The sequence below is a fragment of the Anolis sagrei genome, chromosome 5 (genome assembly GCF_037176765.1).
Source record: "Anolis sagrei isolate rAnoSag1 chromosome 5, rAnoSag1.mat, whole genome shotgun sequence".
Taxonomy (NCBI): Eukaryota; Metazoa; Chordata; class Lepidosauria; order Squamata; family Dactyloidae; genus Anolis; species Anolis sagrei.
Window position 1 is genome coordinate 13,766,881 of NC_090025.1, and position 408,454 is coordinate 14,175,334.

The 408,454-nt window shown below is 42.1% G+C and overlaps 3 protein-coding genes across 4 annotated transcripts; 1 reads left to right on the forward strand and 2 right to left on the reverse strand.

Moving 5' to 3' along the window:
* Window positions 1-28,566: 28,566 nt before the first annotated feature.
* On the forward strand, window positions 28,567-296,422 carry SHROOM3 (shroom family member 3). Of its 2 annotated transcripts, XM_060779370.2 has the most exons (11): window positions 28,567-29,303; window positions 74,364-74,518; window positions 242,806-242,928; window positions 261,445-261,576; window positions 267,067-270,382; window positions 277,962-278,038; window positions 283,889-284,779; window positions 285,968-286,465; window positions 289,887-290,046; window positions 291,920-292,192; window positions 294,787-296,422. In XM_060779370.2, the coding sequence occupies exons 1-11, from the start codon at window positions 29,136-29,138 to the stop codon at window positions 295,123-295,125; spliced, it is 6,132 nt and encodes a 2,043-aa protein (XP_060635353.2). In that variant the 5' UTR covers window positions 28,567-29,135; the 3' UTR covers window positions 295,126-296,422. The 2 variants fall into 2 exon arrangements, with proteins under 2 accessions (XP_060635353.2, XP_060635354.2); XM_060779371.2 differs by lacking the exons at window positions 28,567-29,303; window positions 74,364-74,518 and adding an exon at window positions 95,138-95,248.
* Window positions 296,423-309,075: 12,653 nt separating this feature from the next.
* Window positions 309,076-318,496, reverse strand: LOC132777064 (16 kDa beta-galactoside-binding lectin-like). Its single transcript, XM_060779368.2, has 4 exons — window positions 318,257-318,496; window positions 313,111-313,190; window positions 310,622-310,793; window positions 309,076-309,455 (listed from the first exon to the last, which is right to left on the reverse strand). The coding sequence occupies exons 1-4, from the start codon at window positions 318,263-318,265 to the stop codon at window positions 309,309-309,311; spliced, it is 408 nt and encodes a 135-aa protein (XP_060635351.1). The 5' UTR covers window positions 318,266-318,496; the 3' UTR covers window positions 309,076-309,308.
* Window positions 318,497-368,911: 50,415 nt separating this feature from the next.
* Window positions 368,912-372,447, reverse strand: SOWAHB (sosondowah ankyrin repeat domain family member B). Its single transcript, XM_060779366.2, has one exon. The coding sequence runs from the start codon at window positions 372,220-372,222 to the stop codon at window positions 369,781-369,783; it is 2,442 nt and encodes an 813-aa protein (XP_060635349.2). The 5' UTR covers window positions 372,223-372,447; the 3' UTR covers window positions 368,912-369,780.
* Between the last annotated feature and the right edge of the window lie 36,007 nt (window positions 372,448-408,454).

Sequence of the window (408,454 nt, forward strand, 5' to 3'; positions counted from 1 at the left end):
TCTTGCTTCTAGGACTTCTTTGCTGGGTGAGATGAGTCTTTGTCTTTTGCTCTGTTTTCTCTTGAGTTCAGTCCCTATCTCTTCTTCGTCATCTTCTTCTTCCTGGTCGTCTTTCTTTATTCCTTTGTAGAATTGTCTAGCTCTTTCGACTGTCTTAATCCAGTATTTCTGGCCTTTGTATGTTGTCATAAGTCCTTCGTCTCTTTCCCAACGGAATCTTATGTTCTGTTTTTTCAGTTCTTCCGTCAGGAAGTTGTATTTCCTTCTGTTGTTGATTACGGTAGTCGGGAACTCTTTTAGGATTACTATTCTTTTTCCTTTGTAGTATATTGATTTTCCAGTATTTGCTTTTATGATCGCATCTCTTGTTGTTCTTCTTGTCAGTTGCACTATGACGTCTCTGTCCGATTTATTCTTCCTCGCATAATTTGTATTAACTCTGTATATTCTGTCCAGTTGCTCTTCCATATATTGTTTGGTAGTTTGGAGTAGTTCAGTCAAGACATCTGAAATAATCTCCCTTAGATTTTCTTCTTTTTCTTCATGCACATTCCTTAGTCTCACTTGGAATTCCAACTCCCTCCGTTCCAAAAATTCTCGTCTTGTCTGGGTTTTTTGGTGTAATCATTCTAGTGATTGTATCTTCTCTTCAGTCGTTTCTTGCTCTCTTTTCTGTTTCTTCAATTCTTTTATCTCTTCTTTCATTGTTTCACTATCTTTCTTCAACACACTCAGTTCTGTCTTTATTTCATTTCTTAATTCGGCCATCTGCTCCTGCGCCACCTTCTGGTATGCGTCTTGCTTTTCATTCATTGCCTTCAACTCCTTTCCTATTGTTCTAATCTCCTTCAGTAGTTCTTTCAATCATCCTTCCTCCCCGATGGATAGTCTTCTGGGTGTGTATATTGCGTTTGTTAAGTCTTTTGAGGCTTCTTTATTTATTTCATTGGTTGCTTCCTTATTTGTTTCTTTGTTTGTCTCTTTATTCATCTCCTTGTTCACATCCTTAAGCTCTTTATCTTTCTTCCCTTTGGTTGCCATTGTTTCTTCCCTTCGTTTGGGTAGTCCTGTTTGGAACAAATTTAAACTTTTAATATCTGCCCACATTAGAATTCTTTCGTTCCAATATTGGGTGTATCTTTGAAGCGCTTGGAGTTTGTCTTGTAACTTGTATTCAGTTAGCCCAGTGTACTATTTCTAATTTTTAATCTGTTTGTTCTGCTTTACTTTGTTTTATTTCATTTTTATTGTTATTTATTTATTTATTTTATTTCATTTTTTCTTTGTTTATTTTTTATTATTATTATTTTTTATTTTTTGTTATTTATTTTAGTTTATTTTAGTTTATTTTTGTTTTTATTTTGATTTTGTTTTTTATTTTTTATTATTTTTTGCTATTTATTTTATTTATTTTATTTTTTATTTGTATTGTTGTTTATTATTTTGTAATTGAGGTCCACTTACTGTCCTTTAACTGTTGTCTTTATTCCTATTGTTGTCTGTAAGTTCTTCTTTCGTTTTCCTCTGTCTCTCTCTGTTACTCCCAGTCTTGCCAAATCCTTCCTTGATTTCTTCTTGTTCTCCCTGTTGCTTGTCACGCCTTTCTCCTTCGTTACAGTGTTTTTATTTGATACTTCCTGTTTGGCTTCCGGGTCGAAATCCCATTCCAAATCCCGTCCCAAGTCTCGTGGTCTTGCAAATCTCGTTCTCAAATCTCGCCCGTCACCTTCTCGCGTTGTCTTATCCTCAGTCTCGTCCTTCTCCTTCTCGCGATGTTTCACTGTTTCCTTGGTCAGTCCTCGTGTGTCTCGCGGCTGCGCAGTTGTCTCTGCAGCCGTAGACACAACACGGTCTCCCCCGCAAGCTCTCCTCAAGGTTAGCTTCTTTCCATGGAAGTTACTTATTTAATTATTTGTTTTCAGAACTTGTTTGTTTCCTTGCCTTTCCCGACGGGGAGAGTGGGGGGGGGGATAAGGGAGGAAGGTTGCGGAGTTGCGGAGGTTTTCCCAATTTCACAACTTCTTTCCTCTATCCCTTCCTGGATTATATATTAATAAATGTGAATTCTATTTCTCTTCTGGGAACATTCTTCCTCCTTCTGACTTTTTTGTTGTACTCCAAAGTCCCCTCGGCTTTCTTTTTTCCTCCTCCCGTTTTGGGGGTTTTCCTCCCTCCTCGCCCGACACCTCTCTTACTTACTTTAATTCTTGTATTTCGTTCTCTTATTTAAAAAGCGCGTGGCTGGAGATAGGTCGGGATGTCTCCCTGGACGCCTCGCCGCGACCCGCCGTACCTTGGGGGTCCTTGCCGGGTCTATTTGGAGCCCGCCCCCTCTTGAGGAGAGGGTCCCCTTGTAGACCGTCGGCGGATCCCCCCCGGTTTCGCCGTTCCTCCTCTTCAATCCGAGGTTGGAAGGGAGCTTTCGCTCTACCCAGTCGCTTTGGTCGAGGCTGGCACACTAGCGGAGCTCTAAGGTGCCCAGCTCTCCGCCATGCTCGCGCACCGGAAGTCCGCTCTGATATCTTGTTTGTGTGAGGGCGATCTGGCTGCGACATCTGTCACCCCATTGATCGCCAGGGTTGATTCGGCTGATCTGGCTGGCTAGGCGAGTGTCCCCTTCCTCCCTCACCGCTCCATGTGCGTCCCTCCCGAAGCTGCGCGCTCGGTGGAAGAGGACGACGTCCCAGGTATAGAAGGAGTGTACCGAGGTCTCCAGTCTTCGGTCCCGGGTTTACGATAGCTGCGCTCCCCTGCTAGAACCTCCAAACAAGCTCAAGGTCCATGTGTTTTTATATTTTGTATACATTAAACTCAACTTTTGTGGTGTTGTGTACCACCTATGGAATGTCTTCAGCCAGTTCTCCTTTAAAGCTGTTGAGTATGTATATTTAAGTTTTACTTTCCATATTCGTTGCCATTCATGGATTTTTATGGATCTTCCTATATTTTTTGCCCAGAGCACCATACAATTCTTAATTTCCTCTGTTTCTGTTTCCCACAATAGCAGTTGGTCATATAGCTTTGTAATGTTTTTCTTTTCTACTTTCAACAATTTGTCCCAAATTGTGTCTCTCTCTTCGAATCCAGTCTTTTCGTCACTTTTAAAAGTTTCGGAAAGTTGGAAAAATTGTAGCCAAGTTAGATTTTTATATTTCTGAGCCAGCTCTTCCTGTGGTTTTAGTTTCCATGAATTATTGGTATGGTTCTTTTCCAGCACTTCCCCGTATGTGGGCCATTGTTGCCACCCTAGCAGTCTTCGTTGCTTCGCTTCCATCGGCGACAGCCACATGGGTGTTTTGGTATAGAAGAATTTTCTATATTTGTTCCAAACTTTGATCAAAGCGGACCTGATAAAGTGGTTGCCGAATCCTCCTTCCATTTTCGTCTTGCCGTACCACAAGTACGAATGCCACCCTACTCTTAGGGTTGAACCCCTCTAGTGTCAGCAGATTTTCGTTTCTAAGGGTGGCCCATTCTTTAACCCAGACTAACACGCACGCCTCAAAATATGTTTTAAGACTTGGGAGACCGAAACCTCCTCTTTCTTTTTTATCGATCATTATACGCAGTTTTATTCTGGGTCTCTTTCCGTCCCAGATAAATTTAGTGAGGTCTCTGTTCCAAAGTACAAATATTTTGGTGTTCCTAATAATGGGTAAATTCTGGAATAGGTACAACATCCTAGGCAGGATGTTCATCTTTATCAGCGCTACCTTACCTAGAAGGGAAAGCTTCAGAAATTTCCACTTTGTCAAGTCCGCCTTTACCCTCTTCCAGGTTTCTTCGTAATTATTTTTAAGAAGCTGTGCATTTTGTGCTGTCAACCATATGCCTAAGTATTTAATTTTTTTGCTGATTTTAAAACCGGTCTTGTTTTTTAGTTCCTCTTGTTTTATTGCTGTCATATTTTTAGTTAGTACCACTGTCTTGTTTTTGTTAATTTTAAACCCCGCTACTTTACCATAATCGTCCATTTTATCCAACCATGTTTTTATATTTTTCGTGGGGTCTTCGATGATACATATAACGTCGTCGGCATATGCCTGGGTTTTGTATTCCTGTCTTGCTATCTTCATTCCTATTATCTCTTTGTCCTCTCTAATAGATCTTAATAGGGTCTCCAATGCCATGATGAACAGCAGGGGGGAGAGGGGGCACCCCTGACTGGTACCCTTTGTAATCGCTATTTTTTTCGGTTAGCTGGTTATTAATCGATAATCTAGCCGTCTGTTTGGAATAGATGGAGAATATAGCGTTCTTATATGCAAAACCTATGTCTACTTCCTCTAAAAGTAATTTCATGAACTTCCAGCTAAGATTGTCGAATGCTTTCTCTGCATCCAGAGAAAGCAAAGCTAGTTCTTTTTGTATATTTATATCATAATATTCTATGGTGTTTATTATAGTTCTTAAGTTGTCTTTAGCGCTTCTGCCTGTTAAGAAGCCCGCTTGCTCCTCCCCTATCCAGGTCATAAGGAAACGTTTTAATCTTTTAGCCAATATGGTGGCATATATCTTATAATCTGAGTTCAACAGTGATATAGGTCTATAATTTTGTTTTTCTGTCAAGTCTGAGTTTTCCTTCTTAATCAGCACTATCTCCGCCTCTTTCCAGGTGTCTGGGATAGTGCCTGTGTCCATGGCTATATTCATTATCTTTTTTAAATACAGGATTAGTTCTTCCTTCATTGTTTTATAGAAGGTCATGGAGAATCCGTCTGGCCCCAGGGCTTTATTTGATGCCAGACTCGAGATGGCCTCCGCTATTTCACGCTCGGAGATTTCTCTATTTAGGTCTTCTCTCTGTTCCTCCGTAATTTTCTATAGTTTCAGCTGGGCTAGATATTTTGTTATTTCATTCTCTTGTATATCGTCTCCAGTGTATAATGATGAATAATATTCTTGAAATTCTTCCTTGATCTCCTTGTCCTTTTCTCCTTTTTTAATTTTGGTTATGTGCTGTGCTTGTTTTTTCTTCTTCTCACCTTTCTAGCCATCCACTTACCCGGTTTGTTGGCATTTTCGAACTCATTCTGTTTTATATATTTATATTTTTTTCCAACAGCTCTATTTCTAAGTAATGTTTACTTTCTTTCTATTTTTAGCTTATCTGGGTTTCTCTTCAAAGCCTGTTCATTGTCTATTATTTGTTTATCAATCTCCTTGATTTTTCTATTTCTCAGCTTATTCTTTATCCCATTCTGCTGGATTAAATATCCTCGCATAACTGCTTTGAGAGTATCCCAGACTATTTGTGGAGTTACTTCGGCTGTGTCGTTCAACTTAAAGAATTCTTTTATTAGTTCCCTATTCTTTTTAATGTCTTCTTCCGTTTTTAATAGATTCTCGTTAAGCCTCCATATCTCCTTTCGTCAGTTTTCTTGTTTATTGTTAAGACTTGGGGGCAGTGATCGGATATGTCTCTGGCCTGGATTTGGATATCATTTACCTTTGTTAATAGAGAGTTAGTTGCCCAGATCATATCGATCCTAGACCATGTCTTATGGCGGGGGAGTAATATGTATAATCTTTTGTGTTCCTGTGACAGTGCCTCCAGACATCTTGCAGGTCAAACTCTTCTTTAAGTGATACAAAGCTCTTTGGGAGGAGGGCGCTGCATTTTTTATTTTTTGTTATGGCGTAGTTACTTTTGTCTAGTACCCCAATGAAGTCACCCAGCACTGTTAAATTGTCAAATTCCACTTTTTGTATGTTATCTTTCAAAAATTTAAGAAATTTAGTTTTTGGCCCGTTTGGGGCATAGATATTACATAACAGGGTTACCTCCCTTCCCATTTTTATTTTGACTGCCACTACCCTTCCCTCCAGATCTTTAAACACAAGCTCTGCTAGGATGTTGTCCTTGACGTAAATAACCACCCCCTTTTTTTTAACATCACATGATGAGTAGAATTCCCTCCCAATTTTTTCTGAGATAGGTATGCAACATGTTTGTGGACAATATGAGTCTCTTGGAGGGCGACTATTTGGTATTTACCTTTATTTATTTGATTAAAAATCCTTCTCCTTTTATATGGGGAGTTTAAACCATTAACATTTAATGTGTAGATTTTAAGTTGTTGTTCACTCATTGTCATGTATGTTTCCCTCCTCTTCTCCAATTTCATCTTCGTCCGTTTCCTCTGTCCACGCCATGGCTTGATCCGCTTTGTTTTCTTCTGTCTCTGGGGAGGTTATTCGAGGTCGCTTCCTCCTTTTCCCTTTTTTAGGAGTAGGTCCTTGATTTCCATTGTTTTCTCTTTTGATCGATTTATAGAATTCTTTGGCTTCATCTTCACTTTTTATCCAGTGCTTCTTTGATTTTTGATTCTTTGTACTTTGACTGACCGTTCCTTTGTATCAAGGCAAAGACCGCTAGTGGGGATTACGAAAGTATTGTGTGGTCCCCCATCCCAGAGGAAGGATCATAATCCTGCCTCGTTTCTCAAGGAACCGATTTGGTCTTGAGGAGCAATACAGCAGAAGAAATCTCGTGCCACACAGGGCTGATAACAAGGCAGTGGAGATCTTTCTAAGTAAAACATTTCTGGTTCTCAAAAACACAAAGCAAAAGTGATCTACTGGATGGTGTTGTCAAAATCAATCTCTGGATAGCCCAAAACTGGCAGGTTGGCCTTCAGAAAGACCAGCTTTTCCACCGCAAGGGGGTTGAACAAGCACAGTTGAAGGGTCACAAGATCTCCTGCCAGGCTGAAGACCTTCTCGCTCTGCACGCTAGTTGGCGGACAGCTGAGTAACTTGCGTGCGACATTTGAAAGGTCGGGCCATGCCAACTTCGGGAGGACCAGTAAGACAAGGGATTGCTGGAGAAACACTCCTGAGGCTTCTCGAAGTAACGGTTTACGGAATACTCGACCAAGTCTAACTTGACCGCCTGGGCTGACAAAGATGTTCCTTCCGCTGAAAGCAAAGCTATGTTCTCATCTAAGAAAGCATCCTTGCTCCTCCTTTTCTGCCGTGGTGCCTTTCCATCATCCCTTGTTGATGGCAAGGTGGGGCTGTTGGAAGCATTGTTGGCGTAACCGCAGAGGTTCTGGGGAAGAACGGCAATGGCGAGTTGCTCCGAGTGTTCCCCCACCCTCAGAGAGTATGCTCCTCTCACGAGCATGGCAAGCTCTGCCTTCCACCTCAGTAAATCTTTGGGGCAGACGGTGTCCTTGATGTGAGGGTCGCAGAGTAAGACATGAGTCTTACTCTCCATCAGCGGGATGAGACGTTTGCGGACAGCAAAATTCAACTTCCTGACCACCTCCTGGGCCTGTGGAATCAGGGGGCCAGCCATAGAGTGCAATGAACTGTGGACCCCCAGCATATCCAAATGCCTCTTCAACCATAAGATGACAGGGAGCACCTGGCTGAGTAGAGCTCTCTGGCCAGAAAGGGTGTCGGTGGTGTTTTTAAATAGATGGAGGATGTTGATTAAAGATGTCTTGATCTTTGCCCATGCATTTGCTTGAGTGCAAAACTCCCTTTTGCCCTTCTCCAAAATGGCCGCCACGGCTTCCTCTCGCGATAACAGGTGAGACTTGGGAGTCCGGGGGATTCTCCAGCACGTGGAGACTATGCTTGGCTTTGCTTCGCGCCCGGGGATTTTTTTCCCCAGCTGCTTCATTTGGAAGCCATGCAGAGCCAGGGAGGGATGGAGGGCCACTCACTCCCTGAATCCAGTAAGGGGATAGAGTCCTTCTGATTTTTGTGGTGGAGGGGTTTAAAATACATACAAGCTGACCATCTGCTTTCCTTTCGCCTTCTGGGCTGAAGATGAGTCATTTCAGCGCTTCCGTTTTTCAAAGTCCCAATGATTTTTTTTAAAAAGGTGAAGAAAAAAGAGTCATCAGAAGAGGGAGGGGGGGAGAGAGAATGTTGGTGTCCCCAATTTCATTGTTGGAGTTCAGAGTGCTCTTGGTTGGAGGAGAAACTATACATCCCAGCACCTCCCAGATGCCAAGGCCTATTTTCCTCAAGCCTCTTCAGTATTTATTGTTGGTCATGGGAATTCTGAATGCCAAGTTTGGTCTAATTTCATTGTTGGGAGTTCAGAATGCTCTTGGTTGGAGGAGAAACTATACATCCCACCACCTCCCAAATGCCAAGGCCTATTTTCCTCAAGCCTCTCCAGTATTTATTGTTGGTCATGGGAGCTCTGTATGCCAAGTTTGGTTTAATATCATTGTTGGAGTTCAGAAGGCTCTTGGTTGGAGTAAAAACTATACATCCCAGCACCTCCCAAATGCCAAGGTCTATTTTCCTCAAAACTCTCCAGTATTTTCTGTTGGTGATGGGAGTTCAGCCGATAGGTTGATCAGTAAACATATTCATGGGTTCCTTGCTGTTATATTACGACTGTTACCCATGCTGTGACATGCTTGAAGACAAAATTTCATGTATTTGTAATTAGAAATATATATTTCACAATTGTTTTTGTGACTAATCACTATGCCTTACGTTCAGATTGTAATAATGAAAATACATCCTGCATATCAGATATTTACATTATGATTCATAACAGTAGCAAAATAAGGTATGTGCAGTGTGCATAGGAATTTAATAGTTTTTAAAACAAATAAACAAACAAACTATAGTCCGGCCCTTCAACTGCCTGAGGAACAGTAAACTGGCCCCCTGCTTAAAACATTTGAGGACCCCTGATGTAGTGCCTTGAAATATATCTCTGGCTACTTCAAAGATAACTATCTGAAGCCTCCCCCTGCCAAGACACAACTGTGCGTGAAGCCAACAGGAAATTGAAAGTCACCTGGGAAGGTCAAGAGCTTAAACATTGTTTCCATCCTAAACATCTTGGAGTCACCTTAGATTGAACACTAGCATATAGGAAACTGTTCACACATCAAGCACAAAGTTGCTGCACACAATAACGTCCTGCAAAAACTTACTGGCAGCACATGGGGTGCAGATTCAAAATTAATAAGAACATCAGCCATGGTCTTGTCTTACTTAACAGTCGAGTATGTCTGCCCTGTTTAGCATAACTCTGCCCATGCAAAGCAGGTGAACACAGAATTGAACGAAATAAGTTTGAACACTGTGAAAGCCATCCACTACATGGGTACCAGACTCCTCCCAGTAGACTCAAATCAAGGAAAAGCTTTATGAGAACTACCACTCCTCTTGCCGTCCCCCCAGCAACAGCCAGGATATCCCTCTGGGCAGCTAAACCAGGAAATCCCAATTGGATGGGCCCTTGCGAGAGAGGATCTTCCTCCAGGGGCAAACCAAAAATAGGCAACCTGGAAGTCCCTGAACAGACTCAGAAGTGGAGTGGGCAGAACAAAAGACAAACTGGCAAAATGGCACTACCTAGAAGAATCCCACACCTTGTTTATTTATTTATTAATTAGATGCACTTATTGACCGCCATTCTCAGCCCTTACGGGCGACTCATGGCGGTGTACAGTACACATAAAAAGACAGTTACAGAGGCCAGTATCAACAACATATGACTATACAACAAATACAAACTACATAAAAATCCGCTTCATCTCTTAGTAGAATCATAGCCAGTCTCATTTTCCTTATACCATTCCAGTTCTCATTACCGTAATGTTGTTGCTTAGCACTTAATTAAATGCCCTCTCGAACAGCCAGGTCTTAAGGCTTTTTCGAAAGGACATGAGGGAGGGCGCCTGTCTGATGTGTGCTGGGAGAGTGTTCCACAGCTGGGGGGCCACCACCGAGAAGGCCCCCTCCCTCGTCCCCGCCAGCCATGCCTGTGATGCAGGCGGGATCGAAAGAAGGGCCTCCCCAGACGATCTCAAGGTCCTCGTGGGCTCGTAGGCCAAGATGCGGTCAGAAAGGTATTTTGGGCCGGAACCGTTTAGGGCTTTGTAGGCCAAGACCAGCACCTTGAATTGGGTCCGGTAGCAAATCGGCAGCCAGTGGAGCTGGGACAACAAGGGCGTTGTGTGCTCCCTGCTACCCGCTCCAGTTAGTAACATGGCTGCCGCACGCTGGACCAGCTGAAGCTTCCGGGCCGTCTTCAAGGGCAGCCCCACGTAGAGAGCGTTGCAGTAATCCAGGCGGGATGTGACAAGAGCGTGTACTACCGTGGCCAAGTCAGACTTCCCGAGATACGGGCGCAGCTGGCGCACGAGCCTAAGCTGTGCAAATGCTCCCCTGGTCACCGCTGAAACCTGGGGATCCAGGCTCAACGATGAGTCCAGGGTCACACCCAAGCTGCGAACCTGCTTTTTTGACGTTTAGCTGCAACCCGGCTTTTGCGCTTTCTTCTTTCACCTTGATTAGAAGGCTCCTCAGCTCCTCCTCGCTTTCGGCCATCAGAGTGGTGTCATCTGAATATCTGAGGTTGTTAATATTTCTTCCAGCAATTTTCACCCCAGCTTTGCATTCATCCAGGCCCGCACATCGCATTATGTGTTCTGCATACAAGTTAAAAAGGTTGGGTGAGAGTATGCAGCCTTGCCGTACGCCTTTCCCAATCTTGAACCAGTCTGTTGTTCCGTGGTCAGTTCTGACTGTTGCTACTTGGTCCTTGTACAGATTCCTCAGGAGAGAGACAAGGTGGCTTGGTATGCCCATCCCACCAAGGACTTGCCACAATTTATTATGATCCACGCAGTCAAAGGCTTTACAATAGTCAATGAAGCAGAAGTAGATGTTTTTCTGAAACTCCCTGTCTTTCTCCATTATCCAGCGGATATTGGCAATCTGGTCTCTCGTTCCTCTGCCTTTTCTAAACCCAGCTTGAACATCTGGCAACTCTCGTTCCATGTATTGCTGGAGTCTTCCTTGCAGGATCTTGAGCATTACCTTACTGGCATGAGAAATAAGGGCCACTGTACGGAAGTTGGAGCAGTCTTTCGCATTTCCCTTTTTTGGTATGGGGATATAAGTTGATTTTTTCCAGTCTGATGGCCATTCTTGTGTTTTTCATATTTGCTGGCAAATGGCATGCATCACCTTGACAGCATCATCTTTTAAGATCCACTAGACAGTATCAAACTTTGGATTATCAATCAATGATTTATTACGGTCTTTGACCAGCACAGTATAGAATGGGGCACCGGTGCCCAAGGAAGGGAATCGCAGTTCCCAAGTAGGTCAGGTATAAAAGCAGATGAAAAACATGTTATAGGGGCGGAGATTGGACATGGCTGGCTAAGGAGGTCACCCTCTGAGCTCCTCGTGGGAAAAGAGAACTATTTGCAGTAAAATGAATTGCTAAGAACTGTTTGCTCCATACTCCACAACTGTAAAGCAGAAATAAGAACCCTGTCTCCTGGAAGAAAAATTGTATTTCCTATGCTACTTGGCGATGAGACAGACTGGCCTAAGGCTGAAGGCTACCAGTATAGCTTGGCTCCTCGGCCAGAGCAGCCCCCTAAAGTTGCCTTCGAGTTCCCTGAAGAGCAGAGCGTCATAGTGGGGAGTTCGTCCTTGCTCGTGTTGCCTGTGCCTCCCACTAAGATCCCAGGACAGCCAACCAGAGCACCAAGGCCGAACACCAATTGGGCCCTACAGACAACTTAAATTATCTTCAAATACGGTCTGAATTAAGTACAAATGCTTCGGGGGCTGTATTATCTCAAGAGGATACACTGGGAAAATTTAAGGTGTTTGTGATTCTAGCATAAAGTATCTCTGTAATCTAAATTTACCAAAACTAACATATAACCAAAGGGAAATACTAAACGGCTCAATAACAATGTCCGAAATAGACAGTGCAATTAGAAAACTAAAGAATAAAGCCCCAGGCCCAGATGGATACACCACTATATTCTATAAAACATTTAAAAATGAACTAAGCCCTCTTCTGAAAGACATACTTAACATATGAGAAAACAAAGAATTTCACAAATCGAGGGGAAAAGCTAATATAACATTAATTCATAAAGAAAACACTGATCCGATTGAGATCAAAAACTACTGGCCCATATCACTATTAAATAATGATTAAAATATTTTCATGATAACCATGGCAGAAAGACTCAAAAAGCTTCTTGAAAAATTGGATCTCAGAAGAACAGACTGGCTTTCTCCCAAATAGGCAAACCAAGGATAACACGAGAACTCTGACACGATTGAATATTATGAAAAAAAACAACTAGCATTGCTTGTTATAGACGCTGAAAAAGCTTTCGATAAGGTCAATTGGAATTATTTAAAACTACTACTAAAAATTAGATGTAGGAAGCAATTTCAAAAATGTGGAAGAGGCAATATATGCAACGCAACAGGCAACACTTATAATAAAGGGCCAGGAAATTAGAAAACCGATATTGAATTCTCCAAAGACACCGAGAAGTTCTTTGTATTTCAGTTTTTTTTCCTTTTTCTATCTTTCCTTTCTTCCTTTTTTTGGCAAATATGTTTTCTCCCACATTCTCTGTATAAACTTCCTAAAAGCACAATAAAAACTAAATTTAAAAAATTTAACAGGTGATAAAAGCAGATGAGAGGATTGGGTCTCCCTGACCTAAAATTATACTATGAAGTGTGTGCATTGGATCGGATTAAGGACTGGAAAACTCTTAAAAAATGAAAACATTGACGTTGGAAGGATTTGATCTAAGGGCTGGCATCCATATGTATGGTACAAAATGAAGGGAAAGGAGAACTTTACAAACCACTTTATAAGATCATCCCTCATAAACGTTTGGGAGAAATATAAAAAGAATTTCTAATAAAAACCCCTCTTTGGTCTCGCCAATGGAGGCATGTCAAAGGAGAAACAGGAGGAATGAACTGGATAATATATAAGGAAATCTTTAAAAAAACAAGATGGAAATTATATAATGAAAACGCAAGATTAAATGAACTCGTCATCTCATGGTTCCAGTATATACAGATAAGGGAATATTATAAGGATAAAAAAAGACACTTTACAGATAAAAGAGAATTCTAGGACACAATAATGCAGACTGATTAACCAAAGAATTACAAATTTATATTTAAAACTCCTTGAATGGGCAACGGAAAAAGAACTAATTAAAGAGCCTGCTTTGCTGAGCGGCAGAAACAGGGTGAGAACTCGACCTTAAGAACTCCTGCCTGGGCCAGCCTCTCCAAACATACTGGGCGTGGTCCCTACAGTTGTGCCATCTCACCTGAAGCCAGCAGTAGATAAAACACCAGAGGGTGAGAAGTGAAGCTTACAATTGTGATTTTACTTGGTAATCTTCGATTCTCTTGGTGGCTGGTAAATGCTAACCTGACACTCAGTGTTTTCAAGGACACACCTGCGATTTCAACCATCTAGCCAACTGCTGACCTCAGATTTACCAGATATTGGGTTTAGGGTTAACAGCTAATTGACGGGGGGGGGGGGGACAGCTGTGGCCCAGTTGATGCCGGCTAGTATCCACGGGTCCATTGGGGAGCGGCTATTCTGGTCTTTAACTAGTGAGTCGGCCCCTTTTCCACTACTCCCATCATTTCTGCTAATTCCGAATTTAATCTTTGTTTAGCCCAACTTTAACATCATACTAGTAATCCAGTCAGTCCTGGGGACATCATCAACGTTACCTTTATACCATCACTTTATAGATCTTACTAATGTTATCAATTTTATTAGTGTTGTTATTAATTATGCTGCTGTGATTAATTCTAAGTTCTAGTTCCCATTATTAATTATTCTTGACCGGGTCCTGCCTAGCACTTTATTTACTTACTCAGGAATACTACTGTGACAACTTCACAGGCCTGCCTTGCACTTTACAGAACAACAATTCCATTTATCTCCATGCTGCTCATGAGCCCATTGCACTTTATCTTTGCACTAGCACTTTGTACACTCTGTGGGGGCCAGGGCAAACTGGAGTGAAGATTGCAGGGTGAGGGGAGGTGCCAGAGGGAAATGTTTATTAAATCAGAGAATATCACCTAGACCACGGGTTGAAGATAAGGAGGGAAGCCAGGGTTATCGGCCATTGCTATGGCTGATGGCTGGGTACATTGTTTTGATGATACTTTCATTTCTAATTTAATTAAGAATAGATTGATTCTAGACAATTCTTCCCTGGCACAGTCTGCACAAACCCCAAATACTCTAATAGAAGATGAGAAGATTAACAAAAAAAAATGACTAGATTAGATCTACATGCATAGACCCTAGTTGACTATATAAAAAACAATATATCTAGGGGCCTCAGGATATACAAAAACCTCCAGGAATGTTCAATGGATGACACTGAGTTCGTTAATAACTGGAATCTAGTGTTAAACCAAAGTTCAAGGGACTTGTTGGCACTGATCCAAAACCTCAAAGCGGTTTATCTATTGTCTGTATGTTGCTTTATTTCTTATAGTGCATTCAAGCATCATAGATAAGAATAACACCCAAAGAAGATATTACAAAACAAGTGAAACAACATGGGAGACCTTGTGTTGTGTTACAGTTCCTAACATTATGTATTGATGAAGAATCTCCTGCAACATAGAAACTGTCATTTTGAAAGCTAAAATTTCATTGTTTTCTAAAAAATATTGACAAGCAACTAACCCATCCTGGCTGATAAAAGAAGCCAGAGGGGGTTTGGCAGAGTGGATGAAGGTGGAGGTTAATGCCTCCTTACAGGAAGGCAAAATTCCAGCCAGCCTAAAACAGGCTGTTATAAAACCGCTGTTGGAAAAACAGTCACTGGATCCCACTCAATTAAGTCAACTATCAGCCAGTTTCCAATCTCCCCTATTTGGGCAAAGCCATGGAACGTGTGGTGGCTTCGCAACTCCAGGGGTTCTTGGTAGACACCGATTATCTAGACCCGGCACAGTCTGGCTTTAGGCCAGGACATGGCACTGAAACAGCCTTAGTCGCCTTAGTAGAACTAGACAGGGAGTGTGTCCCTGTTGGTTCTGCTGGACCTCTCAGAAGCCTTGACCATGGTACCCCCTTCTGGGATGGGACTTGGAGGTACTGCGCTCTGCATTGGCTCCTTCCTGGAGGGTCAGTCTCAGAAGGTGTTACTGGGTGACACCTGTTTGACTCCACAACCATTGACTTTTGGAGTTCCTCAGGGTTCAGTACTTTCCCCAATGGTTTTTTTTTAAATCGGCCACTGCTCTACATTTACAGTGAGAACCCCATTTCTGCAGGGATACGTTCCTGGTTGAATTACAGTTACATGAAATGGTGGATACAACCAAATGTCACTAGAATGACTTTTGTAGAACTTTTATTACTGTCTGTACATAACATTACTCTCCAGTATAGATTCTCTGATGGACAGTTAAATGTGAACTCTATCAGAAGCATTTCCCACACTGAGAACATTCATAGGGTTTCTCTCCAGTATGAATTCTTTGATGGCCCTTCAAGCTATATCTCTGAGTGAAACACTTGCCACACTGAGAGCATTCATAGGGTTTCTCTCCAGTATGGATTACCGGGTGCCTCACCAGATTATTTTTCCATCTGAAGCTTTTCTCGCACTGAGAACATTGGTATGCCTTTTGTCGAGTGTGACTTTGCTGGTGGCTTGCCAGGTGTGCTATAGATTTGAAGCCATTTTCACTAGTAGCACATTTCTGCATTTTCCTTCCTGTAGGAACATTTTGGGATCTCTGTAATGACTTTCGTGGCTCTTGTTTCTTTCTCCATCTTCAGGACATTCAGCGTTTTTCTTTCTTGGGTTCAGACCAGCAAACTCACCTGACACATTGTGGTATTTTCTCTCATATTTGGAGAACAATGGCTTCCCTGGGTCTGTGGAGGACTTGTTGGTGTTATTACTTATTTGTCTCTCTGGCAAAAAGCCAGTTTGATCTTCATGTATCCTTGAGATAAGAACTCTTTTCAGTCTCGATGCTAGTAGTCCTGAGAATATTTTATAATCTACATTGAGCAAGGAGATAGGTTGAAAGTTTTTGATTTTTGTGTTGTCGTGGTCTTCTTTAGGTATTAGCATTATATACGGAATCCTCCATGTATCGGGCATCTTCCTCTCCTCCAAAGCTCTGTTTATCACTTTCGTCAGGGGGGATGTTAGTACCTCACTAAATGTTTTGTAATACTTTTCCGTCAGTCCATCCGGGCCGGGGGATTTATTTGATGGTAGATCTGAGTAGCCTACGGGCTGAGAGAGTGCGGTATACAAGTAAAGTAAATAAAGTAAATAAATAGATCTGCTATTATCTTCCGTATTTCCTCTTCTGTTGCCTTCTTATTTAGTATCTCTCTTTCCTCCTCTGTCAATTTCTTTATTTTCTGTTTTCCCAGGTAGGATAAGATCTTTTCTTTACTGGTATTATCGTCCATGTATAATTTCTTATAGAATTTGCAAAATTGTTCCTCAATATCTATTTGGTTGAAAGGGGAAAGAAAGTGAAGATCTAGGGAAGAGTAAGGGAGAGGATAGATCGGGCGGGGAGGAGGACCAGGAGAGTGGTCAGGAGAGACAAAGAAAGAGACCAAGAGAAGTATCCCCAAAGGACTATAGGATTTATGCGGACTCGGCTTTGGTGAATATGGAGAATGACAGTGAAAAAAATGAATTGATGGCGCAAAGAATTAAAATGTATTCAAACAATGTTAATGGCTTAAATAACCCAATAAAAGAAATAAAATTTGGCACCAACTAAAGAAAAGGCAGTTTGATATAGTCTCTTTGCAGGAAACCCATATTTGCCACAAACATGTGGCCCACCTAACGCAAAAGAATTTGGGGAAAATGTACTATGCGTCTGGAGGAGAGAAGAAAAGGGGGGGGTAGTAAGATACGTTAAAGAAACGATTCCCTCTAAACAAGTATTCAAAGACGAAGAGGGAAGATTGTTAGGCGTTAGCTTACAATTTGGTGGGAGAAATGTGTTATTGTGTAACATCTACGCCCCCAATGGAACGAAAACAAAATTTGTAGACACATTATATAAGAAGATAATAGAACAGGACTACGAGGATTTAATTATAATGGGTGATTTCAACGGAGTTATGGATAGAATAGATAGTAAAAAAACAAACAAACAACTACTATGCGGGGGAACTCCCAAGAGACTTCAAACTGCTAAAAGAAAATTTAGGACTACAGGATATTTGGAGACACTTCCACAGGGACGAACTGGATTATACTTTTTTCTCAAATCGACATAATACATGGTCGCGAATAGATATGATCTGGGGAACAAAAACAATCGTATCGAAAACAACAAAAGTCAAAATAGCGACAAGAATAAACTCGGACCATGCCCCGCTAGAAGTAATCTTTGAGAACACAGATGTCAGGGGGAAAAAAACATTTAAATGGACACTAGACGACCAGATAATAAGAGAACACAAGGACCAGGAAAACAATAAAAAGATAATTGAAGAGTTTTTCAAGATTAATACAGAACAAGATACAACAACTGATATTATTTGGGATGCCTCTAAAGCATATATAAGGGGCCACTTCATACAACAGAAAGCAAAAAGAATCAGAATTAAGAATGACAAACTCAGAAAGATAGAGGAGGAAATTAAAAAAACAGAGGCAGAACTTAAAAAAAACCCCAGACAATAAGAAAATGTGCCTACAATTGGATATACTTAGAAAAAGGATAGAATCCTTTCAGTTAGAAGAAATAAGTAAAAAACTTAAATACATGAAACAAAACCACTTCGAGAACGCTAATAAAATCGGGAGATACCTAGCATGGAAGATCAGAAGGAGAAAAAACAAACAGCAGATAAATAAAATAGAAGAGGAGGGGAAATGCTATGTCAAAGCATTGAATTTTTTAAGCCTTCTGAGGAAGGGATAGCAGAAAGAAGAGTTGCTCCAGCAAATGAAACTGTGTATGATTAAAGATTCAAATTGTTTGTCACAATTGTGGCCTGAGGCTTTGCACACGGCCAACTTCATTGCTAATAGATTGTGGTGTGAGGCAATCAAGGGAACACCATACAAAATGATGTACAACAGGCCCCCAAATCCAATGTATTAAACGATTTTTGGTCCGTTTGCAAATGTGTTCATTCCTGCTGAACAGAGAGCAAAAAATGACCGAAGTGGAGATGTTTACGTTTCGTCAGGTACATAAAAGATGAACAAATTTTGCCAAGAAAGCCTCTTTAGGGTTATCATCAGGCAGAAAAACTACTTGAATGCACACAAAAGTGAATTTAAGAGAAGAGACACACGGGGAGGTATATACGTTTAGTCACATTGTGGAGAAAGAAAGCATTGGCTGGCAGCTCATAACTTGGCTGGCTTTAAAAGAGTATCGGACAGTCATGGAAGTGAATGAGAAATTGGGACTGAAGACGGCTTTGGCATGACCCAGAATGGCAATGCTTTGCTCGTTATGGCCAGTCCTAATGACCAATGGCTTATCTCCCTCCCATGAATAATAAAATGACTTGTTTCAAGAACTATTGTTCTGACAGCACTTGGGATTGGATGGTTTGGTCCCCATGGCTTCTCCTGTTGTTGACAATTAACAGTTGTCCCAGGCAAGATTTTCTAGTCCATAACAGAAAGGTTGGGAAAGAATACGCCGGCAATTCCTCCAGGAAGTCTGAGGACTGGGTATGGGGTTTTTCTTCTGTTCTGGATTGACTTAGAATATTTATAATCCTGCTCTTCAGCTACAATTGCTCCCAGAGACTTAAAAACATCAAATTACCCTCAGATTTACAATCTTAATAAGATGTAATAAAGACACGATGGAGCTACATCTGGCTACCTCTCAGAATTACAGCATGATGAAATGATGTACATTTAATATATGTGACATCAACATGAAATGTTTGGACATCTCTGCACTACACTTTCAGTTAACCAGAACTCAAGCAACTGGCAAAATAAATTGAAGAGATAGTAAATAATGTTGGAAATATAGCAACCTTCTACAAGCTTTCTATACTAATTATTTGTTATGTATATAACTGAGATTGCTTACTAAATTTTGTGTATAAAGGTAAAGATTTTCCCTTTATACACAAATGTACACAAACTTTGTTTAAAGCCCAAAAATATGTTGTCTAGTCATGTCCAACTCTTGGGGGTGGTGTTCATCTCCACTTCTAAGCCAAAGAGCCGCTATTTTCTGTAGACATATCCAATGGATGACTGCATGGAGAGCTGTTAACTTTCCACCAAAGCAGTACCTATTGAGCTAGTCAAATTTGCATGTTTTCAAACTGCTAGATTGGTAGAAGCTGGGGCTAACACCGGGGATCGCCCCGCTCCCCGAATTGTAACCAGCAACCGCCAGATTTTCAGTCAGCAAGTTCAGCAGCTCAGCACTTTAACCCACTGTGCCACCAAGGAATCCATTTGTATGTATATTGGTGTGCATTTTCGCTTACTCTATGTTGTTGGAGGGACTACACACCATGGGACTCTGATCTTAAGACTGATCAGCAAGACTCCCAGAATGCGTTTGAAACAGAAGTCAGTTCTCACTCTTTCGTTGTATTATATAAATACCTTAATAAAAATCATTTAAAAAAAAAAAAAGAAACAGAAGTCAGTTGGAGCCAGTTAGAAGTCAGTTGAGGTTTGAGTCAGAATTGAGTTAGAAGTCAGTTAATGTCAATTAGAGGCATATAGTCAGTATGCTGAAGTGAGATATTTGCTTAATTTAGGAGTCTGTTTGAAGCGGATGTATAGTACAGTTGATATATCAGTTAACATGAAACCGATAAACAATGTACCTGTATGTTAAATACATGAAGTTTGAAAGTAAATCAAATGTTAACTTTTAATGAAGACTACTCATTTCTGGTTTCTTGAGAGCCTGTTTTGAAAGCAGTATATTTTGAGTAAGAGTATATGTTCTTTTGGGCAACACTTCTGAAGATACACCTATGCATGAAATCTATAGCAGGTCTTTGTTCCTAACAGTTCAAAGAGATAACCAGAGACATCTGTCTACCAGCTGACGGTGACGCAATGGGTTAAACCCTTGAGTCAGCTGGACTGCTGACCGACAGGCCAGCGGTTTGAATCCAGGGAGAGCAGGTTGAGTTCCCTCTGTCAACTCCAGCTCCCCATGAGGGGACATCCCACAAGGATGGTAAAACAACAATCTAGGCATCCCCTGGGCAACGCCCTTGCCGGCGGCCAATTCTCACACCAGAAGCGACTTGCAGTTTTCTCAAGTCGCTCCTAAGACAAAAAAAAGTCTTAACAGCTGAGAAACCTACATTGCCTTGTATGTATACTACTTGATATTTGTTAAAGTCATAGCAGGATCAAGTGTGTGTTAAAGAAAAACCTCATGATGTTAATTATTGTGTGCAGCTGGTAATGTACGTCAGCTAACATGTTTGGGCCACACCCCCCTGTTGCGCCAGCTCCACTGGCTGCCGATCCAGTTCCGAGCACAATTCAAAGTGCTGGTTTTGACCTACAAAACCCTATACGGTTCCGCCCCAGTGTAGTTGTCCAAACGGATCTCCCTCTACATCCCACCTCGAAGCTTAAGATCTTCTGGGGAGGCCCTGCTCTTGACCCCGCCACTCTCACAAGTGAGGTTGGTGGGGACGAGAAACAGGGCCTTCTCAGTGGTGGCCCCCCACCTGTGGAACTCACTCCCTGGGGAGATTAGATCGGCGACCTCCCTCCTGGCATTCAGGAAAAAACTGAAGACCTGGGTTTGGGACCAAGCCTTCGGACACACTGGCAGCTAAATTAAGGATCTGATGACAGACAAGGACAAATGGAATGGAATGGATCTATGGACTCTGAACCCGAGCATGAGATTGTCTTTAATATTTTATTATGCACTGATGTTTTAATTCTAACTGTTGTATTGTTTTTTTGTATTTTGTATTACTGTCAATTGATTTAGGCATTTAATTGTGCCTCCTCTATAAGCCGCCCTGAGTCCCCCCCCCCCCCCCCCCCCCGGGGTGAGAAGGGCGGGGTATAAGTAACTGAAATAAATAAATAAATATAACTGTATGGATTTTAGAATACAGTTTGGAGAAGTAATATATTGTTTTATACTGTTTTATATTATTATATTGCCATTAAATTGTGTATCTGTGTTTTTGATGTGGGCGCCACGGGGTTCCAATTTGTTAGCCATCCTGAGTCCCTTCTGCGGAGGTTGAGATAGAATGGGATTTAAAAGCCCAAAATAAATAAATAATATGCTGTAATGCTGCTATGCCCTGACAGCAATGCTCTATGCTATGGTGGAATAGCTATTTACTCAAGGTTTATGTTTTGCTCTCTCATTTGAATGATTATTCTCTGTTACTTACAAGGACTATGTAAGTTTATTTCACTGTTTGATTTTGTATGCAACACTGCAAGTTTATGCCTATGCTGTTAAGTTTTTTGTCCCCCTTTCCTCTTGCCTGTGTGTCTTTTGCATGGGACTTGGCTAAAACATGCTCTGCACAACAATATTTACCCCTAAGAAGGTTGACTCATGCAAGTTTTTAAAAGTCTTCACAGGAAGATCGTACTTTACACAAAAGGTTATAATCTGTAACAAGGTCCTGCCTTTCCAAAGGTTATGATTATTCCAAATAGAGCAAATACCAATCTCTGAAAGGGTCACACTTTCATAAAGCCTGCAGAGATTCCTGGTTTCCCCAATAAATAAAAATTAAAATGACACAATATTGTTTTTATAATAAAGCTGAGCTACATTAAGCCAGTCTTTATTTTTCTTTTTTCTTTTACTACAGCTGTATTTCAGCTTATATTAGCTACTCCATAAAGAGTTTATAGCATGGTATAGAGTATTTAAAGCATTGGTTAAACCAATTGTGAACAGTAATTCTCAAGCAACCAGAAACATTAATCCAACATCTACCCATTTAATGTAAGAGTGAGCGTTAATTCCTTTTTCAACTTTTGCAAATTAATGTTTTTTTGCTTTGTATTTTTAAATCATTGCAAGCCATCTTGAACTCCAGTGAGATATAAATGCAGTAAATGGGTAATATGTAGTGCCTTTCAAATTTTTGATGTTAATCAAGACAAGAAATTAGGATTTAATGGGAAGGAAGAATTCTGGGACAAAATTCTAAAAGCGGGAAATATAACAAAAATCTATGATAAATTATTAGAGTGGTCCACAGAAGGGGAGGCAATGAAAAACTGTATGGTGAAGTGGTTGGAGAATTTAAGATCAATATCTCTAACCGACTGGGAACTTATGTGGAACATAAAATTAACTTATACATATGCAGATCTAAAAGAAAATTGGTTGAAAATGTTCCACCAGTGGTACATTACACCAAAAAAGTGAAGTTTAATGTATAAAAATACAACGAAGATCTGTTGGAAGTGTAACAGGTTTCTATCATATGTGGTGGACTTCTAGAGAAGCCCTAAATATTGGAAATTAATACATGAAGTGTCAATGGATCTTTAAGAAAAAAATCCCCCAATTTATTTATTAGGAATAACTGATATAGATTTAAAATTAGATTCAAATTAAGACATCCTTTTTGTGTACATGACAGCCACTAGGATTATCTTTGTAAAACTTTGAAAACTGATAAATAAAATAAAAGAGGTAAGACATGGACAATTAGCCTTATTAAAAAACTCAGGAAATCCAAACAAATAAACTTGTCACAGGTGGAGGAATATGAAGAAATTACAAAAAGAAAGAACTATTAGAAAGAAATATCAGTAGAATTTACATAATGGTTGTCTTATGTTGCATTTTTCTTTGATACAGAAGATTACTGACTAAACAAATTTAAAAACTCAAAACGATTAGATGGAAGTCACCAATTTTTATCTTAATTTTTATATATTTTTTCTTTTTAAATTATTATTTTCTTTGTAAACTTATTTTTTTGTTTCTTTCCTATTTTCACTTTACAGTATTGCTCTCCCACTTTACTTGGAATAACAAAACACTTCCCTTCCCCTCATTAATTTAAATTAAAAAATATAATTAAAATATTTTATGTTAAAGCAAACACTAACAAACTAAACCATAGGCTTTAAAAATAACCCCTTATATAGCTTGCCTAAATTGAATTTTAGTAATATTGCCAAATGAAAATTGACTGGCTTCTTCACATTTGGCAAAGTAGAAATGTTTTAAAAATGAAAACAGAGAACTGGAAATAAAACTTCTTCTTATTAACCAGGCTAAAGAGTTCATTCCTTAATGTAATTAGCTAATATTCTCAAATTGCTGCTATTTCACTCAAGGCCTACATGTTTCATTTTGCAGCTCATTTTTTCATTTTAAATTATTTTTTTCATTTTTTTCTTTCTAATCTTTTTCTTTCCTATTTTCACTTTACAGTATTGCTCTCCCACTTTACTTGGAATAACAGAACACTTCCCTTTCCCTCATTACTTTAAACAAAATAAAAATATATAATTAAAAAAACTTATGTTAAAGCAAACACCAACCAACTTAAGCCACAGGCTTTTAAAATAACCCCTCTTTATGTCCCTATATAGCTTGCTTAAATTGAACTTTAGTAATATTATGATGCCAAATGAAAATTGACTGGCTTCTTTCACATTTGGCAAAGAAAGAATTCTTTAAAAATAATAAAATAAAAAAACTGGAAATAAAACTTTTTTTCCTATTAGCCAGGCTAAAGATTTCATTCCTCAATCTAAGAAGTCCAAAAGTAATTCGCTAATATTCTCAAATTGCTGCCATTTCACTCAAGGCCTACATGTTTCTTTCTGCAGCTCCCACCCACGTCTACACTCCCCTGCTGCTTTCTTAAAATGAATCCAAGATGGCGCGTCTCTTCTGCTTTTATAGCTTGGCATTGCCCTTAATGGAGTCCTGCAATGGGACTTCGTCCCGCTTGACTGAGCATGCTCAGAACTTCACTGCCAGGCTTATGAGAATGCATAATCTGCTTCAGCGCCTCCATTTCTTAAAGTGACATTGCCCAATAAAAAAGGGTTTACAAAATATTCTCAAGCAACCAGAAACTACATTTATCACATGGGTGCCAGTTAACTGAGAATACTGTAATAGTGATCATTGGTGTCAAAACAGCTCACCATATATATATATATATATAATATTCTGAATCAAAAACATTGCATAAATTAGTATAAAACTGATAAAATAAAAGGTGTGTTTTTTATTTTTAAAAGTACACATTACTATTTAAAACCTACAACAGATAAACATTAAAATAGAATTAAAGGCAGAGTTGTTAAAACAACTTGTGACAATCACATAAAAAAATAGGAGGAACTAGGCTCCTGTTTTGGACCACAAATTGCTTTGAGTACTAACTTTGCCACCAGAAAAATAATAATAAACAGGATTAAATATATACAAATGCAGTGCAATACCTCTAAAAGTTAATGGGAATGAATTTAAAGTTTGCAAAGCATTTGCAATCATTAACCACTACAGGTTGATGCTGAATCTACACACTGCTATATCATCCAGTTTCTGAATCCAGATTATCCACTTTGAACTGGATTTTATGAGTCTACACTGCCATATAATCCAATTCAAAGTAGATAATCTAGATTCAGAAAGCGGGGGCCCTTCTACACTGCCATATAAAATTCAGATAATCTGCTTTGAACTGGATTATATGGCAGTGTAGACCAATAGAGTCCAGTTCAAAGCAAATAATCTGGATTATCTGATTTGAAAATCAGATTATATGACCGTATAGAAGGAGCCTTCCATAGACAGTTCCTATATCCCAGGATCTGGTCCCAGGTTTTCTGTTTATCCCAGATTATCTGGCAGTGTGGACTCATATAATCCAGTTCAAAGCAGAAAATCTGGGATTAGATCCTGGGATGTAGGGACTATGTGGAAGGGTCCTGGGTTATACTGCAGTGTAGATGAGGACCTACTATTTCTTATCTGAAGCTCCTTCTACACTGCCATATAATCCAGATTATCAAAAAGAAATTTCACATTATCTGTTTTGAACTGGATTAGTTGGAGGTCGTTTCAGATAGGGACTATATCCCAGATTATCTGCTTTGAACTGAATTACATGGCAATGTAGACTCATATTATCAAGTTCAAAGCAGATAATGTGAATCATCTGCTTTGATAAAATGGATTATATGGCAGTGTGGAAGGGGACATAGTTTTACAAGGCCTTTAATCTTCTCTGTCTAAAGTCTCTTCCACACAGCCACATAACCCAGAATATCAAGGCGGATAATCCACATTATCTGCTTTGAACTGAAATATCTGAGTCCACATTGCCATATATTCCAATTCAAAGCAGATAATGTGGGATTTTATTCAGCTGTGTGGGAGGCCCTAACAGTACTACTGCCTTACTATGGGCCTTTCCACACAGCCACGTAACCCACAATATCAAGGCAGAAAATCCCACAATATTTGCTTTGAACAGGGTTATCTGAGCCCACACTGTCATATATTCCAATTCAAAGCAGATACTTTGGGATTTTATTTAGCTGTGTGGAAGGGACCTCAAATTATAATTCCCATGTCCCTTCTGCTATATAATCCAGATTATCAAAACAGATAATCCGCATTTTTTGCATTGTACTGTATTATATGAGTCTGCCATATAATCCAGTTCAAAACTGATAATCTGGATTTTATATGGTAGTGTAGAACGAGCTCCAAGATTTCACTACATTGAGCCATGGCCTGAATTTAAAGTGGTGTCAAACCGCATCCATTCTGCAATGTAAATGCACCCCTTGGTTTCATGCACAAAATTACTTCAAATATTTAAAATATGGTGTATAAATTTAACGTTACGGTGTTATGCAAAGTGTTTATAGAGCGCAAATGATTTTCTTTTTGGACTTGGATCGCTTTCATATCTAAGATATTACATGAAGGTATTACAAAGTCTTGGGGAGGGGGGGATCCAAAATACAGAGCACTTCTGATCCTGAGTGTTTTGGATAAGATATTCTCAAACTGTCATTCATTGATGATGGTTTTCTGCACAAAATTATGAAAACTATCTTGGACAAATTAAACACCAGGTTATTATGCAATATGTCTAAATGAACTTCATTTTTGAACCGAGGATTGTCCCAGCAGAGGTTAGAAGGAAGATACCTCGATAGTTTCCACAGTTTGTTCTTTCCCCTTATTTGAAAAGGGTGATATTGGTGGCTGAGATTTTCCCGGTCATACACAGTTTTTCAATGAGCTGGTGTAGTTGTTGTGTAAGCTAGGTCCACCCTCTTTAAAGATTTCAGCAGGGATCCCATCAGGTCCGCTGACTTTGTTATTTTTGTTGGTTGATGGCATTGTTGACTTCTTTCCAAACTAGGCAGTACTGCAAGCTCATCCCTGGTTTGTTGTTGCGAGATTTGTGAGCGAACATTTTCGGCCACGTTGAAGCTGCGATTCAGGAGGTTTTGGTACAAATCCAACACTTTGCAGATCCCCATGATGCTCAGGGATATTTTTTAAGCTACAAAGGTAATCTACAGACGAAAAAGTTATGGTGTACACCCTCCACACTCACCAGATGGAACCAAACTTCTAAATTGTATACCAGTGGTTTTATGTCAAGTCGCTTTGAATCACCTTTGGGGAGATAAAGCAGGGTAATAATAATAATAATAATAATAATAATAAGCTGGCTGAGTGTCAGCTGCGATAAGATCACTCTGACCAAAAGGTCATGAGTTTGAAGCCAGCCCGGGTCAGAGTGAGTGTCCGACCAATTGTGTAGCTTGCTGTCGACCTTTGCAACCCGAAAGACAGTTGCATCTGGCAAGTAGGAAAATTAGGTACCACCTATGTGTGGGGAGGCTACTTTAACTAATTTATAAGGTCATAAAAAAAGACTCCAGCAAAAAGCACTCCAGCAAAAGCATGCGGGGAATGCGGAAGTACTTCATTAGCGTCACAGATGGACGATGAAAGCGAAAGTTCCCCTGGCGGCCAGAAAAAGTTAAACAGCCTCTGTGTATGTCTTTATACGTTGTATGTCTAATTGGCATTGAATGTTGCCATATTTGTGTACATTGTAATCCGTTCTGAGTCCCCTATCGGGTGAGAAGGGCGGAATATAAATTATGAAAATTAATATATAAATAAATAAATAATGTACCATCAGGGTATAATGAGGAGCCCCCGGTGGCGCAGTGTGTTAAACCCCTGTGCTGGCAGGACTGAAGACCGATAGGTCGCAGGTTCGAATCCGGGGAGAGCGTGGATGAGCTCCCTCTATCAGCTCCAGCTGCTCATGCGGGGACATGAAAGAAGCCTCCCACAAGGATGGTAACACATCAAAAACATCCAGGCATCCCCCGGGCAACGTCCTTGCAGATGGCCAATTCTCTCACTCCAGAAGCGACTTGCAGTTTCTCAAGTCACTCCTGACACAACCAAGGAAAAAGGGTATAATGTACAATATATGGATGTCATGTTTGGACTGATGTCTCATAATACTGATGCTTCATAATATTTGATAGCTCATAAAAGTTATTTTCTTTTTTATATAGTCTTTATTGAGATTTACATTACAGAGAAAGTAGGAGAACATAATAATTATAAAAAAGTAGGAAAGGGAAGAGTATTTATTTATTTATCGTATCATCAGCAACCATTGTATTACAATTCTAACAGAGCAAAACAAACACACAGATTAAAAAGAAAAAGAAAAAAACACACAGATTTTGCAAATTTGGTAGTTGGTTAAATGTCCTTTGACCAGTATCTGGCCACTTGGAGTGCCTCTGGTGTTGCCGCAAGAAGGTCCTCCATTGTGCATGTGGCAGGGCTCAGGTTGCTCTTCTCCACACTCGCATGTCGTGGATTCAACTTTGTAGCCCCATTTCTGAAGGCTGGCTCTGCATCTCGTGGTGCCAGAGCGCAGTCTGTTCAGCGCCTTCCAAGTCGCCCAGTCTTCTGTGTGTCCAGGGGGGAGTCTCTCATTTGGTATCACCCATGAATTGAGGTGCTGGGTTTGGGCCTGCTACTTTTGGACTCTCGCTTGCTGGGGTGTTCCAGCGAGTGTCTCTGTAGATCTAAGAAAACTAAAGGAAGAGTAAAAACTAGGTATTTACTGAGTTAAAAAAAACCTGTAAAAAGGAGCTTTGAAAAGTATTTAAAAGTCTGTGTTATAAAAGAAGAAAAAAACAATAATTTTTTTTCAAATGTTGCAATACTTAACATATGCATAATATGCAATACTTGCATATTATGCATATGAAAGCATTGAAAAATCTGGGAGGAAAAAATCCAAAACTGGGAACACTTCCTGAGCATTTTGGATAAGTGATGCTCAACCTGTGATTAATAGGTGATGCTTTTTTCATCCCTCTGCGGCTGAACCTCTGGAGCCCTTGTAAATATGGCAACCTCCTTGGCATCACATAGTTGTTGGCCTGCTGTGACAAACAAGCCGTCCCATTCCCCCTGTTCTTGCTCTCTCGGCTGAACCGCTCTCATTTAGCCACAACAGGCATGACAACACAGTGGGAAAGTGCTGAAAAGAGCTAAGCTATCTCCTTAACATTTTTTCAAGGGATTAATTTCACCTGCTTTTCCTGTTTCCCTGGCACAGCTCTCTCTCTGGTTTTCCCTTTATAAATGCAACCGGAGAAACTATTTCAATGCTTTGAGTCCAATAGAAGAAAAAAAAGGTTTTTCAAGCCTTGGCTTCATTCCCTTCCCCCTGTCCCCGCTACTTTTGACAAGTCACAAAATTGTGAAGTTAGCAGAAAAGCCAGTGGAGAGAGGGAGAAGATGCCTTCATTCTTTGGAAGCAATGAACTGAAGCAAAAACGGCCATTGTAATGGTAAATTGCTGACAGAAGGGAAGAAAGGGGTGATAATCAATCAAAAATGAAGCCCTAGCTTGCATTGGAGGAGCTTAGTCCCCAAATGGGTCCAAATATGTTATTTTCGCCTTTTGCTTTTTAATATTTGGACGGTTTATGCGAAACAGGAGCCAGTTAGCAGTCCATGGGAAAGAGGCATGAATTGAAGCATCTTACATAAGAAAAGTTTTGCAGAAAGGGAAATGCATCCCAGCAAAACAGCATCAGAAAGTTGGAGGCTCTGATACAGAAATGATATGCCGAAGTGTGGTTTTGGGGAGTTTTCTGCGCAGCGTTCAGGATTTTGGGTCAAAAAGAAAAGGAACTCCTCTGGCAAGCTTCCTAGCAGACTATGAGGCGATTCATCATGGATGTGGGGCATTTTAATCTTCCGCTGCCCTGTCCCCAAATCCTTTCAGTTTCTGCTTTTGGCTTCATTGGAGGTTCTGGAAGACAAAGATGAGGATGTTGGACAATATAAACAGGGGCATTATTTCGTCTTCAAAAGGGAGCCTAGCCCATAAAGGAAGATACATTTATTTGGAGGCTTTGCTACACGGAGGAGCTCCATGGGGATTTACTTTGAAAGGCGGACTGGAGCACGGGGAGCCATTAATCATCTCCAAGGTAACTTTGTTTATTGGGTTTCGAGATGCCTCGAGCTGCAGATTTTTGCCAAAAGTGCTTCGAAAAATAAGCAGGTGGACCAAAGTTTTAATTTCAGGAAAGTGCTAACTCATAATCAGCAAAGTAGAGAGAGAATCTTAAAACGAATGAGATGCGTTCATTTCAAATCTATTAGCTGCAAAAAATTGCTATCTTAGTGGCTCATCTTCCTGCAAGAAATTACTTTTCCGTACGAAAGACAAAAATGTACACCTCTAAGCCAATTGACTACTGAAATAAATTGACATGCTTGGACTTAAGCTGATCTAATTGAATTCAAGAGAGATTAAGCCTGCTTAAATCCATACATTTCGGAGTACAGATTCAAGCTGTATGTAGCAAGGTTGATTCTTTTTTTAAAAGCCTTTTGAGTATTCAATAAATGTTTCTGTTATTTCAAAATATGAGGAATGTATGGAGTATTTGCCATAACAGAGGACACTGTTGTGCTGGTAGGCAAAACAGAAATCTTTCCATATCTACAAATAATGTGCAAGGTACATGGTTCCACTGAGCTCTTTTTCAAGCAGAGTCCACAAGTTAGTCATGTAAGTAACATTGGTCTAAATCAGTGTTTCCCAATCTTTTTTTGACCAGAGACCACTTAACCAGGGACCACTTTGACTAGGAACCACTTGAACAGGGACTACTCTCCAACATTAGTACCAAAAGGGTTATGATGGCCCACAAGGACTCTTCCACCTCTATGATTCTATAATTCATTACTTCCCTCAATCATTCTAGATCAGTGGTTCCCAACCTTTTTTTGACCAGGGACCACTTGACCAGGGACCACTTTGACTAGGGGCAACTCTCCAACATTAATACCAAAAGGGTTACAAATCAGTTTTTGGTCAACCTTAGATTTGGTTTGGTTATTTGAGGTGCTGATTCAGAAAAATGCATTGGATAGACCACATCAGCTCTAGTTTCTGATACAGAATATATGCCATCCAGTTAGTCACCATCTGGTCATCCACAGAAAACCATATTTAATAATCTAAAGTTGATGTGGTAGTAGTAATCTTTCGTAGTCAGCATCTCCCCATCCGACGTCCCATTTTGTGAGACCAATCGCTCTTGTTCATAGACTCATAGAATCCTTGAGTTGGAAGAGATCTTGTGCGCCATCCAGTTCAACCCGTTGCCAAGAAGCAGGAAAATCGCATTTAAAGTACCCCCGACAGATGGCCATGTGGTTTTGAGGCAAAGGTGTAGTAATGGTGAGGCCGCGGATCATATTTTCATTCCTGTGAACCACTGGTAGTTCACAGACCACAGGTTGAGAACCATTGGTCTAAATTCTATACTGTGTCCTAACTTTACTAGAATTGGGTTGTTGTAGGTTTTTTCGGGCTATATGGCCATGTTCTGAAGGCATTCTCTCCTGACGTTTCACTTGCATCTATGGCAAGCATCCTCACTACCTCTGAGGATGCTTGCCATAGATGCAGGCGAAACGTCAGGAGAAAATGCCTTTAGAACATGGCCATATAGCTCGAAAAAACCTTTACTAAAATTGTTGAATGAATCTGATTTACTGATACTGATTCACACTCAACAATTGGTTCAATGGATCTACTCCACTTGGGACTAACCAACAGGATTCCAGTCCTTCCGTAGCAGACATTTATTACACAATGAGAAAATGTATTTGACCCACTCCACTTCCAGCACTCTGAGAAAGCCTACCTTCAGTTTTTAAATGATTCTGGGAAAGAACAATCTGATCTTTTGAAATCTCTGCTTAATTGAGTTTCTACTGAGTGGTTTCTTTTATTTGAAAAACTTTCAAGTGGAAGGGAGTGGTTAAAAGAGGATTCCATTACTCTTTCAAGCAAAAAGTGACTTTTATGGTGGTCTGGAGATTCTGTTGAAACAACTTTTTGTAGCCAATAGTTTTGATTATGGTTTATCAAATAAAACTATAGTTAAGAGGTTGACCATGTTGATTGCTACTTCTTATCCACAGATGATTAACTATTCACCAAGTCATTAAAAGTGTTCAGGAATTTATCAAAATAATATTAATGTTTTACCTGGATATCTGGAAATCACTGTTATGTCTTTATCTAGTAGCTTTATGAAACTGAATAGAGACTGAAGGGGGATGGCTAAAGAGTGTATAGTTGGTCCAAGTTAAAGTCGAACCATTTTTGGGGTGCAATTTCTCTCTTCTGGAACTCCTAGACTTGGTAAATAGTTGTTCAGTTTGTTTAGGTAAGGTTAAGGTTTCCCCTGACATAAGTCTAGTTGTGTCCAACTCTGGGACTTGGTGCTCATCTCCATTTCTAAGTTGAAGAGCTGGTGTTGTCAGTAGACATCTCCTAGATCATGTCGTCGGCATGACTGCATGGAGTGCCGTTACCTTCCCGCCAAAGTGGCACCTATTGATCTACCCACATTTGCATGTTTTTGAACTGCTACATTGGCAGAAGCTGGGGCTAACAGCAGGAGCTCACCCCGTTCCCTGGATTTGAATGGTCAACCTTTTAGTCGACAAGTTCGGCAGCTCAGCAGTTTAAGCCATTTTGTTTTAGACCTCTGCTATCCAACGGAATTCTGTATACGTTAAATGGACTTCTTGTGTTCGTTTGTCCTGTAGAACTACATTTTTGTACTATATACAGAAAGGGAGATAATTTGAAAACTATTAAATACAACAGTTGAAGGTAGTTATTGGACTGTTTATAATAAAAAATACTAGCAATCGGTGGTATCAGAAATTATCATGTATTGGTCCATTCTCGCATATTTGTTTTGGATGCCAAATCCCAGAAATGCCAGCCAAAATGACCAATATTCTCATGATCCTGAGAACTTCAGCTCAAAACCTATGGAGAGGCCAGAGACTGTGAACTCTAGTCATAGAATCATAGAATCAAAGAGTTGGAAGAGACCTCATGGGCCATCCTGTCCAACCCCCTGCCAAGAAGCAGGAATATTGCATTCAAATCACACTTGACAGATGGCCATCCAGCCTCTGTTTAAAAGCTTCCAAAGAAGGAGCCTCCACCACACTCTGGGGCAGAGAGTTCCACTACAAACAACAAGAAAGGAGATTCCATCTGAACATGAGGAAGAACTTTCTGACTGTGAGAGCTGTTCAGCAGTGGAACTCTCTGCCCCGGAGTGTGGTAGAGGCTCCTTCTTTGGAAGCTTTTAAACAGAGGCTGGATGGCCATCTGTCAGGGGTGATTTGAATGCAATATTCCTGCTTCTTGGCAGGGGGTTGGACTGGATGGCCCATGAGGTCTCTTCCAACTCTAGGATTCTATGATTCTATGATTCTATGATTGGAAGAGCACTCTCATTGCGGTCTGCAACCAGGAGCATCTAGCTCTGGTGTGAGATTTTTGGCATGGCGCAAGGATGTCAAATGTGTCATTGTGAAGATTTTAATAAGCAGAACCCTCGTAAGATTCTTAGGGTGCTTCCAGACAATGGTTTTGTTGTACAATTGTGACACTTGATCTGGAGGTGCAGGTGGGGATGGGAATTCAGACAACATCCTTTTCTTCGGGTTGTAACTCTTCTATATTTTCCCACTGCTTAGTCTGGCTTTTTTCTTTTCTCACACACACAAAAACCCATTGAGGAGAAACAGTTGGAACAGCTGCATAATGTCTTTTGAGTGTTAGCATTAGGAGCAATTCATCTGGAAACACCTTAATTAAAGTAAAGGGAAGAGTAGAATATTCTCCGTCAAGTTTATGCTGAGTTTATGCTTTGAATTCACAAAAACATGTGAGAATTGTTCCCCCCCCCCCCCCCCCTGGGTCTATGTAAAGTTACTGGTAGGCAATGATAACAAGAGGCGCAGGGATAGGAATACTCCATTGTATTTGTTGACTTGTATGACCAGCTGTAGAAATGCTGAATGACATAACTGGCTGATTTAGTACAGAGCTTGATGCCCTGAATACATTATCCATTGTATCTACCAACTCCAGTCCATTGACAATGATTTGAACATAGACAATGGTTTCCTAATGTACTAAACATATTATAACATTAGTTGACATCCGAGCCACCTAAGGCTTCTCATGCCTACTTTATGACATCGCTTTTCTAGTCCTGAACTCCTATCAACACACCAGTCCAAGAAACTCCTCCACTATTCATATACTATTTACTACTCATCTGGAATTATAGATTGTCTCCCACCATTGTCGCCTGTCTTCTCTATGAAGTAATTATTGTTATTATTATTTACAGCATTTAGATTCCACCCTTCTTACCCCGAAGGGGACTCAGGGCGGATCACAGGACACATACATGGCAAACATTCAATGCCATTAAAAAGACAGGACAGAAAACAGATAGAGGTATTATGTTGGCTTCGGAGTCCTTGAGGTTGTGCTCGATTCTGGCCACAGGGGGTGCTGTTGCTCCATCCTCTAGTCTATGATGAAGAGCCTTGATCCCAGACTTCCACCTTCCTTTGATTGCTCGCATTTTCCTTGTATTACTTTTATGGTGCCATAAAATACTTCCCCGCTTAAGCAGTATCCAATTTCTCTGCTCACAGCTGTTTTCAAACTGCTTAGGTAGACAGTAAGCTGGGCTGAAGGCCAGGTACTCACCCCGATCTGGGCTTCGAACTGCTAATCTTTTGATTGGTAAGATGTATTGTTGCTGGTGATTAGCCAACTGTGCTAAAGCCAGACCCAATGAGGTTGACATAAGATAACAGGCAACTTGAAGGCCCAAACAGACCATATGATTATATATACATGAGAAATAGATAACAGTATTTTGAGCCCCTTAGTCTCTTCTCTCTCTATATAAATAAAAATGTAATGTTCGTTTGTGGGATTAACAGAACTCAAAAACCACTGGACGAATTGACACCAAAGTTGGACACAAGACACCTAACAACCCAATGTATGTCCTTCACTCAAAAAATTGATTTTGCCATTTGGGAGTTGTAGTTGCTGGGATTTATAGTTCACCTACAATCTGAACCCTACCAACGATGGAATTGAACCAAACAGCACACAGAACCAACTGGAAGGGTTTGGTGGGCAGTGTCCTTTGGTTTTGGAGTTGTAGTTCACCTACATCCAGAGATCACTGTGGACTCAAACAATGATGGATCTGGACCAAACTCTACACAAATACTCCATATGCCCAAATGTGAACACTGGTGGAGTTTGGGAAAAATAGAATCTTGACATTTGGGAGTTGTAGTTGCTGGGATTTATAGTTCACCTACAATCACAAAGCATTCTGAACCACACCAACGATAGAATTGGGCCAAATCTCCCACACAGAACCCCCATGTGGGCCACAGCAACGTGTGGTAGGGGATGGCTAGTTTGATCATATTTCCTCCTTGCACTTTGACCGCTGGCATTTTTATGGTGCCACAAAATACCTCCCCGCTTTAAGCGGTTCCTAATTTCTGTAGTCACAGCTCACAGCTCAGCTGTTTTCGAACTGCTGAGGTGGACAGTAGGCTAGGCTTAACAGTCAGGTTCTCAATGCGACTCAAGCTTCGAAACTGTCACCTTCTGGTTGGCAGTGACCTATTGCAGCTGGTGATTAACCAGCTGTGCTACAGCCCGGCCCTTGGTGATCAGTTGGAACACAACAAATATAACGGTTCTCAGGAGGCACAGGCATTGCAAAAAAAAAAAAAAGAAGAAGAAGAAAAGGAACTGTTATTAAGATTGATGATTTTGTTTGTTTTGGATTTGACTCATTATTTTTTAATCCTACATATGTTTACTCAGTGGCAAAGTCCGTGGTTTCTAATGCTGCCAATTGTTCAGATTGAATGTCATCATAACTTATGACTGCAAAGATATCCTATGCCATCTATAGTCCTTTCTCGCACTTTGAATTGCTCAATGTAGAAGTTGTTTCTCAGGTTTAAGACTATGCTTAATTGGTAAGCATTGAAGGAGACAATTGCACAAAGGAACTGAATTTGGCAAGAGAGGTGATATAATATTTATTGGCAGTGCAATCTAAGGGACACCATTGCATCATAGCTCACTTCTGATCTCTCGGTTCCGGTTTTCAATGTAAGCAAAATAGTTTTCAGAATTTGGCTTGTCTCCCACAGAATAATAAATAAGCATGAACCATTTGGCACTGCCGGGTGAAACAAGATATTAAAATCACCTTTGAGTGACTGGAGTGGTGTTTAGCTTCTAATAGGCTTTAAGCACATAATACATTTTCAGTGGTGGGAAATAGGATGGATTGTTCCAAAAGTCTTAATGTGGCATGCAGATATTTTTATTCCAATGATCTGATTGCAGCATGCAGGCTGTTTTTTTTAAAGGAGATGGTGCATATCATTGAAAATTAATGAGTTTGTGGGACTCGGTTTCTACAACAACCAACTCCCTTAATGCCAAATATGCCTGGGGTGTGCATGATACCACCAATAGGTCACTCTCTTGTGTTCCTTTTCCTTAAAACTTCACTGCAGAATTGATGGTCTCAACAAGAAGGGGGAAATCTACCTTATTTCAGGCACTTCTTAGTTGAAGTATTTATTTACTCATTAGTAGGACCACAAATTTCTGAATCAAGTATAAATATATAGTAGAAAATGTCTGTAAACAGAGAGTGTGAGTTGCTTCTTTAAAAGATAATTGCTTCACAAAAAGAGTGAACACAGCATAGATTAGCAAAAGGAACCCGAGAATAATTTACCAGAAGTTGCAGGTAAGTGAAACCAGTTGAGACTTCATGGTAGAAGTACTAAATCTGTCAAAATTTCAGAAACAAAGCTCACTGCATGGGGGGGGGGGGGGAGGTTTATTAATGAGGTATCCGAATCCAAGTGAATAGCTACAGGTAATCTAGGTTCTTGTGGGTTTTTTCGGGCTATAGGGCCATGTTCTAGAGGCATTTTCTCCTGACATTTCGCCTGCATCTATGGCAAGCATCCTCAGAGGTAGTGAGGTCCTCACTACCTCTGAGGATGCTTGCCATAGATGCAGGCGAAACGTCAGGAGAAAATGCCTCTAGAACATGGCTCTATAGCCTGAAAAACCCCACAAGAACCTAGTGATTCCAGCCATGAAAGCCTTCAACAATACAGGTAATCTTATTGAACATCCTTTAGGTCAGTGGTTCTCAACCTTTCTGACACCGGGACCCCTAAATATGGTTCCTCATGTCGTGGTGACCCCCAACCACAAAATTATTTTCGTTGCTCCTTTATAACTGTAATTTTGCTACTGTTACAAATTGTAATCTGATATGAAGGATGTGTTTTCATTGTTGCAAATTCAACATAATTAAAGCATCATGATTAATCAGAAAAAAAATATGTTTGGGTGAGTATGGAAAACAGATGATGGGATTTGCAGTAACTTCAACCAATTCAGCACTGACTTCCACAGACCATGAAAACCTCCACACAGAACTCCCATGTCAAACAAAAAATACTGGAGGAGTTTGGGAGGAATTGACACAGAGAGAGTGAGGCAGGCTTTGTGCGAGGCCAAACCTCGCACGGAGGACCCCTCGTCTGCCCCGCGCCCTCGCCGGATGGCAAAGAGCGAGGAAGGCAAGGCGGGCTTTGCGCGAGGCCAGGCCTTGCACAAAGGAGCCTTTGCTTGGCCCACGCCCTTGGGGCGGGGCCAACGGAGGCAGCCTCGCGACCCCTCCGAAATGGCCAGACAACCCCCCTGCGGGTCGTGACCTCCAGGTTGAGAACTGCTGCTTTAGGTGATTCCTGCACAGACCTTACTTAACAAAAGGATGGATAATGTTTTTTTGGGGGGGGGGTGCATATGAGGACATGTGTCCTATGTCCAGAGATATGTTCTGTTCGCTGTGTATGCTTTCCTTTAGAATATTTTTGGTTGTCCATTTTGATAAAATCCATCCGGTGTTGACTTGTCTGCCATCTGGGCATTATCCATGAATCCAGGGCAGAACGAACATGTGTGTAGGATCACCCAGGGCAATTGATCAATAATAATGAAACTTCATTTATAGACTGCCCTCTCTCCCTCTCAGGGCAATTTAACAACACAAAAAGGCAAACATTCAATGCCCAGACAAATGCAAAAAATGTGCAGGCCAAGTTTTTTAGGCACTGTGCCGATCACCACTGGGACCACCTTGACTGGCTTGTGCCATAGTCTTTGCAGTTTGATCTTTAAATCCTCATATCGTGTCAGCTTTTCCTGTTGTTTCTCTTCAGTTCTGCTGTCACCTGGGATTGGAACATTAACAATTCATACTTGTTATGCCTCTGCTTATAGTCTGTCTGTTTGATCTTCTTGCAGCAACTGAGGAGGTGATCTATTGTTTCATCTGCTTCTTTGCAGAGTCTATATTTGGGATCGACTTTTCAATTCAGGCTTTGATGGCATTGGTTTGAATGGCTTGTTCTTGGGCTGCCAGAATCAGGCCCTCTGTCTCCTTTTTCCGAGTTCCATTTGTGAGACACATCCATGTTTTTTCTTTGTCAACTTGGCTCTCAATTTTTGCCAGAAATGTCTCTCCTGTGTAAAAGCAGCACAGATTAAAGTCCACTGTCGTGTGTTTATTTCTGTGATTTTGCTATTTGTATTTTTTCAGTGCAGATATTTAATAACTGCCTCTTCCAGTGATTTAATATATTAGAGAAAATATGAATTTAAAGCAACAAGTATAACAAAATTCAAACTTTAAGGAGGCTGGGGCTCACTACAATCCATTTATCTGCCCTTTCAGCAGTTACAACTCAGACCTTTTGGGAAAGCTTAGCATACCACAGGGCTTCTGAAATGCCCTTTCTAATCTTACATTCAGTAACTGTGTAATTAACAAGGGAACAGATTCTTGTCCTAGGAACAGAGGCCTCAATTGCATTCTTGCCCGGGGAGTCGCAACGAGGAACACTGTTACCTGCTGAGCTTTTCCTCATTCATCTCCTTAAACTCTCACAACCATCCAGCTACTGGACTGGCACAGCTAGCAACAAGTGGAGAGGAGGACCTTAATATCCTCCCTGCTCCTGCCAATAGGATGGCCGTAAGAAATAAAAATCTATTATTGGGAATACTAGCATGATGCTGCCTGGTGTATAATTCCAACTATTACCTCGTGTTTTTTGGAATTCTTCCTCTCCATAAAACACACAGAGAGAAACAAAACTCCATGGGGAGCCCTCGGTGGTGCTGAACTTGCTGATTGAAAGGTCGCCGGTTCAAATCCGGGAAGTGGGTGAGCTCCCGCTGTTAGTCCCAGTTTGTGCCAACCTAGCAATTCGAAAATATGCAAATGTGAGTAGATCACTAGGTAACACTCCAGTGGGAAGGCGACAGTGCTCCATGCAGTCATGCCAGTCACATGACCTTGGAGGTGTCTATGGACAATGTTGGCTCTTTGGCTTAGAAATGGAGACGAGCACCAGCCTCCAGAGTTGGATACAATTGGACTTAATGTCAGGGGAAAACCTTTACCTACCTCCTCTCCAAAGAGTAGGATTTTGAGGCTTAACACTCAAACAAAGCAAATCAAATTCAATATGAAGAAAGGATATGGATACTGGATTTTGTTGTTGTTCATTCATTCAGTCATTTCCAACTCTTCGTGACTTCATGGACCAGCCCATGCCAGAGCTCCCTGTCGGTCATCACCACCCCCAGCTCCTTCAAGGTCAATCCAGTCACTTCAAGGATGCAATCCATCCATCTTGCCCTTGGTTGGCCCTTCTTCCTTTTCCTTCGATTTTCCCCATTGTCTTCTCTAAGCTTTCCTTTCTTCTCATGATGTGGCCAAAGTACTTCAGCTTGGCCTCTATACTGGATACTCACACAGTATAAATGTGTCCATTATTTTATTCAGGCAATTTATAATCATTTTGAAAGGGCAAGGTTGTGCATGAATTTCATAGGAATGTACTGTAGGAAACCAAGGCATCCAAGGATTCATGCAAGATTTTTTCCAAAGTGTTTCCTTATGGCCTCCCTTCCAAGTCCTAACCAGACTCAGTCCAGCTTAGTTCCCAAAATCAGACAAGCTTGCATGTGTTCGTGATACAACGATGGCATGTTTCAGGGTGATATTAAAAGTTCCTAAAGGATTGCTCCCTTAAAGGGCGGGGGGGGGGGGAGTGGGAAATGGTATACAATAGTCCTGATGACGGTGTTATTCGGAAGCCAGAGTGAACATAATGCTTCCTGGCCTCATTGTTGGGACTGATCTCTGTTTGTTTTGTAAGTGGATACTAGACTGTAAGAACAGCCATTGGAAGCAGATGTGTTTGTGTGCATGCATTCAAGTCACCTGTCAATTTAGATGACCTTATGAATTTCACAGAGGTTTCTTAGTCAAGGAATACACAGAGGTGGCATTGGGAGTTACTTTCTCTGAAATATAGCCTACAGCAACTGGTATTTGCTGGCAATCTCCTATCCAATTGCTAATCAGAGCTGACCCTACTTAGCTTTTAAGATCAGACAGGATCTTGTGACTTACATCGCCCCTAAAATGGCTGATATCCTACCTGTTTCTTGCCTACAACAGGCATATCCCAATACTTGTAATTCACCTAGGGTTGGTCTTAAATGCTCTAGTATTTGAGATCAACCCTAGTTGAATTGCTTCATCCTGTGTTGGAAGCTGATGTCACACTCTTACCTTACCAAAAAACAATAAACATTTTTGCAGCTAGAAAATTAAACCAGAGCAGAAACAGGCCAGGATCTTCCTCTATGATGGCTCGTTTGTTTAAGGTGGTGGGAGAAGGGTGATATTCAGTTGCATTTTGAAGTAATTCAACCCACAAACAGGTTTATGCTATTTTTGATGAGAACTAAGCCTATGTTTGAAAAAAAAAAAAACACCTTTTTTTATTTTACTGTATTTTCTGCAGCAGTGCTTTGTTAGTAGTATCTACATGAGCAGAGGCTTGGACCAGATGGCCTTTGATATTCCTTCCAACTTTATTCTTCTGTGACCAGAGGGCACATCCACACTGCGTGGAAAGTGTGCAAAATCCTGGGATTTCATGGAGGGCATCCAAACAATGCCAAAATCCCAAATGCTTCTGCCACAAAGCAGGAAAACTCTGTTTTATGGCGAGATTATTTGTTAACAGGGAAGAAGCAGGTCTTCTTGAAAGACCCATGTCTTTCCTGCTATGGGTGGAGTGTGGACTGCCTTTTCACAAGTCCTGGGACTTCTGAAAGGGCCATCCGCACAGCTGTCTCGTTCTCCAGGCTGAATCAGACCCGGGAAACATGTGAAAAAAAAAACCCAAACTCCTTTTTAAAAATAAAAGAACTCATGTGACTTCTAGGAGCTTTCCTGGCGGAATGATGCACCAGGAGAAACGGAGGTGGGGGGAGGCAAATCACTCCTAGAAGCTTCCAGGAGCGCACCTGGACACCCAGCTGCGAAAGCACAGTCCACCCCAACCCGGGATTCTTAAACCTGGGTCAAAGAAGACTTTACCACAGTGTGGAACCGCCCAGAGTTGGCTTCTGCTGGGTCAAACTTAACACTACCAAAGTGGTAGATGTGAAACTGGACAAAAGGAAATTCTAGTTCCTTTGCCATATCTCATTAAGAAAGCTTATAGATTTAAAGCAGGAGAAGATTCTTACTTTTCATGAACAGATTCCCCTATGAGATAAACAGTTTTGTCCATGTATTTTTGTTGTGACTTTTTTAGCAATAGGTTTTTGTAAAACAAAATTGATTTGTTTGGTTTCCTGTGCCAAATAGGTTGTCAATCTGTCTTCAATGTAAAAAGGCTTCTGTTTGCTTCTGCCAAACTAAATAAAGTGTTGTTGTTGTTATAAACACTGCTGGTTCATGGATCATTGGGACACCCATAGATTTTCTGGGTAGGGGATATGACTCCCTGATTGCATAGATCATGTCAGCTGTGGTTTCAGATGAGAAATTTTCAAAGTCAGCTTTCCATATTCACTGAGGTTTGGGATATGGGATCTACACAAAAATGGGGGAAAACATGAATATAAAACCTGGAAGAACCGTTTTCTTGGAATTTGTAGATCTTCTGCAGTTGTGTTAAACATGTGGCCCACCAGGTGTTTTAGACTTCACCTCCCATGTTCCTTACCATAGGACAAGCGGATCAAGGCTTCTGGGAGTTGGCAGCACAAACATCTGAAGGGCCACAAGTTTGAGACCTCTGCAAGTCGAATACAACTGTGGACATCTTCCAGTTAAAGCTGGGCATAGTTGCACTGGAGGACATAGGGATTCCTAGAGATAGCATATTCATCCAATCAAATAATCAAACCCATAATCAGATTGTTCCACAGAACCATATATTCTTAAAGTGTGATCGCTGAGACTGATCAAGTTTGTTATTACTATGCACAGGCTCTGGGAACAGTGAAACACTGAAAGCCATATAGCCTGATGCAACAACCATACTTTCTTACACATAGGCATTTCTGATTTCAGTAGACTATTGCCATGGAGTTGTTGTTATACCTCTTCATGTCATTGCAGACGAATGGAAATCCTAAGACAAATCTGTCATGTTTTTTTCTTGGCAAAATTTGTTCAGAGGAGGCCAAGAGAATGTCTTACCCAAAGTCCTCCAGTGAGTTTCCAAGGCTGAGCAGGAATTCAATTCTTTGTCTCCCAGAATTGTAGTTCTGCAATGAAGCAAAAACAGCCAGGGATGTTGTGCTGGTGTGAGAACCCAGGATACTCTAAGCAACTATGACTGGATCTACACTGTCATATAATCCAATTTCTGAATCCAGATTATCTGCTTTGAACTTGATTGTATGAGTTTACACCGCCATATAATCCAGTACAAATCAGATAATCTGGATTCAGAAACTCGATTATATGGAAGTGTAGACAGGGCCTGTGTGACGTATTCCAGGGCGAGAAGCACCTCTGTACTTAACCACCACACTCCAGTCCAATGTATATCAGCAAAGCAGTTTATTGAAGAATATTTAAAAAGCAATTCAGCCAAAATAGTAAAAACACCTAAATCTAAATGTAAGAAATATTCCACAAAATCCAAAGTACAAGAGTTGTATCAGAAACCAGGAATGCGATAGCGTCAGGATACACACGACAGCATAAAATCCAATACACAGAATTCAGGAACAATCCTTTAAACTTGGAAGCATGGAACATGAACCACGGGAGATATGAAACTAGAATTCCCTTAGCTGACTAGACTAGGACTTGAGACGAGAGGTTGCTTCAAACTCCAACATTGACCAGACTGCTGAAAAAATCCCTTTGGTCTCTTTCAGCTTCCACAATGACAGTTTCTATGCTGTAGGAGATTCTTCATCAATACATAATGTCAGGAACAGTAACACAATACAACAAGGTCTCCTGGGTTGTTTCCTTCTTTCATAATATCTTCTTCGGGTGTTATTCTTATCTATGATGCTTGAATACACTAAATAAGGAATAAAGCAATATACAGATAATAGATATATTAAGATCCCCAAATTGACATGGTTTTGAAAAGGTTATAGATGCACACGCAAGACTACTTACATTCTTGTTAGTAGTTAAGGGCTCTGTTGTGAATGCCTGTATTTATCTGTAACATTTGGGTCCACTAGGTAGAAAATAAAACAATATACAAACGGTAGATAATATACTAAAACTCCCAAATACCCCAATGTTTGAAGGGGTTTTCAAAACCCCTGTGCATGTTGCACTTTTCTCTAACAAGCCCTGTGACCTTCACTAAATCTGTGAAGCAGCTCCGAGTTTGTGAAAACTAAGTCTCCTATCTAATAGCTCATTACCCTCTCCACCTGGCAGTTCATTGTCTGAATTCGCTTCCCTAGAGAAAGACTTCTCTGGGCCCCTCTCTGAGATGTGACCTAACTGCAGGAGACACAAAATGCTCAATTTCAAGACTTAAAATCTCATGCTGGCTCACAGGCTCAGCAGGCCCAGAAATCCCATGACCCCCTTTCTCAATGACATTAGGCACAATTATTGGCTGAATTACAACACTTGTACTATAATGAAACCAGTATTAGCAGAGAGAGATGTATGATTGAGAGACTGGAGGAGTATCAACAATGAACGTTGTCTTATCCAGATCAATAAGATGACAATGTTGAGATTTCTCTCTTGCTCTATCTCTTCCCCAGAATATAAACATATGAAACAGAGTCCTTCAGGCCTATAGACAGTTATCCCATGTGTAGCAAAACCCTCTATCAGGCTTCATTATGGCATTTGGAAAGCGAAGTACCCAAGCTAACAAAGGTATTTGGGGCATGTTCCCAGGATTCCTAACTGTTTGCTTATTGAATACTAGCTGTACCCGCCACACGTTGCTGTGGCCAACCTTCCCTCCCTCTTTCTCTCCTTCTTTCTTTCTCTCCTTCCTTCCCTCTTTTTCTTTCCCTTCTTTCTTCCTTCTCTACCTGTTTCTTTTCTCGCTTTCCTTTGGTTCCATCCTGTCTTGTCTTTTTCCTTGCTTCCTTCCCTCCCTCCCTCTTTCTCTCTTTTGTTCCTTCTCTCCTTCCTTCCCTCTTTCACTTTTTTATTTCATTCTCTCCCTCCTTCTCTCCTTCCTTTCTTCTCTATCCTTCTGTCTTTCCTTCTTTATCTCCTTCCCTCCTTCTTTCCCTTCTTCTCTCCTTCCTTCCTTCTCTACCCTTCTTTCCTTCCTTCTCTCCTTCCCTCTTTCTCTCCCTCCTTCTCTCCTCCCTTCCTTCTCTACCCTTCTTTTTTCCTTCCTTCTCTCCTTCCCTCTTTCTCTCCCTCCTTCTCTCCTCCCTTCCTTCTCTACCCTTCTTTTTTCCTTCCTTCTCTCCTTCCCTCCTTCTTTCCTTTCTTCTCTCACTCCTTCCTTCTCTACCCTTCTTTCTTTCCTTCCTGCTCTCCTTCCATCCCTTCTTCTCTCCCTTCCTTTGTCCTTTCTGTGTATGTGTTTATATGCATATATGTGTATATATGTGTGTTTGTGTATATATATGTGGTTTTGCACGTGCGTTGTAGTGTTGTTTTTTGTTTCTTGTTTGTTTTAAGTCCCTTTTGCTGTGTTTTTCAGTGTTTTTATGAGTGCTGGTCACTCATTGGCCTGAGAAGTGTCTTGTGTCCAAATTTGGTGTAAATTCGCCTAGTGGTTTTTGAGTTCCGTGAATACCACAAATGAACATTACATTTTTATTTATATAGATTGAAATATGAAATTAAACAACTAGGAAACAAACTCAAGCTCTGAGGTCTGAACTGCTCTTCATATTCCTTCGTGTTAAAACTGACAATGCTGTGGCACAATTTTGCAGGCATTGGTTTGGACCCTTTTAGTTGCACCTAATGGCCAGTGAAACCAACAAGCCATGATCATGTTCTGCTTACTTCACACAGATCAGTGGGAACTAAACCTGGATCCAGTTCATAACATGGATGGAAATAAGAAACATTTCATAAAGTGCTAGATGGTAAGAATTACTAGTGAGAACATCACCAGTATATTGCAGAGTACATTTCAAAGTGTTGGCTGAGACATAAGCTCCAAAATCCCATTAAGACATAACAGGATTTATGTGCATTCCTTCCACCTCTTTAGCTTTTTGCCCTGGAAACATGTAATATTGGGCCAGTGCCATGGCCTGGCCAATGCAGCATCATTTCACTCCTTCCTTGGTAATCATTTGGCCTGCAATCTACTTCTGACTTCTAGCAGACAAAGAGATATTTCCCCCCATAGCACCTGCTGCATAGGCCTCATGCATGAATCCTTTGGGGGTGGGGGGTGGGGGGGGGGAGAGAATGTCAGATTTTGTAGACATCCAAAACTTGTCAAGCCTATAGTGAAGCCAAATTATTATTCTGCAGTTTATGCTGCTGTTTGGGGGAAGATCCGTTTCTTTCAAACTTTTGGGACCAGTTTGCTGACTGGTTGGTGGCTGGATGGCATAGGCTGTAGGGATCTGTACCATTTAAAAATATTTTTCTTTACACTCTGCGTGAATGTGAAAGTGAACATTTCATCTTTGAATATTTCCTTTCCTTTGGATGTCCTTGTAAATAACATAATGGGGGTAAATTCAGTAGGACCTATGTCAGGGTAGACCTTTTATCTCTGGATAGGGTTGCACCATACGCCATCAATCCTGCACCCACTTTCCTGGGAGTTACATTTTTTAAAATGAGGTAGCAAATTAGGAAGACTTTAGGCAACACAATTTTTAGTTATTGTGTCAGAAGTGAATTGAGAATACGGTTATAATGTATAAAAAATCCACAAACAAAGTTTAAAACTCGGAATTATGCTAAACTTCCTTTGACCAGAAGTTGGCCACTTGGAGTGCCTCTGGTGTTGCTATAAGAAGATCCTCCATTATGCATGTGGCAGGGCTCAGGTTGCTTTGTAGTAAGTTGTCTGTGGTTTGCTTTTCTCCACACTCACAGGTCATGAACTCCACTTCGTAGCCCCATTTCTTAAGATTGGGTCTGCATCTCGTTGTGCCAGAGTGCAGTATGTTCAGCGCCTTCCAAGTCACCCAATCTTCTGTGTGCACAGGAGGGAATTTCTCATCTGGTCTCAGCCACTAATTGAGGTTCTGGGTTTTAGCCTGCCACTTTTGGGCTCTCGCTTGCTGAGGGGTGATTCCACCATAAATATTGTTGTTGTTGTTCATTCGTTCAGTCGTCTCCGACTCTTCGTGACCTCATGGACCAGCCCACGCCAGAGCTCCCTGTCGGCCGTTACCACCCCCAGCTCCCTCAAGGTCAGTCCAGTCACTTCAAGGATGCCATCCATCCATCTTGCCCTTGGTCGGCCCCTCTTCCTTTTGCCTTCCACTTTCCCCAGCATAATTGTCTTCTCTAGGCTTTCCTGTCTCCTCATGATGTGGCCAAAGTACTTCAACTTTGTCTCTAGTATCTTTCCCTCCAGTGAGCAGTCGGGCTTTATTTCCTGGAGGATGGACTGGTTGGATCTTCTCGCAGTCCAAGGCACTCTCAGCACTTTCCTCCAGCACCATAGCTCAAAAGCATCGATCTTCTTTCGCTCAGCCTTCCCTAAGGTCCAGCTCTCACATCCGTAGGTTACTACAGGGAATACCATGGCTTTGACTAGGCGGATCTTTGTTGCCAGTCTGATGTCTCTACTCTTCACTATTTTATCGAGATTGGACATTGCTCTCCTCCCAAGAAGTAAGCGTCTTCTGATTTCCTGGCCACAGTCTGCATCTGCAGTAATCTTTGCACCTAGAAATACAAAGTCTGTCACGGCCTCCACGGTTTCTCCCTCTATTTTCCAGTTGTCAATCATTCTTGTTGCCATAATCTTGGTTTTCTTGACGTTTAGCTGCAACCCGGCTTTTGCGCTTTCTTCTTTCACCTTGATTAGAAGGCTCCTCAGCTCCTCCTCGCTTTCAGCCATCAGAGTGGTGTCATCTGCATATCTGAGGTTGTTAATGTTTCTTCCAGCAATTTTCACCCCAGCTTTGCATTCATCCAGCCCCGCACATCGCATGATGTGTTCTGCATACAAGTTAAAAAGGTTGGGTGAGAGGATGCAGCCTTGCCGTACGCCTTTCCCAATCTTGAACCAGTCTGTTGTTCCGTGGTCAGTTCTTACTGTTGCTACTTGGTCCTTGTACAGATTCCTCAGGAGAGAGACAAGGTGGCTTGGGATGCCCATCCCACTAAGAACTTGCCACAATTTATTATGATCCACACAGTCAAAGGCTTTAGAATAGTCAATGAAGCAGAAGTAGATGTTTTTCTGAAACTCCCTGCCTTTCTCCATTATCCAGCGGATAAATATAAATATAAATATAAATATAGCAAAGTGCTAACAGCAGAAACTTAATAACCAGCAGAAACTTACGTGTGGTGAGCCAGGATAAGCTTATATTCAACTGGATGGCACAAGATTGCAGAGTCACAACTTTCGGTTCAAAAAACGTTTATTGAAGTTAAAAAGAAATCCATTCTAGATAGAAAAGGTCTTGGAGCTCACTGGCTTACTAAGCTCATCTTCTAAGAAAGGTAAAAAGGGTAAAAATATCAAAAATATCCATGCAGCTACATTTTGCCTGGAGAAAGGCAAAATGCGCCCTCACTGGAAGGAAGAGAAAGGCAGAGAGAGAGAGAGAGGGAAAGCAATGGAGAATCATATAGAATCATATAGAGATAGAGATAGTGTTTGTACATTACAAGTGAGTTAGCTGCTATTTCAAGGATTCTCTTGCTCCAGAAATATCAATCATGGAAGAATGGGATGAGATTTCTTCAAAAGATATTACCCCCCCCCCCTCGCCACATTATCAAATGCAGAGGGGGATGGTTTCTTGATGGAAAAAAAGCTCCAAGCTATTCTTTTTCATTTTGTCCAATTATGCTGTGATAATACCCTTGCCAACCCTGTCCATCACTTGCAAGCTCAGTCAGAGAAAAACCCTGACCCGGCCAGATGGGTGAAAGACACCAAACAATGATGAGTTCACTTTCCAGTTGATCTTGCAGGAAAGGTCTCAGAGTGGCCCATCAAGCAGCTCTAAGAATATAAGATAATCCCCACCCCACCCACAATGATGGTGATATGGAGGATAGATGGGAGGAATTATTTTTTGCACATTAGATTTAATAGTAGTTTTTGAAATGTCAGGGAAAATGAGTAAGCACTGTCCATTAGTTTGTCTTCCATGCTTCCAAGCAACAATCTTTTTCCAATAGTGTCATAGATAACACTATGTAACATGGTTTTTCTTCCTGAATTATAAATGTTGTTTCCTAATTGGTTCTGTCATACAAACATGGGAAAGTTTTATTAAACTGCAGAAAAAAATTGCAGGACATCTTGCAGCACGTTTTTCTATAGTTTTTCAATGAATATCTTGTAGAGTCTCAACCAATTCCACATAGTTGTGGCAGCCACAAAATGAAATTTCTGGAGTATAACAACAAGTTTTGAAGTAAGTAGTGCACAATTAAACAGGAAATAACAATTTCAAACCAGGAACAAAAAAAGTTAAAATGTTGTTATGTAGTGTAATAATTGACACACACCTCCATCTGGAAAAAAGGGTTTACTGGATCATTTCTAAACCATTGAGAGAAGGTCTTTAAAGTAATTGCTGCCTGATAAAAACCACAATGCAGAAATCCAATATTTGGCTGTGACTGAACTGTAGCTGAAATAATAATAATAATAATAATTATAATTATTATTATTATTATTATTATTATTTGAAACACAACAAGATGAGTCCACAGCAGACACTCTGCTGGCTCTTGGATTAGATCACACGTCAGACACGAATAATGCGTGCAGATCCCAGTAAGGTGGCCTTCTGCAGCTGGCAGATAGTAATCTTGTCAGCGCCGATTGTGTTTAAGTGCAGGCCAAGGTCTTTAGGCACTGCACCCAGTGTGCCGATCACCGCTGAGACCACCTTTACTGGTTTGTGCCAGAGTCTTTGCAGTTCGATTTTTAAATCCTCATATCTTGCCAGCTTTTCCAGTTGTTTCTCTGCGATCCTGCTGTCACCTGGGATTGCGACATCGACGATCCATACTTTGATTATTATTATTATTATTATTATTATTATTATTGGAGTCCCCGGTGGCTCATTGGTTAAAAGCACTGAGCTGCTGAACTTACTAACCGAAAAGTCACAGGTTCGAATTCGGGGAGCGCCGTGAGCTCCCGCTGTTAGCAAATATGCAAATGTGAGTAGATCAATAGCAGGAAGGTAACGGTGGTCCATGCAGTCATGCCGGCAAAATGACCTTGGAGGTGTCTATGGACAATGCCAGTTCTTCGGCTTCGAAATGGAGATGAGCAACACCCCCCAGAGTCAGGCATGACTTAACTTAATGTCAAGGGGAAACCTTTACCTCTATCATATATGAGTCCACACTGCCAGATAATACAGTTCAAAGTAGATAATCTGGATTTTATATGGCAGTGAGAAAGGAGACTCAGTTAGGGATGGCAGGAAGGTAATGCTGCTCCATGCAGTCATGCCAGTCACATGACCTTGGAGGTGTCTACGGACAACGTCGGCTCTTCAACTTAGAAATGGAGATGAGCACCAACCCTCAATAGTCGGACAGGGGAAACCTTTACCTTTACGAGCAATACTTTGCTTTAAGGTCTGTAGTCTCTCATGATCAGTAAATAGCAAAATAAGGTCTGTTTTGCGCAGAATAAACCAAACAGAGTTTTCCCCCTTGAATTTTTCATAAAATCATTTTGTTCTCTGCATTTGAACAGGGCATGATTGCTAGTTTCTGGGTTGGTGAAACCTTTTCTATAATGTGAATACAGCCTGAAAGCCCAAGAATGGCTTCCAGACCTCTTAGTGCCGCTAACCTCAGAGACAGAGGCAACTCTGTGGGCACATGTCACATAACCAGCCCTGACAGCGTCGAGGTTAATTCAGGACAACTGCATCATGATGGATGCCGCTTTCCTTGTTCCAAGGGGGCTGGGAGCTTCCGTTCCCCATTCCATCCTCTGCTCATGAGAAAAAACATAACAATCGGTAGTTGAAGGAAGAAATAGGGAACAATGGGGAGTGGGACACCGGGATTTTTGTGTGTGAGTGTGTTAATGAGGCTCACGTGTGGGACCAGCCAACCATAGCAAACCGTTGAATTTGCACATGAGTGCATCAAAAATGCACATGCTATTCAGCCAGCTCTTAATATCCACATGTCTCCCGATTCCGAAGGAATGCAGCACCAATTCAGCTATTTAAGCTGCATGGCATTTGATACTGGGAAACAAACACCAGTCCCATTGTTTTGAGAAGGGGAAGTAAGGAAGAAAGTACACAAAGTAAGCAGTACAACTTGGGCCCCATGTTCACTGCCATATAACACAGTTTGAAACTGCATTATGTAGTTAGCGTAAACTGTAGACTTAAATAATGCAGTTCAGTGTAGTTAAACTGAATGGCACGAGTCTACAATGCCATATAATGCAGTTTGAGATTGCATTATATGATTAGTGTAGACTCATAATGCAATTCAGAGCAGTCGAACTGCATTGCATGAATCTGCACTGCCATATAATGCAGTTTGAGACTGCATTATATGGTTAGTGTAGACTCGTAATGCAATTCAGTGCAGTCAAACTACATTGCATGAGTTTACACTGTCATATAATGCTGTTTGAGACTGCATTATATGGTTAGTGTAGACTCATAATGCAATTCAGAGCAGTCACACTACATTGTATAAGTCTACACTGCCATATAATGCAGTTTGAGACTGCATTATATGGTCAGTGTAGACTCATAATGCAATTCAGAGCAGTCAAACTACATTGCATGAATCTGCACTGCCATATAATGCTGTTTGAGACTGCATTATATGGTTAGTGTAGACTCATAATGCAATTCAGTGCAGTCAAACTACATTACATGAATCTGCACTGCCATAGAATGCACTTTGAGACTGCATTATATGGTTAGTGTAGACTCATAATGCAATTCAGAGCAGTCAAACTGCATTGCATGAGTCTACACTGCCATATAATGCAGTTTGAGATGGCATTATATGGTTAGTGTAGACTTATAATGCAATTCAGAGCAGTCAAACTACATTGCATGAGTCTACACTGCCACATAAATGCAGTTTGAAACTGCGTTAAATGGCAGTGCATATGGGGCCTTAGAGGCTCCCCAGTCGAGACAAAGATCTCCAAAAGTCAAGGATTTTTCTTTCCTTCTTTTCAGATCAGTTTCAATTAACCTATTGTTCCCAAAATGCAATGTAGCTCTCACTGCTATTTTATACAGGCCGAGCATTGCTTATCTGGACTTCTGAAATCCTCCAAAATCTGAAATTGTCAATCTTGGCTTTCTGATGGTTTCATTTAAAAGGCTGTGTATAAAATTACCTTCAAGCCATGTGCACAAGATTGTATGTGAAACATACATTAATTTTGTGTTTCTCCGAAATATTTCATGGTGGATGTATACGCAAATGCTAGCATTCCAAAATCCGAAATCCACAAAATTTTTGCTCCCAAGCATTTCAGAGAAGGGATACTCAACTAGCTAAGGTTGCCATTCCCAGTGAACAACATTTTCCCCCAGAAGCCAGATTCAAAGAGATCAAGGAAGAGAAAGATGAATGCCAGCAATAAAAGAGAAGTGTTTAATGCTTAACTGGAGCCGCCGGTGGCGCAGTGGGTTGAACCACTGAGCTGCTGAGCTTGTTGACCGAAAGGTCACAGGTTCGAATCTAGGGAGCGACGAGAGCTTCCAATGTCAGCCCCAGCTTCTGCCAACCTAGCAGTTCGAAAATATGTAAATCTGAGTAGATCAATAGGTACCGCTCTGGCAGGAAGGTAACGGTGGTCCATGCAGTCATGCTGGCCACATGACCTTGGAGGTGTCTATAGACAACGCTGGCTCTTCAGCTTAGAAATGAAGATGTGCACCAGCCCCCCGAGTTGGACACGACTGCACTTAATGTCAGGGGAAAAACCTTACCTTTACCCTTAATGCTTAACTAGTGTAATACAGCTAAAGCCCTTTAACACTTTGATTATACCTCCGGAGTTATAATTAATAAATAAGGGTTCACTAGAAATTAGTTTATAAAACATTGATTGAGTCTCAATGTGAGACATGATCAGTGGAAGGAGAACACAAGAGAGGATAGTTCAAGCAATACTTTGGATGCGAAACCGTCCATACGTAGGTGAAATCAAACCAAACCAAACTGGAGAGTCTAAATACTTTCAGGGACTTATTTTCTTTCTGCTTAAGCTCTTAATTTTATCCTGGATTTAATCCTCCTGAGAAGGTTGTGTACGTTTATGTAGGGTTTTTTAAATTTTTCTTTGACTTTTTGTTTTAGTTATGTCATTTGTTGGTCCTGGAAACAGGATTTTCTTATAAGGATTAACCTATTGGGAGTCTTGATGGTTTCATTTGAACTATAAGATCAATCACTTATGTAAAGATATAAAAGCAAGATTGTTCTGCTCTTGAGAGTTCCCATATTCACTCAGCATCCTCTTGGGAGTAGCATTGAGCCATAGCGGTTAAAGTGGTGTCAAACTGCATTCATTCTACAGTGTAGATACATCTTGGATTTCTTTCTTTGTTTTCTCTAGAATAGCACTAATGTGAACTACATGGACATAATGAAAATCATGCTATAGTGCAGTGTTTCTCAACCTTCCTAATGCCGCAACCCCTGAATAGTTCCTCATGTTGTGGTGACCCCCCAACCATAAAATTATTTTTGTTGCTACTTCATAACTGTAATTTTGCTACTGTTACAAACCCTAATATAAACATTGGATATGCAGGATGTATTTTCATTCACCAGACCAAATTTGGCACAAATACCCAATATGCCCAAATTTGAATACTTGATTTTGTCATTTGGGGGTTGTAGTTGCTGGGATTTATAGTTCACCTACAATCAAAGAGAATTCTGAACTCCATAAACGATGGAATTAACCAAACGTGGCACACAGAACTCCCATAACCAACAGAAAATACTGGAAGGGTTTGGTGGGCATTGACCTTGAGTTTTGGAGTTGTAATTCACCTACATCCAGAGAGCATTGTGGACTCAAACAATGATGGATCTGGACCAAACTTGGCATAGATACTCAATATGCCCAAATGTGAACACTGGCGGAGTTTGGGGAAAACACATCCTGACATTTGGAAGTTGTAGTTGCTGGGATTTTTTAGTTCACCTATACTCAAAGAGCATTCTGAACTCCATCAATGATAGAATTGGGCCAAACTTCCCACACAGAACCCCCATAACCAACAGAAAATACTGTGTTTTCTTATGGTCTTTGGCGACTCCTCTGACACCCCCTCGTGACCCACCCAGAGGTCCTGACCCCCAGGTTGAGAAACACTGCCATAGTGGGATAGACAATTCCTTTTGGTATGAATTAACTATTAAATCAATCGGTCTAATCGTTGGTGTGACAATAGAGCTCTCAGCTTATAGCATTCCCTAAATTACAAATCCTAGAACTACATCATGACAACTACACCACTGAAGAAATTATTTTAGCTGTTGGGAACTAGCAGCCAATAATGAAAGGACCAAAGCATTGATATCTCCGGCCCATCCTCTGTTCGGATATCAGCCAGCATGCCAATGACATAAATCAAAAAATATCTTCTTAAGATCTACAGAAATACTCGCAGGAATACCTCAACAAGCTCAAGTTCAAAAGTGGCAGGCTAAAACCCGGAACCTCAATCAGTGGCTGCTACTAGATGAGAAACTTCCCCCAGACACACAGAAGACTGGGCGATTCTGGCACCACGAGATGCAGAACCAACCCTAAGAAATGGGGCTACAAAGTGGAGTCCACGACATGCGAATGTGGAAGCTTTTAAACAGAGGCTGGATGGCCATCTGTCAGGGGTGCTTTGAATGCAGTATTCCTGCTTCTTGGCAGGGGGTTGGACTGGATGGCCCATGAGGTCTCTTCCAACTCTTTGATTCTATGATTCTAAGAGCAAACCACAAACCACTTACTACAATGCAGTCTGAGCTTTGCCACATGCACAATGGAGGACCTTCTCACAGTGACACCAGAGGCACTCCAAGTGACCAGCTTCTGGTCAAAGGAAATTTAGTACAATGCCAAGCTTATAACTTTGCTTGTGGTTTTTGTTATAACTGTATTCTCAATTCACTTCTGACACAATAAATAAATAAATCACGATAACCCTATGTAACATGATTTTTGTTCCTGAGTTATAAATGTCTTTTACTAATTGGTTCTATCATCAAAACGTGGAACAAAGTTTATTAAACTGCAAAAACATTGTCTTTAAGGGAGGGACATCCTGCAGCACATTTTGCTATGTTTTTTTCAATCAATTCAACATAGTTTGCGGCAGTCACAAAAATGAAGTTTTTGGAGTATAGCAACTATTTTTGAAGTAAGCAGCGCACAATTAAACAGGAAATAATACTTTCAAACTAGGATGATGATAATGATGATGATGATAATATGTTTATTTGTACCTGCCACTATCTCCCCGAAGGGATTTGGGGAGGCTTACAAAGCACACCGAAGTGCTGCACATAAAATAAACAATACATAGAACTAAAAACAACAAGAACATGAAATTATAATCATCTAGACATGTAATCAGAACATTTTCTAAATTTTGTTGCATGGTGTAATTTGGGGAAACAATATGGAAGAACAAGGGTGACCTCTAGTTCAGAAACTATGTTGATACACCTTTCCTGTTGAGAATTCATGTTCTCATCGGATTTGAGCTGCTGCAGCTAGAGAAATATAATGACTACAGTTGTTGAGGGAGAGGTCTGCTATAACTGATAGACTTTTGTGCTGGTACAGTTGTACCAGGAGCTCCATTTCTGTTTGCTTTTGCACTGGGTGTTTGTTCGTCGTCCTGGGTTACGGGGACTTTGCAGATAGGTGGCTTCCTTTGGCTGCATTCATAGGGCAAGCCACCTGTCAATAATAGTTAGGTTCCCTGGTCCCGGCCTTTTTGAGTTTTAGTGGGAACAGGGGCCATTTTGAGTTAGTTCTCACAGAGAAGCCTTTCGCACAGGACATAGAACGAAGTGGCTCCTGTAGAAAAGCTTCGTCTTCTACGGCTTGGCCGGGGAGATATTCAGCCTACAGCCTACAGCTTGGCCGGGGAGAAAAGGCCCACAGCTTGGCTGAGGGACTTCAGCCGGCCATCACAGCAACCTGAACTCCTTCTTTTCCCCTGGATGTCTACAAAGCTCTGTCTGATAAGGGTCTCTTGAGGAAGCCAGACGCAGTTGGTACCAGGTGCAGGGGCTCCACGTCAACAGAGGCAAGTACAGACTGCCCAGATTAGAAGTTAGGATTTCCCCATTAGTTAATTACAGTTATGAAGATAGTGCCTGTTCCCAGTGAACAAGATTGAAAGAGCCAATAGACTGTTAAGAAAGCTTTAGAGTACCTGTTTGTTTTCATCAATAAAGAACTTTGTTGGACTTACTTTAAGCCTCTACAGAACTTTGTTTGGTGGAATCTAAGGGCCTTTATTCTGAGGCAGCCCCGGCATCCCATTGGGCACACGGAATTTATGTCCTGTCTACAGTCTTATGCACAGGCCCAGCGTGCGACAGCACAACTTTAATGGAACTAACTGAATTGATTCAAGAAAGGTTATGGTTTGCCAGACTCTAAAGTATGTTGTTTCTGGGTTGCATTACATAAAAAGTGGGTCTGGACTCCAGTCTTACCTACTTACTTACTTAGGCGATCCCTCATAGCCCGAGAATGAAGGTCCTCCAAGTCTAGTGTCTTGGCGGTGGTCCGTAGGTGGCTAGACTCCAGTCTAGCCCGCCAAACATCTGCCTGTGTTCCAAGATTATTATCCCATGCTCTCCTGGAAGAACAGAACTTGGACCATTTTTGTCCAAGTTGTCCCAATTGTCTTATTCTGCATGAGCACACAAACTACAAAGCTGTTTTGGCAACCACAGGCTTCAATTAGGCGTCCAATGGTAGCCAAATAAAAGACTGGCATAATGCTAATTAGCTCAAGAGGGGATGCTGTTTTCCTGCTCTTTTCATAACACTGAATCAGGGCCAGACTGCATAATATCTGGAGTGGCGGAGGCTGTATTTTTAAAAACTACATCCTTTATAGTCCCGGGCTCTTCCAGCATAAATGGTCAGTGTAGATGTGCCCCCAGACAACAGATGGAAGATACGAATTATAAAATATCCAAGTCTAGCTGTTTCTTATTGCTTCCTTTAAAGAGCCAGGTGTGTGTCCCATTGGTGCATCTTAAATTTCCTGACTTTACATACTGTCAAAACTTACCATGTCCAATGACTGGATCCAAGACTTCCTATTGCTCCTTCTTATTATACCTTGGAGATCTACAATGACATGAAAGTCCTTACCCTCTAAGCTGGATTTCCAAAGACTGGGAAAGAAAGAAATATCTGAGTTGTCAAACCAAGTGCTAAATTTGAACATAGGGTGGCAGCACAGGACAGTGTCACAGTTGAAGGGCCAAAGCTTTAAGATGGGTTCAGGCTCTTCCCTTTCACTATCCCTGGGCACCTTTGCACGTGTCCTTTGAATCTAATTTACCAAATTTGTAGGCAATTTCCCTCCCTATTCCTATCAGTTCAGAAACCTTTCCAAAAAATCAGAATCACTGGATTGTTGTAGGTTTTTTGGGCTGTATGGCCACATTTTAGAAACATTATCTCCTGACATTTTGTCTGTATCTATGGCAGGCATCCTCAGAGGTTGTGATTCTCTAAACCTCTGAGGATGCCTGCCATAGATGCAGGCGAAATGTCAGGAGAGAATGCTTCTAGAACATGGCCATACAGGCAGAAAAACCAACAACAATCCAGTTTCAAGAAAGTGTTTGGATTTATTTATCATGTCAGGAGCAGACCAAACAGTTGTATTGCATTTTTAACAAACAAACAAAACACAGAGTTTGCAAGCTTGGTAGTTGATTAAATGTCCTTTGACCAGTATCTGGCAACTTGGAGTGCCTCTGGTGTTGCTGCAAGAAGGTCCTCCATTGTGCATGTAGCAGGACTCAGGTTGCATTGCAGCAGGTGGTCAGTGGTTTGCTCTTCTCCACACTTGCATATCATGGATTCCACTTTGTGGCCCCATTTCTTAAGGTTGGCGCTGCATCTCGTGGTGCCAGAGCGCAGTCTGTTCAGCGCCTTCCAAGTTGCCCAGTTTTCTATGTGCCCAGGGGGGAGTCTCTCATCTGGTATCAGCCATTGATTGAGGTTCTGGGTTTGAGCCTGCCACTTTTGGACTCTCACTTGCTGAGGTGTTCCAGAGAGTGTCTCTGTAGATCTTAGAAAACTATTTCTTGATTTAAATCGTTGACGTGCTGGCTGATACCCAAACAGGGGATGAGCTGGAGATGTCACTGCCTTGGTCCTTTCCCTATTGGCTGCTACTTCCCGGCGGATGTCAGGTGGTGCAATACCGGCTAAGCAGTGTAATTTCTCCAATGGTGTAGGGCGCAGACACCTCGTGATAATGTGGCATGTCTCATTAAGAGCCACATCTACTGTTTTAGCATTGTGAGATGTGTTCCACACTGGGCATGCATACTCAACAGCAGAGTAGCACAGCACAAGGGCTGATGTCTTCACTGTGTCTGGTTGTGATCCCCAGGTTGTGCCAGTCAGCTTTTCGTATTATATTGTTTCTAGTGCCCAGAAACAATATCATAGGAAAGAGGACTGGCACAATCTGTTTGTTTGGATGCAAACCTGGGAATATGCTGGTAATGTCCTTTTTGCAAACCCTGTCAATCCTCAGTTTGTTTCCCCTTCCACATGAGCCCATAATTGAATGCAATGATACAACTGATTTCAGTGTGAGTCTATTCTGAATATACTCAGTCCAATATTATCCTAAAATTGAATCTTCTAATTGAGGACAGCAAAAACCATATGAGACAAAACTGATAGTAAGCCAAAGCAGTTGTATTTTTCTTGTGTTTCATGTTGGACTGCCATTTATTTTATTTGACATGATCATACGGCTTGTGTCCTACCCACACTTATATAACGTCTGCTAGAAGTTCGGTAATAAAAATAAACACCGCTCTTTGTGCTTATGCTGTGTTGGCATTGACGAGTTAACTGTGACATTCCAGTGGCTTCACCCAACACTTCTTATCAAGGAGAACGTCACTTCTAGCACTTACTTGCACAGATTAATCCACACCTGCCTTAACAACAGGCCAGCTCCTTGGATGTAGCGATGCAGTGAAAATACCAACCAAGACTTAATTTATAATTACAAAACAAAATGTATGTTGGCTTTTTCTTTTTCCCATGCTTGGCACCAATATATACTATCCTTGGGCACCTTCCACTGCCCAGATGGTCACTGCATTGGCAGCAGATACATGTTTGATTTCTAGTCTATTCCAGGAAAGTTAAATGGGGGCTTTAAGCTACCTGATGCTAAGAGTACCACTACTACTTTTTTCTCCTTTGAGAGGCTTTTGGGATAAGAATGGGATAATCTATGGACACAAGGCAGAAGACTTCCTCAAATTTACTCTGTTTTCTAAAATCAGTGATTCTCTAAATGTCAAGAAAAGAACTGCAGAACTTTTAAAATTCACAGTGTTAGCTCCAGCTTCTGCCAACCTAGCAGTTCGAAAACAGGAAGGTAACAGCGCTCCATGCAGTCATGCTGGCCACATGATCTTGGTGGCGTCTATGGACAACGCCGGCTCTTCGGCTTAGAAATGGAGATGAGCACCACCCCCCAGAATCGAACATGACTAGACTTAATGTACGGTGAAAACTTTATCATATATATATATATATATATATATATATATATATAATCTGGATTGAACGATTTGTATTCACCTGATCTTCTAGGATTGCAGAGATTCATATTCCTGCCAATGTTCCCAAAATGCCAGTATCAGAGAAGAGTTTTTGGCCAGCCAATTACAGGTTTGCGACATCAGTATTTGCCATAACTGAATCCCTTATGGATCCGAGCAGATATGAAGGCAAGCTATGGATGTGTAGACTATAAGGGGCCACCATTACACCGATATGCCCTTAATTCTCTTTGTCAAACCCTTTTATTTTTGGCAGTCATTAGACTGCAGAACAAATGTTAACACCATGATAAGCGTTGGTGGCAGCTCTGTATATTTAAGCGAAGGAGGTTGCTGGGGAGAAGGTAAGAGACAATATCTTCTCTAAAGCCCTTGACTACACGTCACCATGAAAACCACCAGAATCCAAACAGGATCATATTTGCATCACCAAATGAAGCATCAGAATGGAATGAACAGGTGAGGCTAAGAACTATAGAAGCAAAGAAGGCCACACTGTTTCCTGCATGGAAATTACCTGGGCATACAATCAGTGTCATCACCTGTATAAAGATTAGAGCCCTTACTAAGATTCCTCTTGCACTTGAAAGTACATGCTGCCTTAAGGGAACGCTGCTTAATAAAGAAACTGACATGTCAGAAGGGCAAACTAGAAGAAACCGCCTGCATTGATTCAACTGACCCTTAAACAGCAACCACTATATTGCAATAAATTTGCATAAAGCATAATGGGACTATCGATGCAGCTACATTGTAGAATTAATGCAGCTTGACATCACTTTAACTTCAATGGCAGAGTGGTATGGATACATGGGAGTTGCAATTTGGTGAGGCAGCAACTGTTTGGCGGAGAAAGCCAAAGGTCTTGTAAAACTACAGTGGGAAGTTTTGCTCAATTCTATCACTGGTGGGGTTCAGAATGCTCTTGGATTGTAGGTGAACTATAAATCCCAGCAACTACAACTCCCAAATGTCAAGGTCTATTTCCCTCAATCACCACTAGTGTTCACATTTGGCCATATTGTGTCAAATTTGGTCTGGATCCGTCATTGTTTGAGTCCACAGTGCTCTCTGGGTGTAGGTGAACTACAAATCCAAAACTCAAGGTCAATGTCCACCAAACCCTTCCAGTATTTTCTATTGGTCATGGGAGTTCTATGTGCCAAATTTGGTTCAATTCCATCATTAGTGGAGTTCAAAATGCTGTTTGATTGTAGGTTAACTATAAGCCCCAGCAACTACAACTCCCAAATGACAAAATCAACCCCCTCCCTATCCCACCAGTATTTACATTTGTGTCAGTGAATGGGTATTTGTACCAAATTTGGTCGTGTGTGTGAAAATACATCCTGCATATCAGATATTGACGTTACAGTTCATAAGAGTAGCAAAATTGCAGTTGTGAAGTAGCAACTAACATAATGTTACGGTTGGGGGTCACCACCACACGAGGAACTGTATTAAGGGATCACAGAAACATAGCTCTTAAGAAACAGTAAAAGTTTCTTGCACTGAGCTCTTCTTCTTCTTCTTCTTCTTCTTTTTGCAACAACCAGCAAGTCTAGAATAAAATGTATGAAAATAAATTGATAAATATGGCCTATGCGGAAAACCATATATGACTGTTGTGGGACCTTCTGCTTTGCATGCAGAAGTTCCCAACTTGTAATCCCTGTCACCTTCTTTTAGATAGCAGATTATAGTGAAAACTTATATCTGAGATCCAGGAAATTCTAAGGAGAACATCTGGTTTTCAAAAGCCAAATAATTTGACCTAATACAAGGTAAGATCTTATGCCTGAAGATACAAGGAAGACAGAATTTCCTTAAACTAAGAGATCTCCCAGTTATGACTTTGTTCAGGGCCATTTTATGTGATGTTAACATATCCAGAAGTTATTTGCGGCAGGTTCACATCTAGCCTTCTTTAAAAAATGGAATAACTGGAAGGAGCAAGGAGAAATTGATATATGATGGTTTGGCCCTAACAGCAACTTTCTCCTGGTTTTCCTGTTGACCAATGTACGAGGGTTGAATGAAAAGTAATGCCTCCACCTTCGTAACTCCTCAACAGATGGCAGTACTGATATGCAGCAGGCACTGGCTTGTTTAGTAGACTCTCCTCTACAGTTCCATTTTGGCAGAAAGCCTTAGCATTGAACGGTTGTGTTGTTAGAGTGCAAAGTATGGAAACCTGTGCGGACGGTCAGTCAATGCAACTTAAGCATTGTGCAGCCATTGAATTCTTGACAGCAGAAGGTGTCACTCCAAAGGAGATTCATCAGAGAATGCAAGCTGTTTATGGTGATCTTTTTGATGTGAGTACTGTGCGTCATTGGGCAAATAAGTTTAAAGATGTGGAGGTGGGAACATCTGACTTGCATGACAAACAAAGAGTTGGACGTCCCGTGACAGCAACCAAGTGGATTATATGAGTCTATACTGACATATAATCCAGTTCAAAGCAGATAATCTGGATTTTATATGGCAGTGCAGATCCAGCCATTGTGACCCAGGACTGGGAGTCATTGTGATGAGGTTAAGAAGAATCACGAGAAATAGCTCAAAATCTACATTGCTACATTATTGTACTAATTTATTTACTTTAATTTTAATTTTCTTTTGGTAACAAGTTTATTGTTGTCTATTTGTTGATGTTCTGTGATAGTAATTATCGCACTGAATGGTTGCATTTTTATATGCATGTAAACAGCCCTGAGTCCCCTTGGGACTCCGGCCCTGTTTACCTCTCCGAAGATATTCTCCCCTACGAACCATCAAGACCACTAAGATCGTCTGGAGGGGCCCTGCTCTCGATCCCACCACCTGCACAAGCACGGCTGGTGGGGACGAGGGACAGGGCCTTCTCGATGGTGGCCCCTCGACTTTGGAACTCCCTGCCATTAGAGATCAGAACTGCCCCCTCCCTCATGACGTTCAGGAAACTAACAAAGACCTGGTTATGGAACGCAGCATTTGACAACTGATTTAATTCTTTGCCCACATGAAAGGAGGATGATGAATGGGATTGTGATGGTGTTGGACGATTTGGCTCTTTTAACTGGGATGATAATGTTTTAATGTGTATAGTGTTGATATTTTAATCGTCTTATGAAGTGGCATTGTGTTGTTATTGTATATTCTTTGTATGTTAACACATGTTGTGAACCGGTCCGAATCCCTCTTTGAAGGTGAGAGGGTCGGCATATAAAATCTCGAAATAAATAAATAAATAAATTGGGGAGAGAGGGTGGTCTAGAAATAAGTTATTATTATTATTATTATTATTATTATTGACACAAAAGCACAGTATGTCACAGCAAACGAGATCTATATGCTGGATTTTGTATCACAAAATCACAAGTCGAACACTTCCCAAGCGTCTAGGACTGTGTGATGTATTATTATTATTATTATTATTATTATTATTATTATGCAAATACACATGTAAACCAAGCAGATATGTTTTTGCCATTTTATGAGCATTGCCAGCCTTTCTGCTTTGTGCCTTCGTACGGCTGCTGCTTTAAATGTGCACGAAAGGGTGCAATTTTCTGGGTTTTATTTGACCAATTTTATGAAGTCAACGCTCCTCCTTTACAGTCCACGCCTGCCTCATGCCATGTCCTTTGAATGTCTATTGGTGGTAAAAAGCCTTGCACGTGCCTCATAAAAAGCAAGCAGAGCCTGTCCGGGCCACAATGAGACCATCTCCATTAAAGCCCCATATTAGAACTGAAAGGACGGTAGGAATAACCTTTGCCACCAGGCAGCTTTTATTGGTCTCACTGGGGCTATTAATTCTTAGTCCCACTTTAAATAGGGTCATTTGTACTTTATTTCCTCGTTCTTTGTTAATATTCCTCTTATAGTGCCTTGCTTTGCAGTGTCCGGGTAAACTGCGATCCTGTGCATGTTTGCTCAAAAATAAATTCCATGGATTTCAAAGGGGTTTCCTCTAAAGTAAGGGCAAAGGCTCATAGTTTTAGTCCTTTGCAATGCATCTGCTTGTTTGTTTGTTCCTTGCTTTAATTGCACAATGTAACAAAATTTGAAAAAGGTTCTGCTCCTGTTTGAAAGTGTTATTCCTGTTTAATTGTGCAGTACTTATTTTGAAAATAGTTACGATACTCCAGAAACTTTGTTTTTGTAGCTGCCACAAACTATGTGGAATTGTTTGAGACGCAATGAGATATGCATTGAAAAACTATAGCAAAATTTGCTGTAGGATGTCTCAGAAAAATAAAGATTTTGCAGTTTAATCCACTTTTCCCGTTTTTTTAAATGGTAGAACCAATTAGGAAGTGACATTTATAACCCAGGAACAAAAATCGTGTTATGTAGTGTTGTGCTGGTACAACTGCACCAGGAGCTCCAATTTTGTTTGCTTTGCATTTAATGTTTGTTGCAGTCCTAAGTTTCAGGGACTCTGCAGACAGGTGGCTTCTTTTGGCTGCAATCATAGGGCAAGCCACCTGTCAATTATCGTTAGTTTGTTTTCATCAATAAAGAACTTTGTTGGATTTACTTTAAGCCTCTACAGAACTTTGTTTTGGGGGAATCCAAGGGCCTTTAATCTGAGGCATCCCTGGCATCCCGTTGGGCACACAGAATTTATGTCCTGTCTACAGTCATATGCACAGGCCCAGCATGCGACAGCACAAGTGTTATTCTTTGCCATGGGCAAAAGGTCCTGGGAATTGTGCTCTAACTGCATCTGGTGAAACCATATATTGGAAACGACTATATTACACAGGAAAATAGATGCTTTTGAGCTGTGGTGTTGGAGGAAAGTGCTGAGAGTGCCTTGGACTGCGAGAAGATCCAACCAGTCCATCCTCCAGGAAATAAAGCCTGGCTGCTCATTGGAGGGAAGGATACTGGAGACAAAGTTGAAGTACTTTGGCCACATCATGAGGAGACAGCAAAGCCTAGAGAAGACAATGATGCTGGGGAAAGTGGAAGGCAAAAGGAAGAGGGGCCGACCAAGGGCAAGATGGATGGATGGCATCCTTGAAGTGACTGGACTGACCTTGAAGGAGCTGGGGGTGGTGACGGCTGACAGGGAGCTCTGGCGTGGGCTGGTCCATGAGGTCACGAAGAGTCGGAAACGACTGAACGAATGAACAACAAGCCCATTACACTCTTAGGTTTGATCCATGTGCTACAGCTGTGCCTACTATATCCCAAGGACTATAGTTTGTCTGATTTCTATCTGTTTTGCTTTTTGTGGCGATTTGGAAAGATTACTTTTCAATATTAGGGCTGCTGTTTACAAATGGCTTGCCCAAATAGTAAATGTTGCTACACTTGATTTGAGCTGCAGTTGTTCTATAAAAAGTACAACGAGATCCATTCTAAGATTAAAGATTCTATTAAGCATTATTTACAGAGTGTAACGGTTAAGGCCATTGCCCAGCCACTGTCGAATGAATAAGCAAGTAGGATGCAATGTAGAAACAGCTTGTAGCGGTGTGACTTTAAAGAAGGATAATTCATTAACAGAATTCAGTGTCACATCATGTTGTAGTCGCTCTCTAACAAGAAGCACTGTGTGTTGTTTCCATGTACTGCTTGTCAACATCTTACAGTTACATTTGACCTGATCCTGCAAAGCTTGTCCTATGTTTTTCGAAAGTGAATCTCATTGCAATACTTGTTAGACAGCTGAAAGAAATAGTGCCTAAACCTCATTTGTGATGTTGATGCTATGTTCAACAAATGGAGGAAGGAGAGCTACAGGGCTTGCTATATACATTTTAATGTGGGGGTAGGAAATTATGGAGAACCAGTGTAGTATAGTGTTGTGAGTATTGTACTACAATTTATTTATTTATTTAGAAATTTAATATCCCGTTCTTCTCTCCCTCTGTGGAGGGACTCAGAATGGCTAACAACAACAAAAATTCAATGCTACACAATAAATAACATTTTTAAAACAATATACATAATAAATAAATTATAAAATACATATAAAAGACTGTTTGTTGAGTTAAAAAAAACATCATCCAACTCAATGGAGCCCCCAGTGGCGCAGTGGGTTAAAGCCCTGTGCCGGCGGAATTGAAGACCGACAGGTCGCAGGTTCGAATCCAGGGAGAGGCGGATGAGCTCCCTCTATCAGCTCCAGCTCCTCATGCGGGGACATGAGAGAAGCCTCCCACAAGGATGATAAAAACATCAAATCATCCGGGCAACGTCCTTGCAGATCGCCAATTCTCTCACAACAGGAGCAACTCCTGACACGACAAAAAAAAAAATCCAACTCAATCCAAATATTGTGGTCCAATAACTCTTAGTCTTTACCAGTTCAATCCATCAATCTGCCAATGCCTGATTCCAAAGCCAGGATTTCCATTTCTTCTTGAAGGACAGGAGAGAGGGGGCAGACCTAACCTCATTGGGGAGAGAGTTCCATAGCTGGGGGGGGGGGGGGGACAACAGAGAAGGCCCTGTCTCTCTTCCCCACCAAATGTGACTGCGAAGTTTATTTATTTATTTATTTATTTGCTACATTTGTATACCGCCCCTCTCAGCCCACAGGTGACTCGAGGCAGTTCACAAGGCAACAATTAAAGGCCAACAACACCATTGAAACATTAAAAAGCATTAACAAATCAATTAAAACCATGGCAGTAATAAAAACAATCATTTCATCTCCAAGAGAAAAACATAATCCAACAATCTCATAATCCAATTGTTCCATGATCCTATGTCAAATTATACTGCCTTTTCAAAATGCCTGCTCGAATAGCCAGGTTTTGACTTTTTTTCAGAAAGTCAAAAGGGAGGGGGCTGATCTTATGCCCCTAGCAAGGGTGTTCCATAGCCGAGGGGCCACCACTGAGAAGGCCCTGTCTCTCGTCCCCGCCAAACATATTTGTGATGCAGACGGGGTCGAGAGTAGGGCCTCCCCAGACGATCTTAACATCTTAGATGGTTCATAAAGGGAGATGCATTTGGACAGGTAAGTTGGGCCAGAACTGTTTAGGGCTTTATAGGCTAAAGGCAGCACTTTGAATTGTGCCCAGTAGCAAACTAGCAGTCAGTGGTTCTGGCACAGCAGAGGAGTTGTATGCTCCCTGAGCGCTGCTCCTCTTAGTAATCTGGCTTCCGTCCGTTGGACTAGTTGAAACTTCTGGGCAGTCTTCAGCAGCAACCCCACGTAGAGTGCATTGCAGTAATCTATTTGGGATGTAATCAGAGCATGGACCACTGTGGCCACGTCAGACTTCCCAAGGTACGGGTGCGGCTGGCACACAAGTTTTAACTGTGCAAAAGCTCTCCTGGCCACCACCGAAACCTAGGGTTCCAGGCTCAGCTATGAGTTTCAAGGATCACTCCCAAGCTGCGAACCTGTGCCTTCAAGGGGAATGTAACCCCATCAAGCACAGGCTGTAACTCTATGCCCTGTTTGGCCTTGTGAGTCATGGACATGCTGTAAGCAATTTTGGACTCACACTGTCAATCCCAGAAAACCTCAGAGTTAACATAAACTGGGACTGATTTCAAGGCACACTACCACAAAGCAATTTTCCAAATGTCCTTGGATACAACTCATAATCCATCTCCACTTGCTCTGGTAAGAAGAGGCTAAAGAAGTTTCAAATCAACAAACTTGGAAGGACACATTTCCCCACTGAGTAACACACATAAGTCAAGGAGGAAGAGACGGCAACCAGTGTCCCTCAGCACTCATCCCTCTATCTCTCTTTCACTCACATTCAATTAATGGAGTATTAATTTCTAAAAAGGGGTTTAAATGAAAAGCTCGTGGGTTTGAATCTCTTCCCACCTCCCCGGTCTACAGCGTGGATTTTTACCTGTCTTCAAAGTAGTTGCAAAATAATCAAACAACACAAATTAAAGTCTAAAAACTTGGAATTGTGACACATACCTATTTTTATACCTCTTTTGACAGTGATCCTTAAGCCAGTTTTCAACAGATTGTAATAATATGAAATGAACTAGCATCCTGCAGGTACATTCAAGCTCTTAGTCTTCTTCCCAAAATATGCAGTATTACTTTTTTATTAAACATTAGTGATCCAGGAAGGATGGATAATTGAGTATAAAGATCTAAATATAGGATAAGACAAATGGGTGGGTGAGTTGCAGCAGAGACCAGACTGTCTTGTTCTTTTCTGCCTTCTTTGTGAGATGTAGGAAATGCCGAAGGGGACTCAGAATGGCTTACAGAACACACATACGGCAAACATTCAATATATACAATTAACAAGGACAGACAACACAAACAAAGGTAAAGACAGTTTGTCCCATCTTATTTCCGGCATCTTGGAGGCTGTGCTCGACTCCGGCCACGGAGGTTAGGGGATGGGGTGCTGTTGCTCCATCTTAAGGACATCAATCCTCCAATCGATCGATGTCCTTAAGGGTGCCTTTATTGCCTCCTCCCTAAAAGCCGTACCTATTTATCTACTCACATTTCTGCTTTCAACCTACTAGGTGGGCAGGTGAGCTGGGGCTAACAGCAGGGGCTCACCCCAATGCGGACTTAAACTATCAACCTTTCAATCGGCAGGATTTTTCTGCAGCACAGTGTTTTAGCCTGTTGTGCTAAGCCCGGCCCACGTCTTGGTGTTGGGTCCATAAGTGACTGCAGAGAATAATAATAATAATAATAATAATAATAAACTTTATTTATACCCCGCCATCATCTCCCCAAGGGGACTCAAGGTGGCTTACATGAGGTCAAGCCCAACAATACAACAATGCAAATAAACAACATACAACGGCAGTAAAATATAAAAATTAAAAATAAAATACAAGAAATAATATAAATAAACATAAACAATGTAAAATCACAATAATGTGAACACCCTGGATCTGCATGGTCTTTTGCAGTGAGGACATACGTTTCCAGATGGAAGGCAATTCCAGCAGGGGTTGGTGTGACGTGGTTTGACGTGGTTTCCTCTTGACACGTTTTCCCTTTCGCCTTCTATTTGTGCCTCTTCAAAATCCACAGCATTATTGGTTATGGAGCACAAATTCACCATCTTTCTCTAAAGCAATGGTTCCCAAACTGTTTCTGCAGAATAATAATAATCATCATCATCATCATCATCTTTATTTACACCCCGCCACCATCTCTCCGATGGGGACTCGGAGCGGCTTACATGAGGCCAAGCCCAAACAACAATTACAATAAAGAAAAAACCAACACACAAACCGAAAACACGAACAATAAACAATAGCATCATATTAACATAAAACATATGCATACATAACAATGTAAAAATTACAATAAATGTAGACACAATAATAATGGACGGGCTACATGAAATGATTAAAAGACAAACTGATTAAAACTAATTAAAAACTTGGGCAAGATAAAGAAGCATTGCGTGGGTTCTGCAAATAATCTTTTACACCTTTTTAAAAATCAGTTTTAAACAATCTATTCCAGAGTATAAAGATTTTATGAAAATTCAATATACTTCTGTTTTAAAAATGAAATTAAAATTCTTACCATTGAATGACTTGGGTAGGACCAATAGACGTCAGTAGCTGGAATGGCTATCTTAGTAGCAGTGCTCCATTTGTGTCCACTTATCAGTGTGAATCAGGCTTTTCAGCTTACACTTCTACCCCCTAAAAAGGACCAAGTTGGATGGCACCCCAGATTTACATATTCCGCTATCTGACAGAAAGCTCAATTTCAAAACTATTTTCAGTGGGGAAAAAACCTCACAACCTCTGAGGATGCTTGCTATAGATGCAGGCGAAACATCAGGAGAGAATGCTTCTAGAACATGGCCATACAGCCCGAAAAACCTACACCAACCCAGTCATTTCGGCCATGAAAGCCTTTGACAATACATTGGAAAAAATTCACCACTTTAGGAGTGAAACCAATATTTTCCTGCACCAAAGGAAATACATGTCATTATATCCAATATTTCCTTGTGCCAAAATAAAGGTTTCGGTTATACTGTATTCAAAATGTTTTCTATTTATTTTCAAACCTACTACACTATACAAAACACTCAGGCAATAGGAGTATGTGAAGGAAGGAAGACCTTTGTGAGTTCACAAATATATGAGGGAAAGTTATAGGGAGGAGGGAGCAAGTTTGTTTTCTGCTGCCCTGGAGACTAGGATTCAGATCAATGGCTACAAACTACAAGAAACGAGATTCCACCTGAACATCAGGAAGAACATCCTAACTGTGAGAGCCGTTCGGCAGTGGAACTCTCTGCTCTGGAGTGTGGTGGAGACTCCTCCTTTTAAAAAGAGGCTGGATGGCCATTTGTCGGGGATGCTTTGAATGTGATTTTCCTGCTTCTTGGCAGAATGGGGTTGGACTAGATGGCCCACAAGGTCTCTTCCAACTCTATGATTCTATGATTCACGATGCTTAGGGACTCTGGAACACCCTCCCCAAAGATCTTAGACAGGCCCCTACATTGGCACTCTTCAGAAAGAACTTGAAGACTTGGCTGTTCCGATGTGTCTTCCCCGATTAGGAAATCTCCAATACCAAGTCCCAGAAGCACTTTGTTAGAATTAAGATTGTCGCACACTGCACACTGCACTTGCCCTATAATCCTTACATATCACCTGTCACATCAGCACTTTTAGTCCTGTACCCTTTTACTCTGGCCCGGCCCAGTTTTATTGTGTTTTGATGTATTGTTTATTGCTTGTTGTTGTTGTTTTAATATTGCTTTAATTGTTTTAATTTGCTTTAGGTGTATTGTTATGTTGTGTATTGAGGCCTTGGCCTTTGTAAGCCGCATCGAGTCCTTCGGGAGATGCTAGCGGGGTACAAATAAAGTTTAATAATAATAATAATAATAATAATAATTTAAGGTTCTGTGGGACAACCAGGAACAGGGTTAGGGTTCTACAAGAGCGGGAGGGAAGCCTTCTGAAAGGGTTTGATGATCAAAGAAGTTTTGGAACCACTGCTTTAAAGAACCTCCTTTATATTTCGATAATCTCTTTTAACACTTAATATTTCAGTTTCTCTGCCTGTATTTTATTTAAATAGTGCACAGAAACTAATGTGGGGAACTGAATGAATGGATTAGGTAGACTTTACAAAAGAGAAGGCAAAGTCCTATGTATTTTTTTGCTGCTTCATGTGACCAGTGTAAACAAAATATAAGCATGTGTACTTAGTTTACATACTGTCTGTAAACTTTGGGATTCAGCTTTACTAGCTTCAGAATCTGAGTTATGGCAATGCCGCCTTTTCCCTGCGTAACAAGAAATACTGCTTCGGTAGTTGATGCTTCCATGGTATTTCTATTTATTGTTCCAGCTTGGTCAAGTAAGGAGAGGAAGAGAAGGAGGTTCTCTTTGCTTCCTAAATAGAAATCGCTGGTGGAGCCAGAAATGACTCTGCTCATGCAGGTGGAAAATCAACTTAAAGGCTAAGCCTTCTTTCTGCTATTGGATTAAGAATTCAGAGTCTCCACAAGGAGTCAGATAAGTAAGACCAATCCCTTTTACATCCTTGGTGCCTGCAGAAAATTGGGTTTTGTTTCTGTTTCTGTGCCACCCTTCGTGGCCTGGGTGCTGGCCAAGGTCAACAGCACAAGTTGGGAAATCTAAAGATCAAAGAGGAGTTTGGGGCTTTGTATATAGAAATTCCAGACTTTAGACAAGACATTCCATCGCTTTGTACAAAAAAAATACTATGTCTAAGTGCCTCCAAGTTACAGTAGAGTCTCGCATATCCAACCTTTGCTCATCCAACATTCTGTATTATCCAAGGCAGTCTGCCTCCTGCCCGGATCCACAGCTGTTTCAATACATTGCAATGTTTTTGGTGATAAATTCGTAAATACATTAATTACTACATAATGTTGCTGTGTATTGAAACTGCTTTTTCTGTTTATTAGTTTTAAAGCATGATGTTTTGGTGCTTAATTTGTAAAATCATAATGCATTAGACATTTAATAGGCTTTTCCTTAAGCCATCCTTATTAGCCAACTTTTTCGCTTATCCAACGTTTTGCCGGCCCATGTATGTTGGATAAGCAACACGCAACACATTCTTAGGGTTTCTTAGCCAAGGAATAGTCAGAGGTGGTTACAGCCCAGGAATGGGCAAAAGCTTTCGCCCTGGGGCTACATTGCAGGGCCAGCTAGGAGGACTGAACCAGGATGGAGAGCTGGGCAGGACCAGGAGGAGGCGTAGTGGGGAGGGGGCAGACCTTGGAGGGAGGGGTGGGGGCTGGTCATCCTCAGATTGCTCTGCCTGCTGTCCTCCCGGCATAAGAACAGGACCACTTGGCCCATCCTTGTGCCCAGAGGAGGGCAAGACAGGCAGCAGCGGAGAGTGCTCCTCGGCAGGTGATGGCCAAGGTGTGCCTAAAACACCCTCCGGATGCCAGGAGAAGGGTGAGGCAGGTGGCAGCCAAGAGAGCTTTGGAGCCTTCTCTCGGCTCTCCTTCCAGCCTGGGGAGAGAGCCGCCCCACAAATTCCCAGGCTGAAAGGAGACAGGCCGTTGCCGGAGATCTCTCCGGCAGTGGCCTGTCTTCTCCTCCACACTCTTCTCCTCCTGGGGAAGAATTTCCTAGGCAGAGAAGAGGAGGAGAGGACAGGCTGGTGCCGGAGATCTCTCTGGCAGCAGCCTGTTTTCCCCATGGTTTTCTTCTTTGCCTGGGGAGACAGCAGCCCGACACTTTCCCAGGAAGAGAAGAGGAGGAGGAGAGGACATACTGTTGCTAGAGATCTCTCCAGCAGTGACCTGTCTTCCTCTCCGCACTCTTCTCTGCCTGGGGGGACGGCAACCTCCTGCATTTCCAGGAGGGGATGAGGAGAAAACACATAGCTGGCAAGAACTCATGCCAGCCACATGTTTCTGCCTTGGCCCTCCTCTCAGGGGATGCAAACCTCTGCTTCCGCATGCTGAGAGGAGAGCCGTAAGAGACGTGGACTGGAACTGAGACCCCAAAAAGGCCGTGTCTGACCCGCAGGTCTGTGTTTGCCCATGCCTGTTATATCCTATAGTACCTGTTCATGTGCAGTCTACCATCCAAGTTCTAACAAGGTCTGACCTTGCTTAGCTTTTAAGATCAGACAGAACTCCCGTTGCCCTTTAAGGTATTTTGTTGAATGAATAGTTAGTTCACATATGTTGAGCTGCTCCTCTTCTTCTTTTGAGGTGTAGGAATCTAACACTATGGTTTCCTATTCTTTTCTGTCTCTAATACCAAACATGTTAAAGAAGGGATGTGCAGGAACTACATCAGTGATTCTCTTGGATAATACCATCTGAGATGAAAAGACTAACTCTGATTCTTTCCCTTTCTTCTCTTGAAATCTCATGTTTCCATTTCCTGGTTTCAGTGTCTTCTAAGCTAGCTTTGCTTATGCATGCCGCTGGGTTTCTGTTTGCCTTTGCAATCATTGTTTGAAGGTAGAGTTGTGCATCATATCTGCTCCGGGCTGCATATGCACACTATTGTGTTTCCCTGGGTTGCCGCCCCACCCGAAATGCAAATATTTCATCCAGATACATTTTCACAACAGAGTCTCGCTTGGCATGCAACAATACACAGTAGCTTGAAGATATCAGAAATCCATGGGTTGGTCTAACAAATGAATTTTCGAATCCAACTCAGATTAAGCCCTGAAGTGAGTGTTAAATTAACACAAAAATATATGACTTGGTCAATTTCCTGCCCTAATTTTCTGTCCAAGGAAGAGCAAAATGGCACCACTCCAGTTCACCTAAAGTCAAGGTAAATAGTACCAAATGTTAGCCAAGTTATTGGGCGTATGAAGTAGGAAACCCACAAGCACCCTTGGCACAGAAAATACAATAATATCAAAGTGACTAACAATCTGCTGTTCTTCCTTGAAACACAAAATGTGTTGCCTGAGGCAGCCTAATGGATAAGGTAGGGCTGGCCCTGACGGGTTTTGACAGGAGAGCTGTAAACTTTTTATCCAGGTAGATAAAGATAGCATACATATGTACACACAGAGGCTGCCAAAGTGATGTAATGTGTCTGTGCGGCTTTTTTGTTCAACACAGAAATTTTAAAACTCACTGTTACCTTATTCAGATAAATAGTAGAGAACCAGATTGATGGGAGTTTGAATGGTCTTCAGCCAGAGCCTTTGAATACCTTATTATTATTATTATTATTATTATTATTAGATACATAACAAGATTAGTACACAGCAAATAAGACCACGATGCTTGCTTTTGTATTGGATCACACTTCAGACACTTCCCAAGTGTCTAGGACTGTGTGATGTATCAGCGAATAATGCGTGCAGATCCGAGTACGGTGGCCTTTAGCAGCTGACAGATGATAATTTTGTCAGCACCGATTGTTTTTACAGGCTAAGGCCTTTAGGCACTTCACCCAGTGTGCCGATCACCACTGGGACCACTTTGACTAGCTTGTGCCAGAGTTTTTGCAGTTTGATCTTTGAATTCTCATATCGTGTCAGCGTTTCCAGTTGTTTCTCTGCAATCCTGCTGTCACCTGGGATTGCGACATCGACAATCCATACTTTGTTTTTTAACATGATTGTGTGGTCAGGATTGTTCTCCAGAACTCTGTCTGTCTGAATTCGGAAGTCCCAGAGGAGTTTGGCGTTTTCATTCTCTGTAACTTTTTCTGGCTTGTGATCCCACCAGTGCTTTGTTGCAGGCAGATGGTATTTGTGGCACAAGTTCCAATGAATCATCTGAGCAACGGTGTTATGCATCTGCTTGTAGTCTGTCTGCTCGATCTTCTTGACAGACTACAAGCTGTTCAATCTTTAAATCCTCATATCGTGTCAGCTTTTCCAGTTGTTTCTCTTCAGTTCTGCAGCTGCTGTTGTTATTATTATGTTTATGTTTATTCTCACTCAGAGAGAAGTTGCATAGCTAAGTTATATAAGCCACAGAGTAGGGAAGAAATGCAAGGTATTCCACTTTGACAGAAGAAATGAAATGTCCAGATAAAAGATGGGTGACACCTGATTTGTCAGCAATGAATAGGATCTAGCGTGTAAAGACTTTAAATGTCTTAGTGGACCACAAGCTAAACATGAGTCAACAATGTGATGTGGCAGCTTTAAGAGCCATGGATTCTAGGTTGCATCAATATAAGTATAGCATCTAGATCAGTGGTTTCCACTGGTCCTCTAGGTGTTTTGGACTTCAACTCTCAGAAATCCCAGCCAGCTTATTCTCTGTTAGGAACAGCTGTTAGGAACTGTGGGAACTTTTGGAAGACCAAAAGTCTAGATTAAGAGAAGTAATAGTTCCACTCAATTCTGTCTTGGTCAGATCTCACCTGGAGCACTGTGTCCACAGTTCAAGAAGGATATTGACAAACTGGAACATGTCCACCAATGGGAGACCAAGATGTTAATTGGTCTGGAAGTCAAGCCTTTAGGAAGCTGGATATGTTTAGTTTAGAGAACAGAAGGTTGGAAGGGGACACCTCTCTTTCCCCATTGACTTCCAGACTTCAGGAATTTGTACCAGCCTCCTGGACCATCAGTCCTGACTTTAGTTCCACATGAGAACTGAATGCACAGGGTGTACTTTCTAACCATTGTGGCCAACTGGGTTATTGTTAACTCCTAGCTTCCTAAAGGCTGCTAGGAGACCCATAAAGCCGTAACTTAGTGTACCATTATTTTGTTTGAATGGGAAGGAAGAACAGAGTAAAGACAATCATGTCAAAACCATGGCTCTGATTTATTTTGTCTCTTTCTCTCCCCTTATCCCATGCTCTCCATCTCAGATTGAAGAAGGAGGGAAAGCAGATTCACTGAACTCAAAGCTACAGCCTGGAGATGAGGTGGTGAACATCAACGAGGTGGATCTAAGCAGTTCCAGGCAGAAGGCCATCTCTTTGGTGAAAGGCTCCTGCAAAACACTGAAACTGGTTGTTCGCAGGTACGTGAGCATGCCCTATACAGCAAAGTACTTGATATACCCCATGAAAATGGATGTGTGATAAGTGTTACAGTTCACTAATATTGGATTACTTGGACTATATGGGCTGTGAATTTTTGAAACAAGCTACATTCAATTTAGAAGACTGTTCAAGTGGCAAATTGAATGTTTTTACTTCTTTTTTTATTGTGTATCTTCAGATAATGTGCCGTTGTTTAGATTTTTTTTCAATGCAGTTTGAACTATTAATTAAAAATAAGTTGAGGCGGAAACCTGGGCATGTGTAGATTGAGCTATGTTGGTCCTACTTTATGATTGCTTTTGTGAGTCAAATGAAAAATCTCTTTTCATAAGTTTTCAGATTGGACTAGATTCATCACTGAGCTTGGAATCCCAGGTCTTGGCGGTGACTAGGGGAACTTTTGCACAATTAAAACTTATGTGCCAGCTGCACATGTACTCTGTAACCTTTTCTGGCTTGTGATCCCACCAGTTCTTTGTCGCAGGCAGATGGTATTTGTGGCACAAGTTCCAATGAATCATCTGCGCAATGGTGTTATGCCTCTGCTTGTAGTCTGTCTGCTTGATCTTCTTGACAGACTACAAACTGCTCAATCTTTAAATCCTCATATCGTGTCAGTTTTTCCAGTTGCTTCTCTCCAACTTGGCCACGGTAGTCCACGCTCTTGTTACATCCCTAATAGATTACTGCAACACACTCTACATGGGTTTGCCTCTGAAGACTGCTCGAAAGCTTCAGTTAGTCCAATGGATGGCACCCAGATTGCTCACCGGATTGGGGTACAGGGAGCATACAACCCAGGCCCATAGCCAGGATTTTGATTCGTGTGTGGGGGGGGGGCTGTGTGTGATGGGGGGGCAAGATCTACCCTAGCAAACCTTTTGTATCATTATCCCAATACCCCCACACATATGGGATATATTGAACATGGTGATCAGATCATGATATGATTAAACATAACAGTTTAAGTAATGTACCAGTAAGGCCTCCTTGCGGACCACCCTGAGAATTTTGGGGAGGCTGAAGCCCCTCAAGCCCCCACCCCCAGCTACGGGCCTGATACAACCTCCCTGTTACACCAGCTCCACTGGCTGCCAGTATGCTACCGAGCACAATTCAAAGTGCTCGCTTTAGCCTATAAAGCCCTAAATGGTTCCAGGCCAGTTTACCTGTCCATACATATCTCCCTTTACAAATCATCAAGGATGTTAAGATAATCTGGGGAGGCCCTGCTCTCAATCCCACCACCTTCGCAAGTGCGACAGGTGGGGATGAGAAAGAGGACCTTCTCAGTGGTGGCTACGCGACTGTGGAACTCCCTCCCCAACGAAATCAGGTGTGCCGTCTCCCTCCTGGTCTTTCATAAAAATCTTAAAACCTGGCTGTGGGATCAAGCATTCGAGCAGTAGATGTAGTAATTGGGAAGAAAATGATTTAATGTGACCGGCAATGGACTGACTTTGCGCTGTTATTCTGAACTAGCGGAACTCTTTTAAATTGAATGTTATAACTGTTTTTATTTGCTGTTTTAATTGTAGTAGTCTATTTTAATGTATTTGTTTGGCATCTAAGGGTTGCCTGTTGTAAAGCTGCCCTGATTCCCCCCTCCAGAAGTGAGACTGACAGATTACCAACGCATGAAATCAATCAATAAATCAATTTTATTAAATCCTGAGGAACTAGAAGTTTGTGACATGACCAAGTCAAAGCTGTGTGCCCACTGTACTGTTCTCAGAGCAGAGAGTATCTCTGAGGATGCTTGCCATAGATGCAGGCGAAATGTCAGGAGAGAATGCCTCTAGAACATGGCCATATAGCCCGAAAAAACCTACAACAACCCAGAGAGTATAAAACTTACCCTTTTGGACTACATTTCTTAATACATATTACCCAAGGAGTCCGGCAATGGTCTACTGTCTACACAGGTTCTAAGAGCCGTCGTCCCAAAAAGGCAACTTCCCTTCCTATCTTAAGTGAATTGTAGCATGGGACTCCCATTGTAGGCTCTCAATGCCAGTAAGCAACAGACCTTGATAAACCTGTCCTCTATCTGTCTTATTGTCTATCCCGGCATGTTCTGGCAATGCCTTTCATGAGTTAATTATGCGTCCTAAACTTGCTCTGCTAATGGACTTTAATGGAGGACTCCAAGTTCTAGTGTTCTGGGAGAAAATGGCCTTTCTTTATTCATTCCCTCTACTCTGTTCATTTCTCTTTTCCCCCCAGTCTCTGGAAAACAGATTTTATTTCCCTCGATTCTAGCGATCTGATCAGTTGAGGTTAACCGTCCATGCAAAAGAACCCAATGTGTGGATAGGTGAGCCTTTTCCCTCCCACATTCCCTTCTAATGTGGTTTATTTTTAGATCCAATTCATAGTTCTGCTGGTGGAGGTAGAGCTGTTCTCCTTACCGAGTCATGCTTCCTGGATGTCTTATCTCAATTAAAATCAGGTCAGATATTAAAACACAATCCATGCCGTTCCAGCATCAGTAGAAGCCAGGGCAGAGTGCTTTGCCGATTCTTTTCAGTGGAGAACAATCAGCTGGCATTCCAGCCGCATTCCCCGAGCAGCACATCCAACCAGAGGAATGGGACACCTTCCAGTTCCTCTCTCAACTTTTTCAAAGCCCTGTTAACTTAGATTGATTTTGGGCTTTTTCTCTCTAATAGAAGAGGGCTTTTTCTATCCACATGGCTTCCTGGGTCAGCTTTATCGCAGCTATATTCATTTTAGATGGGAACTGCAATCTAGGTCAGCGGTTCCCAAACTGTGTTTCACATAACCCTAGAATTCTGCAGAAAGCATCATAGGGTCTCTGAGGAAAATCTTTAAAATCACATTTAAAATGGATTTTAAAATAAAACCACCCAAGGTCAACTTTTTGATTTAAACAGTCTCCATAATAGCTATTTCAAGCTACAACTATTGGTACCGGGTATGCAGTTACTAGATTCACATGTAGTCAATTTTTCATGATGATTCCACATTTTGGTTTTGTTTTGCTTTTTTTTTTTCTTATACAGTTTTTGAGATGGAAGACATTTGGGATACTTACTTACTTACTTACTTACTTAGGCAATAGTCTTCCAGGATCAGTATTCTTGTGGGTCCGAAGGTGACTGTGGAGCCCTATTCTTGACCTGCATCTTCTCCCGCAGTGAGGGCATTAGTTTCCAGGTGGAAGGCGGTCTCGGTCAGGGTTGGCTTGACGCGCCTTCCTCTTGGCACGTTCCTCTCTTTCACCCTCCATTCATGCCTCTTCAAATTATGCAGCACTGCTGGTCACAGCTGACATCCAGCTGGAGATCTCACGGGTCAGGGCTTCCCAGTTTTCAGTATCTATGCCAGAGTTGGGATATTAGGATATTGTTCATAAAATACCAAGAGTAAAATTTACTCAAAAAACGAGACGTTATATAGGAAATGGGGAAATGTACTTTAATTAGTGGAGCCCCCAGTGGCGCAATGAATTAAACCATTGTGCTAGCAGGACTGATCGAGCGACAGGTTGGCAGTTCAAATCCGGGGAGTGGGGTAAGCTCCTGTCTGTCGAGCTCTAGTTTCTCATGCTAGAAGCTTGACAGACATGCGAGAAGCCTCCCACAGTATGGCAAAACATCAATCATTCGGACGTCCCCTGGGTAACATCCTTGCAGATGGCCAATTCTCTCACACCAGAAGCGACTTGCAGGTTCTCAAGTTGCTTCTGAAATGAAAAAAATGCTCCAGAATATACAATTTGATTAAACAAGTTAGGGATAGAGTTAGTGTTCTATAAAAAATAAATGTCTTTTGGAGGGTTCTATGACTGAAAAGGTTTGGGAACTACTGATTAGTAGGCATGTGCAATCCATGGTTCATTATAAATGGCAGGTCCTAATAGATTCTGTCATAAAAATCACCAATAATGAAATAATAATGAAATTTTGAAAGTTTTGTTAGAGTTCTGAAATTTTCACCACCAGAACTTTAGCAACACTGTAGAAGCAAAGCACCAGCACCCCCTAGTTTTCACAACCAGAACTTTAGTTTTGTAAGTACTTTAGAACCACTTAGAACCATGGTCCACGGCTTCACCGTTACGACATAGTTGCAACAAGAGTAACTGGTCTCGTGAAACCCTCTTATAGTGCCAAGGCAATGGGGATGCCGGGAGGGGAGAGCCTGACTACCCACGAAACGCGAGACAACAAGCCTCCTGATTGCTGCTTCTCCTCCTCCCACCCACTTCCTGAGTGGAGCCGTGTCATATGGTGCCTGGAAGTGTGGGCGCCTTGGTGTCTTCGTTTTTAGGCCTGTTCCTGGGGTTATTTGGGGTGTTGATTGAGAAAATTGCATTGGATAGACCACATCAGCTCTAGATTATTAAATATGTTTTTCTGTGGGCGAGTAGATGGTGACTACTGGATGGCATATGTTCTGCATCAGAAACTAGAGCTGATGTGGTCTATCCAATGTGATTTTCTGAATCAGCACCCCAAATAACCAAACCGAATCTAAAGTTGACCAAAAATTGATTCATAACACTTTTGGTACTAATGTTGGAGAGTGACCCCTGGTGAAGTGGTCTCTGGTCAAAAAAAAAATGGGAATCACTGCTTTAGCGTAAGCATGGAATTTAGTTCTAGATTGAATGTGGAGGTCTGACTACAGTCACAATTTTATGTATTTGTTTACAGTATTTTTATTCCGCCCTTCTCACCCCATAGGGGACTCAGGGTGGATTACAATGTACATATACATGGCAAACATTCAATGCCATAGACACACAACATATATTGACAGACACTCAGAGGCTATTTAACATTCCAGCTTCTGGCCACCAGGGGAGCTGTTACTTCCTCATTCCTTGCATACTTTTCCTGGAGATTTTTATGGTCTCGTGAATCAGTTAAATTAGCCTCCCCACAAAGTGGTACCTAATTTTCCTACTTGACAGACGCAACTGTCTTTCGGGCTGCAAAGGTCAACAACAAGCTACACTCCGACCAGGGCTGGCTTCGAACTCATGACTTTTTTGGTCAATAGTGATCTTAATGCAGCTGACTCCCAGACACAGTCCTGAGTATTTTTCCCGAGATTCACAGGTTTTGTTTTGCAAGTTTCTTTCCTTAGGACTGCGAAACTAATCTTGAAGGCAGGCTGGCAATTTCCTGAAATTGTAGGAGCCCAAAAGAGGCTGCAAAAGACTTTCAGTGCTTGGATGCAGGGATTCGGTTTCCTGCCCTGCTTCTTGCTTTTCTACTTGACTTCCAAAGTTAGAATAAATTATGAAAATGGGGGAAAAGCTTTCACAGACTTGTTTGAATTTGCATAATTTGTATGTAACACAGAATCTGTTTTCCATTGCGGTTTTAAATTTACTTGCTGCATGTGTTTGAGTGCAGAAAACAGACAGAAGTAATAATATTTAAAACACTGCAATTCTTAACAAATCATGTGAATATTTATTCAGAAATGAAACCCTTTGAGACTTACTTGAAAATAATGGTTTATATGTGTGTGTGTGCATGTGTGTGTGTGTGTGTGTATACACACACACACCTTTTCATTGTTTTCACTGTTATTCTCAGTAAGACAGTAAGAGATGTTTGACAAGTATACTTGAATTGCACGATATGGAGTAATTGCCATATATACTCAAGTATAAGCTTGAAGTGACTGGACTGACCCTGAAGGAGCTGGGGGTGGTGACGGCCGACAGGGAGCTCTGGCGTGGGCTGGTCCATGAGGTCACGAAGAGTCGGAGACGACTGAACGAATGAACAACACATAAGCTTGAGTCTTCCAGCATGGCAGAATGGGGTTGGATTGGATGGCCCTTGTGATCCTTTCCAACTCTATCATACTGTGATATACATTAGACTCACCCATGTTTAACTACTTACACAATTTGTTTAAAAAGCTAACTCATACGTATTTTTAAAGGCAGCTTAGTCAGCTTCTGTTTTATCTGGTTTTCCAGAAATGTCACTCCTATTTGTTTCCAGTAATGTGCCGTATCTATGAGACCTTTTTTAATCTGAGGAACCACCTAAGATAAAAGGCGCGCGGGGGGGGGGGGGGGGGTGGCATTTACAGTTCATTTGATGCAAATCTAGCTTGTAGACTAGATGTGGAACATAATGCAATATTTCAATGTTTCTCAACCTTCCTAATGCCGTGACCCCTGTTGTGGTGACCTCCAAGAATAAAATTATTGTACTCGCTGCTTCATAACTGTAATTTTGCTACCGTTATGAATCATAATGTAAATATCTGATATGCAGGACAGAGGTACTATTTTCATTTCCTGGACCAAATTTGGCACAAATACCCGATACGTCCAAATCTGAATACTGGTGAAGTTGGGGGAGATTGATTTTGTCATTTGGGAGTTGTACTTCCTGAGATTTATAATTTACCTACAATTAAAGAGCATGCTGAACTCCACCAATGATGTAACTGAACCAAACTTGGCACACAGAACTCCCACGACTAATAGAAAATACTGGAAGGATTTGGTGGGCATTGACCTTGAGTTTTGGAGTTGTAGTTCACCTACATCCAGAGAATACTGTGAACTCAAACAATGATGGGTCTGGACCAAACTTGGCACAAATACTCAATATGCCCCAATTTGAGCACTGGTAGATTTTGGGACAAATAGACCTTGACATTTGGGAGTTGTAGTTGCTGGGATTTACAGTTCACTTACAATCCATGAGCATTCTGAACCCAACCAATGATAGAATTGGCTCAAACTCCTCACACAGAACCCCCATGCCATGAAAGTACTTGCTGGTGTGAGTCTCCCTCCAGCCTCACTTGAGTCTACTGGGAGGAGGGTATAATATCCTGCAGAAACTTACTGGCAACACATGGGGTGCAGACCCAACATTAGTAAGAACATCAGCTCTAGCCTTCTCTTACTCAACTGACGAGTATGCCTGCCCTGTTTGGCATAGGTCTGCCCATGCAAAGGAGGTGAACATAGCATTGAATGAAACATGCAGAATAATCACAGGATGTCTTAAACCTACACCTGTTGATAGACTCTATAAGCTAGCTGGCACTGGCCTCCTGATGTGCGATGGGAAGTTGCTGCTAAATGTGAGAGAAATAAGATTGAAAACTGTGAAAGCCACCCACTGCCTCCTCCCGATAGACTCAAATCAAGGCAAAGCTTCATGAGAACCACTACTCCTCTTAAGGTTTCCCCAGCCACAGCAAGAGCATCCCTGTGGGTGCACGCAATAACATCCTGTGGAAACTTACTGGTAGTGCATGGGGTGCAGACCCAAAATTAATAACATCAGCCCTGGCCTTGTCTTACTCAACTGCCCTGTTTAGCATAAGCCTGCCCTGTTTAGCATAAGTCTGCCCACGCAAAGCAGGTGAACATAGCATTGAATGAAACATGCAGAATAATCATAGGATGTCTTAAACCTACACCTGTTGACAAACTCGACAAGCTAGCTGGCATTGCCCCCTCCCCTCCCGATGTGCGAAGGGAAGTTGCTGCTAAATGTGAGAGAAATAAGGTTGAACACTGTGAAAGAAAGGAACTCTCCCCTTACTACTCTTCATTATATTTTAATGATGATCAGTTGCTGACGAGATGATGAAAATTAGACAACACAGCATTAGGTATCATAGCTTTGGAAATGTTACAGTACGTCTGTATAGGGACCTTCATGTCACTGTTTGTACTCTAAGCTTATGTTCCACCCACTTCCCCAAAAGGGAAATCAAGACACTGAGCAAAGTCAAATATATTTAAAACAACATTCAAGAGTTATGAAAACATTTTGACAAAAGGCCTCCTGAAAGAGGAAAATGTTTGCATGTTTCCTAAAATAGTATACTGCTTGGATCTGATCAGTCTCTGTTGGCAGAACATGACCAAAGGTGGGAGAAACCACAAAAATCTCTTTATCTTGTGACTTCCTGAAAGTGGGAGATGTATGAAAATACCCTCCAACAATCCTGATTCATTCTCTGTTGTCTCACTTTTTCAACTGCTTTTTAAATGTCCTGGTTTCTCTCTTCCTCCAATTCCCTCAACTCTTATCTTACTTCCATCCTTGGGTTATTTCTGTTGGTGCAAACTGAGTTCAGGGTGCAAAAGCGGTTTGCCTTCAACTACAGGAATAATAAAAGAAAAGGGGGTTAATGATGGATGGGAGCTTCTTAAAAGTGAAATACTGAAAGCACAATTGCCAGAGAGATTAAAAGCAACACTAAGGAGTTCTTTGGTTATGTCAATAGAAAAAAGTCTGGAGACCATACCCTATGAGAAGTGGCTTAAAGAACTCAGTATGTTTAGCCTGTAGGAGAAAAGGTTGAAAGGAGACATGAGAGCGATGTATAAATATGGGAATGGATGTCATATGGAAGAGGGAGCAGGCTTGTTTTCTGCTGCCCTGGAAACTAGGACTTGGAGCTCATTGGAGGGAAGGATACTAGAGACAAAGTTGAAGTACTTTGGCCACATCATGAGGAGACAGCAAAGCCTGGAGAAGACAATTATGCTGGGGAAAGTGGAAGGCAAAAGGAAGAGGGGCCGACCAAGGGCAAGATGGATGGATGGCATCCTTGATGTGACTGGACTGACCTTGAAGGAGCTGGGGGTGGTGAAGGCCTACAGGGAGCTCTGGCGTGGGCTGGTCCATGAGGTCACAAAGAGTCGGAGACGACTGAACGAATGAACAACAACCCATCAGGACAAGAAGGATGGGACCTTGTCCTTCCCTATAGACTTAGGCAAAGGCAAACTTCTGTAGCCTCTTCTAGCTGGTCTGCACTTGTTAATTATTGCTATCATTTATCCTTGTCCAACAAAATATGATCTCTCCAGGCATTTCTGTTTGGTCTTTCCTCCCAGAACTAGAAAGAAATGGTGCCTAGCAGCGCCGTGAGCAGCTCACTACTTTTCCAGGCTGCAGTGCCAACATACTTGTGTTTCCGCTATTGATGCTCCATAGTATTGGAAAGAGTAGAGAGACAAAGGAGGCGAGAAGATGGATGGGGGCTCAAATATTTAATAGAAGGGAGGAATTTGAATGATATTTGTCATTTTGACAGTATCTCTCCCCCCCCCCCCCCCCAGCATAATAAATAGCTCTTTCCTATATTGGGAGTGAGATAATTGTTTGCCATAATTGCATATAGTTCCATCTGCTGCAAGTTGAATATTCCTTATCCAAAATGCTTGGGTCCAGAAGTCTTGTTCAGATTTTTGAATACTTGCATGTATATAATCTTGGAAATGGGGTCCCAGATTAAACACAAAATTCATTTATGTTTCATGTGCATCTTGGGGCCATGGTAGTGCAATGGGTTGAACCGTTGAACTGTTGAATCTGCTGACCTAAAAGTTGGTAGTTCAATGCCGCAGGTCAGGTTGAGTCCTCACTGTTAGCCCTAGCTCCTGCCAACCTAGCAGTTCAAAACCATGTAAATGTGAGTAGTTCAATAGGTGCCGTTCTGGTGGGAAGGTCATAAAAGGTGCCCATGTAGCCATACCAGCAACATGACCAGGAAGTGTCTGCAGACAACAGGCTCCTGGCTTGGAAATGGAGAAAGAGCACCTCCCCATGGCTGGAGTTGAGCACCACCTCCAGAAGCCGGAGATGAAAAGGGAAGCCTTTACCTTGGTTCTGTGTATTTGAGTATCATTGTTATTTCACTGTATTAAAGGCATTGAATGTTTGCCTATCTGCATATGTTGTAATCCGCTTTGAGTCCCCTTGGGGAGACAGAGCTGAATATAAATACAGATTATTATTATTATTATTATTATTATTATTATTATTATTAGGTAAAGGTAAAGGTAAAGATTTTCCCCTGACATTAAATCCAATCATGTCTGATTCTGTGGGTTGGTGCTCATCTCAATTTCTAAGCCGAAGAGCCAGTGTTGTCAGTAGACACCTCCAAGGTCATGTGGCCAGCATGACTGCATGGAGCAACATTACCTTCCTACGAGAGCGGTACCTATTGATCTACTCACATATGCATGCTTTCGAACTGCTAGATTGGCAGAAGCTGGGGCTAACAGTGGAAGCTCACCCCGCTCCCTGGATTCAAACATGCGACCTTTCGGTCAGCAAGTTCAGCAGCTCAATCTTTTAAATACTTGTGTGTACAGTGAACCATCAAAGATGTCACTATCTCAGCCACTTCTGTAGACATTTTCAGATTTTAGCATATTTCGGATTTTGGGCTTCCAGGTCAAGGAGGCGCAACCCGTCTAATGTTCCCTGCACTTGAAATTTAGATTACAAGCCCTTTTGAATCAAGGATCACTTCCTTTTTGCGTGTGTTATCCTGAGCTGTAAATCAGTCTTGTGCCCTGATAAGGAATATCAGAATGCCTTGCAAGTCATCAGCATCAAGGTCCGTCTTTGCAAAACTATGTCCAAAAACATTCTGGAGAGGGCCCTGGAAGTAAGCTTTCTTTTAATTAGTTCCTTAACTTGAACTTTTGCTTTCATAGATCTCTTGCCAAGTTGCAAAGAAATTCATTCCTCCCTTCACTGGATTTAGCTGCTTCAAGTAGAGAAATAAAGCAGGTGCCCATTGCATGCTTGGGAGTTGGCCCTTGTTAGCCAGATAAACCTCCCTGTGTAAACAGAAAGGCCAGCAAAACAATCCCTAGATGGGGGATAAATGGCTGAGGAGGCTGGATGCGTCGTCTGCAAGATCGAGTCTAACCTTTGCCATCTTATGAATTTCTGGTAATCAGCAAAGCATTTACTCCTGGCCCTTATGTAGATGTAACATTCACAGCTTTTTTTGCACCACAATTCCTGGAAGCTTCCAAAACATCCTACATTATGGGAGTTACAGTCCAAAAAATTGAACTTTTCCAAACTTTGAGGAAATATGGCCTCATGCACACTCTTTCCCCATTGCTTAACGGGCATTGATTTCTCCTTGCCTTTTTTTCAAAATTGGAGCCAAACATAGTTAACAGTGGAAACAGTAGTGTTGTGTGGTTTCTGGGCTGTATGGCTGTGTCCTAGCAGCATTTTCTCCTGACGTTTCACCTACATCTGTGCCTGGCATCTTCAGAGGAATGTTAGGATTCTTGTGTGTTACGCCATTTATATGTTGAAAGAAATACAGGGAAGGGAGTCTAGTTTGCTTTGGTTTGGAGAAATCCTATTCAGCATTAGGTCATCCCTTTTGCTGGAGGTGGGAGGAAGCGAGATCATATCTTGTTAAAAATAGCTAGATTCATTGGTCAGCAGAAGATGCTGCATTGTTGACCAGACCTTGAGCCTGTGGCTTAAACAAATAGCTTTTGAGTGCATCCAGATTTGCAGGACTTCCCCTCATCTTCTGAAGAAATAAAATAAAATAAAGGAGGTAGCTGCATAATCTAAAATGAAAATTTGCTTTTATGTTTCTGGTTGTTTTTTTTTTTGACATGTAATACTGGTTGACTTAAAGCACACACCATACCACTGTGGGTATAACACAGAGAGTGTTTGAGGATCAGGATATCTGTAGGGATACCAAAGTGCTTGTTTATAAAGCTATTGTCCTCCCAACCCTGTTATACACCTTCAAAACGTGGACTGTCTACAGACATCACACTCAACTCCTGGAATGATTCCAGAAGCATCGCTTCCGAAAAATCCTGCAAATCTCTCGGGAAGACAGGCAGACAAATGTCAGCATGCTGGAAGAAACAAATACCACCAGCATTGAAGCAATGCTCCGCCATCAACTCAGCTGGTCTGGCCACGTCCGAATGCCCAATCATTGTCTCCCAACTCAAGAATGAAAAATGGATTGTTGGTGGACAGGAAAAGAGGGGCTTTAAGAGAGGTTTAAAGCTAACCTTAAAAACTGTGGGATAGACACTGAGAACTTGGAAGCTCTGGCTTTTGAGCGCTCTGTCTGGAGGTCAGCTGTGACCAGCAGTGCTGAGAAATTCAAAGAGGCATGAATGGAGGGGGGAAAAAGAGAGACGTGTCAAGAGGAAAATGCATCAAGCCAACCCTAACCTGTGGAAGAACATGTGGATCAAGAATAGAGCTCCACGGTCACCTATGTATCCATCCCAAGATGCTACACTCGGAAGGCCATCATACTCGGACAACGAGGGATCGCCTAAGTAACCACTGTCTGTATGATATCACAGCCCAACCACACACAAAAAATCATGTTTTTAGGCTTGTTCCTGGGATTAACTAGGGCACCAATTCAAAACCACATCAGCTCCAGTTTCTTAGATAAGACTATCATGATTTTCTATGGACGAGCAGATGAAGCATGGTATAATATGGCATATCTTCTGTATCTCAAAAACTAGAGTTGATAGAAGAAAACTGAGGCCATTTTTGGTATCAGCAGGTCAAATATACCCAGAAACTGACTAATATTTGGGGCCACCATGCTGTTTTCACATATAATGCAAATTAAACTTTCCCAAATCCTTGGTATCATACACTGTAATTCCCATCACACCTTTCTCTTTATGATCCCAGGATTCCTTTGTATTCAACCATGGCAGTTAAAGGAGCGGTTAAACTGCATTAATTCTACAGTGTAGATGCATCCTAAGCTATGCTTTAGCTCGAGATAGGAATTGCATGGCCCTCCAGATGTGGTCAAGTTGTCATTCCTATCAGCTCAATTTTCATCTCATCATCAAAAAAGCATTTCCACCAAGGTGTTCCTTTAATTTAGTGAACACATTATTGTCACTGGGTGCGAGATCAGAGCTGTGAGAGGGGTGGCTTAAAACATCCCAACCAAATGAAGTCAACAATTCTTGTGTTGAATGAACAGTGTGCAGATGCACATTCTCATGAAGGAGACAGACTCTCGCCATCAGCATCCCATGACATTTATTTGGATGGTTCTGTGAAGTTTCTTCATGGTCTCACAATATATTCCATACCCATTTTGTCACATGCTGTCTTGACATTATGTCTTCTCCATAAACTGAAATGATTTTGTGATGAATCACAGCAGCATTCGTGCCCTTAGCATTTAGGTAGCATATTACAGTGCGAACTTCGCACTTGGAGGGAAATGGAATGGGGACGCTCATCTCTAACCTTCACCACAATGCCAATCGATGAGCTACTGATGACTGGCACTGCTCATTCACTTCTGCTGGCTTCCCACCAGAGGCGGCCCTAGGTAATTTTCAACATTAAGCAAACAGTATTTTGCCCTCACCTAACCAATCACTGATATATATTTTCTGTTGGTCGTGGAAGTTCTGTGTGCCATATTTGGTTCAATTCCATCATTGGTGGAGTTCAGAATGCTCTTTGATTGTAGGTGAACTATACATCCCAGTAACTACAACTCGCATATGTCAAGGTCTATTTTCCCCCAAGAGTTCCTCAAGAGCGCCCCTGGGCAAAATCAAGTATACTGCAAATGCTTATTTTGCGTAATGGGTTGAGCCGCCCCTGCTTCCCACTACTTGGCAGTGATAACAACTTCCCCTGCGAAAATTCCCCACGAGAGCTAGGTGCCTTGTAACCTTACTTTTGGGATAACCCTCGTAGTTGATATGACAATTCATTTGCTACAACCTTAATAGTCTGACAGACCAAATCACAACCTTCCTGCAACTGAACTTTATGGGAATTTCCTGCCATCCTATTGACCTGACTAATGCACTTCCTTTTTAAATTATCATAGCCAGCTTTTTTGTTTAGTTTTATGAGAAATTTGCAGTGCTTCCTCTAGTTGAGAAATGTTGGAACCAGGAGAGTTTAGGATTTTGGATTTTGTTCATATTTTGTAATATCTGTATTTGTCTAAATGTACATAATATCTTGGAGATGGTACCCAAATGTAAACATGAAAGTCATTTATGTTTGATATGCACCATATGCACATGGCCTTGAGCTAATTTATTGTATTATTTTTAACAATTTTGTATATGAAATAGAGTTTGTGTACAGTAAGCCTGTGCTGGTACAGCTGTACCAGGAGCTCCAACTTTATTTGCTTTGTATTAAATGTTTGTTTGCAGTCCAAGGTTTCAGGGATTCTGCAGTAAGGTAGCTTCCTTTGGTTGCAGTCGTAGGGCAAGTCACCTGTCCATCATCATTAAGTTTTGGTTCCGCCCCTTGTTCAGGGCAATTGGGAAGGGAAGGGAGCCATATTTAGTTAGTCTAAGTAAGGAAAGCTAATTTAGAAGATGTGTACAAGCTTCTCCTGTACAAAAGCTTCAACCCTTAAGACTTTACTGGGCAGAACAGCCCTAAAGCTTTGAGGAATTTTGGAGGGTAAACAGTTTGGAAGACCAAAGAACTCCAGCTGGAGAATCTACTGGCCTTACTGGTAGGTCCACTCAGTGCTCGAGACGCAGTTCGACCCCGGTAGCGGAGCCCACATCAGTAAGGCTTAGATTACAGTCAGCCTGGGAGAAGTTAAAAAGGGATTTTCCTTTAAAGCAAAGAAACAGTTATTGAAGACAATTGCCTGTCCCTCGTGGGCAAGATTAGGAAGCCCCCCGTTGCATAAAAGCCTGGAAGCATTTGTTTAACTTTATTGATGACAAGAGACGTTTCTGTTTGATTGTTCATTAATAAAGGACTTTGTTATACTTCACAAGCCATCTAAAGACCATTTGTGGTGGAAAATCCTTGAGAACTTCTCTTTGGGGGCCCCTGGCTTCCTGCTGGGCAAAGGTTGCACGTCCTATTCTTTACAGGCTCAGCGCGTGACAGAACAAAACCATTAGAAAGCAAAGGCAAACTATCTCAGCCACCTCTGTGGCCAATGTTGGATTTTGGAGCATTTCAAAATTCAGAATAAAGAATGTTCAACCTGTCTATATTTTCTTTGCTTTGGCCTTCACAGTGGCTAATCTCATTCACCAAAGTGAGGGTGTTGCTGACCTTTTACCATTTTAGTTTTGAGAGAGGCGGAGGGAGGGAGAAAATGATTCTTTCCACATAATGGCAAAGGCAAAGAGTGTTCTATATATCAAGTTATGGTGTGTGTAAAGAATCAATGTTGTGTAAAGAATCGGTATTGTGATTCTGCTGAGAGATAAAATTGAAATGCAATGCAGTCTTTTAAGTTTTCAAAGATAAATGCAATCTGAATAAAAGCAGCTCTTTTTTGTTACTCTTTTAGTCAGATACCAATCATATCAACTCTTCTGAATGGACAGGGACAGTCCTGATAGTTTTCTGTTGTCTCAGGTTTTCAGCTGCTTTTAAAATGCCCTTGTTTGTTTCTCCTCCTTCCTTTTTCCTCACTGCTTACCTCACTTGGTATAATTTTAGTTCAAAGTGCAAAAGTACTACTTTGTCTTCAATTAACTCAGGAATGGGAAAGGACAGGATGGACCAGAACCGTGCCAGAAAGCAGGCTCTCCTGGTTAAAGTTCTTCCTCATTAGTAACTCTGCCTTGTATGTCCTGATTGACAACAGTCTCTTCTAGTTTGAGTTCTTCTCCATTAATAACTTTTGCCATATATATACTGATTTTCATCTCAACAATTTTGGGAGGTGTGCAATATCAATTTCTGTTGTTGAAACTATTTCGTATTCAGTTGCCTCGTGAGATGATAGAAAACATTTATTGAAAGTCTTATGTACTCCAGAATTTAGAAGGGCTGTTGATCCTTGATGGTTTACTCCTGATCTGGAAAATTTATTTATTTACCGTATTTATATACCGCCTTTCTCAGCCCGAAGGTAACTCAAGGAAGATGATATCATTAGTACCACCGTGATCATTTGTTATTAGCTAGGAATTCTTAAAATAGCCGTTCAGTATGCTTTAGTGTAGTCCATGCCTACATCTTTGGGAGTTCAGCCTAAAGCCTCATTTCCGTAATTCCTGTAGATTGTCTTTGCTTTTAAATATGTCCCTCTTTCTTTTTGTTCCTTTTGGTATATTTATGGTATTTTCCTCCTGCCAGTTCAGTTTATTGCCTTACAAGTCACCTGCTTTTCATCATCCACTTTATGATCTGATAGAGGAACATGGCAGTGCAGTCTAAAGTTGACAGGTCAGTTTCAGTTCTGTTTGTATGCAAGGAACTAATTGCTGATTACTCAAGTTCCTCTTCAGGGTCATAAATGCATAATGTTTACCGGAATAAATGCAAAGAAAAAGAAAACTGGGAAAAGTGGTGAGGATGAACAGTCAGGTTTGTTTGACAGAAGGAATAAATACATATATTTAGATCAAAGTACCAGCCAAATTGGGTGGGAGAATTCTGGAAGTAGTACTCTAAGTAATGTTTCTATTACTCTTAACTCAGTGTTTCTCAACCTGGGGGTCGGGACTCCTGGGGAGGTCACAAGGGGGTTTCAGAAGTGTAGCCAAAGAACATATATTTCTGATGGTCTTAGGAACCTCTTTGGGAGAGAAAGCTGAAGATCTCACCACCTGTCCTTCTCTTCCTTTTTGGAAACAGATGGTGTATACTCCCACCAAAAGCACTCCTCTATTGTAATTGGCTGGCCTCTCAGCCAAGGAAAGGGTTGTTTCTGAGACTCCAAGCAGGGAGGGGAGAGCAGGCATGCTCAGTGCATGGCAATGTGGTGCGCATGTGAAGGAGAGGGAGAGTGTGTGAGGCTGGAGGGAGGACCACAGCAACGAGTCCCTCAAGGCAGGGGGGTTCTATGTGGGAAGTTTGGCCCAATTCTTTTGTTGGTGGGATTCAGAATGCTCTTTGATTGTAGGTAAACTATAAATCCCAGCAACTACAACTCCCAAATGTCAAAGTCTATTTTCCCCAAACTCAACTAGTGTTCACATTTGGGCATGTTGTGTTTTCATGCCAAGTTTGGTCCGGATCCATCATTATTTGAGTCCACAGTGCTCTCTGATGTAGGTGAACTACAACTCCCAAACTCAAGGTCAATGCCCACCATACCCTTCCAGTATTTTTTCTTGGTCATGGGAGTTCTGTGTGCCAAGTCTGGTTCAATTCCATCATTGGTGGAGTTCAGAATGTTCTTTGATTGTAGGTGAACTATTGTTGTAGCTCAGCTGGAGCCTCAGGCAGAAGATGATGGGATTCAGATTCATGAAGATGTTCCTGTTGTTTTTGAAGAAGGATCTGAGGAGATTCAGTTTCCCATGGCAAAGAATGTTTCAGATGATGTTTCTGATGTTAGTGAAACTAGCCAGGTGCAGATTGAGGAGGATGGCTCCCAGCCTGCCGATTCTCAGGCGCCTAGCGAGCTATCTGACCCTGAGAGCTATGAAGATTTAGATAGGGAGGATCGCTTACAATTCAAAGTTCGCCTCAGTGCGAGGCTTGCTAACAAGAGGGAGGTTAGGGGTCAATGGCATACGTTCATGCTGGGAAAGTATATTAAATGGGGTGCTTGAAGCAGAGGCGGCCCTAGGTAATTTTCAACAGTAAGCAAACAGTATCCCCCCCCCCAACAAATCATTGATATGGAGCAGGAACGAGAGGGGCTAGGCCCCTTCGGGAAGAGGATCGCCCGGCAGTGAGGCAAGGAAGCCAAGGCTCCTCCCGGACTGCTAGGGCTGTTGTGAGCCGAGGGGGTGCTCCTCAAGTGGCAGTCGAGAGGCATTTACAGAGGCGCCTCTGCGCCCCTGGCAAAAAAAAGTGTACTGCAACCGCTTACTTTGCGTAATGGATGAGCCGCCCCTGGTTTGAAGGCAAATCTTTGTCAGTGCAACTTCTTTGAACAACCTGGTAACTTCTTTGGATTGCCTTGGCTTTGGGGCAATGTTCCTGGCTTCTTGGGACTCTGTCTTGCTCTTCATGGAATCTTGTTTGATCGATGTCCTTTGGATTATGCTTCATGCTGTTTGCTATTGAACTTTTGAAACTTACTTTTGCATTTAAGACTTTTCCTTTCTTCAATAAACTACAAAATCTTCAGCCTTTGTGTGGTTTGGTGTTTGGAGTATTGTCCCACAAAAACTTAGTCAAATACATGCATATGCAGTAATATAGGTGAACTATAAATCTCGGCAACTACAACTCCCAAATGACAAAATCAATCCCCCTTTCAACCCCACCAGTATTCGGGCGTATCGTGTATTTGTGCCCAATTTGGTCCAGTGAATGAAAATACATCCTGCATATCAGATATTTACATTACGATTCATAACAGTAGGAAAATTACAGTTCTGAAGTAGCAACAAAACAATTTTTTGGTTGGGGGGTCACCACAACATGAAGAACTTTATTAAGCATTAAAAAGGTTAAGAAACATTGCTCTAAGTAATGGTTCTAAAACTCTAGAAAGATATCTAGTGTTCCTCCAAATCAAAGGGAGGGTTCCTGCTGCTTTCTTACATGCTTTAGTCAGGTGTAAGCTTTCACCTTGCATATCCAGGAGTTAATGGATTATGCCGCCAAAGTCACAAATCCCCTGGGATTTCTACAAAAAAGGAATAATTCACAGCCAGGTTATCCTAATCTCTACTTCTCCCTCCCCATTTCCTGCAGCATTAATGTCATTTCATGCAAGCTTTGGCGCCGAGTGCCAAGAAATTAAATCAAGTAAATCCCACTTTTTTTGTGAATGGAATCAATTAGTAGATGGATTTGGTTCCAGCGATTGTGAATCAAATTGTAGCTGCAGATGTCTTGCTCAAGCAGCTGATGCTAATGTTCTATTCATCTTTGGTCTGAGCAATATTAATAATATTTGGTTGCTAAAAGCGGGAGGCAGTGTTGCAGGTAGAATGTGCATTATTTTTTTTTCAAAACTGCAACTTGACACTAGATTTTCACATTAGTAACCAAGCTAGATGAGTATTCTGAGAATTGCAATCCAAATAGTACTGTAAGTTGATAATATCTCAGTTTGTGTGGTGGAGGTTGCTCTTAATATGTGCGTATCGCATTGATTATTTTTCCTATATTTTGCCTTCTCCATCTGGAGAGTAAGAGAATGAAGTAGCACTTATGTCAAGACATTTCTATTTATCCAAATCATTGCATAAATAAATATCAAACTGATACAAATAGAGGGAGCATAAGTGACTAAATAATTTTACACCAAAAACGGGCAACAGTAACTGCATTGTCTGTAATGACACCAAGTCTAGTCAAGTCGAACTTTGGGGGGTAGTGCTCATCATCATTTCTAAGGCAAAGAACCAGCATTGTCTGTAGACGCTTTCAAGGTCATGTGGCCGACATGACTGCATGGAGCATCTTTACCTTCCCACCTATTGATCTACTCACATTTGTATGTTTTCGAACTGCTAGGGTGGAAGAAGCTGAGGCTAACAGCAGGAGCTCACCCATCACCCCAAATTCGAACAGCTAACCTTTTGGTCAGCAAGTTCAGCAGCTCAGCGGTTTAACTGCATCATCGCAGCCCCTTAGCACTATACAAAGCTTATGTATTTCTATGTGTAAACACTCCTAATCTATTTAAAAGGTAAAGGTTCTCCCCTGACATTAAGTCCAGTCATATCCGACTTGGGGGTTGGTGCTCATCTCTGTTTCTAAGCTGAAGAGCCAGCGTTGTCCGTAGACACCTCCAAGGTCATGTGGCCGGCATGACTGCATGGAGCGATAAGGGGTGTTAAATTATCGATTTCCAAGATCTCTTAAGAATTGATGCCTTTTTGATGTTAACATTAAATGATTACTTCGGGCCCTTCCACACTGTCCTATATCCCAGATTATCTGCTTTGAACTGGAATCTTTGATTCTCCACTGCCAGATAATCTGGGATAAATAGATAATCTGGGTTCAGATCCTGGGATATAGGGGCAGTGCAGAAGGGCCCTTCTTTTGCTTGCTTGCTTTCTCAAGTCCCTTCTACACTACCGCATAACCCAGATTATCAAAACAGAACATCCACATTATCGGTTTTGAACTGGATTATATAACCGGAAGGTAAATGGTTTGAATCCGCAGAACGGGGTGAGCTCCCATTGCTAGCCCCAGCCAATCTAGAAGTTCGAAAACATGCAACTGTGAGTTGATCAAGAGGTACTAATCTGGCGAGAAGGTAACGACGCTCCATGCAGTCATGCTGGCAAAATGACCTTGGAGGTGTCTATGGACAACACCAGCTCTTTGGCTTAGAAATGGAGATGAGCACCTCCTCCCAAAGTTGGACACAACTATTTATTTATTTATTTATTTACTTACTTACTTACTTTATTTATATACCACTTTTCTCAGCCCTCAGGCGACTCAGACTTAATGTCAAGGGGAAACCTTTACCTCTATCATATATGAGTCTACGCTGCCAGATAATTCAGTCCAAAGTAGAAAATCTGGATTTTATATGGCAGTGAGAAAGGAGACTCAGTTAGGGATGGCTTCCTTGTTTCTTTCAAGCCATGATGCATTTGCAGTCCCTCAACCAACTCTTTCTTTCTTTCCCTCCTTCCTTCTTTCTCTCTCTTTGGCCTGACATCACCAGCACTCCCACTCTTGTCAGCCAGGCTCAGCCGGCAATTGGCAGGTGGAAGGACCGTAATCTGAGCTGTGCTCTGTTCCTGTTGGCTGAACCTGCTGCCCGGCTCTCTCTTTAGTTCTGCCGTTCCTGGACTGATCCACCTGCCTGGCCGGCTGTGTGACTGATTTGCTGGCTTTTGGTCCCTTTATGAAGTGGCAACACGCTTGATCTTTCTTCCTTTTTTCCTTCCCCCATCGACATGCTTGCGATGATATCCAGCAGCTCTTCCCTGCCTTCCTCTCCTATTTCAACAGCTCTTCTCCAAACAAGAAGGGATGTAAGCAAGGCTTTGCGGGGGATTTTGTAAGGTAAGCAGTCTCTCTTTTGAACTCAAGTTGGCTAGACAGAGCAAAAAGAGAAAGAGAGAGAGAGAGAGAGAGAGAGAGAAATCTGGATTTGAAAGTGCTTACAGTCCAGTCCTGGGCAAAGTTTGCGCGAAGGGAAGACGAAATTGTAGGAATCCAGGTGGCTGTTTACTCTGTCGGACTCCTAAAGCGGACAAACAAATGCTCAGGTGATGAGACAAGGGTTTATTTTTCTGTACAAAGCTGGCGTTCTGTTGAGGTAAAACTTTGTATTTCGAAACTCTGTCCGAGGTAAGAAAGTTCTGTCTGAGGAGCAGGCACTTTAAGGGTTTTCCACTTGAGATGAAAAATTGCACAAACAGCCTGGAGCATTAAACAAATTCTTTTGGTTTCAGGTTCTATACACGATAAGGTGAAAGATTTATATCTCATGGTGGATGTTTTCTACCTCCAGTGATCCACCTGTGCATCCCAGCTGTTCCAGGCTCTTTTTATACAACTGAAAATGTATAGTTTGGGGGGGGGGGGAGGTTTTTGCCTCCACATGAGGATGTGGTGAATGTAAAAGGATCGTAGTTTTAGTCTTCCCTTTGGATCAAAATCGTAACAGGACTTAGATGCATACTATATCTTTCATAGAGCAGGTAGTTTGGCACATATTTTTGCAACCAAGCTCGTGTATCTAACAAATGAGAAGCAGGGAGAAATTTTGCAAGGAGGTTTTTCCTGGCAAGAGGAAACAATGATGGAAATATTCTTCTTCAGAACAGTTTGAGTACGGTAATGAGCACTTTTGTGTTGTCGAAGGTTTTCATGGCTGGAACCATTGGGCTGCTGTGAGTTTTCCAGGCTATATGGCCATGTTCCAGAAGCATTCTCTCCTGACGTTTTACCCACATCTATGGCAGGCATCCTTAGAAGTTGTGAGGTCTGTTGGAAACTAGGCAAGTGAGGTTTATGTATCTGTAAAATGTCCAAGTTGGGAGAAATAACTCTTTTGGACTGTTACTACAAATGCACAGATATAGAATTGGAGATGCATAGCTCAGAAGTACCATATGTGAAAAGGACCTTGGATGATCATTGTTCATAAATTTAACATGAGCCTGTAGTGTAATGCTGCAGCAAAAAAGACAAATGCTATTTTATCCTCCGTTGATAGAAGCATTGTTTCCAACTCAAGGAAAGTTATGGTATTGTTGAAGGTTTTCATGGCCAGAATCACTGGGTTGCTGTGAGTTTTCTGGGCTTTATTTATTTCATATCAAAAGCATTGCATAAATAAGTATAAAACTGATAAAAATAGAAGGAACACAAGTGGCTAAATATCTATTGATGAAAAACGAGCAACAGTAACTTCACTGCCTGTAGCTTTAAACAATTCTTCCTCTGTACATGAGGCAGGACATTGTGGACAAGCATACAGATGTGAAGTTGTTTGTTTTGCCCCACAGTCGCACAAAGTGGAGGATACTTTTAGGTAGTGCCATTTTGCCAGGTTGTCTTTTGATTTGCCCACTGAACTTCTGAGTCTGTTCAGATACTTCCAAGTTACCCATTCTCGGTTTGCCCTTGGGGGAGGACCCTCGTGGGGGGGCATCCAGCTGGGATTTCCTGGTTTAGCTGCCTGGAGGGATGCTCTTGCTGTTGCTGGGGGAACGTTAACCTTTTGCTTGATTTGAGTCTACTGGGAGGAGGCTGATAGCCAAGAGGTGGGTGGCTTTCACAGTGTTCAACCTTTCTGGACTATATGGCCATGTTCCAGAAGCATTCTCTTCTGACGTTTTGCCCACATCTATGGCAAGCATCCTCTGAAAATGCTTGCCATAGATGTGGGTGAAACATTAGGAGAGAATGCTCCTGGAACAAGACGATACAGCCAGGAAAAGTCACAGCAACCCAAAGTTATAGTACTCTATATATAGATATAGTCAAGTTGAAGCAGGTTCAGAGAAGGGCAATGGGGATGGTTAAAAGGTATGGAACCCAAATGTATGTTGAAGGAGCTGGGCAGCTTGGAGAAAGAGGTCTATTGATTTGAAGTTATAAAATTTCAATTGGACATTGGAAGGAACTTATTGGTGGTGAGAATGTTTCTGCAAAAGAACCAATTGCTTAGATAGGTGCTGAGATCCCCCTCTTTCAATGTCTTCACATCTGTACATCTACCTGCTGGGGGTACTTTAGCTGGAGACATTGCATTAAGCAGAATTATTATTATTATTATTATTATTATTATTATTATTATTAGCCACCCCCTGCCATGTGTTGCTGTGGCCCAGTCTGTGTTTTGTGTGTGTATATATGTGTATATGTGTATTTGTGCATATTTGTGTGGTTTTGTGCATGCGTTATAATGTAATTTTTTTTTGGCCTTTAAAGTCTCTTCTGCTGTGTTTTTCAGTGTTTTTATGAGTGATGGTCACTCGTTGGTCTGATAGGTGTATTGTGTCCACATTTGGTGTCAATTCGTCCAGTGGTTTTTGAGTTTTGTTAATCCCACAAACGGACATTACATTTTTATATATATATATATATATATATATTATTATTATTATTATTATTATTATTAAGTTCATTTATGCCCTGCTTTTTCTCTCCACAAGGAGAACTCAAAGCAGCTAAACTAGATGACCCATGAATTTCCTTTCAGCTCAATGATTATGTGATTCTATGGTTTTTATTTACTAAATGGAATGCTGGCAAATACATTTAATTATTGTTGAAGGCTTTCGTGGCTGGATTCACTGGGTCATTGTGAGTTTTCCAGGCTACCTGCCATAGATGCAGGCAAAACGTCAGGAGAGAATGCTTCTGGAACATGGCCATACAGCCCAGAAAACTCACAATGACATATTTAATTATGTCCACCCAATTAATATATACCATGGGACACAAAGGTCTGATTTTTAATGTCAAAATATGGTTGGTTACCCTGGGTCCTTCTGTTCCTTTACTGGATTTGAACTGGAGCCCTTTCACACAGCACAGTTACAGCATTATGATTCCTTTTAATGGTAACTGGCTTGACCCTGAAGGAGCTGGGGGTGGTGACGGACAACAGGGAGTTCTGGCATGGGCTGATCCATAAGGTCACGAAGAGTCGGTAACGACTGAACGAATAAACAATAACAACAAATAAATAAAGTGTTGTTGTTGCTGCTGCTGTTGTTATCCTATCCCTTTCTGCTTTTTTGTTGCTGCTACCCTGTCATATGCCTTAGATGGCACATTAAGGGCAAGATGGATGGATGGCATCCTTGAAGTGACTGGCTTGACCCTGAAGGAGCTGGGGGTGGTGACGGCTGACAGGGAGCTCTGGCGTGGGCTGGTCCATAAATTGCCATGGTAGCACCATCAGAAGGAGTGATACAAAAATGGGTCTCTCTATACAAAATTGTGCAGTGTTTCAGCAGAAAAGTGTTAATTTTGAAATAAAAATATCCTTGTCCTTAGATATAGACACACAAACATTTGTCATAAGGCCATCTTACGTGTACTGTATTGATATACCTAAAAGTAATATCAATAAAGGACTCTTAAGTTAGTTTTTGAGCTTTCTAATGCTGATTCTCTCTGGTCAGAGCTGTCACCCAGTTACAATGGTATTTTGAATCACATGTTTTTGTCTGCATGTGCTACAAACACACTGTTTTTATTGCTACTGGGGTTTTATAATTGTTGATTCTGTCATATATTTTTTCTGGTGTTTTAGGCACAATATTATGATCTGGTTTGAAATGGGAAGAGGTCCACAAGGGTCACACCCTGAATTACTGCATTGAGTAAACCATAGTGCTATGATTGTGCATAAAAGTGACCGTGCCTACTGGGTGGTAAGGATAAGGAGCATTCAGATCTCCTTATCTTTATGTTCCTCCTATTCGGACTCTCCACCCAATTGATATGCAAACTGGCACAGGATGAAACTGATGTGCTTGCTGCTTTCAAGGCATGCAGTTTGGCACCACTTGAATTGGCATGGTCCAATGACATGGAATCCTTGGAGTTTTAGTTTTGTCCTTCTCTGCAAAAGAGTGCTATTGCCTCACTAAACTACAACTCCCAAGATCCCATAACATTGAGCCGTGGCAGTTAAGGTGCCATCAAACTGCATTATTTATACAGTGTAGATGCACCCAAGTCTAGCTTACCTCTCGGATTAAAAGCCATAATTGAGGAAGTATCGGGGTTTTGAACTCTTTTAAGTCTCAAACTTGCCATACTGCTTGGAGGATTTTGGAAACTGTTGTCCAAGAACATCATTTCCCCAAGCTCTGATTTCCATTCATGCTTATACAAAGATGTGCATTGTGTTTATGAAATGAATAAAAATGTAATGTTCGTTTGTGGGATTAACAGAACTCAAAAACCACTGGTCGTATTGACACCAAATTTGGACACAAGACACCTAACAACCCAATATATGTTCTTCACCCAAAAAATTGATTTTGTCATTTGGGAGTTGTAGTTGCTGGGATTTATAGTTCACCTACAATCAATAAGCATTCTGAACCCCAACAATGATGGAATTGAACCAAACTTGGCACACAATTCTCCCATGACTAACAGAAAATACTGGAAGGGTTTAGTGGGCAGTGTCCTTTGGTTTTGGAGTTGTAGTTCACCTACATCCAGAGATCACTGTGGACTCAAACAATCATGGATTTGGACCAAACTTTACACAAATACTCAATAAGCCCAAATGTGAACACTGGTGGAATTTGGGGAAAACAGAATCTTGACATTTGGGAGTTGTAGTTGCTGGGATTTATAGTTCACCTACAATCACAGAGCATTCTGAACCCCACCAACGATAGAATTGGGCCAAACCTCCCACGCAGAACCCCCATGTGGGCCACAGCAACGTGTGGCAGGGGATGGCTAGTATAATAATATCAGGTGAACTGAGACTGTGAATCTATAGCTACTTAAGGTTTTGTTGTTTTGTTTTGCTTTGCTTGAAGAAGATGGCTGTGAGTTCAAAGAGAGACCCTGTGATTTAAAGTTTACTTGATAGGTATGCTGTATTTTCACACCTGGAAACACCATCTTCTTTTCCCGGGAGATTGAACTAATGGTAATATTTGAGCATGAGAGGGACTCACTTTGCACATGCTTATTCTTTTCTTTCCTTGTTTCTCAGGTTGCAGAGTTGACTCTGAAAACTTAAGATAGACTTTGTCTCAAACAAAGGCCTTAGGTGTGTATAACAATAACTTTGTTGAAATAGGGTGATGGAACGAAATTGGATTATCTGTGACAGAACTGCTGGTGGCTACCGGTCTGGCAAGTGTTTATATTATAGGCAAGACTATTAATTTGTCATGGGTTAGAAAACCCAGTATCATCAAGGAGGGGGATTTTAAGGGAGTATTTTTTCTGATTTTCAGCCATTTTCTGTCAATAATAATAATAATAATAAAATTGAGAGCCAAATTGACGAAGAAAAAACATGGCTGTGGCTCACAAATGGAACTTTGAAAAAGGAGACAGAGGGCCTGATTCTGGCAGTCCAAGAGCAAGCCATTAGAACCAATGCCATCAAAGTCAGAATTGAAAAGTCAACAACAGATCCCAAATATAGACTCTGCAAGGAAGAAGATGAAACAATAGATCACATCCTCAGCTGCTGCAAGAAGATCGCGCAGACAGACTACAAGCAGAGGCATAACACCGTTGCTCAGATGTTTCATTGGAACTTGTGCCACAAATACCATTTGCCTGTGACAAAGAACTGGTGGGATCACAAGCCTGAAAATGTTACAGAAAATGAACATGTCAAACTACTCTGGAACTTCCGAATTGAGACTGACAGAGTTTTGGAGCACAATACTCCTGACCTCTCGATCGTGTTAAAAAACAAAGTATGGATCATCGAAAGAGTGATCTTGTCTGCTGTGGACTCATCTTGTTTTGTTTCAAAATAATAATACAATGCAGAGCAAAAGAAAAAATTGGCGTAAGAAGGCTCTCCATGGACTGTTCCTGGCGAAAAATGATAACAAATCTGACAAGGAAAAGACATGGATGTGCTCAAAATGGAACTTTGAAAAAGGAGACGGAGGGTCCGATTTAGCCCAAGAACAAGCCATTAGAACAAATTCCATCAAAGCCAGAATTGAAAAGTTGACAACAGATTCCAAGTGTAGACTCTGCAAGGAAGCAGATGAAAGGATGGATCACATCCTCAGCTGCTGCAAGAAGATCGCGTAGACAGACTACAAGCAGAGGCATAAGATCGTTGCGCAGATGATCCATTGGAATTTGTGCCACAAATACCATCTGCCTGCAACAAAGAACTGGTGGGATCACAAGCCGGAAAAAGTTATGTCAAACTACTCTGGGACTTCTGAATTCAGACTGACAAGGTTTTGGAACACAATACTCCTGACCTCAAGATTGTGGAAAAAACCAAGTATGAATTGTCGATGTTGCAATCCCAGGCGACAGCAGGATTGAAGAAAAACAACTGGAAAAGACTCTGGCACAAGCCAGTAAAAGTGGTCCCAGTGGTGATTGGCACACTGGGTGTAGTGCCTAAAGATGTTGGCCTGCACTTCAAAACAACTGGAGCTGACAAAATTACCATCTGTCAGCTGCAAAAGGCCACCCTACTCAGCTCTGCACCCATTATTTGCTGATACATCACATAGTCCTAGTCACTTGGGAAGTGTTTGATGTGTGATCCAATACAACAGCCAGCATAGTGACCTTGTTTGCTGTGTACTAATCTTGTTGTGTTTCTAATTATTATTATTATTATTATTATTATTATTATTATTATCTGACAAGGAAAAGATATGGATGTGGCTCAAAATGGAACTTTGAAAAAGAAGACGGAGGGTCTGAATAATAATAATAATTGTTGTTGTTGTGCGGTTCTGGCATTGTATATTTCTGCCGCTTCTGTGATTGTTCATTTGTATTTTGATTCTGTAGCCCACTTGTTGATCTACTCACATTTGCATGTTTTTGAACTGCTAGCCTTCCTTTAATACACCTTTCAGCATTCACAATTAAATGTTTAATAGGGATGCTTCATGCAAATGGATAGGGATTGCAAGCCATATTTGTGACTAATCTCTTTTCCACGCTGTCCTTCATCCACAAAACTTAAGGTAGAACACATGGATTTCCCTGTGCTCCTATGTTATCCTTGTAGTAAGCTGTGAGTAGGCTAGGTTGATCTTTGCAAGACCATCCAGTCCTCCAAAGCATCCTGAGTCGCTCCACTAGCACATAAGAGCATTTGCTGTTGGGAAAACAGACCCAGCTGTAGTATCATTTCCAGGTGAATTAATTTGGATGGAAAGATTGTTGAGTTACAGCATGTGATAGAAGAGTGAAGGCTGCTTAATAAGAAAGGTTACTATTACGTGGTGCAACATACTTCTTAATGTGTTTCTGATGGGCCTCGATACTCTTCAACCTGCGCCCAGTGCACAGTTCCACAACTGTGATACCACCCCAAATTATACTGCATGAGATTGCATCCCGTAATGCACCTTTTATCAAGCTTCTTATCAAACTATACAGCCATGGACTTTGAGTCACGACTTAATTTAGACTACCAGTTACCATAGTGAAAGGATTAACCTGGATCCGGGTGCAATGCACTTCTATCAATCTTGGCTGCTGATTTTTCCATGAATTTTGGGTATTGTCTGAGATGGCAGAGATTCTAAGAGAGGCCTCTTCCACTTGGTCTCTTCCACCTTTCCAAATTCAACAAGTTCATAGCTTGGCTGACACATGCTTTTGTTGAAAGAAATATTGTAATCATTCACATCATATGGTTCAGATCCAACCTGTCTGCGAGACCACATCTCTTTCTACAAACTCGTGCGGGCTCTGAGATCTGTTGGGGAGGCCCTGCTCTCAGTCCAACCTCTGTCTCAAATGTGGTTGGTGGGGACAAGAGAGAGAGCCTTCTTGGTGGTGGTCCCCCGGCTTTGGAATGCCCTCTCGAGGGAGAGTAGGCTAGCCCCCACTCTCCAAGCCTTCCATACACAATTAAAGACATGGCTTTTTAGACAAGTCTTTGAACATGTTTAGAAATCCTTCATGAACATATTCGAGGACCTAGAGATTATTACACTTTGTACTTTATGAGACTGATATTGATTGCAGTGTTTTATACCTGCAGCTATTGTTGCATTTTATAGATCTTAATAAGGTTTTTTAATTATGTTATGTTGGTTATTATTGCTTTTGTGTTATTGTCTGTGCACTTGTTGCATTTTATGTGTTTGCACCTTGAGTGCTTTGTGAGCTGCCCCGAGTCCCTCTGGGAGATGGTGGCAGGGTATACATATATTATATTATTATTATTATTATTATTATTATTATTATTATTACATCTGGAAAACTATGAAAATTTGATGGGAATGTACGAGAATTCATAGAATTTTCATGGCCCCTGGAGTCCTAAGAACATATAAATAGAATTGTTCCAAAATATTTGGGAGAATCACACTTATGGGCACAATTCTTCAGTCATATAATACATGTTCCAGTTTCACACTGCCCAACTGTCTTAATTTGCCAGAGAGAGTCCCAGTTAAACAACTCACTTTTCAAATGCTATTCAAATGTTCAATTTTTCCTATTTTCCCCTTGCTTACTTATTGTTGGAAACCGAGTTCAAAGTGCAGAAGTAGTTTGCACTTCAATCAACGAGGAGAAAGAGGAGGAACGATAGGGCTGGATCTTAGTTTTTGCTGTAGCCACAGGCAAAAGGAAACTGCTGCAGCCTCTCCTATATTATCTGCTCCTCCTCATTAATAAGTATTTTGCATAAGGGACGCCCAACCTGCATATCTAAGTTTCTTATTAAATGGCCTTTAAAACGCAAGTGGTTTTCATGGCTCTTCAACTAATGGGTTTCTATTAGGATTGTACATTTGGGGTAAACCTTGACCCATTTTGTGTCCTGGCTATCAGTGGGGGCCCCAATCCGTTTTTTGGGAGCCTCCCAAAATCGGGAGGCAGATATCTGTTTTTTCCCTCTAGAAAGATCCATTTTCTATTGGATTATTATAAGGGGGGGGGGGGGCTTCTCAGGCTCCCCTTCCTGTCATTTTAGGCATTTAAGCTCTGCTCTAGAGGAGGGACACTCAGCTGCAGGCAGGCATGTGCTTTAAGGAGGCTTCTCATCTGTTTCTTACTCTAGAGGAGGTGCCTGGCTGCAGGCAGGCATGTGAGCTTTCTGGACCTGCACACTGCACTCACTTTCTAAGGCAAGGAGGCAAGTTTACTCCAGAGGATGAACTTGTCTGCAGACAGGTGCGTGTGCTTTCTGGGCCTACACACTACACACACACTCTTTCCAAGACAAAAAGACTGCTCACGAAAAGCAGGCAAGGAGCCAGGATTGGCTCCCGCTTGCTTGCATGTCGAGCTGATTTTCATACCGGGAGGGGCCTTCCTGCTATGTGCTCCTGAAGGTAACAAAAGTATTGAAAGAATGGATGAATGGAAGGAAAATGGTTCTGTGCAGAAACCTAGTTTCTATTTCTGTCAATCAGATGAGGAGACTGCACTCACACAAATTGCAAGGCTGTGAAATGGTTTTAGAGGCTCTCATTGTGGTACCTTCTCTCATTCAATCATAGCATAGAATGATAGAATCCTAGAGTTGGGAGAGACCTCATGGGCCATCCAGTCCAACCCCTTTCTGCCAAGAAGCAGGAATATTGCATTCAAAGCACCCCTGACAGATGGCCATCCAGCCTCTGTTTAAAAGCTTCCAAAGAAGGAGCCTCCATCACACTCCGGGGCAGAGTGTGGTGGAGGTTCCTTCTTTGGAAGCTTTTAGTATGTAAATAAATAAATACCTGGGTGGATTTACTTAAATTGCAAAAACTGGTCATTTGTTCACTTCCTACATGGAGTACTTGCAGCCCAAAGAGGCCGTAGTGTATAATTACTTAAGGCAACAGGCCTTTATTAGAGGAATCTATCAGCAGAGACTTTTTGGACTGAAACAGCATGCCTTTGCTCAATAGAATTTAGCAGTGAGGATTTGATTCATGTATAAAAAAGGGAGTGCAACAAAGAGAAAAAAGATGAAAGAACTGGGGGAAAAAACACCTGGTACCCATCTTCTTTCATGTCAACGTTAAGCTCATAAATAGCAAATCACAATTGTTGGCCATGAACATCTCCTACGTGCCTCCACAAAACTGGTCCTGGCATTTCCCCACCAGCTATCATCTAATATTACCCTGTAATATTTCAATCTCAAAAGGAAATAGCCTTTAATGAGTCATGCTTAAAACTGGAAAAGGATTTCCTTGCTATTTGGAATAGTACAGGTTTCTTCACCTTCTTTCTGTGTGTTTTTGTGGCATGATAATCCTGCTTATTATTTGTGATGTTATCTCACTGTGGTTTTTGGAAGACAAACTGTCAGTTCTTTAAAGTTACGTCTTCCTCAGAGTACAGGTTTACATCATATGATATAAGAATAGATGAAAGCAGCTCTGTACAGAAATTGGGTAAATTTATCTCAACGATCTTGGGCAACATCCCTTTTGGACAGCAAATTTCCTAATCCAGTGTAGCCACTGGGAGTTGTAGTCCAGATGGTAACTTTTTCCAGACTCTGGCAATGAATAATTCCTATATTACACACCAACATTAGGGAGTAAATTGATTCAAAAGCAAAGGAGGACATTTTCAGGCAAATATAGGTTACCAGAGTATGGAAAAGAGAATATTACAGATGACCCTTTTATGGCATATAGTCCCACCTCATCTTTTTTCCATGGAGCTCTGGATCCCATATGTAGTACACTTCTGTGTTGTTCTTCCAATACAGTGGTGCCCAACCTTTGGTCCTCCAGGTGTTTTGGACTTTAACTCCCAGAAATCCCCACTATCTTACAGTTTTTAGGAATTATGGGAGCTGAAGGACCAAAAATTGGCAATACTGTATATACTCGAGTATAAGCCTAGTTTTTCAGCCCTTTTTTTAGGCTGAAAAGGTTGCCCTCAGCTTATACTTGAGCCAAGGTTATTTATTATTTTACTCTGCTCTTAGTATTATTTTTATTACATTTATTACTTTACTCTATTATTACTGCATTACATTATTTTCCTGTATTATTACTTTTATTACATTTATTATTTTACTCTATTATTGTTATTACATTTATTACTTTATTATTATTACTATTATTTACTCTATTATTATTTTTATTACGTTATTACATTTATTATTTTACTCTATTACATTTACATTATTTTACTGTATTATTATATTTATTACATTTATTATTTTACTCTATTATTGTTATTATTACATTTATTACTTTATTATTATTACAATTATTAAATTTCCATTATGTACATGTTATTATTTTATTCTATCATTAGAGGTAATAGGTAAGCACATTTACATTGAAGGAGGTTAGAATAATGGTTGAATCAGAGTTGGGCATCTTATCTTAAATTACAGTTCTTTAAATATTCAAAAATATTTAACCTACTGACGATTACCAGTAGCAGCTACATTTCTCATCCTCGGCTTATACTCGAGTCAATACATTTTTCCAGTTTTTTGTGGTAAAATTAGGTGCCGTGGCTTATATTCGGGTCGACTTATACTCGAGTATATACGGTAACTATTTCAATAACAAGGTTAGTTTTAGGCTCCTTCTGCACTGCCATATAAAGTCCAGATTATCTTGAACTGGATTATATGGCAATATAAAGTCATACAATTCCGTTCAAAGCAGATAATGTGGATTATCTGCTTTGATAATCCGGACTATACAGCAATGTAGAAGGGGCCTTAGAGACAGTGACCCAGTCACCCGGTGCAGTTTGTGCATATGCCTGTGCCTTCATGTTGGAAATAGCAACTTCCCGATCCTTTCACTATCGATTTGTTAATGTATATATTTGCTAACCTACGAAAACTTGCAAATGTGAGTAGATAAATAGCAAGAAGGTAACAGCGCTCCATGCAGTCATGCTGGCCAAATGACCTTGGAGGTATCTACGGACAACGCCGGCTCTTCAGCTTAGAAATGGAGATGAGCACCACCCCCAGAGTCGGACACGATTGGACTTAATGTCAGGGGAAAATCTCAACCTTTACTATTCAATATGTGTGTTTATTTGCCAGTTTAACTTACCTCTTTGATGTGGAGTTCTAGACGTGTGGTGGTACTGAGCATCTGCAGACTTAGGAGTCCATTTTGCGTTCAGTTTGCATCAGACCTCAATGGAGATGGATGCAGTTTCTTTTTTCAGACTCCAGTGAGTACAGTTATACAGTTTGCACTATATCTACGTATATACTTAAAGACATTGGACTATGGACTAGTGTGCTGAAACTATACAAGAAGTTTGTTGGTAAATACGAGCTGTTATTTTTAAAGAAGACTGTCTCTTGAGTGCATATTTTATCTAAGAGGTTTCAAGGGAATGTATATCTTTTTGGACAACTGCATCTTCAAAGAAACAACTGTCCTCTGCTAACCCAATATATTTCTGTAGTGGCATGTCTTTATCCTTGGCAGTTTAAAGACATGGTTCTGCAGTTTATCAGCTGAGTTACCTGTGTGCCATTACATTAATGCTTGTGGATATCATTTGTTCAAAGGGTTGACTTCTAACAAGGCTATGCTTGTTGGTTTGACTAGTGGTTTTCAAAAGGTGGTCTCCATAAGTCCATGGAAATTCACAATTGCCAAATAGATGTGCTATCATTTTTACCTTTTCAATAAGGTTATGGTGCAGTTTTTTCCAATTTGTTATGGAATTTCCAATGCTTCAAGTTACTGAAACTCCATGAGTTTCTCAGGGTTTTGTTCGCCAAGGAATACTCAATAGTTTGTGAGTGAATGCATATTTGGTTGCCTGAGTTTTTGACATTCTAAATTCCACTTGACATTTAAAATCATGGTGGCTATCTTGCTTATTTAAATACTAGCACGTTGTTTCACACTTCATTTGGTATCTCAGGAAGGCAACTCCGTTAAGGCTTTTCAGTAATATCCAAGTTCATGTTATTGGACAAATGCCAGGTTTTTTAGACCAACTCAAATGTCCTTAATTGGTTGACAGTCCTAATAATCATCATCAATCATGAGGTGGGACCTCTGGTTCATGGGACTCTTCGACTGTGCTCTTTGCGGCTGAATATTTCTGCCTACCCCCTGCCTAAAACTCTTTATTTCTTCAATCCCACCTGATGGGTAGATCAGGAGGGGACAATGGCCTTTCCTCCGGCAACATCTACAGACTAATGGGAGGGAAGAAGTCCTTGTCTGGAGACAGCCCAGCATCTGCCTGTCTGGGGTTTGTCTAGAGGGCAGGAGCTGCCCTGAACTGAAGCTGCCAAGGTTGGAGGAATTTGAAGAATGTTAATGGTATGCTTGAGTGGACAAGCCTTGGAGCCCCGCATTGAGAAGAGCGGCCCTCAATGCCATCTGCCTTGGCGTTCCATAGCAACAGCCTCTCAAGAATGATTCCTTTTTTGCTTATTAAGAACTCTTCCACCTCAACACACACACACACAGTGTCTGCAACAAACAGGGGAGACGTTTCAGGCCATGCTCCATCTGCAACAGGGTGGAGAAGAAAGCTTTCGCTAACCAGAAGGAGATGCTGAAAATATTGTCTCCCTACCGGCATCGCATCCTGTCACAATGCCAGGGCTCTGCCTTGTTCAGGTAGAGATGAACCAAACAAACTCCCAGTTTATGTTAAACAATTTAATTAAAGCAGCACTTACTTTCTGGCTGTTTTAATAGTCCATAACATAAAACATAAAAATAGCACTCAGATCCAGAATATAAAACAAAACTGACAGCAAACGCTGTTGCAGGTTCAAGATAACACCGTAGTCAAATAGTCCAGTCCAGTGGTCAAACACCAAGAGTTCAATGAGCAAAGTCCAGGGTTCAAGAGTCTATACCAGGGGTCCTCAAACTAAGGCCCAGGGGCAGGATACGGCCCTCCAAGGTCATTTACCTGGCCCTCGCTCAGGGTCAACCTAAGTCTGAAACGACTTGAAAGCACACAACAACAACAACAACAACAACAACAATCCTATCTCATCAGTCAAAAGCAGGCCCACACTTCCCATTGAAATACTAATAAGTTTATATTTGTTAAAATTGTTCTTCATTTTAATTATTGTATTGTTTTTTGCACTACAAATAAGATAAGTGCAGTGTGCACAGGAATTCATTCATTTTTTTTCAAATTATAATCTGGCCCTCCAACAGTTTGAGGGGACTGTGACCTGGCCCTCTGTTTAAAAAGTTTGAGGAACCCTGGCCTATACCATAGTCAAAAGCCAGTCCAAAGATTAAAGGTTCCAGGGTTCCAAGGGTTCAAGAGACAGATCACGATACCAAAACCCCACAAACTTGGGGGGGAAACCAGCAACATCTACCACCAAAATAAGACAAAAAGACAAATACTTTTCTCCCGAAGATCAGTTCTAAGGCTAGCTCATTATATCCAGAAACACCCAGCTGCAGCCTATCTCCTGCATACCTCCACCCTTAATTGCTTTCACCCATGAACTCTTACTTACAGATTACTCAACCCTTTAGAACTAAGACTTACATTAACCTTTCCATCACCAACTGCTAGGCCTACCACCACCAACCACCAACAACTGCAGAACATGATACATGACACATCCCTATCATGTCCACCAATTCATTGGTGAGAGCACAGCGGCCAAACTTTCTTGAAATGTTGCTTTTCTATGCACAGGAGGATGCTGTGTATGTGAAAGGGCATTCCGTGCTTCACCTACTATCCAATTGCTCGCAAAACTTGGAAAGAAGTAACATGCTGACATGCCGAAATCATCCATCAAATGATTAAGTAACAGAATAATGCTCTGGATCCATGAAATCATACTTCTCTGCATGTCTGTCATTATATTCATTCTTCTTCAGAGTTATTTCTGGCTGTATGTCTGAACAGCCTTTTTGAGGGGAGGCTGCTTAATTCTTATTAAAGGATTGAAGAAACATCTCCATTGAGTGATTTAATCTAGGGTATTTTTGGAGAATTCCAGTGTTGTGTGCCTTCAAGTACTTTCTGATTTATGGTTACTCTAATCACACGGTTTTGCAATTGTCTTTCTATGAGGATGAGAAATTATGACATGTCCAAAGCTATCCAATGAATTTCCATAGCCTAGCAGGGATTTGAACCCTGGTCTTCCGAATCATAGTCCAACACTCAGAGCTGTTGTAGTCCAGCCTTTGATTGTGCCTACACCTGATCTCTCTGGGGATTCTAGGCCTATTAGTCAGCCTGATGACACTAGGGATCCTGGGTCTGCAAGTCAGCAGGAGAGCCAGCAAGAGATTTTAAGCCCTGAAAATGAGCTGTCTCTGTCTGAAGGCCACATTCCAGAAAGGCAGTTTGCTAGGGAAGCAAGGTCTGAAACAGAACTGACCTCAAACGATGAAAATAAAAGTCCAGGTGGACAGACTAATGAGCAGTTAGATAGGAGATTTACGTTCTGCCAACACAGAGCTTCTCAGGAGAGTTTACAAAGGTCAAGACGCCTATTAGTCAAAAAGTCCTTATCAGTTTCCAGGGGAGAAGATATTATTTCCTGTCTATATTAGCTAGTCCAGAAGGCTTTTTCACCACTCAAGACAATATTGATGTTTATGTCAAGTCAAAGGATTTTTAGTTCCATGTTCCCAATTTCCTGCTTCTAAGTTTTTGAGGACTGTTCCTGAATCTCATGCTTGGATTCCTGGTTTTTGATGCTGCTCATGTACTTTGATTCCTGTGGATTTATCTTAATATTTGGACTTTGCTTTTTTATACTATTTTGCTGAATTGCTTTTCATATCTTCTTCAATAAGCTGCTTTACTATTTTACCTTGGTCTGAAGTGTGTGTCAAGTACAGAGGTGATTCCCAGCCTTGGAGTGCAACAAGAGCAATGCAGCACATTGCCTGCCTTCAAATAGTGCATTAGAACAACAATACAGAGGAATTCTCAAAAAATACCAAATGTACAACATTTTAAACACAGAATCCTCTCTGTTATTGATTCCTATGGGCTCAGTAATCTGCTTGAGCTCTAGAGTCTGATTAGAGGGAGTTTTTTCCTTTATCCAAGATGCCTACAAGAATAAACTATTGATATACTAGGTTAAATCTGGAAGTTGCACAAACACACGCACACCTACCTTATGCCTAGTAAGACTTCCCAAGGACTAATGCATATTTGATAAAAGAGTGGTGGAAAACTCTTAAGATAATGTTTTGCTACAGGAGATCGATGTTAAGGATCCACTTGAAACATGAGTGTCAAACTCAAATCCAAACCTGTTTAATGCCTAGCAGTCATGGCACTCTGTTAGCTCTTTCCTCTTTAGACGTTCCCTCTTAACGTCCAAATACGTTATGTAAATAGTAACACTAAAATGTGCAAGACTCCAGCTGTGCAAGACATTCCCCCTTTACCCATTTTTGCTGCCCTCAAGGCAGTTAGTGGTCCTGGTCCCAGTGGGAAGGAACAGATAGTCTGGCTTGAAATGATGCAGATGCCAGGTTCTAGTTTTTGGAGAAAGACACAACCTATTTGACTGCTTGCTTCTTTATTCTGTTAATGCCTGCTCAAATTGTACTTTATCAGCAGTGTGATGCAGCAGTTAAAAAAACACAGTGCAATTCTAGGTTGCGTCAAGAGTGCCTAAGTCAAAGTTTTTGCAGTTTCATACACTTTCCATGTTTTTATATGATAGAACCAATTAAGAAATGACATTTATAACCCAGGAACACGAATCATGTTACATAGTGTAATCAGCCATGTGGACTGGAGATAATGGGAACTGCAACCCAACAGCCCTTTTATTATTACTTTATTGACACAAAGCCACAGTATGTCACAAATCTATATGCTGGATTTCATATCAAAAAATCACAAGTCGAACACTTCCCAAGCGTCTAGGACTGTGTGATGTATTTTCGAATGATGCACACAGATCCAAGTAAGGTGGCCTTTTGCAGTTGACGGATCATGATTTTGTCAATGTTTATTGTTTCCAAATGTCGGCTGAGATCTTTTAGCATGGCACCCAGTGCGCCAATGACCACTGGGATCATCTGTACTGGTTTATGCAACCCAACAGCCCTATTATTATTATTATTATTATTATTATTACTATTATTACTTGAAACACAACAAGATTAGTACACAGCAAACAAGATCACTCTGCTGGCTTTTGTATTGGATCCCAAGTGTCTAGGAATGTGTGATGTATCGGCAAATAATGCATGCAGATCCGAATAGGGTGGCCTTTTGCAGCTAACAGATGATAATTTTGTCAGCACTGATTGTGCTTAAGTGCAGGCCAAGATCTTTAGGCACTGCACCCAGTATGCCGATCACCACTGGAAATAGTTGCCTTTTGTGTTATTAGCTGCTCTAAGTTCCATATTGGGAGATGGGGCAGGATATAAATAGAAATAATGATGATGATGATGATGATGATGATAATGATGATGATGATGATAAGAGGAGGAGGAGGAAGAAGAAGAAGAAGAAGGGGAAGAAGAAGAAGAAGATGACACAACAAGATGAGTCCACATCAAACAAGATCACTCTGCTGGCTGTGACGTATTTGCAAATAATGCATGCAGACCCAAGTAGGGTGGCCTTTTGCAGCTGACAGATAGTAATTTTGTCAGCGCAGATTGTTTCTAAGTTATTGTTCCCTTGTGGGTCTGAGATTAGGGAAAAGCAAAAGAGCATTTTAAAGTTTGATATCATATCCATAAGCTTCTAATTAAATTCAAACCACTATCCTGACTAAAGAGAAACACTGCAGCCTCCCAGATGTTACAGTATCACAACTCCCATCAGTTTCAGTCGTGATGTCTAATCAGGATATAGGGGTTGTAAGTCCTGCATCATAGTTACTGGAGTCCGATGTGCAAGATCCCCACAAAGGTGGGAAAACTGTGAATTTAAAAAACCCTACTATTTTGTTTCCTGTCAGAACACTTTTATGAATCTGTATATTTTTCTTTGTGATCAGTTTCTGCCAAAATCTGATGATAGAATCCCTCTGGAGGACCTAAAATACCTGGAGAATGCCTCGGTTCTCCACCACAATTTGACATCTTGACCATATAGAAGACTTAGAGAATCCTAAAGATATCATATTCATGAAATCCATGAATAATCAAATATGTAAAGGTGAAACACAAAAATGTGGATGGCTGACTGTATGTGCAGAATTATTATTTTATGTATTTATACCCCGCTTCTTCTCTGTGAAAGGAGACTCATGGAGAAACATGAATATGAAACAGGATGCATTGTCAACATGTTCTGATTTAACATGCACTCAGCAAATGTAGCCCCCTTTCCCCCCAAATGACATTCAAATTACCCTGAAAGGGAAAAGAGAGTCACATTATTCCCCTTCTACATAAATGCTGAGCAACAGTTTATTCAAAACATGGGAAGAAAAAATAGGAACAAAAAAGGATCAGAAAACACAATTGGAAATATTTTTTCCTTTCATTTCTTGACTTCTGAAAGATCTCTTCCTTTTAAAGGTTGGGAAATCCCTTAGATCATCCTTCGGGCATCAAGGGAATGTTTTGAATTAGGCATCTGGACCACAAAAAAGGGACCTTGATCATCAGAAGGCACAACAGATAATTTTAGTGCAAGATGATAGTGTGTTATAAGAAAGATATCGGAGATACTCCTCTCTGTAGTCAACAGGTACTCATTATCACCCTATGGTTGTCAGTTTCCAGAAGGCAAATTGCTGTGGTCTCGGGTTTCTGAGAATTATTTGCCCTGCAGCCAGCTTTGGAGGTACAGAAAACCCGCTGGTGCTTTCCAGCGGCGGGTATCATTTAACTGTCATGAGCAGAAAGCCAAAGAATGTCATCGTTGCAGCGAAACGGACATGGAATCCTGCTTCTCTGCCTGGACAGACAAAGAGTCACAATTTGGTCGCTTCCTTTACTGAAAGAAAAGATCCTTTAAAGAAAAGGAGGATCGGTACGTTGGCTTCCACAGAATAAAGGGGACGTTTCTTCCAGGAGCAAAAATCAAATTTCACATCAAAAACCTGCCCTTGCTCCCCCGTTTTGTGGTCAAAGAGGACAGTTTGATCCAGGCAACGGGCTTCTCTTTTATTCCATCCTTCACCTCTAATTTTCCCACCCAAACTATCTGATGACATTAATGGGAGACTTCACCTACATTACAACATAGTTATGGCATATACCTTGAAGAGAGTCCAAGTAATTGTGTGTTCCTAGGTATTGCTTTCTAAATGGTGACTGATGTGTTCAAAAGTATGAATTCATTTTTGTTTCCTAAGAACCAAACAAGGTTCTGTGCTTACGTTGTGAGTTTTCTGGGCTGTATGGCCATGTTCCAGAAGCATTCTCTCCTGACATTTCGCCTGCATCTATGGCAGGCATCCTCAGAGGTTGTGAGGTTTGTTGGAAACTAGAAAAATGTGATTTATATATCTGTGGAATGTCCAGGGTGGGAGAAATAACTCTTATTTGAGGCAGGTGTGAATGTTTCCATTGGCCACCTTGATTAGCATTTATTGGCCTAGCAGTTTCAAGGTCTGGCTTCTTACTACCTGGAGGAATCCTTTGTTGGGAGGTGATTAGCTGGCTCTGATTGTTTCTTGTCTGGAATTCCCCTGTTTTTGACTGTTGTTCTTTATTTACTGTTATGATTTTAGAGGGTTTTTTAATACTGATAGCCAGATTTTGTTCATTTTCTTGGTTTCCTCCTTTCTGTTGAAATAGTCTGCCTGCTTCTGGATTTCAGTGGCTTCTCTGTGTAGCCTGACATGGTGGTTGCGAGAGTAGTCCAGCATTTCTGTGTTCTCAAGTAATATGCTGTGTCCAGGTTGGTTCATCAAGTGTTCTGCTATGGCTGACTTCTCAGGTTGAATTAGTCTTTCAAGTTCCAGAGGAAAAGTGTTATTACCATACATCAAGGGAACCACTGACCACATAGGGAAGCTGACCATATACTTCTAGCTACAAGTATTGACTATTTCACCAGCATGGTGCTACTATTGAAAAAATGTTTTCTTAGTTGCCATCTGTTGTAACTATGGTACTACAGATCTCTCAAGGCAAGCATGCAAGGTTGCTCGATTGTCAATTGGTAGTTATTGCCAAAAATGTCTTTGCACAGCTTTGCCTGGTTCACCAGATGCACTTTCTTGGCAAAAACATTAAAATTGTTACACACTCTATCCAAAGCAAAATGCAGCTGCCAAAATCTTGTGTGGCATAATATGAGTGCTGCGGACTAATGCTGAGCTGTTTTTGTTGTTGTTCTTGTTGTTTTTATCCTATCTGCCGTAATTGTATTTTCATGTTGGGTCTTAAAGTAAAGGTAAAGGTTTCCCCTTGACTAAGACTAGTTGTGACCGACTCTGGGGGGTGGTGCTCATCTTCATTTCTAAGCTGAAGAGCTGTCCGTAGACACCTCCATGAGATCATGTGGCCAGCATGATCTCATGGAGCACCATTACCTTCCCGCCGGAGCGGTACCTATTTGCATGTTTTCAAACTGCTAGATTCTGCAAAGGCGGCACCTATTGATCTACTAATATTTGCAGGAGCTGGGGCTAACAGTGGGAGCTCACCCCACTCTCCAGATTCAAACCACAAACCTTTCGGTCAACAAGTTCAGCAGCTCAGTGGTTTAACCCACTGTGCCAGTGGAGGCTTCATCTTGGTTCTATTGTTGTATAAAATTGATATTTTCATATACATTTTGTATTTCATCATTTTACAGATGGCAAGTCACCTCAGGGTTTGAGCAGAATATATATGTATGTGTGTTTGTGTGTGTATATAGATACACACACACATATATACACACACATATGTATATACAGATTGACTAATTCAACCTGAGAAGTCAGCCATAGCAGAGCACAGACACACACACATCAAATCAGGATGTTAAAGGATGTCTCAAAATCCAGTTTTATGTTAGAGTTTTTGCTCTTGCATGCCCAAAAAAGGACCCTTTGGCCCCATCTTTCCTCTATCACCAAACAAACCAGTTTGAGATCAAAAAGCCTCACCCTCAGGATCTATTTTGCCATCACTTTAAAATATTACAATACTCTACCAAACTACACAGGCTATGGCAAGGACAGTTCAGCAAGTGCATTCTCAACTGTACCTTCTATAGCAGGCATGGGCAAACTTTAACCCTCCAGGTGTTTTGGACTTCCACAATTCCAAATTGTGGGAGTTGAAGTCCAAAACACCTGGAGGGTCGAAGTTTGCCCATGCCCGTTTTATAGCTTTGCCTCTGTGTTAGTGCAATAGCCATTACTATGTGGACAGAAAGTATTTTCGCCTTCCTGAAATCAAGACACTTTCCAGGGTGCGGTTAAGCATTTAATTTTCTCCAATTTCCATAGGAGGCAAGTATGCCTGGCTGGCTTTCTCAGGACTGATTTGCATTGGGGGAATTTGCATTACATGCGTTCGATGGCGTGGCTTTTGTTTTCTCTCGCCAGGTCCAAAAGTAAAGACAAAGGGCAAGGGGCTCTCTTTGGCCGGGGCCTTCTTCGGAGCGCCGGCTCTCATTCTAGCTGCACACATCGTCTTGCAGAGGAATTTATGGCCGTTATGATGTTCCTTAATGAGCTGCAAACGAGATTGCTATGCCTTCCCTTAATTAGTTTGTCAGATTTTTTTTCCATTAAAGAGAAAACCTTGCCTCACTGGGGGATGGGGAGAGAAGGGGGAATTGTAGGAGTGGAAAGGAAAGGTGGCAGAAGGGGAGTAGTTCAATAAACCTGAGCAACTTGTCTGAACATTTTGCCTCATTAGACTTTCTTACCCATCCACCCAGCCCATTAATAATTTCCATAGGTCTCATTCAATAGCCTAGAGTTGTCCCTATAGCCCAAAACTGAAAGGGTTCAGAGGTTGCAGTTTTCATGGATCACTTTCAGGTGGGAAAATAAAGAGTAAGTCTTCCACTTTTGATGGGATTTGTTCCAGGAAAGAGGCAACAGCTGTACAAATCCTTAGTTCAGTTATTGGAGCAGCAACATGCATCCATTTGCAACGTTTAATTGATTAGTTCATGTAACTTTGCAAGGCTCTCATTGACTCAATGCTAAGGAGTTGTGGAAGTTGTAGTTTTACAGTCTTTGGCCTTCCTTGCCCAAGAGTGTGGGTGCCTCAACAAACTACAACTCCCAGCATTCCATAGCATTAAGCTATGGCAGTAAAAGTGGTGTCAAAATGCATTAATTCTACAGTGTAGATGCATCCTCACTGTTAAATTCCAGCATTTACCCTGGGAATTACCCTGGATCGTGCTCTGACTTACAAGAAGCACTGCTTGAGTATCAAGCCAAAGCAGGTGCTAGAAATAATATCATACGAAAGCTGACTAGCACAACCTGGGCATCATAACCAGACACAGTGAAGACATCTGCCTTTGCGCTTTGCTACTCTGGCACAACCTGGGCATCACAACCAGACACAGTGAAGACATCTGCCTTTGCGCTTTGCTACTCTGGCACAACCTGGGCATCACAACCAGACACAGTGAAGACATCTGCCCTTGCGCTTTGCTACTCTGGCACAACCTGGGCATCACAACCAGACACAGTGAAGACATCTGCCCTTGCGCTTTGCTACTTTGGCACAACCTGGGCATCACAACCAGACACAGTGAAGACATCTGCCCTTGCGCTTTGCTACTCTGGCACAACCTGGGCATCACAACCAGACACAGTGAAGACATCTGCCCTTGCGCTTTGCTACTCTGGCACAACCTGGGCATCACAACCAGACACAGTGAAGACATCTGCCCTTGCGCTTTGCTACTCTGGCACAACCTGGGCATCACAACCAGACACAGTGACGACATCTGCCCTTGCGCTTTGCTACTCTGGCACATGAATGAATGAACAAATGAACAAACAACATGTCCATTTCACTACATTTCAAGATTTGTCATGCAAAACTCTTTTAACTCCTCCCCAGGTGCAGCACTTTAACTGCCATGCCTCAGTGCTCTGGAGTCATGGGAGATGGAATACTATAAGGTCTTTAATCTAATATTTCAAAGATTGCTGTTGCTTCAACAATCTCCCAGTATTCTATAGGATTTAGCCATTAAATTAAAATGATGTAAAACTGCATTCATTCTACAGTGTAGCTGCACCTTCCTCCCACTAGAGCAGCTTTTCTCAACATGGAAGCTTGGACCCTTGGGGGGGGGGGGGTCACAAGGGGGTGTCAGAGGGGTCACCAAAGACCATCAGAAAACTGTATTTTCTGTTGGTCATGAGAATACTCTGACTGTAGGTGAACTATAAATCCCAGCAACAACAACTCCCAAATGTCAAGGTCTATTTTCCCCAAACTCCACCGGTGTTCACATTTGGGCATATTGAGTATTCATGCCAAGTTTGGTCCAGATCCATCATTGTTTGAGTCCACAGTGTTCTCTGGATGGAGGTGAACTACAACTCCCAATCTCAAGTTCAATGCCCATCAAACCTTTCCAGTATTTTCTGTGTCAAGTTTGGTTCAATTCCATTGCTGGTAGAGTTCAGAATGGTCTTTGATTGTAGGTGAACTATAAATTCCAGTAACTACAATTCCCAAATGAGAAAATCAAACCCTCCCAACCCCTCTAGTTTTCAAATTTGGGCATCTGGGGTATTTGTGCCAAATTTCTTCCAGTGAATGAAAATATATTCTGCATATCGGATATTTACAATACGATTCATAACAGTAGCAACATCCCAGTTATGAAGTAGCAAGGTTGGGGGTCACCACAACATGAGGAACTATATTAAGGGGAGGTTGAGAAACATTGCATTAGAGGAATACTGTATTTCTTTGATTCTAAGATGCCATTGATTGTAAAATGCCACCAACATAAAAAAATACACATGGTGCACCCTTAATTTTAAAGTGTACCTTATTTTTAAAAATATGTTTGTATGTGGGGGAAAGTATGCCTTAAAGAAATGCAGGAACAAAGCCTACTTTGCAGGATTGAGATAAATTGTGCTCTTTCAGCTTGAGCCCTACCCACTGCTATATGGGTATGAGGACAATGGATGTTATCTGCACGGAACAATGTAAGAAAATCCCTGCAAGATCGAATCAAAAGCCTATTAAGTCCAGCATTCTGCTCCCACACTGCCAGCCAGATGCTTTTGGGAATCCCCCAAGTAGGACATATAGGTCTGCATATCAGGGTGATCTCCAGTGTCTTATTTGCACAAATGCCACCTCTGCTGTTTCCCAGGTGGTCCCCAGTCTTGAATTTGGGGCTACTTAAGCCTCTTCCCCCCCTCCCCTCCTCATTGCCCTTCGCTAGATGAATGCCCTGTCTTTGAAAAGGCTTTACTGTGTTATGAATTAGCTGGGTTGGAATCCAAACCATTTTGTTTTCTTAAAGGCATTCTTATCTGATCGGCTGCATTCCTGGCTGCCTCTTTCTCCCTTGTTAAGCCTGATGAAGTTGGGGTTTGGGGGGGGGGGGGAGATTCAGCAGCAGCAAAACTGCAAGAAATCATTTCCTTGCTACAGTTTTATGTTTTGCAGCTGGGGGAGACCCCCTTCCTGCTGTAAAGTGACCCAGACTCCCATTGCAACCCTTTGGACTTGCCTTATCGGACATATTTTTACATCCCTCTGCCTGATAAGAGCTTCTCTTAAGGTCAGGGTCCTGGTGCCCTTACTAGATCTCAAAACTGCTGGAAAAGATGACCTTCAATCCTTTGCATACCAGTGACCTCATTGTTTTGTTTTCCTTTGACTCCTTTTCCTTAAAAAGAAATATAATTGGCCATAAACACGAAACAGAGAGAATAATGGGTGCTGTAGATCAACTTCACAAAAGCACAAGGTTGGCGAGCCCCAAATATGTTTGCAAACACACCAGCAAAGGAAACTCAGAAAAAGGTCCCTGCGCTGTGGATCACATATGCATCAGGTGTAGAAAAACAATAGCCAAGTGATTGATCACTGTGGACATTGTTTGCATTTTAGAAAGCATATTATTTTCATTTAGATATAAACGTTGATGGTTGTAATGCAAGTACAGAAAACTGTGGGAGCTGTTCAGCAGTGGAACTCTCTGCCTTGGAGTGTGTTGGAGGCTCCTTCTTTGGAGGCTTTGGAGGCTGGATGACCATCTGTTGGGGGTGCTTTGAATGTGATGTTCCTACTTTTTGGCTGGATGGCCCACGAGGTGTCTTCCAACTCTATATTTCTATGGGCTGTTGTAGGTTTTTTCGGGCTATATGGCCATGGTCTAGAGCAGGGGTCCACAAACTTTTTAAACAGAGGGCCAGGTCACAGTCCCTCAAACTGTTGGAGGGCCGGATTATAATTTGAAAAAAAATGAATGAATTCCTATGCATACCACATATCTTATTTGTAGTGCAAAAATCACTTAAAACAATACAATAATTAAAATGAAGAACAATTTAGCAAATATAAACTTATTAGTATCTCAATGGGAAGTGTGGGCCTGCTTTTGGCTCATGATATAGGATTGTTGTTGTCATTGTTGTGTGCTTTCAAGTCGTTTCAGACTTAGGTTGACCCTGAGCGAGGGCCGGGTAAATTACCTTGGAGGGCCGCATCCAGCCCCCGGACCTTAGTTTGAGGACCCCTGGTCTAGAGGCATTCTCCCCTGACATATATTTCTATATTTCTATGTTCTATCTGTCTGTACTGAATGGGTAACTTATACAGGACCAATATTGTGTGACAAAATGAAAATCATGCATAGTTCATATTTGATCAGCCCACACACTGCCTTGCCAGAGAAAGAAAATATGCCATGCAGATGAACAATAAAGAACAAGTAGTTTACTCTTCGTAGTTCAGAACAGCATATTTACAACCATGTGATCAGTTTCATCGACTCACATAATGTCCTTTTATGAGAGATTCAAAATGGTCTTTCTTTGTCCATGTGGAGAAACACCCTTTCAGCAGCTCCTGGAGCAAGAGCACACTCCAAACTGTCTCTCTGTCAGCTTCTTTCTGCATCTCTGCAAACACCTGCATAAGCCTGATAAATGTAACAGTATCCAAAAGTCCCAGGCTCAGCCATCTCTCTTGGGCATCAGCTGTGTGCATCTTATTTTACAGGTGACACACATACTAACTGGCTTCCTTACAACATGACTTGAAGCTCATTAACAATAGGTTGTTAAACTCTCTTTTGAATGAAACAAAATATGTGGTGCATCCCTTCCATCATTTCACAATTGAAAACATCATTTCACAAGTGAAACCATCTAGGACCTTAATATCATCTGGGGAGGCCCTGCTCTCAATCCCACCTTCATCACAAGTACGGTTTGGCAGGGTACGAGGGACAGGACCTTCTCGGTGGTGGCCCCTCAGCTATGGAACGCCCTCCCTAGGGATATCAGATCGGCTCCCTCCCTTTTAACATTTCAGAGGAAAGTTAAGACATTGTTGTTTGAGCAAGCATTTACAAATGCAGAGTAACTGACATAGGAAATGGAATGACTAGTCGATGGAATTGGACAATGTTTTAACAAGGAGATGCTAATGACAGGCCTGTAGCCAGGATTTCGATTCGGGGGAGGGGGGGGGCTGAGATTTTTTCAGGGGGGGTTTCGGGGGGGCTGAGTTTCGGGGGGGGGGATGAGTATGAGTGAAAGAGGGTCTAGCCTAGCAAACCTTTTGTATCATTACCCCAATACCCCCATGCATATGGGATATATTGAGTATGGTGATCAGATCATGATATGAATAAACATAACGGTTTAAATAATGCACCAGTAAGGCCTTTTCATGGACCACAATGAGAATTTCAGCCCCCCCCCCCCCCCGGCTACATGGCTGGTTAATGATGTTTGGCTTTTATTGTTTCTGTTGTGGTTTTATATTGTATCTTAATGTTTCTATTTGCATTTTGATATTATGTGTAATGACTTGCTGGCTGTAAACCGCCTTGAGTTGCCGAAAGGCTGAGAAAGACGGTATGCAAATTACAGTAAATAAATAAATAATAAAACTGGGACACATGAATGCTATGAGATCATGGGAGTTGCAGTTTTACAAGCTCTGTAGCCTTTTCTGCCAAAGTGGGCTGTTGCTTTATCAAATTACAAATCCCAGGATTCCATTGTATTGGACTATGGAAACAAGTTATCTGCCATGGTTCAATGCTATGGAATCATGGGAGTTTGAGTTTTACAAGGTTTCTCTTCTTCTCTGCCAAAGAGCACCAAACTCCAACTCCAACTTCTAATCCGCCATGGCTGATTAAAGTGGTGTCAAAGTGCATTCGTTCCACAGATGCGCCCAAAGAGCAGTGGAATCCCGTCTCTATTGCTCCCTATGGGCACATACCTGTTTGCGCAACCACAGCTACAGATATTTCTCCACTTCTAACAATGGAAACATCTGACGTTACAGCTTAGAAATCTTGATTAATGTCAGCTGCCACTGTGGTAACATAATACAGTCATTTAAGAAGAGCTGCTGTTGAAGGTTAACTTTGTGGTCCCATTCTTCCAGCCAGCCCTGTGTTTACAAATCCTGTTTGAAGTTACAAATAAATCATAATCCGCTGGGTCAGAGACTAGTTTTTCAGCCCAGATCTCTGTCTGTGTTCTTCTAAAGCAGCCCAAGGGGTGGAGTGTGGGAGAAATCGTGTTTATTCTTTTTGCTGACTGATGGAGAGGTTTGTCTCTTGTCCCCGGGCACAGCACCAGAGAGACCTAAAAAGGGACTTTATTTTCAAGGGAATGCTTTATCCATCTTGGCTATATTTTATTTAGAAAGCACAATGCAAATGTCTGGAACTAAGTGCAAACTAGAAATAATCTAAACCAGTGGTTCTCAACCTTTCTAATGCCAAGACCCCTTAATACAGTTTCTCATGTTGTTGTGACCACCAACCATAACATTATTTTTGTTGCTGCTTCATATCCGTAATTTTGCTAATGTTATGAATTATAATGTAAATATCTGATAAGCAGGATGTATTTTCATGCACTGGACTAAATTTGGCACGAATACCCCATGTGCTGTTGCATGCTGGGCCTGTGCATCAGACTGTAGACAGGACATAAATTCTGTGTGCCCAACGGTACGCCGGGGCTGCCTCAGATTAAAGGCCTTTGGATTTCCTTAAAACACAGTCTCTAGAATACTTAAAGGTTCAACAAAGCTCTTTATTAATAAAAACAAACAGATACTTGAAGGCTTTCTTAATAGTCTATTGGCTCTCTCAATCTTGTTCACTGGGAACAGGCACTATCTTCTTAACTGTAATTTAACTAATGGGGAAATCCTTAACTTCTAATCTGAGCAGTCTGTACTTTCCTCTGTTGGCGTGGAGCCCCTGCACCCGGTACCAACTACGTCTGGCTTCCGCTAGTGACCCTTACCAAGCAGAGCTTTGTAGACTTCCAAGAGAAAAGGAGTTCAGGTTTCGGTGATGGCTGGCTGAAGTCCCTCCGCAAAGGAGCTGTAAGGCTGTATGATCCTCGGCCAAGCCGTGGGCTGTATAACCCCGGCCAAGCCGTAGAAGATGAAGCTTTCTACAGGAGCTCTTGGTATTATGTCCTGCATGGAAAGCTGCTCTGTATGGACTGAACTCAAAATGGCTCCTATTCCCTCTAAAACTCAAAAAGGTGGCAGGACCAGGGAACCTAACTATAATTGACAGGTGGCTTGCCCTATGATTGCAGCCAAAAGAAGCCACCTATCTGCAGAGTCCCTGAAACTTAGGACTATAACAAACATTAAATGCAAAGCAAACAAAATTGGAGCTCCTGGTACAGCTGTACCTGCACACCCCATAAGCCCAAATTTGAATACTGGTGGGGTTGAGGGGGATTGATTTTGTCATTTGGTAAGTGTAGTTTGTTACAGTAAGTCGTATCAGGATCAAGTGTGTGTTAAAGAAAAACCTTATGATGTTAATTATTATGTGCAGCTGGTAATGTAGGTCAGCTAGCATCAGGACCGTAGCCAGGATTTTGATTCGGGGGAGCTGAGTTTGATTCGGGGGAGGGGGGCTGAGTCTGAGTGAAAGAGGGTCTACCCTAGCAAACCTTTTGTATCGTTACCCCAATACCCCCATGCATATGGGATATATTGAGTATGGTGATCAGAGCATGATATGAATAAATATAACAGTTTAAATAATGTACCAGTAAGGCCTTCTCGCAGACCACCATGAGAATTTCAGGGGGGGGGGGGCTGAAGCCCCTCAAGCCTCCCCCCCCCCCAGCTACATGCCTGGCTAGCATGTTTGGGCCACACCAGGTGGGGTATAACTGTACAGATTTTAGAATACAGTTTGGAGAAGCGATATGCTACTCTGAGGAAGAGAAGCAATATGCTGTAATGATGCTATGCTCTAACAGCGATGCTTGACAGACCACTGCTTGTCTTCCTTCCATTCCACTGCTGCAGCCTTTCTTTCCTGACCCAACCATCAGCCCTGCCAGATCCATAAGGAATCTCACGGAAGTAGTAGCATCACAACCCCACCATTGGCCAAGGCAGATTGACAGCCCAGGCACCATGGTCAGCAGAAGGGGGGAGGCATGGAGTTTTGTGATAGATGGCGAGTAGCCATCCCATTGGATATCATTGTGTCACCCAGTGTGGTCCACACTCATCTAATGCCCCCACTGTTCTGAACACTGTCCCCCAAGTAAGTTCAGAGCCTACATTAGATCCTTTAAAACAAGCATGGGCAAACTGAACAACATCTGGATGCTACTGAACAACATCTGGATGGTAACACTTTAGCACTAGTCTATACTCATTCACTGGGTTGCAGTTAAACATTTTAAAAAATCAAGATTCTGGCAACTGGACTGATTGATAACTAGCAAATAGAGGGAGAAAACATGGAGACAGTGACAGACATTGTATTTCTAGGCTCAAAGATTACTGCAGACGCAGACTGCAGCCAGGAAATCAGAAGACGGATCCGTCTTGGGAGGAGAGCAATGACCAATCTCGATAAAATAGTAAAGAGTAGTGACATCACACTGGAAACAAAGATTCGCATAGTAAAAGCAATGTTATTCCCCGTAGTAACCTATTGATGTGAAAGCTGGATCATAAGGAAGGCTGGGTGAAGGAAGATAGACACTTTTGAACTGTGGTGCTGGAGGAAAGTTCTGAGAGTGCCTTGGACCATAAGAAGATCCAACCAGTCCATACTTCAGGAAATCAACCTCGACTGCTCACTGGAGGAAAGGATATTAGAGGCAAAGATGAAGTACTTTGGCCACATCATGAGAAGACAGGAAAGCTTAGAGAAGACAGTGATGATGGGGAAAATGGAAGGAAAAAGGAAGAGGGGCCAACCAAGGGCAAGATGGATGAATGGCATCCTTGAAGTGACTGGATTGACTCTGAATGAGCTGGGGGTGGCCACATTCAACAGGGAGTTCTGGTTGGGCTGGTCCATGAGTTCACGAAGAGTTGGAAGCGACTAAATGAATAAACAACAAATACTCATTTGTGATACTAAGTCATTGCACAGCAGGCATGGACAAACTTTGGCCCTCCAGGTGTTCTGGACTTCAATTCCCACAATTCCTAACAGCTGCCTGTCAGGAATTGTGGGAGTTGAAGTCCAAAATAACTGGAGGGCTAAAGTTTGTCCATGCCTGCTGTCAAATGTGGAGCTAAAACCCAAAATGGATTTGATGCTGCGTTTAAGTGTGTCACCGGGTGTCACTAAAGGACTACTTGCATAGCAAGTCTCTCAAATACAAGACAAACTAACCAACTATTGAAATAAGCCAGCTATTCATTCTGAACCGTGAGGAAGAGAAATTCATTCTCATTTTATTGCAGTTGTCTATATTATATTTATGTAGGAAACCGAAGAGGAAAGATGATCTAGAAAGTGCATGAATGAAAAACAGAATATGTAGAAGAGCAAAGATATCTAGATTTGTGATACGTATGAAAATCTCCCGAATGAGGCTTTTGTAATCAAAATGTCTCTTTTCCATCCCTGTTTCATAGGTTTGATCTTGATTTTTTTCCCCCCAGGGAGTTCTGATTAAATACCTAAACTTAGAGTAGGGTTGGTCTGGGGTAGCTAAGCCTTTCTGTTGTTAATGGGCATTTAACCTTTGTGACCAGACACAACCTTAGGGTGAAAGGTGTTCTATTCTTCATTTCTCTTTTGTCTTAGGGAAAGCCTTTAGCATGGCTGCTATCCTATAGAAAAGCGAGGTCCAGCGGTCCTATAGCTTGTACTGTTTGGTAGCTTTTGGGGAAGCAAATAGAAAACAAACAAACAAACAAACCAATTTTCAATTGGGTTGTGAAAGGTGGGCTACGGGTGAGTAGCAGCACCGAAAAGAAATTCTGTGGGACAGGAGGTGACATGAGAGCTGCTTTAAAACATTTGAAGAGATGTTGTGTAGAAGATGATATGAACTTGTTTTCAGATGTTTCAGGAACTAGAACATGAACCAATTAATTCAAATTACAAAAAAAAAATGTATTGTAGAAATTATTAGACAGTGGAATGGACTGGTGGTATTTTCTTCTTTAGACATCTAGAGAGAGGTTGATAGGCATTTTTCAAGATCAGGTAAAGGTAGGTAAAGGTTTCCCCTGACATTAAGTCCAGTCGGGGGGAGATGGTAGTGGTGATGGTGCTCATCTCCATTTCTAAGCTGAAGAACCAGCATTGTCCGTATACACCTCCAAGGTCATGTGGCCGGCGTGACTGCAAGGAGCACCGTTACCTTCCCATCGAGCTGTACCTATTGATCTACTCACATTTGCATGTTTTCGAACTGCTAGGTTGGCAGAAGCTGGGGCTAACAACAGGAACTCACAGTGCTCCCCGGATTTGAACCTGTGACCTTTTGGTTACCAAGTTCAGCATCTCAGCTCTTTAACCCACTGCACCATCAAGGGCTCCTTTTTCAAGAGTATTGTACTGGAATTGTGTATTCTTACATGCATGGCAATGGTTGGAGAAAATAGCTCTTGTGACCCTTTCCAGCTCAAAGATTAATTGATTCTAGGAATCTTGCTATCTCTCTCTTTTTTTACTGCATTACATCACTAGAGAGTTATTTATACTGGAAGCAAAGAAGTATCAAGTACGAGAGGGCCGGCAATGTGTACTAGATAATCTATGGTGTTTTCCCAACCATTTTTCCTTAGCCTTCCTGGTCATAGACTCTTTCGCTTCCTTCCCACCTGTTGATCTCATTTCTCCTTCTCTAGGGCAGGTAACACAGCCCAACAAAAATATTTCTCTTTCTTAGTGTGTTGGTTTTTAGACCTGCTTCTGGGGTTATTTGGGGTGATGGTTCAGAAAATTAAATTGGGGAGACTGCATTAGCTTTAGCTTCTTAGACACTGTTATCCTGGTTTTCTATGGGGAAATTGATTTAGAGTGGTATATGGCAGCTGTATCTCAAAAACTAGAGCTTTTTGGAATCAACAGGTCAAATCTACCCAGAAACAGGACTAACATTTGAAACATCAAAATATGTGTTGGCCAGTATAATCATCTATGCTTTAAAAAATCAATGCAGTTTGACACCACTTTAATAGCCATGCATCAGTGCTTTCTAATCCTGAGATTTGTAGTTTAGTGAGGTATCAACAATCTTTGGCAAAGAAGGCTAAAGACTGTAAAGCTATAACTCCCATGATTCCATAGCATTAAACCAGAGTAGTTAAAGTGATGCCCAACTGTATTAGGGCCTCCTGGTGGAACAGCAGGTTAAACCGCTGAGCTGCTGAACTTGCTGACCAAAAGGTTGGCAGTTTGAATCCAGGGAGTGGAGTGAGCTCCCAGTGTTAGGCCCAGCTTCTGCCAACCTAGCAGTTCGAAAACATGCAAATGTGAGTAGATTAATAGGTACCGCTCCAGATGCCACTTTTGCAGAAAGGTAGCGGTGCTCCATGCAGTCATGCCAGCTACATGACCTTGGAGGTGTCTATGGGCAATGCCGGCTCTTTTGCTTAGAAATGAAGATGAGCACCACCTCCCAGAGTTGTACACCACAAGACTTAATGTCTGGGGGAAACCTTTAACTTTAACTACCAACTGTATTAACTCCACAGTGTAGATACACCCTTTGTTACCTTTGCTTCAGAGTTGGACAGCCTTAAGGGACTCCAAATCCATTTATGGTTGCTACTTTATTTCCACAGCTATAAGGGGTTCTTGTAATGAAATATAACTTCTTCCCCTTTATCTCTTTTCCTGTCCTTGGGTGGATTTCCAAAGATAATATACATACCTTACTTTCTTACCGTAGTAGAGCAATAACTTCTGTTTCTACTACAAACTCATATTGCACTTGCATGTTGTACTCTGCTTAGTGTAAATATCAAATATCCCTGCAGTTTATTCGTCTTTTAATACCAAGCAGCCTGGTATCATCACAGATAGAAGAAACAAAGGCATCTCACAGGAGCAATAAAAATGCAAGCAATTATTCATGTTCACACAAGGAATAAGGAATGAGTAGAACTACAGCATTACTAGAGAACTACTCTAGGAGTACTGTAGACAAATGAAATGGGGCAACAAAGTGGAGTCCACGACATGTGAGTGTGGAGAAGAGCAAACCACAGACCCCCTATTACATGCAGCCTGAGCCCTGCCAAAAGCACAATGGAAGACCTTCTTGCAGCAACACCAGAGGCACTCCAAGTGACTAGCTACTAGTCAAAGAACATTTAGTATAATGCCAAGTTTTTAACTTTGTGCTTTTAAATACTTTACAGTTATACCCTGTATTCACTTCTGACACTATAAATATAAATTTAAATACTGTACACAATAGAGCTACTGTAACAACTTGCTATCAGCTTCTTTCTGTTTCTTAAATCTGAGCTTCTGTGAAACTTGGACCAAGTCAGAACTGAGTGGCTCTTTATTTAGTCACCAGAAATGAGTAGGAATTGTGAGTCCCCCAGATGTTTTGAATCTCAGCTTCCAGTAGTCCTAACTAACATAGCCAATGTTAGGGTAGCCAATGTTAGCCAATGTTAGTGCAGAGGAGCTCCCTCTGTCAGCTCCAGCTCCCCATGCAGGGACATGAGAAAAGCCTCCCACAAGGAGTAAAACATCAAAATATCTGGGCGTCCCATGGGCAACGTCCTTACAGACAGCCAATTTTCTCACACCAGAAGCGACTTGCAGTTTCTCAAGTCACTCCTGACACACACACACAAATTCTGCTATCTCTCAGGCTTCACATTTTCATGCTTTTGCCATCATATTTTCTCTTTTAAATCACTTCTTATTAAACTGTGGTTGTAACCCCAAATGGGGTCCCTTAGCTCAATGCTGTGGTTGTGAAACATTTTGCAATGGTAAAAGGTTTTTGAACACTACCTAGACATTTATGCAAATCCATTAGCAACAACATGCAGTGTTTACAGTGGACTCTGCAGAAAATGCTTAGCTGTACTTCACAAAAAGGAAAATCAGGCTGTTTAGCAAGACTTGCTGGTTTATTATCACTCAATATATAATTGTTATATCTGTTTTACATACCTATATACTTGGGCTCGCATAAACATTTCTCAGATGGAAACATAGTGCAAAAACCTTTCTCAGGTAGAAAGGGGTTGCAAGTGGGAGAGGTTTAAGAAGACCTATGTTAAACCATGAAATGGGGTTTTTTTTATAAATTTGGTGCATCATGGGGTGCATTGTTGTATATCTTCAAGTTACTTCTGACTTATGGTAACCCTTTCAGAGAGTTTCCTGAAGGCTGATAGTATGTGACATGTCCAAGGTGGCCAAGTCGTTTCCACGGCACATCAAGGATTTGAACCTTGGTCTCCAGAGTCCAACACTCAAAACACTATATTGCACTGGCTCTCATTACTACCCTTGAAACTACATTAGGTTTATTTGGTAAAGAAAACCAAGATTTATGTAACATAAATAATATCTAGAGAATCTAAGGGGAAGATTATCTCCTTTGCAGATGCGTGCCACAATGTATGCCCTGCATATCGGACCCCGTCAATTGCAGCTGCCTGGATGGAAGTATCAGGCTCTTGTTCCCTGAATGCATACCTTGTAATGAGTGTAAAAGTACCCAAAGATCATGCCGATAAGCATTTCAGATTTCCTTTACTGGACATCCATCAGTCACCTTCTGGAAAACTTATCGGCTGGGTGTTCTTAAAGAGACAACCAGGGATCCCATTTCCCTTCCACCAGTCATTAACATTTTTTCCACTTGTAATGAAACTGTAAAGTATGCAGGTTTCCATTTGGGTTGCCTTGTCTGTGTGTCTGTTGAGGAGGGGAGGGGGTTATTAAAGAAAACAATAAATGGTTTGATAGGCTGAGGGGTATTAGCCGCTATAAGCTACCTAAGTATCCTGGGCGATCTTATCTTTTTAATTAAATTATTCTGCTGCAGCCCCTTCCCAGACCATACAAGCAATCTGTCTACATTTTTACTTCCCTGTTCTGGTATTTGCTCTTTCTTGGTGATTAACTTTGGGGAAGGATTTCCACTCTTTCTCCTCCCAAAGAAGTCCCAATACTATTAGGATCTGTCTCCCCACCTTTGGGTCGAGCATCCCTTGTCCAGAAATCCAAAAGACTCCAAAATGTGAAACTGACCACATGGATGGCTGGGATAGTGACATCTTTGCTTTCTGATGGTTCAGTGTACCCAAGCCTTGTTTCGTGCACAAAATTATTTAAAATACTAGTATTAAAATGACCTTCAAGCTATGTATCTAAGGTGTATATGAAACATAAAATAATGTTATGTCTAGATTTGGGTCCCATCTCCAAGATACCTCATTATATACATCAGTGGTTCTTAACCTGTGGGCTATGGACCACCAGTGGGCCGCGAGGATGAAAATCTGGTCTACAACCCTCCTTCCTCTTATTTTATTTTTTTCCCACTTCTTTTGCATCGCCTGCAACTCCTTTCCTGTCGCTGACCATGGCATATGTTCTGCATCAGAAACTACAGCTGATGGGGTCTATCCAATGCAAATTTCAGAATCAGCACTCCAAACCAAATCTAAAGTAGGCCAAAACTGATTCGTAACCCTTTTGGTACTAATGTTGGAGAGTGGTCCCAGGTCAAAGTGGTCCCTGATCAAGTAGTACCTGGTCAAGTGGTCCCTCATCAAAGTGGTTCCTGGTCAAGTGGCCCCTGGTCAAAGTGGTCCCTGGTCAAAGTGGTCCCTGGTCAAGTGGTCCCTGGTCAAAGCGGTCCCTGGTCAAGTGGCCCCTGGTCAAAGTGGTCCCTGGTCAAAGTGGTCTCTGGTCAAAGTGGTCCCTGGTCAAGTGGTCTCTGGTCAAAGTGGTCCCTGGTCAAGTGGTCCCTGGTCAAAGTGCTCCCTGGTCAAGTGGTCCCTGGTCAAGTGGTCCCTGGTCAAAGTGGTCCCTGGTCAAAGTGGTCCCTGGTCAAGTGGTCTCTGGTCAAGTGGTCCCTGGTCAAAGTGGTCCCTAGTCAAGTGGTCCCTAGTCAAAGTGGTCCCTAGTCAAGTGGTCCCAGGTCAAAGTGGTCCCGGGTCAAAGTGGTCTCAGGTCAAGCGGTCTCTGGTCAAAAAAGGGTTGAGAACCACTGATATACATGTATGTTAATACAGATATTCCAAAATTTGAAAAAAAAAGTTCCTACATCCAAACACTTGCGTATTTCTTTTGGGGGGCTTGGGACTAGACAGGAGAAGATTAGGACCTTGGTCACCAAATGTGAATCATTTTATATGCTTTGAAAGAAAATTGGCAAGTGAGTCTGTCACAGCATAAAAAGGGCAAGGCAGAGAGGGAGGAATCTAGAAATACCTTTGAACCAAATCAATCTATTTTAGCACAGGCCTTTGTGCTAAAGCACCTGCACAGACTGCCAATTCCTTTCCAGGTCCAATTTAAGGTGCTGGTTTTGACCTTCAAAGCACTAAACTGTTCAGGTCCTACTTACCTATCAGCCCACATCTCCTCATACCAACCTGTCTGAATGTTAAGATCTTCTAGCAAGGCTTTCCTCTTGTTCCTGCCACCATTGCAAATGTGGATGGCAACGACAAGAGAGAGGGCCTTCTTGGTGGCTGCTCCAACTCTTTGGAACTCCCTCCCCAAGGAGGTTAAAACAGCCCCATCCCTGACATATTTCAAAAAGCAGCTAAAGACTTTCCTGTTTGTGCAAGCTTTTGATGAAGACACCTACCTGTAATGACAGAAAGGCTAACTTATATTGAGTTGTGCTAACTTTACCATCTGTCTTGTAGAGTAGCTTGCAATAGCTGTATTAGATCATGTTTCCATGTTTATATGCTCATGAAGTCACTTCATAAACCTCATAAGAGGGAAGAATCATGCTTTGCTTTCATGGGAATCTTCCCTTGGGGTGCTATCACGTGAAGACATTAAAGTGCAATTATGGCACTGTAATAGCTTGTTTGGTTGGTGACTACTGCATCATGTGCTACACATGGTTGCATTTTATCAAACTCATTCTTGGATTGTGTCTTTTCATTAAGAGGGGAGGCCATTAATGGTTCCAATATCACTGTAGTTACAGCGCTATTCTTACTGTGATAATTTTCTGCAGCACTCCCGGAATTGCGGCAGCCACAAGTAGAGAATGGATGTTATTCTCCTCCTATCCCTTTCCTATCCCCAACGAACAATTATCCACGCATTATCTGGGCACAATGAACATAAGAAGGAAGGAGTAGATACAGGACAATGCAGGAGATTTATTACATGATCTAGAACAGTGGTTCCCAACCTGTGGGTCCCCAGATATTTTGGCCTTCAACTCCCAGAAATCCTAGCAGCTGGTAAACTGGCTGGGATTTCTGGGAGTTGTAGGACAAAACACCTGGGGACCCACAGGTTGAGAACCACTGATCTAGAATCAGCTAAGCATTGCGCAATGGCGATAAGCATGTAAAAGCCATAGTTTCGAGTCCAGTGCTTTTCCAATTGCTTAATCAAGACAATTGATACAAGACCTCAGGCTGGTATGATCTGGGAAAAATTGGCACAGTAGCAGGACTATCACCTTTGGTGATGTTCCCTATTGCATGATGTTGTATGATACTTGTTGCTGTTCCGCCACCTCCACGCAATGAAGAAGTTAGAGGTAAAGCCCATCAATGGCTCCTGATCACACCACACTTGTGTGGTGAGTCCGGGAACTTCTCTGGTAGCATTCTCTGCACTCCTCTCACTGGAATATATATAGTTATGCAGCTTTTTTTCCTTTATTATGCCAGAAGCAACATGAGAAACTCAAAGTTGCTTCTGGTTTGAGAGAATTGGCCATCTGCAGAGACGTTGCCCAGGGGACGCCCGGATGTGTTACCATCCTTTGGGAGGCTTCTCTTATATCCCTGCATGGGAAGCTGGAGCTGACAGATAGAAGCTTACCCCATCTCGCGGATTTGAACCGCCGACCTTCAGATCAGCAGTTCAGCCTGCATAAGGGTTTAACCCATTGCATCACCGTGGCTAAGTTATCCAGCTTACAAAATGATTATAATTTTAAAAATAAAACCCCTTAACAGGCCTGTAGCCAGGATTTTGAGGGAGCTGAGTTTGATTTGGGGGGGGGTGAGTGTGAGTGAAAGAGGGTCTACCCTAGCAAATCTTTTGTATCGTTACCCCAATACCCCCATGCAAATGGGATATATTGAGCATGGTAATCAGATCATGATATGAATAACCATAACAGTTTAAATAATGCACCAGTAAGGCTTTCTTGCGGACCACCATGAGAATTTCGGGAGGGGGTGTGTGTGAAGCCCCTCCAGCCCCCCCTCCCTGGCTATATGCCTGCCCTTTAACATTGCCAACATTGTGCAAAGCCAACAATTATGCCATCAATCGTCAGGATAGCAAGTAGCTGGTATTCCGCATCACAGGAACATTTAGACATTATCACACGCTGCTATCCCATTGCTTTCCTGTGACGTGGGACTGTGGGTTGTGTGTGATAATGTCCGAAGTCCCTAGAAATGTTTCCCTGTCTGTTGGGCTCCAATTCCTTACATTCCCCCAGGCAGCATCGAAAGAAAGCTGCTCGATGTCTGCCTGCGCCTGGTTGCTTGTTCTCTCTGTGTGTCTCTTTCTCCCGAACACAGCCACCTGCTTGTAAGCAATGTTTAGAGAGCCTTTCTTTTGGGCCATCTGCATCTGTGTGTGTGTGTTTGTGTGTGCGCGCCCTTGGTCCTGTGGCTTTGACACTAGGGCCTTGTTGTCTGTGAGAGAGACAGTAGGTTACCGCTCGCTGGCTATTTCCCGACTCCTTGCTTTGCGTCCTTAACTTCATTCTTGGAAGGTTTCTGAGTTTCCCGGGAGATAAAACACGAGCAACATTTGCTCTGGCCTGAATAACTTCTGAAGCCATTCAGACTGGGTTTTGTTATGAAGGTTACCAAGGCTGAGAGGAGAGCATGAGAATTGCCGAGGATGGCCTGTGCCGCCTTCCTGCAATTCCTACAAAATAGGAATGTAAAACTTTGCTTATGGCACTCTTGCATGTGAGAATGAATATGTTATCATTCTTCTCTGCAATGTACAAGATTATTAAGTCCTTTTGTGTGTGCTGAATTTTTTTTTCATTTTTTGGAACTTAAAAAAAAATGTTTCTGCAGAAAAATGTGCAGGAAACTGTATTTTGTGCAAAAAATGTTTTGTGTGCCAAAATGTGTTTTTATGTGTTTCTCTGGGGCAAAACGTTTGTGTGTGTGTGTGTATGTGTGTGTGTGTGTGTGTAAATGAACTATTTGTAAAAAAAAAAAGTCCAGTGGAGTTGGCCATTTCCTTGGTGCATTGTCTTTAGGTATTGAAACATTCGTTCTCAATGGAGATGAGAAAATGTATGCGGAATCGTCTACTGAAAGCACTAAAAAGCAGAAAGTGTATCAGTACTACAAGTTTAATGTTTTTATATGTTTTTATGATTTTACTTCCCTCTTTGTATGTGTGTTTTAGCTGTAATCTTTGTAAGCTGTCTTCAGCTCCAGTCATGAACTTGCCAGAAAACTTCAGGCTATTACATCTTTAGTAAAGTAAAGGTTTCACCTGACATGAAGTCTAGTTGTGTCCGATTCTGCGGGGTGGTGCTCATCAGCATTTCTAAGCCAAAGGGCTGGCATTGTCCATAGACACCTCCAAGGTCATGTGGCCAGCATGACTGCATGGAGCGCTGTTACATTCCCGCAGAAGCGGTACCTATTGATGTACTCACATTTGCATATTTTCAAACTGCTAGGTTGGCGGAAGCTGGGCTGAACAGCAGGAGCTCATCCCACTCCCCGGATTCAAACCGCCAACCTTTCGGTCAGCAAATTCAGCAGCTCTGTGGTTTAACCAGGGGATTTCAGCAAGTGTTTGTCACACATTGATAGAACAAGCAATGCCTATTTCAATCCCCTATTTATACAACTATTAAAGGAGAGGAGTTATTTTCCTTTCATAAGGAATAATAATAATAATAATAATACCACCGCTGACCAAGAAGGAAGGAAGGAGACACCACCCGTGAGTATGTTCAAGTCTGTCACCAGATTTTAATAAAAACTTTCCAATAAAGAGAAGATAATAGTGATGCGAGGGAGGGTCATCTTACAACACTGAATCATGATTACAAAAGTAGATTTCACTTTAATTTTATTTCATTGCCACATTTAGAAAGCTGTGCCCATTGACTGACAGCCTCATCGGCTTTCTAACTTAAGAGTAACAGCTACCATGAATAAACAACATTAAGCAATGCTTCTAGAACATGGCCATATAGCCTGAAAAACTGACAACAGCCCAGTGATTCCAGCCATGAAAACCTTCAACAATACAATTTTATAAATCTTGATTAGCTAGTTTGATGCCCATTGCAATCTTCAGAGGGGGTCCTCCTCTCAGTCCCACTGCCCTCTGATCCAACCTCTACAATAGCTTCCTCCTCAGGTAACTTATGCCTATGTGCATCAGAATGCATATATCTTGCCCTACAGGATTATACACAAAACAAAAAAATACATATTTGTGTGAAACATACGAATCCTTCTCTTGATGAAAAAAGAAAGAAGCCAACCAACATGCAACTTTGAAGAATGATTATTTCCTTTTTGCAGCTGGACTCCTTAATGAAACATTTGAATACTGTACCTGCTCTCCTTTTTACTAATAGTATTGATGATGGTGATGATGGTGATGATGATGATGATGATTCCATTGTGGCTGATTCTTCCCATAGGCATCTGCTTGGGCACTGTGGGAAAACAGAATGCTGGACTAGATAGACCCTTGGAGGGATCCAGCCGGGCTTTTCTTAACATACTTAAATGTTGCTTTACACTCGGAGCCAATTATTTACTGTTTCTTTTCATTTTACTGCTGGCTTTTTGCGGAGGGTCTGAAAAGGAAGGAGAGCTTTTGCCAGATTCACAGCTTGAGGCATGGAAGGAGGAGGAGAGTAAATTCTGAAGATGGACAGATGTGTCTGGATGAGGATGAAAAGAAAACCAGGCAACAAAAACTTAAGTTCCCCAGATTTTTTTTTAAAAAGCAAAGGACAATTTCTGTCCAAGACAGCTGTACATTTGTCTCCAAATCTTAAATTTTTGATGCCCTGAATTTATTTATTTATTTTCCCATTTTATTCAGCTTAGAGCATGACTTCTTTTTGGCTGCTGCTTTGGGGTGGCCGCTCTAGCTAGAGATTTCTGTTTCAGGATTTGTTAAAAAGTTAAGATAAAACAAAATGTTAGGCAATAAACACAGTCTAGGTTGATGGCCCTTATCCATTTGGTGCACCCATTCTTCACTTCACTTCACTTCACTTCATTTCACTTCACTTTATTTCTTAATTAGTCGCTCTCTACCAAGGTGCTCCGAGCGACTTACAATCTAAAATAGCATTTACACAATATAAAAACATCCAACATAAAAACATTCAACAGTGACTATTTGGCAAATTAGATCTGATCACTTTACTTAAATGCACAACCAAACAGCCAAGTCTTGAGTGACTTTACAAAAGGTCGCAACTCCGACATTGCTCTAATATATGGAGGCAATGAGTTCCACAGAATTGGAGCATAGGTCGGAAAAGCTCTACTATGCCTTGTAGCTTCCAGGTGTACCTCCTATATATAGGAGATTTTCCTGGGTGGATCGAGGTGACCACTGATGGGGAAAAGGAATGAGGCGGTCCCTAAGATATAAAGGTCCTTGGCCATTTTGAGCTCTAAATGTCAGGATCAGTATCTTGTAAGAGATCCGATGTTCTATTGGTAGCCAATGCAGTTGTTGCAGAATCGGTGTAATATGGGATCTTATAGATGATCCCGCAGCCTGGCCGCTGCATTTTGGACCATCCGAATCTTCTGGGTTGTTGACTTTGGAAGGCCGGCATATAAGGTGTTGCAATAGTCCAACCTCGTGGTGACTGTTGCGTGGATTGCTGTTGCCAATGCTTCTACCGAAAGGTAGGATGCCAATTTCCTTGCCTGGCGAAGATGAAAAAAGACCTGCTTACTTATGGCAGTGATCTGGGCCTCCATTGTCAGCGATGAGTCCAACACAACCCCAAGGCTTTTAACAGTGGCAGATGGAACCAGAGCTTCCCCATCGAAATCAGGCAGAGACTGGATTAATTCTGGCGGCTGGGCGGGCCAGAGTATCTCAGTTTTTGCAGGGTTCATTTTTAGTCTGCTCGCTCACAGCCAACTCATCACTGCTTCCAAACACAGCCTAAAGTTCTCAGGAATCGCGGTTGTCCCAGGTTCGAAATGCAAGAGTAGCTGTGTATCATCTGCATACTGGTAGCACTCTATGACAAAGCTCTGCACCAGTCCAACAAGTGGCCAGACGTACATGTTAAATAACAGGGGCGAGAGGATAGCACACTGGGGAACTCCACAGCAAAGGCAGGAGCTCTCAGAGCTTTGGAATTCTGGAATTTAGACTTCATTTCCAAAGAGTTATTCAAAGGGAGGATCTTACTAAGTTGAAATTTAATCCAGACAAGACAGAGGCACTCCTGGTCAGTCAGAAGGTGGATGAGAGTGTGGGATTACAGCCTGTGTTGGAAGGGGTCATACTTCCCTTGAAGACATAGGTCTGCAGTCTGGGGGAGGGTTGTTGTAGATCAGCTCGTGATTGTGTCTGATGTTCATGATAGGAATGGAGATGGTTTTCTGGGTCTGGGTCTGTTGGCAATGGGGATGAGGGTTTGCCTGGGCCTGAGTTAAGCACAAACGAGAGGCCCAAGGTGTCTCATGAAGATTCACAAGGTCACATTCCTGGGAGAGACCCTCAACAGTCTTTCTCTGAGAAACTGTCTTCTGAAGATGAATTGTCAGGTGCAGAATTTAATGAGTCAAGATAGAAGGCAAGACTTTTGTAAACAAAGGCATAGTTCTCAGACACATCGAAGGTCAATTCATTTGCAGAAGAGAGATAAGAAACCCTTATCTCAGTGGTTCTCAACCTGTGGGTACCCAGGTGTTTTGGCCTACTATTCCCAGAAATCCCAGCTAGTTTACCAACTGTTAGGATTTCTGGGAGTTGAAGGCCAAAACATCTGGAGACCCACAGGTTGAGAACCACTGCCTTATCTGGTTGTAAGGGCAAGAGAAATGCTTTCCTTTCAGTTCTGGGGTCAGGAAACGCTTTATATTGATACATGAGATAGAATTGCCTCAGTCTCATCAACGTTGGAATTTCATTAGTTAGTTAGTAGAGACCTCACTTCCCAAATCAAGGTTCTCTTCCTAAACATGTAGTTCATTTCTCCGCATTTCTTTATCCATGGTATTGAGAACTTTGGAGTCTTGAAAGTGGAGTCTTGAAAGTGGTTCTATAATTTGGAGTGGGTCAAGATGAGATCCCCATTTCCACTTAATTGCTGCTTTTGAAATGTCCTCTGGTGACTTCAATTGTTTGCCCTTCCCAATAGACTCAGGCAAAAGCTAACTTCTACAACCTCTCTGACTATATGTGTTCTTCCTCATTTATAACGTTTGCCGTTTAGACCACATTCTGTTTCTTGGCCACATGTCTCCCTTGGCATGGAGAGGCAGGTAATCATATTATAATGATCATTATTACTATACATTTTTATTTCTGAAATGTTGGAGGATATATTATGTGCAAATTGGGTTGGATATGTCCTGCAGTCAGGACTTTAAAAAACAAAGTTGTCAATTCCAATGAGTATTATCATCCACAGTGCTGAAAGTGACTTCAGTCTTGTTAGCCCGAACAGGTGCAGGAAGACAGGGATTGTTCGACTTGAGAGACCTTGTGGAAGGTTTTTCCATTTGGAGAAGAGAGTGAGACTTTTGGGATTACATTTAGGCAACTTCTTGTCTCCAATTGGGAAGAGTGTGTGGGCAGGGTGCAGATGTACCTGCAGAACCGCATGCCACAGAAACAAAATCAAACAGGTTTCTGCATCCAGTGGGAAGGGTTTGCCAGCTGACTCCTAAGAAGCTGAATCAGCAACCAAGAATTCAAAGGAGGTTTTAAATGGATGCTGTGTGAAGAGTTCAAAGAAAGATTCAGGCTTTTCTCCAAGTGGGTTCAAAACTGGTCCTTCTCCAAGACTGAGAGATGTACTTGATGTAGTTCTAGATTGTGATCAACTTGAATGAAATAGCAGGAACTATCCAAGAACCAAGAGGTTTGTTTCCTATGTCTGAATCACATCAGCCACCAGTTTCTTTTGAGAGAGAAACCACAAGGTGTCAGTCACCCAAATTTAAATATATATATATAAGCATTAGTCTCTCTAAACCTCTCCGGTGCCTCCAGTGGCACAGCCAGTTAAACTGCTGAGTTGATAAACTTGCTATCCAAAAGGTTGGCGGTTTGAATCCGGGGAGCTGGGTGAGCTCCTGCTGTTAGCCCCAGCTTCTGCCAAACTAGCAGTTCGAAAACATGCATATGTGAGTATTTATTTATCATGTCAGGAGCGAACCAAACAGTTGAATTGTATTTAAACACACACACACACACACACACACACACACACACAAAGTTTGCAAACTTGGCATTGTATTAAATGTCCTTTGACCACTAGCTGATCACTTGCAGGGTCTCTGGTGTGGCTGTAAGAAGGTCCTTCATTGCGCATGTGGCAGGGCTCAGGTTGCATCGCAGCAGATGATCTGTAGTTTGCTCTTCTCCACACTCGCATGTCGTGGATTCCACTTTGTATCCCCATTTCTTAAGATTGGCTCTGCATGTCGTGGTGCCAGAGCGCAGTCTGTTCAGCGCCTTCCAAGTCGCCCAGTTTTCTGTGTGCCCGGGGGGGGGGGGGGGGGGAGTCTCTCATTTGGTATCAGCCATTGATTGAGGTTCTGGGTTTGAGCCTGCCACTTTTAGACTTTCACTTGCTGAGGTGTTCCAGCGAGTGTCTCTGAAGATCTTAGAAAACCATTTCTTGATTTAAGTCATTGGTGTGATGGCTGATATTCGAACAGGGGATGGGCCGGAGATGTCACTGCCGTGGTCCTTTCACTATTGACTGCTACTTCCCAGCAGATGTCAGGTGGTGCAATATCGGCTAAACAGTGTAATTTCTCCAGTGGTGTAGGGTGCAGATACCCTGTGATAATGCGGCATGCCTCATTAAGAGCCACATTCTCACTGGGCAGCAGCAAAGTAGCAAAGCGCAGGGGCAGATGTCTTCATTGTGCCTGGTTGTGACCCCCAGGTTTTGAAAATCAGCTTTCATACAATATTGTTTCAAACACCCACTTTTTGCTTGATATTCAGGCAGTGCTTCTTCAAATGTGAATAGATCAATAGGTACCACTCTGGTGGGAAAGTAACAGCGCTCCATGCAGTCATGTTAGCCACATGAGCTTGGTGGTGTGAGTCCCTCTACAGCAGTGGTTCTCAACCTGGGGTTCGGGACACCGGGGGGGGGGGGGGGGCGAGGGGGCAGCAGAAGGGTCTCCAAAGATCATCAGAAAACACAGTATTTTCTGTTGCTCATGGGGGTTCTGAGTGGGGAGTTTGGCCCAATTCTATCATTGGTGGAGTTCAGAATGCTTTTTGATTGTAGGTGAACTATAAATCCCAGTAACTACAATTGTCAAGGTCTATTTTCCCCAATTGTCAAGGTCTATTTTCCCCAAATGCCACCAGTGTTCACATTGGGGCATATTGAGTATTTGTGCCAAGTTAGGTCCAGATCCATCATTGTTTGAGTCCACAGTGCTCTCTGGATATAGATGAACTACAACTCCAGAACTCAAAGTCAATGCCCACCAAACCCTTCCAGTATTTTCTGTTGGTCATGGGAGTCCTGTGTGCCAGGTTTGGTTCAATTCCATCGTTGGTGGAGTTCAGAATGCTCTTTGATTGTAGGTGAACTATAAATGAAAGCAACTACAACTCCCAAATGACAAAATCGCCCGCGCACACCCTGCCCAACCCCACTAGTATTCAAATTTGGGTGTATGGGGCATTTGTGCAAAATTTGGTCCAGTGAATGAAAATACACCCTGCACATTGGATATTTGCATTAGAATTCATAACAGTAGCAAAATTACTCCATAGAGTAGATCGGGATATAAAAGTTTTAAATAAATACAGACAACGTCGGCTCTTCAGCTTAGAAATTGAGATGAGCACCAACCCCCAGAATCGGACACGGCTAGACTTAATGTCAGGGGAAAACCTTTTACTTTTAGCTAAACCTCTCACATAACATTCTGCATCAAGGGAAAGGTTTTGAGTGGCATACATTTTCTAAACCACAAATGTTCCTTTTTTTTTGAATTATTTAATATTGGGGAAGCAACATATGTAAGACATTAAGCCACTCTCTCACTGGCTTTGCTTTTAAATCCCATATAAATCCCAAAACTGTATATTGCAAAAAGTGCATTATCAAAGTCTTATAATATCAAGAAGACCTGTTCATATCTGTAGGGTTATAAGAGTGTTAGGTGAGTATTTGGGAGACTAAGGGTGCATCTACACGGTAGAATTAGTGCAGTTTGACACCACTTTAAGTGCATTGCTATGGAACCCTGGAATATATAATTTGGTGATGCGCCAATATACTTTGGTAGAGAGAATTAGAGATTCCATGATTCCTTAGCACTGAGCTGCATTAATTTTCAGATTCCTCTTAAGACACAAAAATGGAGGCTACATAGTATCTTTTGGTTCATCCCAATTTGCAAGGCTGATGTACGAACAAAAATAGAGAATTGTGTAAAATACTAATTATTTGCATTCTTTTGAGGAAGGTATGTGCCTGCATGTCTGTGCATATGTGTGTATCCTCTTTATATATGTGTATACATGTGTGTGTGTGCACACATATGTACACAGAGAAACACACAAAGAAACACAAAACATATACAGATAGAGAAAGAGGATGTTTCGAAAGCTATTAAACATATAAATGAAATTAAAATCTGCCACACACAGCACAGACTGGTAATTTGTAAATGATTATTGTCTTTAAATTAGTGATTCAATTTATATATTAAAACTATATATTATATATAAATGTATACATGATATATTGCATAATAAATATTGTATGTTAATGTGTATATTGCATCAATTTATTTATTCAATCAGTTGAATTGTATTTAAAGTAAAATAAGTCTGGGTGTTGGACTATAGAAGAATAGAGTTCAAATCCTTGCTTGGCCATGGAAACCTACTGGGTGCCCTTGGGCACGTCACACTCTCTCGGCCTCAGAGGAAGGCAAAGGCATTCTGCCAAGAATTCTGCCCCTTGAGTAAAAAATGACTTTGAGGCACACAACAGCGATATTAATGTATATTGTTGAAGGCTTTCATGGCCAGAATCACTGGGTTGTCGTAGGTTTTTTTTTTAGCTATATGGCCATAGTCTAGAGGCATTCTCTCCTGACGTTTCGCCTGCATCTATGGCAAGCATCCTCAGAAGTAGTGAGGTCTCACTATCTCTGAGGATTCTTGCCATAGATGCAGGCGAAACGTCAGGAGAGAATGCCTCTAGACCATGGCCATATAGCCCGAAAAAACTTACAACAACAGATATTAATGTATATCTTGTCTTTTCCAAACATATGTGGAAATACATGTCTCTTCTTGTTTTGATTATGGAGCTGCCTTAAATCACTGTCCAGAGAACAAGCCCTATAAGGGTCTGAAGAACAAGCCCTATGAGAAGTGGCTTGAAGAGCTAGGTATGGTAAGCCTGCAGAAGTAAAGGCTGAGAGGAGACATGATGAGAGCCATGTATCAAGAGGAGAGGGGAAGGCATAGGGAGGAGGGAGCAAGCATGTTTTCTGCTACCCTGGAGATTAGGATTCGAACCTGAGTCGCCTTCGGGCTGATATGGGCGGGATAGAAATAATGTAATATAAATAAATAAATTAGGATGTGGAACAATGGTTTTAAACTACAGGAAAGGAGATTTAATTGGGAAGGACTTCCTGACTGTGAGAGCTGTTCAGTAGTGGAGGCTCCTTCTTTGGAGGCTTTTAAACAGAAGCTGGATGGCCATCTGTCGGGTGTGTGTGTGTGCTTTGAATGCAATTTTCCTGCTTCTTGGCAGAATGGGGTTGGATTGGATGGCCCACAATGTCTCTTCCAACTCTATAATTCTATTTTTCTATGATTGCACGCCAATATGAATTCTGGATTTAATGAATTCCTCCAGAACGATGCTTGAGTGTTAAGGTGTCTTCCTGGCTCTATTTTCCCCATTGTGTTTGCCTTCTGGATGCACAGACCCAACAAAAACAAAACCCCAAACCTGTCCCTTAGAAGTATGGAATTGCTTTCCTTTGTTGATTGTTGGCCTTGAGAAACCCTCTTCCTTCAAAGGCCCCTGTTCTTTTATGTCTCCCAAACTTTCATCTTCCAGAGAGCCACTGAACCTTGCAAGGTTGACTTTGTGCCTTTCTGAAACCAGGTGGTATTTTGGGCGTGACAGTCGTCAGTCTCCAAGATCAAGGTGGAAAGTGTTTGCGGGTGGATTAACCGAGTCCTGAGCGAGAGGAGACGATGGGCAAAGATACCTTAAACCCCACTGCTCCGCTAATCCCTTGGGAATGCTTGACCATGTGGCGAAACCTTATTGCTTTAATAAGTGGAAGGAGGATGAAGAAAGGGTTCGGTGACAAGATATTTCCAAAGCATTAATGTCCCGTCCAGCAGCTGGGGATGCCTTTGATCTCGTCCACACATTCCAATCAACATTGAAGGTATAATGCCCATCTAAGCTCTTACCTTGTGCACATGGCAAGGCTAAAGAGGAATGTAAAGTATGTGTAATAGAAGAAAACCTCTCAGTGGGCTCCCCAGGTTACCCTCGGCCTCCAAGGCCCACATTCAAGTGCAACTCCATGGCCACATGTGGGAAGCCCTTGGACAAGAGTCTTCTGATAGGAAGACTTTTTATAGAGTTGTAGGAAGACAGAAATATGTCTAATACAGGGTTAATATAAAAGAGACACTGAGGGGGCATCTACATTGCATAATTAATGCTGTTTCACCCCCACATTAACTGCTTTTTTTGTCATGTCAGGAGTGAAACTGCAAGTCGCTTCTGCTGTGGTCCTGGTCAAAGTGGTCCTGGTCAAAATGGTCACTGGTCAAGTGGTCCCTGGTCAAAGTAGTCCTGATCAAAGTGGTCCCTGGTCAAAGTGGTCCCAGGCCAAGTGGTCCTGGTCAAAGTAGTCCTGATCAAAGTGGTCCCTGGTCAATTGGTCCCTGGTTAAGTGTTCCCTGGTCAAAAAAAGCTTGGGAACTACTGATGTAGAACAATTATAGTTTTCCCTCTGTATCCATGAATTCTCCATCCATGGATTCAGTGGAGGCAACCCTAAGGCTGCCGTGGCCCTCGATGAAAATAAATTTGACATCTCTGCGATAGATGTACCCTGAATCTGTGGTTGTACAGAATTCCTCGAAATGATCCAGTGCATTTTGACTAAGAAAATTTTATATGTTCTGGTTTGCCAAAATGCAGCAGTGCAGTCCATGGGAGCGGCACAGGGGGAAAATGTCTACCACCATTTCCCCAGTTGTGCAGGCCTGTTTTACAAAAGGAAGTGCCTACTTTTCTGTTTTTACTCTTACTAAGATGATCTCCAATATGACTTTTTAGTGCCCTAAGGATGTTTGGCTCCTTTGGCTGCAAGCAGGAGCAATTAGCCAGCACACAGCAGCAGGTTGGATGGCCCTTGAAAAGGCAAAATTCCCTTGAATTCTGGTGTATTATTATGGCACATGAAAGCAGTCTGGGTCAGGAACACTGAAAGGAACTTGAATAGGTGCCTTGCTGCTCAGAGGGTTTGCCCAGAAAATGAGAATTAAAAGAGGATTTGGTGGCAAGCCTCACTGGGAACGCTCTGCCAGGTCATGTTGCCAGCACTCTTACCTATGAACTTCTTTTGCAAAATATAAAATGAAAGAGTGAATGAACCAGAACAAAACCTTTCCATTGATCTTGATGAAACGGTCTGTAGCCAGGTCTTGGTATCATTAATATAGAAATTAGAGTCTTATTCAAGTTTAATGTCAGGCCACAATAAAAGCTGTCAAAGGAAAATTAATCAATTTTTTTTACTGCATAAAGGAACAAATGAGGATGTGAAGAGGTCACAAAATGTAGGGCAGCGCTACAGATTTATTGTCGTGTGAAGAAGCAGTGTTAACTGTCTGATGTTCTCTAGTTACAAAGCCATTGTTTGGTCAACACAGGTGTCCTGTCATTTTACAAGATTTTGTACGATTATAAACTAAGTCTGCATCTTACTTCTTGGAAATCGTGCCGTATATTTGCTTCTTGGGATATGTGTGCACACATGATGTCAAATAATGCTTGGACACCTGTCAGTGGAGTAAAAACTTCAATTTCAGACAGGTTAGAGATGGAAAAGGACAGGAAACACAAACTTTGAGAAATTCTTTTTCTCTTTCCTTGTGAACACCCCCTGAGGACACAAGTCCCCAGTCTGGGGATCCTTCTGGACTCAGCACTGACACTTGAGGCTCAGGTGTCGGCGGTGGCCGGGAGGGCCTTCACACAATTAAAACTTGTGTATCAGCTGCGACTATACCTCACAAAGCCTGACTTTACCATGCTAGTCCATGCACTAGTCACATCTAAAATTGACTACTGCAATGCAGGCTACGTATCTTTTGAATTAATATGGGTTTTAATGCTGTTTTAAGTCTAATTGGGTCAATTTTATTGTTATCAATTTTATCTTTCAGTATTTTGTTGCATATGTATTTTGTTGAACTTGTGCTGTTGCACGCTGGGCCTATAGCAATTGGCTTTTGAACAGGACATGCTCTTTGTGCCCAGCAGGAAGCCGGGGTGCCTCAGCTGAGAGGCTGTAAGGATTTTCCTATACAAAAGTCTTTAGAAGCTTGAAAAGTTTAACAAGGTTCTTTATTATTTCTTAGGTCTTCAACAAAACAACCAAATACTTCTCAGATCTTCAACAAATCAAACCAATGCTTCTTAACTTGTCTATAAAGGACAGGCACCTTGCTTGGAGAACTATTTCTTTCTTTAACAAGGAAAACCCTTTTTAACCCCTCCTTGGGCAATCTACTTTCTAAACTTTGCTGGTGTGGGCTCTACTCCCGGCTCCAAACTGCTTCTTGGGTCCCTAGTGGACCTACCAGTCAAGGCTTTATAGATTCTCCAGCTGGAGTCTGTTTTCCCCCGGAATTTCGTAAGAACCGAAGCTTCTCTACAGGTGAAGGTGATTCACGTCCTGTAGCTAAGCTTTCAACTGTAAGACAGAGCTAAAATGGCTCCCTTTCCTTCCTGAACCCTGGGGAAAGGGGCGGAACTAAAGAACACAATGATGATAGTTTTGAAAGTTTTGCCTCTGTTCACTAAAACTTCCATTTAGTGTCCAAGGTTTCACTATGAACTCCTGTACCTGGCAAATAAATCTCAGCATCATTTTCAGATGGTTGCTCTGAGAAAAGCGGTAAAAGGTCTCTCTCAGGAATGTGGCCTTGTGAATCTTCCTGAGACAGTGCAGGCCTCTCTTCTAAACTTAACTCAGGACTTAACTCAGGCCCAAGCAAACCCTCATCCACAGGCCCATCATCAGAAACATCATCCCCATTCTCATCATGAACATCAACATGAACATCATGCCACCATGTACATCAACATGAACATCAGACAGAATCACAGGCTGAACAGGCTGACATACAACACAAACATTGCCCAAGATCAGCCAGTTTATATTTGAAAGGAATAGAATTCTTCAAATGTTCCTTGAGTCATTCTCACAAATTTATGGATCTACCCATTCATAGTAGGGGCAAGGGGGCAATATTCTATAAAGAAGTGAATCTATCTTAATTTGAAGTTAAATTGGTTCATATAAGATTAAACTGTAATGCAGATTTTGGCTTCACGTTGCAATGTCAGCCTGCAGGTTGGCTTTCAGGAGTAGCTGCCGCAGAGATAACCAATTGTGTAAAGCTGGTTTGGCAGATTTTGTACCATTGTAATTAAAATCCTTTCCTTATTCTTTGACTTGTACTTTCTGAGCCTTTAATTATGGTAGCTCTGCAGTGTGTGTGCCTGCCTTCAAGTCACCTGTCAACATACGACAATCACACAAACTTCATAGAGTTTTCTTAGGCAAGGAATACTCAGAGGTGGTTTTGCTACCTAAAGTCACTTTGGTGAACTGAACATAAAAGGCTTGGATTACAGAAAATTTGCCCATTGCACTTAGTTTATGCTAGTGCTTCAACCTTATAAGATCAAGACCTAAATTTGATGATACCTAACATTTGAATCAGATTAGTCAGAGTGCTATACATGGAGTTATTTTTGAAGAGTCTTCTGGTACTTCAGGTGGTTCAGAGGGCAGACTTGAGAATAGTAGAAGTGGTCATTTAATCATGGGTTCATTTCAGTCTGGTATATTGATGACTAATTTGTTTCTTGGCACCATTCTTTTCAAAACATTGGTGATGATCTTGAAAGCCCTAAATAACTTGGACTCATGATACCATAGGGACTATTTCTTCCCCTATCTACTTGTTTATGCCCTCTAAACTAACAAAGAGAACTTTTTTGGATATCTTCATGGAGACTTAGGGCTCGTCCAGACAGTATCTTTATCCCAGTTGCTCCTGCTTCAAAATGGAGGGTGGCCAAATGACGTTCCCTGAAAACGTGGGAGTAATGGCTACAAAGCCCAAAAAATGAAATATTTTCATGTGTGGGAATATTCTGGTTCTGGCTGGAAAATGAGGATATTCTAATCTCCACATGTCCCTACACTAAGAAAATATGGGAATTTTAAAGGTTGATTGGTTCCTGGGTTATACATGGAGCCCCTGGTGGTGCAGTGGGTTAAACTGCTGAGCTGCTAAACTTGTTGACCGAATCTGGGGAGCGGTGTGAGCTTCCACTGTCAGCCCCAGCTTCTGTCAACCTAGCAGTTCAAAAACATGCAAATGTGAATAGATCCACCGGAAAGGTAACGGCACTCCATGCAGTTATGCTGGCCACATGACCTTGGAGATGTCTATGGACAATGACGGCTCTTCGGCTTAGAAATGGAGATGAGCACAAACCCCCCGAGTCAGACACGACTGGACTTAATGTCAGCGGAAAAACTTTACCTACCTTATACATGTCAGTTCCTGATTGGTTGTATCCTAAAAACATGGCAACAGTTGAATAGAGAGCAAAAACTTTATCCTGGCAAGAGAAATTTAGTCCTCCAGTTTTTGTAACCCACCCTAGACATTATATAAATCTGTCAGAAGGACAGGATAGAAATTGCTAAACCAATCAATAAATACAAGTTTGAGAGAAAGGGAGGAAGCTGACGTGCTATTAATTTGTATTTGATTCTGCGTGTTCACCACTCTTCAATATTGCCATGTCAGCCTATGCAGATTTTCTTCCAGAAGTAATTAATTCTGAATTCATTTCAGGATTCCTCCCTCATGAATTTGCTTAAGGTTGCACCTTAAAAGTTACAGCCTAACAAACTCTGACGACAGACATGTGGAAACGGAGTGCAGCCTCCTGAAATCATTATTAAACCAGAGGTTTCCAACTTTTGTGTCTTCCAGGTGTTTTGAATGTCAGCTCCCAGAATTTCTGATTGTTGGATAAGATGGCCGTGGCTTCTGGGAACTGAAGTCCAAAACACCTGGAGGATCAGACTTTGGGGACCACTGCTGTAATCCATTCTTGTACTTAGAGCCCAAGCAAGACAGACTTTGAGGCGAGAGATCTCATCTTTCACCATCAATATTCTCCTCCCAGTCTATGAACTGGACCACACACACATTTTGTGTATGATTAGAGCACCTTCGTGTCTTAATACAAGAATCACACTTGACATTGTGTTTAGCAAGCTTTTTTTAAACACACATGCCTATTGTGGTGAAAGACTTCTATTGGATTTTCATCATCCACGTATCTTGTATTTCATATGCTTTGTTTTGCAATTCGTCATTGTAAAGTGAAAATCTCATTGCAGAGGCATATATTCCCGGGGAAATCCTATTCTCAGAGGAAAAAAATGGTTATTTGTAAGAAATATGCTTTCTTCTTAATGTTTAGCTTTCTTCTTAATGTTCAGAGGCCTAAATCTGATCATAATTGGCATCCCCTAAATGAGGGTCTCCAATGTGAATGAAGATCAAGATGTGCAAATGCATATGTCTAAAATTATTGAGCTATATAAAAGTTTTGATTTTGGATAGTGAAGATGTGTCTGTCTTGTAGAATTTATGTTGTTGTAATGCCAGACTTGGCCATGGTGGTCCACACTCTGGTTACATCCCAAATAGATTACTGCAATGCGCTCTACCTGGGGTTGCCTCTGAAGACTGTTTGGAAGCTACAACGAGTGGCAGCCAGAATTGCTAACTGGAGCGGCGTACAGGGAGCACACAACCCCCTGTTGTGTCAGCTCCACTGGCTGCCAGTCTGCTACCAAGCACAATTCAGAGTGCTGGCTTTAGCCTATAAAGCCCTAAATGGTTCTGGCCCAGTTTACATGTCCGAATGGATTTCCCCCTATGAACCATCTCAGATATTAAGATCACCCAGGGAGACCCTGCTCTCAGTCCCACCTCCTTCGCAGGCGCGACTGGTGGGAACGAGAGACAGGGCCTTCTCAGTGGTTGCCTCTCGGCTGTGGAACTCCCTCCCCAGCAATGTTAGATCAGCCCCCTCCTTCCTGACCTTCAGAAAAAGAGTGAAAATGTGGCTCTGGGATCAAGCCTTCAGAGAAGAACCATAGTGCAATAGATAAACTGGAATTATGTGCAATAACTACTATTTCACAATGGTTCTTCTCTGAAAGCTTGATCCCAGAGCCACATTTTCACCTGGATTATGATTGCAGCTTGCGTGGTTTTATACTGATAGTAATGTTTTATAATCTTTGAATGTACTTAATTTTGATTTTAATTTTAATTTAAATGTAGTTTAACTGCATATTGTTGGTAAGGCATTGCATTATTGTCTATTTATAAGCTGCCTTGAGTCCCCTTCATGGTACAGAAAGGTGGGACATAAATATAGTAAATAAATAATATATTGTTTGACACCAGTTTTAATTGCCATGGCTAATGCTATGTTGTCATGGGAGTTGTATTTTTACAAGGTCTTTTGTCTTCTATGCCAATGAGTGCAGGTGACTCACCAAACTACAACTCTCATGGTTTCATAGCACAGAGCCATGGCAGTTGATATTGTGCCAATCTGCATCAATTCTACAGTTTGGATACACCCTAAGAATCTTTCAGTGAGATTAAATCAGCGCCAGGCATTATAGACTTCCTTGAAATTTCCCTTTCCTGCCCTGTCACTGTTGTCTTCTACTCTGTGGCCTCAGAACCCCATCATTGTCGAGATCCCCGAGGCAATGCTGATAATTGCAGAGTGCGCATGCTGCAATATGCTGTCGGTAAGAACAGCATCAGCATTTGTTAAGGCAAGATCAACAGAAGGCACAACTTGGGTGCCTTCTCCTCTGTGTGCGGGAATATCTTCCCAAGCGGAGTTTCCAAGTCTCAGTGACTAATCTACAGCGCAGATGTGAAAACGGCACAGGATTTGCAGTTTGGACACCTGGGGAAACTCGCCATGCCTTCCAATCTGCGTTGTGTTTTTAAGTTCCTGGCCTGTTGGACATCAAAGCCAAGGTCTGTACATTCACTTGTATTTGCTTGTTGGCATCTCAAGTAAGCTTATATGTTAATACCTTGTGATGGGTGGGCAAATTCTGGAGACCACATTATGCCAGTTATCTTGCATTGTTTGAATCCCTGTGGTTGGATTTAAAAAGATTGGACACAATCACTATATGGCATGATTCTTTATGGATGTGCCTTCAAATTGCCAAGTTGCTTTCAATTTTTCATAAGGTTTTCTTAAGTAAGGAATATTCAGGAGTGATTTTGCCAGTTCTTTCCTCTGAAATGTAGCCTTCAGTACCTGGTTTTCATTGGCAATCCTCCATCCAAGAACTAACCAGAGCTGACCTTGCTTAGCTTCCAAGATCAGATGGGATCTGATGCAACATGCTTATTTTATAATAGTTCTATTGCAGAGATGCCAACAAGCACCTCAGATCTATTGTGGTGTTGGCAGGTGGCCATACCACAATAGATCTGACATGCTTGTTGGCATCTCAAGTAGGTTTATCTGTTCGGAAATGGACTTGTGTTAGCTTGTTTCAGCATACATAGATATAGAAGAGTCAGTCTATGGACTAGAGTCTTCAAAAGCTTATATGGTAGTGAATACTACTTTTTCTTGGACTCAAATCTTTATATGGATTTATCTATGGATTTATTTATTTATTGTGTCATCAACAACCAGACATTTGTATTACATTTTTAACAAAAACAAACAAACAAACAGACAAAATACAAAAAAAAATGTGAGTTTGGTAGTTGATTAAATATCCTTTGACCAGTAGCTGGCCACTTGGAGTGCCTCTGGTGTTGCTGCAAGGAGGTCCTCCAATGTGCATGTTGCAGCGCTCAGGTTCCATTGTAGCAGGTGGTCTGTAGTTTGCTCTTCTCCACACTCGCATGTCGTGGATTCCACTTTGTGGCCCCATTTCTTAAGGTTGGCTCTGCACCTCGTGGTGCCAGAGCGCAGTCTGTTCAGCACCTTCCAAGTCGCCCAGCCTTCTGTGTGCCCAGGGGGTGTCTCTCATTTGGTATCAGCCATTGATTGAGGTTCTGGGTTTGAGCCTGCCACTTTTGGACTCTCGCTTGCTGGGGTGTTCCAGTGAGTGTCTCTGTAGATCTTAGAAAAATATTTCTTGATTTAAGTTGTTGGCGTGCTGGCTGATACCCAAACAAGGGATGGGATGGAGATGTCACTGCCTTGGTCCTTTCACTACTTCTTGGCGGATGTCAGGTGGTGTGATACTGGCTAGACAGTGTAATTTCTCCAGTGGTGTAGGGCGCAGACACCCTGTGATAATGTGGCATGTCTCATTAAGAGCCACATCCACTGTTTTAGTGTGGTGAACTGTGTTCCACACTGGGCATACATACTCAGCTGCAGAGTAGCATAGTGCAAGGGCAGATGTCTTCACTGTGTCTGGTTGTGATCCCCAGGTTGTGCCAGTCAGCTTTTGTATGATATTGTTTCTAGCGCCCACTCACTTTTTGCTTGATGTTCAGGCAGTGCTTCTTGTAGGTCAGAGCAGGTCCAGAGTGACTCCCAGGTATTTGGGTGCACTGCAATGCTCCAGTGGGATTCCCTCCCAGATGATCCTCAGAGCTCGGGATGCTTGTCTGTTCTTAAGGTGAAAGGCACATGTCTGATTAGGGATCAGCTGGTTTTCCCTGTAATAGGCAGTAAGAGCACCTAGAGCTTCGGAGAGCTTCTGTGGATCTATCTATGGATGCAACAACTTCAAATCCTTGCTCATTCTAAACTTCGCTGAACATCCTTAGGCAGTTTTCCCAGCTCAGCCTATTTCATCCTGTCCTTATTTTGAATGCATTCTGAAGATTTTGCAGTTATTTTTTTAATTAATCGCCATCTCTATATTTTCTACTCAAGTGGTGCTTAAAGGGCCCTTTGCTCAAACTAAAACAGTGAAAACATAAAGAAATATTCCCACTAAAATTCAAACGCCACATGATAATTCAGCAATAAATTGAGGAATTACAACCCTTTTAAAATGCTTTATAAGATGAGGAGACCACAGATGTATAAGCAAACCAAGAAGAAAGTCAGTGTACTGGAAATCAGGAGATAATGTAGTGCATAAATTAACATGTGGAGGTTATTATAGGATGTATGAATCCTGATTCTGGTAAGGAGACGCCTGGTGATTTGTGTGTCTCTGTGTGCAAGTAAATGCTTATTCTGTATCTCAAACTCTGCATTATAATTCTATTTCCATGCCATTGTGTCCTTTTCTCTTGGAAGAGGTGAGTTGGAGCCAGCTTTGGATACTCAATTTCCTCCGAAATGGCTCATATTGATCCATTTTGACTACATTAACCAGGAGCCGCTCTGCCCCTCCTTGACTCCACTTAGACTGAATGATACTTATGTTGAAAGAATCTAATGGCACCTTTCCAGTTCATGATATGCCATAATAGATGAGCCATCATAGTCCTTGAGATTGCATTCGACTGCTTTCTTTTTTTTGCTGTGATAAACTGATCAAAGCCTCCTCCCAGGAAACAGAGCTTTTAAAGAAAACTCATAAAGAAAACCATGGAAAAGACAGGTATGTGTGTGTGCCTACCCCAGCCCCAAAATGCCAATTTCATTATATATGGAGGTGGGAGACTGGTATTGTTTTCATGTCCTCTTTGTGATATTTTGGTAAGCATCTGGCTTCTCAATGTCGAGGAAGGTTTCTGGAGTAGATTGGCTTTTGGACTGATACAGCAGCTCCTTTCTGATGTGCTTAATGTACTTGTATGCATGTCTACGCAAGTGGGTTAAACAATGTAATGTAGGGTGCATCAACATTGTATAATTAATGCATTTTGGAACCCCTTTAACTGCCATGGCTCAATGCTATGGAAACCTAGGAGTTGTAGCTTTACGCCAGTGTTTCTTAACCTGGGGGTTGTGAGGGGGATGTCAGAGGGGTCGCCAAAGACCATCAGAAAACAGTATTTTATGTTGGTCATGGGGGTTCTGTTGCAGAAACACCAGAGGCACTACAAGTGACCAGCTACTGGTCAAAGGACGTTTAATAGAATACCAAGTCTGCAAACTTTGTGTTTTGTTTGTTTGTTTGCTTGTTTTAATGCAATACAGCTGGGGGTTCTTTGTGAGAGGTTTGGCCCAATTCTATCATTGGTGGGGTTCAGAATGTTCTTTGATTATAGGTGAACTATAAATCCTAGCAACTACAACTCCCAAATGTCATGGTGTATTTTCCCCAGACTTCCCCAGTGTTCACATTTGGGCATATTGAGTATTCATGACAAATTTGGTCCAGATCCATCATTGTTTGATATCTGGATATCAGTGAACTACAACTCCAAAACTCAAGGTCAAGGCCCACCAAACCCTTCCAGTATTTTCTTTCATGGGAGTTCTGTGTGCCAAGTTTGGTTCAATTCCATCGTTGGTGAAGTTCAGAGTGCTCTTTGATTGTAGGTGAACAAAATCAACTTCCCAATCTCACCAGTATTCAAATTTGGGCATATAAGATATTTTTTCCAAATTTGGTGCAGTGAATAAAAACATATCCTGCATATCAGATATTTACATTACAATTCATAACAGTAGAAAAATTACAATTGTGAAGTAGCAACAAAAATAATTTTATGGTTGGGGGTCACCGCAACATGAGGAACTGTATTAAGGGTTTGTAGCCTTTATTGACCAACGACAACATGTTTGATCTAATTTATTTGGATTTAAGTTATATCCTAATCCAAAATGCCATTTACATCCCATTCATTTAAGAAATCAAATGAGACATATCCACCTTAAAACCATTTGGGAAAAGGGTAACCACAAAGTTCCAGTTGTGCAAAGATTGTGTGCATAGTGCTGCGTGACCTGTCAGCTTTGTTTTGTTGTTGTTTTTATGCACTCTTCTGCTTGCTCTGACCTTGTGTGAAATGAATCAGTGAATCCTGGAATGCCATGCTAGGATAACCAGGACATAATGAATGGGAATGTTTCTGCTTGAGAGTCTACCAAAACATGGATTCACTGGGCAGAAATGTCTTATTGAGGAGGAAGGAGGAAGCCGAGGCATCCAAGGAGGACAAAACAAACTTCCTTTAATAAACCGGTGCATCAATTAATATGATTCAGTTCAGTTGGTAGCCAAGTTCAGCCTTATTTTCCTTCACAAAGAGGACAAATTCTTCTAGAAATGGTCTGCCAGGTAACAGAGTAAATCCAGGCACATGATGCAACAATTTTTAAGTTTTTGAAAGTTCTGAAAAACTTTTAATTTCTTGCAAAATGCTCTGGTTTCTCAAATTGAGCCATTCACATTGAATAAGAATTGCTCCCAGACACTCTGTGCCCATTAACTTCTGCCTATAAGCCATTCTGCTTTTTCCAGCTCAGCGACTTGTTGGGTTGGTATCTGTTTGCCTCCGGACGCCAGTCAAAATATGGACGCCTCAAGAAAAGTACAATGTTCAGGTTGCTTGCTAGTGATGAACCAATGAGAAGAGGACAAGGAGGGGAGAAAGGACTGCAGTAAACAGAAAGAGGAGGGAATGAGAAAGAAGGTGAACTCCATTTCCTACAAGGATGAGGACACTGGTTATGAATAAGAACTGCATAAATGTGCAATTATAACCAGACCCAACTTGGAGAATGATAGCATTCAGCTTGCAGTTGTGGTCACTCCCTTCCCTAACTGCCATGGGAAAGTCTATCCAGGAAACTTTCACTCCTTAAAGAGATGCACAGTTAGAAAACTATGTTTCCATGATTCCACTTTCTACTTTCTATCCTATGGAATCCTGGGATTTGCAGTTTATGGAAGGGCACGGTGTGGCCCACCTTTCCAAGAATTCCATTTCCACAATTTTGTGTATCCAGGCTTCATGAAAAGAAAGGAAAGCTTGGAGAAAACAATTATGCTGGGGAAAATGGAAGGAAAAAGGAAGAGGGGCCTCTTCTTCTCCCTATCTTCTTTTTCATCCTCTTTATCTCTGTTTCCTCCTCTCCATCTTCTCTCCTACTTTCCCCTGCCTTCTTTTTGGGACTCTTCCTCCTCCCCTTCTCTTTCTCCATCTCCTTCTTCTCCTGTCCTCCATCTTCTTTTCTTTCTTTCTCTCCTTTTCCTTCCTTTTTTTCTTCCTCCTCTTCTTTCCCATATCTTCTTTTTCATCCTCTTCCTCTATCTCAATTTCCTCCTCTCCTTCTTCTCTCCTACTTCTCCCGCTCTTCTTTTTCATCTTCTTCCTCCTCCTCTCCTTCTCTTTCTCCATCTTCTTATCTTCTCCCCTTCTTCTTCTCCTTTTCTTTCTTTGTCTCCTTTTCCTTCCTCTTCTTTCTCCTCCTCCTCCTCTTCTTCCTTTCTTCTTTTTTGTCATCTTCCTCTGTCTCCTCTTTTTCTTCTCATTCTCCTCTCCGTCTCCTTCTCCATCTTTTTCTTCTCCTCCTTCTCTCTCTCCTCCTTCTCCATCTCTTCCCTCTCCATCTCTTTCTCCTTGTCTTTGTCCTTCTCTCCTCTTCTCCTTCTCCTTGTTTTGTGTATTTTAGATTGAGGTGAAGCAATGTAAGGATGGGTTTCTCTCAGCTACACAGAACCTTTTTTGGTTGACGAATACAATAAACATATCATTGATAAATGAATGAACAAGTCATGTTTTTCATGCCCCACACAATGTGGTAGGACCTCTGCCAAGGGATCTCCCAGTGCACAGAACTGCTGATCCTCTGGGCACTGGTTGTGGGCTTTAAGCCACCTAAGTGCAGCCAAAGAAATAGTGGAATAGTACGGAGTGCTTGGTCAACAGAACTGAGCGTCAACCTCCGGGAGGGTGGAGCGCCACGCCGTCTTAACTCTCTGGCGTCAGAGGCCGGGGACAACTGGGTCAGCAGTATGCATGGCGAATTTCGCACACGGCTCCCCCACCCCACCCCTGCTTAACCATGAAAGGCTTTCCCTTCCAGCCGAGCAGTCAGGTGAGACAGCCTGAATAACTGACATATCAAAAAAGATGAGTGATGTTTTAATTGGCTCATTGAAAGATGCTTGGCAACCTCCTTCATAAAACCTTAAAAACTCTCTAAAAGATTAATCCTTTGTGATTGTGGATGCCTTCCCCAGCAATTACTTCCAGCAGATGCCCCATGGTGAATCCACATCATGGGGATATTTACCTAAATCCACAAAAATGGAGCGATGGGGATATTAAAAGAGAAGATGCTGTGCAGGATAGGAACTTTGGGGAACTTATTAGAAAGTTTCGATTACTTTAAAATATGCCTTAAGAAGGTATAGATTTCATACCTGAGCAACTTTTGAACCTTCAGAGATTAAAAACAAATCTAGAGATTTCATTTTGGGAAATTAAGGAGCAGATTTGCTTCTTGTTCCGAGTAGCACTGAGATTATACTGTCGTTGTCGAAAGCTTTCATGGCCAGAATCACTGGATTGCTGTGAGTTTTCTAGGCTGTATGGCCATGTTCCAGAAGCATTCTCTCCTAAGGTTTTGCCCACATCTATGGCAAGCATCCTCAGAGTTTGTGAGGTCTGGGTTGTTGTAGGTTTTTTCGGGCTATATGGCTATGGTCTAGAGGCATTCTCTCCTAACGTTTCGCCTGCATCTATGGCAAGCATCCTCAGAAGTAGTGAGGTCTGTTGGAACTAGGGAAAAGGGTTTATATCTCTGTGGAATGACCAGGGTGAGACAAAGGACTCTTGTCTGCTGGAGCTAGGTGTGAATGTTTCAACTGCTATTTTAGACTGTAAGTCGCTCGGAGCACCTTGGTGGAGAGCGACTAATTAAGAAATAAAGTGAAGTGAAGTGAAGTGAACTGACCACCTTGATTAGCATATAATGGCCTAACAGTGCCTAGAGCAAACTTTTGTTGAGAGGTGATTAGATGTCCTTGTTTTTTTTCTTCTCTGTTGTTGTGTTCCAACCTAGTTCCAACAGACTTCACTACCTCTGAGGATGCTTGCCATAGATGCAGGCAAAACGTCAGGAGAGAATGCCTCTAGACCATGGCCATATAGCCCGAAAAAACCTACAACAACCCAGTGATTCCAGCCATTATTATTATTATTATTATTATTATTATTATTATTATTAACTTTATTTGTACCCCGCTAGCATCTCCCAGAGGACTCGATGCGGCTTACACAGGCCGAAGCCTCAAACACAATACAATAGAGAATATAACATCACAACAACAAGGCAGATCAAACAATAAGCAAAATAACATAACACCGCAGTACTAAGCAAATCAAACAATAAGCAAAATAACAACAATGGCAGTACATCAGGACATTATTAAAAACTGGTTCGGCCGGCGCACTGGGGTACAAGGGTTAAAAGTGCTGAATGGCAGGAGGCACGTAAGGTTAAAAGTGCGATGTGCAGCGACAATTTGTTATGCTAAGGTGCTACTAGGACTTGGGGTGGGGATTCCTAGTCTGGGAAGCCTTTGACAATACATTTGTGAGTGTTGGAAACTAGGCAAAAGAGGTTTATATATCTGTGGAATGCCCAGGGTGGACAAGTACGAATGTTGCAATTGGCCAGCTTGATTTGCATTGAATGGCCTTGCAGCTTCAAAGACTGGCTGATTGCTGCCTGGGGGAATCCTTTGTTGGGAGGTGCTAGCTGGTCTTTTTTTTTTTTTTTTACTAATACTTTTTATTCGGGAAAGTTCTATTGATACAATAAAAGAGGGAGAACATTATAAGTATATAGGAAAGTAGGAAGGTTGAAGGATAAATAAACCTGGAGTGCAAAAAAAAGGGGGGGGCAAGGAAGAGAAAAACAAACACAAAAACCAAATCCAAGGGGAGGGGGAAAGAGAATTGAAAAGAAGAATTATTATCAAAAGTAAAAGAATTAATTTATACCTTGCTAGTCCTTTTTGTGTATAAATTCAATTGTTCGTGTATTTCATATATTAGTTTCTTTTACTTTTATTTCCAGATTTTCATTTTTCAAAAAACATTTTAGTAATGTCCAATCTGTTTTCTTTTTGGGATTTGGAGAATGGCATGAAATTTGATAAATTTGGGAGGCGCTAGCTGGTCTTGATTGTTTCCTATCTGGAATTTCCCTGTTTTCTTAGTTTTATTCTTTATTTACTATCCTGATTTTTTAGTTTTTAAATACTGGTAGCCAGATTTAATACTGGTAGCCATGAAAATGAACAAATCCTTAGCCATGGCAGCTAAAGTGGGGTCAAACTGCATTACATATACAGTGTGGATGTGCCTTACCCAATTTCCCCTTCTGATTTCCTCCCATAAGGGAAAGATCTTTGTGAGCGCAACTTTTTCTTCTTAATGGTGGGGTTGAAACATACTTGATGTGTTGTAAACAAAATATAGTCACTGCAGCAAAGCGAGGCTGGTTTTGCCCACAAGAGCACGAGCTCAGCCCTGTAACAGTCAAAAGCTACTCTAAATGCAAATGGCTAACTGATAAGAATCTGCTTTCCCTCTGCTGATGAAGTATTTGTGAAAGAAGAGGTTACCGTGCTCCAGAGGGAAAAACCGAGAAGCATTCTGTTCAATTAACATAACATAGAGCTACCAAAAACCAACCCAATAATCCATCATACACCTTAACTCAGTTTTATTAGGTATCCAAGTGCAAAAGTGCCCAAAAGGTAAACAATGACAGCAATAATAAAAGGCAGGCACGCTGTACAATACAATACAATACAATACAATACAATACAATACAATACAATACAATAATAATAATAATAATAATAATAATAATAATAATAATAAATTAACCCAACCTCGCCAGTATTCAAATTTGGGCATATCTGGTATTTGTGCCAAATTTGGTCCAGTGAATGAAAATACATCCTGCATATTAGATATTGACATTACGATTCATAACAGGAGCAAAATTACTGTTATGCAGCCGCAACGAAAATAATCTTATGGTTGGGGGTCACCACAACATGAGGAACTGTATTAAGGGGTCATGGCATTAGGAAGATTGAGAACTACTGATCTACATTGTGGTGGAGGCTCCTTATTTGGAAACTTTCAAACCGAGGCTGGATGGCCATCTGTCAGGGGATGTTTTGATTCTGCTTTTTCCTGCATGGCAGAATGGGCTTGGACTGGGTGGCCTCCGAGGTCTCTTACAATTGTTTATGTTTAATGCAGTCTCATGATGCAGTTTAGCTATATTGAACTGCATTAGGAGTCTACACTGCCATATAATGCTGTTCAATGCAGTCAAACTGCATTATGAGACTGCATTATATGGCAATGTAGATGGGGCCTCAGAAAGAGACTTCGCTTTTAATTATTAGTATTACTATTATTATTATTATTATTATTATTATTATTTCATATCAAAAGCATTGCATAAATGAGTATGAAACTGATAAAAATAGGAGCGCAGGCGGCTAAATATCTTTTGACCAAAAACGGGCAACAGCAATGGCATTGTCTGTAGCCTCCAACAATTCTTCCTCTGTACATGAAGCAGGGCATAGTGGACAAGCATACAGATGTGAAGTTGTCTGTACTGCTCCACAGTCACACAAGGTATGGGATTCTTTTAGGTAGTGCCATATTCAGAGGCGGCCCTAGGTAATTTTCAATGGTAATCAAACAGTATTTTGGTGCCCTCCCCCCCCCCCCCCCAAACCAATCACTGATATATATTTTCTGTTCGTCGTGGGAGTTCTGTGTGCCATATTTGGTTCAGTTCCATCATTGGTGGAGTTCAGAATGCTCTTTGATTGTAGGTGAACTATACATCCCAGTAACTACAACTCACATATGTCAAGGTCTATTTTCGCCCATAACGCCTCAAGAGTGCCACTGGGCAAAATCAACTATACTGCAAATGCTTACTTTGCGTAATGGGTTGAGCCGCCCCCGGCCATATTGCAAGGTTGTCTTTTGATCTGCCCACTCCACTTCTGAGTCTGTTCAGGAACTTCCAAGTTGCTCATTCTTGGTTTGCCCCTGGAGGAAGACACTCGTGGGGGGCCATCCAGTTGGGATTTTCTGGTTTAGCTACCCAGAGGAATACCCTTGCTATTGCTGGGGGAATGTCAAGAGGAGTGGTGGTTCTCAGAAAGCTTTTCCTTGATTTGAGTCTACTGGGAGGCGGCTGGTAGCCATGTAGTGGATGGCTTTCACAGTGTTCAACCTTATTTAGAATGGGCTTGGACTGGATGGCCTCTGTGATAATGATGGAAATAGCTATATGATTATTATAATGTTTTAACTGTTTTAAATCTATTGTTTTATTTATTGTTTATATTGCTGTTATAGTCATATTTGTTGCAGCATCGAATTGTTGCCAATGTATGCCTCTCTGAGTCTCCCCCCTGGGGGTGTGTGTGTGTGTGTGTGAGAAGGGCGGGGTAGAAATGTAAATAAATACATAAATAAATAATGTCTCTCAAATTTAGCAGCAACCTCCCGTCGCACATCGAGGGGGGGGGGGGCAATGCCAGCTAGCTTGTAGAGTTTATCAACAGGTGTAGGTTTAAGACATCCTGTGAATATTCTGCATGTTTCATTCAATACTACCAATACAATTCCCAAATGTCAACGTCTATTTTCCCCAGACTCCACCAGTGTTCACATTTGGGCATATTGAGTATTTGTGCCAAGTTTGGTCCAGATCCATCACTGCATGAATCCACAGCACTCCTCTGGATATAGGTGAACTATAACTCCCAAACTCAAGGTCAATGCCCACCAAACCCTTCCAGTGTTATCTGTTGGTCATGGGAGTTCTGTGTGCCAAGTTCGGTTTAAATCCAGCGCTGGTGGAGTTCAGAATGCTCTTTGATTATAAGTGAACTATAAATCCCAACAACTACAACCCCCAAATTACAAAATCAGTCCTCCCCACAACCCTACTAGCATTCACATTTGGGCATATTGGGTATTTGTGCTCAGTTTGGTCCAGTGAATGAAAATACATCCTGGATATCGGATATTTACATTAAGCTTCATAGCAGTAGCAAAATTACAGTTGTGAAGGAGCAACAAAAATAATTTTATGCCAGAGGGTCACCACAACATGAGGAACTGTATTAAGGGGTCACATCATTAGGAAGGTTGAGAAACACTGATCTAAGGTGACACCGAGAAATTTAGGATGGAAAGAAAGTTCTTGACCTTCCCAGTTGACTTTCAATTTCCTGTTGGCTTCACGGTTGCGTAGGTGGAAAGCATACACTTGTGTCTTGGCAGGATTAGGCTTCAGGTGGTTATAATTTTGATGATAATTGCTAGATGCTTCAGATGCGTCAAAATCCAACCTCGCATAGCGTTCACACACCTGTCCTTTAATAAGCTTCCAATTATGATGTCATTAGAAGGTTACACTATAGGGCCAAGTATCTTTTTCCTTTCCACTTCTGTTCCACCTCTTAGCAAGGAATGTGAAGAAGCCGACCTCAAACTCTTCTGAGAGTAGCACTTTAACTGTAGCATCCAAGTATGTAGCGTAAATTCTTCTCTCCCATCTCCAGTTTCCATAATGAATGCCATGGGCTGTTTCTATTTGGGTTCAAGCCAACCGCATATAAATGATCCACTGAAGAAGAACTCATGTATTTTTCCATGAAAAGATCTACAGCAAACTCCCAGTCCAGCGGTTCTCAAACTGTGCTCCGTGGAGCCCTTAACTTAATTAAGATAGGAGTCGACCAGTGTAGATTCATCCATTGTATCCCTGGGGGGAAACATATTATGATTTTCTAAGGATTAACTGGATCACATTATTTGGTGGAACTGCAAGCCATAAGCAGTAGACTCTCAGTTAACCAGAACTCAAGGAACCAGAACTTTCAAGCAAACAGTGAAAACAATTAAATAAATACTTTAAATTAAAAAGGAGGCCCCGGTGGCGCAGTGGGTTAAACCGCTGAGCTGCTGAGCTTGCTGACCAAAAGGTCACAGGTTTGAATCCGGTAGCAGCATGAGCTCCCTCTGTTAGCCCCAGCTTCTGCCAACCTAGCAGTTCAAAAACATGCAAATATGAGTAGATCAATAGATACCACTCTGGCGGGAAGGTAACGGTGCTCCATGCAGTCATGCCGGCCACATGACCTAGGAAGCGTCTACAGACAACCCTGGCTCTTTGGCTTAGAAATTGAGATGACCACCACCCCTCAGAGTCGGACATGATTGGACTTAATGTCAGGGGAAAACCTTTACTTTTAACCTATGTATTATTTCATAATGAAATATTTATTATTTAATAATATTTTAAATAAAAATGACATTCACACTAAAATTAATTTTAAGTTAAGTTGCTCTTTATTTGCTTTTAATTACATGTTATTACACATGTAGAAAATTTCAACAGAAAGGGGGAAACCATGAAAATCAACAAAATCTGGCAACCAGTATTTTTTAAAAAAACTCTAAAATCAGGACAGTAAATAAATAACAACACTCAAAAAACGGGAATTCCTGACAGAAAACAATTGGGGCCAGCTAACACCTCCCAACAAAGGATTCCCCCAGGCAGGAATCAGCCTGGCTTTGAAGCTGCTAGGCCATTCAGTGCTAATCAAGCTGGCCAATTGCAGTATTCACACTTGCCTCAAACAGACAAGAGTTCTTTCTCTCACCCTGGACAGTCCACAGATATATAAACCCATAGTTTCCAACAGATCTCACAACCTCTGAGGATGTCTGCCATAGATGTGGGCAAAACAGCAAGAGATAATGTTTTGGAACATAGCCATACAGCCCAGAAAACCCACAGCAACCCAGTGATTCCAGCCATGAAAACCTTCGACAACATGTTATTTCAATATCCAGATCAAGTAAATGCAGTTTATTGTATGGCGTATACAATAGACAATTAGGCCTGTTTTTCATAGTAACTCTCAAACAATGAGAATCTACATTTGCCTGGCCAATGGATGCCGGTTAACTCCAGTTTCAGAATGTGGATTAGATGCATTAAAGGAGCTTCTGGTGGCGCAGTGGGTTAAACCCTTGTGCCGGTAGGACTGTAGACAGGTCGCAGGTTCGAATCCGGCGAGAGGCGGATGAGCTCCCTCTATCAGCTCCAGCTCCTCATGCGGGGACATGAAAGAAGCCTCCTACAAGGATGATAAAAACATCAAATCATCCGGTCGTCCCCTGGGCAACATCCTTGCAGACAGCCAATTCTCTCACACCAGAAGCGACTTGCCGTTTATCAAGTTGCTCCTGACACGACCAAAGGAAAAAAACAGCTGCATTGAAATGAATTATATCTGTCTACACTGCCCTATATTGTAGTTCAATGCAGTTAATCTGCATTCTGAAATTGGATTATAGGCAGTGTAGATCCAGCCTGAGAGTATACTGTATTTTTGGTAAACAACAAAACAGAAGTATCCTATTCAGGTGGTTATCAGGATGCTGAATCCCTCACTGCCTCTAGAGGGCAGTGTTGAGCAAAGTAAAAATGGTGGAAGAGTCCATATAACTAATATGAGACTTAGACATGGCTTGGCAGATTTGTTTATTCATTAATTTGATTATAAATGTTGCATCTAGGAATCTCTAGGTCCTCCCATGCAACTCTAGAGCTGGATTCACACTGCCAATCCAGATTATCTGCTTTGAACTGGATTATATGAGTCTACATTACCATATGATCCAGTTCAAAGCTGAAAATCTGGATTCAGAATCTGGATTGTAGATGGAGCCTAAGGTCCACTTCCACTGGAAAAAATAGTGGTGTGCAACATTACTTCGGATGTGCCAAAAAGCAACAGTGTTGCATAAGATCTGTGTAACCTGTGAGTTGAATGTAAAAGTTATAGAAGTTGCCCCAATAATAATCTCTAACAATAATAGTATTGTTAGAGATCTTATTCACTGGAACTCGGGATAGATAACGCTGTGGCCAAACTCCAAAAACCTCAGACAAGGAAGTAGCGACCAACGAAACAGCCACTCCTTGTGAAATCAAATATCACAAAAGTGAGAAAGGGAAGGAAATAAATAAGGAATGTGACCAACATTGGGTGAGTAAACAGCTTGGGGAAATTCCAGGACATCAATAAAACTCTCGATAGCTGGCCTGCAAAGAGGTATGATAATCAATCATAAGGAGAGAGTTCTTTTGTCTGGAAAAAAGGCAATTCAGTGTCTAAGGTCAACATCAATGGGAAACAGCTAAAACTGAAAAAGGGTGTAGCAAAGCTTTATGGCGTCATGATGAAAAGCAGAATGTACTCCGTGACCAACTGGAGAGAAGCCACTAATCCCTGGGAGAGAACAAAGTCCTGTTTATACCACCTTTATCTCCTTTGAACTGGATTATATGTGTCTATGCCGCCAGATAATCTGGGATAAACAGAAAATATGGGATCAGATCCTGGGATATAGGGCAGTATAGATCCATCTTAAAGTAGAAGAGAGTAAGGCCCCTTCTACACTGCCATATAATCTAGATCAGCGTTTCTCAGCTTGGGGTCGCAGCCCCTAAGGGGGTCATTGAAATGAATTATATCAATCTACACTGCCCTATATTGTAATTCAATGCAGTTAAATTGAGGGGTTGCATGAGGGAGTTTCAGATGGGTTGCCAAAGATCATTAGATCTTTTTGGCAGAGAAGGCTGTCCTTCTCTTTCTTTTTGGAAACAGAGTGAATCCAAGTTACCTATCCGAACGCATCTCCGCCTATGAACCCACCAGGACTTTAAGATCTTCTGGGGAGGCCCTGCTCTCGATCCCGCCTGCTTCACAGGCACGTTTGGCGGGGACGAGGGACAGGGCCTTCTCAGTGGTGGCCCCTCGGCTGTGGAACGCCCTGCCCATGGACATTAGATCAGCCCCGTCGTTAATGGTGTTTCGAAGAAAACTGAAATCCTGGCTATTTGAACAGGCGTTCGGATAAGCAGTGCAATGAATATAGGAAAACGGAATTACGGACGACGAGTTGGATCAGGATTCTAGTTACGAGATGCTAATGTGTTGTTTATTGATGTGTAATTACTTAGTATATTATGGTGTTAATTGTTTTAAATTGTTTGCATGTTGTTGCATTGAATTTTTGCCCCTGTTGTTAACCGCGTTGAGTCGCCTACGGGCTGCGAAACTGCGGTATACAAATAAAGTAAGTAAGTAAATAAATAAATAAATCCTGGGTTGTTGTAGGTTTTTCGGGCTATATGGCCATGTTCTAGAAGCATTCTCTCCTGACGTTTCACCTGCATCTGTGCCCTCATCTTTCTCTGAAAACCCTATCCTAGTTTGCCCTACCTTGTTCATGCCCAGCATTTTAAATTTTAATTATTACATTTGGCCCAGCCATTTAAATGCTGTATGTTATTGATATTGTTATTGTTTATTGCTTATTGTGTATTTTCTGTTTTTGAGTTTATTTTAACTGTTTTGTATTGACTATTTGTTATTGCCTTTGTTTATTGATGTGCTGTGGGCTTGGCCTCATGTAAGCCGCACCAAGTCCCTTAGGGAGATGGTAGCGGGGTACAAATAAATTATTATTATTATTATTATTATTATTATTATGTTGAGATTAACTTCACAATTCAGCAGCAGATCAGTTGCACAACTTCAGCACTTTCCAGTAGCTTCTTCCTGCACTGTATTTTCAGTCAACTGCTCCCACAGCCTGCAGCCACACTGGAACCTTTTACAGACACTTGAGCACATGCCCAGCCATTGTCAGTTTTACCATTGTCTTTTCCCCAGTCTAGATGACATTACAAACTTACCACAGCATACAGTTATATCTTGTCTCATCAGACAGGTTCTTTTAATTACATATAGCCTTCGACGAACAACATCACAGCACAAGGAGAGAAATACACACTGTACATGACTTCCTTATATACAATTCTATACAATTACACATAGCAATCTCTGATTGGTTCCCAACTCATTAACTTAACTCAGAGCCAGGATTACATCATTCACAATCACCTGGACTAGGCCAGAACACATTCCCCAAATGAAGTTCTATATGCAGTTAATGCATGACCCAGCATTTCCAATAGAAGCCCATTAGCAGTGCATGACTCGGCTATATTACATTACAATACATTGTAAAACCTGACATATTATTATCTATGGAAAGCACCCTCACAACCTATGAGGATGCTTGCCATAGATACAGGTGTAACGTCAGAAGGGAATGCTTCTAGAACATGACCATATAGCCCGAAAAACCTACAACAACCCAGTGATTCCAGCCATGAAAGAGTGAATTCTCCTAGCAAAAGCCCTCCTCTACTATGATTGGCCTCGCACACCTGGTAGACACTGTTGACCTCCCATCCAAATGCTAACCAGAGCTGACCCTGCTTAGCTTTCAAGATCAAATGGAATTGGTGCCTTTGGGGTATTTGGGCCATATCTTTATTTACCCTATGCCTTGTAATAAGACAGCAAACAATCTGAACTACCACTGATTGCTTGGTGACAATAAAACTAAGTAATAAAATTTGAAAACAAATTATGTTCCTGGTTTGAAAGTGTTATTTCCTGTTTAATTGTGCGGTCCTTACTTTGAAAGTAGTCATTATGAAGATTATGAAGTGCATATAGAATAAAGGGGAGGGATTCAGGGAAACGATACATGTGAAGAGGGAAGCTGGGGTTGTTATATGGTGTATTGCTGCAAGCTGAAGCCTAGGAGGGGATGGTCTGAAGAAGAAGAAGGTGTGAACATAGACATATCCCCTACTTTTCAAGCAAACCCTTCCCCCTGATAACAATATATACATATACACACAGATACATTGCTTTCCCACTTTTCCTTCCCCCCCCTTACTATCCCTCTCTCTCACCTCTCCCAGTACGGACGAGCTGCTGAGAAAATAAATCTAGAACAGTGTGCGATGCATATTAGTTAAACCACAAACAGCCCCTCTTAGCAAAAACAAAGCTGATACCCCACAGCCTAACTTAGAGTCCTACTCACATCACTCGGAACCTTTAGACGAGGACAATTAACAGATCAGTAACTGCTGCTTAGAGAAAACAAAGATGACAACTCCAAAAAATAAGGGGGAGAGAGGAGGAGAAAAAGGAGACAAAGATAAAGACAAAGAGGGGGAGAAGAAGCCACCACAACAACTAGGGGCCCCAAATACAAATAAAAAAAACTCACTATCAGAAGATAACACCATGAAAGAAATTCTAAAGGGAATCCAAGGTATCTCGGCAAAGCAGGACGCCCACCAGGAAGATCTGAAAAAATTGTCGGAGAAACAAGATGCATACCAAGAAGAATTAAAGAAAATGCGTAAGGAAATGACTGAGGAACTAAATATGATGAAAAAGGATATCCACATGTTCCAACAAGAAATGAAAGAGATGAAGAAGGAAAAACAGGATATGACCCGCAAACAAGAACAATGTGAGAAAAGACTGGAAGAGCTGGCAGGCAAAAGTACAGTACTAGAACGACAGCAGGAAAGATTAGAAGCAAGTGAACTGGAATTTCAGCTAAGATATAGAAACATTATAGAAGAACCGCAAGAAGAGATCAGGAAAATCGTAATCGAAATAACGGCGAAATTAATGGAACAACCAGAGGAGGATCTCGAAAACCAGATTGACCGGGTATATCGCATCTCCACTAGCTACGCAAAGAGGAACAAAGCAGATAGAGATGTCATAGTCCACTTCACGAAGAAAACGATCAGAGATGGTATCCTTAAGAAGAACAATCAGGGTCAATCTACATACAAAGGGAAGAAAGTGATCATTCTGAAGGAAGTACCTTCTTCCACACTTCTTAAGAGAAAGAAATACTTCTTCTTAACAGAGGAATTAAAGAAACTTAACATAAGATTCCGCTGGGAAAGAACAGAAGGAGTGATGGTTTCATACAGAGGAGAACGTTTTTGGCTGACATCGGAGGAAAAAGCACAAAACTTCTACAAAAGACTAAAAAAGGAAATAGAAAATGACACAACCCAAGATCACAAACAAGGAGTTAAAAGGGCAAGACTGACATCACCAGGAGGAACATCTTATAGTAAAGAGCTGAAGGGTTGGGAACCGGATGTGAAGGAAGGAAAGAACAAGGAAGAGGATACAATCAAAAACAAGGATGGAGTGGAACATTAAATGTATATCAAATAACATCAATGGGATAAACTCTCCCAACAAGAGAAAGAAGATATTTAACAGCTTAAAGAAAGGAAAGTACGATATAATCTCACTCCAGGAAACACACATTTCCCAGAAACACGTATCACATCTCACCCAGAAAGGTTTCAAAGTTTTTTATTCCTCAGCCCCCGAAAAAAAACGAGGAGTAGCTACGTATGTAAGAGAACCCATAATAGCGAAACAGACGTTCAAGGATACAGAGGGTAGAATACTGGGAGTTACTGTTGAAAGAGAGGGGACGATCTTACTTATATGTAATGTTTATATGCCAAATGATGCAAAAAGTAAATGTGTAAATAAATTGAAAAGCTTTTTGTTGGAACAAGAATATGATGAACTCATCCTTCTGGGGGATTTTAACGGTGTTTTGGATATTGATCTAGATAAAAATGTAAGAGACAACACAACGAAGAAAGAGGGAGGAGGGAAAATCCCAGCCAGTCTATTCAAGTTGCAAAAGGATCTAGGCCTACAGGATGTGTGGAGAACCTATAACAAAGGGGTGAGAGACTATACATATTACTCGGACAGACACAAGAGATGGACGAGAATAGATATGGTATGGGCCACGAAGACACTAATAGGAAGGGTCAGCAAAATTAGAATCCTACCCCGTTACTACTCTGACCATTGTCCAATTGAAATGATAATAAATCACAAAAAGGGCAGGAAAAGATGGAGGTTAAGCGAATACCTTTTGAGAACAGAGGAGGACATCAAGAAAAATAAGAATCTACTTGCAGAGTTTTTTCAAATAAACGATAAGGAGAACATGGCTAAAAACATTATATGGGACGCTAGTAAAGCATACATGAGAGGGCTATTTATACAACAAAATAGCAGGAAATATAAACAGAAAAAACAGAAAGAGAAAGATCTAAATGATAACATAGAAGCGCTAGAGAAAGAACTAAAAAAACATCCAAAGAAGGAGAACATCAAATTAGAACTGAAGACGCTAATTAAACAAAAAGAACATTTAGAACTGGAACAAATGGCAAGAAACCTAGCCTTCGTGAAACAAGACCACTTCCAGAATGGAAATAAAGCAGGAAAATGGTTATCGAGGAAAATCAAAAAGAAAAAATGTGAACAGATCATCACCCAAATAGTAGATGGAGACAAAATATATACAAAAAGTGAGGAGATAGTAGCCCAGTTTCACAAATTTTATAAGAAGCTATATAGTAAAGACCCAATAAACAGGGAAAAAATTCATGAGTATCTGAGTAAACAAAAAATAGAAAGACTGTCAGACTCACAAAGAGAAACCCTTAACAAAGACATCACGCCCGAGGAAATAGAGCACGCGATAAAGAAGCTAGAATCCGGGAAAGCTCCAGGACCGGACGGAATGACCATGGTCTACTACAAAAAATTAAAAGACATTATAATACCCCAGTTGGAAAAAATAATGAATGAAATCTTAAGTTCTGGAAAGATGCCAAACACATGGAAGGAAGCGAATATAGTAATGATTCACAAAGAACAAACAGACCCTCTCAATGTTAAGAACTATAGGCCCATCTCACTTCTAAACAGTGATTATAAAATCTTTACAACAATCCTTGCAGACCGCCTAAAAACATTGCTAACATCGTGGATTAAAGAGGAACAGACAGGATTTCTGCCTAATAGAAGAATGAAGGACAACGTCAGAAATATCCTGGACATCATTGAATTCCACGAAATCCACAGCCAAAAAGAACTTGCGATCCTGTCGGTAGACGCCGAAAAGGCGTTCGACAACTTAGATTGGAATTTCTTTAAATCCATACTTAAAGAGATGGATGTGGGATTTAATTTCCTAAATGCAGTAAATGCCATCTACACTGAACAAAAGGCCTCTATAAAGATTAATGGTCTGGAATCAAAGAGTCTAAATATAGGAAAGGGTACGAGACAGGGCTGTCCTCTATCGCCCCTTCTTTTTATTTTAGCTCTAGAAACACTATTAAATGAGATCAGAGAGGACACCAGATTGAAAGGGATAAAGATTCAAAAAGAATGCTATAAACTTAGAGCATTCGCAGACGATCTAGTGTGTACGGTACAAGATCCTTTGGACAACATCAACCTTTGGATCAAGAAGATAGAAGAATTCGGTAAAGTTTCCGGTCTCAAAATCAACAAATCAAAATCCATGATACTCACTAAGAACATCTCAAAAGAAAGAAAGGAGAAGTTGACAAAAGCCACTGGACTACAGATAACATCAAAATTAAAATACCTGGGAATTCACATAACAGCAAAAAACTCACAATTACTTAAAAACAATTATGAAGCGAAGTGGAAAGAGATAAGGGAAAAGCTGAAGAACTGGCAACACATGAATCTCTCTTTGCTAGGCAGAATCTCGATAATAAAGTCAAATGTACTCCCGAAAATGTTACACCTATTTCAAAACCTTCCGATAATTAGGAAAAAGCAGATATTTATAGACTGGCAGAAGGACATTTCAAAATTCATCTGGAATAATAAAAAACCCAGAATCAACCATGTAAACATGACTGACGACAGAAGACGCGGAGGTTTAGGACTGCCCGACCTTAAAGTATATTACGAGGCATGTTGTCTGGAATGGATCACTGACTGGATTCAATTAAAAAACAAAAAATTACTCATGTTAGAAGGCCACGATCTCAGAACTGGGTGGCACGCCTATTTGTGGAACAACAAGGCAAGGGTGGAGAAAAATTTTCGAAACCATTTTATTCGAGCGGCCCTTTTAAAAGTATGGGATCAACATAAAGAAAGGATGTACCCCAAGACACCACTTTGGTATTCTCCCCTGGAAGCCCACCAGAGGAAGGAATTGGGCTGGAGATCGTGGCCGGCGTACAAAGATATAACAACAAGAGAGGGAAAGGAAATCAAAATCAAATCACAGGAAGCCCTAAAAGAACAACTCGGTAACACCACTTGGCTCCAGTATTGGCAATTAAAAGAATATTTCAAGATAGACAACAAAAAGGGATTCATGGAAAATCCAACGGCCTGGGATAGACTCCTAGAAAATCCCCAAAAAAAGTTTATAACAAAAGCATATAAACTACTTCTTGATTGGGCAACGGAGGAAGAACGAGTTAAGGACTACATGATTAAGTGGGCAAGATCAATTGGGAGATCGATCTCGCTGGACGAATGGAACACAATCTGGAATAGGAAAATGAAATTTACATATTCCTACGGTTTCAAGGAACATTGGTTTAAAATAATACACCGATGGTATTTAACGCCTGCTAAATTAGCAAAGTTTTCTAAAAATATGAACAACAAATGCTGGAAATGCGGATTAGAAGAAGGGACATTCCACCACATGTGGTGGTCGTGCAAAAACATAAAGGAATATTGGAAGATCATACAGGAGAACTGCCAAAAAATTCTTAAAAAAAACATCCCTCTGAAACCTGAATCCTTTCTTTTGGGGCTATCAGATGAGAGGTGGGACAAAGAAACGGAAAAACTGTTTGTATACTTGACTACAGCAGCTCGCATACTGCTAGCCAAGGTTTGGAGATTAAAGGAAATACCGTCAGAGATAGATTGGATAGAGAAGATAATTGATACAATGAATATGGACCATCTATCGTATATCCTCGCGGTCTCACGCAACACACCCATAACCGCAACAAACTGGACTCCGATCAAGGAATGGCTCGGGAAAAAGAAAATAAAGCTATCAGTTTATTAATACAACATGATAAAGGAAACCAAATTACTCCATACTATAAGAAGACAGTAACACATATGGAAACATAAACCAGGAATATGAGAAAAGGTAGAATATATCTAAATATAAGAACAAGGAATCTAAAAAGAGAAAGATTAAATAAAGCAAATAAACACACGTTAAAATAACAGAGCACAAAGATATTAACATCCGTATCATAGTAAGTAGGAACTCGTAGATGCTATATATAAGGTGAAAAGATGAAGAAAAAGAAAAGAAAAACGTCTAAGGAAACAGAATAAGAGGGGGTTTTCACTCCCCATAAAATACCAGAGTAGAACGGAGAGGAAGTCTAAATTAGAGGGGGTAAACCTCTTTTTCCCCTTTTTAATTTCTGTGTTTAGTAGTATATCTGTACTGGGAGAAGATAAGCACTATGAAGAGGTTAGTATACTAATAAATCTAGACTAAAGTGTGCTTAGGCGACTCCGGTCTCTAGGTTGTTATGTCTATTCAGTCAAGTTAGTCTATTGTCTGTACTTCTAGCTGTATTGTCTCGTCTTGTTTTTGTCTTGTATTGTCTGTTTTTTACATTGTAATAATAAAATTAAAAAAAAAAAAAAAGTAGTCATTATACTCCAGAAACTTCTTTTTTGTGGCTGCCGCAAACTGGGTTGAATTGATTAAGCCTTAATGAGATATGATTGAAAAACTATAGCAAAATGTACTGTGGGGTGTCCTGCAAAATTTTTGCAGTGTAATAAACTTTTTCTCCCAGGCACTTCCAAACCATTAAATGCTAATCAAGGTGGTCAGTTGAAACATTCACACCTAGCTCCAGCAGACACAAGTCCGGCGTCACTTTGCCCCACCCTGGTCATTCCACAGATATATAAACCCATTTTCCTACTTCCAACAGACCTCACTGCCTCTGAGAATGCTTGCCATAGATGCAGGCGAAACGTCAGGAGAAAATACCTCTAGAACATGGCCATATAGCCCAGAAAAACCTACAACAACCCAGTGATTCCGGCCATGAAAGCCTTCGACAGTACATTAAACTTTTCCCATGTTTTTATAATAGAATCAATTTGAAAATGACACTTATAATCCAGGAACAGAAATTGTGTTCTATAGTGTAATATTCTCTTTTCTCTGCTTGTGCTCTTTGACTCATTAAAATGCTTTTTGGTCTTGGAATATCACCAGCAGTGTCTTGAATCCATACCGGAAACATATTGGCAGCCAGGGCAGACCCTTTAAGATTGGTATTAAGTGGCCTCATGGGCTGATGATCAACCTTTTTCCTCTCTTGGCTTCTTTTCTCAGCTCTGACCCCTGGCTGGCATTCAGCGAATTTCTCCAGCTCAACTCAGAGAAGCCCATTAAGTCAAATGCTTTTGACACATCTTGACTAGTAGTGGCTCTAAACAAACTCCTTTATGAAGTTACCTGAAATATTACTTTTTAAAAAAACATTAGGAGGAAATGTAAGGAAGCTGGACCTGAAACTACAAAACTACAAAGTTTATGTTCTGCTAGTACATTGTTTCTAAAACTTCCTAACACCGTGACACTTTAATACAATTCCTCATGTTGTGGCAACACCCAACCATAACATTTATTTTCATTGCTACTTCATAACTCTACTTTTGCTGCTGTTATAAATCAGAATGTAAATATCTGATATGCAGGATGTATTTTCATTCACTAGATCAAATTTGGCACAAATACCCAATACGTCCAAATTTGAATACTGGTGGGGTGGGTGGGGGGATTGTTTTTGTAATTTGGGAGTTGTAGTTGCTGGGATTTATAGTTCACCTAAAATCAAAGCGCATTATGAACCCCATCAATGATGGGATTGAACCAAACTTGGCACACAGAACTTCCATGACCAACAGAAAGTACTGGAAGGGTTTGGTAGGCATTGCCCTTGAGTTTGGGAGTTGTAGTTCACCTACATCCAGAGAGCACTGTGAAACAATGATGGATCTGGACCAAACTTGACATGACTACCTAAATGCGAACACTGGTGGAGTTTGGGGAAAATAGACCTTGACGTTTAGGAGTTGTAGTTGCTGGGATTTATAGTTCACCTACAATCAACATGCATTCTAAACTCCACCAACGATGAAATTGAACCAAACTTGGCACACAGAACTCCCATGACCAACAGAAAATACTGGAAATGTTTGATAGGCATTGCCCTTGAGTTTGGGAGTTGTAGTTCACCTATATCCAGAGAGCACTGTGAAACAATGATGGATCTGGACCAAACTTGACATGAATACCTAAATACGAACAGTGGTGGAGTTTGGGGAAAATAGACCGTGATGTTTGGGAGTTGTAGTTGCTGGGATTTAAAGTTCACCTACAATCAACGTGCATTCTGAACTCCACCAACGATGGAATTGAACCAAACTTGGCACATCAGAACTCCCACATCCAATTACAGCAGGATAAAAACACTATTGGGTAGAGTTTGCCATGCAACATTATACCTCTGCACTTGAATCAAGATTGGAATGTCTCTTTTCACTGATGCGGGAAATGTCAGTGAATCCAATATTGTTGTTCTTCTTCAATTCCTCTGTCCTTCTGCTGCAGCCCTGATATTACAAACCAGAGGAAGATCTCATGAGAACACTAAAATTGTGCAACTGTGCAATTATTACAAATAGGGGAGGAGGAAATATAGGGAAGCATAGGATGCACAAACAGGGCAGGGAAAACATGGTTTGGAAACAAGACTGTGGAAGACTGGTCATAGGAATTTGCATCAACAAAGTGCCAGCATTGCAAGGTGTAAAAAAAGGATTCCTCCATGAAGTTATGTGTTTATTTGCTTGCACAATGCAGTAGCTGCAAGAGAACAGATTGAGGAAGGCAACAGCAAATGCTCTCTGAAACAATCTTGTTGGAGCATGTAAAAAAAGTGGGTGAGTGTGTTAACTGAAAAATGCAAAGCACGAAGCTGATTGGTTGAGCTATGCCTGGGATGCTAGCTGAGCCTGGGAGTTTTGGCAACAGTTACATGTTTAGGTTTTCTGTGCAGGAGCTTGCTAAGACAGTTTGTACATTTTCTGCTTCTGGACTGCTGGAAGGAGATCTTTCACATGGACACCCAAGGACTATTTGAATCTCTCTCAAATGACATTGTGTGAGTCAATGCAACTGTTCACGTGACTGTATATATGTTGCTCTGCATAACAAAGAGTAAACACCTTACTCTTTACTGAACATCTGCATGGCATATCTTTTTTCCAGCAAGGCAGTGTGTGAATTGGTAAAGACGTGAACCACGTGTGATTTTCATTCCACCACAAATCTTGTCAATATTAGGTCAAGTAATATTAGGTCAAGCCTATCACAGACAAATCTTGTCTGTAATAGGCTTGACCTAATATTGCTGTAAGTCAGAAAGACTTGAAAGCCTACGAACAACGTTTTACTACTTTGAGAGCTGAACTTGTGATGTTGCCAGGATGGTCCAGACTGCTTTTTTTTTTTTGTCATGTCAGGGGCGACCTCAGAAACTACAAGTCGCTTCTGGTGTGAGAGAATTGGCCATCTGCAAGGACGTTGCCCAGGGGACGCCCGGAAGATTTTTTATCACCCTTGTGGGAGGCTTCTCTCATGTCCCCACATGAGGAGCTGGAACTGATAGAGGGAGCTCATCCGCCTCTCCCCCGGATTCGAACCTGCGACCTGTCGGTCTTCAGTCCTGCCGGCACAGGGGTTTAACCCACCGCACCTCCGGGGGCTCCTGGTCCAGACCGCTGATACACCTTGTTTCAGATGGTCTAAGGAAGTCATAAGTCTAAAATCTTTCTATCTAAGTATGGAGGGACTGAGCCAGAGGACTAATAGCATGCAGAGCATGTGCTCTTCTGTGGAGCTATCCCCCCTCGCGGGGGTATAAATTTCACGAAATAAATCTGAAGGGCGCAGAAGGACGTGTGATTCCCCTGTCCCCACACATGCCGCATTGAAATAAATCAGGGAGCTGTGTGAAAGCAACCTTGCCTGGTGGGTTGCAGCCAAAGGTGTGCAAATCATCATCGAGAATGGTTTCGACTGGCAAGGGGGACAGGAGACCTGGGGAAATATTTTGCCTTGGAGCTTTGTCATTTATCACAAGTCACCAAATGAAGGAAGAGGCAGCAGGAGAGGGGTTGTTTTAGGTTCGTAGCCACGAAGCAGCGGCAGCTGAAACAAAAGCCCCAAAGCAACAAAAAAGATGAGATCCATCTTCCAAAGTATAATGTTGGATCCTTGTGAAAGGAAGATTGGCTGGCCGTGGTTATTTATATCCCCCGCTGGCGCGCTCTCCGCTGAAGCTGCCCAGCTACCGTAAATTTTCGACCAGGCTGTGCAGTGACTCTTGGCAGCAGATGTGAAATTACAAGGCCTGGCTGTAAAGCAGAGATGGCTAGGCTTGAGGAGGAAAAGAGGAAATTGCTTTTGGAATAAGATACAAGCTGCTTTAACAAGGATAGCTTCCTTGGAGGAAGGTTGTCTCCAACAGTGACTTCTTCTATTGGCCTGGGCACAAAAGATGTGTGTGTGTGTGTGTGTGTGAATGGTAGAATGCCAGGGAAATCTATTAAAGAGTAGAAGAATTAAAGAAAGGTTGCAGCTTTGTTTTTTTTCTTTGCTTTTTGCAAAATGAAATGACTAAGTGGCTGAAAAGTGCATGTCCATTGAGATAAATGGTTCCTGTTGTGGATATCCAAGAAATGAACTGCATCCAAACCCAACTCCATATCCATGTTGGTACGTGCCTTCAAGTCACTCCAATTCACAGTAAAACTACCATGGTGGCCCCATCTACACTGCCATATAATTCAGTTTGAAACTGCATTATGTGGTCAGTGTAGAATCATATAATGCCGTTCAGTGTCCCAAATTTAGTTTAACGGAGGTTTCATCTACACTGCCATATAAAATCCAGATTATCTGCTTTGAACTGGATTATAACTGGCAGTGTATACTCATATATTTCAGTTCAAAGAAAATACTGTGGATTATCTGCTAGAATAATCTGGATTATATGGCAGTGTAGAAGGGGCCTAAACTGCATTATATGAGCCTACACTGACCATATAATGCAGAAGGGGCCAGTGTTTTCTTCACAAGCTTTTTTGGGTTTCCCACTATGGCAATAATAATAATAATAACAACAACAACAACAACAACAACAACAACCTTCTTAAGATCACCTGGTGGGTTTCCTTGGCTGAGAAAGGATTTAAACCATGGTTTCTCAGACTTATAATCAAACTGCTATACTATACTATCTCCATACTGTCAATTGTTGATTTCCATAAAGTCAACTCTGACTTATGGTGACCTTGTGAATGAGACACCTCCAAGATGGCCAATCAACTGCCTTGCTCAGATCTTGCAAACTCGGTGCTATGGCTTTCTTAATTGAGAATTATTGTCTTTTCTGGCGAGTCTTCTTGTAATATGTCCAAAATAGGATAGCCTCAGTTTAATGTATCAACGAAGGCTTTCACGACCAGAATCACTGGATTGCTGTGAGTTTTCCGGGCTGTGTGGCCATGTTCCAGAAGCATTCTCTCCTGATGTTTCACCTGCATCTATGGCAGGCATCCTCAGTGGTTGTGAGGTCTGTTGGAAACCAGGAAAGTGGAAGGTGGAAGGTCCAGGGTGGGAGAAAGAACTCTTGTCTGTTTAAGGCAAGTGTGAATGTTGCATTTGGCCACATTGATTAGCATTTAATGGCCTTGTAGCTTCAAGTCTTGGCTGTTTCCTGCCTGGGAAAATCCTTTGTTTGGAGGTGATTAGCTGGTCCTGATTGTTTCTTGTCTGGATTTCCCCTGTTTTTTTAGTGTTCATTCTTTACTGACCTGTTTGAGGTTTTTTAATACTGGTAGCCAGATTTTGTTCATTTTCATGGTTTTCTCCTTTCTGTAGAAATTGTCCACATGCTTGTGGATTTCAATGGCTTCTCTGTAAAGTCTGACATGGTAGCTGTCAGAATGGTCCAACTTTTCTGTGTTCTCAAGGAATATACGATGCCCAGGTTGGTTCATCAAGTGCTGTGCTATGGCAGACTTCTTTGGTTGAAGTAGTCTGCAGTGCCTTTCATGTTCCTTGATTCCTGTTCCTTGAGTCTCAGTTTAGTCATTTTGGCTTCTAGGGGAAAGTTTGGACTTGACTTGTTCTTGGGCCATGTATTTGTCTTTTTGGCAAGCCGTGGTATCTACTACTTCCCAAGCACCACATTACTATCAGCAATCTTATTAGTACTCTTTGCTTAATTTCAGAAAAATTTGGGGCAACAAAATAAATGCAGGAAAACAAAAATGACAGATATCAATTCAGTATATCAAATTGCATTTAGGAAAAAACACAAAAGCAAAACATACACAAGAATTATCTTCCCCAGTAAATTTAATGTATAGTGCTGTTTGTGGCCTTTTTAAAAAGTGTGTTGATTTAGCCATCCAACAATGAAGTTTTTTTCCCCCTTCATTGATGCTTCTCTTTAAAGTTTCCAGGTTATGGGCCTGGGATGGGATGCCAGGGGGGTGCAGGGCTTGTTCAGGAGTTAATGAGGCAGAATAGCTTCTCTTGATGGGAAGCAATATTTTCTCACCAAATTAAACTCTGTGCCAACAACAACACAAGGCATGTGTGATGAATGTGGATCTTAGTTCCTCCCTAGTATTTGTACATTTGTCGTTGAAAAAACTTGGAGTGGGGGGGGGGGGGGGCATGTCACACACATTTCAAGCTGGTTTAATCTCTGAGTTTTGAGAACAGTATGTTCATTAGTTTGTTTTTCCTGGCTTTAACAATCTTACTATCTGATCATGGCTGGTTGGGAGCCAGTGATAACTTCTGGAATTAAAAGGAAAGCAAATCTGACCCATTTAGTCACCGACTGATTGAGTGATAGACTGCAAAATTCATACTCTCCAACTGTCCCAATGAGGCTGGAACAGTCCTTGTTGTGCCTCTAGTATCCCAGTTTTTCCAACTACTTTAAAAATGTTCCACTTTCTCTCTCCTCCTTTCACTTTTCCTTTTTGTCTACTGCTTCCTAGAGCTGCTACAAATTGAGTTAAAAGTGCAAAAGTAGTTTGCATTCCTTTGACTCAGCAGGAGGGGAAGAGGAGGGGAAGGCATAGGCAAATGCAAGTGACTGCAGAGGATGCATCTAAATAGTATAGAACAGTGGTTCCTAAGCTTTTTTTTAAACCAAGGACCACTTGACCAGGAACCACTCTCCAACATTAGTACCAAAATGATTATGAATCAGTTGTTGGTCAACTTTAAAATTCATGAATGGAGAATTCGTGGATGCAGAGGGGAAACTATAATTGTTCTTCATCAGTGGTTCCCAGGCTTTTTTTGGCCAGGGAACACTTGACCAGGGACCACTTAACCTGGGACCACTTTGACCAGGGACCACTTGACCAGGCCTACTTTGACCACAGACCATTCTCCAACATTAGTACTGAAATGGTTACGAATCAGTTGTTGGTCAACTTTAGATTTGGTTTGGTTATTTGGGTACTGATTAATAAAACTGCATTGGATAGACCACATCAGCTGTAGTTTCTGATGCAGAACATATGCCATCCAGTAGTCACTATCCACTCACCTACAGAAAACCATATTTAATAATCTAGAGCTGATGTGTTAATAGTAATCTTTTGTGGATAGTCAGCTTCTCCCCTCCTGACATCCCCGTTGCCTCAGCACTATAAGAGGTTTCGCGAGACCAGTCGCTCTTGTTGCCATCTGGTTTCGAGGCAGCGGTGTAGTAATGGTGAGGCTGTGGACCACATTTTTGTTCTTGTGGACCACTTGTGGTCCACGGACCACAGGTTGGGAACCAGTGCTGTAAAATGAATACAGTCTGACAGCACTTTAACTGCCCTGGCTCAATGGTTTGGAATCCTGGAAGTTTTTGTTTGGTGGGGTATCAAGCACTATTTGGCAGAAAAGCCTAAAGACCTTATAAAACTATGAATCTCATGATTCCATAGTATTAAGCTATGGCAGTTGAAGTGCTGTCAAAATGCATTCATTCTACATTCTACAGTGTATATGCATCCACAGTCTCCATTCACCCATGGTGACAACTGGGAGTTGTGTGTCCATGTTTATAAAAATGTTAGTGTCAGGCCAAGGTGTCAGACTCAATTTTAGCATAAAGGAAGCGATTTTCACCACTGCCAGTCACCACATTGGTGATCTAGCATCATCATTCCTGTCTCTGGAACTCCCTCCCTAGGGAGATTAGGCAGGCACCCTCCCTAGCCACATTCTGTAAGGAACTAAAGACGTGGATGTTCCGTTGTGCCTTCGACTGATGACCCCTATGATAAATGATTGTACTGTGATTTATTTTAACTATTTAACCTGAATTCCTATATTACATCATTATTCATATATGTATGTTAAACTGAGATGATCCTATTCCTGTCAAATTGCACTGTTTTCATGTTGTCTCCTGTACCAGTTATATTCCTATCCACCTTATCGAACTACTTACCTTTTAAATCACTTCGTATGTTGGCCTCCTCACCCCTCCAAAATTTTTGGGTTGCTGTTGCTTGATGTTTGTTTATTACTGTTATGCTGTTTTGTGTTTTTTAATTGGTAACTTGCTATTGTTTTGTTTTTAATTGTATGTTGCCGGGCTTGGCCCCATGTTAGCCGCCCTGAGTCCCCTCGGGGAGATAGAGGCGGGGTAGAAAAATAAAGTTCTTCTTCTTCTTATCTATGTTAGTCATGCCTTAGATCAGAGGTTTCCAAACATTTCCTGTTGGTGGCACACTTTTTTAGTCATGTATCATTTCACGACACAGTAATTCAGTTTTACTAGCAAACCTAAAGTTTTACCAGTCCCTTTATAAGACATACAAACACATACGTAAATTGCAATAACAAAGTGTATGGGGATACATACAACACATCTCATGAAAACCTTTGAATTATATTTACAAAGCTATATGGTTTATTGCTTATTTTGCATAGACTGAGAGGTTTCTTGTTACATTCATGTGACACGCCTACACACTGTTGCCGACACACTAACATTTCACAACACACAGTTTGGAAAGCTGTGCCACAGACCGATCTACCCAGGAAACCTGCATGTGTAGGAAACTTGTATCGAGCCTATTTGTAATTTAGGACTTGGTTATTTTTTCTGTGGGCCCACTGGTGGCGCAACAGGTTAAACCACTGAGCTGCTGAACTTGCTGAATGAAAGGTTGGCAGTTTGAATCCGGGGAGCAGGGTGAACTCCTGCTGTTAGGCCCAGCTTCTGCCAACCTAGCAGTTAGAAAAATGCAAATTGTGAGTAGATCAATAGGTAGCGGCGCTCCATGTCGTCATGCTGACCACATGACCTTGGAGTGTCTAAGGACAATACCTGCTCTTCAGCTTATGGAGATGGAGATGAGCACCACCCCAGAGTCAGACACAACTAGACTTATTGTCGAGGAAACCTTTACCTTTACCTGTTTCTTCTGATTGGCAATGATTATTTGAGGCCTCAGATAAGGAGTTTCTGGGGACTGAACTTGGGACTTTCTATAGGCAAAACATAGCCTATGACTTTTGCTAGAAAGTGCAGCGATGGGAAATGTTTCTCAGTACTTGAATGTGTAATTGTTTGGGAGTAATTAACTAACGAATCCAAAAGGCACACCGGTGTCAATGACACCTCCATAAAAGCCAGGCATTGCCTCATTTTCACTCCTTACCTTTTTATGGCGACCTTGTTTAATGAAGGATGTTAGAAGAAGACGTGAGTTCACTTAAGAAGAATGGGCTTATGGGTTTTCCGCAGAATCCTTTGCCGTACCTTCCCATGCCCATTACTGAAGTGCTAGTTGGGAGGTAATGAATTGGCAAGAGTTTCTTCTTCTCGTAATATCTTTAACAATGGCAAATAACACTGCATATAAAAACAATAAATCATGTAATTGCCATCTCCAAGGCTCCATAGTCCTCAATGATAAGATCAGAAGATTGTGGTTTGGCAATATCTTGGTGCAGCTCTGTTGCCCAGAGTTTTGTGTTAAAGTCAGTGGTTTTCAGGTACAAAACTGCAAATGAGGTATAGATTTGTTCTTTATCATAGTAAACAAATAAGGAATGCACCATGAATCTGGCTTCACATCCTAGCCATCGTTTTACAATTGACTTTGTACCTTACCATTGTTTGGCACCTGGCTCCAGTTGGTGGACTTTGCACTCTTATTGTAAAACCACATGTTGTAAATCTGAAACCTGCTTTTGTTGTTGTTAACAGCCTTCGGGTTGTCTTCAACCTGTAGCAATCCTATGAAGGAGAAAACACTCAGGTCTTGCAAGCTTAGGACCCTAATTGGGTCTATCCATTTGAAATAGAGTCTTCCTCTTTTCTTACTGCCTTCTATCATCCCAAGAATTATTCTTTCTATTGATTAATCTCTTCTCATGATATGACCAAAGTGCGATAGCCTCAGTTTAGTCTTTTTTACTTCTAGGGAGAGTTCAGGCCTGATTTGTTCTAGAAGCTATTTATTTGTCTCTTCAGCAGTCCATGATATTCAAAGAACTCTTCTCCAATACAACATCTCAAAATGAGTTTATTTTCTTCCTATCAGCATACTTATCTATTAGTAAGTATGCTTGCTGGCACTAAATAGCCAAAGTGGACATGATACCATGCATGCAATGAGCAATACCTTGATTTTTTAAAATAAGTTAGTAGTGTGGGTCCCCAATGTGAATCAAGACCATAACAAAAGGTTATTGTCCTCTTGTTATCTCTTATGGTCATGAACTGGATATATGCAAGATACTCCACTCAAATGCAAGATACTCGACTTAGGCAGAAAAGTGAAATGCAAAGATACAGAATGGGGGACACGTGGCTCAAGAGCAGTACATGTGAAAAAGATCTTGGAGACCTCATGGACAACAAGTTAAACGTGAGCCAACTATGTGATGCGGCGGCAAAAAAAGCCAATGTGATTCTGGCCTGCATCTATAGGAGTCTAGTGTCTAGATCCAGGAAAGTCATGCTACCCATGCTCTATTCTGCCTTGGTCGGACCACATCTGGAATACTGTGTCCAATTCTGGGCACCACAATTGAAGAGAGATGTTGACAAGCTGGAATGTGTCCAGAGGAGGGTGACTAAAATGGTGAAGGGTCTGGAGAACAAGCCCTATGAAGAGTGGCTTAAAGAGCTGGGCATGTTTAGTCTGAAGAAGAGAAGGCTGAGAGGAGACATGATAGCCATGTATAAATATGTGAGAGGAAGTCATAGGGAGGAGGGAGCAAGCTTGTTTTCTGATGCTCTGGAGCAGTGGTTCTCAACCTGGGGTCCCCAGATGTTTTTGGCCTACAACTCTCAGAAATCCCAGCCAGTTTACCAGCTGTTAGGATTTCTGGGAGTTGAAGGCCCAAAACATCTGGGGATCCACAGGTTGAGAACCACTGCCTGGAGACTAGGACACAGAACAATGGCCTCAAAGGAAGAGGGGACGACCAAGGGAAGAGTGGCCGATCATGGGTATAAGTATGTGAGAGGAAGTCATAGGGAGGAGGGAGCAAGCTTGTTTTCTGCTGCCCTGGAGACTAGGATGCAGAACAATGGCTTCAAACTACAAGAAAGGAGATTCTGCCTGAACATGAGGAAGAACTTCCTGACTGTGAGAGCAGTTCAGCAGTGGAACTCTCTGCCCTGGAATGTGGTGGATGCTCCTCCTTTGGAGGCTTTTAAACAGAGGCTGGATGGCCATCTGTTGGGGGTGCTTTGAGTGCAATTTTCCTGCCTCTTGGCAGAATGGGGTTGGACTGGATGGCCCACGAGGTCTCTTCCAACTCTATGATTCTATGATTCTATATCCCTGTACATCTGATATTGGTTGTTGTTGCATGCCTTCAAGTTGTTTCCTACTTATGGTGACACTTTCATGGGGTTGTCTTGGCAAGATTTGTTCAGAGGGGGTTTGCCCATGCCTTTCTCTGAGCTTGAGGAATGGTTGAAGGATCTGAATATGCTTTGATTAGAATAGAGAAGACTGAGAGAGGATGTGATAGCCATCTTTGAATATATAAAGGTTGAGAAGTTGAAGAACCAGTAGATTAAAACTGGAATGATAGAGATTTTGGATCTAAGAAGAACTTCCTGACAGTCAACTATCTGTCAAGGATTGACTTGCGTGGCAAAAACATTGAATTGCTATTGCTATTTGAGATATTTTCTCACATCAGCAATGGGTCAGTCTAGATGACTATTGGAATCCCCTCCTACTCTCCAGTTCTGTGATTACATGACCTTTCTCCCCATGAGATATCAAAACCTTAAGTCTTCTAGGAGTTAAGGGTGCAAGAATCCTGTCAGAATCAATTTGGCAAACATATCCGTGAAGAAATGGTTTGTTAGAAGCACAGCTTTAGATTCAGTCTGGAGTTCAACGGTGCAAGACACCTCCAACAAATTATTTCTGTAATAATCGGCTTCCCTCTATGCCAAGCAGAGGTAGTGAGTAGATAAATACTTCTCTGCAATATTTCACCAAGACAGCTGGTAATTGAGCTTTGAGCAAACATACGGGATCACTACATCCAGGAACAGAGAAAAGTCCAGTTCCAGTTTCTTCATCTTGTTTTTCGACATTACATCAAGACAATTTTGAAAGCACAGCAGAAGAAAATGTGTTGACAAAGTACTAATGACTGAAAAGAAAATACATTATTTCGCTCCTGCTGGTATGGCAAATGGGGCTCACATTTTGAGTCAGAGTAGTTGGTTCGTCTTGTTTGTTTTTAATCTAGGCTCCTTTTGCTTTTGCAAAGGAGCCAATTAAATTCAAAGCCAGTGTGGTATAACACAGGCATGAGCAAACTTTGGCCTTCCAGGTGTTTTGGACTTCAGCTCCCACAATTCCTAACAGGTTAAAGCAGAAAAGATGATCTGTTATACTCATTTTTGGTATAACAGATCATCTTTTCTGCTTTAACCTGGGTTCAAAATCCTGTTTAGCCTCTCTCGGCCCAAACACAAAGGCTGGTTATACGATGGGTAGAATATGGTATTAAAATACTACAAATACCCCTTTACAGACTTTTGGTGAGCCTGACAGATGTGTATTAACATCATGCAAATCATTAGATTTGAGCTGCTTAACAACTCAAGAGTTGATAATACTGTTGTACATTAATTTGAAAATATTGCCAATACTGTGTTGTCTAAGGCTGGAATCACTGGGTTGCTATGAGTTTTCTGGGCTGTATGGCCATGTTCCAGAAGCATTCTCTCCTGATGTTTCACCCACATCTATGGCAGGAATCCTCAGAGGTTGTAAGGTCTGTTGGAAACAAGGCAAGTGAGGTTTATGTATCTGTGGAATAATGTCCAGGTTGCGAGAAATAACTCTTGCCTGTTGGAGGTAAGTGTGAATGTTTCCATTGGCCATCTTGATTAGCATTGAATGGCCTTGCAGCTTCAAACCCTAGGTGATTGCTACCTGGGGGGATCCTTTGTTTGGAATTCGACTGAGAACACAGAAATACTGGACCACTCTAACAACTACCATGTCAGACTACACAAAAAATACACAAGGATGAAAGGAGGAAACCATGGAAATTAACAAAATCTGGCTACCTGTATTATAGAAAACTCTAAAATCAGAACAGTAAATAAAGGGCAACACTAAAAAAAAGGGAATTCCAGACAAGAATAAATCAGGGCCAGCTTTTGTCGTGTCAGGAGCAAGTCGCTTCTGGTGTGAGAGAATTGGCCGTCTGCAAGGACGTTGCCCAGGGGACGCCTGGATGATTTGATGTTTTTATCATCCTTGTGGGAGGCTTCTCTCATGTCCCCGCATGAGGAGCTGGAGCTGACAGAGGGAGCTCATCCGCCTCTCCCTGGATTCGAACCTGTGACCTGTCCGTCTTCAGTCCTGCCGGCACAGGGGTTTAACCCACTGCGCCACCGGGGGCTCTAACACCTCCCAACAAAGGATCCTTCCAGGTAGCAATCAGCCAGTCTTTGGAGCTACAAGGCCATTAAATGCTAATCAAGGTGACTAACTGCAACATTCACACTTGCCTCAAACAGACAAGAGTTCTATTATTATTATTATTATTATTATTATTATTATTATTATTCCACAGATATATAAACATCACTTGCCTGGTTTCCAACAGACCCCACAACCTCCGAGGATGCCTGTCATAGTTCTTGGCAAAACATCAGGAGAGAATGCTTCTGGAACATGGCCATACAGCCCGGACAATTCACAGCAACACATCGCAAATATTGTTATTGGGTTTATTTTTCATTTTAAGTTCACTTAGTTCTTGGATTTAGTTCTTGGACAGTTCATTTTAGTTGACAGTAGCTAGGAAATCCCAATGAAGTTGGAAACGATTTCAGGAAAGCCAGCTGGCCACCATGAAGGCTTTGGTACACGATTTATTTTTTACTGGTGACACAGCTGTTGGCATATCAGAAAAATCTCACTTGGCAGCCAGCCTGATATATATACATTTTGCATTTCCCACATCCATAATCCAAATATAAAATTGGCTGAAACAGACAGTCTATTTTGAAATGTCTCTTTTCTAATTTTATCCCGCGCACTACTCAACATGCTCACAAGCCATATATAACAGGGCAGAGGCCCAGAGGAGCTTGCAGCATTAAACCAGAATGCAGAATATTTCATTTTGGACTATAACTCTCAGAATTCTCCAGCTGTGGTCCCTCAAAAGGACATTTATTTATCTTTAAGCATGAATGCAGCTTGTGGGGCTTTGTAAAGAATGCCAATGAAACACATTTAGGAAAGCCTAAATCCAACTCTTTCCTTCTAAATAACTGCACCCAATTCTGATTATGCAAACAATGTGCAACCCAGCAATTAAGACACATGTAGAATTGAGTCTCTGAAGGTATCAGACCGTAAGCTAACCCTGATATACCTGGGATCAGGATTTTCATGTCACTGTAGGAACCAAGTGTGGCATATGTCACATACTGCATAGGCAACAACGCAGCATATGTCTTGCTGGTGTGACGCAGTGCGGATGCTACTGTTAGCACTCTTCGCACAGAACTGCGGCTTGCTATTGTCAGGTCATACCAGATGGGAAAGTCCAAGGTGGTGCTTGCTCTTAATGGACCAAAGATTTTGTAGCTATTTTAGAAAATGCTTAACTAAATGCCTGCTAGTTTGCGCCAGTTTCACACAGTATGGGGCATTTGTTAGATTTTATCACACAAGGACAACAATAGTTCCTGCTTATGATTCAGCCGGGGACTTTGTTGAGAGCAATGTTAGCTAATGCACTTGGGGATTTTGCATTTTGGGGGGAATGGCCATAAAGCGCATAAAACATGCATCCAACACCTGCGTGTTTTAGACAATTTAGCTGTAGTGGCACCCAGTGGAATATTCAGGGAATAATAATGCTGCTCCATTTGTAGCACAGGCCCCATAAAAATGCAGATCCTGACTTATCCATTTTCCAAAATTGGAAGCTGTGGGGGTTGTTTGAAGGTGGGGACACATGATAAGCCCCCAAAAAGATAAACTGCGTCCGGCATCAATCTGAGCTGCCATGTTTCCAAAACTGACAGATGTTTGGCTTGTGGGGGTAATCACATTTGTGGCTAAATGAAAATAATGTGTAGTTTACATTTGATCAGCCCACACACTGCCTTGCCAGAGAAAGAAAATATGCATAAAAAACAAGTAATTTATTCTTCTTAGTTCAGAAGAATACATACACAATGTGTTCAGTTGCACCAACTCACATAATGTCCTTTTATGAGAGGTTTAAAATGGTCTTTCTCTGTTCATGTTGATAAACTCCTTTAGCAGCTCATGAAGCGAGAGTGCACCCCAAAATCTGTCTCTCTCTGCTTCTGTCTTCAAACCTCTCTCTCTCTCTTTGCACCAGAATAGCTCAAGCCTGAACAAAAATGTAACAGTATCTAAAGGTCCCAGGCTCAGCTATCTCCCCGGATGTAGTCCAGCCAATCAGCTTCGTGCATCTTATTTTACAGTTGACACACACACTAACTGATTTCTTGCATGCTCCAACAATACTTGCAAGGAGTTAAACCAGATCAAGAAATAAGGCAAAACTTTAAAACCACCAGCATGGGATAGTGATTAAGACAGCGAAAGTTTAAAAAGCTTCAAGGGAAAGAATTAACTTGGTGGAAGGAAGAAAAAGATATTTGCTACACACAGCAATTTTTGTATTCTTGCATTGCGTTTTGGAACTGGAATGTCTAGGAAAAGAAACTGGAGATAGATAGGTCTTATGACATAAATATATGCAAAGGTATTAATAGTCTGTTTCCTGTGGCCTTACTTGGAGTCCTGCTTTATCTCTCCAGCATTTGCTGGATAGCTCTGAGGATGGAAATCCATCTGCATAGGAAATCATTCCTCTACAAAAAAAGATGTGCATGACTGGCTAGTGATGTAATGAAAATGCCTTACTATCCTGGATGTGCCTATAGATAATTTTGGATTATCAGATAATTTTGGATTTTTGAAAATCAGATCCTCAGATAGGACCAGGGAACAATTCTTCCCGAAACTCCAAACTTGTCGAGAGTATGGCCATAGAGTTGCAAGAACAGAGTCAATATTGGGCTAACCGAACCAATGTTTTAACCCAGTGTTTCTCAAACTTCCCAATACTGTGACCCTTAATACAGTTCCTTATGTTGTGGTGACCCCCAACATTATTTTCGTTGCTACTTCATAACTGTCATTTTGCTACTGTTATGAATCGTAATGTAAATATCTAATATGCAGGATGTATTTTCATTTCCTGGACCAAATTTGGCACAAATACCTAATATACCCAAATTTGAATACTGGTGGCATTGGGAGGATTGATTTTATCATTTGGGAGTTGTAGTTGCTGGGATTTATAGTCAACCTACAATCTAAAAGTATCTAAAAGTCCCAGGTTACAATCAAAGAGCATTCTGAATTCCAGCAATAATGGAATTGAACCAAACTTGGCATACAGAACTCCCATGATGAACAGAAAATACTGGAAGGGTTTGGTGGGCACTGATCTTGAGTTTGGGAGTTGTAGTTCACCTACATCCAGAGAGCACTGTGGACTCAAACAATGATGGATCTGGACCAAACTTGGCACGAATACTCAATGTGAACACTGGTGGAGTTTGGGGTAAATAGACCTTGATATTTGGGAGTTGTAGTTGCTGGGATGTATAGTTCACCTACAATCCAAGAGCATTCAGAACCCCACCAATGATAGAATCAGGCCAAACTTTCCACACAGAACCCCTATGCCTTGAATAGACTTGTTGGCGTGAGCCTCCCTCCACCCTTGCATGCTATCCCTCGCCCCACACATGCGCATCATGTTTCCATGCTCCAAACACATCTGCTCTCCCCTCCCCTGCTTGGAATCTCAGAAACAGCCCTCCCCTTGGCTGGGAGGCCAGCCAATCACAGTGGAGGAGGACTATTGATGGGAGGATTTGCTGTCTATTTCCAAAAAGGAAGAGAAGGACAGGCGGAGACATCTTCAGCCTTCTCTGCCAATGCAGTTCTTAAGACCATCAGAAATACATCTTTTCTGATGGTCTTTGGCGGCCCCTCTGAAATGCCTTCATGACCCCCAGGTTGAGAAATGCTGGTTGAACTCAATAGAAGTTAGATTTTAAGTACATTTTTTTCAAGTGTACTTATGCTTGAAATCCTATCAAGAGGCTAGTTTATATATCTTCATCAACCTTTTGTCCCCATATTTATGATTTTTTTCTTATTGCCGGAAGCCTCTTGGAAGCAGGGAATTGAGATGCAGGTCCCTTGCATTTGGTACCTTGGGAGCCAAAACCCCTTAATGATGAAACTGGATAAGGAAAGCAAATCGATCGGGACAACAGCACCGGCAATCACAACAGCAATAAATTGAAAGCCTGTCGTAGCAAATGGAAGCAGCCAAATGAGAATTCAAATGGGGACTGAACTTCATGACCCCGGGGGACTTTTTTAGCCCCGTGATTAATCACGGCTCTATGATTAAAATACTATGGACAATGCTGGAAACTCACTTGGATTCCCCACTAGGGAATACAAAAGAAAAGCCCCGCAAATTGAGTTCAGAGTGGGAAGCACTAGCTGGTCCTGGCAGGAGGACATCCTACATTCACTCAAGACTTTGCTTAGTCTCCAACTTGACCTCTTTAAACACACACCAGCGGCCTCAGTAGGCTCAAGGCTAAAGATCAGGCTCTTTTTCGTACCACTTTTGTGCGTTCCAGCTCCCAAAATAATCCTTATACATTTTCTACCCATAGTAAAGGTAAAGGTTTTCCCCTGACATTAAGTCTAGTCATGTCCGACTCTGGAGGGTGATGCTCATCTCCATTCCTAAGCCGAAGAGCTGGGGTTGTCCGTAGACACCTCCAAGTCCATGTGGCCAGCATGACTGTATGGAGTGCTGTTACCTTCTCGCATAAGTGTTACCTATTGATCTACTAACATTTGCATGTTTTCAAACTGTTAGGCTGGCAGAAGCTGGGACTAGCAGTGGGAGCTTGCCCTGCTCCCCAGATTCAAACCATCAACCTTTTGGTCAGCAAGTTCAGCAGCTTAGCAGTTTAACCAAGGGGCCCCATTTCTACCCATACATTAATTATAATCAGAAACAGTGTCATCACTAAGACGATGCTGGGGGTATGAACTGCACCAAGTGACGCCATTGGAATAGGTGACACCCAAAAGGTGGCCCATAAAATTTTCATGCAGTGTATCAGCAGAGGTTTATTATTTTAAATTTTAAAAAACTCCTATATTTATATGTAACCACATTTTTTCTCTCAAACCATTTTATATGTAGTGTATTAATACATGGCTATGCTAATTAACACTATGTATCTGGTGAGAGCTGCTGCCATTACCCAATTACAGTGATGTAATTCTGTTTGGGAGCCCCCAGTGGCGCAGCAGATTAAACTGCTGAGCTGCTGAACTTCCTGACCGAAAGGTTGGTGGTTCGAATCCAGGGAGATGAAGTGAGATCCCGTTGTTAGCCCCAGCTTCTGCCAACTTAGCAGTTCAAAAACATGCAAATATGAGTAGATCATTAGGTACTGCTTCAGCAGGAAGGTAACAGCGCTCCATGCAGTCATTCTGGACACATGACCTAGGAGGTATGTACGGGCAACACCAGCTCTTCAGCTTAGAAATTGAGATGAGCATCACTCCCTAGAGTCGGACACGACTAGACAATGACAAGAGGAAACCTTTACTTTTACCTATAAGGAAGAAGAAAAATACACCTGAAAATTCTTCTGATCTACCTTTGGGCCTTTTGGCTACTACAAGAAGGGCTTTTGGAGAGAGCTGCATGGCTTTATGGGGCTCATGTTATGAAAGCAGCCCCGGAGTGTGGCAAACGGGGGAAGATGATGATTACCCTTTTGCTGCAACATGAGCTTTTTATGAGCAGTGAACTTTTTACCTCCAATAATCAATGCTTCATTTGACCTGTCGGGTTGCCTCTGTGCGCGACTGGGAATTAGGCACAAAGACTTCCATGTCTTGGGATGCGACAGAGATCGTGGACATTCCTTTCGAGACTTCATCTCCCAGGATCTCCAAAAACACTTGCAAATTTTGGAGTGGGAAAAAAACAGGGATTACATAGTGTTCAGCGATGCCAAATAGAAAGACAAGCCTATCTCAAATAATCCAAGGAGACTCTATAATAACCTTTAGCAGAAGCAAACCAGGCAGGCTTTCAAATCATATTGTTGTCAATATTTTAAATTATTTTAATTCTGTTTTAATATTTCTATGCTGGAGATTATAATTTGTATTTTTTATTGTTTTGAGCTACTTCATGCTTAATTATAGAGGCAAACATGGGATACAAATAAATATATTATTGTTGTTGTCACTATTATTAACTAGAAAATCTACAAAATTCCTTGAGAAGATATATTTTGATTGATTGATTTATTGTGTCAGAAGCAAATTGAGAATACAGATATGACGTATAAAAAAACCACAAAGAAAGTTAAAAATGTGCCATTATGCTAAATTTCCTTTGACCAAAAGCTGGCCACTTGAAGTGCCTCTGGTGTCACTATAAGAATGTCCTCCATTCTGCACGTGGCAAGGCTCAGACTACATTGTAGTAAGTGGTCTGTGGTTTGCTCTTCTCCACACTCGCATGTCATGGACTCCACTTTGTGGCCCCATTTCTTAAGGTTGGCTCTGCATCTCGTGGTGCCAGAGTGCAGCCTGTTCAGCATCTTCCAAGTCACTCAGTCTTCTGTGTGCCCAGGAGGGGGTTTCTCATCCAGTATCAGCCACTGATTGAGATTTTTGCCTGCCTCTTTTGAACTCTTGTTTGCTGAGGTGTTCCTGAGAGAGTATCTGTGTGGATCTTAGGTAGCTGTTTCTTGATTTAAGTCATTGGTATGTTGGCTGATATCCAAACAGATAATTGCCCAGAGTTGTAAATGCCTTGGTCCTTTCATTGCTGGCTGCCACTTCCCAGCGGATAGTAGGTGGTACAATAATGGTTAAACAGTATAATTTTTCTAGCGGTGTTGGGCGTAGACATCCTGTGATAATGCAGCGTCTCATTAAGAGTCACATGCACTGTTTTAATGTGGTGAGATGTTTTCCACACTGGGCATGCATATTCAGTAGCAGAGTAGCACAGCACAAGGGCAGATGTCTTCACTGTGTCTAGTTGTGATCCCCAGGTTGTGCCAGTCAGCTTTCGTACGATGTTATTTCTAGCACCTACGTTTTGCTTGATATTCAAGCAGTGCTTCTTATAAGTTACAGCACAGTCCAGAGTGACTCCCAGGTATTTGGGCATGCTGCAATGCTCCAGTGGGATTCCTTCCCAGGTGATCCTCAGAGCTCAAGAGGCTTGTCTGTTCTTAAGATGGAAAGCACATGTCTGTGTTTTAGATGGATTAGGAATCAATTGGTTTTCTCTGTAATAGGCAGTAAGAGCACCTAAAGCTTCAGAGAGCTTCTGTTCAACCATTTCAAAACCATTTTTGGCAGATACAGGCAGATATTGTGAGATGGTTGAAATGCATAAGAATGCAATCCAGCCAAAATTAATATTATTTTTATTAATATAGAACTGTTACCACTTTGAGTAATGTGATGAGAGAAAATGCAGCATTGAAAGAAATATTTTAAAATATGGTGGCATATAAGTAAATAAATATAATAATAAAAAATATTATTATTATTATTTCTATGCTTTTCTAATTCATAACAAGACTCAAAGTAGCAAACAGTGCTCAAAACAGTACAATATGCAGTAAGAACCTGAAGACTGTAATCACTAAATCAGAATTAATTTCAGAGCTATCTAAAATAAATATAATAATGATAATAAATATTTTAAAATATAGTGGCACATAAATCATAGAATAGAATCTTAGAATCATAGAGTTGGAAGAGACCTCATGGCCCATCCAATCCAATCCCATTCTGCCAAGAAGTAGGAAAATCACATTCAAAGTACTCCTGACAGATGGCCACCTAGCCTTTGTTTAAAAGTCTCCAAAGAAGGAGCCTCCACTACACTCCAGTATTAATAGTATTATTATTATTATTAATAATAATAATATTTATATGCTGCTTTTTCTCTCTTAACAAGACTCAAAACAGCAACCAGTGCTCAAAACAATACAATATACAATATAAAGCCTATAAACACTAAGAGCTTTGTAAAGATGAATAGTCAAAAGCATAAAAAGCAATTGGGTATTTATCTCCTTTTTTATCTCTCTTTCCTCCCAATATAGATACTCAATGTGGTTAGTAACAAACATGATACAATGCAATTAAAACAAAAGCTTAAAATAGGAATGTGAAGCTTTAAAATCAAATCCTTAGTGTCGGGAAACATAAAAATATTAAAATGCATTTAAAACTATACTGAAAAACTATGCAGCTCCCTCACCCCAAATCCCACTTTGAAATTTTTCATCTCATCCCACAGATAAGCTGAAAAATTCTGCACATACTTAATATGGACATAATATAATTTCTTAGCTTTGCTAACCGGGATCCTTTCAAATGGTAATGTTACTTGGGAGACTTACTTTACATACCTTTCATATAGGAATATGAGAGTAATGTTGGTCCATATACTGTTTGTCTACCTCTATGGGGTGCCCCAAAATCTCAGCTGGAAGCCTTTCCAAGCATCTCAAACCCCAATGGGAGTTTCTCCTTGGAGTCTTTCCCAGGGTCAATGGCAACTCTTCCTTGCTCAAGATGCAATTTTTTGGCAAACAGACAGCCCAACATGTCACTCTTTACATATCCAATATTTAATTAATGAATTAATTAAAACCCCGCTTTATCTCTCCATATAGAGACTAAAAGTAGCTCATAATCAAAAACATCACAACTTAAAATATACAAATATACAATAATAAAACAGTATATTATATAATATTATATATTATCAGTAGGAATTATATTTAATATATTAGTATTGCTATACTACAATATTATTACATTGTATTATTATATCGTATTATATAATAATATTATCAATATTATATGCATATACAATATATTATATTATTAGCATAGCACAATATTAGTATTATATATTGTTATATTGTACTGTGCCAGTATACTGCAATATTATTAGTAGTATTACATTATATTGCATTATATTATCAATATTATATGCATATACAATATATTATATTGTTAGCATTGCACAGTATTACTATTATATATTACTATATTGTACTATACCACTAGATTGCAATATTATTCGTAATATTACATTATATTGTATATTATCAATATTATATGCATATACAATATATTATATTGTTAGCATAGCACAATATTAGTATTATATATTACTATATTGTACTGTACCACTATACTGATATTATTCGTAATATTACATTATATTATATGATCACTATTATATGCATATACAATATATTATATTGTTAGTATAGCACGATATTAGTATTATATATTACTATATTGTACTATACCACTAGACTGCAATATTATTAGTAATATTATATCATATGATCAATATGGTATGCATATACAATATATTATATTGTTAGCATAGCACAATATTACTATTAAATATTACTATATTGTCCTATACCACTAGACTGCAATATTATTTATAATATTACATTACGTTATATTATCAATATTATATGCATATACAATATATTATATTGTTAGCATAGCACAATATTACTATTATATATTGCTATATTGTACTATACCACTACTAGATTGCAATATTATTAGTAGTATTACATTATATTGTATTATATTATCAATATTATATGCATATACAATATATTATATTGTTAGCATAGCACAATATTACTATTAAATATTACCATATTGTACTGTACCACTAGACTGCAATATTATTTATAATATTACATTATGTTATATGATCAATATGATATGCATATACAATATATTATATTGTTAGCATAGCACAATATTACTATTATATATTACCATATAACAATGTTACACACCAATCACACTCAATTCACAATAAAGATAAGTAGTCAGTTATTTTTAAATACATGCGTTGCATAAACCTCCATATTGCATAATACTGCAATATTATTACTAATATTACATGTAATATATAATATACAATTATTACATATTATTATATTGTATTATGCTAGTATACCACAATATATATATATATATAACACACTAGGTAAAGGTAAAGGTAGTCCCCTGACATTAAGTCCAGTCATGTCTGACTCTGGGGTGTGGTGCTCATCTCCATTTCTAAGCTGAAGAGCTGGCGTTGTCCATAGACACTTCCAAGGTCATGTGGCCGGCATGACTGCATGGAGTGCCGTTACCTTCCCACCTAAGCGGTACCTATTGATCTACTCATATTTGCATGTTTTCGAACTGCTAGGTTGGCAGAAGATATAACACACTACCAGTATATTATACTAGTAGTATTCTGTAATATATTGTACTATATCATAAATTGTAGTATATATAATAATAGATACTATACTATATTACATTATAAATATTATACATAATATATTGGGATTATTTCATTACAATGTTATTATTTCTGTATATGATTATATTGTATGACAAGATATAGAAAGTGATGTTGCAGGAGGCACAATGCAGCCTTGTCTTCCTGGCTGCCAGGGAATTTCAGAAATGAAGGGTGCATTTTCCCGGCCTTTTATGCAAACTTGGGCCCTCCCTCCAGGTGTTTTGGACTTCAACTCCCACAATTCCTAACAGCCGGAAGGCTGTTAGGAATTGTGGGAGTTGAAGTCCAAAACACCTGGAGGGAGGGCCCAAGTTTGCCCATGCCTGGTGTTGATGAATGGAGGCAGGCGCGCGCCACTTGTGGTCCTGGTCCGGCTGGCGCGCGCCACTTGAAGATGCAAATGAGCCCCGCGGCGGCAGCCAATGGGGTTTCGCCCGCGGACTAGAGGGGAAAGGGGATTACCTGGGAGGGAAAGAGGGGGGGGTTCCTCCTTTTTTTGCCCCTCCCTTCTGGAAAGGGGCGTGTCGTACGAGGACACGCCCCTCTTTCAGCAGTAGCAGCCTTCCCAGCAGCAGCAGCAGCAGCAGGAGCCCGCCGGCTGTCGGAGGCGCCCGAGGCGATGCGGCGTCGGCGGGGAAAGAGGCGGCTGAGCTGGGCGAGGAAGGGAAGAGGAGGAGCAGGGAGGGTGAGTGCCGCAGGGGAGGGAGAGAGGGAAAGGGAGGGAAGGAAGGAAGAGATGGGAAAAGGAAGGGAAGGAGAGAGAGGGAAAAGGAGGGGAAGGAAGAGGGAGAAGGAAGAGGGAAAAGGAAGGGAAGGAGAGAGAAGGGAGGGAGGAGGGAAAAAGGATGAGAAGGGAAGGAAAAGGAAGGGGAGAAAGGGGGAGAGGGAAGGAAAAGGATGGGAGGAGGGAAGGAAGGAAGAGGGGAAAAGAAGGGAAGGAGAGAGGGAGAAGGAAGGGAATGAGAGAAAGGGAAAAGGAGGGAGAAAGGAAGGGAAGGAGAGAGAGAAGGGAGGGAGGAGGGAAAAGGAAGAGAAGAAAAAGAATAGAGGGAAAAGGAAGGGGAGAAGGAAGGAAAGGGAGAGAGGGAAAGAAAAGGGAGGAGGAAAGGAAGAAAGAGGGGAAAGAAGGGAAGGAGAGAGGAAGGGAGGAGGTAAGGAAGAGGGGAAAGGTAGGGAAGGAGAGAGAGAGGAGGGAGGAGGAGGAAAAGAAGGGAAGGAGAGGGAGAAGGAAGGGAAGGAGAGGGAGGGAAGGAGAGGGAGGGAAGGAGAGGGAGAGGGAGGAGAGAAGAAAAAGGGAAAAGGAAGAGAAGAGAAAGAAGGAAGGGAAAAGGAAGAGAAGGAAGGAAAGGGAGAGGTGGGAGGAAAAGGAGTGGAGAGGGAAGGAAGGGAGGGATGGAAGGGAACAAGAGAAAGAGAAGGGAGTGAAAGGATGGATGGAAGGAAAGAGGGAAGGGAGAGGGAAGGAAGGAAGGAGGGAAAAGGAAGGGAAGGATAGAAAGAGAAAAAGGAAGGAGAGAATGAAGAAGGAAGAAAGGAAGGAGGGAGTAGAGAAGTAAGGGAAGCAGAGAGAAAAGGCAGAAAGGAAGGAAGGAGGAAAGGGGAAGGAAAAGGAAGGGAAGAAGAAAAGGGAGAAAGGAAGGAAAGGGAGAGAGGGGAGGAAAATGAGTGAGAGGGAGGAAGACAGAGGGGAAAGGAAGGAGGAAGAAAAGAGGGAAGGAAGGGGATGGAAGGAAGGAGGAAAGGGAGGGAAGGAAGAGAAGGGAAAGAGGAGGGAAGGAAGGAAGGAAGGGAAAAAGAAGGGAAGGGAAGAGAATGAAGGGGAAGGGAGAAAGTGAGGAAGGTAGAAGGAAGGAGAGAGGGGAAGGGAAATGAAGGGAGGAAGGAAAGAAGGAAGGGAGGAGAAAGGAAGGAGGGAAGGAAAATGATAAAAGAGAGGGAAAGAAGGAAGAGAGGTAAAGGGGAAAGAAAGTGGAGGAAGGAAGGTGGAAGTGACAGGAAGAAGGGAGGGAAGGAGTGTGATGGAAGCTTCTTTTATGGAGGCTTTTAAACAGGCTGGATGGCCACCTCTCTGGGGTGCTTTGAATGTGTGTTTCCTGCATGACAGAGGGTTGGACTAGATGGCCCTTGATGGTCCCTTTTAACTAATGTTGTATGAGAGAGAAGGAAGGAAGGAAGGAAATAAAGGAGTAAGGAAGGGAGGAAGGAGAGATTGAAAGAGGGAAGGAAGAGACACATTGCTTTGGGCCTCTTCTCTCCAGGGAGAAAGGAAGGAAAGAGAGAGAGGCAAAGAGATAGAAATCCTCGTGGAGTCACATTGGTCTGGCTTTCCCTTCTCTTCCTTCGCTTCTCTTCCTTCCTCTCTTCCCAGCACTTTCTTCATATTTTCTTTTTGGACTCCCTTTCTCCCCATTTATCCTTAACTTTGGGCTTCTCTTTCTTTCTTTCTTTCTTTCTTTCCTCCCTCCTAGTTTTGTGTCCTTCCCTCCTTCTTTCCCTTTCCATCCTGAGCAGAGGCCTCCCTTCGTGGGAAAAGCTGGGTCTGGTGCAAAGGGGAAGGGGCTGCAGGGTGGGCATATTTCCCCCCTTTTCCATCTCCCTTACTGTTTAAGTGTGTGGCTGTTATTTGCATCCCAGAGGTAAATATTTGCAGATCCTTAATACGTACATATATTTACGTACTGCAGAGAGAAATGCATATCAGGGGCTCTTAGTGATACCAAAGAATCCGTCTTGGGGGCTGTGGCTTCTCTCCTTCCACGTACAGTAGCCATAAATCAGGAGCAAACCCATAAAAGTCATTATGGAAAAAGCAGTAGGAGAGCCGGATGAAGAAAATCCTCTGCAAGATTTTTTCTCCCTCTTGCAGGTGTCTCTGTGCACCTTGGAGGGAGACAAAAGTCCAGCATATGCCCAAGAAATGTAAATAAGGGTCAGTCTGACAAGTGGGCTGTCCCCCCCCCCCCCGCTCTCTCTCTCTCTCTCCCCCTCTGACATATAATGCAGTGTATTTAATTAGAGGGCAGAGATTAGATGCCTCCCAGACCCTTCTTTTGCCCCCTGAGCAAATGCAACTTTGCAAATCCCGGCCAAGTACAACAATGACGGCATAAGCAGAAAAGGAGCCAGAAGGAATGCATTTAATCAGCCACAGAGGAAGGTTAATGTGGAGGGACTCCTGCGAGAGAAGTCGGGAAAGCCTTCGGGAGAGAAATGTAAGTTAGGAAACGGCTCTTTCTAGTGGTTTCCCAGATTTACAACACAGTGTGCATGCAGCAAGTGTGAAAGGCAGTGCGTGATTGAAAAGGGGATGGAGAACATGTACTGCTTTGGTACCAGATTTGAAAGAAGTGGCCATGTTAATGTGTTGCAGCATGAAAAAGAGAAAGGAAGGGGAAAGAAAAAGGGAGAGGGCAGCCTTTTGATTTTGCTTTATGATAGCATCCATAAGAGTGCAAATTCCGACTTTTTGCATCTATCTGAGTCCTTGTTATGTTCTTTTACACAGCTACAAGTGTACAAATGTGAATATGACACTTTGGCCCAGGCCTGTAGCTGGGTTGGGGGGGAGCTTGAGGGGCTTCACCCCCCCCCCCCGAAATTCTCAGGGTGGTCCGCGAGAAGGCCTTCCTGGTACATTATTTAAGCTGTTATGTTTATTCATATCATGATCTGATCACCATGCTCAATATATCCCATATGCATGGGAGCATTGGGATAAAAAGATTTGCTAGGGTAGATCCTCACCCCCCCCCCCAAATCAAACTCAACGCCCCCCCCCCCCCCAACGAATCAAAATCATGTCTAGGGGTCTACGTTTGGCCCCACAGTCCTTATAGCATCCATATTAACTGCTTTGAACCCGACTACATGGTAGTGTAGATTTATATAATCCAGTTTGAAACAGATAATGTGGATTATATTCAATAATCTGGACTATATGGCAGTGTAGATCCAGCTTTAGATATCCATGAAAGCTCATGCTGAAATAAAAAGAAGCATTAAAGGTATTGTCGAAGGCTTTTATGGCCGGAATCATTGTGTTGTAGGTTTTTTTGGGCTATATGGCCATGTTCTAGAGGCATTCTCTCCTGACGTTTCACCTGCATCTATGGCAAGCATCCTCAGAGATAGTGAGATCTCCTTGCCATAAAGTCGGAATTTGCACTCTTATGGATGCTATCATAAAACAAAATCAAAGAGCGGCCCTCTCCCTTTTTCCCTCCTCTTCCTTTCTCTTTTTCATGCTGCAAAATTTTAACATGGCCACTACAACAACCCAGCATTGAAGGTGCTGTGCAGACCTTCCTTCTTTCTCCTTTTTTCCTTTGGCATTTGCTATTATTTTCCTCCCTAACTCACTACTGGAAGGAGATCGCTAGCAGAGCACTGTGAAAATATGTTTTCATGTTTTGGATACATGGAGGATTTATCAGGGAGAAATTGGTGTGAATGTGTTGTCGAAGGCTTTCAAGGCCGGAATCACTGGGTTGTTGTGAGTTTTCCGGGTTGTATGACCATGTTCCAGAAGCATTCTCTCCTGACGTTTCCCCCACATCTATGGCAGGCATCCTCAGAGGTTGAGAGATCTGTTGGATACTAGGGGTTTACATATTTGTGGAATGTCCAAGGTGGGAGAAAAAAACTCTTCTCTGGTTGAGACATGTGTGAATGTTGCAATTGATCACCTTGATTAGCATTGAATAGCCTTGCAGCTTCAAGGCTTGGCTGCTTCCTGCCTGGGGGAATCCTTTGTTGGAAGGTGATTCACTGGCCCTGATTGCTTCCTGTCTGGAATTCCCGTTTTATGAGTATTGTTCTTTATTTACTGTCCTGATTTTAGAGTTTTTTTAAATACCGGTAGCCAGATTTTGTTCATTTTCATGGTTAATTCCTTTCTATTGAAATTGTCCACATGCCTGTGTAAAGCTTACTGAGGCCTTTTCTACTCTACCATTTAATCCAGATTATCAAAGCAGATAATCCACATTATCTGCTTTGAACTGGATTATATGTAATTGAGTTCAAAGCTGATAACCTGGATTTTATATGGCTGTATAGCAGGGGCTTGAGCAGCTGTGAGGATGTTGCTAGCCTTCAGCCAGTTGTTGTGTGCTTTCAAGTTGTTTTGATTGATACTGACCCAAAGGAGTATCTGTTGTATGGTGAGATTTATTCAGAGGGGTTTTCCCATTGCTTTCCTTCCTTTGAAGCTGAGAGATTGTGGCCTTGCATGGGAGACTATGGTCAAGTGAGGATTTGAGCCCTGGCCTCTAGTAGTAGTCCAGTACTCAATACACCACATTGGCCTTAATAGGACACACCTCAGAAAGATGTTCAAAAACAAAAATCTGAGGGATAAAATATACAAATCCAAACCAAGCGTGGCTCTTTGAGACTGTACAAACATACAAGGGTAGGACTTAAGAAGAACATGGTTTACTTGAGAAAGAAATGCTCATTATCTAATCCCCTCTGCTTCTTAAACTGTGGGTCCTGACCCCAAATGGGGTCCTTTTTTCTCACTGTTGGGAGTCAAGCAAAATTTGGCACTGGTAAAAGGTTTCTGAATGCCACCATTTACACCAATCTGTTAGCAACAACATGCAGTGTTTGCAGCATGTTGCAGAAAATGCTTCAGCTGTACTCCACAAAAAAGGAAAACCAACCTGTTTAGCAAATCTTGCACAGGCTGTTTACCAACAGCAATTGTTTGATTTTTATACCTATTTTATATATGTATATACCTGGGGTCACATAAACATTTCTTGTGTGGAAACGGGTCATGAGTGGAAAAAAGTTTAAGCTCTGTTCTAATCTCTTATAAGCAGATATTGCAGTATATTAGAATAAGGGCTGTTATGAGCAAAGCACACCATTACTTTTTCTGTTTGTACTGCATTCCTTTTTTGCAGGATATTGTTAACATTTTGTACATGGGAAGTGTGGGTTAATTGATACTGGTTTAGCTAAAATGCATCAAGTGAATCCATGACTGATTAGCTGATTTGAACTTCAGTCTCCTAGAAAGAAAGAACCGTCTTTCTGTTTATAGTAGGATTACATCAAAGGTTGACACAGGCTGCTTTGAGATAGAAGCAACGGCGGCATTATTCCCACTGGCTCAGTGGTGACAGATAATCATAAGTGCAAGACTTTTGCCTTTGCAAACAACTACTCTCCAGAGTCCAGTGCTCAAACCACTGTAGCACCCTGGCTCTTACCAGTGCCAAATTCCAGCTTGAAGGGGGCATAAGATCCAGGTTTATTCCTGGTTATTATCATTTTGTTGGTTAGTCTTTTGTGGCAAAAGCACAAAGATGTTGTTATTTATTCATTGAGTCGCTACCAACACTTCATGATCTCATGGACCAGCCCAGGTCAGAGCTCCCTATTGGCCGTGGCCACCACCAGCTCCTTCAAGATCAAGCCAGTCACTTCAAGGATACAATCCATCCATCTTACCCTTGGTTGGCCTCTCTTCCTTTTTCCTAACATTTTCCCCAGCATCATTCTGTTCTCAGAGCTTTCCTGTCTTCTCATGATGTGGCCAAAGTCTTCTCGTGATCTTGGCCTCTAATATCCTTCCCTCCAGTGAGCAGTCGGGCTTTATTTCCTGAAGTAAGGACTGGTTGGATCTTCTTGCAGTCCAAGGCACTCTCAGAATTTTCCTTCAACACCACAGTTCAAAAGCGTCTATCTTCCTTCGCTCAGCCTTCCTTATTGTCCATCTCTCGCATCCATAGGTTACTACAGGGAATACCATTGCTTTAACTATGCAGATCTTTGTTTCTAGTGTGATGTTTCTACTCTTCACTATTTTATTGAGATTGGTCATTGCTCTCCTCCCAAGAAATAAACGTCTTCTGATTTCTTAGCTGCAGTCTGCGTCTGCAGTAATCTTTGCACCTAGAAATACAAAGTCTGTCATTGCCTCCATGTTTTCTCCCTCTATTTGCCAGTTATCAGTCATTCCAGTTGCCAGAATCTTGGTTTTTTAAAAATGTTTAAATGCAACCCAGCTTTTGCACTTTCTTTTTTCACCTTGGTTAGAAGGCTCCTCAGCTGCTCCTTGCTTTCAGCCATCAAAAAGGTATCATCTGCATATCTAAGGTTGTTAATATTTCTTCTAGCAATTTTAACTTCAGCCTTGGATTCCTCAAACCCTGCACATCACATGATGTGTTCTGCATACAAGTTGAATAGGTCGCTTGATGGTATACAACCCTGCCATATGCCTTTCCCAATCTTGAACCAGTCTGTTGTTCCATGGTCTGTTCTTACCATTGCTACTTGGTTGTTATACAGATTCCTCAGGAGACAGATAAGATGACTTGGTATCCCTATGCCACCAGCTGAAAAGGTAATGCATGAATTGTAGCATAGACTTTCAGGAAATAGGGGTTCATTCACAGATTACTGAAGTCTCATTCAGAATTTCAGGTTTAAGTTTTATACATGTGGTTGTGGTTGGGATAATCCCATTTAAATTCCTTTGCAGCACAATATGTATTAAAGGGGAAACAAGCTTCCCATACAGAAAAAGTCTGATGTATATCTCAGTTAAACTTGAGTTTTGGTTATCTCAACTGGACCAAATTGAATGGTCAAGCCTGTTCTTAGGCACTTAGAGATTTGAGTGCCAAAGAAGCGAAGTACTAATTCCACATCACACCCTGGATCCACACCTTTCTTCCTTGTTTTGTCTCCTGTGTCAAGAAGCTTTTGTAAACTCCACAGAGTTTGCTCTCCTTTTCCTTGCCATCCTCTTGTTTCCAGCTGACTCATCTAGGTGTGTATGATGAGGCAGGAGGACTAGTGAATTGTGTTAGCTTTCTAGCAAATCGCTCATGCGTTTTGAGTCAATCCCAGGAGTTGATACCTACCTTTGCGTCAGCTTCATCAGATGAATGGAAAGAGCCAACAGACTGGATCACCAAGGAAACACTTGGTTGGTTTGCTTGTTTATTTAATATCCTGCCTTTCTGCTAAAATGGGACCCAACATAGCTTACGGTATAAGTTCAAGCAAATATTTTCCTTCTGTCATTTCAGGGATAAAGCACATGTTGTCCTTTGTTTATTCCCTGTTTTGAAGGAATGCTCCTTTAAAGGGCCTTACAGAATCAAATAAAAACATCTGAAGATGAGTAAATGCACACATACTCACCAAAATAAGGGCAACATAACACAATAATATAAAACAACACTTCTAAAAACTCTTCTTTGAGACAAACCAGATTAAAAAGCTGTCCAAGAAGCTTGGAAAGAGTTCAGACAAAAACATAAAGGATGTAGCTATCAGTTCCACTATGGCGCTGACTTTCCATGGTGATGGGATTGTGTACTCCTCCTGTGGGGCAAGAAGCCTGTTTGTAGGATCTCCCAGTTCAGACAGACCTTTGCTGAATGGCCAGATTAAATGTGCTAAACAGCAACTGGACAACTTCAGTGGAGAAAGGTCATGTTGGTCATGGATCCCTCAGAGATAACATCAATAGTGACATAGCTAACACTCGTAGTACTGTACAGAAGGTGGCACAGTGAACCTCTTTTGAAGGTCTTTTGCCGTAATACCCTATGATGAGACAATTCAGAAAGAAATCAAGACATCGTGCCAGAAGATGAGGCTCCCAGATTGAAAGGCATTCAACAAGCTTCTAGGGTACAGCAGAGGACAAGTATGAGTAGTGTTGTGGCTAATGGCACAGCTGGACCCAAGCCGAAATGACGTTCAGCTGTTTACGTGCTCAGAGGTGAAGGGAAAGTCGAAAATGGCAAAACATATATTAAGGGAACCTTCAATGTGAGAAGCATGAATCAAGGGAAGCTAGACACAGTAAAACAAGAAATGGAACTTATAAATACTCCTGTCCTTGGGGTGGACAGGAATAGGACACATTTATGTGAAATAATTACAAAGTGTTGTACTCAGGAAATGAAAATGTAAGCATCTCCATCGTGCCCAAACCCAGAAGGAGATGAAAGGTCCTCCTTCCATCCCAACTGCCACTGCCCTGTCCTTAGCTTTCAATGTGTTTGCTAGACTTAATTCCCTCTTCTGTTGTCTTTCTCCTTTCCTTGTTGGTTCTGTTTTATCCAGCTTGCAAATCTGAGAGCAGGGAATTGTCACATTAACATTTGTAAACTGCTAAAAACATTTTTGGCAGAAGAACAGATTATAAATATCTGCATTCTAAATAAATAAACAAACAAAACGTTCATGATTAGGAGAGATGTAGCAAAGGCTGGCAAGTAATATAATGCAAACTCTGATGGAATAATATCAATAAGACTTCAGGGAAAGCCTATCAGTAGATCCACAATCCAAGATTATACAGAGGAAGAGTAAGAAGAGATGGAAAGATTTTGTGCTAGAGTGCAGGAGGAAATGGACCACCAACCAAAATTGGACTCATTCTTAATCGTACGTGATTGAAACGCAGAAGCAAGAAAGAAAGCAGAATCAAAGAACGTAGGAAAAATTGGTTTGGGTTCCAAAATGAAAGAGGAGATAATCTGAATCAGCACACATTCTTCAAGCAACTGTATACAAGCAGTCTCCAAGTTATGAACAAGACAGGTTCTGTAGGTTGGTTCTGTCGTACTCCAGAGCAGGAACACCACACCAGCTTGGTAAAATCAGCAAGCAGTTTATTGTAGAATATATGTAGGCAAAGCACTAAAAATAGCAAAACAGTAAAAGTCCAAAATCCAAGATAATCCAAAAACTTCAAAGGGAAACCAGGTCCATTAATACATAGAAATCCATGAAGCAAGGCACTAGAAACCATGAGACAAAACAGCAGGAAACTCCCAGGTGAAACCTAAGCTTGGTAACAACTTGGTACATGAAACACAGAGCACTTGAAAGCAAGATCGTGATAAAATAACAATGTTGACTCGACTGAAGCAACGGACTCCCATAAATCATTATGAACTCTTTCCAGAACCCAAAAATTAAAGGAGAGCATTCCTCTTAACTTTCCCACCAGATAATTGTTTTTTTTCTTTTCTTTCTTTTGCTGTAGACGAACTGAACAACTCAATCTCTGAAAGTTCTACCTCTTGTTTACTAAAACTTTGCTTTCTGTCCAAGGTTTCACTATACTCTCCCTACACTTGGCAAAGCAATCTCAGCATCATTTTCAGACAGTTGTCCTGAGAAAAGTGGTGAAAGCTCTTTCCCAGGAATGTGACCTTGCTCACTTACTTGTATGTAACAGTTGAAACAGGCCCAATTTTTAAAGTGTAACTCTAGCCAAATATATGCATTTTTATGCTTTTGAAAACATCCCTGTGCATTTGTTTTGCAGTCTGTGCCCCTGTTCAGAAGATTGCACCTCACCTTTTGTCCCTGTAATAATTGGATTTTGAAAAAATCGGCTTGTTGATGAAACAAGGACTGGCGATAAAGCTTCAGTGGAGACACCTTTTGCACATGATAACTTTTTCAGGAGTGAATTTCCCTTCCTAGGAGTAGATTTCTCTCACTTTCTGTTGTCTCAGTCCTCTTCTTAACTACGAGTCATTTGTATATTGGATGATTGTAACTCAGGGACTGCCTGTACATGGAAAATTGATAGCTAATATAGAAATCAAGTAGACTACATAACTGAAAGCAGAAGCAGAAGACGGAGAAGCTCCATTTTCTCTACAAAAACAAGATAGGAGCAGATTGTGGCACAGACAATGAACTGCTAATTTCAAAAAGTATGGTAATGATATAGAAAAACATTAAATCAACCATAAAGCCAAAACACTACCTGAAGAACATCCAGTGGAATTTTAGTGATAATGTAAAAATAGATTTACACTAAGTTTAATGAACCAGGAGACAAAAGAATTCTGTAGTGTATACGTAAAGCTGGATTAGATCTGGAGGAAGGAGTCATGAAAATTGGATATATTTTGATGAAGGAGAACCATTGCTCTTCAATACATAGCTTTAGGATAAGACTTTTCTTTCCAGACAGTGGTGAGCCCATTAGCCACAGTGACTGAAGACTCTGGGAGTTGTAGCCCAAATCATAACTTTGCTACACTCTGAATTCTAGTCCAGTCATGTCTGCTCTGCCTTGCAGTAATCTTTTCAAGGTCTCAAGTGTCTTTCTCATCACCTGCTACTTGAGATCCTTTGAGCTGGTGATTCAGCCAGAGACCTTCCACATGCAAAGCATGCGCTCTTCCATTGAGTTACATTCTCCTTTCTTGCTTTTGAAGTGATGGCCCTTGCCAAAATTCCAGATTTTCCACAAATTCAGATCTGGCTAGCAGAACAAATTGATGCAATTTAGGCAAATTAGTTTAATTTGAATAAATGTAAACATAGGTTTTTTGATTTCCTTGGCACGCATTGCATGCACACATACACTAGTATATACATATACACATAGCGGCCCACAATTGTTTAACAAGAGCAGTGAGAGGGAGGACCATCAGGACTAAGCTTTTAATTAAAATACTTTCCAGTGGATTTGCATATGAATGGGCGGCTAATGAGATACAGTTTTCTGCAATGTGACCGAATACCTTCCTCTTTGTTTCCCTGACACTTCCATCTTTTGATTCATTTAGATGACTTGGTTAGTTATAAATGTCTGTTTTCATGCTAACAGCAAGTGATGGGATAATCTATGGATGTTTTGATATTCCACTTGGTTCAAAGGACAAATGACTGGAATGAGTGGGTTCCATCCATTTGATGGATAGGACAGGACTTTTGTCTCAAACACCAGGCCAGTGCAAGATGGTAAATGCCTTCCTGCTGGAAAAGAAGGAAAAGGATGCTGGGTTCTTGGTTTGCAAAGTGGGCAAGAGAAGGGAGTCTTATTGGTAAAAGACAGGCCTTTGTCAAGGAACTGGAGAGAGCTCCCAAATACTGAAATGTTTGCAGTTTGGATTTATTATTGTATAGCAGTGGTTCCCTACTTAGGCAATCCCTTGATGTCTGAGTAGGATAATCATCCAGGGTGGGTCCGTAGGTGACTATGGAGCCTTATTCTTGATCTACATCTTCTCCCGCAGTGAGGGCATTGGTTTCCAGGTGGAAGGTGGTCTCAGTTGGGGTTGGCTTGACGCGCCTTCTTCTTGGCACATTTCTCTCTTTCACCCTCCATTTGTGCCTCTTCAAATTCTACAGCATTGCTGGTCACAGCTGACCTCCAGCTGGAGCGCTCAAGGGCCAGGGCTTCCCAGTTCTCAGTGTCTATGCCAGAGTTTTTAAGGTTGGCTTTGAGCCCATCTTTAAATCTCTTTTCCTGCCCACCAACATACTGTTTTCCATTCTTGAGTTCGGAGTAGAGCAACTGTTTTGAGAGATGGTGGTCGGGCATCCGTACAACGTAGCCAGTCCAGCGGAGTTGATGGCGAAGGACCATCGCTTCAATGTTGGTGGTCTTTGCTTCTTCCAGCATGCTGACATTTGTCTGTTTGTCTTCCCAAGAGATTTGCAGGATTTTCTGGAGGCAACGCTGATGGAATTGTTCTAGGAGTTGTATGTGACGTCTGTAGACTGTCTATGTTTTGCAGGCATATAGCAGGGTTGGGAGGACAATAGCTTTATAAACAATCAGTGGTTCCCAACATTTTTTTGACCAGAGACCACTTTGACCAGGGATCACTTTTATAAGGGACCACTCTCTAACATTAGTACCAAAAGAGTTACGAATCAGTTTTTAGTCAACTTTAGATTCGGTTTGGTTATTTGGGGTGCTGATTCAGAAAATCGCATTGCATAGACCACATCCACTCTACTTTCTCATACAGAACATATACTATCCAGTAGTCGCCATCTGCTCGCCCACAGAAAACCATATTTAATAAGCCTTAGCACTAGAAGAAGGATTTGCAAAACGAGTCGCTCTTGTTGCAATGGTGTAGTAATGGTGAGGCTATGGACTATACTTTAGTTCTTATGGACCAATGGTGGTCCACGTACCACAGGCTGGGAACCACTGGTATATAGGCTTCATCTATACTGCAGTTTGACACCACTTTAATAGTCATGCCTCAGTGCAATGGAATTCTAGTAGTTGCAGTTTTATAAGGTCTTAACCTTCTTTACCAAAGAGTTGTAATGCTTCACCAAGCTACAACTCCCAGGATTCCATAGTATTGAACCATGGCTGTTAAAGTGGTGTCAGACTACATTTAATTCTACAATGTAGATGCACCCAATGATGCTGCGCATGAAGTTGCTGATTAAAACACTTTCAAAGAATGCAGGGTTTAAGTTGAGCAGATGGTGGTGAACACGTCTGTAGGAGAAAATCATATTTATATGGTTATTTGTTCCTTGAAATGTACTCAAAAATGCATCTTAAAAAGCACTATAAATCTCTCTGACTTTTTCTGCTCTGCAGTTTTCAATTAATACTGTTCAGTCATGTCATCTGTTGTGTGTTTTCAAGTTTCCAAATTAAGCTGAATATTTCATGGGATTTTCTTGGTAAGATAGTTCTGATGAAGCTTTGTCATCTTTCTTTGAGGCTGAGAGTCTAGACCAGGCATGGGCAAACTTTGGCCCTTTAAGTGTTATGGACTTCAACTCCCATCATTCCTAACAGCTTATTGGCTGATAGGAATGATGGGAATTGAAGTCCAAAACACCCAGAGAGCCGAAGTTTGCCCATGCCTGGTCTAGACTCTAGAGCCGTAATCCAATGCTCAAAGCATTGCACCATGTATATTATTATTATTATTATTATCATCTTAATGATAAATCATCTAGGGGCTTTTAGATAAAAAGGGTGGCATATAAATCACGTAATCAAATGACTGGTTAGAAATAATGTAATCAATCATTTAATTACATTACTTGTAATCCAGCCTTATTGTCAAAAAGCCTCACGATGATTTATGGTTTACCTAAATACACCCACACAAATGCAAGAACATTGAACAATACCTTATTGGCTAAAGCCTTCCCGTGTTTTAACAGATTGATCAATTAATTATTGGATTGAATCCAAATATATCACCATTTTTAATAAATAGGTTCGAGTTTTGAAAGGTTGGACAAAAGCCCAAGACAATTAGCACTTAATAAGAGTTGGCAAGTTGATACTTAAAGGAAGAGTAATTTTCTCTCCCACACCCTAATGTTTTGCTACCTGTGCTGGGAAGGGCTGTCTGGATAATAAGCCTGTTTAGTATCATAATTGTAAATGTATATGTCAAGGGTGAGGAATCCCTGGCTCTGCAGTACTATGTGTGAACCTTGGGATTGTTGTTGATCACAAATTGAACATGAGCCAGCATTGTGTTGCTGCAGCAAAAAAGGCAAGTGCTTGTTCTGAGTATAAGTAAAGGTAAAGCTTTCCCCTTGACATTAAGTCTAGTCATGTCTGACTCTGAGTGGTGGTGCCCATTATTTCTAAGCCAAAGAGCCAGCCTTATCCATAGACACCTCCAATATCATATGGTCATGGAGTGCCATTACCTTCCCGCAGAAGCAGTACCTATTTTCATGTTTTTTAACTGCTAGGTTGCCAGAAGCCGGGGCTAACTGCGGGAGCTCACCCCTCTCCCTGGATTCGATCCACCAACCTTTCATTCAGCAGCTCAGCGGTTTAACCCGCTGCACGGCCAGGGGCACAATGTTTGATTCTAGCTTGATCATGTTCAGATTTTAGAATAAAGAAGTAGGAGACAATGCAGCAGTGGAAAGGTAGTATTTTCTCCTTTGTTTATCTTCCTACACTATCACCAAAATAAGATGGAAATCTCCTATAAAGTTCAGGTTGGAAACCAAAGCGGACTCACTGCTCCAAAGGATTGGAATTTTCCAGCTGAAAGCCAAGAATCTGAATGCACTCCAATGCAAGGCAGATCCCAGAGAGCTTCAGTGCCAAAGTTTTTGATGAGTTTAGGACCTTGTTCCCGTCATGACTTCACAGGATGGGTGCTCACAAATGAGCGTTGGCCACGTCCTCTTCTCCAGCCTGCTTCTCACCCGTCTTTGCAGGCACTACCTCTCACAGTTTGTTAAGGAGCGAGCCTTTCTCTTTTGTGGGAAATAAACCTTGACAGGGATGGCTGCTTAATAGGATTTGGCTGTCAGAGCTGAGCAAAGAGATAAGAGGCAGAGTTTGCAGGATGAGAAAGTTAGAAAACAAGCCAGCCAAGCGAGGCATGCCTCTCTCCTCTGTCCCTAACCACTCACATATTTATGGACAGGTCCTGGACATTTAGGGTTTTTTTGCACTACATCTCCCAGAATTCCCCACTGGATGTACATTATGTGCAATCTGTTCTATCCAGCACATTGCCATCCTATTTCTAAGGAGAGTGGTTAAGAGATACGTACTTCTACAGCGAGGGAGAAACTGGCAAAACATCTCTTGCCTAAGAAAACCCTATGAATTTTCTGGGGTTGCCATAAGTTGACAGGTGACTTGAAGGCACATGTGAATACACACACTTTGAAAAGGGTTTATAGGCTAACGTACAGTGAAGAAGTGTAAAGTTTGCATCTCAAGAGGTAGTAATGGGATATAAATATATATAATGGATAGTGAGGAAGAGGAGGGAAGAGAAGTATGATAAGTGATGATTGTCAAAAAATATAAAACACAAAGAGTAGTTGACCAAACAAGTCTAAAAGACAAGAATGAGCTGAAAATTTTCTTTAGCCATGCTTAGAAGTGGAAATTCTGAGAGTGCCTTGGTTTGGAAGATCCAACCAGTCCACACTCCAGAAAATAATGCCTGATAATTTTATTTATTTATGACATTTTATACCGCCCTTCTCACCCCGAAGGGGACTCAGAGCGGCTTACAAGTAATATAGAATACAATAAATAAAATAAATACAGTATCTTCTTGGACCCCTCTCTTTACTCTGGTCCCAGAGCAGCAGGTGGTGTTGTGGGAAGGGGCTCCCAACTTATGACACTGAAGACAAGATGGCACTGGAGGGAAGGATATGAGAGGCAAAGATGAAGTACTTTGGTCACATCATGAGAAGACAGGAAAGCTTAGAGAAGACAATGATGCTGGTGGAAATGGAAGGAAAAGGGAAGAGGGGCTGACCATTGCAAGATGGATGGGTGGTTTCCTTGAAGGGACTGGCTTGACCTTGAATGAGCTGGGGGTGGCCACAGCTGACAGGGAGTTCTGGCAAGGGCTGGTCCATGAGGTCATGAAGAATTGGAAGTGACTGAATGAATAAACAACAAAGAAGTGGAAAATTACTCATGCAAAGTTTTGAACTTCACAGTCCTTGCAAAACTAGAACAATAGTTTCTACGTGGCCTGCATCAATGGGAGTATAGTGTCTAGATCCAGGGAAGTCATGCTACCCTTCTATTCTGCCTTGGTCAGACCACACCTGGAATATTTGTCCACTTCTGGGCACCACAATTGAAGGGAGATGTTGACCAGCTGGAATGTGTCCAGAGGAGGGCGACTAAAATGATTAAGGGTCTGGAGAACAAGCCCTAAGAGGAGCAGCTTAAAGACCTGGGCATGTTTAGCCTTCCTCTCAGAAGGCTGAGAGGAGACATGATAGCCATGTATAAATATGTGAGGGGAAGTCATAGGGAGGAGGGAGCAAGCTTGTTTTCTCTCTGCCCCAGAGTGTGGTGGAGGCTCCTTCTTCGGAGGCTTTTAAGCAAAGGCTGATGGCAATCTGTTGGGGGTGCTTTGAATGTGATTTTCCTGCTTCTTGGCAGAATGGGGTTGGACTGAATGGCCCACGAGGTCTCTTCCACTTCTGTGATTCCGTATTGCTGATTATCGTCTACCTGGAGATTGCTTTTTTACAGTGAGAAATCAAAATCAAATACGGGAGGTGCAGCATTTCTTTTTTTCCTCCATTGGGGAACATCTTAGGCTATGCATAATTTCAATATACACTGCTACTGGGTTCTAGATGGGGATGTGTGTATGAGGTATAAATTAAATAAATACAGTTCTGTTTTTTCCACTTCCTGCGTTCCCCTTCAGAATTAGCTCTTTATTTCAGTACAGCCTTCTTAACTACAGTATACGGGATGAGGAATGTGGTCCAGCGAAGATGTATCTGCTAGCTGGACAACAGAAATTTCCATTGTAACCCACCATTACAAAGGGAAGTAGAGGTGTGTGTGTATGTGGGGGGGGGGGGGGATGATGGTGGTTGTACATGTCATGAATGACTTTTCAATAAATTTAAAGCATAGGTTCTTTTTATTGCAATTTCCAGTGTGAGAGGGTAGATCAGATTACAGAAAAGCATTTAGACAAAGAATGACATTGGACATACAGACATACAGATTCTATGCAACTACATTGGATGTACAATTACATTGGTTAACAAACAAACATAGGGGAATTACATTTTCACTCAACATTCACACCACATGTACAAGCATTCATCCTCAGGCATCCAAAATATTACCATATCCTTTTCTCCCTCCTTGTTAGGCCAGATCCTGCTTTCCTGTAGCCTGTCAATGCATAGTTCCAAAACTTCCATAACGCCAAAACTTCAAAATGCTGGAATGCCAAAACTTCTTTCCCTAAGAACAATGCCAAGGACCAGATTTCTGTTTTCCATACAGCAGAACCTGACTCCCTGCACAAAATCTAAGACTCCAAAAGCACACTTCTTCCTCTTCCCTTGAGAAAAAAGCCCCAAAGTGACCAGAATCATGCTTTCCCATAGCATACCTGATACTCTCTGAATACACCATCTCTCTCCTTCCCATGGAGTAGAGCATGGCGGGTGAACCAGACTCCTCAGGTCGGTCACACTTTGAGCATTATTAGACTGAGTCTTTTATGGGAATATTCTGTTGATGTAGTTGTAAAGTTGTAAATTAATGATAGATATCTTCCATCCTGGATCCATCTCAGTTTCCTGGCCAGATGTTGACTCTTCTTGATTGGTGTTCCTTCTTAACATAAGTAATGTTGCAGACATTTCCTTAACTTGAAAGAATTATTGTCACAGTTCTTATCAATTCTCATCAGCAGGTTTTGATCACAGTTCCAGCAAGCAGATAGTTAGTCATTTCAGGCTTTAATATTATACTGGTGTTTCCAAAATACATCCATCCATCCTTCTATTCTTCCATTCATTCCCACACATCATTTTAAATTCATATTTGTCAAAACTGCACATTGAATTTCTTGTGACATACATTACTATCAGAGTAACTACTTCATCACACTAGAGAATGAATCCACTTTAAATCCTGTTTCTGCCTCCTGCAGAATTCTGGGGTTTGTAGTTTAGCAAGACTCCTAAAGGCTCCTCCCTAAACTACAAATCCCAGAATTCTGCAGGAGGACACAACTGGATTTAAAGTGGATTCATTCTCTAGTGTGATGAGGTCCTAAGAACGCGCCCTTCTTTTTCCACGACCCAGAAAGAAGAGCCTTAGACCATTAATGGAGTAATGCCAAATAAGTAATCACATATAATTTACAGAATTGATTGGCTTCGTTTCCTATCTCATTCTTTTGTTGTGCTTCGGCTTTCTGATTGAAATGCAGAATTTGACTAAAATCATCTTCGAGGAGAATTTAAAACCAAATGAATGTTGGTTGTCAGCGTCCTTAGAGATGGAGTTGAGGATATTAATATACGTTGTTCTACATCCAGCTTGTAAAAACAAACTCAGAGAACAAGGGAGTCATAGCTTTGGAGAATTGATCACACAGCAGATTTAAGTATGAAAATTAGACTTGGTGTTAAAAACTGATGTCAGTGAGCATAAAATATGTGTGTGAAAAGAAATTAGAAGAGTGGAGAAAGAGGGGATAGGTTGGAACATTTACAGCAGTGTCACTAACCAGATCATCTGGAATGAACAACAAAATACTTCATTCCTCTGGATCATGAATTGTTGCTAAACTTTAGGATGTAACCTGTTTACTCCCTTCCAAATTTAGATCTGAAAGTGTTTTTATAGTTACATTTGAGGGTTATTGTGCATTTTGATAATATGTTTCCTTTTGGTGGTGTTTCAGTTTTTTTTGTAACAAATCCTGGCTTTCTAGAATTTGCTGATACAAAAGAGTTAAAATAGCCCTATCTGCATTATCCTTCCATGTAACACTCAACATGCACAACATTGTGTGCCTGTGAACCAAATGGAATACCATATGTGTTTTTGCTGCAGATTTGATATAGATTCTGATCCCAAACCTCATTATGTTTGATAAAGAACATTGCTTTATCATTATACTCTTATTGTATGGAGATAATCACAGAATCGCAGAGTTGGAAGACACTCGATGGGACATCCAGTCTAACCGTATTCTGCCATGCAAAATGCACAATCCAAGCCCTCTTGACAGATGGCCATCCAGACACTTTGAAAACCTCCAGATGTTTGTGTAGACCAGTGGTTCCCAACCTGTGGTCCGTGGACCACCAGTGGTCTGCAAAAACTAAAATATGGGCCGTGGCCACAGCTATTCCGCTTTGGATAGATCACACCTGGAATATTGTGTCCAATTCTGGGCACCACAATTCAAGAGAGATATTGACAAGCTGGAATGTGTCCAGAGAAGGGCGACTAAAATGATCAAGTGTCTGGAAAACAAGCCCTATGAGGAGCGGCTCAAGGAGCTGGGCATGTTTAGCCTGAAGAAGAGATGGCTGAGAGGAGACATGATAGCCATGTATAAATATGTGAGAGGAAGCCACAGGGAGGAGGGAGCAAGCATGTTTTCTGCTTCCCTGGAGATTAGAACAATGGCTTCAAACTACAGAGATTCCATCTGAACATGAGGAAGAACTTCCTGACTGTGAGAGCCGTTCAGCAGTGGAACTCTCTGCCCCGAAGTGTGGTGGAGGCTCCTTCTTTGGGAGCTTTTAAACAGAGGGTGGATGGCCATCTGCCAGGGGTGATTTGAATGCAATATTCCTGCTTCTTGGCAGGGGGTTGCACTGGATGGCCCATGAGGTCTCTTCCAACTCTTTGATTCTATGATTCTATGTTACTATATTGTTGCAACGAGAGTGACTGGTCTCGTGAAGCCCTCTTAAAGTGCAGAGAATTATTAAATACGGGTTTCTATGGGCGAGCAGGTGGTGACTACTAAATGGCATATGTTCTGTATCAGGAACTAGAGCTGATGTGGGCTATCCAATGCAGTTTTCTGGCCCAGCACCCAAAATAAGAATCTGAATTTTAAATTGACGAAAAGCTGATTTGTATCCCTTTTGGCAATAATGTTGGAGAGTGGTCCCTGGTCAAGTGATCCCTAGTCAAAAAAAGTTTGGAACCACTGACGTAGATACACGGTTGTAAGATTGGCAGCTGCAGGTATAGAAAGGGCAGGCCCGGTGTCTGAAAACGAATCCCTAAACACAAGGTTTATATATCTTGTTCATTCATAACACCTGGACAGGCCTGTAGGGTCTGCAATTCTTGAAAGCAGGTAAATACAGAAGCAATGAAAACTTGTCAGCCAAGTAATGTATCACTCCTCCCACTTCAGTGTGTTTTAGCAGATTTTGCAAAAATAGGTTGCAAGTGAAAGGATGTGGGAGTAATGATTCGCATGTAGCTTCATGCCTCTGGGCCATAATCACTTAAGTGTTAAAAAAAGGTTTGTTTGGTCACTCAAGTTTTGTGTTTATACTTCATTTTAGCACCCACTCACAACTATGTCGTGCTTTAAACTCTTTTACTGCTCCAAAAAAGGGTGTGTGGGGGTGGCAATGTTTCAGTTATGGCCTAAACGTCAATGCACTGGACAGTGTTTGGTCTTGGAAGCTAAGCAGGGTCAGCCCTGGTTGATACCTGGATGGAAGACTACCAACAAATACCAGGTGCTTTAGGCAATATTTCAGAGAAGGAACTAGCAAAATCACCTTGCCTACAAAATCCAATGCAATTTATTGTAATTTGGGAGGCGATTTGAAGGCACATATTGCTTGATTTGAAGAAGCTTTTGGGCTAATAGATAGCAGGACACTCAAATTCAAAACCTTCCAGCTGAATTGGATTAGATGTCTGTCCAAATGTATATCTGTTAGGTTATGCCTGTCATCATTTACTTTAGCTGGAGGGATACTGTGTGTGCCGGGCTATGTCTGGGGAGCTGGCTGAGCCTGGGACTTTTGAATACTGTTACATTTTTCAGGCTTGAGCTATGCAAATTCTCAAAGGGAAGCAGAGAGAGAGAGAGTTTGGAGTTCGCTCCCGGTGGCACAGTGGGTTAAAGCACTGAGCTGCTGAACTTGGTGACCGAAAGGTTGCAGGTTCGAATCCAGGGAGCAGTGTGAGCTCCCCCTGTTAGTCCCAGCTTCTGCCAACCTAGCATTTCAAAAACATGCAAATGTGAGTAGATCAATAGGTAGCACTCTGGCAGGAAGGTAACGGTGCTCCACGCAGTCATGCCGGCCAATGACCTTGGAGGTGTCTATGGACAATGCTGGCTCTTTCGCTTAGAAATTGAGATGAGCACCAACCCCCAGAGTCAGACACGACTGGACTTAATGTCAGGGGAAAACATTTACCTTTACCTTGCTTCATGAGCTACTGGAGGGAGATTCTCCACACGGACAAGACCATTCTCATAAAACCACACTGTGTGAGTCGACGTAACTGATCACATGATTGTAAATATGTTGTTCTGAACTATGAAGAGTAAACTTTACTGTTCATCTGTGTTCTTTACTGTTCATCTGTGTGGCAAATTTTCTTTCTCTGGCAAGGCAGTGTGTGGGTTGTTCTTATTGTTATGGTTTTATATTACGTATTAATGTTTTAAAATGTTTTATGGTGTTGTTGGGCATTGAATTGTTGCCTCCGTAAACCGCCCTGAGTCGCTTGAAGGCTGAGAAGGGCGGTATACAAATAAAGTAAATAAATAAATCTATATAAATAAAAATGTAATGTTCGTTTGTGGGATTAACATAAATAGAAAACTACTGAACAAATTGACACCCAATTTGGATACAATTTATTTATTTATTTATTTGGGGTGCTTCTACCCCGCCCTTCTCAACCCCCGAGGGGGGACTCAGGGCGGCTTACAAAAGGCACAATTCTATGCCTAACAATTCACAAAATATGGTACAATATACAATACACAAATTTACCATATAATGTCAACAGTTATAACTAATTAAAACAATCAAACAGTATACTAGCAGCAATAAAATCATCTTGTGGTCAATGTTCACCAATTCATAGTCTGTAATCCGTCTAGCATCGTCATTATCCTTTCCTACTCTGGTTGTCATCTATCAGGCCAACAAGTGACTATCACTCATAAAAACACTGAAAAACACAGCGGAAGAGACTTAAAAAGCCAAAAAAAGCAAAAAGATGCTACAGCGCATGCAAAAACTACATATATAAGCAAACACACATATACACATACACATATATACACACAAAACACATATACACAGACTGGGCCACAGCAACGCGTGGCAGGGGGCAGCTAGTAAAATAAATAAATAAATTGTAATATAAGTAACTCTCAAGCAACCAGACATTACATTTATCCAGCTTCTGGCAATCCACATGGGTGCCTGTTAACTGAGAGTCTACTGTATCTGCAAAAATAAAGGCAATGCATGGTATGGATGCCTCAAAATGTGTAAGCTGACATTTTTTCCTTTTGATCATCCCTAGTTTGACCTGTCATCTTTTTTAAAGGCATGCAACAGCCTGCCCAGAAGCTAAAAATACTAAAAAGCCTGAACTTCTATTGAAAGAGGCTTTGTCCCCAGAAAATGTGTAGGTGGTGAGATTAAAATTAACACGATGCAGGTTCAACTTGCACTTCAAGGACTAGTGATCATCTGGAGGAGATGGGTGAGGCCATTAACTCCGGGCAGCTGATAAATCTTGCCTCCCCACCCCACTAATCCCACACCGATAAAACACTCATCACCTCTAGTTTTACTGCAGTTACCCATTATGCAAATGTAAAAAAAAAACTCTTAAGGAACAGTTACAGAGGAAAGAACAAGATGGCATCAGAGTTAAAACACCAAGAACAACAAGCTTGAAATCCATTTCTGTTTTGTGTACACAGCATTTGGATTCAACGCTTTGATCGTCCCACTACCTTAAGTTTGACAAAAGAGTATTTCCTCCCACTCTTGCCAATAAAGCGAATATCTTCAAATCTGGAAAACGTTCAGGATAAACTCTTCTTGGCTGTGCAGCCAACACAACAAGATACAGGATCTGCAAACTGTAATGGTTTTATTGGGCCAACTCCAAAGCGTAAGTATAAAATACGTTAGGCAAGCTTTTGAGCAACGATGTTAAAAGTCATATAGGTACTGATCCTGGTTATCATTTTTCTCCATTTTCAGCGATGCTTTTAAAACTTGGATAGTGGGTTTTCTGCTTTGATGGTTTCCCAATAAAGGTATTGCTACTTGTAGATTTTGGATTTTGTTCTAATTCCCGCAACCCCTGTACATCATCTTCAAAGAAAGGATCAAAAATTTGAAAGATTTTGATACTTTGAGAATACACACACACACACATTTGAGTATAAATCAACCTGAATATAAGCCAAGACATTTAATTTTACCACACAAAAAAACTGGGAAAACATATTTTTATGTTTTATTAAGTGTATTGTTATGTTGTGTATTGAGGCCTTGGCCTTTGTAAGCCGCATCGAGTCCTTCGGGAGATGCTAGCGGGGTACAAATAAAGTTTAATAATAATAATAATAATAATTGACTCGAATGTAAGCCGAGGGTGGGAAATGCAGCAGCTACTGGTAAATTTCAAAATAAAAATGGATACCAATACAATTACATTAATTGAGGCATTAAATGTTTTTGAATATTTACATAAAATTAATTTAAGATTAGACTGTCCAACTCTGATTAAATCATTATTCTCACCTTCTTCAGTGCAAATGTGCTGATGTATCCTTCTAATAATAGAGTAAAATAATAAATGCAATAAAAATAATAATAGAGTAAAATAACGGAAATATAATAACAACAGTAATAATAGAGTAAAATAATAAATGTAATAATAACCTAAAATAATAAATGCAATAAAATAATAATATAGTAAAACAATGTAAATAACAACAGTAATAATAGAGTAAAATAATAAATGTAATAATAACAATAATAATAAAGTAAAATAATAAATGCAATAAAATAATAATATAGTAAAACAATGTACATGTAAAAAGAATAATAATAAAGTAATATAAATGCAAAAATAATAATATAGTAAAATAATATAAATGTAATAATAATTGCATTGTTTTACTTTATTGTTATTATTATTACATTTACATTATTTTGTAAATGTAGTAATAATAATGCTGCCCCTGGTGGTGCAGCAGTTTAAAATGCTGAGCTGCTGAATTTGCTCACCAAATTTGCAGTCATGCTGGCCACATGACCTTGGAGGTGCCTACGGACAATGCCGTTTTATTACTAATAACAATAATAATAGAGCAACGTAATAAATGTAATATTAACAATAAATAAATAGAGTAAAATAATAAATGTAATAATAATAATAATAAATAGAGTAAAATACAACATTAAACAAAATAATAATAGAGTCAAATAATGTAAATGTAATAATAATCATAATAAATAGAGTAACATAATAAATGCAGTAACAACAACAACAACAGAGTAAAACAATAAATAACTTTGACTCGAATATAAGCTGAGGAGGGGTTTTTCAGCCTAAAAAAGGACTCAAAAATTAGCTCATATTCAAGTATATACAGTGTGTGTGTGTGTGTTATTATTGTTATTGTTTATTACTGTGTATTTTTTTTAGTTCTATTTATTTATTTAATTTTAACTGTTGGTATTGATTATTTGTTACTGCCTTTGTTTATTGATGTGCCGTGGGCTTGGCCTCGTATAAGCCACACCGAGTCCCTTGGGGAGATGGTAGTGGGGTACAAATAAGGTTGTTGTTGTTGTTGTTGTTGTTATTATTATTATTATTATTATTATTATTATTGTGTGTGTGTGTGTGGGTATATATATATTCCTCTGTATCCACAGATTCTATATCCAAGGATTGAACCATCCATGGTTTGAAAATATATATCAAAAATCAAGCCTTGGTTTTGCCATTGTATATGAGGAACGCCATTTGAGTCATAGTTTAAAACAGGACTCGAGTATCTCTAGATATTTTGGTATCCAGGCAGTGGTCCTTGTTTTTAACAGCTTCTTTAATAACCTTTTAATTTATTTTATAACTGTATTTTAACTTGATTGTTTTAATAATTGTAACTAATTTAATTCTGTTCTAATATTTGGGATTTGTATGTTTTGAATTTTATCACCCTTTTAATTTGTGAGCCTGGGGAGAAAGTGGTGTATAAATAAATGCAATACTAACAACAACGTTAATGGATATCGAGGGCCCCATGTACTGCACTGGGGAGGGGGACCAATTCAGAGGAGTTTAAAAGGGTGAAAAGCTTGGGGTAGAAGGTCTGTGGCTGCATTTAAATGCCTTGGAATGCCTATTCTTTTTGACCAAAGAGTAGAATGAAGCCTGGCTCCTGTGGACACAAAACACGCTTGGCACAAGCTAGAAATGTGCATGTGAGTGTCTCTTAAGTACCCGGTAATCCTCCAGTGCAGAGGGAGGATTATTAGTTCTCCCGCAAAAACAGAGTTCATTTTCTCCAAGATCTCTCGGGTTGTGCCAAATTAGCGAAGGACCAATCCGCACCCACTCACATTTCTCTCTGTCTGTCGCCCTTCCTTGCCCCGAACTGCCCCAGATTAACAGAAATTCCCTGTTCGGTTCGTAGTTCTGCATTCGGACAGAGATGCAGAACGGCACCGAGGCAAGTACGGATACCTGCGAAGGAAGCTGTTTGTGATAAAGAGTGAGCGAGTGAGTAAGTGAAGATGAGGGATTGGGGTCAGGTCTAATCAAACTGGAGAGTCTGTGCACACCCACACACAAAGCCAGAGGCTTTCGGGATTAGTTTGCTATATATATTGACAAGACAAAATCTTGTCTTCTCTTCCTCCGCCCCGTCTTGATGTGCTTTACCCTTTTGAGCAGAAATACCTGCCTTCTAGGTGATCTGAAGGTGATGGCAGTGATTCTTGCTTATGGGCTGGTGCATTCTGCAATTATTTTGAAAGGTAGAGCAGGCGTTCTTCCACTCCTTGTTATCCTTTCAAAGAATATGATTGAAGTTATAAGTGTTATACATAGTGAGGGGATTTCTGCACAAGGAACAGAATGTGGAACCTGATGTGGGAGTAATTATTATTTCCATTATTTCTATTTAGAATATTTTCTATGACACTCAAGACCTGGATTTGAATCGCACTCGCTATGGAAATCCACAGGGCAAAGGCAGTCTCTGTCTCAGCAACTCAGTGATAGGGTTGACATGGCTTGAAGGCGCACAACGTCAATAAAAATGTGCAAGTCCTTTATAAAACCAAAATTTGTTGGAAATGGCAACCTTCTTCAAGCTTCCACTAGTTACTCTTATGTATATAATTCAGATTGCTTACTGTATTGTATATGGGTATGCAGTTTTCTTTAACTCTGTGTTATGGGCGGAGCTGCAGATAATCAGATCTGGGACTATTCAGAACTCAGACTCCATTTTAGAAACATTATACTTTCAGAAGCCATTAGACCAGTGGTTCTCAACCTTCCTAATGCCTTGACTCCTTAATATAGTGCCTCATGTTGTGGTGACCCCCAACCATAACATTATTTTCGCTGCTACTTCACAACTGTAATTTTGCTACTGTTATGAACCATAAAGTAAATATCTGATATGCAGGATGTATTTTCATTCACTGGACCAAATTTGGCACAAATACCCAATACGCCCAAATTTGAATACTTGTGGAGCTTGGGGAAAATAGACTTGAATTCTGGGAGTTATCGTTGCTGGGATTTATAGTTCATCTACAGTCAAACAGCCTTCTGAACCTCACCAATTATGGAATTGGCCCAGACTTCTCACACAGAATCCCAATGACCAACAGAAAATACTGTGTTTTCTGATAGTTTTTGGTGACCCCTCTGACACCCTCGTGACCCCCCCAGGAGCCCAGACCCCCAGGTTGAGAAACGCTGCATTAGACTTTCAATGTAGAAAGAGTAAAGCTTGGACTGTTAAGATTATAAGAAAGATGCCCTGTGTTATCTATGCAGAGAAACTACTTCAAATTTATTTGTAACTGGATTGATATGCAAAGTACCTGTATGCTGAATACATGAAGTTTATGAGTAAACCAATTACGTTACTTTTAAAGAAGTCTACTTATTTTTGGTCTCTTGAGAGCATGATTTAAACCAAGATGTTTTAAGGGAGAGTAGATGTTTTTGGGCAACTAAAAGAACACTTCTGAAACTCAGCTATCTATCGATCTATCTATCCATCTATCTATTTTTTGTGCATTGGCATATCTTTGTCTCTAACAGACAAAAGAGATATCTAAGTATATCAGTTTAACAGCTGAAACCTAATCGCCTTGCATGAATGCTAGTGGAGAACCACTAAGGAGAATGTTGAGTCAAGTGAGTTTTTAACTCTTCTCGGGTGTGAGTGTTCCTGTGAGTATCTCTGTAGGTCTTAAGAAGCTGTTTCTTGATTTAAGGTGTTGGCATGCTGGCTGATATCTGAACAGAGGATGGGCCGGAGATGTCAATGCCTTGGTCCTTTCATTGCTGGCTGTCTATTGCTATGAAGGTTTTTGGATAATGTGCCTTCTTCTCCATGGGATCTGTCTCACTTATGTGTCATACAAGTTTATGTTATATTTTCTGAAATTATTCCTACACTTAGAAAAACAAAATGATCGTAGACACTGCTCCATCTCAAAGGACCTTTTTTGGAATATTTTAAAGCTGTGTACAGTTCTAGAATCATAGAGTCAAAGAATTGGAAGAGACCTCATGGGCCATCCAGTCCAACCCCCTGCCAAGAAGCACGAATATTGCATTTAAATCACCCCTGACAGATGGCCATCCAGCCTCTGCTTAAAAGCTTCCAAAGAAGGAGCCTCCACCACACTCCGGGGCAGAGAGTTCCACTACTGAATGGCTCTCACAGTCAGGAAGTTCTTCCTCATGTTCAGATGGAATCTCCTTTCTTGTAGTTTGAAGCCATTGTTCCGCGTCCTAGTCTCCAGGGAAGCAGAAAACAAGCTTGCTCCCTCCTCCCTGTGGCTTCCTCTCACATATTTATACATGGCTATCATATCTCCTCTCAACCTTCTCTTCTTCAGGCTTAAGCCACTCCTCATAGGGTTTGTTCTCCAGACACTTGATCATTTTAGTCGCCCTCCTCTGGACACATTCCAGCTTGTCAATATCTCTCTTGAATTGTGGTGCCCAGAATTGGACACAATATTCCAGGTTTGGTCTAACCAAAGCAGAATAGAGGGGAAGTATTACTTCCCTAGATCTAGACACGATGCTCCTATTGATGCAGGCCAAAATCCCATTGGCTTTTTTGCCGCCACATCACATTGTTGGCTCATGTTTAACTTGTTGTCTACGAGGACTCCAAGATCTTTTTCACATGTACTGCTCTCAATCCAGGCATTGTCCCCCATTCTGTATCTTTGCATTTTGTTTTTTCTGCCTAAGTGGAGTATCTTGCATTTGTCACTATTGAACTTCATTTTGTTAGTTTTGGATAGGAAGGCCTTTGCTTGCTGTGCTATTTAAAATAACTTCAATCCAGAAGTATTTCCTAAAGTGGATGGGGCTTGAAAAGGTTGCTTTTTGTGATGTGAATCCAAACGTCAGTTCCGCCTTGAGTAGGCTCTTTGAATCAGAAGAACTTATATATAAGCCTCAACCTGCCAATTTCCCATTGATTGTATGGGTTTAGTTTAATCAGTTCTCATAATTGGATTTAAGACTTGCAGTACAATCTCCAAAACCATAGAGTGACCATGTTGTCTGGTAGATGCTGGGAGCTGTAGTCCGAAAACCTAACTTTTCCCACGCTCCCAAGCTACCAGAGTCTGATCTGTCACAGAGATAGCCAAGGTCATATGCAGCAATTCACCCCGGAGGGAAAAGAGAATTAGCATTCACCTCCCTGCTGTGTCACACAGAGCTCCAGGTCCCTTGAAAAGCAGAGCGACAGAAGCAGGCCTTGGCCATCTGGCGCACTGTCCCTTTAAGAGCTTTCCTTAACCTTGATGCTTGAGGATATTGCATTTAAGCCAAACTCCTGTCCTTATCTCACTTGCTTCAGCCCAGGCAGAGATTTCAGGACAGCGAGTGACATTGTATGACACATACTCTAGCAGGACGGGCCAAGATCGGGTAGGATGGGACACTTACCTTTTCCATCCTTTCCAGCTCTAAAGTATTTCCCATCCAGATCATGTTATAATCGCTTGGCATTCATGTCATGTTGCAATGGTTTTAACATATCCAGCAAATGGCTTCCCTAAGGCACATCTTTATTGCGACTGGAAATAAGTATTGGATTATTGGAGATGGGCCAGCACCATCCAGCGGAGGCACAGGTTGGCAGGGACATAAATTGCCCAGCGCTGGCTCAGTGCTGCTGGGCTTCTCCAGGCATAAAATTGGCTTCATTATGCAGCTAAGGGTCATTCTGTGTGACTTCTTCCATGCAGTGCAGGTATACCTCAGCTCACAAAGTAGATCCGTTCCTCAGTATTACTTCTTTAACAGAAAATGTGCTATGAAGAGTAGAGATGACACTGGAAACAATAGAAGAGCAATCCATCATATTTGAGCAAGATGTGTCCAAATCTAACATAAGTGCATAGATATGCCAATATGAAATGAGACAACCTTGATTAAATGAATAAAAAGATTTTGAGCCTTCTGGAGACCACTTGTTCTGGAATTACACTTTGATTCCACCAGTCTCTATTTTCCTGAAGATTTCCATTTTGATAGCCAAACTTATTGATAACTGATTGATAACTGGCAAATAGAGGAGGCAGTGGTAGACTTTGTATTTCTTGTCACGAAGATTATTGCAGACACAAAGTGCAGCCAGGAAATCAGAAGACATTTCCTTCTTGGGAGGAGAGCAATGACCAATCTCTATAAAATAGTGAAGAGTAGAGACATCACACTGGTAACGAAGATCCTCATAGTTAAAGCATTGGTGTTCCCCATAATGGATGCAAGAGCTAGACCATAAGGATGGCTGAGCGAAGGAACATAGATGGTTTTGAACTGTGGTGTTGGAGGAAAATTCTGAGAATGCCTTGGACCACAAGAAGATCAAACCAGTCCATATTCCAGGAAATAAAGCTTGACTTCTCACTGGAGGGAAGGATAGGAAAACTTGGAGAAGATAATGATGCTGGGGAAAATAAAAGGAAAAAGGAAGAGGCGCTGACCAAGGACATAAGTGTGTGAGAGAAAGTCATAGGGAGGAGGGAGCAAGATTGTTTTCTGCTGCCCTGGAGACTAGGACGCGGAACAATGGCTTCAAACTACAAGAAAGGAGATGCCATATGAACTTTAGGAAGAACTTCCTGACTGTGAGAGCCATTCAGCAGTGGAACTCTCTGCCCCGGAGTGTGGTGGAGGCTTCTTCTTTGGAGGCTTTTAAACAAAAGCTGAATGGCCATCTGTCAGGGGTGCTTTGAATGCAATCCTGCTCCTTGGCAGGGGAGTTGGACTGGATGGTCCATGAGGTCTCTTCCAACTCTATGATGATTTTATGATTCTAAGATGGATGGATGATATCCTTATCTTTTTTTAAAAAATATATTTTTATTGAGAATATAAATCGCTCCTAAGGCGTAGGAGCTTAAAGAAAAAGACAAAGAAAGCTGATACATGTCTTCACCTTTTCCAGTGTTTTACATAAAAAGAGTGGGAACAATCCAAAAAGGAAAGTTAAAGAAGGGGAAAAAAGGAGAGAACAAAAAAATAAAAATAAAATAAAATAAGCAGATTAGAATATGAGCAAACTTCCAGGTCTCCCTAAGTTGAAGATCTTATCATTTACTAATGATCTAGTTATTTTACTTTTTGTGTCCGGTTTCTTATTAATGCTTCCTTTGGGTTTCTTTTATAATTCACTAATATAGATCTCTTTATTTTCTTTTTTAATGAAATCCAAAAAATTTGTCCAGTCCGTTTTTTGGTAACCCCCATTATTTAGTGCGATTCTTTGAGTAAGTCTTTCCATGTTCAAGATATCTAAAACCTTCAGGGTCCATTGTTCTATTGTGGGTATTTCTTTCGTCTTCCATACTCTAGCTAAAATAATCCTTGCCGCAGTTGTCATGTAGAAGAAAAGCTTATCTGTGTTCTTATCCATTTTGAAGTCCATGATTGCTAATAGGAAAGACTCAGGTTTTAAGTCAATTTTTATCTGTAAGATTGTCTCCATTTTTTCCCCTATTTGGTACCAAAAAATTTTAATGGAAGAAAGCAGACCTCTTTAGGAATCTGTAGGTTCTGTTGTCAGTTTCCAGTGGACATCAAATTCAGAGTCATGCAGGAAGATCTAAAACTTCCTGGAGAGGTGTTCTCTCCGGTAAAAGATAGCGTGAAGAGTTCTCGGTCGTTCAAAGGCTTCATATAACTAGGAATATACTTAATATAGCAAAGAATGTTGGAGAATCGATGATGCCCCGTTGTCTTCAAAGTTGAGCAAAATAATACATTCAGCCTCCACCTCTGTATTTTATTATTGACTAGCTGTTCCCTACCATGCATTGTTGTGGCCCAGTCTGTGTAGATGTGTTTTGTGTGTGTATATATTTGTGTATATGTGTATGCACATGCATTGTAATGTGGTTTTTTTGGCTTTTAAGTCTCTTCTGCTGTGTTTTTCAGTGCTTTTATGAGTGATGGTCACTCGTTGGCTTGATAGGTGTATTGTGTCCAAATTTGGTGTCAATTCATCCAGTGGTTTTTGGGTTGTGTTAATCCCACAAGCGAACATTACATTTTTATTTATATAGATTGACCTTCAGTAACCATATAGGAGCTCCCAGTGGCACGGTGGGTTAAAGCGCTGAGCTTGTTGACCGAAAGGTCACAGGTTTGAATTCGGGGAGTGGCTTGAGCTTCCACTGTCAGCCCCAGCTTCTGTCAACCTAGCAGTTCGAAAACATGCAAATGTGAGTAGATTGATAAGTACTGCTGTGGCAGGAAGTTAACGGCACTCCATGCAGTAATGCCAGCCACATGACCTTGGAGGTGTCTACGGACAATGCCGGCTCTTTGGCTTAGAAATGGAGATGTGTCCGACTACGCCCCAGAGTCGGACACAACTGGACTTCATGTCAGGGGAAAACCTTTACCTTTACCCTAACCACATAAGAAGGGCCATGATCGATCAGAAAGGCCTGCTTGTCCCACCATTCCATTTATTTATTTTTATCACCTTTCCTCTGATCTAGGGATTCATTGCCTCATTTACTTAGTGGTAGTGAAACTACACCCTCTTCTTGTGTTCCCCATCCATTGGCAGAAAGAGGTACCTACCCTTTGATATTGGCGATGTCATATAGATGTCCTGAATTGTAGCCACTGCTGGCCTTAACCTCCATGTATTTGTCCAATCCACTCTAAAAACTCTCAATTGGCAGCCAATACTACATCTTCTGGCCATGTTTTTTCCACAATGAGCCTTGGAATCACAACCAGAACCCAAGACTCTTGGCTTGTCTTTCCTCCTGGGAGAAGTGGCGAGGCAAACATCAGCGGCATAGTCATTCTCTCTAATGAGTAGCGTTGCCAATCTCACCCGCACTTCCCAATTCATGGGCTCTTGGATCTTTTACAGCAGCAGCCAAGAATATAGACATTTAGCAGCTCTGTTTGTCATGGAGATAAATGTCTATTTAAAGCTTCTCTGAAGCTGCTGTTAGAGGCATAGTATACTGGACCATTGGGCTTTCTTTAGAATTGGCATCTCTTGGTGGGAAGGAACACACATGACCTGCAAATGACCCAAGATAGCTGGCTACTAAAAGAAAATGCTTGATTTTTGTAATGTATGCATTTTGAGAAAAGAGATCTTCATTCTTGGTAATGTAAGAAAAACAGTATCCTTCCCCCAGGTTTTGAGCTTCATCTTCTCTTAGTTCTTTCCTCAAGTGGTGATGAAGTCTGGAGAGCTGTCATCCAAAAAATCATCTGGAGGTCTCCAGGTTAGAGAGGGCTTTGTGGAAACTCATCTGGGACCAAATTTACTCCAAAGTTCTGAAGCATTTGGATGTATTTTTTACTTGCTGACATAACCACGCTCATAGTCAAGAGGAGAAAAATGGCCATCATCTCAGTATCTTTAGAAAAACAATGAATTAAAGGCATTAGACACAAAGTGGGGGGAAATTGGACTGCCTTTGCATTAACTCACAATCTCATTAGTATTTTTTTAGTAGTGCACTCTGAAGTGAATACAAATCAGGATGCATCCACACATTTGATATAAAGGACACTTTATATTCCCAGATTGTGGGATATATATTGTGGTGTCTGAAATGCAATCCAGGATGTCAGGAGGAGGGATGTATATGTATCTGTAGCTATATATCTATATCTGTATCTGGGCCCTTTCCAAGTATTGATGCGCTCACTATATTTTCCTCAATGCCTAGAGATCATTACAGAATTTGGCACCAACAGAACCACTTTGAAAGAACTATTGCTTGCCTTCACATTAGAATATATTAACGGATGGGTCCACCTCCTTTGAAAGAACTATATGTGCATATGGATATGTATATGTCTTCAAGTTGTCTGTTGACTTGTGGGTACTCTGTGAATTTCACAGGGTTTTCTTTGGCAAGCAATACTTATGGGTGGTTTTGCCAGTTTCTTTATCTGAAATATCTCCTATAGCACCGGGTATTCATTGATGGTCTCCTTATCAAAGTATTAACCAAGGATGTCTCTATTTCACTTCCGAGATCAGAAGGGATCTGATTATTTTGTGTGTGTCAGGAGCGACTTGAGAAACTGCAAGTTGCTTCTGATATGAGAAAATTGGCTGTCTGCAAGGACATTGCCCAAGGGATGCCCAGATGTTTTTCCATCTTGTGGGAGGCTTCTCTCATGTCACATGGGAAGCTGGAGCTGACAGACATGAGCTCACCCCACTCCCTGATTCTAACCATCAACCTTCAGATCAGCAGTCCAGCTGACACAAGGGTTTAACCCATTGCAATACCATATGCAAACTGTGTGGCCTATGAAACCAGTTTAATTGCTGGGGGGATCTTTGTAACTGCAACAGGGGAGTCCCTGAACTTGGAAATAAATAATTTCATACATTCCTTCCTCACAGGGTGAGATTGTAAGAGTTTTAATGCATTTATCGATGATTTTGCACACTTTGGTACTTGTGAAAATTTCATTTCCACAAGAGTCCAAGCATGCCCATAATGTTTTCTACCCTAAAGGTATAAACATACTTCCTTTGAAAAGATCACCAAATGAAAAAAAAAATCTCATGGCAGCTGACTATTTCTCAATGGTTGGCATGAGAAAATTTAAGTGCTCTTTACATCCTTACTCATTATTTGAATAATATTGAAAGCAGTTTAATGTTTCAGAAGTAGGTCATGAAAACTGCAACATCTTCTTCCAGGTGTAGTAGTGATCAAATACAGTACTATATCAGTGGTTCCCAACCTTTTTCTTGACCAGGGACCACTTTGACCAGGAACCCCATCCTCCAACATTAGTACCAAAAGGGTTACGAATCAGTTTTTGGCCAACTTTAGATTCGGTTTGGTTATTTGAGAAAATTGCATTGGATAGACCACATCAGCTCTAGTGCCTGATACAGAACATATGCCATTCAGTAGTCGCCATCTGCTCTCCCAGAGAAAACTATATTTAATAAGCTTCAACACTATAAGAGGGTTTTGTGAAACTAGTCACTCTCGTTGCAATGGTATAGTAACAGCGAGGCCATGGACCATATTTTAGTTCTTGTGAACCACTGGTGGTCCACAGACCACAGGTTGGAAACTACTGTACTATATGGACATCATGTTGTCAAATTTCAAATTTTTATGCACATGGAAACATGTTGTACCAGACATTGCCATGCAATGTAGATGCACCTTCAGTGAACTATGACAAGCCTTTCACTTATGTATTTCCCAGTGTTAATCTAAAATGACACCTACCACATATAACTTGTTTGTTAATTCTGTGTATCATGGACAACTAACTCAAAGCTTAGGCCTTCCTCTCTCATTGTTTTGCATTGTTGTGTATTTTTGCTTCGATACTGAAAATTCATCAGTGACCCCAGGGGCCTAAATATATACAAGGGAATTCTGTAACCTTCTAGGGTTTTCCATGTATTCTATCTCAGATGATTGCAGTGTCCCTTACTGAAATGAAAGGCAAGTGCAGGATTTCAGTTTGCATATTGCAGGAGATCTAGGATTGGGTTAAGGGCATTGATGTCTCAACAGGAGAATGGTGACAGGTTTTTTTTTGTCGTGTTAGGAGCAACTTGAGAAACTGCAAGTCACTTCTGGTGTGAGTGAATGGGCATCTGCAAGGACGTTGCCCAGGGGACGCCCAGATGTTTTGATGTTTTTACCATCCTTGTGGGAGGCTTCTCTCATGTCCCCGCATGAGGAGCTGAAGCTGATAGAGGGAGCTCATCTGTGCTCTCCCTGGATTCGAACCCGTTACCTGTTGGTCTTCAGTCCTGCCGGCACAGGGGTTTAACCCACTGCGCCACAGGGGCTCCACTGACACTGGTGACAGCGAGGAGCTGGCATTTACTGTGATCTCTTACGTATACCTGCTAGATCCTGGGGATCTAGTTGCTCTCATTGCAACTCAATAAGTAACATCACAAAAATCATCTCATTACATAAAAAAAAAGATCTGTCTCACGCAGTGTATTATTTGAGTTGTTGTAGGTTTTTTGGGCTGTATGGCCATGTTCTAGAACAGTAGTTCTCAACCTGTGGGTCCCCAGGTGTTTTGGCCTACAATTCCCAGAAATCCCAGCCAGTTTACCAGCTGGTAGGATTTCTGGGAGTTGACGGCAAAGACATCTGGGAACCCAAAGGTTGGGAACCATTGTTCTAGAAGCATGGCCATTGCTTCTAGAACATGGCCATACAGCCCAAAAAGCTACAACAACCCATTGATTCTGGCCGTGGAAGCCTTCAATAATACAATGTATTATTTTATGTATTGGCCATCTTAGAGTTTGTGTAGAATTGATGCAGTTTGACAGCACTTTAAGTGTCATGACTCAGTGCTATGAAATCTGGGATTTTTAGTTTGGTGAGGCACAAGCACTTTTTTGCAGGGAAGGCTAAATACCTTGTGAATATTATTCAAATCACGACTGCCGTGATTCCATAGCTGTGGACGTTAAAGTGGTGTCAAACTGCATTAATTCTACAATGTAGATGCACCCTAGTTGTCCTTTGTTTGGTTACAGATAATGTTTGCATTCTTCTCTGGCATCCAGATTAAACACATAGCATTATGTGCAAAATAGTATTGGGGGGGGGGGGGAACCCTCAATATGCTACCAAAGAATGTGCAGGCTTTGAGATCTGCTTGAAAGAGTTCAGTACAACTTGAATGTTTACAGGCTTTTTGATTAATGCAACTTGATCAAGCAAAACCAAACAAAAACAGCTTTAGTTTGTATATTCTGTTTCACTGGGAAAAGAATGATAAAGTAAACAGTTCTTGTTTTTTATACATTTGCATTTTGATACTTAAGTGGTCCTTGTATTTTGAAAACTGTCAGAACTAATGCTACAAAGTTGACATAACAGTAAATGCCTCCAAGTGATATTTGGAGAGAGAGAGAGAGAGGCTGAGAACATGTCAAATGGTGTTGCCAGCTTTGAGGGAGGTGAAATGGGTTAGTAGGATATAACTCCGATTGAAATAATGCTGCTGGAAAGTCCTTATTTTGTGCGTTAAGCTACGATATTTTTTCAGGCGTGAACGCTTGTCATCACAGCTAGTAAAGAGGATTGTGCCCATCTGGCCATGAGCCACGCACAAGTGGAATCGGATGCAAAATTTGGAACCCCAGCTATCATTTATTTTTAACTAACTTAGGTACCCGGCACTGTCTGGGTTAGGTATTTTGTAATGATAAATATTAGAAATAGTCATGGTTTGGGTTGCTGGTGAGTTTTCCAGGCCATGTTTCAGAAGCATTTGCTCCTGATGTTTCACCCACATCTATGGCAGGCATCCTCAGAGGTTGTGAGGTCAGAACATCTGAGGATGCCTGCCACAGATGTGGTCAAAACATCAGGAGAGAATGCTTCTGGAACATGGCTGTACAACCTGGAAAACTCACAGCAACCCAGTGATTCCATGAAAGCCTTCGACAACACAGACATTGTTTGGTTTTGAATTTTACGAATTATCTGATTAGAAATACACATAGCTGTCTGGATGCGAGTAGACTACCCCTTTCATCATCCTCTGCCATTTCCCCAACCCCTCAGATTATCCCCAGATGTGGTGGGTGATGTGTGTGGACTACAGTTCCCATCATCCCATCTCAATCCACCACCAAATCCTGCCTGTAGTTTAAGTCATTCATAATAAATATATGCGCCAAGTTTGGTCCAGATTGATCTTTGGTGTGATTGATACAGCGCTCTGGATGTAGGTTGACTAGCATTCTCATTATCCCCTGCCAACACCCCCCATCCACCCACCCAATACCCTGCCAGTATTTTAATGTGGGCCAAGTCTGGTTGAGATCCATCATCAGTGGGATTCATGGAGCTTTCTTGTTGTGCGTGGACTACAACTCCCATCATTTCTCAACACCTCATGCCCTGCCAGTATTTAAAGTTGGTTATGATGGGTGTGTGTTGCAGGTTTGGTCAAGATCCATTGTTGGGACTCAGCTCTCCGTGGGTGGACTACAACTCCTACCATCCTCTGTCAATCCCCCCTACCCCCCCCCCCCCCCGTTAAATTTCAGGCAGGTTTTGAGAAGCAAGTCTTAATACATCATAAGGGCGTAGTGAGTATGAGTCCATCTAGCCCAGAATTGTTTGCTGTGATCCAGATCAAGGGAAGTAATATTCCGTTATGCTTTGGTCAGATATCACCTGGAATATCACATTTCTGGGTTTCACAGTTTAAGAAGGACTGAACTGGAAAAACTACATGGAACAAAATGTGGTGGTATGATGCCCATCATAAACCATTATGGGTTTTTTTTGGGGGGGGGGGTTATATGTCATTTTTCTAAACAAAAAATAGGTTTAAGCATCAAGAACTTAAATAGAGGACTCTCACCCCAATAGATAGGACAAGTATGGGGATAATTGCACCCGATATCATGTGATAGTCCATTATACTTCTAAAAGCAATTGTGGTACATTCCAGGGGTTGCTGCATTGCTCTGAAATGATCCTTCATCCATCTTTCAGTTTATGCTGTGCATGCAATTTCTAATTGCCTAATCTCTAATCACGCTTAATATTAGTCTAATTACTTGTAGTCTTGGCATGTGGGATAGCTATTATTCCACATTCCATGCAAGGCCTAATGCCAGATGGAGAACAAAACTAGCATTTAAATAAATTGCGGTGGACAATTAAAAGGAGGGCTCCTTTCCAGCATTCCTTATCAACATCATCAGCAGTAGTAAATCTTTTCTAAGACTTAAATGATGCTCTCTTGGGTCTGTGGGGTAAATAAAGCAGTGGTGTGTTGTGGCAAGAGCCTATTTCATGGTGATGCTTTGTACGTTTCCCACAATGTGTTGAGTTTGGTTCCGGTTATGCCATAGTTTGACTGAACAGTTGATCTTCCATATCTACAGATGTTCTGTCCATGGATTATCTATCTATGGCTTGAATATACATATGAACCAATTTACTGTAAAGCAGTGGTTTTCAACCTTTCTCATGCTGCGACCCCTTAATACTGTTCCTCATGTTGTGGTGACCCCCCAACCATAACATTATTTTTGTTGCTACTTCACAACTGCAATTTTGCTACTGTTATGAATCATAACATAAATATGTGATATGCAGGATGTATTTTCATTCACTGGCACAAAAACCTGATAAACCTAAATTCAAATACTGGTGGGGTTGGCGGATTGATGTTGTCATTTGGGAGTTGTAGTTGCTGGGATTTATAGTTCACCTACAATCAAATAGCATTCTGAACTCCACCAACGATTGAATTGAACCAATCTTGGCACACAGAACTCCCTTGACGAACAGAAAATACTGGAAGGGTTTGGTGGGCATTGACCTTCACTTTTGGAATTGTAGTTCACCTAAATCTAGAGAGCACTATGGACTCACACAGTGATGGGTCTGGACCAAACTTGGCATGAATACTAAATATTGCCCCGATGTGAACACTGGTGAAGTTTGGGGAAAATAGACCTTGGCATTTGGGAGTTGTGGTTTCTGGTATTTATAGTTCACCTACAATCAAAGAGTCTTCTGAAGTCTGCCAACAGTACAGTTGAACCAGTATCGACACACAGAACTCCCTTGACGAACAGAAAATACTAAACGGGTTTGGTAGGAAGTTACCTTGACTTTTGGAGTTGTAGTTCACCTACATCCAGAGAGGACTGTGGACTCAAACAATAATGGATCTGTACCAAACTTGGCACAAATACCCAGTATGCCCAGATGTGAATACTGGTGGAGATTGGGGAAAATAGACCTTGACATTTGTGAGTTGTAATTTCTGGGATTTATAGTTCACCTGCAATTAAAGAGCATTCTGAACCCAGCTCACAATGGATCTGCACCAAACTTGGCACACTATCTACATGGCCATCATTGAATACTGGTAGGAGTTGGGGGGGTGCTTTTGAGTTATGGGAGTTGTAGTTGCTTGGATTTATAGTTCACCTACAATAAAATATCATTCTGATCCCCACCAATGATAGAATTGGGCCAAACTTCCCACACAGAACCCCTATGACCAACAGAAAATACTGTGTTATCAGATGGTCTTTAGTGACCCCTCTGATACCCCCTCGCGACCCCCTCAGGGATCCCGACCCCCAGGTTGAGAAACATTGCTATAAAGGGAGTGGGACAGCTATGGCCTTTGGGACATAATGGATCTGCCCCAAAGCAAATGCACCTGGTTTAAAACTGTTTCAACTCTAAAAACTTGCTTTAAACCTGACCCACTGCTTAATATGATGTCAAGGGACAGATGTGCCAAAAGGATCCTTTGCAGCTTATGCAGGGAGAAATTGACAAGTGCAGAGCCAAAAGCCAAGTGGGGTGGGATTTAGAGGAAAGGGCAAGCGGCTGAAGGAGGATTTGGAGTACAGCCGTGACATACGGCAGCAGGCTTGTGCAAGAATGCCATTCAGGCCCAGAAATCCTCCTCTCTAGTAGGTGAAAGCGCTGCTGCGGATGCCGACAGCCCTCTCCTATGCAATGCAATGGCTTAAAATTCTTGCCTGGCACGTGGGGGCTTGATGGGGAGGAGTGAGCGCGAGGGGAGGGCGTTTCAGTGCCCACAAAGAAGGCTGCCCTTTCTTTCCCTCACTGCGGTGGAATCCCAGCTATCCGAGGCATCCCAAAGCCTCACAGGATGGCAATGCGGCTTGAGCCCTAAGCTCACTAAACATAGAACAATTGTGCCAGAACTCCGTCAGCAGCACCCTGTTCTTCTCCGGGCTTGATGGGGGTGAAAGGACAGGACATTTTCTTCTCATGCAGGTCCCCCCGCCATTTCCCCATTCCTTTGTCCTCTTCAAAAAAGTAGGAACATGGACTCTTCAACATGATCTCTCATCACTGCAGAATCTGCCCCATCTCCAGGTGCCAATGTTCAGTATTGGGTTGTATTTTTATTCCGCCGTGGTCTAAGGGTCACTTGGAAACATTATTTGGGGTTCTCAATCTGATGGCTGGAAGTACCAAAGGTTGGTTTTTCCATAAATCAGTGTGAGACCTCATGTGGTAGATCTGGGATCATTCAAGGGTAGCACATTCTTACTTATTTACTGTCTTTTATTGAATGGGATGGAGAGAGATACTTGTGGAATTTTGTACCTGGTTGTTCAGTGGGTTAAACCACTAAGCTGCTGAACTTGCTGACCAAAAGGTTGCTGGTTTGAATCCAGAGAGAGGGGTGAGCTCCAGCTGTTAGGCCCAGCTTCTGCCAACCTAGCAGTTCGAAAACATGCAAATGTGAGTGGATCTATTGATACCGCTTTGGCAGGAATGTAACGGCACTCCATGGCCACATGACCTTGGAGGTGTCTATGGACAACACCAGCTCTTCGGCATAGAAATGGAGATGACACCACTCCCCAGAGTTGGACTCAACTAGACTTAATGTCAGGGGAAATCTTTACCTTTGTGACTATAACGTGGCTCATTTGGGTACTATGCACATCACACATGTTAAACCCAAGGCCATGTCATTTTATGTGACCCTCCAGATGCTGGTCTATAACTCCTGTATTCCTCATCATCAGACATCATAACTATAGCTGACTGGAGTTGGAATACAATAACATCTGGAAGGCTGCAGTTTGTTCTGTCTAGTCAGGAGAGTGGGGTTTGGACTTAACACAAGGCTTGTGGGTATGATGTCTGATTTTAAAATGTCATTTAACCTTTCCCCAGCCTCAGAGCCACAAGTGCTGTCGGGTTGCTATTCCCATTATCCCCTGTCTGCATGGTGGATACTCAAAAGTGATGAGAGTTGTTATTCAATAAGTACTGGGAATCTCAATTGGGCAAAAATTAAAGAGTGCCAGCTATTATGTAAAATCATTACATAATATCCATGGATTCTTGGATTCATACTGGAATACTGTGTCCAATTCTGGGCATCTCAATTGAAGGGAGTTGTTGACAAGCTGGAATGTGTCCAGAGGAGGGTGACTGAAATGATCAAGGGTCTGGAGAACAAGCCCTGTGAGGAGTGGCTTAAAGAGCTGGGCATGTTTTGCCTGCAGAAGAGAAGGATGAGAGGAGATATGATGAGGGCCATGTATCAAGAGGTGAGGGGAAGTTATAGGGAAGAGGGAGCAAGTTTGTTTTCTGCTGCCGTGGAGAATAGGATGCAGAACAATGGCTTCGAACTACAGGAAAGGAGATTCCAGCTGAAATGAGGAAGAACTTCCTGTGCTAGCTGTACAGCAGTGGAACTCTCTGCCCTGGAGTGTGGTAGAGGCTCCTTCTTTGGAGGCTTTTAAGCAGAGGCTGGATGGCCATCTGTCAGGGATGCTTTGAATGGGATGTTCTTTCTTCTTGGCAGGGGGTTGGACTAGGTGGCCCACAAGGTCTCTTCCAACTCTATGATTCTTCGTCCATGGATTCAACAGCCTGTTCAAGGCAAACATAAGATTGATGTGACACTCGATGTAAATGAGTTCAACATCTATGTGTGCTCGACTTGGCCAGGATGAGAGGGACGGTTTTGTTTTATCTTAGATGAGAAGTTGTCCCATTCCAGTTACAGCAGAAAACTGTTTTCCCAGGATTATAAAGTGTCTTCTGGGACACAGTTGGGGGAAAGGAGGTGCCGCATCTGTTTGTGCAAAAAGCAATGAGGCCTCATGGCTGGCTCTCAAGGTGTGGGCACAGTAACTGTATCCTACAACCTGTGCCAGGGCTTCATTCATAATCCTATAGAGCAGTGTTTTTCAACCTTCCTATTGCCACGACCCCTGAATACAGTTCCTGATGTAGTGGTGACCCCCAACCATAACATTATTTTCGTTGCTACTTCATAACTGTAATTTTGCTACAGTTATGAATCGTAATGTAAATATCTGATATGCAGGATGTAGGACCAAATTTGGCACAAATACCAGATATACTTAAATTCAGATACTGCTGGGGATGAGGGGATTGATTTTGTCATTTGGAAGTTGTAGTTGCTGGGATTTATAGTTCACCTACAATTAAAGAGCATTTTGTACTCCACCAACAATGGGATTGAAACAATCTTAGCACACAGAACTCCCATGACCAAAAGAAAATACTGGAAGGGTTTGTTGGGCATTGACCTTGAGTTTTGAAGTTGTAGTTTCCAAAAAGAAAGAGAAGGGCAGGTGGAAAGATCTTCAGCCTTCTCTGCCAAAGAGGTTCCTAAGACCACCAGAAATATATGTTTTCTGATGGTCGTTGGCGACCCCTCTGAAACCCCTTCATGACCCCCCCAGGGGTCCCGACCCTCAGTTTGGGAAACGCTGCTATAGAGCATTGTTGAGTGATAAGAAATAAAGTGAAGCCACTTGAAAACCACAGTTATAAGACAGGTGGTCATTCCCAGTGTTGGTCTTTCCCAACACTGGACCATAAGCTTCCATTGTTCCTGAGCTTTAGTCATACTGGATGGAGCTACCAGGGGTTGTAATTTAACAACATCAGGAGGGCCATACTTGCCCCGTCTGTGTTGAAAGAGAAGATGGTTTCAGATATATGACATGACATGATATGATACGATTCCCTCCCAATGTAGCTATGAGACCTGTTGGGTTGTTGGCCAATAGGTTAGGAAAAGGTGGTGCTGATGGTAGTGCTAATGATAATAATGGCTTTAGGAGTAAGATACAAGCAATGAATATTAATACATAGCTATTCTTGCCCTTCAGCGTAGAGAACGCTTGCTTCTACATCTGATTGTCCTAGAGGAACATGTTTGTGCCAGATTCTTGCTTTCCTGGCTAAAATTATCCACTTCCCATAAAGTGAGAGCAAAGTGTTCATTTATCATTGTTTCATTGACATGTCCTCACTTCTGGAGAAAAGAAAGCACTCTAAATGGATTTTAGTAATATTGTCTCCGTCCAGTTAGCACAAGCATTACTCTTTGTGAAACCATTATGCTAGCTACATATGTACATTTGAGAAGATAAGCTTAAAACACTGAATATAAGGTCTGAATACAACATCTGTAAGAACTCATGGTACCAGCGTAAATGCATTTTGTACTGTTGCAAGTGCAGATGTTACAGTTGCAGTGTGCAAGTGTTTTTGTGTCAACAAACAATACAGGGTTGCGAAAGCTGTCCTTTATGCTCTTACTAGTTCCAAATGCATTGCCAAAATGCATTATTATTGAACCCATTTCCAAATCAACAGCTAATGCAGTGCTGGCATATAACAGATATCAATTTTAACCTGTATTTTCAGTGCAACCATTTATGCAAACCAACTCTGCTTTTTTGCTTGGTTTGCTTAATCTATAGTATCAATCATGCAATTAAGGTTTCAGAAGTAACTCTGATTGATGGCTTATCATTTGTCAGGCTGCTATATGTGTGTGTGTGTGTGTGTGTGTGTAATCTGAGCTACAGTCCTTTGTAGGGGGAGGAGTATAGCTGAGGCTAGTGGTAAATCACTTGCTCACATTCCAACAACCCCAGTTTCAATCCCTGACATTACCAGCTAAAACAAGAAGACAGGCACCAGGAAATTCCCCCTGGAGAAGTACAGCTAGCCCTTCCATATTCTCTGGGGTTAGGGACACAGGACCTCCACAAAAACGGAGAAATGTGTATAGCTTTTTAACTTGAGAAAATACCTTTCCTGGAATCTCTAGGTCCTCTAGTGCACTGCATCTTAAATTGTGGGACCTGACCCCAAATGGGTCCCCTTCGCTCAGTGGTTCTCAACCTTCCTAATGCTGCAACCCCTTAATACAGTTCCTCCTGTCATGGTGATCCCCAACCATAACATTATTTCCGTTGCTATTTCATAACTGCAATTTTGCTACTGTTGTGAATCATAATGTAAATATCTGATATGCAAGATGTATTTTCATTCACTGGACCAAATTGGGCACAGATACCCGATACGCCCAAATTTGAATACTGGTGGGGTTGGGGAGGGATTGATCTTGTCAGTTGGAAGTTGTAGTTGTTGGTATTTATAGTTTACCTACAATAAAAAAGCATTCTGAACCCCACCAACGATAGAATTGGGCCAAACTTGGCACACAGAACCCCCATGACCACAAGAAAATACCCTTACAACCACCCCCCTCCCCCCAGTGGTCCCGACTCTATGGTTGAGAAATGCGATCTTAGGTCAATGTTGGGAGTTGAAAAATGTGTAGCATGCCACCTAGTGGCTGTTTTAGGCATTTATACAATTTGCTCACATTTGTCTGTTTATACCAGTGGTTCTCAACCTGGGGTCTCCAGATGTTTTTGGCCTACAACTCCCAGAAATCCCAGCCAGTTTACCAGCTGTTAGGATTTCTGGGAGTTGAAGGCCAAAAACATCTGAGGACACCAGGTTGGGTGTCCACTGGTTGGGAACCACTGGTTGGGAACCACTGGTTTATACTGTTTGCAACAACATGCAACTTTCACAGTGGATTCTGCAGAAAATGTTGTACTTCATAAAAAGGGAAATTAGCCTCTTTCACATGCCTAGTGGAAGTAAGAAACAAAATGAACAAACACAAAATTAGTATTTTACCTTCTTTAAACGAGTACACTGTCAAGTTAGTTTTTTGTTGTTCTGTCAAATGCATTTTGTTATGAAAGAGGATGCACTATTTTAACCCAAATATTTCTTGGAAGTGTGAACACCGCACCCTCAACTATCTTTCTCTCTTCTTTTCATAGAGATACACTGGCAACAAAGGACCGTACTGACATTACCGCTTCCCATTCCCTCAGTTCAGAGCGTCTCAGGTCTGACTTGCAGTATGACAAAGCAGGAGGAGTTAAACTACGGCTAAAGAACAGGTGAGGACAGAAGGGTTTCTGCAGGCACCAATTCAGCTGCACTTGTGTTTCCTTCTTGCATGCATTTGACCCATTCTCCTTAAATAAGATTTTTTGGGGCTCACTGTTCTGATTTGGTTAGATAGATGCTGATATTCAAGACATCTGATACATAAATGAGTTTCTGGTAATTGAGTTTGCAGCCTAATTTTACTAATACTGCTTTTAACATACTTATTAAAAAACTAGCTGTACCCACCACACGTTGCTATGGCCAACCTTCCCTCCCTCTTTCTCTCCTTTCTTTCTCTCCTTCCTTCCCTCCCTCTTTCCTTTCTTCCCTCTTTTTTCTTTCCTGTCTCCTTTCTCTTCTTCTTTCTTCCTTCCCTATCTTTCTTTCCTCACTTCCTTTGCTCTTTGGTTCCATCCTTTCTTCTCTCTTTCCTTCCTTCCTTCCCTCCCTCTTTCTCTCTTTCGTTCCTTCTCTCCTTCCTTCCTTCTCTACCTTTCTTTCTTTCCTTCTCTCCTTCCCTCCTTCTTTCCCTTTTTCTCTCCTTCCTTCCTCCTTCCTTTCTGTATATATGTGTGTTGTGTGTGCATATATGTGTGTATATATTTGTGTATATGTGTATATATGTGTGTTTGTGTATATATGTGGTTTTGCGCATGAGTTGTAATGTATTTTTGTTTGTTTGTGGCTTTTTTGGCTTTTTAAGTCTTTTCCACTGTGTTTTTCAGTGTTTTATGAGTAATACTCACTTGTTGGCCTCATAGGTGTTTTGTGTCCAAATTTGGTGTCAATTTGTCCAGTAGTTTTTAAATTATGTTAATCCCACAAATGAAGATTACATTTTTATTTATACAGATTGTATATTCCCTCTTTTTATTGCATCTATTTTTCTCCCACTTCTATGTTAAACAAGGCTTGCAGGGACCATGTGTCTTGTTCTGGAAAAAGGTTTTCCTTCCAGGAGCACAAAGGGGTCTTACGACAGTGGTTCTCAAACTTCCTAATGTCTCAAATCCTTAACACAGTTCCTCAGACCCCCAACCATAATATTATTTCCATTGCTACTTCATAACTGTAATTTTGCTGCTGTTGTGAATCATAATGTAAATATCTGATATGCAAGATGTATTTTCATTCCCTGGACCAAACTGGGCACAGATACCCGATATGCCCAAACTTGAATACTGGTGGGGTTGGGGAGGGATTGATTTCATCATTTGGGAGATGTAGTTGCTGGAATTTGTAGTTCACCTACAATCAAAGAGCATTCTAAACTCCACCAATGGAGTTTAGAAGAGAGGAGATTCCATCTGAACATTAGGAAGAACTTCCTGACTGTGAGAGCCGTTCGGCAGAGGAACTCTCTGCCCCGGAGTGTGGTGGAGGCTCCTTCCTTGGAAGCTTTTAAGCAGAGGCTGGATGGCCATCTGTCAGGGGTGATTTGAATGCAATATTCCTGCTTCTTGGCAGGGGGTTAGACTGGATGGCCCATGAGGTCTCTTCCAACTCTTTGATTCTATGATTCTAATGATGGAATTGGTGGAGTTCAGAATGCTCCTTGATTGTAGGTGAACTATAAATTCCAACAACTACAACACCCAAATGACAAATCCATCCAACCTCACCAATATTCAAATTTGTGTGTATTGGGTATTTGTGCCAAATTTGGTCCAGTGAATGAAAATGGATTCATAACAGTAGCAAAATTACAATTCTGAAGTAGCAACAAAAATAATGTTATGGTTGGGGGTCACCACAACATGAGCTAATGTATTAAGGAGTCGCGGCATTAGAAAGGTTGAGAAACACTGCTCTATTGCAACTCACCAAGAGAAATGGAGGAAGAGAGATGCGAAAGACTACATTAAAAATATATTGCATTATCCTCCATAGTTCCTTGCATATGGAACTGGTTAAGCCTGGTTAAGGAGGAGGCTGAGATATTATGTTGTGTCTGAGCCAAATTCCCTTGATGCAAATATCCCGTGTTATATCATTCCATCTCTCTTGGTGGAAAACATAATCGCCAAGATTGTGTCAGGGCAGTTCCACCTTTGGCTCGCATGTCCTTCCCGGCCAGTCATCCTCCTCCAACACGGAGCCAGGGAGAGGAGACAGAGCCTGGGTTCAAATTCTGTGGGCAGAGCAAAACATCTGGAGATTGACAATGCGTCTTTGGAGCTATCTTGGTAAAAAAATATCTAGGAAAAGGCTTGCTGAAACCCAGATGAATGATGTCCCTAAGAAAGAAGCATCTGGTGGAAGGAAATCCAGGTGTGGTTTGGTTGTTTTCCAGCTTCCTGTCCTTTTTAAGTCTGCTGTTTGTATTTCTCTTATTCTTTTCTCTTCCCTTTCCTCACTCTACCCCCATTCTTCAGTGATTGTATGTAGAGGTTCAGGAGACTGGTGGAGTTGGGAACCTGGTGTCATTGTTATTGATTTCAATTGGATGATGCTTAACTCATTGGTACTCGTCTGTTCTAAGGTCCAAATAAGTATCTTAAATCTAAAGTGGCTGGTCACATCTTGTCTTTCTGGTAGTTGGAACAGCAAAGAAATCTGCAAATGAAATTACTCCCTGACATTTATGAATGAATACTTGAAATTACAGCCTATGGGGAGGATACAGCATTGTCAGGCTACTGAAGGAACTGCTTCCATCAGAGAAATCAGGAGCTAGGGATGTCCTATCAAAGTAATGGATGTTCCCTAATGAGATGCAAAATTTAGCCTGCTTTCCCTGTACTATGTTTTTTTTCCTAGTTTTGGTTCCATTTAGTATGTAGGTTGTACTGGGTGGACAATGATGTTGGAGCCTCGAATGTTGCTTTGAGTCTCCTTAGGTAAAAGGTAAAGGTTTTCCCTGGACATTAAGTCCAGTCGTGTCCAACTCTGGGGGTTGGTGGTTATCTCCATTTCTAAGCTGAACAGCTGGCGTTGTCTGTAGACTCCTCCAAGGTCATGGGGCCAACATAACTGCATGGAGCGCCGTTACCTTCCCACCGGAGCAGTACATATTGATCTACTCCCATTTGCATGTTTTGAACTGCTAGGTTGGCAGAAGCTGGGGCTGACAGTGGGAGCTCCCCAAATTCGAACCTGCAACCTTTCGGTCAACAAGTTCAGCAGCTCAGCTAGGTTGGCAGAAGCTGGGGCTGACAGCAGGAGCTCCCCATATTCGAGCCTGTGACCTTTCGGTCAGTGGTTAACCCACGCTGCCACTGGGAGCTCCATTTGTCTCCTTAATGGAGAGAAAAACTGGGTTATAAACAAACATCATCATCATAATGTCATATCCTCTCCAAGTTTTCTACTCCAGCAATGAAGAAAAATGCGTGTTTTACCTCTGTCCTTCCCCAAATGGTAATGCATCATTCCCAGTTATCATCTTGAGAAGGATGTAAACCAGTGGTTCTCAACCTGTGGGTCCCCAGATGTTTTCATCTTCAACTCCCAGAAATCCTAATAGCTGGTAAACTGGCTGGGATTTCTTGGGAGTTGTAGGCCAAAACACTTGGGGATCCACACGTTTGGAACCACTAAGGGATTTGGACATTGAGTGACTTTTCTTGGTTTTTTTTTTAAGTTGGATTTTTAATGATATTTCCATGCAAAATTGATTTCAAACTAAGTATAATGTAAGAACATTGGAGGCTGGGGAGCTTTGGAAGACTGCTAAGGAGATTCAGAGCCTGCAGAACAGAGCTTTCCTTGTCCTTTGAAAGATAGGAAGCAGCCTTATACTGTGTTGACCATTTGCTCTTCTAGGCAACTATTGTTTGGCTTTCTAGGGTTTCGGTATTCTTCCTTAGCCCTGCGTAGAAATCACTGGTATAGCCCAGTGGTCTCCCATACAAATATTAACTAGGTTGAAATGATAGTAAAGGTAAAGATTTCCCCTAGATATTAAGTCTATCCAACTCTGAGTGGTGGTGGTCATCTCCATTTCTAAGCTGAAGATTGAGCTCCTGATGGCGCAATGGGTTAAACCCCTGTGCCGGCAGGACTGAAGACTGACAGGTCGCAGGTTCGAATCTGGGAGAGGTGGATGAGCTCCCTCTATCAGCTCCAGCTCCTCATATGGGGACATGAGAAAGCCTCCCACAAGGATGATAAAAACATCAAAAATCATCCGGGCGTCCCCTGGGCAATGTCCTTGCAGACGGCCAATTCTCTCACACCAGAAGCGACTTGCAGTAACTCAAGTCGCTCCTGACACAGCAAAAAAAGCTGAAGATCTGGCATTGTCCATAGACACCTCCAATATCATGTGGCCAGCATGACTGCATGGAGCACCATTATCTTACCGCAGAAGCGATACCTATTGATCTACTCACATTTGAATGTTTTCAAGTGCTAGGTTGGCAGAAGCTGAGCTCACACCGCTCCCCAGATTCGGACCGCCAACCTTTTGGTCAGCAAGTCCAACAGCTCAGCAGTTTAACCCACTGCAGAACCAGGGAGCCATGAAAATGATACGCTTAGCTTAAAATGATAATAATGATAATCAGATGATAATCAGCTTTGCTGAGAGTGGTATGATGGAACTATGTCCTCTGATGATGCTTTTCCAATCACTGGATGAATGAGACAAACTAAGAAAGATGAGACCTTCAAAGTAGCCATGTATGTCAATAAGAGAGAGCTTTAAATAGAAAGGTAAATAAGAGGCATGCCTTACCTCCTTTTCCCTCTATGCCTCCTCTCCACCACAGGATATCCTGGTTCTGCCCTGTTTGTATGTTTTCTTTCTCATCCTCCCCCACATTTTATTTTCCCATGTCTGAATGTGTTGGCAGATACTGGCAGCATGTGGATGTCAGGATACCTGGGTGGAGTAGTTTCCTTTCTTGACACACACCTAGATCCACATTCAGAGCCTGTTTTTTAAAAAGAAAAGTCATTGTATACTCACACAACACTGGAATCGCACAGGTATGTGTTATTAAAAACAAATGGAAAAGAATTTCCTCATGCAACTGCTATGCGTATCTAAAGCCAGGTGTTTGCTTTTGCAGACTAGCCCTGAACAGTCAGCCAGTTCAATAATATTATACTATGTGACATGATTTTGGTTCCTGGATTATAAATGTCATTTCCTAATTGGATCTATCATAAAAACATGGGAAAAGTTTATAAAATCATGGCAAAAACTTGGTTTTTGCAAGACATCCTGCTTTACATTTTGCAATAGTTTTTTCAGTGAATATCTTATCAATTCTCAATGAATGGCAGCCATAAAAACAAAGTTTCTGGAGTATAAAAACTACTTTTAAAGAAAGTACCACATAATTAAACAGAAAAGAACACTTTCAAATCAGTAACAGATTTTTTTCCAAATTTTGTTACATAGTGTAATTATCACTGGATGCTACTTACTTACTTACTTAGGCGATCCCTCATTGTCTGAATAGGATTGTCATCCAAGATTGGTGTACTGGCAGTGGGTCCGTAGGTGACTGTGGAGCCCTATTCTTGATCTGCATCTTCTCCCACAGTGAGGGCATTGGTTTCCAGGTGGAAGGTGGTCCCGGTTGTGGTTGGCTTGACACACCTTCCTCTTGGCACGTTTTTCTCTTTCACCATCCATTCGTGCCTCTTCAAATTCTACAGCACTGCTGGTCACAGCTGACCTCCAGCTGGAGCGCTCGAGGGCCAGGGCTTCCCAGTTCTCAGTGTCTATGCCAGAGTTTTTAAGGCTGGCTTTGAGCCCATCTTTAAATCTCTTTTCCTGCCCACCAACATTCCGTTTCCGTTCTTGAGTTTGGAGTAGAGCAACTGCTTTGGGAGATGGTGGTCGGGCATCCGGACAACAAGGCCGGTCCAGCGGAGTTGATGGCAGAGGACCATCGCTTCAGTGCTGGCGGTCTTTGCTTCTTACAGCATGCTGACACTTGTCCGCTTGTCTTCCCAAGAGATTTGCAGGATTGTCCGGAGGCAACGTTGATGGAATAGTTCCAGGAGTTGCATGTGACATCTGTAGACTGTCCACGTCTCACAGGCATATAGCAGTGTTGGGAGGACAATAGCTTTATAAACAAGCATTTTGGTATCCCTACGGATGTCCCAGTCCTCAAACACTCTCTGCTTCATTCAGAAAAATGCTGCACTCGCAGCGCTCAGGCAGTGTTGTACTTCAGTGTCGATGTTGACTTTTGTGGAGAGGTGGCTGCCAAGGTAGCGGAAATGGTCAACATTTTCTAATGTTACACCATTAAGTTGTATCTCTGGCATTGGAGAGGGATTGGCTGGTGACTGCTGGAAGAGCACTTTGGTTTTCTCGATGTTCAATGACAGGCCGAGCTTCTCATATGTTTCTCTGAAGGTGTTAAGAGTAGCTTGTAGGTCTTCTTCTGAATGCGTACAGATGACGTTGTCATCAGCATATTGGAGTTCTATAACAGATGTTGTTGTAACCTTGGTTTTGGCTTTCAGTCTTCTGAATATAAGTGGGGCAGATAAAAGCAGAGTTTGTATATAAATTTATTTATTTATCGTGTCAGGGGCAACCAGACAATTGTATATAAATATAGATGATTGAATTTTAGACCTGGAAGGGGCCCTATTTTCCGTGCAAGAATACACACAACTCAATCCATTTTGAGAGTTCTTTCAATCAGGTTCTTACAATAAAGATTTTTTTCCCTGATGTTTTGGTGGAATACCTTTTTCTTCTAATTTGAATCCACTGGTGTGGATTCTAATCTCTGGAGCAGCAGAAAGCAAGTTTGCTCCATCTGCTGTATGACATCCCTTCAGATACTTAATGCTGGCTATCATGTCACCAAGGGGTCATGGTGACATAGCGGGTTAAACAGCTAAGCTGCAGAACTTGTTGATCAGAAGGTCGGTGGTTTGAATCTGTGAATTGGGTGAGCTCCCATTGTTAGCCCCAGCTTCTGCCAACCTAGCAGTTCGGAAACATGCTATGTGAGTAGATCAATGTGAGTAGACCAATAGGTACCGCCTTGGCGGGAAGGTAACTGTGCACCCTGCAGGCATGCTGGCCACATGACCTTGGAGGTGTCTACGGACAACACTGGCTCTTTGGCTTAGAAATAGAGATGAGCACTACCCCCTAGAGTCGGACTCAACTACATGTAATGTCAAGGGGAAATCTAAAAATGAAATAAGAAGAATGAGCACAGAACGGCTCGGCAATTCTGCTGGATAATGATTCTAACAGAATGACACCGGTGATTATATGTTTTTAGTTGGTTTATATGTGGTTTTTTATAATGTTGGACTGAATGTTTCTAACTGTATTTTATGAATGTATGGCATCAAATTTGCCAATTCTGTGAGCCGCCTTGAGTCGCCGTAAGGCTGAGAAACCCGGGCTACAAATGCCATAAATAAATAAATAAATTTTGTATATTTACTTGTATAATTTTATAGAGCGGTAAAGCACAGCACAATGAATATTAATAATATAAAAATAATATATCTAGGAAAAGGGGGGACGTGAACGAGCAAACACAAAGATGGCTGTAAAGTAAGATACTTCTGACGCCCAACTTCAGAGCAATCTTGATGGTCGTCATCATTAATGCTTGATCAATACACTAGGAACGGATCGGAAATCCTTGCGGGGATTCGGCCTCCGTGCCCCACATTCAGGAATCCTTCCTTTTTTTCTAAGGTCTGCCTAAAAGTAGCCTGTTGGATCCTAGCCACATTGTTCAGTTAAGCCCTTTGTGAATAATCCTACGTATGCTGTTCACAGCAGTGAGCTAGATCTGGATTGCCAGAGCAGCATATCTGCTTTGGTAGACAAAAGTACTGAGCATGTGATGCTTGAATTGGAGTAGGAAAAAATATCTGCAGAAACAGAGGACCACGTTCGGCATGTGACCGTTCTCTGATGATTTTAATGCAAGATGACACAGATCAGAAGATGCTTTAGATGTGCGCTGAAGCGTACTGGCCAGCTAATACAGCTGCGTGAATCTTTCAGCAAACAGAAATTCACTCCCTTCTTTATGTTTCTTGAGAACATACCCGTTGCATTCACACAGTTGTAAGAGGTGGGTGTAAAAGCATGTCTAAATGTGTAAAAAATATTTTGTTCCACAAATTAGTCCAACACATTTTGACCAAGACATATTTGCATAGACTTCTTCTGGAGTTTTTAAAAGAGCGACCTTACTGTTGTTCCCTACTGGTCTCAGCTTTACTTCTATATTATTGTGTAGGTGACAATTCATAAATGTTTTTATGTAGACCATTTTAGGCCTCCTGGTGGTGCGGCAGGTTAAACTGCTGAGCTGCTGAACTTGCTGACCAAAAGGTTGGTGGTTTGAATCTGTGGAGCAGAGGGAGCTCCCGCTGTTAGCCCCAGCTTCTGCCAACCTAGCAATTTAATAATAATAATAATAATACAATAATATTGCTCTTTTCGGCCAGTAGTATGGTGTCATCTGCAATTTATTTATTTATTTATTTATTTATTTATTTGCTTCATTTGTATACCGCTCTCTCTCAGCCCGTAGGCGACTCAGAGCGGTTTACAACCAAATCAGTATACAAAGTGCACAACATTAGCATTTAAAACAGTAACCATGGCAACTACATCAATATAACAATACATCAATATAACATCAATACATCCATATAACTAATCCATCACGTCTCATCAGCAAAGTCATAATCCAATTTCCTTGTCCATTATTCCATGTTCCATGATCAATCATTTAATTGCACTGCTTAATTAAACGCCTGTTCAAAGAGCCAGGTCTTCACTCTTCTCCTGAACGCCAGCAGGGAGGGGGCCGATCTAATGTCTGCGGGAAGGGCGTTCCACAGCCGAGGGGCCACCACTGAGAAGGCCCTGTCTCTCGTCCCCGCCAGCCGTGCTTGTGAGGCTGGCGGGATCGAGAGCAGGGCCTCCCCGGACGATCTTAATGTCCTAACTGGTTCATAGGGGATGATGCGTTCGGACAGATAGGTCGGGCCAGAACCGTTTAGGGCTTTAAAGGCTAAAGCCAGCACTTTGAATTGTGCCCGGTAGCAAATTGGCAGCCAGTGGAGCTGGCGCAACAGAGGAGTGGTGTGCTCCCTGAGTGCTGCTCCTGTTAACAACCTGGCTGCCGATCGTTGGACCATTTGTAGCTTCCGAGCAGTCTTCATAGGCAACCCCACGTAGAGAGCGTTGCAGTAGTCTATACGGGATGTAACCAGCGCGTGGACTACCGTGGCCAAGTCAGACTTCCCAAGGTACGGGCGCAGTTGGCGCACAAGTTTTAATTGTGCGAATGCTCCCCTGGTCACCGCTGAAATCTCAAATTGTTGATGTTTCTTTTTCTGATGTTCATACCTCCTTAATTTAATCCTGCTTTATGGATGATATACTCACCATACAAATTAAATAGGGTGATAAAATGAAGCCTTGGCTGACCTCCTTTCCAATATGGCTAACCATTCTTTCCCCTCTCTCCCATATTTTGTTCCAGCAGTTGCATCTCGTCCTGAATACAGGTTTATTTTTAGTTTATTTGCAAAATTTGCAAATCATATATTGAGGATGGAAAGAATTTGAGATTTAACAACTGTGAAAGCAGAGAATAAATTTTTGCTATTTCTGGTAATTGCATATTTTCTCTAAATCCAGCCTTGGCACGTGATAACTGAATTTCAGTAGCCAAAAATGTAGATAGATCTTAGAAACATGAGCCAAAACGTTAGGTATTTGTCCTAGTTCCTTTTGGTATTAATTGCAAGAAACTTTTTTTGAAGAGAAAGAGACCTGAGGCTGTGTACAAATGAAACCATAATACCTTCCAGCTGCTTTAATTTTCATTAGCCCTCCATAAATTCTGATAATTTATTGCTCCCTTTCTATGTGGTGTTGACAAAAATATATAAAGACAGACTGAAATAGGATCTAGTGAATCTGGGCCTGAGTTTAGAAAGTTCAGAAGGCTGTTCAGAAGAACGGTGTTGCATAACCCATGGCAGCATCAGATCTGTAGAAACAGAAGATTATTTCATTACTTAGCTATTATTTAGCTATCATTACTATTTACAACCTAAAGCCTCACTCAGTACAGAAAAATCTGGCATTGCACTCCAAAAATACCACGATTGCATATACTGTAGTAAAATGCTAAGAATACATATAGTAAAAGTTATGTGGAATCCAACACCTAATAAAGAATGAACCAGTGTAGGCATGTTTCAAACTAAAATGGGCCATCTGGAGATGTAGACTCCGAATCTTTGATTTCAGCTAGCTGCAGATTATTACTCCTCGTATTATTAAATGGTGGTGATGTGAACAGATTAAAGTATGTGCGTTCACATCACAATAACATGGAACACGATCTTCTATATATATTAATATCTGTGCAGGGTTCCATGATTAAATACCCAACAGATATGGCAAGCCCACTATTTTTCCTTCAGTTGGAAGAGATATCGTGGGCCATCCAGTCCAACCCCATTCTGCCAAGAAGCAAGAAAATTGCATTCAAAGCACCCCCAACAGATGGCCATCCAGCCTCTGCTTAAAAGCCTCCAAAGAAGGAGCCTCTACCACACTCCGGGGCAGAGAGTTCCACTGCTGAACACCTCTCACAGGAAGTTCTTCCTCATGTTCAGGTGGAATCTCCTGTCCTGTAGTTTGAAGCCATTGTTCCACGTCCTAGTCTCCACGGCAACAGAAAACAAGCTTGCTCCCTTCTCTCTATGGCTTCCCCTCACATATTTATCATGTCTCCTTTCAGCCTTCTTTTCTGCAGGCTGAACATGCCCAGCTCTTTAAGCCACCCCTCATAGGGCTTGTTGTTGTTGTTATTATTATTATTATTATTATTATTATTATTAACTTTATTTGTACCCCGCTAGCATCTCCCAAAGGACTCAATGCAGCTTACAAAGGCCAAGGCCTCAAAACACAACACAACAATACAACACCTAAAGCAAATTAAAAACAGTTAAAGCAATATTAACGACATGCAATAAACAATACATCAAAACACTATGAAAAACTGGGCCAGGCCAGAGTAAAGGGGTACAGGATTACAAGTGCTGATGTGATAGGTGGTATGTGAGGATTGTAGGGCAAGTGCAGTGTGCAGCAACCTTAGTTCTACTAAAGTGCTTCTGGGACTTGTTATTGGAGATTCCTATTCTGGAAAGGCGCATCGGAACAGCCAGGTCTTCAAGTTCTTTCTGAAGACTGCCAATGTAGGGGCCTGTCTGAGATCTTTTGGGAGGGCATTCCAGAGTCGGGAGGCCACCACAGAGAAGGCCCTGTCTCATGTCCCCAGCAAGCGCGCCTGCAACGCAGGCGGAATCACGAGCAGGGCCTCTCCAGGTGAACGGCCAGGTCAGCCTTGTTCTCCAAACCCTCGATCATTTTAGTCGCCCTCCTCTGGACACATTCCAGCTTGTCAATCTCTCTCTTCAACTGTGGTGCCCAGAATTGGGCACAGTATTCCAGGTGTGGTCTAACCAAGGCAGAATAGCGGGGGAGCATGACTTCCCTGGATCTTGATACTAGACGCTAATTTATGCAGGCCACCATCCCATTGGCTTTTTTAGCTGCCGCATGACATTGCTGGCTCATGTTTAACTTGCTGTCCATGAGAACTCCCAAGATCTTTATTCACACGTACTGCTATTACTCCTCATATTATTAAATGGCGGTGATGTGAACAGATTAAAGTATGTGCATTCACATCATGATAACATGGAGCATGATCTTCCATATAGGTTCATATCTGTGCAGGGTTCTATGATTAAATGCCCAGCAGATACAGCAGTTTACTCTTCGTTATTCAGAATGACTGAACTAACAAAATGAAGTTCAATGGGGACAAATGCAAGATACTCCACTTAGGCAGGAAAAACAAAATGCAAAGATACAGAATGGGGGACAATGCCTGGCTCGAGAGCAGGACGTGTGAAAGAGATCTTGGAGTCCTCATGGACAACAAGTTAAACATGAGCCAACAATGTGATGTGGTGGCAAAAAAAGCCAATGGGATTTTGGCCTGCATCAATAGGAGCATAGTGTCTAGGTCCAGGGAAGTAATGCTACCCCTCTATTCCGCTTTGGTTAGACCACACCTGGAATATTGTGTCCAATTCTGGGCACCACAATTCAAGAGAGATATTGTCAAGCTGGAATGTGTCCAGAGGAGGGCGACTAAAATGATCAAGGGTCTGGAGAACAAGTCCTATGAGGAGCGGCTTAAGGAGCTGGGTATGTTACCCTGAAGAAGAGAAGGCTGAGAGGAGACATGATAGCCATGTATAAATTTGTGAGAGGAAGCCACAGGGAGGAAGGAGCAAACTTGTTTTCTGCTTCCCTGGAGACTAGGATGCGGAACAATGGCTTCAAACTACAAGAAAGGAGATTCCATCTGAACATGAGGAAGAACTTCCTGACACTGAGAACCGTTCAGCAGTGGAACTCTCTGCCCCAGAGTGTGGTGGAGCCTCCTTCTTTGGAAGCTTTTAAGCAGAGGCTGGATGGCCATCTGTCAGGGGTGCTTTGAATAAGATGTTCCTGCTTCTTGGGGAGGGGGGTTAGACTGGATGGCCCATGAGGTCTCTTCCGACTCTTTGATTCTATGTACCATGTGATCAGTTACATCGACTCACATAATGCTCTTTTAAGCGAAATTTAAAATGGTCTTTCTTTGTCCATGTGGATAAACTCTTTCAGCAGGTCATGAAGTGAGAGTACACTCCAAACTCTGTCTCTCTCTGCTTTGCTCTTTCTTTTTCTTCTTCTCTCTGAGCACTTACGTAGCTCAAACCTGAACAAAATTGTAACAGTAACCAAAAGGCCCAGGCTCAACCATCTCCCCACATGAAACTCAACCACTCAGCTTCATGCATCATATTTTACAGATGACACATACACACTAACTGATTCTTGCATGCTCCAACACTGTGTATCTGTTCCACTTTGGTTCATCATATTCTTTGCTCAATTACACATATTAAACTGATGGATGTGCTGTTATCTCCACCTCACTGTACTTACAAAGAAATTTCATCATTTAATCCCAAGAACAAACACACTAAAATAAAACATTATGCTCTGGTTTCCATCCAAGTTAAACACATCTTTAACTTCCTTCTCCATGAAATAGTTGGAACTATGACTGAGTCCGTCCTCATATTCTTCCCCACCTATTTTCTTGCCAATGGGAATGGGAAAAATGTCCAGAAATGTAGTGAATGTTTGGAGTGGTTGTATTATTGTGTATGCAGACGTGATTTATTTATTCATGGATTTTTATACTCTGTATTCCTGCCCCATATGTATTCCCTATCGCAGTTAACACTGAGAACTGTTGGCAGATTTCCCTTTCCATACTATTATTTTATTCACATTTCTTGTTTCTTTTGCTCTGAGGATTAAGTCAGGAGATAATTCCCTGCAGGTGTGTGTTTGTATTTTCTTGCTCAGCTGCGTGCCGCCTATTCCTTGTCCTCAGATGTGGTGGATTAAGGAGACTAAGGATGGGAGTCTCCAAGTAAAGACAGAAATGAAACTTTTAGGAAGATTCGTGACTCAATAGGCTAATACAAGATGAAGATCAAGGAACTAGAGGACTTGGTGACGAGCCAAATACCAAACCCATTTGATATTGCTTTGGCCAGAGGTTTTGCTTTCAAAAATGCTGATGAATGCCACAGGCAATTTCATATCTCTCGGCTTTTGAAAGGCAGAACAAGGGGAATTAGGCTGTAATCATGCTTGGAAACGCAGCCTGATCTCTGAACGCCCTTCCTCAAAAATACATTGCCATGCACTAAGTGGGATTACTCTTTGAGTGAACACACTTGTGGATCAGGCTCATTTCGCCTAATGCTGATTAAATTGGAATTTTCTCCTCTTGTTTTGTGCTCTGGTTTGAATATACCAGTATCTCCAATCTGGGAGAATATGTTGGACTACAAAGCAAACTTCCACCGTAATCACTGTGTGGATGATAGGATCTCATTCTCATCCGGAGCGAGAAGACTTAGCTAGAATATATGAAATTAATTTGTGTACTCTTTGTTCTCCAAGATTGGACACACACACTGAGAGCAAACTATGCAACAAACAAGACATGTGTTTGAATTCTTCAGAATGTATGCATCCATGTCCTCACTACTTCTGATCTTGATGTGTTTTTATTCTAATTTCAAATACTTTTTTCCTTTCTAAACTGCTCTATTGCCTTTTTCCTTCTACTGATTCAATGTTTTATGCCACATTAAGAAATGTGTGGTTTCATCTTTGATGTATTAATTTTCAATCAATTACTGTATATACTTGAGTATAAGTCTAGTTTTTCAGCCCCCTTTTTAGGCTGAAAAGCCCCCCTTGACTTATACTCAGGTGAGGGTCCTGATGGAAAGGTGTGGGGCTGAAATAAGGGCTTCTTTTAAGCCCCACACCTTCCTGTCAGGACCCTCACCTCTCCGCACAGCGACTCAGCTCTCCTTCCTCTCCTCCTCTCTCGTGCAGCGTGCATCTTCTCCTCCTCTCTTGATGCAGCACACACTTTCCTCTCCTTCTCTCTCGGCGCCAGTCTATCCCACCTTTCCTTATTCTTATACACCCAGAATTTTCCCCAAAATGTATAGTTAAAATAAATTATGGCGATTATTAGAAGGATAGATAAAGGTAAAGGTTTTCCCCTTGACATTAAGTCCAGTTGTATCCAGCTATGGGGGTTGGTGCTCATCTCAATTTCTAAGCCGAAGAGCCAGCGTTGTCCATAGACACCTCCAAGGTCATGTGGCCAGCACTCCATGACTGCATGGAGTGCTGTTAAAAAGATATATAAGCACATTTACATCAAAGAAGTTTAGAATAATGATTTAATCAGAGTTGGACAGTCTTATCTTAAATTACAGTTTATGTAAATATTCAAAAACATAACCTACTGATGCCTCAATTAATGTAATTTTATTGTCATCTATTTTTATTTTGAAATTTACTAGTAGCTGCTGCATTTCCCACCCTTGGCTTATATTTGAGTCAATAAGTTTTCCCAGTTATTGATGGTAAAATTATGTGCCTCGGCTTATATTTGGGTCAGCTTATACTCGAGTATATACGGCAGTGGTTCTCAACCTGGTGTCCTCAGATGTTTTTGGCCTTCAACTCCCAGAAATCCTAAGAGCTAGTAAACTGGCTGGGATTTCTGAGAGTTGTAGGCCAAAAACATCTGGGGGCCCCAGGTTGAGAAACACTGATGCACGGTAATTAATAACTTGTGGGCAAGACACCTCATAGATAAGAATGATAGTTTGAATGCTGCAGATATGAAGGAGTGGAGTTTGCAAGAATGACTTATTTGGTCTCCGACTCCAAGAATTCCCCAGATACAATAGCTAGTGGCCGTACTGGCTGGAGGACAGTCAAGTGTGATCCAGAAAAGTGTCATTTCTGAGCTTTGCAAAGAAAACTGCCTGGCACTGTTCTTAGGGTTAAAGGACACAACAATGAGATGGGTCCAGACCATGGAGGCAATAGTCATTTCCATATTGCTTCTCATTAGAACCTAAAGCAGTGATTCGCAACCTGTGGGTCTCCAGGTGTTTTGGCCTACAACTCCCAGAAATCCCAGCCAGTTTACCAGCTGTTAGGATTTATGGGAGTTGAAGGCCAAAACATCTGGGGACCCACAGGTTGAGAACCACTGGTCTATGGGCAGGATACAACATTGTCATTCTATTGAAGGAACTGTTTCTATCAGAGAAACCAGGAGCTAGGAATGTCCCATCAAAATAATGGATGTTCCCTACTGAGATGCAGAATTAAAATCTTCATTCCCTGAACTATGTTGTTTTTTCTAGTTTTCATTCCATTTAGTGTATGATGTAGGTTATACTGGGTGGGCAATGATCTTGGGGCCTAGAATGTCGCTTTGAGTCTCTTTAATGGAGAGAAAAACTGGGGTATAAACATAATAATAATAATAATAATAATAATAATAATAATCCTCTCCAAGCTTTCCATCCCAGCAATGAACAAAAATACATGTTTTACCTCTGTCCTTCCCCAAATGGTAATGCATCATTCCCAGTTAGCATCTTGAGAAGGATGTAAACCAGTGGTTCTCAACCTGTGCGTCCCCAGATATTTTGGCCTTCAACTTCCAGAAATCCTAACAGCTGGTAAACTGGCTGGGATTTCTGGGAGTTGTAGGCCAAAACACCTAAGGACACACAGGTTGAGAACCACTGACCTAAAGGAAAAGGCAAAGAGTAGACACTAATCTCGTTTCTTGTTTATATATTTGTAATGTATATGTTTTTCAGATCCATGGCAGCTTGTTAACATTAGTATTCAAGAAGCTGTGTTTGCAAAAATTCCAGTATGGATTGTGGAGGGGAGTTACTTACTTAGTCAATCAATTAACTTTATTACATGGATACAGCCCCCAGACTAAAAGCCTACAGAATTGCAGAGTGGTATTGCCAGAAACTCTATTCTCTGATTAGGTTTTTTGCATGACCTATGTTAATTGACCTATCAATATGTTGATTGTAACTGGTTGAAAGCTTTATTGCATGATGTTAACACTGGTCGGTGATCTTCTTTATTGTGCTTTGTGGTGTCTCCACTTATTTACCTTTATTCTGTGCTGTTTTTCGTTCTCTTATTTTAAAAGAATATAAAGAATGCAAAATGGTGACGAGGCCACTAGTTTTATTCACTTTCAGTAATAGCAAACCATTTTGTAGGTTCATTGCCTTGGCAACCATATTGATTGTGATAGCCACCAGAATGGAGGATCAATCTATCAGTAGTTTGAACATGATGAGCCAATTCTCTAATATATATTCTTGCATCATACCCATTAATCAGTGTTTCTCAACCTGGAGGTTGGGACCGCAGCGGGGGTCGCGAGGGAATCTTGGAGGGGTTGCCAAAGACCATCAGAAAACAAATATTTCTGACTAGCCACCCCCTGCCACGCGTTGCTGTGGCCCAGTCTGTGTATATGTACTTTGTGTGTGTATATGTGTGTTTGTGTATATGTGTGTGTATGTTTGCAGATGCGTTGTAATGTATTTTTTTTTTTGCTTTTTAAGTCTCTTTCCCTGTGTTTTTCAGTGTTTTTATGAATGATGGTCACTCGTTGGCCTGATACGTGTATTTTTTTCCAAATTTGATGTCAGTTCGTCCAGTGGTTTTTGAGTTATGTCAATCACACAAACGAACATTACATTTTTATTTATATAGATGGTCTTAGGAACCCCATTGGCAAAAAAAGGCTGAAGATCTCTCTGCCAGTCCTTCTCTTCCTTTTTGGTGTTGGTGAACTACAACTCCCAGAATTCAAAAACAGCCCCCATCCCCCAACTTCTTCCAGTATTTAGTGTCGTCTCACAGCAGCTGCTCCCAAATGAAAACACAGGACCACGTTCTGGTATCACTGAGAACTTTACTACTGGAAACATGGACATTCAGAAAGCTGAGAGTGCCTGGTGCTGGTTGGGACCCTCTTATATACACTCCCTCACATGCAAAGATACGACTCCCGCCAAGACATAAAACCCTGCGTAATTCACCCGCCCAAATTGCTGGCCGTTTCTTCTCAGGTTCAGTCACCGCAGGTGTCTTATCAGTATTCTACGTCAGGACCCTGATTTCTGGCGCCAGAACCAAGGCCCTGAAAACTGGATCCTGACAATTTAGTGTTGGCTATATAGGTAGTGTGACAAGTTTGGTGCAGATCCATTGTGGGCTGGGTTCAGAATGCTCTTTGATTGTAGGTGAACTATAAATCCCAACAGTTACAACTCCCAAATGTCAAGGTTTATTTTCCCAATCTCCGCCAGTGTTCACATCTGGACATATTGAGTATTCGTGCCAAGTTTGGTCCAGATCCATCATTGTTTGAGCCCACAGTCCTCTCTTGAAGTATGTGAACTACAACTCCAAAACTCAAGGTCAATACTCACCAAACCCTTTCAGTATTTTCTCTTGGTCATGGGAGTTCTGTGTGCCAAGATTGCTTCAATTCCATTGTTGGTGGAGTTCAGAATGCTCTTTGATTATAGGTGAACTATGAATCCCAGTAACTACAACTCCCAAATGACGAAATCAACCCCACAAATTTGGGTGCCTTGGGTATTGTTCCAAATTTGGCCCAGTGAATGAAAATACATCCTGCATATCAGATATTTAAATTACAATCCATAACAGTAGAAAATTACAGTTATGAAGGAGCAACAAAAATAATTTTATGGTTGGGGATCACCGCAACATGAGGAACTGTATTAAGGGGTCACGTTATTAGGAAGGTTGGGAAACACTCCATTAATATGGTTTTTCAACAAGGTGGTCTTGGTAGCCCTTAGCCAGGAAAGTCAGCAGAGTAGAAGACAATAGCCGCCAGGGAAACACAGACAGAGATGTGTTTTACATTCTGGGCAGTGCCACTAAATGGTTGGCACAGTATAAATGCCAAATTATAATCATTATGTTATTGTTCCACCTGTCAGAGCAGGTGAGTGAGTGGCTCTCTCTTAATAATTCTCTCCCTTCTGCTTCTTCCCAGACGGAGTGACCCCGTGGGCCGACCACACTCCTGGCATTCAGCCAAGTTCATCGAGAACCAACCTGATCTCAGTATGATGCAAATATCTCAGGGTATGATTGGCAGTCCTTGGCACCAAGCCTACCATTCCAGGTAAGCCTTGCAGCGCCTTGGCCACAAACCGGCCTCCAAGAAATGGGGGTATTGTTCGCTTCCCAAACAAGGAAGAGAACATTTTCTTCTTCGCTCTGAGCAATAATCTACTGCATTCATACACAACCTTTATTTTTTTTTCACCCAAAGCTTCTGGGCATTAGTTGCAGAACAAGAAGCATAGTACTTCAGGCAGTTGCCCTCAACTATTCTGCAAAATGTGGAAGGCCTGGACAGCGTGTCCAGCGTGCCCAGCATTCATTCCTGGTTGCAGGATCTTGCTGAACTTGTTCTTGGGCCATGTTTTGGTTGTGTTGAAACACTGAGCTACAGAACAGTAAACAAGGCTATGTGTATGCAGCCCTGAAATCAAAATGAAACTGAATTTGCAGTGGACAAATACAAACGTTTTACATTTGCTTTGAATATTTTTTGCATAATATATTATGCTTGTGTTAGTCTTTGAAAATGTGCTCAGCTTGCAAAAGTATAGATATGTGGGGAATATCATAGCTGATTACAGTGGGCTTTTAGTATTGAGTAGGGATTGGTTTCAGAAACCCTTGAGTACCAAAATCCATGGATGCTCGTCCCATTATATACAATGGATTGTAAAATAGCATTCCTTGTATACTTAAAATACTAAACAATTCAAATGAGCACCCAAGGATCTGTGAAATGACAGGCGACTACTGCAGGGTATGTCTGCACATCAGTATAGTGCTTAATGTGCAGCAATAATATGCTTTTTTGGACATTTATTTTTCAAATATAAACAAGCCATGGTTGATTGAATCTGTGGATGCAGAACACATGTATATGGAGGGTCAATTCTGCATGGAAATGCTGCACATTCCATACTCCGTGTTTCCAGTTATTTATATACGCACATAGATACCACCCTTTGGTGGCGCAGCAGGCTAAACCACTGAGCTGTTGAACTTGCTGACCAAAAATTCGGCGGTTCGAATCCAGGGAGCAGAATGAGCTCCCACGGTTAGCCCCACCTTCTGCCAACCTAGCAGTTCAAAAACATGCAAATATAAGTAGAGCGATTGATACCGCTTCTGTAGGAAGGTAATGGCACTCCATGCAGTCATGCTGGCCACATGACCTTGGAGGCGTCTATGGACAGTGCCAGCCTTTCAGCTTAGAAATGGAGATGAGAACCACCAGCCAGAGTCAGACACGATTAGACTTAATGTCAAGGGAAAACTTTTACCTTTACTGTGTTTGATTGAATCTGTGGGTGCAGAATTTATATGGATGGAGGGCAAATTCTGCATGGAAATGCTGCACATTCCATACTCCATGTTTCCAATTATTTACACACACACATAGCTACAGTGGGTTCTTAGTATCCACTGTGGTTTGATTCCAGGATCGTAGGTACCAACATCTGTTGATTCTCAAGACTCATTATATACAATGGTATAGTAAAGCAGCATACTTTATAAAATGGCAAAAATCAGGATTTGCTATTTGGATTTTAAAAAATATGTATTTTCAAGTCATGGATGGTTGACTATGGATACAAAATGCATGCTTATGTCAATGCAGAATCTGTGATTATGGGCAAGGGTTACTCAAGGAGTGGTGAATAAGTGCAAAGTGTTAGTGATATTTCCTACTTCTTACATAAGGTAAAGGTAAAGGTTTTCCCCTGAGATTAAGTCCAGTTGTGTCCAACTCTTGCGGATGGTGCTCATCTCCATTTCTTAGCTGAAGAGCTGGATTGTTCGTAGACACCTCCAAGGTCATGTGGCCAGCATGACTGCATGGAGTACTGTTACCTTCCCGCAGAAACGGTACCTATTGATCTACTAACATTTGCATATTTTCAAACTGGTAGTTTGGCCGAAGCTGGGGCCAATAGTGGGAGCTCACCCCGCTCCGTGGATTCAAACTGTGAACCTATCAGTCAGCAAGTTCAGCAGCTCAGTGATTTAACCCACTGTGCCACCCTTGCTTCTTATATATGTATAGCCAAATCCTCAGCCTTTCCATCTACTTAGACATCTTCCATTTCTGGCCATTTCTGATTCTCATCAGAAATGGGATGATGCCTCTCCCTCCTCCACGACTGAGCCACTGGAATGTCAAGCCTCCTGTGAAAGCGAAATACTGGCACCAGGAGTAATTTATTGAGATCAAAGGAGGCATGGGATGGGAAAGCAGGAAGAAACTCTAGGATTACAAGGAAGGCGGGGAGGGAGGGGGGCCACTTCATTTGGGACGTGCGTTCCCTTTCTCTCCCTCTCCATGACACCCTCTCACAGATCATCTGGCAGAGCCATTCATGCATCTTTTTCTTTTTTTGCTTTAGCCTGGCACACATTCCAGGCCCCAGAGTTGTGCTCTCTGTGTCATAGATCCGCTGTCAAAGTTGCCCCTTTCTCCAGGTGTTTCCACTCTGCAGAACGCCAGTGGCACCTAGCGGCCGGATTGCCAGCCCTCCTCCTTTGGTACCTGTCATCCGTAATAGATGAGAGCTCTGCAGCTCTCTGTTGGAGAGGTCAAACTCTCAGGGACTGAAATTATTCATCTCTTTGTTTGGAAAGACCACAAATGGCACAAACAGCGGAGGAAATTAACTTTTAAACAAGAAGAATGACTAGTTTTGTTGATGCTGTTCGTCCTTTTCCTCATCTCTTCTGCCCTGGTTTCTTTCTCATTCTCTGTACTCCTACTTCGCCTGACAAAGCTGTTCAATCCCAGGACAATTAGCTTGCAGCATTTTTCATTTTTCCCTTTATATGTGGTCTTTTTTGTCTGGTGGAGAAGTCAGCCTTAGTTTGGGAGCCATTAGTTGTGGAACAGGAAGAAACACACCTCAAAGTGTGATCGTTGAGAAGAATTGCTTTGGTCTTCTTGTTGTTCCAAGTCTTTGTAATTGCCAAAATAGAAAGTGGGGGTCAAGGATCAAGTGCAGCTAAATACACAAGGGGGGTTCCTTAGGTCAGGATGGGCTAGGTGAAGTTCACTTAGCATGAAGATACCAATTCACTTTGAGACTGCTTTCATGCTCTGAAACCATGGTAGTTGTAGTTTCAAAGTCATTCTAGATTGTGCTCAGATCCCTTTTGAGGCTCAGCATAGTTCAAAATTGGCCAGTTTTTGTCCCACTGAGTTGCAAACCTTTCCTGCAATTCCACATTACCAAAATGAAGTGAAATTTTGGAAGGTTTTGTATAGACATGAGCCTAAGTCAGTGTTTCTCAACCTGGGGGTTGGGACCCCTAAGGAGGGGGTCATGAGGGGGTATCAGAAGGGTCACCAAATACCATCAGAAAACATAGTATTTTCTGTTGGTTGTGGGGGTTTTGTGTGAGAAGTTTGGCCCAATTCTATCGTTGGTGGGTTCACAATGCTCTTTGTAAGTGAACTATTAATCTCAGCAACCACAACTCCCAAGTGTCAAGGTCTATTTCCCCCAAACTCCACCAGTATTCACATTTGGGCATATTGAGGATTTGTGCCAAGTTTGGTCCAGATCCACCATTAACAACAACAACAACAACAACAACACTTTATTTATATTCCGCCCTTCTCACCCTGAAGGGGACTCAGGGCGGATCACAAGTAAACATACATGGCAAACATTAAATGCCATTTGTATAGACAGTACACAGACAGACAGAACAGAAGGAGGTGTTGTTTTGATGTCATGGACGGTTGGGCTCGAGTCCACAAAGAGCTGTCAGGACTTCCTCATTCCAGCATTTTCTGATCTTCTTTTTCTTTATGCCATTGTAAAACACCTCCCCTGCTTTTAGTGATACCTAATTACAGCTAAAGCTGTTTTTGAACTGCTTAGGTAAACAGTGAGCAGGGCTGACGGCCAGCGGCTCATGCCGACCTGGGGCTTTGAACTTGCAACCTTTTGGTTGATAGATCTTATAGTTGCTGATGATTTACCAGCTGTGCTAAACCTCTGGCCCTTGAGTCCACAGTGCTCTCTGGATATAGGTGAGCTACAACTCCAATCCTCGAGGTCAATACCCACCAAACCCTTCCAGTGTTTCCTGATGGCCATGGGAGTTCAGTGTGCCAAGTTTGGTTCACTTCCATCCAGTGTTTTCTGTTGGCCATGGGAGTTCTGTGTGCCAAGTTTGGTTCAATTCCTTCATTGATGGAGTTCAGAATGCTCTTCGTTGGTAGGTGAACTATAAATCCCAGCAACTACAACTCCCAAAAGACAAAATCAGTCCGTCCGTCCCCCCCCCCCCCCCCATCCCACCAGTATTCCATTTGGGCATATTTGGTATGAAAATACATCCTGCATACCAGATATTGACATTATGATTCATAACAGTAGCAAAATGATAGTTATGAAGTAGCCACGAAAATAATGTTATGGTTGGGGGTCACCACAACATGAGGAACTTTATTAAGGGGTCACGGCATTAGGAAGGTTGAGAACCACTGGCCTAAAGTGACATTGAGATATACGGGATACATGGTTTCCAAGCTTCCTGGTCACAATATGAGGTGAATGAATCATCTTCTTGTGATGTTAATTCATTGCTCCAGTTTTTACTTATGACGACTAGCAATAATGGCTTGGTGTAGTTGGTGGTAAAAGATGCTGGGACATGAAGATAAAAATGTTCTTCATCTTAACAATAAGTCAGACTGGTTTTAAGGCTGGCTCATCTTCCGGTTGCCCAAGATGGTATGAGTCAAAGAATCAAAGAAACCTTCAAAAAGGGAATGACAACTGGGTGGTTCATGCCTTTCTCCCTGTATGTGAGCCTCCTTGACAAGTCGTGTTGTCATGTTGTTTATGCAACAGCCTTTGAGACCTTTGACAGTGCAACTCTTTCCATGATGAGAAACTCAGTTGGTGCCTTTTTAGAACTGCTTTGGTTTCCTTGCATTCTGCCCTCCCTCATCCCTCACGGCCTCTTTTCCTGTCATGTCTGTTTAGTTTTCTCACAGCAAACAAAATGTCTCCAGTCCAGTTGGAGTTTCTAGGAAGACTGCCAGGATGTAGCCTTCACCTCCATAAAAAGAAAAGCAATGGGGAAAAGAAAAAGAAAGGCAGAGAGAGACAGACAGAGAAAGAGAGAAAATTCCTCAAACTTCTCTTACTTTATTGCTCTTCTCTCTCTCCTTGTCTGTCTTACACTCATGATGTCTGGATATTTTGGTGATGTTTATGATGCTTTAGATGGATCGCAATGGGTGGAGTAGTCATGCTTGGACTTCCCTGCAAAGCAATCGGCCTCCAACTATTTTTTCCCCTCCCTTCCTAGTGATAAATAAGAGACATATGTTGCAATGTCAAATGGCTCTTCCTAGCAAATCAGGATGACTACAGACTTAGAAAAGAGAGAGGCCCAAATATGGGTTTTCTTCTGTTCCTCTAAAAACTAAACATATCCCTCAGAGTCCCTTTATAAGCCAGTACAGCTCTGTCTCTGGATGGCGTGTTGAAACTAACTGCTGGTGTCTCTTTCTCTCTCTTTCTGGTTCTCCCACATCCAGTTCCTCCACAAGTGATCTTTCCAGCTATGACCATGGCTATTTAAGAAGAAGCCCTGACCAATACAGCTCCAGGGGGAGCATGGAGAGTTTGGACCACACCCCTGCGGGGTACGCCCAACACCCCTGCCACCTCTCGCCTGCCAAATCGACCAATAGTATTGACCAGCTTGCCCATCTCCACAGCAAGAGGGATTCAGCGTACAGCTCTTTCTCAACCAACTCCAGCATCCCTGAATATGCAGCCCCCGCCTTCTGCAAGGAGCGGTCCTACTCTATGGAGAATGTGCATTCCCGAGGAAGGCCGCAGGAGGGAGGAATGCGGCAGGCAGATATCAGGTACATTAAAACTGTCTACAATGCCCAGAGAGGGGTTTCAGAAGAGTATGAGGTCAAGTCTTCTGCTCTCCTGCCAAGCTGTGAAGCCCAGGCAAAAGGTTACAGCTCCAGCAGGTTTCATGGGTCCCACAAAGGGCCGCAAACCCGGAGTTCGTCTGACAGCGAAAGCCTATGTATGAAGGCTCCTCCCCTGCCACCAACCCGTAGTGATAGTTATGCAGCAATAAGGCACCATGAGAGGCCCAGCTCCTGGTCAAGTCATGAGCATAGGAAGTCGTCTAGGACTCATCCCAAAGGCGCTTGGTGTCATCTGGGCCAAGGCACTCCTCCTCCTGGACAGCTCCAGAAATCTGCATTTTTAGAAGGACAGCTCCACACAGTGATGGAGAAGAGCCCCGAGAGCAGTCCCACTGTGAAGCCCAAGCAGGTCTACTCACAGGCAGCTCAGCCAGGCCAACCATTGCTTCCGACTGGTGTTTATCCTGTTCCTTCACCTGAGCCTCACTTTGCTCAGGTCCCTCACCCTTCTGCAAACAATAGTGGGATGCTTTATCCAGCACTTGCCAAAGAGAGTGGGTATGCACCACCCCCTGCTCCTTCTCCAGCTTCCTACGAAAAGGCTGCTCCCTGTAGGCCACATTCTGGCTTGGATGAGAATGGAAACCAAAGCATTCCTAACAAGGCTGCCATCTTCTACCAACCGGAATATGTGCCACCAATGTCAGGGAAAAAGAAAGAGGTGGGCGATACTGCTACAAAATTTGCCTTGTACAGAAGTCATCCTCAAGCCTATGCAACATCTCCAAGACAAGATGAGTCAGAGCCCTCCCACAAGGCAGCATCTGTCATCCAGGAGAACATAAGAAATACTCAACTTTCAAACCACAGTCCTCAACCCTGGTTGTCCCAGCCAACGTATGTGAATGACGGGAATCATTCTTTTCAGTCAAAAGACTGTGGTTCAGAAGAGCAGCTAGAAGATAAGAACCCTAACTTTCAGAGAGATTTCACAACACAGAACCAGTGGAGCTCTGGTAAGACCAAGCAATATGGCTTTTCCTCCTTGCAAAACATCCCAGAGAGCGCCAAGTTGCAAAACAACATGGAACTGAAGGAGGTGCGGCCAGGTAAAAGTTATGCTGGTGCCAAATGGCATTTTATCAATTATAGTAGCCAAGAAGAGAAGGAAAACCAAGGACATATCCCTGAATACTGGCAAGACCAAGAATGGCAAGGCTTAGAAGTAAGTTGGGATGCCACAGAGCATCCCCATGGTTTGGAGCCAAAGTATGAGGAGCCCTCTTCATTACCCCCAAAGTCATCGGATTTTGGCATTCGGCGGCTCAGTTCTAGCAGCACCCAAAGCACTCAGAACTCTCAGTATGGGAGAATGGAACCCAGGAACGCCCGATGTTCTGTTCTAGAAAAGGTTAGTAAGATAGAGCAACGTGAACAAGGCACTCAGCGGCCACAAAATTTGAGTTCAAACTGCTTTGGTCAGAATTATGTGTCCAACAAACCAAGCCTGAATGCTGTTGAGGAGATCCGAAACAGGCATAACTCTCAAGAGCATGGCCAGTTTCTTGATGAGCATGGCAGAATGGCCAATGCAAACAGCTCAGGCCAGAACCCTTATATGCACCATCCAAATGAGAGAGGGACTGGCAAAGCGGAGAGGGCCAACTGGCATTCTTCAGAGCAGCAGATGGCAGCAACAACGACTGTGTTAGCAGTGTCACCAGAGCAGAATATCTATCATGGTGGGCCTTCTGAAAACCAGTCTGGACATCTGCAACGGAGTAGAAGTACGTTCCAGTTGGTGGAGGAACCTGAGAGGGAGATTGTATGGAAAGTTAATGTCCAGGACGTGAACAACTCTCAGCTGGACATTCCCTTTAACAGGGCATACAGGAATAGTATTAAAGATGCCCAGTCAAAGGTTTTGAGGGCCACCTCCTTCAGGCGCAAGGACCTCAACATTAACCCTCCAGTTGGAAAGGAGGCAAAAAGGCGTGTACAGAGGCCGGCTTCAGCACACCTTGGGATGCGGAGCAGTGCGGCCTCCCCACATACCCCAAAGGAGAGACATAGCATTACACCAACAGAGACAAAAATGGATTATACTCATAAAGAGAGTGTCCCTGGGCCTCAACACGTACCTCGTATTGGGAGTCGGAAGCGCCTGACAGCTGAACAGAAAAAGAGGTCGTACTCCGAGCCAGAGAAGATGAATGAAGTGGGAGTTTCCGACTCTGAGCTTTCTCCTTTCTCCCTCCAGAAGCAAGTTCTCCAGTTTGTTTTTCCAGAGAACACAGTGGCTGACAGACGCAAGATCTTTGAGCGGGAGAACAAGACTTGCTCTACCATCAACCTTTCCAAGCCAGAATTGAAGCAGCTCCAGCAAAATGCGCTTGCTGATTACATTGAGCGCAAAACTGGGAAGCGCCCCTCTTCTGCATCCCAGGATACCAGCCTCCCACATGAAGGTTCTCAGATGCCATACTTCCAGACAAGTGGCCAAGATGGTCAGTCTCTGTCATCATCTTCCAGCATGAATTCTCTTCAGGACCAAAATCTTTACCATCACAGGGAGTCACTAGATCGGGTGTCTAGAACAGGGCGCGGCATCGTTACTCTCCCTCCTGGGCTCACAGGCTGCTTTGATCTCCATGAGTTTGACAAGAAGAAGAAGACATCCCACCGAAACAGCAGCGGTAGCAAGAGCTCTTTTCCCAATTGGCTGAAAGCAGATCGACACCATGAGCACAGAGCCAATTTGGAGCTCAGCAAAAGCACTCAGACTGATCTTGAGATATGTGACCAGCCGTGCCCTGATCACCAACCCCGGGAGAAGAAAGCACACAGCAAGAAGCCTGGGAAGTCAGCCTCTGCAGAGGACTTGCTGGACAGATCCGAAAACCAGGCGGTCGCTGTCCATGTCCGTTCCAGGTCGTCCCCCAGTGCAGATAAGAAGTGCCAGGTATGTAGAGGATTCTTTGGTGTTACCTTTGTCATCTGTTGGTTGGTTGTTGATTCCTCTGTTTTGGGGGGTTATTGTGAAGTGGAACAGAACTGAACTGATTGGATTTAGAAGCTACTCTGTCTTTTGCTGTGTCCTAAGGGAGTCTCACATTTATGTAGGACATTTTGTTTTCTAATGTTGGAATTATAGTTATTGTGGGTTCAACCCACAATGATCATCTTTAGAACATTCCACATTTAAATGACTGGCAATTATGCTCACGTGTCATTCATTTTCATGGTGGTTTGACTGAAAAATTATATCATATTACTTCTGTATTGTTTGTTTTCAATCACAAGAGTATTGTTGCTCTTCAGGGTTTCATCTTCACTTCACTCACACTTATAGAAGTGCAATTTTGGATATAGTTAGATTTTGGATATCACATAAACATACAATCCTGGAGTTAGAAAAGACCCCCAAGGTCTTCCAGTCCAACTCCTTGCCATACAGGAATACACAATCAAAGCACTCCCGACAAATATGGCAATTCTCCAGCCTCTCTTTGAAAGCCTCCTTAGAAGACAACAGCCTATTTCACTGTCAAACAGCATTTCCTATTTGGAAGTTTTCCTAACTTATAAAGAAGCTGAGTTCATAGCTATAGTGATTAGGTCAAATTCACCCACCAAGTTTAAGGAGCTTCTGTGTATTTGGCTCCAAGTCTTTCCATATCAAACTGGAGATTGTAGCCATGATCTTACAGTATCACGCTTTTTGTGCAAAAGACTGCAATGTAAACAATTTGACAGTTTCACCACTTGTGCTGAGAGGTGTACAAGACCTTCATGGGCAAAACAAAGGTGCAACAGTAGTAATAACCACAATCATATGGTCTTAGCCATTCAGTGTGCAAGTGTAGCATCAGCAGAAGAAAGAGTAACCCTCTGATACACAGTTCCTAATGCAGCATAACTCAGGAATGGGCAAACTTTGGCCCTCCAGGTGTTTTGGACACCAACTTCCACAATTCCTAACAGCCTATCGGCTTTTAGGAATTGTGGAAGTTGAAGTCCAAAACACCTGGAGAGCTAGAGTTTGCCCATGCCTAGGGTAACTGTTTGCAGAGTCTTGTAGGAAAAGGTAAAGATTGTCCCCTAACATTAAGTCCAGTCATGTCCGACTCTGGCATTGATTCTCATCTCCATTTCTAAGCCGAAGAGCCGGCGTTGTCCGTTGGCACCTCAAAGGTCATGTGGCTGGCATGACTGCATGGAGCACTGTTACCTTTCTGCCGGAGCGGTACCTATTGATCTACTCACATTTGCATGTTTTCAAACTGCTAGCCTGGCAGAAGCTGGGGCTGACAGCAGAAGCCCACGCCGCTCCCTTGATTCAAACCTTCAACCTTTCGGTCAACAACCTCAGCAGCTCAGTGGTTTAACCCACTGCACCATCGGGTTTTACAATATCTAATTGACTTATCTTTAGAATTATTAGAAAATTATTAGAAGGATGACTTGGAAAATCTCCTGTCTAGCAAGTACAGGTGGAATCTGAAGCCATTCTTCCCATAGTGAATTCTGGAGATTCCTCTGAGCCAGACTTTACAGAGGCAAGCAGTCCTAGATAGATCTGGCTACCAGTATTAAAAAACTCAAAAATTACAACAGCAAAACAACAGAGAGGAAACAATCAGGCACATCATATCACTCTCAACAAAAGATTCCCCCCAGGCACTTCCAAGCCATTAAAAGCTAATCAAGGTGGTCAGTTGAAATATTCACACCTAGCTCCAGCAGACAAAAGTCCTTTGTTTCACCCTGGTCTTTCCACAGATATATAAACCATTTTTCCTACTTCCAACAGACCTCACTACGTCTGAGGATGCTTGCCATAGATGCAGGCGAAACGTCAGGAGAAAATGCCTCTAGAACATGGCCATATAGCTCGGAAAAACCTACAACAACCCAGTCCTAGATAGAGCTTACCCAGGTGTTGTGCTCCTGCAAAACAGAATAGCATCACGTTCCGGATCCCCATGTTCTGCACTCGCTCTCAAATGGTCTTACCCTGACAACAAAGCCTTTTCCCATTAGCTGTGCACCCAGCTGCTGTTTTGTTAGCTTGTTTTCCGTTTTGTTAATTCGCAAAGCACAGTTTGGGAGAACAATCCCCTCTGCCTGCTGAGCGTGTTTAGAGCAACAGCAGTAAATAAGATTCAGGAGGCAAAACACATATAAAGGAGTGTTTTCCCACCACCATCAGGTGCTTCATCAGGCAATCTGGAAAACCATTTGCTGACACAAAGAGCCCTCCTAGGACCAAATTGTGAGCCGCCTCATTTGTGGTCTTTTGTTGTTTTCCTTTCCTCTTGGCTTCCCTTTGCTCCTGCTTTGGGTGCATTAGGTGGGTTGCTAGGCTACCCTTAGGGCAGAAGCCACAAAACCTCTATTATGAAAACATGATAGGATAAATAGCAGAACAGATAATTAAGGAGGGAAAATGCTTCAGCATCAACCAGAATCTGTTCACCAGACCACCAAATGTCTTGCAAATCCCTGGTTTGGATGTAAATGTTTTAAGCTGCTCCTTTGTTGGCTTTATCTGACTTTTCGGTTTTCTTGACCTGCTTCTACTGGAGTCCTTGTTGGTGTTTCCAGCATTCAACTGAATTGGCTCCTTCTTTATTGTGAAGTATAAAGGGCTTTAACTAAAGGGGTCTCAGTAGCCAACTATGCACATTTGGGAGGCACTCTCCATTTTGAATTGCTGATCTTTTTATTAGCCTTCCTCTTGTTTCTGTTCACAGCAGCTTGACAGGCCAGCAACTTTAGTAGATCAGATTCTTCTTACAAGCACAGGAGCAAGACCTAGTAACATAGTTGGCAATCTTTAAACATTACAGAACATACCAACATATACATGAGCAAAGGGACAAGTGAGTCCTTATATGAAATCATCTTGTTCAATATTATCTACTCTGATAAAATTTTGGGCTTTTTCTGAGGTCTTTTCCATTATTTGCCACTTTAACTTCAGGGTGATTTTGATGTTGGGGTAAAATAGGAAGAGTTGAAGGCAGGTCATGTAAACAACTCTGATCATAGCTAGGAATTCTGGGAGTTGTAGTCGAAATGAGTACGTTTGCCATACTAGAGTTCAGTGTTTCTCAATCTGGGGGTCGAGACCCCTGGGCGGGTTGCAAAGGGGTTTCAGGGGGGTCGTCAAAGACCATTGGAAAATGTATTTCTGATGGTCTTCAGAACCCTTTTGACAGAGAAGGCTGAAGATCTCTCCGATTGCCCATCTCTTCCTTTTTGGAAACAGACAGCGAATCCTACCAAAAGTCCTCCTCCAGAAACAGCCAAGGGGAGGACTGTTTCTGAGACTCCAAATGGGGAGGGGAGAACAGGCGTGCTTGGCACATGGCAGCATGGTGCATATGCGAGGCTGGAAGGAGGCTCACACCAGCGAGTCCCTTCAAGGCATAGGGATTCTGTGTAGAAAGTTTGACCCAATTCTATTGTTGGTTGGGTTCAGAATGCCAAAACCCCACCAGTGTTCACATTTGGGCATACTGAGTATTTGTGCCAAGTTTGGTCCAGATCTATCATTGTTTGAGTCCACAGTTATCTCTGGATGGAGGTGAACTACAACTCCTACATTCAAGGTCAATGCCCACCAAACCCTTCAAGTATTTTCTGTTGGTCATGGGAGTCCTCTGTGGCAAGTTTGGTTCAATTCTAATGTTGGTGGTGTTCAGAATGCTCTTTGATTGTAGGTGAACTATAAATCCCAGCAACTACAACTCCCAAATGACAAAATAAATCCCCGCAACCCCACCAGTATTCAAATTTGGGCATTTCAGGTATTTGTGCCATATTTGATCTAGTGAATGAAAATACATCCTGCATATCAGATACTTACATTACAATTCATAACAGTAGCAAAATTACAGTTATGAAGTAGCAACGAAAATAATGTCATGGTTGGGGGTCACCACAACATGAGGAACTGTATTAAAGGGTTGCCGCATTCAGAAGGTTGAGAACCACTGCTATAGTTGAAGGGCATGTGTTAGATGAGAAAAACTAGAAGACAGAGAAGTAAAACAGATAAAGTACAAGTGGATTGCCTCCCTTTAATAATGGACTTACAAAAGCTTTATTTCTGTTTTGCTCCAGCTCTTGGTTTGCTATATATTTTAAAGGGCTTGCTTGGGGTATATACTGTTCCCTCAAGACTGACTATAAATTATACTCCAATGTCACTGAAAGAATTTGTTTAAAGATCTGAGGAAATTGATAGCTGTGTGGAATTGCGAGCCCATCTGTTCAGCCACACATTCTCCATCTTCCTCTGCGCCTCCGCTTCTAGCTTGTCTCTGCCTGCATGCCTTATAGCAATCTGGTCTGTGAATTTGGATAAGAACTTAAATTACGCCCACCCTTTGCATACCCGTGCTAACAGCAAAGCAAGGCAGACCACGGCAGAAAGTAATACTGGGAGAGACAGATTGGCACTCAGGTTTAAAGATCCATGAGCTAACATTGTGCAGCTCTTTATGTTTGGTCACTGATGTTAGCTTCTCTGCTGGAGTAACCACTAAATCCATTGTTGTGAGATGGCGAATTCACTTTCGGTTGTGTATCTACTCAAAGTCTATCCAGGAGTCCTCCCAAAGTTGGGTACCAGAATAGCTCCTGAACAAATCAGAGCATCTGTCATGGGTGCAGCCATAAAACAGAGTGTATTCACTGCCATCACAATGATTGATGGTCTCATGGATGGCCTCCTCTACCTTCTTGTGTGCGTCCATGTTCTTCATCCATTTCTTTCTTCTCATGTTTCAAAATTGCAATAACAACAGAAGGCGCATGTAAACAAAATATTCTTCTGTTGTAGCTTAAACATCTTTGTTTTCCTAAACTGAGGATGGTGTAAAATATTATAATTGTTATAGGGGGACATAAGTTAATGGTAGAGCTTTGAGTGTGGGAAGTCTCACATTGACTCCACTCTATCAAGTGGCTGGTGATGTGAAGGAGAGTTTGGAGTGCATCTGCCAGTCAGAAAAGTGGACAGGACTGAGCTGGATGGGCAAGCAGACTGACCACTTCATCACACTAGAAAAAAAATACACTTAAAATCTGGTTTCTGTCTCCTGTAGAATTCTGGGGTTTGTAGTTTAGTGAGGCTGTTAAAGGCGCCTCGGTAAACTACAAACCCCAGAATTCTGCAGGAGGCAGAAACCAGATTTTAAGTGTATTTTTCTCTAGTTTGATGACGCCCTGACTCTGCATTGACTGTTTTGTGGACAGTTCAGCAATCACAGCAATACATTCCAAGCATGGTAGCAGTGACAACTGCTGGCAACTCTCTAGAGCAGATATGGGCAATCTTCCGCCCTCCAGGTGTTTTGGACTCCAACTCCCACAATTCCTAACAGCTGGTAGGCTGTTATAAATTGTGGGAATTAGAGTCCAAAACACCTGGAGGACCAGCGTTTGCCCATGCCTGCACCAACTATTCCAGTTTTGCAGTGACAGTCCCAATTAACTCTCTGTTGTCCCACTTTCTCCGTTGCTTTTAAAATGCTCCAGTTTCTCTTTACTCCTTCCTCTTTATTCCTTTGGCTTCAGCTTATTTCAGTTGCTGCTAAATTAGTATAAAGTTCACAAGTAATTTGTACTCTGGGTTGCTGTGAGTTTTCCGGGCTCTATGGCCATGTTCCAGAAGCATTCTCTCCTGATGTTTTGCCCACCTCTGAGGATGCCTGCCATAGATGTGGTCAAAACGTCAGGAGAGAATGCTTCTGAAAAATGGCCATACAGCCTGGAAAACTCACAGCAACCCAGTGATTCTGGCCATGAAAACCTTCAACAACAAATCTGTACTCCGTTAACACAGAAGATGAGAGTGGAAAGGAAAGTTGTCTCAGGGAAAAGCAAGTGGTTGCTGCCTCTCCTACCTTGCATGTTCTTCTTGGTGAATAACGTTTGTTATCTTGACCTCACTCTGATGTTGCTTGGTCACATATGTCCCAATTTTCCTCTTTGAAATGTTGGACAGTATATGTCTCTGAGGCACACTAAAATCAGTGGGGCTTGTTCAAGGATAGATGATATGTAAAGTCGAAGCCCAATTTAATCTGAATTAATTTGGTAGTGTGGTGGAAGCTCCTTCTTTGGAGGTTTTTAAACAGAGGCTGGGTGGCCATCTGTCAGGGGTGCTTTGAATGCAATTTTCCTGCTTCTTGGCAGGGAATTGGACTGGATGGCCCAAGAGGTCTCTTCCAACTCAAGGCTTCTATGATTCTATGAACACTAATTGAGCTAATTCAGATTTTATAATGCAAAGGAGTGAAAGTGAAAGTCTAATTTATCTATGGGGTCTTGTTCTTCTAGAAGTGAGGTTCACATCCCAATTTTCCAGCCAATATGGCTACTGAGTAGGAATTCAGGAGCTCAAGTACCCAAATGCCTCGAAGATGAAAGTTTGAGAACCTCTGTTGTAGAGAGACATGAGGCAAAGCTGCTTAGAGAGTAAATAGGATGCTGGCTGCACTTTTGGTGACACATTTTGCTGGTTGAGTTTTGGTGCACTGGTTTCACCACTGCAAGAAAGTGTGATGCTGATGTACAGATCTAATGCAGTGAGAAAATGCTTTCTGAATTAAAGGCTTAGCAATCCCTCCAAGTTGCATATTTGCCCAAAGTACATTTTTATGTGAGAGAAACATAAGGTTGGATTGCAGGCGTGCATATATAGCAGAGAGATATTTCTGCTTAAGGAGTTATAATTTTGGACAAGAAACGATTCATGAGACAAACAGCCCTCACTATGCAATGCATCGATAAGACAACATATGGGACTTACGTGAGAGAGCCTGGTGTAAATCGTAGCTTGCATAGGATATGTGTCTGTATGTGAATGAATTGCCCTATTTGTTTCAAGGAAAGAAGGAGATTGGTGCATGCACAGGAGCATTTGCATGGCCATTTACCTTCCCAGAGGTAAGTCATTATCAATATTAAGGATGGGTTTGCTTTTGCATCTGGGAAATGAACACATTGCAGGCAGGCAGCTGCACTTGAGATTGGAGCGCAAGTGTCATGGTCTACTGATGAAAAGCCTGGAGATCAAATCCATTTTCTCCACCTCCTCAACATGCAAACCCAAAACACTGAAGGATGTTTATAGGAAGAGTAGCAGCTGTGAACATGAAAGATGCTGGTAGTGCAATATGGTAAAAGTGAAAGTCCTCCAGGCATCTGCATTCTCCCCATTTCTTAAAATCGCCTTTCCAGACGTCTTGCCAGCAATGGCTGTTAATATATTGGCAGTGTATTTTGCATATACTATGTTTTGCAATAATAAGAAGCCCGCTGTTGCAAGAATTAGATTACACGCCTTTTGGGGAGGTGCGCATTAACCAAAGCATACTCATCTCTTCTCTTCCTTTGCCTCCAAAAGGCCAATTGTTCCTAGATGTACATGGACACAAATAACTCCTTCTGCCCCATCGCTACCTTTTATGGAACACTTTGCTTTGTGTTTATTTATTTCCTTCATCGTTCTTCTATTTCTTAAGGACTTGCTGATGGCAGAAAATCCTGATTTCAGTCGCTTTGTGAAAGATCCTTTCTACGTGGTGGGTGCCGGAACCAGGTAGATATATATGAGTCTATTTGTGTGTGCTAAACATACCGGACTGTCTGTGTAGTATTTTTGACACAAAATAATAAATTGAGCTGTTCTGTGTATAACTAGGGATTGATAAGTAAAGGTAAACATTCCTCCTGACATTAAGTCTAGTCGTTTCTGAATCTGAGGGGTGGTGCTTATCTCCATTTCTTCTGCGGGAAGGTAACGGTGCTCCATGCAGTCATGTGGCCACATGACCTAGGAGGTGTCTATGGACAATGCTGACTCTGTGGCCTAGAAATGGAGATGGGCACCACCCCCCAGAGTTGGACACGACTAGATTTAATGTCAGGGGAAACCTTTACCTTTACTATACCTTAGTTAATAAAGTAGATATGTTCCTGAGCATTACCTCTTTAACAAAAAGCTTGATACTAGGGGTGGAAATAATGTGAGAAAGAATGGAGAGAGGGTTGTCTTCTCTCTCTTTCTGTTCTTTACATATGTTTTAAATCATTTTATGTACATGCGGCCTGCTCTCTGTCATTATGTGTGGTTTCTATGTTTTGTGTGCATTGTGTATATTGTTTATATGCTTTGATGTTTTATACTTTATTGTTATGCTGTTTATTTTATTGCAATTTGTATTTTTGTATTGTAATTTGTTGTTCAGGCTCAACCCCATGTAAACCGCTCCGAGTCCCCGTTGGGGGAGATGGTGCGGGGTATAAATAAAGATTATTATTATTATTATTATTATTATTATTTGCTTCGTAAGGGGACTATAGAGGGCTCTTCTGTTTACCTTGCCTGTTTCAGGCAGGCACACACATCATTACAGTAGGATCCACTACAGTAGAATTTCATTCTTCCTGATTTCAAGCTTGATTGTATTGTTTATTGCAGACACATTTTGGCAACCTGGTATTTATGTCTCTCCTTCCCCATCTTCCCATGCTAATAAAAATCTTACTGTAAGTGAGAAGAGGCCAGATGGGTGTAAAAATACTTTATAAAAAGTAACTTTATTAAATGTGGTTTTGTTGAATGTGATGTGCCTTTAGTTCAGTGGTTCTCAACCTGGGATCCCCAGATGTTTTTGGCCTACAACTCCCAGAAATCCCAGCCAGTTTACCAGCTGTTAGGATTTCTGGGAGTTGAAGGCCAAAACCATCTGAGGACCCCAGGTTGAGAACCACTGCTTTAGTTGGAAAGCTACAAGGGAGGACCATGTAGGGATTGCAAAAATTCTGCCTGAAACCATGGAAAGCTGTGGACTGGTAGAGAGACAATACAGGATTAATCTGATGCATCAGAAAGCAGCTTCCTCTGTTCTTGATGCAGAAGCATTAGAAAGTACCATAACTATGATAACAGAACATCTTCCATGTGAGAATGAGTAAAATGGTGGGGATGAGGATCTAACCTAGGCATTGGCAAACTTTGGTCCTACAGGTGTTTTGGACTTCAACTCCCAGAATTCCTAACAGCCGGTAGGCTGTTAGGAATTGTGGGAGTTGGAGTCCAAAACACCTGGAGGACCAAAGTTTGCCTATTCCTGGTCTAAGCATTCTGTATCAGCTGAAGTTATCAGAATCCTGAGTGCTTTCTTCTGATGGATTCTGAAAAATATCTTTTTACCACTTATGATGACTTCAGTTGCAAAGAGCTGCAGATAACAGCTGGGAAATGGAGGGAAGTCCACCTGCTTTGCCATCTTTGGAGTTGGAGCCAGGTTTCTAATATGAGAGTGCCATGAACAAAGGGAAACAAACTATGGTTTATGCCTTCCCATGTGAATCTTGCAAATAGAGGGATTTTTTGTGGCATTGCAGGAAAACCCATTCTGGTTGTCTTCCCATCCTCTTCAGTCTTTCAAGCCTCATTGTGCTTTGGAATTTCTACACAGCCTTTTAAATAACTAGATTGACACTCACAAAGTAATAATCCAACAAGAGTAGGAGATGGGTTATTAACCAATATAGATTACTGCCAAGGCTGACATTCCTAACTGCTTATTACCATCTTAAAGCCTTTGGATTGCTATTGCTGCATCAGCAATATATACGTTACATTAAGCGAATTCCTCTGGGGAGAAATTTCTGTCGTCAGATTTTTTTAAAAAAATTCTAACTTATAATCAGTTGCATTCAAAGAAAAGGTGATAGTTACAGCAGCCGATTAGATAAATATGCAAACGAGCAGGGCTTTATATGTTGTTACGAGGGGCGTTCATTAAAGATTTCCCCTGACCCACTTCCTGTGGACTGAGAGCAATGAAACTTGGCACAATTATGAGTCCTCCTCCCCATGGTTTTTTTTTTTTTGGTCGTGTGAGGAGTAACTTGAGAAACTGCAAGTCACTTCTGGTGTGAGAGAATTGGCCGTCTGCAAGGACGTTGCCCAGGGGACACACGGATGATTTGATGTTTTATCGTTCTTTGTGGGAGGCTTCTCTCATGTCCCCACATGAGGAGCTGGAGCTGATAGAGGGAGCTCACCCGCCTCTCCCCAGATTCGAACCTGCGACCTGTCAGTCTTCAGTTCTGCCGGCACAAGGGTGTAACCCACTGCGCCACTGGTGGCTCTCTCTCCATGGGTGCCACCTAGAGACACACACTTCTCACATCTTTTAAAGCAACTGTAAACACCTCGCTTATAGAAGTTGGCAGGTTGCTCCAAAAGCCATGCTTTGACTTTGCAAATCAGAGTCTCATCATCTGAAAAATGCTTGCCCTTCAAAATAACTTCATTGTTGGAAAGAGGAGGACGTCCAGTGGTGCAAGGTTGGGTGAACAAGGGCAATGGGGTCAAATTCCAAAGCCACAGGAGCATGATTCCATTTGGGCAACATGTGAGTTGTGAACTGGTGCATTGTCTTGCAGAAGGCAGGCACCTTTGGTGAGCATGCCACATTGTATCTTGGTTTGGATGGCCACCTGCAGTTTCTGCAACAGTGAAGCATAGTATGTCCCAGTGATCATGGTACTCTTTGATAGAAAATCCATCAATCCTACTCCGTGCTGGTCCCAAAATACTGTGAGCATGACCTTGCCTGCCAGAGTTGGGCAGGTGCTTTCTTTGGAGGCGGTGAGTAATGATGCTTCCATTGCATTGACTGGACTTTAATCTCAGGATCATATTGATGGGCCCAACTTTCATCCTCTGTGATCAGTCTGCTGAAAAAGTCCTCCTGGATTCCATGGTACATCATCAATAGAGCATTTGACTCGTTGCTGCTTCTGGAAAGGTGTAAGCCAGCGAGCAGATACCTTATGCATGTGAAGAAGGTCTTGAATGATTTTTTCCTCATCTTCAGATTTTGGGTTAGGTGGTGAATGGTAATGTGATGATTTTCCAAAATGGCAACCTCCACTTGCTGGATGGTGTTCATCAATAGCAGAGTGGGGTCGCCTCCCCTGGAATTGGAGCTATTTGCACCAAAGTCCGACCACATTGTAATTGACGATGCCAGTTCTTGACTACATCATATGATGGGAAATTATCACCATAAACCATTTCCATCTCATCCAATGTCTCCTTTGGTGTGCGACCTTTCAAGTAAAGGAACTTGAGGACTGTTCTGTATTCCACTGGGTCCATTATCAAATCTCACACCAATTGAGCATCTGTAAAATGAAGACTGTTATCAGCTCTGAGTTGTAAATGGACATATAACCTATAGAGACGTATATCATTACACATGTGCAGTTTCAGCGTCCTGTGATAAATAGAAGTCAGTCAGGGGAAATCTTTAATGAACACCCCTCGTAAAGTCAGTGTAAACCTGGTGAGATAAAACGATAAATTAGTCACATCTCTGCCAACATTCTGAAGGTATTATGAAGCCAGAAAAAATCTTCCCTATCAGTAAGAAAGTGGAGGTGGGTGAAAGGACTCATACCTGGAATATTTGTGGGCTTGGATGAGTCTTTTAATAGCATTACCATTGGAAACTGGATAGTTATGGAGTGTAAGTGGAGATGTCTCAGGTGGAACAAAGAAAGGAAATGGAAAAAAGGCATAATTTATTTGAGGAAGGGGAAAACCCAGTTATTATCTGAGGGGAAAAACAAACCATGATGCGATTTTAAAAATATGCAGTTAATAGTAAAGGAAAATTGCTCCCTAACACGGTACCATATGCAAACCTCTGTGTGTGCATGATTTCTTTTTATGTTTAGAACATGGAGTGTGTTTCTAGTCTTCATTATTGAGAGCAAAATGCCTTTCAAGTGTAAGTAATTTAGGCTGTGAAGACTGTGTTGTTCTTGAAAGAGAAAAATTATACTTACCTTGCCTTCCTATATTCAAGCATAAGCCAACCCGAATATAAGCCAAGGCGCCTAATTTTACCACAAAAAACCCCTAGGGAAATGTAATAACATTAATAATAAAGTAAAATAATAATAATAGAATAAAATAATAATAATAATAATAATAATAATAATGTATTGTCGAAGGCTTTCATGGCTGGAATCACTAGGTTCTTGTGGGTTTTTTCGGGCTATAGAGCCGTGTTCTAGAGGCATTTCTCCTGACGTTTCGCCTGCATCTATGGCAAGCATCCTCAGAGGTTCACACCAAACATTCACACCTAGCTCCAGCAGGGAAGAGCTCCTTGCCCCACCCCAGCCATTCCACAGCTATATAAACCCATTGTCCTAATTCGAACAGACCTCACTACCTCTGAGGATGCTTGCCATAGATGCAGGCGAAACGTCAGGAGAGAATGCCTCTAGAACATGGCCCTATAGCCCGAAAAAACCCACAAGAACCTAATAATAATAATTAATTAATTAATTAGAGTAAATAATAAGTGTAATAAAATAATAATAGAGTAAAATAATAAATGTAATAAAAATAATAATAAATAGAGTAAATAATAAGTGTAATAAAATAACAATAATAGAGTAAAATAATAAATGTAATAAAAAATAATAGCGTAAAATAATGTAAATGTAATAATGACAATAATAATGGAGTAAAATAATCAATGTAAAAATAACAATAATAAATACAGTAAAATAATGTAAGTGTAATAATAATAATAAATAGAGTAAAATGACACACTATGCACTATTCACTTTATATGTTATTAATCAATATATTTATTTGCATAACAGTTTTAATTGTTTGTTGGATTATATTTTATGGCTGTGTTTTAAGTGGCATTGAATTATGCCAGAGCTGTAAAGCACCTTGAGTCCCCCAATGGGGTGAGAAAGGCGGAGTATAAATGAAGCTAAATAAATGAATAAATGTAATAATAATAATAATAATAATAATAATAATATTGAGTAAAATATTTCAGGTGTAATAATAATAATAATAATAATAATAATAATAATGTAAAATAATAAATGTAATAAAATAATCATAATAACAGAGTAAAATAATATAGATGTAATAAAATAATCATAATAACAGAGTAAATTAATAAATAACTTTGACTCGAGTATAAGCCATGGAGGACTTATTTCAACCTAAAAAAGGGCTGAAAAACTCAGTTTATACTTGAGTATATACAGTAAATCCTGACCTTCCTTTCTCCCCTATTGTCCATCTATCTCCCCTATTCTTTGCATTTTAGCGTGTGTTTTCTGTGAATGATATAATGCTCAGGAATTAATCTATTTCATTAACCGAGATCTAACTACATTGCTCTTGGACGCAATGAGAAACTTAAGTATATGCAAATATTCCTCTTTTGGTTGATTTTTATTGTTGAATTTAGAATTCATACTTTGAAGTTTGCTGGTTGTTTTATAAAAGTAGTGACATCTAGTCCTCACATTTGTATAGCATTAAGACATCTGCCAGAGGTATTGACTTCTCTTCCCCAAGCATTCTCATTCTTGAAACCTCTCTCAGATTGTTTGGCAGCAAAGAAAGAAGTCAGATGGAGAAATCAGCTTTCACGCACTATCACCCCCATCTTCATCGTGGCAGTGAGGGTGTCAATCCATCTGCACTGAATGAGAGCCAAAAAGTCCTAGAACCCCCTAGGCATCTCGGCAGGATTTCCGCATTTTCCACACCATCAACAGAGACAAAAGGTCGCCGGTCTGATTCTAAGCAAGGCACCAGACATATCAATCTTTCCAGATCTGGCTGGTCATCTCCTCATGCTGCTAACTCCATGTCAAGTCCTACAGATTTCCAGGTTGCTGCTGAAGGTCTAGTACCCAGGCGGCAATCCAGATCTGACAAGGACAACCATAGCAAAGTTCAGACCCAGATTCTGGAGAATACCACCCCAACCCCTGAGGAGTCGACAGAAGAAGCATCTTGGAGGTGGAAAGGATCAGTGTCTCAAAGACACCCCCCGCCTAAGCTTAAATGGCTCAAAGAGAGTAGCGGCACAAGGAGCTCTGTATCTCCTCAGACACCTGGGCAGAAAGTTTTCCCAAGGTGGCAAAGCTTTCCATCTCAAAGCAGCTCCTGTTCTGACCCAGAAACCCCTTCTAGCCAAGGAAGACTCTCCCTCCGCATTTCCGAGTCTTGTCTCCAGATGTCTCCTCCACCACTTCCTCAAGAAGAAAGTGACGATGATGTTTTCCTTAAAGACGGACAGCCGTGTCCCACGGGCCCTGCTTCGGAGAGTTCACCCCATCCATTGCCACCTCCACTTCCTGAAGGGAGCCCCACCACCATTGCAGGTGGCACGGAAGAATTCCCACCTCCACCTGCCACTGTCTTGGAAGCTGATGAACCTGCAGCACAAAACTCTACAAACCTTGGAGAGGAGGAGTCTGCAGCAAGGTATGGTTGTTGAATTGGAGCTCAATACGGAGCTTAAGTCTTGGGTTCTTCATTCTTTTTTGATTATCTACTTGGCTTAGCTTTAGTATATGGCAGTGGTTCCAAACCTGTGGTCCATGGACCACCAATGGTCTGCAAGAACTAAAATATGGTCCGCAACCTCAGCATTACTACACCATTGTGATGAGAGTGACTGGTCTCACAAAACCCTGCTATAGTGCAGAGACAATGGGGAAGTCAGGAGGGAAGGGGCTGACTACCCACTAAAGGTGCAACAACGGGCCACCAGACTGCTGCTTCTCCTCGTCCTCCCTCCCCATGAGTGGAGTCACTCTACGTGGTACCTGGAAGCAGGGGCGCCTTGGTGTCTTCATTTTTAGGCCTGTTCCTGGGGTTATTTGGGGTGCTGATTCAGAAAATTGCATTGGATAGACCACATCAGCTCTAGATTATTAAATATAGTTTTCTCTGGGTGGGCAGATGGTGACTACTGGATGGCATATGTTCTGTATCAGAAACTAGAGTTGATATGGTCTATCCAAAACAATTTTCTGAATCAGCACCCCAAATCGAATCTAAAGTTAACCAAACACGATTCGTAACCCTTTTGGTACTAATGTTGGAGAGTGGTCCCTGGTCAAAGTGGTCCCTGGTCAAGAAAGGGTTGGGAACCACTGGTATATGGGGAAAGGACCTTGGGGTTATTGAAAGGGAGAATGGAAATGGAATAGAAAGGGAGGAGGAAAAAAGGAGTGCAGCTGCCCCTTTAAGACAAACCGGTTTTTAATTTTGCATGGACTTTCAGGAATATAAAACCACTTCTTCAGATGCAGTACAGAGTGATAAATTTTGCAAATCTGATAAAAGCAGACACCCCCACCCTCCCGAACAAATCTTGCCAAGAAACCCCTTTGATAGTTCATCGTAGGGTTGCTATAAGTCCAAAATAACTTGACGGTACACAACAACAACAACAACAACAACAGTATTTATTGATTGATGTCCAGTGGCGGTTTATGCTGTCTAGGGCTGCTAGGATTGCAATCCATCCCATCTAGAGCTCTTTTTGAGATAACTTGCACAGTGCACCTTCAAAATCAATGAGATAAATTCCATGGAGAGGTGTGGCTAAGCTTCACATTACATTAGGAAATGCACAAATAAAATAATTCTCTCATTTATTAACAGAAGCTTGAAAAGGTTTCCCAAGAACGTTAGTGAGAAGGAAAAAGAACCAAACACAGCTGCTCCCAAGAGTATCCATGCTGCTCCTCTTCCACCTACTACAAGCTCAGGATCCAAAGCAAATGGTGCTACACCTTCCTTGGAAGCACAACAGCAGCAGAATCCAGCCAACCAAGATTCAATGGATAATGCCCCTCTCAATCCGCCCAGAGATCTTACTGAGACAAGTGGAGAGCCTGAAAATGAAGGTCCTGAGAATTACACAGGGAAGATTAAGACCCCAGAGGATATCAAAGAGGAAGCCTTAGCCAAGGAAATTATACACAAGGACAAGTCATTAGCCAGCATCTTGGATCCAGACTCCAAGATGAAGACCACCATGGACTTGATGGAAGGGATATTTCCCAGTGGAGACAGGTTGGTGAAAGAGAACAAGAAGAGGAAAACAATGCAGAAAAGGCCCAACAGTCCCGCCAGTAATTCCGTTCCAGATGATAATAGGTAAGCACCATTTTCTTAAGATTTTTCCCCTTCATGCACATACATGCATTGCTCTTCTCATATAAGTCAAGTTTCTTTTGAATCTCTGAGCCATATTTGGATCTATTATGTACTCCTACCAATTTATGTAATTGTCCCACAGTTTGTATTGACTTGTTGGTATCTTGATTTCAGTAAGGCCTTTTGTTGTTGAGCAATTTAGAGTGGCTGTGGATAGAGAGATCTAAGCCATTGTGGGTTGCCTGGTGAGAAAAGAAGCCAGTATTCCAGGATAAATCTCACCAAGTTGAAGAGAAAGCCACCGAGGTTTTATTTCATTCCAGCTGGCAAGGATGACGATTGCAGTAGCCTGCCAACAAATTGACATAACCCACTGGACAGAGAAATTCAATATATATAGCCTTCAGATTCAAAATTTCCCATGCCCACCACCACTCCTGAGTTGGCTTTGTTATGATTGGCTGTGACATCATCAAGCCAGGAGGAGATCCAATGAGGGCTCTGGCCCTGCTTTTGGCCGCCCAGCCAATGGGGTAGAAATGAGGCAGGCAACAGGGAAACAATGAAGAAGTGTCTAGTTGACTGGATTAAGAATGGCTGGTGTTTGCCAAATGGCTGGGCGATAGCTTTAGGCTCTCAAGCCTGGCCTAGGTTATTGTTTGATTCCTTGAATTAACATTCCTATCTAGCCCCGAGAGGCCAGGTCCTTTGTCATACTGTCCTGCAATATGGAGTTCATTGATGGAGTAGAAGCTAGTTTTGGGAGATCAGGATGTGGTACAGCAGGGAGGCAGATGACAAATACCCGGTTCCTCTCAGATGGAGATATGTCCATTGTGTTGGGTGATCCAAAATGTCCATAGACCCCATCATTCTGGATGGCCTGGCTATTAGCCCTCCGAGGTCCAGTCAGACAGAACCATTTACTTATTGTCCATGCAAATTGGCTTGGTGAAATCCTTTGTTAGGGGATTATTGACTCAGGGAATTTGGAAACCCCAAGAGCCATGAGTTGCTGGTTCATGAAAAGGTTGCTTTCCTTCATATTTTCTTATATAGAAATACATACATATAGGGAATTTTTTTTTGTCGTTTCAGGAGCAACCGCTCCTGTTGTGAGAGAATTGGCCGTCTGCAAGGACGTTGCCCAGGGGACGCCTGGATGATTTCTGATGTTTTATCACCCTTGTGGGAGGCTTCTCTCATGTCCCCGCATGAGGAGCTGGAGCTAATAGAGGGAGCTCATCCGCCTCTCCCCAGATTTGAACCTGTGATCTGTCAGTCTTCAGTCCTGCCGGCACAGTGCTTTAACCCACTGCGCCACCGGGGGTTCCATATAGGGAATGAGGAATGGGGCAAAGGAGCATACACAGAGTTCATAGCAAAAGGAGGAATCGTGCAGGGTCTAAGGGGAAGTCACGTCAGCCCCCCCCCCCAAAAGTCCATAAAAGTTCATAAAGTTTGGCAAGAGTTTATAAAAGTTCCTGTAAAGTTCATGAATGTTCATAAGAACTCATAAGAGTTCATGGGCGGGAGGTGCATGGAAATTCAGGGGAGCACTGCGTAGTTGGAGTCCATTCATAAAAAGAGGAAGAGAGATAGAAGATTATGGGATCAATTCAGCCTAGTGTCCTTGGCAAAACTATGAATTCCCCGATTTTGAACTATCTTTTACAGAGTCCTGGAGGGGCGGGGGTCACCTCCGATCACATTTTGACAATTCTGTAGTCTTGCAGACATGCTAATGAAATGTGGGCTAGACAGCACTGCTGTTATATGGATTTGTAATGTGTTGATAGTCTGAACCCAGAGGGTGGTCATAAATAGTTCCTCTTAATCCTGGAGAGAAGCAGCAGAGGGTTCTGATGTGGATCTGGTGCCAGCGCATATCTTTAAAAACGAGTCGGATGTTGAAATGGAATTTTGATCTGATTTGTAGACGATGCCAAATTAGGAAGGATAGCTAACAGCCCAAAAGATCAGATCAGGATTCAAAATGACCTTGCTAGATTGGAGAACCAGGCCAAAGCTAACAAAGTACATTTCAGTAGGGGCCAATGTGCTACACTATATTTAGGCAGAAGACATGAAATACACAAACATAGGATGGGGTAAACTTGGATTCAAATCACTGTAGGAAAGGGACAGGGATTGTGCCTTTTCTAGTAATATGAAGAGTTTTGTTTTTGTTTTAGTAGATGACTCAATGGAGACAGGATCCTTGAAAGTAGACAAACAAGATGCTTAACATGAGGATGTTGACTTAGCATGGACAATAGTGAAAATATGGTTAGGTTCTTGTGGGTTTTTTCGGTCTATAGGGCCATGTTCTAGAGGCATTTCTCCTGACGTTTCGCCTGCATCTATGGCAAGCATCCTCAGAGGTAGTGAGGTCTGTTGGAAATAGGACAATGGGTTTATATATCTGTGGAGTGGCTAGGGTGGGGCAAAGAGCTCTTCTCTGCTAGAGCTAGGTGTGAATGTTTCAGCTGACCACCTTCATTAGCATTTGAAGGCCTGCCTGAGCCTGGGAAAACCTTTTGTTGAGAGGTGTTAAGATGTGCCTGGTTGTTTCCTCTCAAATAATATGCTGTGTTGAGAACACAGAAATGCTGGACCACACCAACAACCACCATGTCAGACTACACAGAGAAGCCATTGAAATCCACAAGCATGTGGAAAATTTTAACAGAAAGGAAGAGACCATGAAAATAAAAAAAACTGGCTACCAGTATTAAAAAACTCTAAAATTACAACAGCAAAACAGCAGAGAGGGAACAACCAGGCACATCTAACACCTCTCAACAGTGGATTTTCCCAGGCTCAGCCAGGCCTTCAAATGCTAATGAAGGTGATCAGTTGAAACATTCACACCTAGCTCCAGCAGAGAAGAGCTCTTTGCCCCACCCCAGCCATTCCACAGATATATAAACCCATTGTCCTATTTCCAACAGACCTCACTACCTCTGAGGATGCTTGCCATAGAGGCAGGTGAAACGTCAGGAGAAATGCCTCTAGAACATGGCCCTATAGCCCGAAAAAACCCACAAGAACCTAGTGATTCCAGCCATGAAAGCCTTCGACAATACGAAAATATGGTTGATTTGCACCATCTTGTGGCCATTCTAATTGATGCAACTCCCAAAGGCCTTGGAACATAAGGCTCACATAAGGAACATAAGGTTGCATGATGCCCCCTAGACCTTGGGGCCCTAAACACTTTTGATTTAAAGATTGATATAATTTTTGTGTGTGTGAAAATCACCCCCAAATACCCAGAATTGATTTTAAAACATCCCAAAGTCAAACATGTAAAAACACTCATCCCTGATAACAATTTGAGTGTGTCTTATTTAGCACATGAATTCCAAAAAGCTGTCTCTGGATTCTTTTGCATATGTGTGTTTGTGTCCTGTTTCAGGAAAGATGAACCTGCCGCAAAGGAGTCTGCCATGACATTGGTCTCCTGTCCAGCTTATTACAATATGTCTGGACCCAAAGCTGAGCTTCTGAACAAAATCAAGGATATGCCTGATGAGGTCAACGAAGATGACAAAGAGGTGGACATCAATGAAAAGAAGGTGAGCAACAGAGAGAGTCAGCAAAGTAAGCGGAGATGTGTGAATTCCACATTTCTGCGGAGTGTAACAACAAAAAGCCAAAGCCCAGAAATTGAAATAATTTACATTAGTTATTTTTTTTTTATAAAAAATGATGCTTGGAGTTGTTGTTGTTGTTGATGATGATGATGATAATAATAATAATAATAATAATATTCTCTAAAATCAGGACAGTAAATAAAGAACAACACTCAGAAAGCAGGGGAATTCCAGACATGAAACAATCAAGGCCAGCTTACACCTCCCAACAAAGGATTCCAGGCAGGAATCAGCCAGGCATTGAAACTGAAAGGCTTTGCAATGCTAATCAAGGTGATAAATGGCAACATTTACACTTGTCTCCAACAGACAAGAGTTCTTCCTCCCACCCGGGACCTTCAACAGATATTGTCTAGTTTCCAATATACCTTACAACCTCTGAGGATGTCTGTCATACATGTGGGCAAAACATCAAGAGATAATGCTTCTGGAACATGGCCATGCAGCCTGGAAAACTCACAGCAACCCAGTGATTTTGGCCATGAAAGCCTTCAACAACACAACAACAACAACAACAACAACAACAACAACAACAACAATGTATTGTCAATAATAATAATAATAATAATAATAATAATAATATAAGAATGCCTCTAGAACATGGCCATATAGCCTGAAAAAACCTACAAAAACCCAATAATAATAATAATAATAATAATAATAATTTATTTATATCCCGCTCCCTCTCTAACAGGACTCAGGGCAGCTTACAAAAATAAATACAAGACCAAGGCAAGAATAAAAACATAATACATAACGACAAAATAAAAAAACCCACAGCAAACTAAAAATAACATTATCATATTAAAATACACAGATGGATTTAAAAACATGTTGTGCATCAGGGCAAAATCAGTTCAAGCCAGCTGGTGTTTGCCCAGCTATAAAAAAGTTATTAGTCATTTTCGAACACCTGCTTCCATGTCCATGTTTTCAATTCTTTCCTGAAGCTATCTAGAGAGGGGGCCTCTCTAATTTCTTTGGGAAGGTCATTCCAGAACCAGGGAGCCACTACCGAGAAAGCCCTTTCCTACGTTTCCACCAGCCGTGATTGTGAGGGTGGTGGGACCATGAGAAAGGCATCTCCATAGGACATGGTCATGCAAGTAGATGGGACCGGAACCATATTCCACTTGGTCCTTGGCCCTTACTTCAGTGAACGTGAAGGGCTGACTGTACATCTTTGCAATTTAACAGGGTTGTTGTGTTTCAACAATATACCTAAACATTTGTAATGTTATATATAAAGGTAAAGGTTTCCCCTTGACAATAAGTATAGTCATGTCCGACATTTCCATTTCTAAGCTGAAGAGCTGGCATTGTCCATAGACACCTCCTAGATAATGTAGCCGGCATGACTGCATGAAGCAATGTTACCTTCCTGCTGGAGCAGTACCTACTGATCTACTTACATTTGCATGTTTTCAAACTGCTATGTTGGCAGAAGTTGGGTCTAACAGCGGGAGCTCACTCCACTCCCTGGATTCAAACCGCCAACCTTTCAGTCATATATGGGTTTCATAAAAATATGAAAAATTAATTAATCTGCAGCACAATTTGCTATAGTTTTTCAATGAATATCTCATTGAGTCTCAACCAATTCAACATAGTTTGTGGCAGGCACAAAAACAAAGTTTCTGGTGGATAACAACTACTTTCAAAGTAAGTACCACACAATTAAACAGGAAATAACACTTTCAAACCAGGAACAGAAATTCAAATTTTGTTACATAGTGTAGTAGTGGTGGTGGTGGTAGAATTAAAGATTGATTCTTGCTCAATTCTGTCCTTCCAGGCTGAACTTATTGAAAGCTTGTCCCATAAGATGGAGACTTTGAAAGATGCCAAGGAAAGCTTGTTGGCAGACATCAAACTCAACAACGCCTTGGGAGAAGAAGTAGAAGTTTTGGTCAGTGGTCTGTGCAAGCCAAACGAGTTTGAAAAATACAAGATGTTCATTGGAGACCTGGATAAGTTAGTCAGCCTCTTGCTATCGCTCTCAGGACGCCTGGCCCGAGTAGAGAACGTTCTCAGCAGTCTCAGCGAAGATGCTGACAATCAGGAACGGGTATGTACATTCAGAAAACTAGTATTTACTCTCTCAAGCAATAAACCCCCCTACTTCTCAAATGCCAGTTCATAGAGCAGTATTCTTCAGCAATAATGCCGATAGTATGGAAAGTTCTTCACTTTTAGTACGGTTTTACAAGAGACAGATGGTAAGTATATCCATTCTGTCCTGTGCTTTATTAGCTATACACAGCGATATGGAAACTTTATGCTCGGAAACAAGACTGAGACCTTGGGGATGAAAAGGTTCCTGAGCTCCATGTGCTGCTCCATTTTGTATAGGGAACCTCCTACAGAAATAAGCTTCCTAGTACATTTTAAGTAAGGAGAAGGCTCTGCATGATCCAAACGTTCCCCTACATCTCCCAAATAGTGATATTCTTGTATGTAAGCATTCTCATGCTACATATATGGCAAAGATATGGCAAGCCCAATATTTGTTAAAGTTACTTTTGGGGGATTTTGAGTGGCAGAGTCCAAGAAAAAAGCATCTCCAAACTGTGGTGAAGCCATGCTTTAAACCACAAAGAGGCAGTTTGTGTTTGCTGGAATGCACTTCCCATTGCTCCTAGCCAGTGGTAACTCCCTTCAGTCCCAGTGCAACCAGTGCTTGATGTAGTAGTGGGAATTGCAGTCTGGTAATGTCTGGAAGGCTTCAGGTTGTCCACTTCTATTTCTTTAAACTACAGCGTTTCCTTGCTACTTCATGCTTCACTTTTAGCGAACTCACTGTTTTGTAGGTTTTTGAAAATTTTAATATTAAATATTTACATCCAATGGAGGCCAGGGAGGCCAGAGACCCCGCAAGTGAGGCACAGTGGGGAAGGCCTGCATAGCTCTAGAGCAGTGGTTCTCAATCTGGGGTCCCCAGATGTTTTTGGCCTTCAACTCCCAGAAATCCTAACAGCTTGTAAACTGGCTGGGATTTCTGGGAGTTGTAGGCCAAAAACATCTGGGGACCCCAGGTTGAGAACCACTGCTCTAGAGGCTCTGCAGGGGGAGGGAGATGCCCTTGGGATGGGCCAGGGGGCGGGGAAGGAAGCGTGGGTAAGAAAATAATATATAAAATAATGTATAAATATTAAAATTAATATGGCGTCCCTACTTAATGGGTTTTCACTTATCGCAGGTGGTCCTGGAATGGAACCCCTGTGATAAGTGAGGGAACACTGTATTTCAGTTCAGAAAAATGCAGGAATTCTCCCAACATGGAGAAGCGGAAAAGGGAGCCAGTTGGGCAAGAGGTCTGATGATGAACTAAAGATGGAGAAACTGTAGTCTGGGTTTTCCCATGTAGTCCCCGAACCACACTTCGATGGTTCCCGAAGCTCCCCAGATATCTCTCACAAATTGGCAATAGACTTCCTTTTTTAAAAAAAATGCACAATTTTAGAGTAACATTTGCTCCAAAATCAAATAAAAAGCTACCCAAACACAGAAAGCCATTAGGCTTGTGCATGGATTCAGAGTGGTCGGTTCTCTTCACTTAATTGAAAACCGGCTGCCTTCAGTTACAAGTGGAGGCAGCTGTGCAAGTGAGGGGAAGACACCACTCCAGGGCCTGGAAATAAAGAGAAAAGAGTGGGCTTTTTAAAGGAAGTCAGGGGTAGGATAGCTCCACATCGATCTCTTCCTTCCCTGGGAAATGGAGAAGCCTCCTTAAAATACCTTGGAAAGCTGCGTGCTGCAGGGAGAGACTGCTGTGTTCGCCTGCAGCTCCTCCTAGAGTACAAACAGCTTTAACTAAGCATTAAACCCTAAGCAGAAAGGAGATTGAAGTGTGTATGTGGAGCGGGGGGGGGGGGAGAAGGCACCACTCCAGCGTCTGAAAATCAAGAGAAAACAGAGGGGTTTTAAAAGGAAGCGCAGGGTAGAATAGCGCCATTTTGATGTCTTCCTTCCCTGAGAAGTTGAGAAGTGGTGAAACCTCCTTGAAATGCTTTGGAAAGTTGCATGCTGCAGGGAGAGAGCGCTGTGCACACCTGCAGTGACTATTTCCTCGAGAGTAGAAACAGCTTTAACTAAGCATTAAACCTGGTCTCCTCTACAGACAGAAAGGTCTTAATGAAGGTTATAAGGACAAACAATGCCTAAAATTATGGGGAGAGGAGCCTGGGATGTCCCATTCATAATGGGCTGGATAGAAAACAAATCTTTTGGTTTCCCTGATCAAAAACAGATTTCTGTCCTCCCGAATTCGGGAGGCTCCTGAAAAATGGATCAAGACCCTCTCTTAAATTCAGGACGTCGAAATAGATCGCGGTTTACCCGTATTGCACAACCTAGAAGCCATATAAAAATTCCCCATTAGACTCCTAGAACCCCATACTACCTAAATATAATTCATTTGTCCTCTGCAGTCCCTCCCAGGATGGGAAAAGGGAGTAATGTAATGTCCTGTGATTGTTTTGAGAGCAGATGCAGAGGAAAACAGGGATATTTAGATTTGCTGTGTGAGGTATATATGTACAGTCCAAATGGGGAGTTTCTGGCATGAAAAGGGTCCCTGATTCCCATGATTTTCCCACTCTGTGGTAAACCTTTCTTTTCCCCTCCCTTTTCTTTTTGTTGTCCATCCCCAACCGGGGACAGAACTCTCTGAACGAGAAGCGGAAAATGTTGGCCGGCCAGCACGAAGACGCCTGCGAGCTGAAGGAGAACCTGGACCGTCGGGAGCGGGTTGTTTTGGATATTTTGTGCAATTACCTCTCGGAAGAGCAGCTTCGGGACTACCAGCATTTTGTGAAGATGAAATCTGCGCTCCTCATAGAACAGCGCGAGCTGGACGACAAGATCAAGCTGGGGCAAGAGCAGCTCAAGTGCCTTCGAGAGAGCCTCCCCTCGGACTTCATCCTCTCCAGCAAAAAGGCAGCCGAGCCTTCGGAGACCAGCAGTAGCCACAGACCTCCGCCTCCAACGTCCTCCCTCTGACCAGATGGGCTCGTGTCAAAACCTTCTTGAAATTTTATTTAATCAGAGACAGCTTTTAACTTTTTAAATCGATGATGGGATTCGCTGTTTCCTTTTTGTTTTGTTTTGTTTTTGTAATTAACATAGGGAAAGCTTTCTCTTTCGTCTCCTTGAAATTACAACCGAAACTTCTCTCAATCCCATGAGAAAGGACTGGATATCTCTGGCTGAAAGAGATGCAGAAAGAAACCAGCCGCATGTGACTCTCCAAAAGGTTGGCTCGTCCTAGATGAACGCAAGCTAGTTCCAACTTGAAAAGGAGTCTTGGGGGGCCCCTTTGAGCCCCGCTGGTCACTCAATAATGAAGGATATACAATAATGAAGCCTTAAACTATTAATGAGATACCTGCTGTCTTGAACAATATCGGTATTTATATTTTTTTGAAAAGTACAAGATAGAATTCTGTAAAAAAAATTGTATATATACGCTAACCAGTTATTTGATTCTACTTCAATGTGGATGTAGGAGAAAACGTTTAATTATTATTATTTTTGGTACTTAACAGAGGAAAACAAAAGAGGAACCCTCCACACGCCCCCCAAAACACCATAGTCACACACCATAAAGTTGGAGTAGTGGTAGTGAGTATCTCTTAAAAGACTAGCAGGGGAAAAATAAGCTTCAGGGCCTGATCCAGGGAGGTTAGTGCGTGCACATGGAAAGGTTGCATGCAACTACTCGTTTGTGTGCAAGTTAGACCAAACATGATGCGTGGATGAAGAATTATGGCGACCGTAGGAGGCCAATGGGAAATGCACTCTCAGTTTTACTGGGTGGAGATCCCCAGTTATAGTGCTATGGGTCATGTCCACACATGCGCAGACATACATATACAACCTATGGATCTGCCCCCCAATTTTGGCATCTTCATGAGCATGATACACACACAAATCTCTGCCCACTCCAACCCACTTGGCAGGATCCAGTGCAGGTTTGTGAGCAATCTTCCATGCGCAGAATGCCTCTCCTCTGCCCAGCCCAGCCCTGGAGCACCAGGCAGTCACTGGCTTTGGGGCATTTCTCTCTTTCAGAACCCGCTGAATGTACCCGTAAGTGACCTTTCAGAGAAATCTTTGCACAGCAAAATACCGTCTTCCAGACCTGCAACGAATAAGCACTTGTGTGAACCAAACAACTCAGGAGTCAGCGTCAAACTGAAGCAAAGAGATTTTCTCCTTGACTTTGTCTTTCCCTCTCTTTCTCTCTCTTGAGCTCAGTGACCAGTTAAGAAAACAATAAAGCCAGAAAGCATGGAAACTGCATGCAGCCTGCATTTATGTTTGAATGACTTCTTGAGGGGGTTCGTTTGAATGTTCTTATTTATAGAGTGCTTTTTTCCAAGTCCTCAGCCTTGGTTGTTTCCTTTTAAATGTGGCGTTTTGTTTTGCTAACGCAAGTGGATCTGATCACCTTGAAAGTCAAATGTAGCCAAAATTGGGATCCAAACTGAAGTGCAACTTGAGTTGACTGTCTCACACTCCCTTTAATTCTCAATCAAGATATATCGTTCCTTTCTCCTATGTAGATAAAGAAGGATCTACCTCCAGATGGTTTGCTGAGAATATCTGTAGAATGTATGTGTAACTTACTAAAGGAGTTGGGCTATTTCTTACTTCCTGTTTTCTTCGGTGGTTGGAAGTAAGGTTCTCTAAGATCCTCGTGATTTTTAAATGCATCTGACTCTAAGAAATTAAAATTTCTAGGGATTTTATTGGGAATCTGAGCTGTTAGGCTCAAAAATAACTCTCAGTTGGGGTGATTCCACCATAAATATAGCAGAGTGCTAGAAGCAAACTTCATAACCAGCAAAAACTTATGTGCGGTGAGTCCGGATGGTACAGTATTGCAGAGACAGAACTTCAGATTCCAAATATTTATTCAAGAAAAGAAATACATTCTAGATAGATAAGGTCTTGGTGCTAATCAGCTTGCTAAAACTCATCTTCTAAGGGAAGGTAAAGGGGTAAAAAGTCAAAATAGCCATGCAGTTACATTTTGCCTGGAGAGAGGCAAAATGCGTCCTCACTGGAAGGAAGACAAAGGCAGAAAGAGCCAACAATGGAGAAAGACCATATGGCCAAACCCAGGGCAATAAAAATACCTTTAAAGAGGAAGTTACCTCATACCTCACATATACTCCATTGCTACATCTTCAAAGGTGTGCGGGGGGGAGATAGTGGCAAAGAAGAAGAGTAAAGACAAAGGCCCTTCTGCGATAAACATGCATAGGAATATGGAGTGGGGGAAGGAATATCTCACTCTAATCCTATCTCTAGCTACTCATTGAGGACTGGGGACTTGATGACACAAGAGGCTTGTGTAGTCCAGGGATGAAACTCAACAGATTGCAACTTCCAGAATCCCTAAGAATTCCAGTTCAAAATAAGCGAACTTTTCCAAGCTCTGCCAGAACTACATGCGTACATCTATAATTGTGGGAAATATCCAAATAATTCTTCCTATTTTTCCTTCTTGTCTGCAAATCTTTCTCCTCCTTTTCATTTTCCCTTTCATCGGGTTTCTTTGGATATCATATCCCAACTCAAGAAAAGCTTTCTATTTAAATTCATAATGGAGGTTAGGGGAAAGGTGAAGTACTCTCCTGTCATTTGCAGGTCCTTCCTTACAAATTATCTCCTCCCCAGTGAGCTTTATGATGGAGATGCAAGATTAAGAACCCTGCATTTCCTTCGTAATGTTCGGCTCCAAGCAAAGTTACATTCCAGGATATAAGATTATATTTTAGAGCACTTGTTCCATTTCTTCCCCTTTTTATTGTACATGAATACCTGCTGTAATGTTATCTGACGAACAGGCTCTGTAAACAAATAGGATTCATACTGTGTATGTAAACTAACCCGACACTCTTGTATCATCCTTGTAGCGATTGCTCTGCATACTAAATGTTTGTCAAACCAAGGGGACAAACAGAGAGCCTTTAGCGGTGCTAGAGACAGAGGTGCTATTGGGTCACATCCTTCCGTGGCTCAAAACATGGAGGGGGGGGGTCCTTTCCCTCCCAAAATGTTGCCCCTGGGCTAATGCAAGGGCCACATTTTGCCCTCTATGCATATTACCTCAGTTACGTAGTAGCAAAGTTACATGAAGGCAGTCCTTTTTCTCTTCTCCCCATGATTGCTTCACCTTTTAAAAAACAGCACATGTTCAGTTTTGGTTATCTGTTGGATCTGGCAATTGGTTTTGCTGTCATGGACAGCCCTTGACTCACTGGCCAGACTTTGGCTACCTCTGATCTGAAGTTATTCCTCCTTCCATGTTGAAAGGCCCATCCTTGCGCCCTCTGCAAATGCTACCCTTGGGCATTATTCGCCCCTCTCGTCTGCAAATGCTGCTCATTGCAATGTGGCTCTGCGGCAAATTGGTTCCTCTTAAGTCCTCTTTTTTACATACATGAAGCAAAGGCTGCAACAAGATGATTTAGATCACTATAAATCTACCATATAGGAAGGGCTTAAATGCTGCTTGGTTTCCTCCAGGTTTATTATTATTATTATTATTATTATTATTATTATTATTATTATTTGTGTCAGGAGTGACTTGAGAAACTGCAAGTCAGTTCTGGTGTGAGAAACTTAACCATGTGCAAAGATGTTGCCCAGATGTTTGATGTTTGACCGTCCTGTGGGAGGCTTCTCCATGTCCCCGCATGGGAAACTAGAACTGAGACAAGCACTCACCCCATTTCCTGGCTTCGAACCGCTAACCTGTTGGCCAGCAGTCCTGCTGGCACAAGGGTTTCATCCATTGAGCCACTGGGGGCTCCGGTTTCCTCCAGTGCAAGATCACTAACCAAGATTGTCAGTGCAACCCCTCCTTTAGCAAGTACTCTCTATGCCAGTGGTTCTCAACCTGGGGTCCCCAGATGTTTTTGGCCTTCAACTCTCAGAAATCCTAACAGCTGGTAAACTGGCTGAGATTTCTGGGAGTTGTAGGCCAAAAACATCTAGGGACCCCAGGTTGAGAGCTACTGCTCTATGCCATATGGCTCACCTTTACGTGTTCCCTCAGAACTGCTGCTAATCTTACTTGTTCTGCATAAGAGAATCCATGTGTGCTTGTGAGCAATAGCTCAGAGCTTTGTGCAAGTGAGAAATTTCTACTAAGTCAATATTCTCAACCTTTGGGTATAGGTGTTTTGGCCTACAACTCCCAGAAATCCCAGCCAGTTTACCAACTGTTAGAATTTCTGGTACTTGAACACCAAAATATCTGGAGACCCACAGGTTGAGAACCACTGTTCTAAGTGAAATAAGAACTGGGATGTCCCCCATTGGTAGCACTGGTTTGTCTGTGTGAAAATATACAGTACCTTCCAGACTGGATTTAATGTCTTGCCAGGCTTATCAACAGCCTAGGAACCTAGATGTTGGTACATTGAGTCTAAACATTTGTCTTTCTGGTTGTGATCCTTTTATCTTGCCAAAGAAAGATTGCTGTAAGAAAACAATACAAACGTATTTTCCCTCTGTGCCCTTCTCTCATCAATAATAATAATAATAATAATAATAATAATAATAATAATAATAATAATACAAAGTTTACATGCATAGTTTAGCCACAATTCAACCACAGCCGCAGCTCCATCATATGGTGCTGAACAATAAACAGGTTTTGAGTGTTGGGAGACCAGAGTTCAGCCATAGGAACTTTGGTAGATCACACTCAGCTTCCGAAGAAGGCAATTGCAAGCTCATCTGAATACATCTTGCCAAGAAACCTAGGAGAAAATCATCATAAGTCACCTGTGAAGGGAAGTCACATACCACAGCAATTCATTCCCTGTACGTAGGAAGATTCTAAATTAAACTAATTTCCAAATATATTTATCTCTTCAGATCTTGACATATCCTGCAGGGGGAAGTTGTTTGGCTGTGATGTCGTTCTTAATTCATCAGTGACATTCTGAAAAAGCTTAGGACAGCAACACTTACTTAGGCAATCCCTCGTTGTCCAAGGATGATGGACCTCCAAGTGTAGTGTCTTGGCGGTGGGTCCATAAGTGGCTGTGGAGCCCTATTCTTCATCCACATGTTCTCCCTCAGTGAGGACATCAGTTTCCAGGTGGAAGGCAATCTCCATCAGGATTGGCTTGACTCACCTTCCTCTTGGCACATTTCTTCCTCTCCTCCATTCGTGTCTCTTCAAATTCTGCAGCACTGCTGATCACAGCTCACCTCCAGTTAGGAGTGCTCAAGGGCCAGGGCTCCCCAGTTCTTGGTGTCTATGCCACAGTTTTTAAGGTTGGCTTTAAGCCCATCTTTGAATCTCTTTCCTGTCCACCAACATTACGTTTCCCATTCTTGAGTTGCGAGTAGAGTAACTGCTTTGGCAGACGATGATCGGGCATTTGGACAACGTGGCCAGTCCAATTGAGTTGATGGTGTAGCAACATCACTTCAATGCTGGTGGTCTTTTTGCTTCTTCCAGCATGCTGACAAGGAATGTGTGACTCTAGGACTTCCCATCAGTCCTATCCAGCAAAACCAACAAAGTTGCAGTTGAGGAAGGTCACATCTCTGATTTAGAGCTTCAGAACACCCATTGAGGTAGGAGAAATATTGACTTCCATTTCTCCTTAGAAAGGCCTTGATCCTTATCCCAAACACTTCATTTGTATTTAGATCATGCGCTTTTGTAGACTGCAATCTACTTCATTTCAGTCTCTGGTGAACTGCACTATCACCCAGGAAAGCTGCTTATTTGCTTCAGCTCATCCCTCTCCTATTCTTTTTCTTTATTATGAACAGCTGCAGATCCACCAGATGTCAACCTTGAATTAGAAACTCAGGTTTCCAGCAATTCCTGCTAGAGAAAAAAACTCTCGTACCTTGACAATCCATAGAGTGGAAAAACAAAAACGGTCTCATAAAATGTTCTCCTTTGCTCCATCCTCAGTAACTTGTGGATGAAATTGCAGCCGTTCTGAAATGCCAGTGTGTTCTTTGAATAGATTTCTGTAATATGTAATCTGATCGAAACCCAAGATCAGTTGCAAACTGGGTTAGTTTTATGTATTGTTGAATGCTTTCATAGCCAGAATCACTGGGTTGTGAGTTTTCTGGGCTGTATGGCCATGTTCCAGAAGCATTCTCTCCTGGCGTTTCACAGACCTCACAACCTCTGAGGATGCCATAGATGCAGGTGAAACATCAGGAGAGAAAGCTACTTGAACATGGCCATACAGCCTGGAAAACACACAACGACCCTGGGTTAATTTTGCCAAAAAATCCATAGTAGTTGTCAGCCCCTTATAAACATACTACTTGCCTGCATGATGCTTTTGGGGACTCTGAGGAATATGGATGGCGGGGAGGGATTTGCATCAAATTTTCAGGAAAATGTCCCAGGTTGATACCTTGGAGAGGATTCTTGTGTGTCCTAGGGAAAAGGATAAATAAACTGTTGACAAGCAATCATGTGATGTGATTTTGCTGGCCTTAAAACGTGTGCCTGTTTTATGGCAGGCTGGGGTACAAGAGTTTTTGGGGTGGTTGGGTGAATGAGAGATGGCTTTACACCTGTTCTTTGTGGATTGCTTGCTGGGTTAAAGATGATGCTTGTTTGTTTTGGTTTTGCACTGCCACATTTGAGGATTGTCATGATTCTTGCGCAGGGAGGGGGGTTGGGATGAATGTACATCGTTGGGAAAGGAGATGGCGATGTGTGCTTGGAAACAATTAAAGGATCATAGTCGTCTGTGCAATGCTTCCTTCATCCTTTTGAGTGTGTCTTTCAAAGGTCTATTCACATCGTATGAAATAAAACACAGCAGCACTTAGATACTTGTAGGACTCTGGCAGATCTTGCCTTTTCACCTTGAATAAGTTTCTGGGATTTTCAATTACATCTTTGGGAGGGGTTCAAGAAGTGCATTCCTTATTGAAATTTGCATCTATTGTTTATTTGTTTTTAGGTTTGCACCCAGGGATGCACTATTGCTAAGAAGCATGTGACCTACGAGGGTTATCCAGAAAGTAAGTTTCCAAGACACATAGCTCCTGCGAAGAATTTTTGCAGGAGAAGTTGGTATCACTGCTGTGTAGTGGGAAGGCAGTGGAAGCGAACGAGCATTGCCAGTCATCAGTAGCTCATTGACTGGCATTGTGGTGAAGGTTAGAGATGAGCATCCTCATTCCATTTCACTCCCAAGTGCAAAGTTTGCGCTTATGAGGGATATCCAGAAAGTAAGGTTACAAGATTTTTGAAAAAATACAAAGAATGAATATATTTTAATAAAACATGGATTATAGCATAGGTATTACATATTTTTTCTACATAATCATAATTCAGTTCAATACATTTTGTCATCCATGGGACGAATTTTTTGATGCCTGTGTCATAGAAGTCTCCTGCCACCTTTTTCAGCCACGTCATGTGGATGACCATCCACATCTGTCTTCGTCGTGAATTTCCCTCCTTCAGCAACTGAAATTCCACAACAATTTTGCCACATGCCATTTTGACATTATGTCCTCTCCATAAATTGAAACAATCTTTTGGTTCCCCATAGCATTTAGTGTATTACAGTGCGAACTTCACATTTGGAGGGAAATGGAATGGGGATGCTAATCTCTAACCTTCACCACAATGCCAGTTGATGAGCTACTGATGACTGGCACTGCTCATTCATTTCCACTGACTTTCCGCTACATGACAGTAATACCAACTTCTCCTACAAAAATTCCCCACAAGAGCTACATGCCTTGTAACCTTACTTTCTGGATAACCCTCGTAGTATTCGCTCCTGAACTAGCATCTCATTATATGCAGAGAATTTTAGGGACAGTTGAAAGTTGGTATCCTATTAGTGAGGTGTGTAAATTTCTCTTATGTGCAGTGCAGACCTCCCTTTATACGGCAGTGATACCAACTTCTCCTGTGAAAATTCCCTGCAAGAACTACATGCCTTGTAACCTTACTTTCCGGATAACCCTCGTAGTATCAACTCCCGAACTGGCATCTCTTTATATGCAGAGAATTTTAGAGACAGTTGAAAGTTGGTATCCTATTAGTGAGGTGTGTACATTTCTCTTCTGCCTGTACAGTGCAGGCTTCACTTATGCAGGCTTGATTATTCACGCATTGTATTAATATGTTTTCAACTGCCATAAAGTTGCACTGGAAGTTTTCTAGAAAAAACACTTCCCTAGGCATTTAGTGGCCATCATGATTCGATGGTGAATCTCCAGTAGAAGTTGACCATAGAATTGGACTGGAAAACAGAGATTTCTAGAGAGGTGTTTTCTCAGACAAAAAAAGAGGATTTTTATCCACTTTTTTCCACTTTTATGGGGGTCCTGCAGCCTTCCTTCCAGCCAATGTGGGAGGATGATAGTATATGGCTATTTTGGAACACTGCAGAAGTTAATATTCCTTTCCTTCCCATGCAATGGTTATGACTTTCCATACATCTTCAGAAGCCTCCTCCACAGCACAGCTGTTTTGTGTCTCATGGGGTAGGATCATAGAAGCATCTGACCCTCCCCATGTCCCACAGCCAAAGGACTGTCAGCAAGCAAGAGTCTAAAAGTGGCAGGCTAAAATCCAGACTCTCAACTAGTGTCTGAGACCAGATGAGAGACTCCCTCCTGAGCACACAGAAGGCTGGCAACCTGGAAGGTGCTGAACATACTGTGCTTTGGCACCACAAGGTGCAGAGCCAATCTTAAGAAATGGGGCTATAAAGTGGAGTCCATGACATGTGAGTGTGGAGAAGAGCAAACCACATATCACCTACTGCAATGCAACCTGAGCCCTACTACATGCACAATGGAGGACCTTTTTACAGCCACACTAGAGGCACTCCAAGTAGCCAGCTTCTGATCAAGGGACATTTAGCATAATGCCAAGTTTTTAACTTTGTTTGTGGTAATGCATAAGGCATTATAACTATATTCTCAATTTACTTCTGACAGGATAAATAAATAGACAGTGAACAGCGACAGGATTACAGCAGCGCTGAGACTCCTGCAGGACATGGCATGTCTCAGTATGGATATACTCCTTTTGTGCTTGAGTATGGCAACATGGTCACACTCTGCCCTGAACATGATTGGGGATATAAAATAGCCATATAATAAATGAGACTTTAGAAATACGAGAGTTTGATAAATGCATAGCTTATGTCAGCATGTGGATCTACTAATACAATAATACATTTTTAATTTTTTATTTATCACTCGCATCTACTTATAGCACAAGGCGTGGCACAACTACTATGCTACATTGAGCCAAACAAGATTGCACCCAATACAAGCTGTATTATGGGTTTTAAAAATCCATGGTATTTGTGATATCCATTTATAATTGGCCCCACAGAACCCCATAAGAGAGAAATAGCAATACTGCCAGTAATACAAGCGGCTGAAATGCTTCCTAGAGATCCCAGCTGCTTCCACCACTGAGACTCTGTCAATGCTCAGCAAATGCATTCAGTTCAAGCAGCAGCTGAAATGTTTTCATGCCAGCTGTCACTCAGGGATTTGTGAAGCCTGAGAGTGGAAGGGGAAGCAGCTGCTTTTCACTTTTTATGGTTCACCTTTTAAGTACTCATTCGGCACACATACAGTTGTGCCAGGATCTTTGACAAAGTCAGGGGTCTGTTCATCACTGCATTTGCAAATGGCAAAGAACACACATTGGACAGACTGTAAAAGGTCTGTCCACACTGATTTCTAGCAAGGTCTATTTTCTATCAGTGTTCACATTTGGGTGTATTGAGTATTCGTGCCAAGTTTGGTCCAGATCCATCATTGTTTGAGTCCACAGTGTTCTCTGCAGGTAGGTGAACTACAACTCCATGGTCAATGCCCACCAAACCCTTCCAGTATTTTTTCTTGGTCATGGGAGTTCTGGTGCCAAATTTGGTTCAATTCCATCTTTGGTGGAGTTCAGAATGCTCTTTGATTGTAGACTAAATATAAATCCCAGCAACTACAACTCCCAAATGTCAAGGTCTATTTTCACCAAACTCCACCAGTATTCAAATTTGGGCATATCGGGTATTTGTGCCAAATTTGGTCAAGTGAATGAAAATGTAACCTGCACATCAGATATTTACACTCTGATTCAGAACAGTATCAAAATGACAGCTATGAAGTAGCAACAAAAATAATTATATGGTTGGGGGTCACCACAAAATAAGGAACTGTATTAACTGTATGAGTCACCTGAGGGCTGAGAAAAGTGGTATATAAATAAAGTAAGTAAATAAATAAATAATATTCAGGGGTTGTGGCATTGAAAAACACTGCCCTAGAGCTTCCTACAGAGAACACTTTAATCAAATCTGCAAAAGTTCCTAGATACAAGATGATCAGAGATTCTTAGAGATGTGTTCTCCCTGATTTTTATAAAATATTTTTAATTTAATTTAATTTACTTTTACAAAGGTCCTGTGTCCCTAACCCCAGCAAATGTGACAGTCAAAATATAATTGTGTAGTGTGGGAGAAAATATACTTCCCTGTGTTCCTTGTTTTGTACCGAACTAGTCAGGGTCATACACTGAATTCCTCCAAATAAACCTCAATTACTTGCTTATTTGTCACAGCATTAGGTTATGAAAACAGAGACTTGCCTCAGAGCACCAGAGCCAAATATTGGATGTTTTCAGAAATTGGAAGAGACATAGTTTGGTTATATACCATAAGGACAAGTATCTCAGTTTCTTTAACAGGTGGTCTCTCCTTAAACATCTCATACTGTCTAGCCCTGGGAAGCATATGCAGGGCACCCTGAAAGCCTTCCAGCACTCCTCCACACTTCTCCTCCACCATCTGCCCTTCTGCTCTGCCTCATCTTGGAAGAATTTGCCAATGGGGTCATCATTACATATAGACACCTCATTTTGTAGCAGTGTTTCCTTTCCCATCCAATACAGTATGCTCACTTTGTGCAAGTGCACCCAACGGCAAGTCATTCTGCAATGCTTTGAGCATTCATGCTGCGTTTCCTCAGAGGCATGAAAGGTTGGCCTCTGTTGTTATATAGACACATAGGAAGCAGGGAAAACATGGAGGGCAAAGGGAAATGCATGCAAAAAACACAGGCTGCTACAACGACTACATAAAGGGAACCTTAAATATACAAAAATAAATGGCAAGTGCTTGCAAAGCTGTGTTGAGCAATGTCAGTACATGTGTACAGTCATCACTGTGTTGTGAAAGGTTGTTGTGCTTTTATTTTTCCCCAAACCAAGTTCTTGTCTAGCTGTCCTAGGGCAGTGTTTCTCAACCTGGGGGTCGGGACTCCTGAAGGGCTGTTCATCATGGGGGTTCTGTGTGGGAAATTTGGTCCAATTCTATCATTGGTGGGGTTCAGAATGCTCTTTGATTGTAGGTTAACATTAAATCCCAGCAATTACAACTCCCAAATGTCAAGGTCTATTTTCCCCAAACTCCACCAGTGTTCACATTTGGGTATATTGCATATTCATGCCAAGTTTGGTCCAGATCCATCATTGTTTGAGTCCACAGTGTTCTTTGGATGTAGGTGAACTACAACTCCAAAACTCAAGGTCAATGCCCACTAGACACTTACAGTATTTTCTGTTGGTCAAAGGAGTTCTGTGTGCCAAGTTTGGTTCAAATCCATCATTGATAGAGTTCAGAATGCTCTTTGATTGTAGGTTAACAGTAAATTCCACTAACTACAACTCCCAGATGACATAATCAACTCCCCCCAACCCCACAAGTATTCAAATTAGAGCATATCAGGTATTTGTGCCAAGTTTGGTCCAGTGAATGAGAATACATCCTCCATATCAGGTATTTAAATTACAATTCATAATAGTAGCAAAATTACAGTTATGAATTAACAATGAAAATAATGTTATGGTTGGGGGTCACCACAACAGGAGGAACTGTACTAAGGGGTCGCAGCATTAGGAGGTTGAGAACCACTGCTTTAAGCCTCTATCCCTCTCATTTTTTCAGCAATATTTGAATTTATGAAAGAATAAATTTGTTGTGGAAACATGATGAACTGTATCAAGGATTCGTGGCATTGTCCTAGCATGATCGAGATTGCAGAATTAATGCAGTTTGACTCCACTTTAACTTTTATGGGTGAATACTATGGAATCATGGGAGATGTAGTTTCGAGAGGCCCTGCCAACATTTGGCAGAAAAGGCTATAGACATTGTAAAACTACAACTCCCATAATTCCATAGCATTGAGCCCTGGTTTTTAAAGTGGAGTCAGACTGCATTTGCAGGATGGAGATGCATCACTAACTTTTTGTGTGCATCCTTTTCCTGATCTAACCCATGGTCTTCTCTATGACTAGATAAGTACAGTAAGACCCCATAGCCATGGACCAAACCATGTTCATTTGAAATCCAGGTATGACCAAACACCATTAAATTATTTGATTATTTGATTTCTGGACTTAGAAAACCATAAACTCATCCTGGAGGACTTAGATATTCTCAGGGCTCGGAATCATGGCACATCCAGCTGTTGCTTAACTGCTTTCTTCAACGTTAGTTGTGCGTCCAGACATTTGCAGCCCAATACCACCAAAACTAAGAAAAATAGATTAGCCTAGGCAGAACAGATTTTTTTTAATGTAAGGATATCTTTGAATGCTGTGTGACCAAAAAAAGTATGATAAATTAAAATCTTTGATTTTTTTTACTAAGAAAGATGCAACTATGTAAATGTACATATGGACAATCTCACTGGAATGCATTGGGCAGAGTCTTATTGTGATATATATTTGTGTAACACAATTGTTTGGATCAATGCAAGATAGTTGCATCAAACTCAAGGTCTCAGAAGCATTCAGTACATTGCACATGAATGTATACTGCATTTCAGTTGTGCACACAATTGCTTATTTGGGCTCATGTTTCAGATACACAATGTACCCATTCAGAACAAAGGTTAAAGTAAAGGTAAAGTTCTTCCCCTGACATCAAGCCTAGTCGAGTCCGACTCTGGGGGGTGGTTCTTGTCTCCATTTCTAAGCTGACGAGCCAGCGTTGTCCATAGATACCTCCAAGGTCATGTGGTCAGCATGATTGCATGGAGCACCATTACCATCCTGCTGGAGCAGTACCTATTGATCTACTCACATTTGCATGTTTTTGAACTGCTAGATTGGCAGAAGCTGGGGCTAACAGCGGGAGCTCACCCCACTCCCTGGATTCAAACCACCAACCTTACGGTCAGCAAGTTCAGCAGCTCAGTGGTTTAACCCACTGTGCCACTGGGGGTTCCAGCACAAAGGTTACATAGCGCAATTAATCCATAAATCCAGAGCCTCAATACAGGATCCCAGGCATTGAGTTTCACACCTGAAATATATAGGAGAGTTTCCTCAATCATCTTAAATGCACCAGTCCTATGAAAGCTAAGCAGGATCAGCACTAGGATAAGAAACCACCACCAAGTACCAGGTGCTGTAGACTATATTTCATTGATTTATAGAACACCAAGGTCATCCAGTTCAACCTTCGTTGTGTTAGAAACGACCACAAAAAATCATCCAGTCCAACCTTCTGTCATGAAGAATTACACAGGAATTTAAAAGGAAGGAAGTGGCAAAACCACCTCTTCAGTAATTCTTTCCTAGGAAACCCTTACGAAATTTGTAGGGTTGCCACTAGTCGATAGGCAACTTGACGGAACATACCTGCACATTTGGATGATTTAGATTAGTGTGGCATTAGCTGTGTGATGAGGAATGTGAATATTTACCCACCCATCCACAATGTGATAGCTATCGGCACCGCATTTGTGCCCATTGGCTACAATTGCTCCTTCCAAGGAAATCTCCAAGGACTGGAAGTGGATGGATTGATTTGTCCATGGAGTAACTATGTTAGATAATTCTCTCAGGAACAAGAGTTCATCCAAAACACACAAACAACCCAAAGGGATACATTTTCATGGCAACGTGGCAAACCAAGCTCTTTATTTTATGACAAATGAGCCAGTTCTCCAAACAGCCCATTGTAGCCGATGCAAGCAAGCAAGAGCTCTCAGTTGAGAGAGCAACAGGCCAACAATAACATGAGAAGCATACAGCATTTAATTTTGCAAACTTGTGCCTGTGCCCAAAGCACTGAATGACTTTATTCTGCCACCTAGGAAGACTGCGGGAATAGGTGTCTTCATCAGGCAAATCTGAGGACTTGGATCTTGAAGTCTCCCTCCACTGCAACGTATTCGAGGACATCAAGACCCAGCCGGTTTGGGAAGGGAATCTCATGGCCGTCCTCCAGTTTCACTTTTATCTCACTGGTATCGAAAGCGAAGGAAGCCTGCCAAAAGAAAAAGCAAAGCAGAATAGCAATGGCTAACCTGAGAGGCTCAACGCCCTTTTCCATACCTTGGCAACGTCTGGAAACTTGCAACCGAATGACTGCTCTTATTAAAATGGTGCACTCTTTGGGGTTTCTCCATTGTGTTTTCTTCAGAAAGACATGACTAAATGGCTCTGTGTGTAGAAGATTAGCTTCTCAAGGAAGGCTTGAGAAGCTCAGATCAGACATGGAGGATTGGTCGCCTTCTCTACTTTGCTGAACTCATCTCAGAATGCATCTACATTGTAGAATGGATGCAGTTTGACACCACTTTAACTGCATGGCTCAATGCTCTGGAATCATAGAAATTGTGGTTTTCCAAGGTTTTAACCTTCTCTGCCAAAGAATGCTGGTGCTGCACATAACTACTAATCCCAGGAAGCAGCTGATCACATAGGATAACGAGGATGCTATATTCTAACTAAAAGTCATTTAGTTTAACTATTATATTAAAGGTGCATTTTATTTCATACTATGTAAATGCTTTTCAAATAAAGGGAAATCATGAGAAAATAAAAACACAGCACACAAACTCATAAATAGGCCCTTCGGCACAGCCACGTTAATTGCCCAAATAATAAAAGGTCTTTGCATGCCTATGGAAATACAACAGAGTTTTAAATAACCTGCCCTCTTTGCTCCCTCAAAATAGAAATAGCTTAGGACAGAATGGTATGGGAAGCCTCTGAGTTCCACTTTTGCTCCACCTGAAGCCATTTGATTTTCCCCCCACATGACATTTTTTCATGCAATTTTATTTTGCCAGAAAATGACACAGAAAATGGCACAGAAGGTCCTCAACTCAGCCACAAGTGCGGCTGTTTAACTCACCCCAACAGATAATCCCAATATCCCTCCCCACACACACAAACAAAATCTTGAAAATGGCTACCATATTGGTTGAAAATGATATAAAATAATAGTCAGAAGTGATGCCCTATGGGCCATGGGGGAACGGAGCAATAATTGGTGCCTGTGTCACATCTGTATATTTTCTGGCTCCAAATAAGAACCTTAACCATGTCTTTAGAGCCCATTCAAGGAGGTTTCCCCATTCCTACACTCTCTCCAAAAAAACCATTGAATCTGCCACTCTCCTTCCATTCACTCTAACAAACATTCACCTTGAAGTTGCCATCTTGTTCAAAAGGAAAATGGGATTCTCGTTCCTCCTCTTCCCACACCCCGTCTCTCCTGGAGTTGCACACAATGGTGTTTGTGTCTCCTTTGCAATCGAACCGAGCGTTGAAGTGAAGCACCAGGTTCTCACAGTTCTTGCCCAAATTCACCTCAAAACTGGGAAGAAAGAGGTACCCTTCATTATTATGTATTATCCTCATTAATTCATTGGTATCCCAGATTTCCCCTCCCCATACTAGGACTTAATGCATGTTCCAAATATTATGACAAACACCCTTTAAAAGCCTTTACAAAGATGGACTGTAAAAGCATAGCAATCATGATAGAATTAACACCTTTTATAACAAACTGGTTGAAAGATGGAAAGATAAACATCGCCAAACAACGCACTATTAAGTGTTCATGCAGTCAACCCAATAAGTTGCCAAGCCAAATTCAAGGTGCAGGACATGACTGATAATGCCCTAAACGGTTCAGGCCCCAATTATCTCCACGATCACATCTCCTTCTATGAACTGGCACAAACTCTAAGATCTTCCGGGAGGCCCTCCTTTTGCTCCCATCACCGTCACAAGTACAGTTGGTGGGGACGAGAGAGAGGGCCTTCTCGGTGTTGAATATAGCCTTGCACTTCTTACCTATTATCCCGGTCATCCCTTGAATAGGCCCTGGAAATGAGCAGCCACAGACCTGTACCTGCTATTGCTGTTAGCCTGTTATAGCACTATTCTTAATTCCCAGCCCACTCATATTTTGAGTTTGCACTAACCTTGGCCCAGCTTTTAAATTGCTATGAACAGTCAAGATTACTTTTAATATACATGTGTTATTGTGATAATTTTATGCTTATGTTGTTTTGTTAATTTTATGTTATGCTGTTACCTTTGTATGTTTCAGTGATATTACTTGAAAACCGCCCTGAGTCCCCCTCGGGGAGATAGAATGGTATATAAATAAAGTTTTATTTATTATTTATTAACTCCTAAAGAGTTATCAGAACAGTAAAATTTGCCATTGTTGATGGAAGGAGAGGGAGGGAGGGGTGTGCAAACCTAGTTTTCCAGTGGAAAGAGTTTCCAAAGATTTGGAGCAGACACTGAGAAAACCCTAAAATTAATGATTGCAAGGAAAGGGACCTCCAACACCCTGAGACATAAGGGCCAATATTTGAGCCATAGCAATGGCCCTTTGTGTTGTCACATGAAGTGAGATCTCAAAATGTCATTACGCATGGTACATTGGGCATCAACCAGAGTCGTATAGATTATGCTGTTAAAAACAACAACATAGAATCAGAGAATCATAGAATCAAAGAGTTGGAAGAGACCTCATGGGCCATCCAGTCCAACCCCCTGCAAGAAGCAGGAATATTGCATTCAAATCACCACTGACAGATGGCCATCCAGCCTCTGTTTAAAAGCTTCCAAAAAAGGAGCCTCCACCACACTCCGGGGCAGAGAGTTCCATTGCTGAACGGCTCTCACAATCAGGAAATTCTTCCTCATGTTCAGATGAACAAATGAGGAAAACCTATCTACTGTTGATCCTCCACGTTGACGGAGTTGACTTTTGCAGATTTGATTATTTGCAGTTTTAATTTAAAATGTTCCCTCTAGGAAACTTTATGCCTTCTAGTGTGACGCTATAGTCAACAAGAACTCCAGTGCAATTCCATGGTAAACTATCAGTGGACATTGATCATAGAGTCATGTTGGAGCACCTAGAAATCACAAGATAAAGATAGATAAAATAGAATTTTTTATTCACAGTTTTTCACTTTTGTGGGAGGTCCTGCACCACTAATCCCAGAGAATGTGAAAGGCTAACTGTACACCAGTGGTTCCCAACTACTGGTCAGCAAGAATGAAAATATGGTCTGTGGCCTCACCATTGCTACACTGTTGCCTTGAAAGCAAGTGGCTATGAAGGTGAGTAGTCTCACGAAACCCTCTTATAGTGCTGAGGTGATGGGAATGTCAGGAGGGGAGAGACTGACTACCCACAAAAGATTACTACTACCACATAAGATTATTGTATGTGGTATTCTGTATGTGAGCAGATGGTAACTACAGGATGGCATATGTTTTGTATCAGAAACTAGAGCTGATGTGATCTATCCAATGCCATTTTTTGAATCAGACCCCAAATAACCAAAACAAATCTAAAGTTGACCAAAAACTGATTTGTAATCCTTTTGATTCTAATGTTGGAGAGTGGTCCCTGGTCAAAGTGGTCCCTGTTCAAGTGGTCCCAGGTCAAAAAAAGGTTGGGAACCACAGACCTTTCAAAGCAGTCCTCTCCTCCTGAGATTCCTTCTCCTGGCTCTGAACAACGCAGAAGAAAGCCAAGGCCCTAAGATTGGTTATCTTATTAAAGGTCCACTTTTTTATACGAGGTGAGGTGAGTAAGGAACCAAGGAAAACGTCAACAGACTGGCCCTCTTCCACAACTGCCCACTTTCCCTTCTGCTTACCCTTTGCAACCTGGCAAGATCTTGCCTTCCACTTGAACAGTTTCTCCAGGGCAAACTTTCAGATGAGTAGCCACAACTCCCTGCGAGAAAAAGAAATCAAACATTTAAAAGTGTACTCATGTCAGAATGTGGAATATGGGAGAGAAAAGTGCAGCTGACAATGACTCATGTGGTTTCCAGACCCTGCTTTCACGTCTTTCAAACCTCGTGAACTCCAGCCCTCCTGAACTTTCGTAACTTTTTTTAAAATCACAATTTTATCTCCAAAAACTATCCCAAATGTCCCAAACATAGAATCATAGAATCAAAGAGTTGTAAGAGACCTCATGGGCCATCCAGTCCAACCCCCTGCCAAGAAGCAGGAATATTGCATTCAAATCACCCCTGACAGATGGCCATCCAGCCTCTGTTTAAAAGCTTCCAAAGAAGGAGCCTCCACCACACTCCGGGGCAGAGAGTTCCATTGCTGAACGGCTCTCACAGTCAGCAATGTTCAGATGGAATCTCCTTTCTTGTAGTTTGAAGCCATTGTTTCGCATCCTAGTCTCCAGGGAAGCAGAAAACAAGCTTGTTCCCTCCTCCCTGTGGCTTCCTCTCACATATTTTATACATGGCTATCATATCTCCTCTCAGCCTTCTCTTCTTCAGGCTAAACATGCCCAGCTCCTTAAGCTGCTCCTCATAGGGCTTGTTCTCCAGACCCTTGATCATTTTAGTCGCCCTCCTCTGTTCACATTCCAGCTTGTCAACATCTCTCTTCAATTGTGGTGCCCAGAATTGGACACAATATTCCAGGTGTGGTCTAACCAATATTCCAGGTGTGGTCTCCCTTTAAGGCTGTCAACCCCTCTCCTTGTGTCCTTTTTTTGGTGCCAGTTTTAGGATGAAGTCATAGGATATTATGTCTCGCATGCAGGAATACAAGTCTACAAACCCAGGGAGGAAAAATATTCCATTTCATTTTGGAAGAATTATCCCTCCTCTCCTTTCAACCTGGTGGATACCTGTACCCCACCAGATGGTGTTGAACCCCAATTCCCATTGGCTACACACTGTTTGTCCATCAGTGAAGAATGATGGGAGTAGCAGTCCATCAATGTCTGGGTGGCATCATCTTCCCACACTTGTGAGGACATTGCAAATATCTATGTTCTCTACTAGAGCACAAGAAGCCTTAGAATGTTTCAGAGTCCATCTATTCTATCGAGCCCTTCATTGTTTACAAATAATTATAATTCTCAAAGTCATATTTCTATTTATTTGTGTGGTCTAACAAAGGGAAAAAAGTTTAAAAAATGAGGAAGGGTAAGTGAGGCAGAAGAAGCAAGGCTGGTTCAGAAATTAATAATAATAATAATAATAATAATAATAGACAGACTACAAGCAGAGACATAACACCGTTGCTTAGATGAATCATTGGAACTTGTGCTACAAATACCATCTGCCTGCGACAAAGAACTGGTGGGATCACAAGCCTGAAAAAGTTAGAGAAAATGAACACGTCAAATTACTCTGGGACTTCTGAATTCAGACTGACAGAGTTTTGGAGCACAATACTCCTGCCCTCACAATCATGTTAAAAAACAAAGTATGGATCGTAGATATTGCAATACATGGATCGTAGATATTGTAATCCCAGGGAACAGCAGGATTGAAGAGAAACAACTGCAAAAGCTGACACAATATGAGGATTTAAAGATTGAATTGCAAAGACTCTGGCACAAGCCAGTAAAGGTGGTCCCAGTGGTGATTGGCACACTGGGTACAGTGCCTAAGGACCCTGCATTTAAACACAATCGGAACTGACAAAATTACCATCTGTTAGTTGCAAAAGGCCACTCTTCTTGGATCTGCATGCATTATTTGCCTATACATCACACAGTCCTAGACACTTGGGACGTGTCCAACGTGTGATCCAATACAACAGCCAGCAGAGTGACCTTGTTTGGTATGTACGAATCTTGTTGTGTTTCTAATAATGATGATGATGATGATGATGATGATGATGATGATGATGATAAAGGTTTCCCCTTGACATTAAGTCTAGTCGAGTCCGACTCTAGGGGTCAGACTCGACTAGACTTTTCTAAGCCGAAGAGCCGGCATATTCCATAGATGCCTCAAAGGTCATGTGACTGGCATGACTGCATGGAGCGATGTTATCTTCCTGCTGGAGCGGTACCTATTGAGCAACTCACATTTGCATGTTTTCAAACTGTTAGGTTGGCAGAAGCTGGGGCTAACATCAGGAGCTCAGCCTGTCCCGTGGATTCGAACCGCTGACCTTCCAGTCAGCACATTCTGCAGCTCAGCAATTTAACTCACTGTGCCACCAATTATATTTTTTATTTATTACATGCCTCTCCTTATGGCTCGAAGCAAGTCACAACATAGTTAAAATACATCTATGTTAAACATAGACATTAAAAAGAATGACACAAAAGTTAAAACACAATAAAATCAGAATGTGATTTTATTGAAGCTCTCAGTAAAACAACAGTTTCAGTTTTCTGATATGTATTTCAAAATTTTCATGCACGAATGCAACAACACATCCTTCTGCCATTTGCAGACCTTGGAGTGGAATATCTTAGAGCACAGACCACAAGGGGACAATACCAATTAGCCCTCTGTCGTTGACTTTTTTTCAGTAGCTTTTAAAATATCCCTCCTTTTTACTCTCATTTTCTTAAACTTGCTTTCATTGTAGCAAATAGATTTCAGTGTGCAAAAGTAGTTTATATTCAATTACCGTATATACTTGAGTATAAGCCGACCCAAATATAAGCTGAGGCACATAATTTTACGACAAAAATGGGAAAACGTATTGACTCAAGTATAAGACAAAGGTGGGAAATGCAGCAAAAATAAAAATAAAATAGACATCAATAAAATTACATTGAGGCATCAGTTTTGAATATTTACATAAAAGTTTAATTTAATATAAGACTGTCCAGCTCTAATTATCTATATACTCAAGTATAAGCTGACCTGAATATAAGCCAACCAGGACCCTCACTCAAGTATAAACCGGGGGGGGGGGGGTCAGCCCTAAATAGGGCTGAAAAACTCAGCTTATATTCAAGTATATACAGTAATAGAGAAGAGGTGGAGGAGGCAGAATCCTCCCCTTGTTTGTAATCTCAGGCAAAAGCTAACTAGATGGTCTGTTCCTCTCATTAGCAACTTATGCCATCTTAATCACCTTTAACCAACAAGGAGCCGCCGGTGGTGCAAAGGATTAAACCCTTGTGCCAGCAGGACTGCTGATCGAAAGGTCGGAGGTTCGAATCTGGGGAGCTGGGTGAGCTCCCTTCTGTCAGCTCCAGCTTCCCATGGAGGACATGAGAGAAGCCTCCCACAGGATGGTAAAACTTCCAGGCAACCCCTGGACAATGTCCTTGTAGACGGCCAATTCTCTCACATCAGAAGCAACTTGCAGTTTCTCAAGTTGCTCCTGACACACACACACAGAGCTTTAACTAACTAACTGTATCCCAGTTTTCCCAGCAGGAAAATATGAAACCATTTTTGCTTGCACCAGAATGAATCCTGTATATTGAAGGCATGGTACAGCAGCATTTGATATGAAAATGTTACCTTTTAGATATTAACAACTCTTAGTATTATCCTTCATCTAGTACAATTGCAAAGCAGCTTTTCCTAGCCCTGCCTCAAAGTCGAAAAATTAGACAACCTCACCACCAAGTGATGATGCATAATAGAAAAGATCCACGGAATTATAAACAGAGTTGGAAGAGACCTCCCAGGACCATCCAGTCCATTCCCCTTCTGCCATGCAGTACCACACTATCAAAGCTCTCCTAACAGATGGCCCATTCAGTCCTCCAGAGAAGTAGATTTCACCAAGAAGCAGGAGGGAAAACACACCAATAATAATAATAATAATAATAATAATAATAATAATACTTTATTTGTACCCCGCTACCATCTCCCCAAGGGACTCGGTGCGGCTTACATGAGGCCAAACCCGCAGTACATCAATAAAACGAAGGCAATAACAAAATAATCAATACAAAACAGTAAAACAGCATTTAAAAACCTATGGCTGGGCCAAATGTAATCATTTAAAATTTTAAAAAATAAAAAATATTGCTGGGCATGAACAAGGTAGGGTATAACTAGGATAGGGTTTTCAAAGAAAGATGAGGGTGCGCAGGCAATCCTAAATCAAGGTTAAAGTGCATTTGAGGACATATTGCTAAGAGTTTTCCTTATTCTGGGAAGGCACACTGGAACAACCAAGTTTTCAGGCTCCTCCTAAAGACTGCCAGTGTTGGGGCATGTCTGATGTCCTTGGGAAGTGAGTTCCAGAGTTGGGGGACCACCAACAAAAAGGCCCTCTCCCTCGTCCCCACCAATCACGCCTGCGAAGAAGGTGGAAGCGTGAGCAGGGTCTCTCCAAATGATCAAAGAGATTGTGTAGGTTCATACACAGAAATGCGGTCACACACAAATATCAATAAATACCAATAATAATAAATAATAATAAAACATTTATATTCCACCCTATCTCCCCAGAGGGACTCAGGGCAGATTCCAAACATAAAAGGCAGACCTCACAACCTCTGAGGATGCTTGCCATAGATGCAGGCAAACCGTCAGGAGAGAATGCTTCTAGAACATATAGCCCAAAAAACCTATAACAACCCAGTGATTCCAGCCATGAAAGCCTTTGACAATAAATAAAAGGCAAACATTCAATGCCCGAATACAACAACAACACATCCATAGTAATGCAATTTAGCAACCCAGCATATAAACCTACCCAAATATAAGCCGAGGCATTTAATTTTGCCACCAAAAATAGGAAAACTCATTGACTTGAGTATAAGACGAGGGTGGGAAATGCAGCAGCCACTGGTAAATTTCAAAAATAAAAATAGACACCAATAAAATTACATTAATTGAGCATCAGTTTTGAATATTTACATAAAACTGTAATTTAAGATAATACTGTCCAACTCTAATTACCTATATAATCTAGTAAATTATGACTTAAATGAACACACTAACTCATTTCTTAAAAGAGAAGATATTGTCTGCTCCACCCGCTCCCCAAATTCAGGAACCCACAATCTTTCTTCTGGAGAGTCACGGCAACAGCAGAGAAACCAAGACTCACACACTCCATGATGCAGTCTCACAAGAAGTCAGTGAGGAAAGGACCAAAAAAAGGACAGAAAGTGCCCAGCTGTCTTAAGGGAGAATCGGTTGTCCAGGAGCCCCCAGCTGTCTTTAAGTAACCCAGAAAAGAGCAGCACATGACCAAAAGGGCCGTGCTGGGAAGGGAGGTTCGGATTTCCAGAAATACAAGGAGGAGAATATGGGGACCAGTGGGGAGAGGAGAGCAAAAAAGCCAGCTTGTTCAGAATGAATGGGGATGCTGATAATAAAGGAAAGCAACTGGTGTGCCTTCCCCTTCCTCCTTCCTTTTGCAATCGATAGCAGCAATGTCCTGGCTGGCACTCGGAGGCCGTTGTTCATTGTTTCTTTGATCTGGGTCCCGGGTGCCAGCAGGGACAGAAAGACAGGCCTCCAGGTTTGTGATACATGCAGGAAAAGAAAGGAGAGAGGCTTGGAAACGCATATCACTCTCATTGGCAAGGAAGAACCGGAGCCTAGAGGGACAGCGGAGGCTCTGCATGCCAGTTTAACTCCACTATCAGAAGTTGGCATCCTCTGAGAGGGATCAAAAGCACAAAGAGGGCAGGGCTTCGAAAGTTATTTTCAGAGAAGTAATTTGGCCTCAGTGCGAGTGTTCAAAATGTAATGTGTTCCTGTGCTTCTTGATGTGTACCTTCAATGGGTTTGTGACATATATTGGGACAGAGGGATCTTATCAGTGGGGTCGGGAGTGCTGTCATTTCCTTCCAAGCTGTTTCCCCAAGACAATACATTTCATTTTTAAAAGGATTATGTAGATTTCTTTGGGTACATCCATCACCCATTCTTGGGTGTGTTCAAGGAAACCAAGGCAAAGGTGGAGCAAAGAACACAACCCACTCAAGATTCAAAACCACTGTTTGCTGGTGTGATGGTGCGAGCGGCGCCACCTGTGTGTAGAACTTTAAAGTGCAAAAGTTTAAATGCCCATTCTTGCTTAGTTTGTAAATGTATAGTTGGATTGATTGGTTATTTATAGCTGTCAATCAATGTTGTTTGCACCAGTTATATTGCTTCCTCAGCTCAATTGCTTGGCTCCACCTCTTCCTGGAGGAGGGCAGAGTTTTTCCTTTTTCATTCTACCATCAAACTTTCTATCAGATAGACATGAGAAAGAGACTTGGCTCTAAAGCCCTTAATTAAGTTACCTCTCATCACCAATTCTAAGGTTTTTACCCTTGGGACTCATACTTCATGTCCAGATGACCCTGGACAACGTTGAGGAGACCCAAGCACCTTCAAACCGGTCCTTTGGCATCAAAAGGAAGACTCTGTGCCTTCAACATAGGCCATTGGACTGGGGGTTGTGTTTGTTCCGACCTTCACAGCCATTGACAAAAGAGGGAACAGGAAAAGCTTCTCAGTTGTGAAATCTCCTTGGACCCAAGACAACCAGAGACTGTAATGTATATTCCCTTTATCCCTTTGAAACTTCCAGCTTATTGCCTTAAAGGGATAACTCTTTGTGAACAATAAAACCTATTTTGAGTTATCTACAGTGTTTTGGTCCTTGGGAGTTCCAGTTCTTTAAAGGAAGGCAAGAAGCAACCCCCTGGGGGAAAGATGTCATGTCTATGTCTCTTTCACTAAGAGTTATAGCCCTCAGGCGCAACAGCATAGCTGGTTTATAGAATTTCATAGAATTCATATTTTGTGGGTCTGATTCTCGATAGTAAACGCAAGCAGCATAAGATTTCCAAACATAGAAAGTCATAGTTATTAACATGGATTCAACATGAAGCCCGTTTTGGCTTCTGAAGTGTTGCTCTGAAAGTACTCTGGACTGAAGCCAGGGAATTTATGAGGGAAGGGTGCAAAAAGACACAATCTGCAGCCAAAAGAAAGAGAAACCTCCCGGGATGACAGATGAAACTGTTCAAGTACCTAATGACAGACAAGAAGCAAAAGTAAAAAGTGACAGAAATAGAGCGAGGATGCTGAATGCAACTATTCAGTAACCTGTGTGCAGGGAATAGAGAAATACTGTAACAATGCTGTCCAATGCACATTTGGGTGCCTCAAATGATAGACCTTTTTCTGGGTATATTTGACTGGCTGATTCCAAAAATGACATCTGCCCTATCCGTTCTAGTTTTTAAGATACAGAACATATGCCCTCTACCACTCTTCACTCTGGTTGCGCATTAAAAAATCAGGCTATTTTAGTATAGTATTTAAATTAATATTGTTTACACATGAAGGAAACACATTAAACATAAAAGAAAGTGTACTACATAAAACATCTATTATTTCATACCAAAAGGATAGATTTATGATGCAAACTTTACATTATAGATTAAACCAGCATTTGTCAACCTGGGGGTCAGGACCCCTGGGGGGGCCGGAAGAAGAGGTCACAGTGGTCGCCAAAGACTATGAAAAAGCACAGTATTTTCTGTTGGTCATGGGGGTTCTGTGTGGGACGTTTGGCCCAATTCTATCATTGGTGGGGTTCATAATGCTCTTTGATTGTAGGTGAACTATATATCCCAGCAACTACAACTCCCAAATGTCAAAATTCTATTTCCCCCAAACTCTACCAGTGTTCACATTTGGGCATATTGAGTATTCGTGTAGAATTTTGGTCCAGATCCATCATTGTTTGAGTCCACAATGATCTCTGGATGTAGGTGAACTACAACTCCAAAATGAAAGGACACTGCCCAGCAAACCTTTCTAGTGTTTCCTGTTAGTCATGGGAGTTCTGCGAGCCCAGTTTGGTTCAATTCCTTCAGTGGAGGAGTTCAGAATGTTATTTGATTGTAGGTGATCTATAAATCCCAGCGACTACAACTCCCAAATGTCAAGGTCTATTTTCCTCCAACCTCGCCAGTGTTTACATTTGGATGTATCGTTTATTTATGTCAAATTTGTTCCAGTGAATGAAAACACATCCTGAATGTCAGATATTTACATTACAATACATAACAGTAGCAAAATTGTAGTTATGAAATTAAAATAATGTTATGGTTGGGGGTCACCACAGCGTGAGGTAGTCTATTAAGGGGTCGCGGCATTAGGAAGGTTGAGAAACACTGGATTAAACCGTATCTAAGAAAGTAGAGGTTTAGAGCAGGCATGGACAAACTCTGGCCCTCCAGCTGTTTTGGACTTCAACTCCCACAATTACTAACAGCCTACCAGCTTTTAGGAATTGTGAACTTGAAGTCCAAAACACCTGGAGGGCTGAAGTTTACCCATGCCTGTTTTAGAGCATGAAATCACCAAGAATAGATAGCAAATTTGGGAGGCAAAAGAATGGCCCTCTGATTGGAAATGCATAATATACATTTCAGCCTCCAGTCCCTGCAGTAACTGCGGGACCATTTCATTAATTTCCTTTGCAAGTGAAAAGATGCTTTTCCAGTTGTGCTTACTTCCAGGGCTTCCTGGATCTAAATTGTGCATTTGGGGAAAACTTTGACCCGTTTAGTTCCAGCTTTTGTTGGGTCCCTCGATCCATTTTTAGGAGCTTCCCAAAATCGAAAGGGTTGTTTTAAGTACGGGGGCCTAAAAATCAGACCATAATGAGGGGGGGGGGTCTTCCCATCTACTGCTCCCCTTTCTGGCGTGCATTTCTGTTCTTCGTATCTGGCACCTGCTGTTTCTACTCCAAAGTAAAAGATGTGCTCAACTGCAGGTGTGTTCCAGGCCTGCCTGCATGCCCTGCCACACACACACTCTCAGAGAGTGCATGTATGGTAGGGCATGCAGGCAGACCCGGAAAGCGTGTGCGCCTGCCAGTGCCTGCAGCAGAGCACTAGGCCTGCATGCACAACCTGCCACACGCTCACTCTCTTTCCAAGGTAAGGAAGCAATTTTGGCTGCAGACAAAAGCAGGCTTTTGTGTCAAGAATATTTTTGTGTGGGGAGGGAGCTTCCCTTTTGCGCTCTCAAAGAAACAGAAAACACAAAAAAGAAAATAGAAACGGAAAGAACTAATTCTGTGCACATTCATACTCCCCTGCAACCGGTTTCTAATTCCCAAAATTCACTGACACCTGCTTCTCTGTGCTATATTTGTGGATCATGAGTTGCCTATGATTATGACACAGAAGAATTTCTTCCATCGTGTTTGTTTTTCCTTTCATATCAAGATAATGTAGATAAAGAATGATTTGTTGTTGTAAATTTGATGGTGATTCATCTTATTTGCCTTGTTTCACCCATGATCACAATCACGTGTCTTTGAAAAGTTCTTACTTGCTTTCCAGTAAAATATAATTTGAAGAGAAAAGAAAGTGGAAGTGAAAGGCAGAAAAGATGGCAGATGAGTAGGAGATCTGTTACCAAACTCTCCCCAAACAGGAGAAAACCCTGCTAGGATACAGACAAGAAGGAATGAAACGTGAATCCAAGTTCCACCCACCATGGGGGATTGTTGGGACAAGTGCTCGAAATAAAATCAATTTAAATAGATTAACACAATTTAAAGCTAAAAACAATGGACAGGATTCTTCATCAGGTGATAAATTATACATAACTAAGTAAACTCTTTCTGGCCCAAACTCTTTCCCACTGAGGAAAATGGCACTCACTTGTGCTTTGATTACCAACAAAATTGCCTCCTTTCTTTCCCATATTCCTAATGTTCATAAACGCAGTGTGGAGTACTTACTTAGGTGATCCTTCGTTATTCAAGCTGATGGCCTTCCAAGTGTAGGGTCTTGGCAGTGTGTCTGTAGGTGACTGTGGAGCTCTATTTTTGATCCATATGTTCTCACAGTGGGGGCATCGGTTTCCAGGGGGGAGGTAGTCCTGGTCAGGTATGGCTTGATGTGCCTTCTTCTTGGTATCCCTACGGATATCCTGAACCTACAACATTCTCTGCTTCATTCAGAAAAATGCTGCACTCGCAGAGCTCAGTCAGTGTTGTATTTCAGTGTCAATGTTGACTAACGTTACGCCATTAAGCTGTATTTCTGGCATTGCAAAGGGATTGGCTGGTGGCTGCCAAGGTAGCAGAAATTGCCAACATTTTCTAACATCACACCATTAAGCTGTATTTCTGGCATTACAAAGGGATTGGCTGGTGAATGCTGGAAGAGCACTTTAGTTTTCTTGATGTTCAGTGAGAGGCTGAGCTTCTTGTATGCTTCTGCAAAGGTGTTTAGCGTGGCTTGTAGATTTTCTTCTGAATGCGCACCGACTACGTTATCATCAGCATATTGGAGTGCTATAACAGATGTTGTTGTGACCTTGCTTTTGGCTTGCAGTCTGCTGAGATTAAAGAGCTTGCTATCTGTCTGATAGATGATCTCCGGTGGGAAGCTTCCTATCAACAAGATGCCCCCGGTGGCGCAGTGGGTTGAACCCCTGTACTGGTAGGATTGAAGACCAACTGGTCGCAGGTTCGAATCCGGGGAGAGCTCGGATGAGCTCCCTCTATCAGCTCCAGCTCCTCATGTGGGGACATGAGAGAAGCCTCCTACCAGGATGGTAAAACATCAAAACATCCAGGCATCCCCTGGGCAATGTCCTTGCAGACGGTCAGTTCTCTCACACCAGAAGCGACTTGCAGTTTCTCAAGTCGCTCCTGACACAACCAAAAAAACCAACAAAAAAACCCAAGATGAAGTACCATAGCGATGAAGATGGAAAATAAGGTTGGGGCAATAACACATCCCTGTTTGACACCTGATTCTACCTTAAATAGGTCACCTTGGGATTCATTGCTGTTCAAGACTGTTGCCATCATGTCATCATGGAGGAGCTGCAGGATGTTCACAAATTTGTCAGGGCACCCAGTTTTTTGGAGGATGGTCCAGAGAGCACTACAATTCACTGTGTTGAATGCCTTTGCAAGGTCAATGAATGCCAGAGTATGTACAGAATGTACAGAGATTGATTTTGTTCCCTGCATTTTTCTTGGAGCTGTCGTGCAGTAAAGATCATGTCCACTGTTCCTCTTGAGGGCCAGAAGCCACTCTGGGATTCTCCTTCACTTGGTAGTTCATTCATTATAATCCTATGTAAAACATGCTCACGCCAGTGACAAGTGTTGGACATCAGTAATTGATATTGTTACTGGTGCCATCTCTCTCCTCTGCCTTTATCATTGTGTAACACCAGAAAAGTAAATAAGGCTTGGTAAGTAGAAAGCAGTAGGAAAAGAAGAAGCCCACATTCGAATGGATCAACTTCTGGTCTTTCAAGTGATTTGGACTTCAGCCCTCAGAATCCCTGATCAATTGGCCAAAGCAGTTGGGGCTTCTGGGAGCTGAAGTCCAAAACATCTGGAAGATTAGAGTTTGGGGATCACTGAATCAAATCAAGGAAGCAATGGCCCTGAGTGTGCAAGACCTGAGTAGGGCTGATGATAATGGAGTGACTTAGAAATCTCTCATTTATGAGATCACCGTAAATCAAAGTCAGCTTCCATGTCACTTAACTAAACTTGGTTTTAACTTGGTGCCAGAACAAAGCAAAACATTGGTTGAAACCAAGGATGTAGAAAAATGGCATGGCACAAAAGGAGAGATATATTGAATAAGACCCTCTCTCCCATGCCATTCCAGCAGTGCAAACATCTTTTGGTTCTGGTTTCAATGAAACCTGTTACTGGCTTTGACCAGCAGGTGATGCTCTTGGTCTAAAGAGACCAAAATCAGAAGGCAACCTGGGGAGACTAAGCTGGAAAGACTAAAGGGCGCATCTACACTGTAGAATGAATTCAGCTTGGCACCACTTGAACTGCCATGGCTCAGTGCTATGCAATTCTGGGAGTTGTAGTTTGGTGAGCCACCAACAGTTTTTATCAGGGAAGGCTAAAGATTTGTCAAACTACATAGCTTTGAGTCTGATTAGATCACAAAGTTTGTGTAAACTTCTTGATGGAAAGAGTTCTTCAGCAGTGGAATATGCTGCCTTGGAGTCTCCTTCTCTGGAGGTTTTTAAGCAGATGGCCATCTGTTGGGAGTGTTCTGATTGTGTATTCCTGTATGGCAGAAGGTTGGACTGGATGAACTTTGGGGTCTCTTCCAACTATATAATTCTCTTCTTCTGAAAACTGGTTTTGTTTGTGGATAAGGTATTTGCTCCCTTGGCCGCCCTGCTCTCAATATTCTGCATTTGTACCCAGCTGCATCAATGCAGCCCCTTCCCTTCCAAGAGCACAGCTTGCAAAACCTGGTCTGATGACATCGAGGGGAAGATCTAAAGTGACAGCCGGCAGGCTGAGAGAATGCCACCAGCCTCACAAGGAAATCAGGACTTCCATTCTGCCTTAAGCGGATCTTTAATTCACTTCAGCTGCTCCTGCAGTTAAATAACAGAGACAAATGCATAAAAATGGTTTGTCGTGGACTGGGAAATGGAAATCCAAGACCTTTGAGAAACATGTATTTTTAGCAAATATACCCCAATCTTTCAGATACATTGGCTGACCTTTTCTTGCTGTAAGAGCCAACTTGGTCTTGGGGTTTGAGCACTAGACTGTGACTCTGGATACTCATCGAGTGGCCTTGGTAAGAAAATAGATTTGTAACACCTAAAGGGATTAATTGAAAGGATGACATTGATAACATAAACTTTTGGAGATGTGATTACTCTGTGGAATAAATGGAGTTTGACACCTCTTTAACTACCATGGATCAATGCTATGGGATATGGAAGTTGTAGTTTTACAAGGTCTTCTCTGACAAAGAGTGCCTCAACAAACTACAACTCCCAGGATCCCATAGCATTGAGCCACTGTGGTTAAAGTGGTGTTAAACTGCATTAATTCTATGGTGTAGAATAGATGCAATCTGGATCTTGCAATATGTGTTGGATTAGTTCCATTACCTTTAACTATTATGTTTTTACTTGGTTTTAACATGATGGTTCATTTAAATTACATTTTAGCTTTTGTATAAGTAAATGTTTGGATTTTTTTTTAAAAACTATTGTAAGGTGCCTTGAGTGTCAAATCAAAAAAAAGGAAAGCATAATTATTATTCCTATTACCAAAATCACCATATCCTCATTCCTCTTCCTTCCATCAAGTATTCGAATTTGCTCCAAATTTTCGCAGGTGAGAGGGAATACTATTTGTGATTAATTAATCTCATTTAATTAATCACATTTCATTAATCTCATTCGCTGGTGGCGCAATTGGTTAAACCCTTGTGCCGGCAGGACTGAGGATCGACAGGTCAGAGGTTCGAAACCAGGGAGAGCGTGGATGAGCTCCCTCTGTGAGCTCCGGCTCCCCATGTGGGGACATGAGAAAAACCTCCCACAAGGATGGTAAAACATCAAAACATCTGGGTATCCTTTGGGCAACGTCCTTGCAGACGGCCAATTCCCTCATGCCAGAAGCAACTTGTCGTTTCTCAAGTCACTCCTGACACACACACACACAATCTCATATGGGTTGTGGCATTCTTTTTATTTTATTAAGAAACCCAAAACATGGGGTTACATATACACTGAAGAATAAATGCAGAATTACACATCTTTGATAAACATGGCTAAATGCTATAGAATCTTGGTTGCGGTATTACAAGGCGCTGCCGAATCATACGACAAATAAAGTAGAGTCTCACTTATCCAACCTTCACTCATCCGACGTTCTGTATTATCCAACACAGTCTGCCTCCTGCCCAGAATAATGTCAAAGGTGGGAGAAAGAAAGAATTCTTATCTGTTTTGGTGCTAAATTTGTAAATACAGTAATTACATACATTATTACATAACATTATCGTGTACTGAACTGCATTTTCTGTCGATTTGTTGTAAAACATGATATTTTGGTGCTTAACTTGTAAAATCATAACATAATTTGACGTTTAATAGGCTTTTCTTTAATACCTTCTTATTATCCAGCATTTTTGCTTATCCAACATTCTGCTGGCCCATTTACATTGGATAAGTGAGACTCTACCGTACCAGGATTCCGTAGCATTGAGCCATGATAGTTTAAGTAGAATCAAACTTCATGATTTCTGCAGAGCAGATAGTATACACTTGTGTACATACATGGCAATAAGGATTCGTGGCTGTAAATGTTATATTCCTTTTTTAAAATAAAAAGTCAGATGAATTGGAAAGTTATACTAGAGAAAGGAGACTATCAATTTTAAATTAGTTCTGTCAGTTCTGATCATAAATTGTTTGTTTTCCCTGGGCTCTGCTAGAATTCTTTGTGTATAGGGAAGAAGAGGAAACCTGACTTGTAGTAAAACTTAAAAAAAAACATCAACCAGGAAGGAGGTGTGTGCAAAGGCATGTGTCTGTGCTAGTTTTCTGGCTAGAAATGCATGCAATGTAAAAAGCACCGTTGGAATTGATGAGACAGATAAGCAAGCTCCACACAGAGCTGATAACCACAGGTTAAAGTATTTGTTCCTTCATGAGCCAAAGGCACTACTAAGAGATTCCTTCAACGATAATAGAAAGAGAAATTGTCTAGATTGCCTTACTCCACAGAGCAAGCACCATCTCCATATGTTTCAGTGTATGCTATTGACTATCAAGGGTATCTAGGGTGCATATATACACTGTAGAATTAATGCAGTTTGACCTCACTTTCACTGCTATAGCTCATGCTTTGGGATTATCAGATTTGTAGTTTGGTGAGGCAGAAGCCCTCTTTGGCAGAGAATTCGAAAAATCTGTAAAATTGCAATTTGCAGGATTCCAGTTAAAGCGGTGTCAGAGTGTATTGATTCTCCAGTAGAGTTGTGCATGGAACCATTTTCCTTTGGTTCATCTGTTCTTTCATTACTTTCATTACCTTCGGGAGCATCTAACAGAAAGGACCCTCCCAATATGAAAATCAGCTTGATACGAAAGCAAGTAGGAGCCGATACTGGCTCCTTGCCTGCTTTTGGTGACCACATGGCACTCCTTGCTTTGGAAAGTTTGTGTGTGGCATGTAGTCCCAGAAAGCATGAGCACCTCCTGAAGCCTAGCACCTCTAACAGAATAAGAATGAGAAGTTGCCCCCTTTTCTTGGAAAGAGAGAGTTTGTGTGGTGTGCAGGTTCAGAAATTGCATGCACCTGCCTGCAGCCAAGCGCCTCCTCTAGAGTAAGAATGAGAACTGGCCTCCTTGCCTTGGAAAGTGAGTGCATTTTGTCAGAGTGCGACAGAAGCTTTGAAGCTTAGAAGAATGGACACTTTGAGACTTCAGTAAAAGCAAGCATATACCTTTACTGAGTAGAGCAAATATACAGCACACACTCGGGTTGACACCCAAGCAAAAAGAAACAAGACAAAAGCACGAAGTAAGAAGGACAAACAAAATCTTATCTCTGGATTCTCCCTACGCGTTCCAAGCACACTCAGGGTCACAACTTCACAGTTTATTGGAGGCTTGGCTGATTAACCCTTTCAGAGTCAATACACTCTCTGCTAATGCAATCAGGTTACATTTACAGGCATTGCACAAAATTACATTTAAACATTCACATTACACTATTCTTACATTAACACGTTTGTGGCATGCAGCTGAGTGCCTCACTTCTACAGAAAAAGGCTTACATGCCTAAAATGATGGGAAGGGGAGCCTGGGGAGCCCCTCCTCATAATGGGCCAATAGAACACGGATCTTTCGGCACCCCAGAGTGAAATCAGATATCGGCCCTTCTATTTTCTGGATACTCCCAAAAAATCTCCACCGAAAGCCAGAATACGAAACAAGTCAAGGTTTACCCCGAATGCACATCTAGTGTAGATACACTTTTAGAGATTCCTAGAGAATGGCAGATCTGGAGAATTTGCCATTCTAAATTCAGCTTCTAGTGGAGGTTGACCATAAAGGTTTGTTGGAGGAGTGTCCAACTCATTTCTATCTGCCATATGATTGCCCTCAAAGGGTTGTTGAATCCATGGATGGAGAATCAGTGGTTGGTGCTCTTTAGTTTTTAACCATTTTGGGTCCCCAAATGTTGCTGAATGACAACACCCATCACTTTCATTATCCACCATGAGGACTGAGGGTAATGGGAATTGCAACCCAACAGCACTTTTGGCTCTGAAAAGATTAAAAGCCATTTAAAAATGATGTCTTGTATCTAAATCCAAACCCCACTCTCCTGACTAAAGAGAACCAATTGCAGCCTTCCAGATGTTACTGTATCCTTTCATCTCTAGTCATGATGTCTAATGATAAAGAATATGAGAATTATAGTTGAGCATCTGGATGATCACATAAAATGTCACAGAGGGCTGGAATTTGCCACATGTGGTCTAGATATTCATAGAGAGGTATTCATTCAGGTTAAAACAAACAAGCAATGTTGTTGTTTGTCTGCTTTCACAGTTCCTGCGCCGCCAAATCCAGCAAATGCAGGGGGTCTACTGAAGTGCCTTTTGATGAGATGTCTCAAGCCAAAACGAATTAGGAAATTTGTTCAATTTTATAATTCATTTACCTATTTACTTTATTTTTACCCCATCTTTTACCCAATGTAGGGACCCAAAGCAGCTCACAATTACTGCGACACAATGGAAATGAAAACAGTGTAAACACATCTTACAACTCCTATCGTTATACACATACATGAATCAGTTTGAAGGAAATCTCTGTGACGAAATGAAAATGATGTGTAGTTCATGTTTGAACAGCCCACAGAAAGAAAATATGCCACGCAAATGAACAAGTAGTTCATTTGCTCTTCGCAGTTCAGAACATATTTGCAATCATGTGATCAATGACAACCACTCACATAATGTCCTTTTATGAGAGATTTAAAATGGTATTTCTTTGTCCATGTAGAGAATCTCCCTCCAGCACCCCATGAAGCAAGAGCACACTCCAAACTCTGTCTCTCTCTTCTTCTCTCTGAGCACCTGCATAGCTCAAGCCTGAACAACAATGTAACAGTATCCAAAAGTCCCAGGCTCAGCCAGCTCCCCAGGCATGGCCCAACCAATCAGCTCCATGCATCTTATTTTACAGTTGATACATAAAAACACATTAACTGATTTCTTACATGCTACAACAATCTCCCCAGCCATCCAGAAGGGAGAGTCTGCAATTTTGTGCTTCCAAGATCCGTCACTTTCCATGGCCAGTGGCCATCCTTGCTAGAGGATATTGGGAGCACACTGTACAAGGAAAATTAACCTTTCAAAACTCTGACAACCTGATAGACGGGTTGCAGCTCTTAAACACAACCTCCTTTGTGTCTTTTGCTGCGTAAACACATTTTTCCCAATTGCTCAAATCCTCCCTTTGCCCTCTGTGCCTCCAAAAAGCATGTGCTCCACTCGTTCACAGTGTGCCAAAGTAACTCCCATTAAGGCAAAACCATAATGGGAAACCGCTACATCCTCTCCTCTGTGCCGCTCTGGCTTTTCTCTACTTAGCGCAAAAGTGTTTGTTAATGGGACTTCATTACAAAGAGCTTTCAAACTGACAAATGTCTCTGCGGAGATTCATACATTTCCTCTACAAAGAGGTAGGAAAAACACTTTGATTTCATAAAACAAAATTCAATGTTGGTTGACCAGAATGGAAGAAATTAGTCACTGCTAGTTTGTAGAATCATGCATCTACGCAGAGAACTACGCTAAATTAAAGATGGCTGGTTTTGTTTTTACAGTTTAACCAAATCATTAGTTAGCGAATTCTCAAATAAATATATAGCATAAAGTTTTACATCCTTGAAAACGCTCCAGAGCCAATGTAATGTGTCTGTGTGTATCTTATAAAGACCTGCGGAGTTCAAATCTACACAAGTCTAAATAAATATTAAATATGTCAGGCTGGATCTACACTGCCATATCATGCAGTTTGGAACTGCATTATAAGGTCAGTGTAGACTCATATAATGCAGTTTAACTGCATTGGAGTGCAATATATGCATCTATAGCAGGCATGGGCAAACTTTCTAACTTGGAAGCCGCATGCTAGCACTCTCTGCTAAGAGGACTGGCTACCCAGTGATGGAAGGAAGGAAGGGAAGAGAAAAGGAAGGAAGAACGAAAGGGTGGAGGGGAAGGATGGAAGGAGAAAGAGGGAGAGAGGGTGGTAAGGAGGAAGGAAAGAAAAAAGGAAGGAAAAAGGAAAAAGAAGGATTGAAGGAGAAAGGGAGGTAAGGAACTAAGGGAGGAAGGTAAGAAGGAAGGAAAGAGGGAAGGAAGGAAGGAAGGAAGGAAGGAAGGAAGGAAGGAAGGAAGGAAGGAAGGAAGGAAGGAAGGAAGGAAGGAAGGAAGGGAAGGAAGGGCAGGAAGAAAAGGTGGATGGAAGGAAGGGAGGGGAGGAGGAAGGAAAGAAAGAAGGAAGGGAAGACAAATGGGTGGAAGGGAAGGATGGAAAGATGGAAGGGAAGGAAAAATGAAAAAGAGAAAGAAGAAAGAGAGGAAGGATGGATAGAAGGGAGGGGGGAAAGGAGAAATGAAAAAGAGAAGGAAGGAAAGATGAAAGAGAAGAAAGGAAGGAGAAAGAGGGAAGGAAGGATGAAAGAGTCAAAGGGAAGGAAGGATGGAGGGGGGAAGAGGGAGGGAAAGAAGGAAGGGAAGGAGGAAGGAAAGAAGGATAGATGGTTGAGAGAGCCTAAGAAAAGAGCCCAACATTTGGCCCGCAGGTCTAGGTTTGCCCATACCTGGTCTATAGATCCAGCCTAAGATATGTTAGTCTTGACTTGTGTTACCTCCTTCTGTGTTAAACCTGTGTTATTCTTCTCCAGGGGCAAGCAGAAGAGAAAGACTTCTTACACCATTCTGTTTGTAGTCAGCTGAGGAGCATTGTCTCTTGCTTTACGGCTATTTTCTGCCCTGGGAGGTGGTGACTACTATAATTACTATTATTGTGTGTGTGTGCGTGCGTGCGTGCGTGTGTGAGTATGTGAGCATTTAATGCTGCTAAAAGGAGATAAGGTCTGACAGCTCTGGTGAGAGAAGAGCTGTCTCCTTCAGAACTCAAAACACCTCTGCTTTCAACTCTAGCTGTAGCCATTGCAAGCAGTTCAAATCCAAGCCCTGGGGGCTGGAAGGTTCCTGAAGTTTGCAACTTGATAAGCAATGTCTTGTCAGGCAGAAGGCTGCGAGGCTCGGCTATACCATGATGTTACATTTAAGGTGTGAAAACATGCAGTAAAAACCGGGTTTCGGGGAAAGATGATAAAGTGAGAAGAACTGAAAGAATGACTAGTTGTGAGAGAGATTATATTTGAGAATGGGAACCTGGAGGAGATGGGCAAAGGAGACATTTGCAGGCTCCTGTTAGGTCTTCCTCATTGAGCTCCATGCACACGAGAATTGCCAGCATTGCATATCTCTGAGTGTGCATCTACACTGTAGAATGTATGCGGTTTAGCTGCCATGGCTCAAGGCTAAGGGAGTTGTAGTTTTACAAGGTGTTTAACCTTCTCTGCCAAAGAGTGCTGGTGCCTCACTAAATTACAAGCTCCATAATTCCATAGCATTTAGCCTTGGGAGATATGGTGTTGCCAAACTGAATTCATTCTACAATATAAATGCAGCTGGGCTATGGCGCAGCTAGTTAGTAGGCAGTTGCATTAAATCACTACTGACCGAGAGGTCAAGAGTTCAAAGCCAGCCCAGGTCAGAGTAAGCTCTCGGCCATTAATATTGAAAGATATTGACAATCTGGAATGTGTCCAGAGGAGGGCAACTAAAATTATCAAGGGTCTGGAGGACAAGCCCTATGAGGAGCAGCTTAAGGAGCTGGGCATGTTTAGCCTGAAGAAGAGAAGGCTGAGAGGAGATATGATAGTCATGTATAAATATGTGAGAGGAAGTCACAGGGAGGAGGGAGCAAGCTTGTTCTCTGCTTCCCTGGAGACTAGGACACGGAACGATGGCTTCAATCTACAAGAAAGGAGATTCCATCTGAACATGAGGAAGAACTTCCTGACTGTGAGAGCCGTTCAGCAGTGGAAATCTCTGCCCCGGAGTGTGGTGGAGGCTCCTTCTTTGGAAGCTTTTAAACAGCTTTTAAACAGAGGCTGGATAGCCATCTGTCAGTGGAACTCTCTGCCCCAGAGTGTGATGAAGGCTCCTTCTTTGGAAGCTTTTAAACAGAGGCTGGATGGCCATCTGTCAGGAATGCTTTGAATGCAATATTCCTGCTTCTTGGCAGGGCGTTGGACTGGATGGCCCATGAGGTCTCTTCCAACTCTATGATTCTATGATTCTAATAGTCTAGCTTGCTGCCGCCCTATGCAGCCCGAAAGACAGTTGCATCTGTGAAGTAGGAAATTTAGGTACCACTTTATGTGGGGAGGCTAATTTAACTAATTTATGATGCCATAAAACCTTCCACCAGCATGCAGAAGAATGAGGAAGTACTCTATCAAAGGACTCGGTGTCAGAAGTGGACGGTGAAACGGCAGCTCCCCCTGTTGCCAGAATCGAGCATACCCTCATGAAGCCAGAAAGCTGGAATGTTAAATTGCCCTTGGTTCTGTCTATATATGTTATATGTCTAAATGGCACAATTCAAAGTGCTGGTGTTGACCTATAAAGCCCTAAACGACTCCGGCCCTGTTTACCTCTCCGAACGTATTCTCCCCTACGAACCATCAAGATTATTAAGATCATCTGGAGAGGCCCTGCTCTCGGTCCCACCAGCCTCGCAAGCGCGCCTGGTGGGGACGAGGGACAGGGCCTTCTCGGTGGTGGCCCCGCGACTCTGGAACTCTCTCCCTCTGGAGGCCAGAACCGCCCCGTCCATCCTAACATTTAGGAAACGGGTGAAGACATGGCTGTGGAGTCAGGCCTTTGATGAATGAGACAACACCATAGGACCCTGGATGGAAGTTGAGGTAGATCCATCTTAATAGGATGACTGACCACTGTAGTTTTATATATAGTGTTTTTAAAGTTGTTTTTGTAATTGTGATATATGATATTTTAATGAGTGTATATGTTTTTATGGCTGGAAACCAGGCTGAGTCCCTCATTGAGGTTGAGAAGCTCGGTATAGAAAACTGTGAAATAAATAAATAAATAAATGTTTGCCATGTATATGTGCATTGTCATCCGCCCTGAGTTTCCTGTGGGGTGAGGAGGGTAGAATATGAATACTGTAAATAAATAAATAAGTCCCAGTCTTATGTCATTAGGAGCAGCATCAATAGCATATCTTCCAGCAGTCCCAATTTGGTAGGAATAGGTCCAATCCTTCCTTGATCATCCATGGATGTTCCCCTTACCAAAAAATGTTTGCAAACCACTGCTACAGAAACTGGACTTCCCTACTGCATTATATGCTGCATCCTTGATGTAATTCTGTTACAGCAAAAGGCTAAAAGGCTGTTTCTATATTCATGTTAGCTTTTTTCTGTCCAGCTTTTACGAAATGTGGCAGCTCACAAGCTAGAGGCAAAAATGTTACTTTGCACATGTTCCTTTGGCATGTGAAATACCCCTGATAGTGGAACAGCTCTCTAAAAGCCACTGGCTCTTTCTTATTCTCCAAATGACATTGGACTTTGAACAGCATTGCAAATTTAGAAAGCTTTTTTGCTCATTCCCCAAAAGATCTGGGTTCAGCAGAGGTCACCAGTTCTCACATTTTGACTTTTTTGAAGTTATTTTACTTATAGAAAATATATATTATATATCGAACATATATTTATTTAAGATATTTAACATATTTAGAAGTTCATCTTTACAGTAATGAAGGATAGAAACCCTGGGTTTTTAAGGTCATGTGCTATAAGCTGAAAATATTGTCTGGGATTCATAATTTCAGTTGTAAATACATAAGCTAGAGTTATGCATTCATAACTGATTTATTATTATTGTCATATACATAACAAGATTAGTCTTCTGCCAACCTAGCAGTTTGAAAACATGCAAATGTGAGTAGATCAATAGGTACCACTCCAGCAGGAATGTAACGTCGCTCCATGACGTCATGCTGGCCACGTGACCTAGGAGGTGTCTACGGACAACGACAGCTCTTCGGCTTAGAAATGGAGATGAGCACTAGCCCCCAGAGTCGGACACAACTGGACTTAATGTCAAGGGGAAACCTTTACCTTTATAACAAGATTAGTACACAGCCAACAAGATCATTATGCTGGGTTTTGTATTCGATCACACATCGGACACTTTCCAAGTGTCTAGGACTATGTTATGTATTGGCGAATAATGCATGCAGATCCGAGGGGTGCCCTTTTGCAGCTGACAGATGGTAATTTTGTCAGTGCTGATTATTTTCAAGTGCAGGCCAAGGTCTTTAGGCACTGTGCCCAGGTGGTCAGCACTGGGACCACTTTTACTGGCTTGTGCCAGAGTCTTTGCAGTTTGATCTTTAGATCCACATATCGTGTAAGCATTTCCAGTTGTTTCTTGTCAATCCGGCTGTCGCTTGGGATTGCAACATTGATTATCCATACTTGTTTTTCCCCCACTATTGTGAGGTCAGGAGTATTGTGTTCCAAAACTCTGTTGATCTGAATTCGGAAGTCTCAGAGTAGTTTGACATATTCATTTTCCGTAACCTTTTCAGGCTTGTGATCCCATCAGTTCTTTGTCACAGGCAGATCCTATCTGTGGCACAAGTTGCAATGGATCAGCTGAGCAACTGTGTTGTGCTTCTGCTTGTAGTCCATCTGCTCAATCTTCTTGCAGCAGCCGAGTATGTGATCCATTGTTTCATCTGCTTCCTTGTAGAGTCTACACTTCAAATCTGTTGACTTTTTAATTCTGGCTTTGATGGCATCGGTTCTAATGGCTTGTTCTTGGGCTGCAAGAATCAGGTCCTCCGTTTCCTTTTTCAAAGTTCCACTTGTGAGCCACATCCATGTTTTCTATTATTGTTGTTGTTGTTATTATTATTTACATAACAAGATTAGTACACAGCAAACAAGATTACTGTACTGGCTTTTGTATTCGATTGCACATCACAGACTTCCCAAGTGTCTAGGACTATGTGATGTATCAGCGAATAATGCATGCAGATCCGAATAGGGTGGCCTTTTGCAGCTGACAGATAGTAATGTGGTCAGTGCCAATTGTTTTTAAGTGCAGCTCAAGGTCTTTAGGTCTGCACCTGGTGTGCCGATCACCACTGGGACCATCTTTACTGGCTTGTGCCAGAGTCTTTGTAGGCCGATTTTTAAATCCTCATATTGTGTCTTGCTTCTCATCAATTCTGCTGTTGCCTGGGATTGCAACATCGACGATCCACACTTTGTTTTTTTTCCACGATCGTGAGGTCAGGAGTATTATTATTATTATTATTATTATTATTATTATTATTATTATCTTCCTTATTTTCATCCTGTCTTTTTACCTAATATAACGACTCACATTGGCTAATAATAAATATAACACCATGCTAATTAAAACAATGTGAACACATTGAATTATGAATACAGCTGCGCAACTAACATAGTTACATAACTATGTGAACATGTAGAAATCCAACAGCGTTTTAAAATTTAAAATCAGTACAACACTACAACACAAGAATAACGTGATTTATAATAATAATGAATAATAATAAAAACTTTAGTTATATACCACCCCATCTCCCCAAGAGGACTCAGGGCAGTTTCCAACATAGGGCAAAACATTCAATTAGCAAACGAAAAACCATACAACAAAAGTAAACATTATAAAACATAAACATAAATCCTATTAAAACAGTCACAAAAAAGTTCCAATTTTACTCCATCAGACAGGATTCAAAATACCAATGGCCAGAGGACATGGTCAGTTATGAAAGGACTGGACAAGGGCTAGTGCAACAAAGTATCATAGGGCTAGGAAGTGGATTAAGTGCTAATCATTTTTGAAAGCCTGCTAGAACCACCAGGTTTTCAGTTCCCTGCAGAAGGAGGACAGTGTAAGGGCTTGCCTAATCTCTCTGGGGAAGGCGTTCCAAAGTCTGGGAGCCACTACCGAGGAGGCCCTCTCCCTCATCCTCACCAACCATGCTTGTGACAATGGTGGGACCAAGAGGAGGGCCTCCCCGACGGATCTTACTGCCCACACCAGTTCATAGGAGGAGATGCAATCAGAGAAATAGGTGGGGCCTGAACTATTTAGGGCTTTGTAGGTCATAACCTGCACCTTGAATTGGGACCAGCAACTTCTCAGTAGCCAGTGGAGCTGCTTTAGTAGGGGCTTTGTACATTCCCTATGGTTAGCTCCAGCACTGCCTGAATATCAAGCAAAAATTTGGGCGCTATAAATTATATCATATGAAAGCTGACTGGCAAAACCTGGGGATCATAACAAGATACAGTGAAGACATCTGCCCTTGCGCTATGCTACTCTGCTGCTGAGTAAGCATGCCCAGTGTGGAACACATTTCACCACGCTGAAACAGTGGATGTGGCTCTTAATGAGACATTCCGCATTATCACAGGGTGTCGGCACCATATACCACTGGAGAAATTACACTGTTTAGCCGGTATTGCACCACCTGACATCCACCAGGAAGTAGGAGCCAATAGTGAAAGGACCAAGGCAGTGGCAGCTCTGGCCCATCTCCTGTTTGGATATCAGCCAGCACGCCAATGAATTAAATCAAGAAATAGTTTTCTAAGATCTACAGAGACACTTGCTGGAACACCTCAGCAAGCGAGAGTCCAAAAGTGGCAGGCTAAAACCCAGAACCTTAATCAATGACTGATACCAAATGAGAGACTCGCTCCTGGGCACACAGAAAACTGGGCAACTTGGAAGGTGCTGAACAGACTGCGCTCTGGCACCCCGAGATGTAGAACCAACCTTAAGAAATGGGGTTACAAAGTGGAGTCCACAACATGCGAGTGTAGAGAAGAGCAAACCACAGACCACCAACTGCAATGCAACCTGAGTCCTGCCACATGTACAATGGAGAAGCTTCTTATAGCAACACCAGAGGTACTCCAAGTGGCCAGCAACTGGTCAAAGGACAATTAATAGAATGCCAAGTGCGCAAACTTTGTGTGTGTGTGTGTGTGTGTGTGTGTTTTAAAAAAATACAATATAACTGTTTGGTTCGCTCCTGACACGATAAATAAATAGCTCCAGTTAGGAGCCTGGCTGCCGACCTTTGTACCAGTTGGAATTTCCGGTCCACCTTCAAAGGCAGCCCCACGTAGAGTGAATTGCAAGAATCCACTCTGGATGGATTCACTACAGCAAAGATCATGATTCAGGTCCTATCTACATTGCCATAATATGCAGCTTAAAGTTCATTATATGGCCACTGTAAACTTACATAATGCAGTTTAATTGCATTGATCTGCATTGTATGAGTCTACACAGCATGTAATGCAGTTTCAAGTATCAAGCTGCATTATATGGCAATGTAGATTGAGGCCTCAGTAACACAAAAACAATAGTACCAGCAGTGTCCATAAATAGCTTTTCAGCATTCTCAACTGAGAGCACTTTTGCAGAGCTAGGAGTTCCAAGTTTCCTTGGCTAAATCGTTACATAGGTCTAGAACTGGTTTAACAGAGGAAAAACTGGTTTGTCTGACTTTGAGGCATGTCCCCTGGTTTCTAAGTCCTGTGGGTGGGGTGGACTTGCGTTAGATTTATTAGAATGACTTCATTTATTTTTTCTTTCACTGGAAACCCTTCAGATGGAGGCAGGTCGAAAACAATGACTCAGTAAGGAAGGCAGTAAACGGCAGCACAAGGTGACTCTGAGCACACACTCGGCCCAGGAATTTCAAACAGATGGGACTCACAGCACAAATATGTCTGGATTGGCAAACGGAGCTCACTCATAAATTGTGTCATAGAGAGGATACTCTGTTTTCTCCAAAGTTCCTTCATGCCAGCAGGCTGATATAGGAGCAGAAAATGGTTAAACCTTGGGATTCAGAAAATGTGGTTGATAAATCGCCTGGAGAAATTCTGAGAAATCCCAGTCCTGATTCTTTTCACCCGCTCTGGTTAAGAGTTTTGCCAGATCAATGTTTTTCTCAATATAACCAGTGAATAAAACTGTTAAGTGATTTCAATTACCGCAAGAACCGCAGATTCAGCATGTCAAGCTTCTAAAGGGTTGATTGAGGCACCAACAGGATGAAGGCAAAGATCAGAGGCTTTATCACCTTTGGTCAAAAGAGGATGTCAGCAGAGTCTGCACACCAAAGACTGACATAAGTGCAATTGTGAACATACAAATGAATTTGTTTTACAGCTATTCAAAACAAATAACTTTGCCATGCTTGTTGTTGATTGGTTCAAGTCATTTCCAGCTAAGATCTGCTTCCTGTCAGGTCTAGGATTGCTATCTGTTGCCGCCACTGATTAGCTCCAGGTGTGGCAGGAAATTTAATAAACTGTCATTTGCTGAATTTGAGGTCTAGTAGCTGTTCTTGGTCCACCCAGAAAAGGGGAACATGAAGACACGATTCTGACTGAGTTGTGGGTAATGGGATTTGATGGCCCTGTTTCCGCCTGGCTGGAACTGGATACTGGGTTTTGACTGACCACACAATGGGTGCTGAGGGTGTTGGCACACTTTGAATGGGATCCCTAGAGAAGGGGTCCAATGTGGCAATCAGGATGAGAAAACATTCCCAAGAATGCATAAGATTAAATCTGGAAATAATCCCTCATTCTTCCTAAACCCATTGTGTGTCTCCCAGGACACTGTGAAGGGATTAAGGTTATTCCCAAAGTAAGTATTAATCCATGCCCAGGGGTGCATATGTAGTGCTTGTGCAACTTGTGGTGAATTAGAATCATAGAATCATAGAGTTGGAAGAGACCTCATGGGCCATCCAGTCCAACCCCCTGCCAAGAAGCTAGAACACTGCATCCAAAGCACCCCTGACAGATGGCCATCCAGCCTTTGTTTAAAAGCTTCCAAAGAAGGAGCCTCCACCACACTCCGGGGCAAAGAGTTCCACTGCTGAATGGCTCTCACAGTCAGGAAGTTCTTCCTCGTGTTCAGATGGAATCTCCTTTCTTGTAGTTTGAAGCCATAGTTCCATGTCCTAGTCTCCAGAGAAGCAGAAAACAAGCTCGCTCCCTCCTCCCTGTGACTTCCTCTCACATATTTATACATGGTTATCATATCTCCTCTCAGCCTTCTCTTCTTCAGCCTAAACATGCCCAGCTCTTTAAGCCGCTCGTCATAGGGCTTGTTCTCCAGAGCCTTGATCATTTTACTCACCCTCCTCTGAACACATTCCAGCTCGTCAACCTTAGATGATGGCAATGGCAAACTTCCTCTAATAACTCTTGATAAGATCACCATTGGATAGTATTGCCATACATCAGAGTCAATTTGAAGGCCATAACAAGAACAACAAATTATTACATGACTAAGGTTTTGTCCATATCTCTCTCACTGTGGGGTTGATGAAGACATCATTTGACTTCCGTCAGGAAATAGTTTTGTTTCAGTTCCAAGATAAGATTCAGTGTTTAAGAGCCGCAGTCCTATTGTTTACTTAGAGGTGAGCTTTGCCCATTCAGTTTCCCTTGCATTATACTCTAGTCTTTGAATAAACTGTGATAGTATCTTTGCAATTTGGTAAATACTTTTGCATAGTTGAACTGGACAGGTAGCAGCTTGTTTCGTACTCTGTTCTAAGACAATATATGAGCTTAGATGTAGAACCAGTGTTCCTTGCCATTGCTCTATTCTTTGATGAAAAGTTCATAATGTATGCCAAAAAATGGGAGGCAATGCCCTGAAATATATCTGATTTTTGTTTTTAATTACATAGTTTTCAAAGTATCAGGTTTCATGTCTGGTGAAGACTCTTGTCTCAAAACCAATTGTTTCTTCTCTCCTTATTAGTCTAAGGTAGTCTGGGGAACAAACTACAAATCCCAGTTTTCTTTATATATAAAATATCCACCTGTGTATGTTTATGCTCGCAAAACTCAAAAAGTAGTTGGTCAATTGACTTGGCATTTTGACACAACGTTGCATTCCAATTAGGCCTGTTTGATCAAGAAAAAATTTGTTTCTAAAATCGATTTGTAATTGGGGTGTTTTTTTGTTTCGATATTTAAAATATTTACAAAACTTTCCAAAAAAATGTTTTGTTATTTACGAAATTTCGTAAATATTTACAAAACATTTTAGAAACAAATTTTTTCTTGATCAAACAGGCCTAAAAATAAATAGCCTGAGTAACTATGAGGAGCCACCTACCTGCTTGGCCAAAAGATCCCCCTCCAGAACGCTATCACTTTGCTCTCCTGGGCGCCGCCATCTTTACTGCTCGACGGCGTGAGCAAAGCATCCCTTTCCCTGCTTCACCTACGGAAAGCCTGAAGGGACATACTTTCTTCCTCAAAAGAAAATACGTATTTGAATACTTGCTTGGTCTGTGAAGCTTGGTTGGCAGGTTGAGGCGTGTGTGGGGAGGGAAACTGATGGTCAAGGCGAAGGCAGGGGAGAAGGGCGCGCGCGAAAGGGAGGGAGATGTGATTGGCCGGCGGGGCAGATGATTGACAGAAACAGGAGAAGGTCGTTGCAGCCAAGCGAAGAGAGAGAGAGGAGGGCGCAGCAGCCGGAGCCGATCGGATGGCGCGCGCGCTCCTGCGCCCTCCTCCTCCTCCTCCTCCCAGCTGTGTTGCAGGAAGTGCCAGGAGGAGGAGGAGGAGGGCGCAGGAGCGCGCGCGCCATCCGATCGGCTCCGGCTGCTGCACCCTCCTCCTCCTCCTCCTCCTCCTGGCACTTCCTGCAACACAGCTGGGAGGAGGAGGAGGAGGAGGGCGCAGCAGCCGGAGCCGATCGGATGGCGCGCGCGCTCCTGCGCCCTCCTCCTCCTCCTCCTCCCAGCTGTGTTGCTCGCGCCGCCCCTTCGCCCCCGCCCGCCCCATTTACTGCTGGGGTGCTTGGGAGTGCCAGATTGGCTCCCAGGCACCAGCAGCACAGCAGCCTCCATCCCATTAACGAGACGAGCTGAAGCTCGTAAAAAAAATGGGGCTGCTGTTTCGATATTTTTAAACCCTTCCGGGTTTGAAAATATGTTTTGAAATCACGTCGGATATGGTAAAAATAACGATTTAATTACGAAATAACGAATTAACGAACTAAAACCGACAGGCCTAATTCCAATATGTACGTTTTTATAGTAAAATGAAATTTTGACACAACGTTGCATTCCAATACATGTGTATATTTAGAGTAAAACAAGCAGTCCAGGAATGTACAAAGTGGAATTTGTGTTGCCCAAAGCAACCACTTACAGCCTTCCTTTCATTTTACCTCAGCAGTATAAGAAATGAAAACTGAGCTGCAGCAACCAATCGCTGTGTGGCCTTCCTTTTACCTCAGCAGTAAAAGAAATAACTACCCATCACAGAGCAGCTTTCATTTAACCTCAGCAGCAGAAGATATAACAACCAATTACAGTACAGCTTTCCTTTTACCTCAGCTGTAAAACCAACTGTCATTTCACCTCAGCAGTATAAGAAATGAGAGCTGTGCTATGGTTGGTTGCTATTGACATACCACTCATACTGACCAACATGGTTACTATTGACATACCACTCATACTGACCAACATGGCATGGAGTCCCCGATGGCACAGTGGGTTAAAGCCCTGTGCTGGCAGGACTGAAGACCGACAGGTCTCAGGTTTGAATCCAAGGAGAGGCGGATGAGCTCCCTCTATCAGCTCCAGCTCTTCATGCGTAGACATGAGAGAAGCCTCCCACAAGGATGATAAAAACATCAAATCATTCGGGCGTCCCCTGGGCAACGTCTTTGCAGAAGGTCAATTATCTCACACCAGAAGCAATTTGCAGTTTCTCAAATCGTTTCTGATATGAAAAAAATGGAAGTTGAAGATTCTCTCACAACAGAAGCGTCGCTCTTGACACGACAACCCCCCCCCCCAAAAAAAAACCCAACATGGTGTTCAAATTCTAACACCTTCAGTTTCCAATACATCTTGTGTTTGCTATAACTATCAATAAAATGCAGGCAAAATCTTGGCAAGTGTGTGGTTTGATTTTAGAAAACAATTGCTTCTCTCAAGGGCACTTATACATCACATGCTCCAGAATTCGTAAACCGATCTTTATGTTTATGTAGAAAATGGAAAAAACCATAAATGTAGTCAATCTACTAGCTTTACAATAAAAATATTTCTGTTAAAAACCTCTTTTTCTTTCCTTTTCTTTCTTTCCACATCGACACAGCAATGCAAGGCAGGGTATTGAATTGAATGATTCAATGGCTTCAAACTACAAGAAAGGAGATTCCATCTGAACATGACAAAGAACTTCCTGACTGTGAGAGCCGTTCAGCAGTGGAACTCTCTGCCCCAGAGTGTGGTGGAGGCTCCTTCTTTGGAAGCTTTTAAACAGAGGCTGGATGGCCATCTGTCAGGGGTGATTTGAATGCAATATTCCTGCTTCTTGGCAGAATGGGGTTGGACTGGATGGCCCATGAGGTCTCTTCCAACTCTTTGATTCTATGATTCTATTCTATGATTCTATGTGTTTTCTCAGTGAATCTATGTTCACAACAATACTTTTATTTCCTGTCTCATTCATTACATATCAGAATGAGCCACAGTGAAGTGTGGTTGGGTTTAGTTAGTAAGTGCTATAAATGTCTAGTATGAACAGACCTCAAGTTGTCCATCATGAGCAAAAAATAAAATAAAATGCTGGACTATCTAAGCTTTTACTCTGACTTCATAGAGCTTTTCTAAGCTATGAAATTTATTTTTTCTGGATTTTGCTGCTGTTTTTAGAATACTTCTAAGCTGCTTTGGAAGTTATGACATCAAAGTGCTGCCCTGTAAATACTTAAGCATATTACAGTACATTCTGTTAAAGATTGTCATTTTGGAACCGTTTGCATCAAAAGCAGCTCCCAGGCAATAGAATAGCTTACCACCGCATATGCTGGCTGCAATACATTTAGGATCTATGGCAATGTCAGGTTCAAATAATATATTGCAGGAACAGGAAGTCCTCTCTTAAGCCCTGGCAGCGAACCATGTATCAGCAATGACTTGCATGCAGATTAATTCCTGCCACATCAGAGTACCTCCACAACACAAGCGTATTCTTAGAAATATGCGGCATTTCTAATACATATGAAATGGTTTAAGATACTTGAATGGCAGTAGAAAAGTGCCAATTCCCTTCCAATTTCCTGTTTTATGTTATACTTGTTTGGGGATCCAGCAGTGCCTGGGTTATTTGAGAAAGGCGTTGTTTGTTTTTTGAAGTGTGGTAATATCAGTTTGGTAATGTCTAATGCAATTTATTAGAAAAAAGCCAGTCTTTCCTTTTGTTTTTTTTATTAACGTTCCCATTAGAAAATGCATAAGGATGTGGGTGAACTACAATTCCCAGAATCGTGGGTCAATCCTTCCCAAACCCTGCCATTATTCAAAGTTGGCCATGTTGGGTCTGTGTGCCAAGCGTGATCCAGATCCGATATCAGCTGGGTTCAGTGCTCTCTGGATAAAGGTGAACTACAACTCCCAGATTGCCAGGGCAATCACCCACAAACCCAGCCAGTAAGCACAGTTGGCCATGTTGGGTCTGTGTGCCAAGTTTGGTCCAGATCCATCATTGGCTAGGTTCACAGTGCTCTCTGGGTGTAGGTGAACTGCAACGCCTATAAATCAAGGTCAAGGCTAGGGGGGGGGCTAAAAAGTTTTCAGGGGGGGTTTCGGGGGGGGGCTGAGTCTGAGTGAAAGAGGGTCTAGCCTAGCAAACCTTTTGTATCATTACCTCAATACCCCCATGCATATGGGATATATTGAGAATGGTGATCAAATCATGATATTAATAAACATAACAGTTTAAATAATGCACCAGTAAGGCCTTTTCGCGAACCACCATGAGAATTTCGGGGGGGGGGGGGCTGAAGCCCCCCGAGCCCCCCCCCCCCCGGCTACATGCCTGTATCTATCTATCTATCTATCTATCTATACATACATACATACATACATACATACATACATACATCTTCTCGCATACACTTTTATTATGTGTAGTGGCGCAGTGGGTTAAACCACTGATCTGCTAAACTTGTTGACCGAAAGGTCGCAGGTTTGAATCCAGGGAGCAGTGTGAGCTTTTGCTGTCAGCCCCAGTTTCTGCCAACCTAGCAGTTCAAAAGCATGCAAATGTGAGAAGATCAATAGGCACTGCTCCGGCGGGAAGGTAATGCCGTTCCATGCAGTTATGCCAGCCACATGACCTTGGAGGTGTCTATGGACAATGCTGGCTCTTTGGCCTAGAAATTGAGATGAGCACCAACCCCCAGAGTCAGACATGACTGGACTTAATGTTAGGGGAAAACCTTTATCTTTACCTTTACCTATAGAAGATGTATATATGTATGTATGAATGGATGGACAGATAGATAGATTTCCTCATCAAACACATTAAAAGAATTAAAATTGTCTTCAGTTTTGCGACTGCTTTTTGGAAGGCACATTTGCTTTATAGCAGCATCTGCATAAAGTGCCATGATTTTGTGACTGTCTCTGCCAAATTGGGATGGTTAGGAGAGTAGGAAGTACTTGCCTGAGTGTAACCCAGGCATGGGCCAACTTGGGCTCTCCTGGTGTTTTGGACTTCAACTCTCGCAATTCCTAACAGCTGGGTAGGCTGTTAGGAATTCTGGTAGTTGGAGTCCAAAACACCAGGAGAGCCCAAGTTGGCCCATGCCTGGTCTACACTGTAAAATTAATGCAGTTTGACCCATGCCTGGTCTAAACCCACTACGTTCCAGAGATTTGGCTTGTGAATAAAAATAAAAATAAAAGAAATCCCAGCCAGACTACCGGTTGTTAGGAATTGCGGGAGTTGAAGTCCAGAACACCTCAAGGGCCAAAGTTTGTCCATGGCTGGTGTAACCTCTAATTCTCCTCCAATATGTTATGACAACATTTGACACTGATTTTTATCAGAGCCTGGACTAGAAAACCACCAGCCTCACAGGTTGCAGGAGTTGCAAACTGCAGCCTACACAAGTGGTATTTTCAGTGCCTGCATTTAAGATAATGTTTTCCTTTCTGCTGTTATTAAGGGAAAGAGATGCACAAGTATGGTCTGGAGCACCAGATAAATCACCCCAACGCTTTTTTGCATCCCTAAAGCTCCTCAGAGTCCCTCCAATTGCCTCTTGGACTGTCTCCCATGCAAGACTACGATATTATAGTTAAAAATAAAGAGTTCCTGAGCACCTCTGATGGGGTCGGCATTTGGGGTAATCTGTGGGGATCCTGGAAGATAGCCAAAGAGATGCAAAATTGTCTCTAAACCTGTTGGAAGTTGCCCAAGTGTACTATAAGCTTGGGACATGATGAGAAGATCACATATACTTTTCTTCTTCTTTTCTTCTCCCCTTTTCTACTTTTGGTGAGCAGTATAGCAGTTCCGAGAATGCAGGCATAAGCTGGATCTCACATTAGAAATAACTCAAATGAATCACATTGGCAAAGCAAGACATTTGGTGCATTCTACACTGTAGTATTAATGCAGTTGAACACCACTTTAACTGTCATGGGTTTAATGCCATAGAATCATGGAAATTGTATGGAGCCCCCAGTGGTGCAATGGGTTAAACTCTTGTGGCAGCAGACCCATAGGTCGGAGTTTCGAATCTGGATGAGCTCCCTCTGTCAGCTCCAGCTCCCTATTCAGGGACATGAAAGAAGCCTCCCACAAGGGTGGTAAAATATCAAAACATCTGGGAGTCCCCTGGGCAACGTCCTTGCAAAAAGCCAATTCTCTCACACCAGAAGCAACTTGCAGTTTCTCAAATTGCTTCTGACACACACAAAAATGGAAGTTGTAGTTTTACAAGGTGTTGGTTAGGAAGAACTTGATTGTTCAGTTAGCCTGGGAAATGCATTGGAGTCTCCTTTTCTGGAGGTTTTTAAGCAGAGGCTGGATGGCCATCTGTTAGGGGTGCTTTGATTGTGTGTTCCTGCATGGGGTTAAGCTGGATGGCCCTTGTGGGCTTTTCCAACTCTAAGATTCTATGAAACTATAACTCCCATGTTTCCACAGCACTAAACTCCAGAAGTTAAAATGATGTCAAATAATAGTGTTTATGTACCTCCAGTCGGAAATTCTGCTACGGTGTTTTGCAGAAGTTGGAAATATTCCTTGTTTTGGACTACTGTTGAATTAGTCCAAATTAGCCAGTGTTTGGGGCTGTACTTTCTCTCTTGTGTACTATGGGGCCCTTTTCTAATTAAGTTAAGATCTCTGTTGCGTGTCGGGACAGTACCATATCACAGTTGACATCAGTAGCAAGATCATCCCTGCCACATGTATTAAATAATGCAAGTGGAAATACAATTACATTCTAACTGATGTGGGAAGCCTTGATTATCTTACAAAGCCAGCATTTAAGGAAAGATTCCTGTTAGCAAGTAGAGGATGCGATTCTTCTCCCCCTATGATTACTTGTTTAATAACAAACCGGGTAGGCAATTTGCACAAAAAAATGCACCACAAACCACAAATTATATGCATCGTTTAATTGCACTTTATTGTTATGACTCGCAGATTTGTTTAAAGGAACCTGGCTATAAATCTGGTTAGTCAGTCACAGAAAAAGGGAAGAAACTCTGTGGCTAACACCACTATGCTGCTTTGAGTCTCCTGCGGGAGATAAAGCAGGGTATACATAAATAAGAAGAAGAAAAAGAAGAAGAGGAGGAGGAGGAAGAAGAAGAAGAAGGTGGTGGTGGTGGTGGTGGTGGTGGTGACGACTCTGACACAAGCTAGGAAAGGTGGTCCCAGCAGTGATCGGCACAATGGGTGGAGTTTGGGGAAAATAGACTACAACTCCCAAATGCCAAGGCATTTGGGAGTTGTAGTTGCTGGGATGTATAGTTCACCTACAATAAAAAACATTCTGAATCCCACCAATGAAAGAAATGGGCCAAACTTCCCACACAGAACCCCCATGACCAACAGAAAATACTGTGTTATCTGATGGACTTTGGGGACTCCTCTGACACCCCCTCCCCATTATCTCCTCCCCCCCAGTGATCCTGACCCCCAGATTGAGAACCACTAGGCTGGATGATACTTGAGACCCTTTTCTATGAGTCTATGGTTCTCAGTTTACAGAACTCAAGAGCTTTAAATTTAAAAAAATACTTGAAAAGTGTCCTACATGAGACTGTTGTGTAGGTTAAAGGTTGTCCCCTGACATTAAGTCCAGTCATGTCTGACTCTGGGGTGTGGTGCTCATCTCCATTTCTAAGCCAAAGAGCCAGCTTTGTCCATAGACACCTCCAAGGTCATGTGGCCAGCATGACTGCATGGAGCGCCGTTACCTTCCCGCCGGAGCGGTACCTATTGATCTACTCACATTTGCATGTTTTCGAAATGCTAGGTTAGCAGAAGCTAGGGCTGACAGCGGAAGCTCACGCCGCTCCCTGGAATCGAACCTGCAACCTTTTGGTCAACAAGCTCAGCAGCTCAGTGCTTTGACAGCTCAGTGCTTTAACCCACTGCACCACTGTTGTGTATGCTACTGGATTTCAACAGGGCTGGTTTAGGGATATGGATTCTTCCTCTATTTCTTCTAGTATTACATTCCCAGGTCCTGAGGCTCCTTAGCATGCCAAGTAAGAATCAATCATACAGTCCCCATTCCATTTCAAAAAGATTACATTTATGGAAAGTGAAAGAATGTCCAAAGGCAAAGATGCCTTCTGACCATTTGGTTCCACATTGTAGTAGAATTGGAATGCGATTAGAATGTGAGTGTCCAGCATGACAAATCAAGGATGTGGGCCAAGAATATAAATATTCAGCCAAACAATTCAAGACCAAACAATATATGCTACGTTGGGCTTCCACAATCGGAATGGCCAATGTAATTGCTATCCTCAAAAAACAGAAGCGAGGAGAGAAGATTGTACTTTCTTCTCCAGAACAATGGTCCTGATCCAAATGGCTAACTCTCCAAGGTTGGAAGTGCTACTGTTTTGGACTAGAGCTCCCAGAATACACAGCCAGCATGACCATGGCATGCTTTCTCTAACTTTGCTATAAGCCTCAGAGGGGAAACCATTCCAATCTATATAAATAAAAATGTAAAGTTCGTTTGTGGGATTAACAGAACTCAAAAACCACTGGACGAATTGACACCAAATTTGGACACAAGACACCTAATAACCCAATGTATGTCTTTCACTCAAAAAATTGATTTTTTGTCATTTGGGAGTTGTAGTTGCTGGGATTTATAGTTCACCTACAATCAAAGAGCAATCTGAACCCCATCAACGATGGAATTGAACCAAACTTGGCACACAGAACCCCCATGACTAACAGGAAACACTAGAAAGGTTTAGTGGGCAGTGTCCTTTCATTTTGGAGTTGTAGTTCACCTACATCCAGAGATCACTGTGGACTCAAACAATGATGGATCTGGACCAAACTCTACACGAATACTCAATATGCCCAAATGTGAACACTGGTGGAGTTTGGGGGAAATAGAATCCTGACATTTGGGAGATGTAGTTGCTGGGATTTATAGTTTACCTACAGTCAAAGAGCATTCTGAACCCCACCACTGATAGAATTGGGCCAAACCTCCCACACAGAACCCCCATGTGAGTCACAGCAACACATGGCAGGGGACGGCTAGTATAATATAAAATAATGAACTTATTACCCACCTTCATATTCAATCTGATCCATGTTTAAGAGCAGCTCTAGAAGATCAGTTTAGATCAGGACCATGGTGTGGGGGGAGTTGATTCAGCCTCTCTCTTTAAAATATTACCCCAACCTTTATTCATTCATTCAATCATTCATTCATTTATTATTTATACCCCACTTTATCTCCCCAAATGGGACTTAAAGTGGACTTTATCATCCCATTTCCATGGCTGCTTTTTGACAAAGAAAGTTATACCAGGAATTCTCACACAATAGGTAGCTTTGTCCTAGATCAGCTTTTCTCAACTTGGGGGTCATGAGGGAGTATCAGAGGGGTCGCCAAAGACCATGGAAAGCACAATATTTTCTGTAAGTCATGTGGGTTCTATGTGGGAAGTTTGGTCCAATTATATTGTTGGTGGGGTTCAGAATGCTCTTTGATTGTAGGTGAGCTATAAATCCCAACAACTACAACTCCCAAATGTCAAGGTCTAGTTTCCCCAAACTCCACCAGTGTTGACCTTTGGACATATTGAATATTCGTGCCACGTTTGCTCCAGTCCATCATTGTTTGAGTCCACAGTGCTCTCTGGATATAGGTGAACTACAACTCTAAAACTCAAGGTCAATGCTCACCAAACCCTTCCAGTATTTTCTGTTGGTCATGGGAGTTCTGTGTGCCAAGTTTGATTCAATGTCATTGCTGGTGGAGTTCAGAATGCTCTTTGATTGTAGGTGAACTATAAATCCCAGCAACTACAAATGTCAAGTTCTATTTTCCCCCAAACCCACCAGTACTCAAACCTGGGTGTATTGGGTATTTGTGCCAAATTTGGCCCAGTGAATGAAAATACATCCTGCATATCAGGTATTTACATAACGATTCATAACAGCAGCAAAATTACAGTTATGAAGTAGCAATGAAAATAATTTTATGGTTGGGTGGTCACCACAACATGAGGAACTGTATTAACGGGTCATGGCATTAAGAAGGTTGAGAAACACTGCGCTATATGGTCTGCTAAGAAGTATAATTCTTTACGGTAACCCCCCCCCCCTCCATATATTCAGGACTAGTATCCATGGCTTAGTTATCCATAACCATCAGAATATGTCATCTCTCAGTATTTTCTAGGTCTTCCAGCATGTCTTTATAGGATTGTTGCTCTGGGGAGGTCTTTCATTTCAATACATTTTGCATATTCACGCAAAATCTGGTTGACACAGCCATTGCAGATACAGAGTCATATTGTACTTCCTCCCTTGGGTGAAGGAATAGAACAATGAAATCTTCTCAGTAGGATTTTTAAAATGTCATGCATATCACAGTAAGGTTAGTGTATAATTTACCACCCAAGTGGCTGGGCATTTCTTGAAGTAGACTACCTGCTGAATACGCCACTTTTATATAAGAGACACTGAACCATCATCTCACTGAAACAGACTGTCCACGTTGAAAGTAGCAGAGACCAACTCTGGGTGAGGCCAAGAAGATGTCATTTGTTCCCAATGATGTATTCCTTAGCATAGTTGTGAGCAGTGTCGTCACTAAGGAGCGGTGTGGGAAGTACAAACCACACCAGGTGACACCAAAATGACTGTCTATTCAGCAGAAAAATAGTCCAGAGGCTCTTAACCTTTTTTTGTTCCATGGATCACTTTACCAGGTGGGTGAAAACCACAAACCCCTTCTCAGAATGTAGTGGCAAAATAATTTGCTGGCGTTCAGCAACATCATGTTACACAACCGTTTGTACATAGCAGGACTAAGAGCATGTGTGACCTATCCTGGACTCATCTCTGAGCATGGAACCCCAGGTCTCGGCGGTGGCCGGGAGAGCTTTTGCACAATTAAAACTTGTGCGCCAGCTGCGCCCATACCTTGGAAAGCCTGATCTAGCCACGGTGGTCCACGCTTTGGTTACATCCCAAATAGATTACTGCAACGCGCTCCACTTGGGGCTGCCTTTGAAGACTGCTCGGAAACTTCAATTAGTCCAACAGGCGGCAGTTCGGCTACTCACTGGAGCGTCATAGAGAGAACATACCATCCCTCTGTTATGTCAGCTCCACCGGCTGCCGGTCCAATTCCGAGCTCAATTCAAAGTGCTGGTTTTGACCTAAAATGCCCTATACGGCTCCAGGCCAGCTTACCTGTCTGAACGTATCTCCCTCTACATTCCACCTCGAAATTTAAGATCTTCTGGGGAGGCCCTGCTCTCAGCCCCGCCTTTGGTGCAAATACGCTTGGTGGGGATGAAGGACAGGGCCTTCTCGGTGGTAGCCCCCCACTTGTGGAACTCCCTCCCCAGCAAAATTAGGTCAGCAGCGTCCCTCCTCGCCTTCAGGAGAAAATTTGCAAAGTAATGGGATAGGGAAAATTAAAAACGTGGTTATGGGACCAGGCCTTCGGGTAGCTTTCCATCGACCCTACAGGGACCCCCTATTTCAAAGCCCCTGCTGTGGTTAGATATAACCACAAAAACATTTTCCCGTTAAGTTCAACTTGCGTACCATGTGTCAGTATAACCACAACGCTAAAGTTCTATGCTGATCTATTTCATGAACCTTCTGCTTTCTGGCCAGAGCTGTCATTACAATTATACTTCAAATAATGCGATTTTTGTCTGCATGCACATGAAGCATGCACTGTTGCATTAGATCAGCATTTTTCAACCTGGAGTTTGAGACTCTGGAGGGAGTCCTGGGGGGTTCAGAGAGGTCACCAAAGACCACCAGGAAACACATATTTCTGATGGTCTTAGGAACTCCTTTGGCAGAGACGGCTGAAGATCTCTCCTCCTGTTCTTCTCTTCCTTTTTGGAAACAGGCGGCAAATCCAAGCACCAAAAACCCTCCTATGCTGTGATTGGCCAGCCTCTCACCTGGCCTCTCAGCCAAGGGAAGGGCTGTTTCTGAAACTTTAAGTGCGAAGGGGAGAGCAGGTGTGCTCAGTGCATGGCATTGTGGTGTGCATGCTCAGGCAAGGTAGAGCGTGCAAGGCTGGAGGGAGTCTTGCATCAGGCAAGTCCCTTCAAGGCAGGGGGAAAAGTGCCCATGCAATGCGGGACTGAGAATGGCCCAGCAGCATCAGGAGGAGGAGGAGCAGAAGAAGCAGCTTAGGTAATTTGTAATGCTATTTATTAGAAAAACGTCAGTCTTTCCTTTTGTTTTGTTTTTTTAAATTAATGCTCCCATTAGAAAAAGGCATAAGGGTGTGGGTGAACTACAACTCCCAAATTAGTGGGTCAATCCTCCGCAAATCCCACCAGTATTTACAGTTGGCCATGTTGGGTCTGTGTGCCAAATTTGCTCCAGTTCCATCATTAGCTGGGTTCAGTGCTCTTTGGATGTGGGTAAACTACAACCCCCATATGCCAATTTTATGGTTGGACGTCACCACAACATGAGGAACTGTATTAAGGGGTTGTGGCATTAGGAAGTTTTAGAACTGCTGCTTTAGATGCTGCTCATTTTTAATAGTAATTGATATTGTCAATTTTTCTGGTGTTTTATTAACAATATTAAACTCTTATTTGGTACAGGAGGAGCTCCATGGGGATGACAACATGAGCTGTTGCATTGGGTGACACCATAGAATCATAGAATCAAAGAATTGGAAGAGACCTCATGGGCGATCCAGTCCAACCCCCTGCCAAGAAGAAGAAACATTGCATTCAAATCACCCCTGATAGATGGCCATCCAGCCTCTGTTTAAAAGCTTCCAAAGAAGGAGCCTCCACCACACTCCAGGGCAGAGAGTTACACTGCTGAGCAGCTCTCACAGTCAGAAAGTCCTTCCTCATGTTCAGATGGAATCTCCTTTCTTGTAGTTTGAAACCATTGTTTCATGTCCTAGTCTCCAGGGAAGCAGAGAACAAGCTTGTTCCCTCCTCCCTGTGGCTTCCTCTCACATATTTATACATGGCTATCATATCTCCTCTCAGCCTTCTCTTCTTCAGGCTAAACATGCCCAGCTCCTTAAGCCACTCCTCATAGGGCTTGTTCTCCAGACCCTTGATCATTTTAGTCGCCCTCCTCTGGACACATTCCAGTTTGTCAATATCTCTCTTCAATTGTGGTGCCCAGAATTGGACACAATATTCCAGGTGTGGTCTAACCAAAGCAGAATAGAGGGGTAGCATTACTTCCTTAGATCTAGACACTATGCTCCTATTGATGCAGGCCAAAATCCCATTGGCTTTTTTTGCTGTCACATCACATTGTTGGCTCATGTTTAACTTGTTGTCCACGAGGACTCCAAGATCTTTTTCACACGTCCTGCTCTCGAGCCAGGCATTGTCCCCCATTCTGTATCTTTGCATTTCGTTTTTCCTGCCAAAGTGGAGTATCTTGCATTTGTCCCCGTTGAACTTCATTTTGTTAGTTTTGGCCCATCTCTCTAATCTGTCAAGATCGTTTTGAATTCTGCTCCTGTCCTCTGGACTATTGGCTATCCCTCCCAATTTGGTGTCATCTGCAAACTTGATGATCCTGCCTTCTAGCCCTTCATCTAAGTCATTAATAAAGATGTTGAACGGGACCGGGCCCAGGATGGAACCCTGCGGCACTCCGCTCGTCACTTCTTTCCAAGATGAAGAGGAAGCATTGGTGAGCACCAACAGTAATGATGCCACAAAAGGAACTCTCTAATTCAGAATGCATACGTGTCATCCAAACCAATGGCATCTCAGAAAGATAGAGTCCAACAAGGAAGCCAAAACTTGAGCAGAGCTGTTGATAACAGGGTGACTTGGAGGTCATAGGGTCACAATAAATAAAAGTCAACTTAATGACAACGAACTGCAACAGGATGGCACTATGACTGATGCAAGTTCTTTGTAATCCTGAACCCTGGATTGCCCCAAGTAATTTTTCACATTTGACTATCAACAAAAGTGCAGCACAGATATATATATGCCAGGGATTTTGTGTTGCAAAATATACAGTGCGGGCTGCATTTTGATCAAACCATTTTTTACCCAGACGTGCTTCCCGCAGAAAGCCAAGGGTCCAGTATCCTTGCCAAGAGAAAAAAAGCTGAAAGAATTAATTTAGCTGCAGTGTGATCAGCAAACAGATGGATGGGATGAGGGCGAGATCAGATGGCAGCCAGGAAGGAGCATGTGTCGCTGTGTGACTCGGTGAAGCATCTTTCTCTGTGTGTACCCCTCCAGCGCATGCAAAACAGCTCTGCTCAGTTTTTGCCCTTGGCAGCCATAATAGCCTCTGGAGGAATACCGAACGCTTGTTTGTTTGTTTGCGTTGTAAGCCTTGGCTGTACACATGAAAACCCTCAGGGATCCAAGAGGGCCATTATGTAAAACCACTTTTTAAAAATGACAGGGTTTGTAATAGCGGTTCACTTTTTAATCAAATGCCCAACCCTTTGAAGTTTTCTCCAGGCACCTGACAAAAGGGCCCAACAAAGACATCCACTTTTAAATGAAATGCAGAGTTGGTCCTCATCCATGGACACCTGCCTGTGGCCATTTTTTGGGCAGAAGAGATGCTGAATTATGTTCAGAGTTGCTGCATAGATTCTGTCACCAACTATCAATATAAGATGCAGAACCAGTATTCTTGGTAGCTAATTTTTCCTTTGATTGTTCAGGCCTTCTCCTGTGTAGGCAAGATGTTACTTGGGGTGCTGCTATCATTATTTTGACTTGGCTTCTGCCTTTATTAGGCCTGTTGTCGAAGGCTGACTTTATTAGGTCTATTTGAGAGTTTTATTGTGAGTTTTCAGTATAGCAATTTGCTGCTATCTTGAGAGACCTTGTAAAGCAGTTAACAGATAAATCCCTTGCAAGTCAGCAGAAGATTAATCTCTGGTGGGAAAACTCTCCCATACACGTTCACACTTTTCCCTTCTTCTCAAGATATCAACTTCAAGAGTGGCATAATTTTCAACTCTTTGGGGAACAGAAGCTATAGCTCTTGCAAAACTTTTCCATTAGCCCACTCCCAATGTGCATGGATACCTTTTTCCAGGTTTTGGATATCCAGCAGAGACAAAAGGATACATACAATTTAAGATACAGAATGGGGGACGCATGACTCGAGAGCAGTACGTGTGAAAACGATCTTGAAATCAAGAAGTTAAACATGAGCCAACAATGTCATGCAGTGGCAATAAAAGCCAATGGGATTTTTTTTCCCGCATCAATAGGAGTCTAGTGTCTAGATCCAGGGAAGTCATGCTTCCCCTCTATTCTGCTTTGGTTAGACCACATCTAGAATCACACTGTGTCCAATTCTGAGCACCGCAATTTAAGGGAGATGTTGACAAGCTGGAATGTGTCCAGAGGGGGGTGACTAAAATGATCAAGGGTCTGGAGAACAAGCCCTATGAGGAGCAGCTTAAAGAGCTGAGCATGTTTAGCCTGAAGAAGAGAAGGCTGAGAGGAGACATGTATAAGTATGTGAGAGGAAGTCATAGGGAGGAGGGAGCCAGCTTGTTTTCTGCTGGCCTGGAGACTAGGACGCGGAACAATGGCTTCAAACTACAATAAAGAAGATTCTATCTGAACATTAGGAAGAACTTTCTAACTGTAAGAGCTGTTCAGCAGTGGAACTCTCTGCCACCAGAGTGGTGGAGGCTCCTTCTTTGGAGGCTTTTAAATGGAGGCTGGATGGCCATCTGTTAGAGGTGCTTTGAATGCAATTTTCCTGCTTCTTGGCAGCGGGTTGGACTGGATGGCTCTGAGGTCTCTTCCAAATCTATAATTCTATGATTCTAATCACAACAGAGTTCCTATCCCTTTGTTTGAATGTCTTATGCAACTTGTTGTCCACATTCAAGTCATTATAGCAACTCAAAAGATTTTCTTGGCAAGATTCGTTCAGAGAGGCCTTGATTTTCCCTTGCTCTGAGACTGAAAAATTGCAACTTGCCCAAGATTACCCAGTGGATTGCCATGCTGAAGTGGCAATTTGAAACTTTGTCTCCAGAGTCACAGTTCAACACTCAAACCACTACTCATCACTGGCAATCCTATTTAACTCTTATATATCTCTACAGACATCCCTCTTTTGCAAATCCAGATCAGATGTGTTTTTATCCATTTTTCTTAAGCTTTGATAAGAGTTCAGGGAAATTTTCTTCCTTTCTAATTCAGACATTTTCTGAATTGAACATTAACCCAGCACAATCCTGCCCCTATCTTAACTACTTGGAAGGTGAACTGGCTGTGCAGGGAGCAGATCGGAGACTATATAGTTGAATCAAATATGAATGTATTAACTGATAAGAATTTTATACTTTCACTTCTCCTGAGTCTCACTACAAAGTCTTTATGAGGAGAGGTAACGTCTTTGAGATATATTAGACACAGTTCTGGCCAAACTGAGGCTTTTGAATCTTTATTTTTTCTTATTGTCTCTTTCTTGTATGGTGTTCAACTGTTTCTAAGATGGTCTCATATTTAACTCTGACTGGACTTGAATTCAGCTCCGACTGGATGTGCTATTTGTAGATCTTCCGGCCTTTCTCTCTCTCCACCTTCCAATCATGAAAAAGCTTACTTTTCCAAGAACCTGAAGTGCCTTGCCTGAAGTTCCACCCCTGAAGGGATCCTTAAAAGGGCAGGGCGAGGGAGGCTTTAAAGGGAAAGAGGCTATCTAGACTTATACATACAATGCTAATCCCCTCTAACTATACAGAACTACACATACAATGCTAATCCTCTCTAACTAAAAAAGGGGCCAAAATAGGGGTAAACAATGAGAGTTCTTGCAGAGGCATGACAGATATAGTGTTTTGAACATTGGACCCTGGCTCTGGATACCTGAGTCCGATTCTCCACTCAACCATAGAAAGCCACTGGGTGATCTTGAGGCAGTTATACATTTTCAAACCCAGAACTCCTTAGGGTTACCTTGAACATACTGTGAAAGAAAATGATTTATTGGAAAAGACAATATAGGTCAAATATCCCTTATCCAAATTCCAAAATGCTCCCAAATCATCCACATGGGTGGCAGATTGCTTTCCGATGGTTCAATGTACACACACCTTGTTACATGCATAAAATTATTACAAATATTACAAATGCCGTGTATATAATCAACTTCAGGCTATGTGTATAAGGTGGGTGTATCCTAAACATACATGGATTTTGTGTTTAGACTTGTGTTCCATCTCCAAAATATCTCATTATTTATATATATGTAAATACAGGTATTTCAAAATGCAAACATACTTCTGGTTGGAAGCATTTCAGATAAGACCTACTCGAGTTATAATACTCAGTGAACTAAGAAGAGGGGAAGACTACATTAGAATTGAATTGATTCAGTAAAGGCAATGATGGGTTTGCAAGACTTAAAGCAGGGATGCTGACAGTGGAATCTCTTGGAGGTCTCTCATCCATAAGATAGTTATAAGTTAAATAAAGAACAACAACTTTACCGTATTTAACAGCAACAGCTTTTAAAAACAGCTTTCCAGCTCTGCTTCAGCAACTGTATTTTGGGATACTACATGTGGGTTTTCCTAATTGTATCTTCATAATGACAATCTGCTGAAAAGCACCAAGCCAGCTTCCTGGTTGAACAGAGATTTGACCTCTGACCAAAGTCCAGCACACTAACTCTTCTAGCTCTAAGGCTTAAAGTCTAAGCCAATATTATGTACACATTATGACTAACTCCCAGTCATGTACCTTAGAATGCATATGTAAATGTGAACTTAAAAGGAGAAGGAATTCTCTATGGTCAAGAAAGCAGGATGGATAAAGGACATTGAAACCCACAACTGAGATATTTGAGCTACTGTAATGTCATTTGCCACACAGGAAGGTGAAAAGGAGTTAATGGAGTGCATCTCTTCAAAGTTAGGAAAGTTATAGTTTTGGGTATCTCAACCTTCCTAATGCTGTGACCTCTCAATACAGTTCCTCATGTTGTGGTGACCCTCAACCATAACATGATTTTCGTTGCTACGGTTATGAATTGTAATGTAAATATCTGATATGCAGGATGTATTTTCATTCACTAGACCAGATTTGGCACAAATACCCCATACACCCAAATTTGAATACTGGTAGGGTTGAGGGGGATTAATTTCGTTATTAGGGAGTTGTAGTTGCTGGGATTTATAGTTCACCTACAATCCAAGAGCATTCTGAACTCCACTACCAATGAAATTAAACCAAACTTGGCACACAGAACTCACATGACCAACAGAAAATACTGGAATAGTTTGGTGGGCATTGACCTTGAATTTTGGAGTTGTGGTTCACCTACCTCCAGAGAACACTGTGGACTCAAACAATGATGGATCTGGACCAAACTTGGCACCAATCCTCAATATGCCCAAATGTGAACATTGGTGGAGTTTGGGGAAAATAGACCTTGACATTTGGAAGTTGTAGCTGCTGGGATTTATAGTTCACCCACAATCAAAGAGCATTCTGAACTCCACCAACAATAAAATTGAACCAAACTTGGCACACAGAACTCCCACGACCAACAGAAAATACTGGAAGAGTTTGGTAGGCATTGACCTTGAATTTTGGAGTTGTGGTTCACCTACCTCCAGAGAACACTGTGGACTCAAAAAATGATGGATCTGGACCAAACTTGGAACCAATCCTCAATATGCCCAAATGTGAACACTGGTGGAAATAGACCTTGACATTTGGAAGTTGTACTTGCTGGGATTTATAGTTCACCTACAATCAAAGAGCATTCGGAATCCAGCCCACAATGGATCTGCACCAAACTTGGCATACTACCAGCATGGCTAACACTGAATACTGCTGGGGTTGGGGGGGGGGGGGCTGGCCAATCACAACGCAAGAGGGCTTTTGGTGGGAGGATTCCCTGTCTGTTTCCAAAAAGGAAGAGAAGGGTAGGTGGAGAGATCTTCAGCTTTCTCTGCCAAAGGATTTCTAAGACCATCAGAAATATGTGTTTTCCGGTGGTGACCCCTCTAAAAACCCCTTGCAACCCCTGACCCCCAGGTTGAGAAACGCTGGATCAAATGATATACTCCAACCCCTGCTGTGATCATGCAAATGACATATTGCATGAACTGTCAAGATTTGCAATCTGTAGCATGCTCTCCCAGAAGGTTGCATATTTTGACACCTTGTGTGACCTAGACTGCAACTGATAAGAAACGGAACCCCATAAATCTCAATCCCATAACTAAAGATGTCAACATATGGGCTCTACGTTTTAAAATGTTTTAGATGAATCCATCGTCAAATCTACAGAACCATTTGGGAATGATCACGTATAGAATCATGGAGAAAGCAGCAGATGGTAACTCTGCAAAGCTGGTGGGAGATTTCCTATAGCAAAAGGATGTGATGTTAGCAGCAGGCTGTTTATATGCAATTTCAGTAGGAGCCTGCTTGCTCTTTTATAACTCATCATCTGGACCTGAAAAGAATAAGGTGGTCTCCCACCATCTTTCTGCAGCGTGTAGGGAATGCTTCCTTCGGCTCAATAGGAACAGTGAGAAAATGATAAAAATGGAACAGACCTGAGACATAAGAAGACAAGCAAAGCTAGAGGTCCAAAGTTGTAGAAGTTAAAAGACTACAAATGCATCTACACTATGGAACTAATTCACTGCAGCACACCCAAATACCTGGGAGTCACCCTGGACTGTGCTCTGACCTACAAGAAGCACTGCCTGAATATCAAGCAAAAAGTGGGCACTAGAAAAAATATCATACGAAAGCTGACTGGCACAACCTGGGGATCACAATCAGACACAGTGAAGACATCTGCCCTTGCACTATGCTACTCTGCTGCTGAGTATGCATGCCCAGTGTGGAACACATCTCACCACACTAAAACAGTGGATGTGGCTCTTAATGAGACATGCTGCATTATCACGGGGTGTCTGCGCCCTACACCACTAGAGAAATTACACCATCTAGCCGGCATTGCACCACCTGACATCCGTCGGGAAGTAGCAGCCAATAGTGAAAAGACCAAGGCAGCGACATCTCCAGCTCATCCTTTGTTTGGGTATAAGCCAGCACGTCAACGACTTAAATCAAGAAATAGTTTACTTAGATCTAAAGAGACACTCGCTGGAACACATCAGCAAGCGAGAGTCCAAAAGTGGCAGGCTCAAACCCAGCACCTCAACCCGTGAGTGATACCAGGTGAGAGACTCCCTCCTGGGCACACAGAAGACTGGGCGACTGGGGAGGCGCTGAACAGACTGCGCTCTGGCACCACGAGATGCAGAGCCAATCTTAAGAAATGGAGCTACAAAGTGGAATCCAAGACATGCGAGTGTGGAGAAGAGCAAACCACAGACCACCTGCTTCAATGCAATCTCAGCCCTGCTACATGCACAATGGAGGACCTTCTTGCGGCAACACCAGAGGCACTCCAAGTGGCCAGATACTGGTCAAAGGACATTTAATCAACTACCAAGTTTGCAAAATTTGTGTTTTTCTCTCTCTCTTTGTTTGTTTGTTTTGTTCTGTTAGAAATGTAATACAATGGTATGGTTGCTGATGACATGATAAATAAATAAATAAATAAATAAATACTCAATGCTATGGAATAATGGGAGTTGCCATTGCACGCATATCTTTGGACTTCTCTGCAAGTCTGCCTCACGAAACAACAACTCCCAGGATTCCATAGCATTGTGAGGTAAAGGTGGTATCAAAAAGCATCCCTTTTACAGTACAGATTCGCCCTTAGAACATCATATTGAATCTGTTTAGCATCAAGACAGGCATATTTGCTCTGAATGCCCATTTGTCCCTATCCCATTGCTTTGCAAATGATAGAATACACATACAGGCAGTCCTTGAGATACAAACATCCAACTTACAAATGACTCAAACACGAATCAAGAAACATGACCTTGCAGACTAATTTAACCAGAGAAGTTAGCCATAGCAGAGCACTTGATGAACTAACCTGGACACAGCATATTATTTGAGGATACAGAAAAGCTTGACCACTCTAATAACCACCATGTCAGACTACACAAAGAAGCCATTGAAATCCACAATCATGCGGACGATTTCATCAGAAAGGAGGTAACCATGAAAATGAACAAAATCTGGCTACCAGTATTTAAACACTCTAAAATCAGGACAGTAAATAAAAAACAACACTCAAAAAACAGGGGAATTCCAGACATGAAACAATCAGGGCCAGCTAACACATCCCATCAAAGGATTTTTCCCAGGCAGAAATTAGCCAGTCCTTGAAGCTGCAAGACTTTGCCGTGCTAATTAAGGTGATCAATTGCAACACTCACACATACCTCCAACAGACAAGAGTTCTTTCTCCCACCCTGGACCTTCCACAGATATATAAACCTGCCTTGCTTAGTTTCCAATATACCTCACAACCTCTGAGGATGCCTGGCATAGATGTGGGCAATATGTCAGGAGAATATGCTTCTGGAAACATGGCCATACAGCTCAGAGAACTCATAGCAACCCAGTGATTCTGGCCATGAAAGTTTTCCACAACTCATTGTTTGTTGTCTCAAATGACAGGGATGAGACAATAGGAAGTGAGAGAAATCTACCCCTAGGAATGGAAATTCACACCTGAAAGCATTACCATGGGGAAAAGGGTCTCCGCTGAAGCTTCCTCACCAATCCTTGTTTCCACAACATGCCAATTTTTCAAAATCCAGTTCTCACAGGGACAGAAAGTAAGGTGAAATCTTCTGAGCAGGGACACAAACAGCAAAACAAACACCACTGGGGTGTTAACCCTTCCCTATGCTATCCAAAGCTTATATATATAGCTGGAGTTACACTTTAAAATGTACCTGTTCCGACTTACATTCAAAATCAGCTTTAGAACAAACCTACGGAACCTATCATATCCGTAACTTGGGGACTGCCTGTACAAATGTGCCCTTAGACATCAGACTGCATCTATTTAGCATCAGGAAAAGGATCAGAGGTTGAAATATTAGTTCTGAATGCCCGTTACATTGCAAATGACAAAATGAATGCATTGCTTACTTTGTGAACTTTGTGCTGTTTGCAAAATTCACTTGTTCCACACCTGGCATTTATAGCAATGTTTCTCAACCTGGGGGTAAGGACCCCTGAAGGGGTCGTGAGGGGGTGTCAGAGAGGTCATCAAAGACCATAAGAAAACACAGTATTTTCCATTGGTCATGGGGGTTTTGTATGGGAAGTTTGGCCCAATTCTATTGTTGGTGGGGTTCAGAATGCTCTTTGATTGTAGGTGAACTATACATCCCAGCAACTACAACTCCCAAATGTCAATGTCCATTTCCCCCAAACTCCACCAGTGTTCACATCTGGGCATATTGAGTATTCATTCCATGTTTGGTCCAGATCCACCATTGTTTGAGTCCACAGTGCTCTTTGGATATAGGTGAACTACAACTCCAAAACTCAAGGTGAATGCCCACCAAACCCTTCCATTATTTTCTGTTGGTCATGGGAGTTCTATGTGCCAAGATTGGTTCAATTCCATGGTTGGTGGAGTTCCGAATGCTCTTTGATTGTAGGTGAACTATAAATCCCAGCAACTACAACTCCCAAATGACAAAATCAATCCCCTTCAATCCCACCAGTATTCAAATTTGGGCATTTATTTATTTTATTTATTTATTTGGTTTACTTTTACCCCGCCCTTCTCACCCCGAAGGGGACTCAGGGCGGATTACACATCCAAGACACAATTCGATGCCCGTAACATACCACAGCAATAAAACAAATAACACCATTTAACAATCAACAGCAATACATTACATCTATACCCGTTAAAACCAATAAAACCAATAAAAAATTCATACAAACCGATACAAACCAATTACTCCTTATTGCCGGTCAATGTTCGCTATCTCATAGTTCAGAGTTTCCTTCCACATTTATCAGGTATTTGTGCCAAATTTGGTCCAGTGAATACAAATACATCCTGCATATTTACATTACAATTCGCAACAGTAGCAAAATTACAGTTATTAAGTAGCAACAAAATGTTATGGTTGGGTGTCACCACAACATGAGAAACTGTATCAAGGGGTCTTGGCATCAGGAAGATTGAGAAACACTGATGTAGATGCACCCTTATTCCTTTACATATGTGTTTAGATGGCAGCTTCAGTTACGATGGCTGGGTGGAAGCAGAAAATGAGCAGCAAATAAGAAACTGAATATTATTGTGCATCCTTATTTGTAGGCAGACTAGCCAAATTGAATTTTTTACATGCCATTTTATTTATTTTTGCAAATATGGGGGCATATGGCTCTATAGTTTTAGACCATAATCTCCATCCTCTTATTGCGATTCGCCGGGCTGGCTAAACCAAATGGGACTCACAGTTCAACAACATCTGGAAAAACACCACGTTCCTCATTCCTGGTTTGCTGGGTACAGAAGAGGCTCGTACCAGCTTTGTCACAGCTTCTGTCAGGAAATCCCTGCTTTAGATCTCACAGCTACAAACAGCTTAGGTCGCAGCTAGATGCCACAGACCCTATAAGAACAGGGCGGGGATTGGGGGTGAGATTCCTATTTATAGCCTGGACGTGCGGAAAAGAGAAGATTAATCCTTTTTCTTGCATACACTTCCCCTTGCAATCTCTGGGTCATTTCTCCCAACTCAGCCAGGAAATTGGGAGAAAGCTAGAGATTGTTGATACGAGGGATGATGGTAGTGGGAGCCCCAAGAGTTAAGGTTGTTCCCACATGATTGCTCACCTTGCTTTGTTGAGCAACCCAGTTGTGACTCATGTGCCTGGTGTCATGAGAACTTGCTTAGCCAAGGCATACGTGTCTCAGCTGTGAACCCATCCACAGAACAGATGCAGTAACAAGCCTACACAACAAGGTTGATGCAAGGATCATTGAAACTGTGTACGCAAGGCATCTTGGAACACTTTAAAGCATTGAGAAAGTAGATCTAAGTCTATAAAAGCCTACATTACAATTTTCATTCTCTCTCTCTGATGTTCCAGGCTAGCACGGCCATGTCTTTGAACTCAACTGCATTGTGAGTGCAAAATGTTATTCGTTTCTCTGTGTATATGTGTCTTCAATTCCCCTGGTAATTTATGGTGACCCCATGGATATCCTTAGGAAAGGAATTCACGGAGGTGATTCTGACAGTTCCTTCCTCTGAAATAGAGATTACAACACCTGATAGTAAATTGTGGCCTCCCATCCAAGTACTAACCAGGGCCCACCCTGCTTAGCACCCAAGATCAGACAGGATTTCATGCATTTAGGGTAATCAGGTGCATGCAATATTGCATATCGTTGTATTAATATGAGCATTTACTGAATAAAGGAATGGGGTAGAACGTTGTTGTTTGTGGTATAATTAACTAAAACATTTATATCCCACTGGTATGCTATATAATTTAAAGCAATTCCAAATATTAGAGCCACAACTCAGTTAAACTCAGTTAACAGAGACTCTGGAAAAGCAACCCTTCCTTACATGCTCCCCCAGTTCTCCTTTTCTTGTTCTTTGTTTAGCTGGAATCTTTTTAGCAGCATCAGCACTGAGACTATTTTGTGTGTGTGTGTCAGGAGTGACTTGAGAAACTGCAAGTCGCTTCTGGTGTGAGAGAATTGGCCGTCTACAAGGACATTGCCCAGGGGATGCCCGGATGTTTTGATGTTTTACCATCCTTGTGGGAGGCTTCCCTCATGTCCCCACATGGGGAGCTGGAGCTGACAGAGGGAGCTCAACCCACTCTCCCTGGATTCAAACCACTGACCTGTCGGTCATCAGTCCTGCCAGTCCATTGCGCCGCTGAGACAATGATGAAGGAAGACTGTAGAAACATAGGTCCCATTTATACTGCCATATAAAGGCAGTTCCAGAATTCAATTTAATTCACAGAATCAAAGAATAATAGAGTTGGAAGAAACCACATAGGCCATCTAGTCGAACCCCCTGCCATGCAGGAAAAGCACAATAAAGTACCCCTGACTGGATATAATGCAGTTCAGTGCAGTTAAACTGCATTCAGAAGCTGCATTATATGGCAGTGTAGATGAGGCCATAGACTTTCAGTGTCAGGTTGCAGCAGAATGTCTGTATTGAACAATATAATAAAACTCCACATAGGAAAGAAGAGGGTTCCACTCTGGCCGAATGTAACTGCCTACAACAGGAGAGGTAAACAGTATCTGCAACCTGAGAGGGCTGGTGACTTAGTGATTTCTCACTTATAGGTTCACCATAAGTCAATGCCAATCTGACAGCAGATTAACAACAACAACAAAGCTGCCTCCTAGAGCCATCGAAGCCTGAATTCTTCCAAGAAGCCAATGGTGACTGAATGGAGACTTTTCCAATAATGTCCCCATTTTTAATTAAACAAACAAACAAACAAGGAGAAACATATTCCATGAAGCAAGGTTATCCTAGCAAACAAAGTACACTATCATTATGCATCTTGGTTTTGACCCATAACAGGCCCATAGCCAGGATGTTGTTTCGGGGGGGGGGGGGGGCTGAGTCTGAGTGAAAGAGGGTCTGCCCTAGCAAACCTTTTGTATCGTTACCCCAATACCCCCATGCATTTGGGATATATTGAGCATGGTGATGAGACCATGATATGAATAAACATAACAGTTTAAATAATGCAGCAGTAAGGCGTTCTTGCGGACCACCATGAAAATTTCGGGAAGGGGGGCTGAAGCCCCCCAAGCCCCCCCCCCCCCCCAGCTACATGCCTGACCCATAAAGCACCCAGGTTGGGTGCTTTATGGGAAATAGAGATTACTTACAGTCACTAATGGTTTCCGTTTTTTGCTTTTTGGCACCAGGATGTCGCTCCAAGGCAGGGTGGAAGCTGACTGCTGCAACATCTTGCATTGCCTAGGCTGATGAAGTGGTTCTTCACCCTGTAAACTTTCCCACAGCCAACGTAAACAAGTAATGGATTGCACCAAGGACTTTCTATAGAGCAGGAGTCCTCAAACTAAGGCCCGGGGGCCGGATACGGCCCTCCAAGGTCCTTTACCCAGCCCTTGCTCAGTGTCAACCTAAGTATGAAATGACTTGAAACTCCACAACAACAACAACAACAACAACAACAACAACAATCCTATCTCATCAGCCAAAAGCAGGCCCACACTTCCCATTGAAATACTAATAAGTTTATATTTGTTAAAATTATTCTTTGCTTTAATTATTGTATTGTTTTAAAGTGTTTTTTGCACTACAAATAAGATATGTGCAGTGTGCATAGGAATTCATTCGTGTTTTTTTCAAATTATAATCTGGCCCTCCAACAGTTTGAGGGACTGTGACCTGGCCCTCTGTTTAAAAAGTTTGAGGATCCTGCTGTAGAGCATCCATGTGCTCTGAATTATGGCTCTTTCCATGAGTGTTCCTCAAAAAGACGTCTAGAAGATAGGGGACAAACTTCTCTCTTTCGAACCTGGCCCACTGCTATCTAATTTCCTTGGCTACCAATGTCTGTGTTTGTTTGATAGATGCATGCTCCATTCAGTCAAAGTATGCCAACATTCAACTAGTTTGGTCAGTATCAGAAAAATCACTTCCTTGGACTACAACTTCCAGTTTGAGCATCTTGATGTAGGTGGAAGCCTGGGAGCTGTAGTCCAAAAAGTGTTTTTCCAAGCTCTGGGTAGTATTTTAGTAAACAGAGCATGTTTACTCCCTCAGTCATCTCTGTAACATGTTGTCGAAGGCTTTCATGGCCGGAATCGCTAGGTTTCTGGGCTATATGGCCATGTTCCCAGAGCATTCTCTCCTGATGTTTCACCCACATCTATGGCAGCCATCCTTAGAGGTTGTGAGGTTTGTTGGAAACTAGGCAAGTGGGGTTTATATATCTGTGAAATATCCAGGGTGGGGAAAATAACTCTTGTCTGCTTGAGGCAAGTGTGAATGTTGCAATTTGCCACCTTGATTGGCATTTCATGTCCTGCAGTTTCAAGGCCTGGCTGGTTGCTGCTAGGGGAATCCTTTGTTGGGAGGTGTTAGCTGGCCCTTATTGTTTCCTGTCTGGAATTCCCCTGTTGTTCTATTTACTGTCCTATCCAGATTTTGTTTGTTTTCATGGTTTCTCTCCTTTCTGTTGAAATTGTCTACATGCTTGTGGATTTCAATGGCTTCTCCATGTAGTCTGACATGATAGTTGTTAGAGTGGTCCAGCATTTCTGTGTTCTTGAACAATATGCGGTGCCCAGGTTGGTTCATCAGGTGTTCTGCTATAGGTGACTTCTCTGACTGAATTAGTCTGCAGTGTCTGTTACTTGATTCTTGTTTGGGCCAGCTAACACCTCCCAACAAAGATTCCCCCAGGCAGTAACCAGCCAGGCCTTGAAACTATAGGCCATTAAATGCTAATCAAGGTGGTCACTTGCAACATTCACACTTGCCTCAAGCAGACAAAATATCTTTCCCCCACCTGGGACATTCCACAGATATATAAACCTCACTCACTTAGTTTACAACAGACCCCTCAACCTCTGAGGATGCCTGTCATAGATGTAGGCAAAACGTCAGGAGAGAATATATTGTTGAAGGCTTTCATGGCTGGAATCACTGGGCTGTTGTAGGTTTTTCGGGCTATATGGCCATGTTCTAGAAGCATTCTTTTCTGACATTTCACCTGCATCTATGGCAAGCATCCTCAGAGGTTGTGAGGATAATTGCCACAGATGCAGGCAAACATCAGGAGAGAATGCTTCTAGAACATGGCCATATAGCCCAAAAAACCTACAACAACCCAGTCATAGAATCATAGAATCAAAGAGTTGGAAGAGACCTCATGGGCCATCCAGTCCAACCCCCTGCCAAGAAGCAGGAATACTGCATTCAAATCACCCCTGGCAGATGGCCATCCGGCCTTTGTTTAAAAGCTTCCAAAGAAGGAGCCTCCACCACACTCTGGGGCAGAGAGTTCCACTGCTGAACGGCTCTCACAGTCAGGAGAGAATGTTTCTGGAACATGTCCATACAGCCTGGAAACCTCACAGAAACATTTCTGTCATGTCTCAGAGATTGTAGGAAGAAAAGCTGAAACATTCCTCATTTCAAAAGTTTAGAACGTAAATACATGCCCTTAGAAAAGCACCCAAAGGTGACTATTTAGGCAACAAGAGGGAACAAAAGCACATACTTAACACAGAGAACAACCCTGAGATATATTAGCAGCAATACAATTTATTATCAGGCTTTAAAAAAATAGAAAAAAAGCTCCACAGGTATTTGCTGTGAAGTCTCGCCTTGTGTTGTGGGAGACGGGTACGGTTCATTCACTCCTTTGATCTGAGATAGCATCTTGTAACCCACCCACTCCATAGCAAAACCGTTTGCTTTTTTAAGATTACTTTAAAACTCCTCAGCAATGAGGTAATTCTCCAGTTAATTAAAATTCCTCTGTCTGTCTGTCAAGATCTTCCTCCCCTCAGGTGTTTCGAAGAGCAGATAAATAATCGCATCTGGCAAATTACAGTGTACATGGCACCCCGTATTTGAACATATGGCCACCTTTACTCCCTAAATGGGAGTTATAATCCTGGTTTTTAAGCAGTAACCTCCCATCCCTCTTTCCCAAATCACTTACAATAGAAAAAGAAACCCTCTTGCATAGAGACATACCCATTCCAACAGGGGACTGAAATGGATTTGGGATATTCAAGCCCTTGTTTGCCCTCCAAATACCAGATTTCCAAACAAGGCAATTTTGTTTTCATTTCTAGGAACAAAATGAATGAATTTGTCCAAAACCATCCTGGAAATGGAAGAGGATTGCTTGGTTCACATCTATGGGACATCGACACTCCCAAATCAACAAAACTTAACAGTAGATGCCTTGACAGGCCCCCGTGAGCCAGGCACTCCTTATGACAGAAGTATCTAAAATTGTAAGTGTCTCCCCCAAATACTATACCCAACTGGAATAAATAAAGGAAAGGGGAAATAAAGTGCTTTTTCTTCTAGATCCTACACAGTGCACGTGGGCCACAAAAGGTCTCACGTTTTGATTCTCCGTCCGGCAAAGATCCCAGCGGTTTTAGTCACTGTATTCCTCCCTCTCGTGCAAAGGAGGGCATTTGTTTCCCATTTTCCACTTGATGTGTTGAGGTTTCAAGTAAGCTGCCAAGGAAGCAGTTCGGCTAATTTTTCTGCCCAGCTCTGGACTCTTGCCCTTTCTGGCTGGAGAGTTGTTGTTAGGCCTGGTAATAGGACGCGCTGGAAAAATGGTTTTGCCCCGAGGTGCCCCCAAAAGTTGCCAAACTTCCCCCGAAGTGGCACTGCTCAGGTACTGCCAGGGCCTCTTACCACTGCCATCCCGCACCTGGACGTGGCACTGCAGCTTCTGCACCAGGACCTTGATGACCAGCTGGTGCCCATGCATGGCCGCCAAGTGCAATGGTGTGTAGCCACAGCCGGACTTGACGTTCACATCTAGAGGCACTCCGGCTTTCTTGGCACCGGTGACAACATCCAGCAACACCTGGACATTCCCGTGTTTGGCCAGCCAATGGAGCACTGTATAGCCTGAAATGAAGTCCTTACGGGTGGCAAGATAGGGGTCTTCGAGGAGAAGAGCCCGGGCTTGCATCCAGGACCCTGTGGCTACCTTCACCAACCAAGCATGCTCTCGGGGCTCTAGCGGTACCATGGAGGACCTGTGCTCTGTTGACCCATCTGTGTCTGGGGCTAGTCCTTCCAAATTTGGTTTACTACCTGCACGGTTTTGCATTGACACCTGTTGTGGACTAAGCGAGGCATCAAGATTTGGAGGTGGAGGAGCCCTGGCTACTTTTTTTGCTTTGGGCAAATCTGTATTTGCCCGCTCAGCCTCTTTTCCCCTTAGTTTGTTGCCTCTGCCAGCAACCTGAGGGACCGACACAAGGTGGCCAGGGATTGTGCCATTCTGCTTGGCAGGAGGTGGCATCCCTCTTGGCCCATTGGCGTACGGTTTGGTGTTCAACCCCTTTGGCTGAGTTTTGCCAGTGCCCTCTGTCCTGCTCCGAACTCCCAAACGTGGGAGACTGAAGCTGGCATCCCCTTCTGCCCGGTGGGAATCGCTCCCTCCACTGGCACTGCTGCCTTCTTCGCTGGCGGAGCTCCCCTTCTCAATGAAGTCCTCCAGATCCTGCAGAGAGAGTTGGCACCGGATGCTGCGGAAGACAGGCAGGGGGTCTCGAGAGCCACGATGGAGTCCGGAAAGTCCAGAAGTTGGACAGGAATCGTTATCCGAGTCAGAATGTGTAGCCATCCAGTCCCGGATCCTTTGTTGGGTGATGCCACCTTGACTTGATGGAGGACCCATTTCCCTGGTGGGGATGGTTGTGGGATCTAGAGTTGGGCAGGAGTTGGTTTCAGTGGGAGAGTGATGAGTGGCTACCCAGTCCTGAATCCTTTGCTGGCTTGGTGGAGCACCCATTTCCCTGATGGGCAAGGCAGTGGAGTCCAGAGTCAAGCAGGAGTTGGTTTCAGTGGGAGAGTGATGGGTCGTCACCCAGTCCTGAATCCTTTGCTGGGTGATGCCTCCTTGGCTTGGTGGAGCTCCCATTTCCTTGATGGGGAAGGTGGTGGGGTCCAGAGTTGGGTAATTTTCAATGGAAGAGTGATGGGTCTTCACCCAGTCCTGAATCCTTTGCTGGGTGAGGCCACCTTGGCTTGGTGGAGCTCCCATTTCCCTGCTGGGGATGGTGGTGGAGTCCAGAATTGGGCAGGAGTTGGTTTCAGTGGGAGAGTGATGAGTGGCTACCGACTCCTGAATCGTTTGCTGCATGATGTGTCCTTGGCTTGGCAGAGGACCCATTTCCCTGACGGAGAAGGTGGTGGGTTCCAGAGTTGGGCAGGGGTTGGTTTCGGTGGGAGAATGATGAGTAGCCACCCAGTCCTGAATCCTTTGCTGGGTGCCACCTTGTCCCATTCCCCTGAGGGGCAAGGGGAGTCCTTTGGAGACGCGGAGACCCAGAGGACCCTCTTGGAAGCCCCCATTGATCTCTCTGAAAGGCTGAGGAGCTGGAGGGTCAACACAGGGCGGCAGCCTGGTGTCCGAAGGCCCCTCCTTGTTGGCCTGGCAGCTCTTGAGCGGTGCAGAGGAGGCTCTGCAGGTGAGCTCCCCCCCTCCCTGCTGATGGAGAGCAGGAGCCCTGCGGCAATGGCCGGGCGGGACTGGCCTGGGCTTCAAGGCTGGGGGGGAGGAAGGCGAGGAGGAGGAGGGGGGAGGCGCCTTGCCCTCTTCTCCCACCAGCTCCCGGTACCGCTTCCTGAGCACCACGTACTTGGCGGCGGGGCCGGGCCCCTCGGTCTTGACGGTGGCCACGGAGTTGACGAAGCCCTTGAACTGGTCCCGGCGGCGCTGCAGCTCCTCGGGGCCGGCCTGGGGGTCCCGCAGGAAGCGCCTGAAGTGGGCCACCAACGCCGCGTTGGCCACTCGCCCTCCCGACTGGCACAGGAAGTCCAGCAGCTCGGCTTGGCTCAGCTCCAGGGCCATCCTCGCCCCGGGCAGCCCCGCGCCCTTCAAGCCCTCTCCTGGAGGACGGGCCCGGCTCCCATCGGGACCCTCCTCGCCCCCTCGCAAGGAGAAGAGAGCAAAGGAGAGGAAAGCAAAGAGAGGCACCTGCGCGCCGCCGAGGAGGAGAACGCAACTACTTCGCCGCCTTCCCCGACTCAGCCTCACCTGCCTCTCTCCCTCTGCGGCTCCACCCCCTTCCCCAGCTTAAGCCCCTCCCCCAAACCCCGCCCCCTTTTAAGGTCATTGCAAAACCCATCGCGACGTTTCCCCTTTTGCAAAGGTACATATTTCCCTCCTCGGAGGAGGAGGTCACCGAAAGTGTGGCTGCGGAGGCGAGGCCAGAGAGGGTTGGTATCTTGCCTCCAGGCAGAGAAAGAAAAGGAACAGCATTGACTGGGTTGCTGTGTGAGTTTTCCGGGCTGTGCCTGGCCATGTTCCAGAAGCATTCTCTCCTGACGTTTCGCCCACATCCATGGCAGGCATCCTCAAAGGTTGTGAGGTCTGTTGGAAACTAGGAAAATGGGGTTTGTATATCTGTGGATATACAAACATCAGAAAAACCAAGAATATGGCAACAAGAATGATTGGCAATTGGGAAATAGAGGGAGAAAATGTGGAGGCCGTGACAGACTTTGTATTTCTAGGTGCAAAGATTACTGCAGATGCAGACTGTGGCCAGGAAATCAGAAGACGCTTCCTTCTTGGGAGGAGAGCAATGTCCAATCTCGATAAAATAGTAAAGAGCAGAGACATCACACTGGCAACAAAGATCTGCATAGTCAAAGCCATGGTATTCCCTGTAGTAACCTACGGATGTGAGAGATGGACCTTAGGGAAGGCTGAGCGAAGGAAGATCGATGCTTTTGAACTGTGGTGTTGGAGGAAGGTTCTGAGAGTGCCTTGGACTGCGAGAAGATCCAACCAGTCCATCCTCCAGGAAATAAAGCCCGACTGCTCACTGGAGGGAAGGATACTAGAGACAAAGTTGAAGTACTTTGGCCACATCATGAGGAGACAGGAAAGCCTAGAGAAGACAATTATGCTGGGGAAAGTGGAAGGCAAAAGGAAGAGGGGCCGACCAAGGGCAAGAGGGATGGATGGCATCCTTGGAGTGACTGGCTTGACTCTGAAGGCGCTGGGGGTGGTGACAGCCAACAGGGAGCTCTGGCGTGGGCTGGTCCATGAGGTCACGAAGAGTTGGAGACGACTGAACGAATGAACAACAACAACATATCTGTGGAATGTCCAGGGTGGGAGAAAGAAGGTGTTGGAGGTAGGTAGGTGTGAATGTTTCAATTGGCCATTGAAACAAAAAGAATTATAGAACCACTAGCAACATGCCCTCAAAATGCACTTTACCACTGATTTAGGATTGACTGCATCCCCTCACCTCTCTTTGAAAACCCTTTACCAGTTATATCCTACCTTGTTCATGCCCAGCGTTATTTTTTAATTTTTTTAACTATTGCATTTGGCCCGGCCATGGGTTTTTAAATCCTTGTGTGTTACTGTTTATTGTTTATTGTTTATATGTGATTTATATTAATTGTCCTTTCTTCAAGACCTGGCTGATTCCTGCCAGGAATCTTTTGGTGGAAGGTGTTATCTGGCCCTGATGGTTTCCTGTCTGGAATTCCCCTGTTTGCTGAGTTTTGCTCTATTTACTGTCCTGATTTTAGAGGGGTTTTTTTAAGAATATTGGTAGGCAGATTTTGTTCATGTTAATGGTTTTCTCCTTTCTCTTGAAATTGTCCACATGCTTGTGGATTTCAATGGCTTTTCTGTGTACTCTGACATGGTGGTGATTAGGGTTAGGGTTAGGATGGATTCCTGCCTAGCGGAATCCTTTGTTGGGAGGTGTTATCTGGCCCTGATTGTTTCCTGTTTGGAATTCATAGAGTTGGAAGAGACCTCATGGGCCATCCAATCCAACCCCATTCTGCCAAAAAGCAGGAATATTGCATTCAAAGCACCCCTGACAGATGACCATCCAGCCTCTGTTTAAAAACTTCCAAAGAAGGAGCCTCCACCACACTCTGGGGCAGAGAGTTCCACTACTGAACAGCTCTCACAGTCAGGAAGTTCTTCCTCATGTTCAGATGGAATCTCCTTTCTTGTAGTTTGAAGCCATTGTTCCCTTGCATCCTAGTCTCCAGGGAAGCAGAAAACAAGCTTGCTCCCTCCTCCCTGTGGCTTCCTCTCACATATTTATACATGGCTATCATATCTCCTCTCAGCCTTCTCTTCTTCAGGCTAAACATGCCCAGCTCCTTAAGCCGCTCCTCATTGGGCTTGTTCTCCAGACCCTTGATCATTTGAGTCTCCCTCCTCTGAACACATTCCAGCTTGTCAATATCTCTCTTGAATTGTGGTGCCCAGAATTGGACACAATATTCCAGGTGTGGTCTAACCAAAGCAGAATAGAGGGGTAGCATTAATTCCCCTGTTTTCAGAGTGTTATCCTTTATTTACTGTCCTGATTTTAGAGTTTTGCAATACTGGTATCCAGGTTTTGTTCACTGAGTTAAAATAATAATAATAATAATAATAATAATAATAATAATAATAACTTTATTTCTATTCCGTCTTATCTCCCAAAAGGGACTCAGGAGGAGTGTACAACAAAAATCAACAAACATCCATTGCAGGGGAAAGTAAAGGTTTCCCTTGACATTAAGTCTAGTCATGTCCCACTCTGGGAAGTGATGCTCATTTCCATTTCTGAGCCGAAGAGCCGGCGTTGTCTGTAGACACCTCCTAGGCCATGTGACCAGCATGACTGCATGGAGCGTCTTTATCTTCCCATTTGGGCAGTACCTACTGATCTACATTTGCATGTTTTATGAACCACTAGGTTGAAGCTGGGCCTAACAGCCGGAGCTCACCCCATTCCCTGGAGTTGAACCACCAACCTTTAGTTCAGCAAGTTCAGTGGTTTAATCTGCTGCATCACCAGAGGGTTAAAACACTTCAAAGAATAAACAATCAAATAGATAGCACCAGGATGTACTTATAAAACAACTCAAAGTAACAAGTGAGCAATTTAAATATATAGGATAAAATAATTGGGACACATTTCTCTAATGACTCTAATAATAGTCATAGATAATTAGCACCTTTAAAACATGTCATACAATTAGCGATAGGTCATCCGGGCTGAGGTAAGTCTCCATTAGCTGAATCAAAATGATAGTAAAGTGTGCATCCTCCTCCTCCCCATATGCTTGAATACATAAGTAAGTTTTGACAGCTTCTTAAAGGAGAGGAGGGAAGGGGCAGTTTTCAGTTCTTTTGGGAGCGAGTTCCAGAGAAGGGGAGCAATCACAGATAAGGCCCCCCTCTTTCACTCCCACCAGCTGTGCTTGAGACAAGGATGGGACTGAGAGATGGGCTTCCTTCGCAGATCACAGTGCTTGTGGTGGTTTGTATGCTGAGAGGTCTGGGCCTAAAACCATTTAGGGCTTTATAGGTAGTGACCAGCACTTTGTATTTAGCCTGGAAGCAGATCAGCAGCCAGTGGATCTGCAGCCAACATGAGAGTCGTCTTCTCACTGTATATCAGTCCAGTTAGTAGCCTGGTTGTCAATCTCTGAACTACAAGGGATATCCAGAAAGTAAGGTTACAAGATTTTTTAAAAAATACAAAAAAAGAAAAGAATATATTTTAATAAAAGTTACATGGATTATAGAATAGGTGATACATTATTTTTCCACATAATCACCATCTAGTTCAATACATTTTGTCATCTGTGCGACAAGTCATTTTATGCCTGTGTCATAGAAGTCTCCCGCTGCCTTTTTTAGCCAGTTTGTCTCTTCAATTTTCACCTCATTGTGGTGGTGAAAGTGTTTTCCACCCAGGTGTTCCTTCATTTTAGTGAACAGATGATAGTGACTGCATGCGGGATTGGGGCTGTGAGAGCGATAGCATAAAACATCCCAACCAAATGAAGTCAACAACTCTTGTGTTGCATGAGCAGTGTGAGGATGCGCATTGTCATGAAGGAGACAGACAGAAGAGAAATGGAATGAGGACTCCCATCTCTAACCTTCACCACAATGCCAGTTGATGAGCTACTAACAACTGGCATTGCTTGTTCATTTCTGCTCACTTCGTGCTACACAGCAATGATGCCAACTTCCCCTGAGAAAATTCCCATGAGATCTATGTGCCTTGTAACCTTAGGTAAAGGTAAAGTTAGTCCCCTGACATTAAGTCCAGTCATGTTTGACTCTGGGGTGTGGTGCTCATCTCCATTTCTAAGCCCAAGAGCCAGCGTTGTCCGTAGACATCTCCAAGGTCATGTGGCCAGCATGACTGCATGGAGCACCGTTACCTTCCCGCCGGAGCGGTACCTATTGATCTACTCACATTTGAATGTTTTCGAACTGCTAGGTTGGCAGAAGCTAGGGCTGACAGCGGAAGCTCACGCCGCTCCCCGGAATCGAACCTGCGACCTTTCGATCAACAAGCTCAGCAGCTCAGTGCTTTAACCCACTGTGCCACCACTTGTAACCTTACTTTCCGGATAACCCTCGTAATTGCAGCTTCCAAACTATCTTCAAAGGCAGTCCCACATTGAGAACACTGCAGTAGTCCAAACAGGAAGTAATTAAGTCATGGACTATCATGACCAGATCTGTTATCTCAAGGTACGAGCACAGCTGGTGAACAAGTTTTAATTGTGCAAAGGCGCTCCTGACCACTGCCAACATTTGTGATTCCAGGGTCAGCGATGACTCCAGGATCACCCCCAGATTGAGGACCTGAGTCTTCAAGGGAAGTGTGACCCTGTCCAACACAAGCTATAATCCCACATCCTGAACTGCCTTCTGACTGACCAGGAGTACCTCTGTTTTGCCTGGATTTATCTTCAAAGTATTAGCCCTCATCCAGTCCATCACTGATGACAGGCACCAGATTAGGGGCAGCGTGGCATCCTTGGGTTTTGGTGGAAAGGAGAAATAGAGTTGGGTGTCATCTGGGTAAATTTGACACTGAACTCCAAAACTCCTGACAATCTCCCCCAGCGGTTTCATGTAAATGTTAAAGAGCATGGGGGACAGAATCGAACCCTGTGGGACCCCACAAGTCACCAGCCAGGGAGTTGTCCCCCAGCTCCACCTTCTGGGTGGTGGAACCACTGCAAGACAGTGCTTCCCAGTCCCGTCTCAGAGAGACCATGTAGAGCTACAACTTCCAGGATTCCAGAATATTGAGCCATGACAAGTAAAGTGGTGTCAAACTGCATTAGTTCTGCGCTGTAGATTCATTCGTGCTTCTATCAAAGAAAGTGCTTTCAAAGAGAGAGATAGGAACAAAAAAGTTATTGGACATAATGGCAGGCCAAGCAGAATCATAATAGTAGCTGCAACAACTCTTCTCCTTTGCAATGCCATCGAAGGTACTTTAGTCAGCATGTAGTTAAGTGCACTTTGGAAAAGCAGTCTATAAAACGTAGATGAAGGCGATAGCCGAGAAGGCGTTCTAACATTTCACACAGTTTCATTTGTTCTGTCTCCTTCAAGTCATTTGAAAAGAGCCCAAGGCTGAGAAGGTGTGAAGAAGGAACTGCTGAAAGGAGGAAACGGAGGAAAGAGGAAAGTCCTCATTGGGCCAGTTACACATTAACAACCCACTCCTAGTTGTATTTACTTGGCAGTTCCACACAAGTCAATGAAATTGACTCTCAGGTAAGCCATGCCAGAGTGAGGAAGGTGTGCTCAAGAATGTGTTCATCCCGGAAACTGGAAGAGTCATATTTTTGGACTGCAATATCCAGAATCCTCCAGCACCCTGGTAATTGTAGCTCAAAAAGTAAAAAATTTAAGCTGTGATTCAGAAAGACGAGCTAAATTGGGTTGCTGTGAGTTTTGATATTGTTAGCAAGATTCTGCAAACCTAGCATGCTTGTAATTTGGGATGTTGTGAGTTTTCCGGGCTGTGTGGCCATGTTCCAGAAGCATTCTCTCCTGACGTTTTGCCCACATCTATGGCAGGCATCCTCAGAGGTTGTGAGGTCTGTTGGAAACTAGGCAAGTGATGTTTATATATCTGTGGAATAATGTCCGGCATGGGAGAAAGAACTCTTGTCCGCTTGAGGCAAGTCTGAATGTTGCAAATGGCCATCTTGATTAGCATTGAATGACCTTGCAGCTTTAAAGCCTGGCTGGTTGCTGCCTGGGAGAAATCCTTTGTTGGACCAGTGGACATTCCAAAGATATATAAACCTCACTTGCCTAGTTTCCAACAGGAGCCCGCGGTGGTGCAATGGGTTAAACCCTCGTGCCAGCAGGACTGAAGACCGACAGGTTGGAGGTTCGAATCTGGGGAGAGTGCGGATGAGCTCCCTCTGTCAGCTCTGGCTCCCCATGCGGGAACATGAGAGAAGCCTCCCACAAGGATGGTAAAACATCAAAAAATTTGGGAACCCCCTGGGCAACATCTTTGTAGATGGCCAATTCTCTCACACCAGAAGCGATTTGCAGTTTCTCAAGTCACTCCTGACACCAAAAAAAAAAGTTTCCAACAGGCCCCTCAACCTCTGAGGATGCCTGCCATAGATGTGGGTGAAACATCAGGAGAGAATGCTTCTGGAACATAGCCATACAGCCCAGAAAACTCACAGCTACCCAGTGATTCAGTCCATAAAGACTTTGACAACACAAGTGCTAACTTGAGCATTGGGTTCCTATGTACAATTGTTGATGTTGTGGTTATGTGCTTCCAAGTCAGCTCTGATTACATGCTTTTCTTGGCAAGGTTTATTCAATGGAGATTTCCTCTTGCCATCCTTTGAGGCTGAGAGAGTGTGACTTGCCAAGATCTCTCACTAGGTTTCCCCAGATGAGTGGGATTCAAACCCAGATCTCCTCATGTCTTTATTGAACACTCGGACTACTCCATTTCGGTGGTTTACTTTGAAATTAACAGATGGTGGACCTAGTGTCTGACTAAGGACATGTTATTGTTTTAACATTTATATCCTGCCCTATTTCACATGATACCGAGACAAATAACAACAAATAACAAAATGATATAATTCTGGAGTGTTGATACACCCTATACCACGTATGGGCAAACTTTGGTCCTCCAGGTGTTTTGGACTTCAACTCCCACAATTCCTAACAGCCTACCGGCTGTTAGGAATTGTGGGAGTTGAAGTCCAAAACACCTGGAGGACCAAAGTTTGCCCACTCCTGCCCTATACTTTAGAATGAATGCAGTTTGACCCCATTTTAATTCAATGTTAAGGAATCCTGGGAGTTGTAGTTTTTAGCCTTTATCCTTACCTGTCAAAGAGTGCTTATGCATCACGAAACTACAGCTCCCGTGATTCCTTAACATTGCACCATGACAGTTAAAGTGGCATCAAACTGCGTTCGTTCTACAATGCAGATGTGTCCCAAGGAGCTCATATTCACCTCCATTTGATTCTAGTTTGTTTTATTTTCTCGGTTTTGTATTCCTGGCCTGCTCTGCTGCCATTCCCCTCCGTTGCTGATTGCTTTGACAGCAAGACTTCCATGCAAAACTGCTGCCAAGTGCTAGATTAACCTTTCGTCATACAAATGAGCCAAGGCTTGCAACACTGGGGATGTGCATATATGCTTGGGAGGAAAACCCTCTTGGAAGTAAACAGGAGTAAAGTCTGAGTAAACTTGCGTAGAGCCAGGCTGTGGGTGTAGGTTAGCTCAATGGGATCTAATGGATCAAGGAGGAATTGCTCAGCCTAAGAGGTGCCCTTGGAGTTTGCTGTAGCACATGATGGCATTATCAGGATGGACTTTCTTCTAGGTATATCCTCCTTAGGTTTAGGAAGTATATGCTGGAGTGTTGAAAGGTCACCTGAAGTAGACTGTTTCATCTGGGCTTCGTAGTTTGTTGAGGCACTCTTTGATAGAGAAACCCAAAGACTTTTTAAAATCACAACTCCCATTGAGTCATGGCTGTTACTTGCTTACCTACTTAGGCGATCCCTCGTTGTCCGAGTAGGATAATCCTCCAGGATGGGTCCATATATGGCTGTTAATGCCATGTCCAACTGCATTAATTCTATCATGTTGATCGGTATTTCTCAACCTGGGGGTCAAGACCTGTGGGCGGGGGTCACAAAGGGGTGTCAGAGGGGTCTCCAAAGACCATCAGAAAACACAATATTTTCTGTTGGTCATAGGGGTTCTGTGTAGAAAGTTTGGCCAAATTCTACCATCGGTGCGGTTGAGAATGCTCTTTGATTGTAGGTGAACTATAAATCACAGCAACTACAACTCCCAAATGTCAAATCTCTTTTCCCCAAACTCCACTAGTGTATACATTTGAGAATATTGAGTATTCATGCCAAGTTTGAGTATTGAGTATTCATGCCAAGTCCCAAACTCCACTAGTGTATACATTTGAGAATATTGAGTATTCATGCCAAGTTTGGTCCACATCTATCATTGTTTCAGTCCACATTGCTCTCTGGATGTAGGTGAACTACAACTCCTGAACTCAAGATCAATGCTTACCAGACCCTTCCAGTATTTTCTCTTGGTCATGAGAGTTCTGTGTGCCAAGTTTGGGTCAATTCCATCATTGTTGGAGTTCAGAATGCTCTTATTTGTAGGTGAATTATAAATCCCAGCAACTACAACTCCAAAATGACAAAATCAATCCCCCCTACCCAGGGGTGGCTCAACGCAAAGTAAGCATTTGCAGTATAGTTGATTTTGCCCAGGGGTGCTCTTGAGGCGCTCTTGGGGGAAAATAGACCTTGACATATGCGAGTTGTAGTTACTGGGATGTATAGTTCACCAACAATCAAAGAGCATTCTGAACTCCACCAATGATGGTATTGAACTAGAACTCCCATGACAAACAGAAAGTATATATCAGTGATTGGTTGGGGGGATGAGTGCCAAAACACTGTTTGCTTACCGTTGAAAATTACCTAGGGCCACCTTTGCCTCTCCCATCCCACCAGTATTCAAATTTGGGCGTATTATTGGGTATTTGTGCCAAATTTGATCCAGTGAATGAAAATACATCCTGCCTATCTAATATTTACATTACGATCCATAACAGTAGGAAAATTACAGTTATGAAGTAACAACAGAAATAATGTTATGGTTGGGGGTCACCACAACATGAGGAACTGTATTAAGGGGTCGCAGCATTAGGAAGGTTGGGAAACACTGATGTAGATGCACCCTTATTTCTTTACATGTGTGTTTAGATGACAGCTTCAGTTATGATGGCTGGGTGGAGGAAGAAAATGAGCAGCAACAAAGAAACTGAATATTATTGGATATCCTTATTTGAAGGCAGGCTAGGCAAAACTGGACTATTTACACGACAGTTTATTTATTTATTTATTTATTTATCGCACTTCTGAATGTCATTCTTGCAATTCATCCCACCTGGCTGAGCAACTGTATTTCCGAGAAGCATCACTCCCTTCTGTGTCTTTGCAAAAAGAAAACTGAGTGTCTGCAGCACACCATTGATTGCAAGATCTCAGAACAAGACACAGGGCATTCATCGTCAGTTTTCCTTCAAGCTGCAGAATTCAAAGAGACAAAGCCAACCCAACACCTTTCAAGGCCTGAAGCTCAGCAGCAAATGCCACTCCTCTGCTGCTATTAAAAAAACCCTAAATAATAATTTCTAGCTCATTCATGGCATCCAAAATCCGTTGCCTGAAGCAGTTGCCTCACTGCCAAATGAGAGGGAATCTTGCCATATTCAGTTCATGTTATGTGTTTTAATTGATTTATGTGTTTTGACTTCTTTGTGGTTGCATTTTAATTTGTTGGTGTTCCTCATCTCAATCCATTAAATTAGGTGGGTGATAATTTTGGGTATCTGTATAAACATATTGGTATATATGAAATTCCTCTCTAAGGATGCATCTTCATTGCACAATTCATACAGTTTTATGCTCTTTTTTTGGGAAAGGCATGACTTTTGAGATCATAACCTTTTGGGAAAACCAAAACCCCCAAAGCCTTTTGGAAGCATGACCTTTTATTTATTTATTTCAGTGTGGGTTGTGGATCATGAGTGGGCCGTGAGGTCAGAAATCTGGTCCGTGAGCCTCCTTCCTCTTTTTTATTTTATTTTATTTCCACTCCTTTCATACCGCCTGCCATTTTTTCCCTGTTGCTGAACATGACATATGTTCTATATCAGAAACTAGAGTAGATGTGCTCTATCCAATGCAATTTTCTGAATCAGCATTCCAAACTGAACCTAAAGTTGACCAAAAACTGATTTGTAATCCTTTTGGTACTAATGTTGGACAGTAGTCCCTAGTCAAAGTGGTCCCTGGTCAGGTAGTCCTTGGTCAAATTGGTCCCTGATCATGTGGTCTCTGATCATGTGGTCCCTGGTCAAATTGGTCCCTGGTCCAAGTGGTCCCCAGTCCAAGTGGTCCCCGGTCCAAGTGGTCCTTGGTCAGGTAGTCCTTGGTCAAATAGGTCTCTGATCAAGTGGTCCCTGGTCAAATAGGTCTCTGATCAAGTGGTCCCTGGTCAAATTGGTCCCCGGTCAAGTATTCCTTGGTCAAATTGGTCCCCAGTCCAAGTGATCCCCGGTCCAAGTGGTCCTTGGTCCAAGTGGTCCCCGGTCAAGTAGTCCTTGGTCAAATTGGTCTCTGATCAAGTGGTCCCTGGTCCAAGTGATCCCCGGTCAAATTGGTCCCCGGTCAAAGTGGTCCTTGATCAAAAAAAGGTTGGGAACCACAGATGTATTTATTAATTTATTCTATTTGTATCCTGACTTTACCCTGAAGGGGACTCAAGGTGGCTTTACATATGGCAACTATTCAATGCCGTTGAACAACAAACAGTTAAAAATGGTTGCTCTTTATTCATTCAGGGCTTGAATATGCCAACTCCATTAACACCATTAAAATTTATCTCCATTAGAACTTACCTCTAAGTAAACATTCATGGGATTGCACAGCACATTCCTTTACAATGCACTTTAATTTGGAAGGAATTCTGTGTGTACCCAGGAGTTCCACAGTTTAAGCTATCCAGGCTGATGTAAGAGTTCACCTTTGAAAGGCAAAAAGTACAGTCCAGACTTTATTCTTCCCTATTATCATTCATGCAAGGCACACACTTTCTGACACTTATCACTCATGACCTGCCTCTGTTGTTCTTTTTTCAATAGGTAATTTCAGTTATATATAATGTCATTAGAAATGCTTCCGAAATCCCAATTTTCAGACCCCCTCCTCCCAACATCACTTTGGTGATGACAACAGTGATGGGGGTTTGGGTTAAGAAATGCATGCAACGTCATCGTGCAACCTTGTTCCAGCTGATAGGAGAAGGCTTTAACAGCAGAGCGCCCCGTTGTTTGTGGAATGTCTGGAAGTGATATTGTTTAGTGAGGCAGACTTGCAGACTCATTCCTCTCTAATGATTTTGGAAAGGAGCAGGACTTTAGACTGGCCCAGCTCACAAGGCTGTCATGCCGCATCCAGACAAACTCAATACATTTTGCCTTAAGTGCATTTCAGAGCTCCAGTCGATAGGAATTATGGGGTGCGCTTGAACAAAATCCACAAGCTTTGACTCTTGGCACCCTTTCCCATTTTTACCTTATTTATACCCCACACATTTCTCGTCACAAAGATTACTTGGAAGTCTTATTATCAATGGATGTATATATGAGTATCCATCACTGCATATTATCCTGTTTTGATGGGGCTAGTTCTGATTGATCCTGTCTTCCAGCTTTTCGACTGCTTTTAAAGCATCCCATTTTTCCACTTCTCCTCCAACCATTAGTCCTTATCTTATTTCTGTTGATGCAAAGTGCAAAAGTGAGAGAAGAGGACAAAAATCTTGCCCTCCCGGGAGATTCAGGCAAAAGGAAACTGCTGAAGTCTTTCCTAGGATGCATCTAAACTCTAGAATTAATGCAATTTGACACCACTTTAAATGTTATAGAACCATGGGAAATTTAGCTTTAGCCTTTTCTGCCAGAGAGTGATGGGGCCTCAGCAAACTACAACTCCCAGAATTCCATAGTATTGAGCTACAGCAATTAAACTGCTGTCCAACTGCATTAATTCTGCCGTGTAGATGCATCCCTAGATGGATGTATTTTTCTGAAATTGTTTGGCCACAAGTGTTGTAATGCTTTGCGAAATGCCATTGACAAATGTAAACTTCAAACAGGGTTTTGTTGTTTGTATTTTGCAGAAAATATACTTTTTCTGGCTCTTTTGGAGGAAAAGAACTGAATTCCAAAACAATTCTCTGCTATCAGGAGGAGGAAGAAAGCGTCAGTCTGCTCCTGGAGCCAATTGTTCCAGTCTGGCTGAGAGCAGACTGAAAGGACGAGCTTGAATGGATTTCATAGGAGGCTGAAGGTTATCTTCCTCACCAGGAAAGATAATTGCTTTGTTTTTACAATTTGGAAAAAAGGCACAGTAAGAGAATCAGGGGAGCTTTTCTGTCGCGCGCTGGATTATGCTTTTGCAATGGCTTTTTAAAGCGCCAGTGTAGTGTAAAGGTTTCAGCATTAGACTGTGAATTTGGAGATCGAGATTCAAATCCTCAGATATAGAAACTCACTGGGTGACCTTGGGCATTGACCCCAGTGGCACAATGAGTTAAACCCTTGCGCTGGCAGGACTGCTGACCAAAAGATTGGCAGTTCAAATCCCGGGAGGGGGTGAGCTCCTGTCTTTCGGCTCCAGCTTCCCATGCGGGGACATGAGAGAAGCCTCCCACAGTATGGTAAAACATCCAGACACCCCCTGGGCAACGTCCTTGTGGATGCCCTATTTTCTCACACCAGATGCGGCTTGCATTTTCTCAAGTCATTCCTGACACGGGGGGAAAAAAACCTTGGGTATGTCATGTCACACTTTCTCAGCCTTAGAGGAAATAAAAGATAAATACTGTACAAATAAAGTTTGCCAAGAAAACCCTGTGAAAGGGTCACATTAGGATTGCCATGGATTGGAAATTACTTGAAGGCACAAAACAGTCACTTTATATAGTTCGAACAACACTTAGGTTTGCCACCTTTTTAGCTTCACAGGTTGCTTGTGACTTTAACAATAGGCCAATGAGTAAGTATTAGCTGTTGATGTTGTTGCTCAGAGAACCAATTTCAAACCCTCCTGAATATTAGACTCTGGTTTTAGAAAGTACAGAAGTATTGCCAGTATTAAAGTTACTATATAAGGCTAACACCTTACAAGAAATGTGGAGAAGATTCGCATGTTCCCTTTTCTTTAGTGGTATCTTTGTCTGCAGAGACAGCAAGGAAAGCTTTTGATGGTATGCAGATAACAGCTCCACCCAGTATCTGCAGCTCAAACCACTATTAACTGGGACGAGCAGAAGCTGGTATGAGAACTGGGAAGTCAGCTTACATTCAAGTGATAGCATCTAGTGCCCATTTGTTTCAGCCCAGTCTGCAACCTCAGAGTTTGCAATCTTAACTCCTCACTACATGCCAATAAAAAACCCAAAACAACCCAATGCCAAATTCTTATGCAAATGTCTTTGCTGCAGTGCTGTTGTGGTTGGGAATGTTGTGTTACTGCAGCATCCACATTGCATTGTGGTAAGGGTTTTATTTATGCTCCCAGAAGATTGTCTACCAAAGTGGCTATTAACTGCTAACTTATTACCACCTTGAATGCTGTCCTAAAATTTTATTTGTTTTGTGCTGTCTAGAATTCAAATGGCAATGACTATTGACTTGCCTTTTAAAAAGAAAATGGGGCAAAATATTGAAGAATGGCTATTCACCGTGTGTGCATCTATTCTGTAGAATGAATTCCCCAACCTTATTTTCCATCTTCATCTCTATGATACTTCATCTTGTTGATGGGAAGCTTCCCACCGGTGTGGAAATCATCTATCGGACAGATGGCAAGCGATTTAACTTCAGCAGACTGAAAGTCAAAACCAAGGTCACAATAACATCTTCTTATAGAACTCAAATATGCTGATGATAACCCATTCATTGACCTTGCAAAGGCATTCAACACAGTGAATCGCAGTGCTCTCTAGATCATCCTCCAAAAAATTGGGTGCCCTGACAAATTTGGGAGCATCCTACGGCTCCTCCATGATGGCAACAGTCTTGGACAGCAATGGCTCCCAAAGTGACCCATTTAAGGTGGAATCAGGTGTCAAACAGGGATCTGTTATTGCCTCAACCTTATTTTCCATCTTCATCACTGTGATACTTCATCTTGTTGATGGGAAGCTTCCCATCGGCGTGGAAACCATCTATCAGACAGATGGCAAGCAGACTGAAAACCAAAACCAAGGTTACAACAACATTTGTTATAGAACTTCAGTATGCTGATGACAACGTCGTCTGTGCGCATTCAGAGAAGATCTACAAGCCGCTCTAAACACCTTTACAGAAGCATACAAAAAGCTCAGCCTCTCACTGAACATTGAGAAAAGCAAAGTTCTCTTCCAACAGTCACCAGCCAATCATTCTGCAATGTCAGAAATACAGCTTAATGGTGTGACATTAGAAAATGTTTCCACTCTTTTGGCAGCCACCTCTCCACCAAAGTCAGCATTGACACTGAAGTACAACACTGCCTGAGCTCTGCAAGTGAAGTGTTTTTCCAAATGAAGCAGAGAGTTTTTGAGGACCAGGACATCCATAGGGATACCAAGGTGCTTGTTTATAAAGCTATTGTCCTCCCAACCCTGCTATATGCCTGCAAAACGTGGACTGTCTACAGACGTCACACTCAACTCCTGGAACGATTTGATCAGCGTTGTCTCTGAAAAATCCTGCAAATCTCTTGAGAAGACAGGCAGACAAATGTCAACATGCTAGAAGAAGCAAAGTCCACCAGCACTGAAGTGATGCTACTACACCATCACCTCCGCTGGACTGCCCACATCGTCCAAATGCCCAAAGCAGTTACTACCAACTCCAAAATGGAAATGTAATGTTGGTGGACAGGAAAAGAGATTTAAAGATGGGATTAAAGCCAACCTTTAAAACTGTGGCATACACACTGAGAACTGGGAAGCCCTGGCCCTTGAGCGCTCTAGCTGGAGGTCAGCTGTGACCAGCAGTGCTGTGGAATTTGAAGAGGTACAAATGGAGAGGGAAAGGAAGAAATGTGCCAAGAGGAAGGTGCATCAAGCCAACCCTGACTGGGACCACCTTCCACCTGGAAACCGACGCCCTCACTATGGAAGAACATGCGGATTAAGAATAGGACTCCACAGTCACCTAAGTATCCACTGCCAAAACACTACACACAGAAGGCCATCATACTTGGACAACAAGGGATTGCCTAAGCAAGTAAGTGTAAATACTCTGTAGAATGAATGCAGTCTGACACCATGGCTCAATGTTATGGAATTGTGGGGATTGTAGTTTTATAGGGTCTTGAGCCTTCTCTGTCAAAGAGTGGTCTTGGTGCACCAGACTATCATTCTGAGGATCACATAGCGTTAGGTTATGGTGATACAAGAGGTGCCAAACTGTATTCATTCTTCAATGTAAGTACAGCCCATGATGGGCTTATAAAATTGGTTGGAACTAGCATAGATTTGGAAGGGATGACAAGGGCCATCCAGTCCAACCCCATTCTGTGCAGGAACACACAATCAAAGCACTCTCAACAGATGATCATTGCTCTATGTTCTAGCCCAGGCATGGGGCAAAATTTGGCCCTTCAGGTGTTTTGGACTTCAACTCCCACAATTCCTAACAGCCTACCGGCTGTTAGGAATTGTGGAAGTTGTAGTCCAAAACACCTGGAGGGCCAAAGTTTGCCCATGCCTGTACTAGTGTTGGGAACAGCCGAAAACAAGCCTGCTCCATCTTCAGTATGACATGTTCAGAAATACTAGAGCTCTGGATTCAAAAAGGTGGGGCGGAAAGACTGACTCATTCTCTCCATACTGTATGAGTTTCTTGCTGTCACAGTATTATTCAGATCAAGAGGTTGCCAAATAGCAAAAAAACTATTGGAGAACCACCTGCTTTTCACCCCACATGCAAATAATGTATCTGCATACACACTACCATTATGGAAGATTAATTCCCCTTCAATTGCCTAGCCTCATCTTTGCAATCCTGGGAGTTATAGTCTGCTTTGAATGGGGTTATATGGCAGTGTAGACTCATATAATCCAGTTGAAAGCAGATAATGTGGATTATCTGCTTTGATAATCATACAATCCACATATAGCAGTGTAGAAGGGGCTTAAGTAAAATGCCTTTGTTGAAGTATGTCACACAGAGCCACCCTATGGGCAACCACAGCCTGGTTATCCAGGATACCGGCAGCCTGGTTATGGAGGGCAACCAATCCCAAGTGTTCCTGCCTCTCGGTATGGTGATCATAATGGACCAATAACAGGATATCAGCCCGCAGGTCCACCACAAGGTTCTCTAAGAAGTCCTGGCACTTCTGAGGCAGCTGCATCAACATCTAGAACATCAGTTCCTCCTGGACAACCTCTCTATAGTCTGTTTGGACAAGGATATTTTATGTATTTATTTATCATATTTATATTCTGCCATTCTCACCTAAAGGTGAGGGGACTCAGGGCAGATTGCAATGCACATATACATGGCAAACATGCAATGTCATTTAGACATACAACATATATAGACAGACACAGAAGTAATTTAACATTCCAACTTTTTCTGCTTCATGAGGATATGCTCGGTTCCAGCCACAGGGGGAGCTGCCGCTTCACCGTCCACTTGTGACACTGGATCCTTTGATGGAGTACTTCCTCATTCTTCTGCACACTGCTGGAAGGTTTTATGGTGTCATAAATTAGTTAAATTAACCTCCCCACATAAAGCGGTACCTGAATTTCCTACTTGACAGATGCAACTGTCTTTCGGGCTGCATAGGTGAAAAGCAAGCTAGACTTTTAATGGTCAGGAGCTTACTCTGACCCGGGCTGGCTTCGAACTCATGACCGCTCGGTTAGTAGTGATTTAATGCAGCTGGCTACTAACTACCTGCACCACAGCCTTGTGTACATATTCTGAACCCCAGTGAGACATAAATATTTTTGGAGAAAGCTCTTAATGGTATTGACAAAGGGATTTTTCTCTGTTCTTCTGACACATTTGAGTAACCCATTGACCAGTAGTACGTTCAGAACAGATACAAGGGAGATGCTATTTTATGTAACCTCTGTTTAACCTGTAGAACTTGCTGTCTCAGCTTGTGCTGATGGTCTGCTGGTTAAACACTCTTGTTAGACAAATCTGTCGGTGGTGATTAGAGAAGATAATGAAATAGAAACTTCCACATTCAAAGGCTAAGTGTGTATGTGCATCTGTGTCTTCTAGTTGTTTAGCAACTTACAATAACTCGTGAGTTTCATAGGGTTTTCTCAGGTAAGGAATATAGCCTGCATCACCTGAAATCCACAAGCATGTGGACAGTTACAACAGAAAGGAGGAAACCATGAAAATGAACAAAATCTGGCTACCAGGATAGTAAATAAAGAGCAATACTAAAAAAAAAAGGGGGGGGGGGGAATTCCAGATGAGAATCAATCAGGGCCAGCTAACACCTTCCAACAAAGGATCCCCCAGGCAGCAACCAGCCAGGCTTTGAAGCTACAAGGCCATTAAATGTTATCAAGGTGATCAATTGCAATGTTCACACTTTCCTCAAGCAGACAAGAGTTTTTTCTCTCACCCAGGACATTCCACAGATATATCAACCTCACTTGCCTAGTTTCTAACAGACCTCACAACCTCTGAGGATGCCTGCCACAGATGTGGGTGAAATGTCAGGAGAGAATGCTTCTGGAACATGGCCATACAGCCCAGAACACTCACAGCAACTCACCTGGTATTATGTGGTTGCCGTCTCCCATCCAAGCACTTTTTTCAGTCGTGGCAGAAGTGTCTTGTGTAAATTGCTTCTGGTGTGAGAGAATTGGCCGTCAACAGAGACATTGCATAGGGGACACCCAGATGTGTTACCATCCTGCTGGGAGGCTTCTCTCATGTCCCCGCAAGCTAGAGTTGACAGAAAGGAGCTCACCCTGTCTCGCGGATTTGAACTGGCAATCTTCAAGTCAGCAACCCAACCTTCCGGTCAGCAGTCCAGCCGGCACAAGGGTTTAACCCATTGCGTCACCACAGCTCCAAGCACTTACCAGACCTTATCTGACTTATCTTCCAAAATTAGACAGCATTTGGTGCCGTTCAAAGGCAATGAGTCCCTTTGGGGAGATAGAGCAGAATATAAATTATTATTATTATTATTATTATTATTATTATTATTATTGGGTTGTTGTAGGTTTTTTCTGGCTATATGGCCATGTTCTAGAGGCATTCTCTCCTGACGTTTTGCCTGCATCTATGGCAAATATCCTCAGAGGTAGTGAGGTCTGTTGGAACTAGGAAAATGGGTTTATATATCTGTGGAAAGACCAGGGTGGGACAAAGAACTCTTGTTTGAGGATGCTTACCATAGATGCAGGCGAAACATCAGGAGAGAATGCCTCTAGAACATGGCCATATAGCCCGAAAAAACCTACAACAACCCAGTGATTCTGGCCATGAAAGCCTTAGACAGTAAATTGTCTAAAGTAAATTGTCGAAAATACATTATTATTATTATTGTGTGCATCGTATTGATATGCCTTCAGGCTGCCTCCAATAAGTGGGCTCTAAAACACATAAACACAAAAATGTTATGAGACAGCAGGTTTAAGGAGAGATCTGTGGGAGAAGGCAAATATAATAAAGCCAGCAAGTAGAATCAGTGCTTGAAACAGGAGTAGGATAACTAAAGCCCAAGGAATTCATATGCCTCCTCTGCAGGTTATTGTTAAGGCCTGTAAAGGAACTCCAAGTGCATCTACATTGAGGAATTAATGCAGTTTGACACCACTTTAACTACCATTGCTCAAGGGTATGGAATCCTGGGAATTATGGTTTGGTGAGGCACCATCACTTTTTGACAAGAGAAGGCTCAAGATCTTAGAAAACTACATATCCCAAGAACCCATATCATTGAACCATGGCAGTTAAAATTGTATCAAACTGCATTAATTCTGTATTGTCGATGTACCTTCCAAAATACTGTGACCCTATGAATGAGAGACCTGTAAGATACCCCATTATTAATAGCTCTGCGTAGATCTTGGAGACCCAAACCCATGGCTTCCTTGACTGACTCTGCTTCCTTGGAGACTAGGACGCGGAACAATGGCTTCAAACTACAAGAGAGGAGATTCCATCTGAACACGAGGAAGAACTTCCTGACTGTGAGAGCCGTTCAGCAGTGGAACTCTCTGCCCCGGAGTGTGGTGGAGGCTCCTTCTTTGGAAGCTTTTAAACAGAGGCTAGATGGCCATCTGTCAGGGGTGATTTGAATGCAATATTCCTGCTTCTTGGCAGGGGGTTGGACTGGATGGCCCATGAGGTCTCTTCCAACTCTTTGATTCTATGATTCTACGACTATGGAATTCAGAAATGCAATGCCAAGGATGGTCCTAACCTTGGTATTCAATGGTAAAGGTAAAGGTTTCCCCTTGACATTAAGTCTAGTTGAGTCTGACTCGGGGGGGTGGTGCTCATCTCTATTTCTAAGCTAAAGAGCCAGCGTTGTCCATAGATGCTTCCTAGATCATGTGGCCAACATGACTGCATGGTGCCCTGTTACCTTCCTGCTGATCTACTCACATTTGCATGTTCTTGAACTGCTAGATTGGCAGAAGCTGCAGCTAACATATGGCCAGCATGACTGCATAGATGCCGTTAGGCCCGTTACCTTCCTGCCAAAGTGGTACCTATTGATCCACTCCAGTGGTTCCTATCCTTTTTTTTTTTTGACCAGGTTCCACTTTGACCAGGTTCCACTTTGACCAGAGTCCACTCTCCAACATTATTTGAGGTGCTGATTCAGAAAATTGCATCGGATAGACCACATCAGTTCTAGCTTCTGATACAGAACATATGCCATTCAGTAGTCACCATCTGCTCGTTCAGATATTTCATAGAATCATAGAGTTGGAAGAGACCTCATGGGCCATCCAGTCCAACCCCCTGCCAAGAAGCAGGAATATTGCATTCAAATCACCCCTGACAGATGGCCATCCAGCCTCTGTTTAAAAACCTTCAAAGAAGGAGCCTCCATCACACTCCGGGGCAGAGAGTTCCACTGCTGAACGGCTCTTACAGTCAGGAAGTTCTTTCTCATGTTCAGATGGAATCTCCTTTCTTGTAGTTTGAAGCCATTGTTCCGCGTCCTAGTCTCCAGGGAAGCAGAAAACAAGCTTGCTCCCTCATCCTTGTGACTTCCTCTCACATATTTATACATGGCTGTCATGTCGCCTCTCAGCCTTCTCTTCTTCAGGCTAAACATGCCCAGCTCCTTAAGCCGCTCCTCATAGGGCTTGTTCTCCAGACCCTTGATCATTTTAGTCGCCCTCCTCCTATTTAATAAGCTTTAGCACTATAAGAAGGTCTCGCGAGACCAGTCGCTCTCGTTGAAACAGTGTAGTAACAGTGAGGAATTGGACCATATTTTAGTTCTTGCGGACCACTGGTGGTCCATGGACCACAGGTTGGTAACCACTGATCTACTCACATTTGCATGTTCTTGCACTGCTAGGCTGGCAGAAGCTGGGGCTAAGAATGGGAGCTCATCCTATCCATGGATTTGAACCGCCAACCTTCCGATTAGCAAGTGATTTAACTGACTGTGCCACCATGGCCCCTGATGGTATGTCTTTACAATTGTCCTCTAACAACCCTTCAGATAGAAGAACATCCCTTTCAAATGAGGAAATGCAGCCACATTAGCCTGAAAAGGGCTGTAATCTCAGCTGGAGGGATTTATGTATGTGGGGCCAGCTGTTGCAAATCCTGGCTTTAAGGAGATCACATCTCTTTATGTTTGGCTGGATTATATGAAAACGGAAAAAGAACATGTTTTACAAGGTGCATATTGCCCTCTGCTGGCTTCAATTTTATTTGTTTATCAGATTGGATTTACAACCCACCTTTCTCCCAGAATGGGATTCAAAGTGGTTTTTGATAATGAAAAGAGATACCACTTCCCATTCCATGGCATAGATGCAGTGAGTCAGTTTTGGGTTTTAGTCTGAACTTTAAAGGAGCAATGAAGAGACACTGAGAGCAGGTTTGGATCTTGGTAAAAAAGAAGTGTTCCCATCCAAGAACTAACCAGGACTGATCCTGTTTAATTTCTAAATCAGATGGAATCTGGTGCCTTTAGGGAAGTGGTTCTCAACCTGTGGGTCCCCAGTTGTTTTGGCCTACAACTCCCAGAAATCCCAGCCAGTTTACCAGCTGTTAGGATTTCTGTGAGTTGAAAGCCACAACATCTGGGGACCCACCGGTTGAGAACCACTGCTTTAGGATATTTAGTCCTCCAACGTACATGGATATAAATGTATCTGATACCTTGGGAGGACAGGTTCAAATAAAAACTAATGTTAAAAAATTCAATGTCCGTTGTATTCCTCAAACCATTGTGTTTTGCTGCTTGTAGTTGTGGGAGAACAACTAGCATGAGCACGCACCAACCTCCAAAACCCAGGAAAAACCAATCAATGTATTGTCGAAGGTTTTCATGGCCAGAATCACTGGCTTGTTGTAGGTTTTTTCGGGCTATATGACCACGTTCTAGATTCTATGGCAAGCATCCTCAGAGGTAGTGAGATCTGTTGGAACTAGGAAAAAGGGGTTATATATTTGTGGAATGATCCAAGATTGGATAAGCAAGACTCTACTGTAGTTGTTATACTCGAGAAACTTTGTTTTGTGATTGCCACAAACTATGTTGAATTGGTTGAGACTCTATGAGATGTTCATTGATAAACTAAAGCAAAATGTGCTGCAGGATGTCCCACAAAAACTATGTTTTTGCAGTTTAACAAACTTTTTCCATGTTTTCTTAAATGATACAACCAATTAGGAAATGACATTTATATCCCAGGAACAAAAATTGTGTTACATTGTGTAATTTGATTGGTTTTTTGGGTGGTTGTAGGTTTTTTTGGGCTATATGGGCACGTTCTAGACGAGGCATTCTCTCCTGAAGTTTTGCCTGCATCTATGGCAAGCATCCTCAGAGGTAGTGAGGTCTGTTGGAACTAGGAAAAAGGGTTTATATATCTGTGGAATGACCAGGGTGGAACAAAGGACTCTTGTCAGCTGGAGCTAGGTGGAGCTAGGCTACCAGTATTTAAAAAAAACTCTAAAATTACAACAGCAAAACAACAGAGAGGAAACAATCTGGGACATCTAATCACCTCTCAACAAAAGGTTGCCCCAGGCACTGCTAAGCCATCAAATGCTAATCAAGGTTGTCAGGTGAAACATTCACACCTAGCTCCAGCTGACAAGAGTTCTTTGTCCCACCCTGGTCATTCCACAGATATATAAACCCTTTTTCCTAATTCCAACAGACCTCACAACCTCTGAGGATGCTTGCCATAGATGCAGGCGAAACGTCTGGAGAGAATGCCTCTAGAACATGGCCATATAGCCCAAAAAAACCTACAACAACCCAAAACCAATCAAATTACATAATGTAATACCATTTTTGTTCCTGGGATATAAATGTCATTTCCCAGGAACAAAAATGGCAAGCATCCTCAGAGGTTGTGAGGTCTGTTGGAACTAGGAAAAAGGGTTTATATATCTGTGGAATGACCAGGGTGGGATAAAGAACTCTTGTCAGCTGGAGCTAGGTGTGAATGTTTCACCTGACAACCTTGATTAGCATTTGATGGCTTGGCAGTGCCTGGGGCAATCTGTTCTATCATTTAAAAAAAAATAGAAAACGTTTGTTAAACTGCAAAAACATTGTTTTTTGTGGGACATCCTGCAGCACGTTTTGCTGTAGTTTATTACTGAACTTCTCATAGAGTCTCAACCAATTCAACATAGTTTGTGGCAATCACAAAACAAAGTTTCTGGGGTATAACAACTACAGTAGAGTCTCACTTATCCAACCTTCGATCATCCAACGTTCTGTATTATCCAACGCAGTCTGCCTCCCGCCCGGATCCACAGCTGTTTCAATGCATTGCGATGTTTTGGTGCTAAATTCGTAAATACAGTAATTACTACACAATGTAATTACTAAATTCGTAAATACAGTAGTTACTACACATGTATTAAACTGCTTTTTCTGTCAATTTATTGTAAAAACATGATGTTTTGGTGCTTAACTCATAAAATCATAATGTAATTAGACGTTTAATAGTTTTTTTCTTAATCCCTCCTTATTATCCAACATTTTCGCTTATCCAACGTTCTGCTGGCCCATTCATGTCGGATAAGCGAGACTCTACTGTACTTTCAAAGTAAGTACTGCATAATTAAATGGGAAACAACACTTGCAAATCAGGAACAGATTTATTTTCCAATTTTTTTACATAGTGTTATTAATCATTAGAAGGCGGCTTCCTAGAAGTCATAATCTTGTATTTATGACATCAGGGGGGTTGCCATGGATATTGCTAAGCACAAACCAAAAAACTCATAATACAGACCTGCGATTTAAGACATTTTTTTCCAATATTGTAGCTGTTTTGATGTATTTTGGGAGACTGCATTTGAAAAGTCATAGCACATGGAGTTCTTTCACAAATTTGATATTTTTATCCATTCAGTTGTCAATCAGTTTTGATTGAGTGCACAAACTGATCTCGTTGACTGTTTTTTGAATAGAATCTTGTGCTTCATATCAGCAAAAGAAAGTCTACTTAGAGACTTTAACCCCTTCTTTACTCTTTACTCCCTAAAGAAATCTTACTCAGTCTGTGCTCCTACGGCTGTACCAGGAGCTCCAACTTCTTTTCCTTTCTATTGAGTGTTTGCATGTATTCCAAAGTTCCATGCATTTTGCAATAAGGTGGCTTCCCTTGGTTTGCAATCATAGGGCCAAGTACCCATCAATTATCATTATGTTCTTTAGTTCCGCCCCTTTTTCTGGGTTAAGGAGGGAAAAGGGGGACCTCTAGTTCAGTTCACACAAAGAAGTCTTTTGTACAGGACATGAATAAGTTCCACCTGTAGAAAGCTTCATCTTTTACAGCTTTGCTGGGGGGATCCAGTCCCACAGCTCTACAGAGAACAATAGCATTGCCTTTGTTGGGGACTTTAGCTCCACAACTCTACAGCCAGCTCTTTGCTGGAGAAATACAGCTCCACTGTTTTTCAGCCAGCCTTCGCTGGGAAACAATGGACTTCTTTCCTCTTGGAAATCTACACAGAGACTTTGGCCTGGTAAGGACCTCTCGTGGCAGCCATAACGCAAATTGGAACCGGGTGTAGGGCCCCCCGCCAGCAAAGCCTAAATATAGATTGCCCAAGGAGGGGTCAAGGATTTCCCTTATAGAAGGAAGAAACAGTTTATGAAGAAAGTTGCCTGTCCCTTGTGATTCAAAGCCTTGAAATATTTGTTTGATTTATTAAAGATTTAAGCAACAATAAAAACTTTGTTGAACTTTCTAAGTCTTTAAAAGAACTTTGTGTGGGGAAATCCGAAAGGTCTCTCAGCCGAGGCACCCCGGCATCCTGTTGGGCATTCAGAAAACACATCCTGTCTACAGACTCTTTCACAGGCCCAGCGCGTGGCAGCACACAGTCACATACTTCATCTATACACATACCTCCAGCGGGAAGGTAATGGCGCTCCATGCAGTCATGCCGGCCACATGACCTTGGAGGTGTCTACGGACAACACCGGCTTTTCGGCTTAGAAATGGAGATGAGCACCAATCCCCAGAGTCAGACACGACTGAACTTAATGTCAGGGGAAAACCTTTACCTTTAGATAGTCTTTCCTGCGTTGTGGCTGAAATGACCTTAATTTTGCATCACACAGAGACAACAAAAATAAGACAATAAAAACAGTATTTATGTTCAAGGTTTGAGGACAATATTGGTCAGTATTTTTTGTGAAGCTTTAGACTTCAGGAGAATCCGCACAAGGATGCGACTAGTTCGTTAATGCATTAATCATCACTATATGTGGTTTGACTGAACGCTACACAAATAATGAACAAATGAGATATCCACATGGAAATTATTTTATTTCTTGTTCTTTACGATTCGTTGTATTTGGGAGTGTATTTTGCTATGGGATGTTTTGAATCAGAGCAGGTAAAGCTACATCTTCTGCCTACTGTACCAAAATTACTTCACAAAAATCAATCAAGCTGTCCATATGGGGAATAGGGGGAGGAATTAATTGCAGCCCTACCAAAAAATATTGATGACATCAACATTTTGCCTGAAATGCTTTATGAGAAGTTCTTTATGCATGAGAGTTATTCATAGATCTACACGATTCAACCATTCTTCTATTTTTGTACCTTAGAAGTCTTATATCCAACTCTGCATCTGCACTGTAGAATTAATACAGTTTGACCTCACTTGAACTGCCAGGAGCCCCCGGTGGCACAATGAGTTAAACCCTTGTGCTGGCAGGACTTCTGACTTCTGATTCAGCAGTTTGAATCCGGGGGTGGGGTGAGCTCCCATCTGTCAGCTCCAGCTTCTCATGCAGAGACATGAGAGAAACCTCCCATAGGATGGTAAAACACCCAGGAATCCCCTGGGCAACGTCCTTGCAGATAGCCAATTCTCTCACACCAGAAGCGACTTGCAGTTTCTCAGGTCGTTCTTGACACACACACCAAAAACCCCCTTGAACCACCATTCAAGAATGGAAAATGTTGGAGGACAGCAGGGCCGTAGCCAGAAATTTTTTTTGGGGAGGGTTGAAAATTTTTTGGGGGGAGGGGGGGTTGAAATCTGCCTCCTAGCTCACGCTGGAGCAAAGAGCACAACAGGGTGGCAGAGCAGCCATCAATAGCCTGCAGCTCTGCCCCTGTCAACCACCTCCACCAAGTCTGGCCTCCTTAATGAGAGCATTCAACACCCCCCCCCCCCCAACTTGGTTGCTTCACTACATCGGCTATTGCTGCAAGTAATGACAGTGTGAATAAATTGTCAATATTTGCTTGAGATAGTGCTTGCAGTTCTGGAGGGACTCTTCATTTTTTGCGTCTCATAGACTTAGCATGGGGATTTGGTTAACCAGTTAAAATTCATGAGTAAACCAGGTTTTTTTTTAACCTGAAAAGTTTGGGGAGGGTGTTGAACCCCTACCCCCCCCCCCCCCCCCCGGCTACAGGCCTGGAGGACAGGAAAAGAGAGTTAAAGATGGGATCAAAGCCAGCCTTAAAAACTGTGGTAAAGACATTGAGAACTGGGAAGAACTGGCCCTTGAGCACTCTAGCTGGAAGTCAGCTGTGTCCAGCAGTGCTGTGAAATTTGAAGAGGCACAAATGGAGGACAAAAAAGAGAAATGTGCCAAGAGGAAGGCGCATCAAGCCAACCCCGACCGGGACTGCCTCCCACCTGGAAACCAAAGCCCTCACTGTGGGCAGAGATGGCCCTAGGTAATTTTCAATGGTAAGCAAACAGTATTTTGGTCCCCCCCCCCCCCCCAACCAATCACTGATACATATTTTCTGTTCGTCGTGAGAGTGCTGTGTGCCATATTTGGTTCAATTCCATCATTGGTGGAGTTCAGAATGCTCTTTGATTGTAGGTGAACTATACATCCCAGTAACTACAACTCGTATATTTTCCCCCAAGAGCGCCTCAAGAGCGCCCCTGGGCAAAATCAACTATACTGCAAATGCTTACTTTGCGTAATGGGTTGAGCTGCCCCTGACTGCGGGAGAACATGCAGGTCAAGAATCGGTCTCCAGAATCACCTACGTACCCACTGCCAGAACACTGAACTTGGAGGACAATCTTATTCGGACAATGAGGGTTCACCTAACTAAGTAAGCAAATAAATGCTATGGAATCATAGTTTGGTGAGGCATCAGCACTCTTTGGCAGAGAAGGGTAATGACCTTGTAAAACTACAACTTCCAGAATTTCGTAGCATTGAGGCGTGGGAGTTAAAGTGGTATCGAACTGCATTCATTCTACAGTGCAGATGCATCCGGAGTGGATTCACCACTCTCTCAGAACCAAACCTGTCAGCTGCCACTGCTCTTTCCTGCTTTTCCAACCTTCCTTATCAAACTGTCTCCTTCTTGAATCAATAGCTTCTATAAATAGCTGGAATTGGAACAACGGGATATCTTAGCATCACTTGGCAAAACCTCTGCTTCTATAATTCCCAAACTATTTTGACACTGGCCTACCTCCCGCTGCACAAAGGAGAGCTACCTTTTAATGTGAAATTACATAAAAAGCACAGAGGAAACGCTGGGGGAGAGGCAGGCTGATTGGAGGATGCTTTGCTGTTCTTCTTTCTGTGCCTCCAGAGGAAAGACGCTTGGAAATCAAGGCCCGTAACAGACTCGGTGCTCTCCTCCCTGCCTTATTATGCAATATTAATCACAGTGAAACCTACATAAACCCTCGCCCGCATTATATAATCTCCTCTACCAGAACTCATCACAGCAAAGGAATTGCACTCCGTTTCAGTGAGCTTAGCAAGGAAAACACTTTGTGTGTTAATGGCAGAGGTTGTTTTAACTGTATTCCCTGCACTTACAATTTTGCTGCATGTACATAGAATACAGTATGTGCTTTTGTGCTTCTAATGAATGGGGGAGAGGGAATATAAATACAAAGGTAGCTTTTTTCCCTTTTACTCATTACTGTTATTGTATGCCCTCATTTATGACTTATGGCAACTTCAAGGTGAAGGGTTTTCTCTGCAAGATTTATTCAGACGGGAATTGACACTGCTTTTCTCATAGACTGAGAGAGTGTGACCTGCTCAAGGTAGATGTCCATGATTCACTGTCTCCAAGTGTCTTGGAGTATATCCACACTGTAGAATTAATAGAGTTGAGCACTATGTTAAGTACTACGGTTCAATGTGATGGAATCTTGGGAGTTGTAGTTTCTGTCAAAGAAGCTAAGGTGTCTAATCAAACTACAACTCCATAGCATTGAGCCATGGCAATTAAAGTGGTGTCAGGATGCACTGATTCTACATTGTAGATCAGGCATAAGCAAACTTCAGCCCTCCGGGTGTTTTGGACTTCAACAGCCTGTAGGCTGTTAGGAATTGTGGGAGTTGATGTCCAAAACACCTGGATGTCCAAAACACCTGGCAGTTAAAGTGGTGTCAGGATGCACTGATTCTACACTGTAGCTCAGGCATGAGCAAACTTCGGCCCTCCACGTGTTTTGGACTTCACCTCCCACAATTCCTAACAGCCTACAGGCTGTTAGGAATTGTGGGAGGTGAAGTCCAAAACACCTGGAGGGCTGAAGTTTGCCCATGCCTGGTGAAGATGCACTCCCCAGGTGAATGCATATTACCGAGAGGACATTGCAAGCTCTATTTTCATTCGGAAGTTGCATAACATTAGTGTAAGTTGGGGTGGGACTCATGTGGTCTTTCAGGCATTGTACAATTCCTTGCAAACCTTGCAAGCACGGATATGAAGGATTCTGGGACTCCTAGACCAACTATATCTGGAGGGATTAATGATTTCCATGATGAGCCCCTCAACCCAAATTATACGCTTGTAGTGCATGCAATTTTGGTCTTTTAATAAATAAAATGGCTGAAACCCTACATCTATGTTGCATATGTTTATGTAACTCGAGGCACTATATGCATTGGTCCCATTGTGTAACAGTCACTTTGCCAGCTCTGCTATATAGTAATATAAAAGCAGCCCTTTACGAGATGCAGGCATTCCAAAACTGCTGAGCTTCATTTCCTGCATATGTTAAGCTTGCTTATAAAGACATAAGCCCAGCCTCTGAACTATGGGGCTGAGCTTAGCACAGTGGGCTAAATCACTAGCTGCAGAAAATCCTGCTGATCAAAAGGTTGACAGCCAGGAGGCTGTTAGGAATTGTGGGAGTTGTAGTCCAAAACACCTGGAGGGCCAAGGTTTGCCCATGCCTGATCTACACTGTGGAATTAATGCAGTTTGGCACCATTTGAACTGCCATGGCTCAATACTTGTAGTTTGACAAGGTCCATAGCCCTCTGTGCTAAAGAGTGTGGTTGCCTCACCAGACGTCAACTCCCAGGATTCCATAGCCTTGGGCCATGGCAGTTCAAATGATGTGAAACTACATTTGATGGTCAAACAAGAATTTGAATCTGAGTCCTGTCCAAAACATTGGAGAAGAAATCTGCATATTCCAGGAAGCAATTTGGAAGATAAGACGGAGAAAAGGAGAACCATGGTAAAGGGATGCACAGGGAGCAGAAAAAAGAGGCAAGCAATGGCAGCACGGATTTATACAAAACACTGATTTTTGTTCAAATCTTCAGAATTACATTAAAGAGAAATGAATAAATACAATGGCATGTTAAAGCCATTCATAACTGAGCAGTAGGAGCCCCCAGTGGCGCAGTGGGTTGAACCCCTGTGCCGGCAGGACTGAAGACCAACAGGTCGCAGGTTTGAATCCAGGGAGAGGCGGATGAGTTCCCTCTATCAGCTCATACGAGGACATGAGAGAAGCCTTCCACAAGGATGATAAAAACATCAAATAATCCGGGTGTCCCCTGGGCAACATCCTTGCAGACAGCCAATTCTCTCACACCAGAAGCGACTTGCAGTTTCTCAAGTTGCTCCTGACACGACAAAAAATAATAATAACTGAGCAGTGTTGTGATTATGCTCTGAGCCTTACCTATGAAAGTACTTAAGGCACACCAATGCCTTAAATCAGGAAATAGTTTTCTGAGATCTACAGAAATACTCGCAGGAACACATCAGCAAGCGAGAGTCCAAAAGTGGCAGGCTAAAAACCGGAACCTCAAGCCATGGCTGATACCAAATGAGAGATACATAGTGTAGGACCTTCTTATAGCAACGCGTGAGGCACCCCAAGTGACCAGCTACTCATCAAAGGTTGTTGTTGTTCATTCATTCAGTCGTTTCTGACTCTTCATGACTTCATGGACCAGTCCATGCCAGAGCTCCCTGTCGGTCGTCACCACCCCCAGCTTCCAATGGCATACCGACATCTGTCTGGTTGTATTAGTCCATTTAGTTTTCTTGGCAAGAATACTGGGGTGGTTTGCCCCAGGGATTGCCCCAGGATTGCTTTCCCCAGGGATCATGCTTGGTCTGACCTTTCTGCCACGACCGTCCTGTCTTGTGTGGCCCTTCACGGTTTCGCTCGTGACATCATTGAGGTGCTCAAGCTCCCGCGCCACAACAAGGTGGTGATCCTTTGCTGGAGACTCATTAAAGGACATTTAGTATAATGCCAAGTTTTTAAACTTCGTGTTTTAAAATACATTACAACTGGACCCTTGGTGCGCTTCTGACACAATCAATAAAATAAACCTATGAAAAGGTTTCTAAGTTTTGCTTTCCTTGGCCACTAGGAGGCATTGAGGCACCAAACCCCCAGTCAATCCTCAGCCATAATGTTAGTTGCCCAGCCTTTTAGTAATCCCTTTTGTGATATTGGCTACAACACTAAATAAGCCTTGCATTGTGTAGTGGTTTCAGCATTAGACAATGACTCTGGGGATTGGCATTCACATTCCGCTTTGGTTAGACCACACCTGGAATATTGTGTCCAATTTTGGGCAACACAATTCAAGAGAGATGTTGACAAGCTGGAATGTGTCCAGAGGAGGGCGACTAAAATGATCAAGGGTCTGTAGAACAAGCCCTATGAGGAGCGGCTTAAGGAGCTGGGCATGTTTAGCCTGAAGAAGAGAAGGCTGAGAGGAGATATGATAGCCATGTATAAATATGTGAGAGGAAGCCACGGGGAGGAGGGAGCAAGCTTATTTTCTGCTTCCCTGGAGACTAGGACACGGAACAATGGCTTCAAACTACAAAAAAGGAGATTCCATCTGAACATGAGGAAGAACTTCCTGACTGTGAGAGCCATTCAGCAGTGGAACTCTCTGCCCCGGAGTGTGGTGGAGGCTCCTTCTTTGGAAGCTTTTAAACAAAGGCTGGATGGCCATCTCTCTGGGGTGATTTGAATGCAATATTCCTGCTTCTTGGCAGGGAGTTGGACTGGATGGCCCATGAGGTCTCTTCCAACTCTTTGATTCTATGATTCTATGATTCTTGTTTGTCCATTCAGAAGTCCACCTTGAGCAAGTCCCACTCTCTCAGCCTCAGAAGAAGGCAAAGACCAACCTGAATGGACCTTGCTCATGATAGATTTGTCCAAGCCCCCATAGGAGAAACATTACTCAAAGAGAAACAACAATCGCCTCTCTCTGGAATTCTTTTCCCATGGCTGAAAATCCTTTCTAAAAGCAGGAAGTGTCTCCATGAAAGAAGCTAGGTGTCATCAACATGGGTTGAACAATGGACCATCCGTAGGAAAAAGACAATTCTCATGTGAACCTGCTCTGCTATGGTAAACAAGTTGAGTAAAACAAACCAACAAGTTAAACAAATGGATTTTCCAAGCTCACTCACAATAGTTCCCCACTCCCTTCATAGTATACTTTTAAAACCAATAAGGATTAAAGTTTAACCATTTGATTAATACTAAGCCAATTCTTTGAAAATAAAAACCACACAAATTGCAAGCATGTATTGTTGAAGGCTTTCATGGCCGGAATCACTGGGTTGTTGTGAGTTTTCTGGGGCATGTGGCCATGCTCCCGAAGCATTCTCTCATGACCTTTCACCTACATCTATGGCAGGCATCCTTGGAGGTTTTGAGGTCTGTTGGAAACTGGGAAAATTAAATGTCCAAGATGGGGAAAAGAACTCTTCTCTGTTTGAGGTAGGTGTGAATGTTTCAATTGGTCATCTTGATTAGCATTTAATGGCACATCGGTTTCAAGGTCTGGCTTCTTACTGCCTGGGGGAATCCTTTGTTGGGAGGTGATTAGCTGGCCCTGTCTGGAATTCCCCTGTTTTTGAGTGTTGTTCTTTATTTACTGTTATGATTTTGGAGTTTTTAAATACTGGTAGCCAGATTTTGTTCATTTTCATGGTTTCTTCAGATATATAAACCGCATTTTGCTAGTTTCCAACAGACCTCACAACCTCTGAGGATGCCTGCCATAGATGCAGGCAAAACGTCAGGAGAGAATGCTTCTGGAACATGGTCAGAGAGCCTGGAAAACTCACAACAACTCAAATTACAAGCGTACTAAAAGGTTTGCAGAATCTTGCTAACAATATCCATAGGAACTACTGAAGCTGGGTTTTCCATAGCCTTTTTATTTTATTGACATCCCACCTTCTCTCCAGGTTTGGGATGCTGGGTAATTTTAAAAATTATACAATTAATTATGAAAATCAACAAGTCAAAATTATACATTTTGAAATTACACAATTTAAATTCGCTCTGGTTTATGTTCTCTTATGACTTGTCGTCTTAGCTACCATTTTGCAGACAGAAAAACCGAGGCAGAAAGAGAGGCTTCCCCAATAGTTTCGAACCATTCAATGCAGTTTTAGAATACATGACTAGTAATGAATTAGCAGTAAAGTATGAGGATGTGTATCAGCATGGTTCAGACTGAATCCACTTAGCATCGATATATCTGTGAGCATCAATCAATATATATCAACAATATGTCAGTCTGAGCACTCATTACCGCTGACCATAATCATAGGCTGGTATGGCTTCACAAGGAAATTAAACATTTTGCAAAACCAACCATACTTTAAGGGGTGTGAATGGAATACTGCGTGGTTAATGGCTTAAGTACGCTCAAGGCACAAAACCATCTCATCTTGGATGCTAAGCAGATCCATCTCTGGTTAGCACTTGTATGGGGGACCACCAATGGATACAAGGTTTTGTAAGGGTTGTTTCAGATGAAGAAACTGGCAAAACCACAAAAAAATATAATTCATGGGGTATCTGTGGAATGTCCAGGGTGGGAGAAAGAACTCTTGTCTGTTGAAGGCAAGTGTGAATGTTGCTATTGGTCACCTTGATTAGCATTTAATGTCGTTGTAGCTTCAAAGCTTGGCTGATTGCTGCTAGATTTTGAAGAATCTCCCGGGCAGCAAGCAGTCAGGCTTTGATGCCACAATGCCATTAAATGCTAAGCAAGGTGGCCAATTGCAACATTCACACTTGTTTCAAGCAGACAAGAGTTGGGTTGTTGTAGGTTTTTTCGGGCTATATGGCCATGGTCTAGAAGCATTCTCTCCTGACATTTTGCCTGCATCTATGGCAAGCATCCTCAGAGGTAGTGAGGTCTGTTGGAACTAGGAATAAGGGTTTATGTATCTGTGGAATGACCAGGGTGGGACAAAGGACTCTTGTCTGCTGGAGCTAGGTGTGAATGTTTCAACTGACCACGTTGATTAGCATATAATGGCCTGACAGTGCCTGGAGCAAACTTTTATTGAGAGGTGATTAGATGTTCTTGTTTGTTTCCTCTCTGTTATTGTGCTGTTGTAATTTTAGAGTTTTTAATACTGGTAGCCAGATTTTGTTCATTTTCATGGTGTCTTTCTCTCACCCTGGACATCCCATAGACATACTTGCCTAGTTTCCAACAGACCTCACAACCTCTGAGGATGCCTGGTGTAGATGTGGGTGAAACGTCAGGAGAGAATGCTTCTGGAATATGGCCATACAGCCTGGAAAACTCACAGCAACACTGTTAAAAAATTTCCCTTCACTAGGCTGCCCCAGGCAATAGATCTGAGTGTCATGAGGAATTGCAGAACAGCAAAATATCTCTCCTTTCTTTCTGTCCACTGGGTTATATTCCATACGGATGTTGTCCTGGAAAGTTGAAATGAAGAGGAGCTGCGCATGAGCGCACCAGTGCTCTCATTCTGAGTATCAGCCACACATTCCAATAAGGAATGTATGAGGGGAGATCGTGATGCATCATCTCTCATGGTTAAATATGTATTTTTGTGCTGGCTCAGATCCTTTCTGTGAAGCTGCAAGTAGGGATGACCCAAGATGTTCTCCTGTTTGAGACAAAGCATAAGGGAGCACCTCACCTGTAGAAAGGTTATGATCGTTCAGTCTTTCCTCAAGAGTAGTGATGGAAAGTCATTTGCTGATGGTGCCAGTGGAATCGTGATTCTGTTCTGGATTTTGCTCTTACCTTTAAACGAAACTACAGAATCATATCTCCACAATAGGTTCAGCAGCTCAGTAGGTTTCCCTAACTGATTGGTGGATCAAACCTTTGTCTCCGGAGTAGTAGTAGGCCAATGCCCAAACCACTACACCAAGCTGGCTCTCTAACCATCTTGAAATCAATCTTGATTGACTGGTACAGAAGGACAGCTGTGTGGAGGATAAGTCTATCAAAAGGAGAGGCTTGGCATAAGACAATAATCATAGAATCATAGTGTTGGAAGAGACCTCATGGGCCATCCAGTCCAACCCCCTGTCAAGAAGCAGGAATATTGCATTCAAATCACCCCTGACAGATGGCCATCCAGCCTCTGATTAAAAGCCTCCAAAGAAGGAGCCTCCGCCACACTCGAGGGCAGAGAGTTCCACTGCTGAATGGCTCTCACAATCAGGAAGTTCTTTCTCATGTTCAGATGGAAACTTCTTTCTTGGAGTTTGAAGCCATTGTTCCGCATCCTAGTCTGCAAGGAAGCAGAAAACAAGCTTGCTCCCTCCTCCCTGTGACTTCCTCTCATATATTTATACATTGCTATCATATCTCCTCTCAGCCTTCTCTTCTTCAGGCTAAACATGCCCAGCTCCTTAAGCCACTCCTCATAGGGCTTGTTCTCCAGACCCTTGATCATTTTAGTCGCCCTCCTCTGGGCACATTTCAGCTTGTCAATATCTCTCTTGAATTGTGGTGCCCAGAATTGGACACAATATTCCAGGTGTGGTCTAACCAAAGCGGAATAGACGGGTAGCATTACTTCCCTAGACCTAGACACTATGCTCCTATTGATGCAGGCCAAACTCCCATTGGCTTTTTTGCCGCCACATCACATGGTTGGCTCATGTTTAACTTGCTGTCCACAAGGACTCCAAGATCTTTTTCACACGTACTGCTCTCGAGCCAGGCATTGTCCCCCATTCTGTATCTTTGCATTTCATTTTTTCTGCCTAAGTTGAGTCTCTTGCATTTGTCACTGTTGAACTTCATTTTGTTAGTTTTGGCCCATCTCTCTAATCTGTCAAGATCATTCTGAATTCTGCTCCTGTCCTCTGGAGTATTGGCTATCCCTCCCAATTTGGTGTCGTCTGCAAACTTGATGATCGTGCCTTCTAGCCCTTCATCTAAGCCATTAATAAAGATGTTGAACAGGACCGGGCCCAGGACGGAACCCTGCGGATGGCACTCCGCTCATCACTTCTTTCCAGGGTGAAAAGGAAGCATTGGTGAGCACCCTCTGGGTTGGTCCATTTAACCAATTCCCAATTACAGATCCACTTCACCATCGTTTTGCCAAGCCCGCATTGGAGTAGTTTGTTTGCCAGAAGGTCATGGGGGACCTTGTCAAAGGCCTTACTGAAATCCAGGTACGCTACATCCACGGCATTCCCTGCATCAAGATACATACTACAGCAAAACCTTTTATTTATTGTGTCATTTTAAAAAAGCAGAGTCATGTGTGCAAGCTTCTGGGATTCTTAGATCTCTCTCCATTGGACAAGACATTACAAAAAGCAGGCAGCAGGAAGCTGAGTGGGAGGGCAGAGATAAGACCTGATCTTCCTGTAGTCTGCATGTTGATTTGAGATGTCACTGGGAGGAAAGGTCTGCAGACTGTCAAACGAGACTTATCAGGAGACATGTGTGTCTTTCAAGTCTTTTGTTGATTTTTGCCGACCCTTGAATTTCAGAGGGGTTTTCAAAGGTAACGAAAACTCAAATGTGGTTTTGCAGGTTCCTTAGTCTGAAATGCAACCTATGGCATCTGATATTCCTAACCAAGGCAGATCCTACTTAACTTCCAAAATCAGACAGAATCTGGTGCCTTTAGGCTATTTAGGCCTTGTTACCAAGTTGTTGTTGTTGTTGTTGTTGTTTTCCATGTCAGGAAAGGCTTGAGAAACTGCAAGTCGCGTCTGGTGTGAGAGAATTGGCTGTCTACAAGGACATTGCCCAAGGGACGCCTGGATGTTTGATGTTTTACCATCCTTGTAGGAGGCTTCTGTAATATCCCCAAATGGGGAGCTGGAGCTGACAGAGGGAGCTCATCTGTGCTCTCCTCGGATTCGAACCTCCAACCTGTTGGTCTTCAGTCCTGCTGGCACAAGGGTTTAACCCATTGCACCACT

Excerpts from the sequence above, each read along its gene's own strand:
- LOC132777064 (XM_060779368.2), bottom strand. Across the intron at positions 310,794-313,110 it reads ATCTTGCCAGGTTGCAAAGG|TTTTGAGGTGAATTTGGGCA; the intron begins GTAAGCAGAAGG and ends CTTTCTTCCCAG. Across the intron at positions 309,456-310,621 it reads AACAAGATGGCAACTTCAAG|GCTTCCTTCGCTTTCGATAC; the intron begins GTGAATGTTTGT and ends TTCTTTTGGCAG.
- SOWAHB (XM_060779366.2), bottom strand. The coding sequence starts at position 372,222 with ATGGCCCTGGAGCTGAGCCAAGCCGAGCTGCTGGACTTCCTGTGCCAG.
- SHROOM3 (XM_060779370.2), top strand. The coding sequence starts at position 29,136 with ATGAGGATGTTGGACAATATAAACAGGGGCATTATTTCGTCTTCAAAA. Across the intron at positions 29,304-74,363 it reads AGCCATTAATCATCTCCAAG|ATTGAAGAAGGAGGGAAAGC; the intron begins GTAACTTTGTTT and ends TCTCCATCTCAG. Across the intron at positions 278,039-283,888 it reads GTGGTGGGTGCCGGAACCAG|ATTGTTTGGCAGCAAAGAAA; the intron begins GTAGATATATAT and ends AACCTCTCTCAG.